Below are 576,716 nucleotides of genomic sequence, written 5' to 3' on the forward strand. Positions count from 1 at the left end.
CCGACATAAATTTTACTTTCTAATTGAAATGCACTTATTTATTAGCAGTATTTGCTGGTCATCTGCTATGGATTGGCCTCTGTTTGAGTGTTGGTTAACTACTCAACAGTCACACCAGAACTAAAAATTCAAGTGTAACAGCTTCAAATCCTGAGAACCACGTTAAACCAGATGGCTTTTCAATTCATTAGCTGTCACTTTTGTTAGATTTGGAAATAAAGCATTATCTTTAACAATTCAAATAAGATAAGGGAAGCTTTTTCTGTACCTTAACCCCTTGATTGTATTTTTTAGGTGCTGATTCATTGTATTCCACAGTGCTCCTCTAAGATTATTAAAGAGAAACTGAAGTAAATAAATCAAGGACAAACCTCCACTTGGGAACATTGGTCTATATTAATTCTTAGCAGAATTGCTGTTATTGATGTTTACTGAGCCTGGTAAGACATTAAATAATTGCAGGAATTCCAGGGCCATTGTAGTTGGCTACTCTGAAATCTAAGGTCAGCAATATCTTGTGCAGTGGGCTATGCTTGCTCTGCCTCTGCACCAGTGCCTTTACCAGAACATTGGCTGGTAGTTCAAGTCGTGAAAATATGAATGTAGGAAATGATAAACTTCTTTTTGATGAGATTCAGGGAGAGTAGGTAGCAGCTTGAAAGTACAGACATTGTTTGCTTTGACTGGTCTGATGATCCAATTTAAGGACTCACATTTACTTGAGCCACGCCTCCAAGTCCCTCTGGTTGTTTTGGGATAGGATCTTACTTCTATTTTGCATGCAGTCCTTCTATTTTGCTTCCCAATATCCGTAGGAGTGAGAGCTGTGTGCCACTGCATCCAGTCATTGTGCTACCTCAGCAGCTGGAGTAACAATCTCCCACCACCAATTGTCTAAAATGAAGTCTCACCATTTTTTTTAAAATCCTCACAATGCTTCAGACCATTATCCCTGATTTTGTTGGTGTTGTTATGTCAGTTATGGGTCTTAAACTCAAGGCCTACGTGCTGTCTCTGAGCTTTCATGCTCAAGGCTAGTGCTCTACCACCTTGAGCCACAGCTCCACAGGTGGTTATTTGGAGGTAAAAATCTCACAGCCTTTCCTGCACAGCCCCGCTCTAAACAACAATCTTCAGATTTCGGCCTCCAGCGTAGCTAGGGTTACAGGCGTGAGCCATCTTTTCATCCCATGTAACTAGGTTTACGGGTGTGAGACACCATGCCCAGCTAAGAGCACAGACTTGGAAGTCAAGCAGTTGTGAACTTGTGTTTCCATTCTGTTATACATAGGAAATGTGAGTAGAGATTTTAGTTACTCACTCTATGTTATAGTTTCAATAATAATAATAATAATGATAATAATAATAGTAATGTGATAATGTATAAATAAGTACACAGAAATAACTTTTAAAGTTTGATCTGCTATGAAAAGAATTGAGATTATTAGACTCTTTTCTTACAACTCTAACTTCTATGTATCCTCATTAAAACAGGGTTTTTTTTTGTTTTTTGTTGGGGGAGGGGGGTCCAGTCGTGGGGCCTGAACTCTGGGCCTGGGTGCTGTCCCTCAGCTCTTCAGCTCAAGGCTAATACTCTACCACTTGAGCCACAGTGTCACTTCCGGTTTTTCTGCTTATGTGGTGCTGAGGAATCAAACCCAGGGCCTCATGCATGCAAGGTAAGCACTCTACCACTGAGCCACCTTCCCAGCCCCTTATTTTTTACTTTCTAGGAATATAGATAATTTATGTTTGATTAACATGTAAAGGGAATGGTGGATATTTGATAGTTCAGAATAAAATATGTGGAAAGTACACTTTATATATTCTATTTTATTAATTTACACATAACCTACTTCTAAGTTCTTACAGAACTTTGGATACGTCTAAGTTGGAAGGTAAGGTTTAATAGTACAGTTTAATTTCAGAAAGGAATAGCTCAAGAAAGCACATAACACATTTTTTATCTTCAGATCCTTGAAATGAGCTAGTGTAAGGCTTTGTATATCATCTTAAGTTTTCTAGGGCACAGTTCTAAGATCTAGAAAGAAGAAAAATATGACTCATGAAATAAATCTTGTACTGTGGCCAAATCCTAGCAATTAGGCAAAGGTTCCTGAATAAAGTTAAAAGATATTCTTGAAATACAGTTAACCAGGAATTTATGACAAGAATCTCTGCTTAAGAGAAACCAATTAACAGAATGGATTATCTATGACTTCATAAAAGACAGAACTACTGTCTGAAAGCATGCATCTACTATTAAATCTTTACAAAGAAAAAAATTACTACACTGCAGCTTATTGAGAGGCTGAGATAACTATATCTTAAATTCAGACGCATCACAGTGATCTAAACAATACAAAAACTTGGAGTAATAAGTGACCTAATAAGTATACAATCTCTCCATCCAGCTACTCCTTCTCTCCGATATTGTATGTCTTAAGCTTGCATTTGACAGGTGTTAAATTGTAGTAAACTTATGATTGGATTTTGTAACAGGTACCTATGGTGCTGATAATCTATTGTGCAGTTTAAAGTATAAACCATAAGATTTAATCATTTCTGACAGTCATTATGTATAGAAAAATAAAAGGCAAGGGATGCAGATTTTCCATGTGGTATGGCAGCAGAATAGGGGGTGAGCAGGCTCTGTCACAAGGTGACAAGCACTGAAAACCAGACTGAATCTCCCCCGGGCCCGATCCTGTCCCTAGCAAGACTTCAGGAGTAGTCCCTAGAACTCTGATCTTCCTATGATATGGAAAATTCCCAGCAGACTCATGAAAAGGATACAAGTATTGATTATTCACATTTATTTTGATATTTTCACCTTGGATTATCTATATGTATGTCAACAAGGAATGGATGAGCGAATGAGTTGAGGGGGAGCAAACAGCAGTGATTCTAGACATACAGATATGGACTCAGGCTCACACTGGGAATGAGGAACATGGGAGGTTGGTGAGAGGAATAGAGAGTCACCGGAGAACTGGAAAACCTAGGCATCTAGGAACATAGATGTGGTCATGATTTTTTTTTTTTTGGTTGGTCATGGTGCCTGAACTCTGGTCCCAGGTGCTGTCCCTCAGCTCTTCAGCTCAAGGCTAGCGCTCTACCACTTGAGCCACAGCACCACTTCTTGTGGTCATGATTTTTTAAAACAAATGTCTGGCTGTTGGCCTAGGACATGGGTGTCTGCTATTGGCTTTGATGTCTGATAATCCCTAGATTCAGAAAGATACAGATAAATGGACACGTGGATACTCTTCTAAATGGCGGAGGGCTTTTACATACCTGCAGCAAAGTTTTAGGACATCCCTTAAGCACTTGAATGCTTATATGAAATCAACTAAAACATAACCTGTGCTAACAGTAAGTTGATTTTCAAGTTTATCTTATGTAAAGAGAGAGGTTATAGTGTTTTGTGTGTGTGTGTGTGTGTGTGTGTGTGTGTGTGTGTGTGAAACCTGAATAATGGGTGATAGAAGAATTTGAAGATAAAGAAAAGCCATTGCAAGAAATCTAGACTTGATTTTATGTATTTATAATTGAAGCTACCCAAACTGTGCTAACTGTTTTGCATATAGCCATATTGTTAATATTATGCGTGAGTAAATTCAAAATAACACTAAGGAAAAAAATCCAACAACAAAATGGCTCTTGATTTCTCCTTGAGTTTATATTTCCTATTTTTCTAACTAGCATAGTTAATACTGGTGACTGCTACAATGGTATAACTCTAAAACTGAACCTAGAAAGAGGAAGCAGATAGATATTAAGAAATGATGCAGTTACATGAGTCCTGGGGATCCATTTGTTGAAGGAATTGGAACACAACTCAGCAGAAGGATTCATGAGTGCTGCTAGCCTTATCAGGCAATGACAAGAGCATGGCATTAGTAAACTTATCCATGTCTAGGCTTTACAGTAATGTACATGTGACATACACCATGTTGTTTAATTACTTTTGTCAGTTCTTACTACATTCTTAAGTGAATATGGTAACACTTACCTATTAGGGTAATATGAAGATTAAAATACTGTGTGCCCAGAACTTTCTGTCATTTAAAAATCAATTCATGGGGCTGGGAAGGTGGTTCAGTGGCAGAATGCTTGCCTTGCATGCATGAGGTCTGGGTTCGATTCCTCAGCACCACATAAACAATAAAAGCTAGAAGTGGTGCTGTGGCTCAAGTGGTAGAGTGCTAGTCTTGAGCACAGAGATGCTCAAGGACAGGGCCCAGGCCCTGAGTTCAAGCTCCAGGACCGGCACAAAAAAAAAAAATCAAGTTTACATTCCCACCAACAAGGCAGTAGGGTTCCCTCTGTCCACATCCTCTCCAGCATCTGTTGTTATTAGAGTTCTTGATTATAGCCATTCTACCTGGGGTGAGGTGGAATCTCAATGTTGTTTTGATTTGCATTTCTTTTATGGCTAGAGAGGTTGAGCATTTCTTCATGTGTCTATTGGCCATTCTTCTTTCCTCTTCAGAGAAGTTTCTCTTTAAGTCTTTAGCCCACTTATTTATCAGGCAGTTGTTTTTTTGAGGATTTGTTGTTGGGGTTCCCCTATGACCCAGCAATCCCACTTTTGGACATCTACCCAAATGATCACAAACAAGACCATACTAAAGCTACCAGCATACCAGCACAACTATGTTTATTGCAGCATTATTTACCATAGCTAAGATATGGAACCAACCCAGATGCCCCTCAGTAGATGAAGGGATCAAGAAAATGCTATATTATATATATAGCATTCATATATATATATATATATATATATATATATATATATATATGAATTCTATGCCTCCATCAGAAAGAATGACATGGTTTCCCTTATTTGCGATAACTAGTATATGTCTGGGACAAGTAGAAAAGGTGAAAAACTATGTACATATGGCCAGATAAGAAGATGTTAAGCGAAATGAACCCCAATAGGAACACAAGTGGTTTTGTTCTTTCTTTCTATTGTTTCTAATGTATTTATAAGGTACCATGTGATTTTTTTGTTGCTTTGTATGTTCCTCCCCCACAGTATAGGCTGTTTTTACTGTATATGATGTTGGTATAATTTGGGGAGGGGAAGAAAAAAAACCAAAATGTTTAAATTGGGATACAGGTCGACCCACTGCAACCATGAGATGTACAAGACATTATGTTGAAAAACGAACTTTACAATTTTAGGCGGGGTGGGGGAGGTAGGAGTGTAGTTGTGGCGGTGGGAGGGAAGGGATGGTAGGGGAAAAACAAAGGAGGCAACAATGCTTGATAAGAAATGTACTCACTACCTTGCTCATGTAACTGTAACCCCTCCGTACAGTATTTTCACAATACAACACTTATAAAAATCAATTCATATATACAATGCATCTTCATATGTGTCATCATCCCTTCAACATCTCCACACCCTTCTACCCACTCTTACTTTTCTTACTTTTCTCAATTTTGTGGTATATCATATCCTTGCCTGCATCCTACTCATTTTCCTGGTTCATTCTTCTACACCCCCCCCTCTACCAACCCTCTTAGGTACCCAATTCCTGGTACTTATTTGACAATATATAACCTAAAAATTAAAAAAAGTGAAGGAAGATGTGGGAGGGTGTGTTAAAAGGGGTGATATTGATCAAAAGGCACTGTATTCATAAACTGTTCTATTGCCTGGCAACTCCTTTGTACAACTACTTAAAGAAAATAAAAATACTAAAAAAAAATACTGTATGCAAAAGATGAGCTATATTTCTCATCATACTAGGTAGAAAAAGTCTACTTTCATTTCCTGCTCCCATGTGTATCTAATAACTTTTCTTACCCTAGTATGTCATATTCAACTTGAAAACATTTAGATGATATTTCATAATTTTTATTAAGTTCAAAGACCCTTTTCTCTAATAATCGCAGCACCTTCCTTGACTAGAAGAATGTAGAAAAGATAAAAGGGTTAGTAAAAATTTAGGGCTATCTTCACTAACCAGGAGACTATATGAGTGAGGAAAATGGTGTTTTAAGCTGATCTCAAGAGAATCTTCTCTCTCTCTCTCTCTCTCTCTCTGTATATATATATATATATATATATATATATATATATATATATATACACACACACATATAGATAGGATATTCATATCTATATGTGTATATATATACATATATAACACATTGTTTTAATAGTACCATATTACACAGTAGCGATAAAATATTAAACAGCAATTGTGAAAATTGGAAACATGTCTGCACAGATCAATTGTTCTTTCCAATGTTCTCAAAACCTCCATCCACTTTACTCAGCTCATCGCTATACTTTTCATGTTGTTGTTTTCAGACATAAGGACATATTTTAAACTTGTACGGCACGCTGTTCTCAGTGGATAGAGTCTTATTTACAATGAAGTTACTCACTGGCTAGAATGTGCAGAAAATGAAATGGAGCTTTTCCAAGGCAGAGAAAGTCCGAGCATTATTTCGACAAGAAGAACTATGTGAGTGAGAAAGGAAGTTGTTGTCTTTGACTTAAACTTATTCAACATTTTCGCAACTCAATTTATATAACAAAAATAAAAATTTGCCTGAAAGTCCCTTTGTTCCCTTTCTTTTCCCTGCCAGCTATGACCCTTCGTTCCATTGATCAGCAAAGGCAAAACTCATAAAAGCAGCCTTCCAAAGGGCCCATAATCCTGACTTCAGAGCTCTGTCACAGCAGTCAGTACTCGACTTCAAAAAACAACAAGGCCCAGGGCGTGATTGATTTTGTTTCACATTATTTTGTTTACTTATTTATTTATTTTTCAGATGACACGATCACTGAGCAAATGCTGAAAAACACTCGTGTTGCTTTCTAGGCTCCCAGCTGAAATATTAATCTTTCTGTCAAGTCTAATTCCTGACCCTCAATTTAATTCCGTTTCAGCAGCTGATGCCTCAATTAGCCTCACTGCACTCCAATTCTGTTACCGCCTGCTGAGAAACTGCTACTGTGTGTGTATGTGTGTGTGTGTGCGCGCGCACATGCACGTGAGCATGCACACACACGTGCGCATATGTGAACGTGGGTTAGTACTTAGCAGAAAAGCTCTATGCTTTATTGACTCAGATTTTAATTTCAAATTCCCTGATCAGTCACTCAAAAACGAATGTTCTTAGTGGCTTCCTTAACACATTCAAAGGTAACCGCAAAATATCATGTACAACCAAGGACATAAATTATAAGCCATTTTTCACTTTTGTACCATTTCATTCTTTATACCACTAATAAGTCTAGGAGAAATCAATGGTTTGTGTGTTGTATGTGGAAAAACAAAATTTTATAACAGACAGACTCATATATGGATTGGTATGAAAGAAAGGCTTGTGCCAGATTTCACTGATTCTGAATTTTATCTCCTATAACAAAATAAAGTGTGTAAATTAAAACATAAATTCAGAGTTCAAATTAAAATAATAGGCAATTCAATAATTAATACAAAGCAGTTCCATAGCAAAAGATCAATACAATTCAATGAGATGACTTCATATGTTGGGGCCCACCAGTCTTTGGAATACAGATAACTGATGATATGGTGATACATTGAGCCAATCAGCTAAATTGCCTCAACTTTATGACTGAACTCTTATCACCAATGGTTACAGAATTCTAACATGCAGGTAGCAGCAGTGTTTCAGGAAGCAGTGTCCTTCATCATTGCTGCAGTATGAATCGATAAAACAGATTGCTTATGTTCTTTGATGCATAATTTCTACTGTCTTGCTGAATATCACACCCCCCCCACCACCCCAACACAATTAAACTTGTTTATCCAAATCTCTCTCCTCCAGTGAGAAAAACACACCACTTCAGAAGTGAATTCTTTCCATTATTTGGTGACATTTTACAGTTCCTACCAGCCAGCCATCAATACAGCAGAAATACTGTAAACCGGGAAATTTTTCTTGTCTTTACAATTTGATTTCTCAAGAAGTTACCAAGAAAGTTCACTTTCAGCCTCCACTTCGCATTTTCTGTACTCTTTCACCTATGAGACAATTTCTCTTTCCTTATATATTTGATTACATTCATACTATGATGAGGTTTTATATTTCAAAGTTATTCTTTGCTGGAAGATAACAATGTGTTGATATTTTCTAACATCAAGAGTCCCTTCTTTGGGCTCTCCTCATGATTATTAAGTCACTGAGAAAATATTCTGAGTATAATGCTTAATCTTTAAGTAGTAGTACAAAGCAGCTGCCCAACAAAGCAGTTTATGAATACATGCATATTGAACAATTTCACACCCTTTATCTCCCCCATTCCCTCTCAACCCTACCACTTTCCTCAATTTTCTTAATTTTGTAGGCTGTACAGTGAATTTTATGACTATTTTCTTCCTCCCCTTTTCCTCTTCATTCATAAAGCTTGCTCCACTATTTACTTTATTGGACTGTGAGTTCGCCTTTCTAAGGAGTTGTACTGTGTGGTCCCATGAATCTACCATACTTTTGTTAATACATTTATGTATACTTGGATACCGCCTCAAATTGTTTACTCCTATACTTATAAATAAATTCTAGCAGCCATGTATGAGAGAAAAACGTTAAATCTTTTGTCTCTCTAGGCCTAACTACATCAATTAACATGATTTTCCCTCTTCCCCAAGTCTCTTTCATTTCTTTGCTAATAATGCAATATCATTCTTCCTACTGCATGAGCAAAATTGCATTGTGTATATACTCTCTCCTTCATGAACACAGATACAAATCTTCACAATAAAATTCTGGCTAACCAACTGAACAACTAATAAAAATATTACACACTACAATCTAACAAGATTCATCCCAGAGATGCAAGTCTGGTTCAATATAAGTAAATCAATAAATATAATACAACACATCCACAGAAATAAAGACAAAAAAACTCATGATCATATCAACAGATACAGAAAGAGCCTTTGACAAGATTCAACATCCTTTTATGATAAAAGTTCTGGAGAAGATAGGGCTACATGGAAAGGTTGTTTATGACAAATATACAGCAAACAAAAAATTATAGTTAATGGCGAAAAACTAAAACTATTTCCTCTAAAATCAGGAACAAGAAAATGATGTCAACTTTCTGGACTCCTCTTCAATATAGTACTGAAATTCTAGCAAGGATGATAAGCTAAGAGAGAAAGACACAATGTAAATCTTGGAGTCATTCTTACAGCTTTCATTATGATAGTCACTGGTGTTAGACTAAGGTTTCCAGCACAGTCACTATTCTCTAGAGACAGTGAGACAATAAAGTATAAACAAATACTTCTAACAGTGTTATAAAGCGATAAACAGAAGATGCTGTAAGATGCTACTTTGCATAGCTTTACAGATACAGAAAGACTTCTTAGAAGGGATTAATAATAACTATATACTTTAGTGAAGGAGTAAGTAACTATCCAAACAGAGGAAGGTAAGACCTTTTAGAAACAATGAGTAAAAAGGACAAAGAAGAATAATAAAAAAGCATGTTGTGCTTATTACCTTGAAAGCAGTTTATTGGTTTTCAAAAGGAGAATATGGAATGTAAATGACTCCATGCAATAAGCAGTTGTTGGCCACAAAAGGCATTTATACACTTTGGTAAGTTTTGTTGTTGTTGTTGTTGTGTTTTTATCAATCGTGGGGCCTGAACTCTGGGCACTGTCCCTCAGCTCTTCAGCTCAAAGCTAGTGCTCTACCACTTGAGCCACAGTACCACTGCCAGCTTTTTCTGCTGATTGTGGTGCTGAGGAATAGAACCCAGGGTTTCATGCACTCTACCACTGAGCCACCTTCCCAGCTCATCTTGATAAAATTTTAAGTTCCTAGTGACACCATAGAGAAAATGAGCACAAACTAAGTGCCTGAAAAACATAAACATGCATAATTCTCCCAAGTTCTGGAGAAATATACCCAAGCCATCTTTCCTCTACAGACTATATGGCGACTGGTATGTTGCTTTGGTAACTCTCATTTTGGTTTCACCCTTTACCTTTCTCCTCTATGTGATTCTGTATTTACTTCTCAAGAAACCAAACAAACAATTAAGGGTCCACTTATAATCCAGCATAACTTGAGAATATTAAGCAAGAACATCTGCAAAAAACCTAATTTTGAAGAAAGTCCCCTTCTGAGTTTCCCAGTATCTGTGGCATTGGAAGAATGCCATCCCAAATATGACCCTATGGGGTTTTGACATTATGCAATAGGAAACAATTGATGTGGTTACATAGCTTCTATACATTAGAACTATGGAAATATATAAGATGAAATGCAATGAATTTAGTTTGGGGTAAACTGAAATTGGAATATGTGAAGATAGTTATATGGTGGCTTTAAAGGGAAACTGATATTCAAGTCTTCCTTTTCTTGTAAATATGTTGATGATAGACTAGAAATAGAAATAGGTAGAGGCAGAGATACCTTATTCCACTTTATTGAATAGTTGGTAAAACTTAAACAGACACAGAATGGCTAAATAATTAAATTCAAATTACACATGAACTAATTATCTATTTGGTGATTAAAAAACAGATTTGTTTGGTTACTAATATCTAGCAAGTGCAAAACTTATGTAATAGAGATGGTTTATAAATGCTTTTGTTAGAGAAATATATTTGCACACACAGAGATATAAAAGGAACATCTGCAGATCATTTATAAAGCAATCTATCTATAATAAACTTTATTTGCTTCAATAACATCTTGCTATCAATAGCTGCTAACACAAACTGCCCGTTAAGTAGGCATATCATCTCAACTTCACAATGCCTTAAATATCAGGCTTTAAGTTTCAAACAGGTTATTATTGAAGAAAACAAAAATGATTTAAAATTAACTTAAGTGAAATGTACTTCTTACATTCCTCATTCCATCATATATATACATATACGTATATGTATATATATATATATATATATATAATTACCTCTAAGTAGTTGTAAAAAAGAGTTTCAATTTAACATGCAGCTTATGAGTGCAATGCATTTTGATCAATGTCACCCCTTAAGTCATTTTTCCCATCTGTCCCAAAATGGTTCCACTTTCACATATGTACATTGACTATTATGACTGCATTGAACCATCCTTCCTCTCTCCACTTGTTTTCCTACCCTCCCTTTCATTGACTTCTTATCCCATTCTGAAAAACACATGTGTTTGCTTCCTGATATTTATTTTGTTAAACTGTAAGTTCCTTGTTCAAAGGAGGCATACCATTGCAATCCCCCTTCCTCATCCATTTATACTCTTAATGTACCATCTCCCTTAGATTTTTTCACTTTCATCTGACTCCAAACTTTAAAAAAATGGCCCATGTTCTCATTCTTCAATGGAACGCCCTCTGGCTGATGTAGGATTCTTTCTTTCTCTAATCTTAACGTTTCTCTACCTTCTAAATTTTGAAACTCTCTTACTAGTTTTATGCTTTAATCTATGCTATGCTGGTGAGCTTTTTTAAAATATTTTTTATTGTGAAAATACAGAACAGAGGGGTTACAATTACATGGGCAAGGTAATGAGTACATTTCTTTTTTTATTGTGAAAATACTGTACAGAGGGATTACAATTACATGGGCAAGATAATGAGTACATTTCTTATCAAGCATTGTAGCCTCCTTCCCCTTCCCATCCCTTCCCATCTTCACCTCCCCCCCACCCAAAGTTGTAAAGTTCATTTTCGACAGAACGACTTGTACATCTCATTGTTGCAATGGGTCTACCTGCATCCCTATTTAAACGGTTTGAGCTTTAACATTAATGAGCACTCCTCGGAAAATAGGATAGCTACTGTGTCACTGGTAAGCAACATCTCCCCCTTCCATTGATACAATGTCTACATGTTAACAGTACACAGTCCTGTCTGGTTTTGTGGTACCGGCTTTCCGCCAAAGACTTAAAATCATCCTGCATTCAAGGAATTTGTTTTGTTTAAACACGTACAGTCTCAGTTATGTGAAAAGAATGCTGCCATCTGTTTGTTTATAAAATACTCTCAGGAAAATAGTGCAGACATCACATCTGGGATTTGCTAGCCATTTCCCCCACCTCCTATTTCAATAAAGAACACGCTGAGCAGGACCTGCCTTCCTGCATGCCCTCCACCCTTCCCAAGTTTCACCCTCATGCTCCCTTCTTATCTTATCCTGCCTGACTTCCCTAGTTCCAGGTTCAGGTTTGTCCGCTGAGCTTTATCATGGTGTTCACCAAAGAAAGCATCTCAGTAAAGTTGTCATTTTAAACATTGCTAAACATATCAAATGATACAAAGATGAATGTCATCTCTTCTATCATTCTTCCTAGAATGATTTTATCCGACAGAAGGCCTACATAAGGGTGAAAAGAAAAATAACATTTGCTTGGAGACATACCTTGAGAGACCCTAAAAATATAGTTCTTCACATAGTATTTACTGTAATAATGAAAAACACAAAACTAATGAGAAGAAAGTCATAATCAACAAAATGTCAATAATAAAATTATAACTGACCATGCTAATTCACTTTAGATCCAGAGAAACAAAATGGTTTTCCTTACGTAAATGTCTATCCTATATTTCTTAATGGTTAGTGTTTATTTCTAAAACATTAAAATTAAAAATAAAATAAAAATAAATAAAATTAAAAATACCAAAAGTAAAAGAAAAGAAAATTTGGTATAGTAAAAATCCAAATATTATTTTAAGAATCTTAAAAAGAGCTTTTAAGAATTTCATATGTTTTGGGGGACTACTTTATTTTCAAAAGCAAATTATGAAAATACTATTGATTGAAAGCATCATTGATGATTTTTTTATTAAAGTCACAAAACTAATACTACATAATCCAGTGTCGATTGGGATCATATTTTCCCCAACATTCAATTAAACATTCAATTAAACAGTCAATTAAATAATCAATTGGAACTTTCAAATGAAATAGCTTTTTGGGTATTATGGGAAGTGTTCAGACACTTCTACACTCCTATACACTTTTACCCTGAAGTTCCTACCTCACTTACTTTTACCTCTGCCCTGAGGAACTAAAAATATTCTTGAACAACAATGACAGGAACCTTTAGTTTATGGATAGTCAATATTTGAATTAAGGACATTCACTTTTGTAAGAAATATTTATGATTTTCAACATTTAAAAAGATGTCCCATGACAAAAAAAAATCAGAAATGGTTTCTATTAAGGATTTCACCCCCTTTGTATATTGTTTTTCTTAAACAGGATCAATCACAAACAGAAAAGAGAGAGAGACATCCAACTGGTCGAAGCACAGGATATAGACATAGCTTCTTAATAAACTAGCACAAGAAAGAGCTTCTTATTGGCACTTCAGAGTATCAGTTTATTTTCTTGTTCAATATTTTTCCCTGGACATTCCCCCACAGTTTGCATTGATGTATCATGGCCAAAGCAGAAACATCTGCTGAGTGGCCGTGTTGCAGCTGTGGCTTTGTGTCTGAACACCTGGTAGGGAGTCATTCCAATACTCTGTGCTTATGCCCCTGGCACCTCTGTAGGAATTGACCACATTGTGTCAAAGAACAGAATCAGATGATCAAGAGCAAAATTTGAATCCCAGGTCTTTCTGTTGGAAGCTATGATTCTGTGAAAACCTTTTGGTTGAATAATAAACTTTTTTTCACAAGTTTAGATTTATGGAATATCTGAGTTAATGTGACATGAAGTGCACCTGTACATTAAGTCTGTACAAAGTGCCACCTATTTTGAACATCTGCTATTATTAGTCTGATGCATTTGTTTTAATTAGTAAACCAATATTGGCACATTATTATTGCTCAAGTAATAATATTATCAAGTAATGATATGTCAAGTGATAATAATATTATTCAAGGTTCTTGGTTATTATATAATATCCTTTTTAGTCTATTTTCATCCTGAATACTACATTTTGTTCTATCTCCTCAGCCTCCTTTGGTTTTCTTGCTTTTGATGCCTTTGTAATTTTCAGAAGTCAATTATAGTGTAGGATGCTCCTCCATGGACTTAGTCGGATGCTGATCTCATGGGATTTAAGGAGAGAACTTATAAATATAAAGCATTACTTTCATCAGATCAGTTCACAGATGGGTACCATTAATATCAACTCTCCACATTGGTGTTGATCAGCTAGCTAAAGCAGTGCCCATCAAATTTTCTTCAACTATGAGGATACCTTGAGGGTGACTTTGTTGTTTTTTTAAAATTTCTTTCTTGTATCATATTCTTTGGAGCTAAGTCCCTAAATCTGTGCTACACATAAGGAATGCAGAGGGATGCTCGCTTTTATTTAGTGTGGAGTAGCAACATAATTTATCTCCTGTTTGAGAGTCATAACCTCATGTCATCTGCTAATTTATTCCAACATTGTTTGTACCAGTACAATTATAATGAATGTCTACTTAGAAATAAATTTTATAACTCTATGAAATTATGAGTTTTAAATTAATGATCTAAGCTATAATGTATGATCCTTGGCTGGTCATGTTCTCTAACACTGGCCACTGGGAACACTTCCAGGTGGTTCCTGGATCCCTTCTAACACAACCATGATTTTTTTGAGCATTTTCTTTATGGGATTCTCAAAGAACTTTCTCATAATCATTTGAATGATTTTTTTTTCAGACACTCAACTAATAAAGCAAAGAAATACACGTATGTATAAACACTAAAACAAATATATCTAATATATACACACATATTTTTTAGGTAGTGTCATTTAGAAGTATTTACACTTCTCTATAGTGAGTTAAACAAAAATTTTCACATTGTGCTTTGTCTACAGATATTTTTTTAACCTCGCAGACGTTTGTAGCTACTAATCCTTTTTCTACTGTCTCTTGTATTTTCTGTGTCCAATGTCTTCTAGTTGGAATTACATGGCATGTAGTTCTCTAAGATATCTTGCTATTTGCAATATTCATCTTTTGTGACTTGGTAGTTTAATTGCTTTTTTAATCTGCACAATATTCCATAATTTGGATGTAAAAATATTAGTTTATCCATTCATCTACGGGGGACATTTTGGTTACTGCTGGCATTTGGCAACTGTGAAAATGCTGCCATAAGCAGTAGTTTTCAGACCTTTTTGTGTATACAAAAAGTTTCCAATTAAATTGGCTTAATATCTAGACTGTGATTGCTGGATTAGATGATAAAACTACATTTAAGTTTGAAAGATAAGGCCAATCATCTTTCCAAAACGGTTGCAATGTTTTGCATTTACACAAGTTATGAATGAGAGTTCCTGTAACTCCACATCCTCAGCAACATTTGGTGTTGTCAGGTATTTGGACTGTAGTCATTTTTAAAGCATAGTGTAGTAATCTTTGTTTTAATTTGCAATTTCCTAAGAAAAGCTGAGCAATTTTCACAAGTTCATTTGTCATCTGTAAATCTTTTGTTCCTTTTTTTTAAAGATAGTTTCCTTTCTCACTGTTAGTCTTAAAAATTCCTCAAATAAGCTGAGCATCGAGTGCTCATGCCTATAATTCTAGCTCCTCAGGAGGCTGAGATCTGAGGATTCAAGTTTGAAACCAGCCCAGGCAGAAAAGTCCCTGAGACTTGTAAAATTAACTACTCCAAAACCAGAAGTATTGTTGTGGCTCCAAGTGGTAGAATATTAGCCTTGATCTAAAGAGCTTAGGGACAACATGCAGGCCCTGAGTTCAAGCCCCACAACTGACAAAAGAATTCCTTGAATACTTTTGATCTGCATCTTTTATAACATGTGTGCTTTACCAAAAGAGTCTCTATTTGTGGTTTGCCTGTTGGTCTAAGGATATATTTAGCTGGCTGCCATTTTGCAGATGTTTTGCTTATTGTTTTATTTCCTTTGTTAACCATGGTTTGGTATTCTACCTAAAAATTCATCACAAAACCTAATGATTACCTGCATTTTTCCATTGCTATTTCTGTATAGTTTTTATTGCAGATTAAATGTAGAGCTCTAATTTATTTTGAGTTAATTTTGGGGAAAGGTGAATGGATGGCTGTTCAATTACTAGAGCAACATTTTTTTTTTATTAAAGTCTTTTCTCTATTGAACTGTAGTAGTTTCTTTGTGAAGAGCAGTTGGCTGTCTATGTGGGCATTTTGAGGACTTTCTCTTTTGTTCCATTGATCTCTAGGTCTGTTCTTTTGACAATATCATGCTACCTTGATTATTGAAGACTTAGAGTAAACCTTGAACCTTGATCATTCTAGTCTATCAACTTTATTCTTCAATTTTATCATGTCTGTCTTTGGAATTTTATGTTTCATGAGACCTTCAGAATGTTCTTGCTTATTTATTTTTTGTAAATTTATCTTTTTCAAGGGCCATCTTTGGGTTCCATTTTCTGTTTCTGTTCTCTCCATCTCTTTTTCTTGCCCATTCTCTTATTTTATTTTCTTTCTCTCTCCTTCTCTCTTTACTTCTTTATATATAACTCTTTTCCCTGGCTTTCTAGGACTAAAATTATACCATTTTTAAAAATATCTTAACTCTTCTTAAGCAATTTCTTTGATGGCATGACTATTAGTATTTACCCTTACTTCAGCTAGCAAATTTGGTAGGCTGTATTTTGATTTTCATTTAAATTCATAATAGTTTATAGTTGCTCTTGAAATGTTCACATTCCATGACTTGTTTAGATTTTCTTAAAGTATGGCAGAAAACTCACATATACTTTTGTTTTTCATTTTAAATGCCCCAACATTAAGTGAACTTTAGAGAATATAATATCAAAATTAGTTTCTCCTGAAGTTAAAATGAATATATAAAATTTCTGTTATATTTTAGAAAGTCATAAAAACTACACCATTAGGCAAAGATATGAACCTATTAAATAGTCTTTGGAAAGGAACAATATGAAGAATGCAGCTTCATTTGTGTGAAGCACAAAAAACTCATTTGCTATTAAGGCAATTTTATTATAGCAGAACTCACTCTCATTAATGAAACCTAGAAATTTTGTAAAAATAAAGAAGCTTGTTTTCATCTTCATAATCTTCTATAAAACCAGTGTTTGTTTTTATGTTTATGAGAGAGAAACAAAAAGAGACAGAGAAAGAGAAAAAGAGACTAAGACAGAGAGAATTTAAGCTGATTTGATTAAAATTAATAATGAAATGTCTTTTCTGCAATCAGCTTTTTTTTTTTTTTTTTTTACTGATTTTCATAAAAATCTTGGAACATCACTATCTGATTCACTTCTGATTCCTTTATTTATCCAAATAAACCACTTCTCAGTCTGGTGTCTTAGATGGTCACATGAACTGAGTTTATTACAGCTGTTTTTGATTTATGCGCCCTTTGCCTTGTATATAAGCTTATCTGATTTGGGGAGGGGAAGGAGAAGCACAGAAACAGTGAAGCAATTCAGCAATGAAACTCATTAGACACTCTGTTAGAAATGAACTACACAATTCGTGGGGGAAGGCAGGGGAGGGAGGGGAAAAACTGGGAGCAGATGTGGGAGGAAATACTGTTCAAAAAGAAATGCACTCGTGATCCAACTTACGTAACTGTAACCCCTCTGTATATCACTTTTACAAGAAAAAATTTTAAAAGAACTTAATGAGAGTTCAGATGTGCACCTGGACTCTCAAGAGGGAGCTGCAGAATGTGATCAAAGATAAGAGAGAATCAAGGACCAACAAAAAACAGTCAGTGGAAGCATTAAGTAGGAGGAGGAGAGGCTAATCAGGAGAATTTAGAAAAGAAAAAAGAAGTACAAAAGGGGATCTGAAAACTAAAGAAGTTTGTTTAGAATGAAGAGTTGCAGATCCTTGGGCTTCGCTTGCATTCCATCTTATGGATAGCTCCAAATCCTACCGCCTAGCCTCTTCAAAAGAGGAAAAATCCTGATTCTTACAGATAGGAATCTACAATTCAGAGGTTTTCTTTGCCTTTAATCTTTAACTCTGACTAAATAACATTCTACTATAAAATCCAAGTGTTACATCTGCCTTCCCAATTAAACTTTGAACTCTTACAAAAAAGTGAGATTATTTTTCTATATTTCTTTTCCTATCATATCCAATTAGATAGAGAAGATCTATGAGGACCATTATTGACCTTAAATAAATCAATCTCTAGATAACTATGCTTCTTCAGTCTTCAAAATTCATGTTCTATTGTATTATCAAAAACACAGAGATGACCCTATATATACACACACTCTCTACCAAAGGGAAGTTTAGAAGATCCACATCTTTCACCCATATAACTAGACTTTAAACTTGTCCTATTTTAAATCTGCTAAATTGTTATAAAGTATATGACACGTGAATTTTGTTTTGTTGCCTCCTGTTTGAATCTGTAGAGTGACTTTTTGGTTGCTAGTAGGAAACTTCATCGTTTCTCAGGATGTGAGCAAAAGTATATAAATAAATAATAATTTGACAAAACAAGAAGTCCAGCTGGCAAAGTGACTCACCCAAACTGGAGGTGTGATCTGAGTACCAGCTTAGCAAGTTCAAAGCCCTGAGTTCAAACTCTAGTACCACCAAAACCAAAATAAAGCACACTTCAAATCAAGAGGACAATTATAGAGAAGTACAACCAACCAAGCATGACCTCAGGGTAAAAGTTCAGAATAGAACACAATAAAAAAAATCTACAAAAGACAGAAGGTGTTGGGGACAATTACTTGAGGCACACACCCAAACATTTTCCTGGAAGTGTTGCTTTACTGGATGAATGATGAGTAAGAGTGGCTTAGCCAATATGCTCTTTGCAGAGAGAGAAGAGGGAAAACAGAAAACTCTTATATAAGCAACAGATACTTAGATTCTCATAGTTCTGGGCACGGGAAGACTAAGATCAAGGTTTCATCAATGACTTTTGCCAGTCTTGCAGTGTCCTCTGTACATGCACTTCTGGCATTTAAGTCCTCGATTTCCTTCATTACTACCTTAAAGTCCAAATACAGTCCCATTGGATGTTAATAATTTTACATGACAGTACGAGATGCAGAGGTGATGAAATTGTAACTACATTCTTCTTTTCTTCAGCTTTTTACTCATAACTCCCCCCTTTCTCTCTCTTTCTCCTCTCTCTTTCTCTCTCCTTCTCTCTCTCTCTCTCATTCTCTGTGTTCTCTCGCTATCTCTCTCCATTTTCCACGTTGACTCTTTAGTTGGAGTCTTTTATCATCTTTGGCCATATTTCATATTCTGTTCTGAGTATTATCTGAGTATTGTCTGAACTATACAATTTCACTACTTAGTACTGAATTTATAACTTTCCTCATTTTTTTCTGATTATTCAATACAACATTTTTTTCTTTTCTTTCTTTCTCTCTTTTTTTGTAAACCATGTCAGAAGGAATTGAGTTGGGAGTATGATTTGAATTAAGAAGGAGAACTTGAGGTCCTTGAAAAACACTAATGTTCCTTAATACCAATTTTCCTAGGACTATAGACAATCTTATACCATCTTGGAAGTTCTTTTACATGCAGTCTAATTGTCTGGGTTCTTCAGAAATAAGAATTATTTCCACAAAGAGCAAGATATGAAATAAAAGCGTACTTATTGGTGCATGGATAGTTGGAAACCATTATTCCCTTACCGCAGCAGTAGGGTAGTTCATGATGATGGATTATTTAGGAAGATTTGTGCTTTGTTAATATGCCATTAAGATCATTGCCAGTTCATTCATCCTGACTTTGAGAAACACTTCTTCAATCCACACTCTCTTTGTAGTCACCCTGGGCTTGGTACATCAACAGAAACAGTTGTTTTGGGGAATTAACTTACAGAGATGGTTTCTACACATAAAAGTAACATAAGTAAGCATATTCTCAAAATAGCCCTAAATAAGGTTGCATATACAAAAGAGAATTTATAATGGCTCTATGATATTTTCTTCCTGAGATGTTCCAGTGCAGTTGTTAGAAGCTCTACAGTCTTTCATTTCCTTTAAAATACCGGCATTCTCCTTTTACATCACTATTCATCATCTGTCCTTGGTCTTTTGTGTCCTCACAGCTGCCTCCAAGGTCATGATTTCCTTCCTTTCTCCTTCTCCTCCTCTTCATTCTTTCTTCTCTTCCACATTTGTTCTTCCTCTCTCCCCCTTTTCTCTTCCTCCTTATTCTGAATGGCTGATATCTTTTCTCTTATGCATAGCATAATTTATACATTTCCTTTATTAAATAGAGGCATCCAGCCCAGACCGACATGAAGATTCAAGAATGGAAGCATCAGGGAACTGATAAGCCTGAGCTTACCATTCAAATTTGTGATTTTGCTTCCTTGTCATGTCATCTTTGTTTCCTTGCATTCCAGTCCATTTGGTCAGTGTGGAGCATTTGAGATGGCACTGTCTCAAAGAAGGCTTGATGACATGGTATTTATCTCTAAATTAAAGCATCAACACTGTCTTTCCTACTTTATGCGCCTAGATATCGATTCTCCTATTTAGAAATATATGTTGAAGAGCCAGGCACCAGTGGCTCACACCTGTAATCCTAGCTACTCAGGAGGATGAGATATGAGGATCACAGTTCAAAGCCAGCCCAGAAAGGAAAGTACATGAGACTTTTATCTCCAATCAACCACCAGAGAACCAGAAATGGCGCTGGCTCAAATTGGTAGAGCAGTAGTCTTGACCTGAAGAGCCTAGGGACAGTGCCCAGGCTCAGAGTTCAAGGCCCATGACTGACAAAAAAAAAAAAAGAGGGCTGGGAAGGTGGCTCAATGGTTGAGCGCTTGCCTCGCATGCATGAGGCCCTGGGTTCGATCCTTCAGCACTACATAAGCAGAAAATGCCAGAAGTAGCACTGTGGCTCAAGTGGTACAGTGCTAGCCTTGAGCTAAAGAGCTGAGGGACAGTGCCCAGGCCGAGAGTTCAGGCCACACAACCTACAAAAACAAAAACAAAAAAGAAAGAAATATATGTTGAGGAAACTAAGGATGACACATTCATGTAGCTCATCCTTTTGGAACAGGAATATTTATACCATTATATCTTCAAAGTATGTAACTTGTTTTAAATTTTTAGGCACTCCTCCTTGAGACTTGGAGGAGATTTTGAACTTGAGCTTTGGAACAATGTTGGAATTAAGAAGACTTTGGGGATGCCTTGAGAGGGACTGAATGCAGTTTGCATGATAAAACGGCCATAAGCAAGTGGGAAGCAGAACAAGAACATCAAAAGTTGGACTGTGGAATATCTCTCAGAGGCCTTGTATTAAACTCTTAGTTCCTAGCTAGTGGTATTTGGGGGAGGGGGGGAAGGGCAGGATCAGTGAGGTTTTGGACATTTTATATAGTAGAAATTAAAGTCACTTATGGCATTTCTTTGAGGAATATAATCTTATCGCAAGATTCATTCTATGTCTGTCTCTATGTCTCTGTCTCTCAGTTTCTCAATGTAAGTTTCCTGTCTGGGTTGGGGAGAAAGAGTTCTTCTATCCTATGGTTGAGCCATCATCATGATATTCTGTCTATACATCAAGGGCTGAGAAGCCATGATTGAATCATCTAATATTGTGATGCTAAAGTAAACATCATAAAATAAATAATTCCATTTTATAAGTTGTTTTCATCAGGTATTTCACAGTAAAGAGAAAAGTAACGTACAAAAGCAATTTGCTTTTAACCTGTATGTGTACTTCCATGTTATTTTGCCCTGTCTGTCTAGTACAGAGGGTATCTGGATTATTTCTAATGATTTCTTCCAGTTTGGCAACTGTTATCTGTGACTAATTAGAAGACAAACTTTTCATCTTACCTTTGATACCATCCAGCTTCCCATCAGTAGGAGGAAATTTGCATGAAATGATATTGCCCATGTAAATGCTTCCCAATTATCGCAAGGAAAATAAAGACCATTGAAGCATCATTGAGCTCACTAAAAGCAAGATGCTATGATCATGAAAAATATAATCATTCTGTTTGACAAATACCACTAGTTCATGATGAAGCAGAGCATTCAATGATCATCTCCAGTATGTAACAGAAATGAGACTCTTTGTTAGGTGCTGCCAAAGTGTTTTTTTGAAATTACTTCTTAAGTTGATCTGGCAGAACACTTTTGTCAAAAGAAACAATAGGCTTTATTTGAATCAGAAAACAAAACAAGCCCAAAAAATCCTCTCATTTTCTTTCAATATAGGTAGATTGGGAGGAATAGCAGCATTGTGAAGAGTTGTTTCTTCTATGACTTCTGTGGTTCTGAAAAGATTACCATCATGACAAAGGTCAGAGACAACACACTTTACCTAAAATGACTCATTATTACCAATAAGTGGTCCATAAAAATTAAGGATATTTGACTGATTTGTAAATTGTAATCACAAGGCGGAGTGACATTTATTTTTTTTAACTGACAAAAATAACTCAAGAAAATTCAAATAGATCTGTGAAATGAAAAGAAAAATCATGACCCAAACTGGTGTTTATCCCAAGTATGCAAGGTTGGTTCAACATTTTAAAAAATCAGTGAATGCAATCTGTCATGAAAAATGACTAAAGAAAACAAGTCCCACAATTCTAACAGATTGCATATCATATTAATGTTATAGGCAAACGAACAAAATAAAATGTTATTATGTTTCACGATGGTATAAAGAAGATAATCTCCTAGTAGCATGGAGTACACAAGTCTAAACCTCATCTTGTCTTAGACAAAAGTACACTTTTCTCTTTCCCTTCTTAAAAATATTAACACCTAAAGTACCAATGAGAACATATTCTCCATTAAATATAATAAATATATTTAAATTTTTTTGGGTGTGGGGGGGTCCGGTTGTGGGGCCTGAACTCTGGGCTTGGGCGCTGTCCCTCAGCTCTTCAGCTCAAGGCTAGCGCTCTACTACTTGAGCCACAGCACCACTTCCAGTTTTTTTCTTTTTGCTTATGTGGGTGCTGAGGAATCAAACCCAGGGCCTTATGCATACAAGGCAAGTGCTCTACCACTGAGCCACCTTCCCAGCCCCTATTTAAACTTTTAAAACAATATTAGCAAAAGCTTTTGTCCATGTTGTGAAAGAACCCATGCCTTGCTTAAACAATGAGATTTTTCATGTATTCCATAAGCAAAATGAATTTCACAAGTGTAATATTACATGGATGGACAGATAGTAAAGAAAGTAAATATTTCTGGTTAATTCTGAATTGGTTTGTCTCAGAATTCCTTGATTGCGAAACCATCAACATATTGAGGACCGATTGGTCTAATTGATGGCATGCTGGGACCAGTCTCAGGAGTTTCCTTTCCTTCATTCTTGCTGCATGTGTATATTTTCAAATTCCTTTTTTTTTGTAGTTTGACAAGTTGTTTTATTTATTTATTTATTTAATTGTGGAAATACCGTACAGAGGGGTTACAATTACGTGGGCATGGTAATGAGTACATTTCTTATCAAGCATTGTGGCCTCCTCCTTTGTTTCCCCTTCCCATCCCTTCCCATCTCCCTCCTCTTTCCCTGCCTCCACCCCCCCCCCCCCTGCCAACCCCAACGTTGTAAAGTTTGTATTTCGACGTAACATCTTGTACATCTTAAACAATATATACATTGAGGCTGCACATGTAAAACCATAGCCCAGTTACTTTTCTTCCCTATATGCTTTCCTTGATTTACTTGGCCCAAAATGAATTCTGACTCCAATGTTTCTATGAGTTTTCACCTGCCTGAGCTTACTCATAAATAAACAATTCTTGGTACCTAAAATCCTCATCTCAAAGTAAAGTGTCTAGAGGAAAGAGGAGTAAGCTTCCTCTAGAGAAAGAATAAGAGACAGTGCACATTCATTTTCCCAGATGCCATATGCTCAGTGAATTTGGTCTGCAATCTGGAGCTGAGGCTGTAATGGCCCCTGCTGAGTAAAACATTCATAAGAACAGACATTTGTTGGTGCACAACTGAGGAATGTAGGCTCTTGGCACTCAATGATCATAGTCTGAAATAACAGTGAGGACATTTTAGTGGAAAAAAGAAATCCTAGTCACTTTTCAACATCATGCAAAAAAAATTTCAATTCTTTGGAATTATGTTACCACCTAAGAAGGATTTTTAAAAAAAAAAAAAAGATTAAACCCAAGAACATGGGCATGCTACGTATACATTCTACCATTGAACTATGCTCCAGAGCAGATTGTATTTTCCTGAAAAATCTACTTTTTCCTAAATAATTTTTCATAGAATTTTTGTTATAAAAGTGTACTCATTTTGTCATTATAGATAGACATAAACAAAGGTAAATAATGATACTGTGAAACAGATATGTTTTCACATTCAAAATCCTTTGTTACCTCAATCCCACTTGCCATGATTTCTTCCCTTTTATTCAGATCTATTTCTTCATATATGGAACTTGGATAGATGTTACATTTAAAGTTATAGTTTAAAATGTTTTGGCAAAGTTTAGTTTGCTACCACAAACTAAGAGTTAACTCTTTGTGCAGAAAGGCTCATATGAAATTTTGGGAGAAGTGGTGCTAAATGAAAGCTATTCTCAAATGAAAACTCATGAAATTCTAAGTGTATGCACGCACCACGCATGCAAGACCTACTCATTTTTCATTGTGCTTCTTAAAGCCATATGAAAACAGCCATGCTAGTGAGAGCAGTGTATAACTCCTTTACGAAATGCCTTAACCTTCAACCTCTGTAATCCAGAGAGGGGAACAAACACATCTTATTGTCAATAACAGCTTTAAAACAACATTAAATCATTATTTTCACTAATGATTTTTTTCCAGACGTTTCATGATATGTGTTATTGCAATGGACACAAAAGTCATGTGTCCACATTTATCTATATCCATTCTCTTCCTTTCTTCCTCATCTCATTCAAGGTCAGTGATGCTTACTTGGTACTGATGTTAATTCTTTAGGGCCAAAAAGGGCCAGAGTAGAACCCAGTGAAATGAAGAATTTCTCTGGGTTGATTCTTTATTCCTCCTACACAGCAAAGAAGTCATGGGCTCAAGAAAGAAACTATTTCTGGCAGTGATGACAATCTTCAGATTGAGGGCTACATTCTAACTCTTAGGAATCTCAGTATGTTGTTTTATAGTATGATGTTAATAGAAAAAATATAGTATGATAGGATGTTACTAAATTTCATTGTGTCAATAACAAATTTCTTATCTGAATAGATTGAGTAAGCATAGTTTCTAACATAAACAATGGATTTTGGAAGGGATCAGGAAAGTAAAAAAAAATACAAGAGAAATTAGAGAAATATTAATGTAATGGAATTATAGTCAGTTAAGAAAAACTTCTGGATTAGAGCTCTGGGTAGCACAGGAAAGGAGCAGAAAGTGAATAGTTTAAAAAATACTTTAAAAACTGCTTACCACTCTGCTTATATTTAAATCCTACCCACTTGGAAGTATATATCTATATCAGATATAGATATATACATTTTCAAGTGGTTCAGAAATTGTACAGATAATCTAATAAAGGGGTAGAGATGTGAGTTCAAGATTAATATGCTAATGATATATCAAGTTGAAACTTCAGCATTCTCTTGGAATTGAAGGTGAAACTATTTGTCCTACCTAATTCAAAGAGGCATTCAAGATACTGTCTAGACTTTAAGGTACAGAATAGATGTAAGATGGACATAATCATTTTCTTCCCATTGTTCTATGAGAAGTATATTCAAACTTTATTTCATTATATTGTTGAATATATTCTATGAAAAGATACCATATATTGTTACATTTAGGCTTTTGGAATTTCATTTGATATCTGTACTTAGTGATGATAGGGTGCTTTGAGTTCAACTGAAATGGTAATTTTAAATTAATGAAATGATTAACTCAATGAAATAATTTACACAAGCTTTGTACAACATTGCCTTATCTACCATAAATTGGATTTTTTCTGAGTGGTGGTAATGAATCATTTGTATTTGATTTAAGTGATAAGTCTATCTTACATGATAAAGTATGTATATTTTTGGCAAATATAATTTTTCTTAATAATTAAATTAAATTCCACCACTTATATCAAGGTTTAGAATTTTAGAGTAATGGAACCCCTTTGTTCTGTACTCTCCTTGTCAGTCTCTGAAATGTAGATACTAATTTAAAAGTGTATGTGTTAAATATTTTATTTATATGTTAGATGCTTTGATGAAATATTGTATGACCTAGATATGGCAATCAGTAAAACAATCCAAGTATCTGTAAGCAGTATGATTCTAGAAATAGTCTCCTCCAATTTCTAAACCTACACTCTTAATCTATCATCTTGCTATCACCTACTTATCTACCAATTATCTATCATATATTGTTATTCTATCTATTTTCTACCTATCATACATATCTATCATCTATTTCTATTCTATTGTCTATCTATCTACCTATCTATTCAGTCAAGAAGAAAGTAACATTTGCTGAACCTACAATGTAGAAAGATTAACAAGGCTGACATACATAAGATCAGAATAATGATGTCACAAAAATCTAACATATATATCATATATATATATATATGTATATAGGAGATATCATAACGAAGCACATTTGAACTAATGTATGCTTAACAAAAATTAACATTTAAGAAGTAGAAATATGTCTTCTTTGGGGTGTAGGTACAAATAAGGGGGTGGTGAATAGGGAGTAGGAAGGAGAACAAATATGGTGAAAATACTCCATGTTCATGTATGAAAATGGAAAAAGGAAATGTTCTGAGACTGGTTTGTGAAGGAGAAGCAGGACTACAAGAGAGTAACCGAGGATCTGATCAAGTTACAGTATGCACATAGATGGACATGTTAAAATAAAACCTCTTTGTACAACTACATGAGGCCCATTCTTTTTAAATGAGAGGTATCTTTTAGAAATATATGTGCAGGTATAAATAAAAAAAGAAAAAAGCCTTGCCTTACCTACAATGTAAATTCTAGCGTCAGTATTGACATTCCAGTTTCAGTTCCTAAAAGATCTCAATATATTTGATCTCTATTAATGAGTAAATGTGAGATTGCTCATTGTGCTGAAAAGTTAACCAAAAAAACACTTTCTATTTCTAATTTTAGTAGGATAGACATTTTATCTATATTTTGCTAATTTATGTTATCCTCTGTGCATATCATTGCATTAAATTCCTACCTCTTTTTCTTTCTGAGTTCCAGACAAATTGTCTAAACATTCTGCCACTTAGAGGCCCTTATCAGATTTTACAATGGGATTATGATGAACTCTTAGATTAAATTATGAATTTATTTTTATTCCATGGAAGAGTTTGAAATAGTTTTGTTATATAAATTTCTTTCTAAAGTTTTAGAAAAATTCCACTATGAAGTCATTAGGGGTTTTGTCAAATTTTTATGAAGATTTAATTATAGATTTAACTTGTTTAATAGATGTTAGATAATTCAGAGTTTCTAATGTTTTTTGACATTTTTGGTGTTTATTCCTAGCAATTTGTCAATTGCATATAATTTGTCAATTTTTTGGCATAAAGTTGATGGTAATGCTACATCATTATCCTTTCAATGTTGAGAAGTTTTTTGGTGTTGGTCAATATTATTTGTTTTATTTTAAAACAACTTAATATTGACAATATTACTTTTAGCATTTTTTCACTGTTATTGTTATGGTTAGGTCAGATTTATTTACTTCTTCCTTCCTTCCTTCCTTCCTTCCTTCCTTCCTTCCTTCCTTCTTTCCTTCCTTCCTTCCTTCCTTTATTTCTGTATTTATTTCTGTCAGTGGTGGGGCTGAGCTCAGGCCTTTGATGAGTCTCTGAGCTTTTATGCTCAAGGCTATCACTCTACCATTTTCAGCCATAGTTCCACTTCTGGTATGCTAGTGATTAATTGGAAATAAGAATTCCACAGACTCTTATTTGGTGGATTTGAACTGCAATCCTCAGATTTCAGCTTCTTGAGTACCTAGGATGACAGGAATGAGTTACTGGCACCTGGCTTAGGTCAGATTTTTTTTTATACTTGTTTTTTTTTGGTTAACATTTATATGAAATGAAACTTTAAAACTTCTGGTATTTTTATACTTACTACTTGTTATTTTCTGTGTATATTTAAACTGACTTTAGAATGTCATTTGTATTTATAGTTAACTATAAGTTAGCATAATAAGTACAGTCTAGGCAATGAATTTATAATCACTGCAATTGAGTTTATCTTCTTACTATTTGAAACAGCCATGTTCTTGTTTTATACATTTCATTTTGGCTTTGTAAAATTTCAATTTTTTTCTCCACTCTTTTTCTATTGCCTTTTAAGAAATACATTTATTGTTTGCTTAGAGCATTTCCACAAAATTACAACATATGTTTTTGAGGTGTTAGGCTCTGTCCTAAATTAGGATTGCTGTGATCTCTCATAAAGCTTTATTTACTATCTTCCTACTCTCAGGACAATTGCATCAGGTATGTTTTATATTTAAGGACTCATTCATTACAGTTTTACATATTTGAGTATGCAGATTGCTCACAATTTCTTTAGAATTATCCATATAATTAATCTGTAATCTCTCAGCTGTGCATTTAATCTACATTGTATGGGCATTCATAGGAGTCAGATTATTCTGACTCCAGCCAGTCTGTGCATGGATAACAGTGAAACTTCAGGTAGGTTTTTATTTCTGCATTTTCAGTTAGGTGGTTGAAATTCTTTTTATTTTTTTTCCTTCCCAGTCATGGTGCTTGAACTCTGGGCTTGGGTGCTATCACTGAGCTCTTCGATGCAAGGCCGTCATTCTACCACTTGAGCCACAGCAGCACTTCTTGTTTGCTGATGGTTAATTTGAGATAATCTCACGAACTTTCCTATGGATGCTGGCTTTGAACTGTGATCCTCAGTTCTCAGCCTCCTGAATTGCTAGGATTACAGGTGTGAGCCACCAGTGCCCAGATGAAATTCATTCTTATTACTGGTTTGTGCATATTTTTTATTTGTGTTTGAGAGTCAAATTTTATCAACTTTCAGTGAACTTATTGAAATGTTTGAAGAGAATTTTCTACAGTGTATTTTTCTCTCAGAAAAGCTTAGGTTCATGGTTTTCTGGCCATTAGACTACTGTTGTGGTTTTAGGGTGCAGCTTAATTATCATGTATTAGCTTTTTCTTTATACTATTGGTTTAAAAGCTCTTTAAGAAAAATTTTCATCTGTGTATATAAATGCCATCAATTAGTGATATTTTTCTTTTCATTTCTTATGTAGTTATGGAGAAGTTTTGGGCTTATAAAATGAAATAATAAATAGTTCCCATTTTTCAATTCTAGTCAATAGCTTGCATTATATGTTACTTAAAAGTCTAAGTATTCAAATGTTTTTTCTTTTTTGCGATTGTTTCTAACGTATTTATAAGATGATTTCTTTGTTGCTTTGTATGTTCCCCCCCACAGTATAACCCCTGCTTTCACTGTATTCAATGTTGGTATAATTTGTGGAAGGGATGGGAACAAACAAATCATTTAAATAGGGATACAGGTGGACCCATTGCAACAATGAGATGTACAAGTCGTTATGTCGAAAAACGAACTTTACAACTTTGGCTGGGGTGGGGCGGGTATGGATGGGGGAGGAGATTGGAAGAGATGGAAAGGGAGAAAAAAAAGCCTGAGTGCTTCACTTTACAAATCATCCCATGTATCTTCCTAGTAGCTCAAAGTTTACAGTCCCTCATCACTACTGTACACCAGTGGAGGCTCAGTGTTTCATGGCAGGAGAATGTGTGCCTCATAATACCTGGGGAACAAGGAGAGACTGAGAAAAGAGCCCATGTCCACAAATCTCCTTCATGGGCACACTTCAAGTGACCTAACTTCCTTCAGTTAGGCACTGACTTGCAAATTCCACCACCTCTGAATAGAATCATAGGCTAGAGGCCGATGAAAACTCAAGACACAACAAAGACACCACTTCTCCACTCTATGAGCCATTAATTATTCTCTTCTTCCCCTACCTTCTTATTTAAAATAATTGGATTTCCTATCTCTTTTCCTACTTGAACTTCAAATTTCATAATTAGAAAAAAAGTAACTTCTCCGATCTCCAAACTTTAATTCTAGTTCTACCTCGCAGAGATCCATATTCATTAGAAATTTTCTTCTAATCTAGACTGTTTATAAATGTCTTTTCTATTATTACATCATGATTCATTTTAACCACTGCTATCAGTTGTCAGAGAAATCTTGAAATCCATTCTGACTCTACATCCTGTATCTTTTCCAGTACCCAATGTGGCCCTCTGACATAAGGGTACAAGATAATGTCACAGCATTCTTTAGAAGATTCACTCAGATAAATGAATAAATCTCATGGTTATAAATTCTAATAGATTTTCAATACAGATCTAAGAATTAAGTATTCTGCACATAGGATGCGCACGAGAGGAAATCAAACCTGTGGATGCTCAAACATTCCCTCAGAGACACAAAGCCAGGTAGATTTGAAATTCTAGTACCAGCTAGAACAACTAGTACCAACTAGTTCATCACTTTCATATGATGTAGAAGCTTGGCCCAACTCACCTGCCATACCCACAGTAGATGAGGATAGCCTGATTAGCTTTTGCATCTAAGACAGCATCATGGCCCAGGGGAAGAAATGATGCAATACTTCACCATAGCTGGACCTAAGAATGATCAACTGTAGGATTTTAACGTATCAATTTAATCTAAATTTGTCCACCCATAAGGTATAACTACTAACCTACAACTAGCTCTCCTTCTTGAATTTTCTTTCTTTTTTTTTTTTTTTTTACTCTTTGGACTCTTTACTGCAAAGTAGAAACAGCGGTGTTTAGTGCACGCAGATTGTGACAATGAGAAAGAGAAATATTTGGCACAGCTTCTGAAACATAGAATCACTTACTTCTTCGTTTGGGGAAAGACCCAAGGAGCCAAGGAATATTTTAAGGACACCAAAAGTTTGAGAACCAGAGGGAGGAGAGAAAAGTGATCGTGAAAATCAGACAGGGAAAGACAAGTTTACATTCTGAAATGGCTCCAACTAAAATTAACTCTGGAGTAGGGAGAAGTATATTCCTAACTCTGGTTTCAGGGATGGTAATGATGCAGGATTGAGACTGACAATTAACAGATCTTCTGTTCCCAGGGCTCCATCCTCCTGATAATTTGTAAAGAGACTAGATAGATAGATAGATAGATAGATAGACAGACAGACAGACAGACAGACAGACAGACAGACAGACAGACAGACAGACAGACAAACAGACAGATAGATAGATAGATAGATAGATAGATAGATAGATAGATAGATAGATAGATAGATAGATAGATAGATAGATAGATAGATAGATAGATAGATAGATAGACAGACATATATATCCTTTTTTTCCACTTTTAAGCAAAATGAACAAATTGGCCGAGTGCTGGTAGCTCATATCTGCAATCCTAGCTACTCAAGAGGCTGAAATTTGAGGATTACAGTTTGAAGCCCGCCCAGGCAGGGAAGTCTGTGAGACTCTTATCTCCAATTAACCACCAAAAAGCTGGAAGTAAAGCTGTGGCTCAAATGGTAGAATACTAGCCTTAAGCAAAATTCTCAAGGAGAGTGCCCAGCTCTGAGCTCAAGCCCCAGAACTGACACACATATACACAAGAAGAACAAATTTCTGCCCTGTGAAATTATAAGATGCTCTTAGAAGAATGCCTATTCTGTCAAAGCTTGTACCCAACATTCAAAGTCAACCACTTCCCCTCAAGACACAGTGCTCAAACAGGCCACTCCTTTTGTGTGGTCTCAGATATGATACCTATGTTTGAACATGCAAGGTCGAACATAAGTATCATCATTCTCAGCAGAGCCACAGATGTGGGTAGGTCATTCCTTGTGTATCCCAGTTTTCCTGAACTTTTTGATCTGTAAGACAGTCCAAGTTCTCTGGGAAAAGTAATTCTAACAAAACTAGGAAACAAATACCTTTTAAACCTTAAGGTACTCTATACTTCCAATTTTACTTCTAAGTGGAGACCATTTTGAAAACAGGTGATGACAGTCTTTAGAAACTGTAATTGTACTTAGACTTAGAATCCAAAAGTATGTATGAATTTACCAGTGAACTAGTTTCACAGATGGCTTTTACTCCTGGACCCAAAGCCTATCCTGCTATCTTATCCTCAAATTCCTGAAGCCAAAGGTACTATCCATGCTTTTTTTCAAGATGAGTGCTGACTTTCTTATATCTCTTTAACAGAGAATCTGTTTTCTATTGAGAATCGCTCCAGATCACTCCCTTGGCTACCATTATCCTTCTTTCTGCTTTATTTCTCTGCATAACACTTATAATTACCTAACCCAGCATGAATTATGTTTTGCTCCTGTTTATTTTCTGTCTCCTCTGCTAGAATGAATGCCACATAAAAATGGTGATCATTCTTTTTATCTTCAGTTTTTATTTTTTTCTTCTTAATATCCAGCATCTGGAAAGATGCCAAATGTTTAAGAGGTACTTAAAACTGTTGAACAAATGAATAAATAAATATATGTATGAAGGAGCTTTCCCTATTTCCTTAGTCTGAGGAACTAGTAGCTTATATCAGAATGTTTCCATTCACTTATTTCAGTTTGCTGTATATTTTTATGTCACTTTGACTATAGAAAAATGCACAGGGCTCTCAGTCCACAAATGAATTCAACCATTTGGCAAACACTTACAGAACACCACTGGGCAATAACCATCCTTTCTCAAGTGATTCTTATACTATCTTCATAAAGGTTTGAGTAAAGAACTCTCAAAATATTATTATAGAAAATTATAACCTCTTTTAGTTAAGATTTGGCTGCTCAGTGTGGAAAATTTAGTTAACTAAATTCCTCAGAGAATTCTGCTTCAATGAGATCCTTTCTTGGGATGTTTCACAAAACAAAAATGGCCAGTAAGTAGTTGGAATATATGAGCATAGGTTCAGTTCAGACAATGCATGCTTCCTCTCCATTCCCTAGTACAAGGGGATTATAGGTTACTGAATTAAATAGTTTAAAGCACTCTGGATTATCCTCCCCAGGAAAGCATACCTGGCTATTCTCCTCCAGGTTTGGAATCACATGACACTCTTCTTATCCCAGAAAAGTGTGCATTGTACCATCAATGCACTTCAAATATAAATGCAAGAAGAAATCTGTAGTCATCTTATGAACCGACCATTACCCAAACACAGGTAATTACTAGCTATAAGATCTCAGACAAACATGATCATTCTAAATTCAATTTCCTTAACTAGTAAGAGAGAAAAATATTTCCATTGATGGTTTTACTTAGATGAGGATAGTCTTCAAAATTGGGTAAAATATAGCCCAGGGTTTTTATAAATATTTTTTATTGTAAAAATTCTGTACAGAGGGGTTACAGTTACATCAGCAAGGTAATGAATATATTTCCTATCAAGTTTCTAGATGTCATAGGAATGGTAAAGACTCTTAGACAAATTGAGTTGTCAGAAAATATTTACTCATTTAAAAGAAGATTCATGGAATACAAAACTTAAATTTAATGTTTATAATTACATATTATGTGGTGGTTTAACTTCTGGTAAAACAAGGTGGGCTTTAAATTGTCCAATGTCAAGTTTCTCTCACCAACTGGTTCCTATGGGTACAGGCACCATGGCCAAATATCTTTCCAGTTCATTGGCACAAGTACAATTCTACCTATCCCTGAGTAGTGGATTCCATTTGTTGCTACCCCGAAGAATTATTTAAACAAGCAAGTGACATCTTGCCATGGGATTAAGGAGTCACTTTACCATCTGAATACACACTGACTGGGCTCCTTTCAGTAACTTTGGATGTGCATGACAGATACATTGCTGTTGATCTCACATTCTAGCACCTGGTATAGGGTGTGTGGCCCTCTCCACAGCCTTACTGTGAGGATCCCCATTTCACTTACTCTTCCATCATTCATAGAAGATGATTGCAGCAACAGTTAAGTAAAAGTACATCTGAAGATAAGAACAAAAGGTAGTAAGTGTTCAGTGTAATAAAGGATATAATATAAAGGGTAAGATTCACAGGTGGAATGGTATAATATGGGCAGTTACAATTGCTTAAAAAGTTGTCTCTTCCTAAACAGTTGGTATATTCAGAGAGAGAGAGAGAGAGAGAGAGAGATCATCCAAAAATATTTTTTCTATGTAAGTCTATATATGGATTGATGAGAACAATTTTTCAAAATATATGATTGAAAATTGGCAGTTCTGTGCCTTTCCAAATGAAGACAAAATAAATAGAAGTAGGATCTTATATTTCTTTTTAAAACGTATTGCATAAGCTCAGCAACACCACTGGTGTCCTTTGGTGTATCAGTGTGGGTTGGAGAATGTGGGCAGAGAGCCTAGCTCTTATGAGAAAATCTCACTTTGCTGAAGGCTGACATTTACAGATTTGTATTAGTTATGTCTTTCTTGAATTTCTCAGCAGATAGGAAGGCTTCATAAATACAAACTTAATTAAATGTGAGGACTTAGTGGTAGATTCGAGATGCAGAGGTGGGAAGAGCTCACACTCCCATGTTCCTCAACGAATCTCTTTGGTTAAATAAATGGGAAAGGAATGATAAATCCCCTGTTAAAGTTCACCATTTATTTTAAGAAGGTGTTGTATACAATTAGAATACTTATGAATCAATCTCCTGCCTCTCTACAGGGAAAATCAGTTTGGGAGCAGCACAATATTCCTTATTCTGGCCTTCATAGAACTTTGGTTCTATCAAGTAAATAACTCCTTTGTGCCTGTAAAAGTTCTTATTATCATATTGATAAAAGTATCTGCAACATCCACCATCCATCATCTGTCACTGTGTTGGAGTTGAGACTATCATCAAGGAGACAACATCTTCAAGTAACTGAGGGAAAAGGCAACATGTGAAGAAACACAGTCTTTTTTTCACCTTAAATGTACAAGCACATCTTCAGAAGGAATTTTTCTGTATTAGATTATAAGCAGATTGTGTATTTATTCATAATTATCACCTAGCACATATGGCCCTAGCAAGCATCATTTTTAGTCTCATCTCATAATTCAAGAAGTCTTAAAAGGAAGAAGTTACTTAGGTGTCCTCATTCTAAACAAATATTCTTGTCTCTTTGGATCTCCAAGTCCCACAGGATATAGGAATTTCATTCTCATTTCATGAGGTCAGAGATACCTTTTCTGTAAATGAAGGATCTCAATAAAATTGAACTGGCTTGTAAGGGAATAAGGCTGGGTGCAGAGCTCATCTTTAAACCACTTATGTACAGTGAGCTGCATTTCAAAATAAACATTCCCCAACTTTATTCCATGGCTCTTCAAGGGTTGTAATTTCTCCATTGAACTAGACATAATCATCCTCATGTGAAGCATGGTCTAGCAAGGAAACAGGAATGTAAGCCAAGAGAGATTTTATTGTGATCAGCAATCTTTTGCATCTGTGTATTTGGGTAGGGTTGTGTATGGTTTTGAAATTTAAGAAGGAATGAAGAAACTAGAATAGGAAGGCATAAAAAAGCAACACCAATGGCAAAGTCATTTGTCTGTGGAAATACTCTGATTTTGAATCCTGTTTGTTTATTCTTCAGTACTTGTCTTAACACTCTATCTCTCTTGGCGTGTCTGTAGTTATTACCTTGTCCTTACTATAAACATTAGTTGATCATATTGTTCAGCACTTATTTTTTATAAATGTGGTTGAAAGCAAGTTTAAAAAACAAAACAGCAGCAAGAACAAAACCAACAACCAACTCCTACAGCATTCCAACTTTAAACCAGATAGTATTCTGCTGAAAATGCTTCTACTTCTTTCTTGTCTATTTGTAAGCCTGGTTATGTGTACAAAAAAACTAAGTAGAGGTGTCTGGAGGAAGATGGCAGAGGAGAAGCTAGAGGCTAAATAAGCTCTTGCAAAGAAAGCAGTTTTAGTGTTCCAGTGAACAGTCCTAGGCTAGAGAATCACATCAAGAGTGCAATCAAAGTACAGAGAGTTTGGCCAGAGAGGGAAAATCCAGGCATCTTAGTCAAGGAGACAGATTTGCATTAGTCATGGTGGTGGTGGCTGCTGCGGCCGACATATCAACTGAGAGAGTCCAGGAAAAAGGCACTGGACGCGGTGTGTGAGCATATTCTATTCACCACCAGCAAGAATGGACAAGGAGCAGATTGCAATTGCAATCTTGCTGACTGCAAACCAGGGACAGCCCAGGAACCAAGAGTCTGGCATGAGTAGACCCAAGACATCCTCACTCCTTCCCATGGATCCTTTTCATCCAGCAGCCTGGGAAGCTAGCCCCTCCCCCACCACCAGAGAAGATCTCCTTCTTTGATACTGACAAAGGCCTGCTGGAGCAGCTAGCTCCAACTCAGGCCTTGGAAGAAAACAATAGGAGCCATTCAGCAGGTCACAGGAACCTGACCTGACCTGCCAGGCTCAGCTCCACCCAGGGGAAAGTCCCCCACCTGAACTCATTCTATGAAGCCATCATAACCTTCATCCCAAAACCAGGCAGGGACTCCTCAAAGAAAGAGAACTATAGACCCATTTCTTTGATGAACATTGATGCAAAACTTCTCAACAAAATTATGGCCAATCGACTTCAACAATTCATCCAAAAAAATCATACACCACGATCAAACAAGATTTATTTCAGGGATGCAAGGCTGGTTTAATATACGCAAATCAATTAACATAATTCATCACATCAACAAGAGCAAGGATAAGAACCACACGGTTATCTCAATAGATGCAGAAAAAGCATTTGACAAGATCCAACACCCCTTTTTGATGAAGGCTCTGGAAAAATTAGGAATCCATGGAACATTCCTCAATACAATAAAGGCTGTATATGACAAGCCACAGCCAGCATTATACTTAATGGTGAAAACTAAAGCCATTTCCTCGTAACTCAGGAACGAGACAAGGATGTCCACTCCCTCCACTTCTCTTCAATTTAGTATTAGAATGCCTAGCTACAGCAATAAGACAAGATGCAAACATAAAGGGGATCCAAATAGGGAAAGAAGTAAAACTCTCCCTCTTTGCAGATGACATGATCTTGTATCTAAAGAATCCCACAGACTCCACTCCCAAATTACTTGGGCTGATTCAAAGCTTTGGCAAAGTAGCAGGGTATAAAATTAATCCTCAAAAAGCAATGGCTTTTCTGTATGCCAACAATAAAGAAAAGTGTGGCTGAAATCAGGAAAGCAACTCCATTCCTAATAGCCCCACAAAAAATAAAATGCCTAGGACTTAATTAAACAAGTAAAGATCTCTATGATGAAAACTTTATAAACTTGTAAAAGGAAATCAAAGCAGAACTTAGAAAGTGGAAAAACCTCCCATGCTCCTGGATTGGAAGGATCAGTATAGTGAAAATGGTAATACTTCCTAAGGCGATCTACAAATTCAACGCAATACCTATCAATATTCCAACCTCATTCTTCAAATAAATAGAAAAGGCAATCCAAAAATTCATATGGAATAATAAAAGACCCCAAATAGCAAAAATGATCCTTAACAGAAAGAACAGTGCTGGAGGAATATCAATACCAAATTTCAAACTCTACTACAAAGGCATAGTAATCAAAACAGTTTGGTACTGGCACAAAAACAGACCTCAGGACCAATAGAATAGAATTGAAAACCCAGAAAAGAACCTACAGAACTATACCCACCTAATCTAGGATAAGGGAGCTAAAAAAAATAGAATGGAAGAAAGAGCCTCTTCAGCAAATGGTGCTGGCAAAATTGGTTAATCACCTGTAGAAAACTAAAGCTAGATCCTTATATATCACCCTGCACCAGAATCAACTCCAAATGGATCAAAGACCTCAGAGTCAAAGCAGACACCCTGAAAACATTACAGGATGGAAGAGGAGAAACCGTAGGCCAAAATTGTCTTAATAAAGACCCAGAAACACAACAAATTAAAGGTTGGACAAATGGGATTGCATGAAGCTTCAGAGCTTCTGCAGGACAAAGGACATAGCTAGCAAGATCAATAGAAAGCCCATGGACTGGGAGAAGATCTTCAGTAGCCATAAAACAGACAAGGGTCTCATATCTAAAATATACTTGGAAATCAAATAAATTCCCCAACAACAAATCCTCAAAAAACAACTTCCCAATAAATAAGTGGGCTAAAGACTTAAAGAGAAACTTCTCTGAAGAGGAAATAAGAATGGCCAATAGTCACATGAAGAATGCACAACCTCTCTAGACATAAAAGAAATGCAAATCAAAACAACATTGAGATTCCACCTCACCCCAGTTAGAATGGCAAAAATCAAGAACTCTAACAACAACAGATGCTGGAGGGGATGTGGACAGAAGGGAACCTTACTGCATTGTTGGTGGGAGTATAAATTTGTTCAACCACTTTGTAAATCAGTATGGGGGTTCCTCAAAAGACTCCACATAGAGCTCCCCTATGACCCAGCATCCCACTTTCGGGCATTTACCCAAATGATCACAAACAAGACCATCTAAAGCTACCAGCACAACTATGTTTATTGCAGCATTATTTACCATAGCTAAGATATGGAACCAACCCAGATGCCCCTCAGTAGATGAATGGATTAAGAAAATGTGGTATATATACACAATGAAATTCTATGCCTCCATCAGAAAGAATGACATTGCCCCATTTGTTAGGAAATGGAAAGACTTGGAAAAAATTATATTAAGTGAAGTAAGCCAGGCCCAAGAAAACATAGGTCCCATGGTTTCCCTTATTTGCAATAACTATTATATGTCTGAGACAAGCAGAAACAGTCAGATAAATTGATATTAAGGTGTTTTTTCTTTCTTGCTATTGTTTTTAACATGTTTATAAGATGATTTCTTTGTTACTTTTTATGTCCCTCCCCCATGATCTAACCCTCTTTTCACTATATTTTATGTAGGTTTAATTTGGAGAGGGGAAGGGAGAAAACAAAATGTTTAAATAGGAATACAGTTTGACCTATTGTAACAATGAGATGTACAAGACACTGTTGAAAAACAAATTTTACAGTTTTTGGAGGGGGGCTTGAAGGGAGTGTGGTTGTGCAGGTGGGAGGGAAGGAATGGCAGGGGGAAAACAAAGGAGGCAGCAGAAATGCTTGATAAGAAATATACTCATGACCTTGCCCATGTAATTGTAACCCTTCTGTGCGGTATTTTCACAATAAAAACATTTAAAAAATCCAAGTAGTATCTCTCTTTTCTTTTCTATCACATATTTTGTAAAGCCATAAATTAGCAAGAATAAAGAGTTCCAATACAAATAGGAAAGAATGTTCAGGAAATCAAAATTTCGTCTGGAAACTCAGACATGGAGATAATTCTTCTTTCTTTCTTTTTTTTTTTTTTTTTTGGTCTGGTCATGGGGCCTGAACTCTGGGCCTGGGCGCTGTCCCTCAGCTCTTCAGCTCAAGGCTAACAATCTACCACTTGAGCCACAGTGCCACTTCTGGCTTTTTTTCCTTTTTGCTTATGTGGTGCTGAGGAATCAAACCCAGGGCCTCATGCATGCAAGGCAAGTGCTCTACCACTGAGCCACCTTCCCAGTCCCTCTTATTTTATTTTTATTGAATAAATGGGAAAAAGTTTACTCTAGAAAATGATCTTTTTAGTTGAATCAAGTGTTTTTGAAGATAGCACTAGTGGGGATCTGGTTTCAGTCTTTATGTTTTGGGAATTTTAGCTTGGTATGGGAAATGCGACCATTATCACGGGGCTATATTTGTTGTTTGATGGATTGAGAATATTTTTGTTTATACAGTGAGATGTAGAAATTATTTCTATGTTTGTTTTTTTTTGGCAGGGGGTACTGGTTCTGGAGCCTGAATCCAGAGCCTTAGGTTTTTTTTGTCCCTGGGCTTTTTGCTAATGGTTAGTACTCTACCACTTGAGCTGCAACTCCACAATTGGCTGTTTGGCAATTAATTGAAGATGAGTCTCGTGGACTTTTCTGACTTGGTTGGTTTCAGCTATGATCCTCAGATTATCAGCCTCCTGAATAGCTAGGATTACAGGCATGAGCCACTTACCCTAGATATGTTTCTACTTTTGACAAAGTAACTGATGTTCTTAGGGAGTATCTGACCTTCAAATTCCACTCATGAGATTGATTACATCTATATTTATTGGATCATGGGGTTTATGGTCTTCTTGTCATTCTATTTGTTTTCTTGGTGTGTCCCTGACAGGCCACTGTTTGATGCTCTGTGGAGGTATTTTGAATCCATGCCACACTGCTCTACTCATTAGCTTCCTTCCCATAGCAGCTGCTCCCAAAACATTTGCAGGTAGGTTATGTTTGCACATTTCTTCTACTCCAATATGACCCTGAACAAAGCAAAAGGCTATTTTCCCTTGAATGAGATTCTTTTCCAAATGAAGTTTAATTATTTGAAGACTTTGCAATTAATGTCAGAGAATGCTCCTAAGAAGGACTAACATAATGACAGATATCTATATGGATGCTTGGTACATGTCTGTATCTCTACTTAAAGAATCTCTCCACAAGACCATCTCTGAAAAAAAAAAATTTTTGGACCCTGTTCACCCTTTCTTCAACTGAAATCTCTTCCTCTATTCTATATTGGAATGGATGTCTTATACTCTACTCATCTTAACAGAGGACATAAAAGCAAATAAGATTAGGGCTTTGTCTTTAAAGAGTTATAATCCAGCAGGAATTTCATGTGCACAAACACTAAACTTAATTTTCTAGGGATTCCATTTCCTGTCATTCACATCCTAGGCTTTCACACTGAACTAAAATTAACTGGTCTAGTAAACAATTTGCTATAGTGTGCAAGTCTTTTACAGACTAACAATTGCTTTACAAATAAGGTCTCTGACATCAAATACAGTGAAAGCAGGGGTTATACTGTGGGGGAGGGACATACAAAGCAACAAAGAAATAATCTTATAATTGCATTAGAAACAAATGCGAGAAAGGAAAAAAAACATTTAAAATACATATCTTAGGGTTCATTTTCCTAACATCACCTTATCTGACCTTTTCTGCTTGACTCATACATATACTAAGTATTGCAAATAAGAGAAATCATGGGACCTATGTTTCTTTGGGCTTGGCTTACTTCACTTAATATATTTTTTCCAAGTCTTTCCATTTCCTAACAAATGGGGCAATGTCATTCTTTCTGATGGAGGCATAGAATTCCATTGTGTATATATACCACATTTTCTTGATCCATTCATCTACTGAGAGGCATCTGGGTTGGTTCCAGATCTTAACTACGGTAAATAATGCTGCAATAAACATAGTTGTGCTGGTAGCTTTAGTGTAGTCTTGTTTGTAAACATTTGGGTAAATGCCCAAAAGTGGGTCATAGGGGAGCTCTATGTGGAGTCTTTTGAGGAACCTCCATACTACTTTCCAAAGTGGTTGAACAAGTTTACACTCCCACCAACAATGAAGTAAGGTTCCTTTCTGTCCACATCCCCTCCAGCATCTGTTGTTATTAGAGTTCTTGATTTTTGCCATTCTAACTGGGGTGAGGTGGTATCTCAATGTTGTTTTGATTTGCATTTCTTTTATGGCCAGGGAGGTTGAGCATTTCTTCATGTGTCTATTGACCATCCTTCTTTCTTCTTCAGAGAAGTTTCTCTTTAAGTCATTAGCCCACTTATTTATTGGGCAGTAGTTTCTTTGGAGATTTGTTGTTGGGGGATTTAATTTTTTGAGTTCCAAGTATATTTTAGATATGAGACCCTTGTCCGTTGTATGGCTAGTGAAGATCTTCTCCCAATCTGTGGGCTTTCTATTGATCTTGCTAGCTATGTCCTTTGCCATGCAGAAGCTCTGCAACTTCATGCAATCCCATTTGTCCAACTTTTCTTTGATTTGTTGTGTTTCCGGGTCTCTATTCAGAAAATTTCGGCCTGCACCTAGGAGACCTAGGGTTTCTCCTATTCCATCCTGTAATGTTTTCAGAGTGTCTGCTTTGACTCTGAGGTCTTTGATCCATTTGGAATTGATTCTGGTGCAGGGTGATATATAAGGATCTAGCTTTAGTTTTCTACAAGTAGTTAACCAATTTTGCCAGCACCATTTACTAAAGAGGCTGTCTTTCTTCCATTCTATTTTTTTAGCTCCCTTATCAAAGATTAAGTCGTTTAAATAAGGATACAGGTGGACCAGTTGCAACAATGAGAAGTACAAGTTGTCATGTCGAAAACAAACTTTACAACTTGGGGGGGGATTGTGTGGAGGGGGAGGGAGGATGGGAAGGGATGGGAAGCGTAAACAAAGGAGGAGGCTACAATGCTTGATAAGAAATGTACTCACTATCTTGCCCATGTAATTGTAACCCCTCTGTACAGTATTTTCACAATAAAAAAAAATAGAATTGTATAAAAAAAAACAAATAAGGTCTCTGGACACAATCATGTCACAAATGAATCATTTCAAGGAAAAAAGTTCCATGTAGGTAACTAAAAAGACTACATCCTTTAGGTGCATCTACCTTCTTTGGTTTAGATACTGCAAGAAGTTACTACACTTGACAACTCACTGAATTGTTGCAGAAAACAACCAAGTTTTTTGAGTTAGGGAATGGCATTAATGTTTTCTTTTTAGATATAACTTGCTATGCTCTATCTCTTTACAAGTTGGTATTTCAGATATGGCCAGAATAATGTTAAGAGTTTTCACTTGATTAGTATTCAGGTTTTGGGTTAGGGAACAAAGTTGCCAGCAGACCTGAAGATGTGTTTAGAATACATTCTGGGTTAAAACTCCTTTCAATGATTCAGAACAGCTACAATTTTGCTTTTTATAAAGCTACAGCAATTGAAAAGGGGAGACACCTCCCTTTACTATTCGGGGGGTGAGGGGGTCCTTAATATCTTAGCCCAAAACCAAAATGTGGAGTGTATGCAAATTTGACCTTTCACAAGATGAACCAAATTGTCCATCTCCACACAAAGAGAGAAGAAAGCATTCCCCAGGTTGTGTTTCCTGAACATTTCATTGTGCAATGACAATTAAATGACCTTTTGGAAATAAAAGATATATTAAGATCAACCTGATTTGTTTAGTCACTGGTAATGTGATCATGGCCATACATACAAATCAATGGAATGGAAAAAAAGAGAGAAACACATTACAGGCCAATTCAACCGTCTAAAATAAACAACTGTCAGCTCCCTGTATCATACTTTATGTGAATGTATAAACTGTTTTTGCCCCTTAGTCTTCTCTTGGACATTAATGACCGAAGTCTGATCATCTTTTTTTTGTGTGTGTGTGTGTCCAGACGTGGGGCCTGAACTCTGGGCCTGGGTGCTGTCCCTCAGCTCTTCAGCTCAAGGCTAATGCTCTACCACTTGAGCCACAGCGCCACTTCTGGCTTTTTTCTTTTTTCTTTATGTGGTGCTGAGGAATCGAACCCAGGGCCTCATGCATGCAAGGCAAGCACTATACCACTGAGCCACCTTCCCAACCCCTGATAATCTTTTAAAGAAAAACTAATAAGATAGGAAAGGCAAAGCTTATGTCAACTCTTCAGTTTACATTTGTGAAGGGCTTTGAAACTATTGGGCCAGAGAGTCTGTGGTATATTGATAAATCAAGTAATTGTTGTAAGTTTTGTTGTGGTTGTTGGTTTTGTCAATTGTGAGGCTTGAACTCACAGCCTGGGTGCTGTCCCTGCTCAAGGCTAGCATTCAACCACTTTGAAGCAAAGCTTAACTTCTGGTTTTCTGGTGGTTAATCAGAGATAAGAGGCTTTTGGACTTCCTGCCCTTGTTGGCTTTGAACTGTGATTCTCAGATCTCAGCCTCCTGAATTGCTAAGATTACAAGCATGATGAGCCACCAGCACTCAGCTTGTTAATATTTTTGAGAAAATTATCAATACACAATATATGATAAATTAAGCCTATTCCTCCTGGTTTATTTGGAATGGCTTAACTATAATTACAAACAAGCAGCTGGGTAATGGTATTAAAATTATCTTCATAAAATATTCAAAAGTAAGAATATCTCTGGCACAAACACATACTTTACATATACTTCAAAAATAAACACACTTCTCTGGGAGGTTTGGGGATTGTTTACCTTCAATAAATGTGTCTAGGAATTTGGTTCAGGAATCACCCAAAAGCATTCACAATTAAAAGCAGAATATCCCTAAAGACATGATGTAAGAGGTATTTGTCTGATTAAAAGATCTGTGTTAGTCAGCTTTCTGACTCAATGTACAAGGAGGTCAAGATCCTTTACTTTACAGAACTGGGGTGTCATTCTACAGGTGCCCAGGCCTATTAGTTTTCCCTATTAGTTGGGAAGCATATTCTGGCAGAGCATGAGTGATAGAGCTGCTCACCTTGTGGTGATCAGGAAGCAGAGGAGAGGCAGGAAGGGATGGGAGGCCCAATGCCCCCTTCAAGGTATATACTCCCAAACCTAATTTCCCTCATTCTATTGCTTAGACCCACAGCAAGTGTTTTTTGGAACCAGGTCTGTAGCATATGGGTCATTGGAGAACACCCAAGAGTAAACTATATTAGTTTCACTTTTGAACATTTACCTATGGAATAGGTAAATATATATAAATAAATAAATATATTTATATATATAAATATATATATGTTTTTTCTTCAACTAAAGATGGGCCCTGCTACAATTCTATTGGTATCATTTAAGACCTTTGCACGCAGGTGAAATTATATAATACTGTTATGTTTTTTCTTTATCAGGTAAAAACTGGGCATATTCTTATAAAAGTTTTAAACCAAATACAAAAAGAACTCAATGTATGTTTTCCTTAAAGATCTGACAAATACCCCTCCCCCTCCATTTTTATTTAGACGGAAGAAAGTCCTTAATCCTGATCCCCAGAAGCTGAGAAAGGGTCATTACAATGCTTAGAAAAACATATATACCTTGAATTTCAAGGCAGAAAAATGTAAGAGAGAAATGGGTAGAATTACGAGTTATTTCATAACACTCTAAATCCGTGCTGTAAGAGAGCCATTTTGAACTGTATTTCTGGTCTCAGAAACCAGTCAAAAACTATTCGGTTCAATAAAATGAGACAATTTGATTCTTTACTGCTTGTGCATTTGAGTGGGTGCACTGACCATATGCCATGACAGGAATTTTTACAAGCATACTTTATAAACTAACCCACACACAATCCAAATAAAGGAAAACATTACTCTTCATGCTAACATGCTGGCTCCAAAGCTAATAAGTTTAGTAGTAGCAGCAGCTAAAAATTTAATGTCTGTATGACCTAACTACACTATATACACATTTGGAATGCATAAGCTCATTTAAAAATTAATCTCAAAGCAGTATCATAGGGGTGGGTATTCACTCCTTTCTTCAGGCTGTTTGTTGTTGCTTTGATGTTGTTGTTTTAAAGTACTTGTATAGTGGGGTTTCAAGTGAAAATGTCAATTTGTGAGTACAGTGCACCTTGAGCAATGTCACCCTTTATAGCATTCTCCATTTTTCCAACCACCACCCATTCTCTCATTTTCCCTGGCTCCAGTTTTATATATATATATACCGTGTATTATGACTATATTTGACCATCCTTTTTTTCTGTCCCTCTTCCTTGAGTTTACCCTCTGAAAACACAAATTTCAGTTTCCTTGTATTCATTTTGTTAACCCATTGAGTAAGTTAATCAAATGAGTTCTACCATTGGAATCTTCCCCTGGATATACCATATTTTTAAAATATGTTTGTGTATAGATACATATGACATTATATATGTTTAAACACAAATTTATATCTACTTTCCACATGTCCTGACTTACTTCACTATTTTTTTCCACGTCCATGCACTTCCCTGGACATAATATTTTTCTTCCTGATAGCTGAGTAAAATTCCAATCCACACACATAAATATGTACCCTAGTACAACTGTCTTTATTGTATTTTGACTTGTCCCAGCAATGCTATGGCTGGATCATGGGGTAGTTCTATGTTCAGTTTTTGTACAGAATCTCCGAACTGCCTTCCATAATGTTTGTGTCAGTTTACACTCTCACCAACAGTGTAATGGGGTTCATTTTCTTCTACATCCTGGCCAGCATCTGTTGTTTGTATTCTTGATGATGGCCATTCTCACTGCGTAAGTGAAATCTCATGTTGTTTTAATTTGCATTTCCTTTATTTACTTCCCTTTTAGGGAAAAAAGAAACAGGTTCAAAAAGATCCCATAATTTGTCCAAGTCCCTGCATCTACAAGAAGAAAGAAAATGTTAGCACTCAAACTCTAGTCTGTATCATGTCCATATCTATATTTTGTCCTTAATGAATCCTGGTGTATATTTTTCCTCAAATGTCAACAAAGCCAGCAAGCTGTATGCATGATAGGATAAGATTTCTATTTAAAAAGCTGGAATCAATGGGCCTGTGTGAAATCTCACTGGAGTAGGATGAGTTTCTTTTAGTTGTTTTCTTGGCTTTCCATCCTCAAAATGCTCTAATTTTTACATGAATTACCTTGAAAAATGAAAAATGTCAACATAACATTTAACATAAAATCTAAGAGGCTGGCGGGGGAGGACTATTGCCATTGAAAATACAGCAGACTAAGGCAAAAGGTAATGAAATGCCAAGAAAGGGGCATTTAAAGTATAATTTTAGGTACACTTTAGTGTCTTAGGGTATTGCTCAGTAGTAGAATTTGTGTGTGTGTATGTGTGCACGTGTGTGTGTGTGTGTGTGTGTGTGTCTTTACAAGAATGTGGATTTGATTCCCAATATGTACAAACAAATTGAAAAGAATAAATATAAGGGGTAGTATTAAGGGAAGCTAGAAAGAAGCTTACCAGAAAGCCACCTGTCCACTTTGTCTTGGTTCTGATATGTCCGGGTACAGGTGCTCACACACCCACACACGTGAACAGACCAATCAAGCAGCATTCAGTTGCACAAATTCACTCAGTAATACTATAAGTAAGTATTCATTTGGACTTGAGTTTTTTTTCTTTTTTTTCCCAAGAGGCCATTTGCATGAGTTTCATTTACTAGCTAATCCATCAGTCATGTCTTTCCTCTTTTGCATGGATGAGCACAGTTTGAAGCCCAAGAGCTGATGGCCACTCCAGCAGCAGAGCCTGTAATAAGAAACCACTGTGCAAGATTTCTTTACAGGTTGTTCATGCTACATAGGCACCAGCAGTGGTGGATTGTTTTCTTCCTTTCCAAGTTAACATCTTTCTATTTTTCCTTGCTTTGCATCTTTGTCTGTCTTGACTCAAGCTTCCTGTATCTGACAATACATGACTACCTCAAATGCATCTATTGTTATTTTTGCTACTCATTTTCTTCTCTACTTCCTTCAGAGTTCCAGAAAGAAATGGTGTTTTATGTGCTTCCTTCAAAAACTGCTACTAATGTCTTTACCTCTGCTGATTCTAAAGAGAACTGTTGTTATATATTTTTCCACCAAAATTACAAGACAAATGCATCAATGATTTAAAACTGTAGTCTCCTTGAAAAGCTTTTATACAGATATATTTCCTTAAGTAGTGTTGGTAATATATATGTAGAACATGAAAAATTCTCTCTCTCTCTCTACCAGTCTCTCTCATTTATCTCTTCTGTTTATCTATCTAACCATCTCTATTATTTATCAATCTATTTGTCTGTCTCATCTATCTAATCTACATCAGTTTACTACTTAATATCAATCTGTCTGTCATCTATCTATCCATCATCTATTTTTCTACACATCTCTTTCTTTTTGCTTTCATCCTTCTTTACTTTACCTACTTATAAACTCATGTATGTAGTATCTTACATTCATGTGTATATACATCATATTCATATATCATGCAACATAACTATATCAAAACTGATCATTAAAATTTGATGAGAATTTGTATGCAAAGGATTTGTATGGTAATCAGTAGATAATTTTATATCAGTATACATTACTTAATGCCTTATATATTCATTTTAGCAAAGATGCTTATGAAATTATTTAAACATAAAAAAACAAAAGCATAGTTTGAAACACAAAGCACAGTATGCTTTTTACTGATGTTTTGATTTTATTTATTTAGGTACTTATTTAGATATTTGCTTTTTTGCTGGAGCGTGAAGTGAAGTCCTAGGTGCTGTCCCATAGCTTTTATGCTCAAGGCTGGCACTCTACCACTTGACCCACCACTTGGTTAAGTGGAAATAAGCATCTCACCAATTTTGCTGAACAGGCTAGTTTTGAACTATGGTTCTCAGAACTCAGCTTCCTCGGTAGATAGTACTAGAAGTATGAGCTACCAACGTTCAGCTGGTTATTTTGAACTATCTCTACTAAAATAGCTCCAATGGCTCAGGGTTTTCCAGAGAAGGATGTTGATAACACTTGGTAATGACATAGATCTAGATACAATATTTGTTTTTAAATAAAATGTTGTTTATTATTAGAAATTAGCTCACGTGGTTATGGAGCCTATAAAGCACTAAGATCTGTGGTTGGCAAATCAGACTCAGGAATGACTATGGTGTATTTCAGGCCACTTCAAAGTCCTGACAACTAGAAGAGTTGATGGTGGAGTCTACAATGCACAAAGGAAGATAATGTCACAGTTCATTCAGGCAGAAAATGTTCCCTTACCTCAGCTGTTTTGTTCTACTCAGGTCTTCACTTTATCAGATAAGAGCTGCCCATACTAGACAGAACATCCACTTTACCAATTCTAACATGAATCTTGTCTAGAAACACCCTCAGGGTCATCCCCAGAATAATCATAGACCAAGTGCCTGTGGTCTTTCTCTTCTAGGCAAGTTGATAGACTGAAGTTGCCATTAAAATAGTAGTGAAATTTTTCTACTGAGGAACTATATTACAGATAATCTTGTTCAAACTGTATTATTTTGAAATCTTGCTGATATAAATAGACATTTATTCTGTTCTTGGCAAAGAAACTTCTTATCAATAATTAATTTTTATTTCCTACGAATTTGTTAACTTCTGTATTATTGTCTTGAAAACATGTGTTGGAGAGACAATTGTGGTACAAATATTATAATAGCACAGCTATAGCTTCCAGAGAGCTCAAAACCTAGTATATTTGGCAAAATGTGGTTGGTGGTCCATTTCTGTTAAAGTTCCTGATGTCTGGCAAAAAAAAGCTTTCTAGTCTAGCACAATGGCTCATGCGTATAATCCTAGCTATTCAGGAGGTGAAAATCAGGAGAATAATGGTTGAAGGGAAATCAGGACATACAGTTAGTGAGATTCCATTTCAGCCAAAAACAAATTCGATCATCATGGCTTTGCCTGCTCTCCAGCTACAGAGGAAGTGTAAACAGAAGGGTAACTTAAGTGGTAGAGTATCTGTCTCAGAAGTTCCGAGTTTCAACCCCAGTGCCATGAAATAAATATGTAACATTTTAAAAAATGCAAATTTCTGCCTGCCAGTATAAAATTGGAAAGTTGATAGGAGGGTTGTATCAGTCTGTTTCCATTACTAAGAATAAAGGATCTGAAGTATGATATTTACAAAGAAAAAAAAGATTTACTTTGCCTAATGATTCTCAAAATCTATGGTGTAGGGAACCTCATCTTGCTGCCACAATTCCAAATCAGCACTACTGATACTTAATGAGAAATGTTGAAAATAGAGCATTTGTTGGCTAAACTATAATACATAGAGTTAAAGTACTGTATAACCAATAAATAAGGAAATGATGAATTGATACGTAGTAGTGCCTACAAAATTCTAAATAACAAAGTAAACATCAAATTAATATATGCACTGTAATTCCTATTTATAGGTATATATGTATAGTGATGACCTGAATGAAATTTAGAATCTGAGAATGTTTTGTTTCAAGTTCAAATATACCAAGGATTTGTTTCATTTCAAATAACTGGGAGTCAGACAATTGTTTGGCTCTCAAGTGACAATAGACCAAGTAAGAAGTTGTCTCCCACCCCTACTTCCTAAATGTTTGAAATGAACCCACAGAACATTAGTATGTGTCTCAATAGAGAGAGCACTAACTATAGTATCCTTATTTTATTGTCAAGGTGATATACATAGGGGTTACAGTTACATAAGTTAGGTAATAAGTACATTTCTTGCCAAACTTCTTACCCCTTCCCTCATTTTACTGCTATTTTCCTTCTCCTTTACCCCCCCCCCCACAAATTGAACAAATCATTTCCATGTATATCGCTGTTGCGTTGGTTCCCCCTTGTCCTTTGTCTCACCATTCTGTTGTTACCCTTCCCTTCCCTAATTCAGATAAACGTATATACAATACCAGGGTACCAAAATCAAATACAGGGATAACAGGAGATATACCATAATGGGGGAGGGGGGGGAAACATATAAAATAAACAAAAGAAATCACATAGTACATTAAAAACAACAACAAAAAAAAACCTCTTGTGTCCATGTCTTGGAGTTCATTCACTTAGCAGATCTTTCATGGTCATATGTACATAGCTATCTTAAATGTAAGGAAGTTCCAAATGAATGGACCTTGTTCTACAGTACTTGAGAATGGCTGCCTTACCAAGAGTGACCCATCCTCTAAGGATCTCTTCACATAGGGAGTTTTGAGAACAAACCATGTGACTCTAAAAGGACAGAGGGAAATGATTCCCAGCTCTATTTCACCTGAAAACTAGGAGAAACATAATCATCATCACATACGGCAAATCCAGCAAATCCACTTCTTCTACACATTGTGTCCAGACACACAACTTACCTTCTTGAATTCAGAGATAAAAACGGAAATCATAGAACTGTAGGAGAACTTAACACCATTCTCAATTTCTAGAGACAATGTATTGATTACTTCCTTGGATGCACACAGAAAAATTACTCAGCACACACCATAAATAAGAGATATTTTTTTCATGTTCAACAATAGCTAATGCAATTTACAAAGCAAAGGTATATCTTGTCTCATTTTTCAAATGTATAATAAAGAGAAGGAAATAGATGAAGCCACAAAAGATTGAGAAATAACATTAATTCATTCACTGTGAGTGTATTCGTGTAACTTTTCAGAACTGCATTCATCCTAACATGCTGATAATGTCTTTCTCTCATTATATTTCCAAACCCAGAATTAAATTATCTATTAAAATAAAAGGAATTAAAATAAGCATGATGATTTCAAGTGTTTTGGGTGGCTAAAACACACCCAAAACACAATGTATAAGAAATGATGTTATAGTGAGAAGTTAAGTCAATAAATATTACAATTGAGGTTTCTGTGTAAGAGTGTATGCAGGGGGGAACTTTTCTCAGATAATTGCTAACAGAGACGAGATGATGCATGATTATAGAACTGTTTACTTTCCATTGCTTTATCTACTTCCATAAACATAGTTTTACTGTAATTATTATAACTCCTTTTCCTATTCTTCCATGTTCATAGAAGGAAGTTTTATTGTTGGTAGGATGATATCTTTTTCACAATTCCTCTCTCATAATTCATGGTAGGTTATATGGTTTTTACTTATTTGTCCTACACCGAGCTTTCAAAGCATAGATGTCAAGAGTTACTTACTGTTTAATGTACAAGTTCTTTTTCTATCAACCCAGATTTGAGAGTCCCTTATATGTACATAACAAAATGGCTTGATCTCTAAGTCCATGCACTGTGATATAAATACAAGTTATTATTGCTTTTTAACATGATAGAGCAGGGCTGAAAAGTGACATAAAAGCATAATCTCAATAATAAATGTAAAAATTTGCAAATGTTCCATGACTTTATAGGTTATTATTTTCTTTCAAAACATTAAAAATTCTCTTACTGTTGGTCAATGTACAGAAAAATGAAAACTGAACAAAATGGATACTGCTTTACTTATTTGTAATTTTAACATTTGCAATGAGATTTAAACATGTTTCTTTAAAAGAAACCAATAATCCATGACTCCTTAATATGATAGTTTGCAGAGTGCTGTTTTCCTCTTGCCATAGAAACAGACATCCTTTCTGACTTCGGTGTTTTGCTCCTTTATATCTTCTAAGATTTTGTTCTTGGCAAAGTCACTGGTGTGAAGTGTCTCTTGGAATTCCTTTTCTGTAAAGTGTTTTGCCAGTATCACCTCCTCTGGGATGTCTACCATAATGTTGTTCATGTATGTTGACAAGTGAGTATTAGCTAACTTCCTCTGGTCATCTCTATTCTCTGGAATAGAGGCAGTTTCCGCATTTCCCTAGCTAGCATTTCTCTCTAACACCTTTTTACCTTCCATTTGAATTTCACCTTCAGCTTTACACTTCATCTTCCATCTTTCTTGACCAATGTCATCCCTGTCTTACACATTTTTGTACAACACCATGTAGGCCCATCACTGAGGACAACACAGCAACATGACTTTACACTTGCAGAATAGCAAATGTGCAGTGAATAATAAATGACAGGCTTTGAAATACAGGATGTGTTCAGTTACTGCTCCTGACATATGTCTGTTTCTGTATCTATCTAATAATTGATGGACAGAAGAGTCAGAAGTTTATGTAATTAGCAACAGTTAAGATAATCTGGTAAATGAAATTTAAACCATATTATTGAAAGACCAGTGTGATTTCACTAAACCATGAATAAAATTCCCGCAAACAAAAATGTGCAAAATTAAGAACTGCCTGTGTGGGTTAATGTAGTGACATGCATCTATTTTACATGCAATTGTTTATGTAAAAACATGTCTGTGGTAGCATATGTTATATGGGTATGGTGGCATATGTAATATATGTGTGGTGGCATATAGAATATGGATGTGGTAGTATATTAATATGGATGTGGTAGCATATATAATACGTGTATGGTGGTATATGTGATTTGGATGTGTGGCATATCTAATACGGGTGTGGTGGCATGTGTAATATGGATGTGATGACATATGTAATATGTGTGTGGTGGCATAGGTAATATGGATGTGGTGGTACATGTAATGTGTTTGTGGTGGCATATGTAATATCTACTATGTAGGTGATGGCATAGGTAATATGGGTATGGTGGTATATGTGGAGGTATGTGTAATATGGGTGTGGCAGGCTAAAGTGGGAGAATCCTAAGTGTGAATCCAGCTGGAACTGCATAACCAGATCCAGTCTCAAAAGCAAATCAACAAAAAAAAACAAACAAAAGCATTTTCATTCAAAATTCATTTAAGGCAGATGGTATGTGGAATTTATTTTGAGCTGGATGCCAGGGGCTCACACCTATAATTCTAGTTACTCAGGAGGCTGAGATCTGAGGATCCCACTCCAAAGCCAACCCAAGAAGAAAAAAAGCTATGAGACTTTTATCTCCAATTAACCACCAAAAACCAGAAATAAAGCTGTGACTCAAATAGTAGAGCACCAGCCTTGAGTAAAAAAAGCTCAGGGACAGTATCCAGGCCTTGACTTCAAGCCCCAGGACCAGCATACAGTAACACACACACAAACACACAAATTTGTTTTAATCTTTAAGAATCCTTACTCATGTTTCTGAAAAATGTGACCACAGGTGTGACTGGGTCCACCTTAATGATTATCTGCACTTCAGCTACCATCAATATCAAATAAAATATTCTATCCTACCTGGGGCTAAAGTCTTTTTTTTTCCCTTATGAATAAATAGATGCTAATGGCTTTAAATCTGCAAAAATCCCTTTTGATCTAGTAAATTGACCGCATGTAAAAATGGAATTAATGATCATCAGTACACAGAGCACAACTGTCTGTCCTTAGTAAATTTCAACCATATAGAACTGAACTTTATGAACTCACTGGAGTGAAACAAAATACAATAATGCTTGCTAGAGCTTCAAGAATACCGCCTCATCATTCTGTAATTAATCAAAGCAACTACAGGATGTTGAAGAAAACTTGGAGTTAGATTGCCAAAGAGGTCAGAGGGCATGGATTTAACTGCAGTGAAAGCTGTCTGTTGATTCATTTTCGTGTCACTTTGTTCTACTCCTTTTGATAACTCTGATATACCTCTGGATCATACAGCAATTATATGTTCGCTGAGTGTCAACACTATGTACTGATTAAAACATGATCAGTGTCAGGCAGTGGTAATATGACACATCTGAAGACAAGGAGTTTGCAAGGAATTAGAGGTTTGGAAAGAGATCTGATTCCTTTCCGGATTCTGCTAAGGAGTGATGATAGAAGAGAAAAATGACTGAGAGAACAACATTGCTACTCTGTGCTCATTCATACAAAGACAGGGCTACAGATACTATGTGAACAGAGTTTCTAAAGTAAAAAAATATTGTTTAAAGAGAGAAGACAAATGACAGGTTTTAAAAGTAGCTATTCATAGTGAGTTATTACCAATAGTGTATTCAAAAATGAGACATGCCTTTCATCCTGGTAATAATCAGTTATGTGATTTAGAAACACTTCTCAAATGATGTAATTAAAATACCATCCGAGATCTTTAGTTCCACCTCTCCTAAAAAAAAAAAAATCTAACAACTTTAGTCTCCAGTTTCACTGGAACTTAGAACTGATGTGACATATACGTTCAAAAAAGGATAAAAAAAGACAATAACAAAACTTCCCACATACTATCTCAAACATAAAAGAGAATTTTCGTGAGAAAAATTGACATACAGTTTTTTTTCCATTCTCTAAAGTTGTGTGTTCAACTTAGATTCAAAGGGAAAAGAGAAACTCACTAAAGAAAAGAGGCTGCATCCAGAATGGACGTGACAGACAATAGCTGTCCAGTTGGCTGTAATGAAAATTGTGAGGCTGAACTCCACTTTAGTGGAAAATTGAACTGTGATAGATTCAGAAAGAAATTGTGCTCTGATTCATTTGGAATGTCTGTCATAGGCATAGCAAGCTAGAGTGATGCACAGGTAAAATGTGCTTTTCAAATCTGGGCTAATCCTGTAGTTGAGCTTAGTAGGAAGGCTTCAATTTCAAGGTCACAGAGTTAGAGTATAAAGGCTGGCTTTATCATTAATCCTGCCCTCTGCCATTCTCTCATCTATTGGTGTTGTTCGTCCCCTCTCAAGGGTATTATAAGCAGTCATCATGAAGAATGTAAGAACCACTTATGTCTAGAATGAGTCAGAAGCTATTCCAAAGGTATGCCCCTAACTGTAGGGAAAAGCATCAGATATCTGTATGACACAATCTTATCTTTTTTCTGTAGACTTAGTATTACAAAAGTCTAGTGCCTAGGGTATATTAAATTATTTATATGAGGTTTATTAGTGTGTGGTTAGTGAGTCCTTATTGAAAGTTATACATGCCAGCAACCTGTGGTGAAGCTATGTAAGATAGTGTTCTTGCTAAATTATTAAGATATAAAATGAATAATGAAGGGCATTTTAGTGGAAACTTATCTAAAAAATATAACTGCTAAAGTTAGAGAGAGAAAAATGAGAGAACACAGTAAGGAGCCATTCTATCCCTCATGGGTAGATAAAGCGATCTTTATCATTATTTACTGTGTTGATGGATACACCCACAACAGATGACACACAAAAAAAAAACAGTAATATTCAGGCTCAATACACAATCGATTTTTAAGGATTAGCATTATGAATAGCATTGTTGTTTTTCTTCTTAATCTAATCTACTGTGTTCCTGAATCATAGCATCTTCTATAACATAAACATAATCTTCATTTAGCTACATCTGTTGATAGCTTTGCCTGGTTCAAGGGAAGAAAAAATATAGACAGATCTTGCTACAAACTATTGTCCAAAGAACAAGGATATATTTTATTTTTCTCCCCTTAGATGTACTGTTGAAACTTTATACCTTTATTCAGATATTCTTATCATCTCTATGGAACGTTTGTGATTTTTTAGCCTTTATCAATTTGGCATCTCTACCTCATGTTACCATATTCCTATTGTGTTCCTCCCTGTTTACTGCTATGATAAATCATTACTAAGTTACAAGCAATAAAATAACACAAATTTATGATCTTAGTGGTACAGAGATCGGAAATGGAAAATAACCTTTCAGGGCTCATTCTAACTGAAAGTAGGAGGGAAAATGTGTTTACTTGCTGTTTTATAATTTGAGACGTTGTCCACAACCCTTGACTTATGGTCCTGCTTAATTCTGGCCCCTGCTTCTGTCATCATATATCTGTATCTCCGCTTCCATGGTTACATTACTTTCTAGAATTCGGTTCTGGTTGCACCCTTTCCATAAGGACTCTGGGGGTTGCATTGAACCCACTCAGATAACCATCCTTGTCAGTTACATCTCCCAAGTCCTTTATGACATCTGAGGGAATGAATTGCCATGCTGCAAAGAACAGAACATGCATAACTTTGGAAGCCATTAATCAACCTTCCTCATCCAATGAATCTCTCAGATGATGTTATTTAATACATTGGGCTTACGTCATAGATCTTGGGGTATTTATTACAGGTGTTTAGCAAACTTGAGTTTTTTCTAACCCTATCATGATAGCAAACATTGTTCCCTCACTTAGTGTTGACTCTTCCCCATCCTCCTATTTCCACTTGTGGTCTTTTTTGTTGTGTGTGTGCGCGGAGGGGGGGGGGGCGGGGAGAGAATTCTTTTGGGATTTGAATTCAGGGCTTGCTAGACAGGTGCTCTACCACAGACTCACACTTATAGCTCTTTTTACACTGGTAAATTTTGTAACGAGTCTCATTTCATGCCCAGTGCTTACAACCAGACAGATATCCTCATATTTTTCATATCCTGTTGTGGCTGGAAAGACTAAGTGCCTATGACCATGCCTGGCTTTTCCCACTGAGATGAAGTCTAGTGAGCTCTTCTACCTGAGCTGGCCCATGTGGCATTTAATCACTCAGAAGCCTAGTTAAATTTATGGTCATTACATTTAAACATATTGACACCACTGGTATTTCTATCTTCCTTGTGACAAACACTGTGCTCTTAGAGCCAGCCCATCTACCTATAACAAAATATCTTTGCCACAGGTACACAAAGAAATTCTTTAACTATTTAATTTTTTCTCTTTCTTTATTTTTCATTTTTTAATGCAGGGACTAGCACTTGAATTCAGAGACTGGGGGCTTGTTCCTTAGCTTTTGTGCTCAAGGCTGGTGCTCTTCCAATTGAATTACAGCTCCATATCTGGTTTTCTTTTTCAGTTGGTTAATTAGAGGTAAGGGTTTCACAGGCTTTCCTTCATTGGATGGCTCTGAACTGTCATCATGAGATCGCAGACTCTTTTTTTTTTTCCATGAGACTATTTTTTAAATTGTGAAAATACCATACAGAGGGGTTACAATTACATGAGCAAGGTAATAAGTACATTTCTTATCAAGCATTGTTGCCTCCTCCTTTGTTTCTCCTTCCCATCCCTTCCCATCTCCCACTCCCCATCTCCCTTGCCCCCACCCCTGTGCCAAAGTTGTAAAGTTCATTTTCGACATAACGTCTTGTACATGGGTCTACCTGTATCCCTATTTAAACAATTGTTTTTTTTCCCTCCCCTCCACAAATTATGCTAACATCAAATACAGTGAAAACAGGGGTTATACCATAGAGGACGGACATACAAAGCAACAAAGAAATATCATGTAAATATGTTAGAAACAATAGAAAGAAAGAAAAACCATTTGAGTCCTTATCTTGGGATTCATTTTGCCTAACATCAACTTATCAGACCGTTTCTACTTGTCTCAGACATATACTAGTTATTGCAAATAAGGGAAACCATGGGACCTATGTTTCTTTGGGTCTGGCTTACTTCACTTAATATAATTTTTTTCTAAGTCTTTCCATTTCCTAACAAATGGGGCAACAAACAAAACCATATTAAAGCCACCACCACAACTAGGTTTATTGCAGCATTAGTTACCATAGCTAAGATATGTAACCAACAGACACCCCTCAGTAGATGAATGGATCAAGAAAATGTGGTATATATACACAATGGATTCTATGCCTCCATCACCAAGAATGACATTTCTCCATGAGACTCTTATTTTCAATTAACCACTCAAAAACTGGAAGTGGAGCTGGGACTAACTGGTAGAAAGTTAGCATTGAGCAAAAGAGCTGATGTCTCCATGCAACCAGCAAAATAAATTCAAATCCAAAGTTAGGAGAAAGTCAACCATGGAGACATTGAGAAATGAGAAACAATATTTAGTAGCACCCTTATGAACACTATGTCTGAGATCTTACAGCAATTATGAGCTGGCATGAGCAATAGTTCCCTACTGGTTCTTATTAACAGAGCACTGTGTTCCTAAACCTGAGTTGATTGTCAGGCTGGAACAATGGACAGAACCATGGAAAAGAGAAGCCTCTGACAAGAATTTCACAGATGAGTTAATGCATCTTGCATGGTGATGTTAGATCCAGAACCCAGTTGATAAGTTCACCTTGTGTTGTACTAATCAATAATGTTCCTAGTTCCACTAAATCCTGAGTTCCACTAAGTCGAGTGTAGCAGAAAAATAGATGACTCTTACTCTCAGACTTGTGAAACAAGAATTCATATGGATACATACGGAATTCTGTGTGGCAGCAGAGTTCAAGTTGCAATTCTCTTTCTCTTTGTATAAATCATTGTTAAACAGAAAAATTAGAAATGTCAAAATTTAGATTTAATTTTCTTTGAAACTAGGGCTATGCAGGTATAGGAAAGAAGAGTATTCAAGGGCTATTATCCTCTAATAAGGAAAAAACAAATCATTTAAATAGGGATACAGGTGGACCTATTGCAACAATGAGATGTACAAGTCGTTATGTCGAAAACAAACTTTACAACTTTGGTGGGGGGGAGGGGGAGCAGGGAGGTTTGGGTGGAGAGGAGGGGGAGGATGGGAAGGGATGGGAAGGGGAAACAAAGGAGGAGGCTACAACGCTTGATAAGATATGTACTCATTATCTTGCCCACATAATTGTAACACCTCTGTACAGTATCTTCACAATAAAAAAATTTTTAAAAAAGACTAACTGCTTTGGTTCTGAACCCCAGTATTTGCCCACCACGAATAAGCTATTTTCCTTCTTAGATATCTCAGACTCTTGAGTAGCTAGGATTAAAGACATGAGCCACTGGTGCCCTGGTATCAACTAAAAATTTCTGATCTATGTCATCCCCGTTCCCCCCTATTTGCAAGCCTCCATATTTCTGTAGAAAGAATGTAGTTCTTTTCTATAATGAGTGAGTATGTCTAAGCTAGAGTTCATGCTGCTGTTCCAGCATTTTTAGTATTGGCCTTTCCCATAGAAACCTAAAATGCTTTGAGTTTGGACCTTAGATAAGCTGGTTATTCCAGTGTATTTGCTGTAATATAAAACACACTATCAGAAAAGAGTAGAGGTAAAAAAGCAAACAAACAAGCTATACATGAGTTGAATGAGATGTTTTCTTGTCCCTTCACACATTTTAATTCTTACCTATCTGTGTTTCCATTTGCAGTGTCTGAAGACACCACCATGAGCTTGTAGTAAACAGATGAGTTTTGGAGATGTTCTGTTGGCTATTTATCCCTGTGGGTCTCATCTGAGGTTGTGGTGACTGATTATTAAGCTGAGAACTTATGGATGTGACTTTGGCTTGTTTTAATTTTATAAAACCCTGCAATAGGAAGTAGAGGAGTGGCTCAAGTGGTAGAGCGCTAGCCTTGAGCTGAATCGCTCAGGGACAGTGCCCAGGCCCAGAGTTCAAGCTCCATGACCTCCCCCCCCCAAAAAAAATACCCTGCAATATAGATAACTAACATTTAATCTATAACATTGTAATTTACATTTCAAACTTATACCAAATTTTTACGGGAGGATTTCTTTAAGTTGCATTTCAGAGATTTGAAGATGCAAAAGGATTTCTTCATTCAATTGTGTATAAAATGTGATGAAGATTTCCTTTGCTAGGGGAAGACATCATGACTCTTTGAAAGACATCTCAAATTGTGAGAAAATGGAGGAGGCCTTAAAGAGTCAGAACAAATCTATCCAACATAAAAACTAATTTCATAATATGATTCACTTCAATTATAAAATATATCTTGAAATTTTAATTATATATATGGCACATGAAATAAAGAGATTGAGACATATTGTTCAATTTATAATTTTTCCCCTTTTGCATTAATTTTTACTATTTTTTATACTTTTTTAAATGTTAAAAATACTGTACAGAGGGGTTACAGTTACATGAGCAAGGTAACCTCTATCATTTTTTAAGATGGATTTTCTTTTTATTTAGCTTAACTATTTTGTGGTTTCCATTATAGGAGATTTAGGGGGAGACAGAAAGTAATACAAAAGAGACAAAGAAAATAATTTGCAGAATAAATATAGAAACAAAGTTGAAGTGTGCAGTAATGGTCAGAAGAACGAAAGGGATTTAGACAATTGTAAACCAGAAGGACAGCACAGTGGAAACATGGCTCATTTCATTAAATGTAGAAAATTTTCCTTATTTTCAGAATTGTATGATTTCCTAGATGCTAACTCTAATGCATATCAAATGTCTATTGCTTCAGTTTTTTCTATTCCCAATTTTTTTTTTTTTTGGTTGGGGGGAGGAGGCCTGGAGTTTGAACTCAGGCCCTCATGCATCAAGCACTCTATTGCTTAAGCCACATGCCCAGTGTTACTCTGTGTGTGTGTGTGTGTGTGTGTGTGTGTGTGTGTGTGTGTGTGTGTGTGTGAGCTACTTTTCAGATAAGGTTTCACACTTTTTCTTGAGGTCAGCATGGACCTTGACCTTTCTATCTTTTCTTCCCAGGTAATTGGGTTGACAAGGATTTTTCTTCTTTGAAATAAAGTCTCATTGCTTTTTTGCCTGAGCTGGCCGCAAACTTCTATTTCAGTTTCTCAAACAGTTGTGATTATAATCACAAGTTACTATACCTGGCCTTACACAGTGACTGTGTATAGCTTCAAATTTTCAGATGGCAACCAGACCATGAAGACAAAAAATACTGCTTACCTAAAGTACTTTAATAATCCAAACATAATGATTTAAGTTGTTGATATTATTTTTAAATTGATATTGTCAATGTTTTTGGATGAAGGGCAATAAACTCTGGGAAGAAATATTTGTTTATCATGCTTCTATTTTTTTTCTTTGCTTCTCTATCTACTGAAATTGAGATATAACAATTCATCTCCCTGGAGCAGGCTCACTTATCAGGAGTTTATGTGTTGATTACTTGGACTGGTAGTAGGTATTCCTCCTACTTCTGACATTCTTGTTTTTATAAGTAGCAGGGCTTGAACTTGGGACTGGGCACTATCTCTGAGCTCTTTTGCTGAAGGTTAGCACTTTACTACTTTGAGCTACAGTTCCACTTCTGCTTTTCTGGTGGTTAATTGGAGCTATGAGACTCTTTGAACTGTGGTTCTCAGATCTCAGTCTCCTGAGTAACCAGGATTACAGGCGTGAGACACTGGCACTTGGCCTGACATTCTCATATATTAATGAGAAAATCATGAAGAATAGTTACAGCCCCCCTCCCAGACTTCTCATCAAATATGTTAACAAAGAGATTGTTATGGTTTAGTCTGTATCAGCAATGAACTTCTTTTGTCATTCTCTGAGAAAGGCAGTCATCAGGAGACCCATCATTTTCTCCATGGGAGCTGGCACTTTCCTACTCATCAAAAGCATTTTTCAACAATTTTCTGAAGGTTACATATCTTGACAAGATATTTCAGAGCTGTGATTTTGTAGAGGACCCATCTGAAATAATTAGTCTTTCCCTTTGGCTTAGATGAACCCTGCTGGAAGTTTTCCAAAGTTGTATTAAAAAAAATAGTAGAGTCCTTTTAGATCACTTGCCCACTGGTGTCTGCCTTTTTTTTGCTGTAATCTCATTCACTTTGCAAATGTTTTCAGAGTGTGATCTCCCATCAGTCAGGATCATTTGACTCTATCATGTATATTTAAATATTTGCTTTGTAAATTGCCTCCTACAATTAATAAGATATTTGAGTCATAAAACAGGACATAAAGAAGGCACAATGGAAGATTATTCCAAGCATGGGTGTGATCTACTAAACTCCCATTACAAAAGTGTAAGTGTTCAATGGTAAAATCTTAATTTATAGAATCCAAGGATATTATCATTATTCAACAAGTACTCACACCATCTACTTCTAATGCCAGCAACCGTTCATTTGTGTTCTTTTTGTTATAGTATACATTTCTATTCTCTCTCCCTTTAAAATACATAGTATAAAATACTTGATATAAAGAAAGAAATGTGCTAAAAGAAATGCTCATTTAAGCCATTTTTGAAATTATTTTTAATAATTTCTTCAAAGATGTGATAGTCTGAATTTGGTGTCTCATACGTATAATCTCATCTACTTGGAAGGGATGAGTTGATCAGGAAGATGAAACCTTGAGGCCAGTTTGGTCAAAAATGTAAACATGATCTGCTATCATTGTTATGTGGGATAAATAGAAACATAAATGGAAGAGTAGCATTCCAAACCTGCCCAGGGAAAATTGTGAAACCTTATCTCAAAAACTAGCAAAAGCAAACAGGACTGGAAGTATGGCTCAAGTGGTAGAGCACCTGCTGAGACAGTGTAAGTTCCTGAGTGCAAAACACAATAATTTCCAAACCAGATTTTGCTTTAGTTATTTTTCATGTAGGGTCTTGTGTTTTCTTTTTCTTTCCATATATATTTTTTATTGTAAAATTGTGTTTTTCTTTTCTTTTAATTTAAATTTAGTATCAAGGTAACTACAGAAGGGTGTTATTGTTATTATAAAGGTGATGTACAGAGGGATAACAGTTACAAAAGTTGGGTAAAGAGCTCATTTCTTTTTGGACAATGTCACTTCTCCTTACTTCCTCGCAGTTTTTCCATCCAGATTCCACCTCCACAAATGATTTAGCTCATTTTCAACATAGTATCTAGTGAGTACCACTGCTGCATTGGCTGACTCTTTGTACCTTTGTTTCTGTGCCTCCTCTTATATTCTCAAATATAGATGAGCAAACAAACAAGACCAAAAGAAAAGAAAACAAAAACCAGCAAAGAACAAACTTCTTATTTCAATTTCCTCAAGTTCATTTCGATAAATATTATTTTGCATGATCAGATGCATATTGGCATTGTGCCTTTGAGTTCCTCTCCTAAGAGTATCCTTCTTTGGTCCCACTGAGTGTGAATGTCTAGAGTCCTATATAACTTATCTCTAAATATTTCTACACACATTGTAGTGAAAACTTTCCCGACTTAAAAAGCAAGGAATTAATTTTAAATGCAGCAAAATCAAAGAAGGAACTTTATTACAATGGAAAGAAGATTATAATTGCTGTAGATCTCTCCATACAAACTATCAATGCCAGGAGAGCTTGGAGTGGTATAAATGCAAGTTTGAATGACCATTATCAACCCAAAATGGTGTACCCAGTGAAGCTAATGTACAAAGTTAAGAGCAAAACTAAAACCTTTCATGACAAATAATAACTACAGAAATTAATGAACACTAACCAACACTACAAAGTATATTAAGGGAAACATATAATCTGAAGAAAACACAGCCAAGGAAACAGCACTGAACACAAGAAGAAAGAAGCATACTACAGGAATACAACAAAATGGCAGGAAACATGACATATTTCTCAATCATATGTTAAACATCAACGGACTCAATTCCCCAACCAAAAGATGTAGAGCAGCAGATTAGATTAAAAAAAATTTCAACTATTTGTTGTCTTTCTATACAGGGAGCTCAAAATCAACCCCACCCAAAGCTAATAAGCCTATCTCTAAATGGGCAAAGGATTTTCTAAGGAGAGACTTCCCAAATGAAAAGAAAAGAATGGCAAATAAACACATGAAGAAATGCTCATCATCCTTGGCCATAAAGGAAATGCAAAACTCAACCTAGTTAGATTGGCCAATATCCTGAATTTGAACAAATATTAGCAAGGATGTGGGGAAAAGGGAACCCAGTTTCACTGTTGGTGAGAATGTAGAGTAGTACAAACACTCTGAACAGCAGTGTGGAGATTCCTTAAAAAAAAAAAAACTAAACATAGACGGTCCCTACAACCAGCCACACCACTCCTGGCTATCTCCAGAACCTGCACATCCCTGTTCACTGCCACACTTTTCACAATAGCCGAGTTGTGGAAACAGCCCCAATGCCCTAAAATAGATAAATGGATCAAAAAAAATGGTGTACCTATGCACAATGGAATTTAATGGATGGACCTAGAGCAAATCACATTCAGTGATGTAAGGCAAGCTCAGAGAGATGAATGGTGCACATTTTCTCTGGTATGTGCAAGGTAGATCTAAATACACTGAGACAAGGTCTTGTGTTTTTTTCCAGGCTAGTTTTAAACTATGAGCCTTTCAATATCTGCCTCTTGAGGAACAGATTATGGATATGTGCCACTATCAGATTATTCTGAAGAAATTAATCTTGTAGTAAGCCTGATAATTTCTTAGGTTAAGCATCACATCAACATAATTCTGACTCCTCAATGTCTTACTCATGACAAAGCATTTTTCATGATACACACTTAAAGGAAAGATCACTGCATTGTATGCTTTAACATGTGGACATTTCCTCATAGCTGTGTTGTTCTCCTATGATTAATTGCCATTTACCATGAGGACATCAATTTAAATATGCTTTTATAAACCTATTTCTTTTAACATACCCTAGATGTATCCTTTAGGAGCATCTCCAGACATGAAATTATCTTCTCAATGGGCAAGAATGGATTTTGAGGTACACAATTCTAATCATTCAAACAACGTTTATTTGCAGAGAACATAGTGGAAATATTCTGCCACATTTGTTTATTTTCACAAGAAAGTTCATATTCATGATTCATTAACAATATAGTATTTTTGCATGATTAACTGCTGGTTGTGCACATCCAATTGTGTGACTAATTTCTCGAGAACTAGTATTCTAGTATTTTTCAGAATACTGGAATATTTCTAATAACTCAGTTTCCATGGGAGTCAGAAAGTAAAAGTTAGGGGAAGATGTCCTTAAATGAATAATACATATGTATGTATATAGATCAATGGATAGATCCATAGATAGATAGATAGAAACACTGAGACAGGGAATTTATTTTAATCTGTATAATTTCTCTTCATTTATTCCTGTATTCCTCAAAATGGAAAGGTTTAAGTAATAGAGAGACATTTGTAAGTATATGATGTAAAATAAAGTAAGGTTAACTCAAGAAACTCAAAATGTGTGCTTGGTTAGACAACAATGCTATTTATAGGGATTGAAAACTGATTTTTCTGTGTGACCTCAACAATATAAGTGAATTAATATAATGTGTACAAGTGCACTTTGCTGGTATAAGAGGGACATTGTAGACCTAATGATAACAACCACTCCTCACGACTATTACTCTTACTAAGAGAACATTGAGGTGGCAGGACCCTTCTATTGGTAAACAAAATGAAAAGTGAAAAACTCAAAGGAAAAGAGACTCAGAGCACCTTTTGGAAAAGTGACAGTTGGCTTTCTATCCTCATAATGAAGCTATAAACAGCTCATTTTCTAACTCCTCTGTTGAAAAGCAGGCAACATAGTCTCTCCTGGGGAATGCAATTTTTAGGCATGTTCATGAAACTTATTCCCTTGGGAACTTAGCTATGTCTTCAGTTTATTTGAATGAATGCCTCTTGAGCAGGCATAACTCAGCATACATTTTCTAGGAAATGATAACTTTAACTATTTGGCTGTTCAGAAAGTCTCCAGACTACTTATGTAAAAGAATAAGATTATTCCCATAAGTATTAATTTCCTTTGTGGAATAATTGAAAATAGTCAACAGTAGAAATGGAGAAGGAGTAATAAAAATTGACTCCCTTCTCCAAGAAAGAGAGATATAAAGGTTTTTCTTTTTTCTGTGAATTTCTATCTTTATCCAGTAAATATTAATTTAGCAACTAAAATATACTGGATTCAGCCATGTGTGCAACACATTCAAAATTAAATCGATCAAGGCCTTGGCCTTCAAAAGCTTGTAACAGAGACAGAAAGGTAGAATCACTCAAAATATTGAACTATGACAGCATAAAACAAGAAAAGTATTCAGATTCTGTAAGAGCATAGAGAAGGATTTGGCAACACTTAAAGGAGATTGCTGAGGATTATGATCAGGCCAATTTTTGTAGAACTTGGATGATGAAAGAGATGGAGGAGGAAAGCCCATTTCAGGCAGAAGGAGAATCATATGCCTAGTTTGCAAACATAAAACCTGAGAAGGAAGCAGGTAGATGAACAGGTTCTCGAACGGACCATATACAATGATTCTGCCTTGAAGAAAATCCTAAACCATCTTTGGACAGATTTGAAAAGAAAATGTAAACAAAGTGGATCACAAAAGTGATCCTTTTCTCTGCATGATTGGAAAGCATACAGAACAAAATTACAACTAAACTATAGAGGAAGTCCTTCTTTATTTCATTTGGAAAATTACAAGAGATTGAAATAACTGGGTGACAAAGGATGTTCAGAAAACATGAACAAACCCATCAAAGCAGGCCAGGATCTGCTGACTCACACTGGTTATCCTAGCTAATCAGGAGACTGAGATCTGAGGATCACAGTTCAAAGCCAGCCAAGGTAGGTAAGTCCATGAGACTCTTAACTCCAACTAACCACCAAAAAGCTAGAAGTGGATCTGTGACTCAATTGGAAAACAAAACTTTTAAGGAACAGTTAGTGCCAAGCACTGAGTTCAAGCCCTATACCAACACACACACACACACACACACACACACACACACACACACACACACACACACACACACACACACACACACACACACACCACAAAGTATCTCAAAGCTGTAGAATCAATCAGGATTTGATAGGTCAAGGTCACTTGGAGCACAGTAATATTAAGGTAACAAGGTGACTTTGTGATTGTGCACAGTGGCATCATTGGGAAAACTGAGATGTGTAGAAAAGCTACATTTTCTTACCTTTCATGAGATAGGTGCTTAGGTTCTTCTATCAGTAACCAAACATACATATTAGTTGTGCTGTGAAGAGTACATTTTGAAAGAGTTATGAATTCAAAACATCAGAATTCTGAAGATAAAAGGTTAGAAAAGAAAGCTAAGAAACAAGAATAATCAGAAAAGTTAGGAAAGAAAAAGAAGAGTACAGAACAAAAAGTAAAGAAGGAAAGAAAATTAAAGAGAAATCTTGAGACAAGGAACTCAATGGATTACAAATTTGCTATAAGATCTCCAGAAATATATTGATAGAATTGCCATAAGTCAACCCCCAGAGTGATAATTACCTAAAACAGTGAGAACTGTTACTCTTGCACACTGACACATAGTGATGATTCAATGTTATGCTGCAACTGACATAAAAAATTGTCCTTGTCCAATACCTGTGCATTTGTGTATGTACATTTCAGGGCTAGCCTTAACAGTTTTGAAATGACTTTTATTAAATCATGCAGCAAAGGTTTATTTATAACATATGGACCATATACTGTGAGAGACACTAGGGGTAATTTCAAATAGGCCTTGTAAGGACCATTATTTATCTATGCAGTGTATACTGCAACACTGAATTCTATTAAATTGCTTAATGTTTCTCTGGGAACAGCAGCAGGTGTTTCTGCTCAGATCACAACTATAATTCATATAGCTCTGGCCATGCCTGGAAAACTGATGAGGTCGCCAAAGTGAATTTCCATACCTTCTTGTGTTTTCTCCTAGAATCCTGTCAGAAAAAATGTAGAAAGTGATGGGAGTGGCCTTTGGAACAACAGAGTCTGGGGTAAACTCCTAGGAGAAAGCCTTGAGACAAAGCAAGGAGTTCACATGATCTCTGAAATGTGCTCTAAAGGATGAGCACTGTCAGACATATATGGCAGTTCTGGACATAATCTATCCTTCCATAGTGGTGAACAAAGCTATGTAGCCAGGTAGTGGCAAATCTGAACCACTTCAGAGATAGATAGCTCCAAGAGACATATTTGGTCATTTAAACCAGAGATTTTACTCCCGTAGCAGGGCCAAATACTGGTAACAGTGAAAATATATTTAGAATTTATGTATTAGTCACTTGGCCATAATAATCAAAACCAAAATTTATATTAATTTATATCAGAACAAAGGTGTGAAAGAAACATATGTCCCGTGGTTTCCCTTATTTGCAATATCTAGTATATGTCTGAGTCAAGCAGAAAAGGTCAGATAAGTTGATGTTAGGGAAATGAACCATAAGATATGTATTCAAATGGTTTTTTTCTTTCATGTGATTGTTTTTAACACATTTATAAGATGATTTCTTTGTTGCTTTGTATGTCACTTCCCCAGGGTATAACCACGGTATAATGCTTTCACTGTATTTGATGTAGGTATAATTTGTGGAGGGGAAGGGGAAAAACAAATCGTTTAAATAGGGATACAGGTGGACCCACTGCAACAATGAGATGTACAAGTTGTTATGTCGAAAACGAACTTTACAACTTTGGTGGTGGGGGGGGAGGATTGGGTGGGGTGGGCGAGGGGAGGATGGGAAGGGATGGGAAGGGGAAACAAAGGAGGAGGCTACAATGCTTGATAAGAAATGTACTCATTATCTTGCCCATGTAATTGTAACCCCTCTGTACAGTATTTTCACAATAAAAAAAGAACAAAGGTGTGTATTTATAGTCAAATTCTCATAACTGATCAACTCTTCAACAGGTAATATTAAAATTAATATTATAAAGCCAACAGAATATGTATTGTGAATGAATAATGCAAAGGCTATATGCTTGAACAAATCATCTGTGTGTCCATAGACATATGAATTTCCTAGTCAAGCACAGGGATAAAATGACCCAAAACTTAAAATGAAAGAAACACATTTGATTGTATGAAGTGCTATCTTGAAATCAGATTATAAATCAGAATAGTCAGTAAGGTGGTTTTCTTTCCAATTCATAAAATGTGTTTAGTTAACTCATTCTCATAATCTTTTTTCTTTATATATATATATATATATATGTTATTGTAATGAAACTGTACAAAAGGGTTACAGTTACATGGGTAAGGAAATGAGTGCATTTCCTATCAAGCATTATTATACCCTCCTTTGTTTTTCCCCTACCATCCCTTCCTTCCCTTGCTCCCTAACTTCTCACCTCCCCCTCCAAAGCTGTAAGTTCGTTTTCAACATAGAGTCTTGTATATCTTTTTGTTACAATGGGTCTCATAATCTTTGACATTTTGAAGCATGCTCTTGTGATAAAGAAGCAAAATTCACTCAAATTACAAGGCTGTATCTGTTCCTCCAGAATCCTTCAGAGAGACAAGAAATAGCTCTTACATAAAGTCATATCTATATTTAATTTTAGAGAGCATGCTTGCAGGGAAATTTTGTTGGCAATACAATGATGGAGAAGAATTAATTGAAACAGACAAGCAAACAGAAACAGTGCAGAAGAGACAAATAGATTGATGGACATATACTCAAGAACTTTTAAATGGAAAATAGATGGAAATTTCTTGCCAATTGCCATTAAAATGGCAACAGCGAATGTCTCTGGATGTGTTCTAAGCTGAGTAATTACATTTGATCCAAAACATAGGCATTTGATAATTTTTGCTTTTCAACATATCCTGATTTCACAATTTCTCCCAGGAATGCATAGGGGGCCAGGGAAGCCCATGTTAAAATGGGGGGAAAAATCAAAAACCAAATAAAGTTGAAACAGGGCTCGGTATACCTAAATAACGGAGATGGAGAGGCCCGCTGCACTATATAAATCCATACGAATTGACCTCCAATGACCTTCAAATTTTTCAGGGATAATCTACATCTACTTAAGAGAAAAGAACACTCAACAAGTACAATATATTTGATGTCCAAATTTCATGAAAAGGAATGGCTAAATACCCTAAAATGAAAGTGGTAGGTAGAAAGCATCTTCTCCATTTTCATGAAACTGTCTAGATGACTATGTAACACACAATAAATAAATCAGAGGTCTGAGACATCCTTGAATCTCTTGGTACTATAAACAAAACATTGGATATTAGGTATGAAGCTTAACAAACCCAGAAATTCCTTTTAATATCAGGCTAATTCAGCACCAAAGGACAATATGGCTGAATTATTTTTAATCATTCCATCAATTTTGACATGTCATCTTCTTTTAATGTACAGTATTCAAAAAATGATTAATAGAGCTAGCAGCTGAGATTAAGAACTTGATTAGAGAAAATAAGCTTCTGAGAGAGTATAGCAAAGAAATGGAAAAAGTAATTCAAGAACATCAAGCTTTGGACACATACCCGATACAGAGAAAATGATCAGCCATTTCTACTTTGCATGTACATGCCTCACGGCTGGCCTTACCATGCAGCCCTAGGATCCTATCTACACTGCATTAGATTGTAGGAACAGGAACAAAGTGGAAATTGCAGTCAGAAAACCAGACAGAGGGTCGCTAAGGAGCATATTATACCTGATAGAGTTGCTTTGCAGAGTGCCAGACCATTAACTTCCTCCTTTGGAATGCTAGGTGACCAAGGAAATCACAGACCATAGGGGCTCATTGCCTAGTAGTAAATGCACAGTCGACAACAACAAGGATGAGGGAATAATATAATTTGTGAATTGGCCATTCTCTGCCTCACTTCTGTGGTGGGTCTTTTCAATAAACTATTCTTGTAGAAGGCAATCTATGAAGCCTTAGAAACAATGCCATTGATCTATTATAAAGGCCAAACTGTAACAAAAGAGTCAGAATTCAGTAAATGCCGTAAGATGAAAAAGGCCATGGCAAAATCAGACTGAGTTTAAAGCAAAGATGTAAAAGTAGAGTTGTTTCAGTGGCAATGCCCTAATTTCATAGGAGAAATTTGCATATTATAGACAATACAGAATACTGCAATCACAATTGACCTTCAAAATTTCCTGGGTAAATATGTGCTACATTTAATGTACAGATTTAACTAATGTTTAACACAGAGATGTTGAGACATATATCAACTTTATTAGATGGGGTAGTCAGAGTTAGCTCTGTCACACAGGTGTTCAGAAATAATTCCAGTTGTGCAGACATGGAATTCCACACCTGTCCGGTTGTATAGCACAGCATTAAAACAGGTCTCCTCATACAGTGCTACTTAAGGAGTATTTATTTCTCTTATGTGATTCTTTGTGACATCAAACACTGTCATGAAAGTGATAGGAAAAAATCATTTATGGCTATGAAGAGTTTTTTTTTTTCCTTAAAATCCAAACTATTCCTATGGGAAAAGAGAAATCCCCATTTGACCAGTAGCGATCATAGCAAGTGAGAAGTTAGTGATCAATAGAGATGTGTTGGGTATAGAGTCAAATCATGTCTGCAGACGAGGCGTCTTTTAATCCCTTTGGCTTTCTTTTGAAGAAAGAATGAAAATAGAGTAAGAAACACTGAGGTAATGATTACTAGATATTTTCTTAGTGTTTTATTTTAGAACCTTACCAATATGATGTTAAGGAGAATGAGCATTTTTACAAATGAATGCAATGGAGACATCAGTTTAGAATAACTGTTTCTGTGTGTGTGTGTGTGTGTGTGTGTGTGTGTGTATGTATGCATGCATGTGTGTGCATGCATGTGCATGCACACCAGTCCTGCATTTTGAACTCAGGGCCTGAGTGCTGTCCCTGAGCTTTTTTGCTCTAAGTAGTACTCTTCCACTTGAGCCACAGCTCTACTTCTGGCTTATTTTGGTAGTTAATTGGAGATAAGAGTCTCACAAGCTTTCCTGCTCAGGCTTGTTTAGAACCTCAGATCTCAGCCTCCTGAGTAACTAAGATTAGAGGTATGAGCCACTGATGCCCAGAATAACTTTTTAATATATATTTTTTATTGTAAAGATAAATGTACAGAGGGGTTACAGTTACATGAGCAAGGTAATGAGTGCATTTCTTATCAAGCATTGTTACCTCCTCCTTTGTTTTTCTCCTACCATCCCTTTCTCCCCACCTCTTTTCCCCACCAAACCCCCCATTCCCCAGCAAAGTTGTGAAGTTCGTTTATAGCATAGTGTCTTGTATATCTCATGGGTCAACCTGTATCCTTATTTCAGCATTTTATTATTTCCCTTCCCCTCCCCAAATTAGAAAAATGTATGTATAAGATGCAAGACACCAGAATCAAATACAGTGACAACAGAAGCTATACCATGGAGGAAGAACATACAAAGAAACAAAAAAATTACACAGTACATATTAACTTTTTAAAAAGTTGCATGGAAAGTCAAAGGCAGAGTGGAGGTAGTTTCTTAAGAAGAAACTACACTGTTTCTTATAAAAAGTATGCCTGATTGCACAATGAGAAGAACTGGAGTCACCAAGAGTCAATCACTTGTCTAGCTCCTTCACTGTCCATTTCTCTTATACTGAGCACAAGGCTGACCTCATTTCTGCCATGGTCTATTCAACTATAAAATGGAAGTGCTGGTCAAGCCTTCTGCCCAGGACAATTACAAGTGAGATGACTTATACAAAAAAACGATTTTCACATTTAGATTATAGTTACTGTAAAAAAAAAAACGGTGAGTATGAATTAGGCTTTAAAAAATAATCTACCCAAAATCAATCATTTTAAAAATTGGAGAAGCTGAAGGCCCTAAATACAAAGCGTCATGTTTTTATCAGGGTCATAAGCGAAGAAATCAAAAGTAGAGGTGAAATGCCTCAATGCTGCACCTAGAGATCTTTGAATAAGAAACACATAAATGAAAGTTTTCAGGTCATATGTCTTTTCTCCAATTAAAATATACCCTATTAAAGTATTTCAAATTATTTTCCTCTGTTTCAGTTTCCTGAAAGTGACAGTCATTAGAGTATCTTTTCAGCTAGTCTGTATGTCACAGCTCTTTGCAAGTAAACTATAAAAAATGTTTCTTTATTCAAATGTAAATAATAAGAATTGTCTTGGGGGATATCCTAGGACAATAGCAAGCATAATCTCAAATCCTGTGTTCTTAAACCAGTAAAATGACAGAGGAATTGTCTCGCTTCTCAGAGTTAGAATGTCTGCTTATTTAAGTATTTGACAGCCTCCATGGCTTAAAGTAAATTCAAGAATGAAGAGGTCAGAAGATCTAAAACTATTATAATGAATAAAATCAAGCCCAAGCAAATACAAAGCAAACTCTGAAAGCAAGAGAACCTTGGCTTGTCAATCAATAAAATCCAGAGCCAGATACGTGGTCCATGGACCATGGCAATGACCAAGCTGTCAAATTCATAATGTTATCCTAACTTACAGATTTCAAACAAAGCAGTTCCTGATACCAGTAGAGCAAGGACTGAAGTAAACATTATCATATTTTATAGTTTTTGTTGGGGTACTAGAGATAAGCAAAGAAGGATTGAATTATTTGAACAGGAGAGTGTCAAAAATAATCATAAAAGTCTGTATGATGGTTCCTAACATAGAAGTGAGTATAGATTTTGAAAAAGAATTATATGTCCTAAAACTATGCAGAACCAAACATCTATAAGTGTATTTGTTCATTTAACATTACAAGGTTACTACCTCAGAGCAGTAAAATCAATCAGAAAAGTGGAAAAGTTTAAATGAATTTAGCAATGACCCAATATTATGCAAAACAACAGCGAAGTTCTCTCTATACTTAGGCTATGGTAGAAATATGGTCAGATTATTCTTTAATCTCTTACATTTGAAAAATACATGTCCCATGTAAATGAATCTCAGTTTGAGATGACTGAGCCTCTCTATGTAGTTCAGGCTATTCTACAATGTATTAAGTAGCCTAGCCTGGCCTCAAACTCACAATCCTCCTACCTTAGCCTTCAGAGTACAGGACATGTAGGTGGTTACCACCACACCAACTCTAGTTGTTCTGATTTATAACATATATGATTATTTAAAATCATAATAAAATTTACTTCCCTTGTGTTTTTACATTGAATTCTTTGTATTTCCATTATCCTAAGTGTTATTTAAGCTGGGTCCCAGTGGGTCACACCTGTAATCCTAGCTTCACAGGAGACAGAGATCTGAGGATCATGGTTCCAAGCCAGCCTGGGGAGGAAAGTCCATGAAACTCTTATCTCCAATTAACCACCAGAAAACCAGAGTGGCTCTGTGGCTCAAATTGTTAGAGTACCAGCCTTGAGTGAAATACTTCAGAGACAGTCAAACCCTGAGTTCAAGTCCCACAAAAGGCAAAAGAAGAAAACAGAACAAAATAAGGACAGAAGGACAGAAAGGAAAGAAGGAAGGAAGGGAGGGAGGGAGGGAGGGAGGGAGGAAGGGAGGGAGGGAGGGAGGGAAGGAAAGAAAACAATTATTTATTTATTTATTTGTGAAAATACTGTACAGAGGGGTTACAATTACATGGGCAAGATAATGAGTACATTTCTTATCAAGCATATCAGCCTCCTCCTTTGTTTCCCTTTCCCATCCCTTCCCATCCTCCCCCTTCCCCCCAATCCTCCCCCCCCCCCACCAAAGTTGTAAAGTTCATTTTTGACATAACGACTGTGTACATCTCATTGTTGCAATGGGTACACCTGTATCCCTAGTTAAACGATTTGTTTTTCCCCTTCCCCTCCACAAATTATACCTACATCAGATACAGTGAAAGCAGGGGTTATACTGTGGGGGAGGGACATACAAAGCAACACAGAAATCATCTTATAAATGTGTTAGAAACAATCACTTGAAAGAAAAAAAACATTTGAATACATATCTTAGGGTTTATTTCCCTAACATCAACTTACCTGACCTTTTCTGCTTGACTCAGACATATACTAGATATTGCAAATAAGGGAAACCATGGGACCTATGAAAAACAATTATTCATATATGATGTAAAATCTCATAATATATTTTCCCAGTTTCTTGGAGTTTTACAGGTTTTATGCTTATATTTATTGTCTTGGATCCATTTCAGTTCATTTTATAAACAGCCAGCTTCAGCCGGGCCACTGGTGGCTCACGCCTGTAATCCTAGCTACTCAGGAGGCTGAGATCTGAGGATCACGGTTCAAAGCCAGCCCGGGCAAGAAAGTCTGTGAGACTCTTATCTCCAATAAACCACTAGAAAACTGGAAGTGGTGCAGTGACTTAAGTGGTAGAGCGCTCGCCTTGAGCCAAAGAGCGTAGGAACAGCGTCCAAGCCCAGAGTTCAAAAGCCCCACGACCAACCAAAAAAAAAAAGAAAGAAAGAAAGAATTCAGCTTCATTCTTTAATTAGAGTAAAATATTAAAAACATTAACTTTTCTTGATCTTTGCTTTTTTTCACCTTATAAAGCAGTCTTGAACTATTTTATAAAGCATTTTGAAGATGATGGATATAATCTAATTTACAAGGATGATTTTTCTGGTGCCTGGAGAGATGGAATATAAAAATATTCTCAAGATGACACACTCAAAACTGATGAAGACTCAAGAGAATAACTAGGTATGAGTTCTGAAATAAGTAGATACCTTGATAGGTTTCATATGGCTATTGTTTTCAGACTTATTTTCTTCCCTCCTAGGAAATACATGAATGTTATAATCAGTGGGTTTCAATATCCTCCAGCAAAAGTCAATCAGAAAACTAGCAGTAAAAGAAGTTGGGCTTATTGTCAAACTGGAGAAATATTGTCTGAGTAAGAAGATGGTATGAAGAACAGTATAGAATTGGGCTTTGGCCCACAGGAGACAAGCAAGGCATCTTGCAAGTTGGTGCCAGGAGAAAGTTAAGGGAGAAGGTAATGCTCAACTCATTTTATGGTGCTTATTCGAGGGGTCAGCTGGATCCTAGATTTGCATGGACTGGTTCCCTCTTCCTACTGCTTAACTATGCAATAAACAGAACATTTGTCCCCAAATTTACTGAATCAAAGTTATTAAAATCTAGTCAAAGAATTAGGTGAGAAAGTCCAATTTATGTTACAATGTATGCCTTAAGTCAGCAAAGCTCCTATGTAAGTATTTCTGACTTCTTGTTCTCCAAGATAAAAGATATTTAAAGCACTGTATGATCTAGCCAGAAGGATTCAGAGGAAAAATACATTAATGAGATTGTGACGAGATCTCCTGTGTAAGCAAAACGTCGTCTAATGATTAAAACCCCACAAAATATTTTGTCTATGTGAAAGCAATCACTTTCTAATAATGTGACAAATATTATTTGCAAATTCCGAGTCAGCGGTAAAGTTTGTGATCCCCTATTTGTATTCTGCTCCTTCCTTAGGTTTCACAGTATCAATTTAACAAGTTTCAGGTTCACCTCTGAGATTTAAAGGACACTCTTTGGAGTAAATCAACTATTTGTCCTTCAGAATAGTGAATTCAAGTTAAATGCAAACTCATGGGAGGACCTGCTGTTAAGAAGGAGCCAGTGTTTCATAATTTGCATATTCCTTTATTCTCAAAAAACTATTTTAGATGTATCTTAGTATGTTATGCATAAATATTATTAAGGGAATGTGGCATTGGCGTTGCTCATAGAAATATAATAAATCCACTGAGGTTCATTGTGCCATTAAAAAGAAACAAGATTTTTTAAACATTGTCGATGATTTTTTTAGTTTGTATATATATTGTTTGGACTTGTAATTGTAAACAAGTGCTACTTTTAGTTCATATTGATTGTATAGACTAACAAGTTTCATGGTGTTCTTACCTGACATGTGTGAACAAAATACATAATACTGTTAAAGTAACCTTTTAGATCTTATTTGGGATACAGAAAATATGTTACATTTCATGAAACTGCAACCAGTATGAAAATTCCTGGACTGTTGTGATATCATTTCAAAAATACAACTGTATCTCTTGAATGCACTGATCCAAAATCTGTACATAGAATCTTACCATCAATTGAACTTGCTTTACAAGCCTAATACAAGGTGACACCTGAAAGAAATCTGCATGGTCACAAATCTAGAGGGTAAAATAATTTATTGATAGGAAAGAAAAGAATTTCTTACCACTTTTATTTCCAAACATAAAAGTACATCTAGTGGCTTTCTTCTAAAATAAAAGATACAAAAGTATTTAGGGAAGAAAAATAACAGAAATACACAAATTATCTTCTGAAATTAAATTTTGTTCTCAATGAATTTATATTTTCATGATTTATCATGAAATTATCTGGGTCAAATTTCAAATTTATTTCAAGTTTAAATATTAAGCATTGAAAATGCAAATGCATCCCATTTCCTCCCTGAAAGCAAAAAATATGCTCTCTTTCCCCTTACTTCAATAATCCTTCAATAATGCTTCTGTAATAATAGACGAAATCCCCACTAAAATGTTAATATTTTAAAAATAAATAAAAATGCAAACCTAAGGTCCCATTGTAATTATCTAGTTATAGAAAATATTTAATTTCTAGTGGATATCAAAATAATTGAATTAATTTTGTGTGTAATTTTAAATAATAGCAAAAGATAATTTTTGAAAGTCTTGGTGTGTACAGTAGTCATAAAGGCAAATATGGTAATACATCTCTGTAATTCCAACATGTGGGATTCTGAAGCCAACTTGGGACTACAGAGATCCTTTCTCAAATAACTAAGAAATTGCTATAAATTTGTATGCATCATAAAAGGAAAATCTTGTTCTGCAAGACCTTCAACATTTTTAACACAAATAACCAGGACTACTGTTGACTGAGAACTGAAACATAGATGACTTTTTTAAAAAAAAAACAAACATTTTAGGTAAAACATTATTTCGATTTCCCAGATAGGAAAGAAACAGAGGTCTTAAAATACTTTCATTATCCTGTATATTGACATAATTCTGTAATTTCAGCTACTTTAAAGCGAGAGAACTAGAGGATTATAATTGAACAAAAGTTAGTGAGATTTTCATCTCAACCAACAAACTGGGCATGGTGGAGCATATGTCTATTTCCAACTCTGTGAGTATTAGAAGTAGGAGGATTGCAGTCTGAGGTCAGTTCTGAACACAAAGTATCTGTAGTACAATTAACACAAAAGTGAGCAATGTGAGTGGTTCACGTGGTAATGACATGGCTAAATAAGCATAGGGTCCTGAGTTTAGATACTAGTACTGGGAAAAAAAACGCTTTGTAACTCAACTTTTCACTATTACAACAGCATTTCTTGGGCTAAGAATTATGAACGAAGTACTGACAAGATATAGGCTTTTACATTAAGAAATATGCATCCAGAAATGAACTCATAGCTCTCACCTGTATTCCTAGCTATTCAGAAAGCTGTGATATGGAGGATTATGGCTTGAGGCCAGCTCCAGAAGTTAACTATCCAACATAACCAGAAGAAGCAGGGCTAGAGATAAGACCCAAGTGGCAGATCATCCTGAGTTCAAACTCAGTGACATACAAAAAAGGAAGGGAAGGAAGGAAAGAAGGGAGGAAGGAAGGAAGGAAGGAAGGAAGGAAGGAAGGAAGGAAGGAAGGAAGGAAGGAAGGAAGGAAGGAAGAGAAGGGAAGGAAGGGAAGGAAGGAAGGAAGGAAGGATGGAAGGAAGGAAGGAAGGATGGAAGGAAGGAAGGAAGGAAGGAAGGAAGGAAGGAAGGAAGGAAGGAAGGAAGGAAGGAAGGAAGGAAGGAAGAGAAGGAAAGAAGGGAGGAAGGGAGGGAGGGAGGGAGGGAGAGAGGGAGGGAGGGAGGGAGGAAGGAAGGAAGCAATCCACGAATCACAAAAAGGATGCGAAATTAGCTGTTTATGATTCGGTGACCTTAAACTTCGTACAGTACTACAGCATCCTTCCTTTCCTCCTCCACAGAAATGAAATATAAAATAAAATAAGAAAAGAGAAGACAAAGCGTTGTAAGGAATCACTGAAGTCAGACCTGTGTTGGAATTTCCCATCTTGCCACACCACTACATGGGCTTCTTGGGTTTTAAGAGAATGAAAGGTCATCAGTAAAGTTAAAGTCAGGTGCTAATCAGAAACTCTTCTTTCTGATTACACAAGTGATGTGACTTCGATTTCTGAGAGTCTAGGTAAAGATAAAAGGGAATAAATCATTTACTCTCTGAGTACACTTCCCCACACCTCTTTCTCAACAGGCTGTTACCCACATTCTCCATTCAAAAGCCACACCAATTGGGAGATTTTTTTCCAAGGCTTATGTTTAGTCCCTGAATCATTAAAAAGAGAACTCCCTTTTTAGTTTCTAACTAGTTTTCCAATACACACAACATGCCACTTCTTTCTGAAGTGAATTTTCTTTGAGGTCTGTAGTTTATTTTCTTCCTTTCTCCTAAGTCCTATTCGTGAAAAAGTGTTCCAGCTATGGACAAGCTTTTCTGAAAGGAACTGAAGAAGATAATTAACAGAGATAAAATGGCTAGATGGGTGATGGAAGTCTAATTTGTCTACCTGTGGGTGACTGGGTTTCCTTAGCTGTCACAGCTTTCACTGCTTGCTAAACTGTTATAAGCCCAAACAGCATCAAATGAAAGCAAAAAAAAAAATACACACAATTCTGTGACCTCCTCTTGGCTTTGCCTCTGGAAAACGTCTTTGGCACAAACTCTTCCAAAAGTTCAAAGTATTCACCATAGCTGACATACAGAATCAGCCCAGATGCCCCTCATTAGAAGAACTGATAGAGAAAATGTGGCATATATACACAATGTAAATTTACTCATCCATTACAAAGAATGATATTATATCAGTTGAAAAGAAATGGAAAAACCTGGAAAAATTAGGTTAAGTGAAGTAAATTAGGACCAAGAATCCTTGTTTTCCCTTCTATGTGGAAGCTATATTTAGTTTATAAACGTGTAAGTAAATATGTTGGGTGGTATACAAGTGTATAGAAATGAATGGAAATATAGTAGATTCAAATGAGAACTCAAATAGCGTAATTTCTTAGAAAGGCAAAGTCAAAAGTTCCCCAGGAAGCAGGTACTTGAAGGGAGGGGGTGGGATCAAGGGGACATAGGTAGATGAATGAAGAGATGAGGAAGAAAATGCAGACATGAATCCAAAATTAAGAAGATGAGGGAAGGGGGGGAGGAGGTGGGAGATAGGTGAGAACGATGAAAGGACTGACATCGATCAAGATATGTTGTATTCATGGAGTGTTTGTTAAATGGCAACTCCTTTGTACAGCTACTTAGAGATATATACCCTACAATGCTGTGTGTTCATCAAGAGACTCTGAAAAATGCTAGGGGATGAGTATATTTACCATCTGTATTTTGTAAGTAAGGACATGTGATGGAAGAGGAAGATAGCTTGCAAATTTTCAAAACAGAAGCACATTTACTCTTTCATGAATAGTCATTGTGTCAATGATCTTTCAATAAGGGAGAAAGCATGTTCTGTGATTTACTATAAGGTCTCAGGAAAGGCTGCTATGGTTAGGTCTGGTTGGTTGCCCAGTTGCATTAGCTATCAGTCTTGGACATATTAGCTGACCAAGATACTTGCTTTGCCTGTTCAGAAAAGGCACTCATTTTAATTAACCTACCCTGTGAACCACTTACCTCTTCATTTATTCTCACTCTGAATATAGTTCATTACAAGCTTGGTATTTTAGAAAGCATTGTTTTGCATTATTGAATTAAATGTAATACTGTTTTAGAATTTCTTTTTTTTTGGCGGGGGAGGGGAGTGTGGTCATGGAGCTTGAACTCTGGGCTTGGGCACTGTCCCTCAGCTCTTCAGCTCAAGGCAAGCGCTCTACCACTTGAGCTACAACGCCACTTCCAAGTGTAATACTGTTTATTCTGTCTCCTGCATGACTTTTAATTGAGGATATATTACTGCTTAAATTTTATTTAAGTAAAAAGTAAAATCCTTCTTTATGAAGATATAAAACCATTCCACTAACTTGTTGCCTTTGTCTGAAAGTGGTTTTTGATTTGTGACATTAGTTCCCTAACTGGATCTGGATCACTTGATAAACTTTCTATTTGAAAATAAAATTAATAATACTTTTAGATAATATTCTGAGATATAGAAGTTTCTAGCGAGTCTTATTTTTTCAGATTTAGAAGGTGCCATGACAGCTTTCTTTAAAATGATACCTTTATAAAGAAAGATAAGATTCTTATCCCTGGCTTTTCTTCTCTCCAGACTATCACTTTGAAAATAACGTGAAAGTTTACACTGATGATTGCCTTTGTCAGAAGGTGTATTGCTGGCATGATATGCTTTTCAAGGAAGTCTTTCAATTCATTGTTGTATTAAAAAATACTAAAGGAAATATGAAATGACCATACTAGCTTCTTCTATTTTCAAATCGCTGAAGTTTGATGCTAGGTAGTTCTTTTGCGCTGATAATAAAAGAGTTTTGAATTCCCATTGTTCTGTCTGTAGTCAAATACTGCACACACATTCACTCACACATACATTTATTCACATATAAACAACTACATATATTCAGATTGTACTTTCCTAGCTTATATGTTCATGTATAAACAGAAATATACAAACACATATAAGCAATCATAAGCATATGAACATCCATATGCATACATGCATATATAATCATATGTGTAAACAATACATAAGCATATATAATCATAGATATAAAGCCATATTTAATCATATATATACCCACATATATAATCATATATGTAAACAATGAAAGTTGCATTTTACAGACTCCTGAACAAGCATTAAATGGTGTTCCATATGTTGAAGAACCTATAAACTCCAGAATAAGCATTAAATGGTGTTCCACATATTGAAGAAACTATCATTTTAAATATTCTAAGCCATAGCCACTCATGTAGCTGGTTTAGCGGGCGGTATTGTGTGGCTTCATTATTTCCTTTTTATTTTTTCTCTTTCAAGATTTTTTTTTTTTTGGTCAGTTGTGGGCCTTGAACTCTGGGCCTGGGTGCTGTCCCGGCACTCTTCAGCTCAAGGCAAGCGCTCTACCACTTGAGCCACAGCGCCACTTCTGGTTTTCTAGTAGTTTATTGGAGATGAGAGTCTCACGGGATTTCCTGTCCTGGCTGGCTTTGAACCACGATCCTCAGATCTCAGCCTCCTGAGCAGCTAGGATTACGGGTGTGAGCCACCGGCGTCCGGCTTCTACCAAGCTTTTGGTGACAACCCTACATTTGCACTTGCTCTGAAGACTTTGGCTGTAAACTGCATTTCAACCAGGCAGGAAAACGGAGAAAAGCAGAGTCTACACAATTGCAAGGAGCATATTTTTATCATTTTGGCTGCCATGATCCTGTCTCTGGGAACCATAATTAATGTACTACATTTGTTAGCTTCTCTCAGGGGTATAAAGAAAGATCTAATTGAAACCATGTAAAGCAGCTACACAAGCAAATGGAAAGGATATTGGCTTTTATCTCTCAGCCCCACCTTTTCTTAGTCACAGATTATTAATGTCTCATAGAAGTGCTGTAAGCCTTTATGCTAATATCACTACAATGGTTGAAATTGGGCACAAATGACAATAGAATCTTTAATTGGTAATGTTTAATAGAATTTCTCTCACTAAAATAGGAAGCAGTGGACTCTGAAAACAATTCCACAATTAATAATACTCATTTTATAATTCTAAGAAGTTTTGAGTTAAAAATGTCTATATTCTAATAAAGTAACAAATTTGATTCATTAAAAGATAGATCAGAGTGACTTTCTAGGTAAAGTATAAGCCTGCACATTTTTTTTTTTGACTGTATTTGCTGGTGCCTTTTGAATGCCATTTGCAATGCAAGTAGGAACTCAGCCTTAGTTAAGGATAAAACCTCTTTTTCTTCTCAATCATTCTTCCCTTCAATTTTTCTTCTCTTGTGGAAAAATAATAACATCGGCTAGTAATCCTAGCTACTCAGGAGGCTGAGATTTGAGGATCACCGTTCAAAGCCAGCCCAGGCAAGAAAGTCCATGAGACTCGACTGACAAAAACAAACAAACAACAAAACAATAGCATGAGCTTTGTTTATATTTTGTAATTGGTACTGATTGATTGATTGATTCATTGGTGACTCTTTGTGTGATATATCACACTCTTTGTGTGATATATCATGAAAGGAATGCCATGGAACCAGGCATGGTGAAATATACGTGCCATTGGTACCCACAGGGGTTATTCTTACTGCAAAGTGAAAATCAGAAAAATTCTATCTGAGCTGAAGTGTCCTTCCAACAGAATTATAGTAGTAGTTTATGACTTTCTTAGGATCAGAAGAAAGTCTGAAATTATTTTTAAAAAACCATTTGGATCCACCTGTATCCCTATTTAAATGATTTGTTTTTTAAGATGTACAAGTCCTTATGTGGAAAAAGGAACTTTACAACTTTGGTGGGTGGGGGAGGAGGATTGGGTGGGTGAGTGGGGTGAGGCTGGGAAGGGATGGGAAGGGGAAACAAAGGAGGAAGTTACAATGCTTGATAAGAAATGTACTCATTACCTTGCCCATATAATTGTAACCCCTCTGTACAGTATTTTCACAATAAAAATTAAAATTAAAATTTAAAAAAACATTTAGGTCATAAATACAGGAGTTGGATAAAAGTGTACTTGAATAAACTAATATTTTCATAGTTATAGAAACTTAATACAATGACATTTTAAAAGAAAACAAATTGAAAAGACAAAAAATGGACAGATTGGCTTTCACAATTTTGAACAATGTCTCTAATTGGTTCTTTAAGAAAACAAGTTAGTTCTTCTAAACTGACCTGCCAATATTTTTAATTGATTTTCTGCTTGTTTAGTCTTATGTCACTAAGAACAAAACTTGTTGTACCTTATTTATACATATAACAGGAAAGTGTTAAAGGAACCCTTCCTCTGAAGCTAAGAAGAAAACATGCAAATGTGGCTATTTCTTACTTCTAAAAGTCAACCAAAACTTACTGAGTTTTTCCCATTTCAGAAAAATTATTTAATCCCTGCCTCTTATTAAAATACATTCCAGATTTTTTAAAAAGAAATATGCCTGTTAACTCAGGAGGCTGAGGTAGGAAAATCATGAGTTCAAAGCCAACTTGCATTATAGGGCTATATAGACAGACCCTGGTTGTTGTTGTTCATGTTTTTCTTGAAGGAGGCTACAATGCTTAATAAGAAATGTACTCATTACCTTGCTCATGTAACTGTAACCTCTCTGTACAGTATTTTCACAATAAAAAACTTATTAAAAATGTATTTACCTTACTGTTATTTTAAAGGTGATCAACAGAAGGATTACAATTATACAAGTCAGGTAATGAGTACATTTCCTGTCATACAGTGTCTTTCCATCCCTCAATCTCTTGCAGTTCTTCCTCTCTCCACTCTTGAGTTGTATAGTTTGTGTTTATCAGTTTCCAATGAGCTCCACTGCTGTACTTTTTCACCTTCCCCAAGGTATATGTGCAAATACACCATGCATAAAGAAAAGAAGCCAGGTGCTGATGGCTCATGTCTGTAATTTTAGCTACTGAGGAGGCTGAGATATGAGGATCCATGGTTCAAAGCCAGCCGGGTGAGGAAAGTCTGTGAGCCTCTTACCTCTAATTAACCACCCCAAACTCAGAAGTAGTGCTGTAGCTCAAGTGGTAGAATGCCATCCTTGAGCAGAAGAGCTCAGGGACAGCACTCAGGCCCTGAGTTCAAGCTCCACAACTGACAGAATAAAAAAGAACAGTTTTTGTTTTTGTGCAAGTACTAGTGCTTGACTCAGGGCCTGTACACTCTTCCTAGACCTTTCCATTCAAAGCTAGTCCTCATCAACTTGAGTCACATCTCCACTTCTGGCTTTTTGCTGGTTAACTGGAGAAAAGAGTTTCATAGACTTTCCTGTCCTGGCTAACTTTAAACTCTGATCCTCAGATCTCAGCCTCCTGAATAGCTCTAGAATTACAGGCATGAATCACAGGCACTGGACTAGATGTATTTAATGAATAGTGCTCTAATATCTAAAACCTGAACTGTATAAAGTTCAAAAGAAAAGTTCAAATTAATCCCTTGTTTCTTCCTCCTTCCACGTAATTAAAAGTGATACCAGATAGTATTGCAGAATGACAAACATTTAACAAAAGCAGGGGTGAGGGTTTTATTTTAACTCTATTTAGTTGATCTGTTTCCTTGCTTTCCCATTCATAATATAGATAGATAGATAGATAGATAGATAGATAGATAGATAGATAGATAGATAGATAGATAGATAGATAGATAGATAGAGATGGAGTTTGGCAAATGACAGCAAGCAGCATGAAGTTACCCAGGTGTTATTTCCAATTGTACCTGCTGTGCCACATGTAACTTCACTAGAAAAGATCAATACAGCCTCAGGCATTTGAAATACAGTTATTGATTTGGAAAATGTGCCTTTAATTCTCTCCAGTGTTAATCAGGAAAGAGGATTAGAAGCAGTTTACATCAGCCAGATTATATATACTCAGTCTTATTCCCACCTCACTCATCTTCAATAACCTAGGTCATTAGACAAGTTTACGGACATACAGCTATTCTTCTATCTTAATGTTATCCTATTATTGGACCAAGAAAATAAGAAGTACAAAATACACTGGGTGTCATATGGTCAGAAAATGGGAGAAAAACTCATTTCATGAAATCCAGACTTGTGGACATTGTAAATACACAAAATTTTAGGAGTCCAGTGAACTGAAAGCATATCAGAACATTTCCTGTAAATTAAGGCTTTTGCAGCAGACTCAGGCTGTCATAAAGGCAACGTTGAGGAACTTTGCCATAGGACAAGATAGATGCTGTGGGGCCTGAGTCATGCGCTTCCTGGTAAGTGCATCATGTGACGACTAACACAGAAGGCAGGAGTTTGGGGGTTGCAGCACAGAATGTCTGAAGGTTAACATATTAGTTTTTATATTTACAAAGTCCTGACTGACACTAAGAACCTAAAGTCATGCTGTCACGTGGTGATGCTGCTACAATTAACCATATCTTGGGAATTGCTAGCTTGTCAAGAAATAAAGTTCTGTAGGTACTATTGGTATCCAAAAAGTAGTGGGAATGACTTAGTCAAGAGAAGGTCTGAATTAATTTAAGGACAAGTGAAACATTTTTTAATGACCTAGACTCCAAGTTATCTAATTGTTGTTCCAGAAGGTCTCTCTTGGCTCCCAGCTATGATCTGGCATGGAATTTCCATAGCTCAGCTTGTGTATATAAACCTCCTCCAGATTCCAGAACAGATTAGTTTCTGTAAACCAATTTATTGGTGTTAACCAAAAATAGGAGTGGCTTCAAAGACAGTAGTGAGGGGAAATCTTACTAAGGGACAAAGCTTAAAAATGCTTCAGGCTATCAGATTCATGCAGACGAAGATGCCTGAGCTAAGACAATTAATAGACGGTTACCCAGAGATGAATGACCCAGTTTGTAGGCTAAGAAAGACTGGAAGAGAAAGGACGTGAGGGAAAGCATGTTAGCACTTCTCATGTGCAAGCATGAGGATCTTTGTGTCTCTGAGCAATGTCACTCACACATGCATCCCAAAGGAAGCACTGATGAGTTAGGCAGAAAGACTCATCCCAGAGTGGCTCCTTCCGAGAGCTCTGTCACCCAGTGTTAACCTAATAACTATCTGGACTGAGTTGGCACAGCTGGAGAAAAGGAGGTTATGCATTGCACTTTCAACAGGAGACCCTTCTTTCTGAGAATGACATAGTAAGAGATGCCATCAGTAGCTAATGAGTTTTGACTAACCTTCCCTCCTCCTCCCCTCCTTTGAAAATCACACTGGTGACTAATTTATTGTCTAAACACCTTGTTCTTTGTCCCTCACTGTGATACTGAAATTGAATCTCATAAATATTTGCCTGGGTTCCTTGATGCAATGTAAAACTCTGTCCACAGAAGACATGGGAAGGGTGCTCTTAAAATGTCATAGCAAGAGCAAAGGATTTCTGGAGATTGCCAAGTGACAATCTCACAGGACAAATCAAATAAGGCAAAAGTCAAGTCAGGTAGACAAACATAAGGGAAAATTTGATCTGTGTGATCAAATCCTGTGACTTTGCTGACTGATTCTTAATCACTTAAAAACCAAGTTCCTATTCTTCCACAGAGAGAGACTGAAGATTGGAGCCCTATTTTCCCTCATGCATACTTCAAAAATATATTCTCTAAAAACCCATCTATTTGATGCTCATAGCAGTGTTATATTACAATAGCACTACATTAGACCTGCTAATAATACTATGGGAAATAAACTATAGACAAATGCGGCGAACGCCTTCTCGGCCAGCGAGGAAGAACGACCACCACACCAGGAGTCTTCTCAGATCACACTTTATTGGAGAGCCTTTTAGTTGAAGGGAGAGCTTGAGCGCAAGAGAGCGAGCAAGGAAATACAGCCGCTTATATAGGGTTTGGAACACGGGTCGCTTCAGGATTGGCTGTCCGCCTTTTGCCGTCACCAGGTGCCACGGGATTGGCTCAGGATTTACAATAATGGCGCATGCGCAAAGCTAGGGACCCGCAGTCCCGCCAAGCACTGCCTAATGTGGAGTTGTTTACCTCTAAGCTGAAAGGAGTTGGGCGCCATCTTGTAATGGCGTTTGTCCCAGCTCCCTGCAGTTCCCCCTTTTTGTTTTGGCAACAGGTAAGAGTAGAGGTCGGGCCTCTGTCTCTAAGAGAGGACCTTGCACTGGCCTTCGCATGGGGGGCGCCTTCCCCAGTGACGACCAGGCCCGATGCCTTTTTTGCAGAGGTGGGATCTTGGGCATCAACCCACTTGCAGCCCAACGTGCTCTTCTTGGGCTTACGCCAGGAAGTGATTCCCATGTGCAGTGCGTTTGCCCAAGTGCAGTGCGTTTGCCTTACACCCTGTTCCAAGTTATCAGTCACATACCCGTCCCGGTGCAATGGGATCCCCAGATCCCTCGGGGTGCTAGGGCTATGTGAAATGATAAGGCTTAATGACCTCTCAGGGCCGACAGCCAAATTTGGGGTGAGGATCCACTCTCCAAGGCGGCTAATGCTTGCGAAATAACAACTTTGTCCCTACTGGTTTGGGCTCGAAGGCGACAGACCAACCATAGGCAGACCACGCATCCACCCAAGCAGCAAGCTAAAAATAAACCCCACCCCCACCCATTCCTTGAACCAGGAAACAGCGGAGGAAATCCAGGACTGGAGCCCCTCCACAAATCCGGGATCCATTCGCGTGGAATTGACAGTCACAATGGCAATCCGCAAAAAGGCGGGCATCATGCCTAACTGGCATCGGCCTCGGGAACACCCATCATAGCTCTCCTTGACTGTGATAGGTCTTGACCATCAATAATATTATCACGCTCAACGCCTTCTTGATCATCCTGTTTTTCGTCCTGAGTTTCCTTGACCAATCTTGTTAGCCGAGTTGGGACCCAATGTGGTGTTTCTTGATCCTGTGGAAAAACACAAACAGCTCCCCTGGATCTCGTAATAGCCGGATCTGGTCCATACCATTTGTTATCAATGACATCCTTCCACATAACCATGTCTTTATTGTCTGTAGAGTCTCTTGTCACATGCCGGTCTGCTGCAGACTGGTCTTTATCATTTAAAATTAAAAAATTGAGGGTAAAGAGCACAAGGGAAAGTCTTTCCCTGGGGGACGCTGACTCAGCAATTCCCCCTTTTTGTTTTTGAAGCATTTCTTTTATGCTTCTATTGGCTCTTTCCACTATACCTTGTCCTTGAGGATTATAAGGCAACCCGGTAGTGTGGGCAACTTGCAGTTGTGCACAAAAGGCACGAAAACCCTGGGAAGTATAAGCAGGGCCATTATCTGTCTTAAGTCTAAGGGGCTTTCCCCAAGCTGCCCAAGCTTCCAAGCAGTGTATTTTAACGTGAGACACCTTTTCTCCTGCCAAAGGTGTGGCATGAATGACACCAGAAAAGGTGTCCATAGACACATGTAAATATTTTAACTTTCCAAATTCTGTCAAATGGTAACATCCATTTGCCACAAGGCGTTTGGTCTCAACCCCCTGGGGTTTACCCCCACATGGGGAGGATGAAGAAAGGTAACACAAGATTTACAGGCTTTAACAATTTTCCTAGCTACATGTCTGGGCAAATTATATCTTTTCCTAAGGGTATTTGCAGGCACATGATACAGCCTATGAAAATCCTCTGCCAATTTTACAGGATCAGCAGTGACCAGAGCCACAGCCCGAGTTGCTTGATCCACTAAGTCATTACACTTTGCCATTGGGCCCGGCAACATAGAGTGAGCACGAATATGTCCAATATAAAAAGGGTGTTTTCTGTCTAAAATAAGGGATTGAATCTGTAGCAAAACATTAGAAATTGTACTGGCCTGTTTAATTGAAGCAGCAACTTCAAGGGAAGCAACAGCATTTACTACATATAGTGAATCAGAAAATAAATTAATAGGTTGATCAAATCTTTTAAAAACTTCAAGCACAATTAAACATTCAACAGCCTGTGGGACGTTTGGCCGAAAATTAAAGACCACCGGCTGTCGGCGTCCTTGAACAAGGAAGGCACCTTGTCCAGATTTTGATCCATCCGTAAAAATGGTTAAAGCATCAGCCAAGGGTTTCTTTAAAGTAACAACAGGAAAATATATTAAATCTTTTTTAACTATGGCAAGCAAAGGATGTTTAGGATAATGATTATCAATAATATTGGGGAATGAGCAAACAAGAATTGCCCACATATCCACTGTAGCGGCCAAAATCTCAACTTGCTCACGGGTATATGGAATGATTAATTTATCTGGGATCTTTGCAAAGTGCATCAAACAATACTTTATGCCCAAAAGTGCTTGTTTAGCCACTAATTCAGGAAAATATTGGACTGTCTTTGCTCCCACCGAGTTGCCATGAAGCCACCACAAGGGGCCATTTTGCCAAAGAACCCCCGTGGGATAATTTTTCATTTTTAATATACATAAATCGATAGGTAATTTTAAATCAACCCGTGAAAGTTGAGCCCTAGACAAAGCTGCCTCAACCTTTTGTAGGGAATTTAGTGCTAAAGGTGTCAGGGACCTAGAGGAGGTGACTTCAGGGTCACCCTCCAAAATGGCAAACAAAGGTAACAACTCTGACCGAGGGAGATTAAGAAATCCCCTTATCCAATTAATGTCTCCTGCCAATTGCTGAAAATCATTAAGTGTTTTAAGGTGATCAGTTCGAATAAAGAGCTTTTGCGGCTTAATCTCATTGGGAGAAACAGTGGTTCCCAGAAATTGAACAACACTAGTCTGTTGAACCTTTTCAGGGGCAATTATCAATCCCTTCTCAGCTAAGGTCTCCGTTATCTGCCCAAACACTCTATGAAGAGTCTCTTTTGAAGGAGCAGCCAACAAGATATCATCCATATAATGGATAATCCGTACCTTTGGAAAGTTTTTTCTAACAGGGGCCAACACAGCTCCTACAAACAATTGACAAATTGTTGGGCTATTAGCCATCCCCTGAGGGAGAACCTTCCACTGGTAGCGAGCATCCGGAGTTTCATGATTAACTGAAGGTAAAGTAAAAGCAAAGCGCTCCCTGTCCTTTTTATGGAGCGGTATGGAGAAAAAACAATCCTTAATATCTAAGGCTAAAATAGGCCATTCTTTAGGTAATGCCGAAAGCAGGGGGAGCCCCCTTTGCACCGGTCCCATGATCTGCATCTGAGCATTTACTGCTCGAAGGTCATGTAGCAGTCTCCATTTTCCAGAGGCCTTTTTTATTACAAAAATTGGGATGTTCCAAAATGACACGGAAGGTTCAACATGCCCCAACTGTAGCTGTTCCTGAACAAGGGTTTGTGCTGCTTCCAACTTTTCTTGAGAGAGGGGCCACTGAGGAACCCACACCGCCTTTTGGGATAACCAAGGTATGGGCACCGCACCTTTAGTGGAAGCTTTGTTTTCAGGGGCCCCTAAGAAAAACCCAAACCCTTTCTATCCTGCTTAGGAAGTGGCTCTATTGGCTCCTTGCATCCTTGGAGACATCGCCCAAGCCCCAGGGCTGGAACAAATCCTTGTTGTTTTATCATGTTTTGACTGGCCTCGGAATAATCATTAGTCAAGGTTAACTTTAGCTGTTGCTGTACATCTCTTCCCCAAAGGTTAACGGGGACGTCAACCACAAAGGGTTGCATCCTCCCGATCTGGCCTTCGTCTGTTCTCCAAGTCAATTCTTTTGCACTTAACTGTGGGGCCTCAGCATAGCCCAGCCCTTGCAAGGTTTGGGAGGATTTTTGAGTTGGCCATCACTTTGGCCACTCCCCTCTTCGGATGATGCTTCTATCTGCCCCTGTATCCACCAGTCCCTCAAATCTTTTTCCTTCCACTTGAAGAGTTAACATGGGCCTTTGGTCCAAAGCTAAGGACAGACATGTAAGGTCGACTCCAGTGGAGCCTAACCCTCCATCACCTCTCTTTATCTCCTTAGCAGGGAAGTTGCCGTGCAAGGAAGGCAAAACCAGAAGTTGTGCAATTCTGTCCCCGGGGGAAATAGACACTACCCCGCGGGGGACATGACAGAGGACCTTAATGGTTCCCATATAGTCCGGGTCAATTACCCCTGGGTAAATTATTAGCCCCCTCATAGTAGAGGAGGAGCGTCCTAGAACTATTCCTACAGTGTCCTTATCCAGGGGTCCTGTCATGTCCGTCTCCACAATCTGAACTCCCATCTGTTGGGTTAATACCAGTCCGGAGGTGGCACAGAGGTCCAACCCTGCAGAGCCTGAGGTTGCTCTCTTTGGTTGGAGGGTTGTTGTGGGGGTTGTTCGGGAACCGGAGTCTGAAATGCCCCATAAATTTTCGGGCCCTGGGGACGAGGGCCCCTTTTCCCGTTTTTTGGCTCTGGTTCCGAATGAGTGTTTGAAATGATTTTTTGGGATAAGATGTCCATCAATGTCCCTGACTGACCTACATTCGTTGGCCCAATGCTTCCCCTTTTTACAACGAGGACACACCCCTGGAGTCCTTAGCGGCCTGGGCGTGTTTTGTGCAGGACCACCATTTTGAGGGCACTGCCGTTTAACATGTCCCAACTGACCACACCGAAAACATCCTTTTCCCTTATTATCTTTTGCGGCCCTGGCAGCTGACAAAACAGCAGCCGCCAGCCCCGCATTGGTCAGAGGGCCACCCACCTCTCTACAGGCTTTTATCCAAGCTTCCAGGCTTTGAGTTCTAACTGGGGTAATTGCCCTCTGACATTCCTGAGTACTTTGTTCAAAAATGATTTGTTGCACAAATGGCATGGCTGTCTCCAAATTTCCTAACACCCGCTCAGCTGTCTCCAGCATGCGAGCAACAAAGTCGGAAAATGGTTCATGAGGGGCCTGAGTGATTTTTGTTAAATTGCCCGCCGTCTCCCCCTTGTTTGGAAGAGCTCGCCAGGATTTGTAAAAAAGGGTATTCACTTGCCGGTACACTTCAAAGGGGTACCCCATTTGATCCACGGCAAAGGGTCCCTGCCCAAGAAGCATGTCTACAGTCCAATCAGGATGCCCATCATGGACGTTTTGTCTATATTGAGCTTGAGCCTTATCATGAACAATAGATCGAAAATCAAGAAATTGCCCGTGGTTAAGGCAGGTGCGGGCCACCTCGAACCAGTCCGTAGGCGTCATGGCATTAACAGTCAGCCTTCGGAGTAAGGCTATGGTATAATTAGCCGTCACTCCATAAGTCCGGACTGCCTCAACTAAATCCTTAAGCTGGGAGTAGGAAACCGGCTCAAAATTTCTTTCATTAGTAATTGGATTTTCAAAAACCGGAAATGCGGCCGCCAGCCGCGACCATGTGCTCCTTTTTATAAAGTGACTCCGCCCCGCTGGCGGGTACGGCGGGGGAGGGGCCGATGGGTGAGGGCCAGCTCCTTTCCTCCTTTCTGGCTGCTGCGGTACTCTTATCATTTGGGGACGCCGCCCCCCATATCTGTCTGCCTCATACTCGGCCGCAGCCTCTTCTAAGTCTTCATTATCAGCTGGATCGAGCTGCTCTCCTTCCTCCTCTAACATTTCTTCCTCTGAGTCACTCACAGGATCACTGCGTTCTTGGTCCTGCCCTTCCACATGTAGGGCTGAGAACCGGTTTGAAAATTCCTTCAAAAAAGGGTACAGGGGTCTCCTTGAGACCCCCTCTTTGTGGTCATCCCCACAACGCAGACAGTCACAGAGAACCACCAGAAAGACAAACCACAAAGGAAGCAGCAATGCAAACAACCAATAGTCCATAGTAGAAAACAGCATACCTAGGGATACTTACCGACGTCTCCTCTCCGTGTGTTGAGTTCTGGCTCCTGTTCGACCTCTTGCGCAGGTCCCGGGTTTCGGCACCACTTGCGGCGAACGCCTTCTCGGCCAGCGAGGAAGAACGACCACCACACCAGGAGTCTTCTCAGATCACACTTTATTGGAGAGCCTTTTAGTTGAAGGGAGAGCTTGAGCGCAAGAGAGCGAGCAAGGAAATACAGCCGCTTATATAGGGTTTGGAACACGGGTCGCTTCAGGATTGGCTGTCCGCCTTTTGCCGTCACCAGGTGCCACGGGATTGGCTCAGGATTTACAATGATGGCGCATGCATGCGCAAAGCTAGGGACCCGCAGTCCCGCCAAGCACTGCCTAATGTGGAGTTGTTTACCTCTAAGCTGAAAGGAGTTGGGCGCCATCTTGTAATGGCGTTTGTCCCAGCTCCCTGCAGACAAGTATTACTAATTTGTAACTGTTTATAATGATTCAAGTCACTGGGAAAGAGGTCAGTCATCAGAAAGAACATACTTTGCGGCTCCATGTGCATAAAAAGCAAAATAGACTAAATAATTTATGCTATGAGCAATCAGAATAATACTTAGTTTTGGGGTCAAGCAAAGATAGAAAGAATGGTATAATGAGGACTTTCAATTTATTAAAATGTTCTTTTTAAAATCCAGGTATTGGTCACATATAGATGCTTGATTTCTGAAAATTTTTCATGAATTTTAAACTTATAATATGTGCACTTTATTTTAAGCATTACTAGGAAGTTAAGTAAAACTAAATACACCAAAATCAGGAATACTCTTCTGGAAGTTATCTGGGAAAAGCAATTTTGACAAATGATACACTTCATTCTGTAAAGACATCAGAATATTTCCTTGGACACTTACCATGATGTCAACTCAAATAGTTTATCACTACCAAGTAATTGATTTCTATTGTAACATCATTCCTTAGATAGATACAGGGTGTTTAGAACGCCAATATCCATATAGTATGCATCAGAGTGCATTCTCAACTCAATTAAAATTCATGACAGGCTTGACAGGTTCTTATTCAAAACCTTAACTGTATCCTTCAGATTAATTTCCATGATATTGCTTTGAAATGCTTTAAAATAGGCTTTCAACTTTTTAATTTCATTACATAAATCATAACAGACAGTCAATATTTCTTGGATACTTACATTCTCATTACCTTGCCTTTCTCCTTCTTTCTCTTTTGTGCAATTTTTTTCTTATAACTCAAGAAAAAAATGTTATCTTCCTATCTTAAAATTATATGATAAACTACTCCATTTAATATTCTGCTTTGTTATAGATTTGGATGGCTATGGTTGTTTAGAAGAGATATCACTAGTAGAGAATAATTAAATAATTTTTATTCATATTCATAGGAAAATCATGTTGGTGTTATCAAAGTTGATTGCATAAAGCAAACATGTGTGTGTGTGTGTGTGTGTGTGTGTACTTTTTTGGGTGCTAGTCCTGGGACTTGAACTCAGGGTTTGGGTTCCATATCTGAGCTTCTATGCTCAAGGCTAGTGCTTTACCACTTGAGTGACGACTCCACTTCTGGCTTTTTGGGCAGTAAATTGGAGATAAGAGTTTCATAGACGTTCTTGTTTAGGCCGGCTTCAAACCAAGATTTTCAGATCTCAGTCTCCTGAGTAACAAGGATTACAGGCATGAACCACCAGTACTTGGCTAAAAATATATTTAGATAAATCAATCTGTTCTTAATGTTTATAAAGTAGACACTTTCTTACAACCAGTTATATTCTGTTTGTTTAAAAAGTCTTCTCTTAATCTATTCTGTGTGGCTATAAGAAAATACTCAAGGTTGTATACTTTATATGAAAAATAGATATATGAGGCTCACAATTTTGGAAGCAAAGAATCAAAGATTGGATGGTTGTATATGTGGCCTCAGGTGGAGAAATTCAGGCTATATCACACACACAGCATTTTATTGTGGTGAGAACATGAGCAGAAGAGGAGATCCATCCACACAGTGAGGAAAGAAGCAGAAGTCAGTCTCAGGAGAAATGGTTCTTCCTAACAACCCACTCTTTGGGATTACTTCATTCCCCAAGACCAGACATGACTGTTTCTTCTTTTGTGGGGAGGGGGGGTCCAGTCATGGGGCCTGAACTCTGGGCCTGGGCACTGGTTCTTAGCTCTTCAGCTCAAGGCTAGTGCTCTACCACTTGAGCCACAGCACCACTTCCGGCTTTTTCTTTTTGCTTATGTGGTGCTGAGGAATCGAACCCAGGGCCTCAGGCATGCAAGGCAAGTGCTCTACCACTGAGCCACCTTCCCAGCCCCAGACATGACTGTTTCTAAAGGTGCTGCTGCCATGACTAAATTATCCTCTAGTGATCTCACAGATTGTACCACCTCAACCCTGCCATACTGAATACCCAGTCTCCAGTGTATGAACTTTTTGGATGACATCTTCAAGCCTCATCCTGACCAGAGCAAAGCTCACTGTCCAGTGAATCTGATGGACAGTAACATTATAGGATGTCTACAGTTGTTCTCCTGGACACTACAATAGAGAGTCTGAAGAACTTACAAGTTAGAATCATTAAGCCTTTCTGGGTCAGTAAATGGTATATTATTAGACATATTAGTTAAATGAGTGAAGGAAGGTCACTTGTCACTCATGTATTTATATTTTCAGGGTCCACAGTTTCTTCTCCACCAAAGTTCCACTTCTGGAGCATTTCATGCTCATGTACAGAAGGCAACAGCGATGTTCAGACTGGTCTCTTCACTGCAAAGGCTGCCAGTGGGAGAACCAAATTTATTTCTTGCTTTAGTTTAACAAGAATTGATGATCTCTATGATACTTTTAAGTGATATGCCACGGATTGGGAAAATATCAGAAAGAAAAAAGAAATCCAGGCACTAATTACATACACCTATAGTCTTAGGTTTTAAAGTGGCAGAGATATGGAAGATCAAGAAAAGTCTGTTACTAGAGTACCAATTAACCAGAAAATTGTTGGGTTGTAGGTGTGGTAGAGTGCCAATCATCAGTTTGCAAATTGAGCAAAAGTACCAGGATCTGGCCATAATTTCAAACCCGGAACTGGAGAAAGAAGGAAGGAAGGAAGGAAGGAAGGAGGAGAGAGAGAGGGATGGAGGGGGAAGGAGGGAAGGAAGGAAGGGACAAAAGAATGAAGGAGAGAGATAAAGAAAGAGAGAAAGAGAAAGAGAGAGAAAGAAAGAAGGAAGGAAGGAGATAAAGGGATAAAGAAAGAAAGAGAGAGGGAGAAAGAAAGAAAAACAGAAAGAGAGAAAGTGAGCAAGCAAGAGAAAGAAAGAAAGAGAAGAAGAGAGAGAAAGAAAGAGGGAGGGAAGGGAAGAGACGAGAAGGAAGAAGGAAGGAAGGAGATAAAGGAATAAAGAAAGAAAGAGAGAGGGAGAAAGAAAGAAAGAAAGAGATAAAGGAATAAAGAAAGAAAGAGAGGGAGAAAGAAAGAAAGAAAGAAAGAAAGAAAGAAAGAAAAAGAAAGAAGGAAGGAAGGAAGAAGAGAGAGAGAAAGAAAGAGGGAGGGAAGGGAAGGGAAAGAAAGAGAAGGGAAGAGAAGGAAGGAAGGAAGGAAAGAAGGAAGGAAGGAAGGAAGATTTTTCAAACCAAGTGACAGTAGTTGAAATTGAAGGAATAAGTGAAATCCACATTGTGGAGTACAGGCAATAATGGTTTTGAGAAAAAGGACTTGGAAAATTTCCACCTACGTGGTAAACTTGTTAGAATAGGGTTTTCTCCTCATGTGCTGTTCACTTCACTGGGAATAGCTAATGCATTACAGAGGAGGTATTCTTCAAGCTTCCTGTGTTGTCTGTGGCCCAAGCTGCAGAGGCTCTTCATTTTCTTTACCAATGTGTCACCCAGAGGACCCATCACTATTTTGTTAAGTAGCAGCACAGACCTCGCAGAGAAGCCCAAAGTAAATATTCTGATCAGGAGTTTCCACAAAAGTCCCAGTTGAGCACGTTTTGGGGTAATTTCAGGGCTCAGACTACAAGCTGCTCACCTGGGGGCGGGGGGAGGGGGGGAGGACGGGGGAGGGGAAGGGAGGGTTGTTGGGGGGGGGGGGGGACTAAAACGAGTTCCTCCCCACTGAGCCTTGCACTGGCCCAAGGTGCAGATGTGTTAAGTTTGAACAAATCATATCAAGCCACTAAGTTTGGAGATAGTTTCATCTTCTCATAGTAACTTCAATAACTTTGAGAGGCAGAGTAACTGAAATGAAAGTCTGACATGCGTTTTATAAAGAGTTTATAGCTCTTCTCAAACTCTTTTATAAAAGAGTTTATATGCTGTTGCCTCATGCCTGTAATCCTTGCTACTCAGCAGGCTGAGATCTGAGGATCCTGATTGGAAGCCAGCTCAAGCAGACCAATCTGAGAGGCTCTTATCTCTAATTAACCAGCAGAACCTTGGAAGTGGAAGTGTGACTCAAATGGTGGAGCACCAGTCTTTAGCGAAAAAGCCAGTGTGAGTTAGGTTCTGAATTCATGACCCAGTATTACCACAAGCTCTCACACAAAAAGAGTTTATAGATTAATCGAGCAAAAGCAGCACTTCATCAATCTCTACCGTATAATGCAATTTTTTAAAATGATCATAAAGGTAATTATAAAGGCCCAACAATGATCACAAAGGGTTTTAAACTGAGAGAAAAACCAGGACATTGGAAGTCAAGAAATGTTCATGAAAGAGGTTCGACTTGAGAGTGGTTTGTAAAACTTATTTCCAAGAAAATCATGTTTTTTGCTCTCATGCAAAAATGTTTACATCAACAATAATTTAATAATAATAATAATTTAATAATTTCCTTCTGAGAAAGGAAAACATTTATTTCCCTGAGTCTCCGAATTCTCAAATGAGGCTGCAATGTAATGACAGATGAACAAGATTTATGCATACAGATTTATTTAATATAAATTTTATACAGTGTGTGAGACTTCATGAAAAAAAATGAAGACATGAAGAAATATTTAGATCTGAGCAATTGTACACTTGCTTGAGGAAGAGTGGAGATTAGTATGGAAATGTGCTGGGAGAAAGCTAGCAAAGTCTGCCCCATCTCCTCTGCAATCCCTCTGTTCTTATTCTCCAAGTCTTTTTTTTTCCTCCCGTTTCCCTTTCTCTGGGAAAAGGAAAGGTAGCTCTCATACAAAGGTCTTGTAATTTGTTTCTAAAGAATAACTAGTACACTTCTGAGACAAATAGAAACTGTCAGACAAGTTGATATTAGGCGAAATGAACCCCAAGATAAGGATTAAAATGTTTTTTTTTCTTTCTTGCGATTGTTTCCAACATATTTATAAGATGATTTCTTTGCTGCTTTGTATGTACATCCCCCAGGGTATAAGCCCTGCTTTCACTATATTTGATGCTGATATAATTTGTGGAAGGGAAGGGAAAAACAAACTGTTTAAATAGGGTTACAGGTGGCTCCATTACAACAATGAGATGTACCAGACGTTATGTCGAAAGACAAACTTTACAACTTTGGTGGTGTGGAGGGTAGGGGGGGTGGTAGGGGGGTGGGGGGGGTGGAGAGAGGAAGGGATGGTATGGGGAAACAAAGGCAGAGGCAACAATGCTTGATAAGAAATGTACTCACTGTCTTGCCCATGTAATTGTAACCCCTCTGTATGGTATTTTCACAATAAAAAAAAAAGAATATCAGAGATATTCTTCCTGCATGAATTATTTCTCAATTTTTGGACTAAGATATTCAATATACCAAACAATCCATATTTTGGGGGTAAAGTATACTCTGTTTCCTATCAAGCTATAGCTTAAGTTTTACAAATGCAGAAAAAATTTTATTTTCCTCCTCTTTATCAATATTCAGACCATATAAACATATTAAAGACAGCTGCAGAGAGTCCCTAGAGATGAGTTTTAGCATAAAATCTATAGAGGACACAATGAGATTAAGAAGATCTATTTGCTTCACACATTCACCAGAGCATGGAATGATTAGCTGCCCAATCGTGTATTCACTACAAACACAGAGGCCACTTCAGTAACATTGGGCATCTAACTTCAAGATTGAACCCACACTGGATAGACTTGCTTAAACCTCTAGCTATTAGGTTAATTTGTGAACTCACACTAGGGAAGGAGGGGTTGCTATGAATTAGAAAGAAATTTTATTCTTGCCTTTTCGTTCTTCTCATTAAGTGTTTTGAAACTGCTGGTGAATGCTCTCCTGTGAAGTCACGGGCAGAATTGCTCTCCAATTGCCAAACCTGAGTCATTACTTCAAATAGTCTTCCCTTTTTAAGATTTCAAATCTAGCATTTTCTTAGTAATGAAGTGACCCCAAAGCTGGTCAGTGCACAAACTGGAAGACCCTCAGAATTCACACTTGGATTTTTGGGTTGTTTTTTTTTTAGAAGCATCACACATCAAAGATCCATAAAGAACTTGTATCTTGTGCCTTCTTAGGCTAAACTTATCCCAACGATTTTTTTCCAGAATTGTATTTCATGATATAATTCTTTTTTTCTCAACTGTGAGTAAAAATAGAATTGTAATATCTAGAGAATAAACAAATACCATAAAGTTCAGGCAACACTAACCTATTGGATTTTGTTGCTTACTTCATATTTGTTGTCAGCTCATTCTAATACCAAACCTTAAGAAATACATTGTAGAATTATAGACCCCATTTATGGCCACATTTTTTAATTTGTTGACACTTTAGCAACCAAAGTGGCTCAAACACATTTAAATCATGTTATATTCCTGGCCATTATGAAAGCCAAAACTGATGAATTAATGAACAGAGTCTAATTCAGCATCGACTTGCCTAAAGCCTCTTATGGATGAGCAACTACATAATAGGTAAACAACTTTGCCCTCCAGATGCGAATTAATTGCAATATTTTATCAAAAGTGATGAACGGGATTGCTATTGACCAAGATGCATTGTACTCATAAACCGACATATTGAATTGTAAGTACTTAAAGATAATAAAACTGTAATTTTTTAAAAGTCAAAAGCATAGACTAGTACAACTGAGAACAAAAGTAAGAAAAAGGAAAGGAAGAAGGGAGGGAGAGATAAAGAAACAGGAGAGAGAAGGAAAAAAGAAAAAGAATGAGAATAAGCTTATAGCTGTTTTTTGTTTAAAATGGTCTATGAAATTCTTTTGTAAAAAAAAAAAGCAACTTGCATTATGACTGTGACTTTGTGTTCTGTACTTGCTTCTATTTCCTCTATAACTTACGTGAACTAACCTTGAAGACAGATGAATCTTTTATATAAAAGACTAGAAAATGGATTGGAAGAGAAAGTTGTAAATAAATTCATAATTGTAAAATGGCATTTTCACATAAATGCAAAATTGGCTTTTTTGTGAAATGTAAGAATTTTGAAGCTTGACAAAGCTCATTTTATAATTTAAAATGCACAATAAGGCTCTATATTTTAAATGTAACTTTAATAGTATTGATAAATCCCTTATAATTATTCCATTAACCTCTGCAAACATTTCCACTGTCTCTTGCAATTCAGTAACTGAATGAAAACCGGCCCTCGGGACCTCATTTGCTTGCTATACCTGTCTCATTTACAAGCCAATTAATTTACATTTTCAGCATTTCAATTACATGGCTCCACTAATGCCCAACTAATCTATAGAGAATAACTTCTAAATTCCAAGTATTCTGAAACTCTAAAATTCTAACTTCTGTAGTTTGGCCTAAACAACAACAATAAGAGCCATTTTAATTAGTTATATGATGCAGGCTCAAATATATATTTTGTGTAATATAAAAATTTGTATAATATTCTTAGAATACAAATAAAATGACATTATTATAAAAAGTCATGCAACTAATATTTTGGAATCTTCAAAAAATACAATCCTGGCATGTTAACATAGGTCTATAATCTCAGTACTCAAGAAATTGAGACAAAGATAGGTCCTAATGGTCCATGCCTGTAATCCAAGCTACTCAGGCTACTGAGATCTGAGTATCACAATTCAAAGCCAGTCTGTGATAGAAAGGTCTGTGAGACTCATCTCTAATTAACCACCCAAAAAACAAAAGTGGTGCTGTGGCTCAAAGTGGTAGACCACTAGCCTTGAGCAAAAGAGTTCAGGGACAGTGCCAAAGCCCTCAGTTCAAGCCCCATGACTGAAAGAAAAAGTTGAGACAAGAAGGCTGTGAGTTAGAGGCCAGACTAGGCTGCATAGAAAGACTCTGCCTCACATAAATAAGGAAATAAATAAAAAAACTTAGCTCCAGTATAACCTGTGAGGATCTATTCTGTTTTAATGGACAGAGCTGTAATGTCCTCTCAAAATTACTATCGTTTCTCCCTGGGCACATGATCATGACAGGTGAGTATAGCTATACAGTGGAAATCTGGTTAAAAGAATGTAAGCAAAAGTGAGCTGTGCACTTCCAGACTTGTTCATGAATACTTCCCAGGGCAGGATCTGCCCTCTTTATTTCCTTTTCAGTGAGGTGGAGTAGAGATGATCCCTGGATGACCTGAGCCCTTTAACTTCAGCTGGCTGCTGACAAAGGGCACCTCTTTTGATCTAATACTTGAAGAAGAAGAGTATTTCCAGAATGGAGTAGGAACGCTGGCTGTATTGCCTGGACCAGGAAAGTGTTACCCTGGCACTATGGAGGTGAAACACTGCAAATTGTATCTTCTTCATTTAATACACAAAGACGTCATGGAAATTAGCTGCTTGGAAAGTGTGTGTGTGTGTGTGTGTGTGTGTGTGTGTGTGCACGCACATGAATGTTTGTGTTCACACATTTGCATTTGTGTTTGTATGCACAGATATCAAAACATACATATATTTTTGCTTTGGCACTGGTTTATTATCTTTATTGCTTTAATATTTTTATCTTTCATTATTGTGCTTCATGAGAAGTTTAAGCCTAAAACCACCTGAACTGAAGGAGGGAAGAATTAAAAGCTTTTACACTCTGTTGTTCTCTTTTCCACTGTGACCTCATATAAATCTTGACAAGACAGTCAGAAGCAGAGACTTGTGTCTCAATCATTTCCACTGATTTACTTTCTCTGTTCTGATTTTCCTCCCTCCCCAATAGCTCACCTTCCCACCCCTCACGCCACATGGCTTCTCTTTTTACTCTGAATTTATCTTTACTGTCCTTGACTTTCCTGCCGTTGGCATTTAAGAATCATAAAACTTTTACCACAGAAGTACTAGACACTGGACTTATTCTAAATATTGCATAAACCCGGACTGCATTCATTTTGCACATTCTCTTTTGATTAGATCCATAGGCAATATTTCAGACACCACTAAACTGAAATTCACTTTTTAAGAGCTCTTTTGTCCTCATTTCAAGCAACTGAACTGAGCAAAAATGGTTGTGTCCTTCTTTTCATTGTCTCAGATCTGTTAACCCAAGTAGCATACATAAAAATACAAGTAAGAATTTCACAAATTATATGCATCTGGTGACATTTCTCTTTACTACGCGGACATCGCTGCGGTGTTCCTTTCCACTGTGATAGCTTTTACAAGGTACACCATGTCATTGGCCTTTTATTTCACAGAGATGCTTACCATGTTCACAAAAGGCTGACAGTTCTCCTCTAACGAGTGAGATTTGTAAAGAGAGGGTGGCGGTGGATAAGCCAGCCTCACAATGGGTCGTCTTTGCAGTGTTAACACAGAAAGTCAGAGAGCAAAAGGAAAACTGAAAGAGTCTCAGATAAAAGGGAAATAAAGACCTAAGGTCCTGCCTTATGACACTTATTTTTTTCTGAGATATAATAAAGAATAATGGCTGTGAGTGAAAGACCTAGATTCACATATTTTAACTTCTCTCAGTTGCAAAGCCTTTACCTGAAAAGGAGGACAAAAAAAATTGCATAATAGAGTCATTAAGAAGTTGATGATAAATGTGGGTAAATAGTAGAATTCTGCATTTGGTCACCAGAAACACTTGTATTTATCGAACCTTCTACATGTGAGACAGTGTTCTAGGCACATAGATAAATATTCTTGCCCTATGGGATGTGTTTGCCAATGGAGGAAATTGAAATTGAAAATAAAATGTAAAGGAAGTGATATGCAAAAGATATTCGATGATGCCACTGAGGAGGACTGCTACATTTTGTGTGACAGGATTGCTTGAAGGATTGGAACACTCTCTGGGAAAGGTGACATTGTAGGAAAGGAGAGTAAGCCATGGAGACTTTTGAGAACAGGCAATCTAAGAAGAAAAGACAAAAGCAAAGATCCCCATAGGAAAAGCAATCTTGGTATGATCTTACAACTGTAAGGAACCCCTGGCTCAAACGAAGTGAATGAAAGCAAAATAGTGGGATATGAGTGGCAGAAATGCATGTATCATATAGGTTTCTGCAAAGACCCTGAAAGGAGCTGTGATTTGTCATTTCAATTCTGACACTTTCTACTTCATATATTTCAGAGTTCTCTTGTTAGGTACTTACAATTTCATAATCATCCTATGTTCTAGCTAGATTAACCTGCTTACCATTATAAAATATCTTTAATTATTGCTAGCAAAAATTGCTATCTTAAATTCTCTTTAATGTGTTATTTGTGTAATATTCTTGCTTTCTTTTGGTTCTTTTATGAATGACATTGTTGTTTTCATTCTTTAATGTTGTACTAGTTGCTATCATTAAAGACAACTGTCACCTAGCAATCTTTGCTTTTTTGAGTTATGTCTTATTTTTAGTTTGAATTTTATTGTAAAGGTGATTTACAGAGGGGTTACACTTCCATAGGTAAGGCCGTAAGTACATTTCTTTTTGATCAGTGTTATCCTTTCCTTTATTTTTACCCTTTTCTGCCCCTGACTCCCCTACCCTCAAATTGTAAAGCCCATTTCCAATACAGTATCCAGCATGCATCACTGATGCATTAGTTCACCTTTTTGTCCCACCATTTCTGTGATTCCTCTTCCCTTCTCTATATCAGATAAACTTATATAGAAATCAAAAGGTACAGAAATAAAAAAATAACAGAGAATAAGCCAGTGGAGGAAAAAAGAAAAGAAGTAGCTGCAAATAGTACACAAAAAAAAATAAAGAAACTTGTTTTTTCCATTTCTTTGGAGTTAAATTACAAAAAGCATCATTTTATATAGTCATATGCATATGAGCTATTGTGATCCTCTGTTAAGAATATCCTAGACATATTCTAGTTATTACAAATGAGGGAAAATATGCAGCCTATGTTTCTTAAGATTTGCCTTGCTTTGCTTAATATTATTTTTTTTCCATGTCTTTCCACATCCTTACAAATGGGGTGATGTCACTCTTTCTGATGGGAGCATAGAATTCCATTATGTGTATATACCACATTTTCTTGATTCATTCATCTACTGAGGGCCATCTGGATTGGCTATACATGGGTAGAAAACTGAAGTTCGATCCTTATTTATCACCCTGAAGTAGAATCAACTCCAAATGGACCAAAGACATTGAGGTAAGAGCAGATACCCTGGAAGTATTAAAGGAAGAGATAGGGGATACACTAGGGCTCCTTGGCACAGGTCAAAACTTCCTAAACAAAGATCCAGAAACACAACAAATTAAAGAAGAGCTGGATAAATGGGCTTGCATTAAACTAGAGTTTCTGCATGGCAAAGAACATAGCTAGCAAGATAACCAGAAAGCCCACAGATTAGCAGAAGATCTTTACCAGCTATGCCACCGCAAGGGCCTCATATCTAAAATATACTTAAGAGCTCAAAAAATTAAATCCCCCAAAAACAAATCCTCAAAGAAATAACTCCATCGATAAGTGGACTAATGACCTAAAAAAGAAACCTCTCCAAAGAAGAATTAAGAATGACCAATAGACACACAAAGAAATGTTCAACATCTCTGGCCATAAAAGAAATGCAAGTCAAAACGACATTGAGATTGCACCTCACTCCAGTTAGAATGGCCATTATCAAGAAAACAAATAATAACAGATACTGGCGGACATGGCCGAAAGGCATCACTAATCCACTGTTGGAAATGTAAACTGGTTCAACCACTCTGAAAAGCTGTGTGAAAGTTCCTCAGAAGACTAAACATAGAACTCCCTTATGATCCAACAATCCCACTCTTGGGAATTTACCCAAAAGACCACAATCAAGGTTACATTAAACCTACCAGCACAACCATGTTCATTGCAGTATTACTTACCATAGCTAAAATATGGAATCTGCTTTTTTTTAAAAAATCATAGATTTTAGGCAATTACAGGAAGGGAGATGTTTAAGTGAAGCCATACAACATAATTAGCCCATTTCAATCTCCTCATATAACAATAATAAGACACTTTCAGTGAAAAATAGGCACAGATGATCATAGGCTTCCTTCATTGCTCTCATAATGGTTCAAGATCTCTGTCTGAGAAGAAAAAGTTTTTGCTTAGTTTTTGGCAATTTCTAGGATGACTCAGAGAACTCAACAAAAGTATTATGCTCAATTTTATAAATTTCTATAGAAAAGGAAAACAGAGAAAAAAGCAGACCAGGGTCCCCAAAACACCAAATTCAAGTTTATAATTTATCTCTCCTGGTACGTGTGCATACTTATTGTCCCCTGAAAAATATATAGGGTATAATACACAGAACTTTCCATCTAGGAAAGGTCACTTAAGGTTCAATATCCAGACTGTCAATTGGGGTCATCAGTAGCCATGACTGACGACCTGTGTAACTAACTACTATAGTCTTCAGCCTCTTTAGAGATCAGGTTGATTTTGAGTGGTACAAGGATGCCAGCTTAAACCACACTGCTGCCATAGACCATCTTGTGTGAACCAAAACCCAGAGATAAGAAAAGACACAGTTGTCAGGGAGAATATTCTAAAAGTTTAGGAGTCATATTTCTTAGGGACAAAGCAAAAGCTTAACTTTTCTTTGGAATATGCAACATGTGGTAAACCCTGATAAACTGTGACTTTCTGAGTTAGTTAATTGTTTACAGCACAGAATTTCAGAGATAGGAGTGATCTGAATTCATGTAAAGGATAATGCTTTGGCACAGCCTGGATCTCAGACCATAGGTAGATAGATGGACAGAAAGACAGATGGACAGATAGATGGATGGACGGATAGACAGGTAGGTAGACAGACAGAGAGACAGATAGATCGATACATACATACATACATATATACATACATAAGATATATAGATACATAGGTATAGATGCATGTATTGGTATGTCTTTATATCTTCCCTCTTCTTCCATCTCCTCTTTAGAAAACTACTCAACATTCTCTATTACTTTATGACCAAATTGTCACTAGGTCTCTATACTCAAGAAAAGAAGCTCCTCCCAGTGCAATTCTTTCCCTGAAACAAAATAACCTCACAGGAAATTCCAGACACTATTCATGCAATAAACATATTAAGTGCCTATCTATTTTAAATCTAGCAATAACAGTTTGTTCTGCCAAAGAAGTTATAGGAAAAGGTACATAAAACTGAGAACAAGCAAGTCTGTGAACATGGGAACGTTGGTGGTAGGAGAATGACAGACCAGAGCATGATGAGACAGAGCGTGAGAATGAACTTGGCTAGAGCAGGCAGGGATCCCTAGATATGGGAGTGACAGAGAACCACCCTTCAAAGAGGAGACGAGGAAAGAAAAGCAGAAGAGTGCATGATTATCATAAAACAGCCCTCCTCATTCAGTGAGTTGCATGAAGAAATGGATTGCTGAGGGCAAAGTGTGGAGGTTAGTTTGAAAGAGGAATGTCATGATGACAACGTGAAATAGAATGATACTGGGACTTGCAGGAGGGTCAGAACCATGCCATATCCAGGACAGATCCACTATCTGACACATTCAGCTTCCTAGCTGGTGTTTTATCCCTCATGATACATGGAAACACAAGTAAACAATGAGGTTGTATCTGAATAATTAAATATTTTAGTTATTGAAGTACCACCTATACCTCTCACTTCTTGATATAGTCCGTGATTTTGTTCTGAAGCATTACAATTTCTTTGGACTACGTAATAATATTAAAATATTAACATGAATGCAACAAATATTAAGAAAACCCTAGAATGAACAGGTGACGTTTATGTAAATTAGAAATGCAGGCTAGGTATGATTCTCAAATCCAGCAAGTCAATACTCAGAGGAGGAAACTAACATCCAGTAAAGCCATACCAAAGCTATTACACAGAACTGTGTGAAATACAATTTCAAATAGAGAATCTCATTTCATGTCCCTTCTCCTGTTTCAGAGTATTGCACTTCATATGATGTGCTAGGTGAGTCTTCTTATAGCTCTTTAGATTCAAGAGGTGTGTTGGGCAGCTAATTGTATGCTATGCACACCTTATTTTTGTAAGTGCATTTTTAGCTGTTCACATGTAAGAATGAGCAAATATGCCTCCTGGTGGCAAATTGCAGATCCATTCCAGTGGTAGCTTCTACTTTAAAGTATCACAAGGACAAAGGCAATTTCAAAATTATCACTAAAACATCCAGCCCTTCAATAACTTTCCCAAATATTGTGAAAGGAAGGTTAAAACATAGAGAAGTTGCTAGATAACAGACAAGGAAAATCCCAGCCTAGAACCATGAAGCTATGCTAATTCTTTTTTTTTGCTATGCTAATTCTTTTAAACCAATCATAACAACATTGTAAAATGATCTACCAGTAAATAGTCTAAAATTGATGGGATTCTTAAAATTGAATTCAGTAGGTACTCACATAATTTAGTATTGGATGTCGTTGGTTTAATATCCTTTTTTTTCTTTTAAGCAATGTGAAATTGCACCCTGATTCTGCTAAGACTGCACAAGAATCCCAAGGTTGACAACAATACTACAGGTATGATTGAAAAGTGCCAGAGTAAAGAAAGCAGCACCCCTGGGTGAAGTGTCTGAGATACAGAGAACAAGCCCCTAGAATTATTCCCCCATCATATATACTCAAATTATGTTTTTGAAGGCTGCTGCCTATCTCTGTGTTGATTTCATAGGGGAGAGACCATTATGCTGAAAATCCTAACATAAATATAAAATGATTGAAGGGAACGTCTCTGAATCTGGTCATGCCATAGATTCAATGTTTTGAAATTTCTATCCGTAGTAAAATGTCTGATAGATCTATTTCAAGATTATATTATTCCCCAAAATGAAACTGAAATGATGGTCAGAAAGTATTTTTAAAACATTTTCCAGCGCCTCCATTTGAGATTACAGTTAAATGAAGTACTCAGCCTCCTCTGATCCACCCCATGCAATTTATCTGGAAAGATGCAACAAATATATTTTACTAATACAGGTCATTCTTATTAGTCTTTAAATGAATATGTGCTGTCAGCTGGATCCAGTACCTACTTGCTCTTTGCAAACTTCAGAGATTAATAATGGGGTGCTTAAAAGAATAGATGTATTCTCTATCCTCACTACCCAAATAAAAATGTTAAAGGCTGAATGTTGCGTTCATTGCTAGCAATTAATTCCCCTGGATAATGCATGTATTGACGATACGTTTTGAGTGCTAATGGTTGACATTGCCATGAGTCTGTAGTGTTAACTGTGTAAATAATGGTAGGGCTTGGCTCAAAACACTCATAATGTATGCATCTGATGAATTAGGAGACAAAGGTGGAGAGTAGAGGTGGGAGCCAGCATTCAACTGTTGTTTAGAGGGGAAGTAAGTGGTCTTGAATGGATTGCATTTGTGGCTTTGCCAGTCAAAAAGGCTTATGACCAGTCATGTGCTCCCTATCTAACACAATAGGCAATGAAAGCGGAAAGCAATAAACAGCACAACATAGCGAAACATCGCATTTAATTAAACGTACCAAGGCAAGTCTTCAGCAGTGTGTGCTATGATTATTTTGGAGCTATGTAAATATCTGAAACATGTAGTTAACTTTATTATGAACATGGGTGACACAAACCTTAGTGGTTTTCCAGACATAAGTGGTAATATTACTATTGTGAGAGGTTGCTATAGTAAAGAATTGGTCACAAACAAGACCATACTAAAGCTACCAGCAAAACTATGTTTATTGCAGCATTATTTACAATAGCTAAGATATGGAACCAACCCAGATGCCTCTCAGTAGACGAATAGATCAAGAAAATGTGGTATATATACACAATGGAATTCTATGCCTCCATCAGACAGAATGACATTGCCCCATTTGTGAGGAAATGGAAAGACTTGGAAAAAAATTATATTAAGTGAAGTAAGCCAGGCCCAAAGAAACACAGGTCCCATGGTTTCCCTTATTTGCAATAACTAGTATATGTCAGAGCAAACAGAAAAGTTCAGATAAGTTGATGTTATTCTAAATGAACCCCAAGATAAGGACTCAAATGGTTTTTCTTTCTTGCTACTGTTTCTAACATTATTTATGAGATTATTTCTTTGTTGCTTTGTATGTCCCTTCCCCACAGTATAAACTCTGTTTTCACTGTGAAAAAAAAAAAGAATTCGGGTGGACCAGAAGAGATAATGTTGTCTGGCTTTAAAATATTTAATGGAAAAAAAAGAAAGAAAAACAGAAAAAAAATCTGTTATATGGTGTACGCATTATCTTGCCCATGTAATTGTAACCCCTCTGTACAGTATGTTCACAAAAAATTAAAATTAAAATTAAAAACAAATAAAATAAAAATCTGTTGTATGGGACAGGATTTGGTAAACTATGGCTCACAGACTAAATCTTTCCTATTGCTTGCTTTTTGTAAATAGCCTCATTGGAACATAGATATGACACATGTTCGTTGTATATTTTACCTATGATTGCTTAACATGACAAAATCAACATTTTAGGGGTTGCAACAACCAGTGAGCACCCCCACAGAGTCAAATGTATTTCCTCTCCAGCTCTTTCAGAAATTTCCCTGACCCAGATCTTGAACATGTAGATCACATTGAACTGCACTCGCTGACAATAACCAAGGCTCCTGGAACTGCAGCAATAAAGCATAGCAACACATCTCTAAACTGTAGATCTTTGTGGGTGTCACCTGAAGATAAAGAGCATGTCACTATAAGGGTGAAAAGAATTTCTTTTTCCTCTCTGAATATTTGAGTCTGCTTAATAAAGTGCCAATGGGCAAATTAATAGAAAAAAATGTGTTTGAATTTATTAGCATCCATAGCTCTGGAAGTGGATAAGGAGGTATGAAGGAATCACAGAAGAATGATTCTCAAACAACCCTAGGAGATTCATAAACTTCATAGTAGAGAGGGAAATGAAGGTGGTAGGCTATCTAGAAGAGTAATGGATGGTTTCTAGTTAAAATTAATAGGACCAAAGAAGAGACAGATGTTTATAAACTCCTAGTAAGCTCTGAAACTGCAGTGAGGAACACAGCTGAAAAGTCTGCCTGAGTGATGGCTTCTGTTCTCTGGTGACTGACTCTCCTTGGCTATTTGATGAGATTCATAAGGAATGGGTTGAAATGATTGTATTTCTTCAGAAGGAAGTCTCTTCGTAGACAGAGATCTCCAGAGCAAACCTTTCTCTGAGCTTTCCTTTGGGAGAGAGATAGATTAAATATAATTGAGAGACAAAAATCAGTGATGCCATATCTCTGGTTTGGTGGTTGTTGTTGTAACTGTTTTTTTTTTTTTGGTTTGTTTGCTCCTGGGGATTGAACTCAGGTACTAGATGCTGTCCCTGAGCTTCTCTGTGCTCAATGCTAGTTCTCTTCCACTTGAGCTATGATGACACTATGGCTTTTTCTGAGTAGTTTATTGAAGATAAGAGCCTCATGGATTTTCCTGCTCTGGTTGGCTTTAAACCTCAACCCTCAGCCTCCTGATTAACTAGGATTACTAGTTATGATTACTAGGATTAACTAGGTATGAGCCACAGGTACTGGCTCCTATAAAATTTATGTTAACTAAACCTCTATGCTTTCTCTTGTTCATCTGCCTTTACATAGAGATCCCATTTGAGAATTTAGGAGAATAAGGAAAAATAAATATTTTTCTTCCTTGGAAGGAATTAAATTATCATCAAGTGCCAATTTTGCATGAGAACAAAAACACATACTTCTCTCGGAAATGAGTTGTATAAAACACTTCTTAAATAAATCCTTTTCCATGAACATTTCCTGATTTGTGATTTCATGGTTTCTCTCTCAATTTAAAACCCTTCATGATCATTGTTGTACCTTTATAATTGCCTTTATAATAATTTTTAAGAACTTGAATTATACAGTAGAGATTCATGAACTTCGGCTTTTAATTAATAATTAATTCATAAACTATTCAAACCACGGTCCTCAGATTTCAGCCTCCTGAGTAGCTAGAATTACCAGTGTGAGTCACTAAAGTCTGTCCCCCCCCCCTTATTTTTTCCAGCTCAACATGCCAAAATATTTGCCCTGAGCATATGTGTTTCTGAGTTCTAACACTATACCGGCATTCTGCAGTGTCTACTATGGCTCTGAGATCAGATGAAGCACCAGAACATGAATAGACTGTTTCATGACTGTTCTGTTTCATGAATTTATGTAGGTGGAGGAAGAATTCTACATTTAATAATAAAACAGTTACCCATGTTAAAGAAAGTATCGTAAGATTATTTATAGGCAGTGAGAATTATAACTGTCTGTGTCAGTATATTAAAATTACTCATAGGGAATGGAAATTTTAACTGTCTGGGTTAGTTTGGGAATAGCCCTTCTGAGATCCAAATGCATTGGCTTGCCACTCACAAAAACCATACATAGGAACCAAGAGCTGGTAGGAAACAAATTAGTTTTATTCAAAAGCATCTGAGAATATAGGAGAAGCGGTTGTTCGGAACTCTAATATACAAAACTGCTTTTTATAAGAACAGAGTGGAGGTGCAGAGCAGAGGATACTGGACAGGTAGTCTACCTGGTGGGAGGGACCACAAGAAAGGGGAACTATACTGTAGAAGAGCCTACATTGCAGGTGGGGTTACATTTGTGGATGGGCCTACATGGAGGAGGAATTACATGGAGGGTGGGTCTATATTATGGGTGAGACTGTTTGGTGAAGGGACAACTTTGTGGGTGGAGCTATCTTGTAGGTGAGACAGAACTGTGGGTGGGAAAAATTCATATGGAACAATAAAAGACCCCGAATAGCAAGAATGCTCCTCAACGGAAGGAACACTGCTGGAGGAATATCAATACCAAATTTCAAACTCTACTATAAAGCCATAGTAATCAAAACAGCTTGGTATTGGCATAAGAACAGACCTCAGGAAAAATGGAATAGAATTAAAATTCCAGAAATGAACCCACAGACCTATAGCCATCTAATCTTCGATAAGGGAGCTAAAACAATAGAATGGAAGAAAGACAGCCTCTTCAGTAAATGGTGCTAGCAAATTGGTTAACTACTTGTAGAAAACTAAAGCTAGATCCTTATGTATCACCCTGCACCAGAATCAACTCCAAATGGTTCAAAGACCTCAAAGTCAAAGCAGACACTCTGAAAACATTACAGGATGGAATAGGAGAAACCCTAGGTCTCCTTGGCTCTGGCCGAAATTTTCTGAATAGAGACCCGGAAACACAACAAATCAAAGAAAGGTTGGACAAATGGGATTGCATGAAGTTGCAGAGCTTCTGCATGGCAAAGGACATAGCTAGCAAGATCAACAGAAAGCCCACAGATTGGGAGAAGATCTTCACTAGCCATACAACAGACAAGGGTCTCATATCTAAAATATACCTGGAACTCAAAAAATTAAATCCCTCAACAACAAATCCTCAAAGAAACAACTGCCCAATAAATAAGTGGGCTAAAGACGTGAAGAGAAACTTCTCTGAAGAAGAAAGAAGGATGGACAATAGACACATGAAGAAATGCTCAACATCCCTAGCTATAAAAGAAATGCAAATCAAAACAACATTGAGATACCACCTCACCCCAGTTAGAATGGCTATAATCAAGAACTCTAACAACAACAGATGCTGGAGGGGATGTGGACAGAAGGGAACGAAGGGAACCTTACTTCATTGTTGGTGGGAGTGTAAACTTGTTCAACCACTTTGGAAAGCAGTATGGAGGTTCCTCAAAAGACTCCAAATAGAGCTCCCCTATGACCCAGCAATCCCACTTTTGGGCATTTACCCAAATGTTCACAAACAAGACCACATTAAAGCTACCAGCACAACTATGTTTATTGCAGTATTATTTACCATAGCTAAGATATGGAACCAACCCACATGCCCCTCAGTAGATGAATGGATCAAGAAAATGTGGTATATATACACAATGGAATTCTATGCCTCCATCAGAAAGAATGACACTGCCCCACTTGTTAGGAAATGGAAAAACTTGGAAAAAATTATATTAAGTGAAGTAAGCCAGGCCCAAAGAAACATAGGTCCCATGGTTTCCCTTATTTGCAATATCTAGTATATGTATGAGTCAAGCGCAAAAGGTCAGATAATGTGATGTTAGAAAAATGAACCCTTAGATATGTATTTTAATGCTTTTTTATTTCATGCATTTGTTTCTAACGCATTTATAAGATTATCTCTTTGTTGCTTTGTATGTCCCTCCCCCACAGTATAACCCCTGCTTTCACTATATTTGATGTCAGTATAACTTGTGGAGGAGATGGGGAAAAACAAGTCGTTTAAGGATACAGGTGGACCTGTTGCAACAATGAGAAGTACAAGTTGTCATGTCGAAAACGAGCTTTACAACATTGGTGTGGGGGGTGGCGGGGGGAGGATTGGGTGGAGGGGGGATTAGGGGGGAGGTAGGGAAGGGATGTGAAGGGTAAACTAAGGAGGAGGCTGCAATGCTTGATAAAAAATGTACGCATTATCCTGCCCATGTAATTGTAACCCCTCTGTACAGTATGTTCACAAAAAAAATTAAATTAAATTTAAAAAATTAAAAAAAAAGAATTGTGGGTGGGGCTACATAGTGAGAGGGACTTGATCATGGGCGGGCACTTAGTGAGTGTTTAATGCAATATTTTAACATGTGTGTGCTGGGGGATGCGCCCTTTTTGGTGGTACTCAGGTCTGACAGTGCTTCCTACTTGTCCAGCTTTTCTTGCTCAGGTGGTGCTTCATCTCCAAGCCTGACTTTTTGCTGATTATTTTGAAGATTCAGTCTAGCTTTGGACTACTCAGCCGCCTGAGTAACTAGATATCTCAGCCGCCTGAGTAACTAGAATGCCAGGCATGAGCCAATGAAGGTCTCCTGGCTGAATGTATTCTCATTCAGACTAGCAGCAGGCTCATTCTATGAAGAATTCTGTCCAGAAAAGAAAAGAGCAAGTCGTGGTGACCACTTGCCACTGCTGATGAGCAATCTAGAATTTCCCAGAGAATTTATGATCATGTTGCTTATCTCTGGTAGAGTTCCCATTTTTTATTTAAAATGAACAGAAGCCCTGTGGGGATTGTGGAGGAGGTGAGATTAAAATGCTTGTGTGGCTTTCTTATGAAAATTGGACACTAATCCTGTGAAAGAGGAGTCTTCTTGCCTACTCTCCTTTTATAATCTCTTAGAGAAATTCAGAGGAAAACGTATTTACCATTCTGCCTTGAATCTCTCTTCCACAGACTGGTCTCCTGAAACATTTACTTTTAAGGGTGAGTCAGCATGGATGTAAGAGTTGATATCAGAATATTGTCTTTGTTTATTTGTTTTTGCTGATCCAAGGCTTAAATTCAGTATCTTGTGATCTTACTTGACTTGAAAGTGCATAGCTGCTGATTTCCCACTTGAGACATGGCCTCTAACCTTGTTTTTTTGTTGGTTAACTGTAGATGCAGTCTTGTAGATGTTTCTACTAGTGTGGCTCTGAACTTTGATCCTGTAGATCTCAGCCTCCTGAGTAGTTGGGATTACAGGTGTGAGCCTAATTTCATAAGCATAAGTGAAAGTGGGGAATCTTCACACAGACCGGTATTCATTGCATTCAGGAGGTTGAGGCAGAAGGAAAGGGGGTTGAAGGCCATCCTGGCTCCATGTAATGATAGATTTGATGTTTGATTTGGTTTGGCCTTTAGCCATGTTTCAGATTGCATGTTTCACACAATAAGTATATACAATTTTATCAGTCAATTTAAAATACATAGCAAGTTGGAGATAGAAATAATATAATCCAATTGCGTTTTATCCTCACATTGAACACTGCTAGCTCGGGATCTTTCTAGAGATACTTCAAAAGAATTTAACAATATCATCAGAGTTCCTCAGCTACCTATAATTTCTGTCACCTTTTTATGTTCATTTGTTTCTCCTTTTTCTCTTTGTCTTCGTTTCTCCAATTAATCATATATTCTGGGAATTAGCATAGGAATATGTAAAAGAATTACTTATTTCTTTTGCTTGTTCTGTCTTAAAGGTGAATGTGAAAGATACTAAATAATAATTCTATTTGTTTATAAATTCTAAGAAAATATTGCAGGTCAAGTCTAATTCTTGGAATAGTGTTCTAGGTACCAGAAAGGCAATACTAGGAAATTCTAAATTATTGCCCTGAGAACTACCAACCTCATGTTCTATGGCATGCTTTTTTATATTCATGAAATTTCTTAAAGGGATCAAGAAAAACTTCTTTCAAGGGGACTGCATTTGTCCCTTTTTAATATTGTAATGGATGCATGGGGTATTCTACTTTATTAAGAAAGTGGTTTATGTGGTTTATAGTTCCAAAAGATTGTGATGGTTAATATTGATTATCTTCATCATGGAATTGAAAAGTACCTAGAAGACTAATAATGCATACACCTCTGGGTATGCTTGTGGGAGCATTTGCAGACAGTGTTAAGTGGAAAGACTCTCTGAATGTGGGCAGAACCATCCCATAGAATCTAGGCCTGAATGAAAGAAAAGAAGAAAGTTAGCTAACTCAAGGATATTCTCTCTCTCCCTCTGCCACAATTTGGTAAGCTACTTTGCTCCAATACACAGTCCTTATAAGGATAGACAGCAAACTATGAAACCATCAACCCAAATATATGTTTCTCCCTTTTAAGTTATCTGGCCAGGTATTTTGTCATAATACCAAGCAATACAACTAATATAAATTTTAAGATTCAGTGTCCTCCTATGGTGACCAAATTCTTGCTGATATAGTCACAAAGCAAAATAGTACATGCATGGACTGGGAAGATGGCTAAGTGGTAGAGTGCTTGCCTTGCGTGCCTGAGGCCCTGGGTTCAATTCCTTAGATCACCTAAGCAGAAAAAGCCGGAAGTGGCGCTGTGGCTCAAGTGGTAGGGCACTAGCCTTGAGCTGAGGAGCTGAGGGACAGCGCCCAGGCCCAGAGTTCAGCCCCCATGACTTACAAAAAATAGTCTATACATGGAGAAAGAAAGGGAGAGAGAGAGAGAGAGACAGAGAGAGAGAGACAGAGACAGAGACAGAGAGAGACAGAGAGAGACAGAGAGAGACAGAGAAAGAATTTTCAATCATTGGAGCTCCACTTGTGAAAAGCTATTTTATTTCTTAAAGTCCCCATCTCTAAACATCTAGGTCAGATTAAATACCCGCCCATTAATAATATTAACCAAATACATTTGGGATGATTAAGCCTAGCATGGGTTCACATGGCAAATATGCAAGCAATAGTTTACTACCTGTCCAGTTGAGGATATAGATTGGTCTTAAATCCAGATATATCAAAGAAAGCCAGAAATTTCAACCAAGAAGCAAAGAGAAACATCAGAGCAAAGTGAAGGGAATTCTTATAAGATAAACTCTACAGTTAATGAGGCTTTGTGGGTGGAAGGGAAGAAAACTTGTTCCCCTATCAAATACAGAGAATTTTCATGAACATGACCCAGCAAGATTCTTGCTAAATTGGACTGCATGATGTAAGACCTGAGTTCATATAGGGCTTTTATATAAAAAGGGAGCTTGGAAGAGCTTGACTCAAAAGTTTGGTCAGAGGAGAGTATCATTGTCAACCATGTCTGAGAAATGTTTGGAGGAGATCTGAAGGAGCTAAAGATTCTAGATATGCAGGGGATTGATGAGCCCCTGTTACTTTTGTGTTTTACCATGAAGTGGAAAGTCTGAATAATTTCAGAAAGGGGTGTTTCCTGGGAGCAATAGCAAAGGGTAGCATAATAGTCAGCAAGGTCTGCTTCACACACGAAGTGCATGTATGTAAGCATGTATGTATGTGAGATTACCCACAGAGACTCCCCAAAAGACCCTTGCTCACCTGACAACATCTGCTGCTCTAAATGTAAGGAGCAGTGTAGAAAGAGGACCTTGCTCTGGTTATCCATCTCTGGTTAAACTGATGAAGTAACACACAAAAATATACAAAAACATGTTCTGTTCTAGATTCTCTGAGTGAAGGCAATAGGAAAAATAAATATATATGGTAACCACAAATTCTATACTTGGTTTAAATTTTATACTATCGCTTGTTTATCTTTTCTTTATGCATGTCAAAAACTTGGAAGAGTAATGGCTACAGTAAGTCAGCAAATGTCCCCTCCCAGACATGGCAGTGCCTGCAGGGCAGGGGAGAAACCTCCCACCTCCAGACTCTGGTCAAACACCTCTAGCCCCAACTGTATATAAAGGGTCTTCCAGGAAGCTAGACAGCACCATTTTCTCCACCAACCCCCTCATAAGAACTTGGCCTGGTCAGCTCTGCTGGCAATAAATCTCTCTCCTCTATGTGACTTTTGTCTTCGTGGTCTTTTAGGTTAATTTCCTTTCAGTGTCCCTTGCTAGAATGAACTAATGAGTATTGCTTTTGAGTGATACCACTGAGACTTAACCTTTAACATGTATACAAGCACTTCAGACACAGGGTGGGCACTGTGCACCAAAGATGAAAGGTTACAACACACACCTCACAGAACAAGCTCTGCTGGTCATTCCTCCAATTTCCTCCGGAGATAAAAGTCAGCTTGATAATTCTACAGCAAAATAAGGAAGAAGAAGGACTGGAAATCTGCACAGGCTATCACAAGATGTTAATTCTTAGTGCCAGATAATACATTTATATTGAAATGGGAGAAAAGGTGATTTTAATGACCCATTATAAATATCTTCTTGTGGGAATAAGGGAAATTGGTCTTGCGACTTGAATTTCTGGCAAACCTACATGGAAAATTGTACATTCCTATGGTTGTGAGCAAGTATCTGAAGGATAAAGCTATTCCAGTCACAGGTCTTTTGTTAGCTAAATTAAGACTATCATAGAGGAAGTGGTTCTAATATGGTTTTATAACTAATAAATCTATTTTAAAAAAGTGTAAGCAAGAGAACATGACAATGAGAGAGAATAAGCAAGAGATTTTAATTTGATGGATTTGAAGAGCCACTGACTCTTCTTAGAGATGACGAGACTGAACAACAGGAATCTTATTTCATGCTTCAGAGGATGTAGTATCATCTGTGTTTCCAGGTAGCAGAGTGAACACTGTCAACACCCTAGAAGGAAAATTTTAATAATAGTTGGGGAATCTTTTCCAAAGGCAATAGTAGTAGACACATACAGGCTTGATATAGCTGCTGAGATTCTTACCAGAACAAGATGAATTACAAATCAATAAATAGGCTGGATGTAGCAAATAGATAAGTGTGCCATCTTTCTAGAAGAATGGGTTCAGCATCCTTTAACCTGTCAAGATGCATTCAGACCACTAAACTTTCTTGCGCTTTTTGCTAGGAAAATTACCAGAAGCAGAGCTGAAATTCTTGAATGCTTACTAAGCACATTGTGAAGATTTGGAAACCACAAAACAAACAACAGTGTCTTGGCTTACAAGGCTTACCTTGTAGTATCTAAAGGGATCATCACTCAAATTAACTGAGAGCAATGAAGCCTGTCAACTTCTACAGTGTAATCAAGGAAAGGAAGTAGTGAGAACACTGGCTGTGGGGCTCCTCAGCCTAATGAAAGAGGGCACATGTAATATATGCATATGCACATGATTTTGTTATTTGCAGGGAAATGGAAGAAATCTGCGAAAAAATAAGTCCAATAAATCAGTCAGGCTCAGAGAGACAAAGTATGAATGTTTTCTCTCATATGTGGGATTTAGAATTAAAAGATAAGCATTGATGAAAACACATGAATATATACATATTGATCATTAGATGGTAGGCATAATGTAGAATTACAATAGTGTAGCTCCTTTGAACAACTAAGTTACAGTTTAACCAAGTGAATACCCAGAACCTGGAACATGTATTGTCAAGAAATGAAGGTTTAATGGGAGAAGGAGGAATACAACTGGAGAGAGGAAGGGTGATCAAAAACAGTCATACCATTCAATGAACATATGTTGAAATAAAACCAGATAATTTGAAAGGATGAATGTTCTGGGAAAGACGGGAGGGAATAGTGAAAGAAGTGACATTGATCAAGACACATTATTCTCATAAACTGACATGTTCAATTGAACTCCCCTTGTATAACTACTTAAAGGGAATTTCAAAAATAGAAAGAAAATTGTGAAAAATACCCAAATCAGTATTGTCCATAACAATGAGAGAGACTCAAATAACGTGGGTTTACAATTAGTTCATCAAATTAATAATGACAAATAAAATGAAAACTCATACTAGATGGTGTATGAAGTGTTTTACTGTTTCATTTTGTTTTCTTTTTGTTCATCATTGTTTTGTTTGGTGAGATCTTGATGTCATAAACAATATATTATTTGCGTTTGTCATTTGGTTTAAAAAAGAGGACTAAGGAGAGAATAATAGAGCTTGTAAACATTAACAAATAACAACAACAAACAAAGTTCCATTGTGTTAGGAAATAGAAAACTCCTATGTTTTTGAGGAACCTCCACACTGCTTCCAGAGTGGTTGAACAAGTGTATATTCCTATCAATAATGCAGGCGTGTTCCCTCTTAGCCATGCCTGCCAGCATCTGGTGCTGTTAGTGTTCTTGATAATAGCCATTCTAACTGAGTGAGATAAAATCTCAGTGTTGTTTTGAGTTGCATTTCTTTTATGGCCAGAGATGTTGAACACTTCTTCATGTGTCTATTGAGCATTCATAGTTCTTTTTCTTAGAAGTCTCTCTTTCAGTCTTTAGCCCATTTATTAAATGGGAAAGTAATAGGGAGGTTCCTCAAAAGATAAAACATAGAACTTCCCTGTGACCCAGCAAGTCTACTTCTGAGTAATTGTCCGATAGACCACAAACAAGGTCACATTAAAGCTTCCATCATAACCATGTTCATTGCAGCATTGTTTACCATAGCTAAGATTTGGAACCAATCCAGATGCCCCTCAGGAGATGAATGGACCAAGAAAATGTGGTATATATACACAAGGAAATTCTATGCTTCCATCAGAAAGAATGATATTGTACCATTTGTAAGGAAATAGAAAGACTTGGAAAAAATTACATTAAGCAAAGTAAGCCAGACTCAAAGAAACCTAGGTTGCATGATTTTCTTCATTTGTATAACTAGAAAATGCCTATAAATTTACAAATAAACACACTGGATGGTAAAAGACAAAAAATACATTTGGACAGGACAAATTATGCAGGACTCTACACATTCACATGAGACCAAAGGAGGATATTCTTAGGAAAGGATCACAAAGGCTCAATCACTATTTGCATATGATCATATAAAATGATGTTTATTGAAATGAGTCCAAGAAATGGAAACAAGAGGTTTTTGTTCATTTGCTTTTTGTTTTTCTTTTATTCCCACCTTTGTCATAGTTTTTTTTTCTGTACATTTTGTCTTGTGTGTAAGTTCATCTGTTTTGGGAAGGCTAAGAGTGGGCACAGAAATGGTGGGACAAAGAGTGAACAAATGCAGCAGTGATACTCACTAGACACTATGTTGAAAACGAACTATACAACTTGTAGGGTAGGGGAGTCAGGAGGAAAAAAACTGGGAGAAAACTAGGGAAGAGGTGATACTGTTCAAAAAGAAAGAGTCTCATTACCTGACTTAGATAACTCTAACCCTTATGTACATCACCCTTAAAATAACAATAAAAATTAAAAATAAATAAAATATACATGTAATATTTATATACAGGCATGTCCACACATGTTGATAAATTATTGATTTTTAGGGTGCATTGTCATTAAAATATTTTGACTGTGTCATTTCAGACGTGTATATAATATATTTTTTCTCAGAAGAACCTTCCTATTCCAATAACTCTTAAAATAAGGATTATTAAAAAAAAAAAAAAACTTCTGTGCTACTCTCACCTTTTCTTTGAATAAAATTACTGGATTTTAAAATTTTAAAATTACTGGCTAAGAGCTCCATTGTTGAAGTTCTCCAACAATCCCAGAAATTGCCAGCTGTTATTCACATCCAGTGTGCGTAGACTTTTCCACTATAATTTGTATTGCTTGTGCATTGACATTATGTGTATATGGTTGTATTCCTCTAGAATTGAGAGCAAAAACCATATTTTATTCAAATTTATAGGGAATCACATTTCAGTTTAATGTAAGCCAGAATTTTCAAGCAATTAGAGCTTTTCAGCAATAGAGTGGAATGTGGTATTTTGACAAAAATATAAGTGGAAATTCATCCTTCCATGGCTGATTGAGCGAGCTGTTCTGTTTCTTAGCAGATTAGATTGGCAATGAACTAGATACTGAAAAGATGACTACAAAGGGTTCTTTCAACTCCAAAATTGGAAATTTAATGGTTTCATATTTTCTCTTCTTCTCTGCCTTTCCTATAGTACTTGCTGTGCCCTGCTTGCATTCCCCCAGCTTCACAATTAGTTTAGCTCATTTAGGCTGTTAAAAAAAAATAAACAGAAAAACCTAGGTGGCTTATACACAGCACAAATTATTTTATTACAGGTCTAGGATAATTTTAAGAAAGTGGTTATAAAGATCAAGGCACCAACAGATTAGGAATAATGACTACAAAATTCAAATTGAAGAAGATAATGATTGAAATCTAGACAAAGACTGTCCTGATATTGTGTATATATGAGCCAGAGTGAGGACCTAAAACTACAAGATACTATTTAACTGTGTTAAAGGTTTCATCTGTGGACAAAATATCATATGGTAGCAATGTCCATTGCTTGGGGAATTTTCTTTTGCACAGTGACTTTTGCTTCCCCTTGCTTACCTGAGTTCTATATTAAGTTAGAATGGCTGTTATCAAGAAAACAAACAATAATAGATGCTGGCAGGGATGTGGCCAATGGAACATTACTACACTGTTGGTAGAAATGTAAGCTGGTTCAACCACTCTGGAAAGCAGTATGGAGATTCCTCAAAAGAGTAGACATAGAACTCCCCTATGACCCAGCAATCCCACTCCTTAGCATTTATCCAAATGTTCACAAGCAAGGCCACATTAAAGCTGCCAGGACAACTATGTTCATTGCAGCATTATTTACCATAGTTAAGATATGGAACCAACCCAGATGCCCCTCAATAAATGAATAGATCAAGAAAATGTGATATAGATAAATATATATGTATACATATACACATATATACATATGTATATATATATATATATGTGTATATTTATATACACAATGGAATGCTATGCTTCCATCAGAAAGAATGGTATTGTACCATTTGTAAGGAAATTGAAAGTCTTGGAAAAAAATCATATTAAGTGAGCCAGACTCAAAGAAACATAGGCTCTATGGTTTCCCTCATTTGTAATAATTAGTATAAGCTTAGGATAGTCCTGGAAGAGAATCGTAACAGCTCAATAGCTATGTACATATGATCATACAAGATGATGCTAACTGAAATGAACTCCAAGACATGGAAACAATAGGTCTTTTTTTGGTTGTTGACCTTGTTGTAATCAAGGTACTTTATCTAGTTTTTTTTCTTCTTATTTTATTTCACTTTTCTTTTTTCATTGGTTTGTCCCTGGCAATCCTTGTCTTTGATTCTGGTAGCCTGCGTCTTGTATGTACATGTATCTGATTTGGGGAAGGGAAAGGGAATAACAAAATGCTGAAAGATGGCCAAAGGATGACCCATTGCAACAATGATACTCACAAGACACTATGTCAGAAATGAGCTATACAACTTCAGTAGGGGAGGAATGTGGGAAGGAAGGGATAGTGGGAGAAAAACAAATGAGTAGATTACAATGCTTGTTAAGAAATGTACTCATCTGGTTCCAGGAAGATGGCGGAGGAGAAGCTGGAATCTGAACAAGCTCTTGCATAGAAAACAGTTTCAAAGTTCCAGTGAACAGTCCCAAGCCAGAGAATCACACCAAGTGTGCCATCACAGGACAGAGAGTTAGTCAAGAGAGGGGAAGCCAAGCAGACACATCTGAGCGCCTGCCAGCAGCTGCCGCTGCGGCGGCAGGGTCGCGGCGGCGACCACCGCCGCGGGGACATACCTGAGACACAGTCCAGGACCAAGGAGCCAGACGCAGCGGACAAGCAGATTCTACTCAACACCAGCAAGAACCGACAAGGAGCGGACAACTTCATCCTGCACTTTGGAGACCAGAGACAACCCAGGATCCAAGACTCGGGGTGAGTAGAAGCCCGACTTCCTCACTCCTTCTCAGGGAGCAGAGGAGGGAAGGCCACCCCTCCCCCCCCCAGCACCGGTGATCTCCATCTTGGATACCGACAAAGCTCAGAGGAGTGGCTAGCTCCAGCTCAGGCCTTGGAATAAAATGAGTCATTTAGCAGGTCACAAGAACTTAACGGCGAAGTGACCTCACAGACTCAGTTCCATCCAGGGAAAAGTCACCCAGCTCAGGCGCCAGCCATTGGAGTGGCTCTCCTCACTGGGTAACCAGAGCCAGAGGCTGCCCCTCCCTCTAGCAGCCACCACAATCAATTGAAAAACAGAAACCCTGAGAATGGCTCCAGGCTGGGTGCTGTGAGTTTTTTTTTTTACAAAATAGCCCCAGGGAAAAGCTACTGTTTGTTGAAAGGCCTCAACTCTACCCAGAACCTAGCCTCATCACTATATCCCCCTCTTTTGTGATTCTCAAAGCAGATCACCCTCCCAGTAAACTAACCTGGGAGGGGGATCTCAAAATCTTGGGTAAAGCAGAGCATTTTTCTGCCTGTTCCAACAAACTGACTTAAGAAACCAATCAAGCCACAGGACCTCAAGCTGACCAGAGACTCCAACCAGACTCTGGTTACAGACAAAAGGGAGATACAGGACTCTTCCCACCCCTCCCAAAAAAAAAAAAAAATCAAAGAACTTTTTTTTTTCTTCTTCTTCTTTTCTTTTTTTCTTTTTTTTGTTTTGGTTTTTTTTTTTTTTGTTTTTTGTTACCTTATATATATATAAAAATTTTTTTCCTTTTCTAAAACTTTTATTAATCTTTAATTTTTGCCTCTTCTGAAAAAATAATTGTTTTCTAGTAACTTTTTTTTTCTCCTCTTATAATTTTTATTTTAGGAATACGTGAATGTGTGTTTTCCTTTCTTTTCTTGTCTTCTTTCTCTTTTTCTTTCATTCTTAATTATCTTTTTATTTTTTGTCTAGCTCTACTGAACTTCTGATCTTTTCTTCTCACTTTCCTATCCTTTTCACGTTTTCCTCTTTTGTTCTTCTTTATGTGACTTAACTCTTGTCCTGCACATCCTCAGATAAACCCGTAGTTAACTAGTAGACCCTATCCCCCATTGTGTACACACTTAATCCACAAACTTATTACTCAATTCAAAACCTCTGAGACTTAAATTCATTAATAGCAGTACTACCTCTTTATACCTATATAATATTTTAAGCATTTTTTTAAAGTTTTTCACATCTCCTCTATGTCCCTCCCTTTCTCTCAACATATTCACATTCCTCTCTAAATAGATGGTCTTTTAATCTCTACAATAACATTAATTTTTACTTTTCTATTTTTTTTCTGGTCTCTTTTCATTCCCCTTACCCTTTCTTCTTTTTCTCTCTCTCTCTACTTGCATCTTACCCAACCTATTTCCTGCATTGTGATTAGGACATAGTTAACTCTCCCTGTGCCTCCCCACACCAATCTATTCCTATTTTTTACCCACATCTCTCCCTAACCCTAATAATTTCTGGTTTTCCAAATTCTTCTCTGCGGTTCGAAGTCCTTTAACATATAGTTGTTTGATGTCGAATAGATGTATCTATTGAACTAGATTGTATCTGTAGACTATTGACTGTACAAATGCAAACTTTGGTTGATGGTTGCCTTAAGATAGTGTTCTAGCACAAAACTGGTGCTATCTTCATCTCAAATGGGCAGAGTAAGCCGGAAAAACACAAGAAAAATGGCAAATTCGGGTATCTTAATTCCCAATCTTGATAATCAGGGGTTAGAACAGATAATGAATAATCCAGAGGAGAGTTCCCAAATAGCTCTACAAACACTGCTGGCAAACAAGATAAATGAGAAGTTTGACAACGTACAAAGGACTCTGTATGAGCGTGATAGGGAGAGAGAGGAGGCATCCCAGATGTTTATACAGGAATATTATAAGCATGACGAAGCTACTCAAAAACTGATACAGGATTTGCGTGAACAACTTGAGAATACTCAAAGAGAAAGGGAGGAATGGCGTGAGCAGGCTGAGAACACTCAAAGAGATCTGCAGGAATCCCACGAATGGGAGGAAGCTAATCAAAGAGTAATACAGGAATTGAGAGACCAGGTAGAGAACACAAAAAGATCACTAAAGGCATTCATGGAATCCATTAACAAAGAGCTGAAGGAAGTCAGGGAGACCACAAAGGGAATGCTGAAAGGAACCCAACATAAGGAATGGGAGTCCAAAGAAAAAATAACCAATCAACTAAGTGATTTGAGGACAAACACTGAACACCAAATTAAGGAAGTAAAGAAATTCATACAAGACCTAAAACAGAGCTTCAACAAAGAACTTGAAGCCATCAAAGCTGACCAATTAGAAGGAAAAGAGATAAAAAACAAAGTAGAGAGTCTGGACAGCAGGCTAGACCATGCAGAAGATCGAATCTCAGGGGTTGAAGACAGCCTAGATATTATAGAGAAAGAACATACAACCATCCAAGACAAGTCCAAGACATATGATAGATCTATCCAACACCTGGAAGACACCATCAGAAGGCCTAATCTAAGGATAATGGGTGTAGAGGAGCACCTAGAAACAGAAGTTAATGGTCTAGGAAATTTGTTTAACAGGATCCTAGCAGAGAACTTCCCAAACATGCAAAAAGATAGGCCTGTCCAGATACAAGAAGCATTTAGAACCCCAAATAGACCAGACCAGAATAGGACATCCCACCGCCACATTATAATCCACACAGGATCAACTCAGAACAAGGAAAAGATCCTTAAAGCTGTCAAGGAAAAAAGGGTAATAACCTACAAAGGGAAACCACTTAGAATCACCTCAGATTTCTCAGCAGAGACAATCAAAGCAAGAAGAGCCTGGAATGATGTATGCCATGCCCTAAAAACAAACAACTATCAACCAAGAATACTGTACCCAGCTAAACTCTCCTTCATAACTGAAGGCCAAATAAAAACCTTCCATAGCAAAGAAAAATTGAAACAATACATCTCCACCAAACCAGCCCTACAAAAGATTCTTAAAGATGTCCTACACATAGAAAACCAACAAGACCACAATAAAGGCCAAGAAACTGCACCCAAACTGAGAATCCAAGAACCATAGGAAGAACCCAGTTTTCACAGCCCCCAAGAAGGTAGATAACATGGCAGGAACTCCCAAATACCTCTCAGTCCTATCTCTTAATGTTAACGGACTGAACTCTCCAATTAAGCGACATAGACTGTCTAGTTGGATTAAAAAACAAGACCCTTCTATCTGCTGCCTGCAGGAGTCACATCTTGCCCGTAAAAACAAACACATTTTCAATGTTAAAGGCTGGAACAAAATCTACCAAACAAACAGAATCCATAAACAGGCAGGAGTTGCAATCCTAATATCAGATAAAATAGACTTCAAATTAAAATTCGCGAGAAGAGATAAAGAAGGTCGCTACATACTAATTAAAGGATCTCTCCTTCAGGAGGATATTACAATTCTAAATATCTATTCGCCAAACAATGGAGCACCCAAATTTATCAAAGAAACACTACTTTCCCTCAAATCCCATAGAGATCCAAAGACATTAATTTTTGGGGATTTTAACACACCACTCTCCCCACTAGATCGATCAACTCGGCAAAAACTCAACAGAGAAACCGCAGATATAAATAGCTGCATAGATCAACTAGACTTAACAGACATCTACCGAACATTTCACCCAGCAACATCAGAATACACGTTTTTCTCAGCAGCACATGGAACGTTTTCTAAAATAGACCACATTTTAGGCCACAAAGCAAACTTGTCTAAATTCAGAAACATTGAAGTTATACCTTGCATTCTCTCTGACCACAAGGGAATAAAGTTAGAACTCAACACCAAAAGCCACCAAAGAAAGTCCGGTATCACATGGAGGCTGAACAACACACTGCTGAATCATGAGTGGGTCATGGAAGAGATTAGAAAGGAAATTCAAATGTTCATGCTATTCAACAAAAATGAACACACAAAATACCAGCTCCTCTGGGACACAGCAAAGGCAGTACTCAGAGGCAAGTTTATAGCTCTGAGCTCCTACATCAACAAATTGGAGAGATCTGAAACTAACAATTTAATGACACATCTAAACCTCCTTGAAAAAGAGCAGCAAGATAAACCCCAATCCAGTAGACGGAAAGAAATAATCAAAATTAAATCAGAATTAAATGAATTAGAATCCAAAAAACTATAGAAAGAATCAACAAAACAAAGAGTTGGTTCTTCGAAAAACTTAAAAAAATTGACAGACCCTTAGCAAATCTTATCAGAAAAAGAAGAGAACACACCCAAATTAATAAACTCAGAGATGAGAATGGAAACATCACCACGGAAACACCAAGATTCAGAACATTATAAGGGAATACTTCACAAAACTTTATGCTAATAATTTTGAGAATTTGACAGAAATAGACCTCTTCCTAGCAAAATATTGACATGCCAAAACTAAACCAAGATGAGTTAAACTATCTTAACGGGCCCATATCAAGCATTGAAATAGAAACAGCAATAAGAGACCTCCCAGCTAAGAAAAGTCCAGGACCAGATGGTTTTACAGCGGAATTTTACAAGGCCTTCAAAGCAGAGCTCACACCAATTCTCCTCCAACTCTTCAATGAAATTGAAAGAGAAAGCTCACTACCGAACACATTCTATGAAGCCATCATAACCCTCATCCCAAAACCAGACAGGGACTCATCAAAGAAAGAGAACTATAGACCCATTTCTTTGATGAACATTGATGCAAAACTTTTCAACAAAATTTTGGCCAACCGACTCCAACAATTCATCCAAAAAATCATACACCACGATCAAACAGGATTCATTTCAGGGATGCAAAGCTGGTTCAATATACGCAAATCAATTAATATTATTCATCACATCAACAGGAGCAAGAATAAGAACCACATGGTTATCTCAATAGACTCAGAAAAAGCATTCGACAAGATCCAACACCCATTCCTGATGAAGGTTTTGGAAAAATTAGGAATCCATGGAACATTCCTCAATACAATAAAGGCTGTATATGACAAACCTACAGCCAGCATTATACTCAATGGTGAAAAACTAAAGCCATTTCCTCTTAACTCAGGAACAAGTCAAGGATGCCCACTCTCTCCACTTCTCTTCAATCTAGTATTAGAATGCCTAGCTACAGCAATAAGACAAGATGCAGACATAAAGGGGATCCAAATAGGGAAAGAAGAAATAAAACTCTCCCTCTTTGCAGATGACATGATCTTGTATTTAAAGAATCCCATAGACTCCACTCCCAAATTACTCAAGCTGATTCAAAACTTTGGCAAAGTAGCAGGTTATAAAATTAACCCCCAACAATCAATGGCTTTTCTGTATGCCAACAATTAGAAAAGTGTGGCTGAAATTAGGAAAGCAACTCCATTTGTAATAGCCCCACAAAAAATAAAATACCTAGGAATTAACTAAAGAAGTGAAGGACCTCTATGATGAAAACTTTAAAATCTTGAAAAAGGAAATCAACACAGAACTTAAAAAATGGCAAAACCTCCCATGCTCCTGGATTGGAAAGATTAACATCGTGAAAATGGCAATACTTCCCAAGGCTATCTACAAATTCAACCCAATACCTATCAAAATTCCACCCTCATTCTTCAAGGAAACAGAAGAGGCAATCCAAAAATTCATATGGAACAATAAAAGACCCCGAATAGCAAAAACGCTCCTCAACGGAATGAACACGGCTGGAGGAATATCAATACCAAATTTCAAACTCTACTATAAAGCCATAGTAATCAAAACAGCTTGGTATTGGCATAAGAACAGACCTCAGGACCAATGGAATAGAATTGAAAACCCAGAAATGAACCTACAGACCTATAGCCATCTAATCTTCGATAAGGGAGCTAAAACAATACAATGGAAGACAGACAGCCTCTTCAGTAAATGGTGCTGGCAAAACTGGTTAACTACATGTAGAAAACTAAAGCTAGATCCTTATATATCACCCTGCACCAGAATCAACTCCAAATGGATCAAAGACCTTGAACTCAAAGCAGACACTCTGAAAACATTACAGGATGGAATAGGAGAAACCCTGGGTCTCCTTGGCTCAGGCCGAAATTTTCTGAATAGAGACCCGGAAACACAACAAATCAAAGAAAGGTTGGACAAATGGGATTGCATAAGGTTGCAGAGCTTCTGCAGGGCAAATGACATAGCTAGCAAGATCAATAGAAAGCCCACAGATAGGGAGAAGATCTTTACTAGCCATACAACGGACAACGGTCTTATATCTAAAATATACTTGGAACTCAAAAAATTAAACCACCCAACAACAAATCCTCAAAGAAACAACTGCCCAATAAGTAAGTGGGCGAAAGACTTAAAGAGAAGCTTCTCTGAAGAAGAAAGAAGGATGGCCAATAGACACATGAAGAAATGTTCAACATCCCTAGCCATAAAAGAAATACAAATCAAAACAACATTGAGATATCACCTCACTCCAGTTAGAACAGCAAAAATCAAGAACTCTAACAACAACAGATGCTGGAGGGGATGTGGACAGAAAGGAACCTTACTTCATTGTTGGTGGGAATGTAAACTTGTTCAACCACTTTGGAAAGCAGTATGGAGGTTCCTCAAAAGAATTCACATAGAACTCCCCTATGACCCAGCAATCCCACTTTCGGGCATTTACCCTAATGTTTACAAAAAAGACCACACTAAAGCTACCAGCACAACTATGTTTATTGCAGCATTATTTACCATAGCTAAGATCTGGAACCAACCCAGATGCCCCTCAGTAGATGAATGGATCAAGAAAATGTGGTATATATACACAATGGAATTCTATGCCTCCATCAGAAAGAATGACACTGCCCCATTTGTTAGGACATGGAAAGGCTTGGAAAAAATTATATTAAGTGAAGTAAGCCAGGCCCAAAGAAACTTAGGTCCCATGGTTTCCCTTATTTGCAATATCTAGTATAGGTATGAGTCAAGCGGAAAAAGTCAGAGAATGTGATGTTAGGAAAACGAACCCTCAAATATGTATTTTAATGTTTTTGTTTCTTTCATGCATGTGTTTCTAACGCATTTATAAGATTATTTCTTTGTTGCTTTGTATGTCCCTCCCCCACAGTGTAACCCCTGCTTTCACTATATTTGATGTCAGTATAACATGTGGAGGAGACGGGGACAAACAAGTCGTTTAAGGATTCAGGTGGACCTGTTGCAACAATGAGAAGTACAAAATGTCATGTCAAAACCAGCTTTACAATGTCGGTGTGTGTGGGGGGAGGGGGGGTATGATTGGGTGGGGGGGGAGGGGGGAGGCTGGGAAGGGAGGTGAAGGGTAAACAAAGGAGGAGGCTGCAATGCTTGGTAAGAAATGTATGCATTATCCTGCCCATGTAATTGTAACCCCTCTGTACAGTATGTTCTCAAATAAAATAAAATAAAATTAAAAAAAAAAGAAATGTACTCATTACATTACTTGTGTAACTGTAATCCCTCTGCACAGCATCTTTACAATTAAAAAATAAATAGTTGAAAGCAAACAAGCCACATCTAAATGATTGACTGCAAAATGATCTTTATTTTAGAGTAACAAAAGTTAAGCCCATCTTTTTTTTCTAGAGTGCACATCCATCCAACTCTTTTGTTTTAGATGTTAATCAGGTTACACTTTCCTTAGATGAGTCCTGATTCAGGATCTTCTCTAATGGAAAGGAATGCTCTAGACCACACAGCATCTATATTAGAAAGTCCTTTGATAGTAAAGCCAGCCTTTATCACTGTTTGGTTAGTAATATGAAAAACAAGAAATTAGCAAAATGACTGTAGGTTGCCAAGTAATTATATATCTAGGTAAAAGTTCAAACTGAACCCCTCCAGCGTAAGTGGCAAAAAAGCTCCTGGAATGAAGACCTCTCATAGGCTTCCCTCCCCTTGTGTGTGCCCTAGGGTTATATTCTTGCCCCATTTTGCTCCTTGTTTCACTCTACAAAATAAATCTATGGAGAACTTCCGGGAAGATGGTGGAGGAGAAGCTGGAATCTAAACAAGCTCTCCCATAGAAAGCAGTTTTAGAGTTCCAGTGAACAGTACTAAGCCAGAGAATCACACCAAGTGTGCCATCACAGGACAGAGAGTCAGGCCAGAGAGGGAAAATCCAGGCAAGGAGACACATCTGAGCTCTTGCCAGCAGCCGTCGCAGCGGTGGCAGCGGTGGCTGTGGTGGCTGCAGCGGCCGCGGCCACGGCCATACCTGAGCCACAGAGATTCCGGGACAAAGGAGCCAGACGCAGCGGGCGAGCGGATTCTACTCAACACCATCAAGCACCAACAAGGAGAGGAGCGGACATCTTCATCCTGCAGTTCACAGACCAGAGACGACCCAGGAACTATGACTCGGCCTGAGTAGAAGCCTGACGTCCTCACTCCTTCTCAGGGAGCAGAGGAGGGAAGGCCACCCCTCCCCCCCCCCCCCAGTCCCGGAGATCTCCATCTTGGATACCGACAAAGCTCGGCGGAGCTGCTAGCTCCAACTCAAGTCTTGGAATAAAACGAGTCATTTAGCAGGTCACAAGAACTTAAAGGCGGCGTGACCTGCCAGACTCAGATCCACCCAGGGAAAAGTCACCCAGCTCAGGCGCCAGCCCTAGGAGTGGCTTCCTTCACTGGGTAATCAGAGCCAGAGGCTGCCCCTCCCTCTAGCAGCCTCGACAATCAATTGAAATTCAGTAAACAGAAACTCTGAGAATGGCTCCAGGCTGGGCTCTGTGAGTTTTTCACAAACTAGCCTCCGGGAAAAGCTCCTGTTTGTTGAAAGGCCTCAACTCTACCGAGAACCTAGCCTCATTACTGCATCCCCCTCTTTGGTGATACTCAAAGCAGATCTACCTCCCATTGAACTAGCCTGGGAGGAGGGTTGCAAAATCCTGGGTAAAGCAGAGCATTTTTCTGCCTGTTCGAACAAACTGACTTAAGACACCAACCAAGCCACAGGACCACAAGCAGACCAGAGACTCCAACAAGAGGCTGGTTACCAACACAAGGGAGATACAGGATTTTTCCCACCCCTCCCAAAAAAATCAAAGAACTTCTTTTGTCTTTTTCTTCTTCTTCTTCTTTTTTTTTTTTTTTTTTGGTACCTTATATTAAAAAAAAATTTTTTTTTCTTTTCTAAAACTTTTTTTAATCTTTAATTTTTCCCTTTTTTGAAAAAAAATTGTTTTCCAGTAACTTTTTTTTTTCCTCTTATAATTTTTATTTTAGGGATATGTGAGTGTGCATTTTTCTTTCTTTTTCTGTTTTCTTTCTCTTTTTTTTTCTTTTTTAATTATCTTTTTTTTTTGTTTAGCTCTATTGAACGTCTGATCTTTTCTTCTTCCTTTCTTATCCTTTTCACCTTTTCCTCTCTTTCGTTCTTCTTTATGTGACTTAATTCTTGTCCTGCACATCCTCAGATAAACCTGCAGTTGACTATTAGACCCTATCCCCCATTGTGTACACACTTAATCCACAAATTTATTACTCAATTCAAAACCTCTGAGACTTAAATTCATTAATAGCAGTACTACCTCTTTATACCTATGTAATATTTTAAGCATTTTATTTTTAAGTTTTTCACATCTCCTTTATATCCCTCCCCTCCTCTCAATATATTCAAATTCTTCTCTAAATAGATTGTTTTCGAACTATATAATATTATTAATTTTTACTTTTCTATTTTTTCTGGTCTCTTTTCTTTTCCCCTTCCCTTTCATCTTTTTTTCTCTCCCTCTACTTTCATCCTACCCAACCTATTTCCTGCTTTGAGACTAGGACTTAGTTAACTCTCCCTGTGCCTCCCCACATCAATCTATTCTTATTTTTTACCCACATCTCTCCCTAACCCTAATAATTTCTGGTTTTCCAAATTCTTCTTTGCGGTTCATAGCCCATTAACATATAGTTGTTTGATGTTGAATAGATGTATCTGTTGAACTAGATTGTATCTGTAGACTATAGACTGTGCAAATTCAGACTTTGGTTGATGCTTGCCTTAAGATAGTGTTCTAGCACAAAACTGGTGCTATTTTCATCTCAAATGGGCAGAGTAAGTTGGAAAAACACAAGGAAAATGGCAAATCCTGGTATCTCAATTCCTAATCTTGATAATCAGGGGACAGAACAGATAATGAATAATCCAGAGGAGAGTTCTCAAATAGTTCTACAAACACTGCTGGCAAACATGATAAATGAAAAGATGGAAAACATACAAAGAACTCTGTATGAGCGTGATAGGGAGAGAGAGGAGGCAATCCAAAAGTTTATACAGGAATATCATAAGTGTGAGGAAGCTACTCAAAAACTGATACAGGATTTGCGTGAGCAGCTTGAGAATACTCAAAGAGAAAGGCAGGAATGGCGTGAGCAGGCTGAGAACACTCAAAGAGATCTGCAGGAATCCCACGAACGGGAGGAAGCTAATCAAAGAGTAATACAGGAATTGAGAGCGCAGGAAGAGAATACACAAAGATCACTAAAGGCATTCATGGATTCCATTAACAAAGAGCTGAAGGAAGTCAGGGAGACCACAAAGGGAATGCTGAATGGAACCCAACAGAAGGAATGGGAGTCCAAGGAAACCATAACCAATCAACTAAGTGATTTGAGAATAAACACTGAACACCAAATTAAGGAAGTAAAGAAGTTCATACAAGATCTAAAACAAAGCTTCAGCAAAGAATTTGAAGCCATCAAAGCTGACCAATTAGAAGGAAAAGAGATAAAAAACAAAGTAGAAAGTCTTGACAGCAGGTTAGACCATGCAGAACATCGAATCTCGGGGATTGAAGACAATCTAGATATTATAGAGAAAGAACATACAACCATCCAAGACAAGTCCAAGAAATATGATAGATATATCCAACACCTGGAAGACACCATCAGAAGGCCTAATCTAAGGATAATGGGTGTAGAGGAGCACCTAGAAACAGAAGTTAATGGTCTAGGAAATTTGTTCAACAGGATCCTAGCAGAGAACTTCCCAAACATGCAAAAAGATAGGCCTATTCAGATACAAGAAGCTTTTAGAACCCCAAATAGACCAGACCAGAATAGGACATCCCACCGTCACATTATAATCCACACTGGATCAACTCAGACCAAGGAAAAGATCCTTAAAGCTGTCAAGGAGAAAAGATTAATCACCTATAAAGGGAAACCAATTAGAATCACCTCAGCTTTCTCAGCAGAGACAATCAAAGCAAGAAGAGCCTGGAATGATGTATGCCATGCCCTAAAAACAAACAACTATCAACCAAGAATTCTGTACCCAGCTAAACTCTCCTTCATAACTGAAGGCCAAATAAAAACCTTCCATAGCAAAGAAAAATTGAAACAATACATCTCTACCAAACCAGCCCTACAAAAGATTCTTAAAGATGTCCTACACATAGAAAACCAACAAGACCGCAATAAAGGCCAAGAAACAGCACCCAAACTGAGAATCCAAGAATCATAGGAAGAACCCAGTTTTCCCAACCCCCAAGAAGGTGGAAAACATGGCAGGAACTCCCAAATACCTCTCAGTCCTAAGGACATAGCTAGCAAGATCAATAGAAAGCCCACAGATTGGGAGAAGATCTTCACTAGCCATACAACAGACAAGGGTCTCATATCTAAAATATACTTGGAACTCAAAAAATTAAATCCCTCAACAACAAATCCTCAAAGAAACAACTGCCCAATAAATAAGTGGGCTAAAGACTTGAAGAGAAACTTCTCTGAAGAAGAAAGAAGGATGGCCAATAGACACATGAAGAAATGCTCAACATCCCTAGCCATAAAAGATATGCAAATCAAAACAACATTGAGATACCACCTCACCCCAGTTAGAATGGCTATAATCAAGAACTCTAACAACAACAGATGCTGGAGGGGATGTGGACAGAAGGGAACCTTACTTCATTGTTGGTGGGAGTGTAAACTTGTTCAACCACTTTGGAAAGCAGTATGGAGGTTCCTGAAAAGACTTCACATAGAGCTCCCCTATGACCCAGCAATCCCACTTTTGGGCATTTACCCAAATGTTTACAAACAAGACCACACTAAAGCTACCAGCACAACTATGTTTATTGCAGCATTATTTACCATAGCTAAGATCTGGAACCAACCCAGATGCCCCTCAGTAGATGAATGGATCAAGAAAATGTGGTATATATACACAATGGAATTCTATGCCTCCATCAGAAAGAATGACACTGCCCCACTTGTTAGGAAATGGAAAGACATGGAAAAAATTATATTAAGTGAAGTAAGCCAGGCCCAAAGAAACATAGGTCCCATGGTTTCCCTTATTTGCAATATCTAGTATATGTATGAGTCAAGCGCAAAAGGTCAGATAATGTGATGTTAGGAAAATGAACCCTTAGATATGTATTTTAATGCTTTTTTATTTCATGCATTTGTTTCTAACACATTTATAAGATTATCTCTTTGTTGCTTTGTATGTCCCTCCCCCACACTATATTTGATATCAGTATAAATTGTGGAGGAGATGGGGAAAAACAAGTCATTTAAGGATACAGGTGGACCTGGTGCAACAATGATAAGTACAAGGTTATGTGGAAAACGAGCTTTATAACGTTGGTGCGGGGGGGGGTGGGGGAGGGGGGAGGATTGGGTGGTGGGGAGGTAGGGGGGAGGTAGGGGAGGGATGTGAAGGGTAAACAAAGGAGGAGGCTGCAATGCTTGGTAAGAAATGTATGCATTAACCTGCCCATGTAATTGTAACCCCTCTGTACAGTATGTTCACAAAAAAAATAAAATTAAATTAAAAAAAATAAATCTATGCTCGCTCTTTACCTCTGTGCCTCTTTCATGAATCTCTTCCTAATTATTTACACTGTTGAATTGAAAAGCCTAGGAATGTGGTAAAAATTGGGTGCTGATTTAAGGATTCCTTCTCCCTATGAATGTCTCCTCAGTCCCATCCCTTCTCTTATAACAGTATTATTGAAGTTTTCTAGGCCATTTAATCTTCAGTTCTCTCAATCCATGTGGGTGTAGGCCTTTCTATGTGAGCAGGGATGTGTTTAAGCTATAGTTAATGCAGGATTCTGACCTTCCATGGCACGTTTTTTTCAGACTCCCCAATACCATAAAAATGATGAATCAATCTAATAAAGGATTTTTTCTGCTTGTCAGTGTTCTGACCTAGTATATATAGCATTCAATGACTGGTGACCAATCTATGCCTGGCGCTGTTCTTACCAACAAATGCATTTGTAAACATCACTTGGTTGTAAACTCTTTCTCATTCATTTAAAAAAATTGTTTAGAAATTCCCAGTCATCTTGAATATCTTTTATGCGCACTTGTGCTAGACAACTGGAATATCACTCTCTCCCTGAGGGCCATCCTCACTTTGGCTTGAATGAGTTCTATGTTCTCATATTATGTTAAAGCAAAGAGAAATTTTTGAATAGATACAATTCATTAAAGCATTTTAGGGCTGGGAAGGTGGCTCAGTGGTAGAGCGTTTGCCTTGCATGCCTGAGGCCCTGGCTTCGATTCCTCAGCACCACATAAGCAAAAAGAAAAAAGCCGGAAGTGGTGTTGTGGCTCAAGTGGTAGAGTGCTAGCCTTGAGCTGAAGAGCTGAGGGACAGTGCCCAGACCCAGAGTTCAGGCCCCATGACTGATCCCCCTGCCAAAAAAAAAGAATTTTACACACAATTCAAAGCACAAATAGATAAGAAATAGTCTAACATTCGCAAAGCAAAACTGAGTATATGCAATTTTCCCTTTTGGTGATCAACCTAAATACCAGCCATGAATGAGTTAACATGAATTAGCTCTGGTGTTTTCACCAAAGGTGGTTGCCACCCATCGGGTAAGGTGATCCTGCTGCAGTTTATCAGTAAATATTTGTAAATGATATCGAGGTAAAAATATCCCTCTGCTAAGGCAAGATATTGTTTGTATAATGGACTCTGCTGGAGATTCTGTTGAATTCTTACATTAATGGTATATAAAACAGTAAAAGAAGGTAGTAGGTAAAGAGAGGGAAGGAAAGGCAGAAAAGAGTAGAAGGAAGAGAAATTGGGAAATATTTCAGTACTTAGACGAGTTAGCACTAATGCTCAATGCTAGAAAATGTGGAACAAATCTTGAGCTGTGGCTTGGTGCACTTCATGTCTACTGCAAGCCAGAGATTTTTCAAGGAGAGGTTTACAACACGGTAATTTCATCTTTTCTTTCTCTTCTTTCCTTTCCTTCTTTCTTCCTTTCACTTAATCTCAGGGCCTGGGTTCTGTCTCTTAATGTTTTTGCTCAAGGTTGGTGCTCTACCATTTGGGCCATAGCTCTGCTTCTTGACTTTTGCTGGTTAATTAGAAATAAGAGTTTCACACACTCTCCTGCCTGGGCTGGCTTCAAATTGTGATCCTCAGATCTCAGATTCCTGAATAGCTAGAACTATAGGTAAGAGCTACCAGTCCTGGAAGTAATTTCAATTTCATTCCCCGAAGTAATATTACTGTTTTAGAAACTTTTAAAGAGGAAAAAATTCTCAGACAGGAAGGTTTTGTCTTCCTCATATTTCCTGATAAAAACATTCACTAATTCCTTTCATTCCTCTGCTTCTTTCTTCGATAATAATGAAGATCCGTAGTTTCGATACAGTACAAATCCAGAGAAGTAAGGAAAGATGTTTCCTGCTAGCGAAAAGCAGATTATTTTAGGCCATCTTCAAAACTCTTGCTGGCAAACATTTTAATTCAAGCGTGGGAGGAATTTTTTAATACTATTTTCTCAAATATTGTCTTTACAGTGGTTAATATTCTGTCATATATTAGAAATTAGAATATTTATTATAAATTATACATGATTCCCTTTCAATACTGAACTAACCAACAGCTTCTTCTGATCTTAGCAGACATTATAGTATGTGTTCACATTCAAACTTAAATTGATTCAAACAAATTGATGTCAATTATCATACTATTCTAATACTATAAATTGTAGTATGATATTATATCTTGACTTAATGTAAAAGGCTCATCTTGTGTTCTCCATCACTGGTAAAGTTAGAAAGTGATTTCAATTAAGTCCTACATTTTAAGTTTGGAAATGATACTTTTTTTAATTTTTAAGATTATTATTTTTTAATATGAAATGACACATTTTTAAAACCAGATCAACAGAACTTCTGTATCTTTATTGGAAACCATAATGCAGCTAATCAATGAAAATATTTCATATGGCCCAAGAGCAAAATCAAACCTCACTCACTCAATGAACATTTACTCAGTAAATGCCATGTACTTAACTCTGTACCTATTAGTTTAAATATAAACATTGGTGGAAATTTTCAGGCAAATGTAAATTGCTTTTTCTTCATTTAAAGCAAATAAAATTGGCTGAATCCTAAGACAATGCTAGCACATTCAAAAGGGCTGAGAGTCTGTAGCATGTGTCAGAATTAATCATCACCTATGAAAATATTATCATACATAGCAATACTGCTGATGAATCTTAACAACATAAAGAGAAATTCATGAGAGTAATTCTTCATATTTTAACTTTTTACTTTATTTTCTTTTAATTAAATGCAGATTTTCTTATTGGTTTACTAATAAATGTTGTCTAGGAGTCAGTTAAATATTCAAACATCTATCTACTGTAGACAACTGGAGGATTTTGTAAATTTAGAAGCATTTCTACTTCCTTTTTAACACATTAGGATGAAAAATGGCAGTAGATGTCTTTAAAGATACTCGTTTCCATTTCAGAAATAAAATGCAAGTTTTTATAGGGAAAAGAATTTTTTCACTTAACATTTTTTCCAAGTGTTTCCATTTCCTAACAAATGGGGCAGGTTTCCCTTATTTGCAATAACTACTATATGCCTGAGACCAGCAGAAAAGGTCAGATAAGATGATATTAAGTGACATGAATCCCAAGAAAAGGACACAAGTGGTTTTTTTCTTTCTTGCTATTGTTTCTAACGGGTCTATAAGGTACCACGTGATTTTTGGTTGCTTTGTATGTCCCTCCCCCACTGTATAACCTCTGTTTTCACTGTATTTGATGTTGGTATAATTTGGGGAGGGGAAGGGAAAAAACAAATTGACACTATGTCAAAAAACAAACTATATAATTTAGTCGGGAGTGGGGAGTGTAGTTGTGAAGATGGGAGGGAAGGGATGGAAGGGGAAAACAAAGGAGGAGGCAACAATGCTTGATAAGAAATGTACTCATTACCTTGCTCATGTAACTGTAACCCCTCTGTACAGTATTTTCACAATGAGAAAGTTATTTAAAAAAGGAATTTCTTCTAATCAGTTTCAAACTGTGTTTAAAGATGGTGGTCCAAAATCTCCAGGAACTGTATTTATTCTTTGTATATGTTCCAATCTGTATGTACCCTTCATTTGTTTCTTCATTCTGGATCTTGTTATTATCAGTTCTAAAAACCCACATAGAAATCCCTGGGACAAGCTGGGCATGGGTGGCTCACACTTGCAGTCCTAGCTACTCAGGAGGCTGAGATCAGAGGATCACAATTCAAAGCCAGACTGAACAGGAAAGTCTATGAGTCTCTTACCTCTAATTAACACCAAAAATCCAGGAGGGAAAGTATGACTTAAAGTGTAGAACAGCAGATTTGAGGGGGAAAAAAAAATCTAAGGGTCAGTGTTCCAACCATGAGTTCAAACTGGAACAAACAAAAATTCATGAGACAAGCTTTAAAAAGAGATGTCTGGCTTTCCTATCTATAGTCATAACATCTGGTTTCTGTACCAAGATTCTAAAGAATACTTCAAATATTCAGCTTCAGAGAATGAAGTAGCTTATAACTCTAATATCTACCCTTTAATGAGAATTTACTCTATCAGTCTTTCATTCATATCTCATCTTGTTTCCAGGCCCTTGGCATACTTAGTGTCTATAAGAATGGGTGGGAGGGAAAGAGCAAAGGAGAGGCAGAAGGATGAAAGAGGGAGGGAAAGGGGAAAGAGAAAAGAAAGCAGGAAAGAAATAATGAGTAGGAAAACTTTCTCAGAGAAATATACATATACATGCTTGATATGTATTTGACATATACATACATATACATAGTAAAAATTCTAGCTTTCCCAAACTTATTCTTTAATGGTTTGCATTAAATATTTTAGTCTACCTGGAATAGATTTTGCTGGTAACTAATATTTCTTTTCTGGGAATTTTCCTTTTGGCTGGAAAGGATTTTTTTAAGTGGTTGTACAAAGGAGTTCCCGTTAACAAAGCAGTATCTAAATACGATATATCTTGATGAATGTCACCCTTCCAACATCTTCACCCGTCCCTCACCCAACCACCTGTTCTCTCACTTTTCTTAATTTTGTAAATACACATTGGATTCTTGACTGCATTCTGCCCTCCTTCTCTTCTTCATTCTTCTACACCTTTCCCGTTGACCCCCAAACTACCTCTTTCAAGTACCCACTTCCTGGTGTTTTATTTTGCTGCCTTTTGATTTTACTTCCCTAAGGTATCACACTCTTTAGATCACTGAATCTACCATATTTCAGTTAATACATTTGGTAAGATGTAGACTTTATGTGTGGGCATGGATCTTTTTTCTCCCATAGTTCTGTCTATTCCGCTACGCTTTGATAAGAATAAACATGGGGATTTATGATTACTCTGATTCCAAGAAGCAGTGTTCTAGTTTTTGAAGTGGCAGGTTAGCCGTGGGTGTCAAGGAAGGTTGTACTCAGCCCTGGTGAAAAGTTTGTTGCTTCCAGACCCTGCAGCAGGAAAGAGACATGGCCTGTCTGTCCTCATCAGAAATGTGTGGAAGTGCTGCTTAGTTTGCTTTCCAGTTTAATGTCTCATTCTGCCCACATGTTCCCCCAGGTAGCCTAGAAATTGAGCCTTGTGTACAGAGAGACTAATGACTTTTACTCATGAGGATGACATATTATTTATAATCATTACCTATCACACCCTAACAAGTATTCCTAATGATACAATGTGTATAAGCACACCACTTTTTATTCCTATTTTACTTCCAGTGGTTTCTGTAATCATATTCATTTAGCTCACTCTTCACAATCTGAAGTTTACAAAGCATGGGAAACTACCAATTTAAGGAGAATCTTGGCAGCCAGACACAAAACAGCACACCACTAAAACATTCCCCAGAAGATGGACTATTGAAATGCCAGCTTCTGATACATTTCCAGGCTAGAAGAAAATACTTTTGTGCATTCTGTTTTCCTAAAGGAATACCAGTGGTTCATTTCCCATCTTGGAAATCAGGCATCAGTCCCAGTAATGGAACAATCCTGCCTGACTTTCACCCCATCAGCACACATTAGGAAGACAGTTGGTCTTTGATGAGATATGTCTTCTGTTTTCTTGCCCTGCATCTTGTCAAGTTATAGAAACTCAGTGTTTCCTGGATTAAGCCTATGGAGTGGTATGCTCTGATTCACAGTCATAGGGTACTCTAATTCATAGTTATGGGGACAGTTGGGAGATACAAAAAATGTAGTCACAAAAGACTGCTACTTTCATGGAGAAGATCCCGCAGAGCAATGGTATTGGTTATTCCTGGGGTACTTTTAAAGAAGGCTTAAATGTGGCTTTCAGAACATCGTTCCTTTTCGTTTCATATTGTACCTGGACAGGAGAGAAAGAGCATTCACACAAGAAACCCTAGCGAGTACAACAGAAAGGAGGAAGCTTAACAAATGTTCTGAAGAGAGTGACTATATAGTAGTATCAAAACACAGCAAATAAAATTATGGGTTTATTAGCCCATAGCATAGATAGTGTAAATAGTGTACCTAGCGTAAATATATGTGCAAAATGTAGTACATGATGAAATATTATCCACATATGATTCGTGACAGCCTGAATTATAAATCAACAGTTATAAGAGCAGAACTATCAAAGATACCAAATATTGAATTCTGAACCCCCCTGTGTCACCAAAACAACCTTTATTAGAATAATGTATTGATAATTAAAGCGGAATTTACTGCAGGTGAGAGTCCACATCACAATCACTGTCTAACAGTGTCGCAGTGTGGAGATGGTAATACACAAGTTCATTGAGAATTAAAATTTGGCTTAAGGAGGACTTTCAATGAGAGCAGGAGGGGGAAGTGGAGATTGAAGGTTAATAGGCATTCGTAGTGTAAACCTAGCTATTTAGGAGGCTGAGATCTGAGGATCACAGTCCAAAGCCAGCCCAAGCAGGAAAATCATGAGACTCTTATCTCCAATTAAGCACCAGAAAAGCCAGAAGTGGAGCTGTGGCTCAAGTGGTAGAGCCTGGGGCAAAAAAAAGTCCAAGAACAGCACCCAGGCACTAAGTTTAAGCCCCCAGACTATCATAAAAGAGAAGAAAAAACAAAAAAGAAGAATGGGTAAATATCATATGATGATTGAGGGCTGATGGAAAAGCAAGAGAAGAACTTGGAGGAAAAAATTCAGAGTACTAGTTGAAAATTCAGTTCTTTTGGTAATGTTTCTGAACAATTAAACTACTTGTCTAGGCAGAAATATCTTGGAATAATAATAGAATGCTTAAGAAGACAATGGAATAATACAGTCATATTAATGTAGGTTAGCAGTCTGAAAACTCAGTCTGGAGCATACACCACACCTGTGGGCAAGCCTAAGGAACTTTGTTACATTTTAAAAGAATTATTAAAAGAATATGTATTTTGACCATAACATCTTGTACATCTCATTGGTGCAATGGGTCCACCTGTATCCCTATTTAAACAATTTGTTTTTTCCCTTCCCTCCACAAATTATACCAACATCAAATACAGTGAAAACAGGGGTTACACCGTGGGGGAGGGACATACAAAGCAACAAAGAAATCATCTTATATATATGTTAGCAACAATAGCAAGAAAGAAAAAACAACTTTACAACTTTGGTGCGGGGGTGGGGAGGGTGGAAGGGCAAGATGGGAAGGGATGGGAAGGGGAAACAAAGGAGGCGGCAACAATGCTTGATAAGAAATTTCAAAATAATAAAAAAAAGAATATGTAACAGAGGTATTATATGCCCTGCAGAGCCTGTGCTAGAAAAGTTCTGTTAAACATAGATGTTGTCAGAACTTAACTTTCATACATTAAGTCTTTTTAAATGGCTTGGTTTTCAATACTCAAGTAGGAGAGAAAGAAGGCTGATGGGTAATAAGAAATTTGGGGCTGTCCGGTGCCGGTGGGTCACACTTGTAATCTTAGTTACTCAGGAGGCTGAGATTTTAGGATTGCCGTTCAAAGCCATCCCAAGCAGGAAAGTCCGTGAAACTCTTATCTCCAATAAACCACCAGAAAACCAGAAGTGGTGTTGTGGCCAAAGTGGTAGAGCACTAGCCTTGAGCTTAAGAGCTGAGGGACAGTGCCCAGGCCCAGAGTTCAAGCCCCACAATCAACCAAAAAAAAAAAAAAAAAAAGAAAGAAAGAAAGAAGGAAAGAAAAAGAAAAGAAAAAAAGAAAGAAATTTGGGTTTGGCCTAGGAACTATGATGGGGCAGTGGAATGAAGTTGGGAATTTTGTATGTAAAACAAGAGGAACAGTAACAAAAAGAGCAACTTGTTCAAGAGGAAGCATGTAGAAAGATGGCATCTTCACTTATTTAACACAATCATACTCCAAGATGTACTTGTTCAGATCTAGATTAGTGATGAATGGTTTCATAATCAGGGTGGTCAGCTTCTTCCCTGTGCTGTTTTCCCAGTTTTCTAACCAGAAACCAGTTTTCTAAAATGATGAAGTGATAGAAGCTGACAAATAAGGATGTAAATCCCCATAGAAAACAGCTCATCTCTCTGCCACCACTATGGCAATCTTCCATAGATGGGGAACCTATTTTCTGCCAAGGGCCATTTGGTTATGTATAACATTATTTGTGAGCCATACAAAATGATCAATCCCAGCAGATGGATGAGGGTAGCCAATGAGAAATGTGTAAAGTTATTTGGTTCATGTCTTGTACCAAAAGAAATTTACAGGCTTTATATGGCCTACAGGCCAATGTTCCCCATTCCTGGAACAATACAAGAAACAATGTTTATAGAAGCCTGTTCTTTCAGGAATTTTCTTATCATGAATAAATAAAAACTAAATAGAGTTGAATACCCTAATACTCTATTTGGAATCTATTTGAAGAATTAGATCCAATTAACATGATATAAATTAAAAATTAATGAAAAATCCTTAGCAACATAAGTAAAAGTTTATTTACCTATTTCTAGCTTCAAAAGTAGTAGATAACACATGTTTTTCACAAATTCCGGGGGTGGGGGAATGTATTATTCCATAATCTTTTTCTTCCTTGAAGATATACCAGAATGAGCAGCACTGATCACCAGCCAATATATCATCATGTGGCCACAGATTGTAGTCCTGTGTTGAGAAATATGCAGCAATTTCCTCTGACTCCAAGTAAAAAATATGCAGTCCAGAAAGGTTTCATCTATAGTCCACTTTCAGCTCATTTTACCTTCACAGTAATGCTATTTATTTGGATTAATCTGTCAGAATATCTGAACAAAAATGCATGTCTATTATAAACATATAATATGATGTTCAGAACTTAATTTTTAGGTAAAACTTAGTCGTTCAGACCCACAGATTGATTTTTCATGTCAATTTGACTAGACTAAGATGCTCAGGTAGCTGCTAAAACAGTCTTTCTGCAGATGTCTGTCAGGTGATTTGGGAAAATATGACCATTTGAATCAATAGACTGTTGATTCACCAATTTGCCTTCACCAATGTGGGCAGACCTCCACCAATTCATTGAGGGCCTTACCAGAACAAAAAGACAGAGAAGGTGAATTTCTCTCTCTCTCTCTCTCTCTCTCTCTCTCTCTCTCTCTCTCTCTCTCTCTCTCTCTCTCTCTCTCTCCTTATTTTCTTTCTTTCCTTCCTTCCTTCCTTCCTTCCTTCCTTCCTTCCTTCCTTCCTTCCTTCCTTCCTCCCTTCCTCCCTTCCTCCCTTCCTTCCTTCCTTCCTTCCTTCCTTCCTTCCTTCCTTCCTTCCTTCCTTCCTTTCTTTTCTTTCTTTTTGTAGTTCATAGGGCTTGAACTCAGGGCCTGGCACTGTCTCTGAGCTTTTATTCAAGTCTAGCACTCTACCACTCTGAGCCACAAAGCCACTTCTGGTTTTCTGGTGGTTAGTTGGAGATAAGGGTCTCACAGACTTTCCTGCCTGAGCTGGCTTTGAACACAATTCTCAGATCTCAGCCTCCTGAATAGCTAGGATTACAGGTGTGAACCACCAGCACCCAGCTGTCTCTCTCTTTTTGGAGTGAAATGTCCATCTTTTCCTGTCTTTAGACATCAGAGCTCCTTATATTTCAGACAGGAGATGGACAGTGGATAAAATTATTTCACCTACTTTTCCAGTTCTCCAGCTTGCAGATAAAAAATTTTCTTCATATAGCCACATGCCTCTATTAGCATAATAAATTTCCCCTTTTTAAGTGTACATATTTATGGCTATTTCTATTTGTCTATGTATGTTTGCATCTCTAGTTAGTGATTCTATCTATCTAACCTATCTATTTATATACCTATTTGTGTCTATGTAAGTCCTACTAGTTTTGTGCCTCTGCTCAACCATGACTAATACAAGACTTAATGATGGAGGTCATCTCTCTAAATTATTGGAGTAAAACTAAAACACAAGAAAGGTGATTTTACCCCATAATATCTGAAAAGAAACAGACAGGCACAGTCTAACTGACAGATGGAAAAATTTTAGTCAGAAGCAATGAAGCATTTAAACAAGTCCTTGGAATTAAGAATATTAGGCATCAGCAGAATGAAAAATCAAAGCTCAAATTGTTTGCCTAAAAAAATCCTCTTCAGGAAAGTATGAGATACTCAAAGGACATCATGTGGTTTGTTCCCACAAAGGATGTAAGCATATTTTTCGGTGAAATATTAGAGAAAAAACAGTTACTCTCATGATGACAGTCCATCTGCTGTAGCTCATTAAGACTTCCATTTATTTTGTTTTATTTGAATAGTAAAACTGCCAGAATTTTACCCTACTAATCAAATGGAGGGAACGTAACAAAATAAATGTCTTCCTGTGATTGAAGACTATTGATTATAGATATCTGATAGACTATTTTAATTGAGAAAGTTATGTCTTTTAGTGTTAAGCCATTTTTTTCTGGGAAAATTAAAATGGAAGACTATAGAAGGGTAACAAAAGAACCATGATATGTATGAGGTGGAACTTAATGAGGGTCTATCCATGCTCTGTTAATAGCTCAGTTTTACATTCCAATAAGTTTTTATTTATCTTGAGAGAAAAAAATATAATTTGTACAAAGGCCTAGTGGGCTTTTGCAGATATCTCCATCGGGTATTATGGTCCTTTATTTTTTGTATTTTCTGCAAATTCTAGCTATTATAAATGTTATTTTTACTGTGCCATACATTAAAAATTTATCCAGTAGTTTTCTTAAGGGCCTTGGAATATTGTGGTCCTTGTCCCAGGTGAGGATGGAGAGAAGACTTAGAGGACATGGAAGACAGAGTGCTTTTATCTCATGGCACCTTGAGCCTCTGCTTTGTTTCAAAGGAAACTTACAGGACTTCAATCTCTGTACATTTCATTAGACTTTTTATCTATCTGTCTTGACTCTGGATGCCATATGGGTCACCTAGTTTTCTCTTCAACAGCCTCCATTTCCCACAAGTAACCCATTAGATTAATCAAAGGCACTTACCCATCATATGGAAGTACATGAAAATGTCAGTCAAATTGCGTGTTAAGTGAATTGGGGAGAAATATAGTAGGGTCCTGTGACTGGGTGGGAATTCAATTCTAGAAAGGAACTTCTAGACAATGATTGAATGTGTCTGTGGTAACCACTTCCTTATACCCCCCTCAATCCCTATCCAATATTACCCAGCTAATCTCACATTTGTCCATAGCCCAACTTCTGTTCTCCTTATCTTCTATATCATTTGCAAAGTAATGGGAGGACCTGAAAAAATCATAGTAAGTGAAATAACTCATTCCCAGAGAGAAAGGATATAAATATATATATTTTTTCCACCTATGTGGAAGCTAGAATTAATGTATACATATGTATATATACATGTATAAATAGCTATACGTATATAAATCTATACAAATATAGGTATAAATATATATTGATACATATATAAATATACCCCTTGGGGTGGAATCCAAGTATGCATAGAAATATGGTGAATTCAGGAGGAACTCAAATGATGTTACATCTTTGGCTAACTCATAGTCCAACAAAATAAACACCAGGACAGGGGTACTCAAAAGTGGGGTGGGAAAGGAATCAAAGGGAGATGGGTAGATAACTGAAGAGAGGAAGTGGGGTGAAGTTATAAAATTCAATTCATATTCTGCAACATTAAGAAAATGATGAGAGAGAATGATGAAAAAGTGACACTGATCAAAATTCATATATGACTTTGTTGAATGACAATTCCTTCATACAACTATTTAAAGATTAAAAATAAATTCACACAAAGGACCAAATCGTAGCATTGTAGAATCTATCATCACCATGTGATCATAAATCATTCAGGAAGCAACCATTTCCCATTTAACATTATAACGCCAATGGCTAATTTTACAGAAAGATCTAGGATAAGCACAGAAATACTGATTTACTCCTCTACTTCTGTGCTTGGATGAACTCTTTTGAGGGACTTCAGTGAACATCTACCTGAACTCTATTTTCCCATGCTCCTTACAATTCACTGCTAATTTGCTTCTGAGCTTATTTTATAATGAACCACTCATAAGCCCTCCCTAGAAAGACTCCCTTGATTATTCCTCTCTAGGCTATTTACCTTGATCTTTAGTTCACAAAATATCAGTAAATAATTCCTTCTGGCTAGTATTGCATTGCCTCTACTAATTAATTCAGATACATAGCAAAGAAATAAAATACGAGTTAGGGAATTAACACTAGACAGCCTTTCTTGCTTGGAATCACTAGAGTTTACATTGAATTAGAATGATGGTGTTCTTTTGATTTGTCAAGACTTAAATTGTCTTTCATTTTGCTTGAATCTAGAAGAAGCATATACCTTTAGCCTGATTCTAAGATCATTTAAGCTTCTTACAGAACATTTCTTAGAGTAAAAGCTCTGACTTCATGTTTTATTTAGCGCTGCTTATTTTCTAAGTCTAAAAGCTCTCATTCTGGCTTTTCAAGTAAAGTTGTTTTAAAACCTCACATGTTTCTCTTGACTTCTTTTTTTAATGTTGACAACCAGTTTTAAAAATATAAGGGAAAAGTTATCCTCATGCATCCTAGATGAGTTGGCAAGAATACAAAACTGGATCTGATGAAAATCTGATTGCTATAGACTGACAGTCTTATCCAGTCACTTTCAAGATCATTTCTTCATTCTTGATATTCTGAAATTTCATGACAATGAGCTTTAAAGTTGGTGCTTTAAAATTATTACATTGAAGGTACCACTTAAGTCCTCTAAATCTGATATTTGGTGTTGAATGCCATGCAGTCATCTCAGTTATTTATGTGACTAGATTATTGTCTACATTTCTCTCTGTTACTATTTCTAAAGTACTCGTTATTTTGATAATGGGAGTATGGCTGCCCTTACAGGTGATGTTTTTCCCCACAGTTTCTCTTTTTACTTTTGAATCTGTATTTTGAGACATTTCTTTGGTTATATTCTCTAGCACTTCTTTAATATATTTCTTTCCAGAAATTCCTCTAGAACTTGGATCTTGTTTTAATGATGTAGAAACTTCTAGTGTCTCTGAGAATATTTAACAATCCATTTCAAAACCCGTTTTATTTTCTGAACCTTGACTTTGACTTTGTACGTTATTTACATTTGGTATGCTTAGTTATATTTCTTCTTGAATGCCTGAATGTTTCCATGATGTATTGTTCTTAATTCTTATGTCAGTGACATAAATGTTATATCACGGTCCTGGTTTCTTATACTATTACATAGGTCTTTGTGATTCAGTATAGAAAAACACACTGGAATTTTATTTCACAAAAGACATGTCTCAGTTGACAGCTTTCCTTGAGTTTGCAGAAGTGGAGAGAAACAGGCATCCTATAACCATCAAATCACCTTTCTTGTGACAAAATAAAATGTTACTCTTAGGCCTTGTCCCCTCTCTAAATAAGTCATAAATTGCTTTTGACAGCTGATCTCCAGTCTTTAACTAAAGGTTAGACATCTAAATGTCCATGGTAAGATTGTAGAGTCATTTGCCTTTGTTATTAGAAATATAAACAAATAAATGCCTGACCTGTAGTTTACTTCTATTCTCGAAGCTCAAACTCATAGTGCTGTTCTAGAAATGACACTTGTACTTTCTGCTATCCTTGTCTCTAAATTGTCACTATATTCCGTCACAATTCTTTGTAGTCAAAATGTCTACAAATTACAACATCTAACCAACTGATGAAACCTCTCTCATAAGAAAAGTTAGTTATTCATTCATTTCCTTTTATAACACTTCAGTAACATCTCATGAAATAAGTAAGTGCATGTGATCACCTTGAACAATCACACAACAGATGGAGGTATCTTATCTAACAGTGATGTTGTTCAGCACTGGAATCATCTACCTCAGAGACAGTGAGTTTTGGATGACCAGATCAAGTGACCCCCTGTTGGAGGTCATTCTGCCTCCAGCGATTTTGTTTTCAGTATCTTCTAGTTGTGTTTTAATTCTTACATTTTAATGATTCATCCTATGGTTGGCTGCAAGTGAGAGAAAATTATGCCCTAAAATGAAAGTAAAGCACACATGTAAGTAGCTAGCCACAGCACACGCCTCTCTGGATGAAAAAAAAAAATCTAATGATCAAAATGTTTTCTCTAGTTTCCAGCAGGGGATGGAACTCTTTTCTGGTAATGAGGCTACCCCTTTAATGAAGACAATAGTATCTCTCCATTGAAGTTTGTGTTTGCTCTAAATGTTGCTTCTTTTCATATTATCCCAACATATTCAGTACTGGTGCTAATTAACCAAATGAGAGGGAAATTTTTTTAATGTAATAATTATTATTAAAGCAATACTGATTACAAAAAAAATTTATAATGTCTTAAACAGCACAACTTCTTTCATACAAAGTGGTTCAGAACAGTTTAGAACTTCTATCAGACTACATCTCTGATGTTTGCTTTCACAGACTTTTTCTTCATTCAGCTACTTTATGCAGGTTTATAAAATCAAGAGATCATTTTCCAAGTTCAAGATGTAGAGAGTTGCCTCATGTTTACTATCTGTTCTAATGTTGATAGGTACTTATAAACTCAAAATATATACAGTGTGCCAGGCAGATATAGAATTGCTATTAAAAGTAAGCTAGTTGTTAGAATATTTTAAATTTTTAAATATTTTACTGTCTCTATGATGGTAAGAGAAAGAATGTCTAAGCTTGCTTATTCCAAACAGTGTCAGATTAGGAAGTAGAAAGTTTGAGGTGAATTGTACAGTAAACTTGTTTGCTGCTGTCATTTAAAAAATTATTGTGTGCCGGGTGCCGGTAGTTCATGCCTGTAATCCTAGCTACTGGGGAGACTGAGATCTGAGGATCATGGTTCAAAGCCAGCCCAGGCAGGAATGCCATGAGACTCTTATCTCCAATTAAGCACCAGAAACTGGAAGTGGCACTGTGACTCAAGTGGTAGATCACCATCCTTGAGCTGAAGATCTCAGGGATGGCACCCAGGCCCAGAGTTCAAGCCCCATAACTGACTAAAAGATAGATAAATAAATAGATAGATAGATATAGTGATAGTACTTGATAGTATTTGGAAACTTTAAAAATGTTTACAGTAACTGGAAATGCTAACCTCCCTAATCTGATCATTAAATATTGTATACACAGAGCAAAATACCACACTGCATCCCATAAAGATGTATAATTTAAATAATAATTGACAAATCCAGATGCAAGATGTTATATAATGCCCAGAATGTCAACATGTGGCCTCAGGAAAAAAAAAAAAAAAAAGCTGCACAAATGCTGCAGGAGCTTCCTGAATATCCAGCCTTTATTTCCCTCTTATTTTCCTTACCATCCATTCTCAATCATATTCATTAATTCAGTTTCATTCCCAGTAGCTCAATGTATTTCTGCATGGTTTGATTTCTTGTATTGATTCCATATACATGCAGATCCATGCATTTTAATATATAGTTTTATGTTTTTAAGAAACAGTGCAGGGCCAGAAAAAAAATACGCATTGCCTAAAATAGCCCAGAGGACCTTGAAGACAGCTGGTATGTATGCATTGTCACTCTGTTTCTGATCTATTACACCTCTTCTTCATCTAATGTTAGATATTTGTTTATCTGGAGATGTAGAAATTTTTATTCTATTCATTTTGACAATTCTCAAGGAAAGCCTAAGATTGTTTCTATGATCATAAATTCTTTATGATATCTAGTTCTTAGGGCTAAACACAGTAAGTCACTGTCCCTTCTGCTCCTTCTACCACCAGCACATGGTATCCAGAAATCTCATTTCTCAGGCTATTGAGTCTTGTTGAGTGTGAATATGTCAGTGTGTCAATGTATATGCATTTAAATTGTGATGTCTCACTAAGAAGAGGCCAAGCCAGGTGCCAGTGGCTCACACCTGTTATCCTAGCTACTCAAGAGGCTGAAATCTGAGGATTGCGGTTCAAAGCCAGCCAGAGAGAAAAGTCTGTGAAACTCTTATCTCCAATAAACCACTAGAAAACCAGAAATGGCACTGTGGCTTAAGTACAGAGCACTCGCCTTGAGCTGAAGAATGCAGAGACAGCGCCCAAGCCCAGAGTTCAAGCCCCATGACCACCAAAAAAAAGAAGAAGAAGAAGAACAGAAGGCCAAATATTTATTGTTACTGCTGTAACCAGCACATTCCAAGCATCTCATAGATACCTGAACATCTACCTGAACTTTTACCCTGGATCTGACTGGGCAGTGAGAAAGCCTCTGTGACCTCACCAACTCATGACCCTATGTAAATGTACTCATGAGAAACAGACAGCAATGTGTTTGTTTAGTTGTCTGGCTGCTGAAAAGTATCTCAATCCTTTTGTAGAAGAATTTTCTTGCACCTTTCCAGAGTAATATAACAAGAGTGACAAGAAACCTATTTTGAGCCCCTTACTATATAGGTGTTGTCTGCGACCCACTTAATAAGTTCTTCAATTTCATCTCACAGGAAGCCTGAAGGGTAGTGATATTTTTACTTCTGTTTTACCAGTGAGAAAACTTGGAGCCTTCCTTGTCTGCTACAGGTTTTTCAAGAAAGCAAGAGATGAATCTTAAATGCAAAGTGAATGCAAAAAGCTCATATTCTGTTAGGTTCTGGCTAAGTAGTTTTTATACACCACATATTCCAAACCAGAAAAGCAATTGGAAATTTAACAAAATGGCCAGATTCAAATCACATTCATCTAAGGAGATGGGTCATACACAGTTTTTTAGGTCACACACATTTCTTTTTCTGATAAAGTTTATATAGAGATAATGTTTTAACTGAAAGGATAATGAAAGTCTATAAACAAATATTGCCTTTGAAGTGTGAAGATTTGGACAAGAGAATTCTAAGAGAAATATGCCTGTTTGGGTAAAAGTGGAGTGTTGCCGTGTAGCCGGTATCTAGCCTAGTATAGCTAAATGTGAGTAGTTAACATAGTTTAGGGCTGTTATAACAGCATGTCATTAGATCAGACAAAAAGTAACCATGATAAAGACCAGAGTCCTTAAAAGAATAAATCTGAGAAATCCATTGATTTAGTTGTAACAGTGAATTAGAGAAAGTAAATTTCCTGTGATAACCAGTGAAGGGGTGACAAAGGAAGTAATGAGCAACCGGATGGTTGGCTAATGGAGTCTTTCATGAGAGAGAAGAGGTGAAGCTCAATAGGTAGGATCTGATTTCAAGGATGTAGAGGTGGCAGAGCTGGATCCACACAGGAGGAATAGAGGGGCTAGCAATGACAGACAGCAAGTAACGATCTTGATGCATGGACATTAATTTAAGATCCTCTCAGAGGACTGCTGTTTTCTGTTACTACACAGAAACTTGATTGTGCTAATTATGTGTGTCCAACTCCATAAGAGACATGCTGCAGGGCTGAAGCCTATGATTTCTAGAAACAAACAAAAGCATTGCAGAAAATGATCAAAGCACAACTTTTAAGCAAATGGTTGTCATTGTTAGTCCAGCTGCCATAACAAATGGCCATAGACTCGTGGCTTAACCAACAAGCAATTATTTCTCATGTTTCTGGAGGCTAACATCTAGATAGCAACAGCCCATCCCTCCATGCCCTCAGCTAACAGGCAGATGTCAGCACGATGAAAAGCAAGTTTTCTGTCTCTGCTTATAAAGGCACTTGTCTCATTCACCAAAACATCAGCCTTAAAACTTAATCTCCTCCCAATGTTCTCCACATCTAATAACAAATAATAGGGATGAGGTCATCAACATGCAACTTTGGATGAGATTCAAGCATTTGGTCATAATGATGGACGAGTTCTCATGATCACGCTATTCATGTGTATTCTGTACTACAAAATTCAAATAGTTTCAAGCTGCATATGATACAAAATATTTTTAAATGTGCGTGCTGCATTAGGAAAAGAGTGCTGTGTGCGCTTAGTATAAAAATCAAGACCAATGCTGAACATCATAAGGCAAATATTTATTAAATTCAGTCTAATAATAAACAAAATGATAATAAAAGATATATAGTCAAGTCATCTCTTGGTACATCCTAAGTATCAGGTATTTGAATCTTCATGACATTAATATCAGTAATATTTATTGTATGAATAGGTAATAGTTTTTTTTATTTTGGCTTGACAAATGAAGTATCAGTCAATATTATATATTATAGTATAGTATATGCTTCATAGCCTTTCTATCTATATCACAAGCCCACTAGAAGCAAAGAACAGAGAATATAGCACACACATGATGGATGTGTAACTACAAAATGTTATGAGTGTGTGTGTTTAACCTTAAGTATCTAACAGAAGAATCTCATAATCTAGCTATTATAGGCATCTACAGATGTTTTAATGAGCACATATAAGAAATATATGTACTCCCAATAAGAATTTATATGTATATATTAAGTCAATGGACATATGCTCATTTAATTCATATGAGGCAGAAATTATCATTGTTTGTACTATTTTTCAGATATATCCTTTTTTCTTCAAGTAGCTGTACAAAGGGATATAGAGTCAACATGTCAATTTATGAATACAATGCATATTGAATACATTGGCCCAATCCTACTGAACCCAAGCTTGTCTGGGTCTAAAGTCCAAGGCTAGACTCTTGTCCATGATACTTTCGTACTTGTGCTAGGGATAAAGATGCAGAAATAGAATGACCCTGAGCTCATAGAAACAATGTTTTGTAGGAGAAGATTTCAAAATCAAGTCCAAATTTCTTTCTAGCATTTGGTACTCTCATTCTTTCCTGCATATGTTTTTGAATAAGTCAGCTACAAAGCCAAAAGAAGTAACGTTCACACAACTGACATATAATCAGGACTCAGTAATTTCAGTGGACTATAAAAAGGCACAAAAGGGAGTATACCAAAAAGGACTTATGGAAAGATAAGACTATGTATCAGTTGTTTATTTTCTTAAGGTGATATGTGTTTTTGGAAGGGATAATAAAAAATAATTGTTAACAATATAAGAGCATATAAATGACTATATATGGCATATACCTTCATATTTACTTTGTATGTGTTACAATGTGCATATGTATACATATACATACATGCACACAAATATATTCATTCATTCCTATGACATAAACTTTTTATTTTCACTAAAAAATATAAAAAATACCTTAGCACCTCTAACAGAGGAAAAAATTCCAAGATACTTTGAAAATTGAGGAAGATACCCTGAAATTGTTAATGATAATATTTTTACCTTTTTATATTTTAAAATATTCTAGAAAAACTATGACAGATTGAAGAACTTAGGAAATAGCCTACTACTATATTTGGAATTATACCAAAGAATAGCATCAATTGTGAATTCATAGCAGCTGCCAACTTCTATTTGTTGAATGTGAGTATTGCCAACACATCCAGGACCAAAGAAAAAAGTAGTTCATGTAAAGATATTTTATGTTACTACTATGGTGACCAGGAACATTGCCATTGGGCTCAACTGTAATAAAAATAAGAACAGGAAAAAGTTCAACTATTATATTGCTGTGTCAGGTAGAAGTGCTGATACAAGATTAAGAACAAGTAAATTATCCCAATTCACCCCTTGAGTCTTAGTGAATTTGTATACACTTAATTTACATATGTCATCACTTCATTATCTAAGAAGTGGAAGAATATTCTATACATAGAATGGTTGTAGGGATGAAATCAGATAACACTTCTATAGACCTTTTAATATCACAGTATAAAAAAAAGGTTGTATGCACGTAGATATCCAGATATTAAAAATCACTGGAACTTGTGGCTCACATCTATAATGCAACCTACTCTGGAGACTGAAATTTGAGGATCAAGGACCAAAGACCACTAAGGTAGGAAAGTAAGTGAAATTATTAACTCAGAAAAAAAAATGCTCAAGTGGTAGAGAGCTTATGTTGAGTGAAAAAACCAAGTGAGAGAGTGAGGCCCTGAGTTTGAGCACCAGTGCCAGCACACACACACACACACACACACACACACACACACACACACACACACACACACACACACATCACATCACATCACATCACATAACCAATGGAAACCTCAGTCCTTACTCGGAAATTTAGAATATAAAGTCCATTAGAAACATAGAATATAAATAACATTAGATCCAAAGTCTATTCAAGAGGGTTCTAGCTTACCACACTACTGAAGAGTCAGTAGAGTGTAGGGGTAGCTAGAATGCCATACACAAAACCTTTAAGTCTTGCTTGATTTTTTTAAACCAATAAATAAATGATGAGAATTCAGGAAGCTTGGCTGAACTATATTACCAAAATAATTGGCCAAAAAATGTTTCTAAGAAACTGCCAAGGCAAAACTTCCCTAGAAAAATAAATTTAAATAAATTTAGTTTCCAAATTTAGTGCATGAACCACTACGACCCATACATTCACCACTCCTTTGTGGATTACCCATCTTTCGGATCCATGATGCTGACAGCTACACAAGGGCCCAAGATGATGCTCCAGCCCCATTCGCCTGAGTCTGTGCTCCTGTGTGACAAATATGTCCTGTTTCGTTTACTGGCTGAGGAAAAGCACGATCCGTAAATATATGCTGCCAACTAGTCGGCACAGAAGTATTTTTATTTCCCAAAAAGCACTTCCAGAAACGTCATTGATTTGGTCCAGAGAATATATGACCATTTGTTATCCTGGGAGCAAGAAAGTTTCTATCAATGGTAAGTAGGTTAAAAATGGAAGTTGACTAAGAATTCTTTAATCTACTATTGGATTCAGTATCTAATATTAGTCCTGCAGCCTCTGTGATCCTATTTCCTCATACCAGAACATAGTAATTGAAATAATAGTTCATATTTATCCTATTCCAGATAGAGTACTGTCTGCGTGTATTTGACTAGTTCTGTGAGGTAAGTAACTTACTTACACTAACTTATTCTTTTATATTTTTTTGTCAGTTATGGGGCTTGAACTCTGGGCCTGGGAGCTGTCCCTGAGCTCTTCAGGTCACGGCAAACACTCTACCATTTGAGCCACAGTGACACTTCCAGTTTTCTGGTGGTTAATTGGAGATCAGAGTCTCACAGACTTTCTTGCCTGGGCTGGCTTTGAACTGTGATCCCCAGATATCAGCCTCTTGAGTAGCTAGGATTATAGGCATGAGCCACTGGCACCAGGCTATTACATATTTTTAAGTGAACCAATGAAGAAACTGTGTTTTACAAAAGGAAAGAATTGTATCAAAGACACACAGTTAATAAACTGGGAAACCAAGAATCTAATCCAACCTGTCTGATGTAAGAATAACATTATTCCTTTATTTCTTTGGTCGAGATGTGATTCCAAGACACCAAATTCTATTGTTCAACACATGTCCTTTACAGAGGAAATACCAATACCACGAGTGAAATGGATTATGCTAATATGAAGCATAGTTACTTCAGACCTTTCTGGAAAGAGGCCACTTTCTATCATTATGGTAATTTTAATGTGGAGAAGCCATGCCTACACATAATCACATATATTTCTCACATGTTTAACTTTTCTTTTTTTTATTTTTATTTTTTATTGTGAGAATACTGTACAGAGGGGTTACAATTACATGAGCAAGATAATGAGTACATTTCTTATCAAGCATTGTTGCCTCCTCTTTGTTTCCCCTTCTCCTCCCTTCCCATACTCGCCCACCTTCCCCCACCCGTTCCTCCCCCCACCCACCAAAGTTGTGAAGTTCGTTTTTCAACATAATGACTTGTACATCTCGTTGTTGCAATGGGTTCACCTGTATCCCTAGTTAAACCATTTTTTTTTTGCCCTTCTCCTCCACAAATTATACCAATATCAAATACAGTGAAAGCAGGGGTTATACCATGGGGGAGGGACATACAGAGCAACATAGAAATTATCTTATAAAAAATGTTAGAAACAATTGCATGAAAGAAAAAAAAAACACTTGAATACTTATCTTGGGATTCATTCCCCTAACATCAACAAAGTGAAGAAATAAAGATAGAACTAAAGGGTCCCCACAGTGGCCCTGCTCCATCTCTAGGCCAGCATCTCTCCAACTGGGCTGGACAATGCTTCTATGTTCAAATGTGCCCCCATCTCCCTAGGTTTAAACTCTCTTATCCAAGGTGTATCTACACATAGATGTCTCTGCTTTCTTCACTGAGATTCTTATATGCAGAATCATTGCTATTTCTTCACCAGTTTAATTCATTTCTATCCCACAAGCATCTTGAAGGCATTCCAGTAAGTCTATCAGATTGACCTCTAACTCTTGAACATGTAGTCCACTACTCTGCCAATAGCATTAGTAACTATCACTCCCTAAGCATAGAGTTTTTACATCATTAAGCACTTCATACACATGATTAAATCCCAGCAATCACATTGCAAGGTAAATATAATTACTCATGCATTAAAGGTGATGAAAGTTCAGAGGATTAATTTTTCAAGACCAGCCCTCTTAGTAAAGTTCCCATGACTGGTAAATAAACAAAACTATAACAAACGTTAGTCTATTTTAAGGCAAAGTTCAGAGTGTTTTTCCCCCTCTGAGTATGCCTCTCATGACATTTGTTGAATCAAATAAATGCCATACATAGGCATTTGGTGCTGCCATTTTGGTTTTCATATTTTTATGTGCAGGAGAACGGGGGGAGGGTTCTTGCTTATCTTTGTTCATACAGGCAGAAAAGTAAAATATAGGAATTTAAGTAGAGCTGAAGCCAAAGAAACTCCTTGTTCGCTGAACTTTGACAGAAGGCAATATTGCCATGATTAATAAAATCAAGGGAGAGAAGAAGGTATGAGGAATGTGCCTGACAGAACAATGACAGTATATTTCAATCTCAGAATACCCAGGAAAGAATGTGACATTGCTTAGGTTTATCAAGCAACAAGTTTAATTCATTGAATCTCAAAAAGGGGTGTGTTTTACAGGCAATAAGAAGTCCACCTGGACCAAATTTGCCTCTTGCTATCCATCTTTAATACCTAATGAGCACTTAACCCTATTGACCTAAGATTTTAAAAATCTCAACTTCATCCTAAGTCCCAGTAAAATGAAAAATTTCTAACCTGTCAGATAACATGTTTCAATGTAATACCTATACTTACCACAAACTACATGATTTTTAAAAATTGCTTTTATTTTATTGTGAAGGTAATGTACAGAGGGGTTACAGTTAGATAAGTAAGGTAATGAGTACATTTCTTGTTGAACATTGTTACTCCCTCCCTCATTTTCTCCCACTTTACCTCCCCCACTTGACTCCTCTCCTCCCCAAGTTATAAAGATCATTTCCAACATAGTGTCTTGTGAGTATCATTGTTGTACTGGTTCACTTTTTTTTCTTTTGTCTCACAATTTTGTTATTCCCCCTTTCCCCAATCAGATAAACATATATACAAGACACAGGGTACCAAAGTTAAAAAAAACACACATACACACAAACACAAAAACAAACAAACAAAAAACAAAACCAAACAGTAACAATAGGTGATCAACCAAAAGGGGGGAGGAGAAAGAAAAAACAAATAACTTTATATTCTACATAAAAAACACACCCCCAAACCCTCTTGTTTCCATATCTTGGAGTTCATTTCAATTAGTATCATTTTAATGTTGTCACATGTACACAGCTATTGAGCTATTGTGATTCTCTGATAGGACTATCCTAGACATATACTATTTATTACAAATGAGGGAGACCATGGAGCCTATGTTTCTTTGGGTCTTACATACTTCACTTAATATGATTTTTCCAAGCCTTTCCATTTCCTTACGAATGGGTGATGTCATTCTTTCTGATGGAAGCATAAAATTCCATTGTATATGTATACCACATTCATCTACTGGGGGGTATCTGGGTTGATTCCATATCTTAGCTATGGTAAATAATGCTGCAATGAACATAGTTGTGCTGGTAGCTTTAGTGTGGCCTTGTTTCTAATTATTTGGGTAAATTCCCAGGAATGGGATTTCTGGATCATAGGGGGGCTCTATGTTTAGTCTTTTGAGGAATCTCCATAGTTCTTTCCAGAGTGGTTGACACAGTTTACATTCCCACTAATAGTGTAGTAATATTCCCTTTTGGCCATGTCCCCAAGAGCTCCTTATATATCACCATGCACCAGAATCAACTCCAAATAGTCCAAGGACATTGAGGTAAGAGCAGATACCTTGGAAATATTAAAGGAAGAGATAGGGGATACACTAGGGCTCCTTGGCACAGGTCAAAACTTCCTAAATAAAGATCCAGAAACACAACAAATAAAAGAAAGGCTGGATAAATGGGATTACATTAAACTGTAGAGTTTCTGCATGGCAAAGGACAAAGCAAGCAAGATCAATAGAAAGCCCTAAGATAAGGAGAAGATCTTCACTAGCTATACAATAGACAAGGGCCTCATATCAAATATATACATAGAGCTCAAAAAGCTAAATCCTCCCATAACAAATCCTCAAAGAAACTACTACCCTAAAGAATTTTTAAAAAAGACTTCTCTAGCGAGGAAATAAGAATAGTCAATAGACACATGAAGAAATGTTCAAGCTCTCTGTCCATAAAAGAATTCCACCTCACTCCATTAGAACAGCCATTATCAAGAAACCAAATAATAACAGAAACTACATGATTTTTTTTTTAAATGGTAGTGAATAACACAAAATGATAGTGTGGTGCAATGCACAGAAATAAATCTCCAGGAGAAACATGAAGTCATGGGAAACTAAGGATGGAAATAATAATAGTAGTAGGAGTAGTAATAGGAATAGATAAGAAAGCAAATGAATTTAGACAAATGACCAAGGAAGAAGGCAATCAAACTGAGGGTGGATTTTACTGAAAGCCACTCCCAAGTCATTCACAAGGTTGCACCAATATTTAATCCCTAACACACTAGATTAGGAGGAATAATTGAGAGCTCTGAAGATCTTGGTTTCTTCATCCAAGTAACCCAGAAGTGAGGCAAAAAGTTTTGACACTGGTCAATCTGAACCAAGTGGGATAGATAAGTGGCCTTTAGTCACTTCCTATCTTTTGTCATTTAACAATCAGACTTAAAAAACAAGATAGCTGTATTGTGGCGAAAATTGATGCTTTCAATTTTGCATGTGTTCATTTTCTGCTTGGCTGATATACAAAGCCTTTATGTGTCTTTTCCTAAACTGAATAATTGTTTCAATCTTTGGCTCTGCTTCAGGTGTGGGAATGGATTCTTTGTAAGGCATTCTTCTTTCAAATATATTCACTTGGCTAAAGTGACTCATTCTCAGACAATAAGGTCAAAACAGGTGGTTAGATCTGACAATTCAGATTGCCCAAGTTCTTGACTACCTGATGAGGTTTGAAAGAAGGAAAGCAAAATGGCCAAGACCTTATTCTTCTTAGCTACTTTAAAGGAAAAATATTTAACCATATGAAAGTTAGCAACAACTCTCCCTTTTATCCAATGCTCTTTACTTTCCTGTGAAATTTCTTCATACATAAATGGATCTGGGTTGGTTTTAGAAGATTTCTTACATATGGATTCAAGAAGTACTCTTGAGAATCCATCTTGAATAACTTCAGCAATCAATCCAAGAAGTGGTAGCCTTCCACAAATTGAAGGGAAATCTACTGCAGTTTACATAAATAAAAGTACATAAATGAAATAAATTACCAAATAAATTAAAAACATTTAACATGGTTCATGTATGTATTTGCTCAGGTATTTTTTGGCAATTGGAACAGGAGCACTACAGGGTCTATTTTATCATATAATTCTTAACATAAAACATATGTACACATACCACAGAAATACAAACATAAGAGAAAAGGCTAAATATAAAGAAAACCAAAATGTTTTGAATAATTTTCTCCATATTAGGGTAGAGGATTTAAAAAAATAATTGTAGGTGTCTAAACATCCTACAATAAATATTGTGTAGCATACTAAAATTAATTAATTTTAAAAATTAATAAAATAATAGAAACTTTTCTTTGAGACTTTGTGGCTGTCTTGTGGCCTAAGCTATGGACAGAAATCACTTTTCTTTCTAAACTCATCACAAAAGCACTCAGTAGTAAACTTGAGGATTTTTCTTCTCTGTGACAAAAAACAGCTGTGTCGGGCTGCTCATCTGTCAAAAGGGACTGAAGTTTAACATCTTGATTTGACCTGAAGGTTAATGGTATAGTGTATGAATGTGTCTGTGTGAATGCATATATGTGTATATTTACATATATATGATATGTAAATGTACAATGATATAATAGTACATCATTAGCATATAATATATGCACATAGATATATAAATTATAATTTGATAATATCATGATATACATTCATTCAAAACCATGCACTGCACATCTACTATGTACCACACATAATTAAATGAACTATCACAGGTAGGTACCTTAATTACTGGGTTCCAGGTTTCTTATTGTTTAAATAATCTCAGTTTCTCAAATTTCAGAGTCAAATGCTGCTATTTATTTAGATATACTTCAGTTTGTGTACACAATATCCTGAAACAAAATGGAAAATAACTTCTTTGTGCCAGAGATATAAGAAAAATGTAATTGTTTATATATATTATTTTTATGAAAATATGTTTGTTGTACATTTAAACAACATGGAAAAGTAAAAGGTCACTCTTCTCCTGTAAAAATAATCACAAAATATCTTTCCAAACATTTATGTATCTTATCTAATAATTTATAATATGCATATATTTAGTTAAGTATAAAGGACCATCCAGAAGTCTCTGTAGTTGCATTTTAGTATATGTATATCACAAATATTTCATTAACTATAGAATTAAAACATATGCTATGATAGTTTTAGTGACTGCCTATGTTTAATCACATAACTATTAAAGAGCATATAGTGATAGAAAAATTGGATCAAGAAGTATGACTTATATTCCTAACATGGTTGTCCATAAATTTCTAGTAATTTGATCTAAAACACAAAAAATTAGTTTTATTTTTGTGCTTGTCTGTGTGACTCCAAATAGAAATTAACCTCTCCTTTTCCAGTGTAGAGTTTCCTTTTATATAAATTTTAGGAAGGTATTTCACATATGTGTGTGTTTTTGTTTGATAATCTATAAAAGCATTGGGATATTTCTTAGTCAAATTTCAAAGGAACTAGCTTTCTTTTGCTGTGAGAAATCTTGAAGCTCTTGAAAGATAAGCTATGTCAGCATAGGAACCAAAAGGATTATTCATTCCAACAGAAGTAGTTTTCAAAGGTACACAATAAACCCACTACATTCAGCCAACAGATGCAGGGTTATAGAGTTAAGGTGGTTTGTTTCAGCAGGAAAGATAATTCAAAGGTTTTTGGATGGTCACAAATAGGACATCCTGACTTGAAATTCTGGGATATTTTAACTACAAGACACACCGAATTTCCTCTCCACTTCTTTTGATGTTTTAATTCCTATTTTCATTGGTACTTCTGCAATAAATCGAAAAGAAGTTTTTAATTTAATTAAATTAATAAATTTTCTTGTCCCCAGTAGTGGGGCTTGAACTAAGGGGCTAGCTTTGTTCCTTAGCTTCTTTTCTCAAGGCTAATGCTCTCACACTTAAGGCACACCTCAACTATTTCTGGCTTGTTGCTGGTTACTTAGAGATAAGAACCTCACAGGGTTTTTCCTGCACAGGCTGGCTTCGAACTGTGGTTCTCAGATCTGAGCCTCCTACATAGCTCCCTAAGATTACAGGTGTGAGCCACCAGCACCTGACTTAAAAGATTTTAAGGGTAAGTATTTACCCTGGATATGAGACTGTGCCACTGATAAAGGGCACTTATAAAAAGTATCACACCCATCTCTATGCATGGGATTTATAGACATGTTAAGTGTGTCATTCCCCCCACCTGCCCAAAATGCTGCTCCAATATTCTCATCTCATCAGAGTAAAAGCTTTCTGTCCGTGAGTACCTGAATCTGTCTGATTGGATTGAAGAGGTGATTTGTGTAACCACAGAGTAGGACACGGGTTATCTGCTTCCTGAAATGAGCTTCAGTAGAGAGTAAAATTGCATGAATGTCTAGAATAGATCTGGGGGAAACAGGTGTGGGTCTGTGCAACTTGGTGACAAGCTCTGCTGACACCAATGAAGCAAAATGTCACTTAAGATAATAGAAACCTCTGGTTACATGGTTCAAATGCTCACCGCAGCTTCTAACAGCACGCCAGGCTACAAGGAAAGCATTTTATGATCCTGTTATTGTCACAGAGGAATAAAGGTGACCAGCTCACTGCTGCCTCCCACAAAGGTTGGCCACTATGATTGAAGGAAGTGGAAAAAGGCCTTGAGTGGAGAGCTCCAGTTCTGTTTACAGCGAAGATGAGGGACAGCACACAGAGGAAGAAACACCACAGTGCCTTCCTCACAGCTTTCTGGAAATGTCCAGTTCATCTTGTTACAATATTCACATCACAAAGGAGTCTGGGGGCCCGAGATTTAAATGCTGAAGCTAACCCTGTGCCCATGCTTAAAAGCTAGGTCTCCTTACTCTTAAAAGAAGTGTTCTTGTCACTAGGCCTTCACAACGACAATTAACCTGAAATAAGGACTCCACAGGTGTGTGAGAATGACCAGGATCCTGGCTAGAAAGACAGAGGCTGGGGCTTGTGTGGAATGTGCATCAAGAGCTATTTCCTCCAAGTCCCTGCACCTGTCATTTGGAGAAGCCACAGCTAACTTCTTACTGGCTCCAGAGAGTACACTTTGTAGCTTTACCATGTATTCACATGTGAAGAAAAAGGACACCAGACAGAGCAGTTTTCATTTAGCATGATTTTTTTTTCCTATGTAAATCTTAACTACTGAATTTAGTAAATGTAATAGACAGGTGGGTAATCTAGAAAATGTAAAGAATTTGATAGAAGTCTTGAAATTTTCTTATTTTTCCCCCACTGTATATTCTTGATTTTCTCTGGGGTCCTGTCAGAAAATACTTATTCATCCTCTACCTCAATACTGCACTCTCCTGTGCTAAAAGTTCTGATCATGTAATGGAACATGAGGGCAGCATTGTGCTAGAATCCTTGTCAAGTAGTTCTAGCATTGTCTAACTTTTCTTTCCAACAGTGAAAAACTAAAAAGAAGAGCTACATATAATAGCAGAGTGTTGCATCTAATAGATTTTTCTTTAACCCACCTCAGTTTGAGCTACAGTACTTTTCCTTTTACTGGATTCCTGTCGATCATCAAAGTAAATAAAAATAATATAATCCTCCGAAGGTTACCATGAGACAAATTACAATGAGAGAAATAAAATAGGTTGGTCATGGATGGTCATGGTAGCTCTGGTGCTTAATTCTAGCCATTTATATGGTGAAGGCTGGAGATCGAGAGCTTGAGTCCAGTCCAGGCAGAGCTAAGGAGATCCTTTCTCAAAAATAAAATACAAAAGTATTCAGAGTGTAATACCAGTAGCAAAATGTTTGACTAGTATGCATGGATCTCTGTGTATGATTTTCAGTATTGAAAAAAAACTGGATAATGGAAAAGGAAAATAGGTAGGAAAAATAAAAATAAACATAATACACCATCAAAGTTAAATTGTTAGAAAAGAGTAATGTCAGTAAAACAAGATAAAAGATTCACACCTACTTTCTCAGTTCATTTATGCTGTCTTAACAGTTTACCTGAAACGGAATAATTTATACGGAAAAGAAAGGAATTTCTCTAAATTCTCGAATCTTAGCAATGTAAGATCAAGGTATAAGCAGAAGAGTCTCTAAGGAAGATTTGAAGATATCTCACCAGAGAAAATCTACCACTATTCATCTTTCCATTACCTTTTATGAGTTATGTAAGAACTCTCTGTACCTGATTTCTCCTCTTCTTACCATTAGCCTAATTTCTGTCCCTAGAGGTTCCTGTAATGGCAGTTGTCTAATGAGAGGAGACAAATTAAGGAAGCTATATTTCTCTTCATCTCTGAGATTAAATAAGGCCTGTGCTGGGATAAAGATTTAAATATATGCCTTTAATTTTGGTTTTTAGTTTCATGTTGTACTAAGTCTTTATCATTTGAACAGACTTCATTCTTATGAAAGAAAAATGACCAAAACCCTTTGAATCCTGTGATTATCATCACCACTCTTTGGAAAGACAATCAAGTAAGTGGTCTGAAAGTACTTGTGACTTAAGATAAAGATTTTAATACATGTACATGTACAGCTGCTAACCTGTCTGTTACACATTTAGAAATGGATTTGGGGCATTGATTTTTTCTTCTTTCCTCCTTCATTCTGAATCAGAACTGGGATGATATCAGATTTTTCAAATAGCTCTTTCCCTGGCATATCATAGTTCTGAAGAAGTATTTTTGAATGATTATGTAAGAAGGCCCAGTAATCTATCATCCTACCTCAATCTAAATTAGATTTGATAAAGTAAGCATTCCTGATTTCCAGATGTCTATGTAAAACATAATTGTATGACAGTTCTAAAGTATGTATTTTTTATTAACATATACACTTCAGAGTGTGAAAGCATATGTAGCCAAAATCACATTTTCAGTTTTTTTTCAGAACAGTTTTGTACCATTAAGAACATTCATGTTGTAATGTAACTGTCATAATGAACACTTCGCCTATCCGTGGACACTTGGGTTGCTCTTGTGTTTTGATTAGTGTGCTGTAAACACACTAATATCTGTCAGTTTTTGTTTCACTTCTGGGTTTATACCGACAGGTGAGCCCACTGGATCCTATATAATACTATATTTAATTTTTCAAGTGATTTCCATATAGTTCTCATAGCAGCTGTGCTATTTTAAATTCCTATCAGCCACACAGATAGGTTTCAATTTGTCTCCATCCTTAGCAATCCTTACTTTATGTGTCAATAATAACTGCTCTGGTGGGTCTGAGGAGTATCTCCTTGAGGTTTGGAATTCTGCTTACTTAATGATCCATGGTTTTGTGCATCATTCCATTATTTTCCTATGGATTTCTTCTATAAGAAATAGCTATTTCAGTCTTTTGCCCATTTATTCAATATTTTTTTGGTTATTGCTATTGTTGGGTTGTAGAAGTGCATGACATTTCCTGAGTTTTAATCTCTTACCATGGCATTTATATTTTTCTACAATATTGTGTGTCATTCTTTTAGTTTTATTGGACTGCCCTTTGGTACATGTAGGTTTTTACTTTTGGTGAAATCTAATTATCTATCTTCTATCTTTTCTTTACTTTTTTATTACTGGACATAAGATTTGAACTCTGGGCTTAGGAGCTGTCTCTCAGCAATTCAGCTCAAGGCTAGCACTCTACCACTTAAGCCATAGCACCACTTCCAGTTTTCTGGTGGTTTTTTGGAGACAGAGTCTCACAGACTTCCCTGCCCGGGATGGCTTTGAACCATGATCCTCAGATCTCAGCCTTCTGAGTAGCTAAGAATACAGGTGTGAGCCACTGGTGCCTGGCTCTTCTATCTTTTCTTACCTGTGTTTTCAGTATCCTATTGAAGATATTATTGCCCAATATGATGTCATGCTTACTTCTAAGAGTTTTAAGGTATTATCTCTTACACATTAATCCAATACAGACTGGGTTAATTTTAACATATATCAACATAAGTACCAAGTTTTATTTTTTTATATGTAGATGTTTAGTTTGCCAACACTAGTTGTTGAAAATACTACCATTTCCCCCACTTACTTTTCTTGGCACCCTTGTCAAAAAATGATTTGACTATATACACTTACGAGTTTATTTCTGGACTCTCCATTTTATTCCACAAAAACATATGTTTGTAAATTAGAGAATATCCTGGCTTATAAATGTTCATTCCAAATTCAAATTGAAACTTAATCCTATCATTGTGGTTACAGGAGGGTTTGGGGGAAGTGATTTACTTAATCATGAGGGTTAGCTTTCCTTTTTTTTAAAAAATTTAATTTTATTTGTGAACATACTGTACAGAGGGGTTACAATTACATGGGCAGGATAATGCGTACAGTTCTTACCAAGCATTGCAGCCTCCTCCTTTGTTTACCCTTCACATCCCTTCCCAGCCTCCCCCCTCCCCCCCAATCCCAATCCTTCTCCTTCCCCCCCCCCCCCCCACCGACGTTGTAAAGCTCATTTTGGACATGACGACTTGTTGCAACAGGTCCACCTGTATCCTTAAACAACTGGTTTTTCCCCATCTCCTCCACAAGTTATACTGACATGAAATATAGTGAAAGCAGGGGTTATACTGTGGGGGAGGGACATACAAAGCAACAAAGAGATAATCTTATAAATGCGTTAGAAACACATGCATGAAAGAAAAAGACACTAAAATACATATCTAAGGGTTCATTTTCCTCACATCACATTATCTGAGGGTTAGCTTTCTTGAGTGGACTCTGCTTTCTAAAAAGGGCTGACAGGAATCAGCTTGTTGGTAGTATATTTGGGCTCCAATATTTGAGCATGTAAGGGAACAGCATTCACCTGTCAGCTATTGAGGATGCAGCTACAAGAAAACATCAATGAAAACTGAGATGCTCAGTCCAATGGTGCCTTGATTTGGGTCTTCCTGACCTTCAGAACTGTCAGAAATCAATGTTGATTACTTGAAAAATACTAATCCTCAGGTAATTTGTGTTTATCAAGACAAGTGGATAAGGACAAAATAAATCTCCCTTTGAGAAGTAAAATAGTTACCAACATCAATGTGTTGGTATTTACTTCTCTTTTCTTTGGGGTAGTGGGAACAAGGAGTGCTCCATTGGGATCATATTCCTGAAGAATGAAGAAGAAAAAATTAGTCAAAAATATTTAAAAATACATAAAAGTCTACAGAAAGAATAGAGATAATCTGAGATGGGTGGTCCTGATTTGTAACCTGGAATGAGCAAAAAAAAAAAAAAAGTTTGTTTATATTCTCCTATGCTCTCTCAACTTCAATCTGTCCCTCTCCTTTCCACTTTAGCATGGAGGTTGAGTCCGAAGCCATTACCTGAGACAGGTCCAGGCTAGCAGCATGGCCAATCTGATCTTTCACTTTCTCACTTTTCACTCTGCATGCAATCGCTCTATACTTTCTTTTATCTTAAATTCACATATTAACACACAGGTCTCAGAGTGAATAAAAGAACAAAGCAAGTTGCTACTCCTTTTCTGAAGGAAAGGCAAATTTGAAATTTTGACACATTGTAAGAGTCATTTAGAGGTATTTGTGGAGTTTTATATGAATGTGGATTACTTTGAAATCTACCAAAAGTGTAGCAGCTCCAGAGTGAGTGGAATTATTTATCTTCCTATCCCACCTGAATTAGTCAGGGTCTCAGTACCTCCCTCCCTGCAACAAAATTAAAGCAGATGGATAGAGAGCATATGAAAAGATGAGAAACATTAGTTTAAAAATACAGATTGAATCCTTTATATACATACCTATACTTTATATTAACTATGCTTACTTTTTCATGTGGCCATAGGAATGGTCATTAAAAGATATATGGCTTGGGTCAATGTTAAGACATTGGAGAAATTTCAAATAAGTAGTGTTGACAGACCGAGTCTAATGGAATCCTAATTAACATATCTAAGCATATACTTAAGGAAAATCATTCCATCATGCTAATGAAGGACAATCTGAGCTCAAGTAGTTGAAACATGAAGACATTTTATTTAAATGCACAAATAAATTGCCTTTCTCATGTTCTTCTTTTTCAGAAAGAATGCAAATAAATTCACTTGGCCTCAGGATACCACAGTGACAAGTGCAAATGGTGTGTTGTAGATTTTTTTAAAGATAGTGGTCTACATACACATGTATTTCTCTCCCCACTGTGCTGTACCAATATAACATGTGCAACTATAAGGATTGTAAATGCTATATATTCTTATTTTAAGACAAAATACATTTTTGGTTGAATTCTGTCTTCCAGGAGGAAACAGAGAAGAGAAGGGTAGGAAGAGCTGACATCTAGAATACTTGAAGGTCAGCGAGACAAACCCAGCTGAGTTCCAGAATATTCCAATTCTTGGAGGACAAATATGGAGGGTATGAAAGCATATGTGAAAGCATTTGAAAGAAGCAGGGTGATCACATTAAACAGGGCTGGAAACAAAGGTTTCATGGAAGTTCACTTTTCCTCTCACTACAAGGAAGAAAAGGAAGCAATCAGCAAAGCCAGGGCAAATGTGTAAAAGCAATTGTGGTACGAATTTCAAACATATTCAATAAGACATAATTTGGAAAAAGTGGTTGGAGGTGTAGAAAAGGTGAGAAAGGATGTTAAACAGAATGTTTCCTTTTATGATAAATATTATGCAAACAATAATTTTGAAGAGTTGAAAAATCAAAAGAATGGTAGAGCATGATGAAAGAGGTAATATTGATCAAGATGCATTGTATCAAGATGCCTGCTGAATTGAAATCCCTTGGTACAACTACTTAAAGGGAATTTAAACAAAAAAAACTTCCTAAGCAAACCATGAAGCCAGGTGCCAGTGTCTCACACACGCATGTAATTTTAGCTACTCAGGAGGCTGAGATCTGAGGATCACAGTGTGAAGCCAGCCTAGGCAGGAAAGTCCATGTGATTCTTATTTCAATTAACCACCAGAAAGCTGGAAGTAGAACTGTGCCTCAATTGGTAAAGCACTAGTCTTGAGTAAAACAAAGCTCAGGGACAGCACCCAAACCTTGAGTTCAAGTCCAAGGACTGGTACACACACACACACACACACACACACACACACACACACACACACACACACACACACACACACGGAAAAACATAATGAAAAACAAAATGTGGAACTGATTTAAGGATTTGAGGTAAGAAAGACAATCCCAGAAGTGAAATATAAAGCACCAGTACACCTTATATTCATAAAGTGCTATGCTGAATGACAATTCCTTTGTATAACTACCTAAAGTTTATAAACTTAAAACATTTGGTTAATTAAACAAGATTTAAATGGATAGAAAATATTAGATTTGTAGAAAAAACATAGAAACATTACACAGAAGTAGCTCAGCTGAAATAGTTGTGAAATATTAATATCCAAAATTGACCCACAATGTCTCAACATCAAACAAGAGAAATATAACCAAATGATATAGGAGCAACGACTATGAAGGAAGAAGTAGTTTGCAGAAGATGGGCATTGACATAGTCCCAGTTTTCCCCTTTCTACATATCCCCTTAGGTCTACGTGCCAGTGCTGCACTTGAGGATATATATATTTGGAACACTAGGGAGTAGGGCAGGTAAATATTTTTGTTTTTATTTATTTGCTCTTTTGAAGAGTATTAATGATATTTGAACTCACGTTTGCTTGAGGTGCAGGCCTCACACTTACTCATCTGATGCTCTTTATCACTTGAGCCACAATTCCAGCCTGGCTTTTGCTGGTTACTTTGCAGATAGAGTCTAACAAGCTTTTCTGCCTGTGCCTGCCTTGAGCTATGGTCCTTTGGATCCCTGTCTCTTGAAGAGTTAATATTACAGGAATGAGGTACTAGTGACAGTGGGTATGGACATTTAGGTTTTGGTTTGGTTTAGCAGATGTTATCAAGTTGACCTTCTGTGTAGATTGCTAATCAGCATTACTTTACAACACTGCAACCAAGGGTTCATTTTCTTGAATCTAGTCTAATGGTTGAAAATGAGACTTCATTAAGAGCTTTCTTGATTAACACTAGTGTTTAAATTTTTTTATGTTGCTTAGACAACTATATGTCCTCTTCCAGTATTATTTTCCTACTGGGATATATGCTACGTGAATTCATATTCTTCTTTCACGTCTTTAGAAATTTTTTAGCTCTTTCTTATTCCTTTGTGTAAGAATGGTTACTTCTGGTTACTAAGAAGAATGGCTATACAGCGTTCATAATCCATCAAGGGAGTAAAATATGAATATTACCTAGAGAAAAGAAGGTAACCACTGGAGTAACAAAAAGAGAGATGATTGTGAATGGCTGCCTCAAGGATTGTGAAGGCTGGAGAAGAGAACTGCTCTTTTTATTACAACACCTACTGCATTATTGAATTTTTAAACAATACTATGTGTGCATTGTTTTGCATTGTAACTGTCAATTAGTAGAAAAATAATTTTAATGTTTGACAAAGCCTAGATCCAAATTTTATTACCTATAAGAATTAACCCCATGTCACCCTCAGTTTCCTTCTGTGTAAAATGGGAATTGTTTTGGCCACCTCACATCTGTATTTTGAGGACTAACTTTTTAAAAATGCCTATCCACTTTTAGCTTTTGTTCCCTTCCTTGTCATTTTGGTGAGCTTATCCTTTCCTTCCAAATACTCTGTTAGATTGCTTCTAAAATTTATCAAAGGTGCATCAACACATTTGTTCATTACTTACAATGCATAAGTTAATAATTTTGAATACATCGTATAGCTTCCCCTCAGATATACCGCAATAAAGCCAGGGATAACTGAAAAAGTTGAATTATGGATTAAACACAATGCTGAGTCAATAAGAAAAAACACTAAGAAAAATGGTTATATCCATATAGATTGTCCATTGCAATGCACAAGAACCTGTGACCTCTATTAGACACTTAGATGAGTACATGCTGACATTTGCCATCAAAGCACTCACATTATAGTCAAGAAGGAACAGGTAGACTTGGAATAACTACAGCTGACTTTGAAAAGGAAATGCCAAGACAAGGAAGAAAGGGAGAAAATCAAGGTCTTGAAATGTCTGTCAAGGTCTTGAAATGGTAACAATGGGTAGGGACTATCCAGATAGGAAGGTTTTAGCTGTTGTTGTTAAGATAAAACATATAAGAATAAATAGCTCCCAAAGTAGCAGTGTCTGGAAAGACTTACTCAGAGCATTATGAAGTATGGAAAAAGTTGCAGGGCTGAATGGGCAGCAGAGAGAGTTGATGATAGCAATGAAGAGAGCTGCAGGTGAATAGAAGCAGTTACACACAGACCTTTCTTTAGGGCCTCTGCTTTTGTGTGTAGGGAGTAGAGTGATTTTTTTTTTAGGACATTCCACTCCTTTTACCATGTGGTCCAGTTAAGTCTATCAATGAAGTTGTTTTTCTTCCCTCTCTTCCCAACCTGTGCTAAGAATTGGGCATGCAACCCAAACTTGACCACCTAACTCCATCATCCAGGAATCTGAGTGCTGAGCAAGGGGGCACGTGGGCCATATGCCTGTTGGAAAAGGCCCTTGATTACCAGAGCTTCAGTGTGAAGGCTCCTGTGTGGCTGGGTCAGGAGTCTCCCACTTTCTGGTTCCTCCCTGCCTGTTTCTCATTTACTTTATTGAGTTCCTCTGTGTTGTGTCTGTTAAACTGTGTGTGTGTGTGTGTGTGTGTGTGTGTGTGTGTGTGTGTGTGTATGTGTGTGTTTATATAGATTTTAATATAAATTTTATAGATATAGATTTTATATAGATTTCATTTGATGTCATCTAAATCAGTTTCTATTGTTAGTGGGAAAGATTAAGATCTTTAAAAGGTGAACCTATCTAATGGTCTTGGACATAATTTGAAAATGACAGAGAACAGTTCAAATCGATTAGGGAGCCCTATAAAAAAGATGTAATTTAAGGAAATCTGTAGCAACAAGGGTATTAAGAGTCATAGTACAGTCAGGAGAGGGTGTAATCTTATGTTCTCCTACAGGACTTAAAGCAATAGAAGGATATGGGACATGGCAGTAAAAATTATATAGTTCAGGTTATGAACATTAGACTTTTCATTTTTAAAAAAGTTAGACACCCAGTATCTGATGTATTTAAACAAGTGATCATGCAATTTTCATGATGTAAAATTTAATAACCCACTCACTATCATGTTTTCTGTATATACGATTAACATATGCAAAGTGTGAAAAATAATTTCTGCTGTATATAATAGTAATGTTCCATATTTGTTCATAAAGTCAGTGGGGAAGAGTTTAGATCTTACATGTAAACTAAAAAGCAATGTTAATACTGACTCTAAAATTTGGGTAATAATGGATGATAATAACATTTAGACAAAGAAGGGGCTCAAGAAATGAATGATGTGCTAGGAATGCTTGGGGCCTCCAAAGTTCATGTGTTTACATCTAATCTCCAATGTACTGGCATTAAGGGTGGAGCCATCATGGGGAGACTAGGTCATGAGGTTGGAGCTTCATGAAGAGGATGAGTCATCTTTAAAAGAGGGACCTTGTTTGACCCTTTCACCATATGAGGACAAAAACTATTTGTCAGCTCAATGGATACATGCCAAGGAGAGGCATATCAATGTCATATGGTAATATATTTGTTTGTTTTTAGAAAAAGTCCATAATGTTTTCCATAGTGGCTGTATTAATTGACCTTCCCACAATCAAAAGCAATCTTTTTCTTTTTCTTTTTTTTTTTTGCAGGGGGGAGGTAATGGGTCTTCTGATTGGGGTAAAAAAACTTTCATTATTGTTTTGATTTGCATTTCCTTTGGGGCTTAGGATGCTGAACTTTTCTGCACATAGTTATTGGCCATTTGTATCTACTAACCTTGACTAGTTTCTATATTATCAGATGGTCTAGATTGCCAAATTTTACTCTCTGTCCAGATGATAGCAGGATTTCTGTGTACATTTTTAAAATCTTAGCCCTGACCTAAGGTAGGGTTGGCTGAATTTTATTTATCTGTTGATTATTTTCATTAATCTGTATCCTTAATCTGCAACATACATCCTTAAAAACATAAAGAAAATTTTGGGAAGTGTTCAATAGCTCAAAAGTTTAAAGTTAGAATGTTTCCAGCTCAGAAATATCTCCTTTGCATGCAAGCTAGCCAGCTATAGGCCAAACACCAAAAGAGGAGAAGAGGGAATATGTGCATGCAACATTTCCTTTCTGTGATTTTCCCATTGAAAATTCCAGATTTCTGTCATGGATATAAATTGGAAGGCAGGAAAGGCATTATAATAAATGCAAGTTCAATTAAACAGAATTACTTATTTCAGGTATATAAAGTACTTTTTGAAAGCAAAACTTATTGCCTCTTCAGATATATAGGAAGAACAAGGGAAAAGGTTTATTTGTTATAGATATTAGAAAAAGACAATAACTAAGGTAACCTATAATGTCACAGAATGTGTGCATTGTATAGATAGCTAAGCTATAATATACACAAACTGTGATTTTAAAAAAATAGAGAAGAGGGCTGGGAAGGTGGCTCAGTGGTAGAGTGCTTGCTTTGCATGCATGAGGCCCTGGTTCAATTCCTCAGCACCAAATAAGCAAAAAGAAAAAGAGCCGGAAGTGGCGGGGTGGCTCAAGTGGTAGAGCGCTAGCCTTGAGCTGAAGAGCTGAGGGACAGTGCCCAGGCCCAGAGTTCAGGCCCCATGACTGAACCAAAAAAAAAAAAAAAATAGAGAATAACATAAGGAAATGGAAAGACTTGGAAAAAAATTATATTAAGTAAGCCAGACCCAAAGAAAAATAAGTCACATGATCTCCCTTATTTGTATAAAGTAGAATATGTAAATGATATTCTTAACAGAGATAGTCAATAACCCAACAGCATAGTGGACAGGACTATATATAATGAAGTAAATCAACATGAACTCCAACTTATGGAAACAAGAACTTCTTATCTGACCTTGTATGCTCTTTTTTCTCTATTGTTTCATGTGTTTTCTCTTTCTTTCTTCATTTCTCTTAGTTTTTTTTTGTACCTCATATTTTGCATATTAGACAATGCAATATGTGAAAGGGAAAGGGAATCACATAAACAGCAGGACAATGGATGAACCACAGCAACCTTGACACTCCCTTGACACTATGTTGTATATGAACATTACAACTTGGGGGTTATAGGGAGGGGTAATTGTTCGATAAAGAGGGATAGGGTAGCAATGACTAAAAACAAATGTATATATTGCTTTACTTACATAACTGTAACCCCTGATCATCACTGTTTCAATGAAAAAGTCATCTGCTCCAAAAAATATATCATTCATAAAAAAACAGAAAACTAACATCAACTTATCTGACCATTTCTGCTTGTCTCAGACATATACTAGTTATTGCAAATAAGGGAAACCATGGGACCTTTGTTTCTTTGGGCCTGGCTTACTTCAAACTTAATAGAATTTTTTCCAAGTCATTCCATTTCCTAACAAATGGGGCAATGTCATTCTTTCTGATGGAGGCATAGAATTCTATTGTGTATAGAGACCACATTTTCTTGATCCATTCATCCACTGAGGGGCATCTGGGTTGGTTCTGTATCTTAGCTATGGTAAAGAAGGCTGCAATAAACATAGCTGGTAGCTTTAGTATGGTGGTGTTTGTGATTCCCTGCTTTCACTGTATTTGATGTTGGTATAATTCATGTAAGGGAAGGGAAAAAACAAACTGTTTAAATAGGGATATAGGTGGACCCATTGCAACAATGAGTTGTACAAGACGTTATGTTGAAAAATGAACTTTACAACTTTGACTTGGGGGGGTATGGGAAGAGATGGGAAGTGGAAACAAAGGAGGAGACAACAATGCTTGATAACAAATGTACTCATTACCTTGCCCATGTAATTGTAACCCCTCTGTACGGTATTTTCACAATTATAGATAAATAAATAAATAACCAGAAAACTAACCTCTAGTAATCTGTTAAAATTCCCCCCCCCAAAGCAGACATTGACATTCAATCACTTGGTCATTAGTTACTAACACTAGCTAAGCAATAACTTAGTAATTATCAACTTTTTCCCCTATTTTATCTAATTGACAGAGTTCCTAAATCAATTCAACATAGTAAATGTAGAGTGATGGAACAATATCATATGGAAGATGAGATGTTTTTAGACTCATATGTAAATATCCAAACTACAGCGTCTTTTCTCCTTAATTTACAACTATTCTTTCCAAGTTTGTAACCTAACATTGTATATGGAAATTAATTTGGGTGAAATCTAAATTTTTCTTTTATGAAGTAGCCAAGATAGAATAGAAAATAGTATGTTGCATGTAGGATGATAAATAGTGGAATATTAAATAGAGTTTACATGAACTTCTATTCAGGTATGTGTGTGTATGTGTGTGTGCGTGTGTGTGTGTGTGTGTGTGTGTGTGTGTGTGTGTGTGTGTGCTAGATCTCAACATAAAATATAGTTCACACTGTGGATCACCTAAAAATAACTTTGAGGGATGTAAAGGTGGCTCAATGGTAGAGTGCTTGCCTTGCATGTATGAGGCCCTGGGTTCGATTTCTCAGCACCACATAAGCAGAAAAAAACCAGAAGTGTTGCTGTGGCTCAAGTGGCAGAGTGCTAGCCTTGAGCTGAAGAGCTGAGGGACAGTGCCCAGGCCCAGAGCTCAGGACCCATGACTGACAAAAAAAATGTTTGAAAGCTACTATCTTATTCTATGTATTTGCTCTTTACTCAAATACTTCATTATGACTTCCATTTTATTTGAAAGGGAAAACTGAAATTCAAATAGCAGTGAATTGTTTAAGACTTAGGGAATATTCTGTGGAATAATCAGACCAATATAATTCTATTTGGAAACTTTAGAATCTGTACAATATAAAGGAAGAACACATTGATAAAAATCCCACTATTAATCAAATTATTGTGATCATTTAGAAATTTAGATGTTGAAATTTACTGAGTATGAATAGAAGAAATAAGATTTCAGAAATAAGAAACAAGATTTAATTTTATGCATTTTATTGGTTAATGATATATAAATAGAGATATATTAATATGATTGCAAATTATCTATAGTGAACATACACTATAAAAAAAAGACTTGGGTCTGGGAAGGTGGCTCAGTGGTAGAGCATTTGCCTCGCATGCATGTGGCCCTGGTTCTATTTCTCAGCACCACATAAGCAGAAAAAGCCAGAAGTGGCGCTGTGGCTCAAGTGGTAGAGTGCTAGCCTTGAGCTAAAGAGCTGAGGGACAGCGCCCAGGCCTACAGTTCAGACCCCATGAATGGACAAAAAACCAAAAACAAAAACAAAACAATAGACTATATAGACAGGTGTGTGTATGGTTTGAAAACAGGTCTCACTTTATAACTAAGCTCTCATCAAAGTCATTCCTAAGATTTTCTGTATTCCTATTATCCTTAGCTCATAGTCAATACTATCTTACTCATAAAATTCATGTCAGCCTATTTATTCACTAATAGTCATTAATTTTTAATATTCAGTCAGATCAATCCTTGGAGTATCTCTCTACTATATTCAGAAATTTGTCAGTATTAATTATTTTTGAATTAAATGAACCTGTGAAGGTTATCACATTCTAGCTTTGGATATTTTAGTTTTAGACTTCTGATACTTAGATTTTAGGCTTTCTGGAAATTGAAAAACCACTATGATATCTATGGCTAGGTTGAGGGTTCATCTTAGGAAATTAATGCTACCAGAATCCTCATCATTAGATTTTTTTGAATGATCCCAATAAATTTTGTGCTTTTTCCTCCTTTCTTAAACCCTTCTCCTCTGTAAGCCTCTCATGAATTCATTGTAGCTTTTGGATGCTTCAATTAGCACTCCATGGAAGGAATTATACTAATAATTGAACTGATACAAATAATCAAGACTTGTTTTTGTCTAATTGGCTAGAATATTGAGAATTATTTTTACAAAAAAAGACAAGTATCTGTCTGTACAAGGCTGTTTTTCTGGAATGTGATGAGTAAAATTAATGGCGTTCTATAATGTTAACCAATATGTGCCCCTCGTCCCTTTTAAAAAAAAAATCCAGACACTCTCCACAAGTCAGTTTCTTGACTGAAATTATTGAATTTTATCTTAAGAACTTGTAAGTAGAATATAAACCATCTTACAAAGAGAGAATAAAACAGAACAGTAAAGGATGGTTAGATTAAAATCAATAGCACTCTTTTACCATTTTTATAGCATATTTATTTGCAGTTCCCATGGAGATGTGGATCAAATGCCCAGGGTGTTTCATTTGACAAAATTTGTAAGCCACATAATAAAGACTATGCCATGGCTTCATCTTCTTTTTCCATACATGAAGCCTACAATCAAGAAAGAAAGGAGCTTGTTGTTGCTAAGCAACAAGACAAGTACTAGGAGTAGCTTCAGAGAAGCATCTCTTGAGTCAGGTACTATATCACCAGGTTTTTAAAACAGAGAAGTGAAAGACCTATTAAGCTAATTGTTTTAGGAACAATGAAGAAAGTTAAATTACCTGAAATACAGTAAGATTCTTATACTCAGTGTCTTTTGTTTGGAGTATTATCCAATCTCTACAAAGAAAATCAACTTAATGAAATCTTTTCTGAAAAACTATTGCTTTGTAAACTAGTTGAGTAGTAAACAAAAAGCAACTCTTGAAGTGGATTCTTTTTATCTAGCCAAAGAGAAATATACAGATCAGAAAAAAATAGTGAGGAACATAATTAACAAACATATATATAGATATATATATAGATATATATAGATATATATATATATATATGTATATGTGTATGTATGTGTGTGTGTGTGTGTGTGTGTGTGTGTGTATGCTGAAGATGTGAAGGAATGCTTGAAATGCCAGCACTTGTGCGGGACCAATTGTCTGATTTTTCTCAGACTCAGAAAATGGCAGTTGATGTGTGCCTGAACAAACTACAAGCTTCCCATGAAGGCCATGTGTAGAATTTGAACAAATTCCCAGATGTACAAAAGTAACATTAGGTGCCCCAGAAGAAACTTGACTTGTCACCATCTTCAGAATCCAGAGAGGCTTCTGTAACCCCAGGTACTGGATGCCTACTGCCACCTCCAAGCGTGAGGAAATGCTACAGTCACAGGAGAAGGAGACCAGGGTCCGGCCCTAATGTGTAGGAGCACACTGAGGGAGTGCAACGGAGAAGCACAGCACACCCAGAGCACGGTACACTAGACCACGAAGTAGAGGTTTGGGGGTCAGATTGGTGTGGCTTCAAGCTCTGGATTTCTCCCCCGTCTTCTGTATATTTGGGCAAATTACTAGAGCACTCCTGTATTTAGTATAGTTCTTTTGTTATTGCATTCCTGTTGATATTATCTTTTAGATCATCAAAGAGGAGGGAAAAATGAATCTAAAGCCTAATGCCGACAAGTTACTGCTTCTGATTACAAAAGAGAAAATGCTTACTCTAAGATAATTATATATTTTATATAAAGAGAGATGTTGGTAATAATTTGGGAGCTAATTAAATTATTATTATGCTGTGCTAATCGATACTTTGGTTAAAAATGTGTTCATCTGCCTCTCATCATTCACAAATATAAATCCATGGAAAATCACAATATGAACATGCAGTCACAAAGCTGTCAAGGCAAAATAGAAAATAAGTTTACCTTACAATAAAAAATTAAAATGAAATAAACATTGCCCCCAAAGAAAATTTATAATCTTAAAAAATTTTAAATCCTGTATAATAAAGCAGATAACTAAAAGGCAAATAGCACACAAGCAAATTACTTGCAACCTTCAAGATAAATTATGCAGTACAGAAAATCTATTTTCTTTCCCAAATTTCATATGCTGATTAAAAATCTGAAAAATGTAAAAAAATAAAATAAAGCATAAAAGGGAAATTAAATTAACTAATAATTAAGAAAATTGCTAAATTGAAAATAGTAATTAGGGAAACACGAATTATTTTCACCCATGTTACTGCCAAAAAAGAAAAAGAAAAAGAAAATATCTGGTACTTGTGACTTACGTTATCAATTGAAGACTGGAAATACAGTCCAGTTTAACTATTATTCCCTAACATTTTCTGGATTTCTATTTAGTGCCTGTTCATTGCGTTTGCAACTTGCTATAAATTAAGAGTGTGCTCGGAATACTGCCTAGAATATACTGATCCTAGTAAACATGTCAGCAATGATCCTTACCAATTATTGCATTTTAAGTATATGATTATCTCATAAAAGAGAGAACACTTTGATGGCAAGTATTTTAATTAAATAATACAGGCAGAATGATTGTATGTTTGCTTCAGGCTCTGCATCTAAAAAAAAGTCCTTAGGTATGAGAGTTTAAAACACCATTTCTCTCTTCTTCAGAACTAGGTTACCATAAAGGCTGTGTTAAAAATTTTGTTGTAAAAGTGTTGTGAAGAGAGGTTACAGTTACGTAAGTCAGGCAATGAGTACAATTCTTCTTAAACAGTATCACCCTTCTCTCATTTTCTCCCTGTTTTCCCTTCCTGACCCCCTTCCCCAAGTTGTAAAGTTCATTTCCAATAGTGTCTAGTCAGTATCACCACTGAATTTGTTCACCTTTTTGCCCACCTTTTCTGTGCGCCTTCTTTCCCTCCCCAAATCAGATAAACTTATATATTCTGTACCCATGTTTAAAATTCCAAATTTTTAGTTTTTGAATGAGTAAATACTTTCAGTTCATGAGGAACTCTTAGAAACTGAATAGATGTCAGTCATAGCCTTTGCTACTTGTTCCTTTCTTTTCTTTCTGACTGTTGATATTTACATACCTGACAGGAAGTTCTGAGTTTGTACTGAAGGCTTAACATTCTCACTGCGCAGATAGAGTAAGTTAACATCTTTCTGGATGCACTTTGATCTCACATAACTTTCTATGTACTGATTAAAACTCACTACTTCTTTAATTGATTCAAATTCTCCATCCTAACACCAGCTGGTAATCTTATTTGTTATACCATTACTGCTCTTCTTTTCTAGCAGTAATATAAAATAATGCTTAAAGGTTCAGACATGGACACTGTGCTTGGAATATCTATAAATGAATCTTTAGTTATCACTCTATACTAACTTCTCATTATATAAAATATTGTGAGATGGAATATGGAAAGATCTTACAATAATATTCACCCATGGTAATTACTTGGTAAATGAAAAGTATTTGAGTGATGATTAGTACTGTTACCATTTACTGAGAAATGTAAAATGTAACTAATTGAGGTGTATGGATTACTATTTATATGATTGTTCAAGTAAAATAAGTCAATCTTGTCATAATTTCAATGTCTGAAGCCTTACTCAGAAGAAAGAGATAGAGACTCATCCACTGAGGTAAAACTCTTCACTAAAGAAGTTGGGTCAACTAAAATAAGCTTGGTCATGATCAATTATACAGTATTGTAAGCCTTCACACAGAGTGAAACTAAAGAATACTAGGGGAGTCACCCAAAGGTATCAAAGCCACTGAATATTTAAAAGAGTATTTATCAAAATTAATTCCAGGAAATAAAAGCATAAGTTTTATTGTTATTGTTATTAGTGGTGGTCATTTTGATTTTTTTATTTGTTTGTTCTATTATCTATCAACTTTGAAGGGAAAAACAGAAAGGAAAAGAAAAATAAAGAAGGACCTATCACTTGAGTGCATTATATAGATTAACTATGCCTCATGGGTATGGATGAAGGGGAAATTGGGGGAGCAGAAATGGAGTAGAAGGGTGAACATATGAAGTCATGGTACTTATTAGATACTATGTGGAAAATGAACTATGCAACTTGTGGTCAGGAATGGGAGGAGGAGACTAGAGGAAAGCAAAGGAAAGGGTAACATTGCCTAGAAAAGAAATGTACTTGGTAGAGATTAGAAAGGAAATTCAAATGTTCATGATATTCAACAAAAATGAACACAAATTACCAGCTCCTCTAGGATACAGCAAAGGCAGTACTCAGAGGCAAGTTTATAGCTCTGAGTTCCTACATCAACAAATTGGAGAGATCTGAAACCAATAATTTAATGGACATCAGAACCACCTTGAAAAAGAGCAGCAAGATAAACCCCAATCCAGTAATTAAAATTAAATCAGAATTAAATGAAATAGAATCCAAAAAAACATAGAAAGAATCAACAAAACAAAGAGTTGGTTCTTCAAAAAAATTAACAAAATTGACAGATCCTTAGCCGCTCTTATCAGAAAAAGAAGAGAACACACCCAAATAAATAAACTCAGAGATGAGAATAGAAACATCACCACAGAAACAACCAAGATTCAGAACATTATAAGGGAATAATTCTCAAACCTTTATGCTAATAAATTTAAGAACTTGTCAGAAATGGACCTTTTCTTAGCAAATATCGACATGCCGAAACTAAACCAAGATGAGTTAAACCATCTTAATAGGCCGATGTCAAGCATTGAAATAGAAACAGCAATAAGAGACCTCCCATCTAAGAAAAGCCCTGGACCAGATGGATTTACAAAGGAATTCTACAAGGCCTTCAAAGCAAAGCTCACACCAATACTCCTTCAACTCTTCAATGAACTTGAAAGAGGAAGTTGACTACCAAACTCCTTCTATGAAGCCATCATAACCCTCATCCCAAAACCAAAGAAAGAGAACTATAGAGCCATTTCTTTTATAAACATTGATGAAAAACTTCTGAACAAAATTTTGGCCAATCGACTTCAACAATTCATCCAAAAAATCATGCACTGCGATCAAACAGGATTCATTTCAGGGATGCAAAGCCAGTTCAATATAGGCAAATCAACTAATATAATTCATCACATTAACAAGAGCAAGGATAAGAACCACAAAGTTATCTCAATAGATGCTGAAAAAGCATATGACAAGATCCAACACTCCTTTATGATGAAGGTTCTGGAAAAATTAGGAATCCAGAGAACATTCCTCAATACAATAAAGGCTGTATATGACAAACCTACAGCCAGCATTATACTTAATGGTGAAAAACTAAAGGAATTTCCTCTTAACTCAGGAACGAGACAAGGATGTCCACTCTCTCCACTTCTCTTCAATTTAGTAATAGAATGTCTAGCTACAGCAATAAGACAAGATGCAAACATAAAAGGGATCCAAATAGGGAAAGATGAAGTAAATGCAGATGACATGGTCTTGTATTTAAAGAATCCCAGGGATCCCACTCCCAAATTACTCAAGCTGATTCAAAACTTTGGCAAAGTAGCAGGGTATAAAATTAACCTAAAAAATCAATGGCTTTTCTATGCCAACAATGAGAAAAGTGTGGCTGAAATCAGGAAAGCAACTCCATTCATAATAGCCCCACAAAAAAATAAAATATTTAGGAATTAACTTAATCAAAGAAGTGAAGGACCTCCATGATGAAAACTTTAAAAACCTGAAAAAGGAAATCAAAACAGAACTTAGAGGGGGAAAAACCTCCCATGCTCCTGGATTGGAAGGATCAACATGGTGAAAATGGCAATACTTCCCAAGGCTATCTGCAAATTCAATGCAATACTTATCAATATTCCACCCCCATTCTTCAAGGAAATAGAAGAAGAAAAAATTCATATGGAACAATAAAAGACCCCAAATAGCAAAAACAATCCTCAACAGAAAGAACACTGCTGGAGGAATATCATACCAAATTTCAAACTCTACTACAAAGCCAGAGTAATCAAAACAGCTTGGTACTGGCACAAGAACAGACCTCAGGACCAATGGAATAGAATTGAAAATCCAGAAATGAACCTACAGACATATAGTCATCTACTCTTCGATAAGGGAGCTAAAACAATAGAATGGCAGAAAAACAGCCTCTTCAGTAAATGGTGCTGGCAAAGTTGGTTAACTACTTGTAGAAAACTAAAGCTAGATCCTTATATATCACCCTGCACCAGAATCAACTCCAAATGGATCAAAGACCTCGGAGTCAAAGCAGACACTCTGAAAACATTACAGGATGGAATAGGAGAAACCCTACATCTCCTTGGCCCAAGCCGAAATTTTCTTAATAGAGACCCAGAAACACAACAAATCAAAGAAAGGTTGGACAAATGGGATTGCATGAAATTGCAGAGCTTCTGCATGGCAAAGGACATAGCTAGCAGGATCAATAGAAAGCCCATGGACTGGGAGAAGATCTTCACTAGTCATACAACTGACAACTGGAATATACCTGGAACTCAAAAAATTAAATCCCTCAACAACAAATCCTCAAAGAAACAAGTGCCCAATAAATAAGTGGTTTAAAGACTTAAAAAGAAACTCCTCTGAAGAGGAAAAAATGATGGCCAATAGACACAGGAAGAAATGCCCAACCTCCCTAGCCATAAAAGAAATGCAAATCAAAACAACATTGAGATATCACCTCACCCCAGTTAGAATGGCTAGAATCAAGAACTCTAATAACAACAGATGCTGGAGAGGATGTGGACAGAGGGGAAACTTACTGCATTGTTGGTGGGAGTGTAAACTTGTTCAACCACTTTGGAAAGTAGTATGGAGGTTCCTCAAAAGACTCCAAATAGAGCTCCCCTATGATCCAGCAATCCCACTTTTGGGCATTTACCCAAATGATCACAAACAAAACCATACTAAAGCTACCAGCATAACTATGTTTATTGCAGCATTATTTACCATAGCTAAGATATGGAACCAACCCAGATGCCCCTCAGTAGATGAATGGATCAAGAAAATGTGGTCTCTATACACAATGGAATTCTATGCCTCTATCGGAAAGAATGCCATTGCCCCATTTGTTAGGAAATGGAAAGACTTGGAAAAAAATTCTATTAAGTGAAGTAAGCCAGGCCCAAAGAAACATAGGTCCCATGGTTTCCCTTAATTGCAATAACTAGTATATGTCTGAGACAAGCAGAAATGGTCAGATAAGTTGTTAGGCGAAATGAACCCCAAGATAAGGTTTTCTTTTCTTTCTTGTGATTGTTTCTAACATATTTATAAGATGATTTCTTTTTTGCTTTGTATGTCCCTCCCTGATTTCACTATATTTGATGTTGGTATAATTTGTGGAGTGGAAGGAAAAAAGTAAATTGTTTAAATAGGGACAGAGGTGGACCCATTGCAACAACGAGATATACAAGAAGTTATGTCAAAAAATGGACTTTACAACCTTGGAATGGGGAGGAAGAGGGGAAGGAGAAGTGGGGAGATGGGGGGGTGGCTGGAGATGGGAAGAGATGGGAAGGGGAAACAAAGGAGGAGGCAACAATGCTTGATAAGAAATGTACTCATTACCTTGCCCATGTCATTTTAACCCCTCTGTATGGTATTTTCACAATTAAAAAAAATCTACTCATAACCTCTGTATACAAAAAACAAATTATATGTAATAATACAATAATAACAATTAAAATGTTTAAACAGAAATGCAAAGTAAAAAAAAATGAAGTTGGATCAAGATGTACTGTACTCATAAGCTGACATCTTGGAATGATGGAATGCTGTCACCCTCATACAACTACTTAAAAATAAAATTAAAATACATAATTAAAGTAAAGAAGTTGGAAGCTGGGTGTCAGTGACTCACGCCTATAATCCTAGCTACTCAGAAGGCTGAGATCTGAGGATTGCAGTTCAAAGCTAGCCCAGGCAGGAAAGTCCATGAGATTCTAATCTCCAACAAAACCACCAGAAAACTGGAACTGGCGCTGTGACTCAAGTGGTAGATCTCTCACCTTGAGCTGAAGAGCTGAGGGACAGCGTCCAAGCCCAAGGTTCAAGCCCCATGGGTGACAATAATAATAATAATAAAGAAATTGGGGTTTCCCTTTTCTGACTGAATCTTATTCTTCAATCCCAAACCTTTGGGGTACATGTTTGTTTGGGATGCAGCCTCTTAAATACATATTCTTGCTTCACTCTCTTTTTATGACAACAAACCAATGATAGACAGAGATTATAGCTCTCTTTAGGACAAAGATCCTTGACCTGATTTGAAAAAATTATTGAAGCTACCATTTCAGAATTGAGGCAGGACTTTAGTATATATTTTAGATCTATTGTGAAATCAGAACTGGGTACAAATGGTAATAGTGTGAAAACTGTTCTAAAGATGAATTCTTTTAAATCTCAGTTGCAATTCAGACAACATTTTTGAATTGTGAGGGATGCTGGAGAATTTAACTTACTACTCGCTAGGACTTGTTTTAAACCAAGTAACTACAGTTATAGGGTGCTAGATAAATGATAAAAGAGCAGTATCAGCTTCATTGCCACCAAACACAGGGTTTCTAATTAGTTGAGAGGTTTAATATGCATTTGTTTAATGACTAAGTCATACACCTTTTTGGATATGCCTGCTTTGGAAGAACACCTGGAAGAAGTTCATTAGAAAGCCTACACCTACCTAGCCTACCTAGTGGTATGTTGACCTTCCTAGACTTTAAGGGAGAAAAATGGGGAAGAGACGGCCTTAAACATGAAGACTTTGCCAAATGAAGGAAAGACTCAGTAAAGAAACAAGTGGTCATCAAGTGCTGCTCTTGAGAGAAAGGAAGGTAGGAATAGTGAGGAGTGGAGCCAAACAGAAGCAGAGAACTTCCCTAAACGCCACAGAAAACTGTCTCCTGTAGTTTGAGAGTGAGTAGAAAATAGTCTCTCAACAGAGTTTTCTCCTGAGAGTAGAGTTCAAGAGGAACCTGAGAGTTTGAGCAACACATTTAAAGTGTCAGGCCTGTGAAATACTTCCTGACTAGACTTGCAAAGCTATGTCCTTTCAGTTAATTTCCCCACCCCTGGAGGTATGTGCTTTCCTGGAAAATAATCACTGGGAGACATCTGGAAAAACACACAGAAATAATGATGGTTGAACAATCCCAAGAAAGAATGTACAAATTGTACATACTTTCCTGGGAAATTAAGATGGGATAATGATTCCTAACTATCTCCAAGAAATGATCATTGTCATCTTTACCAAAAATACGAGAATAAAAACAGGGATACAACAAAATAAAAGAACTCGAGATTTTTTATACTTAGTTTGAAAGAATTTATGGCTCCAATTGTGCTCATAGGAAAGGAGATTAAAAAGAGTACAGAGGTATTCTGGAGATGGTTTAGAAATTCTATACATTATCCATTCTTATCTCTAAAAGCCTCTTTACTAAAGGTTAGTGTTATCATGTATGCACATAGGGGAAGATTTGCCACAAAAATAATAATTACTCTATTCATAATCTTAAATGATTTCAAAAATTGGATCACTTAATTGTAGTCATAGAGGTCTACTGAAGAGAAAAAATTAGAATAATATATTTAGAAAATAATATGTACTTAGTAATTACACTCATTTTAGACTTGTCCTTATTAGAAGTTGATGCACTTTTTAAGAATGACAAGAAACATTTCTTTTTTTTGGGGGGGGGGTCCAGTCGTGGGGCCTAAACTCTGGGCCTGGGCGCTGTCCCTCAGCTCTTCAGCTCAAGGCTAGCGCTCTACCACTTGAGCCACAGTGCCACTTCCGGCTTTTTTCTTTTTGCTTATGTGGTGCTGAGGAATTGAACCCAGGGCCTCGAGCATGCAAGGCAAGCGCTCTACCACTGAGCCACCTTCCCAGCCCAAGAAACATTTCTTTATGTATTTATTAACCATTTGTAACTTCTTTTGAGAACCATTTATCAACTAACTGCACCATTTTTTTTCTTTTGGCGCTCTTTATATATTTTGGATATGAATTCTTTATCAGATGAATGGCTAGCAAAGATTTTCTCCATTTGTTGCTTGTCCTGCAGTTCTGGGGATTGTTCCCTTTGCTGTACCAGTGCTTTCTAATGTAGTGCAATCCCATTAGCCAGTTTATGCTCTTTTTTTCTTGAGCAATTGGAATTCTATTTAGAAAGCTATTGCCTATCTTCAAGTATTTCCCTTGAATTTTTCTATAGAAGTTCCAGAGTTTTAGGTCTTACATTAAGATCGTTCTATTTTGAACTGATTTTTCTAGAAGAACAAGAAAATCAATGAAAAGAATGCAAAGAATGGGTGTTTGAAAAGGGAGAAAAGTAGAATAGAAGGGCTAGTGTGAAAAGAAATGTTGATTGGGATGATATATGTTATTATGCATCTATGACCAAATACCTTATGTATATATGAAAACAGAACAACAGAACCAATCAAAGTTGTTTAAATGACAGAAAAGATACAAAAACTAATCAAGTTAGTGAATTCGAACATGTTACATTAGATGCATGTAGGAAAATGTGACAGTGAATCACCTTGTACAATTAATACACACTAGTGAAAACTGAATTTACAATAGATTATCATTAGGAATCACATTTTTGAAATGGAAATATTGAAATGCGCATTTTTCTCCCCCATGTTTTAAGTGACACACAATACTAGCAGATACATGCATTATCATGAAACAAGATTTATTCTTGTTGTATGTCCCATTGAGAGCACCATAGCTTAATTTTTTCCCCTTCACATTACTTAATATTTTGCTGTAGCTTCTCTTTGGCAGTAGGAGAGGGATTTGATAATTCTTTTGGGTCGCATAAATATTTTTACTTCAAAGAGACTGTCTGGGCCCATTCCTCGGGGATTATTTCAAGCCAGATCTCTAATATTGACCAATATCTTTAATGTTTGCAAAATCATCCTGACTATTGTTAATGGAATGTTATTAGGCACAATTTGAAACTTTTTAATAGGCACAAATTCCAATGTTTTGTGTAATATATGCTCTTGTTTTGGAAGTCTTTGGGGATTTTCTTTCATATACTATTCTTCAAATATTTTTCCTTTTTTTTCTTACCAACTTACTTGGTTTAATATAGCTGTGGCAAACTGGCAAACATCTCTCCATCTGACAGAAATTTCTAACTGTGGTAGAATCTGAATCTTACACAAAATACTAGGAAGGATGTAGTACCAAAAATGAGGCTCCAGTTAGAAAGAAAGAACAAGGCACAAACGAACTCTATTATGGATGCAGCTGGGTATAATGGTCATGAAGTCTCAGACTTGGCATCTCTTAATGCTATTGGTTAGGATGGATATTTCATCAAGGAAAAAGCTCCTCAGAACACAGGAAAATAAGCCAAAGAAAAAGGGAGGGCATAAGTAAAGCTGTATAAAAGACATAAATTATTTTTCCAAGAAGGAGAATTATTTTACTGATAAAAGGAAATTTGAGAAAGATCAATGTGGAATATAATAAGATAGGGGTATTATACCTAGGAATTACTACAATATAGCATAGCATAGTCTAATTTATATCTCACAAAAGTAACTGAAGATCTCATGTGGGTCGGACTGTATGAAACACAAGCTTTGGTAGCCTGTTGCTTAGATAACAATTGAATCACTACACATAAAGTATTGAACTAGAAAATCAAGGAGAATTCATCCAATTATAGGAAATTCACACATTCCATCAGTTAAGAAATTCAGAAATTCCATAATTCCCTCAGGTTATAACATAAGAAAATATCAGTAAGTATTGTTCATATAAAAGGACGAAAAGCTAATTCATGGAAATAATTCTTAAATGTGTAATTGCAAAAATATTTTAAGTAACATATGTATAGTCGATATCTGTATACAATTTTGTCACCTGATGTATTTATGTAGAATGCAGAGAGATTCCAAACTACAGGTAAAGTTTTCCTATATGTGGAGTTGAGAAAGATTGGGGTGTTTCTGTTTTTGTTGTTGTTGTTTGTTTATCATGTTGTTTATAGCTGTTTTATCACCCTTGTAAGTTGTGATTTTTTTCATTAGAGTCCTTTTTAATCACACTTACAAGTCTTCATTCTTTCATCCTTCTTCATCTCTTATTTGTATTTCAGCTTCCTTTCCCTTCCATAGCTTTTTATTAGCATCAATGAGTTGTATGAAGGGGGAGTTCATTTTGACATATACATATTTGCATGTCATATACCCTGATTAGACTTGCTTGTGGCTTTTAGTTACCAAATGGCTATTTACCACGTCTACTATTGACCTCATAGAATCAAGTGTATTTAAATATGCTTACTATAAATACTGATTTTATATTTTTCTCTATGAGTGCTCTGGTGTGAATGTTTGTTTCTACTAAAACTCATAAGAAGAAGCCAATGTATTGGCAGTTATAGTAGTACATTGGCTTCAATATAGTTGAAACCAATATAAGTAGAAGCCAATTGTAGTTGTCAATTCACTAACACTTTTGTTAATTGTAGGTGTTAATAATGGAAGAGGGATACAGACTAGCATTTCCTGATTCTAGACTGTTTCTACAGGACCTTTATTTTATTTCCCCTTATTTCTTTTTTTCCTATCACTGCTCCAGCTTTGAGGACTCTTACTTTGGCCCCTTGTTCTAACCAATGTCATATACTAGCAAGTCCTTAATCTGTGTTAAGTATTTTGGCACATGGTGGTGTTCTGTCTCTTCTTGGGATTGATTTTTTTTGTCTGTGGTTTTCTGTCCAGCTCTCTTTACTATCTGTGGTCCATTTAAATTTCCCCTTCTCCTCACTAATTCCTATATTCACAAGCCTGCAACCCTGAAGGGACTTCCAATAAACAGCAGTTAAAATTTTATGCTTATTTCTCTACCTACAAATCATTGAAAGTCACCATATCTGGTAACTCCTAATAATGACAATAACAAAACAATATTGCCTCCCTTTGCTTGTGTATAAATTCATGTGCTGATTTCTATTTGGGGTGATGTATGATGAATTTTTATTCTGCTTTTTCACATGGATTTGTATAAAGTTTTAAAACCTGAAACAATTTTAACAGAGCTTTCTATTTATGGAAGTAATACTAACTTAGGAATTTTACAAAGTTCAAAAACAACCCAATTAAAGTGGTAAACAATCTATTTCCAAGAGGCAAGCACCAGTAACATTTAGATTTTCTCTTCCAGAGTATTTTTCTGTGCATATTGACAGAGCTGATGCAGCACCTAAGATGTGGTGTTCTATTTTTCATTTAGCTATGTTTCATAATCACTTTCGTATACAAATTAAATTATTCATGTATCATTTTCAATGGCTTCCTAGCAATCTGCCATATGGGCATTTCCTTGATGTTGATTGTAATTTTCATTATTAACAAAAGTTACTCAATAAATATCTTTGTGCATAAATTTGCATACATATTTCAGATAATTCTTTTAGAAAGCATACTTGAAGAGAATGTAAACCCATAGCATCATCATAACTGAACACTAAACATCATTTCATTCTCTACATCTTGTAAGCATGAATTTAAGTGTTTTCTTTGAAAAGCAGAGAATGTAGACATCCTTTTGGATCATTACACATCATTGCCTTTATAGATGGCAAATCATTGACATACTATCAGTTATTTCATACTCCATGGGTATTTATTGATCAATTTTTGTCACTTAATAATGCAGACTTTCTTAAACAAACTAAATTTTATTCTTTCATAGGTTACAGTTTTTCTTTCCTGGATATTATTTGTTAACAACCAGAAATATTATCTCTAACTCAGAGTGCTCCTTTGAATACTACTAATTGCAATAATCAAGATTTCTATCTTTATATCTAGCATATACCTGAATTTTAATATAAATCTGAAGCTTAGCACACCTCACAAACAGAACTGTTGGTCTCCTTCATTTCTAAACAGAAACACATAGGAGAGAGACAAAGAGACAGGGAGACTAGAGAGAGAGAGACAGAGAGGGAGACCGAGACTGAGCTGCTATATTCTAGTGCACGTTTGATTATCCATTTACTGTTTAAGACACAGACTTACGTCCTTTAGTTTTACTTTCCTCACATTCCACATCTAGTCTTTCAATAAGAATATGGGGATGCCAGTAGCTCAGGGGTCTAATCCTAAACTACTCAGGAGGCTGAGACCTAAAGATTGCATTTGAAGCCAGCCCAGGCAGGACACTTTGGGAGACTCTTATCTCCACTAATCTACCAAAAAACAAAACAGGGGTAGAGTGCTAGCCTTGAGCAAAAGAAGCTCAGGGACAGCAAAAGAAGCTCAGGGACAGCATCCAGGTCCTGAGTTTAAGCCCGATGACCAGTTTAAAAGAATATGAATTGTGCCATTTGCACTTGTCTCCTTACCTCCACTGCTAACATTCTGGTCTGTTATATCTAATGTGTATGGTAACTTCTTCTGAGATTTCCTAGATATGCACTTACAGCCCATACTACTATAGATGGTAAAGAGATCTCTTGTTAAAAAGTAAGTCTGGTTTGGGGGCTGGGAAGGTGACTCAGTGGTAGAGTTCTTGTTTTGCATGCATGAGACCCTGGGTTCAATTCCTCAGCACCACATAAGAAGAAAAAGCCAGAAGTGGGGCTGAGGCCCAAATGGTAGAGCACTAGCCTTCAGCTGAAGAGCTGAGGGACAGCGCCCAGGCCCAGAGTGCAGGCCCTGTGCCTGACCAAAATAAATAAATAAATAAGTCTGGTTTTATCATTGTTCCCCTCCTGTGTCTTCCAATGGCTTTTCATCACAATGACAATGTTTCAAATCCTTGCCATAACAAACTCTCTCTAATCTCTCCTGGATCTTCAGATCTGTGAACCTCCTCTTTACCCACACCGTGTATTTTTAATGCTCTTTCCTTCTTCCCACTCCTAAAAATGCACTCATTGTAGTGAGCAATGTTGTACAACATTATCAACAGCCTTTTCTTCTCTCCAGATTTTTTTGGATACTCTTTTCCCAGCTGTTAATCTGCTCAGTGTTCTTTTTATCCCTAAGATATATTTTTATTGTAAAGATACTGTACAGAGGTGTTACAGTTACATGAGCAAGGTAATAAGCCTATTTCCTATCAAGCACTGTTACACCTTCCTTTATTTTTCCCCTACCATCCCTTTCCTCCTCATCTTCCCAACTCCTCTCTTTCCTCTCCCACCCTCCCTACCCGAAAAATTGTAAAGTTCATTTTCAACACAGTGTCTTGTATACCTCATTGTTACAATGGGTCATCCTGTATCCTTATTTCAGCATTGTGTTATTTTCCTTCCCCTCCCCCAAATTAGAAAAATGTATATACAAGATGCAGGACACCAGAATCAATACAGTGACAACAGGGGTTGTATCATGGGAGAAGAACATACAAAGAAACAAAAAAAAAATCACATGGAACATTATTAGTACAATAAAAACAACAGCAACAAATATAAAACCTCTTGTATTCCTATCTTGGGGTTCATTTCACTTAGCATCAGGTTAAATGGTCATATGTACCTAGCTTTTGACCTCTTCTGCTTGTCTTAGACATATACTAGTTATCACAGATAAGGGAAACTATGGGACCTATGTTTTCTTTGAGTCCTGCTCAGTGTTCTTAACCACAGACTATCTTGGCTCCTGCCTGTAACCATAGCTACCTAGAAGGCTGATATCTGAGGATTCAATTTCGAAGCTAGCCTGGGCAGGAAAGTCCATGAAATTCTTATATACAATTAACTAGCAAAAAGAATGGAGTGGAGGTGTGGCTTAAGTGGTAGAGCCCCAGCTTTGAGGTGGAAAAGCTAAGAAAAGTACCTAGGCCCTGAGTTCAAGCCCCAGTAGCAGCACACATGCACAAGAAAAGCCATGTTTTTAAAACAAGTAAGTAAGTGCTTCCTGATGATCCAGCCATGAGTGACACACAGTATCTTCTACCTCACACTAGGATGCTCAATACAGCACTTACTATTATTGATGGTTGCTTTCTCATCTTACAGCTATTTACTGCCCCTTTTAACATGAAAGCCAAAGTTATCCCATACTACTTACTTCTCTATCTGCAGAATAGTATTTCATAAGTAAATTGAAATAAAAGGATTACCAGGAAATGGAGACAAAAATCCATCTGAACATTTTCCCTGACTTTTTCCTGACTTCATGTTTCCTCCCTCAACACTTCTCTGTTCTTGTCCTCAATTCTGACTTCTTGTCACTGGCTGTAGGGTTAATTCTCATCTTTCCTACCTCATTGCGGAACAGAATCTTGTAATCTCATTTTCAAGCTCCCTTCATTCCAAGATTTCTTTTTATTACTCTTTCCTCTTACCTTGTTAATTTCTGTTATCTTCCTTAATATTTATTCCTATGTAAATATTCCTATGAAAATGGATATATCCTCCATTTTCACATTTTTTACTACTGAGATTGCCAAATTATTTACCTATATTTCATCAGACTAATAACCAGATATTTCATTTTATATTTTGAAAGAGTATTAGCTTGTTTTATAATATTTTTGTAGAGCTCAAGATATATGGTTGTTTAGTCATCCCTAAATTAGGAAAATACTTAGCCATACTCTCAGTGTTTATCCCTCCCGCACCCCCACAAAAATAAGTGGGTATAGGAAGTTTTATTTAATTTCTATAGGTGCTTTAGTTAGACGACAGTGTGACACCTATCAAGTTTTGTTAGACTCTTATTCACAAGCTTCCTCCAGTGTGGACATGCTGAGTTCAGCTATAAATTCATGCTGAAGATGAACAAATAAATTCTTAGCAATGTGCTTCTTGCCACCAGAGCTTGTTTTCTTTCCCTTTCAATTTCCATACTGACTTGTGAGGATTAAGCTTCCCAAGATATTATGTATCGTTAGCTCTGTCTCCTTCCTTTCCCATTTGGGGCTTGATTGCTTTGTGGATATTGAAATCTAATCATACAAAGTAACAGAACTGACTAGAGTCAGGGTCTGCAGGTGCTCTAGCTCCTTCCAAAGAAAGGCACAAGAGGGACAACAGTCCCTGAATGACTGTCATTCTCTATGACGATGCTAAAACAAAGGAGGAGTAATAAAATCATCCTGAATAATTTCAGTGGAGGTAATCTGATATTGACCAGATTTTCACTCTGCCCCTATTTATTACGGAAAGATCCTTCCAAACTTGGGGCAATAGATTGCTGCTTTGTCCTTGTTTTTGTATCATTTTGGTATCATGTATTTAAATATTTTCTTTGATTTCATTAATATCTGTGTGTGTGTGTGTGTGTGTGTGTGTGTGTGTGTGGTGTGTGTATGCCAGTGTGCCTGAGTGCATGTGTGCATGCCAGGCCTGAGGCTTGAACTCAGACCCTGGGTACTATGCCTGAGCTTTTTTTGCTCAAGTTGAGCACGCTATCATTTGAGCCACAATCCTTACTTCTGGTTCTTTTGGTGCTTAACTGGAGTTAAGAATCTCAGTGGGCTTTCCTGCCCAGGCTGGCTTTGAACCATGATCCTTAGATCTCATCCACCTGAGTAGCTAGGATTATGGGTGTGAGCCACCAACCCTGAGCTCATTTATATCCTAATAGGAATTTAAAGAAGTTGCTTTGGGAACTGCCATCCGGAGAAAAAATTTAAACATGAATCCTTTTATTCATTCCTTAGGCAAAACAACATGACCAACAGTTGGCATTTGCTTCATACTCCACTGTGAGGTAGTCTGAACAATTTGCTGCTTGTTGCAGAAAAAAATATACAACTCATTGGAGAAACAAACAGATCTTGAATCCAGAATAAATTAAATACTAACAATAACAAATGTGTTTTCACGTCCTGAACACATCTTACAGATTTTGCATTGAAGACCTGGCATTGTACCTATTGTGACACCAGCAGAAATTCCCAAAGAGAACAAAAGACAAAAGTCACGTATGTGATTCTTCAGGTTTCACCCAGGCAATCTGAAGTCTTTGGCCTGGCAGACTTCCTGAGGGAAAAGAGACCTTGTCACAGCCAATTTCATACAAAACCAGATCATTCTAGCTTTCTGAAAAGAGTGCCCTGTATCCCTCAAGCTAAGGATACTATACATGCATTCCTTGCATGCTGAACTCAAAAGTTCCATAATTAGAATTATGGCCAAAGTGCTTCCTAGGTGCCTTCACCCAGATGTCATCTGTTAGGTGGCCTTGGAAGGACTAATCCCCACCACCCTTTTGTCTCTTGACTTCTCTACTCCTAACTTCTAGTTTTCTTTACCCTAGCTTCCTGAATCCATAACACTATAGGTTCCTTCATCTATGGCTCCTACACAGAGAAATGATATTCTCTGTGAGTCCCATGATGGCTGACCCCATCTTGTGTCATCTATGGAAAATAAAACAATGAAGAGCTATTACTTGTCTACTCTGTATCTTTTCTGAATTGTTGAATGAATAAGGGATTTGCTGTTTTTGTCAGATTTGATTTTTGTTCTAATTAAGTATCCCAACACGAGTGGTCACATTTCATGTGCTTAGCAGGCACATGAATGTCTAACATTTCCATCAGAGCAGGAAAGTTTGTTCCTCAGTGCTGCTCCAGAATAAAATAATTATTCGTAGTTTATATGATAATTTGAAATGCAAAATTTACCTTCCCTGTCTGAAAATAGTGCTTCTTATAGTTACCAAAGTACATTTTAAGGGAATTATAGTTTTACAAATGACAGGCTTCCAATTGGAAGGTGTCTTGGGATTATGTTGATAGCTGCCTTTGAAATAATTCTATTTCTTAAAGAGATTTTAAAGATGAATCTTTTCTAATCTTCTCTCTTATAGCTAAATACCCCCAGATTCTTCAATCACTTATAAGATGTGGCTTCTTAGTATAACAAAGTCACCCTTAAAAGTGGCACGATATCTGACACAAATCTGTTCCACAGTGAACACTGTGTAGCACAGTGTAGCTAATTCAGTAAGCCTGGCATTATCCAAGACAGAGTTGCCATAAATCTAGCAATATGGTATCCTATTAATTTATCTATTTAGAAGGGCAAACCTGAAATATAGTCAAGGTTTTATTGATTACTAGATATACTGTGCAAGTTAATTTTAGTAAGACAGGAATTGGCTTGAAATATTTCACTGAAATAGGAAAATGCAGATGCATAGGAATGATCCTTAATGAAGGCTTAACACCCACTGATGCTATTGGTGTTTGGTAATAGTATGTGCGATTTGGGGGGATAGTCCATATAACTTGTCAGCTTTGTTCATTATTATTAGTGTGACTGAGGACAAGGCAGCTGATCTTCATGAAGAGTCACTTTCCATATCTACCTCAATTTTCTGCTAATGAAACTGGTTTTCCACAAGAAACATACTTAAATGAGCATCAGGATAATAGAAACACTAGCTGAGACTCCATTTTTATTTTTCCTGGCTTCTAGGAAACATTGTGTGCACACATAGATCATTCCTGGTCTGAAAGAGGCAGCTCATTCCAGCACATACTAGAGAAGAAAGATAACTAGAGCTTGTCACTGGCTTCTAGAACCCTTTGTCAAGAGGCTGTCTTTGGAAATTATGTATATCCTTATTTAAGGTAATGCCTATTTTTTTCTTATAATAAACCCTAAACTCATAGGCATTATATTTTGAATCCAATGAGTATTCTGGAACTAGGGAGTACTGTCAAACTATTATATTAGTATAATATAATATTACATTATTACACTACATTAACAATATAATTACAATATTATTCCATAATTAGGCAGGTAATTTTAGCAAATTACTTAGTCTCCTCACCTGTAAGTGGCCATGTATTTATCAAGTTTCTATGAGGAAAAAAACAATATTTTGTATACTAAGATTAGAGCCAGGCTTTGGAGGAATTAATCACTGTCTTGGTGGTGCGGGTTGACTATGCCCAGGATACCCTAAAATTTTAAAGATTTCATGTTATTGTTTTCTAAACTTCACATTTGCATGTTTGATTTTCTCCTAATTTCATATACAAATCTATAAAACTCTACTGTTTTGAAGACATGCAGAACCTTCTAATCATAACTATATTCCTTCTATAAGTTTGCATCAATCACATGACTAAAATCCTTAAAAACTGACGCAAAAACCTACATAAAATGTTACCCACACTTGTTTTCTTCTTTTATCTATTTATTTAGTTTGGGGGTTAGAGTTAACTGTTTTACTGGTGTATGGACTTCGAACATTCAAAATAACCACCACGTGTTAGAGCAAGGTTCAGACTGTCAATTTGGGACAGTCTCAGAATTCTTCATATGACATTTTCCTTGTTCCCTGGCTGTTACATTTCTGTGCATATATCTTTTGCCACCAACCGAAACATAACCCATTCTGAGTCTGTGAGTTCTGATTTTCTTACATTCCAATTTTTTTTCTTCACACATTTATCTCTTCTGAAATCTGCTTTAGCTCAAGAGGATGGCACTGGGGCTGCTCTCATATAATTCTCCCGGGAAAATCAGTTTGCTAATCTGTAGGTCATAACTCATTCACACATCTTGAACTGCAAATACTGTTTTTCTACCAGCATTTAGACAGTACAGTAAAATACACTGGGATTAATTATAGTAGAAACTGTCACATAGCATCATAGCTAATAAAATAAATGTTCAAAGAATATTTCCTATCATTTGTATTATTTATATGTGTGTGCTTATGTGAATGCACACACGTACATGTTAACATTCTGTGTGTGTGTGTGTGTATTCTCTATGGTAAGGTCTAAGATCGTTATAGTGATATGGGATTAATATGTCATTGTAGATTTCAGTTGTCAACATTTGAAAACAGGATTCTTGGGACCATAAGACCAAGAGGGAAAGGAAACATGCTCATCGATGCCATTTCTAAGCTGCTTCATTACTTCATTTACATTCCAGAATAAGTTTCCTGCTTGGACAAAGCCCATATAATTCTCTTCTGATAAGCTGATTCCTTATCTACATTCTTAAAGTACTTTGACACATCACAATCACGATTCATACTCCAAACAGCAGTCTTCATCCTGGTACCATCTGACAAACTGTTCCTTGTTACCTTTCACCTCTATAATTTGACCTTCCATTATTGTTAATTAACCATTCTGAAGTCATACTTTAGTCATGGGATATGAAGCAAAACTTTTGTTGTTGTTAGTTTAAGTGAAGTTTACTGGATATTCCTGCATCTGAGGTTAACTAGATTAAATAGATTAACAGAGGGAAGAACATACAATGTAATGTGTTATGTGATGTGGGAGACTTCATGAAGAGATCAAAACCTAAAGAAGTGTCAACACCCAAATACATTTGTTTTAGATTGAACAAAGACAGTTAACTGGAAATGAAATTGCTTGAAGCTAAAGAAGGTAAGAATCAGTTTAACAACTCTATTTGTAGATAATTCTTTCAACTATGATTCCCTACATAGGAATTTCCCCCCTTTCTTCTGATATAGAAAGGACATCTTTCAGACATGTGTCTTAATATCCTGCTTTCAGAAAAGGAGAGACCCAAATGTCCTTCCTCTACCAGTAGGGTCTCAAATACCTTCAGTCAAAGCAGTTTCTATTCCAAAGTGGCACAAACTAGGTGCTGAACTACCTTCTTCTCATGATTATTCTTGCTTTCTCATTTTTTTAATTCAGTGTTCATTCTCTAACTGAACCACTTTACATATTTGAGTTTTCTCATACAGACTTTCATCTTTTCTCCAGTGATTTGATTTCTCTTCTTCTATATTATTATCCCCCAAACTTTTCCTTTTTAACCATCCTAGAGTCCACAATCATCACATCTTTTGTTAGTCCTGCTTGCAGTCTAAATTTTTTCCTCCAGACTCAATTTCTACAAACACTCACTTTCTAATTATGCTCACTTTCTGTTTGCCTTATGTGTCAGAGTTGGTGACTGTTTCCAATGTACCTCATAAGATCTCTGTACCAATGGGACTCAACAAAATTATACTGTATTTGACCTTCACAGTGATAATAAAATTGAATTGGAATCCTGTCCCCTATCCTGGGTCATGTACCTCATCTGGCCATGAGATGAGGTAGAGACTACTCTTTTTGGAACAGTTCTTGTTCGTTGGCGGTGGCTTCCTGAATACATAACATGCTCATGACTCTCACTGTAGTTGGGCTTAGAAGAAAATGTCTGTGTTTGAACTATATACTCATATAAATCAACCCACAAAAATCAGTAGTTTATTTTTCTATGTACAATGAATAGATAGAAAAAAAATAGGAAAACAAGTCTGCAATAGCATAAAAAAAGCAATTTGGAATATACCTAACCACAGAATTGAAGAAGTTTCACAATAAAAACTATAAAACTGTGAAGAAAGAAATTGAATAAGATACCAAGAAATGGAAAGACTTCCTATGTCCCTGGATTGGAAGAAATGATATTCTGAAAATGGCAATATTGCCATAGGCAACCTATCAATTTAATGCATTACCCACCCAAATCCCAATGTCATTCTGCACAGAGACAGAGAAAATAATCCAAAAATTCTTATGGAACTACTAAAGGCACCGAATTGAATGAAAAAAAAAACCTGGATAAAAAACCTGGATAAAAAAGTATTGCTTTATGACAGATTTATCATAACAAGATCAGCTTGGTTCTAGCACAAAAATAGGCCTGAAGACCACTGCAACAGAATAGAAGACTTCCTTAACAAATGGTGTTGGAAACTGGATATCCACATGCCTAAGACTCAAGCTGGATCTTGGTCTATCCCATTGTACTAATACCAATTCAAAAGGGATCAAAGACCTCAGTGTAAGACCTGAAACCATGAAACTACTACAGGAAGGAATAGGAGAGATATTAGAAGGTACTGGCATAAGCAGGAACTTTCTGAGAAAAGTTCCAGGAGCTCAGCAAATGGATCAGAGAATTGACAAATGGAATTGTATCAAGATAAACTTTTCTGCACAGGAAAAGGACATAGTTACTAAGCTAAAAAGCCTACACAATGGGAAAAATAGTTCACTTTTAAGCACATTGTGCATGTATACATAACGTAATTATTTCATACTAATAATGATCACGTAGAGTTATAGGTGGACATTTACTAGCACTGTGTAAAGTATTTAAGTCAATAGTTCTTTTTGCATTTCAAATGGGAAATTAAAGCAAACACAGACATAACCAGGCAAACCAAGGACAGGTTCATATCTCCCTAGATTTAAAGGGCAGTTCTCTGCTCCAAACCCAGCACTGCCTCAGGGTCTCAGCTCTGCCTTTGCTAACGCACTCAGGCTATAATATGCAATTTGAAATCCCGGTGTGTTACAAAGCTCTAGCTGCTAACAGAAGTGATTCTTTCCAAATAAACAATGCAGTTTGCTAGGATATGCCGGAGAAACATGATGTTATTACTTGAACTTCCACAGCAATTTGTTTGTTTGCCAATGCAAGAGTGATCCTTCCCCTGTGCTTACCAAAAAGAGATGAGAGAAATAAAGATGGCTGCTGCTCTCCAGACAAAGGGTATTGATTGTTCAGCAAACCAGTAAAGACGAGTTAGCACTAGATGGAAATCATAATAACACTGTGATGATCTCTGTGGACAAAAATCAATAGCAAGGGAATGGTTTCATCAGAGATATACAACATTATTATTCTAATACCTCAGGGTCATAAACCTAAGGCATTTGAGTGTGGCATGACATATTATCAGAGGTTACTGGAAAACAAGGGGAGTCAAACCGATTGTAATAGTTTCAGATCCTGCATGTCTCCTATCTTTTCTTCCCTGCTCACACACCTATAGCAAAGAACCTTAGCTACACTCCATTTCAATTCCTCAGTTTGCTATAATTCCTGAACTTTATTTTCCTGTCTGTCTCTTTAGCCTACAACATTGCTCATCAGACCTTTCCATGGCTTTTTTTTTCTTGTCACCCTCATTTCTGCTCAAAGCCAACTCCTTTGACAACACTTGCAAAAAAAAAATCTTAAATTTTCTAAAGCCTACACTGTCCACAGTGGCAGAGTCCATTGCTATCTTTCAAGGCCTGCCACTCCTTCTGTAGTTCATTCTGTCTTGGTTCATCTTCCATCTCCTCTCTCAACAGAAATAGAAGCTCCATTTTCTATCTTATTCAATATTTTCTCCTTTAGACTCCAGAACTCTGCTTGGACTACACTCAATACAAAATAAATATTTGTGAATGAATAGATTTGTGATAAGAGCATGAGGGCCCACTTCTTCCCAGGGGACTGAGGCGGGAATAAAATATCATTAAAGCACTACGAGAGCATTGTTAGAGAATTATTAGGACTATTAAATACTGTGAAAGCACTGTTCCTTGTAGCCTCTCTTGTAATCATTCTTTCAGTGGTTATTTGTCCTTTAAATAATAAGCTAAGATTTGTGGAGGCAATGAAATTTGACTCCCTAATTAACATCTGTCTTAAGACCCTATCTGCAAAAGTAAAAGGACTGGGAGTGTGGCTCAGGCAGGAGAACACTTGCCTAGCAAGTAAAACACGCAGAATTCCATCCCCAGTACTGCAAAAATAGTAAGTAAGCAAGCAAATAAATATATACACAAATAAATACATAAGTAAGTAAATAAAATAAGTAATAAATGCAGAACAATGCAGCTTATTACTTTTGCCCATTTTCTGTTTTTTTTTTTTATTCTTTGAAAATATATTATCTCTTCATGAACTTGAGCCAGAAGAAAGGTTCTAGAACTAAGCAAGGCTCAGTATGCCTCACCCAATGTACAGGTCCTCTTCATAATAAGAAAAAAGAGGAATGAACGACATGAAGAAACAAATTGATGGGCTGTAGTCAGCATTTGCCTTGTTTGAAGGGACACACCCCATCTCTGATCACCTGGAAGCTTGTAATTGTCTGAAGCCATTTGTTATAAGGAGCTGACTTTAAGTTCCTTGATTATGCATACATTCTTAGTTCTATTTGTTTATACAGCAGCCTGTATTCCTTTCACTATGTATAAAGGCAGCTTGGGGCCAAATTATCACTCAGGTAGAGAGGTTTAGTCCAAATTTATTCCCACTTAGCACTCATTTTAGAGGGTTTAAACTCAGGGCCTGGGCTTGCTACTCCTCTACCACTTGAACCATTCCTCCAGGCTTTTCGCTTTACTGTTATTTTTCAGATAGCATATTGTTATCTTTTGCCCAAGTTGGCTTTGGCCTGTGACTATTCTTAGGCTTCCTGGCTAGCTGGGATCACAGATATGTACAATCATTCCCAGTTCGTTACTTTTTGCTCATGCTAGCCTTGAACTGCAGTCTTCTGGTGTCTGCCTCTCGAGGAGCTACAGATAGAAACTAGCACACCCATCTCTATTTGGCATTCTGGCTAGCATTTGATGTTCAGTTTGTTTGGTAAGTAGTAGAAGTTACTCGGTGAGTTTTGTAATAACACAGATATAAGGCATTGTTACTGAGTTTTTTTTCCCTCTCTCTCTGATCTGCTATTTCAGGAATAAAGCGACCATTGAAAAGGGATTTCTCTTTCAACAACAAGAACATCAACAACAGCAAAAAACCTCTATGGTAAGAAAAGATTCTTTGTTCTTCATCTAGACATATAAACCAAAAAAAATGTAGAAGATAAATCAAGCCATCATTGTAAGCCTTAAAGAATGCATGAAATCCAATCAACTGTTTTCTATACTTTATACTGTTTTCTATGCTTAGATTCATGATTAATGACAAACCATAGGCTTTATTTTAGAACGGATAATTCACTTCCTTATTAAAGACTGTTTGATGAATACTTATGTGAGCTATAGAAAGTAACTATTAAATAACTGAACCAAAATGTTAGTTATAGGCAGAATTTTTCTGCTTCAATACCTTTTCCCCATTTTCTTAGAGCATTAACGTTTTGCTCATTAGATTTCTTTTATAACTATAAAAGCATTACTTGCTGGGCGTAGGTGGTTTACACCTGTAATCCTAGCTACTCAGGGGGATGAGATCTGAGGATCACGGTTCAAAACCAGCCCTGGAAAGAAAGGCCATGAAACTTTTTTTTTTTTTTTGCCAGTCCTGGGTCCTGAACTCTGGACCTGGGTGCTGTCCCTCAGCTCTTCTGTTCAAGGCTAGTGCTCTACCATTTGAGCCACAGTGCCACTTCTGGCTTTTTCTGCTTATGTGGTACTGAGGAATCGAACCCAAGGGCTCATGCATGCAAGGCAAGCATTCTACCACTGAGCCACCTTCCCAGCCCTGGCCATGAGACTCTTATTGCCAATAAACCACTAGAAAACCAGAAGTGGTGCTGTGGCTCAAGTGGTAGAATGCTAGCCTTGAGCTGAATAGCTAAGGGACGCATAATTTTTTCTTTCTTTCTTTCTTTTTTTTCTGCTCAAGGCTAGGACTCTACCACTTTTAACCACAGTGCCACTTCTTATTTTCTGGTGATTAATTGGAAACCAGAGTTTCATGGACTTTCCTGCTGGGGCTGGCTTCAAAACACGATCCTCAGATCTCAGCTTCCTGAGTAGCTAGGATTACAGGTGTCAGTTCCCAGCACCTGGCTGAAAGCATTACTTTTATTTCATTTCTGCACATTCCATTCTGTCTTGTTGGTGGAGAGGATTTTTAAACAATATTTCCCCATACTGTTTATGTGTATTTATGAGCTCAAGGTTAAAACTTAGACACTCTACCCTCACACTTGAGAATTCAACAGATAAATTATGGCATCCAAGAAAATGCATCAGAATCTAGAATAATATTCCCAAGTATATATTCAAAGAAAATCAATTGGATTTTTTATCTAAGGCTTTGTTTCATTCTATAGCACATGATATATCCTTACACTTCATTTCTTACTATATATTTCATTTCTCCCCTGTGGGATTGATTTTGAAAGAAAATTAATGGGCTCCTTATTCAATATTGTAGTATTTGCAGTATCAAATGGGTGACAGCTACCTAACCAACCCCCCAAGTAGCCAACCCGTGTGTGGCATTAATGAGTTGGGGGAATGTTAACTAAGTACATCTATCACTTTGTCATGTATGGTAAAAGAATGCATCAATCAGAGGGGCAAGGGAACTGTCCATGGTTCTGTCCATGGTTTCACTACTACTGAATTTCCTGACAAAAATCAATAGAGCAGGTATGGTCAGCTGCATTCAATTTGATTAAATAACACCGAAAAATAAAAAGAAATCTGCTATCATAGCTCCTGAAACAGAGCAGCATCTTTGGTTTTGCTTTGTTTTGTTCTTCTGAGACTGGGAACCTGAGAGATTTTTCACATATCAGTATTTTATAAAGATAATCTAAATGACTAATTTTTTCAAAGTACTACTTAAATATTACCAGGAGAAACAAATTGCTAATATTATGACATCTGGAGTTTCTTTTACAAAATCTAAAAGAGAGAAAATGACCTGAAAAGTATGCAAAAAATCAAGTGTCTGTTGGGTGATTGATAGGAATGAAAGAATTGAAGAAACAGAGAATTAAAAAGAAGTCTAGAACTATTGTCAGTCTCTTACACAGGCATAGAAATTGCCTGAGCAAAGAAAGTATCTAATTCTGGGAGTGTACCTGAGAGTAAATAAAAATAAGTGATAAAGCAACGTTAGTTTGCATCACCAAGGGATAAAACAATGATTCAATTAGATGAGAATAAGAAATGAAGCTCACATACAAATAATTACCAAGTAGATACAAAATTCCAAGAAAGGTAATAGATGTACTCTGATGCACAACAAGTAAACAAAAATGGTACAATCTTACTGATTACTGAGAAATAAATTTAAATTTTGTTTTAAAAAAAAGCCTAAAATTTTAATATCATTCCTTTCCTCTTTCTCTCTCCTTTCTTCTCTCCTTCTTCCATTTTCCTTTTCCCTCTCTATCTTCCTTCCTTTTTGTTTCTTTTCTTTTTCTTTCTTTTTATCTTACACTTTTTCTCTCCCTGTCCTTTTCTTTCTATTTCTTTCTCATATAATCATACTTATATATACATATACAAGCATAAGTATATGGATAATCTTTCTGACAATGCTAGGAATTACAGCCATGACCTTACACATGTTAATCAAGTTCTGGACCACTGAGTATTATACCAGTTCTGTTACTATCCTTTCACTCTATCTTTCTCATTGAATACATCTATATAAAGTGAATTTTAATTTGTTAAGGACAAATGTAACACAATAGAAGTGTTATTTATAAATCTCAAAATGCTAAGCAATCTTAAATTTGCAACAATAGATAAATGTTTTGATAAATTATGCTGCATCTATTCAAATGTATTTTGGGAGACTACTAGAAAATATTCATTGTAAAAATTTAGGTGAATAAACTGAGCTTTGCACAAGACCTTTTGTATATAATATTTTAGATGTGTTTACTTATACTTGAGAGATAGAAGCTTCCAGTTTTCAGCTACAGGAGAAATGCTGAACAATCATCATTGGCTGAAGTAGAAGCATTAGAAAAAGCATTGTGTGACACTAGGGAAAGACCTTGCAATTGTAATACTCTGAACTTAATCTGATCCAATAAAAAATAGAATCATTTAGTGCTTATTGAATTTTTCAAATACCCAATCTAACTTTTGGTTAGGATGGAGCCTTTGGAGAAGTTCTGGTTTCTGGTCAAAGAAACAGGAAGGTTAAGGATTTCTCTTCAGGGGATAAGATCAGCATGCCTCTACCATCCCTCGCCCAAGGTGATCTACAAGGCTAGTGTCCCAGCTGTATGTTCAGAATGGGAGGCAGTCCAGCATATGATGAATTGTGACATATATGAAAAACAGATTCATTTTAAGCCAGTAATGTTAAAATGGTTCTATTTCTATAGTACAACCTTCTAACTTATCCTAGTACGCAGTAGTCCTATGAACTTCAGATAGCTGTTTGACCTCCTTAAATCTCAATTTCCCCTATACAAATGGTTATAAATCCTTTATCTGAAAGATGGCAGATTCTAGGGGGAATCAAATATTGTAATTCCTTAGAAAAGCAAAGTCAAAAGCTCAATAAAATAAGCACCAGGAAATGGGTACTTGCAATTGGATGGGGTGGGACCAAGAAGAGAGAGGTAGATGAATGAAGAAGAGAAATGAGAGAGAATGCAGTCCAGAAATCAATGTATATTCTACAAAACTAAGAAAATTAAAGGAAGGAATAAGTCAAGGAGGTGAGACTGTTGGAAGGAGTGACATTGATCAAGTTATAGTGTATTTACAAATTACTTTGTTAAGTGACAACTCCTTTATGCAATTAAGTAAAGATAATATTGATTTAAAAAGAAGAAGAAAATAGAGTTCAGTGGGTCTTACAGCAAAGGATGGAATCTCATACTTTTAAGACTCGCTTAAAATAAACACCACATACTTTAAATGAGTTAATACTATTATTTCATATGATATACAAAAAGTACACACATCCCCAATAATAAAAGAAAAATTTGTGTGGAGTGAGAAGCAGTAGCAAACTTTACATGAAAGGAAAGCAGAGATAGAAGATTGCACAGTGCAGAGAGAAGGAAAATAACAACCAAAGCATAACCATAGAAGTCATTAGCCATTACCACAATCTGATTCAAACAATTTCAGTAGTATAATTTTTCTCTGAGGTTTGCTAGCCTCATTAACAAAATTCTGACCAAAATTTTAAAGAATATTAGCTCTGTTATTTCTTTCCTGGAACTCTACTAAATTCAGCAGCAAACCCCTCATTGGTTAAAACACTATTAAAATGTGGGCAATGTAGAAAACATATCTGTAAGATTTATAAAGCTTCTAAGAATAATCACCAAGGGAAAATATACTGAGCCAGTCATTCTAGAACTGCATCACAGGCACCGAATAGAAAAGTGAATAAAAGCACCCAAGCACAGAGAGGTAAGCTCAGATTTTGAAGGGAACTGTCAGGAAAATAATCATTTAGATTTACTGAAATTTGCTTCCTGATATTAGGATTTAGAACACCTGGAACTCAGAATATACCTCCAGACTTATTTAAATCCCTTTTTAAAATTTCATCTTCTCCTTAACCTTTTGTTTTTGTTCCCTAGGTTCCCTTCAGATGGTTTTATTTTAAAAAAAATAAAATATAACAAGCTGGGTGCAGGTGGCTCATGCCTATAATCCTAGCTAGGCTGAGATCTGAGGATCACAGTTCAAAGTCAGCCCAGGCAGGAAAGTCCATGAGATTCTCATCTCCAGTTAACCACCAGAAAACTGGAAGTGGCGCTGTGGCTCAAGTGGTAGAGTGCTACCTTGAGCTGAAGAGTGCAGTGTCTAAGCCCAGAGTTCAAGCCCTGCGACCCACCCCCCCAAAAAAGAAATACTAATCCTATTTGTATAAAAATAATTTAGAATTCCCTGGAGAAATGCACTCACACCTAATAAAACTTAAAGAAAAACATCTGCTTTATAGGAGAACAAACAAACAAACAAAGATATAGCCAGAAGACTCTTGCCATGTTGGATGTAGAATTCATATTTATAGCCACAATTCCCACTGAAAATTATAGAACTTCTCAGTTTTATTCCAGAGAAGGTAGATTTGGCAAAGATATAGTCTCTAGCCAAATCAGGGAACTTAGCCCTTTACCCACTTAGGATGGTGATAGAACACCATGTTGGCAACTGGATGGGGCTTTAGTGGAATGGCTTGTTGTGTTCCTTGGCAAGTGCCTCCTCTTTGTGAATGTTTATGAAGTTGCCCAGCTCTTGAAACACAACTTATACACTAATTATTATTATTTCCCTCTGTGTAGAATGTCACTTCTGAAGGAGTTCACTTTGACTCCTCAAATTTTAATGCAATGATTCTTCAATTTGTAATCAAAACTCAAATTCCAGCGAGGGAGTACCTTTATGTAACTATCCCTACATTCACAAAAAAACAATGAGTCTTAAATGATATTGTGGATACAGATACATACACAACCACACAGACACACAGACACACAATATTTAGAGCACTTTATTGCATGGAATTTAATCTTATGAGCTGAAAAGTCAGAGATACACAGAACTGCTAAGATATTCAGCCAGAATAATTCAACTCTGGAATGATAACTAAGGAGAAAATAGAGTTATCTGAAGTCCAGCAACACAGAGAAAAATAAAGCTGGGCACTAGTGGCTCACACCTATAATCCTAGTTACTCAAGAGGCTGAGATCTGAGAATCATGGTTCAAAGCCAGCCTGAGCAGGAAAGTATGTGAAACTATTACCTCCAATAAATCACTAGAAAACTGGAAGTTGCACTGTGGCTCAAGTGGTAGAGTGTTCACCTTGAGCTGAAGAGTACAGGGACAGCGCCCAATCCCAGAGTTCAAGCCCATGACAGAAAAAGAGAGAGAGAGAGAAAATAAATTCTCCCATGAAACACAATTATTTGTCTATTCACATCACCTTTTTCCCCATAAATTGTAAAGTAGAAGTAATAGATTTTTCCTGTCTTTGTGATTTCCTTGGGGTCCTATACTGTTAGAGTACTAAATACATCCAAGTGATACCCAATGAATTAAAATACTATATCTTAAATCACATATTAAATATAAAGGATACAAAACATACATTTTTCAAAATGCAAGAAATAACAGAACCATTTATAAAAATAATTGGCTACATGTGAGATTCAAAAGAGAGAGAAAACAAATTAGAAGAAAATAATCTGAAAAAATAAGATAAAATTAGCTGGGTGCTGGTGGCTCATGCCGGTTATCCTAGCTACTCAGGAGGCTGAGATCTGAGGATTGTGGATCAAAGCCAGCCTGGGCTAGGAAAGTCCATGAGACTCTTTATCTCCAATTAACCACCAGAAAACCAGAAGTAGAGCTGTGGCTCAAGTGGTAGAGTGCTCATCTTGAGCGGAATTGCTGAGGGACAATACCCAGGCCCAGAGTTCGAGACCTACAACCAACAAAAAAGAAAAAAAAGATAAAACATGCTCATAGAATTGAGCCAGAAATAATAAAAATGACATGTAGCAGGATGTCAATGTTAAAAAAAAAAAAAGGAGAAAATAGCCTAGCTTGACTCTTTTAGCTATAATGAAGTCTTCTGGGCATTTATCCAATAAGAAAATGTTCTTGAAAGTTGCCAAAAACACAACAAACAACAAAAGAATACTTTTAGGTACTTACTTTCAGGTCCTTCATTGGAAAAAAAAAAAAAAGTGACTGAGATGATGTAGGCTTGAAAATGAATGCTTTCTAGCCGGGTGCCGGTGGCTCACGCCTGTAATCCTAGCTACTGGGGATGCTGAGATCTGAGGATCGTGGTTCAAAACCAGCCAGGCAGGAAAGTCCAGGAGACTCTTACCTCCAATAAGCCACTAGAAAACCAGAAGTGGCACTGTAGCTCAAGTGGTAGAGCACTTGCCTTGAGCTGAAGAGTACAAGGACAGCGCCCAGGCCCAAAGTTCAAGCCCCATGACCGACAAAAAAAAAAAATGAATGCTTTCTTACTTGAAGCATTTTCAGACATTTTAATTTCTTGATGTCTACTACTATGAATTTCTAGAAGGTGAAAACAATTTAAAGGTAATTTTATCACAGAATTCCCCTTACTCTACCCCAGACAAAATACTTAAAAATATCTTGAGCAACAGTTATTGCTTTATCCCATCATTACATAAATCAATTATTTAATACCTGTATGCTCAAAACCTTATAAATAGAACAAATTTGTATTTATTTTGTGCAGATTATTGGAAAACGGTACTTCCTGTGCAACTGAGTTTTTCACACAACTGAAGATTTCCATGTCCAGGTACTTTTCTCTGCTTGTATTTCATTTGTAAAGGGAATAAGGTTGAACATACCCTGCCCACATTTACAGTTTCTAGGCAGCCTGATGATAATACTTTGGCTGATACACTAGTGGATATATATTTGAGAATCCCTTGATACTAGTATTATAATCACATCATTAAATTCCATAAGAGACTCATGCAGTGAATATCAGACATATTTATAGAATTTGTGATGTAGAAGTTACCTTGGGGAAACACTCATTTTACAAATAAATAGAGTACAAGTGGTAAAATGACCTTTACAGAGTCTCATGATCAACTGGTCCCAAAATCACTCTCCCACACTCAACATCATCTATGGTGCTTAATGCAAAAGAAAATTAAGACACAACTCCTACTTTCAGGATAAGATGGTAGATCTTTGATTAAGGAATCACAAAATAAAGAAGGGATTAAATTTTGAGAAAAAAATGGGAGGAAGATCATCAAGAAAATGGTTTACCAGCAGCTAAAAATGCATGGAGTAACAGAATGGTGAGGTAGAAGACAGCAGGAGATGGCTCCCAAAACTCTAATCCTGATACCTACCGGGTCTGGACACTCAGGGCTAAAAAAACAAGCAAACAATAATGCTGGTATAAACAAAGTGTAAATTGTAGATTCAGGAGAAACTGGGGTGATAGCTGGCTTAAATGGTACCCTTTGTGTTGTATATAAGGTTATCTGATTTGAGGATGGGAAGGGGAATCACAGAACTGGTGAATCAATGCAATAGTGATACAAGACATTGTGTTGGAAATGAACTTTACAATTTACAGGGGGGGGGAATGGGGGGGAATAGGAGGGGGTAAGCAATGTTTAACAAGAATTGTACTCATTTCCTTACTTATGTAACTGTAACCTCTCTGTTCATCACCTTTACAATTGAAAAAAAAAAAAAACTGTGGGGGAATTTGGTCTGACAGCAACTCATTCTGCAAGACAGGTGTGACATAGAAAAAAAATCTATTACATCACAAGCCATATCTCGGAATATTATAATCAGAGCCAGCTTGAGAGGACGCCTGAAGTCTGAGGTTGAGATATTCTGTAAACAAGGAATAGTCATAAATCAGGGAGCTGGGGAAACACCCTGCCACAATATGGAGGTGAGAGCCAGTCACAGAAAGGGGGCGGGCAGGATGAGGACCTGTAGCAATTGGTAGGCATACAGAGCCTGGTAGTCAGACTGCCTACCCTCTGCAGTGAAGAGTGCACTCCATTTGTGTGGAAGCTAAACTTTAAAGCTTGTAGCTGATGGGTTGCTCAGACACTAAAGCTGTTTTCATGTGTGTGTGTGTGTGTGTGTGTGTGTGTGTGTGTGTTATTGCTGGAGCGGGTCTAAAAGTACTAGAACTACAGAGAGAATACTACAGAAACTATATTAACCACACGGAGATTTAGCAATGCCATTTACATTCTTAGTATAAATTAGTTGCACAAGGGGTTTTCGTTGTGACATGTCCATATCTCTGTACAATGTGCCTTGATCAGACTCAGTTTCTCCCTCATTCTTCCTAATCTTTCTTCCTTTTCCCAGACAAATCACAGCAGTTTCTTTGTCCCATTCATACATGCACATAAAATGTTTTGACTGTAATTAGCGTTCTTCACTTTCCTGCTCAGCCGCCTCCCTCCCAATACTACCCTGGCCCTGAATGGAACCTGTTTTATATTCCTGGTATTCATGTTTTTAAGTGTGTTTATTGTTCCTAGGAGTTCCACCATGGTAGTTCACATGCATTTACACTATTTAATCAAATTGACCTCCTGACTTGCTGTCACTTTTCCCATTTCCACTTCCTCCTATTACACTCAACAGCTTGAGTTTGATTTTATCATCTTCATTGACAGATATAATTTATTTTGATATTGTTTAATTCACTAATCTCTTTTTCTCTCTGCCCTCACAATTATGAGCATGTTTGACTGTGTTATGAAAAGAAACAAGATGAGATTTTTTTTTTAAGTACTAGATTCAAATGAAAATAATGAAATCTTTGGGACACACAAAAAAAATGAAGTTCTAAGGGAAAGTAAATAGTTACAAATATTTACATAAAAATTGTAGAAAGTTCTCAAATATCTAAACATATATTTAGAAAAATATCTAACAATATATTTAGATAAACATGAACAAACCAAACTCCAAATTAACAGTAGAAAAATAACAATATGAAAGCAGCAGAAGTTAATAAAACATAACTAATGATATTAAGGAGATATTCTTATATTAGATATTAGAAATTTCCTTTAGGGAGAAAAGAATGACATGGCATTTTGTGATTAATATATATATATATATATAATCACATATGGGTGTGAATATATATCATTTTTCTTCTCTACATCTGTCTCATCTATATATTATGTGTATGTATGTATGATATTACATGCTATATGTTATATATAAATACATATTACATATTAAAAATAAAATAAAATATAACTAAAAGTGTAAGGTCCACTCTTGGATGGCGAGCAGACTCCACCCTCCTTGCAGCAAAGTCTCCACCCAGTACCTGCGTTACCTAGGCAACTGGCACACCTGGAAGGGGTCACATCTGCATCCACTGAGGTCACATCTGAATTTGATGTGGCCACACCTTTCTCTGCCCATACCCTAGATAAGGCCTAGCCCAGGGCCAGACGTGCTCTCTCTGCTCTTTTCTAGCTCTTTCTCAGCTCTTTCCTTCTCTGCTCTTTCCCAGTTCTCTTCTCTTTTCCAGCCCTTTTCCAGCTTTTTTCTAGCTCTTTTCTCTCTCTTTCCTAGCTCTTCCCCAGCTCTAGCTCTTCCCGAGCTCTCGCTCTTTCCCAGCTCTCTCTCTTTCCCAGCGCTTTCCCAGCTCTCTTTCTCAAGTCTTTGCCAGCCACGTGGAGTGCCAACCTTGCCTGGTTCCAGCAGGTCTACTGAATAAATCTACCCCTTACCTGAATACCACGTGCGTGCGTGGTGCTGTTCTTACTCAGCTACCACTTTTTAAAAAACTAACAAAAAGCATCAATAAAACAAGGAAGTAGTACTTTAAAAAGATAAGCAAGGTAAGGAAACTCTCAGCCACACTAAACAAGAGAGAAGACCCAAGTTAATAAAATTGGAGAATAAAAGGATTATAATTAAGACAGATACCTATGAAATACAGAAGATAATTAAGAAATATTTTTTTCATACTCCATTAAATGAAACCTATAGAAAAAATGGATACATTTCTAGGCAGTTAGGACATTCTAAATTTTATGGCCAAGGGAATACAAAGTATGTCAATGAGTAATAAGAGTATGAGTATGATTACTAATGATAATGAATTAATTAGCATTATGAGTATGATCATTGATGAGTATTGTGATTGAAACACATAAGAATCACTCAAAAAGGAACTGCTCCAACTGGATGGATTCACTACTCAAATTTAGCAGACTTTCAAAGGAGCAATGTCAATGCATCTCAAATTATTCCATAAACCAGAAAAGAAAGCTTCAGAAAATTACCTAGAGAATAGCCTAACCATGAGATAAAAGGCCTCTGCAAAATACCAAAGAAGGAAATTTAAGAAGATACTAGAAGATGGGCACTACAGTCATAATATTCAATGCACGGATATGAAGATGGAACCAGACAGCTTGGGTAGAGTTGAAATAGTTGGAAGAAGAGCCTGCTGGAAGGGATGACATTGATCTATTCTTTTTTTTCATTTTTCTTTTTTTTCTTTTCTGATCCTGGGCTTGAACTTAGAGGCTGTATGCTGTCACTGGCCTCTTTATGCTCAAGGTTAGCGCTCTACTGTTGTCAGGTAAATCATCCCAGAAGCCACATTTTAAAATATAGACTATTGGAGTCTTTAGTATATAGTTAACAGGCTGCAGGTGGTCAGTTGTTACAAAGGCCTACAGCACACAAAATACACATAACCCAGCTAGGAAACATGCTAAAGAGAAAAGGAATAACAAGAACAATATCAACGAGCCAATTCAGCTCCAATGGAGAGTTGAATTGGGACTCCCTGATGACTAGATATGAGCCAGGAGTCAGGACACAGGACACGATCACGGAGACACACATGGCATGGAGTCCTGGCGGCTAGGCTGGTCTGGGCCTAAATAGGTCGTGCAGGGAGGCAGATCCTCAGGAAATTCCCAGTCCCAGGCACTAGACTGACAGATTCAGTAATCTGTCAGCCAAGTGCCTGCCCCTGCCTCCAGGGGTCCTGGCATGCCCATTACCAGGGAGGCAGGTGATGGGGACAGGGGAAGGGGTTCCTTCCTCCAGCATGAAGATAAGATGCCAGACCCTACCATCCACCATGTGGCCAATATGGCCCTGGCCAGACCTGACCTCCTTACCTCACTACCGCTTGAGCCATAGCACCACTGGTGGTTTATTGGAGATAAAAGTCTCAGGGACTTGCCTGCCCTGGCTGGCTTTGAACCATGATCCTCAGATCTCAGTCTCCCGAGTAGCTAGGATTACAGGTGTGAGGCACCTGCCCCTGCACCTACCTTGATCATCTCTCTTATGAAAAAACAAAGATTTACAAAAATCTGTTTTTTACTTTATTATTAACTGGTTTTTAAAGTCTAAAATGGAGAGAAATGTACATTATGCTATTTTCAACTTTCCTTACCTGCCCCCTTCCAATGACAAAAGAAATCATCCCAAACTGTACAAAATTCCTTCATTTCTTATAGTGTTTCATTCAACATCTACGAAGTAAATGAAAGTGAGAACCTGAAATCGGAGACTCTATATGAGTGAAGTGGAAGTTTTATTAAATGATCCTTGTCATGGTAGATGGTTTGCATGCTAATTCCTCCTCACCTGTAATACTGCACAATGCAGAAGCCATGACCTCAGAACTGATCTCTGGAGCCCAGCAAAACCAAGTACTATTTCCTCGCACTGCTCATTAAAGTGCTCAATTGTTGGATTTTGCACAGTTTTCAACCACTTGGGTAAGAATACAGTTGATAAGACTGTTTACTTTCCTATGATTGCTAGGGAACATGGAATTCTTTTCAATAAAGAACTTAACAAAATTAAATGGGGAGATTTTTTTTCAAAAAGAATATCAAAAGATTCTATTTCCTGTGCTCATATGCAATACATTCAACTGATAAAGATATGTATTTTTAAACTGCTAAATTTAATGTAATAAAACTATCCTTAATAACTTGAAAGTTAAGGGCTGGATATATGTCATATTAACCTTGTTCAATAGTAAAAACTTTTTGAGTTAAAGCTGAAAATACCTTTTTACAGCTGACATATTATTTAAATGGATTTTCTGTTGAAATGTTCTAGAAATATTCACCAATTTACTGAAATAGCAAAAAAAGATGAAAAAAGCCCAAGTAAATGATAAAAAGAAATTTCTTTTTTTTAATTTTTATTTTTTTTATTGTGAAAGTACTGTACAGAGGGGTTACAATTACATGGGCAAGATAGTGAGTACATTTCTTATCAAGCATTGTAGCCTCCTCCTTTGTTTATCCTTCCCATCCCTTCCCATCCTCTCCCCCACCCAATCCTCCCCCCCCCAAGTTGTAAAGTTCGTTTTCAACATGACAACTTGTACTGCTCATTGTTGCAACAGGTCCACCTGTATCCTTATTTAAACGACTTGTTTTTCCCCTTCCCCTCCACAAATTATACCGACATCAAATACAGTGAAAGCAGGTGTTATACTGTGGGGGGAGGGACATACAAAGCAACAAAGAAATCATCTTATAATTGTGTTAGAAACAAATGCATGAAAGAAAAAAATTTTAAATACATATCTTAGGGGTCATTTTCCTAACATCATCTTATCTGACCTTTTCTGCTTGACTCATACATATACTAGATATTGCAAATAAGGGAAATCATGGGACCTATGTTTCTTTGGGCTTGGCTTACTTCACTTAATATAATTTTTTCCAAGTCTTTCCATTTCCTAACAAATGGGGTAATGTCATTCTTTCTGATGGAGGCATAGAATTCCATTGTGTATATATACCACATTTTCTTGATCCATTCATCAACTGAGGGGCATCTGGGTTGGTTCCAGATCTTAGCTATGGTAAATAATGCTGCAATAAACATAGTTGTGCTGGTAGCTTTAGTATGGTTTTGTTTGTAAACATTTGGGTAAATGCCCAAAAGTGGGACTCCTGGGTCGTAGGGGAGCTCTATGTGGGGTCTTTTGAGGAACCTCCATACTACTTTCCAAAGTAGTTGAACAAGTTTACACTCCCACCAACAATGAAGTAAGGTTCCCTTCTGTCCACATCCCCTCCAGCATCTGTTGTTTCTAGAGTTCTTGATTTTTGCCATTCTAACTGGGGTGAGGTGGTATCTCAATGTTGTTTTGATTTGCATTTCTTTTATGGCTAGGGAGGTTGAGCATTTCTTCATGTGTCTATTGGCCATCCTTCTTTCTTCTTCAGAGAAGTTTCTCTTTAAGTCATTAGCCCACTTATTTATTGGGCAGTTGTTTCTTTAAGGATTTGTTGTTGGGAGATTAAATTTTTTGAGTTCCAGGTATATTTCAGTTGTCAGTTGTATGGCTAGTGAAGATCTTCTCCCAATCCGTGGGCTTTCTATTGATCTTGCTAGCTATGTCCTTTGCCATGCAGAAGCTCTGCAACTTCATGCAATCCCATTTGTCCAACCTTTCTTTGATTTGTTGTGTTTCCAGGTCTCTATTCAGAAAATTTCGGCCGGAGCCAAAGAGACCTAGGGTTTCTCCTATTCCATCCTGTAATGTTTTCAGAGTGTCTGCTTTGACAACGAGGTCTTTGATCCATTTGGAGTTGATTCTGGTGCAGGGTGATATATAAGGATCTAGCTTTAGTTTTCTACATGTAGTTAACCAATTTTGCCAGCACCATTTACTGAAGAGGCTCTCTTTCTTCCATTCTATTTTTTCAGCTCCCTTATCAAAGATTAGATGGCTATAGGTCTGTAGGTTCATTTCTGGGTTTTCAATTTATTCCATTGGTCCTGAGGTCTGTTCTTGTGCCAGTACCAAGCTGTTTTGATTACTATGGCTTTATAGTAGAGTTTGAAATTTGATATTGATATTCCTCCAGCAATGTTCTTTCCATTGAGGAGGGTTTTTGCTATTCGGGGTCTTTTATTGTTCCATATGAATTTTAGGATTGCCTCTTCTATTTCTTTGAAGAATGAGGTTGGAATTTTGATAGGTATCGCATTGAATTTGTAGATAGCCTTGGGAAATATTGCCATTTTCACGATGTTAATCTTTCCAATCCAGGTGCATGGGAGTTTTTCCCATTTTCTAAGTTCTGTTTTGATTTTCTTTTTCAAGTTTTTAAAGTTTTCATCACAGAGGTCCTTCACTTCTTTAGTTAAGTTAATTCCTAGGTATTCTATTTTTTGTGGGGCTATTACAAATGGAGTTGCTATCCTAATTTCAGCCACACTTTTCTCATTGTTGGCATACAGAAAACCCATTGATTTTTGAGGGTTAATTTTATACCCTGCTACTTTGCCAAAGTTTTGAATCAGCTTGAGTAATTTGGGAGTGGAGTCTATGGGATTCTTTAAATACAAGATCATGTCATCTGCAAAGAGGGAGAGTTTTATTTCTTCTTTCCCTATTTGGATCCCTTTTATGTCTACATCTTGTCTTATTGCTGTAGCTAGGCATTCTAATTCTAGGTTGAAGAAGTGGAGAGAGTGGACATCCTTGTCTTGTTCCTGAGTTAAGAGGAAATGGCTTTAGTTTTTCACCATTGAGTATAATGCTGGCTGTAGGTTTGTCATATACAGCCTTTATTGTATTGAGGAATGTTCCATGGATTCCTAATTTTTCCAAAACCTTCATCATAAAGGGGTGTTGGATCTTGTCGAATGCTTTTTCTGCATCTATTGAGATAACCATGTGGTTCTTATCCTTGCTCCTGTTGATGTGATGAATAATATTAATTGATTTGCGTATATTGAACCAGCTTTGCATCCCTGAAATGAATCCTGTTCGATCATGGTGTATGATTTTTTGGATGAATTGTTAATACAATTTTTTCCAAGTCTTTCCATTTCCTAACAAATTTTAAGTATCTAAAACTGGGAGAGCAGGATACTTATCCTATGCAGTTCATCGTGGCTGGAAGATAATGGCTTAAAAACATGGATCCACAATGAGTTTGTCCCCAAGTCTGGGCCTTAGCTCTATGCAAATGCTGGGCAAAAAAAAAAAAAAAGTCAACTGACACCATTTTTCTGCCTTCACAAAGCTGATGGTCTAAGGGAAGAAAAGATATTACTGAACAAATTACAAAATTAAATCTTTGGCTGAGAATGTAGCTTAGCGGTAGAGTGCTTGCTTGGCATGCTTAAATCCCTGGGTTCTATTCTTCAGTACCACATAAATAGAAAAGGCCAGAAATGGCACTGTGGCTCAAGTGGTAAAGTGCTAGCCTTTAGCAAAAGAAGCTCAGGGACAGTGCACAAGCCCTGAGTTTAAGCCCCAGGACTGGCAAAAAATTAAATAAATAAAAATCTCAGCACATTATTATTGCTTCCAGGGAAAAAGGTCATACAAGGGTATCAACATAGCGGCCTGAGGTAGTTTGGGGCTTCTCTAGCAAAGGTATGATCTGGGGTAGTGTTAAGTAAGATCATATTGAAGAGTCAGCAACATAGAGAGGAGGAGAAAGGATTTTCCAGAGAAAGCAGCGTGTTGAAAGCTCTGGACAGGAGAAAGCATGGGGAGAAGGCACAAATATAAAAAGAGAAAGCTGTGCAGTGGGAGACATGATTCTGCAGAGAAGCCATTATTGCACAGAGCCCAAAGGAAATACAGACTTTTGTTTTTAATCTAGGAGCAAGTGGAAGTCAATGAGCGCTATTAAGCAAGGAGGCTATGATCACATGCGGGCTTTTGAGGGTCTCCAAAATATAAAGGCTGGAGAAAGGGCAATGATTCAGTAAAAGCAGAATAAAAAGGACTATTTAGGGAGGAAAAAAATAGCCAGCAGAAAGAGTGTCATGGAGATAAAAAATAGCATTCAGTAATAGGTATAGTTTCAACATTAGTTGTTGCTCCAAGGAGTTCTATTAAGATAGAGCCTGAAAAATACCCAATATATTTAGTAAAATGGAAATCATAGTGGATCCTAGCAGTTTATATCTCTATGACTGCGATGGGATGGAAATCAGACTGGAATGGATTGAGAAAATGAGAAATGAGGTCAGTGGATGCTGGAGAGCTTGCTCTGTTTGTGGAAAAGAAGAGATAAAGAAATGAAAAACTAAATTACTTCTGTGGTTTTAAAGATAGAAGGTTTTTCAGTGGGGATGTAAATAATGGAGAGGGAAAAAAAGCACTAGAGAAGAAGGTAGAGATTGAAAGTTGATGACTGTGTCTAGAGTTTCTGAGAGAAAAAAATTGACATGGAGATAAAAGAGCAAAGGAAACAGAGCAGATACAGATGTATGGAGTTTAAAATCAGGAAATAATTAATTAAATCAGGAAAGCATCCCCCAGTTTAAACGTTTTTATTTAGTTTGGTTAAAAATAAAAGCAAAGGTAATACAGGCCAGAAATGAGAATGGAGGTGACAGGGTTAGAAACTTGAGGGAAATCAAATAAAATTATTATCACTATTATAGGAAAACATAGTAAGAATTCCAGGCAATGCTGAAAGCCTATTTGTACACACTAGCTCTTGTGAACATTTGTTTCTTCAGGACTGCTCACCTAACTCAGGTGCAGGCAATGAACAGTGAATAATGGAAACCCTAAGTGGAGAAAATATTGTTACAGAGGAGTTTAGATTGTTATTCAAGAATGATAAGAAATGAAGGACAGCATGTTCAAAACTAGAGCATGAGCATACTGAAGGTGGGAGGGACAATCTGTAGAAAAGAGTGAGTACCAATCAGTGGTCATAATATAGGAAGGGGTTATCTTAGTGTGTGCACAGAAAGATGCATGGGTTAGAGATGTGGAATAGGGAACAGAATGATTTGTTTATGATCACAATACTGGCATCAGTCTTTCCTGTTTTCTGTATGTGTGATAATACTCAGGCTTTTTTTCCTCCCATCAAGGTTGTCACTGTACCATGTGAGCCACTCCTCCTTTGCAGCTGGTTGATTAAAGATAATAGTCAGACAGATTTTTCTGTGTAGGCTGGCTTTGAACCACGATCCTCAGATCTCTGCCTCATGATTAGATAAAATTACAGGTGTGAGCCACTGGCACCCAGACTTACTCCTCCATTTTTAAGACGTATTTTCTCCTACTTTATCTACTTTGTCTTATCTTCCAGATTCTCAAGATTACCTGTCTGGTCAGAGATGATACTACAGAGAAGAACCAATCAAGCAGAGGAATAAGACAGAGAGGAAAATATTCCTGAAACCAGAGGCCGAGATACAAACTTACCAATAGCAAACTAGAGGCAGATAAACTGATGGAATTTCATTTGTGTCTTAGATTTCCTTACCTTGTAGTAATTATTGTAAAATGATAGCATGGCTGAATTTGATCAGGCTGAGTTTTGTAAACTAAATTGTAAAGTGAAAATAAAATCATCATTCAGAGAGGATTGCCAATAAAATCACCATAACAGTAGTGATAGAGCTGGCATTTATACAGATCTCAATCTGTTCAATTATTTTTCCCAACTTTAAATAATTTATCTACCCTAATATAATATTTCTGGAAGCTATACATTATCATTCTTATTTTATATTAAGGAAATTAAAGGCTAAGGAGTAATTTGTCCAGATTAGTCAACTACCAGAAAAACTAGCTTCTAAGTATAATTCTCATTCAAAAGCTTATCTGTTTTCCTTTGCACCAAACTGTGAATTGTCCATGAAATTGTATTATTTATAAATCTTTATACCTGAGTATGTAAAATGTGATGGTGTGGATTTACCTATCAATAAGAGAAAAGTAAAAGAATTATTTTTATTTTATTACTTAATGTATAGTGTCATCAGTACAAAGAAATTGCAGCACCCTTAGTTGATATTTTACCATAAGGATAGAAAAGAACTTTAGATCGTAAGTTTTATTACACATATAGAATGGCTCTACTCTTAAAATAATATAAGAAAAATCTCACTATATAGGGAAATATGGTTATAGATTTGAGGAATGAAATTCAACCAAATATAAAGACTTGGCCAGAGATGAACAGCCCAGGATATCAAAATATACAAAATATCCTTGCAAAAATTAGTGAATAAATCTCACATGTAACAAAGTGAGTGTAGAAAGAATTTTTGGTCTCAATTTGTAATTATGTCAAGCCATACATTTTCTTAAATCCTCATATTTGCTTAATCTTTAAAATGTGCTCTTCTAAGAATTGCTTCAGGGAGAAATAGCTAATAAAAGCATTAAAGAGTGATTTCTTATGACATTGCAATTTGTGCTGCATGTTTTACCAAGTCAGCTATAAACTTTTAAGATATGATCCCCAAATCTGGGAACCATAGGCCTTATATCAGTTACTGAGAGACTAAATATTGATTTTGTTCAGGCACACATAGACAGGACCGTCCAAAGATGAGGTCATACCAATAAATGACCAAATCCTGACTTCCTAAAGGTAGATTTGGGGCAATAACAGGAGCTATGCCCTGGTACCTCTCCCTTATTTTGAGAATGCTTTAGGGAGCAATAATTTCTAATGGGGAGAAGACTACAAAATCCAAGAGTTTTGTAGAGCAATATCAATGCTTTAAATTGCTCTCAGAAACAATTACCATCCAAGGCAATCTGGCTTTCCAGACATCGTATGATGTAATTATTTATGTAAACATTTTATCATACATCGAAAGAGAGCAAACCAAATTAATAACTCTTCTGAAAGAGAATAAGGAAGGAACAGTATGATTCTGTTTAGTCAGCACAAACAGAAACATGAATTTAAACAAAAAAATGGCCAGTTGAGACAGACACTGAAGGCACACACCTGTAATCTTAGCCACTTGGGAGACTGAACTCTGAGGGCTACAGTTGGGAATCAAATTGGGCCTAATGTTGATTTCTGTATGAAGGAACTTAGGAATGTCACCTTACAGTAATCTCTAGGCAAACTAGGAATGGAAGTGAACACTTAAAGCCTATGATATCTATCAAAGAAAACATATTATAACCCACTTACTTAGAGTAAAAAGCTAAATATTTTTTACTCTAAATGCAGTACCAGAACCATGATAACAAATCTCACTGCTCTGACTGAGCCATTAAATGAAAAGTATTAGGCAAAGCAATAAATCATTGGGGAAAAAAATAAATGAGATGCAGTTTGGAAAGAGAAAAATAAAATATTCCCTTTCCACAAATGTCACACTTTCCGAGAAAAGAATCCATGAAAAGATTCTAGAAACTGAGAAATTAATTTGCCATCTTTGCAGGATACAAGATACGGATAGGTAGAACTCTCAGATATTTCTGATGAGAATTCAAAATAACATATTCTTTTAACTATATGATAGTATATAATACTAGAGTATATAATTATTATATATATAATTAGTACATATTATTATAGTATGGTATATAATATAGTATATAGTATGTAATACTATAATAAAACTTAAATATAGATGCTTCTGAAATTAGAGGCATCTACAATATGGCCAAGCAATTCTACACACACACACACACACACACACACACACACACACACAGAGGCAGGCAGACAGGCAGATAGACATAGAGGCAGAAGCAGAAGAAATGCCATACTAAACAAGGCCAAGGAAACATTTCTCTGTATCCATTCTCTGGGGTCACCAAAGAATTCTGTACTTTTAAAAAATGAATAATTTTAAGAAAAAAAAAAAAGGTTTCCAGCCATGCAAGCAGATACCCAGGACTCTAATGACAGGAAGAATTAGCTTCAAGTGGTGGTGGCTGGAGTGAAACCACCCCTCTCCTGACATCATGGCTTAAGTGCTCTCAGCCCTCTACAGATGATTTACAGATGACATTGTAATTGAGGAACCCAATGACTTCATTCTGGAATAACGGCATTCCTAAGTCCAGGGCTTGGCTGTGAGTCTGTGGTTGAGTCACCTCCTCCCAACACTGAAACCCTTAATGTCATTGACAATGCAGTCACTACGTAAAAGTTATTTCCTGAGATCAAATGTGAGGGTACACACTAAGTCACCCTTAAGTCCAATGGCTAAACTCCAGAAGTCGGACACTCCATTCTTCCATAAAGGACAGGGAGTGAGGGGCAGGATCTAGTGAAAACAAATCTTCCCTTTGCTCTGCCTACCTGAAGCACAAACTATTTCCCTACTTCCTAGGTGTGCAATGAATTCATGCTTTAGGTCTCCTCCCTTTCAAAAAAAATATCTGGACATGATTAACACCATGAACATAAGTGTTTAAATCACTATAAATCCTTTGCCTAGCCTTCTGAGCAATAGCAAACATCTACTGGCATATATTTCAAGTGAGGGATCATTACATGCCACATTACTAAGTTTGAAATGTTGGACCTGAATTTGCCAACATATACTACCTCATAGTAACCTGGATTTAGAAATTAGAAAGATCCTGAGACATCATTATGCTTAACTAGCACATAGGGATTTTTTAAAAAGATATCTTCTGTTGTTGTTTGTTGCTGTTTTAATACTTGTGCTAGAGTACTAGCTTTATTTTGAATTGCTAGAAATCATCTAAAGCTTACAATTATCTGGGCAGAGAGTTGTTGGTTCTGCTGCATTCTTCTAGTTTATTGGCACATTATGAGGCCATGAATTCAACACTTGTAACGCTAGCAAGTCATTGTATCAGGCCAGTTTTCTCAAATTAGGTATGATAAGAATAGGATAGGAAGACAGCTTGATATATTCTCCTCAAAGTCCATATCACTACTTGCCCCAACTTATAATACTTCCCATCAAAACTCACTCCGGATTCATTTCTTTCAGCCTCATTTGGTTGCCCCTTTTACTCTAAGGGACTGTCAGTAAATTTATAACAAATTGTCCTCTTTCTCTGAAAGTGCAGATTCAGTTAGAAATCTGCATAGAAACACTGTAATCATTTAAGAGTCATAAAAACAATCATTATTTTTCAAAGGCCAGAACATTTTCTGGAATTAAGGCATTTTGCTTCTATCATGATCATTGAAAATGTCAGTATGCTTATCATTTCCCCTTTAAGTGGAGAACACTACAGAGAGAATGAATAGAGAAATCATTGATTCATTTATGTAGATGATAGGATGTTAAAAATGTTGCACTTTTAATTGTGCCTTTTTAAAAGAGGCTTCATTTTATTCTGATGCTTTAAAATTTATTCCAAATGAAGCCAACGGCAGAGATTTTAGAGAATCACCACCAGCAGTTTTGTGCAACTATATGGATGGTATAGTCATGTAACTGGGTTTCAAATATCATCCCTGTTACCTACTTTCTGTGTAATGCTGGGCTGTGGTTATCATCAGTAAAGTGGGGATTATAATATGAAGCCTCACAGAATTGTTGTAAGGGCAAAGTCACTGAGATGGAAACATTTGCTAAGAGTTCCCTAGCAAGCAATAGGTGTTTATGTTTTTAATAAAGAAAAGCTTAGTCTGTTGTGTACTGAAGAGAACACCTCTATAGAGTGAAAGCATATTGAAATGGAACAAAGTCTGATGTATTAAAATTCTGAAGTCTGACTAAAAGCAGGATTTTTAGTGTGGGTTGTGATAAGGACTGGATTACTGTAGCTTAAGACAGAAAGAAACATCAAAGGTTATATTTTGAGGAGAGAGGATGTCAGAAATCTGAATCTGTAAACCTGACAGTGATTTCTACTAAAGGGGTGATGGGTCTTTACTCATTCCTATAATATCTTCCTAGATAAAATCCTTCTGGAGTTAAAAAGATTGATGCTAATGGAGACTATGGAGTAGTAAAATATGATAAGATACTTTGGGTTCTTCATGGCTAGCAGTGTAAACGTGTTTTACAAAGAACACATGATAAGCAGTATGGGGGCACACACCTGTAGTTTCAGCACTTAGGAGGTTAAGGAAAGAGGATCATGATCTCTAGGACATTCTAGGCTGGTCCTAATTATCCTGTCTGAAAAATATATACACAAAGAAAAGAGCACATATTGTGAATGTTTGTTGCTTCCGTGTGGATTTATATCATTATTGTTAAGCACATACAGAACAATTTTTATGTAAGCTGAATGAAATGAATGTGGCCCAGGTTTCTCTCTGTTGTGGGTTCTGCCAGGCATTCTTGTTCCTTTCCAGAGAGATGAGCATTTGTGATTTTGCAGCTCTATGCTTTCCCCAGTATTCTGCTTCCTCTCAGGTGACTGTGGGCAGCAGCCAATCATTTTATGCCAAGAACCCCACAGGATAATGAGACATATATTCAAGTGGGGGAGAGGGATAGATCTATGAAAATTAAAATGCAATAAATAAAGTGTGCTAAGGCTTTAAGGACTTAAAAGGACCGTGAGCTCTAGCTCCCTGAAATCTGATTATTCAGGGTACATGCAGGCTTCAACTTCTGAAGTATTCTTGGCCTGTTTTCCAGTGTAACACGTGGCTGCTACAAGGCATTTCTTGAAGATGCATAACCAGATAGAATCCAAAGGAGTTGTATGTGATTTAATTGTTGGATTTAACTGTTCAATATTCAGCAAAAAAGAAAGATGGCAATCTTCCTTCTCCAGAAAGTTTATGAGGTCCTTGTCTGAGCAGTCCTGGTTCATACCTGTTTTCCCAATGTATTTATAAATAACGTTGCCTTTAATCAAAACAGAGCATATATTTTAAAATTATAATACATTTTTTCCACTTCTACTACCATTTGTGGATATGTTAAAATAAAATTGGAATGGGATCTAAAAAAATGTTTGAATTCCAGACCTTGGACAAATGACTGTATCTCAAGTTATTATTATGGTTATATGTAAACTATATCTAGATGTAGATGGTACAAAAGTGACCTACAAAGTTAAGTTTGTCTTAATAGTGTCATATGCAATTAATATCATAAGACTGAGAGACACTGCCGCATCCAGAAAGTTTTGAGACTAAACCTCAGCACTGCAAAAACAATGGCATCATAAAGACTGAAAGGAGGAAATACCTTAATGAATGTAAATGACTTTAATACATATGACCTTGCTAATACAAATTATGATACTTTATCAAGCTATAAATACTTATGCTATAGTCTCTGGTTTAGCTGTCCTAACCAATGTAGAGTAGCAATGTAAAGTAGGGACTAAAGACTAATCAAAAAATAAAACAGAGCATCAAAGACCAAAATTAACCTATAAGGTCAGTATAATGTGTTATAGTTTATGGTTTCAATTTCATCATCTCTAAAATAACATAGCCTGCTTGTATGTTTCCTCTAGTTCGGTCCTTGAAGTCTTTCTCTTGAGAGTGGCTTATATGCTCTATTCCTTCTCTCAGTGGGTAGACACTGATGTGACACGACACTTTTCACTGGACATTTCCTTATCCTGGTAAATGACATAATGCTTAAGTGTCTGACCTATGACCAGAAAGCTTTCTCATGCTGCTGGACACCCTTGAGCTTTCTGCTGACTTGTGTTAAATTTATTTGCACCAAGCTAGTCAGACCTGAATGAGAGTTCTGACTGACCAGTGTGTCAGTCAGAAGAGAAACACAGGAGGCCATACAATAAAGCACATGACATAATAGAACTAGTGTGTTACAGATCCTCACAGAGAGGGCAAGGAATATTACCCAGGGTAATAAGGAAGGGAGAATTATTTAGGACACATAGGCTCAACCAACAAGTAGTGATCAAGAGAAACAAAGGCTTCACTGGGATCTAATTTGTTGATCAAGTTTCCTTTGGAGAGTTCTAGCTATGAAGTTAGAGCAAGAAGAAGCAAGCTCCATGGATTCATGCTGTAACAGCAGTATGGTCATTATAATACAACTACTCAGTCCAAGTGGAGCTTGGGAGAAGGGGGTCAGTGGTGTATATCAGGTAGGTGGTATGCAACTATCCCGTAGTAATGTGGTCCTCAAGTAATAACTGTGGAAGGTAAATACCTGGATCAACCATCTTGAGGAACTGGGATGAGGAAGAGAACTGGAAGCTGTGTCCATTGTGACAAACATTTCCTTCCTATATGAGGACTTCCAGCTTGCATATTACAAAGATAATGGTGCATTATGAAATTATAAAAATTTGTAACAAGCCTGAATTCTATGTCATCCATGTGCCAACCAGCCCTAGTGCCTTTAGTGATACAGGGAACCTGGGAAATGCAAGACAGAGCAACAGGATAGAGAAATGGCCTACAGCATGCTACCAGTGGAGTTATTATCTCTAGCACAAATCCTAATATTTTAGATCAATTACATAAATAATGTTGAAGCATTATTTTATAAGTGACAATTCAAAAGGATAGCAAAACCTATTTAGCTCCCTAGCACTATAAAAACAAATCAGTCTTATCTCTCATATTCTAGAGGTCAGAGCACAAAAATCAAAATGTCAAGACACCACATATGTCAAACTTTCTAGTGGCTCCATGACTCAATCTTTCCTTACGTTCCCCATTTCTGATGGTACCAGAATATGGTTTATATCTTCTGAAATTCAATTGGAAAGTTAATTTCCATAATGAAATATTAAAGATCACTAGGCATGACCCTTAGGAGTAATTAGGGCTTTGCTCTCTTGAATGGATTAATCTATTAGTGTGATTAATGGAGTCTGGGTCTCCTGCAAAGGCCTGTCTGGCAGGTCATATACCCTGGCTCTCACTACGTGATGACCTGTGGTACCTAGTGATTCTACTGTCACCATATGCATTCCCAAGACCTTGGTTCTTTAACTGTGAACGAGAAGAGTCCTTCTTTTACCTAATACATGGCTTTGTGTTGTTTGAATGAACAAAACGAATTAAGACACTTGGCTGGTAAAATTGTATCTGAGCCTCAGGCTCTGAATTAACTCACATGGTCATTTGAATAATACTAGGAAAAAGTTGTAAATAGTAGTGCCCGCAAAAAACTTCATTGTGCCATTCAATAATAACTTCCTTTAGAAGTTTATTTTTACCTGTTATTTTCTGGCATTTGTAAAGAATAAAAGAAATGATTAGGAATAAAACATCTAGAATTTAACTTATGTTACAAATTAAAGAAAGAGAGGGTAGGCAGTGTTTAGGGTGAAATTTAATGTTGATATCAACTAAGTCATGATGAATAGAACAAACAGTAAATGAGTAATTGCACGCTATGCTAAATATACGGTTAGGAAAACACTCTGTTACATTTCCTGAATAATCTCATTCATAATAATGAGCCAATTATATTTTATCATGTAACAAACAGAAGTAAATGAAGTGCATAAAAGGTCACAATTTTTTATTCCATTTATGTCTCTGGTATTGTAGTAATGTTTTCTACTAGAAATAAAAATGAATAAAAGAATGTTACCAGCTATGAAAGGAAATATTAAGCTTGTTTTCTTTGTACTGGGCTTTGGTAAGTTGTTTCACCTTATATTATTTCCCATGCATTTGTACAAGTTTGATGTTATTGTTACTTTTGTGTTGGCCCTTGGCCTTGAACTCAAGGCTTGGGTGATGTGCCTAAGTTCTTTTTGCTCAAGGATAGCACTCAACCACTTGAGCCACAGCTCATCTTTCAGCATTTTTTTCTTTAGTGGTGGTTAATTGGAGATAAGAATCTCATGGACTTTCCTGTTTGGGCTGGCTTTGGCCCTTGATTCTCAGATCTCAGCCTCCTGAATAGCTAAGGATTACAGGGCTGAGCCATTGTCACCCATCTCAAATTTTTTTATGGCAAAGTTTTACTATACGTGTTACCAAAAAAATGCTTTTAATGAGGATAAATCCGGCCCATTGAAAATTTTGTGAAATCTTAATCATATTAATTATTGAGCAACAAAAGCCAATCTCAATTAAAATTAAGGATTGAATATGTAGATCAATTCTACCCATTGATTACATAGAAGGAGCTATGTTTTCTTTATCAAGTATCAGAATCTACTCTCAGTACATAAGAGTGTATTGATCCATGTGCTCCTCTCCCAAATAGTACTTTTAAAACATTATCCTAGTTTATTGAGCAGAAGATAGAAACAAAATAGTTACTGTGCTTCTAGACAGGTTCTATAAAAATGTTATGAACAGAAAACACAATACCAGTGAATGGCCTGGGTATTGTGTTCATATTCTCTTAGTCCTTGCTTTAGAAACTCAACATCTCATTGTTTCAGCTGGCAAACTGTAAGTTATCCATGGCTCTCAGGGAGTCCTTGCCCAATGTCACATCCCTATGGAACAATTCACAGGACTTGTCGATTTTATGGTATATTTCTAGTTCAAGCCCCTATTTCAGGACCATTCTTTGAGCTCATGTGGCTATAGAGCACCCTGCAAAATTGGCAGAGGCCTTTGTCACAGAGCTATCACAACTCTCCTCCTCTCTAGATACACATGCCTTCTTTCTGCGTTCTCACTCCCACCAGTACTGATTCTAGAACATGTTCCTCAGAAACATCCTGCTTGCAAATGTCTGTATGAAAATTGGCTTCCTAGGAAAGCAGAATTGATTGAGGAAGACTTTGTAGATGTTTTTTAACTTAAGATATACTTTTCAATATTCATTGAGAATAATTAATTCTCAATATTAATAAGAGTTTACATATTATAGGAAAAATATAGAGATTTCATTAAAAAAAGGAACAATGCAACAAATATCTAGTTTTTACCAGGTAAGTTGTACAAGTTCAGGAATCCACACAAGTATTTGACCATCTATGAGGGGTTAGTGGAGCCCAGGTATTGTAATGGTCAAACTGAGAAGTTTGACTTTTTCTCCATACATAATAGAGAGACATTTATGGATCACCTATGCTGGATAACAGATGTCTCCATAAGAAAACGGGAGGCACGTAGTCAGGCAAGTGGAACAGAGGTAAAGTTGAGAAGCAAGAGAGGAGACAGCAACCATTTTGGAAGCAAAACTTTCCAGGAATTAAAGTGAAACAGGAAAGATGAACATGGAAGAGATACGTACCAAGAAATGGAGGTAGGAACAACTTTATCAGGTAATGGAGGTCAGAATTAAAGATGGAAGTGGGGTGGTTGTCCTTGGGTTGAGACAGGAAAGAGGATATGATTGTCAGACGGGTAGAAGAACAGGTGAATAGGTTGTTGTTGAGACTTAACATTAGAAGGTAGAGACTAAGCTTGCTGGGTTGTCTGACAGAGATGTCTTCATTCATGGTTTAAGTTATTCATTGAATACCACACACACACACACACACACACACACACACACACACACACACACATTATTTCACTCCAAAAAGTGATTTAGAGGCTGGTAGCATATGAGCACAGAATTAAGTTTTGAAGTAACATGAGAAAAAGTGCACTTTCCAATAAATAACTTCAATAGACAGAATCAATAATGACATGACCTAAGATAAAGTCAAAAGTTAGCTGGAACACTTATCAGAGAAAAACAACATGTGACACCTGAAAGAAGCTACAACAGACACCATTGAAAATGCTGTCTAGTTGGGCTTGGAAGAAGTTGTAAGTTGCTTATTTTCTCGAACAGCAGGGATCCTGGAAGCAGTTATCGGCTATAATACTTTCCTTTTGTGGGACACTAAAGCAGACTGCAAGCTGCAATTGTGTAGGCAGACACCTTGACAATAGAGCTGAGGAGCCTGTCAGACTTGGCAAGATGAGAAGCGTGTTAACCCCAGCTTGCTTCTCACCAGTAATAGACAGTCACGCTGGAACTCATTTTAAATATTTCATAGAATCAAGAATCACTAAATCGGAAATGCTTTCATTGAATGTTCTGTGATCCCAAAAGTTTTCTCATGTGATGGAACAACCGATAAATAAAATAATTGTCCAAATGAGAAGTTGGCATGATGAAAGGTCATGAGTCATCTGGGTCAGACTGTATAGACTACCAATATATACCACAGTCGAGGTCTGAGTTTACCTACTGAATTAGAACCTAGAGCAAGATTTCTTAACCCTGGCTCTATTTATATTTCCCTATATTCTACTGTGGCATAAGCCTATGTTTCAGAGGGTCTCAACCCACAAGATCCCAAAACCCGACACACAGCTGTTGTGACAATCAAAATTATCCAATGTCTGGGTAATGTATGTCAGGACATTGCTAAGAACCACTGATTTGGAAAGATGAATACAAGAATTTGTATTCTAAAAAAAAAACAAACAAATAAACAAAACACCTGCAAAGTGACACATCATTACACCATCTGGTGAAATACTCCTTAGAGAATAGCTGAAGGAACAGAAATTGGGATGGCCATTGTCAGCTCACCTTTACTTCTCTCAAATTTACATCACGGTCCACAGTCTCCAGAGCATAATGATTCCAAAGACTGTTTCACCGAAAAATCTTTTTGCTGAATTAATCACAGCTCTTTAATTAATCAACAGAAGCACTGATGGCCCAGCTAAATAGATCAAACATGTCATTTTCAGAATCATCTTAATTGCCCATTGGCAAAAGCTTAATGATAGTGGTAGCTCAAGTATGGAAGCACTTTCTAGTATTAAAGCCAAATCTGAATTGAGGCAAATGTAGTGGAGAGGGTCCAAAATTTAAAGAGGCATTTCCTGTCAAGAGTATGCAAACTCTTCCTTCTTTTTTCTGTCCCAAGTGCTTCATTTTTCTCCTTATTTTAGCCCAGTAGGCTCCAACAGCAACTCCCAAGAAAATATTGTCTTGTGACATGCTAAACTTATTTTAACACAAAGAATCTTACAGTTGACAGGAGTATCATCCTTAGAGTAAATGGATATAAATATAGATATATGTAAAGGACATTTGGCCTTGGAGGATATTTTATGGTGAAATGGCAGTTGGTGTTCCCCAGGCTACACAGACTCTAATTTGGGTTGTAAAATGGTCAACTTTCCTCATCCTAAACAACTTTCCAGACGTAAATGTCTAATTTCCTGGTTGGACCTTCAATCTATCAGATCAAGAAGTCTGTGTTTGAGTCTTAATCTTAAATCTACATCCTGTCTACTGGTAAATGAGGGTAAATAGACAGTCATTCCTCAGAGAGTAAATAGACAGCCATTCCTCTTATTGGCTAAATCTGAGAACTGATGTTATTAGCCCATTTACTTCCTGACCTCTTTTGTAGATCAAATTCTTTGGCTATTCTTAGCTCTCAGTTTTACTGTGCATTATATTTGCTGCTGTCCTTCTTCTTTATCCTAAATAAAATTCATGCTAATGTTTTTCCTAAAATATGGGAAAGTTCTTCCCTTTGGTATTCTTATCACTTAGATACCACTTCAGTAAAGCAGGTCCTCTGTAAATCATTATTGAATTTAATAGACCCTTCAAAGAATTTTAGTTATTGTTACAGATTGGTCTGGAATAGCTCCAAGTGATCCTGTGCTGCAGGGTTGGTTCCCAGCTGGTGGTGCTATGGAGCAATACTAGGGCCATGAGGTCTCTAACTTCATCAATGGATTGCTCTATTGATGCATTCATGACTGTATGGCCTAATAGGGGATGGAACAAAATTGGAGTAAGCAGGTAACTGCAGAGTGTAGCTTTGGAGAAGTGTATCTTCTGTCTTAATGGTTCTCTTTTCATCCTACTTCCTGGCAGCCATGAAGGGAGAAGCTCTTCGATCTTATGTCCTCTCTACTTTACAATAGACCCAAACAAGGTTGAACGGAAACCTATGAAAGCCTGAGTCAAAATAAACTTTCCTTTATTTAATGGTTTCTTTTGATTATCTGACAGCAGCAACATCATCCTGAGTTACACCATTATGCACGTATCACTGATAATTATGTGTGAGATTAGAAGGCCTACGGAATAACGACAATTAAAATGACGATTTTTATCTTCTAAATGGGTTTGTGTTTTGATTTTTTTTTTGTCTCCAAAACTTGCTAAGTATGAGAACAGAAATTCAACCTAAATGTTTCAGTTTCCCCTTTTGGCAAAAGGGGAATAGCAATAATATCCACCTCATAATGTTATTATGAGAATTAAGTAACATAATCTGTGAGAAGCTATTTGCCTAGTTATTATACATATAATTTCTGAATAAATCCTTGTTCTACATATCTAAGAATATACTAATGTGTTCTTGGTAACAAGGAAGAAGAGAGTTGATGTCTTTTAATGGATCTGGTGTCTTTTAATAAAGACATAAAAAGTTTTGGTTACTTCACACATTCCCAGGCTTTTCTGGTTTTTGCTTGTGATGGAGATAACAACTGTTCTGTGAAAGACGAGGTTATTGGCAGCCACTTGCAAGCTATACTTTGCCACTTCCTTCTAGAGAATGTGGAGAATAACAAGATGTAGGTCATTAGCAGGCAGAGTCTAAGATCTTAAATAATTTCTTCTTCTAGTCTTTTGCTTTTCTCTATCCAATAAATACATATGTGAGAGGAAAAGAAGAAGTAGGAAAGCATGGGCCTAAGAAACAGTGCCTTTTTTCCTTTCCTGTTGGGGAAAGGACATGGATAGAGGGGCATAGACAATCCACATCTGAACAAACATCTGTCCAGACCCTTATTCATCTCTTCAACTTATATTCCAGCTCCTGTTGTCAAAATAGTGTAGTCAGAATTGCCTGTCTGACATTTGAGTTATTAGCAAACGTTGATGGGCTTTTGCTCACTGTCGCAGACTGACAATTAGCATGATCTAGTGATGGGAAGAAAACTAAGCACGTACATAAAAAGAAGTACTGACTACTTGGAAGGTGAACTTGACAGTGATTTAAAAATAAAGGCATCCAAGGAAGAAGAGGAAAGTAGTTTGTAACTTGAGCCTCTAGACTGGAAGAATAAGAGTGCTATCAAGAGGGAGACTATTACACTGAATAAAATAAATTTTCAGAGTGAAATACTCAGTTCTTAAAATACTGAGGTATTAGTAAAAGTGTGTGAGATGAAACTATCTGCCAGATATGTTCGTGAATTGGGTTTAAGGGAAAATTCAAAATTATATCATTTATGAAGTCATTTATAATAGGTAACTGGTAAGCTCCTGAAAATGGATTTAATATCAGGAGATGAAATCCAAAGTCCAAAAGGTAAAATTTCAAGGTATTGGTATAGTTTAAAGAATAAGGAGTGAACAAAATCTGAAAATTTGAGATAAGAAGGAAATTAGATAATGTGGAGTTACAGAATTCAAAGTAATAGAGAACTTAGAAAGACAGGATGTGGCTAAGAATGTCAAATCCTGCACAAAGGTAAGAAAAAGACTCCTTACATTAAGTACAGTTTGTATTTTCACATATTTTCTGACTTACTGTAATAAGAAGAGAAGATAAAAACCTTGTTAATAATGTGAATAAATTTATCAATTAATAATCACATGTAACCTTTTTAAGGGAAAGGGAATACAATATGGGCAGCTAATGGTAAAGAGGTATTCTAACTCTCTCTGCCTTTGTGTTAAGCATTGTAGCAGAAGTCAGGAGGAGCACAGGAAAAAAGATTACTGTTTCTTTTATGAAATGGTTTCCTTTCTAATAGTGTGTCTTTAAAAATAAAAAATCAACAAATAAATGTCTATTTAAATTGATCTTCTGTTGGGCTGTGCTATTGGTCTGACATATAAATTAGTGCTTCTTAGATTTAACTATCCCTCTGGGATAACACTGAGAAACAACAATAATATTTTATAGACAGTGTCAAACAGTTTGCCTTCATAGCAGTCTTTCTCTCTCTTTCTCTCTCTCTCTTTCTCCTTCATTCCCCCATGTTAATGACCTTAATCAAAAAGTTACCAATACTTATGTTAAAGTATGATAAAGCAAATGTCTTCAGTTACATGTTCCTATTGATATAAAAGGACTATTATCTTTTCAGGACACTTTTAAATTAGAATTTCTTCTGCTCGCTGCTCTGAGTCTGTCCTGTACTAACCATGACCTTGAGAAACTCATTTCATTACTTACTGCCACTTTCTTCCTCTATAAGTAGGAATGTGAATGCTCAGTCTTATGCTCACACAATAGGCATGAATTTGGCCACATGAGTGTTGAATTCTTCATTGCTCTCCACTTTATGGAAGCAAAAGGTAAACATATCATTCTCAACAAATTAGAGTAACTAAATAAGATAATCATAAATATATATGATACTTTGTCAACCAGCCTATGCCTGTCTTGGTTGCTTAATTTTTCCAGGAAAAGGGAGGGTACTATTTCTACTGTGCCTTTTGTTTTGTATCTAACAGTCTTTCGGGACATTTATCCCAAACATGGGACTGTTAGTAAATCTCAGAGATGATGCCAGAGCAACTAATAATACTCACAGAATAAGTTTATTTTATTTTTTTTTAAATACCTCCTTTAATTTTGAGAAGTGTTTTAAAGAAATACAGAGATTCAATATCAATAAAAAAAATATTCAGCAAATTCTTTATCTGTTGCCAGAGGTAGTTTTCTTTTCTTTTTTATTTATTGTCAAGGTGATGTATGGAGGGGTTACATTTACGTAAGTAAGGTAGTGAGTGCATTTCTTGTTGATCTTGTTACCACCTCCCTCATTTTTCTCCTACCTTCCCTCTCCCCCAGTTCTTACCCCCACCAAGTTTTACGATCAGTTCCAACATATTGTCTTGTGAATAACACTGTTGCATTGGTTCCCACTTTGTCCTTTGTCTCGCCATTTTGTTGTTCTCCTTCCCTTTTCTAATTCAGATAAATACAATACCCAGAGTACCAGAGTCACATAGAGTGACAACAGGGCATAAACCATAGGGGCAGAACACACCAAAGAAACAAAAGTTCACATAGTACATTTAAAACAACATCAACAAAGCAAAACCTCTTGTGTCCTTGTCTTAGAGCTTTTTGTGCACTTAATGTTCAAATGTGTGTCTGACTTTTAAGCCAGTATATATTAGCAAAAATACTTTTGTTATCACTTGAAGAGATTCATGATTTCTCTAGGTTCTGTAACACTGTATTCTAAAAATAAGAATTGTTATGACCTATAGATAAAAATTCATAAAATATAATGTATTGTCTTTATTCTTTATTCTTCTGCAAGGACATCAATATTAGTGTATTAAGATCCCACAAATGATAAAAAAGATAATTTAATTTGTTTGCTATTAAAGAAACAAACAAAGATATTTTTGATATATGTCTTGATTAACAATCATCTTACTCTTTTAGGGCCTCTTATTCATTGATCATTTTTGTAAAGGGTTTGGAAGGCAGTCATCATAATCATAGGTTGGAACAAAGCTTAATGATACAATTTTACAAGCTGAGCTTAATTTTATAATCACATGCAAAACACTGATTCAAAATATAATGGGGTTGTTTGTATAGTTTCTTATTAAATTATTTGTATCTAGTTTTTCTTAGACAATTTTTAAGCAGTGTATTTTCTCATCATAGTAATGTGTTCATTCTAGAAAGCCCACGGACTGGGAGAAGATCTTTACTAGCCATACAACGGACAAGGGTCTCATATCTAAAATATACTTGGAACTCAAAAAATTAAACCACCCAACAACAAACCCTCAAAGAAACAACTGCCCCATAAGTAAGTGGGCGAAAGACTTAAAGAGAAGCTTCTCTGAAGAAGAAAGAAGGATGGCCAATAGACACATGAAGAAATGTTCAACATCCCTAGCCATAAAAGAAATGCAAATCAAAACAACATTGAGATATCACCTCACTCCAGTTAGAACAGCAAAAATCAAGAACTCTAACAACAACAGATGCTGGAGGGGATGTGGACAGAAAGGAACCTTACTTCATTGTTGGTGGGAGTGTAAACTTGTTCAACCACTTTGGAAAGCAGTATGGAGGTTCCTCAAAAGACTCCACATAGAGCTCCCCAATGACCCAGCAATCCCACTTTTGGGCATTTACCCAAATGATCACAAACAAGGCCACACTAAAGCTACCAGCACAACTATGTTTATTGCAGCATTATTTACCATAGCTAAGATATGGAACCAACCCAGATGCCCCTCAGTAGATGAATGGATCAAGAAGATGTGGTATATATACACAATGGAATTCTATGCCTCCATCAGAAAGAATGACATTGCCCCATTTGTTAGGAAATGGAAAGGCTTGGAAAAAATTATATTAAGTGAAGTAAGCCAGGCCCAAAGAAACATAGGTCCCATGGTTTCCCTTATTTGCAATATCTAGTATAGGTATGAGTCAAGCGGAAAAAGTCAGAGAATGTGATGTTAGGAAAACGAACCCTCAAATATGTATTTTAATGTTTTTGTTTCTTTCATGCATGTGTTTCTAACGCATTTATAAGATTATTTCTTTGTTGCTTTGTATGTCCCTCCCCCACAGTGTAACCCCCGCTTTCACTATATTTGATGTCAGTATAACATGTGGAGGAGACGGGGACAAACAAGTCGTTTAAGGATTCAGGTGGACCTGTTGCAACAATGAGAAGTACAAAATGTCATGTCAAAACCAGCTTTACAATGTCGGTGGGGGGGGGGGGGTATGATTGGGTGGTGGGGAGGGGAGGCTGGGAAGGGAGGTGAAGGGTGAACAAAGGAGGAGGCTGCAATGCTTGGTAAGAAATGTATGCATTATTCTGCCCATGTAATGGTAACCCCTCTGTACAGTATGTTCCCAAATAAAATAAAATAAAATTAAAAAAAATAAAAAAAAAGAATATAAAACAAACAAAAAAAAAAGTGAAAACTCTGTGCACTTTTGACAAGGCTGAAAAGACTGAGCATTTCGTAGCTCATTTTAAGGTATAAGCATCAATATGTGGATAGATCATTACATGTGCTTGTCTAATGTGGGTCTGATACTGGGGTCACAGAATAAGTTTATTAAAAATGAACAAAAGAAAGGAAAGAGGGGACAGAAAATTGACTAAGTGCAAATAAGAAGGCTATACTAAACAACTTTGAAGCAACAAACTGTAACATAAATGTTGCATGGAAATGTTCATTTTTCAATTTGAATCCATAGATATTAAGACAACAGAGTGTGTGAAAACTAAATTTGACTTCAGAATAAAGACCCAATACTCGATGGATCACAGTAAGGCCCACTAGGTATCGACAACAACAAAAAGAGAGTTGAGACTGGTCATCTATTAGAAGAAAAATGCACAAGGAAACAACACAATGAACCATCCACTTCCACTTCCTGCTCTCCAACTTCCTAAAATAAATCTCTTTTTCATGTCTTATTCATCTCAATATTTTCCTCAGCTGATTGAATAATGCCTTTTTAAAATATCTACTAATATAGTATGATCTGAACATCTGTGTCTTGGTAAAGTTCATGTCGAGTGCTGATCACCAATGCCATGGATTTAGGATGTGTAGACTTTGAAAGGTGGTTAGATCATTAGGAAATTAATCCACTTCAAAAAAAGATACCAGAAAACTCTACCTTGCTCTTTCACCATATCAGAACACAGTGCAACTATAACATCTATAAACCAGAGTGTGGCCTTTCCACCAAGGGGATTTTGCAGTTTTCAGTCTCCAGAGCTTTGGGAAATCCAGGTTGTTGTTATAAGCTTCTGGTTTATGATATTTTGTGATAGCAGTTCAGACTGAGCCACTTGATATTAAATTATTTCTGACATCATGTTTCTTAGGGATCAGCATTCAAAAAGAATGCATATTTTGGCAACAGAAATGATGGTAAGAGGGCATAGCTAAGAAGAACTGATAGATAAATTGTTTGCCAGCCAATGAAAAATATAAAGGACACCATAAAAGATGCCATATGGTGAATTCATACTCTCAAGGTATAGGGACACTAGTAAAATACAGGTCTGAAATGGATACAAGTCAGTCACAGAATGGCTTGTTAAAATGGATTATACAGCATTGTTTAGCTAAGATACGGAATCAACCCAGATGTCCCTCAAGAACATGTGGTATATATACACAGTGAAACTCCATGGTTCCATCAGAAAAAATGGCATGGCCTCATTTGTAAGGAAATGGAAAGACTTGAAAAAAACTATATTAAGGAAAGTAATCCAGACCACAAGAAACACAGGCTACATGGCTTCCCTCATCTGTAATAATTAGAATATGCCTATAAATCTACAAGTAAACCCAATGGAGAGTAAAAGACAAAAAAATTACACTTGGACATGATAAATTAAACAGGACTTTAAACATTTCACATGGTGAGACCAAAGGAGAATTTTAGGAGAGGATCACAAGGGCTCAATAGCTATGTGCCTATGACCATATACAATGATGCTTATCAAACTGAACTCCCATAAATCGAAACAAAACATCTTTTTATTATACTGTTTGTGGTTCTTTTTATTTTATTTCATTTGATTTACTCTCTTTTGTCACAGTTTTTGATTTCTATACCCTTTATCTTGTATATAAATGTATCTGATTTGAGGAAGAGAAGGGTCAAGGGAAGCACAGAAATGCTGGAAAAGAACTATACAACCTGAGGGTTCAGGGGTGGGGAGAGGGAAATCTGAGAGAGAATGAGGGAGGGGTGACAATGTTCAAAAAGAAATGTACTCATTACCTGACTGTAACTGTAAATGTAACTGTGGCTCCTCTGTACTACTCACCTTTACAAGTTTAAGAAAAATCGATTAAAAAGTTCACTGAGGTAAGCAACAGGCCAATAGGGGAGGTTGGTTTCCATTTTTCATTTCATGTGTTAGTTAGTTGAACACAAGTGTATCCATGTGTGGTTTCAATATATATATATATACATATATATATATATATATATACATAAAATGCATCATAGCTATGGTAAATAATGCTTCAATAAACATAGTTGTGCTGGTAGCTTTAGAATGGTCTTGTTTGTGATCATTTGGGTAAATGCCTAAAAGTGGGATTGCTGGGTCATAGGAGTGCTCTATGTGGAGTCTTTTGAGGAACCTCCATACTGCTTTCTCCAAAGCAGTTGAACAAGTTTACACTCCTACTAACAGTGCCACATCCCCTCCAGCAACTGTTGTTATTAGAGTTCTTGATTCTAGCCATTCTAACTGGGGTGAGGTGGAATCTCAATGTTGTTTTGATTTGTGTTTTTTATGGCTAGAGAGGTTGGAGGGAGGGAATGGTAGGGGAAAAACAAAGGAGGAAGCAACAATGCTTGATAGGAAATGTACTCATTATCTTGCTCATGTAACTGTAACCCCTCAGTACAGTATATTTACAACAAAAAAACTTATTTAACAAAATGAATCCTAATCAAACCCATCCCCTTGTTATCCCCTTATCCCTCATCCCCTCTTCTTGTAACAACCTCAACAGATTTAAGGAGTCTAGATAAGAAGTTTTAAAAAATAATTAAGAGCATATAAACGAAATGCTCAGATATATTTATTTCAAAGAAGCTTCTGTCAGTTGAGAGACATTCTTCTTTGCAACAATGTTCATTCTCCATGCACAGTGATAACGTGTCTACAGTATGTCTGTTCACTTACAGCATCTTTAGGCAAAGATGACAGTGGATACAGAAACAGGGCAAAATGTCCTTGTTGGTGCTGGAATTCTAGTAACTCCTTAGGCCCATGGTACTCTAACACTCTTGTCCTCCAACTGGAAAGGCGGGGGCTGGAATGTCTTTGTCTGCAGCAATTCCCAGCTAGGTAGAGGGTGATAGAGGTCTAGCAGAAAGACTGCCTTCATTTGAAGTCCTGACAAGGGCTATTTATTTCACTCTGGCGAAGCCTAGGGGTTGAACTGAGAAGCCTCTGGAGGACATCCACACTGTGCTCCTTTACCCACGCAACCAAATGCTCGCTTGTTCTCAGAAAACAAGGTCCCAGGTAAATCATTGTCCATAACCACATTACATGCATCATGAGCTTCTGTCTTCTTGCCGCACTGACCATACAGATGAAATAGAGGAGTTTATTGCCTCCTAAACAGCATAATGGGTGATAAAGTAAACAATATAATAAAGGATCACGTTTTACAGCTCCAACAATTTCATATGGGAAAGAGATGGCCTTATTTTCTGGAGGGAAGTGGAAGGAGAGATGAGAAGAGTAGGTTGAAGGGATCGTGCTTAGAAGCTTTATAAGGTATTTGAATAAGCATCACAATGCTACTATATGTATCAGAGATATTTTCTTCACTAAATGCACATCTTGAATCTGGGTAGAAGTTAAAGTAAGGAAGGTTTGGGGACATCTGAGCAATCTCACAGGCCAGAGATGGAAAGGCATAGTATTCATGGTATACAATCTCAACAGGGTACTTCTTAACATTCAGGCATGCAGAGTATGGAATAGTTGCTTGTTCAAAATCATGGACCTTTCCCAAACCTCTCATTTCTACTGCTCATTCCATTGTGAGTGTCTTCATTAATAAAGCTACAACTCATACAATGTACATCTTCTCCAGATGTATATTTTCTGCTGGAGAAGACTTATCTGTTTTATTGATTTGTTGCAGTTTTGAATTATTTTTCAATCCTAGGAAAATTACACTCCCCCCCCCCCCAACACACAAATTTTCCTTTCCCTTTCTCCTTGTTATCCATAAACCTCCCCCTGCAGCCTGGTTTGAGAAATTAAATTTTATAAGGAGATGTGTTGCATGACTGCATTGTTTCTCATAGTATTAGAACACTAAGAAAATGCAATACTTTGCCCACTTATGAGATGTGCAGGGGAGAAGAGAGGAGGAGGGGAAGGGAGAGGGACACTCGGAGTACGCATTCTCACCTACTTCTCACTTTGTTCTGTCGTGAGATGCAGAACACAATTAGGCCAAGTGTAGACAAGCATTCTAAGGAATATGTGGATTCTTCTAGAAATGTGTACTAATGATTCATCATCTGACATTGTTTTGAAACTTTTTCCAGAGTTAATTTCTTTACTAATATACTGATCTCTTTTCACTTCACTGTCTAATGATAATGTATACAAGTTTTTTCTTTTCTTTTCTTTTCTTCTCTTTTCTTTTCTTTCTTTTTACAGTCTTGGGGCCTGAAATCTGGGCCTGAGCACTGTCCCTCAACTCTTCAGCTCAAGGCTAGCTAGCGCTCTACCACTTGAGCCACAGCACCACTTCTGGCTTTTTTCTGCTTATGTGGTGCTGAGGAATTGAACCCAAGGCCTCATGCATGCAAGGCAAGCACTCTACCAACTGAGCCAACTTTCCAGACCCTACCAGGTTTTTCATAAAAAAGTAAATCCTTTCCTTAGATAATACTTAGATATTAAACCACAAAAGAGCATAGATGTTTTGTTTGGACCTGCACTGGGTAATGTGTATAACTTTGTTATATATAGAAGTGTTGGCCACAGCTTTGAGTTCCATGATCTCCCCTCTTCACTCACTTCTCCAACCTTTATACTCTCTCCTGCTCTACAGTCTTTTATCTACTACTGTTCATGATAAGACTGTGCATTTTTTTCTTGCAGTGTAGACGGTATAGATCAGAATCATTCATGTACTATGCAACTGAAAAATCTTTGTATCAGAAAACTGATAGTGAAATGATTTCTCTAAATGTTTTCTTTTAAAACACATGTGTGTTTAATCTGTAGTACTTTCTGCTTATTATGACTAATAATTCCAACTTATTGGTATACAAGTAACTTCCATTGTCTTCGATCCATTTTAAACCTATGGATTACACAAAATTGATAAAGAGAAAACAAAATAATGCTATATGAGACTGACAAATGCCCTGAAGGCCTTGGTATCTCAGGAAATTATCATCATTTCTAGGTCACAGCTTCCTATCCTATGTCAGAATATTCTAATATCTACTCAAGTCATGTTTGCTATTTTTTTCCATCCATGGAAAGTAGGAGGAAGCATATTATTCAGGGAAAGTGATAATCAGGGAGCAATCTATACACTAGGCTAGATTGGGAGAAGATTAAATGGAAACCCTAATAAAGGAGAAATGGTGAAAAGAAAGGCAGAGAGGGCCAGTAAATGAAGCTCTCACTTTGTCCCTATAGCCATATCACACACTAAATAAAATTTCCAATTATTAGAGAAGCAGATCCATTTGCTTCTTTTCAGACAGAAGAGAATAAACAACTGGTTGTGGTCAAACTATAAATTCTTGGTACCAAATATTTATTTGGTATGAAAATATCAAATATTCTGCTCTATCAACAATAATTATATGCTTAGTTTCTTAAGCCATTTAACTTTTACTTTTTTATAGAGTACCAACTATTTTAAGCTGTTATACAAATGATTGCCACAATTTAGATACATTAATTGATAAAAACAATCTTTTCCATTTGTATTAGCTTATTTTATTATTACAGAGGTGACGTGCAGAGGGATTACATTTATACGAGTCAGGTAGAGTACATTCCCTTTCATACAGTGTCTTTTGTTCCCTCATTCCCTCGCAGTCCCTTCTTCCCACCCATGAAATGCATACTTTACTTACCATCATTGTTCACTGAGCTCTACTGCTGCAGTTTTTCACCCTTTTCCCTCGAATTCTGTATCCTCCTCCCCAACTCCTCCAAAGATATACATTTGAATACACCATACATAAGATAAAGAAGACATAATCATCAAAAACTAAAAACAAAAAAAATGAAAAAGAGGTCTCTTGTTTCCATATTCTGGAGTTCATTTCATTATGTATATTATTTTATTTAAATATGAAGAGTCACTTAGGCATTGTGCCTTTGTGCATCCTAAGAGTATCCAATTTTTATCTCACAGTGTGTATCTATAATCTTGTTTAATTCATCATATCCCAATGTATTTTTTTTAACTTTTTTTTGGGGGGGGGAGGGGTCCAGTCGTGGGGCCTGAACTCTGGGCCTGGGCTCTTCAGCTCAAGGCTAGTGCTCTACCACTGGAGCCACAGCGCCACTTCCAGCTTTTTTCTTTTTTGCTTATATGGTGCTGAGGAATTGAACCCAGGGCCTCATGCATGCAAGGCAAGCACTCTACCACTGAGCTACCTTCCCAGCCCCCCCCCAATGTATTTTTTAATCTAATTTATGCATATTAGAGATAACTTGCACCAATAAAAACACAATCTTAGCTGGGCACTGGTGGCTCATGCCTGTAATCCTAGCTATTCAAGAGGCTGAGATCTGAGGATCCCAGTTCAAAGCCAGCCTGGGCAGGAAAGTCCGTGAGACTCTAATCTCCAATAAACCTCATCTCCTTTCTCTCACACCCATTCCCACATGTGGTGAGTTCATTATTCTGTATTTGTTATGTTTTTAGTTGATTCTGGTCTTGATTTGAATACATTGAATTATAATTATCTATCCATGGATCTACTACACATCACTAGATTATAGATTTCTTTTTTTTTTAAGTGGATAATTCTTTTATTTTTTCCTATTTTTCCTGCTTCTCACTTTGCCTCCCTTCTTTCTTTTTTTTTTTTTAATTGTGAAAATACCATACAGAGGGGTTACAATTACATGGGCAAGGTAATGAGTACATTTCTTATCAAGCATTGTTGCCTCCTTCTTTGTTTCCCCTTCCCATCCCTTCCCATCTCCCGCTCCCCCCCAAGCCAAAACTGAAGTGGCGCTGTGGCTCAAGTGGTAGAGAGCTAGCCTTAAGCTGAAGAGTTGAGGGACAGCACCCAGGCCCAGAGTTCAAGCCCCACAACCAACCAACCACACAACCAAACAAACGTAATCTTGCACGTGAAAATTTCTTTTATCTAACTTAGATTTAAAAGTCAGTTTTTGTAAGTTTCTTTATATATACGGTATATTATATTATTAAACATGACTCTCTAATACTCTGTTCATTGGCAATCACCAATTTACTTGATTATATTATTGGAGACATGAAAGATAGTGAAAGAAAATAAAAGCAGAAGTATGTGAATTAAAATTTTGAGAATTTCACTAAAATATTGTTACACTATTTTAATTGGACCAAAAAAGTATACCCTCCATCCAGTTTGTCTATTTTTGTCAAAGAATTTGCAAGGAGGAACTTGGCAGGTATTCTTGAAGTTTAAAGGCTCCAGGTCAGCATATCAAAGTTCTGGATCTTGCCACCAACAGTCACTTAGTTCAGACTGACCTTTGCAGTGCTCAGATATATGAATTCTCCACTTTGTTGATAGCTTAAAAGAGGACAGCTAAGGGCTCTGGATGTATTCTGGGTCTAAGGGGACCCAGTTCTGCAATACTTGTTTTTAATAAGACAAGAGAAAGAGCGGGCTTTTAAGTGTCAGGTTAATCACCTGAACTTCCATGCTTAAAGGCTCATTCTGCTCATAGCAATTGCTGGAACTGCTGCTAACTTCTCAATGGCAGACAAACACGGAGAAAAAGAAGAAAAAGGAAAATTAACTTAATCACTAAAGACTTCTCCTTCCCCTGCTCATTCTTTTCACAGTTCATTCTGTTTCTTTTCTGGTTTCTTTAGGCTGGCATCTTCTTGCTAACATATTGTTGACACTCTATGCCTTGCTACTACATGGCTGATCTTGGCAAACTTGTCATTCTACCTAGAAAGTCTCATGTCTTCTTTTACAACCCAGGACCCTGGCTCTTTTTTGAACTTTTGCCTTCAAACTTCAGATCAAACTAACATCTGCTCTTCTAACTTGCCTAGGCTGGACCTTGAAAGGGTCTATAAAGTAGAAATGTCAACAAGCTAGTTTTTGTGTGAACCTCTGTGGAAGGCAAAGAAATGTTATTTCAGGGTAACAGAAGAGGGACCCTGAAAGAGATTTTGAGCAGAAGAACAGATAGCTAAGACCCATGTCCATTCCACAGTTGCCCTCCATAAAGTCCACAGAATTCATAGTCAGAAATTGCTAAAAGAGCAAAGCAGACAAATTCCGATCGCTTCATTTTCCAGGCATTTATCAATTTCTGAATGATTGTCAGGAATGCTGTCAGCAATACAATGCTGTCAGTCCTACTATCTTTCAAAGATGACAGCTCCATTGCTTGCATTTGTCTGACGCGGATTAATTTGTTCTGTGGGCAATTTGGTATTTATTCTTGTCTCAGCATGGTGGAATCACAGAATGTGAGAGCTGGAAGGGAGCGAAGGCATCATCTCACACCCCCTGCCCCTATTATTTTTCTGTAAAAAAAAATCACTGTGGGAGTGTGACAAGGAAGATAGTTGCACAGCTTCTCATTCACTGCCATCTAAGAGGAAGCAAGTGTGTTGATACTTATACTTACGCCTACATCAGTCTCTAGGCATGTAGAAGGGGAGTGGGAAGCAGTTGTAGCTGAGCATTAAAAGAAAAAAATGTTAATAAAAGACTCCAAATACTTTGTCTTCTTGACCCAGGTCCTCTTCTGTAAGAAAAATCAATAGTGAACAATGAAGCACAAGACCACGCACCCGTGGCCTCCCCCCCGTTATGTGCCAACACTTGGCAGCTCAAGATAGACTACCTGTCTGAGCCTCTGTTTCCCAGTTGCTAAAAGAAGAGAAAGACACTTATCTTCTCAGAGGTAAGCAAGCTGTTCCCATCTTGTAAATTCTGACGCCCTTTATGAATATGATGTTAGTTCATTGCTCCTCTTCTCAACGTGTTTTTGAGGGAGACAGGCCAATAACTTCCATTTCAACACAGATTAGTCAAACCATTTTCAATTCTGTGATGACATTTCAACCACAATGAAGATAAAAATGATCGCTTCTCCTGAGATCACATTAGATCCTTACTTATGAAACTCTGCTGCTCAACAGTTTCTAAACATCATTTCACTTACACGAAGGTTCTGATAAAGAAAAGGAATGGTTCTAAAGATTAAAAAAATAGTAAGCTTTGTTAATGATATTTGCTAGCTATGATACTATATTCTAAAAATTTAAAAACTTATGAAGGCATAAGTAAAGGTTGGAAACATGTCTCCAGTGGAGAAATAATATTAACATTCTCTTTTAAAAATTAGATTAAAATTCTCTTTTAAGATTAGAATAAGATTATAATTCCCTTTTTAAAACTCAATGATTAGAGGTGGGCCAAAATGGCAACGGAACAGTAGGGAAACAGCACAGCTCTCTCCAATCAAACAGAGAATTCGAATTTCAACACTCAGTTTCCCCAAGAGACCAACAACAGCAAAGAGGCAAACACCCAGAGAAAAACAACAGGTGGAAAAAAAAAAAGGAAAAAAATTTCAGAATGGAAATGCACAAAAATACTCGCCTCTCCTACCGCCCCACCCCCGACCCCCGCTGGCCCAGCAACTCCACACCAAACCAAACCACAGCCCAGCCTGGCCTGGGGCTGCTAGAGACCACTGAAACACAGTGGGTTGTCTGCAGAATGGCAGAGCAAAAGACCCCCAAGGTGTTTGCTAATTGCAAACAGAAACCTCGGAGCTTGGAACCTCCACAAAGACCCATCCCCCACCCCTCACAAGCGGAGTGACCCCACAATATCCCACCAAAGCTGCCCAGCCACAGCCATGGGGGAAACCCCAGAACTACAGAGATATTTCCACATAACACCAGTGCAGAAGAATCCAAGGGTGCCAGTGCTGACCCAGAGAGTGCAAACACAAAGACCTCCGAGCTCAGAACCTGCTCAAAGACCCCTCCCCCATCCCTGACCAGTTGGGCAGCTCTGTGCCATTCCACCAAAGCCATGCCTGTGGAGCTAACCCAAACAGCATAAAGAGAGACAGAGATGGTGTGAAACACAGACCAGGAGCCACCACTGCCAACTGGCCCAGCCCACAATCATCTTAACAGAACACAGAGCCCAGTAGGAACCAGCTACCTATATCCTACAGAAACAGCAATCTGCCACAGCACTGCTGGACAGCTCCCAACCAGTTCTAGTACCCCACAGGGGACAACTTCCCCTGTGAGACCAGTGCTGGTGGTAAACCCAGAGCTTCACCAGGATTCCTTCCTCTACCACCTGGACTACAGGTCCCACTAAAACTGGGAACTGTACAAGTGCTCCATCAGCCCATGGAACACATCCAGCCCACCATGCATGACCAAGAGCGTCCCTGGTAGGGAGCTTAAGTGTTCAAGCCAGGAACAGCACCCATGGGCGACAGCAGCCAGCAGTGGAAGAAACCTGAACTTCATACCTCAAACGGGAAACCCAGCAGCACAGGTCCCACCTGAGCCAAACCAGTGTGTCCCATGCTGGGGATCAGGAGTTAGAGCCAGGCCTAGGGATTGGATACCTGAGCTGGATAACCTAGCTTTCCCTACTGAAGTCAGAAGCTGAGCACATACATCAGCAAAGGGGGAAAGCAGGGAACCACCCCACCCCCCAACCACGCCAATGATAGCTAAAGACCTGTGTCCAGGGCAGGAAAACCAGAAGCCCAAATCCTACCAGAGCCTGACCTGTGTATCCCAGGCTGGGGATTGGACAGCTCAGGCTGCCATCACCTGATTATAGTTAGGAACCCATTGTGGACTCCAGCAACTGGGAGAATACACCCAGCACACCTGGTCTTGCCAAGAACACTCCTAGGAGGAAGCACGAGCAGTCTAGGCTGCTTAGTCTTTGGCTAAAGGCGGGAACTGACTGTGATCTCCATCAGGCAGCTGAGAGTCCTACATAGGTCAGACTAGCAGCTGGAGGTCGGCCTCTCCCCCTACAGAACTGAGACCAGGTAAAGACTCGCCCAGCCAACCCAGGACTGAGAGAAAAGTTCATCAATTGATCCAGGAACCAACCCAGAATCAAGCAAAGACAGCCACCTATTGACCAAAACAGTCAGAGTTTGGGATTGGCCTCCAATAATCCCTGAATCCTCATGTGAAAAACACAGCAAAAAATTACAAGTTCATCAATAGTCAAGATAGCAAGCCACCCCCAAAGGCCAGCAGCCACCCAGAGAAGAGTCCCAGTGAAAGCAAAACAGAAATGGAAGACAAACACTGCATCCAAAAGATGGTAGAGGCAATGACTCAAGAATTAAAGTAAGAAATAGATAAGAAGTTTAAAGAACAAAGACATGAATTATAAAAAGAGATACAGGATTTCAAACAGGAGATGCATTCAAAAAATAGATGCAGCACACACTTCACTAAGAGCTAAGAGAACCAACTAAGAGAACCAACATAGAAGTCATAAATGGTTCAATTTCCTCCATGCAAACCACAAGGAAAGCCATAGTTAACAGAGTGAATGAAATGGAAAACAGAATATCAGGTACAGAAGATAAAATGCAGCAACTGGACAAAAAAAGTCACAGATATGATAAAAAAACAAACTATGCCAAAGGAAAGTCCAAGACCAAGCATGCAGGACCAAGAAATTTAACCTTCATATAATTGGGGTGGATGAAGTTGAGGAATACCAGAATAAAGGAATGCAACATCTATTCAATAAGATTGTCACTGAAAATTTCCCCAATCATAAAAGAGAAAAATCTTACCTACAGAAGAGAAGCATACAGAACACCTAACAAGCAAGATCCCAGGAGGAACATTTCTAGGCACATTATAGTAAAAATGATAGATCTGAATAATAAATCATATTGCACACAACAAAAAGGAGCTGTATTGTAATGGGAAAAAATCAGAATCACTGAAGATCACTCCACAAAGACACTGAATGCAAGGAAATCCTGGGAAAGTACCATCTGAGCCCTGAGAAGCAATAACTGCCAACCCAGACAGGTTATACCCACGAAAGCTAGCATTCATATTTGATGGAAAAATTAAAAATTTTAATAGTAAAGTGAAAGCAGGGGTTATAAAGGTATTCATAAATAATAAGCCAGAACTTCAAGGAATATTAAGAGGGGGAATACAACCTGAAGAAAACAATCAAGATCAGGGATCCACATCAGACAGATATCACTAGAAGTCCAACTTAGTAAGCACAGAAGGAATGGAAAGAAGAAAAACTTAAGAAAGCAGGAAAATGACAGGAAACACAATGCATCTCTCAATGCATCATCTATAATAACCACAAATATTAACGGGATCAATTTACCAATCAAAAGAAAAAGAACTGCAGCTTGGATCAGAAAACAAGACCCATCCATTTCTTTTGCCTTCAAGAGACGCATCTCACAGCCAAAGATAAAAACAAACTCTGAGTGAAGGGATAGAGGAAGATCTACCATGCAAATGCTCCCAGCAAGAAGGCAGGTGTTACCATCCTGCTGTCTGATAAAATAAACTTTTCATTAAAATCAATACAAAAAGACAAAGGACACTACATATTAATACAGGGAACAATTCAAGAAGAGGATATTACTATTATCAACTCACACTCCCCAAACATTGGTGTACCCAAATATGTTAAGCAACTATTCTTAAACTTACAGAATAAAATAGATCCAAATACAATAATACTAGGAGATTTAAATCCTCCACTCTTACAGAAGGACAGGTCTACCAACTACAGGATTGGCAAAGAAGCCTCTGAATTAAATGATGCCATATCTCAAGCAGAATTAATTGACATCTACTGAGTTTTCTATCCTACAAGAACCTAGTACACACATTCTTCTCAGCAGTCCATGAAACTTTCTCCAAAATAGACCATATCATAGTTCATACAAGGAATTTAAGCAAATACAAGAAGATTGACATAATTCCCTGTATTCTATCCAACCACAATCGAATCAAACTAGTTCTCAATAACAAAGCATACCATAAAAATTTTTCAAATACAAGGAAATTGAACAGCACACTTCTGATCAACACCTGGGTAACAGAAGAAATTAAAGAAGAAATTAAAAAGTTCCTACAATTCAATGAAAATGAATACACATCACAAAGTAACCCGTGGGACATGGCAAAAGCAGTCCTGAGGGGCAAATTTATTGCTCTCATTGCACACATCAAAAAAAAAATAGAGACAGATCAAGTAAATAATCTCATGTTGCAACCAAAACTGCTAGAAAACATGAAAAAATTGAACCTAAAGTTACAAGATGGAGTGAGATAACCAAAATAAGAGCTGAAATTAATGAGATAGAGGCTAAGAAAATTATAAATAAAATTAATAAAACAAAAAGCTGGTTTATTGAAAAAATCAATAAAATTGATGAACCTCTGGCAAGATTAAAAAAACAAGAGATAAAATCCAAATCAATAAGATCAGGGGTGCCATGGGAAAAATCACAACAAATACCCAAGACATTCAAACAATTATAAAGAATTATTTCCAGAATCTATACTCACTAAGGAAGCAAAACCTAGCAGAAATGGTTGAATTTTTAGAGAAATACAAATTGCCCAAACTGAACCAAGAAGAAATGAATCAATTAAATAAGCCAATATCTTAAGATGGGATAGAGAAAACAATCAGAAGTCTTCCAACATAGAAAAAACCAGCTCCAGATGGATTCACTACAGAATTCTATTAAGACCTTTAAAGAGGAACTAATACCCATAATCCTCAAATTCTTCTGAGAAATAGAAACAGGGACTTATCCCAAACTCATTCTATGAAGCCACTATCACACTCATCCCCAAGCCAGGCAAAGACCCAACAAAAAAAAGTACTAGAGACCAATCTCCTTGATGAACACAGAATCAAAGATCCTCAGTAAAATTTTAGCCAACAGAATCCAGAAACATATAAAAAAAAATCATACATTACAGTCAAATAGGCTTCATCCTAGAGATGCAGGGATGGCTTAACATATGTAAATCAATAAATGTAACCAATCACATCAACAGATCCAAGGTCAATCCACATAATTATCTCCATTGATGTGGGAAAGGATTTTGATAAAATACAACATTCATTCATGTTAAAAGCTCTGGAGAAGCCATTCAACAGACAAGAGTCTTATATCTAAAATATACTTGGAACTCAAAAAATTAAATCCCCCAACAACAAATCTTCAAAGAAACAACTGCCCAATAAATAAGTGGGCTAAAGACTTAAAGAGAAACTTCTCTGAAGAGAAAAGAAGGATGGCCAATAGATACATGAAGAAATACACAACCTCCCTAGCCTTAAAAGAAATGCAAATCAAAACAACACTGAGATACCACCTCACCCCAGTTACAATGGCTATAATCAAGAACTCTAAAAACAACAGATGCTAGATGGGATATGGACAGAAGGAAACCTTACTGCATTGTTGGTGGGAGTGTAAACTTGTTCAACCACTTTGGAAAGTAGTATGGAGGTTCCTCAAAAGACTCCATATAGAGCTCCCCTATCACCCAGCAATCCCACTTTTGGGCATTTACCCAAATGGTCACAAACAGGACCACACTAAGCTACCAGCACGACTATGTTTATTGCGCATTTACCATAGCTAAGATATGGAACCAACCCAGATGCCCCTCAGTAGATGAATGGATCAAGAAAATGTGGTATATATACACAATGGAATTCTATGCCTCCATCAGAAAGAATGACATTGCCCCATTTGTTAGGAAATGGAAAGACTTGGAAAAAATTATATTAAGTGAAGTAAGCCAAGCCCAAAGAAACATAGGTCCCATGATTTCCCTTATTTGCAATATCTAGTATATGTCTGAGTCAAGCAGGAAAGGTCAGATAAGTTGTTGTTAAGGAAATGAACCCAAAGATATGTATTCAAATGTTTTTTTGTTTCATGTGATTGTTTCTAACACATTTATAAGATTATTTCTTTGTTGCTTTGTATGTCCCTCCCCCATGGTATAACCCCTACTTTCACTGTATTTGATGTTGGTATAATTTGTGGACAGGAAGGGGAAAAACAAATCGTTTAAATAGGGATACAGGTGGACCCATTGCAACAATGAGATGTACAAGTCATTATGTCAAAATCGAACTTTACAACTTTGGTACGGTGGGGGGGGGGAGGAGGAGGATTGGGTGGTTTGGGTGGGGTGACAGGGGGAGGATGGGAAGGGATGGGAAGGGGAAACAAAGGAGGAGGCTACAATGCTTGATAAGAAATGTACTCATTGTCTTGCCCATGTAATTGTAACCCTCTGTACAGTATTTTCACAATTAAAAAAATAATAAAATAAATAAAAGCTCTGAAGAAAATAGGAATAATAGGAGGAACATTCCTTAAAACAATAAAGGCTATATATGACAGACCAATAGCTAATATTATACTTAATAGGGAAAAATACAACCAATTCTCCTAAAATCAGGAACAAGGCAAGGATGCCCACTCATACCACTCCTCTTCAATATAGTTCTGGAATCCTTAGCCAGAGCAATAAAGCAAGTAAAAGACATTAAAGGGATCCACATAGGGAAGGAAGAAGTTAAACTATCCCTTTTTGCAGATGACATGATATTATACCTCAATGATACCAAAAACTCCATCCTCAAACTCTTAAAACTTATAAACTACTTCAGCAAAGTAAGAGGATACAAAATTAACCCACAAAAATCAGTTTCCTTTCTGTACACCAACAACATACAGGAAGGGAAAAGGAAATCAAGAAAACAAGCCCTTTCACAATAACCTGAAAAATATATTTAGGAATTAATCTAACCCAAGATGTAAAGGAATTATTTAATGAAAACTATAAAAACTTAATGAAAGAAATCATAGAGGACAACAGGAAATGGAAAGACCTTCCATGTTCTTGGATAGGTAGACAATATAGTTAAAATGGCCATACTGCCAAAATTGATATACAAATTCAATGCAATTCCCTTTAAAATCTGAAATAGAAAAAACAGTCTAAAAATTCATATGGAACAAATAAAGACCTAGAATAGCAAAAACAATTCTAGGAAAAAAAAGAAACATGGGAGGGATCATGATGTCAACTTCAAACTTTATTATAGAGTCATAATAACAAAGACATCTTGGTACTGGTACAAAAACCAGACCCCAAGGACAATGGAATAGATTAGAGGATCCAGAAATAAAACCACATACTTATACTCAGCTGATATTTGACAAAGGAGCCGAAGACATTCAGTGGAGGAAGCTTAGCCTCTTCAACTACTCATGCTGAGAAAACTGGGTGGCCACATGCAGAAAAATAAAAGTGGACCCCAGCACTAACTCAAAATGGATTAAAGCCCTTAACATCAAACCAGAAACTGAAACTTCTTCAGGACAGAGTAGAAGAGACACTTGAACTTATAGGCACAGGCAGGAACTTCCTGAACAGAGTCCCAGGGTCACAACAAATTGGAGAGAGACTTGACAAATGGAACTACCTTAAAATAAAAAGTTTCTGCACAGCTAACCTAGAATCAAATTAAAAAGATAGCCAACTAATTGGGAAAAAATATTTACCAGCAATATATCAGACAAGGGCCTAATATTCAATATATACAAGGAACTCAAGAAACTAATCCCTCCCAAACCTAACAAACTAGAAAGACTTCTCAGAAGAAGAGATAAAAATGGCAAAGAAACACATGAGGAAATGTTCATCATCCCTGGCTGTAAAGGAAATGCAAATAAAAATGACCCTGAAATACCACCTTACCCCAGTCAGAATGGCCCACATACTAAATTCAGCCAACAACAAACGCTGGAGGGGATGGGGAGAAAGAGGAACCTTATTACACTGCTGGTGAGAATGTACACTAATACAATCACTTTGGAAAGCAGTCTGGAGGTTCCTCAGAAAACTAAATATACATCTCTACTAAGACATAGACATACTACTCCTAGGCATCTACCCAGAGCAACAGGCACCAGGATACAAGGATACATGCACCTCCATGTTCATTGCTGCACTGTTCACAATAGCCAAGATATGGAAACAACCCAGATGCCCCAGTACAGATGATCCAAAAATTGTGGTACCTGTATACAATGGAATATTATGCAGCCATTAGAAAAGATAAAATAATGGCATTCACAGGGAAATGGATGGAGCTAGAAAAAATCATTTTGAATGAGGTAAGTCAAGAGCAAAAAGACAAATGGCACATTGTCTCCCTGATATGTGGATGTTAAATACAAATTGTAAGGAGATAAGACAAAGTAAACAGGACTCGAGAAACAATGGACCTCCACTCATCTTGTCATTACTAAATGTCCCCATGCTGCTGACCACATATGTAGTATATATGCACACATCTGAGGGAAAGTAGAAGGAGGACACAGAATCAGAGGGAAACAGGGAAAAACATAAAACAAAGGGACCCATCAGGTGCACTGGACATTTATGAAAACGAACTAAGCAACTCAAGGGCAGCGATGGGAGGGAGGGAATGGAAGGAAGGAGGGAAGAGCTAATACTGAGCAAAGTGGAAGAAATAGCTCATAGTTTTCACAAACTTTATCAACCATGATAATGACAATTTAAGTTAGAATGTGTTTGTGACTTTAACTATCTCACAATACTATGAAATTTATGTAATCAATCACAATAAAAAATAAAAACTCAATGATTAGCTGGATCACACCTATCTACTCTGAAGGCTGAGATCTTGAAAATCATGGTTTGAAGCCAGACCAGGCAGAAAAACCTGTGAGAATCTATCTCTAACTAGCAAAAATACAGAAATGGAGCTGTGGTTCTAGCAGTAGCCTTGAGCAAAAACAACCCAGAGACCTGGGTTCAAACTATAGGATTGGCACACACACACACACACACACACACCACACATACACACACACACACACACACACACACACACACACACACAATCAATGATTATGGCTGAGGATTACTAACTGTAATAGCACATGATAACATTTTATTATTATCATCTACTCGGGTTACTTAAATATTTTAATGGTTTTAAAACATGTAAGATTAAAATTTTGATGTTTGTACAGAAATATATGTTTTTTTAAATAAAAAGAATATAGGAGGCACAAAAAAGGCAGAAAACATTGCTAAAATGTATTTGAATAGCTCTATGTGCCTTAACACAAATGAGCATGATGAAATAATAGAACTTTTTTATTAAAATATGAACAGATTTGTATAGATTTGAATATTTTCCAACTCAGACATACCATCTTTGAGATTATTTGCAAGAGTAACAATATTTTTCATGAAAATGTGAATATTGCTCAAGTAAATTCTATTATCTTTTCTAAGTGAATATTTACAGAAAAATTGTTTTACTTTAAGGATATTCTTATATTATGCCTCATGTACAGTATCCATTTAAAATGACAACTTGTAAAGTATCAGAATATGCTTTATCCTTTGTAAATTTTAACCAATGTTATAATTAAGCCAGTAAAACTATTAATAAAGAACAATTCAAGTTTTTCATCAAGAAAATTCTAAGATCTATAGATACTGGCTTTGTCAGTAAATTGAGAACTTTATATGAGAAAACAAGCTGCTTTAAGCCACGGTCATTTCATATATCTTTGTGTGAAAAATCTGCTTTTTTATTATTGGGAATATAGTTAAGCTACCAGATAGTTTTTTTCAAGCCTCCCTATAATTGGTGGATAGACTTTGTAAAGTCCCAAAATGTCTAAGGCAATAAGATGTAATCAGTTAAAATGGGAAACAAGAGAGAGAGAGAGAGAGAAAAAGGGAGAGAGAGAGAAAGAGGATAGAGACATTCAAGAGAGAATGTTAGAGGAAAAAACAAACAATTTTTTTCCAAAAGGAAAATTGAGAATGAAAGTGAACTTTCGTAATAAAAGAACTATTGCTTCTGTCTTCTTTGAGCTAACTGAAAGTTTCGGTGATTAATTGTGCTTCTAAATTAGTTGACTAATTTTCTGTCTGTTGTCTGTAGCTCAGTTTCTCTTCTACACCATGGATCTATACATTTATATCCCTTAAATTTTTGTGATCATAATGTTACAGCTTTCACCTCCCTACTTAATATTTATAACACTACAAGTGTCATAAAATCTTCCCTTTAACTTTTAGTCTATTTTTAGTCATGTTCTAGCTATAAATAGTAATAGGTATTGAAAACTAACTACTGATTCCAAAGTTTGGGTTTGTATCAGAATTACCTGAATGCCATAACATAGAGTCATGCCTAAACCAATAAAGTCATAAGCTCAACCAGTTGCTCTTATAATAAAATTTACAACTATATAATTCTAGAGTATAGATTATATAAAGCTATTTTTTTAGATGAGCTGTTCTGTCAAAGGTTCTAGGTTATCATCTGGGAGAGGGGGTAGAAAATGACTTAGCTACAAACTAAGTGCTGTCCTTAAAACTGGTATTATCATTTCCCTCCCTAGGTTTAGCTTTCCATCCCATAACTCAGCATAGTGAATGTCATCACATGTATTAGGGAAATACCTGTGAAAGACAGTGAGTGAACACATGGGGAAAGACAAGTATATTATTCAGTACTCTGCCAGAGGATGTAAGGGAAAATAGCTTTTTTCCCTGCCACCTCCTCATTCTATCAAAGTCTAGAGCTTTCATGCATTGTCACATCTAAAACTGCAAGCTGGTGACAGAGCTGATAATTCCCTGAACTGCAGGAGTGAGGGAACAAAAGGATAAAGTAGGAAGTCTTTTATTCATCTTACCTTTAGGCTGATATTCAGACATGGGGATCAAAGATTAAATACAAGGTCTAAGTAATAATTCTATGTACGTCTTGGAATCCCATAGTCTTGAAGAGGAGATGAGGATTTTCTGCTGATGTGCTCCTTTAGGAAATGTAATTCCATAGAAGACAAAAAGCTTCTCTGTGGGATAAGAAAGCCATCTGGATTGTTTTTGTACTTATCCTGACCTCAATGGCAATCACTTCATAGAGCTTCTATCTGGTGGGATCCCAGGGACAGCATATACACACTCTAACACAGACATCCGAAGTCATCTGATTATGAACAGCCTGGTTTATGGTTTCCACGTGAGGTGAAGGTTCATCTACTCCTCTTTCACTCTCATATGGTCCACATCTCTCCATAGCAATCCATTGCTCCAGAGTCTCACGAAAGGTGAAGCTACTTCCTACAAAAAGGCCAATAATATTTTTGCCCTACTATAGAAGAGAAGATGCCATGTTCCTCAATGTGCAATTCAATTGGGATTGTATACCAAGTATTTAATTGTGTAAACTTCTGGAAGTGGTGCTGTGGCTCAAGTGGTAGAGTGCTAGCCTTCAGCTAAGAGCTGAGGACAATGCCCATGCCCATAGTTCAAGCCCCATGACCAACAAAAAAAATAAGCTGAAAGTGGAACTGTGCCTCAAGTGATAAAGCACTTGCCTTGAGCAAAAGAAGCTCAGGGACACTGCCCAGGTCCAGAGCTCATGCCCCAGGACCAGCAAAAAAAAACGAAAATAAGAAATTGTATAAACTTCTACAGAAGAATTTGGTTGAAGAGTTTTTTTTTTAATTTGGTATAAGTATCTTCTGTGGAACACACAGAATCTTGAAAAAGGAATCCATATCTTAAACTGAATTTTGAACTTCATTGCTTTTTGTTTGTTTTTGTTTTGTTTTTGTCAGTTGTGGGGCTTGAACTCTGGGCCTGGGTGCTGTCCCCATGCTCTTCAGCTCAAGACTAGCACTCTACCAGTTGAGCCACAGTGCCACTTCTGGTTTTCTGGTAGTTTATTGGAGATAAAAGTCTCACAGACTTTCTGGCCCAGGCTCGCTTTGAACCTCGATCCTCAGATCTCAGCCTCCTGAGTAGCTAGGATTACAGCCACCAGTGCCTGGATATTTTATTGTTAATATTTTGAAAATACATTAAGATATGCTTTTTACACGTACTCATGTAACTATCCCTTAAAGAGTCAAAAAAGAAAGACTGTAGGAGAATTAACGTTTTACAGGAAATACAGAATAGGTTTCCTATCAGTATGTATCAAAAGTCTCATTTTTTTGTCATTTTGGCCAACCCAGTTCATGGTCATTACCTCTCCCTATTGTTACCTGGCCAAGGTTTATGCTGTCATCTGAACCACTATGGAGTGTTCACATCTGTGATGGATGACGCCTGCCATTCCTTTCTCTTTAATGTGGCATGCTAACAGTGACAAATGTCACCAGGCTAACACAGTTATGTTTGCCAAAAAGCCCTCTAGCAATGATAATGTTAGGTTAGGGGAGATGAATAAAAAGACTAAGAGTAGTCAGTCACTTATTGAACTCATGAGTGTGTTTTCTTGAATAAAATGTCAGTCCAAAAGGTAGATACAAAGAACATAGCACAGTCATGTGTATGATATGATAAATAATAGATATAAAAGTTTGGTGACAACCTAAGAATCGGGACTGAGACAGCCAGAGTTCTCTGAAAGTTATTGACATGTTAAACTTCATATTGCAATGTTTCTCTAAAAAAGGAAAGAAAAATACCAGGTTTTAGAAAACATTTTTTTCCACATAACTATTGTATTAGCCTCAAGAGCAAATTAAAGTCATTCCAAACCTAGAAATAAGCCCTGAAACGATAGGTTAGCTGTCAAATTGTCTTCATTTTTCAATACATAAACTCAGAAAATAAGAAAAGTCTCACCACTAGAGATGAAAAATGTTTAGTTAACAAAAGCAGCAGATTGGAATGGAAAAGGATATATGGGTATAAACGGAATGTAAGAAGCTCTATTACCAGTCCTTGCCCACACAAATATACCCATGTCCTTAACATCTTATCTAACATTCCCTTCAGCATCTTAAAACTTCCCATCTGCATGACCTTGTAGTTCACCCAGTCTTTATTTCCTACTTCTACTCCTTGAGACATTCAATAGTACACAGCAGGCAGTATATTTCCTTTCATGGAAGCAAAACCTGACCACATTATTAAACTTTGCTGTGTCACATCAAACTGTCTTGAAGCCTGGGGATAGTTCTATGCAGTCCTTCATATGTATAGATTTCGATGAAAGAGCAATTTCGGTACTTGGTTGGAATTGCTAATGAAATGGGAAGTGCTTTAGTGAACAAAATGATGTTGAAAATATTGTCTCCCTGGCAGTTAAGCATACACATTTTTAGTTAATGGCTGTTAGAAAATAACCTGTTTACTTTGATGTCTAATTCATAAAAACTACCACGCACCTCTCAGAAAAAAAAAGTTGGTTTGGTGCCAATAGTTTTCTAAAGCTCACTCACAACATTTTTGTATATAAAATACTTTGAAACAATAACAAAAAATATGAGTTATCATTGCCTCAAACCTCTGCATTCTACAATTATGCTGTACCATCTGCTTGAATTTAATGGTATTATACTATTCTTTTTTTGTTTTTTTTGTTGGTGTTGGGGCTTGAACTTTGGGTTTGAGGGCTGTTCCTATGCTCTTGAGCTCAAGGCTAGCACTCTACCAGTTGAACCACAGTGCAACTTTCAGTTTTCTGGTGGATTATTGGCGATTAGAGTCTCACAGACTTTCCTGCCTGGGCTGGTTTTGAACCGTGATCCTCAGATTACAGCCTCCTGAGGAGCTAGGATTACAGGCATGAGCCACCGGTGCCTGACTTGTACTATTCTTATAAGTCTGTTATTAAGTATTCCCAATTTCTATTCTCTCTCTTACAAATTTTGAGAATTATTATAACCTTGCCTTATAAATGAATGGCAAAAGTCATCCACCACAATTAAAAATTTTTTTTTAACCATTCACCTCCTTGTATTCCTTTTCTTTTAACATTCTAGCAATTTTTTGATGAACAAAAGTTATTATATCTGGGTTATGAAAGCTATCATAAAATTATAGTTTGTAATGCTCAATTAGTCCCTGTTATACTTCTTTAAGAATATATAAGAGGCTATGATGTATTTTATTGAGTCTCATTGTGAAGTGATAGTGTGCTTCAAATTCTAGATTCAAAACTATAGGTGAGGAAAAGAAGAAAATTCGTTCATGTAATCTATAGAAGACAATGATTCCTTATCTGGCTTCTAGAGTTTCCACTTTCCTGACTGTCCCCAGAAATGTTGCTCAGATTTTTAAAATTATTTGTACTCATGTCAAGAGAAGCCTGGCAGATAAAAAAAAAAAACATGATTTATAGGCCACAGACCAATTTAATTCTTGGTTAAATCTCTACCAATTCTGTGACATTGACAATGTGTTAACCTCTCTAAGTCCCTGATATTCCAACCCAGGCAATGAGTATATTTTAATATATACCTTGCAAAGTACTTCTGAAAATAACATAAAATCACATCAGTGAAATACACAGCATGACTGTCATTTCCTGAGATGTGCCGTTACTACATAACTTGAGATGTTCAAGAGATGTTTAGTTATTAATTCCTACAGAGTATTTGACGCATGATGCTGACATAATGTATGCTTCATTACTTTAGAACACAAGAATATCATAGAACATGTCCAATAATTCATTCACTGGGCTAAGTGAGATGAATTTTGTTGATATCCTTGAAATTCTTTACATATACATGCAAATCGAAATGTTCCCTGCCCAAATACTGTTAATATTAGGTCAAACTGCTTAACAAGAGAATGTGTGGGCATGCGGGTCAAGTTCACGATAGGACAATTACAGAAACAACTTGGAGTTCAAAAACTCTGTGGCAGCCCCCATACAAACTTGGCAGATTTAAGCGTAATCCATTCACATTTTGGTGTTCAAACAGCATTGCAAATGGTGAGTTCCAATGAACAGAACTGTGGGCTTAGTGCTCAGTCTTCTGTGTCAGATCATGAACTATTTAAAAACATAGTGAACAGGCCTGTGGGGAGGTACTTAGGAGATGATGTGAAAATTTGCCTTTTGTTTGCCTTCTATTCATGCCCAAAGTCTGTCTCTCCTAAAAGAATTCCAGACAATTTGGTATAGTCTACAGGAGAAAATTCAAGTGTCAATTGTTGGGAGTATCAGTGTAAATCCAGGTGTTACTGTGGAACCCCAAGTATCTCTGGGGGTGGGGACTACACATCCTACCACTAAGATTCCTCATCCTTGTCCCTCCCTTCCAACTCTCTTCCCTTCCTCTCCCAAAGCATGGGAGGCTGAATGTCTTTAACTCCATCTCCTTACAGCAGTAAATATGCTGGAGGGTCAGTTATCCTAATTTATCTTTTAAACTTTCATTTTGTCAGATATTGAGGCAGCATCAATGAGATAATAGCCAAAGCTCAAGAGATTTCTTGACCTCTGTTCACCAGGGACATTCCCAGAGACAGGATAAACCCAAGAAAAGACCAGCTCCTTGGTGCATCATGACAGACAAAGCCATAGAAAGCCTTATAGATTCCACAGTGTGTCTAAAGACTCCAGATTCACAGGAACTGGAACTTGCTTCTAATTGACTACTGCAAAGGTGGTGAGATTGCACTAGATGATGAGTCTGACTGTCATCTTGCAAAAAGATTCTTTTCCCATTGGATTTTTAAAGTTATATTTTTATTATCTTTAAGTAGTTGTACAATGGCATTATCATCCAACAAGTCAGTTTGTGACTATAATGGATTTTGATTGATCTCTTGATTTTGATCGACCCCTTTCAGCATTCTCCTCTTTCCCTCCCCTCTTCCCCTCAATTTTCTTTTTTTTTTTTTTTTTGTTTTTGTTTTTTTTTAATTTTATTTTATTTTATTTGAGAACATACTGTACAGAGGGGTTACAATTACATGGGCAGGATAATGCATACATTTCTTACCAAGCATTGCAGCCTCCTCCTTTGTTTACCCTTCACCTCCCTTCCCAGCCTCCCCCCTCCCTCCCACCCAATCATACCCCCCCTCCCCCCCCACACCGACATTGTAAAGCTGGTTTTGACATGACATTTTGTACTTCTCATTGTTGCAACAGGTCCACCTGATTTGCATTGAATATCATGACTATTCCACATGTCCCTCACTTCCTCTCTTTATTTGTAACTCCCCTCTCCTTGTCATCGATACACATACATTCCAAGTACTAGTTTCCAGGTAGTCCTTTGGTTGGATTATGAGTTAATTTTTTCTTTTTCTTTTGTGAAAATACGGTATAGAGGGGTTACAATTACATGGATAAGGTAATGAGTACATTTCTTATCAAGCATTGTTGCCCCCTCCTTTGTTTCCCTTCCCATCTACCCCCCCTGCCCCGCTCCCCCTTTCCTACTCCCCAACCCCCTTGGCCAAAATTGTAAAGTTCGTTTTTTGACATCTTGTACATCTCATTGATGCAATGGGTCCACCTGTATCCCTATCTAAACAATTTGTTTTTTCCCTTCCCATCCACAAATTATACCAACACCAAATACAGTGAAAACAAGAGTTATACCGTGGGGGAGGGACATACAAAGCAACAAAGAAATCATCTTATAAATATGTTACAAACAATTACAAGAAAGAAAAACCATTTGAGTCCTTATCTTGGGTTTTATTTCACCTAACATCAACTTATCTGACTGTTTCTGCTTGTCTCAGACATATACTAGTAATTGCAAATAAGGGAAACCATGGGACCTATGTTTCTTTGGGCCTGGCTTACTTCACTTAATATAATTGTTGGTGGGAGTGTAAACTTGTTCAACCACTTTGGAAAGTAGCATGGAGGTTCCTCAAAAGACTCCACATAGAGCTCCCCTATGACCCAGCAATCTCATTTTTGGGTATTTACCCAAATGATCACAAACAAGAACACACTAAAGCTACCAGCATGACTATGTTTATTGCAGAATTATTTACCATATCTAAGATATGGAAGCAACCCAGATGCCTCTCAGTAGATGAATGGATCAAGAAAATGTGCTCTCTATACACAATGAAATTCTATGCCTCCATCAGAAAGAATGACATTGCCCCATTTGTTAGGAAATGGAAAGACTTGGAAAAAATTATATTAAGTGAAGTAAGCCAGGCCCAAAGAAACATAGGTCCCATGGTTTCTCTTATTTGCAATATCTAGTATATGTATGAGTCAAGCAGAAAAGGTCAGATAAGTTGATGTTAGGCAAATGAACCCCAAGATAAGTATTCAAATGTGGTTTTTTTTTGTTTTTTGTTTCCCTTTCATGCAATGGTTTCTAACATATTTATAAGATGATTTCTTTGTTGTTTTGTATGTCCCTCCCCCATGGTATAACCCATGCTTTCATTGTATTTGATGTTGGTATAATTTTTGGAGGGGAAGGGCAAAAACAAATCATTTAACTAGGGATACAGGTGGACCCATTGCAACAATGAGATGTATAAGTCATTATGTTGAAAAATGAACTTTACAACTTTGGTGGGGGGTGGGGGAGGATTGCGTGGGGAGAGGGGGGAGTATGGAAAGAGATGGGAAGGGGAAACAAAGAGGAGGCAACAATATTTGATAAGAAATATACTCGTTATCTTGCCCATGTAATTGTAACTCCTCTGTATGGTATTCTCACAATAAAATAAATAAAAAATAAATAAAAATAAAAAAGAGAAACTTCTCTTAAGAGGAAAGAAGGATGACCAATAGACACAGGAAGAAATGCTCAACATCCCTAGCCATAAAAGAAATGCAAATCAAAACAACATTGACATAACACTTCACCCCAGTTAGAATGGCTAGAATCAAGAACTCTAATAACAACAGATGCTGGAGGGGATGTGGACAGAAGGGAACCCTACTGCATTGTTAGTGGGAGTGTAAACTTGTTCAACCACTTTGGAAAGCAGTATGGAGGTTCCTCAAAAGATTCCACAAAGAATTCCCCTATGACTCAGCAATCTCACTTTTGGGCATTTATCCAAATGATCACAAACAAGACCATACTAAAGCTACCAGCACAACTATGTTTATTGCAGCATTATTTACCATAGCTAAGATATGAAACCAACCCCAGCTGCCCCTCAGTTGATGAACGGATCAAGAAATTATGGTCTCTGTACACAATGGAATTCTATGCCTCCATCAGAGAGAATGACATTGTCCCATTTATTAGGAAATGGAAAGACTTGGAAAAACTTATATTAAGTGAATTAAGTTTTTCTAAGTAGTTATACCATTTGAATTCTCCCCTGCATATACTGTTTTTTAGTCAATACATTTGTAGACACATTCAATCTGCATGTGTTTACTTGTACATTTATAAATGAATTCTAACTTGTACTTATGAAAGAAAACACGCATCCTTTATTTTTCTGAGCTTAACTTACTTTACTTAACATAATTCTTTTTCCTGGTCCATCCATTTCTTTGCAAATGATGTATCATTTCCTAATAGATGATTAAAATTCCATTATGCATATATACCATATTTCTTTGATACATTTGCACAATGAAGGGCATACAATCAGGGATATCTGGGCTGTTTCAGCAAGCAGGAGAGATGTAGAGAATCTTCTCAGTAAAGGAACTGAAAGTGATCTCTAGATGCTAATCTTTAATGACTATTCAATAGCTCACAAGGAAATAAATACCATTATCTTAAAAGTAGCTATTTTCAATTTAGTTTCAGATAAGATTGAAGTCCTACTTATATCTAGCTTGATGTCTTCTGTAACTTTGAGGGCTAGTCTAAGATTAAGAGTTCCTTCTGATTCACACACACAAAAAAAGACTCATAGTAATTATGAGTTGTTTGAGTTGGCATTCGATAACATTGTTAAAAATGGATAACTCATGTGGAAAATAAAAGTGGACCAAAAGTAGCAAATCAATGATTGACACTTCCATAGTGAATTGACCAATTCACTGCCATAGTAAATTGTCACCAACTATGTCCAGTCTAAGAAAGGTCATGACCTTGGGTCACATGGCACCAGCTGAAGGCTATCTCCTGACCATAATCTCAGCAATTGAAGCTATCTGCCCTTTTATGAATAGAGAAGAGCCTGGTATCACCGTTTCAATTACAAATATGTACATACATATATTGATGATAGGACATAAATTGCCCCACCATTTTATTTGGGTTCATGAGACTTCCTCTAAATAAAACATTGCTTTGAAGGTGAGATGTTTTCAATTGATGATGAACTATCTGCCATCAAGTAAGAAGAAAAAGACTCAAAATAAAAATCAAGTTAATGCATAGAATAATAATTATATTCTTTGTATACCAGGGCCTTTGTACACTTTAGATATGTAGTTCTATTTTCTACTGGTTTGCTGTAACTACTAGTTGTTTCAGGAAAATGAAGGATAGCAGCACAGATTCCAAATGGAGTCACTGAGATAGATTTCATATTTGAGGAACTGTTTGCCACTCTCAGAAAAGATCAAAGAAAATCTAATGAAAGGAACTATAAAAATTGAGCAGGAAGGTTTAATGAAATTTTTTTTGAAAGTTGTTATAGCATCCCGGGACCAGGAAGAATACAATATTATTGCCTCCCTTAGGTCAGAAGGGTATGGTGAAAGAGCCATAGTTGTAACTCAAAGGGAGGATTATCATAAGAGTGTCCACTTTGGGAAGATACTTTGAAAAAGAAAATCCTTATATCATTCCTCTCTCATCCTCAGATTTTTAACCCAACACCTGTAAGTGGCCAAACCCCACCAAAAGCCAGGAAGTAAGAAGAACCCATGATACATTCTAAAGAGGAAATGCCACTTCATAACAGGAAGTTCCAAGAGGGTTTAAGTAATGACCACCAAGTACTCTGATGAGGTGAATGATGAGTCCCTTGAGATGGTAATTTGATTTAAAATGGATTTGATGATTCAGGAAGGAAAGAAGGATAGAGAATAGCAGGGTCCAGGCCCACATAGTCAAGACTCAAGCTCCCATCAGAATCCAAAAGACCCTGGTGAAATAGAACCCAGCTGATTTCTACAGTATAATTTCACAATTTTATCTAGTTTTCAACTTTAGGGAGTCAGTAGACTTGGTTGGTACTTTGGGGGCTGTATAATAATCAGTCATGTTTTAATCATGTGTGTAGATTTGCATTGGGCTACCCATATTGAGTCCAACAAGTTCAGCTACTTCATCAGAGAGCATCATAGTAAGATTTTTTTTTTTTTTTTTTGCCAGTCATGGTGCCTGAACTTTAGGCCTGGGCGCTGTCCCTCAGCTCTTCAGCTCAAGGCTAGTGCTCTACCACTTGAGCCACAGTGCCACTTCCGGCTTTTTCTGTTTATGTGGTGCTGAGGAATCAAACCCAGGGCCTCATGCACACAAGGCAAGCATTCTACCACTGAGCAACCTTCCCAGCCCAATAGTAAGACTTTCAATCATTGGTCATGATCTCTCTAACTTTCCATCAACACCAGGGGACTGAAGAGACCCCAGTAAATGAGGACTTCCAGATATATTTTATGTCATTGGGTAGTGGGAAGGGTGATTTTTTTGTGGTATAAAACCACACAACCATTTCCTCAAGACTCGTCTAAAATTCTTGCCTTCTTAGCTGTTCACACGCATCAATATTTTTCCCAAGTCTATAGCTCAACCTTTTATCAGCTTGTTAACTTTGAAATTTTTTCTCCCCTGTTTTCAATTGCTTGTCCTTTTTTGTTACTTTTATCTTTAAGTAGTTGCACAAAGGAGTAGCCTTTCACAAAGCAGTTTATGAATATGATATGATTTTTTATATTATTCATAGCTCCTGAAGTATTATTTCCTCTGTGTTCTATTTGCATATATGTTCCTCTTTTGTGAAAGGAAAACAATCACATTTTACTTTTTTTTCTTCAGAAATAATGTCTGTTTTTAATTTGATGAGTACCTATAATATGCCAAGAACTAAAGTAAGTCAGAAAATTAAAATGAGAACACAACAAACTTTCTGCCCTTTGATTAATCAATCCTTGTATCATTATGATGCTACTTGATTTAGATGTGTTACTCTATTATATGCTTCTGAACGTGATTTGATTTTGTTTTGTTTGCACTTTTTGCATCTGTGTTCATTCCTGGTACTATATTATGCAGACCTGGGCCCCACTCAAAACTGACAGCCTTAAAAGTTCTCAGGAAATAAAATAGAACAGAGTATAGCATTTTCTCCTTTTATTCATGTCTTCTTTTAAATCCATGATGGATTTTTGTAGTTTTCTTCTTGTGGATCAAAACCATTTCTTCTTGAATATATTCCTCAGTAATTTATTCATTTATTTCTCTCTCTCTCTCTCTTTTGTCGGTCGTGGAGTGGGGCTTGAACTCTGGGCCTGGGCGCTGTCCCTTAGCTCTTCAGCTCAAGGTGAGTGCTCTACCACTTGAGCCACAGTACCACTTCCGGTTTTCTGAGTGGTTTATTGGAAATAAGTTTCACAGTCTTTCCTGTCCAGGCTGGCTTTGAACCGTGATCCTCAGATCTCAGCCTCTTGCGTAGCTAGGATTATAGGTGTGAGCCACTGGCACCCGGCCCTAATTTATTCATTTCTGTATGAGTGGGATGCTTAAATAAAATCCTTTGGTTAGTTATTGCTGTTATAGGTAGACTGATTTTTGTATTTTGTACATTTTGATTATGATTGGTTACCCAGGGACAATCTCTCATTAAGGTTCTTAATTGCTTGTTTCCTGTTTTTGAGACTTTGCGTTAGATCACTATATTGCCAGTAAATAATATTTGTCTTCAATAAGTAATTTTTTCCTTTGCCTTTTCTTTTCTTATCAGTTACAAATTTCAGAATAATAATGAATAAATCGTGTCTTTTTTGTTTTTATACTTTTTTTAGTTTTAAAGGATAGGGAGTTACCTATAGCTAGAAACGATTTGTACCAAACATTCTTTTAGCCTTGGTAACAAGCTACTCTACTTAAAAAAAAAAAATCTCGGTTCTTCTCCTATAGTATGTTGTGCTATGTGCAAATTCTCTTGAAGAATATGTTTGGTTGCCCTTAAAAAAATGCAAGGCAGTAGTTTGATATTTGAAAAATCACAAAAACAAATTGTTTTCACAGCCAGCATTTAAACTCTTTCCCACTGTACAAATGGCCTTGGTTTTCCCCAATTAAATAATTTGCAAGCTCTCCATCCTTCTTCTTTGTTCTCTTCAGCTAGCAAGGAATCTTCAGACATGGTCGTTCTTAGGTTAACTTGGGATTGTATAAGCCATTCCATTCACTTTCAGTGTGAATGGATTATTGTTATTTTTTTTTCTAAAGGTATTTACATTTGATGAGAAATAATAAGAAACTCCAAGAAAGGCTCTATAATTGGCTACAGAAGTTGCATTTGGATAATTGTGTTAGACTCCATTGTTATAACAAAATATCTAATGAAATTATGTCAAAAAGGAAAGAATTATTTATATTCATGGGTTGAGACCGAAAGGAAACAGAAAGAAACTGAGAGTCAAAGTGGTTGGAAGTCAAAGCAGCCATTTATCTGAAATAGTATAGTTATAAGTGTTCAGTGGGGAAAAGGAACATTTAAACTATGGTCAGTTTGGGAAAATGAGGCTGTGACCAAAATTAATGTAGGCTTTTAGACACTACAATGAATTTTGAAATGAGACACACACACACACACACACACACACACACACAATTAAAAGCAAAAGAATTCCCATTGCATTGGACAGTAAATCTAGGAGCAACAATAGCAATGATTTTTCTCACAAATGAAGTTGTTTTTTTCTGCAGGATAATTTAATTTTCTGTTAGGACTATGGAAATATGGAATGATAACAAGACCAACAAAAAGCTTGATGTTTTAAATATCAGATTTTGTGTATGTCAGAGTTGGGTTAGCAGTGTAAGTATAGTCTTTACCAAGTACAGTCAAATGCCCAGTCTTTAATAAATACCTCCACCATTGGCATTATTTTCCATTATCAATTCAATTGCACTTTCTTTGGTGAGACAATAGCAATAAATCATCTTTCTTAAGCCTCAGAAATTACCTGAATAGTTTCCAATTTGGCATAAATGATCTTATGTGAAATGCCTCAATTTTAGAATGATTAATTACTTGATTAAAACAAGTGTTCTCTTTATATAGCCTCCTAGTACATAGGCTGACATTTTTGGAAATTCCCACAACTTTCTCCCTATGCTATAAATGCCAGGATCAGTCTCTTATAACATCTACAACCACGATTTCAACACCAGGCACAGTTGTATAGCTCAGTAATTGTGGCTTGTTTTCCTTGGCTATCTTGTTTTGTTGAGAGGCATGTTTGGCTAGGAATATAAACCCAACTGTTATTGTCTTATCCCAATTAGGCTTATTTATAAGGCTTGCAGCTTAATAACCAGTCAGTAGTAAAAAGGAATCTCAAATAAGCAGTATTTTCCACAACAAGAGTAGCAACAAATTGCATTAAAGAGTCTTCACATTCTGTGCGAGGGTATGATCTCAAGAATTCATTGCTAAGGAAGCTTTTATAAAACAGACTTAAATTCACTCTTTAGTTTGGCTCCTTTGCTCAACATGCCCATGCCTTTATATACTCTGCAGCTGTCTTTAGGCAGCTGAGTTGATATCTTATTTTCAGCTATGCTGTATACTGAGCCATTCTGTCTAGGAGTATCCATTGCCTTATGAAACACCCTCCTCAGTTCCTCACAAAGCATCTGTTTCCTGTCTAAGCAACTTTTATGCTTATTTGTATGTTTCCACAAATTGTATGTTGTGTACTAATTAGGAGTATGTTGATGGAGAGCCAGTTATATTTCTGGTCCTGATCAATATCCATGGTCTAGAGCCAAGTTTGGTCATCTGTTCAATGCTATGGATGTCTAAGATTCTCCAATGTGAAACAGGAAAAAAATGATGGTTGTCAGACGGGAATCACTTCTCATGACTAATATGTGTAATAAAACCAACATACATTAAATAGATATAATGTAATATATTGTATATTTTTTTTGTTTTCATGCTGAAACCTCTCTCTAGCAAATGTCTGAAGGTATAATACATATAACTTCCATTATAAAGTGCTGGCAACCTATTACAGGTGACAGTCTTTTAAAATGATTTCTCTATTTTTAGTTTTTGTTCCATTGAAACCATGAAGAATGATTCCTTGATGTTTTCTGCCATCAAGAGTTAAAGCGAGAGAAATAAGATCTATACCAGGTAAGCCCTGCTGTATTATCATCATTGTGTCATTTGGTTTTCATGTTCAATCCATTTACATACATTATGGCGAATACATTTTAAAATGATGGAGACATTTACAGTACGATACATGATGCACAGTATACTTATCCTGAACTAAACCATTTTCCTAATAAAGGAAGGGTTGACTTACGATTTGTTATTCTGAGGAATAGTGTGTCCTTTTATTTCAAGAGTAAACTATTTTATACTTCAATTTCAGCTTATGCACCATCATACCCTTGAGTGAAAGTCAAGGCTGGACTTCAGTTTCTAATTTGCTAGACTGTGTGTAGGTTTATGTGCTAAGAAGTTACATGCACTATATAGATAGATAGATAGATAGATATACATATATATGTGCATATATGAGTTTATATTAATCAGCTTATATTTATTTAATAATAATCATCTCAAAAATGGTTCCTACAAGGACAATGTGAAATATGTTTTTGAGTAAATACCAGAATTAATCATTTTGTTTTGTGAAATATGATGTGAAAGTTGAAGATGGGATGCCATTAACTGGGTTCATAGCTAGTTCTTAGTCCTTTCAACACAAAAGTCATCTAACTTTATAAAAGTTTACATCTGGCTCTTTCCCATATTCCTCCCTTGGCCCTCAGCTTCCCAACATGGACTTTCTATCCTGGGATGTCTTCTCTCATTTCCTGAAATTTGTTTCCACTATTCACCCCTTTCTTGGGGGTCTTGTGATTCCCCCACCATGGATACAGCCCTGGCTGTGTTCCCTAGTAGCATAAGACACTCACTCAGTGCTGTGCACCACTTCTGACATCAGTTACATTCTCCCAAAGTCTCACTGCTTGACAAATCTCTGGCTAAAGAAAGTGAAATAGACACTGAACATTGAAAAACCTATGCAATACCACATAGCATGGCCTTTAAGATAAAACCACCTATCATTAATTGATGCATGCATTCATTACATAGAATAAGCTGGATGGCGAACTACATGACAAGATTGTGCCCATGTAGGCTACCTCGGAAAAGAGAACTACAAAACAAGACAAGACATAAAGAAAATAATGCCACCAACAGACAAATTGGTATAAACTTATGGCGAGATTTAACATTGCAGATGGAAAGATCCAGAAAATAGCAAGTGAAACATTTTTGGCCATTGAACCAGTGGTCTGGGTGTGGAATGAAGCAGATTCAGCAAACTGGCACCCACTTTCGGAAATCTCTTTCTAATACCCTGAATAACATTGGCAAGCTGTATTTTTTTAAGTAGTAGAAATTGTTCCAACCCTCTTTCATCCTTTTTAAAGCCATTACACCCGGGTACAAGTCCCATACCAGCTCCTCATCTGTGCACATATATCAATCCCCTACATTTCTAAACTACAGTTTTCTGTACAGATATCTATTCACTGTACAGATATCTAACATAAATATCTTTCCATAATGTAGCAACTTCTGAGAAACATCAAGAATAACACTGGAAAAACCAATAATTAACTGCCCATTTACCCACACAGATGTGAACAGAGTCAAAAGCAAAAACACGTAAAACCCAAGTATTCCACTAAAACTACAGAGCAAAGAGCAAGTTGGGTGGAACAAATGGCTGCACGAATTATATTTTTCTTGTTCATAGTCTAATGGTTTTTACTGTTCTTTGTGTGATATTCCATAAAACATAATTACCACTGAAAGACAATAAAAATTTACTAACATTTAAATCGCACTTTAGGCTTTATAAAGTTCTTATAATCTGCTTGTTCTTGTTTTTGTTTATTTCAAGTGCATGTAATAACCAACTATAATTTATGGTGTGGGTGTGCCATAATATGTGGAGATACACATAAAGAACCCTCACAATGCTTTGGTGTTCCATCTGTTCCAACCTCCTGTCTATTCAGAGATAAGTAAAGCTGAAGGGGACACGGCCCAAGTCTCTTGCCACTTGACACTATCTCCCACTCTGTGGTGGCATCTAATACTTGATTGTAGGAGAAGGTAAACTCCTGGCTCTGCTGGCTGTCTCAGCGTCACATGGGAGATGACTGTCTTTGGATGGGTTCTTGGAGTTGCTGGGCCATCCTGCTATGCCTCTATGTTTTCTGTCTTAGTTACTGGAAATCTTCAAACCTCTAACATCCCTTTATGCACTATAGCCTTAGCTCATCACCGCAATATTCATAATGATTTAATAAAGTAGAAGTGGTTGGAAGGCCCTTAGGTATCTTCCCATCAACAAGTTCACAAGTATATTTAGCTTTATAGATGCATGCTTTTTCTTCAAGCATATGCTATATCCATAGAGATAAACTCTACCCATTACTATAGTCATTCCTGCTCACATGTACTGAATCGCACTTCTTCTTCAAGGAAGTTGTTCTAATAATTGCCCACCTTTACTTTAACCTTCAAGTGTTCCTTTATACCAGACTATTATCAACATCATAAAAGTTTGGCTTGAGTGTAATATCTCCTATCTGTAATAGCTACTTAAGAGGTTGAGATCAGAGGCACTGTAGTTGATGAAGGCCCTTCTCAACCAATAAAAACTGAGTATGTTGGCATGCTCCCATCATCCTAGCTAGGCAGGAAGCATAAATAAAAATAATACTAATATAGGTCAGTGTGGGGAAAAAATCATGAATCTATTCAAAACAGGATGAAAGCAAAAGAATGTGGCTCCGGATTGTTAGCCTACCAAATTCAATCTCCAAATATTGCCAAAGTAAAACAAACCTGGAATCACTCTTGGTTTTCCTAGTAGGAAAAACCCCAAGCTCCCATCTAACAACTTCCTTTTTCTTTACAGGGAAACTTTCCAAGTATTGACAAATGAGCTCTTTGCAATACTTGCTCCATTCCCTCTTCCAAATCAGATTCCAAAGCCATTGCAGCTAAATAGCTCTCGTGGACCCAAATCCAATAACCTCACAGTCCTGGTCTTTCCTTCCTAGCAGCTGATCACTACACCTCATCCTCTTAGAAACTTGTGTGTCTCCACATAGTTTATAGTATTAGTACTGGCTAACTTTCCAGGTCTGTAGTAACAAATCTTTGTCTCTATGAATTATTGAAAGAAGACACTTCCAGTAAGCAATGTGTTACGAAATTACATTCTGGTGTGCAATTATGTTTGTGAAGCTAGGGTAGTGTCACGTGAATTGATGAAGTTATTGACATTTCTTTAAAATGCTATTGATTTATCAGAATCTTTAAAGGTTCATCATAAATGTCTTAGACCCATATGGGCCAGAAAAGAAGTCTGTCTAATGTTAGCAATTTGGAATGCAAATATGAAGAATCGACCCTCTAAACACATTACCTGTTATTAAATTCTTGCCATCTTCTTCCTTTTCACCTTCTGTAAAATTTTAGATCATAATAGCTAGAAGAAAATAAGGAAAAATTATCATTTGTACTTACCAAAAATCATATATTTTGTTTTTCCAGGGTCAGTGGCTCATCTCTAGAATTCTAGCTATTCAAGAAGTTGAGATCTGAAGATCAAGATTTGAGGTCAATCAAGATAGATAAATCAATAGGACTGTAATTTCTATTTTACCAGCAAAAATTTAGAAGTGGAGATGTGGTTCAAGTGGTAAAACCTCAGCCTTGAGCAAAACAGAACCCAAGGAAACGATATAAGGCCCTGAGTTCAAGCCCTGGTAAATTTTTTAAATGGTTTTACTGATATGAAAGCTTGAACAAGTGACAACAAGAAACTAATAAAAGTGAAGTGCTTGTGTTTATGAGTGTTTGTGAGAGGGGAGGAAGGTGGGTATGGTGATCCTATATAACAGAATTACTTTCTATTTGGTGGACGTAAAAATAAGAAGAAACTATAGGAAGATCTGTTTCTAAAATAGGCCTTTCATGAGCTATCTTGATAAACTATTCTTTGCCTTAAATTCTCTGTTTGTTTCCTTTTTTATTTTTATTAACCTCAAAAAAACAACAGGTTAATCACTCCCTTTAGAGACTTCTCTTAAGAAGAAGTGGGAATGGCAATAGACGTGTGAAGAAATGCTCAACATCTCTGGCCATAAAGGAAATATAACTCAAAACAACATTGAGATTTCCATCTCACCCCTGTTAAATGCTCTTTGAAGTGAGAAAGCACTGTCAGATTATCAGAATTAGAAGATTGCTCATTAAATTTCCAGAAGTGGTCCCTATATAAGCACATTCTAATTAGAATATTTTTGAGTTTAAAGTCCCAGTGTCTGTGAGAGAATCATGAAAAACACGTCCCATTACGCCTATGGTGCTTTCAAGTTCATTTCAAAGCCCTTCCGTTCCCTATGGTCATTCTCTTCTCATCCCTAACACCACCTGCTATTTCTCTTCTTCTTCCTCTTCCTGGAACAAAATTTTCCTAGGGTCATTATTAAATTAGAGACATTGAACTCCAAGCTAACATCAAATAAATTGTTAACATTAGCAATTTTCCTTCAAGAAGTCCAATAACCTACTACCTAGCCACTTTAGTTTCCATTCATTTCTTCCCTGAAACTTGTGTAGTTTCCCCTTCCCCCATGATTGGCTATTTCTGGCATTTCCAAATTTTCTTATTGATGATATAAAATTTGGTCTTTCTGGGTGATCTTGTCTTCCAAATGAGAGGCTGTGAAGACAAGATTATCTTTAAGACCTCCTCCTCTAGCTCTAAAATATCATTATTTTAAAGTTATTTTTATTTCACATCTTTTACTATCTTAACTATAGCTCCAAAAGATCATTATTTTTAAGTTACTTTTATTTTAAATCTTTTTACTATCTTAGCTATGTAGGCATTGAAAACATTCACACACACACACACACACACAACACACACACATACACACACACACAGAATAAGAAAGAGCAGTAGCTGGCTATGAGTCATATTAATGAGGTAGGATTCACCCTTCCTGTTCCTGCTGAGTCATCATGAGCTTCTTCAAAATATTATTTTAATCTTTTGATGACTTGAACTTGCTTTTCCTCATCGTTCATCTTTGCCACTGACTAGGTAAACTTCTGGTACATAATTCAATAGTCTTCAGTCTTGTTATTTTTATGCACTTCATTAAAACAGGAAATATGAGTGGTGTGTTGTGAAAGATGCTTGTTTAGGTCAATATTTTTCTAAAGTGCTTGACATGTTAAATAGGAACTGAATGTATTACTATTCAAATAGGTTTGTTCTACATGGAGCATTCCTATGAATTTATTAGATGTGAAAAAAGATATAATTATGGTTTTCAAATGCTCTTAGATTAAATAGAATCTTCAGTCCAGTTCAGGTCAGAGGCAAGTGTGTGTGTGTGTGTGTGTGTGTGTGTGTGTGTGTGTGTGTGTGTGTGTGTGTGTGTTCTCTCTGGCATTCAGCACTAAATTTGTAGGAACAAGTGATAGAACACAGCAAAGGAAAAATGGAGTAGGAAGGTAATGCTCTGTCATTTTATGGCTCAAAGGTGACCCTTTTAATGATGTATTTGTTAACATAACTGACAGAGGCCAAGGAGCTACAGCTGGTTCTAACGACATATTAAGCTGACTAATGATCATCTGCCTTCCTGTCCCTTATTCCTTTTAAACTTAGCACATGCAGCTACTAAACCATTACCTTCATATTCAACTGTTACCCTATGAACTACAAAATCCTATTTGGAAGCTGATGATATTAAGAGCATTAGTCAAGTACATATACTGGCTTTTCTATCAAGTCAGACTTGCTATGTTCTTGGTACATCATCCGTTATTAGGCGCCTGTTTTCTCTCCTGCACACCAGTAGTTGGACTCTCCCCACTTGTTGCCCAACTTCCATTTTTAAGGTTTTGCTTTTCATGAATCACCTTGATAAGACCTCTAACGCCCATGTTTTTAATCTGCACACGTCCTTTTCCTCTTTAGATCCGTGACTGTGTATCTTTCTACCAATCTTTCCTTTTGTACACATTTTAAATCTGCCAACTTAGAAATTATTACTGCCTCAGCCTTTGTCCAGTCTGAAAAACTTGCATTGGCCTTGGGCTACTTCATTGATCTATTCCCCTTCATGTCTTTAAAAAGCCATTTTTCTGTATTCATTATACTCTAGGGATGTAAGCGACTCAGTATCTCTGATAGAACACTTGGTTCCTATTTTCTATAATCTGGCTGATTCTGCAAAAGGAATTCAGCTATGACACAGAAAATGGTAATATATAATTAGACACTTAGAAGAGACTGAATTAGACTAAAGAAACCACAGTCTTCCTTCCTCAGTAGGAGTTTCCAAAGACTGATATTGTCAGAATCTGCTTTTCTTTTCTTTTCTTTTTGCTGTTGTTGGTTGTGGGGCCTGAACTCTGGGCCTGGGCACTGTCCCTCAGCTCAAGGCTAGCACTCTACCACTTGAGCCACAGTGCCACTTCTGGCTTTTTCTGCTTATGTGGTGCTGAGGAATTGAACTCAGGGCCTCATGCATGCAAGACAAGCACTCTACCACTGAGCCACCTTCCCAGACCCAGGATCTTCTTTCCTCTAGTCTTTTTCTTTTCCTATGGAATGTCTTCATAAAGTCATGTTCCAGTTGCTTTCCAGAGTTCTTACATTCTGGCTTTGGCATCAACTATATGATGTTGAGTATATTTCTGCAGCTCCCAAAGTCTCAGTTTCATGATCCGCAAAATGTTTTAAAACGATTAAGTTTTCTGTGAGGCTAAGTGAATGGTTTCAAGTAATATGCTTAGAAATGTGCATGGCACAATGTAAGCCCCTGGATTTCGATCACTAATGATCTAAAAGAAGGGCACATTTGCGTTTGTCACAGTTGAAAAGGTAAATTTCAAATTCATGGAATCTTCTGGACACACTATTGTTTAACTAAGATAATTTTCCACTTAAATCTAAAAGGCTGTGTAAGCTCATAAAACATAGATTTACACAGTCTAGTTTCAAAGTGGTGTCACAATTAAGAAAATAAATATAGGATTAACTTTCTATAAATGTGCACAAGCCAATAAAAATGCCAAAATTAATGTGCTTAATATGCATTTAAAATATTAAGAGATTTTTCTTTGTTGTTGTTGTTTTTAATGTGATTTTTTTGTTACTTTTGTATGTTCTTCCTCCTATGGGATATCCCCTCTTGTCACTGTATTTGATTTTGGTAGCCTGGTATTGAATAAGGGAAGAGAAGAGGAACAACAGAATGGTGAGACAAAGGACAAAGGGAGAACCAATGCAACAGCGAGTTACACAAGACAATATGTTGGAAATGATCTGTACAGCTTGGGAGAGTTGGGAGAGAGGGAAAATAGGATAAAAATGAGGGAAGGGGTAACAAGTTTGACAAGAAACATACTTATTTCCTTACTTAGCAACTGTAACCCTCTATACATCACCTTGACAATAAAAAAAATTATATACTGCCCGTTGAACTAGAGGGAAATAGCAAAAATTTTTGGTTTCTAGAAATGGCTAGAAAGAATCTCATGTCTGCCTGGTTGTATATACTGATTTCTAGTGCCTCAAAGTTTGGGCTTTAAAAGGAAATGGGAAATACAACCAATGCTTAAGGAAGATAGTAGTTGTATTCACAAAATATAACTGTAAATTTGAAAAACCAGTCCCACTAGAAACAGCTGAATGTAAAGCATGGGATGATACTAATAGTTTGTTCTTTTCGTTGAAATTGAGTACACTCAATATTTTAGGAATACATAGTAAGATTATGGAAACAGAAAAACAATGGAGTGATTAGGCACTGAAGTCAGTGGCTCTCTACAAAGTAGGCGCCTGCATGAGCACACTTGTGTGCATGCATTTGTGCATGTGTGCATGCGTGCACACCTGAGAGCTTGTGCAATGAACTTCAAGCATATTAGCACAGGTCCCTTGTTCTTAAGCTTAGTACTAAGCATGCAGGTGTTTGTTTCCATATCATAGTTTAAATCCTCTCTTGGCATGTAGAATTTGTCCTTAATTTGATGTCATCTATACAAATACCAAGAATAAAATTATGCTCTAAACATTGTAAGTGATGTTAAATAGCACAAATGCATTCAAGTTTTTTTTTCAAATATCCTAAAAATAGGTTTACAGTCACACTAGACTTACTCTTCCACTTCATGAAAATTTTTTCATGGAGAATTTTTCATGGAGTTTCCATCAAAAATGATTCAAATGATTCCAGTTACAAGCTAATCCAAATCTCGCAGCTATATTGGAGAATGTCTACTTTTCCCTTTCCTAAGCCCCCCTCCTCCATATACTCAGTTTCCCTCCCCATCATCTCCTTTAAAAGTAGGAAATTCTAGCTGAATTCAGTAAAGAAAAAAAAAATCAAAAAACAAGTCTTCTTCCCAAAGGTGGAATAAGGGAGTTTTGCATTGAAGCTCAGTATTCATAGAAATATTAGCTTCTAGTGGTTCAGATAAAATTGCGAGCATTCCTTGATGAATGATTAGTTCTTTCCTCTCAATGTGGATATTCACTCATGCACTCAGCTAATATTTACTAATTACCTACTGTGGGTTAGACACTGCATATTTGTTAGAAATCATAGAGTGAAAAAATACTGTGTTTTATAATCTAGTAGCTAAACTGGACCCAAATAATAAAACTCTGCTAATATACATGTGTTCTAGAATAAAGAAATAACCTAGGGTAATGAAGTGGCAGATAAATGAGGGCTGTTATTTCAACATACTGATGTGGAAATGATTACTGGTTTCCAAGGAAGAAGGTTGGACAGAAATCTGAGTAAAATGAGGAAACAGGATTTGTGTTTTAAATAAATAAGAACAGGGTGCAAATACCCAGAAACAAGATTGTTTCACCAATTGAGAAAGCACCAAGAAAGCCAATGCTGCTGAAGATGCGTGGTTAGAAGACATAGAAACAAGGGATGACACCATGCTACTCTTAAAAGCCAGATTTGTGAAGTCTGTTAGCTTCACCTTAGAAGACATAGAAACAAGGGATGACATGATGCTACTCTTAAAAGCCAGATTTGTGAAGTCTGTTAGCTTCACCTTAAAAGTTTATCATAGCTGTGAGGAGAATCCATTGAACAGTTCTGAGCAAGGAAGCTGCAATGTGTATGTTATATTTTAAAGGCTGAAAGGAGGAGCAAGAGTAAGTGGGGAAGCAGCAGAGAGACTAGTTTGGAAGCTAGGGAAGAAAAAGCAATGCTTTGGGCAGTGATGTAGTAGTAGTAAAATTTGTGAAATTTCTTCCATATTTGGGCATGTTATCAAGATGGCTGACGTCAGATGTGCTGCCATAAGATGCAAGAAAAAGACTGTGGGGTCTTTAAAAAGTCACTATCAGACAGAGAGAATACTGAGAGAGAATCAGGCCAGATATGATACATAATGCATGACCTAAAAGAACTATCAATATAGACATCTCATGTTCAGGATAGACTTCAATCTGCAGATAACATTTGGGAATACTTTTGTCAGTGGGCTTGAACTCAGGGCCTGGGGAGCTGTCCCTGAATTCTTTTACTCAAGGCTAGTACTCTACCACTTTGAGCCATAGCTCCACTTCTGGTTTTTAGGTGGATAATTGGGGATAAGAATCTCACAGACTTTCCTGCCCCAGCTGGTTTTGAACAATGATCCTCAGAGCTCAGCCTCGTAGGTAGCTAGGACTACAGGCATGAACCACTGACTCCTAGTTGAACTCAGAGTGTACTTATTAGTACACTCCATTTCTCCAGCCATTTTTGTGTCAGTTACTTTTCAGACAGGTTCTCACTCTCTTTGTCTGAGGTCACTTCAGCAAGAAAGGAATCCTCCTTAACTTTGCCTCCTGTGAAGTTTGGTTTACAGGTGGGCATAGGCAAGTTTAGTTTTTGTTGTTATTTGTTTGTTTGTAAAGAGGAAGTCTCACCAAGAGTTTTCCTGGAAAAAAAATTGGGGGAACTGGCCTGAAACTGCCATTCTCTACCTCTGTCTTGTAAAAAAAACTGGAATTACAGGCCACCACATCTGGAGGGATTTGGGAACATCCTAAAGGTTAACAGAGATAAAGGCTAATGTTTTACTCATAATGTTGACAAAGATAGAGTCATGATTAACTCTGACCAATGGGTTTCCTTTCTCACATTGTTAAGAGTGTGTTTGGGAAAAATAAGTTAAGTACATGTAGGCCATGAGTCTAAGCAACTCTCTCAATGTAATGTGAAGGTCAGCTGCTGTTACTGTGTCAGCTAGAAATGAAAATCAGCAGCAGAGGAAAGGCACAAGGGTTGGAACAAGAACCTTCCTTAAGAAAGGTGGGGTGGGGGCACTGGGAAGGTGGCTCAGTGATAGTGTGCTTGCCTTGCATGCATGAGGCCCTAGGTTCAATTCCTCAGTACCACATAAGCAGAAAAAGCCAGAAGTGGTACTGTGGTTCAAGTGGTAGAGCACTAGCCTACCTGGGACAGCGCCCAGCCCCATGACAGGCAGAAGAAGAAGAAGAAGAAGAAGAAGAAGAAGAAGAGGAAGAGGAGGAGGAGGAGGAGGAGGAGGAGGAGGAGGAGGAGGAGGAGGAGGAGGAGGAGGAGGAGGAGGAGGAGGAAGAAGGAGGAAGAAGGAGGAAGAAGGAAGAAGAAGGAGGAAGAAGGAGGAAGAAGGAAGAAGAAGGAAGAAGAAGAAGAAGAAGAAGAAGAAGGAAGAAGAAGGAAGAAGAAGAAGAAGAAGAAGAAGAAGAAGAAGAAGAAGAAGAAGAAGAAGAAGAAGAAGAAGAAGAAGAAGAAGAAGAAGAAGAAGAAGAAGAAGAAGAAGAAGAAGAAGAAGAAGAAGAAGAAGAAGAAGAAGAAGAAGAAGAAGAAGAAGAAGAAGAAGAAGAAGAAGAAGAAGAAGAAGAAGAAGAAGAAGAAGAAGAAGAAGAAGAAGAAGAAGAAGAAGAAGAAGAGAAGAAAGGTGGAATGGGTCCAAATTCAGGAGACAAGGATATTGCCTTAGAGAAGAATGGAAGAACTCATCAACTATAAAAAAACAAGGCTGCTAGAGTGTGTGTGCTCAGTCAGGAACACTAAAAGCATGGATGTGAGCTGAAGGAATGTTTTACAGATTGTTGCTATATCCGCAATTGAAGTCATAATAGAAATGAAGATAAATGAATGGGATGATGAACAGGTGAGAGAGACAATAAGATAAAGAGACAGAATAAAATATAAAGTACATAGCAGAAGAGATGTTAAATAGGAAATGGAGTGAAATTGCCACATCATATAAGAACCTACTTAGGAATCGTAGGTTTGCATTCAAGGTCAGGGGCCAAGTACTTACAAATCTAAGAAAATAGAATGCATGCAATGGTGCTCCTCTTGGGCAAAACATTTTAGAATTATTGTAGAATCCATTTGGGAATACTTTTTGTGCTGGGCTTGAACTCAGGGCCTGGGGAGCTGTCCCTGGGCTCTTTGGCCAAAGGCTAGCACTCTACCACTTTGAGTCTCAGCTCCATTTCCGATTTGTAGGTGGTTAACTGGGGATAAGCATCTCACAAACTTCCCATTGTACCCACTTGAATTTCTTCAGACTATACTTTCAATGTGTGCGTGTGTGTGTGTGTGTGTGCACGCAAGCCCCTGTTTGTGTGCATGCTTGTGAGCCCGTACTGAAGCTTGCACTCAGTGCTTCGTGCTCTCACTTGGCTCCCCCAATACACTCAAAGAGGGTGCTTTACCACTTCAGCCACACCCCCACTTCTAACATTTTCTTACCTTTCGACCATTTTTTCATGTGAATATTAGCTAAATCACTGAGAACTATGCCTAACAGATAAAGGGTTTAATCTGAGAAGTGGTACATTTTGTTAAAAAGATTTGGTAGAATAAGCCTTTATGATGAAAAATAGGAATCCCGGGACATTCCTCAATACAATAAAGGCTGTGTATGACAAACCTGCAGCCAGCATTATACTTAATGTTAAAAAACTAAAGCCACTTCCTCTAAACTCAGGAATGAGACAAAGATGTCCACTCTCTCCAATGCTCTTCAATCTAGTATTAGAATGTCTAGCTACAGCAATAAGACAAGATGCAAACATAAAGGGGATCCAACTAGGAAAAGAAGAAATAAAACTCTCCTTCTTTGCAGATGACATGATCTTGTATATAAAGAATCCCATGGACTCCACTCTCAAATTACTCAAACTGACTCAAACTTTGGTAAAGTAGCAGGGTATAAAATTAACCCTCAAAAATCAATGGCTTTTCTGTATGCCAACAATGAGAAAAGTGTGGCTGAAATTAGGAAAGCAACTCCATTAAGAAAATAGCCCCACAAAAAATAAAATACCTAGGAATTAACTTAACCAAAGAAGTGAAGGACCTCTATGATGAAAACTTTAAAATCTTGAAAAAGGAAATCAAAGCAGAGCTTAGAAGGTGGAAAAAAACCTCCCATGCTCCTGGATTGGAAGGATCAACATCGTGAAAATGGCAATACTTCCCAAGGCTATCTGCAAATTCAATACAATACCTATCAATATTCCAGCCTCATTCTTCAAGGAAATAGAAGAGGCAATCCAAAAGCTCATATGGAACAATAAAAGAACCCAAATAACAAAAACAATCTTTAACAGAAAGAACAGTGCTGGAGAATTATCAATACCAAATTTCAAACTCTACTACAAAGCCATAGTAATCAAAACAGCTTGGTACTGGCACAAGAATGGACCTCAGGACCAATGGAATAGAATTGAAAACCCAGAAATGAACCTACAAGACCTATAACCATCTAATCTTCAATAAGGAGCTAAAAAAATAGAATGGAAGAAAGACAGCCTCTTCAGTAAATGGTGCGGGCAAAACTGGTTAATAACTTGTAGAAAACTAAAGCTAGATCCTTATATATCACCCTGCACTAGAATCATCTCCAAATGGATCAAAGACCTTGGAGTCAAAGCAGACACTCTGAAAACATTACAGGATGGAATAGGAGAAAGCCTAAGTCTCCATGGCACAGGTCAAAATTTTCTTAATAGAGACCCAGAAACACAACAAATCAAAGAAAGGTTGGACAAATGGGATTGCATAAAATTGCAGTGCTTCTGCATGGCAAAGGACATAGCTAGCAAGATTAATAGAAAGCCCACGGATTGGGAGAAGATCTTCACTAGCAATACAAGGGTCTCATATCTAAAATATACCTGGAACTCAAAAAATTAAATCCCCCCAAGGTAATTTCTCAAAGAAACAACTGCCCAATAAATAAGTGGGCTAAAGACTTAAAGAGAAACTTCTCTGAAGAGGAAAGAAGGATGGCCAATAGACACATGAAGAAATGCTCAATCTCCCTGGCCATAAAAGAAATGCAAATCAAAACAACATTGAGATACCACCTCACCCCAGTTAGAATGGCTAGAATTAAGAACTCTAATAACAACAGATGCTGGAGAGGATGTGGACCTTACTGCATTGTTGGTGGGAATGTAAACTTGTTCAACAACTTTGGAAAGTAGTATGGAAGTTCTTCAAAAGAAGAGCTCCCCTATGACCCAGCAATCCCACTTTTGGGCATTTACCCAAATGATCACAAACAAGACCATACTAAAGCTACCACCACAACTATGTTTATTGCAGCATTATTTACCATAGCAAAGATATGGAACCAACCCAGATGCCACTCGGTAGATGAATGGTTCAAGAAAATGTGATATATATATATATATATATATATATATATATATGTATATATATATAATATACACACACACACACACACACATATATATATATATATATACATATATATATATATATACAAGGGAATTCTATGCCTCCATCAGAAAGAATGACATTGCCCCATTTGTTAGGAAATGGAAAGACTTGGAAAAAATTCTATTAAGTGAAGTAAGCCAGGCCCAAAGAAATGTAGGTCCCATGGTTTCCCTTATTTGCAATATCTAGTATATGTCTGAGTCAAGCAGAAAAGGTCAGATAAGTTGATATTAGGGAAATGAACCCCAAGATAAGTATTCAAATGTTTTTTTGTCTTACTATTGTTTCTAACATATTTATAAGTTGATTTCTTTGTTGCTTTGTATGTCCCTCCCAACGATATAACCCCTGCTTTCATTGTATTTGATGTTGGTATAATTTGTGGAGGGGAAGGGAAAAAACAAATCGTTTAAATAGGGATACTGCGGGACCCATTGCAACAATGAGATGTACAAGTCGTTATGTCGAAAACAAACTTTACAACTTTGGCTGGGCAGGGGTGGGGAGCAGGTGGAGGGAAGATGGGAAGGGGTGGGAAGGGGAAACAAAGAAGGCTACAATGCTTGATAAGAAATGTACTCATTATCTTGCCCATGTAATTGTAACCCCTCTATACAGTATTTTCACAATAAAAAATTTAAAAAAAAAGATTTGGTGGGAGAAAATTAGATCAGCCAAGAGTCTAACTCACAGCAATGTCAAAAGTGGTGCAATAAATCCCCCAACAACAAATCCTCAAAGAAACAACTGCCCAATAAATAAGTGGGCTAAAGACTTGAAGAGAAACTTCTCTGAAGAAGAAAGAAGGATGGCCAACAGACACATGAAGAAATGCTCAACCTCCCTAGCCATAAAAGAAATGCAAATCAAAACAACATTGAGATACCACATCACCCCAGCTAGAATGGCTATAATCAAGAACTCTAACAACAACAGATGCTGGAGGGGATGTGGACAGAAGGGAACCTTACTTCATTGTTGGTGGGAGTGTAAACTTGTTCAACCACTTCGGAAAACAGTATGGAGGTTCCTGAAAAGACTTCACATAGAGCTCCCCTATGACCCAGCAATCCCACTTTTTGGCATTTACCCAAATGTTTACAAACAAGACCATTCTGAAGCCACCAGCACAACTATGTTTATCACAGCATTATTTACCATAGCTAAGATCTGGAACCAACCCAGATGCCCCTCAGTAGATGAATGGATCAAGAAAATGTGGTATATATACACAATGGAATTCTATGCCTCCATCAGAAAGAATGACATTGCCCCATTTGTTAGGAAATGGAAAGGCTTGGAAAAAATTATATTAAGTGAAGTAAGCCAAGCCCAAAGAAACAAAGGTCCCATGGTTTCCCTTATTTGCAATATCTAGTATATGTATGAGTCAAGCAGGAAAGATCAGATAATGTGATGTTAGGAAAATGAACCCTTAGATAAGTATTTGTTTCTAACTCATTTATAAGATTATTTATTTGTAGGTTTGTATGTCCCTCCCCCACAGTACAACCCCTGCTTTCACTATATTTGATGTCAGTATAATTTGTGGAGGAGATGGGGAAAAACAAGTCGTTTAAGGATACAGGTGGACCCGATGCAACTATGAGAAGTACAAGTCGTCATGTCAAAAACGAACTTTACAACTTTGGTGGGGGGGGGGGATTGGAGGGTGGTGGGATTGGGGGGTAGGGAGGGGCTGGGAAGGGATGTGAAGGGTAAACAAAGGAGGAGGCTGCAATGCTTGATAAGAAATGTACTCATTATCTTGCCCATGTAATTGTAATCCCTCTGTACAGTATGTTCTCAAAAAAAAATAAAAAATAAAAATTTAAATTAAAAAAAAAAAAGTGGTGCAATAAGAGAAAGGTGCTGTGCTGTCATTTTAAATGACAAACTTTGAAAGGATTTGTTTATAGAATTCTCAGTGTCTTTCTCACCTATAAGTAGTCTATCTACAAAATAGATTTATTTGGGCTAGGAAGGTGGCTCAGTGGTAGAGCGCTTGCCATGCATGCTAGAGGCCCTGGATTCGATTCCTCAGCACCACATAAGCAGAAAGAAAAAAGCCGGAAGTGGCACTGTGGCTCAAGTGGTAGAGCGCTAGCCTTGAGCTGAAGAGCTGAGGGACAGCACCCAGGCCCAGAGTTCAGGCCCCACGACCGGACCAAAAAAAAAATTAAAAAAAAATCCAAAATAGATTTATTTTTGCCTATCTATGAAGTAAACACTTAAGTCAGAAAATACCTGGGACTCTTGAACTGTAGTGGACCATACCACAGTCAGAGATGATCAATAAAATAGTTCACCGGATCTCTGTTGTAGGATGCTTTTTGTAAAGGAAATGTCACCTGCCCCACAGGTTAGCTTCCTTGGTCTGTAGAGCTGAATGGTACCTGGTACCATGGCAACACCCAGAAGCTGAAACTGCCTATGATAGGAGTAACAAAAGCTTATGGGATTATGACAATAGAACTGTGGGTTCTGAAGGGGAGAGGCCCAAATAACAATTGCCGAAAACCAAAAGAATTCATCAAATCCCAAATGTCAGAACGAAAGTTATCAATTGCTCTCTCTCTCTCTCTGTGTATGGAATATAATTATTGACTCTAATGAGAACTATTACACTGAAAGATGAAGACACTCAACTGTTTCTGTTCCTTTTGAAGAAAAAAAGTTTGTATGTAACATTAGCTGATCCTTGTTGGAGGACATGCCACAAAGGAGCCCCTGATCACAGATACCCTCGTATTGAAAATTTATGTCTCTAAGATCTGGCTTGAAGGAGAGAGGTTTTTTTTCCCTAATAAGCTGTTTTAGAGCCATTTAATCTACAAAAACATTAGATAGCAAATAGAAATTTTAAATGCCCCACAGCATCCACTACGGTTAACATGTTACATTGCTATGGCGCATCTGTCACAGTCCAAGAATCTGTAGTGATTCCCTGTTACTAAACAAAAACTCATCATTTACACTGGGGCACAGCATTTGTGTTGCATGGTTCGTGGATTTCCAAAAGACTTAATGTCATTATGCACTACTATCATATCTTACCAAATAGATTCATTGCTAGTAAAGTGTCTTACAGAATAGAGCAATTGCATTAAAAATGTCCTGGGACCTCTTCATGTACCCTGTGAGTTGTTTTCTCCTTTTCTGAGAGACCCTTTGAGTTTTTTCCCTTGTGTTTTTGCTGAGGAAAGTCAAAGCTGACATGGTCAGGAATAGTCTGAGAAGCAGAGAAAAAACTCTCAACTTTCATCTCGTAGTATGTTCTGTCCCCTGAATTCTTCCAACCATGGATCTCTTGACTCAACTTTTGCTTTGTTTTTTTCCAGAATGTCATACTGTTGTGGTCACTTACTGTAGCCTTTACAAACCTGCTCCTTTCACTTAGGATTGTGATTCACTTAGGATTCTTTTTATTGCTGAGTAATATTCTACTGTGTAAATGTTTCAGTTTATCAACTTACCTTTTAAAGGATTCATAGTTCTTAAGAGTTGTTGCCTAACTAGAAAATGATGGTAGTTTATGTTAGAACCTCATCTCAAGAAATAATCTCAGTGATGCTAGTTTGTTGTTGTTGTTGTTGTTGTGAGTCATGGGGCCTGAACTCTGGGCCTGGGCGCTGTCCCTCAGCTCTTCACCTCAAGGCTAGTGCTCTACCACTTGAGCCACAAAGTTTTTTATGTTTTTTTAAAAAATTTATTCTTTGGAAATTATTTTTGCATGAATACCATTTATAACAAATTTGGCAGACCTGCAATGCAAGCCTGGAACTTATCCTAACAAGAGATTTCATTGTACTCTCCTTCTATCACACTTCCACCTGCTCACAGACGTACAAATGTTGAAGAAATATTTAATTGTCTTCTGCTTTTGCTTATTCTGTCCTACTTTCCCATTCCTGTCACCTCTCAGTGGGACTCTTACCAGTGTACCCTAATTGGTAGCGTGTTTTATATTTCCTGTGGCCTTTTCCTCTCCAAAGTATTCCTCACATCCCTCCTCGCCAGTCACCTACATAGCATGCCAGCTACTGTACTTCCTGGCTGAATTCTCTGCCCTGCCTTCAAAAGAAAGCCAAGCTGGAAACACATCAGGGTCCTTTCTAGTAAGGTCAGTGACTTTTCTCCATTTTGTGACCTTTGCTTCTGCAATTTTGAACAAATGGCATTTGGTTCCTCCACTGAGTTTTTCTTCCTGTGGTTTGGTTCTGCTCCTCGAATTTCACTCCTCTCTCTATTACTTCACTTTTGAACTTTTCTCACAGAAGAGATTTCTGGAGCCATACATATGTTCCATTGGATGGCAAAACTATATTTATCTTTAGCCCTCTCTGACCTAAATCCTTGAAAATTAGGTTTCTAATTGAGAAAATATAGTAAGAAATTCTTAGACACCCAGTGCCTCATCGATGTCTGAGCCCCTCTACAATCTTTAAAACATTGATTTTTATGCTTCTAACATTCTGAGTGAAAGCTTAACAGTTCACCAAAACAACAGTATACTGATAATTAAATACCTAATCAATACAAACTGCTTTGGCCATGTTCATGGAGAATTGATGTCTGTGTTCTTCATCAGTTCTCACAAATACCACCAGGAAAGTATGTTCAGAGTGCTTTAACAAATACAAGGTTCATTTTAAAATATTGTGTGACAAGGAAGGTTAGATAGGCCCAGGTCTGTAGATGTAGTTTTCAGATGCAAGCAGTGGTCTGGGCTATTTTATCAATTTGTTCTGAAACCCCTGGTATTTCTCTTCATGACCACAAAATAGCTGTTCCACATCCATTTTCACATCTTTCCTTCTAGCATAAAAATAACAGATGAGGGAAATAGGAAGCACAATTCCAAATAAATAGCCAGGAGATTTTTTTTGTTTTGTTTTGGTCGGTTTTGGGCCTGAGCTCTGGGCCTGGGCGCTATCCCTCAGCGCTTCAGCTCAAAGCTATCTCTCTACCACTTGAGCCACAGTGCCACTTCTGGCTTTTTCTGCTTATGTGGTGCTGAGGAATTGAACTCAGGGCCTCATGCATGCAAGACAAGCGCTCTACCACTGAGCCACCTTCCCAGCCCCTAGGAGATTTTTATATAAATCTGATAGGTTAGAAGTAGGGAAAATAATTCTTCTGGGTGCAAAGAATTTTAGATGTGTTAAGAACAAAGCCCTCTGTTACCTTGAGGTGGAAAAAGGAAGACTGTAAGTACTAGGTAAGCAATTAAAATCGTCTAGCATATGAAGCCAAACAATATCATTCCCAGAATAACTATGAAAAGTTATTTGCTGCAACAGCACACATGATGAGTTTATGAGCCATAATCTCATATCTAGACAGAGACCTATTGCTTTCATACACTTAGTTAATGAAAAGTGATATCTATGGCAAAATAAAATATTGATCTGAATCCATCATAAACTTGCCACTGCTTTTATCTATTGGATAGGTGTTTAGTAAGATAATAAATTCCAGCATCAACTGATCATTTTCAGGGTTTCATTTGTTTGGTGAGAGAAGTTCAATTTTGAAGCAAACAAACAACGCAAAAATAAAAAAACAACCCTACTTCTAACCTAATTCCAAACCAAAATTGGAAAAATCTTTTTCATCTATCCCTATCTTTCCCATTACTGTAAGACACTCACAGCATCATGTTGTAAGATGCTATTGGGCATCTTTTAATAGAGAAAGACTGTGAAACAAATGTATGGAAAACAACTAATGAGGTTGGACTATACTGTGTGCGCAGCAAACTGTACCTTACAAATGAAGACAATGGTGGCATTTTGAAAGAGTGATGAACATTACTTTAAGTAATGTACTGACTGGCAGAAGAGAGACACATACAACCAAACCAATTTTATATTAAAAAGGGTTAAGATGGGGAGAAAAATAACTTTTCATTACATCTTTCGTTTTGCATAATCATCAGAGTTGGCAAATACATAAGCCAATGTTGCTGCGGGTCATGTTGAGATTTTCGCAAAACTTGGTAAGATGTTCTGAAAGTTTCCAGGCATTTGAAATCTGTCCAACTCTGAGAAAACACCCTTGGAAAATTTCTCCAAAGCACATAGAATATGATTTAATACAGGTGATCCTTCTTTCCAAAAGATAGGTTGGTTTTTGGAGAATTTTGTTAAATGGATATAACAAAATATGTTTTCAGTGACTTATTTTCCTAAGGTTTTGGACATACATAGATATATGCATATACATACATATGTATATATACATGTATATAATGTGTATCTGTATACATGTATACAAAACACAAACATACACGCGCGTGCATGTGCGCAAGAGAGATATTTTTTGTTGTTGGTTGTGGGCCTGAACTTTGGGCCTGGGCACTGTCCCTCAGCTCTTCAGCTCCTGGGTAAGCAGCACTTCATTCTATCTTGTGCAAGATTGGGGCTGCCGGCCCTCAACCCCAAGCTCCCATGGACAGTGTGCCACGGTGTTATATGTACAGATTTAAGATGCATGGTTCTAAACCATGATGACAGTCTGGCATTTTTATTATAGAAATTGACTTGAAGCCACCAGTTGCTCTCCAGTGTCGTGACAACTCCCATCCTTAGCAATGCTAAAACCTTCAGAACAGTGTAATTCATTTTCAAAGTAAGTCAATATCCTCCCTCCACTCCAGAAAGTCTTTCTCAACTTAATACATGGGTATCAAGATTGTATAATTAAAAGTGCTGAGATGCCAGGAAGTTAATGAAGAAAACAGTAAGCACACAGACGAATGAACATTTTTATGGCTCATATGCCCAAAGCACTTAAGGCTAATTATTTTCAGACCAGCCAATAAGTGAAAAGTTGTCCTGGGAGAATATTCATTTCTATGACTTATGGTGATCCTTTGATTCAAAATTTGTGGCGATTACTCGGAGCTGAGTCTCTCATAAGTTCTCAATGTTTTTGTGTTCAGAGAGAAATCCAATGAACTAATTTTAAGTTTACTGGCATAGCTATATGCAGAAATAAGGGAAGTCCCAGACCTAAACACTGAACACACACACAAAAAAAAAACTGAACAGACCAGAGAAAGGTAAGGGATTTCAAATTTAGTTTTTGCTCAAGGTCTCTGTAGAACCAGTGTTAGGAAACAAGATAGAGGGAAGATTGACTTAATACTCTCCATAAGTGGTAGCTCAATTTCTGAAACACACACAGGCACAAAAGAGAGTTTTACCTCTTCTATATACCCCTTCTTCCCCATAAACTGATATGCAGTAAGTAGGTGGCATTTTCTTCAGAGACAGAAAATTTACAAGGCTGCCCTTTTTTCTGGCATTTAAGCACATTAATTTTCCAAGAAAGAAATAAAAAGTGATTTTAAGTTTATAAGTTTATGGCCAGATATAATACCAGTACAAATTCATCTGTGTCTTAATTTAGTAGGGATTGTTGAGAATTTATTTTTTTTTTAAATCTCTTGTCCTGCATGCAACTTACCTTGTAAAACATATCTCAGACTAATATAGGAAAGACCAAATACATTGATCATTCGCCGCTCTTATAATTTAGCTACATGTGAGACCCTTCACTTCTGCTTGCCTATTAATATAACTCCTATTTGGGATTTGTGTTGCCTGAATTATGTTCTGAAGAAATGGTAAATAAGTGCCCTTGCTCAATGGTTATGTGTGTATGTAAAAGGGAGCACTGGCATGGCAGTCGCACAAATGCCCTTGCTTCCTCCTCGGATATTTGCTCCAAGCAGGGTACCCACTCAGAGTCTGATATCCCAATCTGTAGAAAGGAGTTAAGAGTGGCTAATGCACAGCATTATTGTAAATGTTAAATGGGATGATGTACATATATTTATCTCTCAGTAACTCCTGGTAGTTTTACTTACAAATTTCCTTGAAAATGTTCTTTATTGTTGTTTTGTAGTGATTATGATTTGTTCTTCAGATCTCTCTATCTCTTCCCTCTATCCTTCCCATCTTATGCATGCATGAAAATTTATTTATTCAATGAAAAATTGCCTTACTAAAAAATGAAATAAAATAGCCTATCAAAATCAATCAAGCGGGGCTGGGAAGGTGGCTCAGTGGTAGAGCGCTTGCCTTGCATGCATGAGGCCCTGGGTTCGATTCCTCAGCACCACATAAGCAAAAAGAAAAAAGCCGGAAGTGGCGCTGTGGCTCAAGTGGTAGAGCGCTAGCCTTGAGCTGAAGAGCTGAGGGACAGCGCCCAGAGTTCAGGCCCCATGACTGCCTCCCCCCCAAAAAAAAACAGTTCACAAGTTACATCTGGTGACAGCGGCTCATGCCTGTAATCCTAGCTACTTAGGAGCCTAAGATCTGAGGATCATGATTCAAAGCCAGCTTGGGCAATAAAGTCTCCATGAGACTCATCTCCAGTTAACCACTCAGAAACTGGAAATGGAACTGTGGCTCAAAGTGGCAGAGCACCAGCCTTGAGCTGAAGAGCTGAGGGGTAGCGCCCAGGCCCAGAGTTCAGGCCCCACGACCGGACCCTCCCAAAATCAGTCAAGCATGGTTTTAACTCACATGTTACAATAACATAGACTGAACATTTTATTTTTGGGTGAATTTGGTGTGTTTTTAATTGAGAAAGAATGACAAAAGGGATGATATTGGTCAATATGCATTGTATTCATAAGCTGACTTATTCTACTAATACCCTTTTGTCTTAAATAAAAATTAATTAAAATAATTAACAATTTAAATCCATGAGTATTAACTATCACTATCACAGCAATTATGTGAAAAGAATATATTGAAAAGTTTCTCCATAATATAGAAGTAGACACCCATAAAACAAATGAATAGTGTGTAAATGTAAAGTATATTTAAATATTTTAAGTATTCAAACATTTGTTTTACAAAGATTTTTTTATGGTTGCTCCAGTATACAAGTTTTGTACAGAAAAATTATGATTTTAAAGCTAGGCACCAGTGGCTCACACTTGTAATCCTAGCTACTCAGTAGGCTTAGTTTGAGGATTACAGTTTGAAGCCACAGCAAAGTCTGTGTGACTCTTATCTACAATTAATCACAGAGAAAGCTGGAAGTGGCACTGTGGCTCAAGTGGTAGAATGCTAGCCTTGTGTAGAAGATGCTCAGGGACAGTGCCCAGGCCAAGAGTTCAAATCCTAGGACAGACAAAAAAAAATTGTTTTCAAATAGCTCTCCCTATGAAATGATATGCAGTTGGTCTATAAATTAAAATTTAAAATGGTATACCTAAATAATCATTTAATTATAAGTAATTCCATAATGATGTATTTATAAACAATTTAATTATAATTAATCTATAATTATGCTTATTTATATACTTGTATATAAGTATATAAATTATATTTATACATTATAATTGTATTATGATTTAAATAAATTTAAAAATGTTTATAATTTAAATTATTTTAAACATTACCCCTCTCCTTCTCTAAAGTATCCGGTGTAGTTGGTGTGAACTGTACTTCATAAGTACAGAAAATGCAAATTGATCCCTGCTTTGCCAAGTATTCCGTTATCATTGACTTGTTACCTGTTAGAAGCACATTACCACCTCTGTTTTACAAGGAGTTTAGTGAGCAACAGGGAGATCATGACCTAAGTTCACACCTCTAGTTAGATGTACATTATATATGACTTTATATCTTGGGCTTTAGGATCTTGTTAAGAGTAGAATTCTTTCCTCATTTCAATAATCATTGGCATTTGATAACAGACACTTAAAATGCTTCTTTAAATCATTTTAGTTTAAATAGATTGGGTTCCAGAAGAAAATGCTTTAATCGCTTGTACGAATGTTTAATCCTCTAGTAAACATCATAATATAAAAATAAGTATTTGAAATATTGAACCTAACAAAGTCCCTGGAGCACTAAAGGCAGGCTGGTTATATAGAAACTAGTAGAGGCTGTCAAAAATTTAAAATTAGTTTAGTTGAGTTAATTTCTATAGTGAATGAACAATCAGGATCTGTAGCAATAATAGTAACAATGTAAGAACTTCTAAAAGCAAATGAAGGGGCTGGGAAGGTGGCTCAGTGGTAGAGTGCTTGCCTTGCATGCCTGAGGCCCTGGGTTTGATTCCTCAGCACCACATAAGAAAAAAGCCGGAAGTGGCGCTATGGCTCAAGTGGTAGAGCGCTAGCCTTGAGCTGAAGAGCTGAGGGACAGCGCCCAGGCCCAGAGTTCAGGCCCCAAGACCGGACCAAAAAAATAAATAAATAAAATAAAAGCAAATGAAATTAGCAGGTATAATTAAGATCAACACAAATAATTAGAGATGCAAAAGTGTATTAAAGTGTACATTTCAGAATGAATAAGACGCCCAAACTATTATTTAACGTCAGGCCTCTCCAACCCACAGTTTCGCTATTGTTTCATTATTGTACTCTTTCAATTACAAGTTAAAAATGTGGTAGCAAGTGTTTAAAATTTATATGTCAGTACTCAAATAATTCCCTCAGAAAATTTCTATATTTTCCCTGTGGAAGTTATGCCACTGTAGGAGATTAGCAGGACCAATGAAGAACTATATGTCCACCTAAATTGTCTGAATTTATGGATTTGAGTCTTGAATAAAACACCAAGAATTAAACAGAATTCTGACTCAATGTACACAATATGCCCCTACAATTCCTTTGAAATAACGGTAGTTTGGTCCACCTACAATTGGTTAGACACGACAGTATATACTATAATCACCTTTTCTTTTGCTACGTGTGGTTTTCTTTTCAAAGTATCTTCCCTGATTTTTTAGAAATAGAAATATAGAGTTACACATGAATCTTAACTTTATCACTTAATATCTATGTGTACCTAGTATGTTACTTACTTTCCTAATTCACATGCACCAGCATTATAGGATCACTTTTTGATTACCATTGATCATTTGGCACCTGGCCATCACTCAACAAAGAGTAGCTATTATTTTCATTCTGATATCTATGGAGCTTATAATACTTAGTTCATAAAATAATGGTATTTTATGTGAAAGTCACTCTTCCAATATAGGAATTTATTTTTGCAGTGTGATTTGAAAGACAGACAAATTTCAAGAGTGATTTTCATAGAGATCAATATTTATTTTGTTTTTGCTTAAGAGTGTAAAGCTAGAAAAATTTAAGGACAGTTTTATGTGGAGTATAATTCCCTTTCACCAAAAAAAGAATAATAATTAGAACTACTTAACAGAAAGTTGGGCTGTTAAAGAAGGAAGGAATGGAGGACGAGAAAGGGAAAGGGAGGGGGAGGAATACAGGAAGGAAGAGAAATCAGAAAAGAAGACTATGTTTGAAATATAGAAGTAAAAGACAGGATTTGGAGACAGTTCCTGAGTTGGATAATATAGAAAGAACAACTTTGTACACTATTGAAGTCTAAGAGTTTAGGGTGACCCACTTTTTTTTTTAACCACAAGACCTTCACATATTAAAGAACTTCACATATTAAAGAATAACAAGTTACCTTATACCCATCTTACCTACACCTTAGAGCTAAGAAACTCCATAAGGTTTTGTTTATATGCTTTAGAAATTAATTTCATGCAGGCTAAAGCAAAAACCTGAGAAAAATGAACATATTTATAGATGAGATCTCCTCTCTGTTCCAAAAATATTGTTCTCATAAAAATTAATGTGTCAATGTAATGGAGGCAAATTTCCTAAGGAAATTTCTACTTCATGATACAAATCTATCAGAATGTACATGCTTTGGTTTATTGAAGCAACTATTGACCAGAAATGAAGAAATGCACTTTCTTGGGTTTCCAGTTCCCATTAGAAGAATATTTTTATCGTCAAGTTCATTGTTAAGAAAGTGCTTTTAGCAGAATCAACTCCAAGTGGATCAAAGACCTCGAAGTAAAAGCAGACATCCTGAAAACATTGCAGGATGGAATATGAGAAACTTTAGGGCTCTTGGCACAGGCCAAAATTTTCTTAATAGAGACCTAGAAACATAACAAATCAAAGATAGATTTCATGAAACTGTAGAGCTTCTGCATGGCAAAGGACATAGGTAGCAAGATCAATAGAAAGCCCACAGATTGAGAGAAGATCTTCACTAGCCATACAATGTATAAGAGTCTCATATCTAAAATATACTTACAATTCAAAAAATTAACTCCCCTGCATCTTCTTTATACATTTTTCTAATTTTGAGAAGGGAAGGGACAAAGCTCCAAAACAAGGACACAGGCTGACCCATTATAACAAAGAGATGTATAAGACACTGTTAAAAATGAACTCCACAACTTGAGGGCAGGGAGGAGAAGTTGAGAAGATGGGGAGGAAAGGGATGGCCAGGGAAAAACAAAGGAGGGGGTAACAATGCTGAAGAGGAAATGTACTCATTACCTTACTTATGTACCTGTAATCCCTCTGTACAGCATCTTTACAATAATATATATATGCATATTAAAAAAATTAACTCTCCCCCCCCCACCACAAATCCTCAAAGAAATAAGTGGGCTAAAGACTTAAAGAGAGACTTCTCTGAAGAGGAAATAAGAATGGCCAATAGTCACATCAAGAAATGCTCAATTTCTCTGGCCATAAAAGAATTGCAAATCAAAACAAAATTGAGATTCCTCCTCACCCCAGGTAGAATGGCTATAATCAAGAAATCTAATAACAACAGATGCTGGAGGGGATGTGGCCAAAAGGGAACCCTACTGCATTATTGGTGGGATTGTAAACTTTGGAAAGCAGTATGAAGGTTCCTCAAAAGACTCTACATAGAGCTCCCCTATAACCCAGCATTCCCACTTTTGGGCATTTACCCAGACAATCACAAACAAAGCCATACTAAAGCTACCAGCACAACTATGTTTATTGCAGTATTGTTCTCCATATTCTTCCATCTAAAAGAATGACATTGCCTCATTTGTTAGGAAATGGAAAGACTTGGAAAAAATTATATTAAGTGAAGTAAGTCAGATCCAAAGAAACATAGGTCCCATGGTTTCGCTTATTTATAATAACTAGTATACATCTAGGATAATCTTACCAGACAAGTAGAAAAGATCAAAAACTATGTACACATGACCATATAAGATGATGCTAAGCAAAATGAATCCCAAGATAGAGACACAAGAGGTTTTATCATTGTTGCTGTTGTTTTTAATATACTTATAATATACTATGTGATTTCTTTTATTTCATATTTTCTTCCCCCACCGTATAACCCCTGTTTTCACTGTATTTGATTCCGGTGCCCTGCAGCTGGTATACACATTTTTTTTTCTAATTTGGGGGGGGGGGAAGAAAAATAACAAAATGCTGAAACAAGGATACAGGCTGACCCATTGTAACAATGAGATGTACAAGACACTATGTTAAAAATGATCTTTACAACTTCAGGGTGGGGGTGGGGGGTGGGGGTGGAGGGAGGAGTTGGGGAGGTGGGAAGGGAAGGGTGGCTGGGAAAAACAAAGGAGGGGGTAACAATGCTCAAGAGGAAATGTACTCATTGCCTTACTCATGTAACTGTAACCCCACTGTACAGTATCTTAACGATAAAAAAAATATAATAAAAAAAGAAATTGTTTTAATGGTAACCACTATAGCTTAGATTTGAGGCCTCTTCAGTCAAGAGTTCTGAGGACATTAAGGTGTGTTCACAGTAGCTGAGGAGATGAGGGAGGATGCTTTTGGGGAAAATGTGGTTCAGTCACCACTCAGTTCTCAATCAGCTTTCCCATTTTGCCTCTGAGTAGGAAGACTATCTAAGAAATCTGGAAGACCTCCTTTGCCTAAGAAAATCCAAGGATTTGAACTTGCTTCACTCTAGCAACAGAGAAGGGACTGGCTGTAAAATAATGTATATTGTAATATACACTTCTTTTTCTCTCTTATCTTTATTTCTAATGAGGATATTTTAGAATATGACCTGTGTCTTCTTAATTCATTCACTTCCTAAATGCAATGACTTTGCATTAAGTCCATTTGTGTATATTTTCCATTGCTATCAATTTTAATTACATGATAATGTTTTGAAAAATTCAAAACAATTGTGAAAAATAATATATTTATCAATAAGTATGCATTAATTATAATTTAAAAACTATCACTGTGATAATAAAACAGACTTCCACCATGTTTATAAGAAAAAACAGAAAACATTTGGTTCCGCAGTTTCTTACTTGGTCAATACTTAATGACTGCTTATTACTTAACAACTGTTTATTATTTTATCGATACTTTCTGTGATAAATCATAACCAAAGAATGGAAACAATATGCATACGCTCTGATCTTGTACAGGTCAAAGATATCTCCATGGGAAGGTCAAAATGAAACCTCTTATACAACTAATTGATGCTAATTAAATTGAGAGGCATAAAAGAAAAAGATTTATATGTCTTTTTATGTAAGGTTTACATGTCAAAGGCACAGACAAAGTATTGGTAACTACAAGTTTTCTAAAACAAATGTGTGAAGAGAAGACTATCATCAGGAAAACACCCATCGAGAGTTTAGTCACCCTGAAGGGAAGGTTAGGGCTTCTTTGAACAAGGTTACCTTCTCACCACGAGGATATGGTTGTGCCACACAGTGCCTGACCATTACCAGATGTGTTCAACAATTAATGATGAACTTATGAATGGATCTATTTACATTAAGGATGATAATAATGCTACTGCCTAATACTGCCATGAAGCCTGTTATGGCTTACACATAAAGAGCCTCTGAAAGCTTGTGTGTTAAGAGCTTGTTTCCAGCTGGTCAGACTTTTGGGAAGTGAGTAGATCATGAGAGCTCTGACTTTCTTTAAAAAACAGATTCATCCATTGATGGACTGATAATTTGATGGCAATGTTGGGAGGTGATGAAAGCTAATGGGTAGTTAGTGCCTGGTTGGAGGAAGTAGGTCAATAGAACATGCCTTTGAAGCATCTCTCCTGGGCCCTTTCTGCTCTCTGGGTGCTACAAGATAAGCAGCTTTCCTTCTATTACCTTGTTTTAGCCTTGACTCAGCAATAGAAATAACCATCACCCACCCACTGGAACCTCAGACACTTTGAGCCAAAATAAGTCCCTCTTCCTTTAAAGTCACCGTGATGGTCACAGTGATAAAAACCTGACTCTCACAAAGTCTGTGGGTGTTACATGAAGGAACTCAGCATAGAGCCTCAAATGTAGATCATCCTCATTCAACAAAACAGAAAAGTAATTTGAAAGAGTAGAGTGGGAGACTGCGAAATCTTTCCTAACACTCCACACTATCCTTTCCAAATAGGGAACACGTCTTGGAAAGACTCATTCAATCTATTTCATTTACAAATGGAAAAATGTTCTCAGAACAAAATCAGAATGCAAATGTATATTAAGATAGGTGGTGGGTGATTTTAAAAACTAGATATTTTAAAGGAAAAACAGATGGTATTTGATCAAATTAAATGGCAAAGAACTTATTTTTAATTGAATTACAACACTTAAAACCAAGATTGAAGGCCATCTACAGATGGATTTGTCTTCCATTCTGCAGAATGTTTGATTTGTTAGCTTATGAATTATCAGCTATTCATTTCTTTTAAATAAAGGAGTCCACCCTGTTTTAGTGGTCTAAATTTCAGAGTAAGTACTAAAATATACCAGGAGTAACCCAGAACATCCTCACCATGACACTGTACCATAAAGTCATCTAAACAATCCTTTATCTAATTACTACTGGCCGGAAGGGATTTCCCTGATATATGGTTTAAGTAGCTGAATATCATTTTTAAGAACTGTGACAAAATGTGCATTCTCCACTTGTTTCCACAGTCAATTGAACGGCATAGTTGTTATTAAAAAGGAGTCAGCAGAATGATTACAAGTCCCGGTTCCAGGCTTAGCTCTATAGTCTCACTACTTTCTGACTCTGAAAAATATACTAGCCTACTTGTGACTGAGTCACCTCTCATCTATATCAAAATAAGAAAAAAGTGTCCGAGAGGCAAAAAGGACACTTACCACAGTGCATAGTGAGATAGGCCAGAAAATATCGGCTACTATTCTGCTTATGAACTTTTGGCAATGAGCAAACCTGTTCTCCTACTGCAGCTGATTTAGTAGAATTGCACTTAAACTCAGTGTACGACAACTTCAGTAAAATGATAAAACAACCTTGTACTTCCCTGGAAGATTCTTATTCATTTCTCGGGAAATGTGGTTTCTTTTTTCAGGTGATGTGCTTACATTTTCTACCTCTACTCTTCTCACTGCCATCCATATATGTTAGAAAAGTAATCCTTGTCCTTAACAGTCTCAATAAATTCTCTTCCTGATTGCTCCAACCCATGGTAAACTTCCTCTTCTCAGAAGACTGTTATTTGGATTACCATTGAATTGCAATAAGTCTACCCTAGTTTACACCAGCATTTGCATTGGTTAATTCTTTTTTTTTCTTTTTTTGGTCAGTCATGGGGCCTGAACTCTGGGCCTGGGTGCTGTCCCTCAGCTCTTCAGCTCAAGGCTAGTGCTCTACCATTTGCGCCACAGTACCACTTCTAGCTTTTTCTGCTGATGTGGTGCTAAGGAATCAAACCCAGGGCCTCATACATGCAAGGCAAGCACTCTACCACTGAGCCACCTTCCCAGCCCATTTTTTTTCTTTTTGTCAGTCATGGGCCTTGAACTCAGGGCCTGGGCACTGTCCTTGAACTCTTCAGCTCAAGGCAAGCATTCTACAACTTGAGCCAAAGCACCACTTTCAGTTTTCTGGTCATTAATTAGATATAAGAGTCTCATGGACTTTCCTGCCGGAGCTGGCTTTGAACCGCAATCCTCAGATCTCAGCCCCCTGAGTAACTAGAATTACAGGTGTGAGCCACCAGCACCCGGCTTGCATTGATTAATTCTAAAATTTCAGTAGAGTGCTTATCCTTTGTATTTCCAACTGTGCTGTGTAATCTTTTCAAAGGGGGATTGAGTGAAAGAGCTTTCTTGACTAGCAGAACACCTGACATAGAACTTTGCAGGAAATGCTGAGGAAGGAGGTGTAGGAGAAAAGAGAATTTTCTCCTTCCCATTCTCAAGGTTTCCCGGACAAACTAACAATTACTAAAAATGAGAAAAAGCATAGATATATTAAGATGCAAAATGGGAAAAATCAGTATGGGAAAACATCACAGGAGTGTAACTACCTATGTGTTTAATACTCCTTTGATCCTCCTTTGACAGGAAGAGATGAGTGCAACAAGCAAAGATTGTCTTCAATGTCAATGAAATATCCTGGGTAACAGCCACTTGGTAATCTGTCCAGATCAGTTAGCAAACTCTCATCTCTTCCTCTCAGGAAAAGATCCAGGCAAAAGGGCTGTATTAAATTGAAATGGATCTGACTGCATTTGCATTTAATTTACTAATACAGATAGAGGTAAATTTCTAAGAAGGACAGCTTTTCAGAGTCATTTCACCTGATTTCTACAGACTCTGTAGAGTCTGCAGTTTCTCAGAATAATCAATTAAAATTATGCCAAAGAGATATTTAAGGATGTGTTATTTTATACTCCCACAGAGGGAGGGGAAAAGAAGAGGAACAAACTAAAACACAATCATCTTCAGACACTGGCTGATAAGTATGCTCGTACTTCCACTCAGAATTGTCAAAGTTGCCTTTTTTATCATAGACATAGGAAATGAAATGATACATAATGTAGTGGAGAAAAGACAAATTATGAGGTAAAAAAGCTATGAAGATATTCCTATAATGTGCATAAGTTGTACACAAATACAAAGATCCTTTTAAAAACATAGTCATTTAGTTTAATTGGTATATATAGAAGGCAATAGGTACTTTTACATAAATTTATATATGTAATTACACAATGTATTATTTTCACTGTGACAGTGTTTTTCATATTTTCCTTTTAAATTTTGCTTTTCTCTCTAATTTTTCTCATTCCTCTTATAATAGCTCTTCATACTCACCACTATAAAATCAATGTCTGTAAATATACATATTGGATCCATATTTATTCAGTCATGTCCAAATATATACATTGAGATACAAAATACATTAAGCTAAGATTGTATTTTATGTTGTTTTTTCTGTCTTCATTTTTTGCTTAGAAATAGATACACACTCTATCTTGCCTTCTCTCTCTGGCTTGAGTAAAAGAAAGATTCAAATATCTTCATATTGGGGCATTCAACTGATTTCCAATCTGGTCATTGCTAACAATACTGAATAAACATTCCTATCCATCTGACCTGACAGATGAATGCTTTCATTTCAATGGGAAAAAATTCCACTAATGAGGTAGCTGGGTCATAAGATGTTTTTGCAAGTTCAGTTTTAATAGAAACTATCCATTTGCTTTTTCAAATACTTACCATACTTTACATTTCTATCAGAAAATTAGGAGAACTCTCTTAATCTACAACCCTTCTGGTAAAAATGATATAAATCTTCTAATATATTTATAGGCAGTTCTGGTACTTCTTGTTTTTGTGATTTTTAACCTATTGTGTTTATGATATACAAATTGTGTACTGTGTACTTTTTTATCCTGTTTGGTAACTTTAAATTCCCAATTGCCTACTGGGAAATAGTTTAATATAGTAGTTTCTACTCACTTGAATAACTCATAAGGACTTTTGTATTATGTAAAATATTCATAATGGTAAATGTATAAAGAGAAGTAGGAGACTACAAAAAAGAGATCCAAACATGGTCTCAAGAACTACATCCCTTTCCCCAAAATACCTACAGGAACTGAGCAGTTAGGCTAATTCTCAGTAACCCAGAAATGGTGAAAGACCTAAACAGATAAACTTTCTCTAGATATATCATGCTGAAGAATGTCAGCATGCTTGTTTTTCCACATGAAATCAAGCTATGGAAGAGAAGTAGGCCATTGGAAATCTACAAAAGGAAAACTGAAACTTCACCACTCCATCTATTATAGTCAAGTCCTATTATATAGTTAGGAGAGAACTAACTAACCATCCAACCCAGCTCTGAGAACGTCCATCAGAAAGGACATGCAAGAGACAACGGACGAAGCACAGCCCACGGCTATCCATTACTTTGGCTAACATAGCTTTTCATAGATGAATAGTTCTTTGGAGATAACCCTGTTGAAAACTAAATTAATGGTCTAGATGATAGAAAATAAGAAGGGGAAAGACATGTCTAAGTGAAGGCAAAATTAGAGGAGAATGGTGAGAAAATGGTTAATTAACAGCTCTCCTACATCCTTTTCATCTTTTAAAAGCTCAAATTATCCCACATGAAATGCTCTCTCTCCTATCAGTAAGGATGACATTAGACAAACTTGAATTTATGGACTAAATGGTTTCCCTGAATTTCAGACTACGGAGTGGTCGTATCTTACTAGAATCCATGTAGATGTGGAACAGGACATCTGTATTGTATTGGAAGTTGGAAGACTGTAGATCAGTGCTGAGCATCTAAAGGTCACTGGGTGGGAGAATCAAAGGTAACAGTGAGTTGACTGAGTGTTTCTAACTCTGTCTGCATCTTTTTTTGCATTTTTGCAAGCCCATGTGCCTGCTTTAGTGTACTCCAATCTGATACCTTTTCCTACTACGATGGGTTCTTCTTTAAACCTTTTACTCCAACTGGAGAGCTCACTGGGCCCACTATTATAAGATGACTGTTTAAAATGCTTCATGCCGTGAGGCCTCCCATCAGTTTTTCTTATCATTCTTCATGTTGATTATCAATCTTATCTGACCTGTACACCTCAAAAATTACTCATCTTCTATTTTCTACAATACTGTATCCAGAAGCTCTCTTATGTTAACTGCTGGGTTTGAGAATCCTATGGTTTAGGAGACCATTAAAGTCATTCCTCTCCAGTGCTCCCTTGCCCATTACCCTCCATTTGTCCTGTATCATCCCCATTAGCCTGACCTCTCCGTCTTTGGCTATACTAACCATATCTTCCACTTGCTCTCTTTTAATTTCCAACCTTCCATTCATGCCCTCCTAACTTATCCAAGTTCTTAGCATCTGGCCAACATTTCTCCTTGACTCCAAAGGTAACAATATAATGACAGATAAGGATTATTAATACAAGTGGAGAGATTAAAAGAGCACTTTCTAATGGATATCAGAAAAGATGAAAGAGTAATTTCTTCAAATAATGCATTAGTAAGGAGATGTCCAGATTTATGGTGTGAAGCATGTAAATGTGAAGTTTCCCTCACAGTGAAGATACTTTCTGGTCTCAGAAGTTGATCTGCCAAGTGTATTGATTTATAAATTAGTAGTCAATGAATTTTTGTACCTTCATTTTATCTCTGGGATTTTTTTATTGTGAAAATACTGTACAGAGGGGTTATCTCTGGGATTTGTGTGTTGTGTGTGTGTGTGTGTGTGTGTGTGTGTGTGTGTGTGTGTGTGTGTGTGTGTGTGCGTGAATAGCTTTTCTTAAACGTGGTTTGAATCTCAACTCAAGAACCTAAAATCTTAGAAGGGGATACTATGCTTTGCTTCTCACTTTCTACATTTCCCCATTCCCTCTTTTCTGTTTTCTCCCTTCAAATCTGACAAATAGGATTTCATTGTTTTTAAGATGATAGATCTATATATTTCCATCCCACACCGACTATTTCAAAACAGTAACTGATGACTTTTGAAGAGGTTCAGGTTTGGAGCACAATGACAGGAGCCAGATTTCAAATAGAATCCAATGCTCTTCTTCCCCCACCTCCAGTGACAGCCCATAAAAACACCAACTAAAGGCAATTAAATTCCACAGAACTGCTTTTTCTAGTATTATTGAGACAGAAAAACTTACAATTAAACACCTGTAAGTACAGAAAGAAAAAACAAATTCCAATGGCTTTTTCACTTGTAGCCAGCTCTGTGCCACAAATATGTGTGTAAGAGAACAAAGGAAGACAATCAATTCTCCATGAATAAGCAGGGAGGAGAACAGAAAATTCAGGTGAAGTACAAACAAAATCATTACAGGCAAGCATGAAGCAGTAAATGATAAAATACTAAACACAATTCAGAATGGAGTGGCACTCAAAATTGTTCACAGTAGAGAAACTTAAACATCTGTAGTATCAGCAGTGACAGTATTTAAATACAAAAAGAGTATAAGCCCTGCTTTCACTATATTTGATGCTGATATAATTTGTGGAGGGGAAGGGAAAAACAAACTGTTTAAATAGAGTTACAGGTGGACCCATTACAACAATGAGATTGTGCAAGACGTTATATTGAAAAACGAACTTTACAACTTCGGTGGGGTTGAGGGTGGGGTGGGGGGTTGTAGGGGGGTGGAGGAATGTGGAGGTGGAGAGGGGAAGGGATGGTATGAGGAAACAAAGGAGGAGGCAACAATGCTTGATATGAAATGTATTCACCATCTTGCCCATGTAATTGTAACCCCTATGTATGGTATTTTCACAATAATTTTTTTAAAAGGCCATCAAAAAAAAAAGAGAGAGTAACCCTAAGAGATTATACAGCAAAAGGAAAGTAAGGAAGAGCAACAAATTCAGGATTGTGTATAAATTAAAGACTGACACAATAATATACTCAAGGATGAAATTCATCTTAGCAAAGATGACTGGGAAAATATCGGCAAAGTAACTAATGGTATTTCATGAGTTTTCTTATATTTAATCAACCTAAGAATAAAGGAAAACCATTGGTAGATTGTATGCATTATGTGTAGATACACCCATGTAACTATACAAAGGACATCTTTCCTAGTTTTGGTGGATAAAAGGGGCAAGAAGCAATGACTTCCCAGCAGTGCCTACATCTCCTAAAAAAAAAATCCATCTCTAGTACTATTTTCTACTAAAAGTAACCCTAATTCTTCAGAGACCCTATGTTCAGAGCTAGGATAAATTAAGTACAGGATGTTAGGATTTTCTTGTTATAATGGAAAATAAAGCAGTTATCAGTAATATATATGATATATATCATATATATGATTATACACTATTACATACATATACCCATACATATATGTAAGAGTGTGTTAATAATTACATATGTAAATAATTGTAATGGTACACATAATTGTGTTCAATTACATCTATTATTTTTATCATACATTAAAGCTACATACGTATAAATAATATATAAATATCATATTTTCTGTTTTGCAATTTTACCTTTTAATCCTGTGTATGTATCACAAAAGTTCCTTTACATGGGGAATAACTAAATCTCGCTAACTAAATTATGCACCTCCTCACATAGTTACCATTTTTGTGGTAAGAACATTTAACTTCTACTCTCTTAGCATTTTCAAGAATACCATATATTAACCACCATCATCATATTCTACAACAGCTCTCTTGAGCTTGTCCCTATGTCTGACTAAAATTTTATATCCTTTGACTAACATCTCCCCAGCCCTTGCTAATGACCATTCTACTCCTGTGGGATCAACTTTTCTTAGATCCACATATAAATTTGACTGTATCTTTTTATGAGAGAGAAAAAGAGGGAAAGAGCACATTATGAAACAGATGGTCAAATGTTCACAATAGATAAATCTGGGTGAGAGATGCATAGGTGTTCTTTGTAGTATTCTTATTCGTGCAATCTTTTGTGGGTTTGAAATTATTTCCAAAGAAAAGTTCATAACTTTAAACAGAAAATGGAGCTTTTTAAGATTTGCCAGAGGCTTCAAATTCCTACTGGAATTGAGGTTAGTAGATTTTTTTTTTTTTTAGGAAGCCTGAATAAGCCACTTTGCCTCTAACTGAACTTCAATATTCACTTTGCAAAATGTTTGCAGGCCCATGGTTAACAGGGTCAGAAGATAGAAGAAAATACATCATATGTTGACTGTTATTTGAGGACTTAATTTATAAGAAACTGTTCTTCATTGATAGTACTTTTGTTACTGTTGTTGGTCATGGGGCTTGAACTCTGGGCCAGGGTACTGTCCCTTAGCTCTTCAGCTCAAGGCTAGCGCTCTATCACTTGAGCCACAGTGCCACTTCCAGTTTTCTAGTGGTTTATTGGAGATAAGAGTCTCATGGACTTTCTTTCTTGGGCTGGCTTTGAACTGTGATCTGCAGATATCAGCCTCCTGATGTGTGAGCCACTAGTACCCAGCTTTCATTGATATTACTTTTGAGAGACATTTTGTTGAATCCTAGCAATAAGAGCATGAGTCTGTGAAAAAGATGACAGGGAGACAATCAGAAGTCATCAGTTATGTTCTTGACACAAGAGCTTGACACAGGACTTGAAAAGGGCCAGTTTTATTCAAGGTTTAGTTCAATATCTTAATGTGAGAGATGTATAATTTGCCTTTCAGAAATGTTCTTGTTGGTCTTAAATATTTTCTTTTTTTTTTTTTTCAAACAAAATCAGGTAGTAAAGATAAATCAAGACTCAAATCACTTACATTTTTAAGCTACATAAAATGTCTTTTTAATGGTAAACAGTTTATCACTTATTCTCTTTTTTGTTGTGTTTTTTTCTGGCAAAATTTTAACCCCTTCAAAGACTCTTGATGAAATATTTTAAATTCATTCATCACAACACACATTCATCACATCCCCCATAGGACTATTCAAAGAAAACCGTTTTCATTCTCACGTGTATCTGATAAAGAAGGTGTTACTGTTAATGTTGCTCATTACTCTTAACGCTACCCCTCATGTAATGATATAATATGGTGGCCCATATTATATCAGGTAATAGTAGAATATAAACTTTACAACTTTTCCCTCAGTGACAATTGTGAAGGCCTAGACACACATGGGCATAAGTTCCTTAAAGAACAGAGTGCTTATATTGTTTCTTAGGAAACGAATACAGAACTGAGTGCAGGATGATTTGAAACCAGCTTTCTGAGAATGGTCCTTCAGAGAAACCACTTTGTAGTCTGTGACCTTTGGGCTTCAAAGGCTTCAAAGCTGTGCTGAGCATAATAATCACCTTTACAAATAAACACATGACCTCAGAAGAAGCACCGTGATCATTTCTACCTGTGCCAGACTTCCTTTCTCTCCACTCAATCAACAACACACTTCTCTCCCTTCCTGTAAATTCTCCCAATGTTGACTTATCATCAAAGAGGCTGATTTTGTCTTTCTGTGTGTGTGTGTGTGATTTTTTTGAACCCATTCTATGTGTCGGTTGACCTTTCCATGGAGTTCTTTCTTTTGACATAAACCAGTGCCATAGCATTGCTTTCTGTGTATCTCAGGCAATTTTACTTTATGCATAATCAAGCTTTGTATTAATAGTGATTATAATTACAACAGACACATATATGTACATACATGTATGTATATATGTATACAGACACACATATATATACATAAACAATACATACATACATATATGTGAATAGCTGTTCCTTACCACTGCTTCAATGTTATTTAGTGGTCTTCCTTATCTGATATGTTTAAACTGCAAGATAACATTGACTTACTAGGCTCAGTTCATCTAGTAATAAATCACTTCGGAGGTACCATGTTTCTAAGGAATCTTGAGGTAATGAAAGATTCCTGTGGGGAAGGATATTTTAGAGTCCATTTGCTTACTATTAAAAATATATTACCTTCTGTTTAAAAGACAAATCCTGGGAAGCCCAGGAATTGTTTGTTCAGCTTTCTCCTCCTATCTCCTGGGTCTTTTTCTTGTTAGTTCAGAAATTTAGTAATGAGATAACTGCTGGGTTTTGGTCAAATAATTAGAAAAGAAAAAGAAGTGATTCTTCTTGAGACTGGAGGCAAACCCTTAGAGCAAGAATATAATATTTTTCTGGTAGTCCATAAAGTTCTAAACAACTTGATCTACTGACCATTGTGGAAGACAAAAAAGAAAATCAATTGGAGAACTTACAGCACACTCTTTTACTATCAGATGTCCTCAATTTTTTAGTATGCTTTTATTATTGTAAAAATACTGCACAGCAGGGTTACAGTTACATGAGCAAGGTCATGAGTACATTTCCTATTGAGCATTGTTGCCTCCTCCTTTGGTTTTCCCCTACCATCCCTTCCCTCCCACCTCCACAACTACCTCCACAACTACCACCCTCCTCACCCCAAAGTTGCAAAGTTCGATTTCAACATAGTGTCTTGTGCATGTCATTGTTACAAAAGGGTCAACCTATATCCCTATTTAAGCATTTTGTTTTTTCCCTTCCCTTTCCCAAGCTAGAGAAGTGTATATACAAGATGCAGGGCACTGACATCAAATACAGTGAAAACAGGGGTTAAACCATGAGGGAGGAACATACAAAGCAAAAAAAAAAAAAAATCACATGGCACATTAAATATGTTAGAAACAATAGCAAGAAAGAAAAAAGATATCTGTGTCCCTATCGTGGGGTTCATTTCATTTAACATCATCTTATATAGAAAGCCCACGGATTAGGAGAAGATCTTCACTAGCCATTCAACGAACAAGGGTCTTATATCTAAAATATACCTGGAACTCAAAAACATAAATCCCCCAACAACAAATCCTCCAAGAAACAACTGCCCAATAAATAAGTGGGCTGAAGACTTAAAGAGAAACTTCTCTGAAGAGAAATTAAGAATGGCCAATAGGCACATGAAGAAAAGCTCAACTTCTCTAGCCATAAAAGAAATGCAAATCAAAACAACATTGAGATTCCACCTCACCCCAGTTAGAATGGCTAGAATCAAGAACTCTAACAACAACAGATGCTGGAGGGGATGTGGACAGAAGGGAACCTTACTGCATTGTTGGTGGGAGTATAAACTTGTTCAACCACTATAGAAAGTAGTATGGAGGTTCCTCAAAAGACTCCACATAGAGCTCCCTTATGACCCAGCAATCCCACTTTTGGGCATTTACCCAAACAATCACAAACAAAGCCATACTAAAGCTACCAGCACAACTATGTTTATAGCAGCATTATTTACCATAGCTAAGATCTGGAACCAACCCAGATGCCCCTCAGTAGATGAATGGATCAAGAAAATATGGTATATATACACAATGGAATTCTATGCCTCCATCAGAAAGAATGGCATTGCCCCATTTGTTAGGAAATGGAAAGACTTGGAAAAAATTATATTAAGTGAAGTAAGCCAGGCCCAAAGAAACATAGGTCCCATGGTTTCTCTTATTTGCAATAACTAGTACATGTGTAGGATAAGCAGAAAAGACCAAAAGCTATATACATATGTCCTCAATTTTTAAATAAATGATTTTGAGTGTAGAAAGGAAGAGCTAACAAATACAATCCTAGTATTCCATGAACTTATGTGAAAATGGAATGAGGTAACTTCAGAGAATGGGTTGAGTTGGTCGATCAATATTCATTGTACTCATAAACCGACATGTTAAACTGAAACCCCTTTTACAACAATAGATAATTTCCAAAAATATTATATATACTAAAGAACAATATAATGTCGGCTAAATGAGAGGGGGAAGGTCTGAAGTAAAATTACCTCATAATTCTGAATTTTTTCTATTTCCTTTCCTTTTATTTGCTGGTCCAGAAGCTTGAATTCAGGGCTTGAGCTTCTTTGTGCTCAAGGCGAGAGCTCTACCACTTGAGCCACAGTACCACTTCTGGTTTTTCCTGAGTAGTGTCTTGGAGATAAAAAGTCTCATGGACTTTCTAGCCGAGGCTGGCTTTGAACAGTGATCCTTAGATTTCTGCCTCCTGAGTAACTAGGATTACAGGCATCAGCCATGAGTGCCTGCCTATAATTCTGATTTTTTAAATAGTTCTCTTATGAATATCCACATAATACTTAGTGATAAATACACACCTTCAGAGAGTATACTTATTGCAAAGGAAGAAAATCCCATTCAAGCTTCACCTGATCCCTTCAAAGTTATTACCCCCAGGAACTGAGAGATCTAGCTCACTGGGTAAAACAGGCCTATGTGGAGGGCATCACTCAGCAGTCAGTGTCCGGACTGCAAAAATCCTGCTGACTGAGAAAGATGGAAAAAAAAATGAGAACTCATTTGCTCACCAATCTACTCTGTAGAATGTATACCCAACTGACTCTGTTTGTGCTAAACCTGTGTTTGTTGCATTAATGATAGCAATTAATTATAGGCAACAGATGCTAACTATGAATCTAAATGGCTAATTGGCATTTAATTTATGAAGAGGAAGCCACTTTCCTAGATGCTAAATGCTCTATAGTATTCTCTCTATAAAAGGAAACAAAAACTGTCAGGGGAATGGAAATATACTGTGGCACTCAGAGAGGCTCTGGTTTTACTACTGTTGTACAGGATAGCTCTTTATTACTAATCTTACATGTCTTTGGAATTGTGTTTAGAGACATGCTATTATTATGTGATCTACACAACTTCAGCTAAAAATAATGTATTAACAATCATCTCTTTGCATTACCTCTAAAGAAGCAAATGCTCAGGTTTAATTTGTGTTCTTAGGATCCCTTGAACAATGCGTTTTTGACATTGAATTCAATTCTTCCTTCTGTAGTGCTAATTTGTATGTGAGCAGAGTAGCTCCAGTAAAGAAAATACACATAAAACCTCCTTCTCCAAATTACGTGGGCGGTGTGTTGTGGGGATCAAGTTTAAGCAAGGTTTTCCACAGCTTTAGCTCAGTTTCAGAGAGGCCTCTGCAGGCAAACCTACTCCTTTAGACTCTAAGAGCCTAAGACAATTCTTGTCCGACCTGCTGAAGGCACCTTTTTGAAACTAGCAAAACATTTTTTACATTCTGTTGCTCCTGACCTACTAAATTTCTAGCATTTAATCAATAGTCAGGTAAGAGTAGATAAACACCACACACACACACACATACACACACACACAGGTAAATGAATAAAGACGCTCATGCTAATTCTAAGCCATATTAGGGAAATCTAAACCACTTATGCCTGACTCAACATGCATGCAACTGAAGTAAGGTATATTCAGGGAGAACACAAACAGTGTAATTCCTTGGAAAGGTAAAAGAGTTCAACAACATAAACACTAGGGAACGGGTACTTGAAAGGGGCGGGGTGGGGTCAAGGGGTGGGGTGTGGTCAAGGGGTGGGGTGGACAAATGGAGAGAAGAAGGAGGGGAGTATATATATAGTCACAAATTCAATACATATCCTACGAAAATTTGTTTGATTTTTTTATTGTGAAAATACCATACGGAGGGGTTACAATTACATGAGCAAGGTAATAAGTACATTTCTTATCAAGCATTGTTGCCTCCTCCTTTGTTCCCCCTTCCCATCCCTGCCCATTGAAAAAAGCAAGGGGAAGGGTAGGCTGAGTAAGAGAGGTGAGGAAGATGGACGGATGGACGAGAGACATCGCTTCATAAACTGCTGACTGGCAATTCCTTTGTACAACTACTTCAATATAATTTGAAAATTAAGGTTAAAAGTGAGCACAGCAAGCTATTCACTTTTTATTTTTACTTTTTTTAATGTGCATATACTGGTAGCGACAAGTGGATTTCATTTTTTGTGACTTTTTTTCACACATATATATTTTTCCACCTGTACCCTAACCAAATAGAACTCTGTCACTCTCCTTCAACCCTTTCTCTCTCTCTCTCTCTCTCTCTCTATATATATATATATATATATACACACATATATGTGTATACGTATACATATGTATGTATACCTATACATATATACACATGTATGTAAATATACAGATACATATATATGTGTGCATATGTAAACAGAATTTGTGTGAAAAGTGCCATGTGATTTGACTGTGTGTGTGGTGTGTGTGTACATTGTGCAGTGCTGGGGAATATACCCAAGGCTTTATGTATTCTAGACTTATTGCTACATATAAGTCATTTTGTTTCCCTCCCTATAAAACAAATCTGGCCAGGAACCCGTGGCTGCTCGTGACTGTAATCCTAGCTACTCAGGAGGCTGAGATCTGAGGACTGCGGTTCAAAGCCAGCCCAGGCAGGAAAGTCCATGAGACTCTTATTTCCAGTTAATTACCAGAAAACTGGAAGTGGTGCTGTGGCAGAAGACCTGAGGGACAGCACTCAGGCCCAGAGTTCATGCCCTACGACAGACCAAAAACAAAACAAAAAACAAAATCTCCTCTATATTGTCTTAGAAGCACTTGTAGTAGAATACACACATGCAAAACCGATTTGTTTAAGCAATATAATAATTACACTTACCATGGATAATACTAAAATAGGTACTTGTTTTAATGCTTTGAACTAATTTGCACGAGGCATAGTTGAAAGCCAATTACATAGACTATAAATTCATTTTTACAGAAATGTTAATGCTCCTTTTGGCCGCAAATACTTATATAAGCACACATATGTTGATGTCAGAAAAGAAAGGAACATGCAAAAGTTGTAATAAATATGAACAATGGGTCCCTTTGGTAGAATTACCAAATATTACATATTTCTGTGATTTGTTTCTATCATAAATGAGTATAGACTTACATAAAATTGGAACTGCAAAACCATGGTCAAAAATTTGATTTTTGGTCATGACTTTCCTGTCACAACCTGCCACATGCTCCTTAATCCGCAGCCACTGGAAGCAATACAATAATGGAAACCGGACCCTGGAACTGAGGTTTGGGAGCCTGCAGACTTCTGCTGGTAACAGATCCCAAGGTTCCTTTAACCAAGGTTTTCTCTCTTTTTTTGTATATTTTTTATTGTAAAGATACTGTACAGAGGGGTTACAGTTACATGAGCAAGGTAATGAGTCCATTTCCTATCGAGCAATGTTAACCCCTCCTTTGTTTATTCCCTACCATCCCTTTCCTTCCCACCTCCCCAACTTCTCATTGGTCTTGTGCAAGGCAGTAAGGTACAAACTTCCAGTGACAGTATTTTGTATACAAGTAGTAGGTGACCTTCTTGTTCTGGGAAGGAGAGGTAAACAGTAAACTGCCTTTAATTTACATAAACCTAAGTCTACCCTGAAGGCTCCCACATGGTTTTAGGTGGAATCTGAGTTCCCATTAAGCCAGGACTGATTGACCTTTCCAAGAAAACTCCCAGCTTTCTGGGAGTGTACTGGGAGAAGGCATTGCAAACTCCCAAGCCTTTCTGGGTCTTACAGCTTGGAGTTTCGGGCTCTTACATTTTCCCACAGCCATACTTTCACTTCTAGGAGTTAAAAATGTTTCTAATGTTATTCTTGGTTTTCTCTCTCAAGCACTAGCTTGCTTCTCCCAGAAAATGGATTGGGCACCATTGAACGTATAATGTTATTGAATGAACGTGCTGCAGAAAACATAACTAATATACGCTTCCGGTATTTTCATATTTTCAGTAAATCTAAAGAAAATAACCTAGATCTTTCATCTTATGCTAAGAAGATTAAGATTTTTAAATTTCCTTCACAATTTTTATGTTTTTAACTCCTATAGCTGAATTCTAGAAGATTTTGCCCCCAAAGTGATGTTTATTACATTATTTAAGCTCTCATTTTAAAAAATCTTTATATTTATACTTGGTATTTCTAAGTAAGAAGTTTTAAAATATTTATAAGGACAATTATTGTTCTACTTGAGGTGATCATTAAATAATGATGATTTCCTGTAATTTTATATGCTGTAAATACACCAACTAATCCGCATTTTTTTAGTTTAAAACCCTGATATCATATTTTATGTCTTTCTTTGAAGAAGATAATGTAAGGCAACAGTGAAAGATTCCTTTGTTATCTTAGAACATAGTCCAACTCCTAAAATGCATAAATGAATTCATATATTCTTTTCATTTTACAAGGCACCAAATTAAAAGAAATCTTTGTTTTTCTGTTTTTGTCACATATCTCATGTCTGGATGGAAATGTAGTCCTAAGAGCTCTCAAGTTAGTGAAATAAAATTACAAGTGCTTTAAGAACAAATTCAAAATAAAATGTCTGTTTTAATATAGAACACTTCATGTTCTTTATTATCCACATCATGTAGATGTGGATAATAAAGAAAAGTGGTTTTTTTTGACAAAAGTCATATTTCAGTTAGGTCTTAAGGCAAAAAAAGTTGAGCAGGAAGATCTGTAATGGTAAAAAAAAGGAAAGCAAGATATTAAGATACCAGGAACAGAGGATGAAATACGCTATTAGGGAGGAATAAACAGTACACTTGCTTTGTTTGGCTTTATGTGATTCTGAGTTTGAATTTAGTGCTTATTCCTTGCTAGTCACAGCTGGGCCAGTTCAGTCATGCCCCCAGCCCAATGATGCACATTTTTAAGAACATGAAGTAATTATATGCAACACAATAGAGTAGAAAAAAATCAGGTAAAAGAGAAGAACAAGGTATCTCGGGGTCTGGAAAACTAACAAAAGGACTTATACGAAAACAAGCACAAGAACACATACACCTACATAAGTACACAAGGAAAAAAATAACAGCAATTATGAAAAGGAAAAAAAAAAAAACCTGTTCTGATCAGTGGGAAAAATGAGTTTAGATTTGATACTTGTTTTTGCCAAAATTTCTTAAGAGTGTCCATATCCATAGAAATCTCTGTCTTTAGGCCAAAAATAACTTGTAGATTGAATATTTAAAGATAATATTATCACTAGCAATAAGGAGGACAGGTTTTAGAAATACAGAGAGCCTAAAATTGAGTCCGCTTCACTTTCCATTTCAATCTATTTTATGTCCTGGACCTGCCTTAATTTTCTGTCTTCCTGCCTGGGAGGTTTCATTGCTTATGAGCTATAGACCATCCATGGGTCTTCAGGAGACCATTGGTCCAAATATTTGATTCTTAGGTATTTAGCTAGTTTTGAGTACTAAGTTACATATGTTTTTCATCTGTGTTCACATACTGAAGTCTGCAAGCTATGTAAGCACTTCACCAAAGACACTTGGCTGTCTCTAAGAGTAAATTCCACCTACATATTCATGGGAGAGTAGGGGAAATTTAGCCAATGACAACAATGTGAAAGGGGCCTATGAATCTTAGAGAATGAGCTTTGACAGAAGGAAGGGCACTGGCACCTACTAAAGAGGTGATTTTCAGTCTGGGAGAAATAAACTCTGCATATGACTGAGGAACAGAAGGTGAAAAGACATTTGCTCATGTGTTCTCTGGTGGGCTCTTTGTACAAAGACAAATGTTTAAAGTGAACTAAGTGAGTTTCAGGCAGGCAACGTGGATGATGGTCAATGCAGTGCATTTTCTGAAAAGAGCAACTTTAATAAAGGGGTTTTCAGTTTTTATTAATGTGCCTCCATATATTTTTGGAGATTACATCCAGCATGTCTTATTTCCCTTAAGAGTTTATGTTATTAATTTGTCCACTGATAACATCCCTTAGAACTAAATACTAATAAATTAATATTAATTAAAAGCATGCCAGGTGCCTCATGCTTCTAATCCTAGATACTCAGGAGGCTGAGATCTGAGGATCATGGTTGGAAGCCAGCCCAGGCAGAAAAGTCATGAGACTTTTATCACCAATTAACCAAAAAACATGAATGTGGCATGGTGGCTCACATGATAGAGCACCAGGCTTGAGCAAAAAAAAACTCAGTATCCAGGACCTGACTTCAAACTCCAAGGCCATCACACACAAAAATTCATATCTAGGTTTGCTTTTACAACTAGGTCCTCAAAAGTTAAATATAACTTTATGCTATATTTAACTGGTTTCAAGATCACCTAGAATTAGATAAATGATTGGAGGAAAACCCAATTACTAAAAGTTAAAGAAATATATATCATTATAGCATTCAAATAGAATGTTTGGTTATGATAGAAAAGTGAACTTTGAAAATCTAAACATGTTTAATTAAAATAAATTTTGCAGAGCTATATTTGAACAGACAACACAGTAGCAACAATTATCTATAATTATGCAGCTCCAATCACAGAACAATGGAAGTTTCAATGTCACTAACCACAATAAGAATAATTGTGCTTTGCATTATTCTATGGGCCTGTAATTAGCAGCTTTAAAAGAATCTTCATAAGAATATAAAAGTTTCTGTAAGGATGGATATTATAAGCAGCTAGATTAATTATATTGTACTTAGAAGTGACCTTTTCTGTAGCAGCTTTAAGTGGCATACTAGCTTTTTTTCAACTAGTGTCTACTTTTGCCTTTTCAAGCATTAGTTAACCTCCATTACTACAATAGATATAGTATGCCTGACAACATCACAGTAAGTCTTAGAGAATTTATCTTTATCCACTCTAGAATTTTGTGTTCTAACTGCTGCCCCATTTGGCAACAAACGGGAGGTTTACTTCTAAGCTGTGTGCAGCCCCAGGGGGAACAAGTTGAAAAGGAAGCAACATGGCTAGCTCACCAGCCACAAAGCTTGTTTTAACAAGTAGAGACTCCTACTACACAAAGAGGGGAACAATATAAAGTGAAAGCAACCCTGAAGTTGACCACTCAGATCACATACAGCAATGGACTATATTGACATTCTAAATATAAGAGACCCCAACTAGTTTCCTTCTTTCTGAACTGTGCTGAGCATCACATCTGGAGCTCTGAGAACTAGGACAATTAGTTACTGAACTATATTTCCTGTCCTTGTATAAAGAACTGTATATTAATCTTGCAAATACATAGTCCCTTTTGTCATTGTGAAAGATTATATGTGATTAAAACTTCCAAACCAGGCTGGGAAGGTAGCTCAGTGGTAGAATGCTTGCCTTGAATACATGAGGCCGTGGGTTCGATTCCTCAGCACTACATAAGCAGAAAAAGCCAGAAGTGGTGCTATGGCTCCAGTGGTAGAGCACTAGCCTTGAGCTAAACTGCTGAGGATAGTGCCCAGGCCCAGAGTTCAGGCCCCACAACCAAAACAACAACAACAAACAAAACCTTCCAAACAATGAATAGCCATATATGCATGCATAAGTCCCAAGTTATAAATACAGAAATAAGAAAACAAGACAACATCTCGCCTCCAAAACTCCACAATTCTCCAATAGGAACTCTAATGATAATGAAGTTTTTGAAATCTTAAAAAAATTCTTAAAAGATTATGAGAACAATCAATGAATTTAGAGAAGATACAAACAAGTGAATGAATTAAAAAACCAAATAAAATGAAAAAAGGGAGGGAATAAAGATTTTGAAGAGAATTCACTAAGAATATGCAAATCACTGAGAAAATCAAATCAGAATTATAGAAATGAATAGCTCAACAAGAAGAATTTAAACACACACACACATACACACACACATACACACACACACACACACACACACACACACACACACACACACATTTGAAAGCCTATTCAATAGGCTGGACCAAGATAAAGAAAGAATATCAGAATGTGAAGATAAAATAGATGAAATAGCCAGCCACCAGTAGATTATTCTTGTAATCCCAGCTGCTAGGTGGCTAAGATCTGAGGACCATGATTAGAAGCCAGCTGGCAGGAAAGTCTGAGAGACTTTTAGCTCCAATTAACCACCAAAAGAGCTAGAAGTGGAGCTCTGGATCAAGTGGTAGAGTGCTAGCTTTGAGCAAAAACAGCTCAGGGATAGTGCTGAGGCCTGAGTTCAAGCCCCAGAACAAGTGGGCGTGGGAGCAAACAAACAAACAAAAAAGAAAGAAAAGGATTTATATCTTCTTTAAGGCACTTCAAAACTTCTCACTGACCAACTGCTATATTATCCAAAAATATCAAAAATAAAAAGTTCTATATCAAATGGTCTTAATAGACATCTATCCAACAAATGGATGAAATCCAGTAATCATCCTTCTATCATCACGGTAGTTTGGGGGTTCTAATGACATTATGGTGGTCATAAAGCATATGGACAAGACCAGAATGGCCTTGCAAGCCCACAAAGAGTTTGATTACATCATAGCTGAAATGAAACCCGAGTAGGTTTTGATATTTCTTGAGAAGGCCTGCTTTAGGCATTGATCAAGTCAAATATATATTATTGAGGTTGGTTAGATTCAAGTCTTAAAACACTTGAGATAAAAAGAATCAGTGAAGGTTAATATATAAGAAGAAGATTCATTAAAGAAATTTAGCCAGGTCCATATAAGAAGGTTCATGGGTTTTGTTTTGTTTTTGTTAAACTTTAAAGGTCAGTAATAATATTCCTTGTAATATGTTCACAGAAGCCTTTGCTAGTCCTTTATAGATCTTTAGTCAATATCTCAGATGATACTGATGCAGCAGTTACTCATCAACATTGTGTGGTAAATAAAGGAATAACAATTTTCTGTCATAAGAATTAGCCAAGAAAGAAATGGCTGCATTACATCGTATTATTTCTTAGGAAAAAAAAAAAGTGAGTCTGTGCATGGTGATGTAGGCCTGTAATTCCTGCTTTCAAGAGGCTGTTGCAGGAGTTTAAGAGGTATATGTAATACATAGCAAGTTTCAAGCCAGCCTGAGTTATACGTAACTATACCTGGCCTCAAAATAAATAACTAATTAAAAAAATACAGAAAATCTGAATCAGCATGTTGATATATACTTCCTACTCTCCATCAAATCCACTTTTCTTTAGTTTTCTCTACCTTTTGTTTGGGTTTTCATCATTACTATTTGATTTGGTTAAAGATTTTGCCATATGGTGGAAGGAGCCCAGGGTCTCACACATTCAAGATAACTCCTCGAACTAGAGACACATCCCAAGCCTACACTCTTCATAGATGACTAATGAAACAACCATTTAAAAGAAAAAATAACAGAGTTGGAGGCAATGACATTTAAAAGAAAAAACAACAGAGTTGGAGGCAATGAAATCAAGGCATGCTCTTCTGTTTAAATAACATGGTTTCAATGAATGATATAAAACATGCTGCAGACCTCATGCAATCAGAAATATGTATTTGTGTGAGGAAAAGTTTTATTTGCTGTTGCATATAAAAGAAGTTTCCAGAAGAAACTTAGATTTGAGTATGTATAACTCAGAGCTAATTAATAGAAATTATTAACCTCACTGACATAATCATAATCATATGGACAGTATGAATTATATATCTGTCAGAGAAAACAAATATTGGCATAATAAAAGTAATCTTATTGACACTAAGACTGTCTACATACAACTCATTGATCTTAGAATTTACCTGAAAAGGATGTATTAGAAAGGGAATTCACTGATTGGTTCCAGAAATTGTCATTAAAGAACTGTCAATAATGCCCAGCACCAGTGGCTCACACCTGTAATCCTACCTACTCAGGAGGCTGAGATATGAGGATCACGGTTCAAAGCCAGCCAGGCAGGAAACTCTGTGTGACTCTTATCTCCAATAAAGCACTAGAAAACCCAGAAGTTGCGCTGTGGCTCACCAAGCCCAGAGTTCAAGCCCCATGACCGACAGAAAAAAAAAAAAAAAGAACTGTCAACAAATACTATTTTCTAGTGTCAAAAGTAGATCATCTTTAAGTACTGGCTTCATTTTTTTGGCAATGTTTTTTAGGTAGCTATCAAGTCTATACTCAAATCTTATCTTGAAAAAACAATACTATGGAAAAATAGTGCTTCCATTTGTTTTAATCAAGTATCACTAATATTTTTTGTACTGGTATGGAGCCTTGAACTCAGGGCCTAGGCATTACTCCAATTGAACCAATAAATTACAGCTCACCCTTATTAACATATTAACATTTGCTGCTTAATTCTTCTTACTATCTAGTCTGATTATCTTCCACTGATATCTGGCCCAGCATTAGCTTCTTTGTGATTGTTTATACTATTTTACTCAGGCAGCCTTTCTCCTCTTCCTCTCAAGAATACTTACAATCAATGTCTCTATGATTATCTAATATTCTAGAAAATTACAGTAAGCCCGTTGTGTGAAGTAGCTTTTCTCCTTACTTTGTCAGAATGCTTGATAGAAAAATGCAAAGATGGATTCATTTCTGTCCTGATATCAGAGCTTTTAATCTATCACAATAGGGAGGACCTGGCAGAGAAGCTCACATTGTGGTGAGAAAGAATCAGAGTGTAGAAGTAACAGGAAAGATCAAGTGCAAGATATATTTATAAGGCATGCACACAATGACTTGTTTCCTGCAACCAGGTGCTACTTTCTACAGTTCCACAACCTTCCAATAATCTATTCCAATCCAGTTCAAAGTTGAAGTGTCATTGGTGACTGCAGCTTGAGAGTGAGATGAGTGAGCATTGTCTTGTTCTGTTTGCCTTTTTGCTAATCTTAACTGGCTACACAGTAGGCAGAGGTCCCTGGACTCAGGACCACTTGAAGATGATTAGAAATCCTAGGCACATTTCAATGACTAATCGTCAAATATGGTGATGTTCAGCTTGGAAACAAAACCTGAAATAGTTAAATATCAACTTCAGTCCAGCATGGATATAGTTAAGATCTATATAAAACTCAAAATCAGGCACGACCCTTTCTACATAAAACCAGACAGAGTTAGAAGGATTTGACTGTTCTAATCTTAAGAAGCCAGTGCATAATAAATCAAGGAAGCATATCCGGGTGGAGCAAAGTCCAATTATTTAACCAGTGTTACCATCAAATGTCAGATCTAAAGGGAAAAATTCAAGAAAGGATATACCCAAAGATAGCTGCTTACACTGAAAATGTCCTTGTCCTGTTGGATAAAATCTTATCTCTCAACATCCCTAAATGTATATCTGTAAAAGAAATTTCTCTTCTGGGTGGCAGCTTAAGCTTAATGTTGAGAGAATTCTTATGTCTCATGGGCATGCCCGACCACAAATTACATATACCACCTGATTTATCAAAGGAAGAGTCTCCAAATCATAAAGAGCTCTAGATGAAAATATAGTTAGGTTCTGAGTTGAGAGTATATAGCACTTTACTGGGAATCTACTCAGTTGATTACTTAGTAAACTTGTGATCACTTTTTAATCTTACTCTCAAAAACATGACAGCATCTGGCAAAACAAGGAAGAGCTTATTGGGTAGGTTTGATTGATTAATCCTGAAGACATAGTAATGAAAGTTGTGTTGCTTTAAATTATACATCATGTAGAAGAAAACATTCTCATTCATCTGTAATTAACACTGGACTGAAACATTTACCAGAAGTCTACCTGAGTATGATAATAGTTACTCCTATGTAGATTTTTACCTATTTTCTAACCTATCTTTGTTTAGAGCAATTGGCTTAAGTTTGGTTTAAATATGCATTTCAAATATATTTCCATAATATAAAGGGGCTCTTTATATTACCAAGTGTTAGGTTGGTAACACTGCAATTCTGTGGACAAAACTCACAGAATTTATCACAAAATATTCCAGGTTCTGTCCCAATGTAATTTTTACTCTAGAACTTCTTGGAAGTCCTAAGGATTTCATTCAGCACCATTTCCTTAAAGGTGCTCCCTAATTTCTCTCAAATGGACTAGCATATATCAAAATATCTGCATATTAGAACTAATCTGGGACTGTGAAATCTAGGATAGGCATTCCTTAATAATGAGCAGTAACTACTGTCTAGGGGTAGAGAGAGTTACTGTTTTGGCTGATGTTTATCTCATGTCTATTCATTAAAATAAACACTAGAGTCTTGATTTTACCAATCCTGCCTCATAGAAAATGTTACACCATATTGAGTATAAAGAATATCCATACAGTATTTCAAAGTCAATTTTTTTAAATATGCACACATCCATTGGAAAGTGTATCCAAAGATTAAGGGATCAGCCTGCACATTGGACATTTCCTTCTTTTTAGAGTCACATTTTCAAGGGTTAACAGCAGAGTTGGATTTGCTATTCTGAGAAAGTCCTTACTAACACTGATAGATTGCTCAAAGCTCAACACATTTAGTTATGAGAACAAAATTCTCTATAGAACAAGAATTGAATATACTTTTTCCAACATGAGACTGTCAGGGGAAAAAGTTATGACTGAAAACAGATTCATTAGGAAACTATTAAGACCTTTGGAACTCAGAATTATGAAACTTTGAGAGCTTTGCTCTTGTAATGCACAGCACAATCTACGTTGATATATGAATTTAAGGATGAGATTTAACTACATTAAACTAATTGCTTAGGGTCTTAAAATTGAGAATTCACAGCTCATCAAGCTCTATTTCTCTTTTGGTTCAAAAAATGCTTGTGCCAACTCTTTGAAGGAAAAGCATTTGCCATATTCTTGGTCATAAGCTCAAACTTTCTTGGGACATTTCTAACTAATCTAACCTTCCTCCACTCATTAATTCAAAAGTCTACCATGCCTACTCTTTCCCCTGGGAATAACCCACCACTTTATTTATTCCATTTGATAATAGCTTAAATACAGAAGGCAAATATTTTACCATGTCATAACACATTTCCATATACCCCCATGAACTCTAATGCATCTTCCTCTGGTTCACTGTGCTAGTAAAATGCGCTAGTTGGACAATGTCCCTCTTTACAGGTTTGATCTTATATTGTTAATTCTAAGTGACATTAGGGTTAACAAAATCTTCATCACTTTTCATATGAAAAGATTCCATTTTGAATGTGAACATCAGTAGCCAGTGGTATACGCTTATTTCCTTCTAAGCTGAATAACGCTCTCTTTCCTGCCCACACGTGATTGGAGAGACTGAGACTCCACATCTACCTGTCTTCCCAAGATTATACTATTGAATTACTACAGAAGCATATCTGTCTAGTGACCTTCATAGATACGAGGAAAAGGATTTGTTTGGCTATTTATCTCTGGAATTAAAACAGAAGGAGTGTGGTTCAAAGTTTGGCATACACATACCAGTAGCAGCATATGAAATCATTTTAGGTAGTCTATTATACATATTTGCTTGCCTATATTTGGGTTGAAAAGTAGCACCTTATTTTATAGACAGTCTTAGGTTGAAGAAATCGTATGAAGTAAATTTTTAAAAATTCCAATATAATTAAATCCCCCAAAAACAAATCTTCAAAGAAACAACAGCCCAATAAATTAGTGGGCTAAAGACTTAAAGAGAAACTTCTCTGAAGAGGAAAGAAGGATGGCCAGTAGACACATGAAGAAATGCTCAACATCCCTAGCTATAAAAGAAATGCAAATCAAAACAACATTGAGATTCCACCTCACCCCAGTTAGAATGGCTAGAATCAAGAACTCTAATAACAACAGATGCTGAAGGGGATGTGGACAGAAGGGAACCCTACTGCATTATTGGTGGGAGTGTAAACTTGTTCAACCACTTTGGAAAGTAGTATGGAGGTTCCTCAAAAGAGTCCACATAGAGCTCCCCTATAGCCCAGCAATCCTACTTTTGGGCCTTTACCCAAATGATCACAAACAAAACCATACTAAAGCTACCAGCACAACTTTGTTTATTACAGAATTATTTACCATAGCTAAGAAATGGAATCAACCTAGATGCCTCTCAGTAGATGACTGGATCAAGAAAATGTGGTATATATACACAATGGAATTCTATGCCTCCATCAGAAAGAATGACATTGCCCCATTTGTTAGGAAATGGAAAGACTTGGAAAAAATTATATTAAGTGAAGTAAGTCAGGCCCAAAGAAACATAGATCCCATGGTTTCCCTTATTTGCAATAACTAGTATATGACTGAGACAAACAGAAAAGGTCAGATAAATTGATGTTAGGTGAAATGAACCCTAAGATAAGTATTCAATTGTTTTTGCTTTCATGCATTGTTTCTAACATATTTATAAGATGATTTCTTTATTGCTTTGTATGTCCCTCCCTCATGGTATAACCCCTGCTTTCATTGTATTTGATGTTGGTATAATTTGTGGAGGGGAAAGGAAAAAACAAACAGTTTAAATAGGGATTAAGGTGGACCCATTGCAACAATGAGATGTACAAATGGAAAAACGAATTTTACAACTTTTGCGTGGAGGGGGTGGGATGGGAAGGGGAAACAAAGGAGGAGGCAACAATGCTTGATAAGAAATGTACTCATTATCTTGTCCATGTAATTGTAACCCCTCTGTATGGTCTTTTCACAATAAAAAATAAAAAAAACTCCAGTATAAGCAAGTTATTTGAATATAATTTGAGGCTAATTCTCTTTAGATCAGTTTTTAATCATAAAATATCAGTAGCCATCCCCCAGAAAGTTGAAGTCAGTCTCATGTTTGTTAGACAAGCACTCTACCACATGAGCCATACCCTACGCCTTATTTGCTTTAGTTATATTTTAAGGTAGGTCTGGAGGTTTTGTCAAGGGCCAGCCTGGACTACTTTTGTCACTGACAAGCTGGGAAATGAGATTTATAGAAATGGAACAGAGCAACAGTTATTGGTGAAGATTCTGTGTCAGCTAATGTCTAACTTCTTCCAGATTAATTGCTTCATCCATCAGAGAAGTTCACTTTAATTTAATCGTTGTATTCCCATTGCTCAGCTTTTCATCTTTCTCCTTCAGAGTTCCTGCATCATGTTTACTTTGTCAAGTTTCCAGGCATATATGAAATAGGCACATGGTGGGGTAGGTGGGGTTTTATTATTTATTGATCATACAAAAAATTTTAGATAAAATTCTGCTTTCATTTCATTGGGATACTCTGTGTAAGTTGACAAGGACAAACTAAATCCATCTAATCACTATTATTACCAACGCTATATTAATCTTAACTCGATAAAATGATAGTAAGTTTTGAAAACAAACTTTCAAAAAACTCGTAAAACACATAATTGTTTCTACCAGTATTCCATAAGCAAACAGATGAAAGCAGCGTTCACAGTAGAATTTATTTCATAATGAAGCTTATGAATGATCTAAGAATTAAGGGGAACACATTTATGCTTCTGATTTTTCTTTCCCAGGTTATCAATGATTGTATTTTCAGTTCTTGTTGGGTCATTAGAATCAGAACTGTTATTTTATCTAAGCAAAATATATTTAATCTAAAAAAGGAGCATTTTGAAAGCCAATGTAGTCTTGGTAAAAACTTACTTCACTTAAAATGAGATCTGCTTATTAGAAATATTTTAATTCTAACTTGTAGGAATTAATAGCCACAAGGTCCTTTTATGAGATTATAAAATACAAAATACCTAAGGTAATCTTTCTGAGTATAATATGAAATTGGACTAATCCAAATATCTGCAGGGCAATATAACCTAATATATCTGCATACAAATTGGATGAATTTCCATTTTAATAATTTTCACCACTGATACTAACCTACATGCAATTTCAGAAATTCAAAGTCAACAAAATCATTTATACTCAAAGGTATTTCGAGAGAGAAGACATACAACGATGAAATGTTAATTTGTATTTCCTTTCAGGCTAATAGACGAGAGATTTGATAAGAGGATGATAGGAGTAGAATCTGATACTTTCATTAGTGAGCAAGCAAAAACAGTTTTTTTATTTTTTTATTTTTATTTTTTGTCAGTTGTGGGGCTTGAACTCTGGGCTTGAGTGCTGTCCCTCAGCTCCTCAGCTCAAGGCAAGCACTCTACCACTTTAGCCACAGCACCACTTCCAGTTTTCTGGTGGTTTATTGGAAATAAAAGTTTCACGGACTTTCCTGCCCAGGCTTTGAACTGCGATCCTCAGATCTCAGCCTTCTGAGTAGCTAGGACTAAGGCGTGAGCCACCGGCGCCCAGCAAGAACATATTTTTTAAAAGATTTCCTTCCAATTAGACATTGTCAGTGCAGTAGATCAGAGACAAGGAAAGTGTTGAATATTTCCTTCTGCAGAGCAAGAATGTGAAATAAATGTGTAATTTCTAGGGAATGTAATGTAATTAGAAAATCCTTGGTGAAATTGTTGTCATCAGAAAAGTCATTAAAAAACCCAGCCTAGGTCCCTTAAAAAAAATCAAATTGCATTACATGAAAACCCTGAGAAAATCAGTGAACTCAGTCACAAAAGTAAAATGAGGTGTTTGAAGTGGTCAATATCTCCCAGTTCCCTATGCCAACACTATAATTTGTTTTAGGAACAGTGACCCAGGTGACAGGAAATGGAAACTCAGCCACTCCTGTAAAAGTTGCTTTTGACTGAGTTTTGTTTACCAAGTAATGGCAGTATTTCAACTAGCCATCTTGTATGGATATATTGTTACTCATGCAATGGAGGCATTTTTCATGGGTACTAACTAGAAAAAAATCCAACCAATCACATGGATACTGACTACTACATCATAGCATCCCATTCCTAAGCCAAAAATCCACCAGTGCTTTCCTGTGTGTGTGTGTGTGTTCTTCATTGTGCTTGGAATGTTCTTTGTCCAGAGAACCACACAGTTTGCTCTCTTACCTATTCAAATGTAACTTAACCAGTTTGGTTTTTCCACCATCTCATTAAAATCCCTTCATTACTTGGCTTTCTCCTTCCTTGTTTCGCTGTCTTCCACAATACCTCTCAAATTCTGACACATTATACATTGTAATTAATTAGTTTTTGCAATGTTTCTCCTAGACAAATAAATTTCTGTCATAGCACGAATGATTAGAGGACAAATCTGTAACGAACTAAATACTCAGTGAATATCTGTTGAGTAAGTTGATAAAGAATAAAAAGTATTAATTTCTCTAGTAATTATACTTGTTCATAAGGTAAATGGGGGAGTTATAGAATTAGAAAAGTTTCAAAGACTTTTAAATCACATGTGAATTCTCTCTTAAAAGACAACAAACCAGGTGCTCGTGGCTCATGCCTCTAATCCTAGCTACTCAGGAGGCTGAGAGCTGAGTACCACAGTTCACAACTAGCCCAGGCAGAAAAGTCCATGACACTCTTACATCCAATCAACTGCTGGAAGTAGCATTGTGGCTCAAGTGGTAGAACACTAGCCTTGAGAAAGAAAATAAAAGCTCAGGAATAGCACTCAGGCCCTGAGTTCAAGATCTGGCAAAAAGTAACAAAAGTTAGTGGGCTAGCAGAAGAAATTCACCATTTCTTTCTAACTGTACCATTGACAGAAAATAGTGCGATGTTTGAGACAGGCAAGGTTGAGATAGATGTATGAGGAGAATAATGGAAGGGAGACATTAATTAAGATGCATTGTACTAAAAAATGGGCAAGGTGAACTGAAAACCCTTTGTACATCTACTTAAAGATAATTTTTTAAAAGAATACTGAATATTTCCAGAAGAAAGAAAAATACATACTGCATTCATGTAAAGAAATCAGACTTGCCTCGTAGGAGACCGGGCATTAGAATTCCTTTTAAAGGACAGAGAACGTTTATCTGTGCCATTAACAATTAATGGAGACAGGCTTTAAGCAGGAGAAAATAATGGCAGCAAAAAATTCAAACATGTGTTCAGAGCATAAACATTAAGCTCTTCTTTTGATTGCACATAGGACACATAAAGATGAACACAGGAATAAGGTTAGAAGAGCAGTCAAATCATGAATCTCATCAATTATCTAGAATTTTAATCATGTCTACTGCTTGCTTAGATATAATTTTTTAGAACCCTATTTGAATCTTGGGCTTTGTTTTTCATGCTTTGTCCTAAGTACTTTTTTCCTTGGGGTGGGGAATTGGGGAGCAAGAATTCAGTAATCAATGAAAATGTGGATCCTTGAGCCTCTTATCTCCAATTAACCACCAGAAAACTGGAAACGGTGCTGTGGCTCAAGAGGTGGAGTGCTTGCCTTGAGCTGAAGAGCACAGGGACAGCACCTAGGCCTAGAGTTCAAGCTCCACAAACGACCTTTACATATATATATAAATATACATATATATATACACACACACACACATATATATATACATACACATATATACATATATATACACACAGATAGATAGATAGATAGATAGATAGATAGATAGATAGATAGATAGATAGATAGATAGATAGATAGATAGATAGACAGAGACACACACACCATATTCATACCCCCATTACTCCCTGCTCAGGAACACTTGCAATTTTCCTTTAGGTTTCTTACAGTATTTCATATGTAATTCATTATGACCTTTCTTATATGCATATAATGTAATGTAATACATTACAACAGTGTTTTATTCGAATTCTCCTTGTCCCATATCATCTCTGCTGGCTCCCTCCCTCATTACTACATATTCATTAGAATGTAAGGTATAAGAAACTATTCTAGGCTTGTTGTGTTTACTAAGACTTGCTTTGTGGCAATCTTACCTATTTTGAGAACGCTCCACGGGCTACTGAATATTTATTCTACATATGCCAATGTTTGGGGAACAAAGATTTATAACCATCTCTTCTTTATGGATTGCTCTCTTCATAAAAAACTAATTGCCAATCTTTATCTCTTTTGACAAATTTTGTCTTGGAAGCCTACAAAAATTTCCATTTGCTTTTGGTTTTTGCTGGCTTGGAATATAATTTTCGATCCTTTAAGTTTCAGTCTCTGTATGTCTTTGCCAGTAAACTGTGTCTACTTCAGACAAGAAATAGTTGGTTATTTAATCCAATCAGACAATAAAGTCAGCATCTTCTCATTAGAAAGTTAAGATCCTGTATTGAGAGTTGCTTAATGTTTCCCCTTGATTCGATTAGTATTTTCCAAGGTTGTTTCTTATTTTCTTTTTCCTTTCTTCTTGGGATTGTGCTGATTTTCTTAGTTAAACAGGTTTGATTCTTTTCTAATATTCACTTACTCATCTATTTCCCTCCTAAAATTCCATCTTTCCTATGCTTTAGTTTATTCTACTAAACATGAGCTACTTTAGTTTATTCTGCTTACTATGTAAGAGCTTTATTTCCACACCAAATTTAAAGACTAACTCTTGAAATACATGGAAATGATGTGGGCCATTCTTTTCTTTCAGAGTTTGAAATGTATCATTCCATGTTTTGGCTCTAGGGATTTCTGTTCATAGGTTTGAAGTCATTCTGACTTACATTTGCTTACCTTTATAAATAAGTTAGTGTTTTCCTCTTGCAGTTTTCAGCAGAGTTTCTTTGATTTCTAGTCTTTGAATTTTAACTCTAATTGGGAAGTTCTTTTCTGGTTATATCCATTTGAGTGTCTGAATGACTTCTTCAGCGTACTTGTCTTTCCTAACTTGGGGGACATTTTTGGAACTATTTCACTGAGTAAGATCCCATGACTTTAGTTTTATCTCCTTCTTCAGTAGGTTTTAGCTCCTTCTTCAATGTCAGAGATTCTTGGGTTTCTTAGCCATGTTCCAGAATTTCTGAAGTGCATAGGCATGTCTGTTTATTTTTTATGTCTGTTTATATTTTAGGTTCAAAGCTAGGATTTGAACTGGGTACCTGCTGTTTTTGCTCATTGGTTAGTGCTCTACCACTGAACCATCCCTCCAACTTCTATCATTTTTTTTCTGTTTGAGTGTAAATATTTTCTGCACTTTATCTTCAAATCCTCATATTCTTTTGCTTGTTACAACCTACTGGTGATATTCTGTGCAGTTTTTCATTAGATTTATTGGGATTTTCCCTTCCAACATTTCTAATTTGTATAAGGATTTGAATACCCTTCCTGAAACTCTTCTGTCTTCCTTATCCAGATTTGGATCATTGATTTTTATTTATATATGTGAGTTTAGACCTTTCAACTCTGTATAGCTTTTCACTATTCTATAAATATTCTTAGATTCCTCATCTTTCCAATGTTACATCACCGACCTTATCATCTTCCTATAACCCAATTTCTACTTCCTAGACATTTATATTTGAAAGTGATTCACATTCATCTTTGCTTGGATAGAAAGATGGCTACAGTTTAGTAAAGGATACTGGAAAAGAAGGCATGCTTTGTACCATCCATTAGACATATATTATACACAAATACTCTGTCCTTAGTACACGGAGAAGAGGAGAAGGTTTAGCTACAGCGCTGCTGACAAATGGGAAAACCAGTGTTAGACCAGCAAAATTCAGCAGCCTCTGACTGGCTTCTGTCCTTACTGCTCTTCTGGGTGGTTTGCAGCGTGGACCCTGGTCTCTGCTGTGAGGATTTTCTCTGCTTTATTCCTGGGGTCTCCAGCAAGATCACTGGGATGACAATGTGAGCTTGTGCCAGGCAGGAGCTTTATCTCATGAAAATCAGCCAAGATTGGTGTTATTTCCTTTTACCACTTGGCTCACCATTAAACCTCAGGAGGGAAATTTTTAAGATTATTGTCAGGTGTCTGTAGCTCATGGAGGACCACTTCATTCTCTAATTAGAAGTTCGTCCCAGCATAAGATGAGAATTTTCTCACAGAGACGACCTCAAAGTCAGAAGCAATGGATTGGAATTCAGGGGATTGTGTCATTTTATAGACTGTCTCCCAACATATGGCAGGATCCGTGGATGCCAGCACTAGTCACTCTTAATTAAAAATTTAGACGGGATATTTAGAAGTGTGAAGGGTTTTTTCTAAGCTCTTTTACATTATTCAACCTGTCCATATGTCCTCCAAAAGAAGAAAAAGTACTAAAGACAAAAAGGGCAAGAAGCCTAGAGAATGGAGAGTTAATCTCCTTGATTTAATGTTGTATTAGAACTTGTTGACATATCTGTATAGGGTTTGTAATTTGATAGAACAATGGAGATTTCATATCACTACATTACAACAACCATAGACAATATTAACTTTAATCTATGATAAGTTACATAAAATGGAGTTTTGTTTTCTTGCATTGTTGAAACAAAGGGATTTACAAATAAAATACACTGTAGAAGGGAGAGAACATATAAGCAACATACACCACCAACCACTTTCAGTCATTTCCAGATATACTTCTGAAATGTTGGAATACTGATTATTAATCTTACAAATTCATTAAGTATAACATCTAACAGGGAGGTTTAATTGGTTGGTTTCCATAGATCACACTAAAAATGAACAAATTGTGTGTAACAAAACATGCTTTAATAGAACTTAATTTTATTCCTTGATTCTAAGCATTATTCATGTCAATTAGTTTTCATAGTTTTATCAGAACTTAATGGGATTTTGTGGCTATAATTTGATATTTTCTACAAATTTTAGGAAATTACTTTTTGTTTATACTAATTGCCCAAAACTGACAGCTCCATATATGCCTGTATTATAGAGTTCACCCTTCTATTGCTCTTTATTGTACTGCTGGCACTTTTTTTAGTGTGCATGTGTATGTGTGTGAGAGAGAGAAAGAGAGAGAGAGAGCTAAGGCTTGAACTCCAGACTGGGCACTGTCGCTGAGCTTTTCAGCTCTAAGTTGTGCTCTCCCACTTGAGCCATGGTTCCATTTATGACTTTTTGGTGGTTAATTGGAGATGAGTCTCATGGACTTTCATGAATGGACTTAAAACTGTGATCTTGCTTAGGCTTCAGCTAGGATTATCAGCACCTGGCTTTCCTGCCAGTTTTTCTTTCTTCTTTCTTTCTTCTTTCTTTCTTTCTTTCTTTCTTTCTTTCTTTCTTTCTCTTTCTTTCTTTCTCCCTCCTTCCCTCCTTCCCCCCCTCTCTCTCTCTTGCTCTCTTGCTTTCTGTCTGTCTGTTGTGGGGCTTGAACTCTGGGCCTGGGCACTGTCCCTCAGCTCTTCAGCTCAAGGCAAGCTCTCTACCACTTTTGCCACAGTGCCACTTTCACTTTTCTGGTGATTAATTGTCGATAAGAGTCCCATGGACTTTTCCTGCCTGGGCTGGCTTTGAACTGCCATCCTCAGATCTCAGCCTCCTGAGTAGCTAGGGTGACAGGCGTGAGCCACGGGCTCACAACCAGGCAGATGTCCTGCCACCTTTTTAATGAGTTTTTAAAAAGCAGGTTTTATTTTATTTTTATACATGCATATGATACACTTCCATCATAACAGCCTGCCTCACCTTACCCTTTCACTACTCCTCACTGGCTCCCCTTCCCAACTGGTCATCAATTCACACCCATGCCAATTTTTAGATCTAAATTTCACATATGAGGGAGAACATGCAGTAGTTGCCTTTCTCAATCTGGCTTCTTTTCCCAGTTCCATCCATGTTCCTACAAATAACTTAATTTCATTCTTCAATGTTGACTGAATAATAGGTCATTTATATATATATTTATATGTATACATATATATGTAAAAATACATATATGTGTATATATATGTATCTATACATATATATATGTGTGTATATATATATGTATCTATACATATATATGTGTGTATATATATAAACCACACTACTATATCCATTCATTGGTTCATGCCACATAGGCAGAGTATAGAACTTGGCTATTGTGTAACTCTGTGTGTGTGTGTGTGTATCTGTGTGTGTGTGTGTGTGTGTGTGTGCCAGTCTGGGGCTTCAACTCAGTGCCAGGGTACTCACCATGAGCTACTTTGTTCAATGCAATGCTCTAACAATTGAGCCATAGTTTTATTTCTGACCTTATGGTGGTTAATTGGACATAAGTATCTCGCCAGCTTTTCTTCCTGGGCTGGCTTCAAACATCATCATCAGATCTTAACCTATTTTTTAAGCTAGGTTTACAGGTTTATGAGCCACCAGGAGCCAACAGGTATCTCTTTGGTATATTGGCTTAATATTTCTTTGGATACAGTGTCTAGGAAAAGTATAACAAGATCATATGATAGTTCTAATTTTTGTGTCTTGAGGAATCTCAATACTGAGCATTCATTTTCACTCTCACTTATACTATGCAAAAGTCCTTTTTCCACTGCTTATGCACCAATATTTCTTATTTGTTTCCTTGATAATAGCTATTCTACATTGAATCTTAATGTCATTTTAATTCACATTTGTTTTATGGCTAAAATGTGGACTACATCATCAAATATTAACTTCCTACTTGTACTTCTTTCAAAATTACAGGAAGAGAGAAGCAGGATGCAGTTACAGGATTCAATGCATATTCTATGAAATAGGAAAATTGAGGGAAGTGGTTGGGTTGGGAGAGGTGAGGAGAATGATGAATGGGGTGAATTGATCAAGGTACATTTTACCTGCAAACTGATCTGGTGAATGGTAACCCCCTCTACAACTACGTAAAGATTATAAAAATATAATTTTTGCAAAAGGAATTAGCTTTATGCCATAATAAACAAACTTATTTGGGATAATAGTCTGCGGGTTTCTGAGAAAATTGTGTATTCTGCGGTTGTTGTGTGGGATACTATATCAGGATAGAAGTTGTGCTTTACATCCAACAGTGTTTGTTTTATGAAATTAGATATGTTGGGCTGGGAAGGTGACTCAGTGGTAGAGTGCTTGCCTTGCATGCATGAGGCCCTGGGTTTGATTCCTCAGCACCACATAAGCAGGAAAGGCTGGAAGTGGTACTGTGACTCAAGTGGTAGAGCGCTAGCCTTGAGTTGAAGAGCACAGAGACAGTGCCGAAGCACAGAGTTCAAGCCCCATGACCAACACAAAAAAAGAAAGAAAGAAAGAAAGAAAGAAAGAGGACAAGCAGAAGCAGAAGGAGGAGGAGGAGGAGGAGGAAAGGAAGGAAGGAAGGAAGGAGAGAAAGGAAGGAAGGAGAGAGAGAAAGAAAGAAAGAAAGAAAGAAAGAAAGAAAGAAAGAAAGAAAGAAAGAAAGAAAGAAAGAAAGAAAGAAAGAAAGAAAGAAAGAAGTTGCAGATTAGAAATATGTGTTGTTATGACAACATTGCAAATGAGCCTCTAAATATTTATATCTTTAGGGCTATAGACTTTAAAAGATAATATAAGACATTGGAGAATAAAATTATAGAAATCAATACGTAATTACTTCTTCCCCTCTTCCCATCACCAATTTGACATAACTGGGAACAGCTCTCATGCAGGCAGTTTTTGAGCATTCTTGTAGGTGAGAAACAATGTTCAGTTGTTATAATAAATGATATGAGATAGAAAAAGAGCAAAGTAAGACAGAACCTGAGCCAGTGTTGACTCAAAGACAATGTCACTTTAGATAGGAGAGAAAAAAATATCCCAAGACAGCTTGGGACTGATGCTATTAAATTGGGTAGATTCTTTGGAGTAGAAACAATCACTCCTTAGCACAAAGGCATTATTAACAAGAGTTTCCTGACATGTTCAAAAAAATGGAGAAAGAAGGAATGTGGCTGTAATAGAGTATACATTAAGAAAGGTATTGGGACTTAGGCTAAAAATGGGTCACTAAACACATAAACCTGTAGGATCTGGCAGGTTATAATCTGAATGAAATGGAGTATCGTTGCAAGATTTTTAAGCTAGAGTGACAATACCTTGTATTTTAGTAAGTTCATTCTGATTTCCCAGAGCAGCCTATGTGATAAATTCACTTTCTCAACTAACACACACGCCAAGGAAAACCCATGGGCTAGCATCTGTGCCTCTGCACTGTAGGGGTACATACAGTGATTTAAGCATCAGATTGTCCACTGATTGACCATGTGGCGGCTCTGAGATAGTTCAGCTTAGGATGTGGTTTGTTGAGCCAACAAATCGAATAATTTATCTCTTTTCTGAGCCAAACACTCAAAGACTCAACTACTATTGGGGATACCCTCCCATAGCCAATATAATATATTCTATACCCCGTCACAGTCAGAGAAAAAGATATTCAGACACATCAGTCCTCTTTCAGTCCCCTTCACCTATGAAGAGGCATTATTTCTTTGTCTTCGCACAGTTACCACCACACACCACATCACCAAAATCCTTGTCAAGTTCATCAGAGAGGGCTAGATGTAGAGGCTCAAGCTTATTATCCTTGCTAGACTTCACCTGACTCAATGGCTGGGATATACATGCCATCTCAGTAATATAGAAAAGCACAAATAGTAGGATTGCCATCCACACTATCCTGGGGTATAAGGCAGACTCTATCCCCAAAAAATTCACCAATGCAAAAATCTGACAGAGTCAAGTAGTATGGCACCCATCTAGCAAATTTAAGCTCTGAGTTCAAAGCCCAGTATGTCTAAAAAAAATCAGTTCAACAAGTCAAAAACCAGAGGAACTTCTCTCTTTATTTTGCCAGTCTCTATCTCAGGACCATTTGTCACTGAAGACAAATTTTTGCTTCTGAAATACCTTTTAATTCTGGATTAGTAAGTAGCTGGTTGGCTTCATCATTCCCACATACTTCCTCTGTGACTTTTTCCCCCTGGGGGGTTGGATTTGAACTCAGGGCTTTGTGGTTTTCAGCTCTGCTGCTGATGACTGTTATTTATCATATGAGTGATGCCTCAAGTTCTAGGTTTTTCCTGGTTAACTGCTGATAAGATTGTCTTGTATTTGTCTGCCTGAGTACACTCCAAGACTATCAGATCTCAACTTCCCAAAGATTATTGGCAGGAAGTCTTAGCATCTGGCATGACTCTAGCTTTTGTAGCATTCCATCTATAGTCATGCCTCCTAATTTGTTTTCCAGGAGTTCCAATACCACGCATATCTGAAAAACATTTTATTAATGTGCTATTCTATTTATTTATTTATTCATTTATTTTTGTCAGTCATGGGACTTGAACTCAAGGCCTGGGCGCTGTCCCTGAGCACTTTTGCTCAAGGTTAACACTCTAGTATTTTGAGCCACAGCACCACTTCTGGTTTTCTGATAGTTAATTGGAGATAAGAGTTTCATGGACTTTCCTGTCCAGGCTGGCTTTGAACCATGATCCTCATATCTCAGCCGCCTGAGTAGCTGGGATTGCAGGCGTGATCCACATTTTGCCTGGTTTAATTATTAAGGAAGGGTTTCAGATTTTTTATTCTTTTTTTTTGCAAGTACTTGAGTTTGAATTAAAAGGCCATACACTTGGTAGGCAGGTGGCCAATCATCTGAACTATGCCTCTAGCACATTTTGCACTCAATATTTTTTCAAATACACTCATACACAGTATATGAATATATTTGTCCAGGCTGGCTCAGACCATGATCCTCCTATTTACACTTTCCATATAGCTGGGATGACAGGTGCATACCATCACACCCAGTTTTTACAGGTTGAGATAGGGTCTCATGAACTTTTGATTAAAGGCTGACTTCAAAGCATGATTGTTCTCAGCACAGTTTCTCCTGTAGCTAGGATTATAACTGTGAGTTACCATGCCCTGTTAGCTTTCCAGAATTCTTAAAACCCACCTCTCCAAATCTTTTCCAAATCATCTTAATACACACTATAATTTGTATAATTTAAAACGCAGAGTGGCCATTAAGTTTAGTTTATAATTCATGCCCTACATCTAATGCATCAGAAGACCTGGTTGCACTGTTTGCCCAATACACTTTGTTGGCCCAATACTCTGTTTGTCCATACACTTACTGCCATCTACGAGACTACGATCCTCTTGCTGCTAACATCATATCTCAACAAAACTATATCTTTCCCAGACTCAGTTCCAAACTAGTCTTTCTTTGTACCTGCTTTGTCTTACACAAGTGAATGCCACAGGAACTTTGCGAAAGTTTCTTTGATAAATTATTTATTTAAAACAAAGCAATGCAGATGCAAGAATATTTGTTTGATACTGAATAATTAAATGTTTCTTGAAGAAAACAGGTTGGTGATTATTTTGCTCTCATGGAGCACATTAGCCTATGAAATTTAACCTATACTCAAAGCTTCCATTTCCCCAGCAGCAAACAGCTGGATAGAAAATAAGTCTCATATTGGGGAAATTTAAGACCAAGGAAAGAATAGTTTTAAACACAAAGTATTCTCTAGAAGGATATACAAATTGGGTGGCAGGAGTGAATATACAGTAGAATGAGAATAGAGCAAATCTCTAGGTATACTATATTTATTTATACATACTGAGAGTGTTTAACAACTAATTTGTTGTTTGTAATGGAAAGTCATTCCAACAGCATCAATGCAGTGCCTGAGACTGCAAGTTTTCTCATTTTTCTTGACTGGACAGAAAAAAAAAAGGCGACATCAAAAGAAAAGTTTGCATGGATCCTATTGAGCTGAAGAGGGTAGATGGGCATCTCTTTAGAAAAATGACCATAACCCTGGTCGTCCTCCTCACAAATATGTGTCGTTAATCCAGTGGAGACAGTGAGAAAGAGCATGGATCAAACAAAATCAAAGAAAGTCTGTGACAACTACCGATGAATCACTTATTAATGGGCAGTGTAACCTTGAGCAAGTCTGAGCACCTAGCTGCTTAAGAGGTAGGTGGGTTTTATCTACTTCAAAACCCTTCACGTTTGCTTCTTCTATGATTTATCATTGTAATCTCACTATTGGAAAGTCAACAGATGCTATCCTCAATGTAGCATATTAGCAGAATTATTTTTATATGTAAAGAATTCACAATGTTATTAAACATGCCGGAGACATAGCTACTAGACATCCCTGACAGGGTATGTTGAATTACTAACTGCCCCAACAAAGCTTCTGATTTAATTACTTAAGTTCCAGCTTCTGTAACTTACTAAAAGTTCTTTGCTTAAGATCAAAGAGAAGTCAATTCTTCACTGTAGATCACCTGAAATAAGACGGGGGAGGTGAGGGGAGGATGGGAAGGGATGGGAAGGGGAAACAAAGAGGAGGCAACAATGCTTGATAAGATATGTACTTGTTATCTTGCCCATGTAATTGTAACTCCTCTGTACGATATTCTCACAATAAAAAAAAAAGACATTGGATTTCATTATGGTCAATAAAAAGTCTTATGCATATATGATGTAGATGGTAGTATTATCAAATTTTATTTTAAATGTAGATGATAGAATTATCAAATTGTATTTAAATGCCTATTAAAATGCAAGTTAAAAGTTCATGTATGATTAGAGTAGCTACGTTTTAAAATAATTCTTTTAATTGGAGAAGTTCACTGCATTCAGAAAAAAAGAATCAAATAAAAATCTGGACAATGCATTTGACTCTCAGTCTGTGTGACAGGTTAAACCAAGACCCATGGTTTTGAAAGAAGGGAACCTTCATGAAAGAACGGAAACAGAGGCTAGGGAGGGTTCAGCTTACAAACAACACACTAGAAGAAAACACCAGTAGAAGAAAACATCATGAAACCGTGTACATTACAGTGGAAAATAAAGCCATCCAGCAGAAGGTACCACCATCATCAAAGTCAAGTCTTTAAATGAAACAGTAAATGATAAAAAATTTACACTGTGGCTGCTGTCTTTGAACTCCGACATCCCAGGCCTGAATACACTGCTTTACATCCCCATATCATTTCATCCATGTAGCAAAATCTGGAAATGAGATAGTCCTGTCCTTATTTTGCACTTGAAAGGAAGTAAAACATAGAATGCGCTGGTAATTGTCAATGGTCACAAAGGCAATAGAGAAAACATGGAAAAACTTACGTCCTTCCAAACCCAGAGCCACTGCTCTTTGATTTACTGCAAGCTGCATAAATGGACCAAACACCAGTCTTCTGAGAGGTTATGTGAGAGAAACAAATGAACAGTAGTCATACCACAAAGCACAGTACTCACAAACAAACACTTGAAACAAAAGTGATTTAGGATGTCTTAAGAAAGAATACTCATTTCTCTGTGGTATTGGAGCAGCGGAGTTTAACATTTTATCTGAGTGAGAGAAGGCACTCATGTATAAACTCCAAGTGTCCAAGTAATCAAAGGGAAGTGGTTTAAGGGAATGTTTTTGTAGTTAAGCAAAAGCCAGAATGAAACTTCAAACACTGTTCATCTTATCAAAATAGCTGTATACATTCCATAAAAATACTACGTGCCAGTTTAAATTTCTTTTGCCCCCCTTCCCCACCCCGGACGATAAAACTTTTGGACTCATAGCTTACATAGGAGACCATGTGCTTAGTGTGTATAAACACTAGCCTGTGAATAAGGAAGAAGTAAAATTTCGTCATGCATTAAAAAATATGGCAAAGCATTATCAAAACTTCCCTGCCAATAAGAGTTTTTGCCTTGTCATGCTAAAAGAAACCATCCCACTCACATAATTCTGGTGGAATTTTACAAGGAACATCCAAGTTGAATTTCTGAGGCTTTGGTGTCTGGTCTAAAGAAATGTATGTGACAAGGATTGGGTATGGTTAATGTAGGTTAGGACTGACAGAAATGGCAAACTGTGTGCTAGATAAACACCCTACCACGGCACTAGGTCCCCTCCTATAAACAAATTTTAAAGGAGATAGTTTCAAAGGGTGTCTTCAGATGCCAACAGTTGCCAGTGTTGCCTATGTCTTCTCTTCATTCGAATGCATTTAGGAGACATAGAGTATTTCCCTATCCTATATGAAGTCCTCAGTTCAATCTCCAGAACTAAGAAGTATACAAAAGAAATTAAAATGAATGGATTTGGGGGAGCTCCCAAAATAAACAAGAACTATTTGTAACTTTTCTTAAAGAACAGTTTCCTGGAATAATAAAACCCAGAAGGGAACTGGTATTGACATTCATGGTTTGGGCTCCAAAGTCAGTAAAATTAAAAAGAAACACACATTAAACACCAATTAGATTTGGTTTATTATGCATCTTTTATGGTATTGAAGTTTGAACTTGGGACCTTTACTTCCTAGCCTAGTGCTCTACTACTTAAGCCATGCCTCCAGCTTTGAGTTTTTTCTACTTATTCTTGAGAGAGGGTCATGTAAACTTTTATTCTCAGGTTGATCCTAAAATTGAGATCCTTTATACTCTTAGGTCCCTGAGTAGCTAGCATTACACACATAAGCTACAGGTGCAATGTTATCACGTGCTTTCAAAAGAATGTTTTTTTTCATGTGGAGTAACAGAAAATCTTTATGTTCACAGAAGATTCCATTAAATTATTCTCATTGATAATATCTAATACTGACTGAAAATTATGCTTAAATAAATATGATTCTTACTTTCTCATCTGAAAGCAGTGCCCTATGAAGCAACATTTTAATGAAAAACTTCTTTCTATGAGCATACACTTAATTCACTACTTTTTAATCCTATCAATAGAACTAGTAAAATAATTTTTTACTGTTGAACTTGTAAAGGAACAAATGCATAATTTAATATATCACTATAAATATACTGTATAGCAGATGGATTGAATAGATTTCAATTAATCTCCAACCTCAACTGAAAAACATGCTAAAAGGTTAATGTGGTAAGAACTGTAAAAGACAAACTGTAGCACAGCAGAGGTAAAGAAAATGGAATTATTAGTTCTCCATACCTATCCCAATTAAATGTCAACAAGAAAGTGGTATTTGAGCTAATCTTAAGGAAGGTCAAAGCATATATATATATATATATATATATATATGAAAAATAGAAGGGCTTGTCAGTTTCTTGGATCATAGTGATATTTTAAAGTCAAATGGAATATAAAGCACAACCAGGCAATAATTTATTCTCATGTCTTTCCCCTCCTCCAATCTAGTTTATTTTCTTGACCAGAACAAGATACACACTCATACACATGCTCTCTCCTCCCTCTCTCTCCTCCCTCTCTGTCTCTCTTTCTGTCTCTGTCTGTCTCTCTCTGTCTCTGTCTCTCTTTCTCTCTCTCTCTAACACACACACACACACACACACACATACACACACACACACATCCAATCCCTCTTTTTGCTGTTATTTTAAAATGAAGTCTAACAAACTTTTCTCCCCTAGCTGACCTTGAGCCTTGACTTTCCAGATCTCAGCTTCCTGAATAGCTCTGGTTAGAGGCAGGAGTTACTGGTGCTGTGCAGAACAAGGTAATTTTTCAAAGAACAATCCTTCTGTGATGCTCTCATTTGGTTCTAATGGCAATGCAATAATCCAGGTAAGAATATAAATGTCTTTTCTAATAGTACGTAACACAATTATAAATAAGAATACTTGAATTATTTTCCAAGGTGGGTCATCTTTGCATTTCTTACTTACTACAGTGTCTGTTATGAGACACAGCATTCTTATTTGTTAGTAGAGTATAGTCTTTAAATTATTTTATTTCTTATATTTCCTTTTGTTGTTGTTCCTAAGAGTCTGTTATCTTGTATTTTATGAGTATTTTTCTCTAATATTATGTGATTCTCTGGCCTTTACTTCAAAGTATCAATTTTCCTCAGAGAATAAACTTACTCAGAGAAGTCATCTTGAAGGAAATAAGTGTTCACTTTTTGGGTAAATGCATTTTTTTAGACACAACCTACCAGGTATCTATCTGTATTTAATATACAAAATTAGTAAATATTATCTCCTCGTGATCTTATGTAAGAGTTAAATTGAAGGTTGGCATATATACCAAATTCTAAATCCCTGGTTATCTTTTCTGTGTTGCTTGTCTTCTGACTGTGTTATTTATGTGGTGAAAATCCTCCATGTCACTACTTTTCACTCCCACATCCTTGGTAGCTTCTTCTCCCAACATCCTTATGCTATCCCTTGCTAGGAGAGAATAGATTTATCTTGGGAAAATTCATCATTACAGGGCAGGATCCAACACCATTGTCTTTACAAATGAAATCTTTCAGCTACCTTAAATTGCCCAGAGTATTTCTTTCCTTTCTCTATTGCAATTTGGAAAGAAGTTTGTGGTTAGCTCATCTCTAAGAACTAAAATGAATGATATTTGGTTAACAGGCCTTTCCACTAATAAGCCCAAGGTCTTTTACACCTTTCTTATTTGCTCCATTCTAGACAATAACAAACTCCTTTGTTAAATGGCAGCTCCTTTGCACGACCACTTAAAGATAATTTTTTAAAAAAGAAATCAAAGATAATAAATTACAAAGAAACTAATATCAAAGAAAAATGGTGATTAGATATAAAATAGGAAATAAATGGTAACTACTATTGTAATTATCTGTACAAATACAGATTATGTGCCATAATGCTGTCAAACACTTGCTGGTCTGGTCAGGAGAGCTGCAAAAGTGCATTTGGATGTTCATGATTTCAATTTTCTGCAATAATATTAACAGAGAGTGGGATTTCTGCAGGTTGGGAAATTGTCTTTCTTTAGTTTTATGTCTAATTCATTGAAAGAGTAGAAAGTAGGGTGTCAGTGGCTCATCTCTGTATTCTAGCTACTCAGGAAGCAGAGATCTGAGGATCCCAATTTGAAGCAAACCCAGGCAGAAAAGACCAAGATTTTTATCTCCATTTATCCAGAAAAAGGCTGGAGGTGAAGGTTGGACTAAAATATTAGCAAAAATGTTAAAGGATAGTATGTAGGCCCTGAGTTTAAGCCCCAGTACCAGCAAGCCACTAAGACAGCAAAGGAAGGAAGGGAGGGAGGGAGGAAAGGAAGGAAGAGGGAGGGAATAAGGGGAAAGAAAGGAAAGAAAGGAAAGAAAAGAAAGAAAGAAAGAAAGAGAGAGAGAGAGAGAGGAAGAAAGGAAGGAAGGAAGGAAGGAAGGAAGGAAGGAAGGAAGGAAGGAAGGAAGGAAGGAAGGAAGGAAGGAAGACAAAGAGAAAGGCAGGAAGGCAGGAAGGCAGAGAGGGAGTGAGGGAGGGAGGCAGGAGGAACTAAAAGTCTACAATGATCCTTTCTTTCAGTTTAACCACTTAATAAGTGGTAATAATCCAACTAAACAATTAAACTAACTCTTTCAATATCTTATGCAATCACAATTTAAAAATCAAATGATGCAATGATAATGCTAGAGAAGTACCATGTGGCATTTTATCCCCTTAGAAACAATTTGAAAAGAACAATAACTTCTGCTACTTTGGAAAGGTTACCTTTTTGTGTGTGTCAGCCATGAGGCTTGTCCATGAGCTTGTCCATGAGCTTTTTTGCTCAAGGCTAGCAATCTACCATTTTGAGCCACAGCTCCACTTTCAGTTTACTGGTGGTTAATTAAAAATAAGAGTCTCACTGACATTTTTGCTTAGCCTGGCTTTGAACTACAATACTCACATCTCAGCCTCCTGAGTAGCTAGGATTACAGGCAGTAATCACTAGCACCCAGCTTATTTTTTTTTAAAGCATTCTAGTGTTAAAGGTGTGCTTTCTCACAACTCACACACCAAGATAGAATAGAGGAAAAGAGTCATAGGATATAGTTAGTATGTCTTCATCCATGAGATACAAATACAAGTTTTTCTGTTCCAGATTGGGTTTTCTTGACACTCACTGACATGTATTTAGAATAACATAAAAGAAAGAGTAATGGACATGTGTCAGTTAGGCCCCTTATGATGAACATTTTAACATGTAAGGGAAAAACTAAAAGCCACAGCAAAGATAGAGGCCTATCTCTATATGACAGCAAATAAAAATAGGATTTGGGGCTGGGAAGGTGGCTCAGTGATAGAGTGCTTGCCTTGCATGCCTGAGGCCCTGGGTTTGATTCCTCAGTACCACATAAGCAAAAAGAAAAAAGCCGGAAGTGGCGCTGTGGCTCAAGTGGTAGAGCGCTAGCCTTGAGCTGAAGAGCTGAGGGTCAGTGCCCAGGCCCAGAGTTCAGACCCCACGACCAGACCCCCCCCCCCAAAAAAAATAAGATTTAACTCTAGGTAGAATTCATAAACCCACACCAAACCATATTATTTACAATTGGGGCTTTTTTAGATTGGTTAAATTGAGTTTTAAGTGTCTTGGTGTAAATAATTTAGTCAAAGCTTGCTGACTTCAATTCAATTACATTCATTTTTTGACAGGATAATTGCTATCAAATTTAATTCTAATGATGTGCTAAATCCATGGTTTCTTTTGTCTTCCTAATTGTAATGGAGTTATTTAGCAGAACACGGCTATTGTTACCTTCTCTTTTCCCTTAAACAAAAAAAGTGTTCAGTTTCAATTTCTTCATACCAATGAATAGAATAGCTAATTATTATTCACTGTGTGCACGGGAAAAAAAACTTGCTACGTGGTTCACATGAAAGAATCTTTATAAAAATAAAACTTGCTAACCATTTACATCCTAGAGATTCACACACTGTGCTAATCGGAGAACTCAACCAAAGGAATTTCTTTAGAAGGAAAATATAGATGCACATATTTTCTTCTTGACTGGATTGTGGATGTCACCTCTTGACACCACAACCAAAATTCTTCATCTTTGTTGATGCTTTGATAATAATTTTAACTGTGAGAAATTTGTAGATGAGATGTCTTAGAAATTCTCTTGCTTCCACCAAAAACCCATTGCAAATCTCATTGGGTTGAAGCCACTGCAGTCCTGAATTTGTTAAGGACTTCAAATTTGGGTGAGGAGCAAAAGGGTATATACTATTCCTATCGGTGGTATAGTAAAGATGGGGGACCTTTGGAAGGCCATGTGCATGCAATAGGAAGCAAAGTGCATTTGCTGCTGTTACTTTTCACTTTTGACTCACCTTTACTCTTTGACATGACAGTCTTTCATGCTCCGTGTACATTTCTCTAGGTGGTGAGAGTCCCCACTCAGGTATATACAATGTGAAGTACACTCCTGATATTCAGAATCTATGGTTTCTCATCAACTCTAAGAGTGACAGACTTCAAGTAGGATACTAACTTAAGATTTTGTTTTTCTACTCCAACAGTGCATCCTATGTAGTGATTCTACAAATAATCTATCTTAGGGATTTCTTTATTCCACTTAATAGCTGAAGTAGAACCATATATTTTCAGTTTGAATCTACTCTGTAGGAATAGAGAATATAACCAAGTTCTCCATGACATAACAATACATTGTAGGTTTTCAATTCTTTATTGTATATACAATCTATTTTGTCTTTTTCCTAGATTCTGACTTCTTATCTATTTCTTTATGATATCTAGCTTACAAGGCTACCTTAACAACAGGGTTATCTTTAAGAAAATAAAACATACTGGCTTAATCACAGGCCTTATTAAAAATTGTCACTAATTTACCCTCCTTCACAGAGTACTTTATGTCCATGTGTGGCAATGGAACAATGAAGCTTGATGAGATTCATTTGGTAAAGGAGGAGAGAGTGAGGAAGAATGATGTAGCAGGTTAGTCTGATCAAGGTCCATTGTATGCAGATAGGAAAATGTCAAAATGTAATTCTTTTGTATAACTAGTTGATGCCAGTAACAACTGCAAGCAAAAAAGAAATCACTCAGAACATACAAACTAAAATACTGCAGAAAGAGTGACTAGCAGACAGATCATGGCTAGCAAAATTTTGCAGCACAATCCTCCAACAACAATTAAACCCATTTTTTCCCTATCTTACACTTAAGGGGATGGGCAGAGACTTAATTTTTGCCTGCTGTAAGTTTTAGCTTAACATTTTCCTCTGGGGGTACTGAGAGGTGAGGATAAAGAGAGTGAAAATATTTTACATACATGTATAGAAATAGAACACTGAAATCTGTTGATGCTGTTTTAAGAAGATGGTGGAGAGAAGGATGGGAACAATGGACAGAGTGGATCTGATCAGAATATACTATAAGTAAATATGTATATGTCAAAATAAAGTCCCCCTATACAACTGATACATGCAAATGAAAATAAAACTAAGTTTAAAAACACAGCATAGGTCTAGCAAATAGGAAACACATAATGAGTATCTGTGCATGTAATTATGGTCGACACTGCACTATTACCTAGTTGCACAACTGGGTAACACATTCTGAACACCTCTCAGTCTTCATCAGTATATACTGTGATCTTTATAAAGACAGCAGGCATGCCATGAACACATACAGACAGACCTGTACGTCCAAGATACACCAAAGTGTAGATTCAAATCTGCAGAAAAGGCAATAGATTTGGTACTGGTATCTGGTAATGATACAATCACTATGGGAAAAGTAATGACAAACCAATGTCCATCACTAATATTTCTCATACTGCCAGATTACTTGTACTTGTTATATATGGGAAGACAGTATTTTAACCTTATTTTTTGCAGAAATAAGCCACATAGATCTAGTAGGGTCCCTTTTTTTTGTTTGTTGAGGAACCTTTCCAAGAAAAGAATTAATGTAATCAAACTTTTTAAAAATTAAAACAACATTGCTCTTATTACTACATGAGACAGTCTAAGGAACAAAAAGACTAGCTTTATAAGTCATTAAAAATACTGCAAAAATATTGCAATTATATCCATGCTCTCATTCAGTATTCAGCAGTAAATCAGTCTTTTTCTTTAATACGATAGAGAACACTTAGTAAATACCTTATTTTCCTATGTGAATTAAGTGCTATATCATGTGAAATAGAATGTTCTGCTCCTGGATATGTGACTAAACATGTTATCATAAGTTACATTAAAAACTGGAGGTATACCTCAATGGGAAAGGGCAGGCTTGAGAGAAAAAAAGCCAAGCAGGAATGTGAGTCCTTTAGTTCAAGCCCCAGTGAGCGCGTGCGCGCGCGCACACACACACACACACACACACACACACACACACAAACACACACAATTACATTATGTCAGCTGAAAAAGATATAGTTCCATTAAACACCCAATGTTAGGGTAGTTTTCTAAATAATGAATTGCTTCCATCTGAGCTTCAGAAATGACAGGATAAGGGAAGGGGTAACAAGTTGGGCAAGAAATGAACTCACTACCTTACTTATGTAACTGTAACACCTCTGCACATCACCTTGACAAAGAAAAAGAAAGAATCCAAAAAATGAGTCTTACTCTGCTGAGCTTATATTTGAATATAAGCCAGAGCTGAGGTCCATTCTTTTAAAAGTATGTGTAAGCCATTTTATTAAAGACAAATATTCAATAATCCTGCATGGTATAGTTTCTGTTTTCTTCTTGAAACCTACAAGAATATTCTTCATATTGTTGCGTAATATCAATTGCCGTTCTATTACCAACCCCTGAAAAACAGAATGGACTACGGTGAGTACTTAATAATTTGGAATAGCAAAAATGCAGTTTTGAGATGGGAACAACAAAAAGCATGTGTTCTGTATAAAAACAATGTGTTCATTTTTCATTGATTTTATTTCCCCCCACAGAGCACATAACCACCTTTCATAGGTCTTTGTCAGTTAGATTATTAATTTGTGTTTTAAATTCCTGTGTAGTTTCCTCCAGCCTTAAAAAAATGCTCAGCATTTGCTTCTTCATAGTTCCCTGGGAGAATGTATTATGAATTTTTTTCCAGTAGAGTTTCCTTGACACTATACTTAGGGGAAGTGATTTTTTTCCTCTATTGATTCCTTCGATATCCATTTCCCATGTGTTTTCTTTAGATACACTTTCATGTTTGCATTTTTCCTTTTCAATTACCCAGAGTCCTGTGCTATCACAGAACCACGGGCAAGCTTCCCTTTGCTAGTTCCTTTGCAATTATTTGGATTTAATCTCAGAATCCAAATGTCCTTTTCTCATTGAAGAATTTTCTTAGTTTGTAATTAGTTGTTCAGAAGTCTTCCAAGCTGGAGAATGCATTTACATGTGGATAATGCATTTCCCCTTTCTCTCCCCAATCATAATACCTCCTGGGATTCTTTATGTCTCCTGTACTTACAGCGTGATTGCAGAGCACTTAGAGTTTTTCCTGAAGGCTTCCTCACAAAAGGAGAAATTAACAAGGAAGAAGGCAGAAGCAGAGGCTCTTGCAGGCATGCACTGGAACTGCACTAGCGAGAAGGAGAAGGGGAAATGCCCACTCCTCGGTCCCTCCCTTATCTAGGAGACAGTGGGGAAGTAGTCACTTCCTACAAAGGCTCTGATTTTTCAGGCAAGAAATGTCAGACGAATTGACCTTGACCTTCTCCCATGACTCTAAGTGGCAGAGCCAAATGTGGCTGGACTGCCTTAGTGTAAAGGTTGGGAGAAAAGTAGCAACAAAGCCAAATCTGTAACACACAAACAGCCCCAACGCTAACCCTGACAAGCTTCAAGTCTAATTGGTAACCCTCTTAAGGTTCTAAGGGATTGTTATTTATAAGGCAGGAGCCACCCAACTGAAGTAATCAATATTTTCCATGCATAGATTTTTCTGCCTTTCTAATGGAATGACCTATTCAATGAACTACTAACTTTCACTGAACTATAGGAGAAGCAGAGCATGGAGGACTGCCCATATCATCATCATGGTTAGCAGTATTCTTTCATTCTGTTTGATGTGAAAGGTGGTGATTTTGTATTTCTAGAGCATTCTTAAAACTAGAAACTGAAAAAAGGAAGAAGTTAGATGTGTAACCTGAGAATCATTTGAAGAAGAACTAATTAAGACATTTGAACTATCCTGGACTAGAAAATGACTGAGAAAATGATTATAAGGAATTAAGTATTTTGAATAAAATTTTAGAAGAGGATTTCAAGTGACAGTAGACATAAAGGACACATACAAGTCAAAGAGAATAGATCACATCTATTCATCTTTTCAAAAGCCAAGATAGAATCAGGCACTGCACGCTCATGCCTATAATACTAGCTACTCAGGAAGCTGAGCTCTGAGGATCATGATTCCAAGCCAGCTCAGGCAGAAAAGTCCCCATGAGACTCTTATCTCTAATTAACCACTCAGATATTGGCTAAATAAACAAATAAAGCCAGGATATTTCTATATTTGTCATAACAACCATTTGTAGGGCTTTAGTATGCTTTGGACATGGTATGAAAAATGGATATTGTCTCTGGCTCTATTATTTAGCACTTCTTGAATCTCTTGAATTCTTCCCAATAAAACTGGCAAAAGCACAGGCCCCACTCCCTGTTTTTAGTGATTGTTAGTAAAGTTTATTTAAAAGCATTTTTAAAGTATCATGTAAACTATAGAAAATGTGCACATCTGTGATTATACAGGTCTTTCGTATGAGCAAATGAGACCAAAGTAGAAATGTGGTCTAACTATTGACCATCACTTGTCACCTTAACTTGTCAGAGAGCATGAGATTCTCTCTTACTTCAGAATTGGTTTGGACTTGATTTCATGTGTGAAATGATAACTATGTCAAAAAAATGAACATGGTTTCTAAGTCCTTTATGATCTCTGAGCTTTGAATTGTCTGCAAGCATGCCTTACCAATGCAGCGCAAGCTAGTAGAAAGAATGTGAAGACAATACTATCAGATATTTGTGTGATATCTGGCAGGCCAAATGAATTCTTTGAAGTTGAAACTTTTCATCTGTGAAATGACCATTCAAACACCTGCCTTATACAATTGCTGTATAGTTACAATTTCTAACATCAAATTAGTAGAGTATTTGGCACAATGATAATTTTTTCACTGTTTCTATTTTTAGAATAATCCCATTGCTCTAACTCAGGTTTACACAGATTATATTTTTGGATATAAGTAGCTTAAGATGTACCCACTTTTGGGCATTTACCCAAATTTTACAAACAAGACCACACTAAAGCTACCAGCACAACTATGTTTATTACGGCATTATTTACCATAGCTAAGAAATGGAACCAACCCAGATGCCCCTCAGTAGATGACTGGATCAAGAAAATGTGGTATATATACACAATGGAATTCTATGCCTCCATCAGAAAGAATGACATTGCCCCATTTGTTAGAAAATGGAAAGGCTTGGAAAAAATTATATTAAGTGAAGTAAGCCAGGCCCAAAGAAACATAGGTCCCATGGTTTCCCTTATTTGCAATATCTAGTATACGTCTAAGTCAAGCAGAAAAGGTCAGATAAGGTGATGTTAGGGAAATGAACCCTAAGATATGTATTCAAATGGTTTTTCTTCTTTCATGCGATTGTTTCTAACATATTTATAAGATTATTTCTTTGTTGCTTTGTCCCTCCTCCACAGTATAACCCCTGCTTTCACTGTAGTTGATGTTGGTATAATTTGTGGAGGGGAAGGGGAAAAACAAATCGTTTAAATAGGGATACAGGTGGACACATTGCAACAATGAGATGTACAAGTCGTTTTTTCGAAAATGAACTTTACAACTTTGGTGCGGGGAGAGGATTGGGTTGGGTGGCTGGGGGAGGATGGGATGGGATGGGAAGGAGAAACAAAGGAGGAGGCTACAATGCTTGATAAGAAATGTACTCACTATCTTGCCCATGTAATTGTAATCCCTCTGTACAGTATTTTCACAATAAAAAAATAAAAATGAAATAAAAAAAAAGTAGTTTAAGATGTAATGAATCTTACTCTCAACCTGTGTTTGGGAAAACAAGCAAAGCCAACTTATTCCCTACGTAATTTGGCTTTCTTAACTTGTTTAACAAGGAAATGATCACTTTGCTACCCATAACACAGAACACACACACACACACACACACACAAAATCTCTGAAACACTTTAAAAATTACCACTTAATGCCTATTGTGTGTTCTGCAAAGCAGAAGATAATTTCCTCATCAATATGATTTCCTCATCGATTGGAGAATCCCTACCAGCCAGGGTTGCTGATCCTCTTACTATGAACAGATTCTCTCCAGCTGAACCTCTCTCTATTTGCACATTCAATGTTGTCAGCTACAATTCCCCTCTAGAGCAGTCAGAAAGCCCACTTTTTGCTCACAGTTAATGTAAAGTTCTCCCAGCACCCATGAAACTTTCCTTTCTACTTGTCCCAATGCTGAATTTCTGGGTCTGAATTCTTATTTTTTTCAACATTATCTTTGGTATTCCCTTACATAAGAATTTACCCATCATTATCCACCCATCAGTATTCAGGGAAGAGTCCTATGTTTTATGCATTGTATCTTCTAAGATGGTTTAACGCTGTGCTATAGACCTTCTACTTTCTGAATTACATAATTAAATAAAACACAAACACCAATACCTTTGAGACTATCCCAAAGCATCTATAAATGCTCTGTTGACAAGTTGGGGGTGATGCTCCCAGTGCTCTGATTGGTTTAGCTCACAGAGATGAATTAATAGTATTTCTATTTTATAATATTCGTTGATCCTAGTTACCTACAGGACAGTCTTCATTTGCTTTCTTGGCTGCTCTTCTACTTATCAGAAATGTCAGCAAATACTGTCTGGAAAATTCCAGCTGAGGAGACCACAGGAGTTGACATAGGTCTTTGATAATAGTAACACAAACACCCTTACCATCCATACAACATTTATTTTGTTTGTGAATAGACCTTTTTCATTCCTAAAGCTGTAAATCCAAACCCCTTTTCCTAAAACAGAATTTCATTAAGCAGGAAGGCAAAAAATTAATAAAGTAACAAATGCACGAAAATGTTATCATTAGTTAAGTAAAAATGTGGACAAATTCAGAGGGGACAAAACGGTAAATCAGTGTTGAATGGGCAAAGACTGGCTCACACTGGGAAATGACTGCCTTCCAAACACTTTTACAAAATATCATACTTTTTCTAAAATATATAAAACTATTAGGAAGGTGGATTTGCTGGAATAGATAATTTCCCCTAAGAGGCTAAAAACCCAATCGCCTTTGTGCCATCGGATTTCCTGAACTGTTTTTCTTATAAAAAGCACTTTCTAACTTTCAGTCTCAGAGAGTTTCCAAGAGCTCCATGAAAGAGAACTATAAGAAGACTTGTCAAGGTCTGCATCTAGGAGAGACTCTGCAACCCTTAGCATTCTGAGTCAGCATCCAGCGTGTACTGCACATGTATGGAAACAATCTTCCTCCAATGCACCATGTTAATAGATTTTTTCTTTTCTTTAATTTCTGTCCAGTCTTTAATTACAAGAAAAATTACTAAAGCAGGTTTCACAAAAAAATAAACCTAGTGCTATATGTGTCACAATAATGAAGAAAAATAAATGCCTATTTGAAAAGTTTGTTTATGGAAACAGTAAGAAGATCCTAAGACAACGATGAGCATTTTTTATGACAAGTTGGAGAGGATTGTGACTGAGAACTTTATATCTGATGGTTCATAGGTTCAACGTTTGATGGGATTCACACCCTACACTTAGACCTATGATCTAGGTTCCCTAGTATTCTCCTTACAATTGGAATATTGGTCCCCTACTGAGTTATCATCTAGTAAAGCATTCAGAGAAAGGAGCTATCTCATAAAAACAACTTCTTCAACCTGTAGCTATTGATAACCTTTCATTGCTTTATTAAAATAGCTTAATTACAGATGAATTACAAGAGCAGGATTATTTCAAAGCTATTTTTTTCATCAATTCCTTGTGGGAAATAATGCATTTTTATTACCCACAATGCTAATCAGAAGTGATAATTCATTCTTGGAAAGCAACTTGAAATTTTAAAATTGAAATATGTCCATTTGAAAATTTAATATTAGTTCAAATCCCTAAAACACAGGGACAGACAAAGCAAGCTTCAATTTGTGTTCACAAGCTTCATTTCTGATGTCTAAAATTCTGAAAGGAAAATGAACACATAATGTAGAGCAAACATTTGTCACTTTGCACAAAATATGTGAAATATAACATTATAAAGTAGTATTGACTATAGGAATAGGAAGATTCTTTATACATATCCCCAAATAAGCCTATAAACAACTATTCTGGAAACTATTTATTTGTTCAACCAAAATGGAAGATGTCATTTAACCAAGTATGTTAAAATATTTGATGGTAATTCAGCCACAGAGCTCCCTTTCTCCAAATACATACCCTAAAAATGCATTTCAAAAAACTGAGTCAAATAAGAAAGTATTTTCATCTGGATATCCAAAATAGGGATGACTCTGGAGCAGAAATACTCTGGGAAATAGTCTAATAATCTAGGAGGCAAGAAGGCATAGATATGTGAAAAGAGATGGGAAAAGAAGCTCAGTGATGATTTAAAATCAAGAGATGACAGATGGTCACATGGAAAATTCTCAGCTGGACCTGAGAGAGAAAATCTAGGACAATCAATTCTCCTACCACTGTAGCTTAAAATAAGTGAAATATAGCAATTATTACAGTTAAATTGCCACCATTCCTGCCACTACTGCTTCTGAGGCAGGGATTTATGGCTTCTTTCTTCTGAAATCAGGACAATAGTGATTCTATTTAAAGAACTGGTGGTGTGGGTATAGAACTTTGAGAGCTTTGTGTATAGTCATTTGGGAAGTGAGCACTATCCAAGTACTGGGACAGGACACTACAGAAGAGGGCCCTGAGCCCTAGGAGCACTCTCATTAGGTAAATAAATAAAACCCTTTAAGATACCGTGTTTTGAAGTTTAACTTGGAAATTGGAAGAGAACTAGCATTAAAAGAAGCAATGAGGCCAGGTACCGTGGCTCATGCCTGTAATCCTAGCTACTCAGGAGGCTGAGATCTGAGAATCGTGGTTCAAAGCCAGCCCGGGCAGGAAAGTCTGTGAGACTCTTCTCTCCAATAAACCACTCAGAAAACCGGAAATGGTGCTGTGGCTCAAGAGGTAGAGCACTAGCCTTGAGCAGAAGAGCTGAGGGACAGCATCCAGGCCCAGAGTTCAAGCCCCATAACCAACAACAACAACAAAAAAAGAAGCAATAATACAGTAAGATAAATGACCTTGAGATGCTTCTTTAACCTTTTCTGGTTTCCTATTTAAAGTATAAACTAATGACATTACCAAAGAAATCTACTGTTTTCTGGGACAGTGTCTTACTATATAACACAGGCTGGCTTCAAACTTCCTATGTTAATCCTCCTGTCTCAGACTCCCAAATGCTGAGATTACAGGCATGTATCATCCTGTCCATCAAACACATGTATGTATAATATTACCAAGTTTTGCATTACTCAAATATATAAATTCTCAAACATTTAATTAATAAAGCTTAAACAAAGGGAATGTTGGTGGTATCATTAAGCCTTGGAGATTATGGGCTCGCAAAGGCACAGGTACAAGAAATACCATAATGGAACTGGATGAATTGATACTCTAAAACTCATCAGCCTCACTTGTTCACAGCCAGACAAATTCATAAGGCTAACATTTGTAAGAAGCTAAATGGCATTGATAGAAATAGAGAGCCAAACACACATGTTCACTTGAAAGGGTGAACAACAGAAGAAATCATTCTGGTCTCCAAGCACTGTAATCATCGAAAATCTGACACACCATTGGGATTTTACAAAAGATAGCATTGCAAAGTATTACTAGAGAGTGAGCTGTAAAAAAAAAAGAAGAAGCACAAGCATTTTTCAGAATAAAAGGAAAACATTGTGCTCCAATAGTCACCAAAACTGTTTCAAATAAAGCTCTGTGATTTGAAAAAGGAACAAATGGAAAAACAGTAATTCAAGGGCCTCTCTTCTCATCTTGTCCCTCTTGTGCATTTAGACAACACACTTCACATCACGGATTAAAAACTACCTCAAAAGCAATATGAAGTATGAATGTACAACATGTTATCTGTTGGTTCTGTTTAATTACTAATGTTCAGGCAAGTAATCTTTATGACAGATTTAATGACACTTGCTCCAATAGTTACCATGGTCTTTCAAGGATACGAGGCAAAACACCATGAACATATTTTCAATGCTTATTGGCCTGGGCTTCTGCTCCAACTCTCCTTAAAAATAGATCCTACTTGGTTTTGAGGACTATTAGGACAAGATTTATGTTTTAAGAAATGCATCATCTAATATATTTGATCACGTTATTTAAGACTCAAGGTATTGAAGTGGACAAATTAAGACATTTCAGGTAAACGTGTAGGTAGCCATTTTTCATGAAAGTGAACTCTTAATAGTGAAAATAAACACAAAAGAGCAACTGTATAGGGGAACAAAAAAGCAAGTCAACCTACTTCAACAAATACTCCATGTCTATTATGTGAAAAGGCCCATACAAGCTGTGCCCTATCTTCCCACAAATTCTCCTGAGCAGTGCTAATTAGCATGTGGTCCATCAGCTAGCAGATGACAAGACACTGCTATAGCTGCAGATGATACAAAATAGAAAACCTCTAATGAACCTATACACTCACAACCGGAGGCCATGTGAATGGAAACTTCTTCAAGATGTAGGTCATGTGTCCAGAACCTAGAAGGAAGTCGTACAATCGAAGAGGAAGCATATTTTCAATGGAAAGTCAGGCTAAAGACTCAAGGCAAAGACTATTCTCATCACATAAAGGCTTATCTCAATTTTTTGAGTCTGTAGTTTTCTTTTGTAAAGTCCTACCAAAAAACTTCAGCCCTCATTTTCATGTGCACACAAAATAATAGTAATAATGAGATGGAAGTCTGGTAGCATCTATTTGTGTCTAGGATACAGAGCAACTGGAGCTCTCTCAGACTCTCAGCAGGCATGTACATCAGTAAAGCCATTTTGGGGAAATATTTCATAATAGAAAAAGAAACGAATGCTTTGGACCTCCACGAAGCATGTGTGGGGAATGTTTATAGCAGCTTTGTGACATTGTATACTGATGTGTGTGTATTTGAACACATGGAAATGGTGTAAAAATTATGAGTTTCTGCGTATCTTCCATATGCTCAAAACTAAAATATGCATTGGAATCACAGTTAGAGAGTTGGAACTTTAAGGTAACCAGGAGATATCATCATTTGAAAAAAAAAATCTATCTACCCACTAAAATGTCAACCAAGCCTTAAGTTATCACTACAGCTATTTGGTTGGAATAGCTAAAAGAGTTGATCTTTCTTTTAAAGCAAGTTATTATGAATTTTTATTATGATTACCAGATATAGTTATCTTAAAAGTTCAAATGTGGCTACCTAAATAGTAGTAGTCAAAAAGGCAAAAGAGAAGACACTATTCCTGCTTATAAGGCAGAATTATTTTGGTTAAAGCAACTTGAAAGTTGGGCGCTGGTGGCTCACGCCTATAATCCTAGCTACTCAGGAGGCCGAGATCTGAGGATTGTGGTTCAAAGCCAGCACGGGCAGGAAAATCCCTGAGACTCTTATCTCCAATAAAAACCAGCATAAAACCGCTGTGGCTCAAGCGGTAGAGCACTTGCCTTGAGCTGACAGCTGACAGCTGGACAGCACCCAGGCCCAGAGTTCAAGCTCCACAAAAAAAAAAAAAAAGCAACTTGAAAAAATGTGAAAATCAAAGCCAGTAATAATACAATATTAAGAAAACAATAAATAGCGAAAGAATGGCTCCATAACCAGACTGGAATTGCTTGCTGTGTCTATTTCCAGTGTTGATATTTTTAATATTGAATAAAAATATTACTTTTTGAAATATTTTAATACTGTCACTATTTTAACAAGAATCCATACATATAAGTTTGTCTTATTTACAAGTATGCATGTATTTCATTTACATAAATATTTATATATTATGTTGTACATATGTATGTATACATATACATAGATTATGGTATTTTTTAACTCTTTTCAGGTGTTAAACATTTGCCAAGGACTGCATAGCTAATTTTGTAATGCAAGTCATTAGGTAAATATAATTACGCTAGTAGCTGCTTGCTTACATACAGGTCTATTTCTTTTGTTACACTGGCTCATTGGAAGGAATTGAAGCTAAGGAATTAATGCATACCTCTGTGTCACAGGTCAACGGGGAGTGAGAATTGGTATAAAATGAGTGACAGACTTTGTTTCACCTTCAGCAGCAGAAGACCACAATTACTTTATAGAACCCGCAGGGTACAAGCTGTGTAAATCCTCCTTGTATACTGCCTTACAGAGGAAGTTTTTCAGTGACACACCTGTCACCTCCAAGACAGTAGACACTGTGCAAAACCTTGAAGGCTATTGTTTTCTTGGGGCCTATAATGAAGTCAGTCTTTAGTTAGCAGAATACCTTTGGAACGGCTGTATGGCCTGTGGGTAACGTCATATCAAACTAATTTTCCTGAAGAGTAGCAAAGTCATTTTTTGCATGTTAATAGTGGAAAGTGGTATTGAGGTTTAGAAGATTTCACCATATTGCATTTTATTTCAGTGATTATTTCACCATGTTTAGCTAAACCTGCCAGCTTAGTATCTGTAATTACGGCACATAGTAAAACCAGCCAAGCTGTTAAGTACACACTCAGATGTGTGGCTACTGTGCTAATATATCACTCAATCATTCTCCATTCTACCATGCAACATTAGCCACCATTACTGCAGTGCACAGCTTTAATACACACTCAGTGCTAGAGGAGAAAATGTCGGGAAGATGGCCTAATGTTTTCTGTCTCTGTGTCTACATTATGCTTCTCGTGTGGGGCTCCTTGCTTCAGTTCTTCTGGTTTCATTTGTTAAATGTGCACAAACTCTTAACATAAAAGTATCCCCAAATGGGTACAATATAATTAGGTTGTAATTTTGAACAGAGGTTGTATGACATTTAAGAGCAAACTGAGAAGCCAATGAGAGCCTTGCCAACCCCAGGGAATCTAGAATGAGAATGCAAGAATTGACTTATGCAAGTCTGGGAGCTGATTGTACCATGCAAAGCAAAATACAAAAGGCAAACTTCCTTAGTTGTTCTCTTCCTTCATATCTCTCAACTCATTGCTTCTCGTACATCTGTTAAAATTCTACCTCTTCATTTACATCAAGTTTAATGAATTTATCAGTAGCGATTTGCTTTGTTCAGAACCTCTCCCTCGACTCAGATACTGAGCTAGGACATCTAGAATGAGGTCTGTGTCTGGACTAGTTCCAGATAAGGACAATGCTGCTGGTCCTTGGACAATTCTGAAAGATGCATTGTGCTAGCCTACTGAGTTCTAAGTACCTATTCATAGAGAGAAGCCACATGGAAAGCCTCTGGAGCCCCTCCAATGCTCGTTCACTGTTGGCAGCACCTGAAAATCAGCACAGAGGTTCTTCAACTAATGAAAACTAGAAGCACCATAAGACCCTGCTGTACAACACCTGAACATAGACCCAAAGGAATGCAAGTCAGTACACAAGAGAGACCACGGTACACTCAAGTTTACAGCTGTACTAATCACAATAGCCAAGTGATGAAATTACCGTAGGGGCCCATCACCTAATGAATGGATCAATAAAATGTGATATATATGATGTATAAAATATTTAGTCATAAAGAAGAATGAGATATATAAATTACATAAATATTATTCAGTCATAAAGAAAAATGAATATGTCATTTGCAGGAAAATGGATCTTTTTTTTTTAAGTGAACTATGTCAGGCTTGGAAAGACAAATACTACGTGTTTTCTGTTCTATGCAGAATCTAGGTTTAAGAAAGAGAATATAAATATGCAAGGAATCTTCCTTGGCTGGGCACTAGTGGCTGGCGGAAAAAGAGTGGGTGATGAGGAAAGAATATGACCAAAACACATTCTATACACTTACATTAAGATCATAAAGCAAATCACTTAAGTTTAAGCTGAGGCCTAAACATTCTACTTATTCACAACCAGTGAAACCAAACTTGAGTGCTGGAGACTAGACATTTTGTATTCTCCATCTGAATCTCAGCTTATTCTAAGGCATAGCCACAGGTTAATTTGAGCCCCATTCCCACGCCTTTCCTTTAAGAAACAGCACTATCAGTGTTAAGAGCAACCCCAAAGCAGTAGACAGGGTGTTCAATCCTGTGCTGACAGATTTGAAATCTGCTTGAAATAAAATTCTTTGGCATGAAGATAAACTCAAAGCTTAGCCTTTCTAGGCATTTTCCCCATATTTAAAAGCAAGACAGCATTTCCACGAGAATTTGTTGAAATTATAGGAGATAATAGTTACAAGATGTTTAGACATACCAAATGTTGGATTTAGTTAGAATACGGCATCATGTCTTTGATACACACACATATCCATTCTATTCAAAACTAGAAAGTGGAATCCATGCTCTTTGAGAGCAGTGATCACTGGCTTGCTGTCTCTTTTCATGTCCATCCCTTGCACTGGAATGAGACAGCAAATGTTGGGCAGATGTTTAGAGATGTATCTCAAAACAAATGTCGACTTGTCCTTTTAACATATAGTCTCCTCACTCACCAGCCAGTTCCAGCTATGGTTCTTAGACTGAACCAAAAGCCAGAAAGCTTAGTGTAGCCTATTTGTGTCCTCCTGAGTAATAATTGTTTCATGTCCTTAGATCGCTGACCGTACACTGGATTTCACTGACTATGGTAAAGCAGAACACCTGTTTGACTTGCAGACCCATCTGTGGTCTTCTACTCTGCCTTTCATCTTAAATTTAACTTCAATTTCCAAATAACACTCTGGATTAGTCTGGAAAAGGGACAAACCAATATTACCTAAGAGGTGAGCTGAAATTACCGAAGAACTGTATCACTGTATTAGCATGATACTCATTGTTCACGCCTGTCTTTTCACCACTAGCTTGCAACTACACAGAAGGTAGTCTGTCTTTTACAATTTTATCTGGGGTAGCATTGTGATATAAGGTACAAAGTGGATAATAGATTCGTGAGAAAGACCATAGACATCTTCATCTTTTCTGGCTTGAAATAAGAAAAAATAAAAGCTGACTTATTGTTTGTTTTCTGCCTTCATATGTGTTTGCCATATTTTTAGAATGCTTTCTAATTTTTGTGATTCTATCAATGTTTCTCTGAATAATTTTTTTTATTATTCCCTAAAGTAGTGGTGGTAGGTATCAGGGTAAACCTACAAATCTCTGAATTAAGCCATTACAGAAAGTAGCTCTCACTGATATGAGCTACCCTTGGGTTTTCCATTTTTAACTTAAGGATTGCTTGTTACTCCCTGCGATAAATTTCATGGCAAATGTTCTTTGATTAATATTCATAATAATCCCATGAGGAAAACATTAATTCCATCTTACTGTGAGAGCACTGAAGTTTTATTGGTTTTACAATAATACTTCATAAGTTTTCCAATGTCAAACTTAAGAGTATGCTCAAATCTAAAGTTACTTTTGACCATTCTGATAGCCAGCCACACCACAATTTAATTTTAGAATTTAAGAATAGGAGGAGACTACAATGCTTAATAGGAAATGTACTCATTACCTTGCTCATGTAACTCCTCTGTATAGCATTTTTACAATTTAAAAGTACAAAAAAAGAACCAACTAGAAAACAAAAATAAAACAAAAAAAGAATAGGACAAACCTTTTAGTTCTATATAACTTAGAGACATGAATTCTGAAAAAATTAACAACTACAATTAAGACAATACTACACAAAATCTTCCCTAATAGTCAAGTTTAATATATGACTTTGATATTATAGAATTTGTATATATCTTAAGTTTAAAGGATCAAGATCTGAACCTCATCATAACAATTTATTAATTATGTTGTCTTGGGTACTTATAGTAACTTCTTCATTCAGGATTTGCATCCACAAAATAAAAAATATTTGTTTTAGGATATTTGTGAGATTAAAGGCAAATAAACACTTGGCATCAGGCCATCCATATCAGCACTCAATAATAATAAATTTGTGTCGTAAGCATTCTTCTGTCTACCTGGATAATCTACCATGGTTTTCAGCTCAAAATTTTCTAATGGAGATCATCATTATCCATGAAAGTTCTACTTTCTTTTTTAATTTGTTTCTGAGAGATAGGGACATATACGTATCGAATTATATTTCAAGCTTCTTCTAATGAGGGAAATTTAAGAGGAATAATTCAAAAATCCCCCCCTGATGGAGACATTTTACTTTGTAATAAGAAAAAAGGAAGAAATGAGTGAGGTGGGAGTTGGTGGCTCCCTTTTGTAATCCCAGCTACTTAGAAAGCTAAGATTGGGGGGTGGAGGATACAAGCTAGTCTGGTTAGCAAACTCCCTAAGACTTCATCTCTACAGAACAAGGTAGGTAGAATGGAATGTGTCTTTCACCCCAGTTATAGTGGGCAGCAAAAATCCAAATTGTTGGCTAGACATAGGCCTGGGAAGTGAAACCCTATATTTTTGGCAGGGAATTAGCCAGACTGATAAGTAACAAGTACTGGAGTAGTACCCTTAATTCATTTGCATCTATCAACAAATTAGTTAAGCAGCATATTGGGCATTTTAGTTTCTCTTTAGGGGTGATAGATAGGACATTCCATCATGAGAAAGGTTTGATGTTCTAGCAGGATGGTACCATGACACACTACTTCCTTCTCCAATGGCATCTGGCTCTCCTGGCCCAGGGTATTGCCTGGTGTACTCTTTTTTTTTTATTGCGAAAATACCATACAGAGGGGTTACAATTGCATGGGCAAGATAGTGAGTACATTTCTTATCAAGCATTGTTGCCTCCTCCTTTGTTTTCCCCCTTCCCATCCCTTCCCATCCTCCCCCCCCATCCAATCCTCCCCGGGCCCCACCCCCACACCAAAGTTGTAAAGTTTGTTTTCGACATAACGACTTGTACTTCTCATTGTTGCAATGGATCCACCTGTATCCCTATTTAAACGATTTGTTCTTCCCCTTCCCCTCCACAAATTATACTGACATCAAATACAGTGAAAGCTGGGGTTATACTGTGGGGGAGGGACATACAAAGCAACAAAGAAATAATCTTATAAATGTGTTAGAAACAATCGCATGAAAGAAAAAAAAATTTGAATACATATCTTAGGGTTCTTTTCCCTAACATCACCTTATCTGACCTTTTCTGCTTGATTCAGACATATATCAGATATTGCAAATAAGGGAAACCATGGGGCCTATGTTTCTTTGGGCCTGGCTTAATTCACTTAATATAATTTTTTCTAAGCCTTTCCATTTCCTAATAAATGGGGCAATGTCATTCTTTCTGATGGAGGCATAGAATTCCATTGTGTATATATACCACATTTTCTTGATCTGTTCATCTACTGAGGGGCATCTGGGTTGGTTCCATATCTTAGCTATAATAAATAATGCTGCAATTTACAAACAAGACCACAATAAAGCTGCATGGTGTACTCTTACAGTGTGCTCCTACCTGGTCAGATCTTTAGAACCTCCTCTCCCAATTCATCATCAATACTCAATTACTCTTGGCTCTTCAAAAATAAAAATATAATCATGCCACTCAAGAAGTTAAAGAGCTCTTCTTTTTTGGATATTGGACTCTTTACAACTGCTCCCTCGCAATTCATTTCTTTCTGTTCAGATTCATCTTCCATTACTGTTCTTCCTAAAGGCTTTCTTCTATCTTCAGGAGCAAATTTACTCTTTTCAGAACATTCTAGTGATGAGCATACTAGTACCTTTATGGACTTCTATATATTGCATTAGAGAAATGTTCTAATACTTTCAACATTTTAATGCTCTTATATATCTATCTCCCTGACTAACTTCTTAAGAACAAAGGACTTTATTTCCATTTTGTTTCCCCAGTTCCTGGCTCAGTACATGGCATGAACTTCATGTTCAATATATGCTTACTGCATTGAGTTGAATTAAGAGTAAAGCTGTTTTATTTCCTGTTGATAGACATACTTGCATGACATTAGTTTGCTGTGAGGTTTGTTTGTTCCAATCCAGTGAGCTAAAAGGTAGAAGATTTTTTTAAAAAGGAAAGAAAAATGAAAAAAAAATTGGTTCCAAATAAAAAGAAAACACAGATGACAATAGTGAATGATCACAAAAGATTATTAAATACTTTTTACAGAAGCTCTTTTCACCGATGATTTATTTTAGATTTCCAGAGAAGGGGACAGAAGTGTATAGAACAACAGAGCACCCAGCAAAGTCCACATCAAGGGTGGACATCCTCTGACAAAATGGAAGTGGATCCATCCACAGGATTTATGCAAGGTGTGAAAATAAACTGGTCGACTTGAATATTGCTAAGTACAATGCTAACCTTGAAAAGGAAAATGCTGCTTCTGATTGAAACCCAGATAATTCAAGTCAGAAAAGCAGAACTAATTGAATCTTCAGAGGAAAAGCAGAAGCACAAATCCCCTCAGAGTAAAAAAGAGATAATAAAGAAGATCAATGAAAAATAATCACTTAGGCTTTATTATCCTAAATTATGAATATTCTCATGGATGCTTTTGGCACTAATGAGCTCTAATGTGACTCCAGGATTATAAATCTGTTGTCATGGTAATTGATAATACAGGAGATACCCATTGAAACAGCAAACAAATCTTTCGTAAAATGTATACTGCCTCTGAATAAATGTCAAATGGATATAATGGTAGGGGTGCATTAAGACAGTAATAGTAACAGAGCTTTTAATGACATGCAATATTAAGGTAAAGACTGGTGAGACAAGACAAACATGAAGCAATACAACAGCAATGCTCACAAGACAATATGCTCGAAATGAACTTTACAACTTAGGGGAGGGTAAAGTGGAGGATAAACAGGGGAGGGGTAACAATGTTCAACAAGAACTGTACTTACTACCTTACATATGTACCTCTAATCCCTCTGTACATCACCTTGACAATAAAATTAAATTTCAAAAAAAAAGGTAAAAGCATGCACTTCATGTTCTAAGCAGGAGGTTTCTAATTCTTCTATCAATCAGTGGAGATTTAATTATGTAAAAATATTAGAGCTTAGTCTTCAGTAAGGTTTAAATTGAAATTAAAATTGTTTAGAGAATATCATCTTCAAATATATTGGGTACAAATTTCTATCCAACATAATTTATATTGTGTTAGTGCATTAATTTTTTGGTTACTTTTTGTTAATTTTTGGTTACTACAAAATTTCTGAAAATTTGTATATATTCTTACTAAACCTCATTCAGAAAACCTCATACTTTATGCATTGATTCTTTCCCATATTCACCTATGATTTATTGATAGAGTACTCAAATAGAACATTAATTAACTTTATCTGAAAATTAGCAAAAATTTAACTTTTATACTTTCTGAAAAATGAAGAGAATTTGCAAATTACATACAGGTTTTTTTTCTATTCATGAGAAAATTGGCAGTAGAAATCCATCATTCATAGAAAGGATGCTGTAAGTGCACTAGTAGAATAATTTTGTAAAAAGAATTGAGCAGATAATTTCATGTTGCGTTTTTGGTTAATCTTATAACTTAGCAATCGAATTAGTTCATAGGTTTTACACAAATGGTTTGTCCTAAAATGTATTCTTTTCTTTAGCTGTGTTATTTATATATGTATACATATATACATACATATACATATATAAATAACATATGCATATGTATACATATATATATAAGTCTAGTCTCATTTTGTTTGAAAATACCTAGACTTGGTTGTTATAAGAAGCATTCCAGTGGGATCATTCCATACACTCTCACAAAATGCTCAGAACCACACATTTCTTATTTAGCTGGCTCTCCTTGGATGTTCTACCCAGAGAGGAAGAGTCACATTCATTATTAGGCAGATTGTGCATTGTTGAAAGCATAACTACCAAGTACAGAACACTTTAAGAAACAGTGAATCTTAAAGCTTTTTTGTGGGAAGAGTTGAAATGAGACATTCTTTCGGTTCTTTGCATAATTAATTTGCAGACCTGGCAAACATTGTGTGTGTGTGTGTGTGTGTGTGTGAGAGAGAGAGAGAGAGAGAGAGAGAGTGTGTCTGTGTATGTGTCTGTGGGTCTATGTGTACTGCATTTCTGGTGGGGTTCTTATGTCAAAATCAGGAACCTGTAAGTGCTGGGAGAAAAACAAAAAGAGCCTATATAATACACACTCAAATAAGCATGTAAAAAGTACAAAACAAATTGTATTTTGTTTTAAATGAATTTTGTATTATTAAATGCATTTGTTGTTAGTATGTATTCAATTCTTAGTATATGCCAGGAATGTTTTATAGATATTCATTTCTTCCTTACAGCAGTTTGGTAAGAACTATTGTTACCATAATTTCACCAGTGCTATATATGGGAGTCTAAGAAGCCTTGTGAAAATATCTAAGCTGAACGCTATCCATGTAGCACATGGCTGGAACATGAAATGTCATGAATACAAACACCCAGATTTTTACTTTGAGTATGTAGAAATATCTACAAGACAGCAGTTCTTGTTGTTGTATGAAAAAACAGACAGTAATGATAGAAGCTAAGAAAAACACTTCCTAGGAAAGATAAGTGAAATAAAACTAGAGAATCTGAACCTGGGATTTGGCCTGCTGATAAGGTACTAAAATCTACTGATGTGAGTGAGAGCTTGAAAAGTCATTAAGAGGAAAACACCTCAGAAACACCTCTTTATGAAGGAAAATCAGTAATAAACACCACCATTAGCAAAAGTACATGAGTCGTTTTGTGGTGCATAGACTGGCTGGATCTCGACCCATTCACAGAAAAACAAGTAACACTAAATGTGTGCCCTGAATGCCAATTGAGTCACAATGTTTCCTCTAAGCAGGCTCAGCTCACACAGTACTGCAGGCACACCTGCCACATTACTTATCTTTCCCTTGACCTTGGAGGATAGCTCAGGAATATAAGCTTTAGAGACAAGAGAGAGCTAAGTGAAAAACATTCTTCAAAAGAAGAGAACTATTTGGGGGGTAAATGATCGTGTGTGTGTGTGTGTGTGTGTGTGTGTGTGTGTGTGTGTGTGTGTGCATGTATGTATGTATTACCCCTTGTATTAAATGATTTTGCAGGGCCTATATGAGCCATTGGCCAGACATCTCCCACGCTTAAAACATTAGCCTAAGAAAGTGAGAACACAAGGTCCTATGATCTAAACCCAGGACCAACACATGTACCTATGCATGCACGCACACGCATGCGTGCGCGTGCACACAACACAATTACCTTTGTCCCTGGTTTATTCTCATGGAAAACTTTTAAGATTGCTGCTATTGTTTTATTATTCATTAATTTATTTATTTTGTGTGTTTATGAGAGAGAGAGATCTTCTAGGTAAATGTACAACCCTTCTCCTTGTTAATATCTTAAATGAGATATATATCTTACAATTGTAGAGAGCAAAGACTTAAGAGCCAGGAATGAAACTCTTACCTTCTTTGTATACATACTCCATTGTTTGGTCTCAGCGTGCCTTCTATTTTGCAAAACTCTTAGATTATAGCAAATCTTTCTGACCTTCCATTTTACTAGACCTGATAGCTCAAGAATTATTTGGGGATCCAAATATTATTTTGTGGTTTTCTACTAACATTTAAAACCCTATTTATTCCCTAAGCTTTACATCTCACATACAACTTTTAATGTTAGTTATATTCCAGCAAAGTTGAACAATGGTCTCATTTATACAATACTTTCAATGTTTTAAATTACATTCATAAATTTAATGTTGTTAATTTTCTGTTTAAGTACTTTCACTAACTTAAAATAAAATCCCCTAATACTTTTGTACAACCAGAAGAATTAAAACTATAAATATAACAATTCTTAAACTATTTTAAATCTCCTAATATAGTGCACTGTTAGTAAGTTATGAATCTAAAGAAATTACTCAATGACCTATTTTAAATTGGAATCAGAACGTTTATATTTTACTTGAGAAAAAAATGAATTCTTTTAAACATTGCAACAAAAATATTAAATTTGGAAAAATTCCATCCTGGCAGACAATATTAATGTCATGAAGGTTATTTTATTTTAAATGTTTATGTGTACACCTAAATCATTCTGGGCTTAGGAATTTAAGGAAATAATTACATCCTCCTCTGTATCTTCTCAGAGAGTTGAGATCCTAGAGGTCTTATTTCAGGAATATGAAATCTAGGGCTACAGAGCTACTGGATGCTTATTCTCACAATTTTAAGTGTCAGTTTGAGTTCATATTTAAGCCCTATTATCTCAAAGTCCTTAAATTAAGGAAGAAGGGTAACAACATAACCCATTTCACTATGCTAGAGTCATATCATTACCTCATTCTGCCATTACCTCATTACCTCATTCTGCCATTTTCAAAGCATAAATTTACCATCTTCTATTTAGGATGGTACTTTACTACATGTAGACTTTTGAGTCCCTAGTATTTTATATACTTAATAAGTGTATAGGGAATAGCCCATTGTTTTCTAATACACTCTATCCATTATGGTGGATATTTTTCAGATTTAAAATTGTATCCCACAGACTTCTGTGGTATTTTTCTGTCTATAAAATGCCAATGCCATAGTGTTGTTAACACAAACACAGTGGGTGTAGGCGGCCAGGATAAAAGAAAAGAAGGGACAAATCTATTTTAAATAAATGGCCATGTATGGTATAATCAAAGAAAAGTCCAGGAAAATGTACTCTCAGAAGTTAAAGTTTTAGATAGGGTGATTGAAAAATAGAACAATTTAAGTCAAATACTCTTCTCGTTGAGACTTAAGAGAGATGATGTTGTTTCCACATCACTTACTAAAATTACTTCATTTGTTAATGTAAGTCTTTATAGGATATAAGATATACATTAAAATTGAGCTTCCTTTCTAGTGTGTCTAGATGTGGGAACACAGGCATGCTCAGTACTTAATAATAATCAGAGCTGTTTGTCCATAATTTATCTTGGGTGATCAAAAAAAGGTCTTGTATTTTCTACTATATTTATTGTACATCATGTAGCATATAACCAGAAGATTCATTTGCTTTGGGACTTTGAAGCTTACAGTAAAAAGACCAACAGGGTTTTTTGTGTGATATGCAATTATTTACTAGTGTGGGACTATTGGCACATTAGAGAGAAAGTTTGCAAACAAAAATCAATAGAAATAATAATTGCCTCTCGTGGGAGAAGTTCAAGGAACTAACATAGGGAATATGGGATGTTTTGTTTTTCTGTTTCCTCCTTGTTTTTTTTTTCTTCCATTGAAGCAAAATTTTCTGTCTCTTGAAAAAGAATCTTTTTTCCTCAACATAATGTCATATGTCCTCTCTCTGTCTCTTTGTCTCTTGCTCTCTTTCTCTTTGTCTTTCTGTCTCTGTCTGTCTCTCTTACTCTCTTCTCCCTCTCTTTTTCTTTCTCCCTCTCTCTTCTCCACAAACAAGGAGGGGATAGTTTCCATTCAGTTTCCTTTCTTTGTTGATCACAGACATCTAACAATAGCATTAATCTGGAATTATCTATGTTATTTAGTATTCTAGTTAAGGTGGAAGGTTATATTTTCAAAATGCTTAAACTTTTACTAGCTAAAAAACAGGTAACTTCAATCTAGTCAATATTTGCTATTAGTATTAATTTCCTTCATAGCAATTGCTCCAACAAAAGATCAAATAAAAATGGCAATATACAATGGCAATATACAGTTGTATATAGGCTGTGTCTCATGATTTATGTATGATAAAGTTTTATAGTATTCTGATACACAAAAAAATCTGTCCACAATAGAGTAGTACTGAGTAAATATGGATAGGAAAAATTCATTAAAGTTAAAAGCATTAATATGCATTTATAATTAGAAGGAGGGATACCATAAGAGAAAAAGGTTACATAATATAATTAATAAAAAAAGATCACAAGGAGCCAGGGTTTATAAAGAAAAATTGCATGTATTTACAAATACTACTAGTTTTATTTTTTTTTTAAATTTTTCAGTGGCTTCGATTATGTCTGTGTAGATTTTGTACCAGAATGGAAATCAATCAATCAACAAGTCAAGCATTGGGAAATCACTGTATCTTACCAGAGTTGGAATGCAGTAAGTATTTTCTAGATGAGTGGAGAAGGGAATACAGTCATCATGTTCACTTTACTGGTGTGAAAATAGAGCTAGGCAACTTGAGGGGATGGGCGTGGGGGGAGGGGCGAGGATGGTGGATGGGTAACTGATCAAGAGGCATTGCAATCATGGATTAATTGAACTGAAACCCCTTTGCCTGACTACTGACAGATAACAAAAAATTAAATGTAAAGTGAAGAAACACTTTCTATATCCAAAAAAGTTCATGAGGGATAGCCAAATAACATCACGAATAGATTTTCTTACTGTAGAAGTAAGATTTTGAGTTGAATATAATTCTCCACATGAGGGATTTGAAGTATAGAATAATCTGCCCACAGCTAATAAATGTATTCAAATCCAGAAATCTATGGCTCAAAGATCATACACTTTCTATCGAAGACCAGCAGTCTGGCTCACTACATATTTATGGAATTTCAGAAAGAGGAGGAATTGATTTGGATTAAGATCTCAAGTAGGCTTTCTAAAGAAAGAGTTGCCTGAGTTAGTTTTTGAGGAATAAATGAAGTTCTTAGAGTAGAGTTAAAGAGATTGTCTAGATGGAGAGGAGGGGAAGGTCACAAGTGAAAGTTCAGTAGACTAACAATGGAATAGGCTCTGGAAATCATGCTGTGTTGCTGTCATGCAATAAGCTGTGTGCAGTATGAAGGAATACCAAACTGTAAAACTGGATAAGATGTCTATGGAGAGCGACAGTGTAGAAAGCCAGATGTTTGACATTTAAGTGCCTGAGATAAGAAAATAGGGTTCAAGTACTAAGGATCCATCATTGTTTAAACAACTTGATGTGGGGAACATACATATTTCCCCAATAGAATATTAAGGGTTCTGGGTTCTTTTCCTAGACAATTAATAGCTAAAATCACTATTTTGTGATTCATATATGGAGAGAAGCATAAGGAAGAAATAGAATGGTCTAGTGATGGAAATCCTAAAGTCTCACTAGAGTAATCTGAATTTTCCGCCCACATCAAGTTGTTTTTTTCAGTCACCTTCCTACAGAAGAGGTCAGATAACTAGGCAAGGATAGATTGTTGCTGAGGAATGCAATTTCCCCTTCATGGAGAACATATTGGGTCATGCCAATAAGGAACCAATGTTTGTTAAACTAAACTCAGCTTCCCCAAAGAGTTTTGAATGAATATAAAGCACTCCAAAAACATAAACAAAAGCAATTAAAAAATAACATCTTAAATTTACATAAGTTCTTCTTTTTAGTATTTTATAAGCTTCATTAAATAGTCAATTGCAAAAGATAGTATTATTATCATTACATATTATTTTTCAAGTATAAAATACTGATGGCTCAAAGTCTATCATTTGAGGGGTGCTTGCAGCATGCTCTCAATTTAAAAAAAGGATGAGAGAGCATCTATTCCAGGTGAAGGAAAATACTGAGGGGGTTCTCAAAATAACAATGTAGTCAGATCATATCCCGACAGCTTGTTGAAGATAAATTTGAATAGATCAAGACTGGAGGAAAAGCAATTACAGAGCCATGCTAAAAATGAGAACCTGTAATTTAGGGACAGTGCAGGGACGTAGGAAAACACATACCATCCGAAGTACTCCCGAGGCAAATTTAAAAGAGAAGAAGCCATACGAGTTTGCTTGTTGTTTGTTGCTTAGATTACTAGATGAATAGTAGCATTGAAAGTAATGTATAAGTAAGGGAAGAATATAAAGTTGATCACTTACTACCGTTGGACATTATGTTCAGTTTGAGGTACCTGTGCAATTTGATCACTCATCATACTTTGTGTGTGCCAACATACATGTGCAGTGCTAGTTTAATGATTAATGTGGACCTCAATGGTCCTTTATGTGAAATGAACTCTATGGTCATTCTTAACCTACAAAGGTTTCAAGCAGTGATATCCTTATGATAGCTGAATATGAATATCAATCCTAAAGTAGAAGTCTGTGCAGATCCCAGGATGGAAGAATAACCTGGACAGTGATGGTCCTTAAAGCATGAATGTGTACAGATGAAACTACATAGGGAGAGTACATTTCTGTCACTGTGGAGAAAACTGGCATCTTCACTGGCAGTATTGTGTACTCAGAGAAGCATAAAGAAGGAACAGAGCACAAACCCCTAAAGTCTCCTGGAAATCTGAAAGCTTCACAATTACCACTGATAAAGGATAAGAGATAAAGGATTGTTGAAAATAATTATTTTGAACTATTTGTATGGGGGTGATTGGATCAAAGATAGTCAAAGATAGGTACCACGTCCAAGTGTGAGGCTTTTTCCCCCCCTTTGAGGATCAGAAAGACTTAACTATATTTAAAAGATGGAAGAGAATAATTTAGATGAGAGAGAATGTGGGGAGGTCTGTGGAGAAGGAGTAGTAAGAGGACAGGACGAGGAAAAGGAAGAAGAAAAGATGAAAAGGGAAGAAAAGAGGAAAGAGAAAGGGGAGGAGCAGAAAAGGAGATGGAGGAGAAAGAAGAGGAGAAGAACTGTAGGCAAAAGATACAGAAAATAGACCTTGATCACCAATGATGCAGATGCCCAGGAAATGAGGAAGAAGAGAAATAGCAGTGGAAGAATTAGGGTTAGAGTGAGTGGTTTGGAAGCACATCTCCTGTGACCAGAGCTGTCTGTGAACAAAGAATCAAGAGAAGCTGACTCCCAATTCCAGAAGAAGCTGGGAAGAAGAGAGAGCAATGGGGTTATTAGTCACTGAAGGACACTGGAGACAGTTATCAAAAACCTTGCACAGAGAAGATGGCTGCAGATTCCAGCGAGGCACTGGTTTAATAGACCAGGATATTTCCCAAGGAGTTAGGAGAAAGAAGGTTCAAATTATGAACTGAGTCAACAGTCACATCTTTAAGATAATAGGAACATAAAGAGCTGAACTCACCAACTCAGGAGGCAGAGGAACCAAAATCTGCATGTTTACTACCCCTGATGTCAGGGTAGTAAAACTGTCAGATGTTGACATCTCCTAAGTTTTTGCAGCTAGCGCAATTTAAAGACCTTGCCTGAAATTTCACACTCATTTCAATTCCCAGAAAATTACTAGAAACATATACATATTTTTAGGTGCAATCAGGTGGGTTTGGAAGGTAAGAAATAAAAATAGGAGCAATTTCTGTGACACATGAATATTTTGAAAGAGGAGATGGAGCCTGTGCTGCCTGGGGAACACAACTTGCTGCCTGGGGAACAGAGCAGAAAGTTGATTTTTAGCTATTGGGGTTTCAAGTTGTCTTGTGAAGTAATATAAGTTGCTTAACTCTATGACTCAAAACCTCTCTTCATCTCAGGGGATAGGGAGCCATGAAATTTTAAGTCTTTTCCATTTTTATAGTTTTTCAATGGATGTAGGTATTTGATAATTAAGAGCAAATAGAAAGGATCTTATTAAGTGAACAAAAGAACAATATCCTTTGAGGAGCAAATTGATAAGTACATTTTGAGTTTAATTGCACTAGATAAATAGAGTATACCATTGAGGGAAGGAATGAAGATGATAGAACTTTGTATCTCAATATTTAGTCAGTGAAGCCCAGACTTCTTTCAGAACTGAGATGAATAACAATAGACCAATAGAGGAATGACCCTAACAGCAAAGACCTTTGGATACCCAGGTTTAACAGATCACTGTCCAGAGATAAATGGATGAAATGTCAGCCCTAAAAACTGAAGGCAAATAGCAACCAATGCTACACGCAAATCAGAGTTTGATTTTTGTAGATGCATAGCATATATTGAGCTCTGTGCAAGATTTGTTGGGCATTGGTATCAAACAAATCAAGATAAGACTATCGCTATCATCAAGAAGATCAAAGTTTGGAAAATGCAGACAATAATCCAATGTATATCTTACAAAATTAAGATGAATGAGGGAAGGGGTGGGGATGAGTGAGAATGGTAAAAGGGATGACATTGATGGAAATATATGTGCTCATAAACTGCTTTGTTAAATGGTAACTCCCTTCTACAAGTAATTAAAGAGAATCATAAAAATAATTTAAAAAGAAGATCAAAGTTCGGATAGTTCTGTGGACTTGGTAACTGACATCTACCCAGAGCTTAGTCTCAATTATTAAGAAATAAGATAGGAAACATTAATCCAGACACTCTCTTCTCTCTCTGTAGCAATGCCTGATCCCACCATTAATTAACACTGATGAGCCAGTAGAACCAGTCCAATCATTGAGCTTATGAAGAAACTGAAAATACCATCTACAAATCTACACAACACTTAGAACATGAAAGTCAGTCCCACTCTGTCCAAGAAAATAAGGCTCTTACTGTGAAAAAAAGTCAACAATGTCCTGAAAAGACACAAATAACTGACTCTATTTTAAATATAATTGTGCTCCTCAAGTTCAGGATACTTCAGGATAGCTAGAAATACTGTTTGGAAACACAACATTAAATAGAGTGAAACAAAATCAGGCAGAGAAAAGTGGAATCCTCCCGTTTTACATTCTCAAGAATTAGATGCTTGCAAATGGAGCTTCTGTTTCAGAAAAACTACGGTTGGTACCTTAGGAACCTTGAAAATACAAAGGGCTATTATTCTGGTCTCGGAGCACACACTCTCCCTGTGCCCCAGCTAGTCCTTAGGTAGTATGAAAAGAGCAGAGGTCATTTCACCTTGCTTATGTGCACTGATCACTTTTGAAATTCATGAATTCATTCTCAGGAGGTTTTAAGAGTCTCAAAGTACATCTAAAAGCATGGAGAACACTGACTGTCACGATGAGGTTCTCCATTAATGCACATGGGTATGTGTCCTAAACTGAGGTTTGAATAAAGAGAAGCTGAGCTAATAAGGATGGTGATTCACAGGAGACCCTTTTCCAACCAATATCTGGGTGCTATAATGCACAGCTCTCCTTCCAGCTAGCTAGAAGGTTCAGATTGGGAGGATCATAGTTTCACACTAGCCTGGGGGGGGGAAAATCTGCACAACTCCATGTCAATAGAATTTGAGTATGATGTTAGATCATCTCAGTTATGGCAGGAAATGTAAAATATGAAGATTACAGTCAAGGAACAAGCATCAGGACTTTATTTCAAAAATAACCATGCAGAAAAGAAGCTGGGAACATCAGTTAGTGGTAGAGCCACAGTTAGCAAGACTGAGGCTTGAGTTTAAACCTCAATACTTCTAAACACACACACACACACACACACACACACACACACACACACACACACAGGTTTAAATAATTTTAAGTAAATTTTATGTATTCTTATAATATTAGACTCTCAATTTTCACATAGCTTAGTAATTTTCTTCAACAACAATGTCTGACATGGGCAGTGACTAATTGAATTCATGATCTCTGCCCAGAGGTATTTGCCCTGTACAAAGATGGATTGTGTCCATTCATTCTAAGAAAAAGTAGGGAAAGCCTCTCTTTTGCCCTCTAGCACGCACCATGGTAGAAATTCAGAAAAATATGCTCAGTTAACACATTTGGATTGCTAATTATTTTCTATCTAGTGGTCAGTCTGCAGCCATCTGTAATAGGTTGAGAGATAAACACTGGTCCAGCTGGAGGAAACAATGTTCATTACATTTTCCATCGCTCAGCAAACTTAGCACCAGGGCTACACACAGTCCATAAATTATGGGATATATTAAAAAGACAAATACCCAGCTGACAGGGAAAGCCATTCACTTTCTCTGACTAAAGCACAAAAGAGATTTGATCTAAAATGCTAAGATACTTCTTGGATCAGCAACCAAAGTTGAGAGTCATTTCTTAGAGTGAGTATAAACCACGATAAATTTCACTTTGTGTTGCATTTTGCAGTAATGTATTTAAACTTACTTAAAGTCCTTGTCATAAAATTAATGATGTGGAATTAGATAATAATTAGATATTACTGGGTATAAATTAATTTCTTTTGAACCTAAGGGGGGTGATCCTAAATATCAGATCAACATCAAAAATTTTTAACAGTTTCATGGGTAGGTGGGAAAGGGGGGGGGTTGTATGTGTGCGTGTGTGCATCATTTCAAGACACTTTACTGTCACTTAATTTCTTTTTTGGGGGTGGGGGGATCCAGTCATGGGGCCTGAACTCTGGGCCTGGGCGCTGTCCCTCAGCTCTTCAGCTCAAGACTAGTGCTCTATCACTTGAGCCACAGTGCCACTTCTGGCTTTTTTCTTTTTGCTTATGTGGTGCTGAAGAATCAAACCCAGGGCCTCAGGCATGCAACGCAAGAGCTCCACTGAGCCATCTTCCCAGCCTGTCACTTAATTTCTATTTTGTGTTTTTCTAATAAAGTTCTGATCATTAAGTTGTGCCATTGATAAGAGCTAGTCCATATAAATCTTCAACTATGTCTATTACTTTGCACTTCACATTTTCTGACAACCTCTTACTTGGAGAATTTTGACTCTAGAGGAAAAGATATTACTAGTTTATATAACATATAATGGACATGTTTCACACCTGAACAATATCTTCAATGTGGCTTCTTTCCTACTTTTCTGGTTCAAAAAAAGTAGCTTCTCTATGTTTCAATAAATCAACACAAAAATGATTCTAGCATCTCTTTTAGGTCTTTAGCTTAATTTAATGTTAATTTTATTTTGAAGTTGAGATTAGGGATTCTATACAAATAATGTATGTGTGTGTGTGTGTGTGTGTGTGTGTGTGTGTGTGTGCGCGCACACACACGCACGCATGCACCAGTCCTGGGGCTTGAACTCAAGGCCTGGATGTTGTCCCTGAGCTTTCTAGCTCAAGGCTATTGCTTTACCTCTTGAGCCACAGCTTCACTTCAGCTTTTTGATAGTTAATTAGCAATAAGAGTCTCAGAGACTTTCTTGCCCTATGGCTGACTTCAAACAGTGATCCTCAGATCTCAGCCTCCTGAATAGTTTGGATTAGAGATGTGAGCCATGGCACCCAGTTATATAAATAATTTCTCATGTAAAATGGGATCTGGTATTTTCTCCAACATTGCTAAAGAGGGTATGCCTCTTCTGTGTATATTTGGTGCTATTAGAATTGTTATTTATTCACGTGTACAGCCGAGGTGTGATGTGTCCACACTTTGTATTCCTGTGTCCTCATAATCTCAAAACCTATACAAATTTCAAGGGAAATACACAGACAAAGATACTGATTATCTTATTTATCCTTTTGATGTCTTTTTATGCTGTAATTACTATGTGATTAAATTTGTCATGTCCATTTCTCAGAAGAAATGGAGGATGATAAGCTCTTATAGTTGCAGATTTCATTATTTCAGAGCTTCTTATACTTACTTCCTGTAAGTTCATCATCTCTTTGTAATTAGTTGTGCCTCAACTTACCTTTCCACATATCTACATAGAGTTTAGGACTCATACTTTCCCTGAGGGACTGGATGATGTTGGGGAAAATGGGGAGGAATGATCAAAAGATGTGGCATTGATCAAGTTGCACTGTAATCAATAACTGACATGTTGAATTTAAATCCCTTTATTAAACTACTTCAATATAATAAAACATAAAATGTAAAAGGATCAATGATTTTCTAAGAAGTAAAGAACTCTCTGTGTCCTGGAGGCATCTAAGAAAGGGAGGAGGGGCCAGCCACTGGTGGCTCACACCTATAATGCTAGTTGTTCAAGAGGCTGAGATTTGAGAAGTGTAGTTCAAAGCCAGCCTAGGCAGGAAAATCTCTGAGACTCTTACCTCCACTTAACCACCTAAAAACCAGAAGTGGAGCTGTGTCTCTAAGTGAAAGAGCACTAGCCTTGAATGAAAAAGCTCAGGGACAGTGCCCAGACAAGGAAGGAAGGAAGGAAGGAAGGAAGGAAGGAAGGAAGGAAGGAAGGGAGGGAGGGAGGGAGGGAGGGAGGAAGGGAGGGAGGGAGGGAGGGAGGGAGAAGGAAGGAAGGAGAGAAAGAAAGAAAAAGAGAAACAGAAAGAAACAATGACAGAGAAAGACAGAAAGAAAGGAAAAGAGAGAGAGAAAGAAAAGAGAGAAAGAAAGAGGAAAGAAAGAAAGAAAGAAAAAAGAAAAGAAAGAAAGAAAGGTTAGTTTAGTAGAAGAATCAGAAGAGTGAATGAAGAATTCGGATCTAGGCTTGGGAGATTGCAAGGCCTAATGAAAGAAAACAGAAAAGAGGAAAATATGAATTTTAGAGAAAAAAACTTAGCCTCACAAGAGCAGTTAGTCACATATTATACCTATAAATCAATAAACTATACTCCATCTATGAGCAAAATTTCACTCATTTAAGAAGCTTTTCAACTTATGTTCTAGGCTCTAGAAACATACACAAAAATGACTCATCTGTTTGGAGTTTCTAAGTATAAAAAGACATTTAACTAGATAGACACACAATAAGTCTAAATTCCCATTTATTGTAATTCCAAAGCAAATGTAGATATTCTGAATTGTCCACAAAACAAAGATACACATACCTGAAAACTATGCACCCTTTGAAGATAAACCTATCACAAAGCAGAAAGCTAAAGGATGCCAATATGATTAGTTACTGTTTAAAAGGTATATTTATCTTCCTTAGTTCTAGTCACAGATAACTTGACACTTGCATTACTGAAGTCAATTTCCAAGTGGCTTTGAAGAAATGAACTGTTCTTGGAAGTTGGCCAGAGTCACTTTGGCTTTCTATGTGCATGTGTAGCACAACATCAGTGCAGGAACTCTAATACCTATAACAACTAAGATGCCAGAATGTCTCATTTTTTAAAGGACAGAATAAAGTACCACTCCAGGGAAGCAGGGATGAGGATACACTCCAGGAACACCTGTGTGTGTTTCCTCTGTGATATCCCAAATATTTGTTGCATGCACAAATACAATCTGACTCACTTATTATTATTACTAAGTTATTTTTTAGCAAAGAAATGACTATTGTCGATGTGAATTAGCTCATTCCGGGCAATAAGCACATAAGGTAAAGTGAAAAAAATGCAGTGAAATTGATAATGATTGGATAATGATTAATACTCAGCAAGGCTATGGAAAGTTTTCTATCTCTTATTTCAACAAGAAAGTGAACTCCAGAATCCTTGCATCCTAATCATTACTCTCCTTTTTATGTGTCACTTCATAGCTCAGTAAGATTTTCCTGTTCCTCACTATTTGTCAAACTGTCTCCAAAAAGAAACAGAAATTCCACAAGGTTCTGGGGTGAAAGTAAAAAAACAAAAACAAACTATCAATGGGATATAGCTCCTTACTAACAGTGGTGTCAGAGATAAAATGTTCAGGAACTAAACCTAGCATTGAAGTTTACGGAACTGGAAAGAATTACTTGTGCCGATATTACTTCATATTCCACCACAGAAACTGGCTTGATCAAGAGCAGAAAACAAGAGCAGGCCACAAATTCATGTTAATGAATGGTGACCTATGTTAATGTTGGTGACCTATAGTAAGAGATAGAAACTATGAAGGTTCCTCCTTAGTTGGGAGTGAGTGCAAAGAGTGTTCACTGATTGAAATTACCATCTATCTTCTGAAATTGTTGAAGAGAACATTATTTTCCCCAATCTCAAAAAATAACATGTTTTCACATTATGCATTTAATTACAGCTTCCAATTCATCAGCAAGGACTTCAAGTACAATACATTTGAAAATAAGCCATAAACAGACCATACAATGCAGTCAAGTGAAAGGAGAGATATTTAAATTACATTTCATAATGCAGTGGTGAAGCCAATATGTGTTTTTATTTTTTACTTCATAGAGGAAATGATGCCTAAATCAGAATTGAGAGGTAGAAGATTTTCTAGTTCATTGATTCTCAAGCATTTTTAAGCTATAAAAGCCTTTATTCAAAAGCAATTTTAAAGGGAATTCTGGCAAAATAAAAAGCTGTTCTAGCTGATGTATAATCTCTCACAAGATAGCTCTCCCCTCCCTCCATCTTTCCTCTCCCCTTGTCCTGCAGGATTGCTCTCTAGTTTTGCTGGCTCTTGGTCTTATTGGTAAGAAGTAGACATTTGCCCAAGTAGAGGTCTTGATCTTTTCTCTCAACTTTCTTTCAACTCAGTCTCTCAAAAGAATGGATCTGCTCTCACCCCTGCTTAAACTCCCAGTACATTCTCCAGCCCCAGAACCTCAGAAATAGGAGAACCCTTTTCCCTACCTTCCAGTTTTTATCTCTTCTGTCCATAGACAACATAATAGGGAGTTTTTCAGATGAGAATTTGAATTTTAAGAAAAGTAGAAAGATTACTGATTTCAGACTTCAGTAAGCACAAAAAAGAGAAATCAACCATTTCCTAGAATGAATTTAGAAGAATGAAATTTACAAGAAATCATCTCAATGGCTGGTTCTGGGAGTAGGTACCTGTTTCCTCAATGGAGTAAAAAAACTGGAGGATCACAATCCAGGAAGATGAAGGCACAAACATATTAAGGAGAGTATCTCATATATAAGGGAGGATTCTAATGCTATAACTCCTCTGAACAACTAATTTACAGTTTAACAAAATGAATACCAGGTCGCTGGCATGTGTGTTGTTGTCCAGGGTTAGGGATGTCAAGACAATTGCAAAGAAAGGTAGTGATAATGCTCAACCTACACGTGTGAACAGGAAACCACGCGAATGGAGGAGATGGGTGGGGTTGGTGCAATGGGGAGAACAGAGGAACAGATGACATTCATCAGATGCATTGTACTTGAAGACTGACATGGAAACTCCTTTTTGCAGCTCGAGAGATAATAACACAAAGAAAGCCTATCTTGAAAATAACCAAGAGGGGAAGGGAAAGGGAGGGGAGGGGAGGGGAGGGGAGGGGAGGGGAGGGGGAAAGAGAGGAGGAGAGTGAAGAGGAGGGGAAGGGAAGGGAGGGGAGGGGGGAAGGGGAGGGGAGGGGAGGAGAGAGGGGAGGGGAGGGGGCTGAAATCTGAAAATTTCGTTTCCAAGCCAGCCTGGACAAAAAGGTCAACCAGACTCATCTCAGGTTAATTACCAAAAAAAAAACTACAAGTAGAGCTGTGGCTCAAGTGGTAGAATGCTAGCCTTGAGCACAAAAGCTCAAAGGGAGCACCCAGGTCCTGAGTTCAAGCCCCAGGCCTGGCATATAAAAAAACAAAACAAAAAACAACAAGCTGTTGCATTTCAAAGGAGACAGCAGGACAATCCACATAATGGGAGAAATCATTGCAACTTGTTCATTGAAATAATAACATCTAGACTAGAGAACTCAAATTTTAACTACTAAAAAGAGTGAATAAATCAAATTATATATTAGCAAATGAATTGAACAGATAGTTCTCAAAAGTACCCAAAAAAAGCCACAGACAATAAAAACATGAAGAAATACAGGTATTCTGAGGCAAAGAGTACTTGTAGTTCACTGGGGACAGGTAGGATGTGTGGGACATGGACTTCAAGCCTTCCAGCTCATTTACAGTCCATGTGCTAGGCCATAGTTCAGTTAGTTGGCCTCATGCCTGTATAATGTGCCTCCAACAGCAAATCCTTATTTAATGTATGTATTTGTAAGTCAAAGCCCTTTCTATCACAGTGACTTGATTTCTCAAACTGATAGAGGTCATATTGCCTCTATTTATTACACAAGGAAACTTAGGCCATCGTGCAGGTGGTGGAGTGAGTCTGAAAATTCTGTCTGTTACCAACTAACTTTGGTCTTGAGTACACATCGCATGTTGTTACACACGACTCAGACATGAAAGCACACAGATATGGAGCACACACATGCGTATATACCTTTATATGCATGTTTCATTGTGTATATATACGTATATATACACAGATATATATGTATATGATATATTATACATATATGCATATATGTTATGCATATTATATATACATCTATACAGTCATATAATATGTATATTATACATTATGTAATTATACATTGTATAATATCATATATAATTTATAGACTATATAAGGGATAGAGTATCCTGGAAATTCTAGTATACACAAATATGATAATATAGTAATTAATTAATTTAAAACAAGTGAAAGTTTGGCTGATTTCCTGAACCGTTTCCATGAGCCGTTAGCTTCAGGCTCCCGCAGTAGAAAACACCAGTGGTACTTTGCCTGTTACTGCTGGCACCTTCTTAAATCAGGGTTCATTCACATGGTTTGCATTTCTTTCACTTTTGTTTTATTCTGGATTACTAACATTGATTCCAGTTTTCAAGAATAACAAATGGAAGGAATACTCAAGGCACATCGGCACCTGACAGATTTTTTTTCATGTAGACTGTTTTAAATCAACTCCCTTGGCTTAAATAAAATATCAAATTGTGCCTTCAATGTCACTAAACATAGTTCTTTTTTTCTTTTCCACATTTCATAACCACAGGGGGAAAAGAATCTTGGAAAGGAAGATACTATGCTTGTCTACTCAGGAGTGGGGAAGTGTGCTGCCCTTACTTATGTAATTCTTCTGCATGGAAATCACTCTACTTTCCACCACATATTTTATTTATTTAATCAGATGTTTTATGTAAGGACAGAATCTGGGAGATATATATATATATTCTTACAGTGATAATCCAACAGTAATTCCTGGGGTTACTCCTATTGTTCATGCTTTGACTTCTGAGGACCTTATATGTTTCTAATACACTGTCAGTTATTTGATATTTTTCTTCCTTTGTTTTCAGAACTTTCTGACACTCCATGGTGCTCCGGATTTATCTGGTATCTTTCCTACTTTAGTTCTCAAATCAGCCATATATCAAATCAGAAGAATACAGTATAAGAAAAAATGTGTAGACTCAAATTCTAGCTGTATACTTACTTATCTATAACCCTGGGCAAGTTATTTAGCAACTGTAAGATTCTAGTTCCTTGCCTGTGTAATGAGTATGGCACGCTACTAATCTCTAAAAATTATCATTAAGGTCTAAACAGGAAAACATGTAAAATCCTATTACCTAGTACAGGTTTTTGATACATTTAATTCTCTCTCATCCAGCCCTCATTATCATCTTGAGTAGTCTGCAGAGCCAACTATTTTTTCCTGTATGCATTGACACTTAATCAGAATATACACAGAGACATTTCCCACACCAATATTATATCATTTCACTTAAATGTAAGGTCCACCCATGCTAACATGCCTGTCCTTAGTATGAAAAACCTTAGATAGGAAATGTATCTGAGCAGTAATTTTATCATCTAGTATTTCAGCTGGCTAATTTAGAGAAATAGGAAAAAATGTCAAAATGAGTAGTTACCATAACAACTATATGCAAGTTGATTTTTTTGGCAATCACTTCATCATTATTTTAACATTTCAGTTTCCATGACAACCAAATGTAGTTAGCATTATCTCCAAATTCACTCCACAGGTTCTTTTTATATTATTATTATTTCAATGAATCAAGGTCTTTCATTGTATACTAGAGATCAAGGTTAGCTGGATAAAGTTAATGTAAAATCCATCAAAGACAACCCATTGTCATTTAAAAAAATGACCAAACTCAAATAGAGGAACACTGTGAATGTTGTTCTTTTTCTTTTCACTTAATAATGCTTATAAAGGAGTTTTAAGAAAAATGTATTCCAGAAATGGCCAAAGTTTATCATCTACATTCCTAGCACATGTTATATCCCAAAGAAAGAAGTATTTAGCTCAGCAAGTCAGACCTCATCTTGTAGTAATATCAACTTGTACTTTTATAGCACTAGTTATAGTACTAGCTTTTGGTGGGGTATTTTTGTCACTTAGAGAACTGAAGGATGCAACTCTGATACCAGTTGAGTTCATTTATCTGCAAAGGCTTTATATATGTGAACTTATATCTGTTCTCACCAAAGTTAGAGCCTTATTTTCATCCTCAATATCAATACCATTGCTATTGTGTTTTCTCTTTTATAATTCCTTTGTTCTCTTTCTCTCCTCCTCTTCCATATTTTTCCTTCCCTCCTCTTTTTCTTAATTCATCTACCCACATATTTTATATCATGTTAATAAGAATACCAATCCAGAAGACCCTTAACACCTTTTAGGGGTCAAAAGTATATTTAGGCTAATTCTTAATTAAAATTTCTCAGATTTTCAGCTAGGTGCTGGTGGGTCATGCTATAATCCTAGATACTTGGAAGACTGAGATCTGAGGATTGGCAGTTCAAAGCCAGCCTGGGCAGGAAAGTCCATGAGACTCTTACCTCCAAGTGTATACCAGAAAACTGGAAATGGCGCTGCAGCTCAAAGCAGTAGAGTATTAGCCTTGAACAGGAGCTCAGGAACAGTGCCCAGGCCCTGATTTCAAGCCCCAGGATCAACAAAAAAAAAAACAAAAAAACAAAAAAAATCGAAGACTTTCAAATAGAATTTATAATAAGAAAACTAAAGAGAAACTCCAGTGCTCTAGAAGCTTAGGTTTCAGAACTATGCAATGCCAGATGTTCATGAGTAATAGACTAATACACTATCAACCCTACTTACAGCTCTAATTCAGCAAATATATATACATATTTTTATCCATTTTTGTACAGATATATCCTCAACAGACACACTAAAAGCCAACAACAAATGGATGCAAAATCCTACTTTCCTTTGTGTCCTCAAGAACATATAGGCATTATTTTTTCCTATTTTAAATAATTCCCAGTGAGTTTTAGAAGTTTACATATTTTTACTTAATATTGACACAATTTTCAAATTCTTTCCACTGATAAAGAAATGTTTGTTTGTTTTTGTAGTGCTGGGAATTGAATTTAGGCTCCTGTGCTTATAAAGCAAGCATTCTACCACTTAAGCCATGCTCCCAATTCTTTCGCTTATTTACTTTGCTCTCATTTAAAGGGTTGTGTTTTTTCCCAGTCAGGAATTAGTCTATGAGCTTCCTACCTCCATCTCCTCAGTAGTGGAGTTTAAAGATAGATAGCATTGAGCCTGGCTGGAAGGAAGTCTTACAATGTATGAGTCTGCCCTCAGAAACTAATCATTTCTTGAACTCTGAAAATCTTGTCAGTACAAATTTTTCTAATCATTCAACCATTCATTGATTCACTGTAAATTTACCCTGTCCTTCGCTGTCATGAAATATCTTTTCCTAGGAAGAAATCACATCACAGAAAACATACTGCCTCTCTTTGAAGAGAAGCATGTTCAATAGGAAATAGTCCCAGTTCTTCCATCCACATGTGGGATGTTACGATGAATATAAAGCTGCTTGCACACGACTAAACACACAGTTGTTCACAGAGTCATTCACAAAGTGAATGGTGCTGTAGATACATTTGAGTACTATGGTTAGAACTGAATGCTGTCTCATAGAGTCCTTAGAAATGAGGGGGGTAACAATGCTCAACAAGAAATGTACTCATTATCTTACTTGTGTAACTGTAACCCCTCTGTGCAGCATCTTTACAAGGAAAGGAAAGGAAAGGAAAGGAAAGGAAAGGAAAGGAAAGGAAAAAAATAGGTATGAGAATCACCTCATCTTTGAAAGAAGCTCTTGAGGGTGTTAGCTAATTGTTTGGGGAGTGAGATGCATACAAACTTTGAAGACTTAGTGGTTTCTTGATAGATAGCAAAGCTTGGAGCATCATAGACTTTAAAATGTATCTTGAAACAAAAGCAAAGGATGCATTAACAAATATCCACTCAGCATGGATTATTGACCTGTAATTCAAAAGAAATGAACAAAACACACAGACAAAATCTTTGGTCTCAAGAAGCTTACCTTCTAATAGCTATAACTCACACAACTAGGGTAAACGAGGTAACCAAGAGAACGATAAAAATAGAACTTTAAAAAACCCTGCTAAAGGTATGAGGAGATTTCTAAATGGAAGGAACCATTAGTCATCATATTGTATTAGTGTTCTTCTGTGTCAACTAAGACCATCCTGGTTTCTGTTGGTTTGGGGTGTGTGTGTGTGTGTGTGTGTGTGTGTGTGTGTGTGTGTGTGTGTGTGTGTGTGTGTGTGTGTGTGTGTGTGTGTGTGTGTGTGTGTGTGTGTGTGTGTGTGTGTGTGTGTGTGTGCCTTTAACCAGTGCACCATGACTGACAATATGTATGGCTGAACCGTAGCTGATCTGGAGTAGGAATCTGTTTTCCTGGAGAATTTACACAGTTGTCATGTCATAAATTCCATTTGTACTATATTTTCCATTTTCAAATTTCTGTGATTTATTGAGCTTTAACCTTATTGACATTTGCCTTTTCTTAGAAGATTTTAAATTACAAATTGAATTTAGCAAGGCATCATTATGGCAAAATTTGTCGTGAACTTGTGCCAGCCCTGCAATAGTTCATTAGACTCTTTATCTCCACTAAACTACTCAGAAGTGGAGCTGTGGCTCAGGTGGTAGAATGAGTCATAGAGAAAGCTCAGGCACAGTGCCCAGGCCCTGAGTTCAAGCCCAAGGAAGGAAGGAAGGAAGGAAGGAAGGAAGGAAGGAAGGAAGGAAGGAAGGAAGGAAGGAAGGAAGGAAGGAAGAAAGGAAGGAAGGAAGGAAGGAAGGAAGGAGTAAAAGAAAATATAAAAATCAACTCTAGTGATACAGAGCAGAGGAGTGGCTACGTGAAGCAAAGGATGAGGTTCAGGGAGAGACCATCTGTGAGGGAAAATGAGGATTTCTGCTGGCAATGAAAATGTCTTAATCTTTGATTGAAGTAATCATTTGTGAGCATGTAAAATTGTCAAGTCTTCCCAATTACTCACTTCTAAAAATACATTTATTTAATGAAATTATTTCCCAATAATAATTGGTAAATTAGAGAGATAGGAACAGAGACAGAAAGACAGACAGAGGTAAAGACCAAGGGGCTCAAGTCTCAATATTCTCTGCTAAATCAGACCTACCTTCCATGAGCCCCATTATCAAAAGGCAAAGTTCCACCGTATCTCAGGGGCACCAAAGACCAATAGCTAAGCCGCTAACTCTTGGGTAGCTGAGGAACTTTTAAGATCTAAGCCATAGCCATGGATAAGTACATTTTAGAGTACAAACTATATATTTACTTCATAGAGAAATACAAATCAAAATGCTTTATTAAGAGTTCTGAGAAACCATGGAACATAATCACGTTCAAACAGACATATGAGTAAATCCACTTGCCTTTCCATTTTGAAATATCTGCGAACATATCTTAAACGCAATAATATTCCATGTAATGCAATTCAGAAAATTCTGCTATAGTCAAGGTATTCTTTGAGAGGATGAAGGGATACATTTATGAAATATGGGTATTGTTTTTATAACTCAGTAACCAAAAATATTGGAAAGCCTATCAAAGCCAGACAAGACTCCATGGTGTGCTTTTGTGCAGTAATCTGACTTTTCCCATGAAGGGAGAGCATGTTATTCAGTTTGGTCATGCTTTTTCCAATTAGATTAAAAGGTTTTTATGTGCTTTTTTAATTTTTTTAACAGAGTCAACCTCTGTATGTATGTTATATATACAACCTCTGTATGTATATGTTATACTTAGGTATAACAGATTTGCAGATAACTAGCTATTAATCCTTTTATTTGGAATAAAACAAAACAAAACTTCCAATATAACTTTTCAATCCTAAGAACTGGAATTCCCCGTGACTTCATTAATGCTATTGCCTAATTAGAATAAGGTTTAATAGTGAGCCCAGGGGATGCCATTTTAAATGTAATTTTTAATTCTTCTAGAGTTGAAAGTAAAGCAAGACATTGAGTTAAGACACAAAGCGTGAACTAATCCTAAAGTGAGAGGTTAATTTCAGGTTTATGTGCTTTAATGATTTTGTGTGTACTTTCCACACTTGAAGGGGACAACTTAAATGGTGTTTCCATGTTTGCTTAAACAATCTCTCACCACAGCAATATTCACTGAGACTTAATTACAACCCAGATTACAGTTCTCCTACCAAGTCTAGAAAACTAACATACACTCATTTTACACTGAAATGCAACTCCAACAGTATCTGGACTCAGGATGGGGAAGGAGAAAGAACAAGAACATCTGGTAATTTTTCTTCATTAATAAACAAGAAAAAGCAGCTCTATGAAAATAGCTCTGGGTAACTATCTGGCAGCTTCCAGCTGGCCAGCCACTCATGATAGAAACCAACTAATGTCTTATGGGGCACAGTGTTGCTAAGGTATGATGTTCAAAGGGTTTGGTCTATCAAATGCATTTAAACTTATGATAAGTATATACAGTTGTATTCCTCTGCAAGCCTATGAACAGCATTGTTTTAAGCTCTGTATTGTTCTGTGGTTGGGCAACTGGTGTTTCTCACTATAGGAATACAGACTCCCTAGAGTAGAGATTTTCATTGTTTCCAAAAAACAAACAAACATTGTAGATACTCAAGAAATATATTTGAATAAATTAATGAACATTTGAAAAACAACAGGTTTTATTTCCCAGAATACATGTAAATATATTTAGAATATATCTGCAAATTTGCATATCTTTACATATTTAGAATAGCAATCATATAAAACATGTAGGATAGATTCTCTAATGCATTGAATAGTAATATTTTAATACATGTAATATATAGGATTGTATAAAAACAAATGTTTCCACCTTTGTTAAAGGCTTTGAAGAAATGCAATGGGAGAGAGTAGGGAGGCAGAACAAGAGTTCCAGGGTAAATCCAGCATAAATTCTGGTGAGTGGGATCTAAAAGAGGCTTTGTGCCCTGTCCCAACCATGGCGAGCATTAAAGTAAGGACAGAAAAGAAAACTATACAGCTCAAGATCAGGCTGGTCATCCTGGAAACAATATCTGACTTTAATTCACCAGATTAAGTCAAGGTGATTAGCTTATACGTTTGAAAATTCCACCCTATAGACCAGAGAGTTATCTGTAAGACCCCTCCCCGCGTGAAGCAAAGACTGCAATAAATAAATGATTTTGTTTCCATGTGACTGAGGGGAACAACTATGCCACATGGACTATGGTGTCTCTTTTCATTTCATTGAATAATAAGATTAATTTTCATATGGAGTTATCCGTATCTCCTGATGTATTTAATTCATTTTGGACTCCATTTTAATGATTATTTTTATATATTTTTATTGTAAAAATACTGTAAAGAGGGGTTACAGTTACATGAGCAAGGTCATGAGTACATTTCCTATCAAGTATTGCTACCTGCTCCTTTTGTTTTTCCCCTACCATCCCTACCTTCCCTCCTCCACAACTACACTCCCAACCCCTCTCTCTCCCACACCCCTGCCTAAATTGTAAAGTTCATTTTTCAACATAGTGTCTTGTGCATCTCATTGTTACAATGGGTCAACCTGTATTCCTATTTAAGCATTTTGTTTTTTCCCTTCCCCTCCCCAAAATAGAGAAGTGTATATACAAGATGCAGTGTACTGACATCAAATACAGTTTAATCCAACCCCACAAGCTACTTGTCTCTGTTACCTTCTGGAAGCATCGCTGTTCCTTTGTTCCTCAAGATCTATTATGTAATTGAAACTGACATTTGTGTATGGTAGAAGGCAAAGGTCAAACTTAATCTTCTTCAGATAGACAGCTCACAGTTCTAGTATTCTTGTATTGATTCAAAAGAATTGGAATGTTTAATACTTAGCAATCAATCAAAGAGAAGTACTATCATTAAAATACATATCCAACAAGGCTGGATATTTTGCACAAAGAAATAAGATTGTAGAAGCCAGCTTTTTCAGACTAAGCAAAGAATTAATCGTATATTACGTCTGATTAAAATGAATAGCAAACTTTCAGAAATGGGGCACTCAGGATTTGTGTTGCTGAATAGCATCATAGTTTAGCAAATTAGATTCTGAAGGAGAGACACAAAACATAAACCTGATGCATGTTGTTTAAGTTGGTGGCTATATGTCTTTATTATGCTACATGGATAATTTGAACCTTTTATTCTGACTCCCATAGATATAGTTTTATATCAACCATGGCACTGTATGCTTTCTACTGGCTTCCTTGATCTAAGTTTCATTCTCCCTCTTATTATGAACTCAGAAATTTTATCATCCCTAGATTTTCTTTGTTAATATAAATATGTTTAGGACTGCATATATGCATACACATACATTTACACACACACGTACACAGACATATGTGTCATTGTTTTCATGAGTACTCTGGAACTACACATACTTCTTGAATTACCAATTCCAATGTCATAGTAAAGACCATTTGAACTGGTTACCTTGCTTGTCCTTTGACTTGGTGATTTGTAGGTATGTATCTTAAATCTGTGTGCATATTTTACATAACCGTAATATCTCATTAATGAGTAATACTCAGTATTCATTCTGACCTCTCATATAACTATGACTTTCACAAAGTTGGATTCTATTCTAAACTGCTGACATCCTTGTATGACAAGGGCATCTTATTTAGGGCAAATTTATTGATGATAAATTCTTTCTGTTGTTTGTTTTTTTATTTTGGTCTGAGAAATGCCTTGGTTTTATTTTTACTATTGAGGCATATTTTTTAAGCTTAAAACTTAGGTTGTATTTTCTTCTAGAACATGAAAAATAGCATTCTATTGATTTTTTTTTTTTTTTGCTTTTATTACCTGTTTCAAGAAGTCAGAAGCCAGTTTGTTTTTCTGCACTGTAATGCAATCTCTCCATTCTCTCACTAAAGATAACATATTATCTTACCTGTAATTTTCAGTAGTATAGTTCTGAAAGGCTCAAAGTTAGGTATTTTTAATTTTTTTTAACTCAGGGTCTGATGCCTGCTAAGTAGGGTATCTGCCACTTGAACTGCACATTCATTCTTTTTTTTTTTTTTACATTATTTTTTTCAGATAGTTTTGGATTTTTGCCTGTGGCTGGCCTTGGACCAAAATACTCTTCTATATGCATCACACAGAGCTAAGATGACAGGTATTAAACATGACAATGAGATAACTCTTTTCCTTGGATTGGACTAACCACCTCCCGAATAGCTGAGATCACATCTGTGAGCAACTATACCCAACCAGTAGATTCCTTTTTTATTTATTTGTTTAATTTTCTAAGTCTTCTTGATTCTCTGGCTTGACATACTTTATTATTTTTTAAGTAGCCATTATTTAAATATTCCTTCCTCCATTCCTCCATTTCCTTCTGAATCCTTAATTACACTACATTAAAATACAAAATTATATCCATTTACTCCCTACCTTCTGTGTGTGTGTGTGTGTGTGTGTGTGTGTGTGTGTGTATGTGCATTAGTCCAGGCTTGAACTCAGCACCTGGGCACTGTCCCTGAACTCTTTTGCTCAAGGATAGTACTCTACTACATTGAGCCACAGAGCCAGCCACCATGTTTTGTTTTCCGGTGGTTAATTGGAGATAAGACTCTCACAGAATTTCCTGCTTGGGCTAGTTCAAACCATGATCCTCAGATCTTAGCCTCCTGAATAGCTAGGCTTACAGGTGTGAACCAGCACCCAGTTCTACTTTCTTTTTTCTGTTGTTCATTGTTGTCTTCTTTTTAGTGTACATGTGTTTTCCCTTAGCTATGTACCACATCATAGATATTATCTTTAATTATCTTTATCCTATCATTTAAATATGTATATTGAGATCCTGACATAATAGATTTTTTTGTATTTAATACTTTAATGTATTATTCTAAATTTTTTTACGTTTTTTTCAATTCTGCTATTTGAAGACTAATAATTTCCAGGTACCTGTTGCAATGCCCTATCTTGTCTTCTTTCTCCATTAATATATAAGTGTAGTAATTTTAATCTTCCTTTTGTCATAATGAAAATATCTTAATACCTCAATCTTTGTTTCAACCAGTTTCCTTCTTGCTGTCTTTTAGGCTTGTATATGTCTGTCTCTAGCTACTCATTACTGCATGCCAAACATTGTATTTGAAAAAACAATCTGCTTTGGAAACAAAATACAGCCTGGAATAATGTTGAGTTTTTTGAAATAGAGGTTGAATTTGCTTTTGCCATATTCCTGAGAACACAAGCAATTTGGGATCACCATAACTCAATTTCCTTGTGCTAAGAGACTCAGTGCTACGTTTTTTTCCCTGTGAGAGCTACATTCTCTGTAACTCACCCAATTCCCCCAGAAACACAGCTGAAACAATTCTAGTGGGATAGTGGAGGCTGTATCAGATCTGCTCGGACTTTTAAGAAGCACAAGCCTCCAACTTTTGTTCCTCTAGGTAAACTAAGACTTGTTTAGCTCCTTGATAAGTTACTTTGGAATAAGAAAATTACCTTAGGGAAAAGGTTTTCTAGAACATAAGCTCTCCATCCTCTGGGGCTTGCTGACTGCCATTACTTGTGCTTGAGGATTTCTTCGGTATCCATTTTCTAATACGTAGAGCCAAATATGTCTTCAGTTTCCTTGCTATACATGTCCAGCATTCAAAATTACTCAGCCTTCCACTACTGAAACTGGTTCTCAATGAGAAGGAACACTGAAGCAAGTCCCTGAGGTCCAGAACAGAGAGATGTGGCAAGATCAAGAATCCTAAGAGTTAACAAGTTCATCTGCTGTTCAGGAAGGACTAGTCCTAAAGAACTTAATGCACTGTAGAAGGAAAAATCAAATGGGGAAGGAGTATCCTAATGGCCTGAAATGAACCTCTGTTACCTAAATTCATCTAAGTTGATTACTATAATGAGGGTGACATGCTACTGAAAAATATGTCAACCAGAAATGAAAATTTGTCTTTTAGAATACTAGCAAAGGTATCTGTATGTCTATTTTATAACTCTGTGTATCGGACAATCATGTATGATGTTTGTTGTAACTCAAAATTGACCAGAGTGTCCAGAAAAATGTTTAACACCTTTCTGGATGATTTTCTATCAAGTTTTACTTTGTTTGATAAATTTAGCTATAATTACAAGACTTTATTGTTGACCCTTGTCAATAATATCTTTATAGGTATATATTATGAGTGTGTATTACAAAATTACTATATATAATGTAATATTAACATCATTATAATTGAACGCTAATTACACTATTCTTGTATCTAATATCAATTATAAAGCATGTAATATGTCAAACTAATAATATATTCTTAACTATATCCTAGAATGTGTACTATGATGCCTAAGTTCTTTTAGAAAACATTATTGAGGCAGTAGCATTTATCTTCCTGGGTTCCAATCCTAAATGTTCATTCATCTGTGGGTATACCAGTTCCTTTTCCCATAAAATCAGAATAATGGTAAATATTCTGGTTATTCTTAGGTTGTTCCAACAACTGAGCTCATGATGTAAAACTTTTTGAATATGGTCTTATGAGTACTTATAAGTACTCATTTAACAATTGTTTCTGCAAGTAAAAGAAATATACAGGATTGAGGCTGTTGTTTCTAGTTGTCAAGGAAATATACTCAGAGGTTGGATGTAACTTGTTCAACCTTGCAAAATAAGTGGCACAACATGGAAACAAACCTGAATTTGCACCATTCTAGAAGGAGGAAACTGTAACTAAGATCATAAGATGGAAAATATGAGATTCCTTCCCTCCACATCTGAATCCCTCTATAAAATGTAGCTCTTTCCCCTTGTCTCTGCTTCTTTCACTAAATTATATGTCTTACGTTCATTTCCCACTGATATTGTATTTCTGTACTGATAAATGTCCTTTCCATTGTAAAACTATTAAGCAATAAGGTAAGCAAAAAAAAAAAAAAAAAAAAAAGCCAAATGAGAGTGTGAGTCCCTAAATTTAAGCTCCTGTAACAAGCACCAAAAAAGTAATTCTATAATTTACTACTGTGTCACAATAGCAGAAACAGAGTTGCAAAATTAAATGAAGAATGGTTTATTTTGACATAATACATTTTTTCCTATCCTTGCTCAGCTCCTGCAGGTCTTACCTCATGCTGCTAGATAGAGTACCCTGCCTTACTTTCCGTGATTATGGAGTTAACTCATTTTTACTTCCTCTCAGATGTGTCATTTTCAAAAGGTTTAGAATTCAGCTGATGAACACACAAAGGCCAGGGGATTTAGAGGTACACATAAATAAAAAGGTGTGTCCCTTCTCCATCTTTTGCAGAGCCAGAATGGAAAGCAATTGACAGAGGTCTAAGGGCAGTGACCTTTAATATAGAAAGGTGGTCAGACATGGAGCAAGTCATTGCGTTTGTGATTTGAGAGTCCCTTAGTGCACTGTAGTTGCTTTTTCTTAACGGATTATTTCTAAAAAATAATTTGCAGCAATATCCATTATGCCATTGACAGCACTTGAATTAGTAATAGAACCGTAATTTTCATTAAGCAACATTAAGCAATTATGTGGAAACAACTGGCAATTAGCTTCCATAAAATATCATCCCAGAACATGATATTAAATGATATAAATGATTATTCTTGGTCGCCCTTGATTTAGGAACTATATACAAACAGTGCAATAGTTACTTGTCTCAACAATAAACACTTGCAAATGTATTTGAAATCACAAATTGAGTTATGTTTTGTTCTACATTTCACAGATATTTTCCATTTTGACTTAGGAAAATATGACTATGTTTTCTGATTTAGATACCTACATTTTGTACAGATTTCCTTCAGACCTCAAGATTGAATTCAAGAAACCAGCTAGGGAATGTATTATTGTTTATGTTACCATGTTACTCATTCATACAGCATCTCTCTACAAGGTGATTTGCAAGCATTGCCAAATACTTGTAGTGTGTCATTGAGAAATATTAGTTTTCCAAACTCAAGATTATAATCAAATCATGCACGCGCGTGCATGTGAGGCAGGTGCATGTGTGTGTGTGCATGCACACACACCACATTTACCTTGTAACACTTCCTAACTTTCAAAGTAGATTTGAACTATTGTGTGTGATAGGAAGACAGTGGTAATGAGCTCTTTGGCCAGTACAACAGCAAAGCCCACAATTCATGAAAATCTGAACCTGCTCCTTCTTGTCCTCTTCCTCCTCGTTTTTTCTTCCTTCCCCTCCTCCATTTATCTTTCTTTCCTTCTCTTCCTGCCTCTCTACCTCCTTTCCTGCTTTTCCTCTTTTACAACATTCTCCCTTTTCCTCCCATTTTCCTCCCTTTCTTTCTTTCATTCTTTTCATATCCTTCTCTTTTCCTTCTTTTCTTCTTCTTCCTCTAATTCTCTTCCTCCTCCATTCCTCTCATTATCTTTTTACCACTTCTTCATCCTTTTCTTCTTCTTCCTTTTCTTCTTCCTCCTCTTTCTCCTTTTTCTCTCCTCCTCCTTCTAGTTTATTTTTGGTTGGAGCATAAGAACTTAGTCTCTTGAGCATGCAAAGCAGGAATTCTACCAATGAGCTGAGTCTTCAGCCCCAGGCTTTTCTTTTTGAAGTGACTGAACCCATCAGAGAAGACAGAACTGAGAACATGAAAGCAGATTCCTCAAAGTTTTATATCATCAACAAAAATGAAGAACGCATGCAGTTGTAAAACTTTTGATAATACTAATGCAAGTCTAAATCCACTTTGGCATTTTTCTAGATAGAAAGAAAACTGCAACACAATCTTCACTTCTCCACTTCTCCATCCAACACCGAATTACAAAGGCTCCTGTAGTATTTAAACTGGCAGGAGTGGAGGGTAGGGGGTTAAATCGCCCAGTCTTGTAATAACCCTTGCTGTTCTCACTAATGTGGTTCATTGTTGACTATTATCTGTGCCACATAGCTAACAGGCTATCTATCTCTCATCACACCATGAAAATAGCCTTCCAAGTTCTGCCACATCATTGGGAAAATTTCTTGAGAAAATGTGAATAAATCAAAGAACTGACCAAAAATAAACTTTTTTTGTTTGTTTGTGGGCCTGAAATTTGGGCCTGGGCACTGTCCCTCAGTTCTTCAGCTCAAAGCTAGCACTTTATCATTTGAGCCACAGCACCACTTCCAGCTTTTTGTGTTTATGTGGTGCTGAGTAATCGAGCCCAGAGCCTCATGCATGCAAGGCAAGCACTCTACCACTGAGCCACCTGCCCAGCCCAAATAAACATTTTTAATGTACCTCAAGTAAGACATAGTTTTAAAAATATACAAGCTCAGATAGCAAATAGCAAAAAATGTAGACTCTAGCTTAGACATCTAAAATATAACAGGATAACTATTCCTTTGATAAGTAATCTTTTAGAACACACAAAATATTTCTTAGAAAATACAATTGTGAAGCTGAAGGAAGAGAAGTATCTGTAGATCTCTTCCACTACTCAGGACATTATTTCAGGGAAGTATGGTGGAGAAAGGTTCTTGCTTAAGACCTTCACACTACTAAATACTTTAATCACATAAAAATAATTCATTCATCTAAAGCAGTTTCTGTAGTTTGATTTCTCCTTCTGCAAATGAAGTTATACTTTATTTTCTTTTCACAAACTGGTAACTTTCACTAACATAGTATGCCAAAAGAAAGCAAGCAACACCACCAATGTGATGTATTCTCTTCCAAGAACAAAGAAAGTCAATTTAATACTCCTTCCTTTATCAGACCATCATAATCCTGATATCAAACCACAAGAAGACCAAGGAAACCCAGTGTAGTGCACATGCTATAATCCCAGATATACAGGGGGTAGCAGAAGGACTAGTCTGACAAACTCAACATCTGATCTCAAAAACAAAATGGCTGAAGATGTAGTTCCAGTGGTACAATGTCTTCCTAGTGAGTATCAGGTTGTTGGTTTAATATCACCAATAAAACAACAAAGCAAAAGCATAGGCTGACTTATTCATGAACATAAAATATTCCAAAGTAAGTATTAGCAAAGCTATTTGAATGATAAATATACTATATCATATTCAAGTGCATGTCTTTCAGAAATGTAATGTCCGATGACAACCAACCATTGTACTCTTCCTGTTCACAAGGAAGAAAACTATGATCAACTCAGCAGACATAGGAAAAAGGTTAAAGAGACTTAACATGAATTCATGATTGTAAGAGAAAACTAAGACCCAAAGAGCATGTTAAAATCTTCTATAAATTATTTACCAAATGCCTACAATGTATACTTTATTTAATGGTGATTAGTCACACTTTTTTTTCCCGAAGATTAGGAGCAAGATAAGAATATCTGCTTTTAAGACTTGAATTGAATATATTTCAAATAATACATATGCATTCATATAAAAAATAAGGATCTAACTGCTTTAAGAAGGTAAGAAGGTATTATTCTTTAACAAAATCAATGATTGACACATTTATTTGAGAACTGCAGCCATAGCAATGTAATGGCAGTAAAGAGGGTTTTGGTACCTACAGTAATATCAACCAACACATTTCTGAGAGAATCATCTAGTTCCCCAAAACAAAAGTTCAATCAAAGAGCATAGAGGCAAGGTAAATATGGCAACAGTAATAATAAGTTTTGAATATTGAAAGGGGTAACATTGATCAAACATATACCATATTCATAAATTGCTTTGTTAAATGGCAAATAATAATTTTCATCTTACCTGATGGCAGAAATCTAGTCCTATATGTGGATGACGCTGTGTAGCAAATTGTCCGTGGCCAGCCCTTTTAGGACTGTGTGAGTTTCCTGCATTTTTCACTTCTTAGTTTCCACTGAGAAGCTCTCTAGAAGCATTTCCTATGTCTTTTCATCAATGCTCTTTTCTGATTTCCCAGAAAAAGGACAAATCTGGAAAAGAAAAAACAAAGTAACCTGAATGACCAATGCTAATGAGTTTGCAGCCCCTCCAAACCTGCTTTATCACCAGGGGCCTCATTTTTTTTCTCATAGGAATGTCAATTGTTCTTAACAAAAAGAGTTGATGTTAGGGTACGAGGTAAGATATACAAAACACCTGAAACATCGCTTGGTATGTGCTGTGGTTTGGATTTTGAATTCTCCCTCAAAGTCTATGTGTGAAAAATTAAAATCAAGGTTGATGCTACTGGAAAGTGGTGCAGACTCAGGAGACTGAGTCTGGTGGGAGGACTTAGGTCATTGGGACATGCACTTGAAGATGACTGTAGGACTTCTGCCTTTTTCTCTCTCCCTCATTCATGATGGTATCCTGCCTTTCCATAGGTCCAGAGAAATGAAGCCAACTTTGTGCTGGACCCTCAACACATTGTGAGGCAAAATAAGTCTTGTCTTTGTAAGTTGATTATCTCAAGTACTTGTTACAGTGACAGAGGCTGAGTAACACAGCAGGTACTAAGTGTTCAGCATGGTAGCTGATATTAAAAGGCACTGCAAGCTGACTTAACCTTGAGGCTCCAAAAAGCAAATTATAATTATATGAGAATGTTAAATGGTATATTGGGTTATTTGTTCTTCTGTGGCAAGCTGAATAGAACATCAGTTAGCCAATGCAGATTGGGCCAAGGCAAGTAGAGAATAGTCTTTTTTCATTAGCTTCCCTAGATGAAGCTTCAGCCAGAATATTATACTGGTTTCTCATCTCCTGAACTGTCTCTAGTAAAGGTCTACTAAAACAAAAGTGATCTTTCTCTTTCTCTCGTTCTCTCTTTACTCTCTCTCTCTTACTCTCTCTCCCTCTCTCTCTCTCTCTCACACACACATCATCAATATTTTCATTTGCATAGGCAAGGCATTTCAACAAGATTTGCAAGATAAATTGTAGACAAATTGCTCCTGTATGTCAAGAAAAGGAAATTTCTCAGACTTAAAGCCACAGCTGTGTCTTTGTGTCCTTTGGATTTGCTTTACCAACTTTCATATAGATTCTCAGACTAAAGAGTTGCCCATAAAAATATTTTTTTTTCCTTTTTGTCCATTGTGGGGGTTAAACTAGGGCCTGGACACTATCCCTGAACCTGTTTGTGCTCAAGGCTAGCACTCTACCAATTGAGCCACAGCACCACTTCTAGTTTTTGAGTGGTTAATTGGTGATAAGAGTCTCACGGTGACTTTTCTGCCTTGGCTGGCTTAAAAAAATATCTATTTTTTTATTATCTTAATATACATCTTAATTGTAAAGCTACTGTACAGAAGGGTTACAATTAATATGAGTAAGGTAATGAGTACATTTCTTATCAAGCATTGTTACCCCCTCCTTTGTTTTCCCCCTACCATCCCTTCCCTCCCCACCTCCTGAACTCCTCCTTCCCCGCCCCCACCAGAGTTGTAAAGTTCGTTTTCACATAGTGCCTTGTACATCTCATTGTTACAATGTGTCAACTTGTATCCTTATTTCAGCTTTTTGCTTTTTTACCTTCCTCTCCTCAAAGTAGAAAAATGTATATACAAGATACAAGGCACTGGAATCAAATACAGTGAAAACGGGGGTTATACCATGGGGGAAGAACATACATGAGAAACAGAAAAATCACATAGTACATTGTAAGCACATTAAAAACAACAGCAACAAAGATAAAATCTCTTGTGTCCCCATCATGGGGTTCATTTCTCTTAGCATCATCTTATCTGGTCAGATGTACATAGCTTTTGACCTTTTCTGCTTGTCCTATACCTATACTAGTTATTGTAGATAAGAGAAACCATGGGACCTATGTTTCTTTGGGCCTGGCTTACTTCCCTTAATATAATTTTTTCCAAGTCTTTCCAATTCCGAACAAATGGGGCAGTGTCATTCTTTCTGATGGAGGCATAGAATTCCATTATGTATGGGCATCTGGGTTGGTTCCATAGATAAAAAATAAAATAAAATCTATTTTTAAGGAAACCGAAGGAGTACCTTTACATCTGCATGGTAAGACTGACACTAAAGAACCTATAGTCATGTGGGGTTTTTAACCATAAAAATCAAGGGCACAGACTACTGTGAAGGGAAATTTGAATACCAACCCTTTGTAAAGCAGAAAGTACTTTCAGTATTGTAATTGATGGTAATTAAACACAACAAAATTTTAGCTAGTGCCAAGTTTCATCTAGGATTGAGAAATAAGAAAGCTCAAGGAGACATAACTTCATGATGCTTTTTAGAATAGCTGTACGAATTCATTTTTTAAACATGACCCCCCAAAATATTACAGTATGAGAAACAGACACTAATACTTACTCCCCAAAGTCTTCAAGTGTAAAGAATTAAGCTTGGATTGATCTTTGGGATCTCGCTGGATTTGAGTCCTTGGTCACATGGTCAGAAGTGATTGCTGCAGGAACCTGGTACATGCCAGGAGCTGGGATCCAGTCACTTCTGTTATACTGACTGCCACTGTGCTTCTGCTGTTCCTAGCATCTGAGAGTCTTTGGGGGAAAGAGACAATGTTGGAGGTGAATTCTATTGTGAAACCAGTATGCCAACACAAATGTCCAACTTTCATGCAAATCCAGAGAAGTGCGGTATTTGCTTTATTAGTTGTTGTTGTTGTTTTCCAAGAAACTTATTTGTGAAGTTCACATTAACTACTTCGGTAAGGTTCCAAGTAATTAAGCAAAGAATTCTTGTCCTATCGGTTCGATGGCCTTAATGTGCTTTTCAGGGAACAGAAATCAGGTTAGATATGAGTAAGTGTGAAAATGAGTCTTAATTAGTATACAGTGCTATAGTGCACTGCCTCTCCTTACTGTGACTCCCTGCAAGGATTGTTTTGAAAGTGGACTTGCCAGCCAGGAGGAAAATATTTTGAAAAAAAAATTAAAAACATTATTTTACAAATGGGAAAAGGAAATTTGCAAATACACACACCAAAAAGAAAAAAGAAAAGAAAAGAACTTTAACTTCCTTGTTTATACATTTTAGATGTGTTCCCAGGGCAATTTTACTCCCCTCCCCTCCCCTCAACACTTCCTCCATTTTTAATTTTTAACATCTTTCTGCTCATTTATGGAACTATAAATACTGTTCCAGGTGCAAGAATTTTTTTTAAAAATGTTAATTATGCTAACAGCACTGATGTTTTGTAATAAAATTGCTGCTAACACTATTAACATAAAGTAAATTATATAAGTGGCATAAAAACTTAGGAGTGCAGAGCACGTCAGCATGGATCACAGTTAGAACATGGTAACTGATATTTATGTATTTTTTTTGTACAGAGGGGTTACAATTACATGGGCAAGATAGTGAGTACATTTCTTATCAATCATTGTTGCCTCCTCCTTTGTTTCCCCTTCCTATCCCTTCCCATCTCCCCCTCACTCCCCCTGTCTCTCCCCCCCCCCAATACCAAAGTTGTAAAGTTAGTTTTTTGACATAATGTCTAATGTCTTATACATCTCAACATCTCATTGTTGCAATGGGTCCACCTGTATCCCTATTTAAACAATTTGTTTTTTTTCCCTTCCCCTCCACAAATTATACCGACATCAAATACGGTGAAAGCAGGGGTTATACCGTGGGGGAGGGACATACAAAGCAACATAGAAATCATCTTATAAATACGTTAGAAACAATCACATGAAAGAAAAAACATTTGAATACTTACCTTGGAGTTCATTTTGCCTAACATCAACTTACCTGACCTTTTCTGCTTGCTTCAGACAAATACTAGTTATTACAAATAAGGGAAACCATGGGACCTATGTTTCTTTGGGCCTGGCTTACTTCACTTAATATAATTTTTTAAGTCTCATATTGGGCTCAGATTGGAGACAAGACCCAGAAAGTGGAAAAGTGATCATGGAGGCAGTGCCAAGCTTTGTTTTGCAATAGCAGTTATGTGTGGCAGCACTTGATGAAATATCATGTCTTTTCAATTATAATTTCACATCCTGGAAGTTTACTTAAATTACAACAAATAATTTTCAAGGCTAGAGTGTAGTGAAGCATCAAAGAATGAACTGAGTGGTTTTATTTTTTTTTATTTTTGGGAGCATTCATGTGAACATTTCATCATTACTTTTCATCATCAAAAGAAGAAAAACACTTCCCCCTCAAATAATAAATATTGAGAGAAATGAGTGTTCTATAGCACAACAGATATTTTTACTTTAAATGATTTATCCATTTCTGAAGAGCCAAAAGAAAATTAAGCTTCATCAAAAGTTCTATTCATGCTTTCCAAACCAGAATTAATAGCCTGTCATTTTATGTATGCCTTCCTTTCAATTCTATGATTATGGAACAGTAGTTTCCTGATTTGTTTTTTCCAGTGTGGGCAACTGATTGTACTGTGGTTAGTTGATATTTGTCTGGAAGGGAAGTTATCAGCAGTACACGATAGGGTGTTTTAGTCTAGGATCCTTGCTAGTGCTTCTGTCAGAAAATCAGAAAGGAAACAAAATATATTCACCTCCTCCTTTTTAAACCCACAATTATAAAAGCAGCAGGCAGGCATGTTATAACAGATTGATTAAAGGCTGCAAACTGTCCCCTTAGATGTCAGATTGTCAGTAGACTATCCAGATTTTTTAAAGAAGCATTTTTTAGGTGAATGGAGTGCTTCATATTTATTTTTTATTATGCCAATGCATATATAATTATGACAATGCTAATGGCCCTAGGAATTATCAAATTAGTAGATTTTGCATCTGCTGATTTCTCTACTTCTTAGTTTCATAGCCAATTTATCTAACTGTCTTCTCATTAGGAGTTCTTGGCAAATAATATCACCATTTAATTGAATAAGGCTGGCTTTTTTGTAAAGAAAAATCATTTAACATCTATATCTTATTTGATTTTCATAATACTTTTGGTAACATTGGGCTGATATGATTTTATCAATAAACTCTGAAACTCAAAATTGGTATACAATTTAAACTCCAGTGTGCCTTTTTTTTATTATTAAACCTTGGAACAATAAGAATTTCCTTATTCCTTGTAAGATTTCTTCATGCTCCATGCTATGGTCACTGCCAATGGGGTTTCTTTTTGAATTGTGCAACAAAAGACAAGAAAAGTTACTCATTTTGCACCATTTCACATGGACAGTTTTCTGTACCAACAACTCTAAAAAAATTAGTGGCTACCAACTATATAGATAATTATAAGAAAATGAGTTAAAATAACTAGCTGGTTTGTTGCTCAGTAATAGCTCGCTGTGTTCATCCATTTTCTGTGGGTAAGAACACAGTACCACTGACCATCAGATGGTCAGTTCCAAAAGAAAGAAGCATATCCGAGCTCAGGATTCCAGAGGGCCAAGGCTCCGGAATCACACCTGGTGTGATTCCAGGTCAATGCTTAGTAGATAATGAGAGACAAAGGAGCACAAGTGTGAGTCTCTTCTGGTCTCTCCCTCTTTCATTCTATCAGGCCGTCAATATCCAATTATGTGGAATTCACCAAGATGATCTTATCTAATCCTGGTCATATGGCAAAGTCCCTACCTCCAGCCTTGTTACGGGATTCCATTCCAGCAGAACTCAAGAAACAAACCACATTCAAACCATGGCATCAACTGATGGACTCACGGAGGTACATTCACACGGAATCTAAGGCAAGCAGGAACGCGGATGATAGGTTTCTCTTTGTACACATGATCTGGGCTTCTTAGAAGCTGGCCCTCCTTCTTCACTTCTATTTCTTTACTTAATACCACTCAACTCCTCATCTCTCCCAGCTGTCTTCTCAGGACCCACATTGCCCTGAACCTCTATTACTGACTGTTTCCCAGTTATAACTTAGTCCAGCACAATGTTACTCAAGGCAGTGCAAGCTGATATTACCGAGCTTGAAATTTCCAAGAGATAGGCCAGGATCAAGACCACCTGTGAAGGACAGAGATGCCCGAGATTTGGAGAGGTAACTGATCCCCTTAAGATCCCACAGCTCATGAGAGGCAGGTCAAAAATTCAGATTTGAAAATATCTGAATTCAGCAGTCTTCAAATCACACCAACGAAAGCAGGAGCTTTGGAAATACATTTTTGGTTTTTTTTCTGGTTTGTTGTGACTTTTGATTTTATAAGATATTCCTCAGATCTCTCAAAAGAAATATCTACAAGCTAATTGTTATTACATAGTGATTCAAGCTTCTTTTGGATAAACATTGGGACTTCTTATCCAAGTTGTTAATTTTGCAACTAAAATCATGCTTTTTAAGCTCTCTAGGAAAATGCAAGTGACAGGAGAAGCCAGGCAGGAAAACAGATTTTGAGTTCCTGAAGCTTAGGGGACTTTGAGCTACCTTTAAAAAATTCCAAAATGATAAACCCAAATCATGTCCATCTTGAGTCACTGATTTATGTTGAAATAAATGAAGAAATCACAAATCAATTTAATTAAGGAAAAAACTGACAAATTTCAGAATCCAGGAAATAAATACCTAAATACTATTTCCCTACATTTTTAGCTGACTACCTAAGATTTTATCTTCCTAGGACAAGAATTTATTTCCATATACTTTTCAATAGCTGAAATGCCAAAGGTGACTCTTTCTTTCCTATGAAAGAGAAGGAGAGAAGGAAGGGAAAGGAGAGAGAGAGAGAAAAGAGCCAGAGAGAGAATTAGAGAGCATGATCATAGAAGCACGTGGAGGGCAGGCTTCCATGTGCGTGTGTCAGACACCAGGCTAAGCACTGGAAATCTAAGCAATGTGCATTTATGCCACCTTGGAGCACACATTTCCTGCCAAAGTGGGATTTTTTTTTTAATTCCCTAATGGACAGAAGAACCTGGGATGGAAAAGAAATATGTATATATATATATATTAGAGAAAGAGAGAGCATGGAAAATTGGGCACTTTTGTTTTAGTATTTTTATATATAGCATTTTGTATATTTTTCAGTATTTTATATACAATATTTTGTATATTTTAAATATATTGTTTTTATCAACAATAAGTAGATATGATTTGAATATTGTTTGGTTCTGACTGGCCATAGGGGTTACTATTGTGCAGATAAACCTCAGGAGGGACATCTGGCATCCTACCCTTGCTAACCAAATGAAAAGTCACACATAAACAAACACTAGTAATAATGGTAGACGCTACATAAAAATCACAGAAGCAATTTAGCCAGAACAACAGCTGTCTCTTTACATGAACTCTATGATAGAGCAAACCAGGCCTACCCTATTATTTTTAAATTCACATGATAAGAAGTATGAAATCCTCTAGATACAAGAAAATTGCTGTAATCCTAGCTATTGAGATCTGAGGATAGAAGCTTGAAACCAGCTGGGGGCCAGAAAAGTCAGTGAGACTTTTATCTTCAATTAATCATCAGAAAACCAGAAGTGGACTTGTGACTCAAAGTGGTAAAGTGCTAGCCTTGAGCAAAAAGAAGCTCAGGGACCATGCCCAGACCCTGAGTTCAAGCCTAACAACAGACCAAAAAAAAAAAAAGTCGCCTTCAGTAGTCACTTTTGGAGGCCTATTTTTACCACTATTCACTGTGCTTGTTATAACACTTGATATTACAAACAAGACTTTCATTTTAGAACTTCATTTCCAAGCACCTAATTATTCTCCCAAAGCTATAATCCTTTGTTTGTGAAATCATAGTTTACTTTTATAGAAATAGGATGACTTCAGGTAAAATGACAATTATATGAAACTTAAAAGCCTCCTGTCTTCATGTAAATCTCTCCAGCAATAAAAAAATAATTAAGAAAATGGAACAAACATGATGTGGTGGTAAAATTGTGGTTAAATCCGTATTGTCTCTGAAGTCTTCTCAGCATCAAGTATGTGAAAGTATTCAGCTGAGGTTCACAGTGTGACTTTTGCCAGCTGTGGTACTTTCAATACTTTGCAAAAACTTTACCTTACTTAATGTTTAATTTCACTCTTCCTAGAAACATTTTTTTAACTGTTCCAAATCCTTGTTTCAGCTAAACAAGTAAAATTTCTGCTAAGCACAACAGTATGTATCTATAGCCCCAGGTCCTCAAGAAACTGAGGCAAAAGAACCATCCCAGCCCCAGTGCACAGGACCAGCATGTCAACATACTAAGACTACCATCTCAAGAAAAGAAAGGGTTTGTTTTTTTTTTTTTGTCTTTTTAAAAAGAACACCATCAGCAGTTTTCAGGATAAATTCTATAAGTTATTTTGTGTGTCATTAATTAATATTAGGATGTATATATAAAACATCAAGCAAATGCTTTGATGGAACTTAATACATCATTTGCTTATCTAATGAAAGCAGAAGATATAAAGTGATTCAATTTTCAATAAATTATTTTCTTCAAATTCCTTTGATTACATTATCATACCCAACAACAAATAATAATGACTTCATTTATTCATTGTCTTATGTAGGGCTTGAACTCAGGGCCTAGGCACTGCCTCTGAGCTTTTTTGCTTAAACCTAGTACTCTACCACCATTACTCATTCTACCTAGCAAAGTCCACTGGTGACTCTTCAAAAGTCCAGGAAGCATCATAGCTACTACTTCAACAACACAACCTAATCCCCTACTTTCTCTAGTTACATGTCTGATCATGTATCTTCTACTCCATCCTATCTAACCAACCTAACTTTTAATCTCCATCTTAGACTTTGGAACCTAGTAGCCCCTTCTTTCCAAATGTCTTTACTGACCTTAGTGTCTTTGTTCATGCTGCCTTCTGCATGCTTCAGCCAGAAAGACATAATTCTTCTCACCACCTACTATAATGTTCTTCCTCCTTTGAAATCCATAAGGTTAACTGTTTCTAAGTGCTTATATATTGCTCTACGCCACCGCCATTATATGAACACACTAAAGCTCTAAGCCACCAATCACCATACTGATCAATGGCTAAGTGTGACTGAATGATGTTGTGGTCCAGTGTCACAGGATATCTGTGCCATCGCACATTTAATTTCATTCCAGCTGTTATGGCCATCTTTGTACTTTCAGAAACTCATATTTTTCTAATCACCAAGGTATGATCAAACCCTGATTTTAGTGGAAAAGAGAATAAAAAATGGATTCGGTTAGTTCTCATTTCAACCCAACAACCCACAACCAAAAAGTTACTCAAACCTTCCTAAGTCTTCTATTCCTCACAGTTAAAATTGGGATATTAATATCAACTTCCAGTAATGTACTAGACAGTTATGAAAATTAAGTAAGATAATTTATGTGGAGGAACATTGTAAAACATTGTACAAACGTACAGAATTATTACTAATTCATGATAACAAAATTCATGAGATACTGAGTTCTGAGCCATAAAGTTAATTTAATAATTTATAAAGAGGAATAAATATTTCTGCTGACTGGAGTGCTATCGAAGTAAGACATGGATTAAAGGATCTAAGGAGCTGAGTAAATAATGATAAGGACCGGGGGAAAAATAAGTCTGAAGAGACTTAAATGGCCCTGGGTGATAGCCTGTAGTAATCCTTAATGTTTTAGAGGATAAGAGGTAAGTGGTAGAGATAGGCGTCCTAGGTTCCTTTCTGAAAATATGGTATGAGAATTTGTGTTAGTTTTGAGAACAGAAGTTGGTTGTATTTCCAGAATGTAAATATTCTTCATTATCACTGGCACATAACCCATGAGGACAGAGAGCCTGGCTTATGAAGTTTTTGCCACTCAGCATCAGGCAGTCTCTAAGAAGAAAATCATTCTTTCTCTGCATTAAATTAGAACTTCATGCACAGTGGGAACCTTACTGCCTGAAATCTTTTAATAACTCTGTCTCTTACCAGAATTGTTACCTTGAGCAAGCTTGTCTTCACACATGTCTATGCCTCAGTTTTTCTCTATGTCTATTGGGGATAATAATATACTCTAGGTGGGTGTGTGTGTCTGTGTGTGTGCACACATAAATTGCATAAATTGCACTGAACACTGAATGAGTTCGTGTAAGGAATAAAATAATAACAATAATGATACATATTGTTTTTGCACCCCCCCATTCATTCTGTAATATGTTCTACCCATCTTTGTATATCTGCATGTTCTGCCAAATAGCAAGCTTCTTCAGGATGCAAACTGTCATACTTCTCCTACCTCATTTCCATTTCCTCCCATAATGCTTTGGTCATTGAAATACTTCAATATTATTGATTAAAACCCGGGAACTTTTTCATGTATGTCTTGCTTTCCCAGCTATTACGATAGTAGAAACTTTGTAAGCCATCATTCAAGTCTAAAGTTGTCTCTAACACTCTTTTTATTTCTCCCAAATAACAGGTGCTTGATTAATGTTGACAATTCATTGACTGCATATGAAATAGGTGCTCAGATCACTGGGAAACAGCACAAACGAAGCACCTGTGGCTCAAAAGGCTTCCCTCACATTTTCACCACCTTTCCTTCTGCTGTGTGCCCTCAACTCCTGAAGCATCAGTCCTGAGTCGCCATGACTACAACTTTGCCAAATGTGTACAAAGCCAATGATAGAAGCATTTTAAATTCATCACAGAGCCAAGCACTTCTGAGATCATAAAATATTAATTGGTACCTTACTAAGTTTTGGAAGAAACTGGACAGCACAAAGAATGAATAACTAAGTACTGCTGGCAGGCTGACAGAACGTGAAGCAATGAGAACAGGCCCTCTACGCACTGCATGGAGAGACTGGTAATGTGGAAAGGTGACACTCACCTGTGATGCACTCTTTCAGAATCCTCTACAAACAATTTCTTTCCTTCACCAACATCACAGCACCTTATTAATGGTACTACATTTCAATACACAGCTTATATGTTGTAAGACTATTCTTTTCCTTATTTTGTATAAATTTAGCTTGATGCCACTTCGTTCTCTAGGAAAGAATTTATAGTAATCCTTTGGCAAGTCAATTCAATTACAATTTTTAATCACCAACAAGCTCAGTGCTCTCCCTCTCTGACTCTTCCAAAAAAAATGCCTTGCTCTACTTTTTTTTGGTGTGTATATGTGCTAGTCCTGGGGCTTGAACTCAGGGCAACAAGTTCCCTCTAGGGTTTTTCTCTGGAGCTGGTGCTCTACCACATGGGACACACATCAGTTTGAATGTTTTGCTGGTTAATTGATGATAAGAATTTCATAGGTTTGTCCACCCAGGCTGGGTTTGAACTGTGATCCTCAGATCTTAGCTTCCTGAAAAGTTACGATCAGAGGTGTCAGTCACCTATGTCTAGGGCTTAATTTATTCCATTAAGAGTTCATATTCATTACTATCCCATAAAACACAGTACACCCTTAATTAGGTTCTGAGCTAATACAGGAGAAATTTTTATGTAACTATCTAGGACTATGTCTAGAACAGAGCAGGTTTCCAATAAAAAGCTATGGACTGGGCTGGGAAGGTGGCTCAGTGGCAGAGTGCTTGTCTTGCATGCATGAGGCCCTGGGTTCAATTCCTCAGCACCACATAAACAGAAAAAGTTGGAAGTGGCGCTGTGGCTCAAGTGGTAGAGCACTAGCCTTGAGCTGAAGAGCTGAGGGACAATGCCCAGGTACAGAGTTCAAGCCCCATGACCAAAACAAAAAAAAAAAGCTATGGACAATTTAATGAGTTAAGAAAGGGACATGTTTTGTTAGGAAATGTAAAGACTTGCAAAAAATTATATTAAGTGAAGTAAGCCAGGCCCAAAGAAACATAGGTCCCATGGTTTCTCTTATTTGCAATAGCTAGTATATGTTTGAGACAAGCAGAATAAGGACTCAAATGGTTTTTTTTTTCTTGCTATTGTTTCTAACATATTTATAAGATGATTTCTTTGTTGCTTTGTATGTCCCTCCCCCATGGTATAACCTCTGTTTTCACTGTATTTGATTTTGGTATAATTTGTGGAAGGGAAAAAACAAATTGTTTAAATAAGGATACAGGTGGACCCACTGCAAACAATGAAATGTTGTGATGAATAAGACATTATGTGGAAAAACAAACTTTACAACTTTGTGGGGGCAGGAGGGGGGATAGGAAGGCAGGGATGGTAAAGGGAAACAAAGGAGAAGGCAACAATGCTTGATAAGAAATGTACTCATTACCTTGCTCATGTAATTGTAACCCCTCTGTATGGTATTTTCACAAAAAAAACTTATTAATAATAATTTTTTAAAAAGAAAGGGACATATATGATCATCAAATGTCAATTTCTGGGAATTTCAAATAAAACAAGGCAATCAGAACTTAATTAGATTTATAATACAGCTGAAGAAAAAAAAATATACTCAATTCACAGTAAAAGCTTCTCCAGCTCAACCATAACAAGTTACCTAAAAGTGAGCACTAACAAACACTTTTTTGATTTTCTGTTGCAGGGTTTGTGATTTTTCACATTTCATTTCGTTTTTCCTTATAACTTCTTATCTCCTGACTTATAGTGTCCATTTACTCTTGCAATAATCTGTGCTGTCTACTAGGACCCTTAAAATAGTAATCATTGTTATTTTTTCCTTCTGTATCTGGTAAATCCAAAAATACACATCACATGTGAGTCTGGTTCTGAAGTTTGCTTTGTCTCCTAAGATTGCGTTTCTTTCTTACCTTGTCATTTGTACCGAAGGGTGAATATAATTATGTTTTAAACATGGCAATTAGTAAGCACTGGTTTATGCTCTCAAGTGGGGACTGGGCTTCGGTCTGGCCAGTAGCTGACCTGGATTTAGTATTTGCTGTAGGTGTGTGTTGGTGCTAGTCTTTTGTGTGTGTGGAGGGGGGGGGGGGGGATGGGAGGGTCGTGGGGCTTGAATTCTGGGCTTGAGCCACAGTGCCACTCACAGTTTTCTTTTCTTTTTTTTTTTAATTATTTTTATTGTGAAAATACTGTACAGAGGGGTTACAATTACATGAGCAAGGTAATGAGTACATTTCTTATCAAGTATTGTTGCCTCCTTTGTTTCCCCTTCCCATCTCATCCCTTCCCCCCCACCCCCCCCCCCCACCCCCGCGCAGGCTCTCCAGGCTCCGCCCCCTGCGCCAAAGTTGTAAAGTTCCTTTTCGACATAACGTTCTTCTACATCTCATTGTTACAATGGGTCCACCTGTATCCCATTTAAACGACTTGCTTTTTCCCTTCCCCTCCACAAATTATACCAACATCAAATACAATGAAAGCAGGGGTTATACCGTGGGGGAGGAACGTACAAAGCAACAAAGAAATCATCAGAAACAATAGCAAGAAAGAAAAAACATTTGAGTCCTTATCTTGGGTTCATTTCACCTAACATCAACTTATCTGACTGTTTCTGCTTGTCTCAGACATATACTAGTTATTGCAAATAAGGGAAACCATGGGACCTATGTTTCTTTGGGCCTGGCTTACTTCACTTAATAGAATTTTCTCCAAGTCTTTCCATTTCCTAACAAATGGGGCAATGTCATTCTTTCTGATGGAGGCATAGAATTCCATTGTGTATACATACCACATTTTCTTGATCTATTCATCTACTGAGGGGCATCTGGGTTGGTTCATATCTTAGCTATGGTAAATAATGCTGCAATAAACATAGTCGTGCTGGGAGCTTTAGTATGGTCTTGTTTGTGATCTTTGGGTAAATGCCCAAAAGTGGGATTGCTGGGTCATAGGGGAGGCTCTATGTGGACCCTTTTGAGGAACCTCCATACTACTTTCCAAAGTGGTTGAACAAGTTTACACTCCCACCAACAATGCAGTAGGGTTCCCTTCTGTCCACATCCCCTCTAGCATCTGTTGTTGTTAGAGTTCTTGATTATAGCCATTCTAACTGGGGTGAGGTGGTATCTCAATGTTGTTTTGATTTGCATTTCTTTTATGGCTAGGGAGGTTGAACATTTCTTCATGTGTCTATTGGCAGTTGTTTCTTTGAGGATTTGTTGTTGGGGGATTTAATTTTAAGAGGCAATCCAAAAATTCATATGGAACAATAAAAGACCCCGAATAGCAAAAATGATCCTTAACAGAAAGAACAGTGATGGTGCTAGTCTTTACTCCCCTCCAGTACCCTGGCTATCAGGTTGCTTGATTTTGCTCCTCTGTTGTTTGTGAAATTCTCTGCGAACTTCTTAAATAGAATCCAGGTCTTGCACTTGTCTAAGCTGACTGTTTTCACACTAGAGCTAAATAAAGTGCCAGGAAGAAAAGAGCATTTTATAAACTTACCATTAAATCTCAGGTTGTTGTTTTGTTTTGTTTTTTGTTTTTGTTTTTGGAGACAAAGACTGAGCTGTGTGACCTTAAGAATCATGCTTTAGTCTTGTCCTTTCTGTTTTGTGAGATGAGGCTGCTAAGGCAGGCTGAACTTGGTACTTAGACAAAGCTGTTTATCTTGTCCAATATACTTTTATGATATGGAACTCCAAATGCACTTAACATTGTTTGAATTGTTTCCTCTTTAATTGCTTGAAATGGGGGGAATGTTGCTCTCTGATCTATTTTCAGCGAATAGGTTTTCACAGAAAACTAGTGGGGCTACTGAAGATTAAACCGACAAACTGATGTGACCCCACCACCCAAAATGGATCCAGAAGTTTTAGCTCTCCAATCCACATTTAGACTTCAACATTTCCTCCAAAGTACTATGGGATTGGTCCTATTATTTCTGTCCACCGGACTGCTGCTGCTCTTTGGCAGTTCTCAGCTGTGATTGCATTCAATCCACCTGTTTCTCCAGGGTACACTGTGGTGCTTTGCCCTGTGACCTTGGTTCTCTGATGGATCCAACTCAGTAATTTTTGGTTTGTTTGTATTTTTCTTATTGTGAGCACAAGAGTGATGAATTCCAAGCTCTATGTGTCAGAGCTCAAACCAGATGCCAGGGAGGGATATTTGACCAAGATGCTGGAGTAATTTGGTGGGTATGCTTGTCCTTTGAACAAACAGCTAGATATTCTATTTGAAAAGTGCAGAGGAAGAAAGATAGGAATGAAAACAGGAAAAGAGAAGGGGAGCAAGATACTTTCTGATCCTCAAATTATAAATCCATGAAGTAAACCCTCAGTATTTTCAGAATGTTGATTGAACTCTTAAACTAGGCTGAACATGAAGAAAACAAAAATTCTTACAATTATTTAGAGGATTTTTGGCTGAGTCTGGCAGTTTCTGACTATCATTCCCTAAGGCCTCATTTCAGTGGACGCACAGCAAGAAAATCCTTGGGTAAAGGAAACACAGAAGAAGAAAAGAACAAAAAACAGGAAGAGGAAAATGAACAGGAAAAATCAAACATGTTGAGAAAACACAGTAGAAGGAAAGAGCAAGGAGATGGCAGGTAGGAAGAAAAAAGGAGAAAAGGAAGGTGGGAAAACCCACCAAACCAGATCATTTCCTATAAGGAGGGGGAATAAATAATGTGAGGTATCTCTGATACACAGCCTGCATTCCAAGAAGATGCAAAAAATAAATTCAAAATAAAAAATAATAGATTCCAAATAATACCTGATCACATACAGGAAAATTAAATTAATTCATAATGAATGATGGACCAAAACATTAAAGCTATCACTGGAAGAAATTTAAAGAAACATAAAATGAAATTGGCAGAGTTTTAGGCAGGTAGAGTTTTAGAAAAGGCAAAAAAAATCTCACACTATAAAAAATATAATTCAAAATTAGATCCAACTACAAGTAAAAATTAGAATCAATTAAAATTAAAATGGCTGCTTATATGATACTGATTGTTTTAATGATACAAACTATAAGAAATATATAATATGTATGCATATATGTACACATATGTAAAGAACTGTGTGATTCAATAAGAAAATTCAATACATGTAGGCCAAAACCTGGACAAGCACTTTAAGTAGTAATGTTAATTGGATAAATAAATGCCCAGGAATGGGATGGCTGGATTATAGGGGAGCTCTATGTTTATTCTTTTGAGGAACCCCCATACTGCTTTCAGAGTGGTTGAACAAGTTTCCATTCCCACCAACAGTATAGTAGTGTTCCCCTTTGGTCATATTCCTGCCAGCATCTGTTATTGTTAGTTTTCTTGATAATGCCCATGTTAACTGGACTGAGGTAGAATCTCAATGTAGTTTTTATTTGCAGTTCTTTTGTGTGTGTGTGTGTGTGAAAATGCCATACAGAGGGGTTACAATTACATGGGCAAGATAGTGAGTACATTTCTTATCAAGCATTGTTGCCTCCTCCTTTGTTTCCCCTTCCCATCTCTTCCCCTCCTCCCCCCGTCCCCCCACTCCCCTACCACCACTACCCCCTCCACCACCACCACCACCACCCCGCTAAAGTTGTAAAGTTCATTTTTCAACATAACATCTTGTACATCTCATTGTTGTAATGGGTCCACCTGTAACCCTATTTAAAAAGATAGTTTTTTCCCTTCCCCTCCACAAATTATATTAGCATCAAATACAGTGAAAGCAGGGCTTATACCCTGGGGGAAACAATCACAAGAAAGAAAAAAAACTTTATTTGTTTTTCTTTTATGGCTGAGCATTTCTTCATGTGTCTATTGTTCACTCTTTTTTCTTTTGAGTAGTCTCTCTTCACATCTTTAGCCCAGGCCACACTAAAGATACCATCCCAACCATATTCATTGCAGTATTGTTTACCATAGTCAACATATGGAATTAATCCAGATACCCCTCAGTGGATGAATGGATCAAGAAAATGTAGTATATAAACACAATGGAATTCTATGCATACATTAGAATGATATTGCCCCATTCATAAGGAAATGGAAACACTTGGAAAAATGATATTAAGCAAAGTAAGTCAGACCCAAATAAACATAATTTGCATGTTTCTGGATAGTAAAAAATAAAACAAAATTACACTTGGGGGCTGGGAATGTGACTTAGTGGTAGAGTGCTTGCCTAGCATGCATGAAGACCTGGTTTGATTCCTTAGTACCAGATAAACAGAAAAAGCCAGAATGGCACTGTGGCTCAAGTGGTAGAGTGCTAGCCTTGAGCAAAGGAAGCTCAAGGGCAGTGACCAGGCCCTGAGTTAAAACCCCATGACTGGCAAAAAAAAAAACCCAAAAAACAAAAAAACAAATTACACTTGGACATGACAAACTAAACAGGACTCTAAACACTCACACAATGAAACCAAAGGAGGATAGTCTTAGGAGAGGATCACAAAGGCTCAATAGCTATATGCATATAAAATGATGTTTATGAAAATCATCTCCAAGAAATAAGAACAAGAGGCCTTTTAGTTATTTTGCTTTTTGGTTTTGTTTTGGGGTTTCTTTCTATTTGTTTCTTTTTGATCACCTTTGTCACTGCTTTTGATATCTGTACATTTAGTCTTGTATGTTCATCTGTTTATTCCACAGAAATTGTGGGACAAAGGGTAAACAAATGCAGCAATGATAGTAGACACTATGTTGAAAATGAACTATACAACTTGTTGGGGAGGAGGGTCAGGGGCAAAAACTGGGAGAAAAAAGGGAAGTGGTAATATTGTTCAAGGAGAAATGTACTTACTATCTGACTTATGTAATTGTAACCCCTCTGTACATCACCTTTACAATAAAGAATAATAATTATAATATAATTATAAATGAAGTAATATTAAGTATTATATTGCTGCAGAGAAAATAAGAATATATGCTCCAAAGCATTAATATTAGAGGAAGGCAAATTAGAAATGCAAATAAGAAATGACTAAGCACTATAATAACATTTTCCTTGAGCAAATGGCACTGAACAGTGCCCATTTTGAACATCTAAAACTACCAAAACTCCTACTAGATTAAAATATAAAATATTCTAACTAGTCACAGAAACATTCATTATTTCTTACATATTTAAAATACACTTTCCTTAATATTCTGAAATTCTATTTCTAAGAGTAATGCAAAAATAGTTCCAGAAAAGAATGGTCTTATACAACTTTTCATATATAAGTTTTATTCAAAATAAAGCTCAACAATGCAGCAGTCAACAGATGATTAAGCAAATGGCTGATTTCATATGATGGAATATTTCTTACCAATAAAAAATGTACAATTTGCTAAAATTGTGAAATAAATTAATTTTACAGACACAATGGTAGACAGTAGAATCAGAGTTTTTTTGCCTTTTTAAAATATTTTTATTGTAAAAATACTGTACAGAGGGGTTACAGTTACATGAGTAAGGTCATGAGTGCATTTCCTATCAAGCATTGTTACCTCCTCCTTTGTTTTTCCCCTACCATCCCTTCTCTCCCACCTCTACAACTACACTCCCCACTCCCTGCCCCCTCTCCCCCACCTAAATTGTAAAGTTCCTTTTTCAACATAGTCTTATCCATCTCATGGTTACAATGGGTCAATCTGCATCCCTATTTAAGCATTTTGTTTTTTCCCTTCCCTGCCCCAAATTAGAAAAGTGTATATACAAGATGCAGTGTACTGACATCAAATACAGTGAAAAAAGGGTTAGTTATACCATGGAGGAGAAATATACAAAGAAACAAAAAAAAATCACATGGTACATTATAAATATGTTAGAAACAATAGTAAAAAAGAAAAAACCACTTGTGTTCCTATCTTGGGGTTCATTTAACTTAACACCATCTTATCTGGTCATATGTGCATAACTTTTGACCTTTTCTGCTTGTCCCAGACTAGTTATTGCAAATAAGGGAAACCATGGGACCTATGTTTCTTTGAGCCTGGCTTACTTCACTTAATATAATTTTTTCCAAGTCTTGCCATTTCCTAACAAATGAGGCAATGTCATTCTTTCTGATGGAGGCATAGAATTCATAGATAGATAGATAGATAGATAGATAGATAGATAGATAGATAGATAGATAGATAGATAGATAGATAGATAGATGAATGTTTTATATATGTATATATATATATATATAATATTTTCTTGATCCATTCATCTACTGAGGGGCATCTTATATTTGAAATTCTAAAACAGATATTGACTAAGCTGACATATCTGACAGAACCAGGATGTGACTGAAGGGAAGATAGGTTTCTAGGGTGTACATAGAGACATTGTACCTTGGAGATGATGGAAATACTCCACATCTTCATTATGATGTATTATATAGGCATAAACATTCATCAAATTCATCAAACTTTACATCTTAAAATCTGGGTATTTAATTGTAAATTAGACTTTATCAAAGTTGATTTAAATATAGATCTCTATTGGCCTGGATCTAAACTTTGTCCCATGCCTAAAGAAATAAGTGGATGTATGTCCCTCCCCCACAGTATAACCCCTGCTTTCACTGTATTTGATGTCGGTATAATTTGTGGAGGGGAAGGGGAAAAACAAATCGTTTAAATAATGCTACAGGTGGATCCATTGCAACAATGAAATGTAGAAGAACGTTATGTTGAAAACGAACTTTACAACTTTGGTGAGGGGGTGTGGGGAGGTTTGGATGGGGAGGTGGGGGGGAGGATGGGAAGGGATGGAGGGGAAACAAAGGAGGAGGCTACAATGCTTGATAAGAAATGTACTCATTATCTTGCCCATGTAATTGTAACCCCTCTGCACAGTATTTTCACAATAAAAAAATAAAAAAAAGAAATGTACTCATTATCTTGCCATGTAATTGTAATCCCTCTGTACAGTATTTTCACAATAAAAAAAAAGAAATAATTGGCACATAGTAAGTTTTTAGCAAAAGTTTGTCAAGTGAATGGATGAATTAATTTACAAATAAATATGCATGTGCACAGAGGACTGAATTAATGGATATAAATATCAAAACTCAGCTGTGTGATAATATCAGTAGAAAGTACAGGACAGTGAGTTTAGAAGGGATGCTAAGATGATTCTATTTGTGTCTTGAAAAGCACATCCACTACAAATAGGAAAAGGGTCTTTACTTGAATAAAGTATAAAGACAGGACTGAATATGACTAATCATAGAATAATGAAGAAATAAATCTTGATTTGTGATTGCTCTTTGAAATTGTTGTATTTTTTCATCAGAAGTAGCAGTAAGCTAAATGGATTGAACTTATGAATAAGTGGAATCAGGAAAACCTCTTCTATGAAGGGATAATAATGAACAGATAATGTTCTCCTTAGAACCAAGAAACAACAGTAAGAGCACTAGGAGTTGTGGGTCAAGAAAGACATGCACAGTTTGTCAGAACAGGCCAGGACTTAAATGCAGTTAAATCAACAAATAATTCCTGGTTATTCTTTCTAAGCATCTCCATTCTTTCCATCCCACTCCTAGCCACCAAAAGTTTACCCATCAGTTGCCTTTGATTTGATCTCCCTCATCTTTTTCTTCCCTTTCTTCTGGAGCTGCGCATCAGCCCATGTAAATTACAACAGTCTTCTTTGCAAACCCTCTGATAGCTTCCCATTATCTAATTGCTTAAATCCAAGCTTTCTGCTATATCCAACAAGGGCCTTCATGATCTCTCCTTGACTCACCCTCTGACTCATGTCCCAGCATTCTAGGTGAGGACTGCTCTGACTACTCTGGTTTCAATGGGAATATGCCCCATTTCCTATCTTAACTCTTTGATCTTCACACCTCCCATGCCTCTTCCTGAAACACATAGGGAGCTCTTCCTCACTGCTCTTGGTCTTCTATTCAAATGTAACTGTCCCAAAGAGTACTTGCTTCTTCACTGTTCTAAAACCACAGTCAAAATCCCTGGACTTCCTATTCCCATTTCCTACTTCATTTTTTCAGCATAGGGTTTATATTTCCACAAACATATATTGTTTAGTTGTCATTGGTCTGCCAATTGCCTGATTATTTCACTATTTCTAAAATATAAGCTCCATAAAACAGGGCTTTTGTTGACCAGTGAATTCAGTCCTTTTTTTTTTGAATGACTGTCTAACACTTAGAAAAGTCACCTTAATTTTCTAAGTCTCAGAGCATTATGCCTTTAATGGAGTTAGATAAGATTGCTATTATCCAGATTTATGAGGAATAAATTGGACAATATATTTTAAATTTCTAAGAGTGCCAGTCCAGACTAAGTTATGAATTGGAAGTAATCCCTATAGGGTACATGTGCCAAATATATTCCAGAGCCTTAAAGATGAGAGATTTAAGGGTTATTCCATTTTTAGTGTAGGGGATTTATATAATGGATATATTAATATATATCATAGTTACATATATGATATTTATTATAAAACATACCCCATAATTTTCAGAATCCCCATCTGCATAGCTACTTAAGGCTCTGGGAAATCCCATGTACAAGTTTATGAGCAACATTCCAGGGCATAAGACTCTTTGTTTTTATTTGTTTGATTTTTAAAACAGATTCAGCCCTCATACTCTGTACAACAACCATCTACAGAACTTACAGTTATTGTGATAGCTTGAGGCAAACTGGCTATAAACTTGTTTAAGAGAAAATGAAAAAAGAAGTCTCACCTTTCATGTCAGTTCAAGCATTTTGAGTTTTGCTTCTAACATGATTCCAAGTGTGCAGAAATGCAAGCTGCAGTGAAGATGTTTCCTGCACAGCTGGGTGGGTATAGAACACAAGTAGTAAACCATAAGGGATGAACAATCACATGACCACTTGTGCCAGATGTACCATGGCAGCTTTAAGTGCTGGGTCACACAGTATCATGTCCACCATCATGGAAAGCTAACACCAGAGAAAAGTGAGCTTCCAGAACCTCTCCAGTTAACACTGAGTCGACTCTATATTGTAAAAACACATTTGAGCTTCAAGAAAGAAGTTGGGATGGGGTGGAGATGGGAAAGGGAAACAAAGGAGGAGGCAACAATGCTTGATAAGAAATGTACTGAAGAAGAGCAAGTTCATTTTGTTACAGCTTTAATATTAAACATATACTGGAGACATCTAAGTAGCCCCTGAATTGTGGAAAAGTGATGTAGAAGAATTCACCTGTCAGTCCTTTTCTTGATACTTGAACTTGTCATTCTTGATGGTTGCAAGCTTGAAGTCCTGAGTGTTTCATTTTCTAGTCTATACTGCGAGTTGGATAATTGTGTTTGTTGCTGAAATAAGAATCATACAAATAGGAACTGCATGAGGTAGTATGAGTATGGTTTGGCCAAGTTGAGGTTGAGCAGTGTTGAAGGCATCTCAGACAAATAGACACAGACAAAACAAGTAAGGGTCTATAGATGCCCAGAGCACACGTTGTATATGATGATTATAAAGCTTTTGGTTGTCATGAGTTTCCCAGTTTCCCAGAAACCAACCTTACAGAATTCCTAGATATAATGCATGAAGAGGCTGTATTTGTAATATAAAAACCAAACAAGCCGGGAGCTGGTAGCTTACATCTATAATCTTAGCCTACTCAGGAGGCTGAGATCTGAGGATCACGGTTCAAAGCCAGCCCCAGCAGGAAAGTTCATGAAACCCTTATCTCCAATAAACCGTCAGAAATCCGGAAGTGTTGTTGTAGCTCAAGTGGTAGCTCTAGCCTTGAGCTGAAGAGCTGAGGGACAGAGCTCAGGCCCAGAGTTCAAGACCAATGACCAACAACAACAACAACAGCAAAAAATAGCACAGAGAGGTAGAAAAGAAACCAGGAGATTATTCCTTTAAGACATTAGCAAGAGAATAAAATCACTGAAAAGAATAGTTCCAAATTAATGTTTTATTTATTTTCTCTGATGTTATTCTGGAAGAAAATATAAATAAAATAGATACCCCAATATATGATTATATGAGAACAAGATTGAATTTAAATTCAATTATAAATAGCTATGTGATCACAGGCTATATAGCAATGAGAAATGAACTATGAGTTATAATATGACTTAGAAACATCACTGTCATTACCTGAGCTTAGGTTATAGAGGTAAGAATGATTGTAAATGCTAGACCTACTTTCTCAGTTCTTCAAATGAACCCAAGAATAGAAATCATATGAACATGATTCATCTTTGATCAATAGTAGACAGTTTTCCAGGGCACTACAGAATCTGAGTTGCATGATGACTGCTTATTTCTCCTTAAGAAGTTGTTAATTGTTAAGGTACCATAAGTATTGAGAAATTATGACCAATGCAACATAAAAGCTTTCCCTTCTGAAATGCTTTTAGTAAGAAAATGATCTCCAAAAGTGCTGTGTTCTGATCTTGGTAACATAATTCCTAAAAGGAATGAATTTGATGCAAATTTACTTTACTTTTTGTCAGCACAGTCTAATCAGCAGCAATTACTTGTACATGAGGGTTCCATTTACAGTGTCTGTGTATCCATATAATGGACCTTGATCAGAGTTGCCGATTTGGTTGGTCTCCTTCGCCTCCCCTTCCCAAGCCAACCTCAACAAGCTTCACTGTTCTGTCTTCACCAGTGTACATATTTGGACCCCATCCACCCTTCTTTGCCCCCTCTGTCCACATTCCTTCCTCACTTTTGTCCATCTCCCAGAAAGGATCTCTTTTATACTCCTATCATCCGTTATTTTTTAATGTATGCAAATTGTTCAAAGAGGTTTCACCTTAACATTTCACATGTGACCGTACAGATCAGGACGAGCAGGAGCAAATGAAAGGAGACAAGAGCTGGAGACGCAAAGAGCTTAGAATTTCCTTTCATTATAACAAAAGAATTCAGAGGATAACAGGCTAGCTGACTTGAGCAGCAAATTTCTTAATTCATCAACCTTGTGCCAAGTACAGTGACAGTTACCTCAGGAAAGAATATGAAAAAGAATGTATTTACTCTGTGGATAGTTCTAAAATGTGGTTATTACATTCTGTCTCTCTGTCTCTGTCTCTGTCTCTCTCTCCTGATTAAAGAAAAAAATACAAGCAGTTTAAACTTTCCTAGAGATGACAAGTATGTTGAAAAACAGTAATGAAAAAATGTCTCCAATGTTATTTTAAAACTTTGAGGCACTATAGAAGAATGGAAGAGTAGAAGAATAGACACGATGACTTACTTAGACCCACTAGAAATGGTATCTAAGTTTCAAAGCAACCTAGTTATTTTGACAACAAATTAGGTCAGCAGAAACAGAAGCACTAGAGTATATATTTTTATTTGGGTTAAATGACAACCAAATAGGCAAAGTAATCCAAACACACTATTAGTAGTAGCTGTGACTCAGACAACTGTTAAAAGAAAGCCAGAGCTGTATCTGTCACCAACTTGCCTAGACAGTTGTTTCAGGGTGAGTCTTCAAAAAAGTCAAAAGGACTGAAAGAATAACAAAGCTAACTAAAATTCCAGTGGCAGAGATAACATCTGTACAAAACATGCCATTTTAGTCCTAGATACTTACATTTTCTCATCCTTGTCATAAATTACTTTATAGAGGACATTTTAGAAAGGATTCACTTTTTTGTTGGAAAGTGTATTTTTGTGAACAAAAGTGACTCACTCATTTAGGGCTTTCTTTTCGTCTTTCTAGGTGATAAAGTATACTAGTTAATTATAGAATTAAAAATAATTCAAACAAGCTATAGACTCATGTAGGTCTCTGAACTATCTACAAGGAATGAAAGGAATCTCTAATAGAGGCTTTTATCTAAGATGGTAATATGTTCTCTATCAGAACTTAAGAAATAAAATCATAGTGTATGTCAGAGATACATATGTTTCTTCTATGTACCCTTAAACTTTTTCTATAGATTAGGAGCAAATACAAACTTTACCATGTCATCTTGGCAGCTACTTGCCCACACTGAACTCATCCCATGACTTTGTTGTAGAGCATTACATGCTCTACACTAATGTGTTTCACTATTCTTTCACAATCAAATATGTACTTGGCAGCACAGACCTCCTGGTCAAATGAAAGTCCCAAATTAACTTTAGACTCATAAATATGATTTGTGACATTCCTCTTCTGTAAAAAGGAAACAGCACAAATTCATCAACTAGCTGACTCTAAAGGAACTTGAAAGTGGAAAGTGGAGACATAAATAGAGGGGAAAAAAATAAAGCATTTAAAGCCAAGAACAATCATCTGTTGTAGAAAAATATCCAGTGGACCGTGCTATCATAAGGATTTCTTCCCATACTGCTTTAAGACTTCAGCACTACCTGCAATAAAGACATCACTTGTATACTTCTAGGGTTAGAGTACGGAGGCAGAGAGTCAGATCCTGAATTACAGCAGCCACAGTATTTCTTCCTGTCTTCTCTGAGACTTCTTGAGGTTCAGCACTCATTAGGAAAAGCAGAGAGAACTTCAGAGCCCACTCAAGTGAAATGCACATCACTGGAAACCTTTCAATGTAAGTTTGTCAAGAGAATTGCCTATAAGGGAAGAAATTACTGCATGAGATCCTTGCAGCCCTCTTATGGACTGTGAATGATGGTAATAAGGAACAAGAGTTCAGCAAGATCCACTGAGAATCTACACTTTAAAAGAGTCTGATTGGCATTTTCCTAGGTTATACCCTCCAGCTCAGGAAAGGAAGGAAAATATCACAGTGGGAGGAAAAAAGGCACCATTGGCTCCCCTCAGGTCCTCCCTAGTTCCTGTCCCTGCAAAATACAAAGCAGCAAAAAATGATCATAGATTCATTTCCAAGGTAGGAGAGCGTGGATGGAGAAATGCCCCCAAGTTACAGTAAGAAGACTAGAAATTAAACTTCAGCAGAGAAATTACAGGCAATAACTCTGAGAAAGTATCCCTGGGGACATCAATTTATGCAACATATTTATAGAAAGATATCACAAAATACAAGTTTAAAATTTTAAGAGGTACTTTAGGATAAAGCAGGGTTGTTGGGTTTACGTTTTCAAATCTTAATGGGAGTCTAAATCAGCTGGAAAACCTGTTAAAATATAGATCCCTATTTAGTATATCTGGTATGGGGACTAGGATCCTGTATTTTTAACAAGTTTCTAGGTGATATGACAGATTCTCTTTTTGTAACATGTCCACACAATTTTCTTTCATCTTTTGCTAAATTCAAGCACATATTTTAATAATGAATTTAGTTTTCAACATGTTTTCGTAGTGATATGACAGATTCTTTAGGCTCATAGTCCTAGAGAGAGAAAGGCCATCAGAGAAGAACAGAATTGGACTTCTTCCCTTCTCCTTCTCCTTGGGATACATGCATACAATGACACTACTCACAAATTTGTAGTCTGCACCGAGAAAATTAATCTCACTAAACTTCCATTCTTATATAATTGGATACTAATTATATACCTAAAATAGCCTCATTGAGAAATACTACATATGAAAATACTTTAATAATAAAGCAGTTGATCAATATATTGCTATCATGATACGAATAAGGACCAGAGCACAATTATTTATATTCAAAGAAAAGCCCTTGAGAGCAGTGATGGCTAGAATATAATCCTCCATAGAAAAGCAAAATCAATCAACATCTGAAACATCTCTGCATTTGTAGCAATGGTTCTTAAATTTGTCAGTTACTAAAATCATCCCCAAAATGTCAATTTCTAGGTACTACATTTGTCTGATGACTCTGATACAACTGATCCTTAAAAAGAAAATTTAAAGCTGGTCCCTGGTGGCTGACCCTTGTAATCCTAGCTGCTCAGGAGACTGAGATCTGAGCTTCGTGGTGCAAATCCAGCCCAGGCAGGAAAGTTCATGAGACTCTTATCTCCAATTAACCACCAGAAAACTGGTAGTGGAGCAGTAGCTCAAAGTGGTAGAGCACTGGCATTGAGCAAAAGTGCTTGGGGACAGTGTCCAGGCCTCAAGTTCAAGTGCCACGACTGACAAAAAGAAAAAGAAAATTTAAGACAAGCACCAGTGGCTTATGCCTGTAATGATAGCTACTGAGGAGGCTTAGATCTGAAGATCACAGTTCAAAGCCAACAAGGGGAGGAAATCCATGAGTCAGAAGTAGAGCTATGGTTTAAGTGGTAGAGCACTTAATCTTGAGCAGGAAAGCTTAGGAACAGTGCCCAGGCCTTGAGTTCAAACTTCAGGACCAGCACAAACATGAGAAGAGAAGAGGAGAGGAGAGGAGAGAGGAGAGGAGAGGAGAGGAGAGGAGAGGAGAGGAGAGGAGAGGAGAGGAGGAAAGAGAAAAGGAAAGAGAAAAGGAGGGGAGAGGAGAAGAGGGGAGGGGAGGGAGGGGAGAGGAGGGGAGGGGAGTAGAGAGGAGAGGAGGGGAGGGGAGGGAGGAAGGATGCAAGGAAGGAAGGAAGGAAGGAGGGAGGGAGAGAGGGAGGGAGAGAGGGAGGGAAGGAAGGGAAGGAACCTTTTAAAATTATATTTAATTTTTAGTATGTAGTCCATATTGAGAATCCTAGGACCCTGAAGCAGAGGCAGCTGGAAAACTCAGACAAAGCAGGTTGGGCTGCTACAGAAACAGAAAGGAATATCAGAAGAGTGTCTAACTCTAACATGGACTTTGCTTCTGAAGAAAAAAATGCTTTCTCCACCGAAAGTTTTTTTTTTTTGTCTTTGTTATTAAGGAGAGAAGCTGGTAAAGGTAAGATTCGCTTTCCTGTTGATTATGAAACTCAAGCTTGACAGTGTCCTCTTGACATTGAATATCTATAACGTGCTATGAAAACATGTAGTGTGGCTGTTAGGAGATTCACCAAATAACTCTTCAAGTACCTGGAAGAGAGTGAGTGTAAAGGTGAAGGATTGCTTTCAGGCAATCTCTGTCAGGATTCACCTGAAAAAGTGAATGGAGGAGGCTGTGTAGGGTGAGCTCAGTGGATTCCCTGCTGTCTGATTTTGCTGTTCTTTTTTTTTTTTTTTTTGCCTGTTGTGGCCACTATCCCTCAGATCTTCAGCCACAATGCCACTTCCAGCTTTTTCTGCTTATGTGGTGCTGAGGAATCGAACCCAGGGCCTCATGCATGCAAGGCAAGCGCTCTACCACTGAGCCACCTTCCCAGCCCGATTTTGCTGTTCTTGTGTTGTCCTGCTGAGGTTGTTCTAGGCCTTAAAGATTAGTAGAGCTTTATTGACTAAATGTTCATGAAAATTCAAGTTTCAAACGATAGCCTTTTAAAAATAGGGAAAACCTTAGAGGCCACAAATAAATGTAAAAGAAAAGAAATTAAAGAGAAACAGGTGTGTCACATAATCAACTTTATATAGAAGGGGATATTGAACAGTTCAAGAGAAAAGAGAGGACCTGCCCCAGGAAAACTGAACTATATATGAAGGGGATATGAGCCAGTATTCTTTGGTATGTACTGTGCCATACAAGGAAAGACCACTGGCCCTTAACTCTTACTATCTAGGATATATTACTAGCCAGATCTTGGACATGAAGAAAATCAGAAACTTTGCAGCCTGGATGAATTTCTTGATATAAAAACTCATCAGTAGAGTATATCTTACCTGGGGGAAAATGTAAAAATATAAAATGGTAAGATTATAAAGTACATTGACATTTTATTTGTAGAATCCAAGACATGACTTGGTGGTGTCAAATAAATTGTGAACAGCTAATAGTAATTGGGTACTTACAATATGCTAATTTTAATGGCTGGTTGATTCTATATATTGTCAAAATAGCTCATTGTGGCAATCATTATTATTCTCATTTTATACATAAGAAACATGTAAGGTCAAATGAATAGATGACATATATACAGGTAGAGAGAGATTATGTTTATAACTATCAAACTATACTGAGTCTCTGACTTCGCTGTTAGTTCACAGTGAAGTGAGCCATATTATTATGGTTCACTAATACCAAAGTATTAGCTTGGCAAATAGAAGGTCTTTCTGTTCTAATGTTTGAACACCTGACTGGGAAGGGCTTTCTCATTAATGATATTGAACAAGATATACCATTAGCTAATACTCTCTTTAAATGAACAGAGCAGATCCTTGTTTTTCTACTCTTAGTTTAAGCTGCAACAACCTAAAGGACATCACATTTCCAAGGAAGCTGATTCATGTGTCTGCTTCCCATTAGTAGGCAATGTACCATGCCACTGTTCTGAGAACTCCATCTGGCTCATCTTCATAGATCTAGCACCTAGCAAAATATAAGAAGTTCAAAATAATTAGCACTGAATGCACCAATCAAGAATTTCTAAGTGAGGTCAAAGAAGTTATAGAATGATCCAGGGTAGAGATTTATATTTGAGCATTAGCTCAAAACATTATAGAAAGAAGGTTCAGATGAATTGAGGAGAGCTGAGGCATGCATGCAATGCCTACAATGATCCAGACTCAACCTGACTTTCTAGCCTTTGTTTCTGGATCTTCTCTACAGACAAGATTCTTCTCATGGGACTAGCAGAACAATCAGCTAGTCAAAGTTCCTTTGGCACTTTATACCTTTCTATACCGCATTTTCATCACTTTTTTAGAATGCTGAATATGTTAGGAGCCTGAACTATATTTTTACACTACTTTAAGAAGCTAGGATTTATTATTTAATTTATAGATCAATATCGGGCCATTAATGTGCTTTTATACTATATGGAGTAATCAGTATAGCTAATAAATTAATTTTTTCTGATAGATCTAGTAGGATCATAGTTTTATATATCATGAATTCGTTTGAATAAGTATACTATGCTTTGTGCTAATGTTAGCACCAGTAACTATACTCGGGAAGCGTTAAAAAATCAGTACGGCAGAAGTGTATAAAACATATTCTAAACTTCATCAGGAAGCTGAGGCATGCCACTTTGATACTGGAAAGAACTGCATTAGCAAAATGTTAGAGAGCTTCAAACACCTGTCACCCACAGAAACACTTAAAAATTAGCAGGAACCACTTAGAACTATCATTGTCAGAATTTTGTAAAATAGTCAAAAATTTGCAGCAAGCAAGCAAATGCTGATCCCAAAGAAAGGCAATGTATGCAGTGATAAATGCCCTTTCTCTCAGTCCCTACGCATCTTGACAAGCATCTCATTATGGATCTTGGTATTTGATGCCGAAGGAAACAGAGAAGATATTAATTAAGATTATTATGTTTGTCCTAATGCATATGGTTCCTCTCTGTTTCGATTGATTCAGACTCACTGAGGGTGAAAAGATAGCAGTCACAGCTCAGAAATATGAGGTGGAAAACCTTGGTGTAAATGTTTATGGTTGAGACATGAAATACGGAGTCATGCTGATGCTTAGGTAGAATGTATGCACACAACCCTTTGAACAATTAACTTGCACTTGAACACAAATTAATATTAGAAAGTTGAAACATGTCTAGTCTGGAGTATATAGGTACTAGTGGGGGAGTAGATGACTAACATTAGGGAAGGAAGGAAAATGTAGTACATTACACAGAAAAGTAACAAGAAAACTTAATAAGGGGAGTGAAGTGAGAGGAGGAGGGAGAATGAAGGAGAAGGTAACTCTGCTCAAGGTCAATGGACATCTTAAAGCCTCATTTTATAATTACATGAGGCCAATTTTAGAAATAAGAGTGTATTCTGATAAAGAACCTGGGAAGACCCAAGTTTTCTCCATTTGCTGTCTTCACTGATATGCAGGGTAGGATCACATAGGAAGTGAAAGCCAAGACTGAGTTTTAAATGATCTGGCTAAAGCCATATATCAGGTAATAGCCTAACATCTAGAATAAAAATAAAAATAGCTAAAGGGGCTGGGAAGGTGGCTCAGTGGTAGAGCACTTGCCTTGCATGCATGAGGCCCTGGGTTGGATTCTTCAGCACCACATAAGCAGAAAGAAAAAAGCCACAAGTGGCGCTATGGCTCAAGTGGTAGAGTGCTAGCCTTGAGCTGAAGAGCTGAGGGACAGCACCCAGGCCCAGAGTTCAGGCCCCTTGACCAGACCCAAAAAAAAAATAGCTAAAGAAATGAAACATTCACAAGAACAACAACCTAACTTATAAATGGACAAATGATCTAGATAGAGACTTCTCAGAAAAAAATTAACATAGTCGATGGACACATGAAGAAATGCTCAATGTCTCTGGCCATAAAGGAAATACCAATCAAAACTACATTGAGATTCACTTCACTCCAATTAAAATTGATCATTATCAAAATAACAAATAATAACTGATGCTGGCATGGATTTGGGGGAAAAGGAAATCTAATATATTATTGGCAAGAATGTAATCTTCTTCAATTATCCTGGAAAGCAGTTCACAGATTCCTCAAAATCTAAAGATAAACCCTATGATCCAGAATTTATCCAAAGATTATAAATCAGGATACAGTAAAGCTACTTGAAAAACTACGTTCATAACTGCACTGTTCACCATAGCCCAAGAATAGAAACATCCCAGATACTCCTCAGTGGATGAATAGGTCAAGAAAATGTGGTATATGTACACAATGGAATTTTACTCAGCCATTAGAAAGAATGCTAGTGATCATTTGCAAACAAATGGAAGGACCTGGGAAAAATTAGGTTAATTGCAATACCAGAGAGACAAAGTATACAACAGAAGTTCATTAATTGTGAAGATAGTTGGGAACAGCAACTAATAAATCAATGTCTCCTCAACAATCAAGAAAGCCAACTCCTTACTCAGAAGGCTAAGATCTAAGGATCACAATTCAAGCCAGCAACACTTGTATTTCCAGTGAACCAGCAAGAAGCCAGAGTAGAGCCATGGCTCAAGTGGTAGAGTACCAGCCTTGAGAAGAAAAAACCAAGCAAGTGTGTCAAACCTTGAGTTTAAATCCCAATACTGGCACCAGGGAGAAAGAAACAGGAAAAAAGGAAGAAAAAAAGGAAGAAATAGAGGGTGGAAGGAAGGAAGGAAGGGAGGGAGGGAGGGAGGGAAACAAACAGCAAAAAAACAGAAAAGCAAGCAAGCAAGAGAGAGAGAAAAGAGGAAAAGAAAGAAAGAAAGGAAGGAAGGAACAAAGAAAGGAAGAAAGAATGAAAGAAGGAAGGAAAGAAAGAAAGGAAAATTGATAAAGCAAGGAAGAAAGGAAGAAAGGGAAAAAGGGAGAGAAAAAAGGAAGGAAGGAAGGAAGGAAGGAAGGAAGGAAGGAAGGGAGGGAGGGAGGGAGGGAGGGAGGGAGGGAGAGAAGGAGGGAGGGAGGGAGGAAAAGAAACATGTATCTTTATTGTGAATAATTTCTACCAATACTTATCAGATAGATTTTTTTAGCTGAAAGCCTTAATTGATGCTTCAGTAATTAACCTTTAAAAAGTAAAGTAAAAATATAAAATGCTATGACACATGTATATATCTGATAACTAAATACTGAAAAAATACAAGATAGCAAAACTAAATAATAATAAAATGAATAACTGTCGTATCTAAGTGGTTTGGAAATGTTTCAGCAATAGCTTTCATGATAATAGAGCCAACATTTTCCTGATGGAGCCAACATTTTCCTGATGGAGCCTGTCAACTTGCCTGTCAAGCTGATGATTTATAAGTCCTGTAGGAGTGCTTGGGTAAGGATGGTGGTGGAGCAAACTGGTGAAGGAAGTTGGTACACAGCAAAGGAGACTGAGGAACTGCCAAAGAAAAAGAGCATTTACATTCCACATGGAGATGTCGCCCAATGCAAGGTGAAACCCTTTGGACAACACACTGTCAACACACTCATGAAAATCAGACATGCTTAAAGGGTAGAATGACTCATCTGATGTTGACTTTTTCTAGCCAGAAAGTATTTCCAAATCAAGAATCTCTTCTGAAATTTGTCAAAATCCAGCAAAGAAACTTATTGACTCAAAAAGGAGATGAAAACCTATTGACCAAAAAATCCCAAAGCAACTCAACCTCAAAAATGTCTGGCAGAATACCCTGAAGGTGCCTCAGTTCCTTAGAAAATTACATGCCTAGCCAAAGATGTGCTCCAGGGTTTTATTATCATGAGCAAATGTTCATTAGTTAGTATGCCTTTTACTGAGTCATATTTATAAAATTTTATCCTGCTGAGGGAGAAGTAAAGGTCAGTGCAGATTGGGGCAATGGCTACCATTTAATTATGGCTGAGGAAAGTTTCTCCCACATCTGAGCAACTGTGAATTTGTCACATTGCTTTGGTTTTACCTATTCTTGCTACTCAAGGTCATTTGGATAAAGGTATGAATAATCACCAAGTCTCAATTCACTAAGCTATTGAGAAATTAGTCTTCGTGGTGCTGATGGGTTGCCAAGCTAATTTAGGGGAGTTTATTATTTTGATAGTTTCAGCTTAAACATTAACTCTTGCTTTCACCTGGACCTTTACAATAAAAAGAACTTCAAATTTTTTTAAAAAATGCAATGTGTGCAAATTCTAGTCTCACCATTCCCCCTCATCTTCTTTTATTTAGAAATTTTAAGGTTAAAAATGCATATTTTCTGATAAGAAATGTACTCACTATCTTGTCCATGTAATTGTAACCCCTCTGTACAGTATTTTCACAATAAAAAAAATAATAAAATAAAAAAAAACAAGACCATACTAAAGCTACCAGCAAAAATATGTTCACTGCAACATTATTTACCCAGATCCTCCTCAGTAGATGAATGGATCAAGAAAAAAAATGCATATTTTCTGCAAAATGGTTGAATAAATATACATAGAACAGGGGCTGGGAAAGTGGCTCAGTGGTAGAGCACTTGCCTTGCATGCCTGAGGCCCTGGGTTCGATTCCTCAGCACCACATAAGCAAAAAGAAAAAAGCCGGAAGTGGCGCTGTGGCTCAAAGTAGTAGAGCGCTAGCCTTGAGCTGAAGAGCTGAGGGACAGTGCCCAGGCCCAGAGTTCAGGCCCCACGACCGGACCCAAAAAAAAAAAAAAAAAAAAATATATATATATATATATATATTATATATATATATATATAGAGAGAGAGAGAGAGACCAAATTGTATGATGAAGAATTGTCATATAGGAATATTTATATCACATGGAAAACAAGAAGTCCACAGTCTGTGCTAGGACTGGCTAGTTTTAATATTTAATTTGACTATAAAAATCATACTACTTGTATCTGTCACTGCACCATGTTGGTTAAGACAGGCAGGCAAACAAGGAAAGAAGGGAATGTGGTTTTTTTTTTTTTTGTCATTGGGTTGTTTTTGTTATTGTTGTTGGTGGTGGTGGTGGTACTAGGATTTGAACTCAGGGCCTTGGCAAATCTGCCACAGCTTGAGCCATGCCGCCAGTTCAAGTGTTTTTGCAGTCTTATAAGAGGAAAGGTAAATAATTAAGCCACTTAAATATATTCTATAAATATTTATTCTCTTTCTTTATAGATAGCTCTAAAGTTGGCTTTAGTAGCAACAGTTTTAACTTACCAAATTAGCAAAACCCCTCTAACTGGCTCAACTATTGGAAATATAAATGAAATACTAGAAATTGCTCCCCTGCATTGAACTTTGTCTCCCCCCCTCCCCCACCAAGCAGGGAAAGTTTTATAAATAGAACCAACACTCATTCCTTGGTTACCTAGAATATAAGCAGCTGAGATGGAAGGTTTTCCTTTCCTGACTGGAGAGAGCTTCATCCAAGCTGGTTTCCCACAGCCCCAAAGTCCCATACATATGGTAGAGCTGATTTTCTTGCCAACTTCAGTCCATTACTGATACCTGGGGTTCAGTAATAGCATGGACTTCTCATTAACAAAACGGCTCTGGTGTCTCATATCAAGGACATAACCTGGCTGAAATTCATGTCTTCAAAATAAGATAAACAGAATTTTCTTTCTTCTACCAGGACTCAATTTTCTGCATCTTATGTGTCAAAGTAAACTAATTACAGAATTTTCAAGTCAAGAATGTTAGAAACAGGAAGGAAGACTTTCTTTTGTGACAGTTTCGAATGGGATTTTTTTTAGTAATGGTAAATATGAAAGACAACTAAAGTAATAAAATGAAACCAATTTTCCTTAATCTCCAGAATTCCTGTTGGTGCCATACATAAATCTAGAAGTCTCTTACTGCTGTGGTATCTCTTATTTTTGTTTGTGACATCACATTTCCTTTTATAGTATTAGGGCCCATTATATTTTATAGCTTATATGGATTAATAATTCCTCAAGGGTAGTGTCTTCATTTTTATATGGCTCTAGGACAATTGTAACATTAGAGGAAAGAAGTTGCTCAATAAATATTGATTAAATGTATTAAAAATAAATAATTACTAAAGAAGTAGTTTCCCTTGTGTGTGTGTGTGTGTGTGTGTGTGTGTGTGTGTGTGTGTGTGTGTGTGTGTGTGTGTGTGTGTCTATGTCCTATATAAAAGCTCAGGCTGAGTACAACTGAGAGTGAAAGCTATGGTACAGAATATCAATAAGCTCTACTTGATGGTTCTTAGACAATAAATCAAACTGTTATTTCACACTACTGAATACACTGAGTAACTAGCTGTAGCCAATATCAACCAGGACAGCCTTCTGCACATACTGCCTGCTGCCTCTCTCGATCATCTCAAACTCATCTTGCAGTGGACATGTTCCAACTTCTGCACTTCTCCACCATCTGTACTTCTGTTATTTTGGATCACTTTGTTGTTCTTGCTGCTGTTGTTGTTTTAAAGAGATATTAAAAGAGAAAACTAGCCAGGTGCTGGTGGTTCATACCTATAAGCCTAGCTACTCAGGAGACTGAGATCTTAAGATCACGGTTCAAAGTCAGCCCTAGAAGGAAAGTCTGTGAGACTCATCTCCAGTTAAGCACCAAAAAAGCCTTAAGTGGTATAGTGGTAGCCTTGAGCAAAAAGAGCACAGGGACAGTGCCAAGCTCTAAGTTCAAGCACCAGGATGAGAGAGATGGAGAAAAAGAGAGTGAGTAAAAGAGAGAGGGGGGAGGAGAGAGAGAGAAAGACAAAGACAGAGAGAGAGAGACAGAGAGAGAGAGGTAGGGAGAGAGAAAAAGGTAAGGAGGGAGGGAGGGAGGGAGGGAGAGAAAGACTGAATGGTTCAGGTCAAGGGTGGAAAGTTTCTGGCTTGCCAGCCCCAGGCCTAGCCAGCTAACTGTGACTGCATACCCCAACAAATTTCTGTCATAAAAGGTTTACAGTGCAGTCCAGGCTGGTTTCAGACAGTGTTAAACCAACACCTCATGCAAAAGTGAGGGGAAACACAGTGTGAGACCAATTAAAACAAATTGGTAGTGAAAGCGACAGCTGGATGTCAACATGTTCTGCTCTGTTATTGGCATGTCAACAGGGTGAATGTTAAAGAGACTGGTACGGTCTGAAGGGAAGGAGGGCCTAGCACCGGAGGGGCAGAATAAGCCTGTAATCTACCAGTGCAGGACCTGGGCACCAGAAGGCCACCTGCACAGATGAGAACATGCAAGCACTGTGATTTCCTTCTAAAGCCTCCAAGAAGACTTATCACAGGGACTAGCATCCCCTCCTTCCTTAATGCTGAGCTCACAGCTCATTTGGCAAATGACATTAGGACAGTGGAGGACAGCAGTTGCATACCAAAAGCACTGGCAAGTCAGGTGACTTGGGTCTGGATTGTCCCTACTGGTTCCCAAATACCTCATCTGTAAATATACAAGACTACAACATCTTCTTTCTGCTTGCTTTGAAGTGGTATCTTGAAAGTGACATGAGAAATTTTAGATGAAGACAGTTTGAACATTGCAAGCATTACCCATCACATAAGAAACTCTTCATAAATGGTTGGCTTGAAAAATGTGCTCAAGGACTAGTCTTCTATTTATTCCAGAGCATGAAAAGATAAATGTGAAAGCCACCTGCTTCTTCCTAGGGTACAGTTGGTCCCTAGGACCATACGATTACTGAAAAATTGTAGGTCAGGTATAACATGAGATGTTGGTTTTTCTACATCTTTTAATCACTCAATAACAAACCGATGGATTTGGTATTATTCTTATTTACAGACAATGAATTTGAGTATGATGTTGAGTTGCTATTCAATTGAACAGCTGGAATACAAACCACAAAACATTTATTTTTAATCACTGTGCTACCTTTATTTCCTCTATTATATTACAACAGAGTGTTGAGATAGGGTTAAATTCTGATGGCTAACAGCAAAATAATTCATTCAAAAAATACTCACTTACCACTTACCAGAAGCAGGCTTAGCATAATTTGGTTTTATACCCAAAAAGAGTTTGAGGGAATATACCACTCAATATCAAATATTAGCAAAGAAAAAAAAAGTGACTAGTGACCAATGTAAGACGGTATCTAGGGGATAGCAAATCTCTTCTTGAATATGGGTCCTTTTGGGGAGGGTGAGATTTTTTCACAAACAATGAAAAGGCATCAGTAATGAGCAGCTAACAAGCCCTGAAAGAGCTTAGTTCAAAAGAGCATCAATCAATGTTTTCTACCAAATATCTCTTCCCCATCCTCTCATCACGGAGAAGAACATATAAAAACAATATAATGATGATAGGGGAAAATTTTTATCCATAACTGCCTCAGTCCCCAACTCAATGATTTAAAAAAATTGGAAGGAAGACAGGGATTTTTATGATGCTGGAGGACATATTTTAATTATTATGCTTGTGACTATCTGTGTGACCTGGAAATATTTTTCATCTTATGTATGTAGGAAATTGGAATAACTATGAAAACATTTTTTATTTTTTTTTTGAAATGTTGAGGAAGAACCAGGTCCTAGAAAGAAGTTTGGAGTTAAAAACAAAACAAACATTAAGTTGAATTATAAACTACTCCAGTCTTTTAAATGCATAATAATACTGCCGTTGGTCTAGAAGTGGGTAGAAAACAGCAAGGGTTTAAGAAACATTCTTGCTGATGCACATATGGAACATGATTTGAAACAAGTGTTTTAAAACAACACTTGAGAGAGGAAGAGGTTAAATCTTCCATAGATGCTAACATATCTCTACTCTGGGGCTAAGTTGACTGGCATGCACAGAACTCCTTTATGGATCCTCCTTCATGAGTGAGTCCCCAGCCTGAATCTCTGACAAAAGATTCAGCCTATTCAGGGCTCCCCACAAGGCCCAGTGCTCTTCAAGTCTGCCTCTATTTCCTTCCTCCTTCCTTAGCTTCCTCTTGTTCTTTAGAGAGTTGTCCTACTTTTGTGAGATATCAAGAGCAAAATAGATCATTCATTCACTTCTTCAGCCAAGAATGTTATTACAGATCATATAGTCAGGAAATGTAACAGTTGCAGACTTACAGGAAAAAGAAAAAGGAAACGGAAACGAAGCACAGTTACCCACTAACTAGATCAGTAGACAGTGATGGTTGATCTAGCCGCAGACTATCCAACATTTGTTGGTCTTTTACTCTGCCAGAGAACAAGAAGCAGACAAGTTTGATAATGCAAAAACATGACAAAATAAAGTTCATTCATAAACGGTGAAAGTGTACATCTAGGTATGGGCACATAGATGTACAGCTATGAAGATGATATAGATATCAGACAATAGATTAAACAGATTAAAACAAAAAATTAATTTGAAGGTATAATTTAGACATGTCATTGTTCATTTTATCACATATAAACAATTCCATACTCTAATATTTTGGTCACTACTAAAAACACAATTATAATCATTTTAATAATTTACTGAGACTTTAAAGTCTAATGAATAGCAAGAAACATAACCAGTTTTCATGATCCATTTTTTTACCATCCTTGGAGCCAAAACCGTTAAACCATAGGACAAAGATTTTCAATCCTTACCCTCATTTAGATTTTTTTGCCAGTCCTGGGCCTTGAACTCAGGGACTGGGCATTGTCCCTGAGCCTCTCTGTACCACTCTGGCTTTTTCTGTTCATGTGGTACTGAGGATTCAAACCCAGGGCTTCATGCATGCTAGACAAGCACTCTACCGAGAGACCACATTCCCAGCCCCTCCTTCAGATTTTTGACAGCACAAAGATTTTTGGTTTTTGTATGTAGGTAGGATATTTCTTTTTTATTGTACTGTAAAGGTGATGTACAGAGGGGTTATGGTTACATAAGTCAGATAAAGACTATATTTCTTTATGAACAATGTCCCCCTTCCCTTGTTCTTTGCCAGTTTATCTCTCATCCCTACCCACCAGTTGTATAGTTCATTTTCAGCAGAGTGTCTAGTGAGTACCACTGCTGCATTTGTTTGCTCCTAGGCATGGGTCAAAACTTCCTAAGATCCAGAATTACAACAAACCAAAGAAAGACTGGATAAATGGGGTTGCAAAAGTTTCTGCATGGCAAAGAATCTAACTGACAAGATAAATAGAAAGCCCATCGGATGGAAGATCTTTACTAGCTAAGCATCAGACAAGGGCCTCATATCTAAAATATAATATACTTTTTTTTGTCAGTCATGGGGCTTGAAGTCTGGGCCTGAGCACTGTCCCGCAGCTCTTCAGCTCAAGGCTCGTGCTCTACCAGTTGAGCTACAGCGCCATTTCTGGTTTTCTGAGTGGTTTATTGGAGAGAAGAGTTTCATGGACTTTCATGCCCGGACTGGCTTTGAACCGTGATCCTGAGATCTCAGTCTCCTGAGTAGCTAGGATTACAGGTGTGAGCCACCAGTGCCCGGCCTAAAATGTAATATATTTAAGAGCTCAAAACATTAACCCCCCCCCCCAAAAATAAACTCTCAAAGAAACAACAACCCAATTAATAAATGGACTAAAGACTGAAAGGGAGACTTCTCAAAAGAAGAAGCAAGAATGGCCAATAGACATATGAAGACATATACAACATCTTTGGCCCTAAATGAAATGTGAATCAAAACAACATTGAGCCAGATGCTGGTGGCTCATGCCTATAATCCTAGTCACTCATGAGGCTGAGATCTGAGGATCATGGTTCAAAACCAGTCTGGGTAAGAACGTCCATGAGACTCTTATTTCCAATAAAACCAACAGAAAACCAGAAGTGACACTGTAGTTCAAGTGGTAGAGCTGTTAGCCTTGAGCTGAAGAGCTGAGGGACAGTGTCCAGGCCCAGAGTTCAAGTCCCATGACTGACAAAAAAAAAAAAATTGAGATTCCACCTCACCCCAGTTAGAATGGCCATTATCAAGAGAACTAACAATAAAGATGTTGGCGGGAATGTGGCCAAAAGGGAACTCTACAGCTCAAGGATTTCTACTGACTTAATGTTCTTATAACAAAGAATCAGCAACTCTCCAATGTGGAAATTAAACTATACTTAACAAGCCCCTATGCTGTGTGTATTTAACCCATTATTGACATTTCTAGTAGCCCTTTAGGGCTTTGGGATGCCACTGACAAATTTATAAGCATGGCAAAGGGTTTTCTCCTCACATCATAAAATGAAAGTGTAGGCCCAAGTCTTCAGCTCAGTAAAAAAGCTGATGGAATTTTTCATTGATGGCCGTAGCCTTTTCATCTCCAATTCTGTTTCTATCTCAACATTTCTTTTTCTTTCCCATCTGGAGGGAAATACCATTATGATTGGTTGGCATTATAAGTTCTAGCTCTTGAGGTTGGCCCAGACAGAGATAACTTCATAAGAACATGACCTGTGCAGTCTCTAAAGGGCTCAGCACTCAAAAAGCACTTTGCCAAGTTCTCAAGGCACTGATATTACAGCACTGAAATTCTTAATAATTTCATCTTTGCACTTTTGTTAAGTGAAGTCCAATTTGACAATATTGCATGATCCTGAGGAGTGCTATTCACATTGCAGATGCTCTGTAAGCACAGATCTCTGCTGATCTCATCCCCTGTGAACTTTAAGCCTGAATCCAAACAATTGTTAGGGACTTATTGATTGTATCTCCTTAAAATGTGGAAATCTAATCCATAATGCAATTGTAATAACAGGAGGGTGTCGTATGAAGCTGATTAGTTTACTAAGACAAAGTCTTTATTAATGGAATTTCTGCTGTTAGGAAAAGACATTCAAGGGAGTTTGTTTGCACCTTCTAACATGTTAGGATATAGTCAAAATAAAGAAATGCACCCTCACTGGCTATGAAATCTTCTAGCATCTTGATCTGGACTTCCTGCTCTATGTAAGCTACCTGGTCTGTGATACTTGGTTTATAGCAGCCTGGAGAGATTAAAACAGCAAGTCCAAGTTCAGCATGGACTAAGCAACCAAGGACACTCATAGCTCAGAGAAGCTATACTTCCTAGAACCAAACCTTGCTATAAATGCAGAAAAAAGTCTAGGGCTCCCAAAGGCTGAGAAAGCCAATCATTCCTGTCCTGACTATTGCTTATAGATCTATGGGTCCTTTAACTTCCACTCCTGTTTTCACTCATTTGCAAGCCCAATATAGTGTTGGCAGGCATATACCAAATCAAAGCAAATGAGTTATTTTTGTGCAGCATTTTCTCTGTTCTCTATATGTGTATGTATATGTGTATGTATATGTGTATGTATATATGCATATACTGAGAAATATGAACTGTATAAATTTGGTGATATCATATATGACTTCAATGCCTCACATTTGCATTTAAATTGGAATTGCACAATATGAAGGTGAGTAGTAAAAGTTATGCTAATTATTTAAAATGCAGCCTGCAGAGTGTGTGATGCTATGAATTTAATTGTTTTATATTTAGAATTAGATTAAAATAGTAAACAATTAAGCAGACAGATCAAGAGAGAAAATAAAACTACCAAAGCAAGAGGAAAACTTTCTAGTTTAGTGGTTGACATGGCACTTTGCTCTGTTTGATCACAGCCTTCTCATCTTCATTGTGTATGGGCCCAGTAGGTTCAGTGTCTGGTCCCAGATAAAGGCAAGCAAACATTCTCCACACTTCAAAATGCAGGTTTTTTTATACCAATCTGACCTTAAGTAGCCTGGGTGAAGCTGTAAGATCTTGAAATTAACTCACCTTATAATAACAGGATTCAGAAATAAAGAAATTTAAAGCCAAAGCCTTGAGCACATAAGATTTCCAGAGCAAAAACTTATATTTTGTTGCTACCTGAGGGGGAAAAAAAGTATCTCGATGTAGGAAATAGCTTCTAGCTGCCAGATTTGAAATATACACAATTCTCCCTCACAGTTTTGAGGGAAGAGTTGTAGTATTAGAATTTAAGCTACAGATTCCAGTGTTCTTGTGACAGGAGAGTTGAAGCTGTTCATCACCATATTTTCTATGAGATAGACTGGAAGAATAAACTGTTTATATGTTAATAGCATGAAACCACATCAATTCAAGCTCATTTATTTGCTTCTAACAGGAGAGAACAAGCAGATATTCGTTCAGCACAACTACATATTAAAATGGAAGGAGGGTACTAGAGCAAGAGGTGACAGAATAAGGCCCTCTAGCTCTCCTGTCCCCACAAACAATTTGAGCAGCTAGTCACATACAAAGCGTCCATGAAAATAGCAGAAGATACCAGGTGACAGATCAAAATACCTCTTCTTAGCATAAAAATAAGAAAACATTTTTAAAAATTAGGAGTTAAAGAATCACTGCATCAACTTCTCAGCCAAAGCCAGTGATTCTGAGGACCAGGAAAAATAATGGTGGCTCTCAGGTAAAGGATTATATGGATGGAATTACCTAAACAACATGTCAACTACAGATTTGGGATAAGTCCCATGCCTACAGCATACTCTAGGGATGAAATACTGACAAATTTACCAGCCATAAGTTGCAGCAAACTTGGACTTAGACAGCTATCTAGGGAGGAAATATGGACAATGACTTCAGGGCTCAGACTAAACAAGTTGTTTGCTTAGCACTTCTGGAATGATTAACACAAACAAAACCCAAGTGTGAAGGCTGGAACAGATACTAAACCCTTCAAGGAGCAAACATCTTTGCATGACAAGCATGGAATTTCTGGGAACCTGACCTCACCAAAATGACCAAATAAGATGCCAGGAAGTGATGTCATAGAAATTAATATGAGTGAATCTTCAAAAAAAAATTTAGCCCCTTTCATGGAAACTTAAGTAACTTTAAGAAAGCACAGGAAAACAATTCAGTGTGCTACTGGAGAAACTTAGAGATCAAAGTAATTTAAAAATATTAGAACAGGGGTTGGGAAGGTGGCTCCATGGTAGAGTGCTTGCCTTCCATGCATGAGGCCCTGGGTTCGATTCCTCAGTACCACATAAGCAGAAAAAGTCAGAAGTGGCGCTATGGCTCAAGTAGTAAAGCACTAGCTGAAGAGGGACAATCAGGTCAAGCCCCATGACTGACAAAAAACAAAAACTATTTTTAATAAAAAGAACAGAAGTCCTTGAGCTGAATGCATACTAAACCACACGAAAACTGCAGTTGAAAGTATCAATAGCCGAAGATAAAACAAAAGAAAAAAATCAGCAAACTTGAGAAGAAAAGGGCTATATGAAAAAAAAGAAGAAAACATAACCAGAGAGGGAGAAAAATGAGGAGAAATGAAGAAAGCTTTATGGTAACTTTGGAAAAGCATTAAAAGCGAATATTTGGATTAGTGAAGTCCAAAAGAGACTTAATTCCACAGGAGTAGAAAACTATTTCAAAGAAGTAATAACAGAAAAACTTTCCAAATGCAAAGAAAGATACAAATATTTAGGTTACAGAAGGTTAAAGATCAGAAGGCAAATTCACATTAAATATTAATTATTCAAATAATAATAATAATCTACCTTAAGACATATTTGTAGTCATATTCAGGATTAAAGAGGACTTGCTCAGCCACAAACCAAAAGAAACAAGTAATACACAGAGTTCCAAATTCACCAACAAACTTCTCAACAGAAACCTAAACCTTAGACATCAAGTAAAAGTGGGACCAGATAGTCTGAAGGACTATAAAATATTATGCCAAGCACAAGTAAAGCAATCCTTTAAAACAAAACAAAACAAAATCCCCAGATGCTAAAATCTGAGATAATTTAGCACCACCAGATATGATCTACAAGAAATTACAAAGAAAACAAGAAAAACAAAACTATGGAAGCATAACAAAAATTAACCCAGTCACACTGGCTCAAATCTATAATCCCTATTCCCTAGGAAGAAGACAGATAGGGGAAAATGGTTTGAAAACCAGTGTGACAAAAAGTTGGGTGTGGTAATATAAAACTACCACCCCCAACTACTTAGTAAAATGGAGGTAGAGGAATAGAGGACTGAAGCCAGCACTGCTCAAAAACATGACCTTATCTAAAAAGAAAAAAAAACAAAAAAAACAACTAAAGCAAAAAAGGGTTTGGAGGCATTCATCAAGTAGTAGAGCACCTTTATGTGCAATTATAGGGCCCTGAGTTCAACTCCAGTACCACCAAAAAGAAAAAGTGAAGAGATAAGCAAACATAAAGAGATAAAATGATACATAAAGAGATAAAATGATACGTAAAATTCAAACTCTGAAAGAAGAATAAACTAGAATTTTTACTAGGCTTTCTATTTTGCTCATTTTGGTTTTCTTTTTCTTTTTTTTTCTTTTTTTTTGGGGGGGGTCCAGTCGTGGGGCCTGAACTCTGGGCCTGGGCACTGTCCCTCAGCTCTTCAGCTCAAGGCTAGCGCTCTACCACTTGAGCCACAGCGCCACTTCCGGCTTTTTTCTTTTTGCTTATGTGGTGCTGAGGAATTGAACCCAGGGCCTTGAGCATGCAAGGCAAGCGCTCTACCACTGAGCCACCTTCCCAGCCCCTGGTTTTCTTTTTCTTTCCTAGTAGATATTATTAAGTTCTTGAATTTCAAAATAGTATATCATAATTAAAAGGTATTTCCATAACCCTCATGGTAACCATTAAGCAAAAGTCTATAATAGATATATCGAAAATAATAGACAAGGGATTGAAAAGTACTAAAAGAGAAAATCACATAACCACCAAAGAGCTATAGAAAAGAATAAAAGAAACAGAATGAAAACAAGTAACAAGATGGAAGTGTAAGACCTTAGCAGGTACAATCATCTTAAATGAAAATAAACTAAATATTCAAAATAAGAGACAGGAAATGACTTGGATGAAAACACATGTTGCTTATAAGAAATTCAATTCACCTCTAAGGGCATGCACACACTAAAAATGATGGAATAACATACAAATAGAATCCTAAAGAAAACAGTATTAGTCATGCATATATGATAGGACAGTTCTTAAATCAACAGAAAAAGAAAGTCATAAAATGATAGAAATCAATTGAGCAAGAAGAAATAACAATATAAACCAATTATCAGAGCACTAAGATACATAAAGCATATAATATTAGTCTTAAATGGAGGGATTAGAGTCCAATACAAAAATAATGAAGAGCTTCAAAATTCAATGAAGAGACATACTTTAAACTAAATCCTAAACAAAATGGACCTAATAAATACCTACAGAATATTCTATGTAATAGCTACAGGTACAGATTTTTCTCAGAAACACATTGGAATATATAAGCGCACGCGCGCGCACACACACACACACACACACACACACACACACACACACAAAACACCAGTCATTAACAAGTTTTTAAAAATCAAACTATATTGACTAATCTGGTCATAAAACAAAAAAACTAGAAATCAAAAAGGAAAAGCCATTGGAAACTTTCATTTCTTTAAAAGATGGAAGTTTTGACACACCACATCAAGGGAGTATAAGGAATAGAGTAAGATCATCTCAATAAACACATAAAACCATTTCATAAAATTTAGCATGGCATGAGGAAAATACAATCCCTAAACAAATAAGATATGGAAAGAATGTACTTCAGTATAATCAATGGCATACTTAAAAGTCTACAGCTAATATCACCCTGCACGTACAATAGCTGACAACTTTCACTCTATGATCTATAACAAGATAGAAATTCTCACTTTCACCCCTTTTATTCAGCATGACAATGGAAGTCCTAACAAAAATCAAGAATAGGTCAATATGAATAGAAAGAAATGAACAGAGTTCACTTAGAATGGAGGGAGTGAAATAGTTCCGGTTGAAAGACAACATGATCTTATATATAAAAACCAAAAGGACATCACCAAAAACCTATTATAACTAATAAACTAACTCAGAAAATTTCAGGATGCAAAACCAACATATGTAAATTCTATTGAGTTATGGAGAGAAAAAAAATCTAAAATTTATAACCTCCTCAAAGGCAGCTGGCCACCAGAATGGCACAAGGACCCAACTGCAGTAAGCTGTTCACAGGGAAGAATGTTGAATATAACATTGTGTATCTATTATCACTATTATTTAATTGTGAGCACCAAATTGCTAGACACATAAGCTCTCAAAAGTTTTATTGCACAAGGCTTTCTCTGAAAATAATCTCTTAACTAAAAATTAACACATAAGTTTATTCATAGCATATGAGTCACTGAGGATAAGTAAATACCTTACACAGTCCATTGTGGTTTAAAATGCAACAGCTCACAGATATAAAGGAAGGGAAGTCCATGAAATTCCAGAAGCAAAACTTGGGCAGCGTGAACTTGACTGGGGTTTAAGACTGTTGGACAATAGGGGACAAGGGATAGAAAACACCTACTATCTTTTGTTGGCTTACTGTATGTTTTCATTAACTATGCATTTGATCATTATTAATAATATGGTGAGGATCTTTGTAATCACAAATTTACATGTGTCATTGAAAATTTACAATATTAAATGAAGAAAAAGTAGAAGATATTAAGCAGGTTTTTTTTTAAGTGCTAATAATTCCATAATTTCAGAACACAGAACTCCTGATTTTCCTTGATTTGTGATACTTGAAATGAGGTACCCCTCAATGAACTTCGGTACCAATGCACCTTTATCTGTCAGAGCTTTTGGAACAAACTATATGTTGCATGAAGAAAACCATTTAGAAGATGAATCTGGAGACCAGAGAAGGATGGCAGAAGAGAAGCTGGAAGCTAAACAAGCTCTCACATAGAAACCACTTTTAGTGTTGCATTGAACAGTCCTAGGCTAGAGAATCACACCAAGTGTGCCATCACAGTACAGAGAGTTTGGCCAAAGAGGGAAAATCCAGGCAGCTTGGTCAAATGAACAGATCTGAGCACTTGCCGGTAGCCACGTCTGCGGTGGAGGTGGCTGTGGCCATCATACCAACAGAGAGAGTCCAAGACAAGGGCACCAGACATGGCAGGTGAGCAGATTCTACTCACCACCAGCAAGAACTGACAAGGAGCAGAAATCCTCTGATCCTGTAGATCAGAGACCAGGGATGGCCAGGAACCAAGAGTCTGGTGTGAGTAGAACCCTGACATCCTCACTCCTCACAGAGGCTGCCCCTCCCCACAGCAGCCTAGACAAACAATTGAACATAAACATAACCCTGAGAATGGCTCCAGGCTGGGCTCTGTGAGTCTCAGGAGCTAGCATCTCAGGGAAAAGCTATTGTTTGTTGAAAGGCCTCAACCCTACCCAGAACCTAGCCTCCTCACACCAACTCCAAGCTAGAGGAAAATGCCATCTCCCTCTTTTGTGATACTCAAAGCAGTTGTCTCTCCCACTGAACTAGCCTGGGAGGAGGATCACAAAATCCTGGGTAACTCGGAGCATTTATCTGCCTGCTCAAACAAACAGACTTAAGAAACCAACCAAGCCAAACACTACAAGCAGACCAGAGACTCCACCAAGAGACTGGTTACCGACACAGGGAAAATACAAGATCTTTCTCTCCCACACCCCCCAAAAAAATCAAAAAACTGTTTTTTCTACCTTTTTAAAAATGTTCATGTTTTCTATTATTTTTTTCTCTCATAATTTTTATTTTAGGTGAATATGTGGGTGCATAGGTGCTTTTTTTTTATCTCTTTTGACCTTTTAGTCGTTTTCCCCCCTTTTTTTTCTTTCTTTCTTTTTTGTATGACTTAATTGCTATTTTGTTCATCCCCAGATATATACCCGTCATCAATTATTAGACCTTATCCCACATTGTATATATACTTAATCCAGAACATTGTTACTCAATTCACAACCTCTTGGGCTTAACCTCTTTAATAGTAGTATTATCTCTTTATACCTATATAATTTTCAAGTATTCTAATTTTCATAATTTTTATTTTTTATTTTTTATTTTTTCATGTTTCCTTTTTATCTCTCCCCTCTTCTCATCCTATCCTTTTCATCTCTCAATATAATTTCTTTATATTTACATAATTTTTAAGTGTTTCATTTTTTAAATTTAAAGTTTTGTTTTTCTATTTTTTTCTTGTTTTTTTTATCTCTCTATTATCATTCTGTCCAATCCATTTCCCTCTCTGAGATTGGGACTTGGTTAAATTCAATCTTTCCTTTTACTACTCCACATCCCTCTAATCCTATTTTTCCCCACAACTCTCCCTAAACCTAATAATTTCTGGTTTGCTGAAGCCCTCTTTGATGTTCTTAGCCCACTAATCCATAGTTGTTTGATATTGAATAGATTTTATCTGTTGAACTAGATTGTATCTACAGCCATTTGGACTGTGCAACTACAGGACTCTGGTTGATGCTTGCCTTAATATAGTGTTCTAGCACAAAATTGGTGTTACTTTTAAACCAAATGGGCAGAACAAGCTGGAAAAAAATGGCAAGTCTGGTATCTCAACTCCCACTCATGATAATCAGGTAACAGAACAGTTAATGACTAATCCAGAGGAGAATTCCCAAAAAGCTCTACAAACACTACTGATAAATATGGTGAATGAAAAGATTAAAAACCTGCAAAGGACTCAGTGTAAGCTTGATAAGGAGCAAGAGGAGGCAAACAAAAGATTAATACAGGAATCTCTTGAGGTGAGGAAGCTACAGGAATTGTGTGAGCAGGCTGAGGTCAAAGAGAAATTGTGTGAGCAGGCTAAGAAGAGTCAAAGAGAAATACAGGAATTACATGAGCATGAGGAAGTTAATCAAAGTGATACAGGAATTGAGAGTGCAGGATGAGAATAGACAAAGATCAATAGAAGCATTCATGGAATCCATAAACAAACAGCTGAAACCACAAAGGGAATGCTGAATGGATCCAACCAGAAGGAAAGAGAGTACAAGGAAACCATAACCAATCAACTAAGTGATTTGAGAATAAACACTGAACACCAAATTAAGGAAGTAAAGAAGTTCATACAAGATCTAAAACAAAGCTCCAACGAAGAATTTCAAGCCACCAAAGCTGACCAATTAGAAGGAAAGGAAATAAAAAACAAAGTAGAAAGTCTTGACTGTACTTGTTATCTTGCCCATGTAGTTGTAACTCCTCTGCACGGTAGTCTCACAATAAAAAAAAAAAAAAAAAAAGAAAATCTTGACTGTAGGTTAGACCATCAGAAGATCGAATCTCTGGGATTGAAGACAGCCTAGATAATATAGAGAAAGAACATACAACTATCCAAGACAAAGCCAAGAAATATGATAGATCTATTCAACATTTGGAAGACACCATCAGAAGGCCTAATCTGAGGATAATGCGTGTAGAGGAGCACCTAGAGACAGAAGTTAATGGTCCAAGAAATTTGTTTAACAGGGTCCTAGCACAGAACTTTCCAAACATGCAAAAAGATAGGCCTATTCAGATATAAGAAACATTTAGAACCCCAACTAGACCAGACCAGAACAGCACATCCCACCATCATAACATTATATTCTGCACAGGATCATTTCAGACCAAGGAATGCATCCTTAAAGCTGTCAAGGAGAAAAGATCAATCACCTATAAAGGGAAACCTAATTAGAATACCTTCAGAGATCTTAGCAGAGACAATTAGAGCAAAACGAGCCTGGAATGATGTATGCCATGCCCTAAAGACAACCAATCGACCAAGAATGCTGTACCCAGCTAAACTCTTCTTCATAACAGGTCAAATAAAAACCTTCCATAGCAAAGAAAAAGAGAAACAATATATCTCCACCAAACCAGCACTACAAAAGATACTTAAAGATGTCCTACACATAGAAAACCAACAACACCAAAATAAAGACCAAGAGACCGCACCCAAATTGAAGATCCAAGAACCATAGGAAGAACCCAGTTGTCCTAGCCCTCAAGAAGGTGGATAACATGGCAGGAACTACCAAACACCTCTCCGTCCAAACTCTCAACATTAATGGACTTAACTCTCCAATTAAGCAACATAGAATGTCTAGTTGGATTAAAAAGCAAGATCCTTCTATCTGCTACCTTCAAGAGTCACACCTTGCCCCAAAAAAACAAATATATTTTGAAATGAAAGGCTGGAATAAAATCCACCAAGCAAATGGCACCAATAAACAGGCAGGAAGAGCAATCCTAATATCAGATAAAATAGACTTCAAATTAAAATTAGTGAGTAGAGATAAAGAAGGTTGCTACATACTAATGCAGGGATCTCTCCTTCAGGAGGATATTACAATTCTAAATCTCTATTCACCAAACAACAAAGCACCCCAAATTATCCAAGAAATACTACTTTCTCCCAAATCTCACATAGATCCAAATACATTAATTGTTGGGGACTTTAACATACCACTATCCCCAATAGATAGATCAATTTGAACTGAACTCAACAAAGAAATTGCAGTTCTAAACAACTGCATAGATAACCAGATTTAACAGACATCTACCAAATAGTTCACCCAGCAGCATCAGAATACACGTTTTTCTCAGCAGCACACGGAACATTTTCCAAAATAGATCATATTTTAGGTCCCAAAAAGTACTTGTCCAAATTTAAAAACATTGAAGTTATGCTCCACATTCTCTCAGACCACTAGGGAATAAAATTAGAACTAAACACCAAAAACCACCAAAGAAAGGCTTGTAACACATAGAGGCTGAACAACACACTGTTGAATCACCAGTGGGTCATGGAAGAGATTAGAAAGGAAATTCAAATGTTCATGATATTCAACAAAAATGAACACACAAATTACCAGCTCCTCTGGTACAGTACTCAGAGGCAAGTTTATAGTTCTGAGTTCCAACATCAACAAATTGGAGAGATCTGAAACCAACAATTTAATGAAACATCTGAACCTACTTGAAAAGCTAAACCCCAATCCACTAGATGAAAAGAAATAGTCAAAATTAAATCAGAATTAAACTAATTAGAATCCAATAAAACCATAGAAAGAATCCACAAAACAAAAAGTTGGTTCTTTGAAAAATTAACAAAATTGACAGACCCTTAGCAAATCTTATCAGAAAAAGAAGAGAACATACACAAATAAATAAACTCAGATAAGAGAATGGAAACATCACCACAGAAACAACCAAGATTCAGAACAGTATAAGGGAATATTTCTCAAACCTTTATGCTAATAAGTTTGAGAACCTGGCAGAAATGGACTCTTTCCTAGCAAATATCAACATGCCGAAACTAAACCAAGATGAGTTAAACAAAATTAACAGGCCCATATCAAGCATTGAAATAGAAACAGTAATAAGAGACCTCCCATCTAAGAAAAGCCCAGGACAGGATGGATTTACAGTGGAATTCTAAAGGCCTTCATAGCAGAACTCAAACCAATACTCCTCCAACTATTCAATGAATTGAAAGAGAAAGTTCACTACCGAACTCATTCTATGAAGCCATCATATCCCTCATCACAAAACCAGGCAGTGACTCATCAAAGAAAGAGTACTATAGACCCATTTCTTTGATGAACATTTATGCAAAACTTCTCAACAAAATTTTGGCTAATCGACTTCAACAATTCATCCAAAATATCATACACCACATTCAAACAGGATTCATTTCAGGGATGCAAAGCTGGTTCAATATATGAAAATCAATTAATATAATTCATCACATCAATAAGAGCAAGGATAAGAACTACATAGTTATCTCAAAAGATGAAGAAAAAGCATTTGTCAAGATCCAACACCCCTTTATGATAAAGGCTTTGGAAAAACTAGGAATCCATCGAACACTCATCAATACTATAAAAGCTGGGTATACAAACCTACAGCCAGCATTATACTCAATGGTGAAAAAATAAAGCCATTTCCTCTAAAGTCAGGAATGAGAAAAGGATGTCCACTGTCTCCACTTCTCTTCAATTTAGTATTAGAATGGCTAGCTACAGCAATAAAACAAGATGCAAACATAAAGGGGATCCAAATAGGGAAAGATGAAGTAAAACTCTCCCTCTTCGCAGATGACATGACCTTGTATTTAAAGAATCCCATAGACTCCACTCCCAAATGACTCAAGCTGATTCAAAACTTTGGCAAAGTAGCAGGGTATAAAATTAACCCTCAAAAATCAATGGCTTTTCTGTATGCCAACAATGAGAAGAGTGTGGCTGAAATCAGGAAAGCAACTCCTTTTGTAATAACCCCACAAAAAAGAAAATACGTAGGTATTAACTAAAAAAGTGAGGACCTCTATGATGAGAACTTTATAAACCTGAAAAAGGAAACCAAAACAGAACCTGGAAAGTGGAAAAACCTCCCATGCTCCTGGACTGGAAGGATCAACATTGTAAAAGTGGCAATACTTCCCAAGCCTATCTACAAATTCAATGTGATTCCTATCAATATTCCAACCTCATTCTTCAAGGAAATAGAAGAGGCAATCCAAAAATTCATATGGAACAATAAAAGACCCCAAATATCAAAAATAATCCTTAACAGAAAGAATAATGCTGGAGGAATATCAATGCCAAATTTCAAACTCAAAGCCATATTAATCAAAAAAGCTTGGTACTCGCACAAGAAGAGACTTCAGGACCATGGAATAGAATTGAAAACCAAGAAATGAACCCACAGACCTATAGCTATCTAATGTTCAATAAGGGAGCTAAAAAAATAAAATGGGAAAAAGACAGCTTCTTCAGTAAATGGTGCTGGCAAAATTGGTTAATCACTTTTAGAAAACTAAAGCTAGATCCTTATATATCACCCTGTACCAGAATCAACTCCAAATGGATCAAAGACCTTGGAGTCAAAGCAGACACTCTGAAAACATTACAGGATGGAATAGGAGAAACCCTAGGTCTTGTTGGTAAAGGCCGAAATTTTCTTAATAGAGACCCAGAAATACAACAAATCAAAGAAAGGTTGGATAAATGGGATTGCATGAAATTGCAGAGCTTCTACATGGCAAAGGACATAGCTAGCAAGATTAAAAGAAAGCCCATGGATTGGGAGAAGATCTTCCCTAGCCATAGACCGGACAAGGGTCTCATATCTCAAATATACCTGGAACTCAAAAAATGAAATCCCCCAACAACAAATCTTCAAAGAAACAACTGCCCAATAAATAAGTGGGCTAAAGACTTAAAGAGAAACTTCTCTGAAGAGAAAAGAAGGATGGCCAATAGACACATGAAGAAATGCTCAACCTCTCTAGCCATAAAAGAAATGCAAATCAAAACAACATTGAGATAACACCTCACCCCAGTTACAATGGCTATAATCAAGAACTCTAATAACAACAGATGCTGGAGGGGATGTAGACAGAAGGGAACCTTACTTCATTGTTGGTGGGAGTGTAAACTTGTTCAACCACTTTGGAAAGTAGTATGGAGGTTCCTCAAAAGACTCCACATAGAACTCCCCTATGACCCAGCAATCCCACTTTTGGGCATTTACCCAAATGTTCACAAACAGGACCACACTAAAGCTACCAGCACGACTATGTTTATTGCAGCATTATTTACAATAGCTAAGATATGAACCAACCAGATGCCCCTCAGTAGATGAATGGATCAAGAAAATGTGTTCTCTATATACAATGGAATTCTATGCCTCCATCAGAAAGAATGACATTGCCCCATTTGTTAGGAAATGGAAAGACTTGGAAAAAATTGTATTAAGTGAAGTAAACCAGGCACAAAGAAACATAGGTGCCATGGTTTCCCTTATTTGCAATAACTAGTATATGTCTGAGTCAAGCAGAAAAGGTCATTTAAGTTGATGTTAGGGAAATGAACCCTAAGATATGTATTCAAATGTTTTTTTTTTCTTTCATGTGATTGTTTCTAACTCATTTATAAGATGATTTCTCTGTTGCTTTGTATGTCCCTCCCCCATGGTATAACCCCTGTTTTCACTGTATTTGATGTTGGTATAATTTGTGGAGGGGAAGGGAAAAAACAAATCGTTTAAATAGGGATACAAGTGGACCCATTGCGACAATGAGATGTACAAGTCGTTATGTCAAATGCGAACTAAAGGAGGGGGCTACAATGCTTGACAAGAAATGTACTCATTATCTTGCCCATGTAATTGTAACCCCTCTGTACAGTATTTTCACAACAAAAAAAAAAAAAACTCTAAAAGAAATAAAAAAAATAAAAGAAAACGCACTTTACAACTTTGGTGGGGGGGGGGAGGAGGATTGGGTGGGAGGGGGGAAGGCAGGATAGGAAGGGATGGGAAGGGGAAACAAAGGAGAAAGCTACAATGCTTGATGGGAAATGTACTCATTATCTTGCCCATGTAATTGTAACCCCTCTGTACAGTATTTTCACAATTATAAAAAAGAAAAGACTTAGAAACTTTTCTGAAGAGGAAATAAGAATGGCCAATAGAAACATGAAGAAATGCTCAACCTCCCTAGCCATAAACGAAATGCAAATCAAAACAACATTGAGATTCTACCTCACCCCAGTTAGAATGGCTATAATCAAGAACTCTAACAACAGATAGGGATATGGACAGAAGGGAACCCTACTGCATTGCTTGTGGGAGTGTAAACTTGTTCAATCACTTTGGAAAGTAGTATGGAGGTTCCTCAAAAGTCTCCACCTGGAGCTCCCTTATGACCCAGCAATCCCACTTCTGGGCATTTATCCAAATGATCACAGACAAGACCATAGGAAAGCTAACGGCGCAACTGTGTTTATTGCAGCATTATTTACCATAGCTAAGATATGGAACCAACCCAGATGCCACTCTGTAGATGAATGGATTAAGAAAATGTGGTCTCTATACACAATGGAATTCTATGCCTCCATCAGAAAGAATGATATTGCCCCATTTGTTAGGAAATGGAAATACTTGGAGAGAATTATATAAGTGAAGTAAGCCAGGCCCAAAGAAACATAGGTACCATGGTTTCTCTTATTTGCAATAACTTGTATATGTCTGGGACAAGCAGAAAAGGTCAGATAAGATGATGTTAAGTGAAATGAACCCCAAGATAGGAACACAAGTGGTTTTTTCTTCCTTGCTATTGTTTCTAATGTATCTAGAAGGTACCATGTGATTTTTTCTGTTGCTTTGTATGTCCCTTTCCCATGGTATAACCCCTGTTTTTACTGTATTTGATGTTGTTATAATTTGGGGAGGGGAAGGGGAATATTTAAATATTTAAAATATTTAAATAGGGATACAGGTTGACCCATTGCAACAATGAGATGTACAAGATGCTATGTCCAAAAAGAAACTTTACAATTTAGGTGGGTGTTGGGGGTTGAGGGGGAGTGTAGCTGAGGAGGTGGGAGGGAAGGGATGGAAGGGGAAAACAAAGGAAGAGGCAACAATGCTGGATAAGAAATGTACCCATTAAGTTGCTCATGTAACTGTAACCCCTCTGTACAGTATTTTCATAATAAAAAACTTACTTAGAAAAAAGAAGAAGATGAATCCAACAGAATTAAAAAAGAGTGGTCAAATTCCTTTGTTACAAGACTTTCAGACCCCAGGCTCCAATCATTCATGCCAGTAAAGCAGGGAATGACAGTAGAGGTCAATAAAGAGACCCTGGGTGCCACCCCATCTCAAGAAAATCAAAGAGATAATTTCAATCCATCTTCCCCATACAGACATTTGGTTATAAGGACATTCATTCACGAAAATTATAATGATGAGAAATTTCTCTATTACTGAGTTTTAATATGTTAAACTGGTCTATTGCATATGGGATTTACTTTTAGTGTTAAGTAGTAGAACTTTGCTTTCCACTATTTCAAGTGCAACCTTTGTGCTGATCTTTCTTACAACATTGTAAGGAAGAAACGATTGGTTTGGCACTTTTACAAATGAGTGTGCCAAACATGGAACTGTACACTTTCTGGGCAGTGGTGGTAGAGACTGATTCTGTGAAAGTTTGTTTCCAGAACTCTAACACCTCCCACTCAAATGCTAAGAGATTGACTTTCAACTTGGAAATGTGGTAACAACAAGGGACATTCAGTTGGAGGTAAATCACAGAAAAGAAAATGATTCTCAGAGAAAACATCCTCTGGCTAACCTCACAGGGGAGGTCCTGATCCACACTTCCCACAGAAACAAACTTCCTCTTTCAGAAACAAAATTCATTTGTCACATAGTAGCTGCTGCAACTGCTGATGACAGGTTGGGACAAAATCAAATCTACTTTGAGGCTCTCACAATAGAGCCTCAAAAGCTTCCTGGGAAGTCCATCAGCATCACAAAGGAAGAGAAATGGCCTACTTTCCCCTGGCTGAAAAAGAGTCCTAATTATGCTAATACACTTAGAAAACATCCTTTATAAATGGTTAGGGAGGCTGCTGACAAGCCTGGAATTGGAGTGGCCTGTATTCTAGGGATGCCTTGTGGTTATGCAGATGAAGACTATGCTAGAGGTGGCATTTCAGGTGAGCCCACTCTTCAATCAGGACTTGACCTGGAGCCACTATGACTTAATCTGATGCTATCCTTCATCTTCTCTTTTTTTTTCTTCCCAAACGAATCCCACCAAGTTTCACTGTTCCATTTTTACGTGTGTATCTAAAGTATTTCATCTACTCCTTTCTCCCTTACCTTAGTTTACACACCCCTGAGAGGATTTGTTTCACTTTCTGGTTTATTCTTGTAGAGTATACTAATTGTTCAAAGGGATTTCACAATAATAGCTAGCTAGCCCTCTCTCTCTCTCTCTCTCTCTCTCTCTCTCTCTCTCTACCTTCCTGCCTCTCTCACCTCTCTCCCCCCCACACATACTCACACACAACACTCTCATACTATTTCTTTTGCCTTTCATGTTCCTTTTCCTCCCTATTTCCTATTACTGTAACAGCTTTTAGTGAGTTTTGTTTCAGGACCTTTATTCACAGATCCAACTTTTCTTCAATACTACTCACCCTCTAGCATTCTTTCCTGTCCCCTCTAATCCCCTTCAAACAATGTCAGTTTCTAAAAATCCTGCATGTGTGTGTGCACAGGAGCATGCATTTACACAAATGCACGTACATATTAAGTAAGCATGATCTTTGTCCTTCTGAACTTTATGTAAAAATGACCTAATTTCATTCTTTATAGTAAAATAATACTCCATACATAAATACTCCATAACATATATAAGCCACATGTTTCTGGATCCATTTACCAGTTGTAAGGTAACAAGGCTATTTCTGTGGCTTGGCTATTGTGAATAGTGATGCAGTGAACATGGGTGTGTAAGCATCTCTGCCACATCCTTTATCAGTCACAGCCATGAGCAATGAGGAAATACAAAGGAAACTTAAAATGGAGAATGAGAGCTCAAGGTCGCTAAGTGAAAACATTATAAACTTTCTAATTTAGAGGAGATGAGCCTTTGTGGCCCACAAATGCTATAGAATGTCACAGGAAGTGTTATTTTGACCATCCCGCCCACTTAAGGATTAATGAAGGGTTTCATTCCAGCCTAAGGTAGATCAGTGACTAGATCTTCCAATCAGAGAACTTTAATTTACATAACTAAGACAATAAACTACACCCAAAGGTCAAATGTAATGGAGTGAATCTCCCACAAACTTGGAACAGTGATTAAGTCCAGGGTTGCTTCTGTGGGGGCACCTAATTCTCCAAGTCCATTTCACTTCAATAAATCCTTATCTGGGTAAAAATCACTGTCATTATCACCCTGGAGATGACTTGCTTTCAATGTACAGGAAGAAAATTCCTCCCTAATAATCTTCCCTATCATTTTCACTTCACTTTGTGTCTTGCCTGAACTCTTCTCTCACTGGTTGCAAGGAACAAGATAGATTGTTGCATTGATTTTCAGTAACAACACCCTGACATATATTCCTTCAGCTAAATATCCAAAACTGCTTATTTCTGGATCATATCATATTTCGATTTTTAGTTCTTTCAAGAAACCTCCATACTGACACAGGTTTTACTTTCTGGTTCATTCTTGTAGAGTATGCTAATCGTTCAAAGGGATTTCACAATGATAGCCTGCTCTTGCTCTTTCTCTCTCTCTCCCTCCCCTGCTCCCTCTGTGTTGTGTGTGATACTCCATAGGGGGTGTTTGGGTGCCTGTTCCCTCATATCCTTGCCAGTTTTTGTTCTTCCTGTTCTCAGTGAAATCTCAATGTCCTTTGAGTTTTCATTTCCTTTATAGCCAAGGATGTTAAGCATTTCTTCATATATTTCTAGGCCATTTTAGGAAGCATCTGTTCAGTACATTTGTCTATTGATTGACTCTTTGGAAGTTTATTTGTCTGAACTCCCTGTATATTCTGGTTAATAATGCCTTGTCAGAAATGGAGCTGACAAAGTGTTTTCTCATAGTGTGTAGTTTTTCTTATTACTTCAGTTGTTCATCTTTTTATTTTGAGGTATACTGTTAAATTTCATTCCCAATATTATGTTAGTGTTTTTTGTTTTGTTTTGTTTTGTTTTTTGTCGGTCATGGGGCCTGGGCCTGAGCACTGTCCCTCAGCTCTTCAGCTCAAAGCTAGTGCTCTACCACTTGAGCCACAGTGATACTTCTGGCTTTTTCTGCTTATGTGGTGCTGAGGAATTGAACCCAGGCCCTTATGCACGTGAGGCAAGCACTCTACCACTGAGCCACCTTCCCAGCCCTGTGTTAGTTTTAATTATAAAGATCTCTTTGGCTAAGTTTATTTCTATTATTTATTTATTTCTGTCCACTGTGAATAGAACCTTTTTTTAAAATTTCCTTTCCAGCCCATTTATTGCTGATATATACAAAAGCTACTGTGTTTTCAATGTTGATTTCCTATCCTGTCACATTGCTAAAAGAGTTTACCAGATCTAGAAGTTTTGAAGTAGAATCCTTTGGGTTTTTCATTGTAGAATCATAACATCTGCAGATAAGGATAATTTGCTATCTTCTTTCCCCATGTGGACCCTATTTATTTGTTTCTCTTCTATCATTGTGTTGCCTAGGAATTATAGGGATATATGGAATAGCAGGGGAGAGAGTGAACACCATTATGGGTCGATCTAGATTTGCCATGGTAAAGTCAAATAGTCAAAGGAAGGTCTGCATGTAATTTTTCTTCAGTCACATGCTAGTTTAGGATTACCTTTCTGACTCTTTCAAGGTAGCAATCTGGTTAATGAGATATAAACACATATGTGAAACTTCTGGGAAATATTTTATAAAGATGTAAAGCATGTCTTTTTTGGTTTGGGAAGTGCTGGCATTTGAATTCAAGACCTACAAGGCAGGTGCTCTACCACTGAACCATTGCTCTAGTACTTTTTGCTTTGGCAATTTTTAAAATAGGGTCTTCGTGTTTATCTCAAAGCTAGATCCTCCTATTTATGTTTCCTATATAGTTGGGATGAAAGGTATATAACATCATAATCACTTTTCACTGGTGGAGGCTGGGATCTCTTAAACTTTTAACAGGGCTAGCTTTCCAGCATGATCCTTCTGCTTGCTTGCTAAGGTATCAATCTTCTGTTTCAGTCTCCCAAGGGCAAGTGAGAGCCACCACACCTGGCATTGCAAATTTTGTAGCACTTTTTTGCTTTTGGATTTTAGCTGCCCATTTACAAATGGATATATATGACTATGCAATACATACGAACACAAAGGAGCTCCAGAAGTGATTGTGTTGCTGTATCTGCTTGAAAGCATCCTATTGAGAAGCAGGCTCTAAACTGAAATGCACCTAGGAATTTGAAGTCCATTGGCAAATTGCAACCCAGGAAACTCTGAGTCACCCATCTGGTTTTCAGTTGGACACAGATTGGGGAGGGCCCCTCCAAATCTGGAGGGCCCCCTGAGAAAGCAGGAAAAGCCCATAAGTCAATGGCCCCACTATGCTAAGTGAAAGCAGTTCCACCATCTACAGCAAAGTGCCACTGGTAGAAAACTCAAATGACAGGATCTGGCCCAGTGATCAGTTGCTTTGGCTTCTTAAAAGCAGCCTGCAGCAAGGCAGGCTCTTAAGATCAAGGTGCATTGGGCGATTTAAAATCCCAGGAGCAACTGCAACCCAGGGATCTCTGAGTCACCCACCCATAGTTCATGAATTTTTCTGATTGCTTCTTAAGGCCAATTGTGAGCATGTGTACATACCTTTTTGTTTCCATATTCTAATCACTCTTAAGCTGAGTAGAAAATGGAGAGCATACTTCCAAAACCTAGCTTGTCTCAAAATCCCAGTTATTTAGGCTCCACTTTTAATAAGGGTCCACTGTGATTGAATATCCTCATATCTCCAAAGACACAACAACACGTTTTGACTTGACCACACTAAGAACTAGACTGAGCACTAATGCCAGTGGAATTGCTTCTCCACTATTTTGAAGAAAAAAAAGAAGAAGAAAAAGATAAACTCTCTGGACAGTGCTTCTCAAATCTATAAAATACAGTTAATTATACTCAATCTTCATTTTCTGCCAAAAGTTGTATAATCTATAGATTCATGAACAAGGCCTTTAAAATTGTAACTCACAGTAGATCTTTAAAATGTCATCATCTAAAATAAAGATGAAGGTGGTGATAAAATGGATTAATTAAAAGTGAATATTTTTTGTGATTTTTTTTTTCCTGCTTGTCCTATAAAGAATCTTATTAGTCAATGGAGGGGAGGGGAGACAGGGTTGTTGTTCATTTAAGGAATCTGCTCACAATTGAAGCAAGTCCAAATTGAACCAAAGTCTTCAGGTAGGTTGGCAGAGAAGAGTTAAAGTCTGAACTTAAAGGCAGCCTGTTTAAGAATTTCCTTTCTCTGGAAAAGTCAATTTTTCTCAGACCTTTAGCCAATTTGATGAGGCTCACTCACATTAAAGAAGGTAATACTTGGTCCAAGGTCTTAAATGTACATCTCGTTTACAGAATATCATTATAGAAACATCTAGACATGTTTGGTCAAATTTCTGAGATAGACCCCTATCATCTAGTCAAGTTTATCTGTAAAACAAGCGAGTATTGAGAATTCCTGTTTGAAATCACTGGCCTGCAAATAAAATGAGAATGACATTTACAACTCACGTCTCCATAGTGTAAGGTCCTGGATGGCCAGCCCACTCTGCCCTCCTCCAAGCCAAGTCTCCGCCCAATACCTGTGTTACCTAGGCAACCGGCACGCCTAGAAGAGGTCACAACCGCATCCGCTGAGGTAACATCTGCATTCGATGTGGCCATCCCTTTCTCCCACTTGGTCTCACCTTCCCTTACCCTGTCCCACCTCCCTTTGCCTGGCCACAGCTTCTCTGGCCCCTACTCTAGATAAGGCATGGCCTGGGCCAGACACCCTCTGTTCCAGCCTCATGGAGTGCCAGCTTGGCCCGGTGCCAGGGGGTCCGATGAATAAACCTTCCCCTTACCTGAATACCACGTGTGTGGTGGTGTTCTTACTCGGCAGCCACTTTACAGCACCTTATATATATAAATATACAAGCATAAAAGAATGTTTCTTTTCTGGATGAGCAAAAGCTAAAACTGTGTCCAGACCGATACAGTTCCACTGAGCTAATTAATTTTCATTCTCTCTTTCACTAAATTAATTTGGAAGAATCAAAAATAAAGAGGAAATATTCAAAAGGCACACTGAATATTTCACATTACCAACTAAGTTAGCCAGGGAAAAAATTCCTTTCTTCGTTTTTTCCTCAGGCTCTCAAGATACTCCCTTACTCACCTCAAGTCTTTTTTTGATGTCTATTTCATTGCCTTTCAAAGTTGATCCAAATTCCCAAATTCATTGACTACTCTTTTACAGCATCACATGCACAATTCAAAGAGACTATGTATACCAACAACCTGTAAAAGGCATCCTCCCTTGGACTGGAACTTAAGAGAACCACAGACTTTAAAAGGACCAATGAAATAGTACATAGGTTCCATTAGCTTGGAAAAATACAAAAGACAATTTTTTGACAACTCCCCCTCTAATGTAACAATGTTTTATTTAGCACAATGTCATTAGCTGAGTGGTAGAAAGAATTAGCCATACCATATTTCTGACCCAACCAGCTTTGCAAAGGTAAAACTTATCAGGCATAATTACTAAATATTTCATGATAACTACAACACAGTTGTAAAACGAGATATCTCCATATGTTGTTTCTGATGTGCAGAATTGAAAAGGGACTAATTATCTTAAAAAAAAAAAAGTCAGACATCTTCTGCATGTCATGTTCTGCCAGGTAAACTGATAAACAAAATGTGGTAAAGGCTGGCAAGTCTGTATGTGCAGCTGTGCTGGCATAAAATGACCTCTGGGGACCATCATCCCATGGCAAAAAAAATATAAAAGTTAAGAATATGGCTTTTACTACTGTTTGTTGAAAGGCCTCAACTCTACCAGAACCTAGCCTCATCACCCCTCTTTTGTGATTCTCAAAGCAGATCACCCTCCCATTAAACTGACCTGGGAGGGGGATCTCAAAATCTTGGGTAAAGCAGAGCATTTTTCTGCCTGTTCGAACAAACTGACTTAAGAAACCAATCAAGCCACAGGACCTCAAGCTGACCAGAGACTCCAACAAGAGGCTGGTAACAGACAAAAGGGAGATACAGGATTCTTCCCACCCCTCCCAAAAAAAAAATCAAAAAAAAAAAAATCAAAGAACTTTTTTTTCTTCTTTTCTTTTTTCTTTTTTTTTTGGTACCTTCTATATATAAAATTTTTTTTTCCTTTTCTAAAACTTTTATTAATCTTTAATTTTTGCCTTTTTTGAAAAAATAATTGTTTTCCAGTAACTTTTTTTTCCTCTTATAATTTTTATTTTAGGAATACGTGAATGTACGTTTTCCTTTCTTTTCTTGTCTTCTCTCTTTTTATTTCTTTCTTTCTTAATTATCTTTTTGTTTTTTGTCTAGCTCTACTGAACTTCTGATCTTTTTTTTTCTCCCTTTCTTATCCTTTTCACCTTTTCCTTTCTTTTGTTCTTCTGTATGTGCCTTAACTCTTGTCCTGCACACCCTGATAAACCCATAGTTAACTAGTAGACCCTATCCCCCATTGTGTACACACTTAATCCACAAACTTATTACCCAATCCAAAACCTCTGAGACTTAAATTCCTTAATAGCAGTACTACCTCTTTATACCTATATAATATTTTAAGCATTTTTTAAGTTTTTCACATCTCCTCTATCTCCCTCCTGTTTTCTCATTATATTCACATTCCTCTCTAAATAGATGGTCTTTCAATCTCCATAACTATATTAATTTTTACGTTTCTAATTTTTTTTCTGGTCTCTTTTCATTTCCCTTTACCTTTCTTCTTTTTCTCTCCCTCTCTACTTGCATCCTACCCAACCTATTTCCTGCATTGAGATTAGGACATAGTTAACTCTCCCTGTGCCTCCTCACACCAATCTATTCCTAATTTTTACCCACATCTCTCCCTAACCCTAAAAATTTCTGGTTTCCCAAATTCTTCTCTGCGGTTCGAAGCCCATTAACATATAGCTGTTTGATGTTGAATAGATGTATCTGTTGAACTAGATTGTATCTGTAGACTATTGACTGTATAAATGCAAACGTTGGTTGATGGTTGCCTTAAGATAGTGTTCTAGCACAAAACTGGTGCTATTTTCATCTCAAATGGGCAGAGTAAGCCGAAAAAACACAAGAAAAATGGCAAATCCAGGTATCTCAATTCCCAATCTTGATAATCAGGGGTCAGATCAGATAATGAACAATCCAGAGGAGAGTTCCCAAATAGCTCTACAAACACTGGTGGCAAATATGATAAATGAGAAGAAGTTTGACAACTTACAAAGGACTCTGTATGAGCGTGATAGGGAGAGAGAGGAGGCATCCCAAAAGTTTATGCAGGAATATCATAAGCGTGAGGAAGCTACTCAAAAAATGATACAGGATTTGCGTGAACAACTTGAGAATACTCAAAGAGAAAGGGAGGAATGGCGTGAGCAGGCTGAGAACACTCAAAGAGAACTGCAGGAATCCCAGGAACGGGAGGAAAGAGAACTGCAGGAATCCCACAAACGGGAGGAAGCTAATCAAAGAGTAATACAGGAATTGAGAGACCAGGTAGAGAACACACAAAGATCACTAAAGGCATTCATGGAATCCATTAACAAAGAGCTGAAGGAAGTCAGGGAGACCACAAAGGGAATGCTGAATGGAACCCAACAGAAGGAATGGGAGTCCAAAGAAATCATAACCAATCAACTAAGTGATTTGAGAACAAACACTGAACACCAAATTAAGGAAGTAAAGAAATTCATACAAGACCTAAAACAGAGCTTCAACAAAGAACTTGAAGCCATCAAAGCTGACCAATTAGAAGGAAAAGAGATAAAAAACAAAGTAGAGAGTCTTGACAGCAGGTTAGACCATGCAGAAGATCGAATCTCAGGGATTGAAGACAGCCTAGATATTATAGAGAAAGAACATACAACCATCCAAGACAAGTCCAAGAAGTATGATAGATCTATTCAACACCTAGAAGACACCATCAGAAGGCCTAATCTAAGGATAATGGGTGTAGAGGAGCACCTAGAAACAGAAGTTAATGGTCTAGGAAATTTGTTTAACAGGATCCTAGCAGAGAACTTCCCAAACATACAAAAAGATAGGCCTATTCAGATACAAGAAGCTTTTAGAACCCCAAATAGACCAGACCAGAATAGGACATCCCACCGTCACATTATAATCCACACAGGATCAACTCAGACCAAGGAAAAGATCCTTAAAGCTGTCAAGGAGAAAAGGTTAATCACCTATAAAGGGAAACCAATTAGAATCACCTCAGATTTCTCAGCAGAGACAATCAAAGCAAGAAGAGCCTGGAATGATGTATGCCATGCCCTAAAAACAAACAACTATCAACCAAGAATACTGTACCCAGCTAAACTCTCCTTCATAACTGAAGGCCAAATAAAAACCTTCCATAGCAAAGAAAAATTGAAACAATACATCTCCACCAAACCAGCCCTACAAAAGATTCTTAAAGATGTCCTACACATAGAAAACCAACAAGACCGCAACAAAGGCCAAGAAACTGCACCCAAACTGAGAATCCAAGAACCATAGGAAGAACCTAGTTTTCGCAGCCCCCAAGAAGGTGGATAACATGGCAGGAACTCCCAAATACCTCTCAGTCCTATCTCTTAATGTTAACGGACTGAACTCTCCAATTAAGCGACATAGACTGTCTAGTTGGATTAAAAAACAAGACCCTTCTATCTGCTGCCTGCAGGAGTCACATCTTGCCCGTAAAAACAAACACATTTTCAATGTTAAAGGCTGGAACAAAATCTACCAAGCAAACGGCCCCCATAAACAGGCGGGAGTTGCAATCTTAATATCAGATAAAATAGACTTCAAATTAAAATTCGTGAGAAGAGATAAAGAAGGTCGCTACATACTAATTAAAGGATCTCTCCTTCAGGAGGATATTACAATTCTAAAGATCTATTCGCCAAACAATGGAGCACCCAAATTTATCAAAGAAACACTACTTTCCCTCAAATCCCATATAGATCCAAAGACATTAATTGTTGGGGATTTTAACACACCACTCTCCCCACTAGATAGATCAACTCGGCAAAAACTCAACAGAGAAACCGCAGATCTAAACAGCTGCATAGATCAACTAGACTTAACAGACATCTACCGAACATTTCACCCAGCAGCATCAGAATACACGTTTTTCTCAGCAGCACATGGAACGTTTTCTAAAATAGACCACATTTTAGGCCACAAAGCAAACTTGTCTAAATTCAGAAACATTGAAGTTATACCTTGCATTCTCTCTGACCACAAGGGAATAAAATTAGAACTCAACACCAAAAGCCACCAAAGAAAGTCCAGTATCACATGGAGGCTGAACAACACACTGCTGAATCAAGAGTGGGTCATGGAAGAGATTAGAAAGGAAATTCAAATGTTCATGCTATTCAATAAAAATGAACACACAAATTACCAGCTCCTCTGGGACACAGCAAAGGCAGTACTCAGAGGCAAGTTTATAGCTCTGAGCTCCCATATCAACAAATTGGAGAAATCTGAAACTAGCAATTTAATGACACATCTAAACCTCCTTGAAAAAGAGCAGCAAGATAAACCCCAATCCAGTAGACGGAAAGAAATAATCAAAATTAAATCAGAATTAAATGAATTAGAATCCAAAAAAACTATAGAAAGAATCAACAAAACAAAGAGTTGGTTCTTCGAAAAACTTAACAAAATTGACAGACCCTTAGCAAATCTTATCAGAAAAAGAAGAGAACACACCCAAATTAATAAACTCAGAGATGAGAATGGAAACATCACCACGGAAACAACCAAGATTCAGAACATTATAAGGGAATACTTCTCAAAACTTTATGCTAATAAGTTTGAGAACTTGACAGAAATGGACCTTTTCCTAGCAAATATTGACATGCCAAAACTAAACCAAGATGAGTTAAACCAGCTTAACAGGCCCATATCAAGCATTGAAATAGAAACAGCAATAAGAGACCTCCCAGCTAAGAAAAGTCCAGGACCAGATGGTTTTACAGCGGAATTTTACAAGGCCTTCAAAGCAGAGCTCACACCAATACTCCTCCAACTCTTCAATGAAATTGAAAGAGAAAGCTCACTACCGAACACATTCTATGAAGCCATCATAACCCTCATCCCAAAACCAGGCAGGGACTCATCAAAGAAAGAGAACTATAGACCCATTTCTTTGATGAACATTGATGCAAAACTTCTCAACAAAATTTTGGCCAATCGACTTCAACAATTCATCCAAAAAATCATACACCACGATCAAACAGGATTCATTTCAGGGATGCAAAGCTGGTTCAATATACGCAAATCAATTAATATTATTCACCACATCAACAGGAGCAAGAATAAGAACCACATGGTTATCTCAATAGATGCAGAAAAAGCATTCGACAAGATCCAACACCCCTTTATGATGAAGGTTTTGGAAAAATTAGGAATCCATGGAACATTCCTCAATACGATAAAGGCTGTATATGACAAACCTACAGCCAGCATTATACTCAATGGTGAAAAACTAAAGCCATTTCCTCTTAACTCAGGAACAAGACAAGGATGCCCACTCTCTCCACTTCTCTTCAATCTAGTATTAGAATGCCTAGCTACAGCAATAAGACAAGATGCAGACATAAAGGGGATCCAAATAGGGAAAGAAGAAATAAAACTCTCCCTCTTTGCAGATGACATGATCTTGTATTTAAAGAATCCCATAGACTCCACTCCCAAATTACTCAAGCTGATTCAAAACTTCGGCAAAGTAGCAGGTTATAAAATTAACCCCCAAAAATCAATGGCTTTTCTGTATGCCAACAATGAGAAAAGTGTGGCTGAAATTAGGAAAGCAACTCCATTTGTAATAGCCCCACAAAAAATAAAATACCTAGGAATTAACTTAACTAAAGAAGTGAAGGACCTCTATGATGAAAACTTTAAAATCTTGAAAAAGGAAATCAACACAGAACTTAAAAAATGGCAAAACCTCCCATGCTCCTGGATTGGAAAGATTAACATCGTGAAAATGGCAATACTTCCCAAGGCTATCTACAAATTCAACGCAATACCTATCCAAATTCCACCCTCATTCTTCAAGGAAATAGAAGAGGCAATCCAAAAATTCATATGGAACAATAAAAGACCCCGAATAGCAAAAACGCTCCTGAATGGAAAGAACACTGCTGGAGGAATATCAATACCAAACTTCAAACTCTACTATAAAGCCATAGTAATCAAAACAGCTTGGTATTGGCATAAGAACAGACCTCAGGACCAATGGAATAGAATTGAAAACCCAGAAATGAACCCACAGACCTATAGCCATCTAATCTTCGATAAGGGAGCTAAAACAATAGAATGGAAGAAAGACAACCTCTTCAGTAAATGGTGCTGGCAAAATTGGTTAACTACATGTAGAACACTTAAGCTAGATCCTTATATATCACCCTGCACCAGAATCAACTCCAAATGGATCAAAGACCTTGAACTCAAAGCAGACACTCTGAAAACATTACAGGATGGAATAGGAGAAACCCTAGGTCTCCTTGGCTCAGGCCGAAATTTTCTGAATAGAGACCTGGAAACACAACAAATCAAAGAAAGGTTGGACAAATGGGATTGCATAAAGTTGCAGAGCTTCTGCAGGGCAAATGACATAGCTAGCAAGATCAATAGAAAGCCCACGGATTGGGAGAAGATCTTTACTAGCCATACAACGGACAAGGGTCTCATATCTAAAATATACTTGGAACTCAAAAAATTAAACCCCCCAACAACAAATCCTCAAAGAAACAACTGCCCAATAAATAAGTGGGCGAAAGACTTAAAGAGAAACTTCTCTGAAGAAGAAAGAAGGATGGCCAATAGACACATGAAGAAATGTTCAACATCCCTAGCCATAAAAGAAATGCAAATCAAAACAACATTGAGATATCACCTCACTCCAGTGAGAACGGCAAAAATCAAGAACTCTAACAACAACAGATGCTGGAGGGGATGTGGACAGAAAGGAACCTTAATTCATTGTTGGTGGGAATGTAAACTTGTTCAACCACTTTGGAAAGCAGTATGGAGGTTCCTCAAAAGACTCCACATAGAGCTCCCCTATGACCCAGCAATCCCACTTTTGGGCATTTACCCTAATGTTTACAAACAAGACCACACTAAAGCTACCAGCACAACTATGTTTATTGCAGCATTATTTACCATAGCTAAGATATGGAACCAACCCAGATGCCCCTCAGTAGATGAATGGATCAAGAAAATGTGGTATATATACACAATGGAATTCTATGCCTCCATCAGAAAGAATGACATTGCCCCATTTGTTAGGAAATGGAAAAACTTGGAAAAAATTATATTAAGTGAAGTAAGCCAGGCCCAAAGAAACGTAGGTCCCATGGTTTCCCTTATTTGTAATATCTAGTATATGTATGAGTCAAGCGGAAAAGGTCAGATAATGTGATGTCAGGAAAATGAACCCTTAGATGTGTATTTTAATGTTTTTTTCTTTCATGCATGTGTTTCTAACACATTTATAAGATTATCTCTTTGTTGCTTTGTATGTCCCTCCCCCACAGTATAACCCTTGCTTTCACTATATTTGATGTCAGTATAACTTGTGGAGGAGATGGGGAAAAACCAGTTGTTTAAGGATACAGGTGGACCTGTTGCAACAATGAGAAGTACAAGTTGTCATGTCCAAAACGAACTTTACAATGTTGGGGGGGGGGGGCTGGGGGGAGGGAGGAAGGAGAAGGATTGGGATTAGGGGGGGAGGGGGGAGGCTGGGAAGGGATGTGAAGGATAAACAAAGGAGGAGGCTGCAATGCTTGGTAAGAAATGTACACATTATCCTGCCCATGTAACTGTAACTCCTCTGTACAGTATGTTCACAAATAAAATTAAATTAAATTAAAAAAAAAAAAATAAAAGCAGATACATTTAAAAAAAAAAAAAAAAAGAATATGGCTTTTAATTTTCATTAAACGGGTGAAAAAAAAAACCCAAGATAAATTCAATGGTTCTAGCTGAGATTTGCCATGGTAAAGTCAAATAGAATCCAACGTTGAATCATAAGGAAGTTCTGCATGTAACTGCTCTTCAGTCGCATGCTAGCTTAGTTGACAGTTAACAGACAAACTTAACAGTTGTAGAGCAACACAGCAGTACTTCACAAGGCTATTGTGGAGGTCAAATGAACAAACACATGACATGACACTGAAATCTGAGACATTACACGTATATTCATTTACTGTTTCTGTAACATTTAAGTCATGTTTATCCAGTCTTACTAGGGACCATCCCAGTGCTATCTTAAAGAAAGCAGAAGTAATAATAGGACCCTTTTAAAATGGAAACTTCTCATCTTGACAATATAGTCTCTTCTCTCCTACCAGTTTTCAGTTGAGGGCATGACTGCTAGGTCAAGACTACCTTTCTGAGTTTTTCAAGCCAGGTAGCGATCTGGTTAATGAGGTATAAGCACATAGGTGAAACTTCTGGGAAATATTTTATAAAGATGTAAGGCATGTCTTTTTTGGTTTGGGAAGTGCTGGAGTTTGAATTCAAGACCTGCAAGGCAGGTGCTCTACCACTTGAGCCATTGCCCTAGCACTTTTGCTTTGGTTATTTTTAAAATAGGGTCTTTGTGTTTATCCCAAGGCTAGCCAGGACCATGATCCTCCTATTTATGTTTCCTATATAGCTGGGATGAAAGGCATGTATCACCATAATCACTTTTCACTGGTTGAGACTGGGATCTTATACACTTTTAACAAGGCTAGCTTTCCAGCATGATCCTTCTGATTGCTTGGTAAGGTATCAATCTTCTGTTTGAGTCTCCCAAGGAGTGTAGGATGGCAGGTGGGAGCCACCACACCTGACATTGCAAATTTTGTAGCATCTTTTTGCTTTTAGTGTTTAGCTGCCCATTTATAGATGGATACATATGGTTATGTAATAAATACCAATACATTTACATATCTGTGAATATGTGTATATGCTTGTATATACAGATGAACTAGACAGAAATGGTCTCTGCCCTCATAGCTATTATTTTCTAGGATGTTCCTAGGTTGTTTAAGTGACAGAGCAGAAAATGGTACAGACATACAGGCAGTGTGTACCGGGTGCCCTTCATGCCCTTTCCCCAGAAATAAATCAAACAACATATCCTTCAAGATCCAATTTAAATTCTACCTTTCCAATCAATCCTCTCCTGATTTATGACATGGTCAAAAGTGACTTTGCTTCCTCTCAATTCTAACAGCAGTTCATCATTTATCTATTTTTATCTTCATTCAATATACATGAGCATCCAACCTGTGTACTAGATAGCCACTCAAGAAAAAGTTGCTTAATGAATAAATCAGTAGAACATGGATATTAGACCACAGACACTATTTCTTATCCATTTAGTAAGGAGCAGACTTAATTAATCGCCTTAGGTCCATTTATTTTTATTTGTATTGAGCCAAGTCTAGTGTGGCAGGATGTTTAAAAGACTACAAAGATAGAAAACTAGGAAAGATACTTTGAAGCCTATAGCAAACTAGGATGATCAAATAATTAAAAATCATACATATATGAATTCATAAGTTTAATACCATCATTAAGTTCTACAAAGAACAGCAAAGTGTAGGTCAGCACCATTGGCTCACACATGTAATCCAGCTACTCAAGAGACTGAAATCTGAGAATCATAGTTTGAAACCAGCCTGGAAAGTCTCTGAGAGTCTTATGTCCAATCAACCAGCAAAAAGCTAGAAGTGTAGGTGTGGCTTGTATGGTAGAGCTCCATCCTTCAGGAAAAAGGGAAGGGACAGTTCCCAAATGTTGAATTCAAGACTGGCATAGAAAAAAAGAAGAAAGGAAGGAAGGAAAGGAAGAGAGAGAGAGGGAGGGAAGGAAGGAGGGAGGGAGGGAGGAAGGAAGGAAACTAAAAGTAATGGGCTAAAATTTAGGAGCATTCTGAAGGAATCAAAGTGATGATACATTTTGCATATTGAGGAAAGTTCATTCTAGGTAGAGGGAAAAGGGATTTTGTTTCTTTTGTGTGCTCTTCCCCTCTATGGTATTCCCCCTGTGGTCACTGTATTTGATTTTGGTACCCTGCATCTTGTATATACTTTTATCTAATTTGGGGAGGGGAAGGAGAATAACAAAATGCTGAAGCAAGGACGCAGAATGACCCATTGCAACAATGATACTCACAAGACACTATGTTGGAAATTAACTTTACAACTTCATGGGGTGGGGAGAGAAGTAGGGGAGGTGGGGGAGAGAAATGTACCCATAAACTTACTCATGTAACTGTAACCCCTCTGTACAGCATCTTCACAATAAAATGAATAAAAGGAAACACACACAGAAAACCCTCTGAGGCAAGAACATATACAGCAGAAGGAATAAGCGGAGAGTAAATAGAGTACGAGAGAACTAAGAAACAGATCTTAATGTTTTGTAGGTCTAGTCGATGAGTTTGGCAGGAAGGTAATACAATATAATACAATATAAAGCTATCCGAAAAGTTTAAAAAGTACTCAAACTCCAAGTGAATAGATACATTATAGTACAGAGTCATGTCTAATTGCTATAATGTCTAATTGCCTATCCATCTATCTTCAAGGTCTCCATAGGTAACCATGAGTGCTCCTTCTTCCAATCAAGTCACTAACATTCCTTGTGTCAATTTGTGATTTTGTGAAATGAAGACAGAACTATCTTAGCACAGATATGTGAACAACACAGTCCATAAAGCCGAGTTCAGCTTTAAAACTGGCACATGTCCTATGAAATGCCTTCCATAAGAAAGCTCCAGGAGGAAAGAAAATTGTTCCCAACGATGGAATCAGGAAGGGAAAGAGTCTGGCTGTTATTTATTGATAAAAATCACATACCCCAAGAAAGAACGAATCAATCAGCAAGGAGTCTGTGAGAAAGGAAGGCTCAACTTATCAGTTGATTCTTAAGAAGATAAAATGATGGCAACTCGCCAGCTTCTCCTTAATGTCCAGACCGTCTATCAGAGCCTGATGCTGTTAACACAGGAGGTATACGAAGCCTCTCTGCCAATTTCACTGCCATCAGGTTCCTTCTGTTAATTGAGCTTCTGGGATTGTTCTATGGGGAGAGAAATGTTCTGCTGTACTGGAAAGCTACATCCTCTCTATAAATGAGTGCATTGGCATTCTAGGCTCTGAACCGTATCTTCCTGTGGATTTAGTTGATGAGAATCAGCATGTGTGGATACAGGACAGCTCTGGAGAACTGGCATGGTCTGTTTTCTGAACCTGTAAGACTTGAGAGGGGTCAGACCCTAGGTGGCAATGAAGTCCACAGGCAGTGTTCTTCTGGGAGATGCTGGTGACTGGCCAGCCACATACATTATTGTCAGCTTCTTTACTACCTACTTCAAAAGGGCTGTAAGGTTTCCATAAAATAATGTTTTTGAAAATGCTTAGAAAATAGCCAAGTTTTTAGAGGAATACTAGAAATTTCAAGAGATGGGAACAAAATTATGTGGGTGTGTGGGTGTGAATTGAATAAGTATATGTGTGTGTATGTGTGTGTGTGTGTGTGCGCGCGCACACGGGGCACCAGTGGCTAACACCTAGAATCTTAGCTACTCAAGGGGCTGAGATCTGAGGATCATGGTTTGCAAGCAGTCCAGGCAGGAAAGTCTCTGAGACTCTTCTATCCAATTAACCACCAGAAAACTAGAAGTGGCACTGTGGCTAAAAGTGGTAGAATGCTAACCTTGAGTGAAAAACTCAGGGACAGTCTCCAAGCCCCGAGTTCAAGCCCCATGACCAACAAAAAACAAATTCAATATATACTATAAAATTTGCATAACTGGCTCTTTAGTATCATTTTGTGGGAGGGATGAAGTTCCCCAAACAGGGGTAGTTAAGTGTTAAAATCTAAATCTGCCATGATTTCTCTGAGGAATATATGAGTGTATATATGTATATCTATGCAGCTAGATAAATGATAGACAGACAGACAGATAAAATTTATGATATGCCAATCACCAGGTCCAATTGGAGAACTACATGCAAAATGAAAATATGAGTCTCTTTCTTCAAAGGGCAAGAATAAAATATTGCAACAGCTACCAAAATGTAGTGATTATTTTTCCTTTCTTCCTCAATCTGGTTTTTGATTTGCCAGGGTATTTTTCATTTGCTATGTTATGTCATTGCAAGTATAGAAGAATTTGTTTTTAAACATTCTGTCCTGAATTTCATTGCCCATTATGATATTGTGTGATACTGGGTTAAAATGGAACTATGAGTATTTTTCTCTTATGCACAAATATTGAATGTGTACAAGTCATATTTCTCATAGGTTGTCTGCACATATTTTTTTCTTTCTAGAGGAGTAAACTAGATGTTTATTTATTTGTTTATTTCAACTCTTGATGCAAGCGCACTACTAATGAGCAGACAACAGCAAGGCAAAGGATCTCAATTCCTTCTGATCATTTGCAGTGCAAGAGGTTGGTGAATAGTTGGCACTACAGGGGAGGAGGAAGAACATGATAAGATGTCTGGGTCATTTGTGTTTGTTACAATGGTGTTGCCTTCTTTCTTACCTTTAAACAAGTTCTATTCGGAGCAGAAGTTGTGTTGTGTTTGGGCTGTCAGTATTGTCACATACTCAGTCACAGACAACATATTTATACGATTCTTCTTTGACTCTCAGTGGGTCCATTCTGTGTTCTAGATTCTGTGTTCTCAGGGTACCATAAATACTCCATGCTGATGGATCAGCTTGGATAAGAGAGGGCATTCATAACATTACATTTCCTCTAATTTCAGGAAGGCATTTAGAGTTTTAAGTTACCATCAGTGGAATGTTAACCTAAGCATGAGAGAGTTCTGAGATGGCACCTTGTGTCATGGCACAGGTCACGTGTCTGTGAGGCCAGCCCTCCCAGGCACTGCTTTAAATAAAGAACAAAAAACATAATTAAATTTTCATGACAACTCTGGGAGGTCAACACCATAATCACCTCCCACTTCAGAAAAAGAAACACTCACTGAAAGGTTAAGTAGCTCATTTAAGTGCTAATAATTTCTAATGAGTGGCATAGCTAGGATTTGAACCCAGGGCTCAAAGACTTGAGAAAACAATGACAATGACCCTAAGGTTATATAGCATTGCTTTCCCTGAAAGGCATTGATTTTTAATTGAATCCTCAATAGTCCTTACAAAGTATCCCATAGATATTGCAGAGTATTATTGAAATTGACTGCGGGTTATGTTAGCAACTATGGTGAATAATGAAGAAAGTGTTGAAGTCTTTTCTATGGTCTAGCAATCTGATGATGTGGTAGGAGTTATTATCTGTGCTGCAGAGAAGAGAGAAGGAAAAGTAATTGAGTAACCTGTGCCAAATTCAGAAAACAAACATCAGGAAGTCTGGATCTTGGCCCCTTACAGAGTTTAGCCCTCAATATCATTGGCATATTTATATATTTTGTTATAGAACTTCAGTGATCCAGATGTCGTGTGTGTGTGTGTGTGTGTGTGTGTGTGTGTGTGTGTGTGTGTGTTTATGTCTGTATGCACATGCTTGGGTGCTGTCCCTGAGCTTTTTTTTATAATTGTCAAAGTGATGTACAGAGGGGTTACAGTTACATAAGTAAGGTAATAAGTACCCCTTCCCTCATTTTTTTCCTACTTTCCTTCCCCCCCCCCCCAAAGTTGTACAGATTATTTCCAACACACCATAAATTACCAGGATACCAATACCAGGGTACCAAAATCAAATACAGGGACAACAGAGGATATGCCATAGGGGGAAGAACATACAAAAACAAAAAACAAAAAAATCATATAGTGCATTAAAAACAACAACAAAAAAACCTCTTGTGTACGTGTCTTAGAGTTCATTTCCTTTTAGTGGCATTTTATATGTTCATATATAGCTAATGAGCTATTCTGCTCATCTGCTAAGATTATCCTAGATATATATTAATTATTGCAAATAAAGGAAACTATGGGACCTATGTTAATATGATTTTTTCCAAGTCTGTCCATTTCCTTACAAATGGGTGGTATCATTCTTTCTGATGGAAGCATAGAATTCCATTACACACACACACACACACACACACACACACACACACACACACACACACACACACACGCATACACACACCATATTTTCTTGATCCATTCATCTACTGAGGGGCACCTAGCTTGGTTCCATACCTTAGCTATGGTGAATAATGCTGCAATAAACATAGTTGTGCTGGTAGCTTTAGTATGGACTTGTTTGTGATCATTCGGATAAATGCCCAAAAGTGGGATTGCTGGGTCATAGGGGAGTTCTATGTGGAGTCTTTTGAGGAACCTCCATACTGCTTTCCAAAGTGGTTGAACAAGTTTACACTCCCACCAACAATGCAGTAAGGTTCCCTTCTGGCCACATCCCCTCCAGGATCTGTTGTTATTAGAGTTCTTGATTATAACCATTCTAACTGAGATGAGGTTGGAATCTCAATGTTTTGATTTGCATTTATTTTAAGATCTTCACCAGCCATACAACAGACAAGGGCCTCATATCTAAAATATACTTAGAACTCAAAAAATTAAATTCCCCCAAAACAAATCTTCAAAGAAACAACCACCCACTAATAAGTGGGCTAAAGACTTAAAGAGAGACTTTTCTGAAGAGGAAATAAGAATAGCCAATAGACACATGAAGAAATGTTCACCATCTCTGAGCTTTTTTGCTCAAGGCTAGCACTCTACCACTTGAGCCACAGCTTTTGAGCTACAGCTCAAGCCACACTTGAGCCACTTCCAACTTTTTTAATAGCTAATTGGAGTTAAGAGTCTCATAGACTTTCTTCCTTGGGCTGGCTCCAAACCATAATTCTCAGACCTCAACCTCCTGAGTAGCTAGGATTACATGTGTGATACAATCATCTCCAGGCTTCCAGACGCCCTTTTAAGTGATTCCAAGGGGAAGTGACTGAGACAAGAGATCAACAGGAACACCTGATTTCTACCATGTTCCTATTCAGCTTCACAGAATCAAAATTAGAGGTATAACCCGACTGAAAAAACAAAAAGAGCTCAATAGTTAAATTTGGACCCTAGCAAAAACTGGTTTGTTTTCCTGTAAGAGTTTCCTCCTCCTTTTGAAGAAAGTTCAAAGAGATTTAGCCTGGATTGAAATGCCAGAAATATCAAGGAACCAAAAAGTTTAAGATGTTGCTTTCTAGAAATTGTTACCAGTAGCTGAGAACCTCTAAGCAAACAGAGGCAGTAAATTGGATGAGTTCTCTTAATTAAATACAGCAGGCAGAAGAATCTCAAGCCCTAGTCTTGCTTCTAATGTCCATTAACACTACATAATTCTTTGAATAACCTTGAGATGAAAAGAGATAGGCATAAAAACTGGAAATTTCTCAGTTTAGTGTCAAAACAGTACATACTATTATTTGAAAATCTGCTTGAAAATGACAATAGGTCACATAATTAAACAACAAAAGCATAATCAGGATAACTACGTTCCAAAAGCTTAGTAAATTGGGGCACAGAAAGAAGAAAAGAAAGCCTGAAGAAGTAATTTTGGATTAGGACATAAAATTAATAATGGAGCTAAGGGAGTGTTAGAGTCCAGAAAACTGGTATAAAAGATGGAAGTCTTAAATTCCTGGCAAATTCTCAACACACATAAAAAAATTAGGACAGTTCCTCCTAAAAGATTTTTAATTAGAAAGGCATTTTATTCAAAAATAGCTGATTTTTTTACCCTCTATTATATATTTGGCAATTAATTGAAGAGCTATTATAGAACATTTGGTCCATTTATGGCTATTCACCTAACAATCTCAACCCATTATAGACATTTAGAAAATAATTGACAATCTAAACTCATTTAAGAAATGTAACAGGAGATAAGGATTCAAAAGCATCCTTTTTCTAAAGAGCCTTTGCTCTATACCATACCCCTTTTATGGGACCATTTTCTCTTTCTTAAATGGCATGCATCTTAGCTTGGTTCTCCAGGAATCAGAGCCCAAAACAGGTTTAAATGCCATGATTTCTTGGGGTGTCTGAAGGAGCGACAGCAAACCCGAACAGAGAAGAGAGAAAAACAGAAGAATACATTATAGAGTTGGCTGCTGCAACGTTGAAGCAATTAATATTCTCTAACCGAAAGGATCAAAAGAGAAGCCATAAAATGTACTCAGGATATGTGTCTGCCTGGGCAAAAGGAAAGGAGAAATTTATCCTTTGCATATACTCTTTGGTCAAAAGATCACTCTACAACACACACACTCATGTGCTGGTATACACATATGCACACACATACATGCCCGTACCCATAAAGTGCAGTATTCTATCTGTGTTGAGTACCTGGTGGTTGTCTTTTAATGAGAAGCTGCAGATCATACATCCAGAGGCAGGCCAGGGAGGCTGAAGCTGAGTGAAATTGGCATGGAAGAGGTCACTGTGTCAGTGTCTCCAGTAACAGGTTCAACAGAGGATTTGAGGGATGCCCAATAGCAGCATTAGAAGGTGGCCAAGGTCACCTCAGACTCATTTCATCTGAGTTCTGAGCAACTAGTGCACTAACTTTTTGATGGCCAAAATGATTGCTATCACTCTTGTCTTTTCCTAGGACTTTTAAGGGTATGTAAGGAGCCACATACATTCCTTAAACGAGATCTAGATTTTCTCCTTTCCTTCTCAATCTCTCTTTCCTTTCTTCCTTTCTTCTCCACCAGTGCCTTCCCACTGGATTCACTTCCACCCTTCACAAGGTGAGTTCTTTCTCCCTGAATTGCCAAGTCTAGAAAACGTTTCTGCCTGGAGCAAGAGTGTGTTTAGGCAGATGAATATTTTTCACTTAAACTTGGCATTTTCCTTCAGCTAGTTCTGCTTTTCTTTTTGACCTTTGCCATGCACCATCAAAAATTCTTTCTGTTCTCTAAAGGATTGATTTCCTCAAGGTCCTGGACAGCCTCAAAATTCACTTCATGATTGCAGCTAAGTCTGTCTCCTTGTCCCAGAAAGGTATCTCCATTCTCAATTGCGTTAGTCAGCTTGCAGTCACCATGACAGAATACCTGAAACAATTCTACCTAAAAGGAGGATGGGTTTCTTTCTTAATTAAAAAAAAATTGTACCAGTTCTAGATCTTGAACTCAGGGCTAGGCACTTTCCCTGAGCATTTGTGTCCCAAGAATAGCACTCTACTACTTAAGCCACAGCTCCACTTTTGGCCTCTAGGGTGTTTCCTTGGAGATGAGTGTCATGGACTTTCCTGCCCAGGCTGACTTCAAACCATGATCTTCAGATCTCAGCCTTCAGAGTAGCTAAGATTATACTTGTGAGCCCAAGGCTCACGATAAAATAATAAAACAAACAGGGTTTATTTTAGCTCATGCGGTTTTAGCCCTTTGTTAGTTGTTTCCATTGTTTCTAGGCCCTTGGTGAGGTAGCCTGTTAAGATAGGAAATGCCTGTTGAAGCAAAACTACTCATCTCTTGGCAATCAGGAAGCAAAAAGAGAAAGGGGCGGGGGGGGGGGGGGGGGGGGGGGGGGGGGGAGACAATGGACCAAAGCCTTACTATCACCTACAAAGACACACCTCTGTGACCTATTTCCTTTCAGTAGGCACCACCTCCTAAGGTTTCCTGCTCTCCAATAGTGCCACAGGCTGGAGAACAAGTCTTCAAGACACTGGGGACATTCAAGGTCAGCACTCTAGTAGCAACCTTCCAATTGCTACTTCAGCTGTCTCCTCCCTGCAGTCCAATTGGAGTGCTGATACCAGCCCCTCCAATGCAGCTGGTTCTGACTAACCAGGGATGCACTCCAATGCCATGTCCTCTCTCTTGTGTTCCCCACAGCTGGCTGCCACACTTTCACCCTCACCTAAACCCTGTTTCAACACACGTCTCCCTTATTCTATTCAATTCTCAAAAAGAAATGGAATACGTATGGCTTCATTGCTTTAAAAGAAGTCAGTAGAAAGTATACCAAACTATCAATCTATGGAAACAACTATGGAAGTCACTTCCTTCTTTACTTTGAGAATTCCCAACAATGGAACTTCTTGGTTCTAGAAAAATTTGAAAGACACACTGTTAACCTCTGGAATTGGTCCTATTAACTCAGGACCAGCCAGAGGCTTAAAACTTGTCTAAAACATATCTGTATTTACAGAAATCTAAGTTTATATATACAAATAAATACAATTATGCCTACATAGCCCTTAATTTGTTTTTAAACTGCAACAATCACTTTTGTATCTTCTGTCCTTCCCCATGACCTCTACATAACTTTTTTCTTAGTTCCTCCCCATTAAGTAGCCCAGTTTATTTATCTACAACTTGCCTAATCGTAACTCCTATAGTCTGTATGTACATACACATGTACACACATACACATACACACATTTACACACACACGGAGGGCTTTAAGAATATGTTTAAAGTAGAATAACCGCAATGGCATATAAATATTTCAAAAATAAAAACATATGTCCTCATTCGTTGTGTTTAGTGGGCTAGAAGCACAAATATTTATTTGCCTATCTTATTACTAACGTGCAAAGAACTTTATAGGTAATCTTTACAGACTGAATTTTTTTCTTTACACAGAACAGATGATAAGGAGATTAAAGGGTTTTATATGCATTTTGATGGTTAAACATTGTGCTCACATTTCTTTTACAAATATGTTATTTTTTCCTACTACAAAATGGATTTTAAGTTCAATATTTTTCCAGTCTGAGAATAATAAGATGAACTCTAATACCTTTGCTTGTCTTTGCTTAACGACTGTGTTTCTGGATTTTTTTTCATTATTTTGACCACATAGGTTTTTACAGATAGAAATATCTCTTTATCTTTATACCCTTTGTCTTGCTATTTTTGTTACTGTTCTTTTTTATTAACTTTGAGTTCTTAGCTTTTCCTCTGATTCTCAAAGTTTGCTTCAATATTATATGTTTATTTGTTTTGTGATAATCTTTTTCATGATGATGATTTTTAAATTTATATACTCAATTAGCTGTATATTTCATAGCCTTTACATGTCAGAAGTCTTCAATTGCATCTGGAATGTTTATATTATCTTCTAGAATTTTTAATAGACTTTTTATTTTACTCTTTAATATCTAAACCAAACAGAAATGATTTTTGGCATGGTGAAGAAAATAACCCATATTTTATATTTTCCTTGTGGGTAATTAGTATTGTTTTATTAAATAATACATTACTTTTGTTAATGTATGTATTAAATTATCTGTAGTTTATTTCTATATTGAAATATTACCTTTGTCATACAATAATGGCTTATTATACATACTAGGATCTATTTTTGAATTTTCAGCCTTTTAATTTTCCAGTTTTCATATTCCCATGAGCAAACCATAATTACTTATGACTATTTATATTTAATAATGCAATCTGAAACTCTTAAGTCATGCTGACTTTCACTATTTCTCCCTTAAACATTCTTAAGGATTTATTTTTACGGGCTGGGAAGGTGGTTCAGTGGTAGAGCGCTTGCCTTGCATGCCTGACGCCCTGGGTTTGATTCCTCAGCACCACATAAGCAAAAAGAAAAAAGCCGGAAGTGGCGCTGTGGCTCAAGTGGTAGAGTGCTAGCCTTGAGCTGAAGAGCTGAGGGACAGCGCCTAGGCCCAGAGTTCAGGCCCCACGACTGGACCAAAAAAAAGAAAAGAAAAGGATTTATTTTTATGTGTAAGCCAAAATCATTTCATTAAACCAACTATTAAATGTGTTTTATAAATGTGTGTGTGTGTGTGTGTGTGTGTGTGTGTGTGTGTGTGTACCAGTGGTTGTGGGTGGACTCAGGGTCTGAGCATTGTCTCTGTGATTTTATTCTCAAGGCTACTTTGCTATCACTTTGAGCTACAACTCCATTTCCAACATTTTGGTGGCTGATCTGAAATAAAAGTCTCACAAACTTTCCTGCCTGGACCTGCTTCGAACTTTGATCCTCAGATCTCAGTCTCCCAAATAGCCTGGATTATAGGCATGAGTTATAGTGCCTGACATATACATAAACATATATATATATATATATATATGTATATGTTATATATATATAAACTTTAAAGCAAGACCAAATCTTATGTAATGTGCTGGTATTTTATAATTTTCTTCATCTAAGTCTTATATCTTTCTTGTTAAATTAATTACCAAATAATATGTTGATATTTTGACATTAAAAGTAGACCATCACACTTCTTTTATAGGAACTTAATTTAGAGTTGCTCTATTTTGGAGGACATTTTGCTGGGCAGCCTTTTCCCCTGAATCCCCTGTGTAGTCATAGTTTATAATTAGGCAGTCACTGGACCCAAATGAGACACAAAGCATCCTTGGAAGAGGAAGGGGAGATATCATGGGAGGTCATCATGCTAGAATTTCCTCCTGAATCTATAATGGGACAACCTCAGCATTCAAGATGAATAGAGTTATGCATAGGTATTGAAGAAAAAACTGACTGATTCTAACAAAAGTAAAATTGGTGGAAGTCTACTATCATAAAAAAGGATAGGAAGAGGTTCAATGGAAGTGAGTGAGTAGAAGATTTATGAAGGCAATATCAAAGAAATGTAAGGTGGAAGGCAGACAAACCAGATTCATATTGAATGAGATCACTGGTGTCTTCCTGGGTGTACAGTCTACCAAAAAGAATAAAAGGCTAAAGAGATATGTATCACTAACTTTCTCTTCTTTCTTTTTTTTTTTTTTTGTCGGTCGTGGGGATTGAACTCTGAGCCTGGGCACTGTCTCTCAGCTCTTCAGCTCAAGGCTAGCACTCTACCACTTGAGCCACAGCACCACTTCTGCCTTTTTCTGCTTATGTGGTGCTGAGGAATTGAGCCTAGGGACTCATGCATGCAAGGCAAGCGCTCTACCACTGAGCCACCTTCCCAGCCCTGTATTACTAACTTTTAACCCTAGCTGACCTCAAAATGCAATACTCCAGATCTCCTTCTACCAAGTAGATGGGATTACAAGCATGTGCCACTGAATCCATTCCCAACATCTTTCTTGTAAATATATTTCTTTCCCAAATATGATATCAACAAGTCATGAGCACAAACTATTACTTTAAAGAAGATTTTGTAGCAGCAGTATTACTTGCCAACATATATGATACATCTGAATCTGAACTAAGTGCTAGACGTGAAGATGAGCCTAAAACTGCTGCTGAGAAGTTCTCAGTTCACTAGGGATAGAAAACACCAGGGGAAACTAGGACAATGTGATCAATAAGATACTCAGGGAAAGACACAAAGCAGTGTCAGACTAGCCTCAGGGACAAGACCTTACTGAAAACTGACGATACTGACACTCTCTGATAAACTTTTTTATATTTATCAAATACATTTTCAAACTGCTGAAATAACTCATGTGATCAAGAGGAAAATCATTAACAGCTTGAATACTTTTTCAGATAGATGTGAAATTGATGACAAGACCATTCATTGGCTTTTCAGTAAGTTTAGATTTCACAATTGCCTAGAACACAATCCATATAGGGAAATAGCTGTTCCTATAAGCAGGTTGATCCTGCTTAATAAATTCAAGGCAATCACATATTGACTGATGGAGACAGGTGCATATTATGAAATTTTGTAGCATAAATTTGTCTGAACAAAATCATGACTTTTTCTTTAAGATCAGACAATGAGAAATGGCATAAAATATCTCACATGCTAGCAATGTGGAGATGGTAAGTGAAAGTAAATTGACAAAAGAAAGAAATCAGTTGATCATCTGTCCATCAGATATTCTATCTAAAGTAACTAGAACTGAATCTAGTCAAAATAGAAAAGAAAACCCTCAAATGATCAAAAATGAAGGCACAATCCACATAATGAAAGTCCTTACAGACTAGTAATCAAAGATAATATTAACATCCAGCAGATAATAGAAATTAAAAAATACCACAAAGCGACCTAATTCATAAATTGGCAAATTAATTGAACAGACAGTTCTCACAAAAGAAATATAAATGGCCAAAAAAACACTTGAAAAAAACTCAACATTCTCAACTATAAAGGCAATGGAAACCAAATCAATATTGAGGTTCTGCCTCTCCTCAGTCAGAATGACCATTATGTCCATAGCATGATCATAGAAACAAACTCACAAACTGATATAATTCTGAGTTACACAGAAATTCTTTGCCTTCATAGAAATCTGCTATATGCAGATTTACTTCATATACACATATATGTGACTCATATATGTTTATTTATAAGTATATATGCCATAATCATGTTTCAAAAATGTTAAGTTATTTCACTTAATATAATTTTTTCCAAGTCTTTCCAATTCCTAACAAATGGGGCAGTGTCATTCTTTCTGATGGAGGCATAGAATTCCATTGTGTATATATACCACATTTTCTTGATCCATTCATCTACTGAGGGGCATCTGGGTTGGTTCCATATCTTAGCTATGATGAATAATGCTGTGATAAACATAGTTGTGCTGGTAGCTTTAGTATGGCATTGTTTATGATCGTTTGGGTAAATGCCCAAAAGTGGGATAAGCCAGACCCAAAGCAACATAGGTTCCATGGTTTCCCTTATTTGCAGTAACTAGTATACATCTAGGATAATCTCACTAGACAACCAGAAAAGGTCAAAAGCTATGTATATATGACCATATTTGATGATGCTAAACAAAATGAACCCCAAGATAGGGACACATGAGGTTTTATCTTTGTCACTGTTGTTTTTAATGTAATACATGATATTTTTGTTTTTGTATGTTCTTCCCTCATGGTATAACCCCTGCTTTCACTGTATTTGATTCCTGTGCGCTGCTTCTTGTATATACATTTTTCTAATTTAGGGAGGGGAAGAGAAATAACAAAATGCTGAAATAAGGATACAGATTGACTCATTGTAACAATGAGATGTACAAGACACTATGTTGAAAATGAACTTTACAACTTTAGGGGGGAAGGGGTGGGTGCAGAGGGAGGAGTTGGGGAGGGGGGAGAGGGTAGTGATGGTAGGGAAAAACAAAGGAGGGGTAACAATGCTCAAAAGGAAATGTACTCATTACCTTACTTATGTAACTGTAAACCTCCTGTACAGTAGCTTTACAATAAAAATTTATAAAATGTTAAGTTAATATTTTTTGTTAAATAGCTAATGGCTTAACTGCCAGCATCACACTATGCATTTGAAAATGTCAACTAGCTACTCAGGAGGCTGACACCTGGAGGTTCATGATTCAAAGCCAGCCCAGACAGAAAAATGTCTACAAGACTTCATCTCCAATTAACCAGCCAAATGCTGGAATGGAAGCATTGCTCAGTTGGCTGAGTGCCACTTGTGAGCAGGAAAAGCCAAGAGAATGTGAAGTCCCGAGTTCCAGTCTGTTTGTTTGGTACAGATAAACAAGCAAATAACAATATTCCTTCATTTCCACATTTGTATAGGTATTAATGCAAGATATACTCCATGAGCACAAAGTTATTCAAACAAAACAAAACCCACACTGTAGAATTTGGCATGAGTAAATGGTTTCTTACTTAGGTTACTGTGTCGACACTAGCTTGCTCTTCACAAACTCCCATCCCTTTCCTCCTGGGCTCAGACGTAAAACATATTACCCAGACCCCTTACTGGCCTGGGTTTCTCCATGATTGTGTGTTGCAGAACTTTCCTCCTCATCAACCGTGCCTCTTTATACGAGCAAAGAACATTTTGCTTTTAAAGGCACAGGATTTTTTTTCTGCTCTAGCAACTATCATCACCAAGGCCAGAACATTACTTATTCTCAAATCTGGTGGGGGATTTCAGATGATTGTATGAAGTACAAGTTGCTATAGAGTGAAACATTTACAGAGCAAACTAACCATCCTCTGTTAATGTCAGCTGCAGTGTAAAGATAAATCATCTCTTTAGTGCACTGGTGCAATGGTTCATTTTTCTCATTTATCAAAGCGTCCTTTCTTGGAAGAGAGTAAAGAGGAGGGGAAAAAAAGCAGCTTAGGGGCTGGGAAGGTGGCTTAGTGGTAGAGCACTTGCCTTGCATGCATGAGGCCCTGGGTTCGATTCCTTAGCACCACATAAACAGAAATGCCAGAAGTGGCATTGTGGCTCAAGTGGTAGAGCGTTAACCTTGAGCTACAGAGCTGAGGAACAGTGCCCAAGCCCAGAGTTCAAGCCCCAGAACAACAACAAAAAAGAGCAGCTTGCCACCATCCATCTGGTACCATCTATGTACTAAAGCCTGATATACAAGGGCTGCTGAAGTCAGCCCTAGTTCATGAGGAAGTATGCACCAAAGGGATTTTATTCATTGAAATAATTCCAATCGAGTGTTGTAAATATCAGAGCAAAGGACCTAGAGTACTGTGCAAGCAAAAAGAAGAAAGAACAAAGAGCCAGGCACCAGTAGCTCACACCTATAATCCTAGCCACTCAAGAGGCTAAGATCTGAGGATCACAGTTCGAAGCCAGCCCCGGCAGAAAAGTCTCCACAAGACTTGTAACTCTAAATAAAAACTGGAAGTAGAGCTGTGGCTCAAAGTGGCACTAGCCTTGAGCAAAAGAACTCAGGGATAATGCTCAGGCCCTGAGTGTAAGCCCCACAACTGACAAAAAAAGAAAAAAAGGAAAGGCTTCTCAGCACAGATCTCTCTGAATCCCACTTGATTAGTATTTTAGACCACTGACTACAACTTCTCTGTATGTTGACAAATGTACTTACTTTGCTCAGGCCAAACTCTTTGCTGACCTCACTATTTTAAAAATCTGAAAGGCAGTTTGGAGAGTCCTCAAAAAAATCCAAAACATGGACTACCCCTATGATCCAGTGTTACCTCTCCTGGCATCTACTCAGAACATTACAAATCAGTCCAAAACATGGACTACCCCAATGACCCAGTGTTACCTCTCCTAGGCATCTACTCAGAGCATTACAAATCAGGATATGGTAAAGACACTTGCACATCCATGTTCACTGTTGCACTATTCACAATAGTGAATAGCACCACATAAGCAGAAAAAGCCAGAAGTGGCACTGCGGCTCAAGTGGTAGATTGCTAGCCTTGAGCTGAAATGCTGAGGGACAGTACCTAGACCTACAGTTCAGGCCCTGTGACTGACAAGGAAGGAAGGAAGGAAGGAAGAAAGAAAGAAAGAAAGAGAGAGAGAGAGAGAGAGAGAAAGGAAGGAAGGAAGAAAGAAAGAGAAAGGAAGGAAGGAAGGAAGGAAGGAAGGAAGGAAGGAAGGAAGGAAGGAAGGAAGGAAGGAAGGAAGGAAGGAAGAGAAAGGAAGGAAGGAAGGAAGGAAGAAAGAGAAAGGAAGGAAGAAAGAAAGAGAAAGGAAGGAAGGAAGGAAGGAAGAAATATATATTTCATTTTGGGGGAAATGGATAGATCTAGAAAAAAAATTATGTGAAGTAAGTGAAGCTCAGAGAGCCAACTGGTACATGTTTTCTATCTCATATATGGAGGCTAGATCTAAAATACAAACATACTGATAATATATACAGGTCTTACACTAAAGCTACCAGCACAACTATGTTTATTGCAGCATTATTTACCATAGCTAAGATATGGAACCAACCCAGATGCCCCTCAGTAGATGAATGGATCAAGAAGATGTGGTATATATACACAATGGAATTCTATGCCTCCATCAGAAAGAATGACATTGCCCCATTTGTTAGGAAATGGAAAGGCTTGGAAAAAATTATATTAAGTGAAGTAAGCCAGGCCCAAAGAAACATAGGTCCCATGGTTTCCCTTATTTGCAATATCTAGTATAGGTATGAGTCAAGCGGAAAAAGTCAGAGAATGTGATGTTAGGAAAACGAACCCTCAAATATGTATTTTAATGTTTTTGTTTCTTTCATGCATGTGTTTCTAACGCATTTATAAGATTATTTCTTTGTTGCTTTGTATGTCCCTCCCCCACAGTGTAACCCCCGCTTTCACTATATTTGATGTCAGTATAACATGTGGAGGAGACGGGGACAAACAAGTCGTTTAAGGATTCAGGTGGACCTGTTGCAACAATGAGAAGTACAAAATGTCATGTCAAAACCAGCTTTACAATGTCGGTGGGGGGGAGGGAGGGGGGGTATGATTGGGTGGGGGGGAGGGGGGAGGCTGGGAAGGGAGGTGAAGGGTAAAAAAAAAAAAAAAAAAAAAAAAAACTCACCCTCTTGGGGCTGGGAAGGTGACTCAGTGGTAGAGTGCTTGCTTAGGAAGCCCTGGGTTTGATTCCTCAATACCACCTACACACACACACACACAAAAAGCCAGAAGTGGGGCTGTGACTCAGGTGGTAGAGTGCTAGCCTTGAGCAAAAGAAGATGAGGGACAGTGCCCAGGCCCTGAATTCAAGCCCCAGGACAAAAAAAAAAATCTCACCATCTTGAAAATTTAGTAAGTTTTTTTTTCTTGAGAAGATGCTGGAAATTATCTGCAACTCCAAGGGTACTTCCTTAGAGCTACAAGGTCTACATCCAACTTGTTAGGAGTTCTGATTTATTAAATTACCCTCTTCCCCTGGAAATTTTTATAAACAATTAGATCATGGAATCACAGACCTATATAATGTACCTAGATAGGAATAAGAATGTCTGTAAACACGTACACATATGATTAGAATGAAATCCTATGAGGCTTTGCATATGAATCAACTTTCTACAATTCATCATAGCCTCATAGTTTCCAGCTAAGTCCTGTGGAATGTATAAATAAAATTACAAATCAATGATCAACAGTGGTAGCATTAACTACTTAGTAATGCATAAACAAGGCTACAGTATAGTTTTACATAATATTTCTTTAAATATGGAAATCCAGAGCCAGGAGAAAATCTAGCATTTCTTTAAATCATTTACTAAAAATTACAACTGTATTTTTTTTTTGGGGGGGGCGTCTGGTCATGGAGCCTGAACTCTGGGCCTGGGTGCTATCCCTTAGCTCTTCAGCTCAAGGCTAGCACTCTACCACTTGAGCCACAGCACCATTTCTGGCTTTTTTTTTTTCTGCTTATGTGGTGCTGAGGAATCAAACCCAGGGGGCCTTATGCATGCAAGGCACGTGCTCTACCACTGAGCCACCTTCCCAGCCCACAACTGTATTTTTAATTTCCCTAAAATTACTGCAAAGTTACTGATAGATACCCTTCTAAGTCTATGTGGACGAGTTTGTGAACATTGGTTTCACAGGAATAGTTTCGTTGAAACGATGTTTTGTGATATAGAGTAAAAAAAAAAGCCTTATCTATACATGCTATACATATACAAATATTGTCCTATTATTCATAAAGCACAAGCTCTTTTTATTAGTTGTACAAGGTGATAAATTAGCAGTTCTGAAATTTCCTTTGAGCTATGATTTTCCTGTGTTAACTGATGCTGAGAAAAGAAAATCCACAAGAAATAAACAGGTAAATTGACATTTGTCCAGCAAGTCTGTATGGTACAAAATCAATATCTATTTGTAGAAAATAAAAGTAATATTGAAAAATGTAAAAAAAAAAATATATATACAGGTCTTCATGCATATAGACACAAACACACTGGCTAAAGGATGATACACTTAGCAGAGGAGTCCAAAGATGTAACTCTTTTGAACAGCTAGTACTCTGTTTAACAAAATACCAGGAAGTAGAAACTTATTCATGGGTGTGGGGGGAAAACAGAGGGTGGGCCCATGGATGGAGGAGGGAAGGTGGGCAAATACAGTCCTGTATTCAATGTGTATGACATAAAAAATGAACTGCATTACTAGAGGGTAGGAATGGGAGTGGGGGAAATGAAGGAGAATGAGGAAAGGGATGACACTGATCAAGATGCTCATAGCTTGATTTACAGAATCGTGACCTCTTTGAACAATGACAATAATAAAACAAAAATTTAAAGCCTTGGTTAGCTCACACCTTATGCTCCTACCTATTCAGGAGGCTGAGATCTGAGGATTGAGGCGTGAAGCCAGCCTGGACAGAAAAGTCCTCTGTGAAGTTCTCATCTCCAATAAACTACTCAGAAAAAAAAGTGGATGTAGAGCTGTAGCTCAGGTGGTAGAGCACTAGCCTTAAGGAAAAGAAGCTCAGGGACAGCACCCAGACTCTGAATTCAAGCACCAGGATGGATGCACTTGTATGCACACATGCGCACACATGTGCATGTGCACACACACAAGCCTTGATCAATCTAGAGATCTATAGTTAAATCATCATCATTACCATTAAATTAATATTAGATCTATCTTTTACTGGATTTCTACTATATATATTGTACAGTATTTCTTATCTTCATAAAATCCTAAAATACAATATTTTACACTTATGGAGGACTGTATTAACACTTAGAGTACCAAGAAATTATTTTGATTCAGGATCATGTAACTAGTCAGCCCTAGAAGTTGGATTCAAATTCCCTGGTATATGTTACTTCTTTTCCTCTAAACAAAATGCCTTCCCTTTGCAAACTTTCAGAGCATGTTCTTGTCATTTTTTTCAAATGCCACAGTTTGGGGGCCACATTACTATTTGTGGATCTATTTAATGGGTACATCAAAATTAACCTGGCATCTGAGGGTAAGGTCAGAAAAAGCATATAAAATATAAAATGCATTGATGGAGTGAAAACATTTCATCTTAGAAGCTGTAATGTGGAATTATGCTGTGAAAGAAAATTCATGCCATGAAAAAGCAAACAGAGAAGTAAATTATGTTCCCTGTGTTACTCGAGCACTAAACAGGGTATATATCATTGGACTACTAATGTCTCTTTGGAGTTTTCTAGATTATAATCTTAAGAAGATCAGTGTATTGTGCTGATCATATTCTCTCTTACAATTAGTTTGTGTCCTATATGACTGTCTTTGTCAGTGGTCTTCATTGGCCCATGAGAGGGTTCTTCTTCTGTCTTCTTAGCTTGGGTTAGGTCTTCCAGTCTGTGTAGGGTGATCCCAGGAGGAGGACACGCTAGGAATTATTCTGTCTCTGTGCATAAGTAACGGGTCCTGTGTTGAAAAGCTGACTGACTCACAAACTGCAATCCTTGAAAAATAAATGAATGTGCAGTCTGATCCCTGAAATTTTGCAGTTTAAAGGAAGATTAACTGTAAATCACAGCCAGCCATCAATCCATTGATCACTGATCTCCCAGAAGAAAGATGCTGAGTTAGACATAAAACTGCCTCCAAGGACATCTTACAAATATATTCAACCTTGAGATAGTCCACAAAGTCTCAATGTCCTTTCTAAGAGCTCTCTTGATTAATTCTATTATCCAAGAGGTTTTTTTTCCCCCTCTTAGGGTTAACTCCCTACTACAGAGTATTTCTTATTGTGGCCTTTCAACTACTATCATTAAGCCACATGCCCTCCAATACTTAGCAGGAACATTTCCTTGTTTGTTTTGTAGTCTCTATAAATCTTTGGGAAATCCTCCATGGTCCTCTTGAAGAAACTCAGGGTATCCCATTCACAAGATGAAGTTTGTCTGCCAATAAAATATTTGAGAACGCATTGCCCTATCTCTCTCAGTCCTGGGGAATGAAATCCTACATAACTTTCTACTCTCTAGAGACCTTCCCATGGCCAAATTGGCTGCAATCGAAGCTCGGAGGGGTCCAAATCTCTCAAATAAGAACTGAAGCTAATCAAAGAATAGTGGCTTAGCCACAGAATTTCATATTATACAATTACCATTCATAAAATTTCTATTACAATGGATCCTCTACAGATTATCCTCTGCCAGAAATTCAGTGAAATTACAACCAGTTTTCTGACATCCAAAATGATTACTTCTGTGTTTGTCCATATCTTTTCATGTCACCAACAGGCATAGTTTCTTAAACTGTGCATTCAGATCTCCTCTCCCTTATATTGCTTAAATAGAACATTTACAGGCACATGGAAAGGAGATGATCTCCCACTGCTGACCTACTTTATTTCATCAGCCCATCTGTTCATGTAGATTGGATTCCTAATATTACCTAATGATGGTGAGATAGCCATTAGTAATGAGGTCGAATTGCTATTCTCTCAATGTTTAATAGCAAAGATCTCTCTCTCTCTTAACTCTACAGTGAAAGCTGGTATAATCATAAATGCTGTACCTAGAATGTTAAGAATGTGAATAAATGTGTAGCATGCAAAGGTATCTATTTTTCAAACAATGAAATTCTTTCTCCCACATGTGTCTGACATTAAAATACTGTAACTGAGTAGGCTTGGAGTATTGGCTTGCATCTATATTGAAACCCAGCAAGGCCTGTACACCAGTGACCCAGAAACAAAAAGCAGTAGTCTTCCTTTAATGTGGAATCCATATTTTCTAGTTGTCAGATTGGGAGATATCTAAGGGAAAGGAGCAGGTAGGAGGCTCAGGAGAAGGCAGAAGTGGGTGCTTTTCCCAGAAGGAAGTGCTGAAACAATGTAACAAATGGCAAAGACATTTGTTGGCCACTTATCAGATCTGCTACAGCTGCTCCTCCTGGTGCATACTTCATGCCTGCCAAATCAAACTAGTTAGTATTCCTGAAATGTATCATACCTAGCTAATATTCCCCAAATGTTTCTTACTGAGCTAGTTAACATTACTTAAATGTTGCATACCATTAGCTAACATTACAGAAATGTTTTACTGCAATGCATATAGTTCCTTTCACCTGAAATGCCTCTCCTCTTCCCTCACCATCTGGATGAAGAAGTTTTCAACACCCTGGTCAGACTTACAAGAGAATGTAACACTTAAACTCCTGGCCTGCAATTGCCTGTCTGGTCATTTCTGGTTCTTTCTCTCACCCTTTCTTAAACTTCTATAATGGTAATACACACACACACACACACACACACATACACACACACACACATTTGCACACACACATAAACATTCATGCTCAGATCTTACATTATAAAGGCTTTGTGGTACTTTCTGGATGACATGTTTCATGTTTTCCTCCATTACTGAGATATTAGTTTAGGGAGTAAGGAGTGGTATTTCCTGGCTTCTAGCAGTATATCAATCCGTATTCACATAATAGATCTTCACTAAATGGCAGATCAATGAAATTGCAATCTTCCTTTACACTTTGACATCTGCTGGGTGAAGGCAAATTTTCCCAGATGCAGAGTTTCTTCAATGTATTTGGATCGATGACCCTCAAACTCTATCATGCATCACAGCTTACATGAATGGCCAAATAATGCATAGACTACTTGTCTATCTTCAGAGTTTATGATTATTAAATCTGCAAACAGCAATGGTTCTCTAAATGTGGTTCCCAGACTGAATATCAGCATCACCTGGGACTTACCACAAACAGAAATTCTTTTGGAATCAGAAACTGTCATGAGTTAGGACCCAGGAATTTGTGCTTTTACAGATCCTTCTCGAGTATACTAAAGCTTGAAAACCAGTGTAGCATTAGGTCTTCTAAAGTAGGGGCGATATATCCTATAATAGTACTACACAATCTACTATACTGAGCAGGATGGTGCTCATTTTGACTGAGTTTGCTATGGTTTGTTTCAATATATACTAACTTACAAAACAGCAAATCATCACAGATTTCTCACAAATGTTTCTACACAATACTTATCCCTGGATACTACCAATTTTCAACTATGTGATCTTTCTTGTCATTAGGTTAAGTGGATTTAACAAGAGGGGCTATTTTACATGTACTATAATTGACACAGGAGATCTGATAAGATTCTGGTTTTTCTGGAGACGGTCTGAGTCAATACAGTAAATTGAAGGTCTTGAATGGTAAGATAAGTTCTCAATTTAAAAAATGATAATAATCTTAATATTGACTTACAACTTCCTGTGTCCACCCCAGAATAAGAATTATTGATTCTCACTCCCATTTTACCAATAAAAAATGTTGGAGAAGGTAGCTCAATGAATGTCTGTTGACATTTGCTAAGGCATTGGCCCAAACAGACTTGGAGTTCAGCGACATGTTTCATACCAGTCGAACAGACACAATGGATACAAGCTGTTATCTGGCAGAATCAAGACTCAGCCCAATGTCTCTGCTTGCAATACCTGTGCCCCCCACTACTACATCCCACTATGAAACTTCAAAAGTGAGTACCTATATTGTTCTCTAGAGAATAGACAACAAAAGTGCCGTAGTTAATGTAACCAGTTCTTCCAGGTGGTAATTTATTTTTAAATTCATTTCCTCATTTCCTCATTCACTTAAAAGGTTTGCTGGAAACCACTTTGTACTGGAGTTGTTCCATGTAAATTGCTAAATCCATTGTGCTGAGTTCAAATCTGAAATCTCCTAACTTTCCTAAGAGATGCAAAAATGCCCACTTTATTCATTGATGCTACTGTCCCTAAATGGGAACTTCTCTAACAGAATAGTATCAACATCTGTGATGCCGATTTTTACCTACAAACTGTACCTGAATGCTCTACCACTAATTGTGGCTATTTTCTCTGGGTGTCAACTGTTGACTTTTTGATTAATCACCAGTACCTGATTTCTGTTTCATTTCTCGATAGATCAGAAACTATACTTGTCAAGTACTTTGTAGACAATTACAAAAGCAGGACAGGTTTTCTGTCTTTGTTTTGTTTTGTTTATGCCATACGTGGGGCTCAAATTCGGGACCCTGCTATAGCTAGCACTCTACCAGTTAGGCCACATCTCCACTCTGATATTTTTGGTAGTTTATTAGAGTCTCATGGAGTTTTCTGTCTGGGCTGGCTTGGAACCATGATCCTCATATCTCAGGCTCCTAAGGAACTAGTGTTATAGGTGTGAGCCACCAGTTTCCTGGAAAGACAGTTTTAACTAATGGATGTTTGAGAAAAATGATGGAAAAAAAATACCTGCCAACCTCTCTTTTCCTACCAATGGAATCAGTAGGACACTGATTTTAGAATCAGAACCTTAAGACCAAAGAAGCTTGCATGTGTGAGTCACCATATGGCATGCAATGCAGTTGTGTGCTGAGGCACTAAGAACAGAGGAAACTGTTTTCACAGGAAATGCATTTTTGCCACAGTAGAGCACTGAAAATTGGGTGTCATTTATTATACAGGCTAAGCTTTAATGTACTTGATTAATACAGTGTCCCCAAACAACCATAACTTTTCAACCTTAAGCACAGTACCTGTTTCTAGCATCAAGGCTTCCATTAATCACACTAAAAAGCAAGTTTTTAGTCACTCTTCATTCTTCTCCTTGAGCCCCTAAGCCCTCCTGGTTTGGCTCCATTCTTTAAACTTATACCCTGGAAATTTCTATTTTCATATATTCCTAGATCTACTAGGGAAAGAATTGAATCTTGTTTTCTGCCTCTGGATGAGAGATACTTCGATTTTGGACAAAGCAACAGGGATACTCACAAGACAGTATACTAGAAATTAACTTTACAACTTGGGTGGGAGAGGAGTTGGGGGAGAGGGATAGTGGCAGAAAACGAGGGAGGGGGTAACCATGTTTGGCAAGAATTGTACTCATTTCCTCACTTTCGTAACTGTAACCCCTCTGTACATCACTTTTATAATAAAAAGAATCATATATTTCATAGGATTTATTCATTTATTTAGCCCTACACAATCATCCCTCTGCCTGACTTTCAAGGTATTTAACTCTACTTTCCCTGGTACTCCTCCTTGATACATTCTTGCCTTCATTCAGGAGGCTCTGAAGTATTGCTCTAATTATGCCTCCAGGTATCTGTTCTGGCCATTTTCTCCACCTTCTCAGCTTTCAAATCATAATCCAACTCCCCACACCTGTCTATATAGGCTTTCCTCATTTCCCCAGCCTCATTAATTTACCTTTCCTTGAGACTCTTCTTCCACGAAGCAGAGTCACATGGAAGAGACACAAGTCTCACTGCTACTTCTCTAATTGTCTTTCTGGTATCACCACTGATGGTTCAAAGAGAGTCTGTATGCTTCCTACTGTTTTTAATACAGGCTTTCAGAAAGAACTCAACATTTGCTATCTGTTAAAACCAATCAATAGACTCAAATGAAAGTGAGTTTCTTTCTAGGAAATATTGTAACTAGGAACATGTCAGTCTCTATTTTGTCATAGAAATTCTTCAAGACCCTGGAGTCCTCTAGCAGGAGACTCGGCTGAGAAATATGTTATTTGTTCATGATGCAAAGAACTGAACAAGGGATAGGAAGTCTGTGTGCCTTTGGCTCAATATCTCTGTGAATTTAAAACTACTCTTTGTGAAGGGAGAGTTATTTTTGATAAAAGAATAGGACCATAAAATGGTGGTTTTTCAAAACCTTTGAACTGAATTCTTGGATATTAGACCAGTGATTTGTCATTTCCCTGCATTTGCTTGACGAAATGAGTTCAAATTTTTTGCAATTACCTATTGTCAGACAAACTTTAAGAATATTGACATATAAAACATCTAAATGGCTGTTCAGCCTTAGGAGCGATGTTAAGATGGCAATGTAGATAGCAGAGGTGGTTTATTTCCATTGCATTCATCACTTTCCCCCCCAAAGTTATGTTGAACATAATTGGTATTTTTCTGTACTCTAAAAGAATTTTCTTCCCAGCCATCTCTTATAACAATGTTCGGCAATTATTATAGCCTTACTTCATTCATTTTAAATGCTTTCCAATGAAGGTTTCTCAGTAATTAAATCCCACTGACCTAGCTTTTACTTTCCTAGTCTGGAATCTATTTCATCTTCTAGGTTTATAAGTAATTACATAGATAGATGATAAAATAGCAAAGGAAGAAAGTACAAGAATAAAAGATTTCAAATAATTTGCATAGTACATCATTAGTCACAGGATATCTAAGGGATTGTAGTAGGCAATCATGACTGACAATCTCTAAATGGAATTACAACACTCCTAGACACTACCACCATTTCCCATTCATTAGGCCACATGAGTCCTTTGTAGAAATATACTCCTGCATTTCATAGTTGAAGGTCTCTTTATAAGTTCATTCACTAATGAGATTCAGGGGGGTGTTGCCAATTCTCAGAAACACTTTTTAAAAATTTTAGTTGTGCCACTAATGAAGGGTGCTGCTTCAACTTAAAGAACCCAGGTCCAAATCCATTGCTTAGATCAGTCTTTCTTAATCACCCAATTCCTTCTTTAGTACAAATGTTGCCAAATGCCTTTGAAAATGAATTTATTCATCAAATATTTTTGAACCCCAGGCACTGTACTAGGCCCTTGGGACAAAATGTAACTAAGAGATACATAGTCTCCAATGGGCCTTCAGAGAACTCCTTCAAAGCTGACTTTTCCAAGATGGCAGCCACTGACAACATGTGACTATCAGATATTTGAAAGGTGGCTCTTCAACCTGAGATGTGCTGTGACTTTGAAAACTATGAAAAATAACATGGAGTCTATCAATATTAAGCTTATCACATGTTAAAACTTTTGGATAGGTTATGTTAAATAAAATATGCCACTAAAATTAATATTACCAATAATCTTTGTTTTTTTTAAACTGCAGCTCTTGGATGATTCAAATTTAATTAAGTGGCTAGCATTTGTCCCCAGTGTTTTTCTTCTTATTTGTTTATTTATTATCTTTAAACAGTCGTACAAAGGGGTTTCCTTTCCATAGGCCAGTTTGTGAGCACCATGAATCCTGATCAATGTCACCCCTATCATTGTTCCCCCCAACTTCCACAAAACCACCCATCCCTCAATTTACCTAGCTCCACTTTCACATATACATGTTGAAAATTATTGTTGAACTCACTCACTCTTCCTCTCCCTTGGCCTCCCCACCTACCTGCTGGATAATACAAGTTCCAGATTCCTGGTATTCATTTTGTTAAGTGATGTTAGTTGTCCAAAGGAGTTACACCATTGTACTATACTCCAATTAATACATTTGTGAATGTATGCATATAATCATATGTGTATGTGTGTGTATGTAATTTAGATTTCACTTCCACATCTCACCCCTGTAAGAACACCTGTCATCAAGAATCCAAGCAACACATGCTGGCACAGATGTGGAGGAATGGGAATCCTAATACACTGTTGGTGGGAGTGTAAAGTGATGCAATCACTGTGGAAGGCAGTTTGGAGATGCCTGAAAAAGTAATACAGAACTACCTTCACACTGTATTTCTATAGGGCAATGCCTGTCTAAACTCACCAGGAAGATAGGTCCTTAAATGAAAGAGTTACCACAAAAAGTAATGCTTTATAGTATGAACAGCAAAATGAGCAAGACCATTGAACTCAGTAAGTTTTAGACTGAAATAGTTGAGTTTACAATATATAGAAAGCAGGGACTTGTAAAGACACGTATTGGAATATCTTTCTGGGAAATGGCTGGTTTGACCACCTAAATAGATTCCTATTTTGCTATGGCCTGAATATACTATTTCAGTACTTGACGTATTGTATTTCAAGTATTTGATTCACTAACAAACTTACTGAACACATCTTTGTTCATCTCAATATCCCCATTACAGGTCAATGTTCCACACACATCTTAAGTGTACATTAAATAATGACAAATAACCTCTGACAACATAAATCAATGGCCTGGGATGCCTTCATACACAAGTAATACTCCCCGTCAGTCACCATGGTAACTGCCCTCCCTATCCAGGATTTTAGGTATTTTGTTAGTCACTCTCTACATATGTCCAGCCTCCTGAACTGATTTTCAATGGTACTGTTGTCAGCATTTGATAAGCAATGGTTTCCTGGATCCTTGCACTCGGAAGCCACCTGCCATGTGATATGAAACATGACAAGACAGAGGTGTGTAGGAAGTTATGCACCACTAACAGATCCAGTCTCACATCCATAAAGAAAATTGGACAGCACTGCTCCTGCACAGTAGACTTTCAATTCAGCCTGAGGTTTGATGGATCTTTGACTGACAGACAACCAGACGATGAGATTCCTTCCAGAATATGGTTTATGTCCTTGCCTAACATTGTATCACCTTATGTGCTGCTGAGGTGGGAAAAACAATCAATCACTGCAGTGAGTCTGTATTTCAGGTACTCCAAGTCTGTCTGGAAGAAGTTTGAATAAGGCCTTCCTGCTCTCTCACCAAAAAGTCTTATGGTTTGCCAGGGCATATTAACCTTGTAAATGCTGCTGGCCTTGAAAAACAGTTACCAGTGAGCACTTTCAGTGCAATGACTCCAACACACTTGATGGAGTCTTTCAGGACAGGACCTGTGAGCAATTTTGTTATTTTTTAATTAGCTCATGGGCAACTTGGCATCCAAAAAGAATTAATCCACAAAAACAAAAAGAGTTCAATCTCTGATCGAAGGACTTCTGTTGGTTATTTTGTATCAAATAGTGTCTCAATCAATGATTACATGAATCAATTAACATATTAATTGAGTCTTCATATTGACCCACTATTTATAAACACACACACACATATATATAGATATGATTTAAAATGTGATTGTTGCCTGGCTTGAAATTAAAATCTAAGATGAAAAGTAATTCAAGCGTGAACTCAACTCTCACAATCCTATTGTGAAAACTCAGAAAAGGGAGCCATGTACAAGAAACAAGTATCCTGGCAAGATGGCTTTTCTTCAGGGTGTCTCCATGGAAATTCCAATACCTCACTCTTCATTGCTTCATTCATTAAACCAATAAGCACACAGTTAGATTAACAAAGAACAGGAAATAATAGGAAAGGACTACTTTTGCCACACAGAATATAACCCACACTCTAGCCCAGTTGGTTCCATCTGTGGTCCAGATCTCAGGCTGAGACCACCATAAAAGAAGAGAAAGGACCTGAGACTCCTACCACAAGAGCCAAAAACACTGAATTGGAAACAGAAGTCCAGAGACAGATACTTCCTGTTTTGTAGTATCTTTAAATTTCACTTGCTCTTGCTTCCAAATCCCTCCATCTCTGACCTCAGAGGAGAAAACATCATTAAATTCTCCATAAAATGGAAGCCTAAGTCTGCTGTACGGAATTCTAAATGAGTCTCTCTCTTTGTGTTTTGCAGGTCAAAAATATGACAAGAAATCAATACACCCCGTGAATACACAGATGAATACAATTCTGTACATTCTCAACACTGTAAACTTGGATTAGAAAAATATTCTGACCATCATCCAACACAATCATGTGTTCTCCATGGCTGGAAAATGCTAGTCAAACACTTAAGACCTGAAGGATGAACAGACAAAGACTGCGTGGAAAACAATTATAGTGTTTTAAACCACAAAAATCAATGTATCAAGTTAAAAGTGCAGAGTAAGAAAACAGATAATGGAGAAATTCTGATGTCTTAAATTTTCCCATCCACAATACATTCCTTTGGGTACCATAAAAAAAACAGGGTTATTGATGTATTTTACTTTATTTTGCAGACTGAGATAACATGCCTCTCTCTCTTGGATTACTTATGGTGGAAGTCGATGTTTTCCTACTGCAGCCTAGGTGATACCCAATTATTTGGTAGACCCTCCTGAGCAAGGATGAAACTAGAACTAATGAATGTGTATAAACAGGACAAAAGAGAAAATAGCCTAATATTCAGGGTTTAGAAATGAGATATAACATCTGCTCAAGTAATTATTGAGTCAGTGGAAAGTGAGGAAAAAGGACCAATGCCTATATGTTTTGTATTATTTAAAAACTCACAAGGAACTTACAGGATACGCAAGCCCAAAAGAAATGGACTACCTCTTAACATGTAAAACATGTATATTGTCAGACCAGAACTGTCAGCAGGTCAGGAGAGAATCACGGAGAAAAGCAAAAATCAGAAAGACTTAATACTTGTATAAAAGATCTGTTGCATTACAACAGTTCCTCAAGTAACTTCATATTGAAACAGTTACATCACCCCATCAGAGGAGAATCATACAAGGATTTTCATGGTAGAAGGACCTAAACTCAAGTTCCAGTTCTACAACTCACCATTCTGTGACCCTTACACAAGTCATTTCCGCTCTCTAAGTCAATGTCCAGTTATAAAATTGAAACAAAGCTTCCATCTAGTGTGACTGCTATGAGAATTACATGAGCTGTCATGTGTGAAAACCCTTATTCCATGTCTAAGCAAGTGTTTCTTCTCCTTTTCCATCTTTTCCTCTATTTATTATCTGATAATTTGTAGCTAGAGTAACATCCAAGTCATAAGTGCTTTAAACCCAACAAGAAACAACTATTTTCAAAAAGAATTTTTAGTGATTAAATTTAGCCTAACTATAGGGAACATAATCAGGGAAATATATATGAAGCCCACAGTTTTACTGATATAGAAAGAAAGAGGGAGTCTTAGTCCAGGCTGCTATAACAAAGTATCAGAAACATGTGGCTTGCAAACAACAGACATCTGTCTTTCACAGTTCAGGAAGTTACCAAGACCAACATCAAGGCATCAGAAGATTGGGTGTCTGGTAAGAACCTGCTTCCTAGTTCATAGATGATGCATTCTAACTATTTTAGGATAGGTAGAACCCTTCTAATTGGGTCTTTAATTGATGATTGATGTAAGACAGTTTCTTCAGGCCTCATTCATAATGACATCAACCCCATTCATGAGAACTCTGTCCCCAGAATTGGCCATTTCCCCCAGCAACCACCCTAGCATCATTACCCTGGAGTAAGGACTTCTACATATGATTTCTAGGGGGCCATAACAGGTGGTTCCAACTTTTTAAAGTCTTCATATCTATAATCCAGCCACCAGGCTTTTCTTAATCTCTATGCCATACTTGCTGGCCATACTTGCTGCTTTAAATAACTATGCTATACATGGAGCATGTATTCAATAGGGGACCTTTCAAAACCCTGGGAAGTTATTAGGTAATTTTTTTTCACAAGCCATTGAAAGTGAAACATTTTGCATCTACACAGTTATGCTTCTTGTTGTTTGTTTCTGGCTGTATACTACAATGCACTTTTCTAAGTTCATTAAACTATATGATTCCCAGGATAGATAGCTAGATATTTCTCCCCTTTGTATCACCAGAAAATAATCCAAATAGGAAAAAAAGTTCCTCCTCATATTATAGTCACTGTTCTGTCCCTAACTGGCTACTCATCTATTTATTTCAAAGTAACTTCAAAAGACAACAAAAATATCCACATGATCTCATAGCTCATAGCTAAATGCACCTCCTATCAACTACATATTTTTCCTATTTAAATTGGGTTTAATATAGTTGGAAAAGAGGTTGAAAGCCCAAATGTAGTAACTACTAAGGATCATGGTGTGTTCAAAACAATGATTTCCCACCCTTCCAAACTGTACAGCAATGTGCAGGTGTAATGTGGCAGCACCGTTGTCAGCACAGGACAGCGCTGACATAAAATTCCTCATTGCTTCCTCTCCTTACTACATCATAAAATTCCTCATTGCAACCATGCACACAGCATGGGTGAAGTTCATGATTAACATGACTAGTTATTAAATCTAGATAGAAATAACACGTTTCTTGCAATAATCTCTGCTTGGCTAGTATTAAAAGCCCAAATCCTTACTTACTGAACCTTTAGAGGAGATAATGAATAATGTGAAAACACAATCGTGAGATAAGGATGTGTCTATCCATAGAAAGATTATAACAGAGACCTTTGGAGTCAAAGGTAGTAAGAGATACCATGAAAAATACAAACACACACAAAGAATACATCATTCTTGGCCCTTTGCTCATCAGAACAACTGGACAATCCTAAGAATTTAGGACCAGAAGAGAGTCTGCACTCTCAAGATGCAAAGGTTCAGCCAGGTGCTGGTGACTCATGCCTGTCATCCTTGCTACTCAGGAGGCTGAGATCTGAGGATCATGGTTGGAAGTCGGTCTAGGCAGAAACATCCGTGAGACACTTGTCTTCAATTAATCACTAAAAAGTCAGAGGTGGATCTATGGCTCATGGGGTCCACCAGCCTTGAGCAACAACTCAGCAAAAGCACCTAGGCTCCGAGTTCAAGGCTCAAGACCACCAAAAAGAACCCCCCCACACACACATACACAGGTTCAGTCTTCAAAATCTCTTCAGGAGAAGTAAGGCTTCTGAAGGACCTCTCCTGCCTTCATGTTTATTGACAACCTCAGAAGTAAGGAAGTTGCTTACTACCAGAGATAAGACAACTATACCCAGCCTGCTTTTTTATTTGAGTTAATCTCAAATTGTATCATGCTAGCATATTATATCTAGAATGAGACAGCCTACATAATCCAGTGTTCCAGGAGCTTTTTGCCTGACTTGAAAACATAGAATGTCAGGAATGCATCAGATTGAAATTACAAAGAAGAGGGAAAGCCCAAACCCCTTTAGATTGAAAAATCCTTAGGTACATATACCTCCTACCTTCATTAGAGCAGAGCAGACAACAATGGAAAAGAGGTTTGGCCATTTCCCACATTCACAGATGGACAGTAAAAATAGGGAGCACAGTAAAGATCAGTGCCTCCATCTGACTCAAGGTAAAAATACTGCTGCACTCAGATACAGCTGCAGCACTGAGGTCTTATGGCTAGGATTCCTAGGACAGACATCTAGTCAGCCCTCATTAGCGGAAGGATACCTGCATCCAAGGCCTGGAATTTTCTTTTTTTTTTTTTAATTTAATTTTATTTTATTTGAGAACATACTGTACAGAGGGGTTACAATTACATGGGCAGGATAATGCATACATTTCTTACCAAGCATTGCAGCCTCCTCCTTTGTTTACCCTTCACCTCCCTTCCCAGCCTCCCCCCTCCCCCCCACCCAATCATACCCCCCCTCCCCCTCCCCACACCGACATTGTAAAGCTGGTTTTGACATGACATTTTGTACTTCTCATTGTTACAACAGGTCCACCTGAATCCTTAAACGACTTGTTTGTCCCCGTCTCCTCCACAGGTTATACTGACATCAAATATAGTGAAAGCGGGGGTTACACTGTGGGGGAGGGACATACAAAGCAACAAAGAAATAATCTTATAAATGCGTTAGAAACACATGCATGAAAGAAACAAAAACATTAAAATACATATTTGAGGGCTCGTTTTCCTAACATCACATTATCTGTCTTTTTCCGCTTGACTCATACCTATACTAGATATTGCAAATAAGGGAAACCATGGGACCTATGTTTCTTTGGGCCTGGCTTACTTCACTTAATATAATTTTTTCCAAAAGGCCTGGAATTTTCTAGACAGTTTCCTTTAAGAGTTTTCCCATTCACAGTGAGTAAGAAGAAATAATATTTCGACTTATTTTGATTCCTCCATTGTACAAACACCTAGAATATTATTTAAGACCATTTCTAAAAGCTTGTCTTCTGGGTAATTCTCTTCCATGTTCATAAAGTCCCTTTGTTTACTGATAGCTCATGTTCTGATTTTAAATATGCTATTTTACGTATCAATTTTATGGGAACTTGTGATGGTTTTAATATTCCTTAATAGTGTTTTTTAAAAAGCTATTTAACAAAAGCAAAATCAAAAGTCCATCTGGCCACCTTCCCAGAAATGAAATGATCTTCCCAAAATAGCACTTACGTACCTCACCACCACTCTCTACCTTCCGCTTCCTTCCAATTTACAAGTTACATTTCTCTCCATATTCGTTAATTGTAGGTTGGGGGCACTCATTGCCATATAATTTTGACTGTAATTATGTCTACCTTTCTATGAGAAAAAATATGCAAAACATTTTATATTAAAACAGATTTCCTATAATTATGATGAGTAAAACTGAGAATTCATCTCAATCAGCAAGCCTAAATCCTTATTTCTCTCTCTTGAAATGCAGAAAGATATAAAGCTACCTTTAAGTAATTGCAGCCTCTGCTTAATTTTTTTTCCCCCATACTGGTGTTTGAAGTTAGTGCTTTAAAACGACGCTTGTTGGGAAAGCACTCCCCAATCATATTTTATTTTATAGTCTTCCTATCATAAACTGGAATAACAAGCATAATACCATACCTATATATTTTAGGATGATAGATGTGTACTACTATTCCCAGCTATAGATTGAGAAGGAATCTCACAAGCACTTATGCCTAAAATGGCTTTTTGAATCGTGTATGCTAGCTTCCCAAGTAGCTAGAAATTCAAACATTAGCCTGAATTGACCATTCTTTATTTCTTCTATAGTCATATCTTATTATTATTTTATTCAACAATGCTTACTGTAGGCTAGGTATAACCATAATGTTAAACAATAAATTTATAAAGAAAAGTAAACTACATTTCCCTAAATAAATTTATAATTCAGTAAAGTAGGTATCAGTTAAACTTTTTGTCAATGTGTCTATTTTCTCTACTGTTAATAACTGAATGCCCTGTAGATATTCACTGTTGTATTAGAGATGGGATAAATTTTTAAAAAAACATGGACATATCATAAAGGCAGGTATAACCTAGCATGTGTGGGGTGGTAGACAAAAATGCAAAAAGGTAGAATGGAATTACACTTGCCTACATTTTAGAAAGGTAAAAGCGATGTTTTAAAGATAAAGTGATGGATTTGTTCAGAGACTGATTTTCCTCATACAAGAAGATGGGGAAGGAAAAGAGAAAGGGAAAGAAATCCAAGCCTGAGCTGAGTTTTTGCCACATATAAAAGATCTGATAAGATATAAAGAAAAGAAGATGTTATTTCAATAAAGGATATTGAAGCACAAATGTATGAAAATATGAAAAACTATGGCCCATCTGGATAATGAGAAGCCCCTATCCAGAACTAGAATTTAACATTCTACAGAAGAGGAGATGGCATCTAAAACAGTGATAATGATTCAGGAGAAGTCTTTCATGTAGTGATTATAAGTTTGAACTTTACCTGGAAGACAACTGGATCAACTGGATGATTTTCTTTTGTAAATAAACACATGGCAAGGTTTCTGTTTGAAAAGGTCACTCTGATTATAAAGGAGTACCAAGAAGGGTTAGAATACTGGCAATCATAGGCAATCATGATGCAGCAACTGGGTAGAACTCAGAAAATATAAAGGTCATACACTGGAATAACTCAGGTATGGATTTATAAGGGTCAGAGTTTTGGCGGTGGCATCTGAACCAGACAGCAACAAAATCACAACAGAGACCATAGACACAGAAATAAAATACGTTCAAGAAGTCAGTGATGAACAAATGTGGAAGAAGAAAAAAAAGGGGAACATAGACCTAAATTAATAGGATTTGCTATGCAGCCATAGTCAGCTCAGAGCCTCTTTTCATTTAAAATAGACAACTCAAATGAAGCTATCATGGAACGATAATCTCATATTCATTCCTGTGGTGTAAGAGACTTTTTAATTTTTAGAACTATTAGTTGAACAAGTACGGTTGGGATCCTGTAAGTGCATAAAACAAAACAATGATTAATTCTTCCTTGAAATTATCCATAAAATCAGAAGATTCAATACAAATCTACAGCCTACTGAAGTAATCTCTAAGAAAGTAAGAAATCCAGATCAGTAATGTTCCAGTAGATGCTCCTAATATTACCTGGTAGAGAAGACAAGGTTCTCAATGTTTAGGTGGATTGTTACCGTATGTCACAGAAAGAAAAAGTCACAATATTAAGTAGAATTCAATTCGCAACTAGAAGATAATTCCCCATTATGCCTCACATCCATTTCTTTCTTCTTAGTCCACAGAGAGAATAATATACAGCAAAGTTTGTTCAGATTCCGAATTACGATGTAGCCACCTCTCCTGCTAGAGTCAGTCTTTAAAACTTTGCTTTCTTTACTCTGTAAACCAGGATTTTCCAACAGTCAAAACTACCCTTTGAGGATATAGCTAGGAATTCTTCTTCCTGTAAGCAGAAACTGTGAAACAGATGATCATCACTTAATATGACTGCAAGACTTGGAAGAATTTGAAATTAAGAACAAAGTCACTGGATTTCTGTTTGCATTATCACTTGTGCAACATGGAGCAATACTGGATATTCTAAGACAAGGATATTCCTAGGAGAGTGAGCCACTACTGAAACCTCTAGCACTGAGGAGAAGGCAACTAGATTATGACAGTAGACCACTGGTTCATTATAATCATGTAACATTCTTTAGCTGAAGACTCATACATAGTTCTTCTATGGTATTTTTATTTTTCTTCTGAGGTTTCCTGGTTTTTAATTTATTATGAGCCAATTTTTTCTTAATGTACCATCACTGCTTTAAATTATTTTGTTAGTTGACATAACCAGATCATTCGGTCTTTTACTTTCAGATAGGTAAAGGACCTCAGATTCTGTTATAGTCCTCTGAAGAGAGTTGCTTTCTGTTGGTCTGTTTTCTTTTTTTCACACTCTGTTTCTTGGTAGACATCTCATATTTCAGTTCTGATATTTTGTTTTCGGGTAGGCTATTTGGATTCTCTCCTATGCATGAATATTTCAGGAATGAGTAAGAGATTTGGGCACAATTTATATGTGTCTCCTTTCTGAATATCCCCTTTTCCAAATTCTTTCAGTTGTCAACAATGAGGTTTAGGTTAAACTCTGTCATTCCCTCAATATCTTCCAAATAGTATGATTGTAGGCATATCATTCTGTGAGTGAAATTCTGAGAAAAGTGTAGTTTATATGTATTAAGCATATTGAACATTGAAACATTGAAATAATATACTTAAAGAAGCTTCTACAGGAAAAAACAATAAAAAAGACTATTTTAATGCAAGCTGCTCAATATTGCATTTACATTTTAGTATTCATAAATTCCTATAAAATTAACAAATCATTCTTTGATTTTGTTCTTATAACATTCTCAAATATTATTTTCAAGTGAAAAAAATCAACAATCTTCTTCTACATTGTATTCAGCATCTTATTTAGTTAGAAGTTCTCCTAAAATTATTTCTACAAATCTCATTTTTCATCTTTTCATTCATTCATGCATGTATGCATTCATATTTATCTCTCCAGAAATATTTATGAAAAAAACTCTCAATTATTTGGAACAAATTTGACAAAATTACTCTTTTTTTAAAATTGGTGGCCTCATTTGGGGCTGTAAATTATATAAATAAGTAAACAAGGAATACTTGGAGTTAATGCAAAGATAAAGAAAATAAAGTGAATAATACAGAAATACAGTACACAGGTATGAGACTGGTATTGTTTGAATTAAAGGCAGTGATGTTCTTAATAGAAAAAAGGCTAAATAAGAATGATGGCAAGGAGCCTACCAACATTATTTGAAATCCAGGTGCTATGTTTGTCATGTTCTTTTCTCACTGTCTTTGAACCAGCTGCTGATATATCTAGTTTCTTCATTTTCTACAAATGTTGAAAATCCCAGAGTCAAATACAAAGCCATATGCAAGTGAATAAATTTGTTCCTTCTGTACAATATATGTCGATGAGTTCCTTTCTTTCAATATTTTAAATTATGAAATAAAAATTCATTTAACCTTTGTATAATGTAGTCAGTTTATCCATCCTACTATTATTACATCATCAGATGGTTTATTTAATTGAATTGGAATATTTTCTCTATTCTTTAACCAAAGCAATTTATACTGTTTTTAGCTTAAACTCAATTTCCCTTCTTGCTTTCAACCCCTCATTTGATACCAATTGACAAAGTTTACACCTATACACACAAACACACACACACACACGTATCCATATAAATAAAAGCAAACTTAAACATTCCTCCTTGTTTGTGGTCATCTGGGTAAATGCCCAAGAGTGGGATTACTGGGTCCTAGTGAAGCCCTCTTTTTTCTCTTTTGGGGAGCCTCTATACTGCTTTCCAGAGTGGTTGAACAAGTTTACATCCCCACAATAGTGTAGTAGTGTTCCCTTTTGGCCACATCCCTGCCAGCATCTGTTATTATTAGTTTTTTTTTTATAATGGCCATTCTAACTGAGATGAGGTAGAATATCACTGTTGTTTTGATTTGCATTTCTTTTGTGGCTAGACATGTTGAAAAATTCTTAATGTGTCTTACTGGCCATTCTTGTTTTTTCTTCGGAGAAGTCTTTCTTTAAGACTTTAACTTACATATTAATGAGGTTGTTGTTTCTTTGCAAATTTGTTTTTGGGAGGTTTAATATTTTGGGCTCTGGGTATACTTTAGATATGAGGCCCTGGTCTGTTGTATAGCGTGTGAAGATCTTCTTCCCATCTGTGGGCTTTCTATTTATCCTGCTAGCTATGTCCTTTGCCATGCAGAAGCATTGCTGTTTAATACAATCCCATTTATCCAGCCTTTCTTTGTTTTGTTGTGTTTCTGAATCTTTACTCAGGAAGTTTTGACCTGTGTCAAGGAGCCCTAGAGCTACCAGCACGACCTTGCAGTGTTAAGCTAAGGTATGGAATCAATCCAGATGGCCCTCAGTATATATACAAAATGGAATTCTAGGCTTCCACCAGAAAGAATAACATTGCCCCATTTGTAAGGAAATGGAAAGATTTGGGAAAAATTGTATTAAGCAAAGTGAGTTAGACCCAACGAAACATAGGCTGCATGGTTTCTCTCATTTGTAATAACTAGAATATGTCTAGGATATTCTCAGCAGAGGATCACAACGGCTCAGTACCTATGTTTATATGACCATATAAAATAATGCTAAGCGAATGAGCTCCAAGACATGGACACAAAAGGTGTTTTTCAGTGTACCATTTGCAATTATTTCTTTTTGCTTTCTTTTTCCCCCTTCGGTTTATTCTCTATTACACTGTTGGTGATTTGTGTACCCATTGTCTTGTACATATGTTTATCTAATTTAGGAAAGGGAAGGGTAATCACAGAAAAGGCGGGACAAAGGGTGAACCAGTGCAACTAATACTCACTAGACACCATGTTGGAAATGAACTGTACAACTTGCAGGGAGGGATGTGTGGAGGGGAAGCAGGAGAAAGAGGGGGGGTAACAGTGGTAAAAATATATTCATTTCCTGATTTATGTAACTGTAACCCCTCTGTACATCACCTTTAAAATAATTTTTTAAAGCAATTTAAAAAACAATAAAAAGGGGGCTGGGAAGGTGGCTCAGTGGTAGAGTGCTTGCCTTGCATGCATGAGGCCCTGGGTTCGATTCCTCAGCACAACATAAGCAAAAAGAAAAAAGCTAGAAGTGGCCCTGTGGCTCAAGTGGTAGAGCGCTAGCCTTGAGCTGAATAGCTGAGGGACAGCGCCCAGGCCCAGAGTTCAGGCCCCACGACCAGATCACCTCCCCCCAAAAAAACAATAAAAAATGTCTCCTTTGAGCTACCAGGTGTCAAAAGAAAGTTGTGATTTAACAGGTAGATAGTGAATATACCCAAATGATTAAATACAAAAAGATTGAATGCAATATACATATAAATCTTCCATATATATATGTATTCAATCTTTCATATATATATAAACATGTTAAGAAATTAAATGGACATAAACAAAATCAAGTAACCAAAAGATGTTAATAAATTGTCATACCTTGCATATATAATATAGTATATTGTAATATATATTATATATACATTATATATTATATATACATTATATATTATATATAATATTATAACATATAATATTATATTATATATAATATTATAGTATATAATATTATATTGTATATTATATATAATATATGTAATATATATAATATATATGATATATATAATGTAATATATATAATATAATATTATATATAATGCTATTATGTATAATATTATATTATATCTAATATATTATATTATAATACATAATGTATATATAATATATATAATGAATATATAATATATATTATAATATAATATATTATATATGCAGGGTATGACAATTTATTAACATCTTTTGGTTACTTGGTCAAAACATATAATATATAATATATCATATATTATATAATATATTATATTATAATATAATATATACTATAATATGTAATACATAATATATTATATATATTATAATATATACTAATAATATATATTATATATAATATAATATATACTAATATATAATACATAGTCTATATAATATATAATATGTACTATAATGTAATATATCATGATAATATATTGTAATATATATTATATAATATATACTTATATTATATTATATTTCATATATATTTATATATATTATATATTTATATATATGTATATATTATATATGTTATAATTATAGAATATTTATAATATATATTATATAATATACAATATTATAATATATTATGTTATATGTTATATGTAGTATATTATATTTAGTATATTATATTATATTTAATATATAATATAATATAGTATATATAATATATTATATGATGTTGGAATATATTATATTGTATTATATATATGTTGAATTATATATTATATTATATAATATTATAATATATTATATCATATTATACATTATATATTATATATAATATTATAATATATAATATGTAAAATATATTATAATATGTAATATATAATACATCATATATAATATATAGTGTATATACAATATATAATGTATATATATACATTATATATTATATATAATGTATATATAATATAATATATTATATATTATAATATATTATATATAATATATTATAATATATAATATAATATAATATATTATAATAATATATAATATAATATAAGATATATAACATATGATATAATATAATATATCATAATATATAATATAACATAAAATATATTATAATATATAATAATATAATATATATTATATATAATATAGATATAATATAATATATTATGTATTATAATATATAGTACATGTTATAATATATTATATATTATTAAATATATTATACATTATATTATAATATAACATATTATATATAATGTATAATATAGAATATGTATATATAATATGTAATGTCAGAAAGAATGACATTGCCCCATTTGTTAGGAAATGGAAAGACTTAGAAAAAATTATATTAAGTGAAGTAAGCCAGGCCCAAAGAAACATAGGTCCCATGGTTTCCCTTACTTGCAATAACTAGTATATGTCTGGGACAAGCAGAAAAGGTCAACAGCTATGTACATATGTCCATATAAGATTAAACAGTGAAAAGAACCCCAAGATAGGGACACAAGTGGTCTTTTCTTTCTTGCTATTGTTTTTAAGGTATTTATAATGTACCATGTGATTTTTTTGTTGCTTTGTATGTTCCTCCCCGACAGTATAGCTCCTGTTTTCACTGTATTTGATGTGGGCCTAATTTGGGGAGGGGAAGGAAAAAAATGTTTAAAAAGGGGGGGAGGAGAAAGGGCTCAAGATGGCGACGGGGCAGTAGGGAAACGCCACAGCTCTCTCCAACCAAAAAGAGAGTTCGAGTTCCAACCTTTAATCTCCCCAAGAGACCGACAACAACAAAAAGACGAACACTCAGAGAAAAACCAGAGGTGGAAAATAACAAAAAAAGAAAGAGAGGAAAAGAAGAATTTCAGAACAGAGAAGAGCGAAGACCCCTCCCCCAACCTTTACTGGCCGCGCGGCAGTGCGCCAAGCCGCCGGCCAGCCGGCCCGGCAGGGGCTGCCGGAGCCACAGAGACACAGGGGGCTGCTTGCAGATCACGAGCTGGGGCTGCCAGAGCCACAGAGACACAGGGGGCTGCTTGCAGATCACCAGGTACCGGATTGCAGAACAGCGGATCGCCAGGAACAGAGAAACCTACCAGCCGGGAGTCTCCAGGAGGATCCCACCCCACCCATCACTCTCCACCGGAGCGGAGAGGCTCCATCCCGCCAAAGCCGCCCGGCACCAGCAGCGCCACAAAGGGACCTGTCCGCAGACCACCCGCCCAATCGCGATCGCAACGACCCGGCGGGGGGCCGCCCAACCCAGCCCGCAACCACCCCAACTGAACTCGGACTGCAACAACAACTGACAGACTGCAACAACAACTGACGACCTACAGGGTGAGTACCCATCAGGGGACAGGGAATCCATCAAGGGAGACCAGAGCTGGAGGGAATCCCCAGACCCTGACCTAGACTCCCTACCCCAACACCCGGACCACAGGACCCACTAAAACTGGGAACTGTTCGAGAGCCCCACCAGCCGGTGGAGCACACTCTGCTGGCCAGGCCAGAGCAAGAGCGCCCCGGGAAGGGAGCTTAAATGCTCAAGCCAGGAACAGTGCCCCTGGGTCAAGACTACCAACAGTAGAAGAAATTTGAACTGTGTCCTCCAGGCTGCATAACCAAGGTGGTATACACATTAGCACAGGCCTAACGAGCGCGCTCCAGGCTGGGGCCGGAACCAGGCCAGGGGACCGGCGCCTGAACAAAGCAAAAAGGGTCAGAAGTGGGGCTGTGGCTCAAATGGTAGGGTGCCAGCCCTGAGCTGAAGAGCTGAGGGACAGCACCCAAACCTAGAGTTCAAGCCCACAACCAGCCCAAAACAAACAAACAAAAACACATCAGGAGCCCATAGCAGACTCCAGTATTTGGGAGAGTGCATCCAGAGCATCTGATCTTCCCAAGAGCACCCGCAGGAGCAAACACAAGCAGTCTAGGCTGCTCAACCCTTCCAAAGGCGGGAATTGCTACAGCAGAGAGCTGAGAATCCTAAGTGAATAGCAGCTGGAAATAGGCTCCCAACAGAATCCAGATCAGACACAGACTCTCTCTACCAATAGAGAATCAGCAACCAAGCAAAGACAGACACACCAAAACAAGATTGAAGAGCAGTCTCCTGAACCCCCATGCGAAAATCACAGAGAAAAATCACAAGGTTTACCACTACCCAGGACAGCAAGCTCACCTCAAAAGCCAGCAGCCACGCAGGGGAGAGCCCCAGTGGGAGCAAAGCAGGAATGGAAGACAAAAACTACATCCAAGGGTTGCTGGAGGCAATGACTCAAGAAATAAAGCGAGAAATGGATCAGAAATTGAAAGAGCACAAGGATGAACTATCAAAAGATATACAGGATATCAAACAAAAATTGGATGCAAAAATAGAAGCTGCACAAACCTCAGTAAGAAGTGAGATAAACGCCAAATTAGAGGTAATGCATACTGATCTCACCTCATTGAGAGGTGAGATCAGTACTCTGAGAACCAACATTGAATCCATAAAGGGATCCATTTCCACCATGCAAACCACAATAGAAGCCACGGTCAACAGAGTGAATGAAATGGAAGGTAGAGTGTCAGATACAGAAGACAGAATACACCAACTGGACCAAAAAGTGACAGATATGGAAAAATCACTCAAATTAAACCAAAGGGAAATTCAAGAGCAAGCAGATAATGCTAAAAAATTTAACCTTCGCATAATCGGAGTGGACGAAGGTGAGGAATTCCAGAGCAAGGGAATGCAACACCTATTTAACAAGATAGTCAATGAAAATTTTCCCCACCTCAAAAACGACCATCTTAACTACATCACAAAAGCTTATGGAACACCCAACAAGCAAGATCCCAGGAGAAACACTTCTAGGCACATAATAGTAACAATGATGGATCTGAATAATAAGGAAACAATCCTGCATGCAGCAAAAATGAAGAAGGAGCTATACTACAACGGGAAAAAAATTAGAATCACTGCAGATCTCTCCACACAAACAATGAATGCAAGAAAAGCCTGGGAAAGCACCATACGAGCCCTGAGAGCCAATAACTGCCAACCCAGACTGATATACCCGGCAAAGCTAGCATTCACATTCGATGGAGAACTGAAAACTTTTAATAGCAAAGAAAAACTAAATGAATACATAAACATTAAGCCAGCATTACAAAGAATTCTAAGAGGGGGGACACAACCTGAAGAAAGCAACCAGGAACTGGGACCTGCCCCAAACAGGCATTACTCAAAGTCTAACTGAGCAAGCACAGGAGGAAAGGAAAGAAGAAAAACTTAGGAAAACGGAATGGCAGGGACAACAATGCATCTCTCTATACTTTCTCTTAATATAAATGGGCTGAATTCGCCAATTAAAAGAAAACGAACTGAGGACTGGATCAGAAAAAAAGACCCATCCATCTGTTGCCTTCAGGAGACCCACCTCTCAGCCAAACATACAAACAAACTCAGAGTGAAGGGGTGGAAAAGGATCTACCAATCAAATTCCCCCAATAAGAAAGCAGGTGTAGCTATCCTGATATCTGACAAAATAAACTTTTCATTAAAATCAGTACAGAAAGACAAGGACGGACATTACATATTAATAAAGGGAACAATCCAAGAGGAGGATATAACCATCATCAACTTATATGCCCCAAATATCGGTGCACCCAGATATGTTAAACAAATGCTCTCAAACTTACAGAATAAAATAGATCCCAATACGATAATACTAGGAGACTTTAACACGCCACTCTCACCAAAGGACAGGTCTACCAACCAGAGGATTGGCAAAGAAGCTACCGAATTAAGTGAGGCCATACTTCAAGCGGAATTAACTGACATCTACCGAGTATTTCACCCTAAAACAACACAGTACACATTCTTCTCAGCAGCTCATGGAACTTTCTCCAAAATAGACCATATCATAGTTCATTCAAGGAACTTAAGCAAATACAAAGGGATCGACATAATCCCCTGTATCCTATCTGACCACAGTGGAATCAAGCTAGCTCTCAATAACAAAGCATACCGCAGAAATTTCTCTAATACATGGAAATTGAACAGCACACTCCTTAACAAGGCCTGGGTAACAGAAGAGATCAGAGAAGAAATAAAGCATTTCCTAGAACTCAATGAAAATGAAAACACCTCACAAAGAAACTTGTGGGACACAGCAAAAGCAGTCCTGAGGGGCAAATTTATTGCCCTCAGTGCCCACATCAAGAGAATGGAGACAGACCAAGTAAATAATCTCATGTTGCAACTAAAACAGCTAGAAAAACAAGAAAAAATGGGACCTAAAGCTACTAGACGAAGCCAGATAACCAAATTGAGAGCAGAGATTAACCAATTAGAAAATCAGAAAACCATAACCAAAATAAACCAAACAAAAAGCTGGTTCTTTGAAAAAATAAACAAAATTGATGGCCCGTTGGCAAGATTAATTAAAAAAAGAAGAGAGGAAACCCATATTAATAGGATTAGGGATGCCACGGGAAACATCACAACACGTACCCAAGATATCCAAACAATTCTAACAGACTACTTTCAAAAGCTATACTCTCTAAAGGAAGAAAATCTGGCGGAAATGGATGCATTTTTAGAGAAATACAAGTTACCCAAACTGAGCAAAGAAGAAGTTAACCAATTAAATAAGCCAATATCCTATAATGAGATACAGGAAGCTATCAAAAGTCTTCCAACAAAAAAAAGCCCAGGACCAGATGGATTCACAGCAGAATTCTATAAGACCTTTAAAGAAGAACTAATACCCATACTCCTCAAGCTCTTCAGAGAAACAGAGAAGGAGGGAGCTATCCCAAACTCATTCTACGAAGCCAATATCACACTCATCCCCAAACCAGGCAAAGACCCAACCAAAAAGGAGAATTACAGGCCAATCTCCTTGATGAACACAGATGCAAAGATCCTTAACAAGATTCTAGCTAACAGAATCCAGAAACACATAAAAAAAATAATACACTATGATCAGGTAGGCTTCATCCCAGAGACACAGGGATGGTTTAACATACGTAAGTCAATAAATGTAATCCAGCATATCAACAGAGCCAAGGTCAAGAATCACATGATTATCGCCACAGATGCAGAAAAGGCCTTTGATAAAATTCAACATTCATTCATGCTAAAAGCTCTGGAGAAAATAGGAATAGAAGGAACATTTCTAAAAACAATAAAAGCCATTTATGACAGACCAATAGCCAATATTATACTTAATGGGGAAAAGCTACAACCAATCCTCCTAAAAACAGGAACAAGGCAAGGATGTCCACTGTCTCCACTCCTCTTCAACATAGTCCTAGAACCCTTAGCCAGGGCAATAAGGCAAGAAAAAGACATTAAAGGGATCCGCATAGGGAAAGAAGAAGTGAAACTATCCCTTTTTGCAGACGACATGATACTATACCTCCACGATCCCAAAAACTCCATCCCCAAACTTTTAGAAATCATAAGTCACTTCGGCAAAATAGCAGGATACAAAATAAACCCACAAAAATCAGTTGCCTTCCTATACACTGATAACGCACAGGAAGAGAGGGAAATAAAGGGAGCAACCCCATTCACAATAACCTCCCAAAAAATAAAATATTTAGGAATTAACCTAACCAAAGATGTAAAAGAACTATTTAATGAGAACTATAAAAAGTTAAAGAAAGAAATTGCAGAAGACACTAGGAAATGGAAAGACCTCCCATGCTCCTGGATAGGCCGACTTAATATAGTAAAGATGGTGATACTTCCAAAATTAATATACAAATTCAATGCAATTCCTATTAAAATCCCAATGACGTACATCACTGAAATACAGAAAACAGTCCAAAAATTTATATGGAACAACAAAAGACCTAGAATAGCCAAAACAATTCTAGGGGATAAAGACAATATGGGAGGGCTATCCATGCCGAACTTCAAACTCTACTACAGAGCTATAATCACAAAGACAGCATGGTACTGGCACAAAAACAGACCCGAAGACCAATGGAACAGAATAGAAGATCCAGATATAAATCCACAGGCCTACAGCCAGCTGATATTCGACAAAGGAGCCAAAGACATACAATGGAAGAAACACAGCCTCTTCAACCGCTGGTGCTGGGAAAACTGGGCAGCCACATGCAGAAAACTAAAAGTGGACCCCAGCCTATCACCATGCACCAACATCAACTCAAAATGGATTAAAGACCTTAACATTAAACCTGAATCTCTGAAACTACTGCAGGACAGAGTAGGAGAGACACTTGAACTAATAGGCACAGGAAGGAACTTCCTGAACAGAGTCCCAGGGTCACAACAAGTTGGAGAGAGACTCGACAAATGGGACTACCTTAAAATAAAAAGCTTCTGCACAGCTAAATCTATCGCAACTAAGCTAGAAAGACAACCAACTAATTGGGAAAAAATATTTACCAGCAATATATCAGACAAGGGGTTAACATCCTGTATATACAGGGAACTCAAGAAACTAATCCCTCCCAAACCTAACAAACCAATTACTAAATGGGCAAGGGAACTAAAGAGGGACTTCTCAAATGAAGAAATAAAAATGGCAAAGAAACACATGAGGAAATGTTCATCATCCCTGGTGGTGAAGGAAATGCAAATAAAGACAACCCTGAGATACCACCTTACCCCAGTCAGAATGTCCCACATCCACAAATCAGCCAACGACAAATGCTGGAGGGGATGTGGAGAAAGAGGAACCCTATTGCACTGCTGGTGGGAATGTACACTTATACAACCACTTTGGAAAGCAGTCTGGAGGGTCCTTAGAAAGCTAAAGATTGACCTCCCTTACGACCCAGTCATACCACTTCTAGGCATCTACCCTGAACAACAGGAACCAATATACAAGGACACGTGCACCTCCATGTTTATTGCAGCACTGTTCGCAATAGCTAGGATATGGAAACAACCTAGGTGCCCCACCACAGATGAATGGATCCAAAAATTGTGGTATCTATACACAATGGAATATTATGCAGCCATTAGAAATGACAAAATAATGGCATTTGCAGGGAAATGGATGGAGCTAGAAGGAATCATGTTGAGCGAGGTAAGCCAAGAACGAAGAGACAAACGGTACATGGTCTCCCTCATAAGTGGATGCTAAATCCAAAAGGTTAGTGATACGACAAAACTAACAGGACTTAAGAAACAAAGAACTCCCGCTCATCTGGTTGAACCACTACTAAATATCCTCATGCTGCTGATCACAAATATGGTATATAACATGTGAACACTGCTATATATTACAGACTGTGGTAGACAATTTGCTCCAGGGAAGTTAGAATGAACTTGTGACTTTGAAATTATGTAATCATTTAATCACAATCAAAAAAAAAAAAAAGAACCTCGGGGAAGGGAGGGAGGGAGGGGATGGTAGGGGGAAAACAATGGAGGGGGGTAACAATGTTCAAGAGGAAGTGTACTCATAACCTCACTCATGTAACTGTGACCCTCTGTATAGTAGCTTTACAATAAAAAAATAAAATAAAAAAAAAATAAATAAAAAAAAAAATAAAAAGGGGGGGAGGAGAAGGGTAGTTGTGGAGGTGGGAGGGAAGGGATGGTAGGGGAAAAACAAAGGAGGAGGCAACAATGCTTGATAAGAAATGTACTCATGACCTTGCTCATGTAACTGTAACCCCTCTGTACAGTATTTTCACAATAAAAAACTTGTTAAGAAATGTCATACCCATTTTAAACCTGGGGAATAGAAACAACATTATCACTCCCTAGAAAAAATTTTAATATCAAATTCCTGATGCTAAAACATTCATTACAGACCTTAATGGTATGTGTCACCTTTGTGATGTCTATCACAGTTTTTTGCATAGTCTCTAATAAGTATTGGTCATTATATATTCACCTAGATTACATTTTACCAGTGAGAGGGAAATGAGCCAATGTAGACTGCAAAATGCTCTAAGATCTTATTTAGATATCCCCAGAGAAGAAAGTAGTCAACTGGAAGAACAGACCTTTCTAAGGCTATTTCTAGTGGCCAAGTATGGCATGTCAGTATATCATACAACTTTCTTATGAATTGTATTATCCTCTATGCGTTGATTATAGAGACCATTTAAGTAGGAAAATTCTCTTACATTATGACTTAAACTTATTGCTGTCATTAAATGCCGTTTGTCAATCTGACAAGAGAGCAGTCTTTAGTAAGTATGGTTCATGAACCTTAGATATTGTTTATATACAATCAACAGCATCTAAGATAATTATTCCATAATTTCTTCACCATAAATTCTAATAAATCACCAAATACTTATAAATGTTGAAGTTTGAATATGTTGGATTGTTTGTTTATATTTCTTCATCTTAGACTAAATAATCTCTGCTCTGACCATCTTTCTCCACCATGAAATTTTAATCTTTTTAATATGACTCAAATGTAGAAGAGAAGACCAGACCAGCTCTTTCACAAATAGGGCTCAGAACTTTACTACTTTGGGGGGGGGGGAGGAGGAGGGTACGGTAAGGGGGAAGGGAGGATGGGATGGGAATAGGAATAGGAAACAAAGGAGGAGGCTACAATGCTTGATAAGAAATGTACTCATTATCTTGCCCATGTAATTGTAACCCCTCTGTACAGTATTTTCACAATAAAAAATAAAAAAACAAATAGGGCTCAGAAAATTGGGTACCCACATGTAGAAGATTGAAAATAGATTTATAAATCTTACCCTCCACCAAAAAAATAAATAAAAATGGATTGAAGACCTTAATGGAAGACCTGAAATTTTTTAACTACCAAAGGAAAATCTGGGACGATCACTTTAAGATTTAGGCATTGGCAATGACTTTTTGATAAAGACTCCAGCAGTTTTCAATATTTCTGGTTTTCACCTGATTTATAGCCTTTTCCTAAGATCCTAAAGCCATTGCCAAACTACAACGAATTCTCCTACCACCTCCCTGATCACCAGTGCCAGAAATTACAGGGGAGGGGATCCAAAGAAGGCATCAGCCAGGTGATCTGGGAAAGTTTCCATGAAAAATTATTTCGGCCACAGGACATAAATCTATTCCAAGTCACCATTATGCATTGGCTTCACTTGGCATTTAATGGAAGGGGGACGGAAGAAGAAAAGAACAATTTACAGATGGCAGATAATTTAAAAGTCACCTGGATAGCCAGGTATTCAGCCAAACTGAGAGCTTTAATTGAGGCAGAGGTTTGATCAGTCATTAGAGATCTCATCCACAAATTCCTTTCAATTCCTCTCCCCTCCTCACTCTCCTGCTTCACTCTATCTCCTGCCTCACCTTCAGTAAACCACACACTGAGGTATTAAATTCAGGGACTTGTTCTTACTGGACAAGCACTCTACCAAGCAAGCTACCATACCCTTCACTGTACGCCTTCAACTTCTAGTTTAGGTGCAGCAGAAAAATCAAAATAAAGAATATATATATATATATATATATATATATATATTCATTAGGAGAAAAGGAATTCATTCTCTCACTGCCTGAAGAATGAAACCTATAAATCCATACTATTCAAAATAAAACCTCTTTCCATTTACCTAGATCAGTTTGAGTCCTGTGCCAACAAATGAAACTTCATTACCTTCAACCCCAGGTTGAAGCCTGTGAGTGGTCTCTTCTCTAAGTGCTCTTATGGTCCCTCATTTCACAACTGATGACTTTTTACTCCTTTGAATTATGAACTACAGGCAGAATGTTTAATAGAAAAGAATGCCATCACTAGTACATTCATCCTGATTTCTGAGAAAACGTAATTGTTTTTCTTTCTCTCGTTAAAATGTTTTTGGCATGGTAGCTGTCTTCTCTAAGCTTAGTGAATCTCCTTTTTTCATTGATTCCTGAAACACTCACTGAAGTCTCTTATATCACAACTTAATTATGCCTCTGTAAGCAATATAAATAGGTTAGAATTTCCCCTTTCCTTCACTTACCTTAATCAAAAGTTACCTCTTCAATAAACATCTCTATGCTAGGTAAGCAGCTTTATGAATCGGAGAAAAGCTAAAGAGAGGAATCCAGGCCTTAGGATGTGCTAAGTAAAGAATGCTGTCAATAAGATCTGGGCTAATAGAATTGCTTTAAACGTTGGATAAATTAAGAAAAGACCACACAAGTTTAGATTCTATAAATAATTCCCAACTGGGATGAAATCTTTTGTGTACATAGTCAGAGATCAATGTCAACCAGCTACTTTAAATGCAATACATGCCTTTTTTGTTAAATGTCTTCTTATAAATGCCTTCTTAGTAATAGGATAAATTGGTTTGGGGTTGAAACTAATTCATAGTTTAATTTTTTTCTTATAGAAACAACTTTTTTCTACTATAGGCTAATTCTGCATGGCAGTGTTTATAGCACCATTTGTGTTTTTCCTCTCTTTCTTTTGTTCTTTTGAATCTAGAATTTGGCATTCCTGAGAGAGTGTAGATATTCATAAGTTCTCAAACAAAGACCAAACTTGGGAGGGATACAAGCATTTAACCAAGTACAACTCATAAAACATAAAGATCCCCAATAAATGGGAAGTTTCTAACCAATCGACCATAAAGTATAACTATTCATAGGCTGTTTGAAAAAGATAAGGAGAAAAGACAATAATCACTAGGACACTAACAGTAAATGCCTAAGATTATGGTTTTCTAAGACTAACATATTTATATAACTTGAATAATGCTCTTACATTCACTAACTTTTACCAGAATAGCTCTAGAAGAAAGGAGCTGCATCCTTCAGTTACTGAGATATCTCGGGGTCCTAACAGATTGCCTAGTATTCAGTGGATACTCAATAAATACTAAATGAATAAACAAATGGAAAAAGACAAATTTCTACCTGCCACTGCTAATTGAGACAGAGCCATATCCAGAAAGTGGCTACTCAGATTCGGCTACTGTCCTCAGGAGATTTATTTTATGTTTGTTGCTCTTCTTAATTGTACAAAGGGATTTCATTTTCAGATGTCTTAAAATGCATGCAATGTCCCCAGCAATCCTCTTCTCTCCTTCCCAAAACTATCTCAGAAAGCTTCCTTGTTTCATTTTCACAAAAGTGTTTTTTTATTTATTAATTTTATTTAATTAATAATTATTAATTGTAAAAATGTTGTACAGAGGGGTTACAGTTACATGAGTAGGGTAATGAATACATTTCATAGCGAGCATTGTTACCTCCTTCTTTATTTTCCCCCTACCATCACTTCCCTCCCCGCCTCCCCAACTCCTCCAGCCCGCCCCCCAGCCTGGACATTGTAAAGTTCATTTTCAATATAGTGTCCTGTACATCTCGTCATCACAATGGGTCAGCCTGCATCCTCATTTAAGTCTTCTGCAATATCCCTTCCCCTCCCCAAATTACAAAAATATATATACAAGGTGCAGAGCAGCAGCATCAAATCCAGTGAAAACAGGGGTTATACCATGAGGGAAGAACACACGAAGTGTTTTGACCATATTCAACCTCCTCTACATCTCTGTTCAACCTGCCTCTCCCTCTGGTACCCTTATCTAGACTGCATCCTGCTTTACATTCCTGTCCATTTTTTTAAACAATATGAATTGTTAAAAGGGTTATCACTGTGGTATTTCACACATGCATATATTTTAATTTGTGTTAGTTTGTTTCTCAGCAGACAAATTGAATCATAAATTAGCACTGTAACAATGTACCCAGAGGTATTTCATCCTGCTGTTTGAGTTAGAAATACTAGGTGGCCTAATTTGATCAATCATTTAGACAGCCGTATCACTGACAAAGCCATATGGTTCTGATTAGTGGCACTAAATAGATCAAAGGAATTCATTGCTGGATAATGTGGGTGTTCAAAATGTGCCATGAGTCACTACGGTCAGAATTTTTTGCAAAAAAAATATCCTAAGTAGTAGACTTTAGAAAGCCCCAGGCAAAGTTCCTGCCAGTAGGTCTTTTCTACCTTCTAAAAATTTCATTGGAGATTAGTCCTTTAGGTGGCAAAGGCAAAGCACTCTTGCAAACCCACCTATTAAAATGCAAATCTTCTCTGGGAAGGAGTCATATTTTAAAATTCTCTATCAGGCAAGAAAAATGTACTGGACACACACTGTATATATCATTGTGGTGGACAGTGCAGAATCTATGAAATGAACAGGTTACTGACTTTGCTTTCGGGAAGTTTGTGGCATGGATGGCATCTATACAACTAAATCTAATTCAGAGTGCAAAGTCTTACACACACACACACACACACACACACACACACACACACACACACCACACACACACACACACCTCCAAAAGTCACCACATTTTAGAGGAATACAGAGAAAGAAGCTATTGATTCTGATGGAAAGAACAAGGAAATGGTAGAACTGGAGATGAATTTTAAAAAAAAAAAAGGCGGGGGAATTGGCTTTTGACAAAGAAAAATGGAGCATTCGAGCAAAGTAGTAAGGAATAATGCTGTCAACCTTCAGAAAAATCTAAAAGGTAAACCAAGGGAGGAAAAGGGCCAATAGTCTTATAGGTACCTTTATTAAAAGTATTGCCCACGTGTGCACCATTTTCTACAGTGCCAGAGAAAGCTAGAGGATTCTTTCCACTGTAATGTGTCTCTTGGGGGCAGGGCACTAGGAGACAGAGATAGTATATTCTGAAAAGAGTGGGTTTGGGGGAGGAAGGGTCCAAAGCTGAATGTTGTGGTCTAGAAGGGAATCCTCTATACTCATTTCTAGCCTCTGACAAATGTCTAGATTGATATTAGAAAGCCAATCACAGTATAGAGTGGGGAGTAAGAGTCATCTAGCCACTCTCAGGTTGTATGAAGCTCTTATTCTACAATGGTGACATATACTGCTAACTTGAAGCCTTTCCTCAGCTAACCAGCCAGAAATTCCATCAGCATTCAAGTTCTCATGGCTGCCTGTCCTCCTGGTAGCTGCTTCTCCATTCCATTTACTAGCTCTTATTTTTTTCTTTCTCATTTCTTGCATTTCTTGGCTCTCTCATAGCATGTCTCTAAATGTCTCTTCTTCATTTCCAATCATTCTTTTGTGATGAGTTGATATATCTGTGGGTGGTTAGAGAAGAAATGATAATGCTACCAAAAGTCTTTAATAAAAGGCTGGTTAGTTGCTCCCAAATATTTTCATAGAAACAATTGTCTATTTCACAGATGCAAAGAGGGGGAAAAAACCGTTTGCTTAACAGGGGAAATTGCTTCTCCAATGCAATTCATTTCCATGGCCTAATAAAGGATTAACAGCACACCTAGTGTGGAAGTGCCCCCTTAAAAGCCTCAGCCTATGCCTCTAAGCTCAAAATTGCTGTTTTCAAGTGTCTACTTCCTGCCGAGCAGCTTTTGTTCCCTTCAAGAAAGAAAGTTTCCCGATCTATTATGGGTGATGTATGCTTCTAATTTTCTTGAACACACAGCCATTTCTAAGGATGAATCCATGCATCTTATATAGGGCTTTTAAAACCACTTAGAAACAAAAAATGCATTTTTAACAGCCAAATGCATGTCTGAGGGTCTCTGGATTTGAGAATGATCTCTTAATTAGATTTCTTTTTCTCCATAAGGATAAGAATTGCTTTTAAAGGCAAGATTTTTTTCTTTATTCTTGTTCAAGTTCAAAAACAGAAATCAGTTATTTTCATAAGGTTCTTTTTGTCCCTTTCCATATAGGAGGTTACTTAGAGTTAGGTACATCTTGAACCACTGTTACTTTAGATTTCATCTGAACAATATGTGCAATTAACATGAAAATGAACTTTAATAACTTTATTTCTAATTCTTGAAATTATGAAATGATTCTATGAAGAAAATTAACCTAATTGAAAAAAAATTTTTCATTTTCTTTCTTTTTTGGAAAAGTTTTAGGGAACCAACCAGCTGTTCAGCTTCTTAGCATCTCCAGTTACTTAACAATGTTCTTTCATTAATAAAATCAAAAATGATTTTTATGCTGGGTGCCTGTGGCTCACATCTTTAATCCTAGCTGCTCAGGAGGTTGAGGTCAGAGAATCTCAATTGAAAGTATAGCCACGGCAAGAAAGTCCATGAGATTTTTATCTAAATTACTCAAAAAAAAAAAAAAGCTGAAAATGAAGGTGTGGCTCAAGTGGTAATGTCTAGTTTTGAGTACTAAAGCTCAGGGACATTGGTCAGGTCCTGAGTTCAAGCCCCCAGGAGTGGCACCAAAAAAAGACTTACTTTTATCTCTATTCCTATCCAATAATGAATATTGGTGTAAAGAATGACCTTTATATTTCCTCTAGTTTCCAAAGTAGAGAGATTATAAAGTGAAACAAAGAACAAATTGGCTGCCAGTAGAATGATCTTTATTCAAAACACGAGGAAAAGTTAGGTTTGATCTGGAGATGAGAATGACTGCTTATGTAAGATGCTATAGTGGGACTGACATCGGAAAGATCATTTTTCTATTCTTTAGTCCAGAGTCTAAGTTTCGTTCTAAAAAATAAAGAATGAAGTCCCAAGATAATTTACCAATGAAAAATTTCTTTCCAGCTATAAGAGTTACGCTGAGTTATGCTGTTCCAAATTAATGTCTTGCGAAGGCAATTTAAATAGAAACAGCCACCTCTGATCTTTTATGATCTGCGTCATTTCACAAATCCAGTCACTTGCTCTATGGATGGATAAATGAACTTTGCCTAATCTGCAGTCTTAGCTAGAATAGACCAAAAGTAATAAAGAAATCTACATGGAGCAACCATTTGCCCCAGTGAGGAATTACAGCTGAGGTTTCTGAATCCTGACGTTTCCTAAATTAAGTAAGTAGAGATGAAAATGTGGCAAGATAATGAGAAAGTCAATGAAGCAGTCAAGCAATGGTCTAGGCCAAATTTGGGGTAAATATTTATTCATTGTTATTCTCACAGAAAATGTGGCTGGTGCCTGAACTCCCCAAGCCATGTGGGCCTGCCTGTCCGAACAAGCTCCTTTCTCCAGAAGGTCAGTAGTTAACCTGATTACACCTTTAGGCTAATTTCTTTTTAATGCAGTTATGGAGGTGGCTTTGGGAAACATTAGATCAGGTATTGGCCATGATTGTAAAAGAGGACGTTGGCAGAGTTAGAAGGAGACAGAACACAGGCATTCCAAACTGTTTTGCCACATACTAAGTCTGTGACCTTGGAAAAGATAAATGGGAAATTCACCTGACTGAAATTATTTGGTGGTGCTTTTATGCACTGGTAAAGATCCTGACAATTGAACTCTACCCAAATCATTTAATTCTTTGGTATACTCAAAATAATTATGCTCAGAGGGGCTGTGGGAGTAAATCTGCAAAGAATAGATGAGAAAGAAATTAAGAAATATAGAAATATAGATATCTAGATATCTAAATATATATCTATCTAGATATATAGATCCATCGGTATATACGGATATATATATATAGCTCTATTTCTCTATATATAGATATCTATAGATCCACAGATAGATCTATAGTCTATAGATATCTATATCTATCTCAGAATCTATATTTATATAGATATATGGATCTATCTATAGATGCTTTTATCTATCTCTAGATATGCTTGTACTTATATATAATGCTTATATATGCTATATCTATGATATAGATATCAATATTATATATCCAGGATTTGTTACCTTCGTTATTTTGACCACTGACAAATGAGAATTTTGCATGATAAATCATTATAACCATTTCAACAATGCAAATATTCTTGTTTGTGACCAACATCACTCTTAATTTGTATGTGGAGACCCACAAATGATTTTTAACCATTTTGCTTCTCTATAGCATGACATACTGCAATCTTCCACTTAAGTTATTGGTGAATACGTGTGGTGTAGACACACACATCCCGTGTCCTTGTTGTGTGACTTGGTGCTATCTTTCACCAAAGTAGATGGGGTAATTCCCCCTCCCTACTGACCATGCTTGGCCCTGCTTCTTGCTTTGACCAAGGGAATGTCAACAAATATGAAGTTAGCAGGATCATATGTGCACTTGAGTGTGGCTTTCCTTCTTGCCTTCCCACCCCTGGCCATGAGAACAATACGTTTCCACTACTGAGATCCAGTACAAATGAGAAAGATGTACAGCAAAACAGAGCCTGAAGCACAACTTGAAATCAAGACTTCATATCTGAAGGAAAAAGGAAAGGTTGTTCCAGCGATTGTAAGGGTACTACCCAACAAGCACGTAACAGGGTACATTGCATTCTACTGTGGTAGAATGCATACACCATGGAGCATTCTTGCAGAGTTGGATTAAGAAAGCTTTGAGGAGGTATGGCTGTGCAAGTGAAGGAAACGTATTTGCTCTGTACTTAGGAAAAGGACTCCTGAGTAAGTTCGACATTAAAGCCATCATGCTTTTGAAGAAACCAAGAGTGTACAGGATAAAGGTCAGCTCTATTTCTATAATTAAAAAAAAAATCATTGTACCAATTTATATTCTTTTCAACAAAGAATAAGAGCATAATTAGTGAAGTTTTTCAAATGTTTCTAACAATCCTCTTCCTATAGAATATCTAATGTTACAATTATTTTGTTCATATCTCAAAAACTGTATTTAAAACCTTTTTGTCCAAACAATTTGACTACTAGGAATCTATCTCACATAAAATTATGTTTCAGGAATGGTATATATTCAAATAATTAATTCAAGAATAATTTACAAAAATATATAAGTTATGGGGAGGGAAAAGCTCTAATATGTTTTTTTGAAACTGAACTGATTCAGTTTTCATGCATCCATTAAATACATTTTTAAGAATCTATTTAAAACTCACCCAAGATTTATTGAAGAAAACCTAAAGATGTTTTGAAAGTAACAACTCAGAAAAATTTAAATAAGGAAAAAGTATTTTAATATATATGATTCTATACTTTTTATAATGAGATCAGATTACCTTAAAACAAAGACAAACACTCTCTTCTAAGTTACTAAAACAAAATTTAAATGTTATCTTAGTCCTAAAAGCTCAGACTGGCTAGAGGAATGCCAAAATAATACCAAAAAATTAGGAAAAAAGACCTGCTATTAACAATTTCATTCCTCAATAGTCCTCTTGTTATATAGCTACATATATCAGAATGTGTTTGTACACTGTATTGTTTTACAATCTGTCTTTTCACTAAATAATATATGATGGTAATGTTCTAATAACAAATATTCTTCTCCCCATCATTTTAAATATGTATGGTATGTCCTTTCTTGTAATGGATTTAATTAATGAGTTTTTACTATCCATATCTTTCCATTTTAACTGCCAACATTTTAGTATATTTTTATTGCTATAGCTGTGTACACTTTTTTCAATTTTTATTTATCCTTACTTCTGAGTGTGCTACATTCCCTTAATAGAGCTATCACAACTTTATATACAACCATACTCTTTTTGTCATTGGAATTGGGGCAGAAAACAGTTTAACAAAGTGAATTATGATCTTCTGTTAACTATAGGAAAAAATGATAAAAGTAAAAAATTTTACAAAAAGATTAGTACCAATTTTCTAGAACTATTACCCAAATAATCTCAAATAGCCTTAGAAAATCAAGTAAGAAATGTTATCATTACAGTTCAAAACATGTTTGAGAAAATAACTGGCTGTGGAAAATATATACCAAAACTAAGTTTTGGTGATCTTCATATATAATTTACAAAATTGGTTAACATTCCCATTATTGAACAACTTTGGAGCTGTACAAAGCAAAATAGAATATACAATATAATGCACTACTTATTCTAAGATAAGTCAACCACTATTTAGTGATAGCTTGTTGCTCCTGCATTTATGAAATATTTTGGGCTATGGCTATGATTTACAGGTTAGAAACAATTTTTTAAAAATAAGACTTTTACTTCTAATATTTTATATGCTGCATAGTTATTGATTTCTTGGTACACACTGTGTCATTTCTAAAAGTTATCAAAAAAGGAAATAATCAAAACTGGGTCATTTTCATCGTTTAATAAACTGTACACTTTAAGAATTACTGAATAAAAAGTATTTGAAGTCTTATATAAAATGTGACCAAGTAGAAACTTTAGGATTAGCAAATATTTACTAATGTGACTTCTATATTTCCATATATGATCATTTTTCATTTCACCAGAAAAATAACATTACCAAAACATGTATCTTAATCAATCATTCTGTATTTTTTTTTCACCAGAACTCTGGGATGGGAAAACAAGATATTTCCTTTGGGCCACACATACTCATATTGTTAAAAAGTGTAATTCGCTTCTGTCTTTGGAGTATTATTTGGTAAAAGTGAATGATTAAAATCATAGATTCTTGATTTGCTTCCTACAATTACCAAGATGGAGATAATTCCACCACAAGTTCCAAGAGTATCACCTTTCCACAGGGATATTATCATTGGTTCAGCCAATAGAGTTAGTCGGGGTAAGTCTATCTGACACCCAGTAGAGTAAATTAAAGAAGCAACATAGTCCTGGGTCCACACTCACAGAAGTACCTGCTCATACTGTTCCTGAGTGATACCAGAGTCTTGACATCACTTCCTGCTGGAGTCAGATGTGCCCATGTTTAGCAGAACACTCCCTTAATCCAAGCATTTGTTACCTTTCCTGTTTTTCCACCTTCCTTTACACATTGTTACAAACCTTCTCAGGCTAGAGTAAATCATCAAACTGGTAAAGTCACAACCATATATGATTAGAATTCACTAGAATTGACTATTAGAGCAAAAAGTGAATCCTATAGAGTCAACATTTTTTGACAGTGCTCAGTATGAACTCAGGATCCCAGCTTTTTAAATTTAATTTATACTATAGCATTGTTATAGTCCTATTTATTATCTTTAAGAAGCTGTACAAAATTGTTTCAATTATGTCTTTGTTTTTCTCTAGGGTCTCCCATACCTTTCTGCCTTAGATGTCCTCAAACACTCCTTTGGCTGTCCTGCTTTTACAATACAAACAACTCATAAGTAGCTTGTATTGCAGGCGTAAGCCACTGGAGCCTGGCAGTAGAGTCATTCTTTAAGTAGCAGATTTCCTCTCCTTGAGTTGAATTGTTCAAACCTGTATGAGTCAAACTAATCCAGAAGAGAAAACAAAAGAGGAAGTTTTCCATCTCACTATGAGGTGTATGCTCTTGAGATTGACTGATAGAGGGGAAGTCTCTTCAAATTAAATTGATTTCCCTTTCTATTTTCTGTCACCTATCTGTCTGAGAGTTATACTTGAGTATGAAGCAAGTCCCATGTCCTCACACATATACTTTCTTAGGTCATCTGTTGGCTGTTGGTTTTACTAGATTGGATCCAGTATGTACTTCTTCATAGTTTGTCTTCTGTCTTAGTCAGCTGTGAGCTTCTAATGTGAGATTCAATTTGCTCTTCATTACAGATTCCTTACGGGAGACTTTTTCTTCAAGATGACATATAAAAAACACTCTAGTACGTAAGAATAGATTGAGCAAATTTGAATCCCCTAGAAAAGAAGTACCAATCCTTATGTAAATTTCTGAGTAGAAATACAAGAGGTACAAATACTGCTACAAAATTCACCTCATACCATCCAAACTCCACATAGAACTGTATATGGTGTTACTTAAATCTAGTCTCTGCCTGAGTCCTTGTAGATACAGAGACTCTGTTCCATCTGCAGAAATATTTGATAAATGCTTTCTCATTCATTTCTTCCTCTGTGATATAAAGGCATGAAAATCTGAATATGTCCTATGATTACTGGAGGGAGTCTGATTAGTAGTCAGCATCCTGTTAGTGATTGGAATCCCTCCTCAACAGTCCCCTACCTCACTTCCCCTACAAATAAACCAATTTCTCTATAGTTTCTTTTTTTTTTTTCTTTTGCTCCTTTGGCTACATGATGGTTTAAACTCAAGGCCTTAGACTTGCTGGGCAGGTGCTCTATTGCTGAGTTATTTTTCAGTCCATTTTTTGTTTCTTCACTGATTGTTTTTGAGATAACCAGACTCTGATTGGGCATGCACTTGGATCTCAATCCACCTCTTTAGGCCTTCTTTCTTTGCTGGGATGCCAACTTTTCCAGCTTCCCTCCATTGAGATGGCATCTCATAGACTTTTAGAGCGAACTGACCAGCAGCTGCAACCCATCCAGTCTCACTCAGCCTTTCATGTAGTACGGGATTACAGGCCCATGTCAATGTGCCCAGCAGTGAGTTTGAAAAGAAGTCTCAAATTGTTATGCATGGGCTAGCCTGGAATTGCTATCCTCCTATTCTCAGCCCACTGAGTAGCTAGGATTATGGGCATGAACCACTGATGCTCAGCTGGTTTCTGTCTTTATTAAAAAAATAAAAACCCATATTAAATTATTTCAGCTTGGGCTGGGAAGGTGGCTCAGTGGTAGAGCACTTGCCTTGCATGCCTGAGGCCCTGGGTTCGATTCCTCAGCACCACATAAGAAAAAAGAAAAAAAAGCCGGAAGTGGCTCTGTGGTTCAAGTGGTAGAGCACTGGCCTTGAGCTGAAGAGCTGAGGGACAGCGCCCAGGCCTAGAGTTCAGGCCCCATGACTGAACTCAAAAAAAAAAAAAATTATTTCAGCTCTTCTGGGACTCACTTTAATTAATAGTCTCAAAATAAAGTTGATGCATAAAAGAAATGTTGAGTGACTATTTAGCTGATCTTCTGATTTTAGCTTTATTTTATCTTTTTTTCTCCAATAAGTGAGACTCTGGATTCCTTGTGGTAATGATACTCTGATGGCAGATTTCTGCATTTCCACTCATTTTCCTAGTCTTGTAAAATTATTCAAAGAAAAGAGAAACTGGAAAATATATGGAAGTTTGTGCAAACATTGTCTATTCTTTATCCAGTTAAGTTTTGGTTGTCCATGAGTTCTTATGAAAGCTATGATCTGGATATTTCTAGATATATTCTAAATATTACCAGCCCATTATTAATTAATAAAGTTTAGAGCCATATTTCAGGTCTCCTCTAGAACAGAAAAGGTATTAGATCATCAAATCACTATGAAACTAAAATTGCTCAATATTTCCATTCCAAGTCTTAAAACCTTTTAAGGCATGTTCAAAGGAATGCATAAAATCTGAATGAATTTTGGAACCTTAAAGAGCCTTAATTTCTCTTAGAAGAGGAAACCACAAAAAAAGCACTTGGTAACCTGTAAAGTACCATACAAATCCAAAAAAGTACGCATTGTTCTCATCTGGGCAAAGCCGTGAGTTTAAAAACACTAGCACAAAGAGATAAGGGACTAAAAAGATTCTTCAAATGCTTTCATAAAGCTTTCCAAAAAATCATTAGGACTATCAATATCCATTCCCAGGTAAATTCCAAGTAAATTCAATGCACAATTACTGATCAAGCTTCTGCAATTTTTTATTCATCCTCATAAATTGCATGCATCATTAAGCTAGCCCCCAAAATATAAGAAGACATGTAAGAACATTTGCAAATTCTCCACAACCATATATATTCTCAAAAATAGACAGATTTTTAAAGCATAATATATTTTTCTTAATCCAACTAACTGAAACTTGTAATCCCAATATTTTGTTCTCTTTATAACTCATAGCATTTAGTATTTTATGTATGCAGATACAAGATTAAAAATCTCCTACCCCAATTTATTAAGAGAAGCTATTCAGATACAGGAAAAAGGAAACCAAGTTTACCTTAAGGGCTCAACAAAAGATGATGTTTGGATAATGAATGAAATGATGATAGCACTCCCTAGAGCAATAGTTCTCAAATATATTTTAGCCAGACATGTCTTTCTTCATGAAAAGGTTTTCTACAAAGCCAAGGAAGATGAAAAACCATAGAACTTCCTTGACTGAAATAGTAGTGGGAATTTCAGATTTTTTCATAGTTGGCATAGTCTGTATGGGGTTCCATGGAGCAAAGCTTTAAAAACAGCCTAAAAGATGAAGTCCAGACTCCTTAAACTCCTTAAACCAGTTTGGCCGCTTCTCTGTTTTATTGGGATGTGAGAACAGGCATTTTCCCATCACTGTAGACAAAGTAGCATGTAAGAAATATACAAATTCAGTAAAGATACCAGGAAAGGCTGGTTTAAAAATAGAAAAGTAAGAAGAAGCAGACAATTCCATTTTTAGGCCCATCAAGGTGCCCTGGAGTAATCTCTTAGATTCTTGAAATTCAAGTGCTTCATTTGTCAAACACAAAGATAATTTTACACTTCCATTAAGGAGTTGGAGAAAATAATGTGTTAGTGTTTATCTGTGAACCAAGATGCAATATTTAACAACTATCTATTGAATGAGTATTTCATGCTAAGATATAAGAGATATAATGAGAAACAGAACAGAGACCTTACTTTCAAAGATCATATTGTTTAGAAAAAGAGCCATTGCTATTATTTGATTCTCTTTCTTTTTTTAATTTTAATAAGTTTTTTATTGTGAAAAACCATACACAGGGGTTACAATTACATGAGCAAGGTAATGAGTACATTTCTTATCAAGCATTGTTGCCTCCTCTTTTGTTTTTCCCCTACCATCTCTGCCCCCCCATCTCCACAACTTTCCTCCTCCCTACCCCCCCCCCACCAAAGTTGTAAAGTTCATTTTTCAACATAGAGTCTTGTACATCTCATTGTTGTAATGGGTCCACCTGTATCCCTATTTAAACAATTTGATTTTTTCCCTTCCCCTCCCCAAATTATACCAACATCAAATACAGTGAAAACAGGGGTTATACCATGGGAGAGGGACATACAAAGCAACAAAAAAAAATCACCTTATATTGCATTTGATCAATCTCAGTTTGCAAGTTTGTAATCCTGTCAGCACCAAAATAGGAAAGAATAGAAAAGAAAAAATGATGAAAATGGGAGAAAGAAAAGTCAAATGAATCAGCTATAGATATAGCTGGTTCTTATTTTTCATATTTCTATATCTGTGAGTTGATTAGCATTCTCCCCTCCCAGAAACTGTCATTACAAAAGAAAGTTGATCTAAGAAAAACAAAGTTTCATATAAATAGAAAACATGAAAGGAAAGAAAATCTGGCCAAGTGATTTCATGTACTATTCCTGGTGGACTTCATGTCCTTGGAGCCCTAGCTCTGAAAAGAATTGATCCTTGACATTTTTGAGCACAGGCACCATATGGCAGATGCACATTTGCAAAAGGTGATGGCTTCCACTGGCTACACATTGGCAGAGAAGAAGGAAGTAACTGACATTCACTGAGTTCCTCCCCTCTGTGCTTTCACTCCTGTGTCTCAGTTATGTGAGATCCTCTGAGTAGTCAGTGATCAACACATCTTTGCAAGATGCCATATGCCGGGGGCTTGTTCAGCACTAGGAATAATAGGCTGACCAAAATAGGAGCTCTCTTCTGTGTGCCAGCCATGCTTCCTCTAGCTCTTAAGCATGGTTAAGCAATTTATCAAATTCCAGTTGTGTCTGGTTCTCACTGCTTTTATCTTCCTTCTGAGCATTTCTAATCACTTTAGATGACCCAACCAGAAAAGGTTGATACCTCTAAATAAGGGTGAAAAAATAAAGATCATAAATAGAAATCATAATTTTAGTCATGTTTATGTTTAGGAATTTTGTTACACAAAAGAAGAATTATTCAAATGGATCAGCTGACAGTTGCCATGATGCAATGAGCAATGGATAAAGAGTTTTCCAAGACGGCCCTAGGAAATTTATGAGTATATGCCCTAGACTGACAAACCAATCTGGCATTCTGAGAAGAGAGATTTGAGACTTCTTTTTCTAAATCTGTTGCATAGTATTTCATAAGCTACGCTACTCCACATAGAGCTCCCCTATGGCCCAGCAATCCCACTTTTGGGCATTTACCCAAATGATCACAAACAAGACCATACTAAAGCTACCAGCACAACCATGTTTAGTGCAGCATTATTTACCATAGCTAAGATATGGAAGCAACCCAGATGCCCCTCAGTAGATGAATGGATCAAGAAAATGTGGTATATATACACAACGGAATTCTATGCCTCCATCAGAAAGAATGACATTTCCCCATTTGTTAGGAAATGGAAAGGCTTGGAAAAAATTCTATTAAGTGAAGTAAGCCAGGCCCAAAGAAACATAGGTCCCATGGTTTCCCTTATATGCAATTACTAGTATATGTCTGAGACAAGCAGAAAAGGTCAGATAAGTTGATGTTAGGTGAAATGAACCCCAAGATAAGGATTCAAATGTTTTTTTTCCTGCCATTGTTTCTAACATATTTATAAGATGATTTCTTTGTTGCTTTGTATGTCCCACCCCCACAGTATAACCCCTGCTTTCATTATAGTTGATGTTGTTATAATTTGTGGAGGGGAAGGGAAAAAACAAATCATTTAAATAGGGATAAAGGTGAACCCATTGCAACAAAGAGATGTTATGTCAAAAAACAACTTTTAGAACTTTGGCTGGGGGGGGGGGGGGGGAGGCGGGGTGGAGAGGAGATGGGAAGGGATGGGAAGGGGAAACAAAGGAGGAGGCAACAATGCTTGATAAGAAATGTACTCATTACCTTGCTCATGTAATTGTAACCCCTCTGTACAGTATTTTCACACACACAAAAAAAAACAGAAATGCAAATCAAAAAGAATAGATTAGGGGCAAGAAAAAGAAAAGAAGCATGGGTAGGAAAACGGGTCATCAGCTGCTTCAAAGTTTCACTGTCACGAAATGGAAACAACTAGTTAACCTCAACCATGGAAATTGACATGCCCCAGAGGCATAATTTGTGTTTGTTTGCTTTTTAGTCCATAAAGGTTTTAGTCTTTGTCTGATCCTAAATTGAAATATAGAAAAATTCTCCTAACATTTAAAAAAATGTTTTAAAATTCTCTCCCCAAAGTAGCCATAAAAGATGTACAGCAGCAAGGAGTTGACACACAGTTTTGCACCAAATCAGTCCACCTCTTGAGAAAAATTATTAAAAGATGGTATAATCGTAGCCCAAAAGATTGAAACAACATGATCAGCAGATATCATTTGCTGAGTCACTTTAGAAAATCGAGGTGACCCCCTCATGAGGTACCTCTTCCTATTTGAAAAGAACATGTCTGAGACTTACCCCTGGGAAACCTGATCTGATCCTTCACGGAGGAGGGGCTTCCATCCCTAGTGTTAGTTGTAAAGTTAGGATCTTCATGCCTGCTCCTTCTCTAAACTCTCCTCATTGTAAGCAGCCATACACAGAGGTTCTGTTTGGGGCTAGTGCTCACACACTGATGGACTTAAGGTGGCAGAGAACTGCTCCCCTGACTATGTTCTACTTTGCATATTCTTTCACTTACTATATAACAAGGAAAGTTAATTATTTGCCAACTTGTCAGCGACAATTTTTATCTTTGTTATAGAGCTCTTAATGCAAAGCACAGCCTGCTGAGAGATTTCTTCTTTTCGTAGATAGTTCCAGTTTCCTTTAGTAGCAAGATGGTCCAAAGAATAATAAATATTCAATCATTGATCAGTAGGTTGCCTTCCTTGGACAGGAAAGATTTATAGGGTGTATTATCTTGTAAGACTCTCCAGCTTAAAACAAATGCTTTTCTAAACTATGAGCAGAAGTGGGGCTTTTGAAAAGAAAAATGTGAGAAGCAAAATGGAGTTGAGAAAGTGAGGATTTTAGGTGTATTGCTTTCTGTCCAGAAACGTTCTGCCATCAACAGTAGTAATTTCAGTTAAGTATGGTCCCATTTCAAAACCTCCTGGACTGGGAGAAGAATGGGCCAGCATTTTGCCCGCAGAAAGGAAGAATCATTTGTCAAGGCACTGAATTCAAGCGGCAAAGGAAAACTTCACCCTGTAAGTTATGACTGGTCTTATATATTTATGTTTTAGATTTGTCAGAAGGAATGCTTCTCTTTGAGTTACTGCTAGTTTGCTGATACAACATTCATAAAGCCAGCTACAGAAATTCCCATAAAATCTGCCACCACCCGGGACTCCTCAAATAGTGAGTCATGCCCTTTCTTCTTGGATTCAGAAAAAGTTGCAACTGACAATTTGTCCATAGAGCACCCAGCAAATGAGGAATAGGTTGATATTTCTATAATGTCTTCTCTAAATAAGAATCCTAATTCATAGTCCTTCTCAGGTAGAAAGTAAGACGCTTCCGGTAAGGTACGACATCACACAGGGCTGTGTTGAAAATGACACCAGACTATCCCAAAGGTTACTCAAAGACCCATTAAATGAAACAGTTGAGAATCCATGCCTACATTGTCCTTTAATAAAGCGTCATTATTCCCTTGTCTTTATGGAGACCACGGTTTCAGTGAGGGCTGACAGTTCCAAAGTTTTAACAAACTACCACTCAAGTTCTGAAGAAAATGAGGACCTCGGCGTCCTTTCTCCAGTCTCAGAGTGAATTATGAATTGTCTGACCTACGCTAGCACAGCCTTCAACTTAAAAAAAAAATTAAAAAGGCAAGAGAACCTGGGAATAAATCAGCCTTCCCCCGAGGACACAGGACAGAGATGAAAACTGGCTGAGTCCTTTGAGTTCTCTTCCGCGTGACAACTAGGACAAGGAAACTACAAAGAACAAAGGCAATATGCGGCAATAAAAATGTCTGCTCTGAATTTTAGGCTGTCATACCACAAAAGCAAAGCTGAGACTTGAGAGTGATCTGCTATGATTTTTTGTCATTCTAAAAGTTCTCTGGTGCCAGGTAAGCCCTACAGAGCAAATGCTTTAAACTAAAGGTATGTATCAGAGTCACTTGTGGATCCTGTTTTCTACCCCTGTATTGCTGCAGGGCCAGTGAGCCTGAAGTGGATCGTTGTCATTTCTCAGAGTTGCTTAGAGATTTGGAGACACTCTACAGATGATTGAGAACCCTTAGTAGGGAGGCGAATTAATTTCCAAGAGATAGGAACTTCTCAGACCTTACTGTGTTGTGAACTCTTCCATCCTCAGATTTTGTTAGTGTGCACGTTTTGGACTCAGTGACTCCGTGATGGCACTGTCTACATCTCAAAGTTCCCTTGATATGACAGTGATGTCGATGTGATGAACATACTCCTTCCAGCAAGTCAATAGGCTTTATACATCAGCTTTTGAAGGTATTCTTCAGGAGAATGAGCAATAGGTGGAGGCAGGGCACCTAGCTCTGATACATGTGTGTTTTGTGTATCAGGCAGCATAAAATTACCTGAGCTACGTAATTAAAATTAAGATTCTAAGTCTTCACCTCAAACAGATCCAATCAGAGTCAGTTAAGCAAGCTCCCCAGGTAATTCTTTCATACACACTTAAAACTTCAGAACCACTAAAAGAAACATCTGTAATGGATAATTAAAAGAACTATCAGTCCTGTAATCATTCAGTGAAGAATTATATATTAAACTCATTAGAAATGTAATGTACTTTCAGTCTTCTTTGCTTTCTAATGAAAATGAATTTTGAAAGCAGTATAATCACTCTGGTATATAACTTCTTTACTGTATGTAGGAAACACCAGACATTTCAAATATTATGAATCTGTATCATCCTCTCCACATGGACCATGATCCTATAGGATGAATCATCTGAGGATCTTGATAAAAAAAATTCCAGTTTGACTTCAGAAGATGTGGGCTGAATTCCAAAGATGCTGCATTTCAAACAAGTTCCAAGTGATATGGAGACTACTGTTCTGCATGGCATAGTGGATGCTTGGTATTAAATCACCCAGGGTTTCTAACTGGACAATAAATTAGAAGAGGAGCAGATGCCTGAACTGTTCTTTCAGCCCAATGGCTCAGTTTACTGATCAGCTTATGCAAGTTTTAAAAAGACTTATTTTTCTTAGCTTTCCCTGTATACTATCTTATCTGCTCACTTCCCTGTGCAGGGGAATTCAAAATTGTCTTTTTTAATTTTATTGTAAAGGTGAATACAGAGGGGTTGCAGTTGCATAAGTCAAGTAATGAGTACATTTCTTTTTCAACAGTGTTACCTCTTCCCTCATTTTTGGTCTTCAGTCAAGGATATATGAGTAGCTGGGCTCCCCTGCTAGAACCAACAGAGAAGCTTGTCTTTACAAGTTTTTCCATTTCCTTATGAATGGGGCAACGTCATTCTTTCTGATGGAAGTATAGAATTACATTGTGTTCATGTACCACCTTTTTTTGATCCATTCATCTACCAAGAGATATCTGGGTTGGTTCCACATCTTAACTATGATTAGTAATACTGTAATGAACAAGGTTGTACTGGTAGCTTTACTATGGCCTTGTTTGTGATCGTTTGTGTAAATACCCAGAAGGGGGATTGCTGGGTTATAGGGATTGTCTATGTTTAGTATTAAACAAAGTAATTCAGACCCAAAGAAACATAGGCTATATGGTTTCCCTCATGTAATAACTTAGAATGTGTCTAGGATATGCTTAGCAGAGGATTACAATGGCTCAATAGTTATGTGCATATGACCATATAAAATAATGCTTATTGAAAGGAACTCCAAGAAATGGTAACGAGGTTTTCTGTTGTTGTTTTGGTTGGCTTTCCAGCTCTAGGGCTTGAACATAAGAACTGGCCACTGTCCCTGAGCTTCTTTTGCTCAAGGCTAGCACTCTACTACTTGAGCCACAGTGCCACTTCCAGCTTTTTCTGTTTAAGTACTACTACAGAATCAAACTCAGGGCTTCATGCATGATAGGCAAGCACTCTATCACTAAGCCACATTCCTAACCAAGAGGTTTTTTTTTTCTTTTTTAAATTGTATTGTTGCAGCCCTTTCTTTTTACTTCTTTTTCCCCCTTTGGTTTATCCCTTGCTGTCACTATTTCTTATTTGTCTTTTATGTATAAGTTTATCTGACTTGGAGAGGGTAAGAGGAATCAGTGATACTCACTAGACAATGTGTTGGAAATGAACTTTACAACTTCTTTTTGAATAACATTGTTCAAAAAGAAATGTACTTATTACCTTACTTATATAACTGTAACCCCTCTCTATATCTCCTTGACAATAACACTTAAATTAAAAAATTGTCTTTATAGCTCCAGTCAAGATCACCACACTCCTCTCCTTGACCATGGAAGTAAAAGAACAGGAAAGATAGAAAGAAGACTAATACTTGCACAATGGGAAATTGAAAAAAAATCTCCACACATACAAAAAGAGTTGATACTTGTACATAGGGAAATAAGAAGACCCTCCTCAAACAAAACAGTTGATATTATACTTTCAGACAAAAGAGTTGATATTATACTTTCAAGCAGCTATCAAAGACCATTGGCTCTTATCTTTATGCTTCAACAGGATGGTTTCTGTGTCTCCAGCTATCAAATCTGAGTTCCTAACCAGTAGGGAAAAGAAAAGGAATGAACATAAAAAGGTATTCCATCCCTTAAAAAAAAAAAGCGACTTTGTATACCATTGGCCAGAACCTAGATAGCTTTCAATCATCTATCCACAAATAATGTCGGGAAATGTAAGTTTCTGACTAGATATATTACCTCCAAATACACTTTATATCAGAGTTCAGTGAAGTAAGGAGGAATAAGAGAATGGATGCTGGGTTAGATGACTGACAATGTGACACTTGAGAGTTTAAGCAGGTCTTCAGGAAGCTCTTAATGAAAAATACCTGCCGTGGAGCTAGGGATGCAGCTCTGTGGTCAAGCATTTTCCTAATATGTGAGAGTCATTCTCAGAACCAAAAACTAAATAATAAAATAAACAGAAGATCTAACTTGCTTAGACATCGATATTACAAGTGACCTGCCTCCATTTTTTGAAGACACATGTATAAAATTAGTATTTTGGAGAAACGTAGTTTTTTATGGGGAGAAAGAAAGAAGGAAGATGAGAAAGAAGAGGAGAAAAAGTAGGAGGAGTAAGAGGAAAGAAGAAGAATAGATTCACTCTAATCAGGTCACTGAGTTATTCGGCTCCATGGAGCATCTTTTGCATTTGGGGTACTTTCTAGAATATGCAGAACACAGCTGTCAGCTTTGCAGTGATTCTAACCCAGGGATCATTTGTGGCAGATTCATCCCTGAATGGCCTGAGGTGATATTTTTTTCTCTTTAAAATTTCCCCATTAGTAATTCAGGCATACTCCTTCTAAAATATTAATAGCTGCAGAATGGTTGGTTATGTGCTACCAGTCATTCACTACACTAATGTTCTAATGGCTGACAGAGGTAAGTTGTTTCATGGAAAGCAGACTATAGTTTCAGGCTACAGTAGGTCAGTCCATCACTTTGAAGAACCAAACCTTTGTCTTGCCATTGGCTAAAAATGCAACAAAGTTATAACCTTACAGGCCAGGAGAACAGAGCCAGGAGGGTATTAAAGAAAAGCACAGAAACAAAGGTAGATTTATCTAAAATTAAAACTTAAGTGTTCAAAAAACAAGTATTTCTTATTAATAAGAAATAAATCTTTTCTCCTCAGCACTGCATTTTTTCCTTGCCACTAGGGAAGACTCCAAAGTACACTCAGGTGGTCATGATAATAATAATGGAGTCTGGGAATACTGTGGCTCAGTATATTTTGGAGGGTAGCTTAGGGAAGACTTGAAATGAATTGTATTGGTCAACAGAAAAGGCCTACCAGAAATAAAATTTTCCTCATAGTGTCTGTATAAATTAAGGATGGACTATAACCCAGTCTGTTTCTAAGCCAGTACATTTTTTAACTATTATTCTTGTCATTGTTGTTGAAGAAATCTTTCACGTACACAGTCATCTGTTGGCGATCATAGGTAAGCCAGCAAAAGAGAAAAACAGATCTAAACAAATCACAACTCAGCAGGCTTTATGTCAACTCCCTCAAACCCAATCCTACTCCCAAGGGGAGGCCTTGAGACTCTCTATTCTGCACCAAGAGTGCAGTGTCTAAAAATATGACTCCAGCTTAGATTTCCTCTCACCCCTACAATGACTATACAGACATGTTGACCAGAGGCCGGTTAACTGATATAGTTTGTGGTGTTCCTAGAGCTGGGAAGGGCAAACAAAGGAGGAGGCAACAATGCTTGATAAGAAAAGTACTCATGACCTTGCTCATGTGATTGTAACCCCTCTGTACAGTATTTTCACAATAAAAAAGAATGAGGCACTAGTATGACAGACTGTTTGTTTTTAGAAACTGTGGACATGCATGTATCTTGTATACTCATCAGCTCTATGAGGAAGAGAGTTCAGTTATTACTGTGTTCCTTTTATTGATAGAGAAATTGAAGTTCAGATTGTGAAAACAACCAAAATGTGACATTGCCAGGAAGTGATAGAAATGGAGCAAGGACTCTGTTCTCATAATCACCAAGGACACTTGTAAAACAGGAAATGTCAAGTATTAGAATGACTACAGCTTCTGGTTTAGTGTGGTGGTGGTGGTGGTAATGGGGTGTGTGTGTGTGTGTGTGTGTGTGTGTGTGTGTGTGTGTGTGCCCCAGTCCTGGGACTTGAACTCAAGGCCTCACACTCTCACTTGGCATTTTCACTCAAGGACTGGTACTCTACCATTTGAGCCACACTTCTACTTTTGTCCTTCTGAAGAATTCCATAGACTTTACTACCAGGGCTGACTTCCAGCCACAAACTTCAGATTTTAGCACGGTGAACCAGCAGGCCTCTTAACAGCCTAACTTTAAAATATCCAGAGCCTCGCCTCTCTGTCCAACTAGACTTGACAGAATAACTGGGTATCCTAAGGACAGATAGCTACAAGCTACCCCAAAATAAGTAGCACAGGCCAATTTCAAAATATGAGCAAGGAAATGGGAAAATCAGCAGTAAAAAAACCTACAACTTATCCACACTGAGAAAGCAAAGCAGTCAAAAATGCTTTGAACCTCAAAGTGCCAACAAATGTTCACTGAGAAGAGTGACACACACAAAAACAGCTACAGGAGCTGTGTGTGGATACTGTGGCCATCATACGGCCATGTTCAGTGAACAGGGACCATTGTAAGATTATACATGGCATGTACCATTGGAACCATTACATTTTCAAAATGAGTTCGTACATGCTCTCTCTCAGGATGCATCCCTGCCCTAAAGAAATACCAATGAAGCAAGACAGGTACAAATAGACCAGAGAAAAGAAGAAAATCCAGATAAAGATAGGAAAGGGATACAAAAGAACAGATCTCAGAAACTGTCAATGCTATTTTCTTATTGTAAAGGTAATGTACAGAGGGGTTACAGTTACATAAATCATGTATTGAGTACACTTATTTTTGAACTATGTCACTTTCTCCCTCATTTTCTCCCAGTTTCCCCTCCTGATCCCCCAATTATATAGCTCATTTCTGACATAGTGTCTAGTGAGTATCACTACTGAATTAGTTCAGCCTTTGTCCTGCTATTTCAGGGCCTCCCTTCCCTCCACAAATCAGATAAACTTACATACAAGACAAAGGGTAGAGAGATTTAAAAAAGTAACAAAGGGGAATACCAAAAAGAATTTCAAACAGTACCAAAAAAACCCTCTAGTTTCCATTTCTTGGAGTTCATTTCGATAAGCATCATATCCATTCATATAAACACTCAAGTAGTACTAAACCTCCAAATCTAGGAAATCTATCCTAGATCATCCTCTTGTCTAAAATATAGAGAAACTATTCTTATAAACTAGAGTGAGACAAAAATTTGCATGGCAAAATCCCATATTAAATTGCTTTTAAAAGTCACTAAGGACTTAAATATAGAACGTTTCTACAGAAATATATGTTCAAAAATTTTTACCAAGCTAGTCCCCCATCTAAAAAATGTGAAAAAAATAAGAAATGATAGAAGCTATGAAAAAAAAGTATAAAATGTATTCAGAAACCATAAAAATAAAATGCAACCAATGGAAAGATAGGGGACAAAACAGAAAAGAACATAAATTTTCATGAAAATTAATTTTAGAAATTAAGACTAGGTTTGGAATCATTCAAAGTAAATGAACAGCATGGATACCACCTAAAGGGCACAAATGTTTTTTTTTCTTTTTTGCGATTGTTTCTAACATACTTATTAGATAATTTCTTTGTTGCTTTGTATGTCCCTCCCCCACAGTATAACCCCTGTTTGCACTGTCTTTGATGTTGGTATAATTTGTGGAGGGGAAGGGAAAAAACACATTGTTTAAATAGAGATACAGGTGGACTCATTGCAACAATGAGATGTACAAGACATTATGTCGAAAAACGAATTTTACAATTTTGGCTGGGGAGGTAGTGAGGGGTGTGAAGGGGAGAGTGGGGGGGAGGGGCAGAGATGGGAAGGGATGGGAAGGGGAAACAAAGGAGGAGGCAACAATGTTTGATAAGAAATGTACTCATTACCTTGCCCATGTAATTGCAACCCCTCTGTATGGTATTTTCACAATAAAAAATAAAATAAATTAAAAAAAGAAATATAGAAAGGGCAGAAGAAAAAAAGAAAGTTTTTAAATCAAGTGATGTTTAGAAAAGCATTTCATCTATTCTTGATATTAAGATAGTTTAGAAGATAAGCAAGGGGCTGGGAAGGTGGCTCAGTGGTAGAGCTCTTGCCTTGCATGCATGAGGCCCTGGGTTCGATTCCTCAGCACCACATAAGCAAAAAGAAAAAGAAAGCCGGAAGTGGCGCTGTGGCTCAAGTGGTAGAGCGCTAGCCTTGAGCTAAAGAGCTGAGGGACAGCGTCCAGGCCCAGAGTTCAGGCCCCACAACTGGACCAAAAAAAAAAAAAAAAAAGAAGATAAGCAAAGAAGGTTACTCCTGATGTTCTAGAAGTCCCAATAGAAAATCAAGATAAAGGAAGAAAAAAGATCCTAAGCACTCTCCTTAGGGAAAAATACCCTGAGGTTTACAAAATAAACATACTTGAAATTTCACATTGAAATATTATATGGTATACACTGGAAAAAATCAACATCAGATAGCCAAAACACAGGATTGTTAATAGGATTGTTGAACTTTGAAGAAAGGATTAAAAGTTTTCTAAGTATCTAGAGCCTCTGTTTTCCCAAAATGCATCAATGTACTTAAGGGAAAAAAATGTGAACCAGTTTCTTCTCCAGGCAATCATCCTTTTCAATAAAACAAGGATAGTTGTATTAACCTACTGAAGCAAGTAAACAGACTACAGCATCCACAGCCACCAACCATCTCCCCCAAACCAGAGAATGTATTTCTCCACAGACAACCAAACGAACTTGAAACACTGAGATAAGATCTGGTGATGAGCATTAAATAATTTACCGGTAGGACTAACAAAAGGTAATGTGCGTAGTATAAGATGTGAAGTATTAGATGACTGCACTCTGAGAGGATAAGACAGTGAAAGAGGAAATCAGTTTTATGAAAAGGATGAGCCTTTGGATACCAAAGGTGAAAATGAAAGGATTAGTTTACATGGATAGCGGAGGTGATCCAGGAGAGAAACAAGACATTTCCAGCAAATGTTTAGATTTCTGGTAGGAATGAACAAGCAGGAAAGGGGAGGGGGAAACCTGAGCACATGAAAGGATATATTTACACAATCATAAAAAGTAACATCATAGTTCCAGAGGCCAAACATATTGATCATGCCCATAGGTCAATAAATTTCAATGTAAGTGAGATTAATTTAAACAGGAAAAGCATTCATTGCTACTGGATGACAACACAATCTAGTGTCTCTAGTGATACCACTGTTACTTATGAGACTGTCGTCTTAAAATAATGAGAAACATTATGGCTCCTATGATTCCTTAATAACTTACCCCAAAATTTAACAACATGGATGCAAGATGTCAAAGCAATTCTTAAAAATTAATGACACGAAAATGAACCCTCAATTTTAATAAATACGCAAATAAGTTGGTCCCTGAAAAATATAAAAATGACAACCACGTGAGGATATGTTCATCATTGTATATCAGGAAAATGTATTTCAAAGAAGGCTAAAAAGCAGGACATGAAAATAAAGAGGGATTCTTAACAATATAGAATGGAAAAGGGGGACAAGCAAAGGAGACATTAGAAAGAGAAATAGATCAGGGAGCTGTGGCTCACACTTGTAATCCTAGCTACTTTGGAGGCAGAGATTGGAAGCATTAAAGTCAATGCTGGGTTGGGTATAAATAATTAATAATTAAAGCAAAAAGATCTAGAGGCATGGCTCAAGTATTAGAATACCTACCTCACAAGTACAAATTCAAATCCTAGTGTCATCAAATCATAGAAAGGAAGGAAAATACAATATATACATTAAGTAAAATGGAGACTGAAGGGAGGGACCAGATGGGCAAAAGGCAAGGGTGCTGAGGAGTTAAATATAAATCTGGGCACCTTATATGCAAATATGAAAATATAATAATGAAGTCCATTAAAATTGTAATAAACAAAAATAAGGGGATATAGGGATCTGAATACACCTGTGCATCTGTGTGTTTATATTACACACATTATGCAGCTACCAGAAAGGCTACAAGAATGGTGTCCAAAGGCTTTCATTTTGGATTCAAAATAAAAAGGCTCCTCTGACCCCTATTGGGACAGTTTAAGCACAAATAAAGGAAACATCTGAAAGTATAACACCATATTGCATGGGGCGAAGGATGTAACTCAGAACTAGAGGAGCACTCATCTATAATGTGTAAGGTCCTTGAGTTCAATACCTAGTAACAAAAACAAATATTTTTAGATGCATAATTGCACCATTAACTACGTTTAAGTAAGTTGGTTTAAATAAGTTGGTATATTAAATAAGTTGGTATACTGCCTCATTATGCAAGAACTCATAACCAAAGGGAAAGAATTAGGTAGAGTGTTTTTCTTTGCTGCATATACTGTACTATTTTGGGGTAGTAAAATAGCTGATGGTAGAGAACTTTTCAGTACAGAAGTATTTCAACTGCAAAGTAAAGAAAAAATAATTGAATTCAAATAGCACAATTCTATAAACCTTAATAAAACATAGGACTAGTCATTGATCATCAGATGTTGTTAACATCTGAGAAAGAAACATCCAGCAATGTTTGGCATAATGGTGAATAGGCTCAACCCCTAGGAAATAGTCTTTCCAAAGTGATCCAATCTAAATTCTATCAAGCGTCTAGCTCTAACTACCAATTTACAGGAAATACACGGGCCAGAGAAACGTGATAAATGCTATCACAGAAATCTAGTCATTCCTAAGCATTAGAATGATTCAGAATACAAATGACCCAGTGTCTTTTTAATATTGCAAGATGTAGAAAAAAAGCAATCTGTAAGTCATCTATAGACTGGAAGAGATATAAGAAGGATACTGACTGATCTCAATAAATGTACCTCATTTGAATTCTGATTTGAGTCAACCAACAAGCAAGATATGGGACAAGTAAGGAAGTATGAACATCTACAGGATATTTGATTGTGCAAATAAATTTAGGTTAAACTTTTAGTGCTAATGGTGTCATCAGTTCTTATATATCCATACTAAAATATTTTCAAATGAAATTATATGATATCTATTATGCATGCTCAAATATTCCAGAGGAAATAAGTAGTAGAAAGCTTCATATTTTGGTTAAGTGTGACACAGTTCTAGCAATGAACTGGTCATTTAGGAGCCTGAATTACAGCTTCATTGCCCTATGGGTTCATTGTATCATTCTGTTTTCCTTTCCCACATGTTAACTGTGATCCATAAGAATAAATAGTGAGGTGAATGACCACATCCTCATCTTGCTGACAGATATTTTTATTTAACTGTTCTCTTAATAACCATGTTTTGTTTCATTTTGTTAAAGATTCCCAAGTAATTCCAATGACTGATACTTTTCATAGCCTAAGAGAAAGCCATATAGCCTGTTACCCAAGCGACTCATTTCAGAAGCAATAAATTGTAACAGAAAATGGTAGAGCTTGCATGTATAGAAGCACAAACATTATATACACAAATGTAAACATGGCAACTTTTCCTGAACAATGAAAAGCCTGGCCGAAGTGCAGTGAAATGGATTCCCTTTGTGCTTGGCTGTTCGCAAAGCTGAAGGGATTAGAGGGCAGTCAAGGCTCAGGTCATTCAATGACCAGATAACGAGGTAGTCAAAGTATGTAACCAGCCAACATCTGGAGCATTTCTAGCTACAAATAATTTAACTAACGTACTCTTTATTGTTTTCCATGGTAAACAGGACTGGAGAATATCACACTGGGCTGTGTTAATGTCCAACCTGGTTAAATATTTTGCAAGATGGTTAAAAAGTAAAGAGCCACACTTGAGCTCCAGAATCACTTCATACGTCATCTCACAGAAGAAGTAAACACATACTGGTTTTCATACTGTGCAATTTTAACACATATTAATATTATTCTCCCTGCTAACTGAAACAAAACCCTGAATCTCGACAAACAACCTTTCTATTAATGTTATTATTCAAAATCACTCCAGCAAGTTCTAGCACAAGAGGTTTTTCTTTTCCAGAAAACAGTCTAAAATATAATGCAGAAAAGGCAGTTCTCAAAATATAGAATACCAGCACATCTTGGTGTCCTCAATAGGCTAGCTACAAGGGTATTTTCCCCAAAACAAAATGATTGCTGTAAGTGGTTTTGCATACAGCACATCTTGGGGAAATGAAATCTTGAAAGTATTTATCAACTATTGAAGATGTATGCTTCCAGGATTGCTTTTTCTTTAAAGAGAAAATTGAAGAAGGTACAATTTCAATCCAAATCTAAAAGGTAGCACAGAGCAGAACTAAATGAGAAGAGTCTGAAAAACCTAGAAGCCATTTATCTTCAAGAGCTAGAGGTGATCATGTCATTCCAGAAAACTAAGGGAACCTAATCTTTCTGAACCTCAATGTCCCTGACTGCCACTAAGTGTGAGCAGGAGGTATGTCTTTCCAACATACAATATTCAAAACTGCTCCTGGAGAGGTGGACAGGCTATTAATTTGTCTCTGTGGGATTATCCAGAATGCTTTTATAAAAGCTAAACTTTCTAAATAAAAAGTACAATATATATATATATATATGGTTATGGATATGCACATATATATATGCATATATATATATATATATATGCAATTTTACTTTTCAGGGTACTGAGCACAAAACGCATGCCAATAAGGCAAACAGTGTTTGGGAACTTTTGGAGTTTTTTTACTTCCTTGAGCTTTGGTGTCTGTATATCTGAAATAGCAGTTAGAATTTCTCTCTTATATGAGTAGAGATTATAAAGCATTTTGCACATAAGACGTACAGTATCAATCAATATGTTTTCCCTCAATTTACCAGTGCAAGTTAGCAGAACTATGCCTTCTGCAAAGGTGCAAATGCTTTGTAATCAACCATCTTGAGGTTGCTATCCGCTTTCCTCAAATAAGATTTCAGAAACATCATTTTCTTGGGATACATGAGATGATGCACAGAGCCACTGCTGAGGGCAGCGGGAAGTAAGTGTTTATGTTCAAATTAAGCTAGAAATTGCTGGATTCGATACTCACCAATGTTTACAAATGTTTAGAATTTCTCTGCTGCTATATGTACATATTGATTCTTTGAATGGCAGGACAGAGGGTCCTACATTGTCAACAATAGAAAACCTTCTTGACAATTCCCAGTTAGCGCCCAGAGGAGCTCATGCCCATGGGGAAATACACTATGGCTAATCTTTGTCTTGAAAATGAGGCTGATAGAGGAAGTAGGTAATCGATGTTACCTTTAAGGATAAAAATTGTTTGAGGGAGATTTCTTAAAAATATCTTTTTCATATGCATCTTGGGAATGAAATATCTTTGACAATTTACTGCAGAGATAGTGATGACAATTTTTTTTAAAAAATCGCCATCCAGATGACAAAAAGCAAGTTGCCTCTTCTGTGAACTAAATATAATGAACACTTTCTGCTTCACAAATGAACATGATTTCTAAAGGTACTGGGGTCACTTTATTCAGAAAAATATAAAATAGCTGAACAAAAGGAATTTGCTGTTTTTATACTTGTTTATAGACCATTAAAAAGCAGGTCTAGGAGAACTCAGATCCATGGAAATTCAAATTGTAAATGCTGGTTCAGACATATGTATAAATAAGCATTTGAAACTGTAATTTGGTTTGCTTTAACAAGTATTTCCTACATATATAATATACAGGCTAGGAAACCAGAAATCAGTATGGAAGGTGTACATCCTTTTGGATGATAACTTGTAATCAATCTATGGGATGAGTTTACATATGGTACAAAAGCATGCTGTGGTAATCATTACTTGATTCTCTGGCCCCACCTAAGATTCTGACATCCTGTAACTTTTCTTTATTTTTATTTTATTTTTTTTGCAACTCTGCTTAGCAATACCATTGGAAAATTCAACTAGTGCTGAAATGGGATGTAGTATATACCAGTTTCCAAGGAAACTGATCAATAGGTGGTCCTACATTTCAATTCCAAAGCAGATATGATCTACTCTGGGGAAGATAGAAAACAATGTCATTTGGATTGAACTGGATTCCAATCTACGTAGTCAAATGAGAGACATGTGAATTACACCATGCCCAGATCAGGAGTCTGGATGCTTAAGTCACCCACTGTGTTATGTGAATATGACCTCCTTGACTTCCTTGAGTTCTAAGGTGGGCCTTAAGATTCTCCCCTTTCCCTTCCCATCCTCCACTCCCCTGAGTGTACTCTCCTTGTATAACTTACTTTTCTTGAATAAAGATGGCTCTGTGCATACAGACGATTTAACTTTCATGATTGAGTTATAACTTAACAATGATGAAAGAATTTTACATATATAATTAAGATCTCAAATGAATCAACATTAAATTAATCAAAAGAGAAGCTAGTTTAAGCAGCCCTAACCTAGCCAGGTGAGCCCATAGAAGAGATATACTCTTCTGGGAGGAATTAAATGGAAGCCAGAGAGATTTCCTGACAGCCTTAGACATGCACACTGCCATGTATAGAGAGAGCTTTGTAATAGGGAAATTACATTCACAGTCACCTTGGGCACCAACCTTCCTGTCCCAGGGTTTCAGGTACTGTCACCCACCCACACAAGGCACCCACCAGGGTCTAGGAAAGAAAAGAAAACCACATCCATTATTTGGCTAGGAGAAATTTAATACAAAGACACATTAACTAGATAAATAGTGGCTGACTGAGTAAAGAAGGTCAGTGGAAATCACTAAGTTATGATAGAGCTAGGGCCTACAAGAGACAACTGTCACTACACCAGCCAAGAATCAAAGGGAAGGGCCTCTAAGTAATAAACTGTACAGGGGACCCCTTGACACTGAAAGTCAAGCATCTGAGCAAGGATAGTGACCAATGAGTGTCTCTGCAAGTGCAAAGGAGTTTATTCTTCAAAAATTGGAAAAGTTCATGCTGGTTTCCGCTGCCTCTAAAAGAAAGTGCTACTCTGGGTATGTAGAAAGGTTCAACTGCAGGGACATCCTCAAACAGCAAAAGACAGGAAGTTTATAGGAAACGGACATGAGGGAGCTAGCTCTACATGATCCCTTTAGTGTCTCCTGCTAGCCAAGCACAACATGGAGCTTACAGGATTGTTTCAGAGCGTCTCTCCAACATCATGAGATGAATAGGGAAGGGTGAGTTTACAGCTGAGAGAAAATAACTTACTGACACTCATGGTTACTGTGTTTTTCCTCTGCTTTATCCCGTCCACCAGGATGTATGCCAAACTGTCTCATGAGTTGAGATCCACAAGGAAGCCTCCCCTAAATGACAAAAAGCTCACACAGAGTACAGTGAAGCTGGTACAAGCACACACTCCATGATGAAATCCACTCTTTTCCCCATCTGTAGCTGCTAAATCGCACAAAACCTTCACAGAACTGAAAATCTTCACCTCTGCTCCAACCATTCTGTGTGAGCCTTCCCGAGCCAGAAAACATGGTGTGAACAAAATGAGGAGGCCCGGGCTCTCTCCTCTCCTATGTTACCCTTAGTTGCAAGTTTGCACATAGAATGCCAAGAAGCTGACCCATTTCTGTTGGCAACAGAAATCCCTCTGTGTGTGTGTCTCTATCTACCTCTCGGTCTCCATCTTTCTCTCATTTCTTCATCTGTACCATCTTTTCCTCTTCCACAGGATCAGAATGCATGCTACTTACCAGAAACTTATCGAAGGAACAGCTCCAACTAGAAGACTTCATTACCGAACCTTACTTCTACATATCACTTCTGTTTCTCCTTAGGATGAATTTTATCTGGCTCTTCAATACAAAGCGTGCCAAGATGAATTTGTGGGTACGTTGTGAATACCCTTGAAGTTATCCTGAAACTACAAACTCTGCCCTGGAGGACAGTCTATCAGCTAACAGGTTAAGAGCATTTTAAGAGGCTAATTAGTTTCATCATTATGAGCATACTCTAGAATTGAACTGCTTGGATATGAAGTTTGGCTCCAGGTGTGATCTTGGGCAAGAGATTTACTGTCTTAGTCTATTCAGGCTGCTATCACAAAATACTTACAGACTGAGTGGCTTATAAACAATGGAAATGTATTTCTCACAGTTCTGGAATCTAGAGACCCCAAGATCAAAGAGCAGGATATTCTCAGACTGATGAAGTTTCTCTTCTTGGTTTCTATTTTGTGACTTCTCAGTGAATCTCAACAGGATAGAACGGGGAAAAGGTTTCTATTAAGTCTCTTTATCAGGACACTAATCAAGTTTATCAGGGCTCTACCCATAGGACCTGATCAACTTCTGAACACTCTACCTTCTAACACCTCCGCCTTGAACTCTGGGATCCAGTATGTCCATGTAGGGAAGGGCATGAACATTTCTACCATTAGTTATTGTCTCTGGACTTTGAATTCTGCAACTCTAAAATGGAGGTGATAGTAACAATCTCTAACTTAGGATGATCTCAGTCTGTAACTAAGAATCAACTATGTTAATCAAATTCAAAAGTAAAGTTCTTGGAAGATTGCCACAAGACACGCTTTATGGACTGACACTGTTGTACTCAACAGTGTCATCGTGAAAGCAAACCAGATTAGCCATGTCATGACACCAAAGTAATTCAGCACCAGGATTTCTATCTCATCCATCTGAAATTTCTAAGTGTTGGTGGTCTCCCTTATTGTAATGTGTTGGTTTTCTTTTCCAGGTGATTTTCTTGCCTGAATGAACTCATCTTTTACTATGGCTATACATCATTTATGTATCATCAACTCAAAATTTATCTCTGACGCACACAGATCATTGCTTTTATCTTTAAACATACTCATATCCATTACCTTCCTGAAATATACACTTTGATGGCTCATAGGCCTCTCAAACATCTCCTGACCACAACTGAATCTTCAGTAGCTCAGCTGTACTCTAATCTTTTCCTCCCAAGTCTTTTTCTTCTTGGAAAATTGTGCCACATTCTATTCAAGTATTTTATCAAGAAATCTGACTCATCCAGGCCTTGTATTTTCTCTACTAACATCCCACATGCATTGCATTATTGTTTTTCTTCCAAATTATTCTATAATCTATGCCTTTCTCTTCACACCAAAAACTCAGTTCTTACCCAAATTACTGTTTCTACTATTTCCATCCCATAGTTCTCCTTGCACAAGTTAGAAAAAAATTTATAATTGTGAATTATGTCATTATGTCTGTTGTTCTTGGACACTATGGTAGCTCCAAATGGTACAGCAAATAAAAGCCATACAACCAACAATAGATTCTTGCAGTATGATTCCTCCTTCTGCAAGTGGTGATATCAGTCAGGCCGTGAGCCTATTAAGCTCTTTCCTGTCCCGGGACCCTCATTCATGCTGTTCTCTATTGGGATCAGCTTCTAGCTTGTTCTAATTGGTTTCTTTTAGTCTGAGGTCTTAGCCTAAATATCACCTGCTTAGAAAGATCTTCTCAAGTAAAGTGGGTTTCTTTTTGGCAACTATCTCACATTTGCTTTGTTAGCCTCTACCAGAACTCTCATTCCTTTTCATTTAATTGTTACTTTTATACCACATTGTTTTTCTCACACAAAACTAATCATCCTCCTTGTGTCCCTACTACTTCATACTCTTCTGGTAATTTAATGCCAATCCTACACTAGATAATGAAAAAGCATCTTTTAAATGAATAAGTGAATATATCATGTGTACATGCCTTCTGCTTCAGTGGGTTTGGGTTTTAAAATAAAACACAACAGAAATAACTACCCAAAATGCAACACAGATATAGTAAAACTCATGGCAATGCAAGTGTTACAGTATCATCTTTAGACTATTACCATCATTAGACTGTTTATAATTTATGTTTCTCAACCATTGAGCTCCAGGTATGTCTAGATAAGCAGAAATCCAGTACATCCTATCTGATGCTGTGATGTCTTGCCATCAGCAGTAGCTTTTAGGTCTTGAGCCTCTCTTTTCCTGCTGGTTCAAATTATACCAAATATATATCCTTTTACAATTTTTTAAAAACTTAAAGGTGATGTACAGAGGAACTCTGGTTACATAAGTCAAATAATGAGTACATTTCATTCTGAAAAGTATTACAGCTTTCTCTTCCCACTTTTTCCCCTTCCTATCCCTCCAAGTTTATTTCCAACAGAGTATCTAATAACTACCACTGTTGAATTGGGTCACCTTTTGTCCCACAATTTCTGTGATTAGGTTTCATTTCTCCAAATCAGATTTCCTTTTTCTTATATACAAGACAAAGGGTACAGAAATCAAAAACAGTAAATAAACCAAAGGGGAAAAAGAAATAAATAAAAAGAAATAACTGCAAACAGTACTATTTTAAAAAAAAACTCTCCTTACCATTTCTTGGAGTTCATTTCAATAAGCATCATTTTAACTGGTCAATATGAACATAACTATTGAGCTATTGTGGTCTTCTCCTAAGAATATCCTAGACATATTCTAGTTATTACAAATGGGAGAGGGCCTGGAAAGGTGGCTCAGTGGTAGAGTGCTTGCCTTGCATGCATGAGGTTCTGGTTTCTTCTCCTCAGCACCACACAAGTAGAAAAGGCAAAGTGGTGCTGTGGCTCAAGTGGTAGAGTGCTAGGCTTGAGCTGAAGAGCTGAAGAACAGCAGCCAGGCCCAGAGCTCAGGCCCCATGACTGACAAAAAAAAAAAAAGAGAGAGAGAGAGGGGAAGGATGCAACTAAATTTCTTTGGATCTGGATCACTTCACTTAATATAATTTTTATAGGTCTTTCCATTTCCTATGAATGGAGCAATGTCATTTTTTCTAATGGGATGACAGAATTCCTTTGTGTATATATACCACATTGTCTTGATCCATTCATCTACTGAGGGGCATCTGGCTTTGTTTCATATCTTAGCTATGATAAATAATGCTGCAGTGAACATGGTTGTGCTATGGCTTTAGTGTCAGCTGGTTTATGGTCATTAGGGTAAATACTCAGGAGTGGGATTGCCAGATCATAGGGAAACTGTGTATAGTCTTTTTGAGGAACCTCCATACTGTTTTCCAGAGTGGTTGAACCAGTTTACACTCCCACCAACAGTGTACTAGGGTTCCCTTTTTGATATATCTCCCCAGCATCTGTTATTATTAGTTTTCTTCATAATGGCCATTCTAAATGGGATGAGATGGAATCTCAATGTGGTTTTGATTTGCATTTCTTTTAAGGCCAGAGATGTTGAACATTTCTTCATGTGTCTGTTGGACATTCTTATTTCTTGTTCTGAGAAGTCTCTCTTTAAGTCTTTAACCCACTTATTAATGGGGTTGTTACTTCTTTGAGGATTTGGTTTTTTGAGGGGGGTTTAATTTTTTGAACTCTAAGTATATTTTAGGTATGAGGCCCTTGTCTGCTGCATAGCTAGTAAAGATCTTTTTTTCCATTTTGTGTGCTGTTTATCTTACTACATCTGTCCTTTGCCATGCAGAAACTCTTCAGTTTGATGCAATCCCATTTATCCAGCCTTTCTTTGATTTGTGTTTCTCAGTCTTAGGAATTTTTGACCTGTGCCAAGGAGCCCTAGCGTTTCCCCTATACCTTCCTGTAATATCTTCAGGGTATCTAGTCTTACATTGAGGTCTTTGATCCATTTGGAATTGATTCTGCTGCAGGATGGTATATAACAATCTAACTTCAATTTTCTGCACATGTATAGCCAATTCTGCCAGCACCATTTATTGAAGAGGCTGTTTTACTTCCATCCTGTGTTTTTGGCTCCCTTATCAAAGATTAAGGGGTTATAAGTTTTCTGTGGGTTCATTTCTCCAAATATATTTTCAATACTTAAAACAACAGCAAAAAAAAAACAAAATCTACTTCTGGATCAATAAACAACTATATTTTTGGTGTTTTGTTAAATACCATTCTAGACCCTAAGATGGTTGTTCCCAATATATTTTCTTCTGAACTCACAAACCTCTTTAACTCATCCTCAGACTATGAATCAAGTTTCCTATGCTTTATCTCCATCTTCCTGCTTTGCTGGGGTAGATCTCTTAGCAAATATCTTTTTTAAAAAGATCAAAGTAAGAGTATACAGTTTCCAAAACAGAAAGTTTTAAAGTATATATGTGTGTGTGTGTGTGTGTGTGTGTGTGTGTGTGTGTGTATGTATATATATATATATATATATATATATATATCATACTTATTTATATACAAAGTGAGGAACAAGATGAGATTTCTGCAAAGAAGATTGTTTGCAGAGAAGGGAGAAAGAGATTGGTGCCTCATCCTCCTACTCAGAAAAGTATCTCCCCTCAAATTATTCCATGAAGTCTCTTCTCAACAGAATAATACCTCTGCTTCTTCTTCTTAAAATAAAATTCTCATGATGGCTCTCATTGTCGTCTAGCTACCATCCTATGCTCTCTTTCTTTCTTTCTAATTCATCTGTTGGCAAAAAATAATGCCTATTTTTATGTATCTTTTTTGTTCTCCAAATTTCCAATTTATGAATGTACCCAAATCCAATGGCTAACTAAGATAGAATGAAAGGACTTGGTCATACTTCTCAGCTTGAAATAATTCCAAAGGACCATAAGAAATCCTAAGGCTTTTTGCAAGTCAATCCTAAAAACTTCTCTGACCCTACATCACAAGCAAAGCCTCCCTCTACCAAATCCTGTTTCCATATTTTCCTTCTACTACTGTGGCTTCCAAGAATCCTTGTTGCTAACCACACCATATACATTAACCTCTGTCTTTTAAAACTGCTTCTGGGGGAACCCAACTTTTGATCTAAGCCTAAGTTAATATCCTTAATGTCTTTCTTATATCACTCTTAACAACCAATTATTATATAAATTGATAGAATTATTTTATGTTTCCCTTAAAACTCCATGATATAAGAACTGTGTCATTTTCTTGCTCACTATTGTTTTCTTAGTACTTAGTATAGTGTATTTGGCACATAATAGGTTCTCAGTGAATACCTAGTTGTTGCATAAATAGATAAATTGATTGGCATCTTACCAGACAGTGTCTTCACCATTAGAAAGTCACATCTTTTGATTATGTTATTATGTTAGTCAAAATGAAATTAATCCTTAGATTCATTGGGTTTACTATGTCAGTATCCTAGGTCAATAACATAATATCACCTGGAATAGAAAATAATTTAAGAGGCTTAAGTATGGGAAATTTTTCAACAAAAAGGTCTGGTGAGAGAAAGAACTGAATGGTAATAGAAGACCAGCCACCAACCGAATGTAGTTCAAAGGTTAAAAGTTGGCTTTTGAACTCAGTCAAACATAGATTTAGGCTAGACCATATCATTTATTAACTGTGTGTTTTATAATCCAACAAAAAGAATTCAACTGAGAAACAGTAGGCAAAAATAAAGTTTCTGTGAATCTCATTCTCTTTCCCCTATGCTTTTCCATCATTTCCCACCTACTTTGCTACTATGGTTAAGAAACTACCCACAAAATTGTCTTATTTGAATATCTACAGAAAAGGAAAACCCATATGAAAATGTAGTTTGCCCTCATTGCCTCTTTCTTTTTAAATCATTTTAAATTCTTCCAGATTCAAACTGGGAGCTGGTCTTCACACAATCCTTGTGATGGTGGTTATTGAATCTGATCCCAAGCAATGAACTGAAACAAGCTATCATGACCAAAAAATGCAAATGAGCCCATACCTAACTCAAAATAACAGGCAGGCTTCTCCCTGCCAGCTAATTTACTTCATGCTACTGGGTATTGATTCTACTTGGAGTGGTGTGAAATCTGTCATGCTTAAGAAGCCATCTGCTCCAACCAACGTTGGAAGTTACATCTCCTTTCCAAATCTGTTGGAGAACTGCTTAGTCTTTATTTCCTATGGGTTTCCACAGCTTCATTAGGTTTCTAGTTGACATTGGACAAGAATGCATTCTATTTATTTTCATTACTTCTAACAATGGACTAATTTTATACTTTTAGTCACAACAAAAAACCTCAATGGGAGGAAAGAACTTGTTGCAGAAGGACAGAAGGTATGTGAATTTGGAGACAACACAACATCATGAGTTATGGAGGCTAGACTCCATGAAAACACAGTGGTTACACAGCAGAGAGCAGTTTGTTAGATTCAATGGCCAGAAAACTTTCAAGGAAAAGTAAGTGTCTGGGAAAATCAGACCAAGAAAGAGTCTTCCCCACCTACATCATGCAAATTCCATTTCCTAGAACCTTGGTTAAAGTCAGCTGCTATTGCAGTAAATAAACACTGATCCAAACATGAATGGGTGATACGTTTTCATATTAGAATCAAATGAATAATAGGTCTAAGAAACTACAGGGATTATATGCAGTCTGAACAATGAAGTCTAATGACCGTTATAGTGGTCAAGGCAGTTTAAAATTTTACACATCCATTTATTTCATCTCAAAGGTATACTCCTTTGAATGAAACTCACTCTAATAAAAATGTACTTTTTAAGGGCATACATTTTGTTCCAATTCTGAATATCTCTAAGGAGAATGTTCACTGACTCTTCACAAAAGACAAAGAAAAAAATCGTAGCCAAGGCTGGTTAGACTGTTCAAACTTTTTCTCGTGTATGTTAATCAGGTGGCACTATAATTAGCTGGTAACACCTAGTTGTCATAGATATATTGAGAAGTAAAAGCCATCTATACCTGGTATTAAAACTTTGATTTGTTTGGAGCCTTGATGTAAACAGGAAGAATTATATTTGAGGAATGAATGATATGAAGTTCATAGATAGATAGATAGATAGATATACCATCAGAGGGATATCACTCAAGAATCCAAAACAAAGCAAATGAAAATAACATCTTCAAAATTATTAAATTAGGGTATCTCTGAAAGACCGTTTGAATATAGACATTTATAAAAAAGTTTATAGATAAAAAGAAGACAATGCTGACATTATCATTTTTGAACAGAATAAATAGTTCTATTTTTTATTATCACATATTTTTCAGAAGATGAATGAGGGCTAAAATGAATCCATGAAGGCTGAGGGTGTTCAAAAAATTAGTCCATAAATATTCACTTTAATGTGATATTAATCAGTATTTGTTTCCTTCACATCTGTCATCAACTAGATGATGAAGATTTACTCAGAAATATAATTTTATCCATAGTTTTGAGAAGGAAGCCTTGTCAAGAAGTATGATAGTAGAGAAAAACACCAAGGACATATACCAAAAATATATATGGCAGAAAATCACAGGAGACAGAATCAAAGGTAATCATAAGGTTGTTGATTATGAGATCTGATAATGTGAAAAATATTACTGGAACCCAGTGCCCTGAGGAAGTATGCTACAACATTAAAAATAATGGTGCAAGGTTTTGGAAAGATTGAAGTGATTAGTGAACAAAGTTTGAGCTTGATATATAAGTCCTCACTGAAAGTTCTAATAGTGTGAAGAATGCAATTTTTACTATGCCGTAAATATTGTATTTTAAGATGAGTCTGTTGTATTACTTTAGAAGCATGATATATGGAATATATTTTCTATACCAATTAACATATGCCATACATTTTTAAAGTATGTGAACAAGTCCCTCTCTAAGAGATTAACACTTTATATCACTGCTTTTCATCTTTAATTTATATTTTCATTTCACATTTCCCATAGACTTTATCACCATGATATTAGGTTTTTATGGTGTGAAGTCTTTTATTTATCTTGTTATTTACATTACTCCACCAAAAATATAATTTTTTATACTTACATTCATCTCATTTGATTTTTTTCTAAAGTTTTTGCTACAGTTTTTCTGGATTTAGTTATTATGCAATTCTTGGTAGCAACCAATTAATCAGAACTTTTGTCAGGTTAGGTTCCTTCCAGTTTTCAGCTGTCAAAAAGTACTAAAATTATTTTAAATTATTTATTTAAAACTGTAGAGTTCTATTTAATTTCAGATGTACAATTCAGAAAATGTTAATATAACCAAGCAAAATTAATATGACCTCCTTCTGTCTATTCCCATTTGTTTACATAAGCAAATTTTCTTATCCTAAAACTGAAAACAAAAAAGTATCAATAATTTGAAACTAAACCTCCTCCAATTCTAGTAATAAACAATGCTTGCCCATGGAAATGTCTATACTTTTAATTCCCTGTAGCCAGGCACTGGTGGCTCAAGCCTATAATTCTAGAACTACTCAGAAGATGAGGATTGCAATTCAAATCCAACCCAGGCAGGAAAGTCTGTGATACTCTTATTTTCAGTTAAATACCAAATACCTGGAAGTGCAGCTGTGGGTCAAGAGGTAGAGAGCTAGCTTTGTGTGAAAAAAGCTAAGGGGCAGTGTTCTGTCACTGAGTTCAAGCCTCAGTATGGGCACGCATGCATGCACACACACACACACACACACACACACACACACACACACACACACACACACACCAACAGTCCTGACCACCTTATGTTTTTAATAAAATGAAATCTATCTTATTGAGACCTATCCATCATTACCAATGATGTTTTGCCAATAAAGTTTTGCATTTTGTATTTCATAATTATCAAGATTTATCACATTCTATTGAAAATGCTGCAGAAATGTGTGTAGAATAATAAATAAGACATACTCTCAGACATAAAGACATATTACATATTATAAGCTTCGAGACGTACTTTCTTAAATTAGTAGAAAATTATAATGGCCTCTCCAAAAAAAAAAAGTTCACATCCTAAATCTTTGGAAGCAGTGAATGTTATATCATGTGCAATGAGCACTTCTAGATGTGATCAAAGGGCTGGGAAGGTGGCTCAGTGGTAGAGTGTTTGTCTTGGATGCATGAGGCCCTGGGTTCAATTCCTCAGCACACATAAGCAGAAAAAGCCAGAAGTGGTGCTGTGGCTCAAGTGGTAGAGTGTTAGCCTTGAGTTGAATAGCTGAGGGACAGTGCCCAGGCCCAGAGTTCAGGCCCCATGACTGACAATAAATAAATAAATAAATAAATAAGATGTGATCGAATATAAATCCTGAAATGAGAGATTACCCTGGAATATGCTGGGCAGGACAACTCAACCGCAAGTTTCCTTCAGAGAGGGACCTTAGGGTCTTCAAGCTGGAGAAGGAAAAGGGAAGATGTTACATTGATTGTACTAGAGTTGGGAGAAGGAACTATCAAATGCAATGTGGTGAGAAAACAGGATTTTCCTGTAGAGTCCTCTAGAAGGGCTGCAGTTCTCCTGTAGAGCCTCTAGGACAAGTGCAGTTCTGTGAAGACTTTCATGGCCCACTTAGGGCTTCTGAGCTCCACAACTGTAAGTAGGAAAGGGACAACTTTGGAACTAGACTTAGAAAAGGCTATTTCAGGGAAGGGAATTTATAAATGTTTGAAATCATGAATAGTTATTTAGTTATGCCAGTACTGATCTCTGTCTCCTGAGTAGCTAAGATTACACCTGTGAGCCACTGGCACCCAGCTTGTAAATTATTTCCTTAAATCACCCAAGAATACCTTTGGAAAATCTTTGCAAAGTCAGATGCTGGAATCTGACAAACACTATTTGTAGGTGCTGACCATGGTGGTGTGGTGCTGAATTACTATGACAGAGACTATCCTGAAGGAGAACTCAGGAATCAACATGTCAGGACTGCATGGATTACCCACAGGAACAATGAAATATAAAGACCATAAAGGAAATTACGATTACTGAGATGAAAGAGTAAAAACACAAGGAATGAACCATGTAGGCGCAGAACCTTACAATAAGAATGTGACTGGGTATCCAATGGAAGTATTATACATTCTAATTTACTTTAGTTACATAATTTGTCTTCAAGCTTTCCACCTATTTATAACCTTAAAATGAGTATAGTTATATGTTTATCTTTCTGTATTTCTGATGGCCTTTTAGGGAAAAATCCTAGAAAACAAATCACTCTATCCATACTATACACACATTTTTAAGAATTTTGTTCTTTATTCTTAAATTTTCTCTCAACAAAAAGCTTATCCCTTTGGACAATTTTGAGCCCATTATAAAGGCCTAAACATTTGTCTAGAAACAAAACATTTTAAGAATACCTACTAGAATTCATTGAGAATACCTACTAGAACTCAGAAAATTAAGATGAATGAGGAAGAAGGTATAGAGAGGCAATGAAAATCTTGAAGGGATGACATAGATCAAGATGCATTGTATATATAATTTGCTTTGTTAAATGGCAAATAAAATCAATACATATCCAAAAAAAATTAAGAAACATGAAGGAAGGGGTGGGGTGGGTGGAGTGGGTGAGAATGTTGTAAGGGGTGACATTAATCAAGATACATTGTATTCATAAACTGCTTTGTTGAATGACTATTCCTTTGTACAGCTACTTAAAGATAATAAAAAATATTTTTAAGTGTAAAAGTAAAAATACCTACTATCTGGGTCCTGGTGGCACATTCCTGTAATCCTAGCTACTTGGGAGATTGAGATTTGTAGATTTCAGTTCAGAAAAATCCAGGAGATTCGTTTTTTTTTTTTAAATTTAATTTTATTTTATTTGAGAACATACTGTACAGAGGGGTTACAATTACATGGGCAGGATAATGCGTACATTTCTTACCAAGCATTGCAGGCTCCTCCTTAGTTTACCCTTCACCTCCCTTCCCAGCCTCCCCCCTCCCCCCCAACCAATCCTTCCCCCCCTCCCCCCCCCCCCACACCGACATTGTAAAGCTCCTTTTTGACATGACATTTTGTACTTCTCATTGTTGCAACAGGTCCACCTGAATCCTTAAACGACTTGTTTGTCCCCATCTCCTCCACAAGTTATACTGACATCAAATATAGTGAAAGCAGGGGCTACACTGTGGGGGAGGGACATACAAAGCAACAAAGAAATAATCTTATAAATGCGTTAGAAACACATGCATGAAAGAAAAAAACATTAAAATACATATTTAAGGGTTCGTTTTCCTAACATCACATTATCTGACCTTTTCCGCTTGACTCATACATATACTAGTTATTGCAAATAAGGGAAACCATGGGACCTATGTTTCTTTGGGCCTGGCTTACTTCACTTAATATAATTTTTTCCAAGCCTTTCCATTTCCTAACAAATGGGGAAATGCCATTCTTTCTGATGGAGGCATAGAATTCCATTGTGTATATATACCACATTTTCTTGATCCATTCATCTACTGAGGGGCATCTGGGTTGGTTCCATATCTTAGCTATGGTAAATAATGCTGCAATAAACATAGTTGTGCTGGTAGCTATAGTGTGGTCTTGTTTGTAAACATTTGTGTAAATGCCCAAAAGTGGGATTGCTGGGTCATAGGGGAGTTCTATATGAAGTCTTTTTGAGGAACCTCCATACTGCTTTCCAAAGTGGTTGAACAAGTATACATTCCCACCAACAATGAAGTAAGGTTCCTTTCTGTCCACATCCCCTCCAGCATCTGTTGTTGTTAGAGTTCTTGATTTTTGCTGTTCTAACTGGAGTGAGGCGATATCTCAATGTTGTTTTGATTTGCATTTCTTTTATGGCTAGGGATGTTGAACATTTCTTCATGTGTCTATTGGCCATCCTTCTTTCTTCTTCAGAGAAGTTTCTCTTTAAGTCTTTCGCCCACTTATTTATTGGGCAGTTGTTTCTTTGAGGATTTGTTGTTGGGGGGCTTAATTTTTTGAGTTCCAAGTATATTTTAGATATGAGACCCTTGTCCGTTGTATGGCTAGTAAAGATCTTCTCCCAATCCGTGGGCTTTCTATTGATCTTGCTAGCTATGTCATTTGCCCTGCAGAAGCTCTGCAACTTTATGCAATCCCATTTGTCCAACCTTTCTTTGATTTGTTGTGTTTCCGGGTCTCTATTCAGAAAATTTCGGCCTGAGCCAAGGAGACCTAGGGTTTCTCCTATTCCATCCTGTAATGTTTTCAGAGTGTCTGCTTTGACTTCAAGGTCTTTGATCCATTTGGAGTTGATTCTGGTGCAGGGTGATATATAAGGATCTAGCTTTAGTTTTCTACATGTAGTTAACCAATTTTGCCAGCACCATTTACTGAAGAGGCTGTCTTTCTTCCATTCTATTGTTTTAGCTCCCTTATCGAAGATTAGATGGCTATAGGTCTGTAGGTTCATTTCTGGGTTTTCAATTCTATTCCATTGGTCCTGAGGTCTATTCTTATGCCAATACCAAGCTGTTTTGATTACTATGGCTTTATAGTAGAGTTGGAAATTTGGTACTGATATTCCTCCAGCAGTGTTCTTTCCATTGAGGAGCGTTTTTGCTATTCGGGGTCTTTTATTGTTCCATATGAATTTTTGGATTGCCTCTTCTATTTCCTTGAAGAATGAGGGTGGAATTTTGATAGGTATTGCGTTAAATTTGTAGATAGCCTTGGGAAGTATTGCCATTTTCACGATGTTAATCTTTCCAATCCAGGAGCATGGGAGGTTTTGCCATTTTTTAAGTTCTGTGTTGATTTCCTTTTTCAAGATTTTAAAGTTTTCATCATAGAGGTTCTTCACTTCTTTAGTTGATTCCTAGGTATTTTATTTTTTGTGGGGCTATAACAAATGGAGTTGCTTTCCTAATTTCAGCCACACTTTTCTCATTGTTGGCATACAGAAAAGCCATTGATTTTGGGGGGTTAATTTTATAACCTTCTACTTTTCAAAGTTTTGAATCAGCTTGAGTAATTTGGGAGTGGAGTCTATGGGATTCTTTAAATACAAGATCATGTCATCTGCAAAGAGGGAGAGTTTTATTTCTTCTTTCCCTATTTGGATCCCCTTTATGTCTGCATCTTGTCTTATTGCTGTAGCTAAGCATTCTAATACTAGATTGAAGAGAAGTGGAGAGAGTGGACATCCTTGTCTTGTTCCTGAGTTAAGAGGAAATGGCTTTAGTTTTTCACCATTGAGTATAATGCTGGCTGTAGGTTTGTCATATACAGCCTTTATTGTATTGAGGAATGTTCCATGGATTCCTAATTTTTCCAAAACCTTCATCATAAAGGGGTGTTGGATCTTGTCGAATGCTTTTTCTGCGTCTATTGAGATAACCATGTGGTTCTTATTCTTGCTCCTGTTGATGTGATGAATAATATTAATTGATTTGCGTATATTGAACCAGCTTTGCATCCCTGAAATGAATCCTGTTCGATCGTGGTGTATGATTTTTTGGATGAATTGTTGAAGTCGATTGGCCAAAATTTTGTTGAGAAGTTTTGCATCAATGTTCATCAAAGAAATGGGTCTATAGTTCTCTTTCTTTGATGAGTCCCTTCCTGGTTTTGGGATGAGTGTTATGATGGCTTCATAGAATGTGTTCGGTAGTGAGCTTTCTCTTTCAATTTCATTGAAGAGTTGGAGGAGTATTGGTGTGAGCTCTGCTTTGAAGGCCTTGTAAAATTCCGCTGTAAAACCATCTGGTCCTGGACTTTTCTTAGCTGGGAGGTCTCTTATTGCTGTTTCTATTTCAATGCTTGATATGGGCCTGTTAAGCTGGTTTAACTCATCTTGGTTTAGTTTTGGCATGTCAATATTTGCTAGGAAAAGGTCCATTTCTTTCAAGTTCTCAAACTTATTAGCATAAAGTTTTGAGAAGTATTCCCTTATAATGTTCTGAATCTTGGTTGTTTCCATGGTGATGTTTCCATTCTCATCTCTGAGTTCATTAATTTGGGTGTGTTCTCTTCTTTTTCTGATAAGGTTTGCTAAGGGTCTGTCAATTTTGTTAAGTTTTTCGAAGAACCAACTCTTTGTTTTGCTGATACTTTCTATAGTTTTTTTGGATTCTAATTCATTTAATTCTGATTTAATTTTGATTATTTCTTTCCGTCTACTGGATTGGGGTTTATCTTGCTGCTCTTTTTCAAGGAGGTTTAGATGTGTCATTAAATTGTAGTTTCAGATCTCTCCAATTTGTTGATGTAGGAGCTCAGAGCTATAAACTTGCCTCTGAGTACTGCCTTTGCTGTGTCCCAGAGGAGCTGGTAATTTGTGTGTTCATTTTCGTTGAATAGCATGAACATTTGATTTTCCTTTCTAATCTCTTCCATGACCCACTCATGATTCAGCAGTGTGTTGTTCAGCCGCCATGTGATACCAGACTTTCTTTGGTGGCTTTTGGTGTTGAGTTCTAATTTTATTCCCTTGTGGTCAGAGAGAATGCAAGGTATAACTTCAATGTTTCTGAATTTAGACAAGTTTGCTTTGTGGCCTAAAATGTGGTCTATTTTAGAAAACGTTCCATGTGCTTCTGAGAAAAACGTGTATTCTGATGCTGCTGGGTGAAATGTTCGGTAAATGTCTGTTAAGTCTAGTTGATCTATGCAGCTGTTTAGATCTGCGGTTTCTCTGTTGAGTTTTTGCCGAGTTGATCTATCTAGTTGGGAGAGTGGTGTGTTAAAATCCCCAACAATTAATGTCTTTGGATCTATATGGGATTTGAGGGAAAGTAGTGTTTCTTTGATAAATTTGGGTGCTCCATTGTTTGGCGAATAGATATTTAGAATTGTAATATCCTCCTGAAGGAGAGATCCTTTAATTAGTATGTAGCGACCTTCTTTATCTCTTCTCACGAATTTTAATTTGAAGTCTATTTTATCTGATACTAAGATTGCAACTCCCGCCTGTTTATGGGGGCCGTTTGCTTGGTAGATTTTGTTCCAGCCTTTAACATTGAAAATGTGTTTGTTTTTACGGGCAAGATGTGACTCCTGCAGGCAGCAGATAGAAGGGTCTTGTTTTTTAATCCAACTAGACAGTCTATGTCGCTTAATTGGAGAGTTCAGTCCGTTAATATTAAGAGATAGGACTGAGAGGTATTTGGGAGTTCCTGCCATGTTATCCACCTTATTGGGGGCTGCGAAAACTGGGTTCTTTCTATGGTTCTTGGATTCTCAGTTTGAGTGCAGTTTCATGGCCTTTATTGTGGTCTTGTTGGTTTTCTATGTGTGGGACATCTTTAAGAATCTTTTGTAGGGCTGGTTTGGTGGAGATGTATTGTTTCAATTTTTCTTTGCTATGGAAGGTTTTTATTTGGCCTTCAGTTATGAAGGAGAGTTTAGCTGGGTACAGTATTCTTGGTTGATAGTTGTTTGTTTTTAGGGCATGGCATACATCATTCCAGGCTCTTCTTGCTTTGATTGTCTCTGCTGAGAAATCTGAGGTGATTCTAATTGGTTTCCCTTTATAGGTGATTAACCTTTTCTCCTTGACAGCTTTAAGGATCTTTCCCTTGGTCTGAGTTGATCCTGTGTGGATTATAATGTGACGGTGGGATGTCCTATTCTGGTCTGGTCTATTTGGGGTTCTAAAGGCTTCTTGTATCTGAATAGGCCTATCTTTTTGCATGTTTGGGAAGTTCTCTGCTAGGATCCTGTTAAACAAATTTCCTAGACCATTAACTTCTGTTTCTAGGTGCTCTTCTACACCCATTATCCTTAGATTAGGCCTTCTGATGGTGTTTTCCAGGTGTTGGATAGATCTATCATATTTCTTGGACTTGTCTTGGATGGTTGTATGTTCCTTCTCTATAATATCTAGGCTGTCTTCAATCCCTGAGATTCGATCTTCTGCATGGTCTAACCTGCTGTCAAGACTCTCTACTTTGTTTTTTATATCTTTTCCTTCTAATTGGTCAGCTTTGATGGCTTCAAGTTCTTTGTTGAAGCTCTGTTTTAGGTCTTGTATGAATTTCTTTACTTCCTTAATTTGGTGTTCAGTGTTTGTCCTCAAATCACTTAGTTGATTGGTTATGGTTTCTTTGGACTCCCATTCCTTCTGTTGGGTTCCATTCAGCATTCCCTTTGTGGTCTCCCTGACTTCCTTCAGCTCTTTGTTAATGGATTCCATGAATGCCTTTAGTGATCTTTGTGTGTTCTCTACCTGGTCTCTCAATTCCTGTATTACTCTTTGATTAGCTTCCTCCCGTTCGTGGGATTCCTGCAGTTCTCTTTGAGTGTTCTCAGCCTGCTCACGCCATTCCTCCCTTTCTCTTTGAGTATTCTCAAGTTGTTCACGCAAATCCTGTATCAGTTTTTGAGTAGCTTCCTCACGCTTATGATATTCCTGTATAAACTTCTGGGATGCCTCCTCTCTCTCCCTATCACGCTCATACAGAGTCCTTTGTACGTTGTCAAACTTTTCATTTATCATGTTTGCCAGTAGTGTTTGTAGAGCTATTTGGGAACTCTCCTCTGGATTATTCATTATCTGTTCTGACCCCTGATTATCAAGATTGGGAATTGAGATACCCGAATTTGCCATTTTTCTTGTGTTTTTGCAGCTTACCCTGCCCATTTGAGATGAAGATAGCACCAATTTTGTGCTAGAACACTATCTTAAGGCAACCATCAACCAAAGTTTGCATTTGTACAGTCAATAGTCTACAGATACAATCTAGTTCAACAGATACATCTATTCAGCATCAAACAACTATATATCAATGGACTTCGAACCGCAGAGAAGAATTTGGAAAACCAGAAATTATTAGGGTTATGGAGAGATGTGGGTAAAAAATAGGGATAGATTGGTGTGGGGAGGCACAGGGAGAGTTAACTATGTCCTAATCACAATGCAGGAAATAGGTTGGGTAGGATGCAAGTAGAGAGAGAGAGGAAAAGAAGAAAGGGAAAGGGGAATGAAAAGAGACCAGAAAAAAAAATAGAAATGTAAAAATTAATGTTATTATAGAGAATAAAAGACCATCTATTTAGAGAGGAATGTGAATATATTGAGAGAAGGGGAGGGACATAGAGGAGATGTGAAAAACTTTAAAAAAATGCTTAAAATATTATCTAGGTATAAAGAGGTAGTACTGCTATTAAGGAATTTAAGTCTCAGAGGTTTTGAATTGAGTAATAAATTTGTGGATTAAGTGTGTACACAATGGGGGATAGGGTCTACTAGTTAACTACGGGTTTATCTGAGGATGTGCAGGACAAGAGTTAAGTCACATAAAGAAGAACAAATGAGAGGAAAAGGTGAAACGGATAGGAAAGGGAGAAGAAGAGATCAGAAGTTCAGTAGAGCTAGACAAAAAACAAAAAGATAATTAAGAAAGAAAGAAAAAGAGAAAGAAGACAAGAAAAGAAAGGAAAACGCACATTCACGTATTCCTAAAATAAAAATTATAAGAGGGAAAAAAAAAGTTACTGGAAAACAATTATTTTTTCAAAAGAGGGAAAAATTAAAGATTAATAAAAGTTTTAGAAAAGGAAAAAAAATTTATATATATAAGGTACCAAAAAAAAAGAAAAAAAGAAGAAGAAGAAAAAAAAAAGTTCTTTGATTTTTTTTGGGGGGGGGGGAGGAGTGGGAAGAATCCTGTATCTCCCTTTTGTCTGTAACCAGCCTCTTGTTGGATCTCTGGTCAGCTTGAGGTCCTGTGGCTTGATTGGTTTCTTAAGTCAGTTTGTTCGAACAGGCAGAAAAATGCTCTGCTTTACCCAAGATTTTGAGATCCCCCACCCAGGTTAGTTTAATGGGAGGCAGATCTGTTTTGAGAATCACACAAGAGGGGGATGCAGTGATGAGGCTAGGTTCTGGGTAGAGTTGAGGCCTTTCAAAGAACAGTAGCTTTTCCCTGGGGCTATTTTGTGAAAAAACTCACAGAACCCAGCCTGGAGCCATTCTCAGGGTTTCTGTTTTTCAATTGATTGTGGAGGCTGCTAGAGGGAGGGGCAGCCTCTGGCTCTGGTTACCTAGTGAGGAGAGCCACTCCAATGGCTGGCGCCTGAGCTGGGTGACTTTTCCCTGGATGGAACTGAGTCTGTGAGATCACTTCGCCTTTAAGTTCTTATGACCTGCTAAATCACTCATTTTATTCCAAGGCCTGAGCTGGAGCTGGCAGCTCCTCCGAGCTTTGTCGGTATCCAAGATGGAGATCAGCGGTGCTGGGGGGGAGGGGTGGCCTTCCCTTCTCTGCTCCCTGAGAAGGAGTGAGGACGTCAGGCTTCTACTCACGCTGAGTCTTGGGTCCTGGGTCGTCTCTCGTCTGCAAACTGCAGGATGAAGATGTCCGCTCCTTGTCGGTTCTTGCTAGTGTTGAGTAGAATCCGCTCATCCGCTGCGTCTGGCTCCTTTGTCCCGGACTCCCTGTGTCTCAGGTATGACCGCGGCGGCAATGGCTGCAGCGACCCTGCCGCCGCCGTGGCGGTTGCTGGCAAGCGCTCAGATGTGTCTCCTTGCCTTGGCTTCCCCTCTCTTGACTAACTCTCTGTCCTGTGATGGCACACTTGGTGTGATTCTCTGGCTTAGGACTGTTCACTGGAACTCTGAAACTATTTTCTATGCGAGAGCTTGTTCAGATTCCAGCTTCTCCTCCACCATCTTCCCGGAACTCATCCATGAGATTCTTATCTTCAATTAAGTGGAGCTGGGGCTCAAGGGGTAGAGCACTAGCTTTGAACTACGAAAGCTAAGGGACAATGCCTAGACTCTGATTTCAAGCCCCAATGCCAGCATACATACACTGTACTGATTTTATGGAAAAAACATTGCATTCTGTCTATGCATTTCTTTATTAATAAAATTGAATCTTTGTGTATATACTTAGTGGCTATTTTAAATTCTTTTCTTTGTAGATCATCTCATATTTTAATTCATGGGGTTAATGAATTAATTTGGCTTTGCTCTTTTTATTTTTAATTGAATGTACACTGTGATTCTGTAATATATGTTTTATTCTCACAAATGTCAGGGACATTGGAAAAACAACAGGTGAGACCTGTAACTTAGCAAGAAGAATTTTACTTAAATTAAAAACACCTCTCAAATGAAGACTTTAGACCTGACCATAGATATTTTCATTCTTAATCTGATTTTTAATTATTTTTAATTTTTTTCTTTAGGTAGTTGTACAAAGGAGTTTCCATTCAACAGAGCAGTTTATGAATACAGTGTCCATTGATCAATGTTACCTCTTTATCTGATTTATATTCTCAAATCCACATTTAACTACATTTTACCTATGTTTTATTGTTTTCTTCAAATCATTCTACAAAGGGTTTCAGTTTAATATGTTCAGTTCTGTGTATGATGGATCTTGAGATGATCATCCTTAGAAACAACACAAAAACTGGAATAGAGAAAGTTCTATGAGGACTGCAAAAATAGTTTTTAAAAAAGGCTAAAAACCAGGGACATGTTACCCAAGGTGTAACATGTAAACTAGTTTTGCCAATGATTAATTTGGTCCCACAAAATGAACTTAGCATAATTACTTAACCTAAACTTTAACATTTCTATTGACTGCAATTTCCATTTGTTCTCGGCTAAACCCATGCATTTCACAAGTGATTTCCCCCAGAGCAAATGAGACCATTATTGTCATTGGGAATTTCTCCTACCCTTCTGAATCTTCCTGACTGTCTCCAACCTTTGTCTATCTCTATTAAACTATTTAATAAAAGAACCACAAAAAAATTGGAATTGATTTTCTTTTACAAATTTATTCTGCTTGAATTACTGGATAGTGTTTCCTCTTGCAAAATTCATTTCACTTCAGACTCGTGAACCAGGCAAAAAATAGGTTAGAATTGCAGTATAAAACTAGGTTACAATTTCCATATCTTTCTATTTCCTTCTTCATAACAAGTCTTGGAGAGATAAATTCTATCTGGTCTATAATCCATATTCTATTGGTATCTACATTCTAAACAGAAACAATCAAAATGGAGATGGTTAGCACTGCACCACCTCCATAAGCTTTCATAATACCCAGTAAAACCAGAACCTATTACAGAAATGGCATTGAATTTTCTGTTGTATACGATGTTCTTGTTTGTCTCCTATTTTTCCTACAAGGAGAGAATGCCAGTGTTATTAGTGTAATTATAATCTAACAGAACTATGTATGCCATTCTTTATATTAAGCATGTTTTCTTTCCAAAGAAAAACCAATAACTTTTCCATGATTTTTTTAACCTGATTGTGCCAGCTGGAAAATACATTAGCAAAGATCCACATTAAAAGTTAGCTTGAAGTATAGTTTTAATACTTTTAATTACTCTGACCACTGCACAACTTCTGGAAATTGAGCCCAATATGAATAATATAAAACTCTCTTTTCAATTTATCTTTCCTAATCCCAAAGATCACACAAAGGCTAATTACAAAGCCCCTAGAATTGGATCATTCGCAAAAATAGACAGAATATCATTATACGCAGATCAAGAAAACAGTCTTCCAATGTGGGCAACTCCTCTCAGGGTTCTTCATCTTCCATGCCTAGGAACATAGATAGTCATCCACCAATTAGATTCTTCTAATCATATTTCCAATTACTTTGTTTTTCACTGTATGATGGTTTGATTTGATACATTGCTCACATGAATTCCTAAAGATCCTTTCTCTTAAGTGTTAGCTCTAACTCTCATCATGCTTTGGTATTTGTGATGGGCAAAATTGGCATTCGAAGGCATGATCAGATAGCTAGTAAAATGTTATTTCTGAATATGTAAATGATGATACATCAAGAAGAGGTTAACCTATAAATTGGAAGACTAAGTCTACCAGATGGTCCCTACCAGGAAAAAAAAACAAAACAAAATAAATCTTTATTTCAGGGATAATAAAATTGAGCCAAACATAAACTATCTATATATTCTTGTTCATTTATATTACCTCAGTTTATCCAAGCTGTTTACAATCAGTAAGAAGGAATCATTCAGTGTGTCCAGAAAGTGCTCCTCCTCATTGTTCAGGTCTGAATGTTGGTATCCCTCTCTCCCCAGAATTGATGCATTACAGCCTACTGCCTAATGTGATAGTATTAAAGAACTTGGTAGCTCATGAAGGCTCTACCCTGATTAAAAGACTTGAGTGAGTTCCTCTCTCCTTTCCTCCATGTGAGAATGTGAGACAACTCGCTATCTATAAAGCAGATACTAAGCTTTTAGGGTTCTGAATTACCATCCTTTAATCTTGAAATTCTCAACCACCATCACCATAAGTGAATCCTCTCATTTATAAATCACGGAGTCTAAGATATTTTGTAAGATAGAAGCCCAAATATGTTATCACCCCCAGAGGAGATTTGCCCTAAGGGAGGAATGAACAATATCATTCCTATTGCTCAAATCTAATAACTGAGGAAAAGTGTGAAGAATTGTTGTCCTCCAATTTTGTCTTACCCAGATCCACAAAAATTGACTCCACTATACAACACTTTTAAAATATATTCTAGATTACCTAATCTTGTCAGATAACTAAATTGCATTAATAATAATGGAATTAGTTACATTCTAAGAAGTGGGCATAAAAATTGCACAATGCCAAAAGTAATGTCAAGATAACCAGATAACCACATGTAGATGAATGAATTAAGCTCTTACCTTAAAACATATGTAAAACATAGTTCAAAAAGAATCAATGAAGAAAATGTAAGGGCTAATACTGTAAAAACTATTTGAAAAACCCTGGGGTAAATATTTAAAACTTTGGATTTGACAATGGTTCCTTAGATATGATACACAAAGCAAAAATAACAAGAGGGGAAAAAAACAAACAAAATGAACTTCAACAATACAGAAAACCATTGGGATTCAAAGGACACTATTAACAAATAGAAAGTATAGGCCTCAAGATGGGAGAACATATTTTAGAATCACATATCTAATAGGAGACTTTCATGTAGCATATAGAAAAATGTGCTTAAAAACTCAATAATAGAAAAACCATCAACTCTGCTTTAAAATGGGCACAGCACACACTGGCCTACACCAGTAATCCCAGCACTGGGAAAGCTGAAGCAGGAGGATCACTTACACTCAGGACTTCAACACCAGCATGAACTACATCAGTATGACCCTTTCTAAAAGAGGCAAAATATCTGAAGAGATATCTCCATAGAATATATAAAATTGTCAATAATCACAGGAAAAGTTGCCCAGCATCATTACTCATTAAAGTAATGCAAATGATTAGACACCACTTCCTACCCACTATGTGGGTTGTAATAAGAAAGAGATGATAACAGCACTTAGCAAGGATTCAGAGAAAATAAGCCCTTACACGCTGCTGCCGGCAAAGTAGCATGGTGCTGTCACTTGATCAAACATTTAGGAAGCCCTAAATATTCAGTAAAGGGGTGTCGTGTGACCTTGCAATTCTAGAACCTAAGGAGAAATGAAAACATATTGTACGTGCAAAAACTTGTGCATGAATATTTATAGGATTACACAAAATAGCTAAAGAATGGAGACAATGTAAGTGCCTGTCAACTGATAAACAAAATATGAAGCATCCATTCAATGGAATATTATTATTTATGCTCAAAACAATAAAACACTAATACATGCTATAAGAACAATGAACCTTGCAAACATTATACCAAGTGAAAGAAGAAGACAGGTAATAAAAGGTCACACATTACAGGATTCAGTTTATATGAAATTTTCAGAATAGGAAAGTTTACTGATACAAAGAGTAGTTTAGTGGTAGCCTGAGATTGGAACTGATGAATGAATTATAAGTTGATAACCAGGGGTATATGGTTTCTTTTTCAAAAAATAAAAATCTTCTAAAATTGATGGTGATGATAATTGTACCATCTTTGGAATATAGTAAAATTACTGAATTTGCATTTTAGATGAATGAAATATATGCATGGGATGTGAACTTCATCACAGTAAAGCTGTTGGAAGAAGAAAAGAAGGAAATACATATATCTAGAAATAGGCTGCTCTCTCAAGGAGATACCCATGCTGTCCTTGTAGAGAGATCTAATAATATCACTGCTGGTAAGCCCACTGTGTTGGCAGTACCTTACAGTGAACAAATTACCATTAACACAACCACAAGATAATCAGACATTCCCTGGAATCCCCGCACTCCGTTTACAAGTTAATTAAGTTGAAATATATTGACTGTGTAGAGAATAATGAAGCTGATTACAAGATTTGCATGAGTCCAATATCGAGGCCTCCACATCAGAGCCTAAACATGAGCAAATCACACATATCTCTAACCCCTCAAATTGATGATGCTCAATGGGAAAATAACCAAGCAAACTTATATGATTGATCACAAGAAAGACTTAGTGGGAAAACAGACACAAATTATGTCCTCTGTATTCTCTGCCTGGAAAAGCTTTACATTCTCAATTTTTTAAAAAAAATTGCTTGCTAGGACAGGCATGAGTAGAAAGACCTTGCTAATACTCCCTATGTATTACAAAGGCACCCAAAAGAACAGAAAGCATTAGGATGGCTAATTACTGTTTGTTTTTTCTGCCATAGGACCAATTAGGCTATGAATATGGAAGGTACTTCATAAGTTATTTGCTCAACTGGAAAATGAAAGAGATTATAAAACTAATTAAAAACAAAGTAAAGCTGTATATTTTTTAAAATAGTAAAAAAGACAGTAGCTTCTGCCACACTGGACAAACATTATGCTATTGGAACTGGAAGTAGCAGGTACTAGTTAGAGGTCTAAATAACATATTTTCCTTTTTCTGGGCCCCTTGCTTTTAAAAGCCTAACCTCATTGATGCAAGTAAAACCTCTATTTTTTCTTCTTAAATCTGTTCATGAGTTTATTTTAACGATAGGAAAACTTTACATTCATTTTAAAATACAGGAGGAATCTAGACACAAGTAGTTCACACCTATAATCTGAGCTACAGGAAGATACTGAGATCTAAGGATCATAGCGCAAGCCAGCCCAAGGAGAAAAATCTGTGTGACTCCACCTCCAACTTACCAGCAAAAAAAGATTTGGCTGTAAGTATGACTCAAACAGAAGTGTGATGGTCATGTGCATGAGGCTTTGAGCCTGTACTCCAGTAAAGGCAAAACTAAATAAGTAAATGAATAAGAATGAGATAAAGGGTGAGGAGGAATAAGAAAAAATAATGGGGTATGAATTTGATCAAAGTATATTGTTTGTATGTATAAGAATATCACAGGGGCTGGGAAGGTGGCTCAGTGGTAGAGCACTTGCCTTGCATGCCTGAGGCCCTGGGTTCAATTCCTCAGTACCACATAAGCAAAAAGAAAAAAGCCAGAAGTGGCCCTGTGGCTCAAGTGGTAGAGTGCTAGCCTTGAGCTGAAGAGCTGAGGGACAGCGCCCAGGCCCAGAGTTCAGGCCCCACGACTGGATCAAAAAAAAAAAAAAAGAATATCACAATAATGGCCTGGGAATGTGAGTTAGTGGTAGAGTAAGTAATTAAAAGGGAAAAATGCTGGACACCAATAGCTCATGCCTGGAATCCTAGCTACTAAGGAGGTTGAGATCTGAGGATCACGGTTCAAAGCCAGGCTGGGCAGGAAAGTCCATGAGACTCTTATCTCCAATTAACCCCAGAAAACCGGAAGTGGTGCTGTGACTCAAGTGGTAGAGCACTTGCCTTGAGCTGAAGAGTTGAGGGACAGCGCCCCAGCTCCACGACTGACCCCCCCCCAAGAAAAAAACACACAATAAAACGCCTTTCAAAATAAGCAATAAAAAAGAGGGCAAAAGACAGTAAGAATATCCTACCTAAATTCCTTAATTACCACACCAATGTTGAACACTTTTCTTTTATCATCAAACTAGTGTGGGAATAGTTACCAAGAATCAGAATGATAGGAAACTGGACTAAGAGGATGATTAAAGAGGATCTATTCCATTTTAATTTTTTATGGGTAAGGGGAAATGCCTTTAAAATTGAAATGATCCAAGGAAATATTTGTATTTAGTCATTTGTTGCTTGCTCTAACTTTTCTTGACATCAATGGTGTCATTTTATTCTTTTAGTTAGCCTTTTTTTTTCCTTTTCAAATACTGTAGATGTGTAAATACAATTTATGTGTCTCTTGACCATCACTCACCAATATTTAAGAATACCTCTCATTTGGTTTCCCTCATTACAGCCCCATTTTACCATCCTGTTTCAGAATCCCATGTTCACCGTCCTGTGATGAGGTTTCATTTTCCCCCCAATGCTTCAATAAAGTTAGGAACTTTGCTACTGCTATATTAACTATAAGCCCAAATAGGCTATGCACAAGCAAATACTAAACAACTGTTTGTTGCTGTGGCAGAGCAAAAGACTGTGAAGTCATAAACTAAATTTCAAATGAAAATACTATATACAATACACTAAGGAGTCTACCAGGATCCACATTTCCAACATCCATTACCATCACATGGCTGCCGGAGGTATAGTAAATTTCTGGGTATATCAGAAACTTGATTAATTAAAGGAGACTCAAATGTTTGCAGTAGCCAAGTTATTATTATACTATCAAGCAATTAAAAATATCATCTGGAAAATGAATCACATGGAAATTTTAGTCTTCATTGATCCAAACTGCCTTTCCCCAAGCCATCCATTTAAAAAATTAAACATTCTTTTTGCATCCAATTAATAACAAAGTAAGTATTAATCAAACTAATGGTAGAAAAAAGATTTCAAGAGCTAACTGAAACTAGCATTAGAAACTAGACAGGTATTTGTTTATTCAAATTGTTTACATGTTAGTTATACATGAACTTGTCCTACAGGTGTTAGAGAAAAATCTTTTTCTCTCCTTTTTTGGTGGGGGGGGTCCAGTCGTGGGGCCTGAACTCTGGGCCTGGGCGCTGTCCCTCAGCTCTTCAGCTCAAGGCTAGCGTTCTACCACTTGAGCCACAGCGCCACTTCCGGCTTTCTTTTTCTTTTTGCTTATGTGGTGCTGAGGAATCAAACCCAGGGCCTCATGCATGCAAGGCAAGTGCTCTACCACTGAGCCACCTTCCCAGCCCCGAGAAAAATCTTTTGACTCAGATGCCTGCTCTGTCTCTCATAATTAAGTAATTGTGAGCAAGTATCATTTAAAAAAAAACCCTACCAAACCTTATTTATTTTATCTGAGATTCAGTATAAAATTGTATCTGGTCATTTTAAGTATTAAATGAGCTAAAAATATAAATACTTAGAGTATCTGAACCCAAGTTTTCATTAAATCATTATTTTTCATTTTTTTGGCAGTACTTAAGGTTGAGGGATTATTGGGTTTTTTTTTTTTTGCTTTTTTATTTTCAGCAATACTAGGGATTGAACTCAGGGTCTCACGTGTATTTAGCAGGTAAACTGCCATGTTCTACCATTTCAGCTATACCTCTTACCCCTTTTGATGTGGGTTATTTTCTAGGTCTCTCAATTTATACTTAGACAAGCCTGGTTTCTGCTCTTACCTCAAGAAATAACTAGCAGAAAATAAGGCCAGAGATATGGCTAAAGTAATAGAATGCCTAACAATTGTTAGGCCCAAAGTTCAAATCCCAGGACTGCCACAAAAAATATGTTTATCTGAAATTCAAGTTTCACTTTTTGCAGTATGCTTACTTGTTTAGTCAGACAATTATTTTAATGGAAACCACCTTTTAATAACCTATTCACACTTGGTAAAGCTAGTTTATAAAACTTTACCCCTAATAAAGGTATAAGAAAGGAAGGGAGACATGGTAAGAATGGAAGGAAATGTCACCGCCTGGTAAGAAAAGGCATAATGATCAACTTGGGATGGAATGGTTATTCATACTTAATTCTCCTCACTGTTGTAGGCAGAATTTTCTCTCTAAGCATCCTAAGAAAATAAAATCCTTTATGTTTCCATCCCAGATCCCAGCAGTTCTTTTTTTTGGTATTATATATATATATATATATATATATATATATATATATATTATATATAATTGTCAAGATACTGTACAGAGGGGTTACAGTTACATGAGTAAGGTAATTCATCGATTTCCTTGGAGCATTATTACCC

This window comes from Dipodomys spectabilis, unplaced genomic scaffold (assembly GCF_019054845.1).
Source record: "Dipodomys spectabilis isolate Male_0828 unplaced genomic scaffold, ASM1905484v1 ptg000026l, whole genome shotgun sequence".
Taxonomy (NCBI): Eukaryota; Metazoa; Chordata; class Mammalia; order Rodentia; family Heteromyidae; genus Dipodomys; species Dipodomys spectabilis.